This window comes from Solea solea, chromosome 3 (assembly GCF_958295425.1).
Source record: "Solea solea chromosome 3, fSolSol10.1, whole genome shotgun sequence".
In the NCBI taxonomy this organism is placed as follows: Eukaryota; Metazoa; Chordata; class Actinopteri; order Pleuronectiformes; family Soleidae; genus Solea; species Solea solea.
The window spans coordinates 15,253,704-15,830,419 of record NC_081136.1 but is presented as its reverse complement, the minus strand read 5'-3'; the positions used below and the strand labels follow the sequence as shown (position 1 = coordinate 15,830,419).

The 576,716-nt window shown below is 39.5% G+C and overlaps 4 protein-coding genes and 2 long non-coding RNA genes across 52 annotated transcripts in view; 4 read left to right on the top strand and 2 right to left on the bottom strand.

Moving 5' to 3' along the window:
• The window catches only part of LOC131456744 (uncharacterized), a 46,757-nt gene extending 9,983 nt beyond the window's left edge, over nt 1–36,774 (top strand). Inside the window, exons 2-3 of the long non-coding RNA XR_009239926.1 lie at nt 14,010–14,134; nt 36,696–36,774. This is a non-coding gene — a long non-coding RNA (uncharacterized LOC131456744). The remainder of the gene's footprint in view (nt 1–14,009; nt 14,135–36,695) is intronic.
• Nucleotides 36,775–97,120: 60,346 nt separating this feature from the next.
• Nucleotides 97,121–413,643, bottom strand: LOC131456742 (receptor-type tyrosine-protein phosphatase delta-like). Of its 35 annotated transcripts, none has more exons than XM_058625309.1 (45): nt 413,505–413,643; nt 413,225–413,338; nt 413,084–413,119; nt 327,056–327,079; nt 296,113–296,185; nt 292,190–292,301; nt 284,779–284,822; nt 237,728–237,765; nt 187,052–187,237; nt 164,187–164,332; nt 162,193–162,334; nt 145,308–145,496; nt 144,283–144,291; nt 143,555–143,572; nt 141,467–141,577; nt 140,414–140,425; nt 137,518–137,787; nt 134,184–134,765; nt 133,617–133,762; nt 132,964–133,108; nt 131,053–131,358; nt 129,994–130,187; nt 129,654–129,680; nt 129,161–129,278; nt 128,149–128,736; nt 127,616–127,716; nt 127,255–127,511; nt 126,150–126,243; nt 124,225–124,434; nt 123,053–123,213; nt 120,681–120,692; nt 119,597–119,709; nt 117,740–117,781; nt 117,087–117,184; nt 115,194–115,317; nt 112,389–112,564; nt 110,334–110,453; nt 110,062–110,216; nt 104,498–104,783; nt 103,293–103,471; nt 103,006–103,132; nt 102,649–102,774; nt 101,235–101,389; nt 100,933–101,068; nt 97,121–100,499 (listed from the first exon to the last, which is right to left on the bottom strand). In XM_058625309.1, exons 9-45 carry the CDS (start codon nt 187,152–187,154, stop codon nt 100,431–100,433), a joined length of 5,847 nt encoding a protein of 1,948 aa, XP_058481292.1. In that variant the 5' UTR covers nt 187,155–187,237; nt 237,728–237,765; nt 284,779–284,822; nt 292,190–292,301; nt 296,113–296,185; nt 327,056–327,079; nt 413,084–413,119; nt 413,225–413,338; nt 413,505–413,643; the 3' UTR covers nt 97,121–100,430. The 35 variants fall into 35 exon arrangements, with proteins under 35 accessions (XP_058481292.1, XP_058481296.1, XP_058481305.1 ...); XM_058625313.1 differs by having other exon boundaries at nt 127,616–127,713; XM_058625322.1 differs by lacking the exon at nt 117,740–117,781.
• A 25,416-nt stretch (nt 413,644–439,059) lies between these two features.
• On the top strand, nt 439,060–509,504 carry LOC131457059 (uncharacterized). The gene is made up of 3 exons (XR_009239969.1): nt 439,060–439,247; nt 506,982–507,090; nt 507,979–509,504. It is a non-coding gene; the product is annotated as an uncharacterized LOC131457059 (long non-coding RNA).
• An 832-nt stretch (nt 509,505–510,336) lies between these two features.
• On the top strand, nt 510,337–515,660 carry LOC131456733 (5,6-dihydroxyindole-2-carboxylic acid oxidase-like). Its single transcript, XM_058625295.1, has 7 exons — nt 510,337–510,922; nt 511,321–511,643; nt 512,406–512,610; nt 512,701–512,868; nt 512,948–513,127; nt 513,589–513,735; nt 513,859–515,660. Exons 1-7 carry the CDS (start codon nt 510,565–510,567, stop codon nt 514,044–514,046), a joined length of 1,569 nt encoding a protein of 522 aa, XP_058481278.1. The 5' UTR covers nt 510,337–510,564; the 3' UTR covers nt 514,047–515,660.
• Nucleotides 515,661–515,752: 92 nt separating this feature from the next.
• Nucleotides 515,753–520,066, top strand: LOC131456734 (leucine rich adaptor protein 1-like). Its single transcript, XM_058625296.1, has 2 exons — nt 515,753–516,343; nt 518,759–520,066. The coding sequence occupies exons 1-2, from the start codon at nt 516,125–516,127 to the stop codon at nt 519,146–519,148; spliced, it is 609 nt and encodes a 202-aa protein (XP_058481279.1). The 5' UTR covers nt 515,753–516,124; the 3' UTR covers nt 519,149–520,066.
• A 14,485-nt stretch (nt 520,067–534,551) lies between these two features.
• LOC131456143 (multiple PDZ domain protein) lies at nt 534,552–576,175 on the bottom strand. Of its 13 annotated transcripts, none has more exons than XM_058624192.1 (48): nt 576,074–576,175; nt 573,488–573,573; nt 571,890–572,056; nt 569,335–569,496; nt 568,907–569,046; nt 568,454–568,667; nt 568,019–568,141; nt 567,647–567,841; nt 566,916–567,018; nt 566,005–566,093; nt 565,189–565,423; nt 563,364–563,450; nt 562,964–563,043; nt 562,623–562,769; nt 561,956–562,108; nt 561,073–561,258; nt 560,607–560,822; nt 559,419–559,577; nt 558,982–559,134; nt 557,365–557,709; nt 556,701–556,812; nt 555,574–555,772; nt 554,770–554,811; nt 553,577–553,684; nt 553,094–553,174; nt 552,812–552,989; nt 552,569–552,679; nt 551,167–551,253; nt 548,973–549,032; nt 548,641–548,706; nt 547,832–548,015; nt 546,684–546,880; nt 546,467–546,558; nt 545,664–545,742; nt 545,216–545,278; nt 544,392–544,538; nt 544,131–544,230; nt 543,836–543,981; nt 543,061–543,144; nt 541,756–541,949; nt 539,305–539,452; nt 539,134–539,220; nt 538,570–538,666; nt 538,294–538,457; nt 537,402–537,506; nt 537,090–537,184; nt 535,974–536,097; nt 534,552–535,862 (listed from the first exon to the last, which is right to left on the bottom strand). In XM_058624192.1, exons 2-48 carry the CDS (start codon nt 573,501–573,503, stop codon nt 535,716–535,718), a joined length of 6,267 nt encoding a protein of 2,088 aa, XP_058480175.1. In that variant the 5' UTR covers nt 573,504–573,573; nt 576,074–576,175; the 3' UTR covers nt 534,552–535,715. The 13 variants fall into 13 exon arrangements, with proteins under 13 accessions (XP_058480175.1, XP_058480174.1, XP_058480180.1 ...); XM_058624191.1 differs by lacking the exon at nt 551,167–551,253 and adding an exon at nt 550,054–550,143; XM_058624197.1 differs by having other exon boundaries at nt 552,596–552,679.
• Nucleotides 576,176–576,716: the final 541 nt, after the last annotated feature.

The following is a 576,716-nucleotide window of genomic DNA, read 5'->3' as shown; positions in this document are numbered from 1 at the left end:
TCACTCTCACATTCACAATTTAGAGTGTCCAATTTACCTAATGCCATATTGCATTTTTTTGGACTGGGAGGAAGCCGGAGAACCTGGAGAAAACCTATAGACACACAGGGAGAATATACAAACTCCATGCAGAAAGGAATTGAATTTTTTTTTTTTTAAACCTCCTTTTAACTTTTTCCCTAACCTTGGATATCCACGCCAAAGAATGATGATAAACTCCCTGTCCCATTTTTAATTTTTTATCGCCCTTGTTTCCTGATGCCATCTTTTGATCTCTCTCTGTCCCTCTATCCTTTGTCTCTCTCATTGGGCTACTGTGTCACTGGGCACACCTGTTTTATCCAGCTGTCAATTACAGGACAGAATTACAGACTGGCACACAATTAGGGTCTGCCTCGCGCACTGGCCCACACTGGTAATGAGTTTCCTCCAGTCATTGATCAAAGTCACAATCACACTTTAGCTCAGAGTTTCCCATTTTTTGCCATCCAGATTGTGTCTATTTTGAGCTCCTTGAGACTATTTATTTATTTGCCAAAGTGGCAGAATTTTCCACCCAAGAAAAAAAGGGTTTCACTGTCACTGTTGAGGTATGACTATTTTTAAGCTGTCTGTGGAGGGAATATAAATTCAATTTTATTTCCATTATTTTGGGTTTTGAGAAGAGGGAGGCAAACTACAGAGTCGTTGAAGTAATCAAACTGCCAAAGGATGCCAATTGATTTGTTTCTTCTTAAAGTAGTTTGTCACCAAATCATCTGTGGAGTATTTTAAAATCATATAAAATGCAGTTGCAGAGGAATTACAGTCCCCTCCAAAAGTATTAAATGTTAAGCCATTTCCAATTTGTTTGTTTTTGCTGTACACTGATAATATTTGTGTTCGACCTCAAATGTTGACTATAAGACAACAGAGCAGTATGTCAGCCTTTATTTCCAATGAGATGTTTACCAACTTGGAAGATCTCACCTTCTGTTTGAACCCATCCAATTTTCAAATGAGCAAAATTATTGTCATTGATTGCTCAAACAATAAATGACACTCAAAGTCTACTCTCAGTTTTCACAGTTTGCCTGTGTAGACTGCATTTCTAGTTAAAAAGGTAACCAACATGAAGACCACAGAGGAAAGCAAGCAATTTTGAAGCAGAGAGAAGACTAAAAATCAATCGGAGCCATTGCACAAACATTGACCACAGCCACTACAACGATTTGGAATGTCCTGTAAAGGAAAGAAATCAGTGGTATACTGAGCCACAGATGTCAAACCAGTAGATCAAGGAAAGAAGAACTGTAAATAAAAACCCTAAAACAACTGTTGGTGATATCAACAGTCTCCAGAGAGCAGAAGTAAAGGTAACACAATCCAATATTGGTAGAAGAAAAGTACAGCAGCTACACTAGAAGATGCAAACCAAATTGGAATTTGTCAAAAATGTACATAGACAAGGGAGAAACTTTCTGGGACAAAGTTTTATGGACTTATGAACCTTTACTGAAGTGATGGAAAGGCGTGAAAAGTAAAAGGATCTGCTCATAATCCCCTGTGGACAAGTACACTTTTTTTTGGACTGAATCGTAAACACACAAGCTCTTTTGTGAAACACATTTGAGGTAATATCATGGCTTGGGCTTGCATGGCTTCTTTCCTGGACAGGCTCATTGATCTTCATTGATGATGAAAACACACTGCCAAAACAACCAAGTAGAGTTCATCAAGGGAAAGAAGTGGAAGGTTTAGACATGGCCAAGTCAATCTTCAGACGTAAACCCAACTGAGCATGTATTTTACCTGCTCAAGAAGAGACTGAAGGGAGAACCCCCCCCCCCCCCCCCACAAAAAACAAAAAAACAAACAACTGAAAGCCTGAAAAACAATCACAAAAGAAGAATGCAAACTTTTGGTGATGTCAGTTTGTTGAAGACTATAGGAACTAAATATTACTTATAACTATAAGTACTTGGAAATAAAAGCTAAAATACTCATCTTGTCTTATAGTCGTCTTTTGATGTCAAACTGAAATGTTTTCAGTGTACAGCAAAAATCCTCACTGTTCTAGTAATGTTGGAAGGGACTGTATGATTGTGTTTCACAATGAATATTCATCTAGTTTACTTCTCTGCATTTTTCTGTATCTGACTAACAAAGTGATCAAAGTCCTTGGGCTGTTGCTGCAGATCATTTAATAGGGCTCTCATCTGAGAATAGGCAACATGTACTACTTCTTCTCATTATGCATGTGTCAAGACTTGAGTAGTGGGCTTTCTTGCAAGTAATACAAGAATGACATTGCTTGTTTGTTTTGCCTTAGATTTGAAATGTGCCGAAGCAGGATGGAAATAGTTTGCAGTAGGGGTGAAGAAGATAGTAAAAGAACATGCCAAGCATCGTCGCACTCTATGTTCAAAGCCACTAGGCACAGGTTTCTGTGACTGACAACCTGATATAGAAACCTCCCAGTCACACTTTTCCATCTCGCTGAAATTGCCTCAGTGACACTGAGACAATATGTAGGTGTCATCTTCCTTAACTTATTCTCTGTTGCTTTTATATTGTCCCTTGCATCCTCTGTCTCAGCTAGATTTAGATGAATTAATCGTAATGGGTATAGCATGAAAATATAGAATATAGAACTCAAATCTTTGAGTTTGAACTAAGAGCTCAAATCCAGAAGGATGGCAATCAAGTGGTGAAGACAAGGTAATGAATTAATTTCGGTTCATGGCCCAGGAGTGAGAATTACACTGAGTAATGAAAAAAGGAAGCTGTGATAATGGAAATCTAAATGATTAAAGCGTGTATTTGTGTGAGGTGGGGGTAATATAGTGGGGACTTCTATAGAGAGTTCGGCTGTTGCGATAGTGTGAAAAAACAATTTTATACATGGGGTTTTATGCCGTCTTGCTGTCTGCAGTATGTAACAAGTATTACTGGCTGATTTTTAAAAAAAAAAAAAAAAGTATAGGTCTTTTTGAAGTAGTGGTCATGCTTTACTGGTTTCTGTCATAACCTATACTGGCTGTAGGGAACTTGAACTGTGATTTTCTCCCTTGTTACATTAACATTTTACTTGTTTTTATGGTTGTTTGTACCTTTTTAATGATTAATGAACTCACTGCAAACATAAACATACGGTGTATATACGCACAAATAACCCTCGAGTGCTGTACGCATGCATTGTTTTGCTAAATTGTTTCATCATGAGTGTTATGATACAAATTTAGCTATTTTTACTGAATACCTAGGGCTAGAAATTTAGGGGCACATTTAAAATATATCAAATAATGCAGGTTTTTGCTTTAATTTTACTTTTTGAACATACTCCACAATATTGTACTGAATATATGCCCAAAAATGTGTTTTGTAATGTATTCCATTAGATTACTCAACCCGAGTAACATTCTGAATACTCAGACTATCCTAAAACCATCTTCAACAATGATAACGTTGTGTTCATTCAGTCATTTGTCGACTGCTTTATCCTCCACATGAGGGTCATGGGGGAGCTGGAGCTAATCCTAGCGAACATAGGGTGAAATGTTTTCAAACCATACTATAAACATTTTTGAGTCAGTAAATTTTTTGACAAGTGTGATTGAGCGTATGTGTATGTCAGTGGTGTCGTGTAGTCTATTGTAGTCATCATACTGCTGAGATACCAAGGGATTGAAAAAATGGATCATAGTTTCATAGGCTTCAGGCAGTGTTACTTATTCTAACCGGAAATGAACTCAACCATCCACTTGCTTCCGGTCCTTTGCTGCTGTGATGTAGGCCAATCACATGTGTGCACATTAACATAAATAAAACACTAAGTGTATACACTTGCAGCACCTCTGTGGAGGTAGTGTTGGAGAGTAGACATTTCCCTAATGGAAAAGCTCATTGCAAAAAAATAACTGTAAAACCAGGCAGTGCTCTGTCAAACTATTTTACCCTGTCAGCACAAATGCCGTCGCCTCTCTTCACTCTGCAATAAAATTTATGGCCATTGATGACTGATTGCACCCCCCCCCCCTTCCACTGTACTCCGAGCCTTTTGAAAGTAACCTAGCAGCACATTAATTTCTCCAAAGTCATCATTTCAAGTGCAATGACTTGGTGTCAAAATGAAAACTCTGAAAAAGAGTTTAATTTTAGCCGGTTTTTATCAGTGCTACCAATTATGTGAAATGTTTTTTTTGTATAGGCTCAAAGTGTACAATATGTGTTGCCTACTTTTTTTGTATCAACCACGGTCATGTTAAATTAAAGTCCTAATTATGTCAATATGCTTATTATGGCAAAAGCAATCAAAGAGCCTTGGATAATTGCCCAAACATTATTAGGCAACATGCATTTGGAGAAACTACTATCTTTGCCTTTTACCATTACGTTATTTGCCATTGCCATGTTGAAAGAAAAGAACTCCCAAGCAGAGATGGACAAAAAGCTTGATGAAAAGACACTGATTAACCTGTCATGTTCTAGACAGGTATCCATTAGGCTTTTTAATCAAAGTCTATATGGCATGAAATTGACATTTTCAACTCGCCATGATGCCTTACAAGAAGCATTGAACTGCACTGATACTCTCATACGTCAGTGCACTTGTATTCTTGTCATTCCAACCTGTACTTTCATTTGCTGTCTTCACGCATCAACGCCTCTGAAAAACCCTTTGTTTTCACACCCTGCAACCAAAATAAACGTTTTTCTTCTTGGCTGTGTTGGAGGATCTTGGCGGGAGACATGCATCACAGAGGCAAAAAAAAAAATAATCCAATGAAGTATGAGCCAAACTGTTAGCACTCTCACTTATTGGGCAGCACATATTGCTGAAGTTGCAAACCATCTCAATCGTTTGTGTAAAAATATACATTAAGTTGGTAGTATATTAGGCAAAATATAGTATTTTTGTGTCCTTTTGTGTTTATTGAGGTGGATGAAATAAAAAAAAAGTTAGATATCCATGGTTCAGAAGTAGTTGTGTGTAGTTGTGACACTGAAGTTTAAAATGTTACTGTAAATCTTCATTACTAATAATCTTCATCGGGCATGAAATCACAATCTCAAACACACAAACAAGCGACCTCATAGTTATTTTGCCCTTCATGTTTACCATTTCCCCGATTTCACGGCGATGTGTCAGTTTATCAAATATGATCCTTGGAGCAATAATTTGCAGGTTTGGTCATACATTCAGTGCAGTCAACAATGCCTCCTCTTCCTTTCACCACAGCTTCTTCTTCCCCTCCCTCACTTCTCTTTCTATGTCTGTCCTTAAGTCACATGGAGAGAGCACGGTTGTTTTGATGTAGGATTTGATAGATTTGTTTGCTGCTGCATTCATTTGCTCTGTATCAGGGAGCTGACGGGCCGTAAAATGAAAATTTGCCTGAGATTTTCAGCATGACTGTTTGGGGGCAAATGTGAAAGAACTCCCTATGCATTCCAGATACATATTTTTCCTCTATCTTTTAAGTGTGTGTGTGCATGCAATGCATGGCAATTAAAAAGCACTGTAAAGTTCTTATGAACCGGAAAAGATGTGAACAAACTGGTAAAGTCAAACCTTTTCTTTCACATATCTTTGGCTTTTAATGCTCAAAGAGGTTGTGATGCTGTTATGAGTCTTCCACTTTCCCCCATTTTGTTGTGCTTGAAAAGGAACCCTGTGATTAAAAAGTGACAGTTATGGATAGAGTCCTGCTTTTCAGGTAATTAGATGAAATTAAAATGCATGTTGTCGACTTGAGATGCCTACAATCTCTAATTAGAATGAATGTGATGCAAACAATGGAATGCATATTCTTGGTAGAAAACAAGTTGAAGGAGACAAAGTCAAATAGCAGGCATTCTTTTTCTAAGGCTCAGTGCTAAAGCAGTTGAATTAATGTTTTTTGTCCTAAGGGAAATTATAAGTTATTGTACTAATACAGCTGCATACACCTATAAAATCTCTTGAATAGCTTTGCCCAAAAAGTGATGTGTAACTTTACAGTGTACAAAAACACATGTACTTGTAATTTGTTCACTGCAGTAATGGCCTTGATCATGAGCAGTCACACCAAGGTGCTTCCTCTTTGTTCATGTGCAGTTGATGCGTGAGGTGAAACCAAAGCAGGCCTGGTTGTGCCATAAGGAAGGTGCTTGTGGGAGAGCACGACACCCCATTGCTCTTTCCACCCGGTTGCCCAGCTGGTGTCACATCGTGTGTTGGATGATGGAGCACTCTCATTCCGAGTTGAGAGAGCGCTGAAGGTGAGAGTCGGCCTGAGACCCAGTTCTTTAATCCTGGCCAGCTTCTGCCACCTTGTTCAGCAAGATAAATTGACTTTTGACATGCAGTCAGATCACACACTGGCCCAACGTTGATAAACAAACACTTGCACTTTCCCATCTTCCGAAGTCATATGTCCAGCAGTTAAACTTTTAAACAATCAAAGACATCTACTAAGTTAATAGTATACCTCAAGCCCCATTTCCACAGTGAAGTTCGGTTTGTTACGCTGCAATTATTTGCATTTCAATTGTCAAATGTTGAGAAGGGGCCCAAGATAACTGATCTTGTTTTTGGCACCCTTCCATTACGTATCAAGCACAGTGGTCTAGACACACTGCAATCTGTTGATTTGACGACAGATAATCATCATTTACGTGCAATGGTAGGGGAAAAGAATGCTGTGTTTTTCTCTGCAGCCTGCAAGTCTTCTCTCTATCAAAGCTTGTCTTTTTGTGATAAACAGCACATGCCAAGAAGACAGACCACGAAATACTGGATCTCCTTCATTGTTGATCCTTGTTTACACACAGTGAACTGCACTGTACTGCTTGGTGAAAGTGAGTCTTTAGAAAAACGGTTGCACAGAAATTATGGAAAATGTACAAAATACAATTTTAAATCACGTAACATGTTAACAGAAGAAAACTAAATTACGTTTTGAAAGGTTTTATGCAATGAATTCACATACATTTTAGCAAATTCTGAGGGTTTTGACAAGATGGGCATAGATGCTTTTATGACAGTCACACGTGATGGTGTGCTTTGTGGATGTTCAGGTGTGATTCAGACAGACAAACCGTGGGGGGCAATTAGAGTCAACCACCTGGGTCCACAAGTGAGATGGGAGCTCAGAAAACATCCAAATGACATTTCTTGCAAAAGCACTCAAATTCAGAGCATTGCCATGCCTAAATTTTGACACTTCAGTGAGTGCACTAACAACATTCAGTGTGTAACGGTGTTGGGAAAAAAATGGTATAGATGCAGCAAAGGATTATTGTCCTCACAACCTACAAACCACGTAAGGCTAGAGACATATCAGATTAAGAGCAATAACACTAATGGCCAATGAGGAGAAAGGAGATAAGAGACAAAAGACAATCTCATGAGTCACATTCAGAAAGCTCAACTTATTTGCAGTGTACTGTGGAAATACATTTTTATGTGTAATGGCAGTGAGTAAATCAGTTTACAGCCTATTACCTTGCAGTATGTTGTACAGCCCTTATATCCACATTTCTTTTGACACTGTTAGAGCCGAGGACAAAAGAAAACATTGAACAAATTACACAAACTAGACTGTTTTTTAAAGAAAGCACAAAAAACAAACAAGATTGTGTTAAACAAATGGTCATAATAATGTCTCATTTATATAAATTCAGCATATTGTGTACATTCATACATTTGCTTGATGGCAGGATGGTAAAACCCCATAAAATCAAGACTCAACATTCCTATTATATTATAAAATTATAATTCAGGACCTCTCATAAAAGGTGAAATTAACACTAAATCCATGGCAATGGATTTAGGCAGTAATATCATATCTTTACATGTAAATATTCGATGGCATCCCATGCATCTGTTAAAAGGACAGTTTTCACCTGTTATAAAGTAGGTGAGCTATCTACAGGCTAATTTTTTTTGATGAAGACAGACTCTGTTTCAGAATCATTGAAACAAGGAATTGTTAACAGTGAAAGTTGCCTAGGAGCATGCGGACCACTGGTTTTGGCCATAGACCACCAGTAGACTACCCTTCTATCCATCTTTTGTGTCTCTCTCCCTTGTTCCCGGAATCGTCCTCCCTCTCAGCTTGTAGCATAAATGAATTTTCATGCATCATCTGACTGGGTATATTGGAGTTGATGGGGTGAGGAAGATTCCAGTCACAGCTTTTGTCCTGTACCTTTCTGTCAGTTCCTTCTCCTGTCAGCTTATTCACTTTTCTTGATCTTTTGTCTCATAAAAACATCCCTTTTACTCTATTTGCAATAACGTACATGCTTGCATTCTTGAAGTGTAAGCAGCAGCTTAAGCTGGCAACTATGTATATAACATTGTATGCAAGTTTACCTCGTCATGCATGTCAGCCAAGGCTCCTTTGTCTTAATGTTATTTATTTTAATACATTCTAGTTTCAAGTTTTGGTAATGTTTTGAAAAGACTTCTACTTCTTTCAATCCGATCTTAGAAGCCTCTTTCCCTCTTGTGCCATCAGAAAGAATGAGAACTGATATTGTTCCCTTTACAGCAAGTCAGCTTCCCATTTGATTGCTTATCTCTGTTATTAGTTTGATGCTATTGCTGGCATGGTTTCTTGCTTTTCATTTTCCAATTTTTATTTTGCAATATTCTCTTGGAATTGTTATCGAAGGCAAGCTCATCGCATGGCATTGTTTATGCATGATTGATTTGTGGGCTGCTGATCGTGCCCTCCACTTTGTGCTCAGTGCAGACTTGGTGGGTCAACAAGGTTACTTATTTACAGATGATAGACATCTTTATTAGGAGAAGAAAATACTTTTAAACATTAAGTGCAGGCATTTATCGGGAGCACAGAATCTCACTGCTCGAAACACAGCATACCTAAACCCATCCATCACAGGTCAGCTGACGGACCAAGTTCATCCTGTTTGCCCTCTCCATCAGCCTGAAGGACAGAGCAAGGCTGAATTTAGCAGAAAGAGAGGGCGTGTGTGCTGTGGCAGTAGCAGACCATTGAGTGCACATTATAATTTTTCTGCCTTTCAGAACTTTTTAAGTTGGAAGCTCAACAGAAGTTTTTTTGTCTCCCTTTATTTTGTTTTAATGTGTGAAGCAGAAGTACATGACTTTGAAAATTCTCATTATAGAGCCTACTGGAAAAACATCTTTGTTTACCCACTGGCCCTACAGTGCAAGTGTTAATGCATTTATTCCTGTGTAATGACGTTTTTGCCCAGTAGTGATGGCAAATGTCATTAATGCTTGCAAAGATGATGATTTGGATTATTCACATTAAGCTAAAAGTGTGGCCGATTCTTGTTTTCTATAAGACCTATCATTCACTCCTCCCACTAAGTATAATGGCACTTGGCATCAATGTGTGATGACGAGGCAATTTAATTTATCTCTTGCTATGTAGTCTTTTCAAACGAGTGTCTCCTCTGCCAAGGCTATAGTTATCACAATGATCCTTCTCCAGCCAGAAGTACACACATACACACCTGCATGTGATCTGGAGTTGCAGAGATGGCTTGCTCAGCAAATGCATTCCATTTAAGACCATCTCATCCTGGAACTCTGTAATCACGTTGATATTGCCAGAGCCCTATAAATCTCAAATAAACGTATAGAAAGTTAAGTAATATTACTATGGGTATATGACTTTTTTATTTTGTTGTTGGTATGTGCCCTGTTGATACTATGCGGTGGTATGAGGTTGAAAGTATTTTAACCTTATTAACTAAAATTTAACTGGTGTAGTATATTTTCTAATCGAGAGCCAATTTAGACCTGTTGAAAATTTCAGCATATAAAATGGTACTTCCCTTCATCTTTATTGGCCAGTGAAATGGTCTTTTCCCAGAGCTTTAATTATTCATAGATATTAAAGTTTAAATCCACTTGCTCCTGGGTATGCAGTTGTACGGCTTTGAAATGAAGGTCATTAACAGTAGATGACATTATCTTAACTGTTCAGCGATAATTTTCTATCTCTGTAGTCCATTTTTATATAAATTGTTACGGTATGTAGTGTATGACAGTGGGCTTTGTTTTCAAAACCAAGCACTGATTTATGATGTCATTTATTTTTGACAGGATTTATAAAAAGAGAAATAATCAAGAAACCGCTTTTTTCCCACTTTAAAAAACTAAACATCATGCTCAATAATTCCTCAAGAAGATAAATGGTTAACAAAAATGAAAGGCAGTCAGTATTGTGGAAATTAAGATGAATGTTAGTGTCAAGTCATTTTCTTTTTTCATGTAGAAATTTTGGACACTTGATTAAGCAGTTTATTAAAGCCTCCTGATGCCCCTAAGATGATGAAATGCAAACAAACTGGGTTTGTGATTACCTTCCATAGAGTCTGTTATCAATTTTGGACAATGGTCAAAAGACATTTATATAACAAAACAATGCAAAATCTAAATATTTGGGTGGGTGCCTTAATGAATAACATACATTTACTTCAGTTTCCTTGGTGGTTTTTATTTTGATCAAAAGCACAAAACCAGTAGCACAAATAATAGTAAACACAATAAATCACAATTATGTCCCAGTATTGAAACAACAACTAGGGTGAGTAATGGTCTTCCATGATATTGTCCTCTTAGAGTCTATTTAGGTGTTTACCTCGAGACCTTTTGATTAATATTTGTGTGACTGTGTTTCTAACCTAAATTTCAGGACTCCAGTGAAGGAAGCAAAATAAATCAGAGGTCTGATGGAACGAAAACAGAAAATAACCTGCTTTTCTAACTGGTTGTAATCAATGATCAGACACAAGAGACAACAAATAGAATGTTTTGTCTGTGATTATTGATTATTTATACGAAGATTAGGGGTGAAATGGCAGTCACCTCAGTATTATGATTATGATTGACACATAATCAGAAAAAATCTATTTATTCATTTAGATAGGGGCTTATAAGGGCATTACCAAGATGACTCCTGAGTGGCAAGACTATAGCTGTGTCTCAGTTCAGGCTCTGGATCCTGTGAAGTGCGCAACCAAGGGAGGGGATGACTTCGTCGGCCGCTCACTCAGGAGGAGACGGAAGTGATGTGCTGTGTTTAATGAGACGTCTAGCCCACACAGCTCACGAGTTTCCCTTTTTCTCCTATTAAAGGGGACATATTATGCAAAATCAACGTTTTAACCATTTCAATACTTATATTTGGGACTCTGGAGGCCCTACCAGTCGCCAAAGTGTGGAAAAAGAATACTCAGTGCTTTTTTCGTGGTCTCCCTTAGTGTAAGTATAGGCGATAAAACATGCAATGTTGAATTCAATGTCGCATTTCACCGCGAATGTTGCCACCCACCAGTAAGTTTACTTCGATAGCTCCGCCTTAGCTCCGCCTTAGCTCCGCCTTAGCTCCACCTTAGCTCCACCTTAGCTCCACATTGTCCCTATAAAATGCGAGAGTGCAGGCGAGGGAGGAAGAGCTGTATTATGTCAACGCGGAGGGACAAGTGTGCTGTTCGTGGCTGCACAGTGGAGCACAGTGTTTTACACAAACTTCCAGCCTCAGAGGATTTTACATATGAAGCTAATGTGCCGGATAAAGTCAGCAAACGTGTGTTCGCACCACTTCGCATCAGACTGCGGCCAGCGGTCGCCGTATTTAGTCAGCGACCGTATTTCACCGACGTACAAACACACACACACATTTTTAAGAAAAGGTCACATAGAGCTCATAACTGACCATTCTGACACGTCCTAATTAAAAATATTTCTTCAGTACATCCTCCATGACCGGAGCACAGACTCAGTCTGATGCAGTCACATAAAGCGGCAGTTTATGCAACTCGCCACTGGCGATCAGCGATGGTGATCAGTGGTGCTGTCCCTAAGTGTTTTTAACTGATTTACAGTACGGCTTGATCCTTGTGTCGGACGTCTCTTCCTGTGAGGGCACTCTCGCTGTTTTCCGCGCACGCTGCCATGTTGATATTGTCAGAGAACTAGTGGAGGGAGGGAGAGAGGAATTGAGTGGAGGGAACAGGAGCTGAGCGAGTGAGCACAGTAAAAAGGACAAATCAGAAACCCCCTGGAAGAAGTGGGTGTGTGTTTGCCTGTGTCTCATTTGCATATAAAGGGACCATGCACAAAACCGAGCATTCTGAAAGGGGCAGTTTTGGCAGGGTTATTGAACTGCTATAGTGCTTCATCCTTGTGGTATTTTGACCAAGCATGTCACAGACATGTTCATTAGGATACCAGGGAACTATTTTAACTTCGGGAAATTGGGTATAATATGTCTGCTTTAAATCTGTCACGCTGCCCTCTACAGTTCAAAGTCCTGAATCACAGTTCTCCTGCCCCTCGAAGTCTGTTGATGCTCTAATCACCCGAAACATCTCAAAAATCTGGTATATTTACACATCTGATGTAAAATAAACATATTTAAAATGTCATTTTGTTTGAACGCAGTTGTAGAAGTGATAGTTGTCGTATTTAGTGATTTGTTTTTTTGTGTTGTACCAGTTTATTAGTGTTATGATTATTAGTTTTGAAGGAGCCTCCAGTTAATATTATTTTGTAAACATTTCCTGTAATACTAGAGTAAATGTGATGTGTCTCGTACTGAGACAAACTTGGACAAGACAATTTTCCTTAAATGTTACTAAACTGAAATATGATTTTAATTTATACAGAAATAACATATTTGTAGTTTAACAACAATATGCAAGAAGAGGTTTCTTAATGCTTCTCTTTAATCCACAAAAAATAATAAAATAATATAAGGAATCTTCTGAAATTATTTAATTAAATGCTTTGAAATTATATTGAATTAAATCATGATTATATCTTTTTTTTTTGTTATTATACAAAAAAGCATCCATCCATGTCCATCAATCACATTTTATTTGCAGTTCACTTTATAAACACCTTAGTGAAAAGAGTATCGTGAAAATAAATGGCCATGCTCAAATTAAAAAGAAAAAAAAAAAGAGGAAAAAAACAATAAGGGTCACAGAAAGATGATTGACTGCCTTAAAATTAAAAGTAGAATCACACCTTTTACTTCCCCTGTTGTGGTGAAAAGTACGTGCTTGCCTCAAATTATTAACTGTCAGTCAACTACATTGCAGATTTATGTTAATTTGTTGAATAGCCAAATGCCCAAGGCCGGGTCCGTGTATGTGTGTGGTGTAACTGCATCACAAAATATCTCGCTTCTCATTTAGGCACACAAGTTACACAATTAGAGCTGGCACATGACATAAATGAAGCTGTTTTTGAAATTGGGATTCTTGCCTGTTACTACCAAGTATTGCACAGCGAAATGAGCATGATCTTTTACTGCAGTTTCAACATCTATAGCTCTTGCATACTGTATGTCACAAACACAACATCTCCTGTCACTCATTCAAATTAAAAGCACTCGAGCCTTTTAGTTCCCAGAATCCATTGTTTCTTCTTTTATTAAGGAATATTTGCAGGAATAAAATATGGACGTGATACTGCATATGCATCCAGTGTGGACCGAGCCTACCTCTCAAATTTACCCTCTAAACATATGTAGCTGGCTACATGCAGTCGGGGTCCCTCAGGTTGACTTTGCAATCCAGAAATCTAAATGTTTTTACTCAATTATTATTAGACTGATAAATTTACACTTGGTCTACTCTGAGACAAAATTATATATTTGAGATATTTGGTTAACATTGGTCAACATGCTAAATTCAGTGAATGTTTCTGCAGCACAGGAAATAACAAAGTTATGTCAGATGATTTTGTTAAGGGGGATACTTAACATGCAGGCCCTTTATCTCACATTCATAAATTTGAAAATGTGTGATAAAACAAACTGAACTCTCTTGGATTCAGTTATTTCAGGTTGTAAGCCGACTGATCAGATGTTTGCGGTTATTTTAATACAGTAAGAAATGATCAGTATTGTCTCAACCTGGAAGTGAGGCATTTGATTAAATACTGTAGGGTTCATAAGAGTGCAGTTCAAAGATGACTTGGAATTCTTTGTGTGATGATTAGTTAAAACCATGATTGACTTTTTTTTTTTCAGGATGTGATCGATGAGAGCCCTCGCTGCAGATGGTTCAGAAAGGCATGCCTTCAGTATTGATAAGCTCATGTCGGAGGGAGAAAAAGTCTACTTGCTGGATTGCAGGCAGCATCTGCGACTTTCAGGTAATGGAACTGTCATTCTTCCTCTCACAGATAAAAATCATCTCCTGCTTTCCTCTTTCCTTCCTGCCATCTTCTGCCATGTTTAAAGGCTTATAAATTCGCCAAGGTGGCGACACCATTACTGAAATTACTTCACTGTTTATTTTTTTGCTTGACTGTTTCTGCTCCTGCACAGTAAAACAGACCACTGCCTGAGCAACTAAAAAAAGAATCAATTCAAAATCAACTTCCTCACAAGCTCAATCGACCGTTGTTTGCCTTTTACTTCATGACACTTTGTACTGCTTCCCTTGAGGGAAATCCACTCACAATGGCGATATTAACTTTTTCATATAGCTCACTTAATGTGCTTATAGCTTGCATGTTTCTCCCCCTTGCTAGAAATGAATGATCTACATGAAATTAGTATGTCAGTCGGATTTCATGGTCTGTGTCCAGGATTTTGTAAAATTTGTAATATACTACAGTTGCCTGAATGATTGACTTGTGGAAGTGAACCGGTTTCTTTTAAAGTGCACTTTGCTATGGTGGCAATTATTATCGAGGTGGGAAGGGCTATTCTACAATCTTCATCATTGTAGCTATAATTGGAGTTAAAGGCTAATAGGTGTAGGTGGCTATCTGCCCCAACTCCCTTGTGTTGTCTTGCAAAGGTGTCATTGTGACACGTCACATGACTCGTACTGTATTTCTGTGGTCCTTCCTACAGTTTTTCTATTTCGAGTGCTCCAGAGATGTGTGGGATTTTTCAGGCAATTCACTGTGCATGTGTCAGAGAATGGTAAGAGAAAGAAAGAAGTAGAAAGGGAAACAGAGTGGGAGTTGGGGAGAGAAGTCTCCAGAGGATCTATTAAGGCCACTGTGTATGTTGGCATGACTGCCAGTTACACAGTTGATAGAGGGAGACTGAGAGGACAAAGAAGGGAAAGTGAATTGAAATTACAAGCAGTAGAGAGGAGCCATGGTCATGGTCATGAAGTCCACCTACCAGCAGTTTCCCAGTAGTAGTATTTAGTTGACTCTCTGTTCACCGTCTATTGTGACTTTGACTATCGCCACACATTTACCCATTGCTATTGCATAGTAGTCTGTAATTGCACTATATCATGTCTCATAATTTTGTGGCATCTAGACTTTAATGACATGACAACAATATTACAAATGTTTTTGGTCAAGTAATTGCATTGGGGTTGTTAGGGTTTGCTATTTTTAGGTGAGCGTTTTCTACAGCAGCTTTCATCTATCAGGTTGTTATCTGATTTGGCACCTGGCTTGATCAGTTGGTGCAACATGCTGCCGACATCCCTGATAAATAAACCTGGAAGAAATATTCATCCCATCTGCCCCTACATATGTCATGTGATGTAACTCACTAGGATAGGGGCTTACACCTTACTGTGTCCTAATCAACATATGCTTACCTGCCAGGGGCTTGTAATACATTCATTCAGAGGCTAACGTATGAACGATTTTTAGTAGAAGGGAAGCCAATTCGTTTCAAAATGAAAAAACAAAACAAAGCCCCAGTGTGTTTTTCAGCAAAAGTCAGGCATAGACGTGTCTTGTTAATCAAATCTTCGTTCACTTTGTGTAATTATAGGTTATTTAATTTTGAAAACTTGATTCATTCCCTCACCAGATGTCAAAAGACATCAAGAATGTCAGTCACAAAGTCACTGCTTTAACACGGAACCAAACAAACAGCCATTCACAGAATCCTACGGCACATAATGTTGGAATAGAAGGATCAACCTAATGTCAATTTAGTGGGATGTCAGTAGGAAAGGGGCTACTTTTACTATCTTTTATCCACTTTTTAAATTACAGATTACAGATTGAAAAGTTAACAGTAGCGAAACCTACCATTAAATGCAATATTAAATGTTCCTAATTTTTGATTATTCAGTTTTGTTGAACACTGTACAGTTGTACAGATACAGCTTTAAGTCAATTCACATATTCCTTTTTATACATTCTACATTCATACTTGCACTGTTTTCAATTATATGCCAGTTTTCCTCTTTACCTTGGAAGCTGGGGGAGGACTCCATTATGTGGCCCCTTACACAAAGAAACTTCCATTTTCCTCCAGACTTTCAATATGCGTTAAGCCATGATGGCCGACACATCCTTGTACTTCTTTCTGTATGAAAATGGGGATGATAAAGGAGCAGAGGAAATCCTTGCCTTCTTTTCATTATTTATTTTCACAATATGTTCTCATTACTTATTATCTACAATCCTGGCACTTTTTTATATATATTTTTGAATAAACAAAAGATAACTGAAATCCCTCATCTCTCCCTCTGCAACCTTGGCCCAGACCTGGAGCTTTAGATAATGAATGCAATTAAGGGCTTGCTGCATTAAAACCTGCTGGTAAACAGTGGGTTTAGAGCTGCACAATATTGAACTTATTTTCTCTCTTTATGGCAGAAAAAAGGGGAGATAGGAGACTTTATCTGTGAGGGTGAAGGCATTTTGACAGAGGCAGAAAAACTGTTCCCACATACAGTAGTGGAAGCTGGTTTGAAAAAGGAAGAAAAAGAAAGTGATTACTCATATAAAAGACAAGGTACACATATATACATTCTATATTTGTTTTTAATTTAAGTCCTAGTGGGACTGACTGTCAATTTCTCAAGAATCAGGAATTTTGTTGTGGTAAATTGTGTACTTATGTGTGATCACAAATTTTAATAGTGTCTGTGCATAGTGTCTGTGCATATTTATAGTTATGACAGAGACATACATACATACATATTTGTTTCATAATGTAATATATTTATCGTCACCCCTGGCCATATAAAAAAAGTACAGAAAAAGCTTGACCTGTCCTTCAATCATTATGGATTGTGTACTTGTACATCCCATGCAACTGTCTGGTACAGTTCACTGATTAGCTGCTGTGTTAAAAAAAATACATGTATACATTTTTGATGTGGACTGTACATACAGCAAGGCTGAACTGTCGATGTGAAAGCCCCCAAGGGGGTCTCTTGTTTCCAAAACTGTGCAGCCACTGAATGTGTTCCACATATCTTTAGTGTATGGCATGTCTTCTTGACAGCAAATAACTTCACTTATTTGTGAACATTTGAGAGGAAGAGAAATAACACACCCGTTTTTTCGCCTTGGGCAAGACACACCAGGCTAAACCGTCAGGGTTTTAGAGCACCAGGAAAGCAAAGTTTGTCTTTTTGAGATCGCAGTGCAGCTTTAGAAATGTGCCTGAAGTAGATATGGTTGATATGTGACTGTGCTGGCAAATTGCAAGGCTGTTTTATCTGCCATGGAAAGAAACAGGTCATTATTAAATGAAAACAGATTAGAAAAATGCTGTGGTTCTGAGTGTACCAGCAAACACTCACTAGAGTTAGCACTTATAAATCACTGTTTGAAATTTTTTACTCCAGTAGAGTCGCGCAGTGATCCTATTATGCATTACCATGCACAACAAATGTCAGACACAGAGCTTTACTTGTCTACTTGGATCAGTGTGATGATAATAATTTTATGTTGGGCTGTATGATCCTAAATCTTTTTGCTTTCATTTCTGTTTGCTATTCAACATGATTTTGACAAACGCATTACTTGCATTATGTTTATGATGATGAGATTACATCTGACATGTACAAAGTTATTTAAACATAGTCTTGAAGAGCTTCCAGTCCTGGATCTGCCATTGCCATATTCATAGTAAGTTGATATATAAGGTGACTATGCTGAAACTAATGACCCATCAGGAAGTGATAATAGCCAACACTAGTTCATGACTGTAAACCTCCCGACTGATGGCATTAGCAGTGTTGATGATTGCAACATCACAAACCTGTGGGGTAGCAATGTATACTTAGTAGGTACAGGTACACACACAGAAATAAAACAAAGTGGGTCACATTGGTATCAGTAATGAAAATGCTCCAAATGATTATGATAGTTTTGAAAACATTATATATACCATGCATCCAAATAAACGGTCCAAATGCATCTGCATGTAGGTACCCATAAGCTTATTTGCTGAAGGGCAGTCTGAAAAAGATCCGCAGGTGGGCCAAGTGAAAGGCATATTATTGGCCACCGGAGAGAGAAAAAAGCAAACAAAAAACCCCAATCAAATTAAACCAAATGACACCTTTTCAGAAAGCCAGTGAGGGGTCTGTCAGCCTGATGGAATCCTCATTTCTCTGGACCATTTGGCAGCGGGTTGCTCCCCTCTTTCCCTTGTTCTGCCTTAATGGTTAAGCTGACACTGACATCATATTCCACATAAAAAGAGCCAAGAGGAGTGAGATGATGAAGTACAAAACTTACATTAATGTGATCAGAAGTTGTGTTGCTTCAAGGCCTGGACAGGGTTGCTTATAATTGCTCATCTGTTTCCCCCTGTTCATATTGTACTAATACTGTAATAAGATTGTCTTTAGGTGTACAGTGCATTAGCTGTTAGGTGTGCCTGCTTTTGAGTTAATTATCATTGTTAAAATTTCATAAAAAAATAAAGTTATAATAATACATTTTTAAACTTATAATACTTATAATAAAGTATAAAGTACCTTATTTCCCCAGAACAATAATGGCTAAACCTCCAAATCTACATGCTGTAAGATGTATAATGTATTTTTCTATACATTATGTTGTATAAAACAGTGTAAGTTTATATGCATCCAAGTGTACTGGATACTTTGTAAACACCCTGGCTCCTCCCCTCGGCCTTGTTCCGTCTACCCAACTTCAGCAGACTAATTATAGCCGTCAATCACTGCAGTCTCCCCACAGTTTTTTTTTTTCTTTTTTTTTTACCCAGCAGCCCCTTTGTGCCCTTGCCCGCTGCCACCCACGCCGCTTCGAGCCAGATTAGCTACAGTTAGGTGCAATGAGTTGAGCAGCATATGAAATGTAGAGAATAAAGGAGAAAGATGATTCACAAGCTGTTGATGGGCTCACTCACTGGTTTGGTGGTAATGGTAATAGCTCTCATTTGAAGCAATGATGATATTCTGTTAAGATTTACTAAATTAATTTAAGGCACTGGGTTCCTTTAACGGTAAAGACACATCTAGAAAACATAATTCTTTCCCTCAAATCGAGGTCACTTACACACTACTGAATAGATTTTTGGTGTCCATTTATAAATTAACTTCTCAATCTGTGTTCTTTTACTTTTCTTTGGCTTTTGTCAAAGTCAAAGATTTGATGATCTTCAAATATTAGCTCAAGTCAGGTAAAGAAGACAATTATTTAAACCAGTGTTAAGTAAAGATTCAGAAGTGTGCGTGTGTGCGTGTTCAGGTATGAGAATGTTTGCTTGCTGAAATGGCATCTGTTTCTCACCCTCACTTTGCTGTTCAGGCCGGTTATTGCATTTTCTACACCTGGGGGGCAGTGTTGTCTTTCCTTGTCTTAAGTCACAACTACTCCTGGAGTTATATACACTTCAAACATGCGGCTGTATTTCCTCTACCTGTTACCAGCTTGGTTCCTTCTCAGTGTTGGGTTGAGAAAAACCATTAGTTTACAGTAACCCCAACATATTAGTAGAAGGTGTGGGGACATTCCCAGTGATGAGAGATGTGAAATTAGGCAGAAGAAGAAAAAGAGTGGGCAATATGAATATATGTATCCACTCTTTGCTGCTGTTAAAAGGCATAGGTAATCATCTGGTAGCTTTGACATGTTTGTGAAAGTGAAAACAACACATAGGGTCCTTAGAAAACATTGTTCAACTTTCAAAGACCACAATAATGATGGGATGAATTTATACATTTTGAAAAGTCTAAAAACAAATGTAAACATACAATTAATTGCTTTAATTTTTATTTGCTGTAGAGAGAGCAAGATAATGTTTGGATAACTCTCACCGTCTTTAATCATAGATGAGAAAACAGCAGCGAGCTATCTGCACCCTGCAGTGGCTCCACTGTGGACACCAGTACATGATAAACACCTATTACTATCAGAGAGAGCAGTCCTCTTGAGTCCAAGAAAAGTTGAACTCACTAAACTTGTTTGACGGATTCTGTAACTAACTGAAATGTGGACCAATTTTTTTTTTTTTGCCATCTGATTGTGAATGCATTACACACATGTTAGTCTTTTCCAGCCCGTCGCAGTGTGTTTATTCCTGTAACCTAGAAACTGGTTTGTGCACTTAAGCATCCAATCAAATCATGCCAATTTAGTAGGGCTACATCTAAAAGACCTTATATTAATGGTCTAAAATATAGAGGGCAATATTCAAATATGGTGTAGTGAAACACCCACCATCATTGAAAAACCATGAGAGAAGGCAGCACAAGTGCAATTGGTTCAACTTTGCCCACCATGGAGACCATTTTACTGTTCTGACCTGTGTAGCTCACAGCAGGCTCCAAGACCCTGTGCAAATGCATAGAGGTAAATGTCAGTGATGTGTTGCTGACCTGCTGGGCAAACAACTCCTGCCATCAGCAATTCTTTGTGGCTCTACTTGTACCTACTGTGAAATTAACTATGCATTCAGTTTCTATCAGAAAAGAAAATGATCCCTGGAGTCAACGTTTTTTAAAGTGCAGAAACTTTCAAAGAAAGAAACTAGTTTTCACCTTTTTGGAGTCGATGACATTTAGTGCATGTTGTAAACAGTTTAAGCTTTTTTACCGATTTGATGATCATTGCCACTCTGTGGATGTTGAAAACATGTTCGTGCATGTGTTAAATTTCAAAAACATAGACTACGGGTTCCCTTTTAGTGATGGTTCATCCAAAATGTAAACAAGATTTTATTGATTGAAGTTTCTGTGTTACGTTAAAAGTTAATATGAGCATGCTGTGAAGTCCATCTTGTAGGACCTTAGTCTGTTTTGCTTTTTTGATTACCTTATTGTAATGTAGTTTTAAACAGTTAATAGTCCTTTCAGATCTCATAGGCGTCATTGTGTTGACAGGCAGGTAAGCTGAATGGCTAAAAGATGTCTGTGTGTTTGTTTGTGTGACTTTGGATCTACAGACTAATGATGAAGCAATAGTTAAACACCAAATGGTGAATCTGCTGCGATAAGCCCCATATTTGAGGAGGTTTTGTTCTTGAGCTTTTCTTACACTTCTTTCTCTCCTCTCCTTCTGTGTCTGTGTGTTGTTGTTTTTTTTCTCTTTCTGTCCCTCTTGCAGGCTCTAGTGAACACAAACAGCTTTTGCCAAGGGATTTGTGGCTGTGTATGAATCGAGACTGAGACTTTGGAGCACTGGGCGTGCCTTTTGTTAATAGAATACGCATGGTTGGGTCTCCCTGGGGCTGTTAGTTATGAGAGGAGAATGAAAATGTTAATGTTTGTCGAGCTGTCGTGGATTCTAAAAGACCCCTTCAGTTTACTTATGCACCCCACAAAGAGACTATAGGTGAAACAGTGGATTGCTTTAGAGCTACAACACCTATTTCATTCTAGATTTTCAAACTGTAAGATCTAGTTATGATGAAATTGTGTGTTTAAATATATTTCTGTAATAAAATAGTAGTTAAACATACATATGCATTTATTTTACTACAGGTGTAGGATAGCAACTACTTACTCCAAAGAGCTAAAGGTTTGGTTAGAGCAGATGCTTCTTTTCAGCAGTGCCATTTCACACTCAGTTACCCACAACTTGGACCTGACTGGCTTCACTGGGGCATTTGAGGCATGAATGCACTTGTTATGGGAATTTCCACAGTAGTTTTTGGGCAAAGAGCACACGCATCCCAGTTAATCTTTTTCACCAAGTTACTTAGGCTGGTCAGTTGTCTTGTTTTTCATCATCTTAAGCTCCCAATTGAGCTTGCAAGGACACAAAATAGACTGTTGGAACCTTATTTTGTTTATGATGTAGGAGGCTTCATCATAAGCGCTGTAGCAAGCAGTGTTGGTTTCCTCAATATTTAGTACTTTGTTTAAATAAACATATTACACCAGGAGGATAATGTTGCCTTTGACCACCATTGTGAGGCCACTGTTTAATGACTGTCAGGCTGCCAAAAACCACAAATCAACACAAGGCTAAAACTAACTGTTGTTTTTACATAGATATGTGGGCCCCGTGTTACATTTTTCTGGTAGAATTGATTATGCACTTGCTTAATTAATTAATTAATTGTTTTTTTTTTTTTACTTCTGAGCAAAGCATGTACTACTGAACATAACGGAGGTCTGTATTTATCTCCATATTTGAGAAGAATGGATGGACTTTGTCTTGGAATATTTTCTTTACCCTTATTTTATTGCGTTTTCACAGAAATGGAGAAACTGACAAGGGGAGAGATGCACAATATAATTTGGCATGACCAAAGCAGAGGTCCATAAGTTAATGACCAGTTTATCTCTGAATCCAAAATATGTCCTTTTTTGTCATTCCCCTCCAACTCATATTCTCCTCATACAGCAGTCTCCTCAACGAATTATCAGTTAAATTTATTTGCTATTAAAAGCAGTGTTGTGTGTTTTGTTTGAACCCCCCCTTTCAGGAAGTGTCAGCAATAGTTCATCCTGGTGCAGCAGAAATGGGATAAAGTATATCAGAAAATATCTACCCTGACAGCCCATAGATCAGGGAGGGAGGGGGGAACTTCAATGTGTGTTCACCGGAGTAAGCGGCAGTGTCACAAAGGATGTTTTCCGTGCTCCCTCCTCTCTTCTCCTCAATCCATTATTGTTGGACATGTTTTTCTATCAGCGAGTGTCCTGAAACGTGGCAGTATAGTTTTAAGCATTGTGATTTATTTGATGTTGTGATTGTTCTGTCCTAATAATGTGCTTGTCTTTGTGTTTGTGCAGAGTTGGTATGTTCAACTTGAGTGATGATGTCCCCCACCAAACGTGGTCTTGCATTCCTTATTTCCATTCATTTATTTAAAGACAAATACTGAATATTTTTTCAATTGGGGGAGCATAGTTTAAGTTATTTTGGAGCAAAATTACATTTTACAAAGTGTATAATATACTGTTGTATGCCCCTGCATATGATAATAATAATATAAAGTAATCAGATATAAGATCACCTTGTCTATTCCTGTTATAAATGTGTGTGATATTCAAATATATATTCAGATTGTATACATTACAGCTGGAATGTCCTGGCTAAAAACGTAGTAAGAAAACAAAGTGGGTAATAAAGTTAACAGTTGTGGTCTGCAATGAATCATGCCAGTTAAAAAAAAAAATAGAAAAAAATTGTCCTGCTCATTTCCTACATTTTTAAGGCTTTCTTGTAAAAGTGTTTCTTATTTAAGGAACACTCTTTAAGTCTACAGGCAGTCGAACTGTCAAGCTATAGGCTGCCAAATATCTGACCTGCTGACCACGTACACCACGGTGGCTTCCAGACCTCAGAGCATACTTGCCAAGCAAACCACAGGAACAGCTCAACTGCTCTCTAATGACTGGTCAGATGTGTTATTTATCATACATGCAAGCGGTTCCCACGACCAAGACCAAACATTTACAAATACATTAACGATGTGTGGGGTACATGTGAAGGGCTGGGTTTTTCTTTGCTTTTTTGTGTACGCTTTTGTTCATGCTGTACTTTGTGAAGTGGTAGAATTTGTCCATAATTATAGTCGATACTGAGCTCTGTGTTATGACAGAAAGGCTTATACACATGATGTGTGCTCTTTGTGTGATGCTTTTTCTCTTTTGATCTGGAACAGATAGTGAATCTCTGGTTGATGACTGAGACAAGGTGGTATCACATAGCCTGACCACTCAAAGTAATCAATATGCAATGGCGCTGTATGATGATAAATACTGTTGTGGAGCAGTCATTCAAGAAAAAACAACATCCACCTACTCTGAAAGAGCGTACTTTTTACTTTTGCCCTTGGCATATATCCATATTATTTCTGAAGAGAAATAACATTGGCAAGAATTATACCGAGTTCCAAACTACAATCCTAGCAACCTGTATGCAGAGTCAAATGTATTTATTCATACAGTACTTTTATCTTCAGCGCTTCTCCGTCTCTCATTCACATGGTGACAGCCATCATGGGCAATTTATAGCACAGTATCCTGCCCAAGAACACTTAAACATATAGGCTGCAGGAGCTGGTGATTGAACTGCCAACCCTCCAATCAGTGATGACTTCTAGTGATGACGAAGCGCACTAAATTTATACATACTTATGGACATTTTGGTCCTTTTTCTGCCACAAGTATTTATAGCTAGCCTAGAGAGGGCCTCATCACTTCTAAGTGATGAAGTAAATCATAATTTTCTCTCTTCCTTGAGCTAGCTCACCAAAGTAAATGTTTTCCTCATGTAGTTCCACAAACAATAAATCAGTAGTTGTGGCTGATGTTATTTGCCCTCTCTTTTCTCTCACTCACGCTCTTATATATTCTCTCTCTCACACACACACACACACGCACACAACGCAGCATGGACAGTAATCCTCTTAAACTGCATTTTAAGCAACCATTTGTCATCTTGCTGTTGCATCTTGGGAAAATTGCAGCCCTACAGGAGGAGGAGGATGTGGAGAATGACTGAGAGATAGCAAAATGGCCACTTTTCATTAAAAAGGCCAATAGCCCAGAACTCATAATGTCTCCTCACGCATAAGTCACTGTTTGTACAGGGGAATCTCTTTAAGTTATTGATAACTGCATGGCTAAGGTGTATCCAAGCCAGAATGTAGTCATCATAAGTCTTTGAATAAAAGACATAGGCGGTGGTCCAGAAGAGTGAATAAAAACCTTAAATGATTGTCTGTTATGAGCTGTGGCTGCTTGACCTTGGGTACTGTGAGATTGCATGAGTAGAAATGAGTCTAGGACAAAATACCTCATATTTCTGCATTCAAACGTAAGATTTTACTTTGTTTTTAATATGCATCCTGCGATTTTGTTATTATCATACTACAAACAAACTGATGCTAACAGTATTTGAGCATCTCTCGTCTTTCTTTAACACCCACCAACTCTCACCCCAACCAGCCGAGTTCCGTCAGCGATTTCTTCAGGTTTTTTTTCTCTCCACTGTTGCCTAATGCTGGTTCATTGTGTTCCTTCCTTGCCAAAGATGCTTTGTAATATTTGATTAGGCTTGATTGGTCTGTTAAGCACTCTGTAACAAGTGCTTTTCAAATAAAGTTTATTCTTTTCCACTTAAGTCCTGAGTGCTTCTAATCAGCTGTTTGTTTTGCCAATCAATCTAATCTTGTAACTTTTGTGATCCCCTGAATTTTTACTTTTTGTGTCATAACCATATTTAATTTGATAGTTTGGCAGACTGAGAATTTCACTGCTTGTTGTGTGTTGTTTTTTTTAATGTGAATAGACAAGTGCAGGTGAATGGAAATTGGAAAATGTGCCTGATGCTGCAAAAGTGTTATGCAGCATAGGAACTTTACTTGCATTCATCTGACTTTGTTAGCACTACTGTTGATGATCTCCAACCAAAAAATAATGCTTTTGTCCCCGTTTTAATTCAATGTCAGCAGTGTGTTTGTATTTAATCACCAACAACTTTCTTGATAAGACTGAATAATCTTCAGGAACAGCAAACCGAGTTGTGATTTCGCTCAATTTATATGTAAATGTAATATTTCCTGTGTAATAAGCTTAATGTATTATGTCAGCATTGACTGGATGTGTTTTGTGACATTCAGAAAGGCAACTACAGTCTGTATTATTACCTTGTATTCATTCTTTTGATCACGGTCAAAGATTTGCATTGTGAACATGGCACTGTCCTTCACTCGGTGACAAGAACTATAAGATGCTTGACAACAGAACATGTGTGAGCATGAAGAAAAATGTGTGTTTGTTAGAGGCACAAGAAAAGCAATTTAATCATACATGCAGTCATAAAAGTCCTGACTATTTTTTAATATTGTCACACAGTGAAGTGTAAAGAGAGTAAACGTAGAGGACAATACAATTATTGGTCTATAATACGTGCTGATGCCCTGTCTCTGCAATTTACTGTATATATGTCAGTGGATGTGAGACAAATCCTAGAAATGTTTGTACATAAAGGCATTAATGGTAGATTTAAAAGTTGGTATGTGGTGTTAAACAGGTTTTGTTGTGTTGTTTCTTGGTTTAGTCAATAGATTATGTGATCAGGATTAATCAGCTGATCATACTATATCCCCTGACATTAAAATGAGCATTGTTGTGTGTTAACTAGCCTGATCTGGCATGTTGTCTTTCCTGAGACCACTGAGGCACTGGCAATGTTTTTAATCTAGCAGCCTGGAGAACGGCTTCATGTTAGCTCTGAAGCAGAGCAATTTAACTCGTTGCTGTGTCTGCATTCTGCTTGCCAGGAGAGAAAACACGATAACGAAAATGTCACAGAGCTGTGTCACTTTATGTTGTAATTTTCTCACTTTGTACAAAAGTTAAAACGGTGATGAGCTATGTCAGCAAAATGTCCCTAAACATTGGCTGTTCAGATCAGCGGTTCCAGAGAGTAATGGATTCTTTGGAGTCATTTAGGACAATTTTGGTTCCAATTCAGGTTTGGCTTTTCAAATTGGTTCTGTCTCCAATTACATCAAATGCCTCTCTCTTGCATGAGGAGCAATGTCTTTTCATAAAAACAGAAGTGGTGTTTTGGCAAAGTCAATGTGTCGGCTGCAAGACCGAAGAAAAAAATATTTCTAAGTCAAGGTAAACAGCGCCTTGTCAAAATCTGTAGTCATTTTGAGCTTTTAATACTGACAACATATTGATGTTGCTGGAAATTAAATTCTTGGTTTGCCAGCCATTTTTATGTCACCACAAAAAGGTGTTTGTTGGTTATTACAAGCGTCTTATGCTTTGTGCTAGTGGCCTTACCTTTTACAGTTTAAGCCTGGTGTGTTTCTGGCTGTGTTTATGACAGACTGTCTTCATTCAGATCAACCACCAGCGGTGTCTTTTCATTATGGGCCATGCCCCACCAGAGGGCGCTGCTGTGCAGGGGAGGATTATGAGTGTTTATATTTTCCTGTGTCAAAAATGTCGTTGAGCACAAGTTAATAATAAATTCAACTTTGACCTTGGGTACTGCGAGATATATGCGGACATGAAATGAGGAATAAAATTTCCTCTGTAGACACATCGTGTAGTCGTATCTGTTTTTGGTTGGTGGGACAAGATATCCTCCCCAGTGCCTGCAGTTTTGTGTACTGCTGAACTGCTACGCGTGCATGTACAGCGCACGCTTCAGTTTCGGCGGGGGGGCCTAAAGTTCAGGGACCTAAAGCGCTTCTTATTGGCTGATTGGAAGCAAGGGCAGCACTGGTTTGCGCACATGAAGGACCGCAGAGCGTCATTCTAATTTATTTTTATTCTAAATTGGAATTGATAATGTAGTTTACATATTGTTTGAATTATAGTGGAATTTCTGTAATGCGTAACTGGCGATACGTGTTGTGTGGTGGCTTTGTATTATATGAGGTTTTTGTTGTGAGGGTATGAGAGTAATAAGAGAAATGGTATTTCTGGATTGCATCATAAGGAACCACCAGAATTTCCAGACCAAAATCGCCATTGTCAAGCACACAAGCAATGTAGACTCAACATGGTCAATAGCATTGGGTTGAGTCAGTTATTTAGGTAGTTATTGATGCAGATGCAGCTTGGGTCTTTTTCAGGCAGCAACACATTTGAGAAGCCATTTCAGCTGAACTTTATTTCCATTACTGTGGCCAGTCCTTGGTTTGGTTTTTCAGGTAGGATGAGCTGATTAGGAAAAGGTGATGCTGAGAAAGCACTGCTTTTGAAGACACAAATGTGTATATTCAGTACTGTGCAAAAGTCTCTGGACACCCACCAGTTATTGGATTTGAATGATGTGACTGAAGTTGGTCTTGTATATTAGCAAGCTGTCACTGACTTTAGCTCATACAACATGCATATATAATGTTATGAGAAGAATAAACCTGGCATAATGCACCTTTTTCGCAGCAGATGTTTGTGACATGAAATAGGACAAACGCAGATTTTGCCAATGCTATTAATTAGGGTTCCTCTCCAGGTTTAAGAAAGCCAGGGTTGTGCTACTGTTTAAGTATAATGGTAGGTCAAGCTAAATACCTGACACTTTAACCTGTAGAAGCTTCGTTTATTTAAAAAATAACCAATTTTTCTGGATGCATTCCAGTAACGTGAATGAGAAATAATTATACTGTATGATCATTATAGCATTGCTATAATCTAATCTAATGATGCCCTAAGAAGTTTGCATAGTTCTGTATCTTCTTGGAGACTCAGGGATCTGATCTTCCAGTGATAAATTGCAACAAATGAAAGCATTTTGCTATCCACTTCATGAGAAATTTGTGAGAGCTGCGCAGCACTTGTGAGCAAACATTATGTCATGGCATAGCTCTGTTTCACCCCAAAAACCACTTTGTAAAACTTTGAACCCAACCACTCCAGAAGCTGTGATTCACTTCTTCCTTGTGCTGTTGCTTTTGTAACTTCAGTCACGAAATAATAAACATCCCTCACAGAAACTGGCATGTTGGGTAACAAAATGCAAACAAGAACAGTTTACAGAGTCTCATTTAGTTGTTTTCAACAGCAGTGGCACGGACGTCTGGTTCTGTTCCTGACAACATTTGTGTCAACAATTGGTGCTGATTTTGAGGAGGACGTGGAGATTTGTTTTGTGGAAACCTTGGTGTTGCATTTAAGGGAGCAATTCTGAGAGAGGGAGAGAAGACAGAGAGTCTAAAATAGTACTTGAGTGAGAATGGAGCAGGAAGAGAAGTGGATGGACAGACCTGGTCAACAAACCTTTGCTTTGCTTCCTAACCTGACACGGTGTCAAGATACAGACAGACTAGTGTAGCCAGTGCATGGAGGGGTGGGGGGAACGCAGTCAGAGGAAAGGAAGCCCAGGCCAGGCCCTGATAACGGAGAGCTGTCGGGACTCAGCTCTTCGAGGAGTGGGAGACATTAGCCAAATCCGTACGGATCACAAGCCTCTGGATGCAATCCAGTTTTGCAGGGCTGCGATAAGGAGGCTGATTATGTGTCACCCATCAATTCGCCTGCCTCCCGCCGCTGTCTCCCAAGCCATAAATCCACTCATGACAAGCTCTGCTCTTTGGCAATCACCCATCTACTTTCTTGCTCTCGCCTTCGCTCTTTTCTCTTCTTTCTGCACTATCCTCTATGTGGTTTGCTGCAGAGAGAAGAACAGGATTAGGTAAATCTGTATGGGACTGTGTGGATTTGGTCCCAAGTAATAGAGATTTAATTGATAGATCCTTTCTGAGAGAGTTGGCCTTTTTGATAGACTGGAGTGCTGTTTGAGGATGTTAAAAGTTATTTATTCAAAGCAGTGTTAAATTTAAGAGATTAAAAAAAAATATTAGGATCATGATGTGTACTGTCAAATATAATCTGTGACAGATTATGGATTGTCTGGTTAAAAACAGAAATATTTACATGCTTTTTCATTTATTAACCAAATATGTCCATCTGTATCTATGTGGGAATCTTACAATTAAATCAAATATAATCAAATACAAATTATGTGCAACATCATGAAGCACATAATTTGACTGAAGTTAAAATGCAATATCAGAAAATCCGTTCACCAACATTGATTTGACAAATCATGATACATCTTGATGCATTTACTATTTGGGTTTCTTCAGGACGTTTTACAGATAACTGCTGGGGTTTTGCTGGCATTGCATGCTATTGCATGTAACATCTTGCAGAGACATCAGCACCAATGAACATAGTATTTTTCTTTTACACACACTCTCAAAGTTTTCCTAAAATAGTCACTTCAAAGTGGCATCCACAAATTATGGCCAGTTAAATGCTTTTAACACTTATTAATTACATTAGGAAACTAAATTGCGAAGCCAAGGTTTGATTTATTGCCCAGCTAACTGGTTTTGTCACTCTGGGAGTATGCAGATGGGGGCGGATGTTAGGATGTCCACAGGGAGAAAGATGGAGAAAGACAGCATGGCCAAATTTGGCCTGATCCTTACTCTCATCTCCATGCTAACCTGTGTCTAAAGAACAGCGTCATCTTGACCTCCTGGAAGATGAACACATTGTAGAGATAACTTAGTGGTAAAGCAAAAATAGCATAATGCGACAGCCATTGGTTGGCTACTTAATTGCTCCTGTTTTTTCATTTCAAAGGTCTTATGATCATGACAGTTTGTGACATAAAAGGCCAGTAATTATCTTGGTTGAGAAAATGGTTCCAAGAGATTTAAGTTTAATTTGTTGTCCCACTGATTAGCCACACACAGATCAGATAAGTCAGGCCAATATTTTCTATAAAAGAAGCACAAAAGACACTGTAAATATTGGAAAAACATCAATAATCAACTTTGGAAAAATGGATGTGCATTTAGTGCAAAGAAGTGATCATACATAACTAGAGATGTAACGATATGAAAATTTCATATCACGGTTATTGTGACCAAAATTATCACGGTTATCAATATTATCACGGTATTGTTAGATGTGTTCAAAATGTTCCAAAAGTACTGAACACACACTGAAATCTTTTAACCAAGTTTTATTTAAAAAAAGATATTTTATATTATATGATTATTATTATTATTATTATCATTATTATTATTATTAATAATTATCATCTGACTGACTGACACACAGACACACACACAGGTCCTCACTCTGTGTCGGATAATAATTAAGTAGCAGCGGTCGTACACAGCATAAAAATTAAATAAAAAAACACAGAAACAAACACATTTTGGTCTGCTAGGGTATGTGTCGTCTGCACACTACTCGCTTTCGCGAGACAAACCATGACGTTTCCCACTATTCCGAAATCCCGTTTTTGTTGACTTACCCGCTGAAAAGTTGTGTGTGGTGGTCACGGAGATGGCTCATCATATTGGAAGTAACTTTGCGGAGATTTTTTTTTTGCATTTTCTGCACAAGGATTGATTGTCTTCAATTATTTTACCATCAACATCCTTTAAAAATACAAAATATGCCCAGACTTCTGATCTTACGGGGGGTAATCTCTGGAGCGCAGGTGGCTTCAGCCGTGTTGTCGCTGGACAGACAGTGCAAACTGCGCATGCGCGCCCGCTTGAGCGAGTGCCGTTCTGGTGCTGCTGCTTCTCCAGGAAATGAGCAGTATCACTGTGAGTTTTTCGGTAATCAGTTGCGGTAATCAATCACGGTTTTAACGATAATTAAAATTTGAAACGGTATGATAACCGTCGGGAATTTTACCGCGGTTTATCGTCATACCGGTAATCGTTACATCCCTATACATAACATGTAATTTCCTTGGAATTCATAAAATAAGCATGAATAAATGGCATCCCATGATGGCAAGAGCATCTTTAAATTGGGCAAATTGTTGCACTTGTTGAAGCTTATTTTACAGATATGCAATTGTAAGTTCCAAGATCAAGGAAAAACATTTATCTTCCATGACATGTATTCTGTCACTGTCTGTTTCAGCATATACATGTTAGCAGAAAAGATGTTGGTGTCCTTGAAGTCATAGCACTGTCAGGTGCTATGGCTTATTCTGTCATTTACTGAGCCAGGGTTAAGCCTTAGTGATTACATTCATAAAGAACAGAGTTGGTTTTGATAATTTAGGCTTTTTACAGCAGCTTATCTAAAAGACTTTGCAAATAATAACTCGAGCACTTTAGGTGTCACGTGAGTCAGTTTATTTACATTGTCATGTTGGCACGAAATACTTGACCAACCAAGATTGAGTAATGTATCGCAGAACCTGACAGACTGAATATATCTGACCCTTACAATGCCCTTGGGTGTTTTTCACATGTTGAGATGGACATTGTTCCACACCAGCAGTGACCCGACATCTTCTCCATCCTACTCTGGAGAATGCTTACACATCCATCTATCCATTTTCAACCAATTTGTCCTCCACAAGATCGTCGCGGGGGGTGATGTGCCAATCTAAGCTGACATTGGGGCGATAGGCAGGGTCACACCCTGGACAGTTCGCCAGTCTATCGCAGGGCCACATATAGACAAACAACCATTCACTCTCACATTCACACCGATGGTGAATTTAGAGTGTCCAATTTACCTAATCCCCATATTGCATGTTATTGGACTGTGGGAGGAAGCCGGAAAACCCGGAGAAAACCTACGCACACACTAAGAAAACGTGCAAACTCCATGCTGAAAGACCCTTGTTCCAAGGGGCTCAAACCTGGGTCTTCTTGCTGCAAAGGCAAGAGCGCAAACCACTACACCAACCGTGTGGCCCAGAATGTTTACACAATGCAATAAAATCATGTAAAACAAACAAGATGTTATTAGCATTGAACAACTGCTAGGTACCATCTTCACTTTTTATGAACATAACCAACAAAGAGATGAGCATATTGGCTGATATGCTGCCAGTTATATACAGTATGTCATAACCGTCATGTATTTAAAGAGCATAGAATAATAATAGAATAGAAATACTTTATTCATCCCCAAGGGGAAATTGTTTTGCATGGCTTCCTTCTAAAATGTTTTGGTTGCATGATGGGATTGCATGTATTAGGAAATATTTTGTCATAAAAGATTTTGTTTGTTACCAACATTTATGTGGTTATTTGAAACAAGCTGCATTGCCATTTTCAATCACAAAGAGGTTAAGGCTCGAATACATCAAACAACCGCTAGTTGCTGTGGACAAATGGTAGAAAATTTATAATGGGTGTTTTTTGTGTCCTCCTTGTACTTTAATTTATTGGAATTAATTAAAATTTTTACTTAACTTACACATGCACAAATTAGTTCTCGTTAACATTCATATATTTTTATTTAACCTTTTATTTTGCTGGGAAGTCACATTGAGAGTAGAATATCTTACGTCAGGGGTGTCAAACTCAAATCCATCCAATAAATAGATTTTATTGATATAAGTTAATTATTTAAAAATTAAAAATGTTGTTCTACTTTGATGCTTGCTCAAACATTACCTCGAGTTGAAAAATTTTGAGCTCGATCTAATTTTTAAGGTATATCTGATTAAAATATTGTCTAAAAATAAATGACCAAAAAATTTAATGTTATGTGGTGTAAAGGTAGATTGTTCTCTTTGATTACCGACACCGCCTCATACCATAAAAGAAATACCTTTCTTAAAGCACAAACATATTTCCCCTTTCCGTTTTTCATGAAACAGTTTTTTTTATCTGCATCAATCTTTTACCTCCTGAACATTTAAGGATCATTTATGGATATTTCTCAATCTGCTTAATCTCGCTTGTAGTAGTAATTAAACACTAATGTAAACACTGTGATCTATTGGCGGGATGCCATCATTTCACGGATAATAACATAATTGCCATGCATTGTGAAAATGTAGTTTATAGTCGATGCACTATTTAAAGCAACATAGATTTATTATAAGGCAACTTTTTTTTAAGATAAATTAAGCACTCGCAGCCACATAAAATGACGTGGTTGGCTTGATATTGAAAGCACTGCGAAACAGGCGCCGTTTAATACCAGCGGGCCAACTCCAGTGGTCATTCGTTATGGCCCCCGTGGGCCAGAGTTTGACTCCTGTCTTAGTGAATATCTTAAGTGACCTAGACCTAATACATGTCTTCAGACTGTAGTCTTGTTCACTGTATCCACTACAGCCTCTGCATTGACTGTGTGTAAGGGTTGTTCAACCTAAAGCAGGGGAGAAACAAGACTTTGGTTTAAAAATAGGTCAAATTATTTCCAATTCCCTGTGGTTTTCAAGTATAAAGGCTTTTTTTCTAATGCCTCAAATAAATGCCTTTAAATCACTTATATGTGAGATATGGAGGTGTACTTTACATTAAGTCATTTTTATGGTCTAAAACCTCCTAGTCCCTGCAAACGAGCGGATGCAAATGTCTCATTGCTGACTCTCTCGTCAGCCATGCTGTTTCAGACCAAAACCACACCCGCAGAACACGAACAGCCAACGAGAGCTTTCACACTGTCTTGTGATTGGCCAGTTACCTGAAAGTGACGTAATTGGCACGTCAGCTCTCAGACTTGCAGCTCCCCCTCTGGAAAGGCGGATGCACCACTAGCAATTATCAAAACATTGAGTAATGCCGTCGTCACAACCCCTCGCTGTAATCCCTTACACATTTGATCCGGAGTCTGAGACAGAGTCAGAAGACACTGTGACAAGTGAACCACCTCCATCGCAAAGACTGCTGCAGGACGCCTGTAGCTTGGATAATGTTGTGGTTACTGAGATGATAAACACTCATACATGCAAATGAAACACGAGCGAACGTGTGTAGCTTAGCCTGTAGTCGACTATCGCTAATGCTAAACAACAGAACAAGCACACAAAGACATTGCTGCTTTATATTCCCCGCAGTTTGTGTAACAATCCTCTGTGATGTGGTTGCCGCTTACATGAAGGTATTTGGGAAATGTAGCAGGGATATTTCCATCAAATATGAAAGATATCCACTGAGCTCATTGGCGGGGAGCTTGTGGAGCGTCTGGTATTGTTTATCACAACCCAGAACAGAGCAAACACTCACTGAACCTTTTTTCGACATGTTCTCAACCTTTACGCTCAGCAGCTACAACAAGAGTAGTTCTTCTTCTTCTACGGTTAAAAGTACATCACCGGATGTGCCCAGACTAGGAGGCGCTGCTGTTTACAGGAGTGGTGAGATTCGCCAGTGATGTAATTAGTCAACGGAAGTGCCTTGCCACTTTGTAGAGCTCAGGAAAACAATAAAACCCTGTGCTCTCAGCAGTGGCTGAACTGATTGTTATGGACTTTTAGGGCTTCAAAGACGAGGTAATGATGCCGATACACACCCACTTCCGGGCTATGGCCTCTTTAACTTTCCTTTGCTGAGGTAAATAAATGCCTTGATCAACGTTTGAGGAAATGCAGTAATAAAGTCGCCAATTGTATATTAATGGTCAGCTACTTTGGCAGGGACCATGTGCTTTTTTAAAGCTCTGAAAATTATTCACATTTTCAGTCGATTTGTCAAATTATTGCTGGTCATTCCATAGCAGTGGCATTCAAAAAGCAATTGCACATTTCATCGCACTAAGGACCAAGAAATCCAAGCTGATGTGATTAAGTGTTGTCCAACAGCTGACCCTTTCATCCTGTGATTGTGGTTCAATGCAAATCCAACTTCAGACAGATCTGTACTAAAAATTTCATAGATGATTATCGCAAACTTTCTACTACATATTTACTGTTGGTTGTGTATTTTTTATATGTTGTGCAGTAAACTGGGAGGTGTCAAGAGTTAGTACTGACTTAGAATACGTTCATGGTAATTTGGATTCGCTGAAAATCTGACCAGTAATGCAGTCACTGGTATGCAATCCAGAGCCTCCTTAAAGTAAATGCCAGTATCTATCTGTTGATTGTTTTCCAATCTTTCAGGGTATTTTGCAGTCTTATAAAACAGTTAGTCTTCATCTTGTTTTAGCCCCACCAATCATCCAAATAACTAAATAAACACTACAAGATGCCCTCTTAAATATTGCCATAACCACTTGTTCAATGGATTCACTCATCCTTTTTCAGATTTTGTTTTTGATGAATGGCTATCATGGTCTGCTCCTACCCATTTATCTCTTCAAAGGCTGCCTTATGTGCAGCCTCTAGTCATTGCTGCCCCATCTCATAACTCTTCCCATGTTTAAGCAAAGCGTACGCCTAATAGACTGCTCTCAAATCACACATTGGGGGATGCTGGAGTGGGCTGAATGTCACAGTGCATTTATCTCCTCCTTGCCCCCCAACTACACTGGGACCATTATTTAACCTAAGAGAGGTCAAATCCTCCCTGTAAGGCTGGAACAGACCATGAATTAAGTTAAATAGTGTATCCATCCATTAAAGTAGCCAGTGTTCACTTTAAGAGCTCTTGAAGCACTACCATCCTGCATTTCTCCATGGGTGTCACTGACCAAATCGGCTGATGGTGGGTGTGCCTGATGGCATGTCGACTCCCTTACCTGCCAGGGGAGGGATTGAAGGGCAAGAGGAGGATAGGGGGCTGGGGATGTTGCTAGGTCAGCACTTGGCATGCTATGAGGGGAGTAATGAGCCTTAGAGAGAGAGGGAGAGAACGAGAGAGATGTTCCTCTTTCCGCTCTGCAGTTTGTGCCGCATTTTATAGGAGGGCTCAGCCACTTAAGCTGTATCTTATCATTTCTCTTGTTCCTGCAAACTGTATTTCATTTTATATTGCATTTACTGTCGTTTTTTTTCATAGCTGCTTATGATGCTGTACATAAACCAGCCTAAAAAGAGTGTACTAGCAACTCAAACATATCTAAGAAACCTTAAAAGGTCGTCAAATGAGGATCTTATGAAAATACTTTGAGAAGCTTCAAACTGTGGAGAGTGATTTAAAGGGATGTGTTCTTAATAAGACAAGAAACATCAGATAACAGGACTGCATCCAGTCTTTAGTGTTCACTTCAAACAGCAGAAACTGGTGTCACAAGGAAGCCAAGAAGAGCCTTTTATCAATTGTTCATTTATCAATATTTAACTAGATTTTATTGTCAACATGTTAACAGTATTCTAACATTGTCTATGTCAAACATTCTTTTGCATTTTGGCTTTTCAGTGGGACAATTATGCTGCAGACTAGCTGCTTGCAGCCAACTGGACAGCTAAATTTGGATTTTCCCAACAATGGAACCAGGATTCACAGCTGTGTGACCATATTCCATAAAAGACATGGCAAGACTTATTTTACATCCCTCCAACCATCTGGGATGTATAAATCGAGCTCCAGTTCTTTGACATTTAAACAACCATGTATTTGTTTTAAAATAATCTATTTTGTTTGATTATTTGTTCTACTCTCTGCATTTGAGGTATTGTATTATACTGAATATTGTATAACACTTCGGTGTGTCTATTTGTTTACCGGTCAGTCTGATGACCTGTGTGAGAAAGGCATGAATGTCGAGTTAATTAATGTTAAATTCCACTGTGTTGTACAGCACACTATTTGATTTGACCTGCCACAATTACAAATAATGTCAACCAAAAGCTCATGTCTGGAGTTCAAATAAAACACTAAGAAACAAGTCTTTTTATAAACATGTTCTTCCAACCAGTACATCAATGACCTTTTAATTTTGAAGAAGGTCTAGCAATCCTTTTGATCCAGCCTTTCTTAATAGGTGTTTTAAAACATGACAGGGTTAAACTGAGCATTGGTTCAAGAGGATTGGCTTGGTAACTCTCAGTCTGATGGATTTTTATGAGGGTCCTTTACAAGGATATTATTTCATGTATCTTTGTCGGTGAGCTATGACAGTCCAACAATGATCTGTGCATTTCAGTCACATGCAATTAGAAAAAAAGGTGCGGGTACAGAGGTGTACACAAATCAATAACATCTCCAGGAAAATCAATCATAAATGGTGACTGAACGGAGGGCAATTTAAGGATTTATCGATTGCTTTGCAACTATACTACTCTTTGAATTCAAAGTGAAGAAAACTTGGTTATGTGTTTTGTGTCAACACTGAATAGCCAGAATGGAGAAAAAAAAAGAGTCAAGGATAAAGAATGTAGTAAATTTTGGCACATGTATGTCAGCTGTCCAAAATGCGTTTTTGGCTCTGAATAAGCAGAAACGGAGCAAGATCTGGCAACCTTCCATCTCACAAATGGTCCTATTATTTTTTTCTTTGCACCCTCCGGTTACTCTGAATAAGCAGAATTTATCTACGTCAAACAGCCTTGTCTGTTTGCTTTTTTTTTTTTTTTTTTAAACCTCTTCACTAGTTGCAACTCCAATACCACCACTGCCACCCACATGAATAGATATTTTAGCCCCATCTCCACAGCCTTAGCTCTATCTTTGTTTTTCATATTCACATTTACTCTTAAATGTTCAGTTTGTGTACAATTTCTTTAGACTTCTTATACAGTATGGTGAAACATGGCAATGTTTTGTTTGTGCCATAATTAATCATCGTTTTAAAATTTTAAGACTTGGATACATTTGAGCCTTGATGTAAAACCTGGGGAAAATGTACCTTGGGCTGTTTGGCCATGTTTCATTCTCACCATGTATCCAAGTCAAGGCCCTTAGCAGTGTCATATCTCAGCAATTATGCTTGATGTACTTGTTTTGTATAGGCATTCTGTACGAGTCAATTAATCTATCTAAAACATAGCTATGGGTAACATAGCTATGGGTAACAAACTATTTGGCACTGCTTAGAATGTTAGTGAATATGCAGTATGGTAACTGGTAAACTTGAAGTACTTACCCTATGATATTAAGTGTGCTATTCCCTGCAGTACATCGGACGTAATATATAAGGAGTTTTTGTGGCAAACAGGCATTCATTTGTGAAGCAGAATGTTTAACTGTATTTTGCAGGAAAGCTCCCCCACTCTGAAATGTTGGAGTACTTTGGTTTTAAAACAGAGCACAAACCAAAGTAGCCTATCCGTGTTTGCAAGCAGTGTTTCCGAAGGTGTTCTAAAGTCATTCTTTAGCACCCATCCTTTGAAAGCAGTGCACATACATTTTTGGTGGCCATTTTTAAATGTCTGACCTTGCCATCACATTGGCTTCATTTTTCCAGCTGCTTAACACTTTGTGTGCAGACTGACCACAAAAAACATGAGATTACAAAGTAAATGCACAATGCTTTTATTTTATTATATTTGAGTGTGTGCGCACATGCCTTGAGTGCATTTATTTTTGTTGTACCAATGCCATGTCTGTGACAGAATAGGCTGATCAAAGCTAATGTCTATCCCAGAAACATTGTCTGAGTGATGTTCCACTTAAAATGTTTATATTTTCAGACAAGGAAAGTATTTTCCTAGGCCTGGTTGGGTTGATATCTAACCATTATGAATATGAGGAAAAATCACCCAGTGTAGCCAACCACCAATCATAACTATTATGCATGTATGAGTCATTCATTCTTCCCCACAGAGTTCAGCTGAGGTGAACACAAGTAATGTCTGATGAGTCAGGTCATGCACTCAAAAAGAAAGCCCCAAAATTAAACACAAGATCATTCTCTTTGCTTTTTATCTATTTCTCTTTCATCTCCTCTCCAATACAAATGCACATGAGGAGGTTATAGGGCTAAATTCAAGCAGTATCTCTTTTTAACATCAATGGAAATGTGCTCACAAGAGCACTACCACACCCTTCAGTTAAAAATTAGATTAGATCTGTTAGAAATTGATGCATCATTTATTTTGATAAATTAGTCTGAATGGTCTGAACTATTTTAACGCATGTAAACTTAATTATATAAAACAAATAGGGAAGAATAAATTAATTAACTTTACCTGACCATTAGTTTTTTATTTTAGATTTTAAAGACCTTAAGAGTAGGTGGATAGAACTGCAGTCCAAGTTTATTACATGCAGTATATTTTTAATTGTATCATGATTCTGTCAAACTATTCTACATACTGTCACATTATTTTGAGATATTTCCCAAACTTTTCAAGTGATTTTCAAGCACTTTGTAACCAAGAAAAATGATATAAAATAAAGAAAAAGAAAAAAACAAATAAATATTATTATGTCGGACCTCTCTTCCAACAAAAAATAATCTTTGTTATTAGACTATGCATGGTAATCCAAGCTCCCTGAAACCCATATGACAAAGACATTACATGAAAAGCAAAATAAGAATTATGGTGACAAAAATGAAGAGCAACTGAAGCCAGGAATCTTCACAGTGCTAAGTGCTGAAAGATTTAACCTTTCAGCATTTCACTGCCCTGTAAGTACCAGGGCTGTATTTATAATAGGTTTTCTTTCTGTCACGTCAAGCTGCTTAAAAAATACAGCCAGAATTTGAATTTGCAGCAATTATGTCTATTTGATTTTTTAGATTATTTCATGGTGTCAACATTTACATTTACCAGATCCATGGCATTGAATCTTTGGCACCTACTCTATTGTTGCGGGTTGCTGTGTTCATTCCATAGAAGCATTGGTGTCTACATTTTTCATGAGTGGTAAGGGAAGGAATACAATGAGGGGGCTTCTGTAGAGGCAGAGATCACTGGGCTGTCAGTTGAATTGATGTCTCTTGCCTTTTTGCTGCACCTTTGGCAGTGTCACCAATGTCATCATCTATGCCTTTTTAATCAGACCTGCAATTTTCTTACTTCTTTCTCTTTCCAGTTCATTCTGCTCCTCAACACTTTTATGACTTTAAGAGTCAGATAAAACTCAGGAGGCAACAAGGAAGCTTGAAAGGAAAGGCAGGGAAATCTGCCTGACGGGTTAATATTAAAGCTGAAAGAGTAGACACCATGGAGAATACGAACACCACAAAGCTTGTACAATTATCATTATCTAATGAAATGTTCTGTTTCATATGTTTTCATAGGTGAAGGCAAATAATGTTAATCTCACAAGCTTCTGCATTGACTTTCCCCTTTGATTGTGAATTTTATCTGCAAAGTGAGGGATGTGCAGATCAGAGCAACATTCAAAAAACCTCTACGCATAAATTTTGGTCTCTCCAGGATGAAGAATCTTTTTTTAATCTTTATGTGAAGCTGCGACCACAGTCCAATCTGTCGGCCTTTAAGCTGTCTCACTGGAGCGGTTGTGATTTAATGAGGGAAGAACCCATTTGTCCCCGCTGGACTGAACCAGAAACAATTTGTTCTGTATTTCTATCCTTTAAGGCACCATTATACCTATTAGAAGGGGCTTGTTTTATTGTCAGGTAGATTCCCAGTTAAAGCATAACAAGATATAAAGGGGCTGCTTTTAATTATTCAATGCACTGATTGTGTATTATCATTATCATTACTTTAGGCTTTATTAAAGACACAAAAGAAGGTCCATGGCAAAATTAATGAATCCTATGAACAACAATAATAATAATAATAACAAACAAAATATGCATGCTCTGCAATAAATTTGTGTTTGTTCCCCTGCCTTCAAGTAGGATTTGGTGTACACTTACACTTCCCAGGTTTCCCGGAGCCTATTTTGAGTTAAATTTAAATAAGTAGTAATAAGAAGTACTCCTTGTTATTGTCGAATACCAAATAAGAAAATAACATAAAACAAGAGCGGTAGTGAACCAGTTACAATTGTGGTCTTCTTAATCTCACTCAGACCTATGTTTTTTCTCTCTTTTCATTTCCTCTCTCTTAAGACCAGTTTTGCTATGATTTTAATGTCTCTTTCCTCCAAACCACCTGCCCTTGAGGTAAATATTCCTCCAAATACCACACTGTCTGACCACTTTGTAAGGACCTCAGTGTTACTTTTTGTGTTGCCAGGCTGTCAGTGAGTGCATTAAGAAAGGTTTCGAAATATCTGGAGGGAGACTGACAATTTGTGACACATGGTATAGAGACTAAATGTGAGAATTCCCCAACTTTCTCCCTTTTCTCTGAATCTAGCCTCAAATTATATTATTTGAACACACTGGCCATGGGACAGGGAGTTCCATATAGCTGTACTTGCCATAATGAATAGGTTATGTTTACACTGGATTTTTTTTTAAACTTGAAACTGGCTTTCATTGGTTTTTCGTTGAACCCACTCATTGCACCCTGTGGGCTGTGGGCTTATGCTAAATCTGAAAATGATTCTTAGGGATATTTGTCTCTGGATTTTTGGTTTGGAAGAAGTTGAAGTTGAATCAGAAATGTGATTCACCGTGGGATATCACACATGCCTCAGTAAAACTGAGAAAGGAGGATGCATTTGTGGTCAAAGTCTTGTCTGTGGTCTTTTAGCCATGCACCAGTCAAAACAACGTGAAACTGGGAAGATGGGTCATGAATTTAATCTTTAGTTCTGAAAGTATGACATAGAATGAATATGCAGTATGTTTTTTAGAGGAAAGGTGGATCTTCATGCATCAAGTGCAGTGTGAAAAATCCTCTGAATCACACCTATAGCACCACTTATGTCCAAAGTAGATGCATTTGGGGATTTGAGGGTTTGAAGTGGCAGTCATGATGGAATAAGGACAACAGCTGCACTTTTTTTCCCTGATGAAAAGAGCTAGCCTATACCTGCTGTAATAGGCCACTAGTTACATTATGTTATAGTGCATAAGGTTGACTCGTTAAAATATGTTTAAAAAAACAATAGAAAATGAGACAACAATTTTCAATACTGTATATTCTGTTTTTTAAACAGTTAAGTTAAAATGACAGTGAATAAGTTGCAAACAAGCACATCATTCTTCAGTGTAAATGACTTAAAGAATAGTGTGATAGGGGAGTATACTGTATATGCATCCAACAAACCATAGACTTGCATTAAGATTGAAGTAAACAGTGTGTGGATTATTAGCTTGAGGAGCTTGCTGAGGCAACCACCTCCATAGAAAGAATTTGAGGCCTATCTTTGGATGCCACCCTGGAGACTTCATTGTTTCTATTTCCCTGAGAGTTAATGATATGCTTATGCTATGCAAATTTTCCTCGCTGTTTTTAATTGCAGTGTTTGGAAGAGCCCACCTGATGTTCCTCCTCCACTTAGCTATAAAAAGCTAAAAATTCAGCACAATAAACATGTCTAATTCCTCCTTCTATACAAGTAAACCATTATTTCAAAACTTCACCGAATGTGGAACTTTTATTGCCCCATTTTTCCATCACTTTTTTCCTACAACTATATGGTATGATGTCTGTGCAATTCTAAATGTAATCTAATTTTCTGACATAGCATCTCAATGTGGATTTTTTTCCTTTGATGGAACTCAAATATTCTGTTTATTTTAGCTGTATTTTCTCTTTCTGTTTTGTTCATCATTTGCTAGTCTTCAATAATTTGAAGGAAACATCAAAGTTCTGTTCTTACCTTTTTTGAGTCATTTACTGTTTGTCTTGTTTCTGATTTTATCATTCTGAAAGCAACACACCATAGCCTCCTATCTTTGAGATGGTCTGAATGTTATATAATATAATATAATATATGAATCAATATTATGAATAATGTCAACAGATCATCATTGAACACTTTGTTTTACGGAGAACGTTGCCTAACCCTTGTTTATGTTCATCTTTAAGGCTCATTCACTGTGATTTTGTGGAGGAAAACTAAGTTGTTAAAAAAGAAATTGACATTACTTCAAATTAAGTGTTTTTGCAAACCCCTTGGAAATGTTCAGCTTTCAAAAGGCAGTTGTTTTTATTGTTGTGCGGCTCCATACTGAGAGACACTTGGTCACTAAACACCTTTGTGACATAATGGCTCAATGGCAAAAAAATATTTACACAGTATAGATTAAAGTAAGTCCACATCAAAACCACCACTCTTTCACTCTACTGTTCCATTGTTCGACACATTCACTGCATGAAACATAAAATCTGTGATATAAAACTGCTCATATAACCTTGCACATTTAGCTGATGGATGCTGTGCTTATAGGGAGCACTCTTGTGGTTGAAAAGAGTGCTTACAGTGCTTAAATAGTTTGCCAGCAAGTTGGACACGCTATTCAACTTGTTGACAAACTGGTTTCTCCAACTAGATGTAGCTTACTTATTTGAAACTTGCAATGCAACAAATAATTGAGTAAACAAGTATTAATTATCTTGACTCTTGTGATAGTCTAAGTTGTCCTTTCATTGAACCAACATTTTTTTCATAATAACACAAGAAATATATATCTTAGTGTGGTGTCACTGTATTGGAGAGCACCACAGTACACGCAGTATTGTTTTTCCCATGCTCACTTGGGCAAGGACACAACTGCACACTACAAACTACAAAGTTGTCATTGTCCATGCAGGCAGTCAGACCTAATCCATGAATGAATTAATAATTAATTCAGTGGAAAACATTTTAACAAATGTCCCTTAAGGTTGTGGCATATTTACATCTATTTATTCGAAAAGACTGCAAACTGTTGTTTTTGCAGACAATTTTCAGTGTTCTATAAAAAATCCCATCTTGTTCCAGCTAATCACAAGATGAATATGGATAAACTGATTCATCGTTACTCTTGCCGTTAACATTCAAGCACCTGTCTGTCATATCAAGAAGATAATCAGTTAAAAAAAAAAACTTTCTGCCCACCATTGTTACACGTTCGTGACAAACCTGCACAAGCTGGCACTGAAAATGTTTCCATTTTTGTGCAGAAAAAATGAATGCAAGCAACCATAATCCACAAGAAACTTGCTAGAAAATATAGTAGTTTCATTTCAACTCTATTCTGCAGGTTTACCTTTTCTCAGAAACTCTGTTTGTGATTCAATGCTTGCTTTTGAATGTCAGTATATTAAATAATGCCATGGTTTTGAGGAGGCTGTCAAGAACCTGTCCAACTACTTTCCTCACAGTGGCACTTTCCTCCTCACATCAGTTGTACTCTGAAATTATTCATGTATTTTAGGAAGCTATTGAAACAATGTTGTGATCCAGGCTATAGATAGATAGATAGATAGATAGATAGATAGATATAGATATTTTTTTTCTTATTATTTTTTTTTCTTAAACAAATTCAGTTAGCTGTCAAAATAGGCAATATAATTTATATAGCATTTTGAATACTACTCACTAATTAGTTAATAGTATCAACACATCTTTCATGTACCATAATTTATGGATATTACTGCCTTTTTCTGGTAAAAACAAAGCAAAAAACTACTCGGGCAGTGGAAGCAGAGTTCTTGAATCATATGTCAATACTAGTCATTGATGTCCAATAGTATAATTTAAATTGATATTTAAATAATACACTTCCTTAGTTAACTGAATGTGGCTTTGGAGCACTTGTTGATATGGTGGCATCCTGTAAACTCTAAACTGAATGTTTGTGGTAACAACAAATCCCTTACATGTCAACCATATTACCGAACTGTTGTTTGCAATTCACATCAAATTTCCACTGGTTCTTTTTTTCCTGCACTGTTAACACAGCTAGAAAACTTTTCCACACGTTGACATAAACAGACTGTTTTCATACATTGTTGTTATGGAGCTCTGTGAGTTTTACGTGATCCTATAATTACTGTTTCTATGGAGACAATGTTTGAATGTTAGTGTTAGCAGTTTGTGGTGACCACAAACACCACAAGAGTTGATTCATGGATGGTGAATTTTGTAAGAATCATAACAATCCTGTCACCAATGGACATAATGTTGAGATGAGTCATTGGTGTCTGTGATGCATTTTCAGTTGCACCAAGTACAGTAACACACACACACGCACATACATAATTGCCAGCAGAGTCTGTTCATCTTACCCCAAATTTGAATTTTCTTGTTTTTTTTTTAAGTTTTCTAAACAGATCATCCATTGGTTGATTACACACCATTTGTAACAGCATGCTACTTTAAAATGACCTTCTCTCCAGCCCTCTCAACTGATGTTTTAATGATGCATGAAATGTGCAGATTAGCAGTGTTAGTTTTATTCCAGTGCTCCGTGCCCCCCTCAAAACTGGTCATAGGTGCTTCTATGTCATATTTATGAGACTCAAGCTGTCTGTTCAAAGAGGACCTTTCATACTCTTCACATGGGAACAAGTCAGCAAATGTCAATTTCGATAATTCATATTTCATGTCGGAATTTAAATGTCTCCACCATCCATCATACCGCCTCTCGGTATTATTTAAAAAAAAAATCAGATTTTCTTTTGTATGAAAATTCCACAGAATTGTATCATTTTCATTTGTGTCAAACGCAGTGTGTCAGCAATTGTCAACAGGAATAAGTGTCCCGACACCTGGCTTCCTGGGGGCTGGACAAAAGTGAAAGCAATTTTCACCCATTTACGTAATTGGTAATGCAACAAAGACAAGTGCCTTCCAGCAACTATCAAAAATTAGGCAGAAAATTTAGCTCTGCGTTGAGTCATAAATTGTAATTTCCTTAGAATTAAAATGAGGTGTGCTGTTATTTGAGGTTGTCTGTGATCGTTTTATTAATATTTCATTGGAGCCATGAAGGTTCATATTGATAAGGTCTCTTGCACATCCTGAAAAAAGAAAAAAAGAAAAGAAAATTAACTCCACATGCAATGCTTTTGCTGTTTTGATCAGACCTTTTAATGAGCTTCAACTCAAGCCCTGAGCAAGAGCTTTGAAAAGTCTATGATCTCCCTTGCGTCCTACATAGAAAACACTGTGTGAGGCAACCCTGAAAGGCCTCCCTCGGCATTTTGACAAAAACAACAACAAAAATACATGGCCAGTTGGTTTTATCAATGTGGGAGGGGAAACTCCACAAAGCTTGTAAAATGCCTCGGGATGGACAAATGTTATTTTAGTTTCAGTAAATTAAGTGATTAAAGGATGGGTAAATGAAATTTAACCAGGCCACTGGCAATAAAAAAAAAATGCTTGTGATATTAACTGTTAGTAGGTTTAATATTTGTCAATATGTAAATTTAACAACTTGAGAGTTCATGTTGGGCAGCTGGATGCAAACGTGACCCTGTGGAAGTGAGAGACGTCTTTTCTGCTGTTGGTGTATTGGCACCTGCTTAATGGATGTGTAGTAAATGACCCTCCAGTGTTTGTCAGCATTAGCAGCGTTCCTCTCCACTGAGAGTAATGCCACAGAACTGCCTGGGTGACAGCCTGCAGTGATTTGTCGCATTGCAAACACACAGCGTCATGACACTCCAATAATGGACCTGTGTGTTTTACTCAACAAATGGCACAATGACTGCCAAGGTGGAAGAAATTGACTTCATTTTTATACAAGCAAGGCTGTCCAGGGCAGTGCAACAGGGCACGGAAAGTGCAAGTGTGCCGCCATCAACAAAAGATGGATCCATATTGATGAAGAATTAATGGAGAAGAATGGAACCCTACTGGAGTGTATGCACCTGAAGGGTTTAACTCCCCAAACAGCTGCCAATACCTGCTCAATAAGATGTAGAAAGGACATGTGCCTGGAAGCTGACTTATTGCGTATAGTTTTCAAAGTTCTGCCATGACCTCAAGTTCTGAAGCACAGAATAATAAACACACATTTTCAGTTGATATTACAAGTATAGTGAATAAAAAGAGCAATAGTGCCTAAATGTGTGCAAGGTTACCTCACACCCTCATTTACAAAATGAGAAATGCTTGTTTTTATTCTTCCAAAATTTGTCTAACAATATGAGATATGAGGTTTTCAACAACTGATTCATCTATCGAGTTTGGTTGGGTCTAAATTAAAATCATGCATTCATAATGCGTCCACATAATCATGGAGACCTAAACTATGTCTGTACGATGCATTGTTCTCATGGTGAGCTTTATCAGTGAAACGGAGTGGAAACTTTGCTGACATCAGTGGGTCTCTTGTCATGTCACTTTAACTGCAGGATAGTCGGAAGGGCACAACGTCTGTCCTTGGTGCCACTCTTACAGACATTTCTTGTCATTATACCTCCTCTGCACATGCACAGTTGCCCATGGCAACATCAGTCTTTGTAGATTTGGGACCATGTAAAAAAAGCCAAGTTATTTCATTAAATAATCATAGTGATGATTAACAGCCTGTGAAATGAACAAGTAAGAGGGCGAATAGCAGAAAGGAAAGGTGCCTTTCACATGTCTCTCTGCTGCTTGACCAAATTAGGTGTGAGCAGTTTTCACAAATGGGAAAGCCACAACTGAATTTGATTTTGGATTTATTTTAGGGAGTGTTCAGTACTTTTATGCAAGCCATTAGATAACGTGAAGGCATACAGCTTATTTATGAATAAATAAAACAAATGTTATCACATATTAAGAAGGCCATTGTTTTTTTCAGCTCAGGTTTAAACAAAAATCATGCTTTGAATGATTTACATCTGTTGCTGTTTTTGCTATGCACAATTCTAACACCCTGAAGAGACCACGAGAGCTCCCGTTTACTTATCTACTTTTTTTTTTTCCTCAAGGGCAACTTTAATTCGGGCACAAGCTTAGAATTTAATATGATTTCAATAGTTTAAATCATTCTCATACATTCTATGCTTTAATAACTTAATTTCAACATAGTAGTTGAGGTTGATTAAATAGTGCTAAATAGTGCTTCAGTGCTTGAAATAAAGTACAATTTGCAAAAAGGAGATTCCAAGTTAACATCTCTCGTGTCCTCCCACAACATCTGATGGAGTTTAGAGTGGAGAAACCAGATTTTCTTATCATTGAAATCCTGAAACCATCTTCAGCATCTTCTAGGTTGTACTCTCTTACTGACAACATCATAAACAGTATTATATTCTTCTCCAGTCCAGGTCTGCTTCTTGTAAACAAATAAAGCCACAGAAATGAGGTTTTTAGGACCGCAGTAAAGCTCAGGCTCTTGCTGGCCAGTAATTTGTATTTGACAACTGTAGCAAGCAGTCACAAGTGTACTTTGTGTACAGACATTGTAGGAGAAAACGATTGGTCGGCTGAATGTTTGGGCTTGGATGGTTTGCAAGCACAGAGAACATTGTGCTTATGTGCCCTCTGTGGAGGCAAGATAGTGAGTGTGGAGGAAAAAAAGGAGGACTGAAGAAAAAGAGTGAATTAAATGAGACTGTGCAGCAACATATGAACTATACAGTAGCTGAAGAATAAAGGAAGGAACAAGAGAACAAAAGTTAACAAGGTGGGAGGGGAGGAAAATGATAAAAACCAAGGGACCAACAGCACACTTTATTTAAATCTAGAGTCTATAGTATTTATAATATATACTGCTTGTAAGTATTGGAGAGCAAAACCTCTTTTGTGTAACTTGACTGCAAGTTTTTTGTATTGTGTAAAGTACATCAAAGCAAATGGCCTTTATTATGCATCTAAGGAGCACACGTAAAAATCTACATTGCATAATTCAAATTGTATGATAAGCCTTTCGAGCTTCTATACAGTAAGTCCTTTGTTCTCACTCGTGAAAAATCAGTCACAAAACTGGAACGATAGTGGCAAAAGGCTCTGTTCTTTTGAACAGGAAAATAAAGTCAGGCCAGAAAACCTGCAGACTCATGATCATATTATTAGGAACAATAACAGCGTGTTAAACGTAATTTTATAACACCAGATTCTTTCACTCTTATTCATGTGTTCATCACATTTATCAGTAACTTTATGAACCGATCGTGACGAAGACAAGCAGCCTCCCCGGGAATCAGTGGTGAAGTGAGCTCATGTCTCAGTGCATCACACGGTCACAGCCCCACACCGCCATCTGCCCCGTGTTCACGATGCCAGTATGAATCCACACAGCAGCTCGTTAATACATCGATAATACGTTTGAAAATAAATGCGAATGAGCGATGAATAAATAACTAAAACCTGCTTTGTTGCAATATTTTGCCTTCATTTATTAACATTTCTCATAAAGTTTTCACATCGTACAGTTCCCTGACAGTAGCGCCGTTTCCGAGACGCCACATGACCACAATTTGCTGTGCTCGTACATAGCTGTGACGTCACACTGGGAAATAAGATTTTTCTGGGCTTTATATGGCCTTTAGGAAGGTTTACAAATGTGAAACTCCATAAATTCAAAATATAGATTATAAAGATCTATACATGCCTATGTCCATGTCTCGAGGTGTCCTGTGGGCACTTTTACAGGCTTCTATTTTACTATTGTGGTCAATGGGAAAATTGCTTTTTGAGTATTTTTAGTTGCAGTACCACGAGTGGTCACCATGACAAAATTGTCTTCAAGGCAGAGGGGGCGGTGCTCTATCCAGTTCTTATAACACATCCATGGAGTTGCAGAGCAGATGTGCTATTCCTTTAACAAGACACCATTTTTTTTTTTTGTAAACAAATTCAATATGTTCCGCTGTATGCTGTAAATACACCGCATATTAGTGGATATATTAACAAAATATGTTGCAGTCCATGGATCGATCCAGCATCAGTTGTGGTCTAGTCTATTAGTCACTAATTATCATGGTGCCCTCACTCGTAGGATGGGAACTTGAATTTTTACTATGAACAGTTTGCAAAAGGAAGGTATAATGAAAGTGGATGGGTTGGTGCACGAGTCAAAGGCTCTCCAAGTTGAGGAACAATCTTGTCTGAAGAAAGAACAAGAACTGATGAAAACATAAATAGGTGGTGGAAACGGGTGCCGCACAACAGACGGGGCAGTATGATTTGTTGCCATTAGCTGCTCTAACTCTCAGTTCTGGTGTTCCCTTGATAGCTCTGTCAGTACAGCTTGGCAGGAGAGACACTCCTGTGATTTGGGGGGCTTGACCAAGAGACCAACTTTGTGGAAAAACATGATGTAAGGCTAAATGGAGAAAAGCTTGTCTGTCACTGATTTGACAGTAACTCCCACATAGAATATTTGGTTTGATATTAGTTATCTACACTTTCAAAATAGATAACTTATAGCATAGTGTTTGTCCACTTACAATACCAGTTACCACTTTGTAAACTGAAAAAAATTCCATTCAAGTTGTACTTCAACATACAACAGGATGTAATGTTTGCCCCTGAGTGCACGTGAGGATGCTTTAAGCAGTGTGGCCTAAAGTTTACTACCATGGAAATGCCACTGTGGGACGAGTCTCTGTCTGTCAGAGGTTGCCAGAATAAAACCCCATAAAAAGACCTGCAGATGGTAGTTCACTGAGGCTTCCCGTCCAAATGTGAAGGAGTTTGAGAAGATCTGCGTGGACGAATGGCATAAATTGCCCAAATCAAGTTCTCAGAGAACTGCTGCCAAACCATCGTATATGAAGTCATGAATTTAGGAGTTTGATAACTTTTTAAGTAAGGGATTTCAGTTCTAAAGTAGTAGGCATGCCATAATAAATATCATGCATGATATTAGTGTACCATCCAAAAAAAAGAGGAGCTTGACTACATATGTTCATCAGCTTTGCAGTGAACTTCTTTTGGGCATTAATTTAGCCAATAAACAGACAAGTTGGTGTGTAGGCAATTAGACTTGTTTTTTTATTTGCCGAAAGATACAGATATTAATTTCACATTTCAGAGGGCACTGACAATGTCTCCAAGCAAGTCAGTCCACTTTAACAATAGCGATAGTGAGACACCACAGTATCTGATGTCGTTTAGAGCCTTAAATTAGATTTTTTCTTCTTTGCCAATAACAAAAAATGATTCCTTCTCATTTGTTTTTATCAATTTAGGGCTGTTTGCTTTCTATCACGATATTTGCCCACATTTTTGAAATACTAAATCATGTTTTTTGACAAAACCTTTTTACTATTTTAAAACATTTCAGTTTGACAATATTGTCAGTGAACCTTACATCTCTTTTGGCCGTCCATATGCATTACATCACATAATACACAACACACACACACATATTTACACACCTACACATGGTTCTGCGTAGAGTCGAATCTAAACATTTATATCCAGGTGTCAGTACAATTAATGTGCTTCATATTGCTTAAGGTAGTACAACAATATCTGTTCCTTATCCAGGCATTCAAATTCATCCCATTCCAGTCAGATCCTCACTTACTCATTATTCTTCACACTCAAATACTTGGCTGGAGCTTGTCCCATCATCATCTCTCTTTAATAGCCATTTTTTTTTTATGATTAATTGAATCTATTTTTGTTTTACATTGCAGGTGACATAGTATGGCCGCTTATCAGTTTCCCGTCATTAGGTGGGGGGACTTGACAATGGGTCCGCTGCTTAGCTCGACATGACTTATCGAGATAATATATAGCCTCTCGGATTTAGGTTCAGAATCTTTCTCCTGTGGTAATATTTCTTCATTTTTGCAGCCGCAGTTGCTCCTGTTCTATCCTGCTGTGTGGAACAAAGCTGCTAAAGACCTAGCTGTTAGAGACATTATATTGTTCTGTATGGTAAGGTTAAAGGAGTTTTTGTTTTTTAACTAATGGAATCCTGGTTTAGACTTCCAGTTTACAAGAATGCTCTGGATAAATCTGAGCCTGTAATATCACTGCAAATGTTGTCCTTGGGCTGCTACATATTTATAGACATGAATGAAAATGTGTGAGTATGACAGCATTTCCCATTAATTATGTTTTTATTCACATTTCAATGAAATAGTTTTCCTTTAGAATGATGTTAATTACTTCATATCATGAATGCCTTGCTTGATATTGTGTTGAAAAGACTGATTTGGAGACGCTTCTTTCTTGTGTTTTTACTTGAAAGAACTTGACAGCTGGATCATATTTTACACATCCTTTCTAGTGATGTCACAGAAGTTTTCCATGTATTTGCTGAAAGACCTCATGACGATCCTTGTTGAAGCCAAGTTACAAACTGACTGTGAGATAAGCCAGACGTGACATGCCAGGAAAGGTGGGGGAGCTGGGGTTAATGCCACCGGCAGCAGTCTGGGTCCACTCAGTGCCAGGATGGAGGTCTGCAGGGCTCGCATCCATTACATTCTGCCAAAGGATGCCAAGTCCCTGTGAGGCAAGTGATGTTCGACCTGGGTCACATCTCCACTATACATTTAGCAAGAGCTGTCTGATGTAATGCAACCTAACAAAGTAATACATTGCAAAAGTCAGAGTCAATATTTGATTAAAGACAACGTCTTGCCATCCCAGCTGTTTTCAATCGAGTTCTCACTGTGGATGTGAGAATAGTGAGGTGTAGCCATTGTGTTCGCCTGTAAACCTGAATCCCCCAGCTTCACACCATTTCACACAGAATCCACAGAATATATCAAGCCCAAACAAATAGCTATTTGTTTTCCAATACTTCCCTCCAACATAACCTGCACATGCAACAGTGTGAAACCTGTCTTGTAATAGGCAAAAAAAAAAGAAGACTGAGTATTCACCTCATACTTGCCAGCTCACATAATGCTCTGCGGATTTTGAGAGCCTTCACCTGAGTGTTGTATGCCACACAAGGTGTGTTTACCAGACCGCAAATAATTCAAATGGATGGTGCACTGCATGGCAAAGCTCAAGTGAGCACGACTTCATTTTGTGAGCCATTTCACCACATCACTCACCGTTATGCTTTACATGCCTGCATGCGTAGTCATGTGACAGGTCCCTTTCAGAAGTCTTACTGATACACACGGTGAGATGTTCATGGTGACAATATATTTTTCTTTGTTTAGTTCATCTCGTCTTCCTCATGGTCAAAATAAGATAACTCATTTCTTTAATAGCACTATTGTACTATACTGTCAAATGGACACAAAATAAATTAGACATTGCTGTGTGTACCCATGGTTCCATAATTATAAATACATCTTTAATCTGATCTTGATCTGCAAAATGTTGGCGTTTTAATTGAAATGGTCCTGTGATGTATGTGTATGGTTTTGTGCTTCCCAACTACAGCACATCCTCATCTGTTTCATGTAAAGATTTAGCTACAAGTTTAAGGGGAATAAGGGCAGAAAACCACACACAACATGCATTATGCATTAGGATCTCCAGGGCTTCTTGGAGTGAACAACCACAAACTGAGCTGAAATGTATTCACAGGCGCATTTCTGCAGGAACCAGATGCACTTTTCTCGAGGTGTAGAGCAAGTTCGGTGGTTGGTTGGGTAATGAGACAGATGGGCAACACAGATTGCTGACATTAGCCTGCTCTTGCTCTAGATCATGATTCCTCATCAAGCTAATCATTTATCAGAAGAGTCCATCTTTTTTTGTTGGAGAGGGGAGGAGACAAACTGCGCAGCCTTGGCTTCTTCAGCACTTGACTGCATGGTAAAATGGCATCATGGAGTGTGTTGAAATGACAAAACATTAGGGGCCTTTCCCAAATACTGACCACACATTGGCATATGTTGGAGAGGTAACTTATTATAACATTTTTGCCAAATGTCTGGCTTTCCCATGGACCAGTACTGCACTTGGAATATTTTTATTTTTCTCTTTATTATGTACTTATCTAGGAGTCAACCAGCATTCTTAAACTAGCATGAATCCATTCGTCAAACATTTAGGCTTTGTCTTTGTTTTTGGCCATACATGGCTTGAACATTTAAGTCATGCCAGAGGGAATTCACATATCAACCTGTCAACAAATCCAAGGTGAGATGTAAAAAGAAAAGCCCTTATAATGGTGGTTGGGTCTTTTGTCGACTACATTGAGTAGTACTGGAATTTGTATCATTACAGCATCACTATTTGGCAGATGGGAAGCACATGCATATAATTTTCAGTGTCTGCCCCGTGTTTAATGTTTCTCGCTCATTCCAGCTCACTGTAATTTGATAAATAACAATTCAATGACCAGCAATTGATTTGGGGCTTGAATGCTACATCATTGTTTATCAAGCCTTTGATATCTAATGACTATACATAACCTTATATTAATAATACACACTGTCATATGTCTAATTGTTTCAAATTAGCCCCATTCTCTGAATGCTTAAATATCCCAAGGACACATCTGTGTCAAGCACTCATCTGAGCTTTTTACTGCACCTACTGAATCTGAACTGAATGCACCACAGAGGAAAATCTTCATATTTCTTGCAATACACCATTAGGGCCAACATATTGGCCTGCTCTGTGCCACCCATCTGTTCACAGCTGGGTATAGTGGATGCAGCCAGTGCAGGCCATAGTGAGTGCCACAGGGGTACGGGACTGGAAAAGGCGGCCACTGCTTTAATGAGAGACATCTACACAGGCACTCTCTCCATAGAAATAACTGAAAGCACACCAGTGAGTCCCCCCCTATATTTCCCATCTCTTTTCATGACCTAGTGGGAGATGAATGGCTTCATTTTCTTTTGCCCTCGGTTAAAGTGGCATCTTGTCTACTCATTGCCCCTCTCACCAACTGATGTTGGGAGAATAGGGAGAAACATGCTGGTCATATGCCAGGGATAGAAAGAGATAGCTTTTTATGTCAAAAGAAAAACATGAGCAAAGCAGGAAACCATAAAGGCTTGCAGGCAAATTGAATTTGAATAATGACTCACCCTGTCATGGTGGACACAGGCTTGAAATGAGCACCCAAGACTTAACCGCGCTGTGGCTAACTGAAGCAGAACAAAGGAATCAAAACAAAACTTGGATACAGCACTGTGTGAAGGTCTAAGGCCACCACCAGATTTGTAAGCAATTTTATAATGACCTTACAGTATATGATTATTTTCCAATCACTTATACAGGTTAAAGTATCGGGTATTTAGTGTGACCTGCCCTTGCACTTGAACCCACCTTGACCCTGGCTCTGTTAAACCTGTCGTGGAACCCCAAATTAATGTTATTGTTAAAACCTGTGTTTGTACTATTTCATGTCAACAAATATCTGCTGTGATTTATTTAAGACATGTTTGAGCAATAATGTATGTATAGTGGTATGAGTTGACAGTTTGCTAATATGTATATAAGACCAAGTTTCAGTCGCTTGCCAATGTTCACAGAATTTGACAGACATAAAAACAACAAACCCCGTGGTGACCTGAGACTTTTGCACAGTGCTGTAGTTGAGTATTTGTCTGAATGTTGTGGCTTCCGGCTTGTGGTTAAATGTTTTTTGGTGTTTCATATTGCAAGCCGCTTAAATGATAAAATAGCTCTATGATGCCTGGAACATCTATACACTTCTGGGCAAAATGAATACCAGTGCACCACAATAGTTTTTCATTAGGCTTTGTTTTAGTGATAAAAATTTTAAATGGGTAAGATGGTGGTTAGCTACAAATACACTTAAATGCACATTTCACTTAATTTTTTTATTTTAATATTATCAATCGTCAACCTGACCTAGAGGAGAAAGCTGCGGAGCCTTGCAGCAATAGAACACAGACAAACACAATCTGGGATTAAAGACACATTCTTGCTTAATGTCATGCTGAATCGACTGACTTGCATAATGAAGGGTAAAGTAACTTTGATTTAGAAAAAGGAAAACAAGCAAACAGAAAAACAGATAAACCAAAGCTCAATTTTCTGGAACTGTCTGCCTTTTGTGGGTATTTTGTTCAAGTGGCATTTGCCCCAGACAACGTAGCCATCAGATCAAATGGCAGTGTTTGTTATATCTGTTTATAACAATGTAGCAGTTATCATCACCATAGTGGGTTACCCAAAACAAGACAGGCTGCTTACAAGCAGTGTTCTTTATTCTTGGCTGAACACTTATTTATACAGTGTGCAGTTTTTTTTTCTGCCAGCATTTTTGGTGTACTTGTTTTTAGTCACGCTCATCATAAAATAAAACTAACACAGATGGAGCATTGCATCTTTGCCCTCCTGAATTTAGAAGAGATGGATTTGTGGACAGGTAGGACTTGGTTCAGCTGGCACTTGCATTGGCACATCTGTCTCCTGCAGATAAATAAAACCATGCCTGCCCTTGTAAAGCATATGGAATTTGTTTGTAGATTGGCCAATGGGATGTGATAAAAATACAGGATATCACAAACCCAAGTAGAGGTATATGCCTGCAGGGGTGTTTTAATACAAAAAAAAAGCCTAAAATGCAGAGAATATCTCAGTCTAATCCTAAACAGTGCACCCGTTTTATTGATGAATTGAAGTGGTTCATTTAGTTTGAAGTATATTATTCATCGATTCTGGCAACTTAAATGGTAAACGTTAGTGTACAGTGCACCCATTGCAATGGTCAATAAACATTGCATATGTTGCTGCATATTTTCCTAAATTTTAATTATGCATACAATCATCATGAAATGGCAATCATCATGGTTTGTCATCTTTAAAAGTAGGTAAAAGGGTGGAAATAATCTCTTTTGCATTATGTTATTCATTTAAATTAAAGACACTGACCTGACCCCCATCCTACTTTATTCACTCAAGTGTCACTGCCTGAGAGCTGCTGGAGTGGTGGCCATTTTCTCATAGCAGAGAGAGAGAATTTGGAGACCTCTCAAATGCCACTATGAACAGAGTTATTATGCACTTCAGAGGAAAAGACAAGATATGTTTAATGGCAAATTAAAGACACCCTGGAATCTTGTTGCTTTAGTATCTATTTTGATATTTTTGGATTTGGTGCATGTCTCCATGTTGTTTGGGAAATTAAATGCCTTTAAGCTATTTTTTTTTTTTAATCAACTGAAATTTGGAGCTTTAAAGACATAAGGATGGCTAATGGGGAGTCACACTGTGCTAAAACAGACTAGACTGAGTAGATACAGGGTGGTAACTTGGGAGTGTGCTTTATTGTCATTGGCAGCGCTGTGAAAGTTGCCAGCATTGATTAGTCATAATCACCTCAAACCACACAAAAGAGAATAAATGCAAAAGCCCCTTACGCCATCTCTCCTGTCTGTAGCTAATCCAATTATTGGTCACACTACGCTCAAGGAATCTTGCCTGAAAATGGCCTTTGTTGTTTTCATTCAGGAGCTGCATTTATTCAATCAATATTGGCACCAAATTTCTTAAGTCTCTGGTACTTGGTTGGATGAGTAATTATGTCAGATTGCCCCATAATGTGGTTGCAGATAATGGACTATATGGATTGTCTGCCTTTTGAAGAAAAAAAAATGCTGGACCTTGTAACATTATTAATATAGTGGCACCTACAGTTAATTACAGTTGTTACTGTTTTCTTGGCTTGATACTGAATTATAGGTCATTTTCAGTTACACGTTATTGTGCTAAAGTCTCAGGGCTCCACCAGCTTTGTCATTTTTATGTCTATTAAATTCTGTTTTCATTGGCATTTGGATTGGAATGATGTGACTGAAAGTTGGTCTTATATATTACAACATGTATGTCATAATCAATCATGTGTTAAATAAACTGTATATTTCAACATGAAATGAGACAAAAATAGGTTATACCTATGACATTAATTAAGGTTCAATGTTTTAGTTTAATACAGAAGTGGGGTAAATAATGACACTTTCAAACAACATCATGCAATAACCTCCATTTAACAAAATAAGCTAATAAGCCAGCTTTAAATTGAATTTACCATTTTACTAACGTCATAGTTTATATTGCTTATTTATATGGAGTTAAGTATAAACAAATAATTAAATTATTGTTATAATACAGGACCTGCTGCATAATTGCAGCTCTTTATACGAGAGGTTTTAAAGCTTTTCCACTCGTATCTCTCATATGTAATTGCCTAAAGTGAGGTGACATGTTTGCAAAAAACTCTGAACATAATGCATCCAAATATATTTGCACATGAAAGTTTCATAAGAGTACAAAACAGCACATTTTATAGTCAGTGTGAAGGATGTGTAATAGCATGTTTTGACCCCAAGTGGAATTGTCAACTGCCATTACAGGAAAACTACATCTGGCCAAGGTATTTAGATTATCTAGTATAATTAAAAGGCCAGTTAGGATCCCATATGCTGGCCCCTCTTGGTGCTAAATGGAGAAAGATTAGACATATCGTTTGTAGGACACAGCTTTGTCTGCCTCAATCCCCTCCTCTGCTTTTGTTTGAAATGTCAAGGTCTAGTGTGTAAGAATTAGTGACATCTAACGGTGAGATTGCACATGGTAACAAATAGAAGACTCTCTCCCTTTCCTAAGCATGTAAGCATTGAACCTAGTGGCCTTTGCATCGCAGGAATTACGTCATTCTTTGTTTGCGTAGTAAGCTTTGATTCCAAACGCGAAAGGCACACTCTGGCTGGCTGGTCTGTTCAGGTTGGTGGAGAAACATGGTGGTGCAAGATGGCTGTCTCTGGAAAGCTAAGCCCTTGCCTAAAGTACACAAAACCTGATGAATATAAATGTTACTCACAGGAACTTTAATGATATGCCAAACACATGTAAAAAAAGATAGCTTTGTGTGTTGCAGGTTGCAAAGTTGGAGAAAATTCCGGGTATATTTCCATAAACTTTCCATGGGATTAGGAACTTTTGTTGGGGTTCTATGCATTTTTAGATCACTGAGGATTGACACTAGCTGAATGGCAGAGTGCAAGTGCACGGTTTCAGTGTATACTTGACTCTGAGTGATTGCCTGCATGTGTCAAGGACAAATAATGTCATTTTGAAAAACACATACACAGTTACACAGAATTAACTGTATGTAAAACTTGCCGCTCCTTTTCCTATCTGTTTTTCCTGTCGTATAAAATTCATGTCTGCTCAAAGCTGAATGTTGGCTAATTATTTTTGTTATCTTTCACTATGGCTAGAGGCCCTATCAGACTTATATGCATGCAGTACAGATAACGGCTTATTGGCAGAGAGAAGCGGACCATTTTTAATCATAAATACAGACAGCTCTGCTCATCAAAGAACCACTGTCTGTAGTTTGTCTAATCTGGTCTGCCCAAACTCACCCCACTTCCTATGTGTTACCAACATGATTTTATATCATTTCTCTTCTCTATAGTGTATGTATGCATTGTGTCATGACCAGCACTGACACTTTTAAATGACTGCCCCTGCATAAATGGTAAAAAGACGTGTAATCTAGCACCAGTTTAGGGACATTAACCCTTCTTAAAAAATGTTTGTCAAACTATCATTTAATCTAGAATTGACAATAAAATCACCAAGATGTTTAGTTACTTTTCAAGGGCTTTATTGTCAAAGCTTAGTACAAGTTTACATTGTGTTGTAGGTCAGATTAGGTTGGCAAGTCTAGCAAAACTAATCAGTAGCCCTTCTTTACGATCATGTGGTGACAATACCAAGGGAAAACTGAATTGGCATACCTTTTTAATGTTTTGGTTGACAGAGAGAGAAGAAAAAAGGAAAACACAGAATAGTGCTAAGTAATGGTAATGCTAATCGACTTTCAATGTTAATCTGATTACGGATGTTTTCACTGTTTAATGTTATGGAAACATTCATCTGAAAAGCTTGCTGGTGCTCCTCACCTCAGTATGAGCATGGATTGCTGATCACAGGGCTTAAGTTTAAGTTTCCTCATTTTTAGGGTCACACAGTGGAAGGTTGCTGGTTCGTGTTCTCTTCTGGGCTGTTCTGTGTGTAGTATTTATGTTGTGAAAACATACAAACTCCAGCAGATAGGAAAAGGAGCAGCAAGTTTTACATGCAGTTAATTCTGTGTAACTGTGTATGCGTTTTTCAAAATGACATTATTTGTCCTTGACACATGCAGGCAATCAAGTATACACTGAAACTGTGCACTTGCACCCCGCCATTCAGCTAGTGTCAACATTGTTGTCCCTGTGTGTCCTCCCACATGCTGAGGTTGACAATAGGTGTGAGTGTGTGAGTGGAACGGCTCTGTTTGGTACAGTACGTATCTTTTTGTGTTTCCATTAGAAATGGTATAATGCTGGACGGTGGATCGGTTCATACCGAAAAATGGTATTTATTTTTTCATGATATGAATTTTTCTATGAGCAGACTCGTGCACACACTCAATGCGCCACAAACTATCTTACTGGCTCAGTACAAGCGGGCACACATACAGTACACTCATGCACAAATATACTGTTGTATACCGTGAAACTGTTGGAATTTTGAATAATAACGTGATGATTTTCTAGCTTTTTCTTTTTTGATAAAGTCAGTCAACTTTGTTAGGAAAAAAACGAACGTTTTTTCTATCGATAACGCGGAAGTGTCTATCACGATACATATTGTTATCGTATTATCGCCCAGCCCTAATTGGGTGACAGAAAATAATCACTCACATGCAATCAGCAAAAATATCCCATGGAAGTCGAAGCAAACGACCATGTTCTATTCTCATACAAAGCTTGATGTCTCATTGAGACAAACCCTTATTTTGTTGCATTGTTGCACATTCCACACCCTGCCTACCAAGTAAAGGTACACATCATACAGTACATGTACACAACTTGGCACCCACAGCCCCACTTCATGTGGAGAATAAAGTGGGAGACAATGGATAGAACATTTATTTCATTTCAATTCTTGCACATTGCTTGACCATATATGCGGCACAAATGAATGAACAATGGCATTGGCAAGAATTATTCATCACCTGAATGTAATCAACTGGAGGCAAAGCTCCCTCATTATTATTATTATTAGAGATATAGACTCTTAGCTTACACTATGCGTAGAATATAGTCTCTACTTTGAAGATATTATTTTTTCAGTTAAGCCATTAAATAAGAACTCACCAGCATTTTTCTTCTTTATTTTCTACCTTAGCTGATTTATCTTGTCCCCAGAGGACATCAGCTGCAAATTTAATCATTGTCTTGAATTGAAATAGCCACTTCAGGTTGCAGGCTATATCTGCATGTGCTCATGTCCTTTTGAATGAGTTGCCTTCAGTAAGTGATATGATGGTATTGTTTGTGTCTTTGGTTAGCTGTTGTTTTAGTAGATGAATGACCTCAGAATATAGTAATAATGAAATAAGATCCATTAAAGTCTCTTCCCACCTATGTTTAGCCCAAGCAGTCAACATATTAAATCCTTCAATGTTTTGTTAAATGCGCACCATTAACTACTGCAAAATGTGATGCATATAAAAGTTACTTGATGATTATTTAATGATATGGTCCTTATTGTAAGAGAAAAACTTATTATTGGGCCTTCTCTAAAATTAGCAGCTTACATTCCTAAGCACAAACCTAAACAACTCAGGATGGTGCCAGCTGCAACTCTCTAATCACAAAGGGCTCGGTGTAGCACTGGCACCAGTCATTTGTCTGCAGAATGTGCCTCTTTATATTTTCCCTGTGCCTAACCTGAATGGGGCAGAGGACTGATAACTCAGCTATGCAGTCCTCCCGAAGGTCAGCTCTATGTATCGGCAGAGAAAGGCCTTCCAAAATTTAGATTTAAAACCCTTTAAATATCCTAACTCTGCGACTCACAGGCGGACTGACAGAGGATGCCCAACTGTTAACTTGTATCTACTTGTTCATGTTTGCCATTGTCTCAGTTCTCCTCAGATCTGAGCAGCTTCCAATAAAGCTTTTCAACTTAACTCATCTCTGACTCCAGAAACTCCATCCTTGGTCGGCTCACCTAATAATCAAATCTCTGCAACATTTATATGATAAGTATGAGAAAGGGACATAATGGCAAACAGAACCCTCAAGCTTAGATCTGGCTCAGGCACTAAAATTGTCTGGTATATTCTGATTAGATGCATTTCAAGTATTTTGATCTTTGAGCCATGTGTCATTTGGTCCAGCAAACATCTTCCTTTTCACAGTTAACAATACTTGAAAAGGATTTTTTTCTTAGATTTGTTTTCCACTTATTTTCTGTTCATGCTGTAAATAGACTTTCTTTCTATCTGTTGAACTCATGTTTGCTGCAAAGTATGGGTGCTGATGACTGCCTGGTCAGGCAGATAGAATGGATAGCCTATATATCTCGGTGACAGGATTTGTCTATGTGACTGAATTTTCTTCTCTGTGTGTGCTGATGCTGACATAAGGAGTCAACAGTGCTGATAATGCAGACACTCTTCCTTGGCTTGTATGTGTAAAACTTAATTGTTGTCTTGCCAGCTGTCATCACTGTAGTTCTCTCAGCATGTTGGCTTTTATAGACAGCTCCTGTCTCATTTTTACTCATGGTTCTGAGCAGACTTTCTCATTAGCAATTAGTTTGTTGGCGGGGGAGAGTGATGTAAAGAAATTGTCCATGATGACATTCATCCCTTTGCCTGTGAAACTTGATGCACCACCACATGGTCTTCAACTACGTAGAGTAGGGCCTCACCGTCTTCACCATAAATCCAATGTCCAAAATGTTATTCCAAATTCATTTTTACTTGCAGTGTAGTGGATAAATTGACATTGACATGTCATTTGGCAAAAAAATGCTCATCAGCTGTTATGTTTTTTTTCCTGGCTTGAAACATTCATTGGCCTTCTGCACAATTCGTTCCCAGCGATTCTCCTGCCATTTCTCTGTGTTGTCAAAATGCACAATGGGATTTAGCTGTAATAATCATGTGACATTGCCCTCTTTGACATAAGGCAGATCAAACTCTGCCTTATGTCAGTGGCTTTTAATTTCCATATCCCGCTCAATTCTGGGTGACAGCTGTGGCACACAGTGTGCACCCATTTAATTGGGGTAAACTTCACACTAGAGTCACTTAATGTTTGTGAAGTGGATGACAATTGTACCACAATCTGTTAAGTGTGTTGGCATTCACATGTTGCAAAAGCAAAGAAAACTACTGGTTTAAAAAACGCAAACTTTTGACAGCGGGGTTTACTTAGATCAAATTCCTGGTGTTTATTAGTTTTGTATATCATATCCTGCCACTATGTTTTCATATTTGAAATTGCTTAATTGCTTGACCATAATCATTACAGAAGTTTTTTTTCATGCTTAATTCATACTTGGTATTAAATAATTGATAATCTGCTGCTGTTGTAACCTATCACACATTCCTTGGTATTTGTTCTGGATATGTCTACTTAGTTAAACATGCGTGAGTTGGCTCATGAAATGTTATGGAGGCAAAGCAACCAGGAAAGCAACCATTTCCTGGTCTTAAAATAATGAATGTGTTGTTTTAACTAGTCATTGAGCCCGAAAGTTGTAGAATAAATCAATAATTCAAAAAAATAGAAGCTTAAAAGTAGAACATTTACCACATGCTGGGTGGGCCATAACAGCTAGGGTTATTGTAATGTAAAAAATGAAAAGTGATTTTTGCCTATCAATAAGTTTGAAGAATACCATAGCTCACACTTGCTGTCAGAAGCCTTTTATTTTGGGAACCTCTAGTAGCTCTGCATTTTGAGGCAAAAGTATTAACCATGATGGTAGTGATGGTGCATGAACTCCTGCTCACCTTTCTGCTTGTCACTAAAAACCTATTCATTGGCAGCAGTTGCAGATATGGGACACACACATGCACACACACATACATACTCCTGTGGATCTGCTGGAATTGGTAATGACACGATCCATCTCTAACCCATTTCCAATTCAGCTGTGGGAAATGAGATAGGATGGTAATGGAATCTCATTGATCTGAGTTTGCTCTCATGTTTATGGTCCATAAGTGTGGAAGTCATTTCTAATGTTCTTTCTCACATTGGAGTTTTGCACATACTGCCATATCTGTGGTATGTATAACCTCAATTCAGCTTAATACATTTTATAATTAATATTCACCAACAGATACTATACATATACTGCAGACATTCAAGTCATTCAAAGTCACGGTGAAATATTTTCTATTGCAAAACATGAGAATATGCATTGTGAAAACAAAAATAATTTTTCAGTCAACCATATTAATTGATTTTTGGGCAGCATGTAGAGGAAACAAAGGAATGTAGTGCAGCTTTTTTAAAGTTTGCTTCCTCTCTCTCTAGTCATTCAGCCTGTGGATGACTCTTGCAACTACGAATAAGTGAAATTGTTTTATACTGAAGTTGATTAAACAAATGTACTGGTTTCAGACGGTGTTCAGATCCATCCTGCTCGTTTAAATGTGTTGTTGACTTTATTTTTGTAAAAAAGAGAACATAAAAGGTATCTAATCCCCACCCCACCCTGTACTTGCTGCAGCCCAAAAACATAAGAGAATTAAATCTGACAGCAGTTTGAGTAATTCAAGCAACTCTTTACATGCTCATCCACTTCATATTCTCCGGGAATATAATTGGGCTGAGTGTGCAACACCCCAGCAATATGGCTTCCCATTACATCACAAAGTATCAAGTGAAGTGTGAAATTAACTGATGCAGTGATATGTCAAGATCGCTTAGAAGCATCACTCCACAGACAGTATGGACAATATAGTATAAGGTTTGCATCCAGTTTAGCAAAAAGGTGTATATGGGATAAAACAACCATGGAAATGTACGAACACTCTGTAGTCTCTGTATCATTTGTCATGCACGGCTTATAAAAAATACCAGTCGGAAGTCTGTCCAGTTTTCTATTGTGGAACTGGAGGCTGCAATCGTGTGTTTGTACACAGATTCCATTGTTTACTCCACTGTGGCCACCTTTTGGCTGCCTTGTCCAGTAATGTTTGGCTGGGTGTTTTATATATGCTTTCCAACTCTATACTGCAATGACGGCACAACCCTTTACAAACCGGTGTAGAACCAGCATCTCTCCAGAGAGCTGCATTAAATATTATAAAACATAACTTCTTGACATTTGTTTTGTTATGACAAATCAGTGGTGCATTCTGCAGTGCAGTGTAATTTCGAATGAACACAACCTGCTGGCTGTGTGTGTGCAACTCAGATACAAAAAAGGGGCAGAGCATCCCTTGATGCAGTGCATCCAGAAAGTCTTCAGAAGCCCTTTACTTTTTTTTCATTTTGTTATGTTGCAACTTTCATTTTCTCGCCAGCTGATCAAATTTGGATGAGCAGTTCTCACAAAATATAAAACAAGGAACATTTAGCATTTAGGGCTGGTGTGACTCCTCCAATCCATGAAAACAATGTCTTCGATGATGACAGCAGCACATTGCAAAGATGGCTGCACTCGGTCGAAGCTTGGTTTCCCTGGAAAACAAGCTGCAACCTCAAAACCTCACACAAGATCATTTAAAGTGTGGGAGTGTTTTTTTTGTTGTTTTTTTTCTTTCTTTTGCAAATTGAATATAGTTTATCACAGTGGTACAACAGCTTTGCTTGGTCACAAGTGAAAGCATCCTGACACAGTGGCAGCACTGTTTTGTTTACTTTCTTAATCCCCACTCAAGGAGGTTATACCAAGATTATTAACAGGTAGAAAAAGCTCCTGTTCTGGTTATATAGCTTTAAACCAATCATCATCTGACATTGTCGTTTTATATTTAAATGGCTATAATGGCTAAATCAAATTACATTACATTAATAATCTTTACATTTTTCCTAGGATTTTTTTTTTATCAACTGCTTGTTACTGAAGTATAAATCTTAACTTCTTCAGCAGTACTGACTCCAGTTTACAACTCTCGTGATTTAATTAACTTACACGTACTTGCACTGTAATGCAAAAGCCCTGTAATCAATCCTACCTACATGAGGATCATATTGTTAATGTAGTTTTTATTGAATCTGTTTAAGAGGATGATGATTTATTTCAGTGGTCATTTTAGAGGCTGTAATTTGTGGTGAGAAGTTGTAATACTTGATCAATGTCATATAAATGGTATGGGTAAAATCTTAGGAAGACAGCATATGAACAAAATCCAACATCCTCCATAATGACCATTAAAATGTGTTAAACAGAACATTAAAATCCTCATTATAGAGGATTCATCCCACGTCTGGGCTATTGTCATATAGTATTTGAAATCTGTTTTATATAGGCAACCTATGTAATTGTAATTGGTAATTATTGTGACAACACCAATACATATATTCATTGCTTTTCAATATTTTTTTCAATCACATTTTACTTTCCAAATACCAGTAACCATGATACATCTGGTCCACCTCAACTTTTAAAATGATACACCAGGCCTTTAGTACTGACAATGGTCAAGATATGCAAATGAAACCTGTGGGATGTACGACAATGCTGTGTGCCCACTGGTTAGTAAGTGACACATCATTGCATAATCAGTGGGATGAATCTAAACACTAGTCAACAATGACACACTGAAATCAAGCCTATCGTTTACTTAGAGCTAGTTTAATGAAATACGAGGACGCTCAGATTGTTCACATCTGAACAACATTGCCACAGCCTTGTGGAGTGAGTTAACTGCATGACCGTATTGATCCTGTTGTGTTCAAGAGCTAAAGGTTAATGTGTTGTGTATTGATCTGAATAAAGCCTTTAACTTGACTCCACAGACGATATGTCGAATAAAGCCCTGCGGGTGCTGTTCACACCTTTGGCTCCTTTTAGATATAACTGCCTTTTGGACTTTTGGATCCAATACGTGGCCCGGGGTAAAGCATCTACTGACTTCATACATTACATTGCTAGATTCCATGTTGTACTCTGGGAAATGCAGTCATGCTGCAGTGTTTAAAAAAACAACAACAAAACCTTAAGCTCAGTGTTGCGCAAGTTTTTAATGTATTTATGATGTATTTCATAGATGGATGCCCATCAGTTCTAATGTGAAACAAAGTTGTTTTAAAAATAACTATAATAATACAGAATCACATGAAAAATGCCTTGAAGCAGCTGTCTTTGATTAGGTTTGTCCCTTCATCCCATTTGTAAAGAACTGTACATTAAAAACAGCCAGTGTCAGACAGTCTTTGCAAAAACAGAACCAGCTTAAAAGAAGATATTTTTTGAGCTGGATATTGATGTAGCTGGCATCTTTTCTAATATAAAGCATTCACAAATGTTCTCTTGGTTCAGATTGCTGCTATGTTGCTTGAGGTCATGGCAAGAGCACAAGATTTCTCTCTTTAAGGTCTGTTTGACCGTTAGTCACCTATCAACTGTAACTGCCAACTTCAAATACACAGTTATACACTGAGATGTGAGTGGAAAAGATTGACATTGCATTGATCTTTGATGCTAAATGTGAACCTCGACTTTCCAAAGCTGCATACTGCATGTCTAATATTCTTTCGTTGCTATGTTGGAGGATACAGAATGTCAATATTTGATATCATTTCTTGGCTGTTGTGGGAAAAAAAGAAATCGACTAAAGCAAAAAGTAAAACATAAAAAAATAAGTAAATCTAGTGACTAGATGGAACTGCAGTATGTAAAAAGTAGTCTCAGAAACCTGTCAAAAATACAACAATTCGATTGAGTTCTCTGTGGGCCTCTCCTCCCTATTACATAAATGAAGAGTTTCAATATCTGTGCAATGGTGTGTTAAGAACAAATGGAATATCATTAACAGGAAAAAAGCCTATTAAAACATTTCATTTCTCTGAAGACTTGGAACTGAATTCTGCCACCAAGCAGAACTACTTTTGTTTACAGAAGTCATGGCGCATTCACACCCCAACAGTTGATCATAATTGAGATTATCATATTAAGTACTTGCAGATATGATTTCATTAAGAGATGTCTTGGATGAAAGGACAATTTAAATTTTGTTGAAAAGGAAACTGCGTGTTTGATGCCAAACCAGGTGATAATGAGTGAGCTGTATCAACACTTAAAAACCAATTTCTTTTTTTCATTTTATCAGCAGTGACTATATAATATACTACAATACTAGACAATACACAATCAGAAACTAGTACATAAGTTGATGATAATGACAGCAGAAAATCTTGGACTAACTTAAAATAACATCTGTATTTCTGTTTTATTTTTCTGAATAAGAGAGGAAAGTGGTCTACTAACAGTTTCTTGCTAACAATAGATTCACTTGTAGTTAAACATAGGGCACTTGAACTATTTTGCCTTTCATCTTATGATTGGGCTTCACATCTGTAATCCATTGACTCATAATGTGTTGGGGAACCTGAGACCAGCTGTGTTGTACATTGACAGTCACACAATACACCCAATTAATATGACCTTTATTTGAACCATCTACCATGTTTGGTTCATTTGACAGACCCAGCTTTGAGGCCAGGGGCAATGTCTGGATTTTCATTAAACCTGGTTTTCTAAACTGAAATTGCTTTGAATCCTTCTAATTTCCTGACCAGTCTCAGGCAAAAATCCCAATTCTGTTTTATTATCTGTACATGTATTTTAAATCTCCAGCTCAGGCTGGTGATATTTAAAGACAATTACTATCTCAGCTGTAAGTCATACAATCCTAACTCAGGTTTCCTGCTTGTCCTCTTCTCTTTAGCTTTATATGATTTAACCATGTCACACATGTTATTATCCATAATTCCATCGGCAATCATGATCTGATTTTTTCCTGCACATGGCATGAGTAGTCTTCTCCATAACAGAAGGGCACAGTAAAGTTTGTTGATGTGAAGGTGTGTAGCCAATCGCCCGTAGTCCTTTATCCAATAGCTCTATGTGGCTGCTCCTTCTTGTTTCATTACACTGAGCAGCAGCAGTATGATATTTGCATTAGCAGTAATTTAATACAGCAATGATTATTGAAAATGATGAGATGAGTGAACAGTCAACAGTGACGCTGTATCAACAGGATAAAATGTATACTGAATTACATGTACGTTAGATTTTTATGTGAATCCCTAGGGCATGTGAAGGCAATTCTTTAAGATAATATTAAAAAGAGGAAGACATATGCAAATAGTTTATTTAGACATAAGATTATAAAATATCATAAAAGACGGAAAACATAATTGGTTGAATCTTTACATCTTTTCTTGTGACTGCAGGTGGGAAGTAATGGTATAGAATCAGTAAACCAGAATACATTATCATCCAGAGTAGGCGGTGAAAACCCCTGTCTCTCGTGTTATTATGAAACCGAGAAAAACACCTGTTGCTGAAATCAGCGAGGCTTGCAATTTAATTTTATCAGCCCACAAACAATCACTCATTAGGTAGCTGGAATGACGATTGAACCCAGTGAGCTGTGAAGCTTTGCATTCTAGGGCACAACACAGAACAAGAGGCCTCTTTTTTCATGGGGGGAGGAACCTGCTCAGTTGAATCATCTTTGGCAGGGGGGACCCTTGTGGCAGCAACACTGGTTATTCACAGCTCATGTCATGGTTCTTAATCTTTTTAATACTTACTGAAAAAGTGGAGCAAACTCTATGTCCAACATCAAAATTCCCAAGTTAATTAAATTAGCACGTACAATTTAATCAAATAAACAAGCATTTTAAATTAACTCGGGCCAACTGCACACAGATACTTTATTGAGGCTTGGCTCTCTATTATTATCTCTCTTATAATGCCCATCCCTCACCCAAGAAGGGATTGGCAGATGTTTAACAACAAGTTCAAATCAACCAACCAACACAAACCAACATTGCATAACAAAGGAGTGATGTTTAGACCGATGGCATTCATTACGGTCATACATTCATCCAACCATACCTTTTATACACTAACTGACATTTAAAAAAAAGCCTTTTTGGTCAATCTTTGAGGTCATGTTTGCTTTTATTTTTCTTCATTCATCACACTACTTCTCAAAAACAAATAGCAGAACCTCAGACAGACTTTAAAGAATGGTATGTTTTTCCAGAAGGGAAATAAATTATAGTACAACTAATAAGCATGTTGAAAATGAGTGGGTTGTTTCATCTTGGATTCCTTTAGAGTTCCGGGGTAGGGATTGAGGTGTCACCAGTTTTACCGCCCACAGGTTTTGTCCCATCATGCTCTATGGCCACTCAGTGTCCAATAGCCAGAGTATATATAATAATATCAAACATTATGTTTAATCTTTTTACGTAAAAAACTTATAATCTTGCTTAATCTTGTACTTAATCACTTCTTCATCTTGCTCCTTTACTTAGTGGCTACAGCTGCATTTACTTGCTTGCCTTTTCACCACTTCACTGTACTTCCTGTTTCTATTGTTTCAAATTAAAAGTACTCTGTGGGGTTGTGCAATTGTGGAAAAATAACATCATAGTGGCAGTGTCAATATTGCAGCTGTTGCCCACCACTGTAAAATCTGTGTTGTGAAAATAAAGTAGGTATTAGGTAAATTATGTGGTAAGGATAGAAAAATAATGTGCGATTCAAATTTCATTAGAATCACAAATCAGTGCATGCAGTATTAAAATCATCCAAGACCCTCTAGACAAATAAATCCCTTCTGAATAAGGATTTAGACTCAAAGTGTGGCCTGTCTATCTTCCTGCATTAGTCTGACTTGGGAGTCACAATAAGACAGCTGCATGTCATTTGAATCCACAGAAAAACACAAGTGCACACAAACACTGAAATGGAAGCTGTCAGTTTCCTTTTAGTTACTAAATAAATACATGGGTTCTCTGTAATCTGAGCAAGTCAACCTGGCTGCCATATCCCACACACACATTCACAGTGCTTTCTGAAAAGAGTCTGTGCTACTTTTTCAACAAAAGGTAAAGCCAAAATGAGTGAACTCATAATGGAATAGTTCATAGTGGAATATTTAAACATTTGATAATGTGTCCTTAAAACTGCAAAAACACTTTAAACATTTTAAAGAGGTTAATCTAAGGAAGGAGTAGTTGGGCACAAAATGAGCCATGAGCAACATGATCAGTTCTTTCAGAGTTCAAAAGATAAAAATCAAAACATGTAACATAACAAACAGACATTTAAAAACTAGTTTGAGATATCAAATGGAACGGTAACGTCTCTAAGTGAGATGATGGTAACAGAACAAAAATTGCACATTTGAAGTCTTTTGTAGTCGATAACCTCCATCGAATTCAGTCTATGATGCACAACAGTCACAACAATCACAATCTGCCTTCAAAAATCCATTGTATTTTCAATTGTGTCTGCCGATCATCACAAAAGTGGCAGACTACAGTGTGGCTGTGTGGTGGTAAATTGAAAGTGTAATTTCTGACAATATGGGGGCCCAGCAGTAGAGATGCAATTGCCTTGTCTAGATTTCTGAGCAAATGTGAAATAAAAATGGATGTTCCATTCTAAAATAAATAAGACGGGAAAAATAACGGGCAAATAACATTCGCCCGAGGTTAGGATGGCCTCATTGGCCACACCATTTGGAAAAGGGACACTTGAACCATTTGCTTTTTATTGCTTCTTTATACATATGACTGCATGTGCTCTTGCATCTTAAAATTAATCGGAAAATAATGTGCTTGTGATTTAGTTTTCTTTCCAGTATAGAATGTGGTACCTACAATTTAATTCTTTGTTTTAATAAATTGTAGTGATGTTTTAAGAAATTGTAGATATGTGTGTAGATAATGGTGCTTTTGAGGTAATTTTTCATTTCATGACACTGTTGGTTGCTCATTTAAAGATGTTAAGGAAAAGTCAGGAACTGAACTAATATAATAGCCTAAATGTCATGTGAGTAAAATTGTTGCTGAGATTTAAATCTTTGAGTGGGGAGAGTAAGAGGGAAATTGTGTTATTGCATGCAGTATGTAGTAAATGTCTTAGATCTGTTTGTACTTTTTGCATTTAGAGTGCATGTGTCATATTTTTAATGGTAATGGTGATGGTTCTTTACACACTATAGATGTGTTTTGTGTATGTTGAGTAATAGTTATGAGTAGTAGTTACCACACTGCTGTGCCTTGCTGTTTTCTTTTGTAACTTTTGACACACAAAGTACAGAAATCCTGGTGTGAATAGCCCAAGTGCATGCAGTGTAACAATGTCATTTCTCTGAAGGGCATGATATTCCCTTGCAGTGTAGTCTCCATTTTATTCAAAGGCACTGTAGATGTAAGATTGATGAAAAGGACAACCTGATTATAGCGGACATGTTTAGATTGCTTCATAAAAACCTTCTCTGATGAATGATAATGGGCGCCTTATTTTGAAATGCGGCTCGATCAGTTTTAGAGAGCTTCACTTCAAGCACTTTCTTTCAACTGCCCAAACACCAAGTCTGTAGATGGAAAAACATTTTGAAGATTGATAAAGTGCAGTTATTTCCCAGCGCAGTGACCCTTCTCAAAAGAACATCTCAGGGTGTCACTCTCAATTAACATTTGTCCTCCTGATGCCAGTGACAACTTGTCACCCAAGGGAGAAAAAGTTGGTAACGGAAGAAAATGGGTCTGTCCTCAGTGGCCCTTCAGGATCAAAAATGCTACAGTTTTTTTTTTTCTTTCCCAGTGCAAACATGTAATGTTCTCTTCTCCCTTTCCTCTGCCAGATAGCCCTCAAGCTGAAGGGAAGCCATTGATTATGTAGCTCACTGGATGGACATTGTGATGTTCAGAGTGAACATATAGCACTCGAAAAGATTGACTTTAAAATGCATGCTTACCTCTTGGGTGTGATCCATTAAATATGGTACTACTGATGTTGTCTGTTCAACAGACTCCACTCCATTCCTACTGCAGTCAATCACAGTACTCAAGAACGGCAAGGAGCATGTGTTCCTGGGATGGAGAGCCATAGTTAAGATATACTAAAGCAGAATTAATTTGTGCAGCGTTATATTAGTGCATTTACTACAATAAATATTTATATCTCCAACTTAAGAAGACCTTTGTTCTCCTACTATTTGTGTAAAATACTGTGGACACTTTTATTATGAGATGCACTTCTGACAAACAGAGAGCTTCAGAGCTATGCTGCCTAGAAGCAAGTGGAAACCCTGTTATTACGCTGGAGAAAGTATATATTTTTGAGCGTTTTCTGCTCTCAGCTTTTACCCAAGGAAGACTAATTGATCTCTGCAGATGGCAGACAAGGCAATTGGTCATGATGCCCAGCCACTTTGCTTTCTCACAACTTGCTATCACTTTCCTCCCAAAGTGTCATCAGCACTAGCCAGAGAAAAACTCGAGACATAATTTGAGGCCATGCATCTTGGCAGACGGCTGCTTTTGTCATCTTAAGTGGACTTCCAAGAAGAAAAACACCAACAGCCAGTTGTGAAGTTCTGACTGTGAACATCCCTCTCAAAGCTAAAGTGAAAATGTGCAATGAACAATAAGTGAGAAATCAAAACGGTTCCACCACTCAAATTCAATATGCACCTTTTTGCAATTGAATCATTACTAAAAAATTGACACGGTCATAAGCCAACGTCATTAAAAATACATTTTATGTAATTCATCCACCAAAAATTGTTTCCATTTTTTTTTCTCAGACAACCAAACGGCAAATACATTCTACTTTGTCTTGAAGTGGTACGAGTGGGAAAAGAGGCCAAGTTGGACTTAAGTTGTTTATTGCTGTGCTATTAGGGCTTGTTATTACACAGAAAAACATAATTGAAATGAAGACTCCATATGGATGTCAGCTTAAGGTAGCGTCACTTTTGTGTTTTTTGCCATTCCCATGTTGGTTAATACTTCCCCAAACGTTTAACTTTATACATGTTTTACGTCAATCCTTCCTGTGAAGAACTGAGAAATGGCATTTAGGTCCTTATTACCTAAATTGCGATTGTAGATGTCCTCATGAACTCATTTCTTGGAAAATGTATTCCTTTTAACTATAAAACGTGTGCTCATTCTGCCATGCTTCGTAATGCAATAATATGTGCCATTACTGTATATAAAATAATTTCCAAAATCCAAATTCCTTCCAGTGACTTGTGGGACAATATGACTTAAGGCTAGCCATAATTATAGGTTGTGTTTGCTCACTGCTCTGGCACTGTTACTTTTCAAATAAAATTGTTTCTCAGTTTGCTGTCTGAGGTTAGACATTGGCTTTTTAACCAAAGGAAAAAATGCTGTATCTTTTGTTGGTCGACTGTTCTTAAATATGGTGAAGTTTAAACATGTGTGTCGTTGCATCATAAAAAATGGTCTTTGTAGTGATGTACCTGTTAAGAATTACAACTGCACTTAGCAGTTTTTCCCTCACATCTTTGGACTGTTTTAGCATCTTCCTGAACATTGCTTTACAGCCTGCACTTAAATGTTTTGGCCCAGTATCTCTGCACTGATTGTCCATGTTCTCGTCTGCTCTAGGCAGCTGTTTTCCCAAAAAGCCTCACTAAAGCTGTTCACTGCTGACTGTACCTGACCAAAGACACAAAGTGGTCTACACAATATATACTTTAGCTGCTGAAGTTTCAGATATTTTCTTGATGGAGAGCTAGGAGATGTTGCTGAAAACATTGCTTCAAACTGTACAAAGTGATATGTCAATGTCTGGTTTACAGGTTGTTTTGCTGCCCACGAGGGGATAAACAAATTCAATGAATGCAGGTGTAATATAAGCATAAGAGAATAGGACAGGAACAGTAGGTCTAGCATTCCAAATGTTAGATGTGTTGTTATTCTGCATTCATTCTGCTCCACAGAGAGAATTAAAGAACACCAGCGCATTAGAAGTGATATTCATGAAACTAACAAGCCCACTGTTTCACTACTCCGTTGAACAGAGAAGCATATCTTGGCCCTATTTACTCTTTGAGAAGAGAAAAAGCAATAAAGAATTTTGACTTCCGTATGTTCAAAGAACACTTTTAAGTCTGAGCTCTGAAAAGACGCTCAGCTGTTGAAGCATCAGCTATAATGCAGAGCAGCAGTCTCCTATGCTGGAGAACTCCGATAACTGAGGCATTGCATTCTCCTCTCTTTCTCCATCACTCTCATCCTTACTCTCTTTCTTGAACTATTTTTCTCTCCATCCATCTCTCTCCTTCCCACCCTTGCCATCGCTCTCGTTCTTTCACCAGGGCCTTAGAGAGTTCTGCAATTACGTTTGGGGTGCTCAGCAAAAGGGATCCACTGAAATAAATCGCTCCATAACAGCTGCGGTGAAATGGTGCTAATTGCCGATTGATTTGAAGCAGAGGCAGCAGATATCTGCAATGCAGAGCCGCATCTGCCACCTCTCCTCATCATTCCCCTCTCTGATTATCTATTGTTCGGGCTGTTTACTTTGTAGTGATGAGTGGTAAATGGCAGGTTAAGGAAGCTGAGGGGGCCAGACAACAAATTGGGTCCCTATCAAAAAGACGGAGTGTAAAATTAGACATAATTAACACACCCTTTTGGCAGATTCTCCACACCTCGTGGAAATGGCAGAGATGCAAATTAGCTATAAAGATACACACTTTATATACAAAAACAGTGATTATGCTGCCATTGCTGCACAGAGGCTGAAGCCTGCCTTGATTGAGAGCAAATCATTTATTGAACAACTTATTTTACTTTTTAGGACTCCAGGTTTTTTGTTGCCGTAAGTATCGTGCTAAAATGCCAAAGAAATTGAAACTTAAGTTGAAATGCCTTTGTATCAGAGTAAGAAATACAGTCGTTTTGGCCTTCAGTGTGTGTTTTAAAAACATGGCCACAGTGACACAACAAAAAACTGACGAGACCCAATTTGACAACTTTATTCTTTCCTGTATCTGAAACAAACAGCATCTGACATACTGTAGATATGAGCCATGCTGATTAATGGCGTTTGGGTTACATAAAACAACAGTCTCTGTGGGTGTCACACTGTAGCAGTGCAGCTGTTTGTTTCCTTCTTTCCTGTCCAAATATTATTATTGTCAAATTGATGTAAGTGCATTTTTAACAAGTTCATTTTGACAACAAAAACGTGACACTCTCTCAGCTGTTTGTAATGAAGCAGCTTTGACACAGCCTGAATTCTCAGCCCTTGTATCTAGTAAAACACTTTTCACAAAATGCAAAAGCATAATTGTGCTCAAAATAATTTGCTTGTCTTGTTTTTACGTCCCTAAAAATCACACTTAACGGATTATATTGTGCTGATTCTAACTCGGGAAGAACCATTATAAAAACATCGTATAATTTTTTTCACCTCGTGTAAATCAGCATAAGGATGTTGGTAATATACAGTAGCCATTAAAAATGATAGAATGGCAGGTTAGTCATGCTTTTTAACATTTTGCCTCTAGAGACCCTATTTCATGAGGCATGCATATACAATAAATGTGTAACGTTTCAAGTCTGCAAAATCTACCATCTCATGTGAAATTGAGTGTAGAGAGAGAAAAATGCACAAAAAACAAAAGTTAGGTGCATTTAGCCTGAAAATGCTGTCGGTGGAAATATACACATTTCCCCTTGATGAAATATGCATTTTCAAATTGATTATTTTCAAACACATGAACCACGGAAAGCAGCATGCTCAGTAACTACTGATGCAACATACTATGTTTTTCCATTTGACAATAAATAAATTAAATCTTTATGCTTAACAGCGGGGTGAGGAAATACTGGTTAATAAATTCGCTTCATCTGCAGTTGATAGGCAAATACAATCAGTCTTAAAGTGTTGATTATACATTACCATTTTTAAATTGAACTTCCATCATAGAAATGTGTTTTATTAAGTGAGCTCATAACAGAGTGCATTGTGGATGGCAGCCCCCTGCTGAACAGATTGTCTTTTCACAGCAGGTGGATTCCCATTTGCTACAAAGTCTTGGAATTGACATCATTATACCTCAATTTTGTGATTCATGTTGGTTTGTGGGCGGTGAGATATCCCATTTCCAGAGAATTGGGTACTGTCTCCTCAAAAGGTTTTTAGTGATCTTTATGAGTCACATTGTCACCAGAATTGAAAGTGTAATGTCGCCTCTGCTATGACTCACGCTAAGAGCATATTTAAGTGATGGTATCTGGTTTGAATAAGAAAGTTGATCGACGAAAGAAAATGGAGTGCAACAAAACAGTTCTGCAAATGAAGTGTGTTGGCGCTCATCTCCTTGACAGATTGTAGGTATACAGCCCACACCAGCTTCAAAAATAACACAACCCATGCAATCTAGGTAGAAAATTAGGTGAAATTATGATAATTATAATCAGGGGTTTTCAGATTGTTTCCCGGTGAGGAGGTTTTCTGTATTTGGTCATGTGGGCATGTGAACAGTTGTAGAAAAGATTAACTTTTAAACCAAAATGGCTGCCACACTCCCCATATTGCAATATCCACACAAACTAAACCTAGTGCACACAATACAGGGATTTCTTGTGTGCATTCTTATGACAATATATCTTCTTAGTTGTTTGTTGCATTTGTGGACAGATGGTTCTGCTGACTTACACTGTCTGTCTGTTAATTGCATAACTATCCAACCTGTTGCTTGACGGGCTTCAAACATGGCAGGTGACTTTCTAAGGGCCACCACTGTGTGGAGTGCCAACTCTGACATTACAGAGATATCTGTAAACAAAAAAACACACCAAAAAAAACAAGCACACATTAAACGGGTACTGTCACTTGAATTGTTTTATAGATGAACACATAGGAAAATGAGCTCAACTGTTGATCCTCACAGGAACTGCATTAGTTTGTACATTCTGACAGAGCCAGGTCGTTCAGGTCACAGACTTGCTTGACAAAGCTGATTGTTGTAAAGGGCCTCAGCTTCATGTTGCTTATAGTAATCAAAGTGGTGTCAACCCTTTCACTTAACCAGGGCAAAAATCAAGTAATATCTAATAATACTAAATAAAGCTATATTTGTGTAAGGTGTATTGTATTGAGTTCTTGACCCTGTTGGCCTTATGGTGATGATCATTTATTTTAGGAATATTATTAAAAAATAATTAAAAAATAATTACAAAGTCATAAGGCACGTTTTAAATGATGAGCTTCTTATTTTCAGCAAAAACCTGACTTGTTTCAACGTGCCACCCTGCACAGAATGTTTGATTTTCCTTGTTGCCAAAGCAGACCTCGATCCAGGTTTGATCCCACTCTTCTTCTCCCATTACGTAAGTGTGTGGCCAAGTCCGAGGACAGTGTGGTCAGGCAGCAATAGTTCTCATATAACCCAAGTGCTATGATGTCAACATAATGACATTGTTTGTACAGTAACCACCATTTGGAAAACTGTACTGTTAGGTCAGTCCTTCCCCATTTATGGGGCTGTCTATGTGAGAAAATGAATGATGGCACACATTATTCTTCATTCTGCCAAATGTGTCCTGCTGCTGCACATTCAATAGATTCCCTCACACCCCCTTAACCTGTCACCAGTAATGACCTCATGGTGAATTTTTGCCACAAGCTTCGACTCTCAGAAATAGGCTAATATTAGACCGCCCACAAAGTATACACACAGGCACCTACAAAACCCGAAATGGTCACAAGACATGAAGCAATGCAACTGGAGAACTGAACACAAGAAATGTGGGAATTTATTCACACAATAGGCCTAAGGCCTAGGTTTCACCCTTTACAATCTTGAGTCTGACACTCTAATGGCTCATGAGAGGCAGAGCCACTGAACTGGTGCACCGCTTATGAGAAAAAGACAAACGTCCTGTGGAGAGCATTGAGACTGGAGCTACTGTTTTCATTACTTTGGTTTATCGGCTCAATAGTCACCTCCATTCTCTCAGTGCTAAATGTCCCCTTGATTTGCTCTTCTTGTGCCTGCACCTGAAACAATTCATTAAAAATGAATGAGAAGAAAGCAAAACACTGAGGGCTGGGACATGAGAGGGAGCAGTAGATGGAAAAAGGCTGTAACAGCTGCAGTCTGGATGGTGCTAAAGATTATATGACTAAGCTATACAAAAGTAATATTTAAGTGCATATGTCTGAACTACAGCCTCTTTTATCATTTTGTGATACACATTTGCTTGCATGGCCATGTATCATTCAATCATTGATCATTCTTTCTTACTTGTAACCCTTGTGGTTTTAATATTCATAATCTTGCGTTTTCATTCATCTATATTTCATTTAGTATTTATCTCATGTGTAGTATATCGACTGAAGACAAAATCTGTGATTTTTGGCTTTTGTACAGTTAACATCAAGTGCTGAAACTTAGTTCCAAAGTTTATCTTTCCCCACAGCTGTTTCTATCACTGAATGACTCATTTTCTCTGGTTCCAAAATGCATTTTCAGTAATGTTAAAGGACAAAGTGACATCATTTCTCCAGTTAGTTCATAACTTCCCTTCGGGTCAAAAAACAACCTATATTTAATAGTTCCACATTGAATTTTCCATCCTTAAGTACCATTAGGTCTGCGGGTGTTACATAAATTTATGGATACATACTGCGTAAATGCTACGCTGTGCTGCTGGGGTGTTAAGGTTAACAAGCCTTAATCCAGACAGGATGATAAATTGAAAGATCATGCAAAAATGAGCCTTTCTCACTTTGAGACTTGGCTTTCTATTTTGTGGTGCTTCTAAGCATGACATAACAGAAAATGTTTACTTTTTAGATGTCTGCTTGTTGATTTTTTTTTTTTGTGTGTACCCTTTGTGTTTCTTTCCAAGGACCCAACATGAGCCACATGACTGATCAAATGCACATAAGTTAAAGACAACATGTGGGCAGTGGTTATTTTGATACCACACTTAATTTTTATCAGCAACATATTTCCAGCTCTATTAGATCTATTTTAGTTTTGTTTATCTTTCCCCATTTGCATCATTATATGAAGGCTGAGGATCCATAGTAGAGTTTGAATAGCTCCATAATGAGGAGGAGGAATCAATCATCCCTTCAAAGTAGGCCCGCTGCAACGATGTGGATATAAATTCACACTCATAATTTCCACACTTTTAGGTCTCCACATCCCTCTTAATGTGTCTAGAGTTTACGGCAGCCTTGTGTGATACTCCACTGTGGATGGCCCAGTTGATTTAGTAGAAGTTTTTCCCTTCTGACTGAAAGGTAATGGTAGAGATCTCCAAGTTTGCTTTCACCAAGTGAGCTGTAAAAATGCTTTAATTGCCCTGTTAATTGTGGACCAGACACAAAAGGATGTTTTGCCATTCCATACAGCTATCAATCCGTCTATCATCTCAACATTTGGCGTTTGGCGTGCCACTGTGATTACATATGCCTCATAATTGGGCGTAATTGAAAGGAAGCATATGTACTGTAATGTCAGTTATCAAGCTCTAAAACGCTTGAGAAAGAAGACCTTTTGGAATCATGAGGCTTCTGACCAACCTCCCTGTACTTCACCTCACTTTTCTGCACACATTAATGAAGGTTATTTATTGTTGTGCATCAGCTGAGCAACTGTAATTAAGCACAACTGACATGGATTTGGGCTTGTGCTTCTTTATGTGCTAAAGCAGTGTGCATTATGCTATGTGTGTATATGTATATATTGTGCCTTTTGTTTGCTTTCATGACCATGACCTGCAGGAGGCCAAAACACATAAGAAAGATTTGCAAAAAATGTGTGATGCCAGGAATAACAAGGAGCAACCAGCAGGGAAGCTGTATAATGTGGAACATGCTTTTAGCACTCCTCCTTTTTTTTTTATTTAAATTTGTTTGACTCTTGCCATATGAGATGAAAAACTGTATTCCTAATGCTGGCTTAACGCAGCATCAACAGTTCAAACATTTTTATAGGTATGAATGAGATACTGTCATATTATTTAAGTACACTTCCCAGCAAAAATAATGGGTGTGGTGTTTCAACATAGGCAATAATATTTTTACATTTCAGGCCAATAAGGATTAAATGCACAGGATATTCAGAGTTGAATAACATTTTCATTTAACTAAAATAAACTTGTGGTTCGTCTTGGGTGGGAAGAAAGAGGACCATCTGACTGTTGAGTCCAGATTCATAGCCGAGGAAACTAAGCTGTACCAGAAGAATATTTGAAACACATCAGAATGATACTTTCAGTGACCTCTCCCATGCTAAGTTTATTTCCCCAAGTCACCTGCCTTATACAATGTGGGGATATGATGCTGGATAGTGCTTTCTACTGAACCATGAATCAACCACAGCAGTAAATCACTTGATATCCTAATGCAGGATGAGAAGAGGCAACATCCTTTTTTCCCCGCTGTACCACATGGGATCTATTTCCTCTCAACATTAATAATACTCCGGAGCATTAAGGCATGCAGCAAAAGTAGATGTATTCTTCCCGAGGCTGATTCAACTTGTAAGCATTTCCTCTCTCAAGCCCCCCTCCCCAGTCCTGAGGCAAAGCATGATTACCCGATTTTAATGAGATTTTTAATGTGATTTTTTTTTTTCTATCCCAGGAAGACAATATACGAAACTCTCTCTTATGTACATATAATGGTTAATGATTGTAGCCTGACTATGTGTAAAGAGAGCACATGTCTTTTTTTTTTTTATTTTTTATGTTTTTTACCTTTTTGATTTTGTAGGCTAGAGTTCTGTTTCTCGCCATGATGTTGATTTTTGGGATGGAAATGAAGTAGGCTTTCAGTGTTTTTAAAGACACAACTTAATACCTATTTGTGCTTTGCTGTGGATTATTCCAATTATTTTGTAATTAGAAAATTATTCCCATCATAAAGATGGCAATGATGATAAATTAAAATATTTAATATTAGGTGTAATTGATATTATTATATTATTTTGTGTATACATCACACAGTTCAGCATAATTTCCAAATACAAGTAATACTAGCTCCTTATATCAGAAATAATACAAAGTATTTATTTCGATGTTTGAATCAGGCACCATTACCGTGTATTATTTTTTCAACTCAAAATCAACTGAAAGTTTTCAAAACAAAGCAAAAGTCATACTGTACTCATCTCTCAAGAGTCTGACTCTATGGTTTATGGCATGTAATATATTGTATTGTGTTAGGTGTAGCTGAAGTAGAGTGTCCTGTTTGAAGATTACATTTGTCTTGGACTTATTGATCTGACAGAATTGGCTAATGAAGTTGAAAATTCTGCTTTGTTTGTCACAATGATTTAGTTAAGCTAGTGGGTATTTTTTGGCTTGAAATAAATAAATACATACTCACTCGCTTACTCACTCACCCCTAACTGAAAAAGGTGTTGTAGGAGGGTTGCTGTCTGGGATGGAGAGTGTCAGATTTATTGCATCTCAAACTTTGTAATTAACAAGTCTTTGGCGAGTGTGGAACTTGAAATGAAATTAAAATGTTACCCATTAGTGCTGGGTATCACAACTGATTCCCTGAATGGAATAGAGTTCGATTCACAAAGTCCCAATTCAGTTTAATTTCTGATTTTGATTTGTTGATTCAGTTTCCATTACAATTGCTTGGATGTGAAATAAATGTAGACAAATGCTGCAAAAAAACAAAAACATAATGTAACTAACACTTTAGATTAGGGAACACATATTCACTATTAACTAGGTGCTCACTTACATGTATAAACAGCACACTAGCCCTTTATTAGTAATTATTAAGCACGTATTAACACATAACCTTATTCTACCTATATTACAACATGAATTAAGATTTTTCCTGATTAAGGTGTTAATACGTGCTTAATAATTACTAATAAAAGTCTGGTATGCTACTTATACCTAGTTAATGGTGAATGTGTTCCCTAATCTAAAGTGTTACCATAAATTCTAACCTGGTGAAACATTAAAATATCACTGTTTACTAGTTACATGAATCCACTTTTCATCGACCAGGTCTGTGAAGCTCCAACTCTTCCCTTCCTGCAGGAGTATTTAGCCTGAGCTAGCATCATTAGCCTGGAGTGCAGGGAAACCACTAACTTGCTGCTGTTTCTCATCCAAGGGCAGGAGGATCCTGAGAGGATCCATTGTATAGATCGATAGAGTTCACACCAGTTTTGAACTGCTCCAGAGTTCACTTGCAAGCGGAGCGAGACCAGAGTTTGGTTGTTTGTTCTGCATCAGAGGTCTTGGATCATGTTCACACTGATCCAAACAAACCATACTAAGGGGGTAAATGCACCACAGTTTGATGCGCTAAACCATGCTGGTGTGAACGGACCTTAAAATACCTGTTCAGTTCAAAATATGCATCTTAGAAAGGCATCAGATTGAAGTAATTCAAATCATTCAGCAGAGGTTGCTATTATTGCACCATGCCCTTTTTTCTCATCAGAAGAAGACAACAGTGATGTAATGTTTTACGGTGGACAATCGAGGACACAAACAAACCAAACAGTCCTCCTTAGCAGACGATCACTACAACCAAGCAGTGTGTGGAAGTATATCAGGTTCTGCACCATAGATGGCAAAGTAGCCGACTGTGAAAAGGAGTGTAGATTTTCAGCTCAAACTGCTCTTTAGACAGTGGTCTTTTGACCTTCAACCTCCTTTAACCACCATGTTTGTGTGATGCGAAGCCCAGTGCAGTAGTCTCTGCTGGGCTTCCAAGAATGTGCTGGCTTTGCACCTTCAATGGCTGCACTTGCCCTGACTTTTGTTCCCCCCTTTTCTTCCCCCTGACCCCATTCCTCAACAGTGGGGTCATAGTGTTCTGAAGCCTGTCATACCAAATAATTGTGAGAGATGACAGACCCTTGGCTTCCTACTCTCATGCTTGTTTTATATTTGGATTATCATGACATCATAGGGCAAAATGCCCAGTTTCCGCACTGAAAAAGATCCTCCCTTTTCAGTTTACCTTTACTAGTTCCCATTTCATAGACATCAGCTGTTCTTGGCTCATTGCAGAAGGCAGCCCTGGACTTCCTGTACTTCTCTTAAGACTGATGGTGACCATATGTTTGGACAACAACCAAGGCAATAAAAGTCACAAGATTTGAATTTATTTTCTTGAGATACTATATCACCTCGAATGTAGGGTATAGAGCTAGAGATAAGAGTATACACATACACTACATCTTGCAGTTTTGAGGAGGCTGCAATAAACCTGTGTAAACAGCCTGTCATAAACAACACATTCACAAACACCAGATAGTAGGAATTGTAATATTAATCTAGACAAAGGAAGCTTTTTTTTCTCAACTAATATTACATTAAAGCACCATTATGAGGTAGGTTTGAAAATGCTTTCACAAAATCAAGACAGTTTTCACAATTTCCTATCAAATATATGTCTAACAATGAGGCATAAGAACAGTCTTTTACATTCTAACTCTAAGCGAAAATAAAAGTAGTTTAGGCAGGACGTTGGGGACTTTGAGATATGAGATATTTTCAATTTTGTCTCTTCATGTTAGGATTAAAACATAACACAATAAACCGTACATTTCATGATCGTTAACTCTAAAGACCAAAACTGTGGCACAAACAACTGTATTGACTGTAGTGATTACAGCACTGGAGTGAGAAATGACATTGCAGTCAAGGGAAAATGAGATGAATGAAAAGACGACATTTAAGTAGCAGAGGGTGCAAGGAGGCAGTGCATGGTGCATTGTAAGGTTGTAGGTGTCATCTTTTGTTATATTTTCTGACTTTAAAAAATACTGTGTTATGGTCACATCTTATTTAGAGGACATTTAAATGATAGTAGACTGTATACGAATTGAGATACCCTCAGCAATAAGCATAAACCGGTTAAGTTTTCAAGACATTTTGAAAGTTTCTGAAAGTTGGAAGGAAAGGACAAATGTGGCAAGGATTGTGATGACACCTGTGTATAGATTTGACATGTCACATAGAGGATGGGTTTCGTTCACTGGGGCTAGGAGACACAGCACAGCAGCAAAATATCGAAGATGCATCCATTTATTTTCTCACTAAATGTACTTTACTTTTTCCTACTCTATTAACTTCCGTCCCTCACTTCTTGTTAATGCCATGAACTTACATGCCATTACAGTAGGCTGTTTAGGTGATTGTTGTCATTATGTATAATTTTAAATTATTCTTAAATCTTGCTGATGACGCTGGATACAAAATGCAGGTTTGGGGTTTTAGCCTTATCCCAGAGTGAGGGGGAAAACAAGACAAGTTTCCTTGCCACAGAGGATTTCCTGGAGCTGTCATTGTAACTCGGAGACAGCTCTGAATTTATCTGCAGGCTGTCAGTGGAATTAATACAGATAAGGAAAAAATATGACAAAAGTTTGAAAGTGTGTAGTCGAAAGGGGGCTCTCTGTCTCGTTATACTAAAGAATAAGGCTAAAATGGGGAACTATATCTCTAATGGGTTGCATTTGGAGGATTAGAGAATTTGGACAGCACCCAAAGCCAATTATATCTTCACTCTGCCCAATCTTAATCGGTACCCGCAAGGTCTTTTGGCTTTTTATATTTAATGTTATAACACTGTAAAAAAAAAAGTGTTTTTCATGACACATTACCCGTTTCCCTCCTTTTCTTGTGATGGGAGTGGACCACTTTGGATGTTGGACTATTTTGTCTTTGTTTCTGTCATGTTAACAACCTGCGCCTCTCGAGGCTTTAATGGCTGCAATAAAATGACTGTCAAGTTAAGGGGTGAAAGTGTTTCAGTTCAGCTAGTGAAGCCAGTGTTTCATACCCAAAGATTATGAGCCAAGTATGATTTGGTGTCTTAAATTCTAAATGCACATGCTTGTCCTAACGTTCCGAAAAATGTTTGAACTGCTGAGAAAAAAAAGTGTAAATTCAATTTTAAAAGGGAGTCCTCAAAGTGCTTCCCGACCACCACTGAACTAATGAGTGTAATATTTGACCACAGCTCACAGTGAAGACAGCAGACGTCTAGATTTATCTTGAGGCAAGTTTCAGTACGTTTTGCTTTAAGCACATAATCAAGACATTCATTTTAAGTTCCTTGGTTGGGTTGCTCTAGATAAATCAGATTGTCTGCTAACTTGAGGTTTTTGTACACATTAGACAGGATTGTATTAACAATGCAACTTCAGTTCATGATTTGTAGGGGATGTGTGGTGTCGTGTCTTACAAAATTAAATAGTTGCTTTGACATTAGATGGGACATACTGTATATCATATGCTATTTGCTAAATTAATCACCACTCAGAAAAACTAACTCTGCCTGTTCATATGGTTACTGTATACTAGTGGAAACATTTAACTGGCTAAGATCTGTTCTGGAAGTAACACAATCCAACATTTGGCTTGAAATGTTACTGTAAATCTCCACAGTGTTGTACTGAGAAGACTTGGCATCACTCTCAAATTCTCATTGTTGGCGAACATTCATTTTCAACAAGGCTAGTTGACCGTTCATCTGCATGTTAACATAAAGGTGTTATCTCCTTTTTTGGCAAAAAATATATAACTTAAATTTATATCCACTTATAAATACTTTAAAGACTGGATAATATCTTAAGCATTTACTTAATCCATATTGTATATCTCTCAGCCCTCACATGGCATGTTCAGAGGAGGAGGTTATGCCAAAGAAAATCTATAAAATCAAATCCTATTAAAGTGAAATAAACAAGAAGACAGTAATCCACCCCACACAAGCCTCTGCCAACTCTTAGCCATGTGTATCTATGTACTGTATGACACTGGTTGCAGTTGTACTGAGTATTTTCCAGTTAGTCGCCCACTCTTCATCAAACCTACTAAAGTGGGCTTGATGTTTTCAGACAGGGCTATGCAGTGCTTCAAGTCATCACTGAGGCTTTTCATGGCTTTGTTTTTAAATTATCAGTGTGTTTTATATAACAATGTAAATAACAATTAGCTACTTATAATTTTAGATAGTAAAAACAATATAACAATAGCCATTTAGCATTTCATGCTTGTGTTAATAGCTGACTGACAGGGATTTATTAATGAGCCTCACCAGTTTGAGTTGGAAGGGAGCTGACGTAACAAGCAGAAAGTCCCACAGAGGTCTTTACCTTGACAGCTGCCCCTCTCTGTGAAATAACTATAAGTGCTGTAACACTACAGCACCATTTATTGCTGACCGCATCTTCAGAATCGAGTGACTCAGCAATATTAACCTGCAAGGACGTGCAGTGGACGTGAGAAAAATCAATCCCATATCATCTTTTTGTGTATTAAGGTAATGGACTTTTTGAAAAGAAACTTGGTGAGACCTACGTTTAACCCACATTTATAGAAAGTAAGGTTTGAAATTCAACACAGTGAAGGCTGACTTATGTTAAACTTCAAATGTACATTTAGTCATTGATTTGACTTAATATTCTAATACAGAGTCATATTAAATTAAATATTTTAGACACTTTACAGTAGTCCTGGGCCATGACCAAAACATTCTAACGTTGTATTTTCAATACAATATATTGTTTTATGGTACATAACAGTATTGTTTTATGCATGAATGAGAAAGAGGAGACATCCGAATGTGTGTCTGTTAACGTGACTGTAATCATTCTCATTAATCTCAAACTTGTTTTCTGCTAAGGTGAATGAGTAAATTGGTCATTCCTGCAGTTATCGGTATCTGCATATATTGGCTATAAGATGTATTATCGGATATTAGCAAACACACCAGAATCTGAAAACATGACTAATGACTACAACAACAGGCTAAATAGTATGCTACCTCCTTTTTTTGGACTATTTTATATATATTTACATACAAACATGTCAACATAACATAACGTGAGGCAAGGATGAAAAGATAAACCAAAGTCCTTACCCTATCAATAAAAGGTTTCTACCTCCTTTACTTCTATGCTGGTGCCCTATACATACTTTTTTTTTTTTTTACGTTTGCAGTTGGTTGCAAGGAAAAACGTATTGGTATCGGCCCAAGCACTCCCGATATGTCGGCATATCGGCAAAAAGGCCAATATTATGTTTTGCTGCACCATATTTGATATTGTGAAAATTTCACTACAATTTATTTCTCTTTCCTTTGTTATGTTTAATATAGTCTGGCCACATCAAGCAAAGATTCTACAACAATTGCTGTTCATGGTCCTGAAGAGTCTTGAAGTGTCAGATAATTGCATCTGTCATAGTGTCCTACATGGCTTCACATACCATCTTGTTTTGGCACTTAAATTGCTGTTACTGGTGATGGCATTCACTCACCTTATTGAATGCAAAGGCATGTCATGACAACTCCATTAAGATGGTCCACAGAAATGTTACAACTGACAGCTACTCTGTTCAAAAGTCTCACAATAGCAAACTGACATGTTAGTGCCCAGCTGTCAATAAGGATAAAATGATTCATATTAATTTGTCATTGCTAAGTGCAGATATGCAAAATGTACGATAAGTAATGTCCACTTTGGTTTCTTTTTTTAATTAAGCTGTTGTGGTGGCTTTTGGTGTCTCAACACCTTACTCGGACAGCTGAATGTTGGTTTTCTGTTTTCTGTATAGTATCCTGGATATGCCGTGAACATAGTGAGTGAGACTTGTCACTGGTTGCCATTTTTGTTCAGTGCCTTGACAAGGGAATAATAGCTTTGTGTACTTAAAATGGAAACATCATGCTTCTGCATCAGTGTACGGCAACAGCACAGGTTGGATCATTTAATTTCCTTCTCTGTGGTTCTCTTACGCTAATTCACGGTTACCACCGTCATACTGACACATTTCAATTACACTGACAGAAAAGGAGAAAGACAGAACAAGAAATATCAAAGCTGTACAATTCATCTTAGAAGAGAGTGTAGAAAAGACTTAGCCCTGTGTTCATCAGTTTGTTTGCACGTTTGCATATAAATTTAACTACGACTACTGCTGTTTTTAATTGTAAATCCTTAATTTGATGGCCCAATGTAATGTAATTATGTGGCCAACAGCTTCAACTTTGCTATCTCAGCACCATAAATATACAGGACGGTAGGTTTTACAATTAGTTTTACCATGGGGTGGGATTGGATGAATACACACACGCGCACACAGGTTTCTGCAGCTATTCTTAAGACACTGACATCCATTTGTTTGAACGTCAAAGTCAGGTTTTGTACCATCACACACACACACACACCCACAGAAGCCCTTTTTCCACCTATGGTCTCAGCTCACCTTGCCTTGCCTCAGCATTGCTGCATGACTCTGTTTTACACACGACACACACAAACAAGTGACTTTTAAAGCAGTTGATTTCAGTGTAACTGAATCATTACAATCAGTTAATTAAAAAGTTTTCAGTACTTCCTCAGTGACCAGAGCACAGACTCCGTCTGACAGTCACTGGACTGAAATACAGCGGCAGGGTTTGTGATGCCAGTCACAATCAGCATTGCTGTCGCTAAAAACACCAGACTCCTATAATATTGAGATTTTAGATTTCCCTGGTAATTGTTAAGTAATTGTTTTTAAGGATTGTTAAGTCACGCATAGTATCGCCTCAGCTCGCTTGGAACCTCACCAGAGCAGGTACTAAGAAAGTACCATCGCCAGTGGAAACGCAAAATAACCATGGCGAGGCGAGGGGAGTCGAGTCCAGCCAGTGGAAATGTGCCAAAAGAGAGAGATATCAGCTGAGGCCTGCAATGATGGCCAAACTCCTCATCACCGCTGAGATGAGTGAAGCTTCTGCTGTACCCAGACATTAACCCGCATACATCTACAATTTTCTCAGGCTGACACTTCAATTAGGCTAATCCTGCATGCATAGGAAATGCTGCACCCCTCCCCCTACACCCCAACCAACGTTGCTGGAGACATGCCATATTCCTGTGCCTTTTCGCTGCTTTGCATCACAAGCAGAGGAGCTCTTCCAGTGATGGTGGAGAGAATCCAGAATGATCGGTTCCACTTCCAGACAGAAAGACAGAAGAGACATGCAAGGAAACAGAAAGATGAAATGAGAGGGAGCAAGAGAAAATGATGGGTGTTGAAAAGAGTAGCCTTGCTGGGCATTTCCTGCATTCATATGGTCCACATGCCCACAGAGGACATGACAGGTGTGTATCAGGACAGTGGGAAAATGACAGACAGTTTTCTGGAGAGAATAAATTGACTTCAAATATGATGGCACAGCATTGCAGCTTTGTCAGAGTTCATCGAATGTCACAAGTATATTCCACTTTATTTATTTAAATGCTCTATTTTAAAGTCTATAGAACAATAACACGGTTTTATTGTCGTCATTTGGTTGTAATACTCTGTGATACCAAACATGACAAAATAACCACAGCCTGAGGGTGATTCAAAAATGATAAAACATTGTAGGCAGGGAGGCTGTTTTTGTTTTGTTTCACCTGTCACTCTGTACTCTCAAGTGACCAAAGCTGTCAGCACTGCAGCTGGGCATTCCACCAACACCTCCCCTTTTTGTTTTGCTCCCTCCATCGGTCCCTCTATGCTATCTTTCCTCCCTGGGGCAGTACACTAGGACATTGAGGCCACAAGTGGGAATACCATAGTTAATCTCTGCTAGTTAAATGCTCTTGTATGGCCCTGGGCAGTAGCAGTCAACCATCTCCTCCTTTCTGCTTTACTTGCTCTCTGGGAAATCTGTTCAGCCCTGTTTTTAATGTATTGCATGAGTTTTAAGTTGAGATATTATTTCTAAACTGATGATTTTATCAGAAGTGGTTATCAGTTTGTGGTTTGTACTCTTTTGAGTAATTCTGTTGCACACAATTTTTACGTGTAATGGATTCGTAAAGTCATTATCATGCATCTGATATCACAATCAATTGATCACCCCACACATGATACCACAGCCTTGCAGATAAAGCTTAAGTTCTTTATTTCGTTTGTTTGTTTATTTTATGATTATCGTTTCTGTGCTCCAGTAGCCTCAGGTGGGAATCCCTGCCTTGCAGAGAAAATGGAATCTGCCACCTCCTGAGCTGAAGGCCACCAACTCGTAGCCTCGCCTTCAGTGGAGGATATGCTTTAACAACCTCTCTAAAGTAGGGCAAAAACAACCATTACTACTGGTGAAAGACTCACTCAGTTGTCCTCCTTGATTCAGTTTACTTTAAAGTCATTGCATTGAATTGATTATAAACAGATTAAAGCAGAAAAAAACATATTATTAACATGTATGTTTTGATTATGTGTTGTAAAATTAAGTAATGGCTCCATTCCAATATACCAAACATTTCTTAATTATTCCTCATACATTTCTATATAGCCCTCCCTTTCATAATAATTTCCCCTTTAGGACAAAATGACAGCTTCATATTAGAATTATCTCATGTCGGGAGCAAAAGTATCACGAGCGAGCCAAGAAGATGGACAATATGAAAGCCTTGCTGTGCATGAGGAGCACCTTAATAGCACTCTTGCTGAGGGAAAAAAAAAAGTTAATTTAAGCGGAACTGTCACTATCAGCTGAAATTATACACATCCTGACAGTGAAATGACTACCAGCTGGTGAAGGAAAAAAGGGGGTAAAAAAAAAAAAATCCAAAACATTTAATTTCATGACAGCTCGTTTTAATTACACCACTACCCCACCCCACACCCCAAGCAGCAGCAGCACCGCCACCACAGCAAACCCCCTCTACAACATTGAATTAAAATTTTAAGTCACACTTCCTCCATGTTTTTCCCATTATATGCAAGAAGCTGACTTTTCCCATTACAGTGTGTTAGTCACAGCCACTTTCAGTTAGCAGAGCTGCCATATGCAGAAGAGTTTTATCATCAGAATGTATTATGTAAGATTGACTGTAGGGTGGTGTGTGAGGGGGGAAAAAGAAACTACTGCTATCAGCTCCTGCGTCTAAAATGGAAGAATCCTGTGCAGGGGTGGTCATGAGGCTAGAGCCATTCAAATTGGCCAAGAGTGCTGATGCATCCTATTTGCCTTGTGGTAATGGATTTGTTTGTGGCCCAAACCCCCCCCCCCCCCCCCCTCCTGTCTCGAAGGAATATTGGGGGCTTAGCTCCATTCACTTTCTGCTGCCCTGGCCATTTATTTTGATTAGGGAATGAAGTCCTCCACAGAGCCATACGCAGAATAATTGACACCGTGTCCTACGAGGTCACAAAAATATATACCTTTAGTACTTATCCCCTTGGTGAAGTGGCAGTGTATGAAAAGACTGCAGCTGAGCACTGAACTGAAAGGTGCATTATTGCTTTAGGTTGCAACAAAAAACTGTCAGGGAGCTCGCAAATTAAATTTCCTGTTGTGATTTAGGCTTGACAGGATAATTGATGTATGCCGTACACCTCTAAATGGCTTCAAGTTGCCTATATACTGTATATTCCTTCCGTTCTTCCAGGTCTAAAAGGTCAATAAGAATGCCATTGTTCTGTTTCTCTTATTTATTTTAGACCATGTATTCAAAAAGAAATACTTAAATCAAGTTTTGTTATAATATTACAGTACAGATTTGTTGTGTATATATTGATAAATATTGAACAAAGCCGGTGGTGCCCTATGACTTTTGCAGTGTCGTTACTGTATATGTGCGTGCCCCATGGCTGCGTGCACAAACACACACACGCATATAGTTGGATAAAAACAAACAGGAATGAGGAGTGCAGGGACACAGAAGGCAGATGGCTGACCTACTGAGGTTCTGATAGCAGGGATATTGGCAAGATGCTGAGCTGGAGAACTTAACTTAATGGTTTCTGCACTGCAGCAACCGTTGGCTGGATTCCTTTCTCACCCTCTCACACTTTCTCTGTCACTTTTCCAGTCAACCTTTTCCCTGAAGTCATCTCTAATCTATCCCTCTTTATTTTTTTATCAATTATCGTCTCCCCATGTTCTCGGTCCGTCGAAGAAAGCCTCTCCACCTCGTTTCTCAGAGCTAGCTGTTGGTAATGGGCACACCAGAGACAAAAATGTATATAATCACACTGTTAAGTGCCTTCTTTAACAGCCTGATGTGTTTGTCTCTTTTCCTTCCCTGTGCTGTTGCAGTAGCGACTAAAGGTCAAACCTTCCTTTTGCTTCTGAAGTAACTCTAATGCGATGAACAGACAAAGTCAATGTAGCGTTTGCAGCAGTGTCAGCTCTTATCTGGGTTCTTCATCTCTAAACTGGGAGCCCACTCGATTGAGGATCCCCATATGCATCATCATCAGCCGCCTGCTGCAGGGCATGGTGCTGTCTCTCTGCTGCACAACAGCCTTCGCCAGTCTGCCGGTGTAAGGCCCCCCTGGGTTTGCTCACTTGCAAACCCATAGCTGTCCATTTAATTTGCAGCACACAGTTGCTCCTCTTGTTCTGCATTGTGCCTTTGGTCCATTCAAGCCAAGATTTCAGGAAGTTATTATCTCTTGTGTTTAATATTAGTTTTGCTGGCAGCCAGATTGTTGACAAGGGTGTAACTGTTTCACTTAACTTTATAAGCTCAACATTTCCACATATGATGAAACAAAATTATCCATACTTTTCCCAGCAAGTAAGACATTTTATTGCACATTTTATTTATTTTTTTCTTCAAATTTCAGTCCAAATTACAGGTCACTGAGAAGGGAAGGGAAGCTGTGTTGCCTTATTTTTCAATGTCATCTTTCTATTTAGTTATGTTTTATGTGTGGATGACGCTATTTTTTTAAATGCAGTTGAAACAGCTTTAAAGAACTAACACCTTACTCCTCTGTTCTCGCAAATTGAGGATGTTACATCGAAGTGCTGTAAATATATTTGTTCAAAGTGCAAATGTGTTTGATGAACAATCTTTTGAAGAGGCTTTCAGAGAAGGCACTACAGCAAACGAGGAATACAGATATGACTGGAAGGCTCTTCTCATTAATCTAAATCATTTCATCATCTTTAATTCTGTGACATTGATGGAACAAAAACAATAGAATTCATCCATTCATATTGCAAAAAGCTCTGTAAGTTTCCCGGGCTATCTTGCATGTGGTGCTCTTTTGAGGATTATCCTCATCTATTTGATAATGCTTAAGTCTGCATAGACAAGGGCATGACCTTCAGCTTTTGCCTCTTGAGAAAGTCCATTGTGGGGTTTGCGGTGTCTTAAGGATCACTATCCCACCTTTTTTTTTTAGAGACTGTTTAATGTTTGTTTTCAGTTGAATATATTTGTCCTGCTTTCAGTGAAATATTTCCTGGATTCTTTAACCTCTGCACTTTTTCATTCCTTTAATCACTTTAGTAAATGTCTACTTTGACTTTATCAAAACACAGGACTTATTTCCAAACTTCTGTGTTCCTTTGCAAACTTCTTATGGTGAATTTTATTTGTGAGGTCTTCTAATGACTCCCATGAAGCTCATATATTCAGACACTGCTGCACATGTGCTACATTTTTGCTCCTCATCTTCTACTATAAGCATTTATGGTAATGAATATTTTTTACCAGGTATTTTCATGTGTAATTCTATTTATCTCATCACTGGTAAAGAAAAACACAGTGAGTAGTGGATTCTGTGTCAGTCAGTCTTGATCAAAGTTACTTGCCCACATAATTGAATTCTTTGAATACACGGTTATGTAATTACTGTTGGCGCAGGCGAGTTAGGTAAAGAAGTATTTCAAGTTTAAAACAGAGAGACTAAAAAGAAATGTTTTAAGTCTTGAATCCCACTGTTGACAACAAAGCCATACTGCTCCTTAAAAGAAGAAGAAAGAATCATTTATTGGCTGAGCAATTCCTGTGTTCATGTGCACACGCGCACACACGCACACCCACACACACAAAGATCAGAGGGCAGCTGCACTGCCTGAGGCTAGGCTGCTCTGCTCAAGGGCACTTTAGTGGTGCGTGTATTGTGCCATTTTTCCCCTCCTTGCCAGGGAATCAAATGTGAGACTTGCTTGTGTAACCTCTAGGTCTCCATAGCTTTCATTTGGAGATGTTTTATTAAATTTAGAAGGTGGAAAACAAAGCAATAGGGGAGAGTAAAGGAAGCGGTTGTTATGTAAGGGGAGGAAGAGGATAAATGAGAAATGACTTGTGCACAGTGTTGTGACTGGCTGGCTGGTTTCATAATCCAGCAGGAACTGCTGAGAGATGATGACGGAACATCTGCTCGACACATCTGAAGCACAGTCTATCTTGTAAAAAAATAAAAATCTGATGACTGTAGGAGTTCTTTGTTAGGATGATGGCAATCAAATGTATACAAGCTAATTTTCTTTAAATTGTCAGACGTGATGAAGCCATAATTACTTGTGCATGGCAATAATCTGTGAATGTTTTCCACATATCATATGCAGTTATAAAATTCTACTATTCAGTCTCACAGTATATTCTGGGCAGTGAATACATGATTAAGGCATGAAGAGTACATGTGGATAACATGGATGCATCTTGAAACAATTTTGAGGCTTCTTAAAACATGAAACATCAGAGGCCACTGCTTTTCTTGGCAGAGTTGCAGTATATTCAAATTGAGGTGTGACTTGAGAAAAACAGAAGTCCACAAGCGTAAAGTAGTCTACGTTGGTCCCACAGTAATCCTGTCTGCACATCACCTCTGTAATCCCCGCAGTACGTAATTCTTTTGACATTATCTGGAAAGCAGTATTTTATATCTTATATTTACTAAATTCCAAAACTACTCTAATCTGCTTTTGTTGACAAACATTTTGCAAAAAGCTTGATATGACAGACTCTGGAATAATGTTCGTTTGAGCTCAGCGTCATACCTGATCACATCTGTCATTTGTTATTATGGGGAATGATGTTTGCTCACTGGCTGCATGGATAGTTTTCTGAATTTAGAATAACTTCTCCAGGCAAGCATTTATCCACTTCCAAACTGTTTCCCAGCCTTCATGCTGTTTAATACTGTTTAACAAAACATGTTTTGTTAATGCAGTTGTCTTGCTCCAGGTTATTGGCACTTTGTTGTACTTGGAATTATGGGTTGCTATTGCTGGGGTAAAATGCAGCCAGATTGTGAGCAGACTTTCTCCTAAATGCATTATCTGAAAATAGTGTAATAGTAACTACCTCTTTGTAAAATTAACGTTTTAAAGTCCTCACTTTCTTAAAATACATAGCCCTATCCTACAGGGGAGGTAAAAAAGATAGAGTGTTTTTAGTCCAGTAGGTTTATGTACTAGTTTTATGAGGTTATGCTCACCGTTATACCTTTAGTGAGGATGCTGTCATGATATTTAATTGTCCTGATGCAGTGGATGCTCCTTTTCCCACTTGCAAGTATCCGGGGTGTGTAGTAGGACATATAGTCAGCTTGTTCTCTGTCCAGCAGCAATATTAACTGCCCTGTGTGTTAAGGTGTCGGTCAACACTGACAGTATTCTGAACCTAATGGTGTGTTTCCACCAGCTCTACTCGCCTCGACACGGCACGGTTAATTTGTCTTTTCACTAGCATAGAACCTGGTATTCGGTAATTTTTTTATAACCTGCTCTGGTGCGGTTCCATGCGTGTTGAGTAGGGACTATGCGTGGTGTTGCCAGACTGTCGGCCACTGATTGGCCAGAGTGCCGTCACAGGAAGAGACACAACATGAAGCCGGACAATGCTGAACTGTAGATCAGTTAAAACTGCTTAACGTTCCTAAAAACATGGGTTAATCTACAACAATTACCGGGGAAATGTCTAAAATCTCAATATTTGACAGAGGAGTCTGGTGTATTTTAGGTACAGCACTGCTGATTGTGACCGGCGAGCAGCGAGCTGCATAAACCCTGCTGCTGTATTTCAGTCCAGTGACCAGTGTCAGATGGAGTCTGTGCTCCGGTCATGGAGGAAATACTGATTTTTTAATATTTAATATTTTTTTTTTTATATATATTTTTAATTAACTGATTCTAGAGATTGAAGTTACACTGAAAACAACTGCTTTTACAAGTCACACTTGTGTGTGTCGCGTGTAAAACGAAGTCACCGCAGGTTCACGCAGCCGTGCAGTGATGACTTCGCCCAAGTTGAGTAGGTGGCTCTCCTCGACTCATTCCCACAGTTGCTTGATGTCATTGTTTTTACACTATTCTCTCATCAAGCTGAACATTGTCACACAATAGTAAAATGGTGCTATAATACTGTAACTGAGCTGAGGTTTCACTTCCATGGTAAAGCGCAATGCAACGTTGTCAATATGGCGAACAAAATCTTGCATTGAGAAAAAAACAGAACAAGGTTGCTTGTGAAAACATCGCACTTCATCGATCAAAGGCTGATGATTCATTGTCGCTGACATCAGTGACAGGAAAACCAGAGCGATGGAAATCTATTCAAATGTGGTGAAGCTCAATTTCCCCCTTTCATGAGAGAACTGTGTGTAATATGTTGGACCCAGACCAGTAGGGGGTAAAATAGCTTCATCAGTCTTTTCGAGTCAAAGTGAGGTGGAGGGAAACAAGTGAAACGGTGATGCATAACACTGACATTTTTTAATAGAATTCATTTATAACAAATGGAACTTGTGTCAGCAAAGAACTGATTTTCATACACTTCTGTCTCCACCAATGTAACCTAAGTAAGAAAATAAAAAGCACTCCTTTCATTCAGAAAAAGAAACATTTTATGCTTACAACTAATCCGAGGTAATTGTATGATCTTTTTAACAAGCCTTTTTTTTTTTTTACAATTTCATTATTTAATTTTTCAGTCTATGCATCCAGACGAGAGATAGATAGAGAGAGCAGAGAACACAACGTTTATTTCTGTTAATGACACTCCAAGCTTGAATGGCAAAGCCACGAGAACAGATGGTTGAGGGACAGATTTTTCTGAAATCATCTGCTGGAGTAACCATGGCATCAGAATGGATGCTCTTTTTTTGCCACAAACTTTTTTTTTTTTGTCTTTTTCAAGAGTTGATACTTTTTTGTGTTATTTACATACACACAAAGTGAACGTTTAAGGAGATCTTTTTATAGATGGGTTCAAGTAATATATTATTGGGTTTAGAATCAATAGGGCGGTGCATAGTACAAAGATAGAGAAAGTGCAAATCTTCCTACCAGGCCAGCTTTGGCCCTTCTGCAATGTTTCATCATGCATACGAAAAATCAATTTAAAAAAAAAAAAAAAAAAGTGGAAAAAAATGAGATGAGAAAACAAATATTTTCTGAGACTTGAACATTTGAACAAAATGTAACATTGGCCAACATCACGTTTAACTTTTTGTCACAAAATCAAGACGAAAATTATCAGTTAAGCAGTCGACAAAAATGAAACTATAGCTGCTTGAGTTAACAAGGGAAAGAAAGCACTTGGAATGCACATCCACAAAGCCATCATAGAGTTTACAGAAAACCTAGAGATGCTGGTCAATATGAACACTGAAACATAACCAAACTTGAACCTGGGTCTTTAACTGTTATGTTCTAAAACAAAACAAAAGGACACGACACACCAGATTGTCAGGATAACGGAACCAGTTTGTATTTCTCGACAAATGCTTTTGGTAGAGACGCACATGAACTCCATAATTCAAACCTAAGGCGTGAAGAGCAAACCATTCAGTTTTGACTTGTGCATGAGGCATTCTTTCTTGACTAAACCTGTTTTACTGCAGTTTGACAAGCCATTCCAGGATCCCAATATGCTTCCCAGTAAGATCAAGTATGATCTTAGTCACATCAGGTAAAAAATTATTTTATGTTGGGCCTTTATACCAGTGCTGATGGAGTTTAACCTTGTCCTGCTTTGGTCTAAGACCAATGCTCTCTTATCTCATCTCCAGCTGCATGTTTTATAATTTGATCATTTTATATAACATGCATTTGTAGCTGTTGTTTGTTTTTAGCTGTTTCCCCGTCAGGTTCAGTGATATCTCAACTCCTATTGTAATTCACTTAGCCACAATAAGGCCACTGAAAATAAAATGTATGAGCTTTGAAATGTTCTTATTTGCATATATAATCTCATCAAATGACAAATGAATACTGAAGGTAAATAAACTATACAGTAACATTTACACTAAATGCCTAGATTAGTCCAAGGATACATTAAAATGTTAAATGAAACATTATAAAACAGGCATAAATATAAGGCACTCTAAATGCAAAATTATGAAGAAAAAAAATATATATTACCACTGACTGCTTTAAAGAACCACAAGAAAGTGACGTCTTTGTACTCTTTGTACCCTATTGTGTTGTGTGAGCGCTGTGTCTGCGACTGTGTGACACCTCTGCCTCTAATTACAGACTATGTGAGTTTGAAAATTGCACCAGTGGTGCTTTGACTGACACCTGACATTCCCACTCCCATACCTCACTTGTGGGGAACAACAATGCCATTGGTGAAGAACATATCCACATAAAACCCTATCTAAAAACACATATTTATTGCACAAGAAAAGATGCACTGAATCAGAATACCATTTTTGTCCAACTGATGTGCATTCCAGTGAAAAATCTCTTAATTTCCCCCATAGCACACACCTTTTAAAATTTGAAACTTTCATTGCAACCATATTTCATATACAATTTACTTATAAATTATCTGTCAATGTATTTAGAACATACTATTTATAGTTTAATAATATATATCTATATATATACTTTATCTGTACCATATATTTATAGATTCATATACCTTATTCAATTCATCAGGTTCTCTCTTATCATTCTCACATGGAAGAACTAAGATAATCGGTAGCAGCAACTTCATACTTTGCTCGTCCCTGTTGATTCCACGAAGCCCCAGTTTGTCTAATGGGAGTAAATTGACCGTGTATGTGATCATGGACAAAACTAAAAAGAAAAATCAAGACTGAAAAAGAAGCACGGAAAAAAACAAACAAACAAAAAAAAGTTACATTTTGGTAGTTTGAATTCTGTTATGTGCACTAAGTGCAAGCTAATGTGGAGGGGGGAAAGAAAATAAAATAACCGAAAGAGCAAAACAGATTCTCTGCAAAATAGCACATATGTCAGAACAGTTCTACAGCTTTAAAAAAACAAAACATTTACGTAAATACATTTTATCACTTATTTCCAAGCGATAAATTTGTGTAAAAAAAGGAAATTCACACATTTCAAAAAAAGCACATCAGCTGTATAATAAAGTACTAAAAAACTAAATCAATAATTTTTATTTATTTCATAGAGCATTTTAACTTTCCCCTCGTCCAAAATTTAGATGATGAACATTGTGACAGGAAAGGGAGTATTTAGTTATTATTACTTTTAAGTCTGTCCTGCTGTTGTGGACCAAGTTATGTCTTCTTTTTCGATGGGTTGTCTGTGTGTACTTGATTGTGAAACAGATTTGTTTTTTTCTTTACAATGTGCATCAAGTTCTTTTTCCCCTCCCGCAATTCTCTGTGCCTCCAGTGCCTCTCGTAATGGTTCATTATCACTGATGCATTTCTGACGATGTCATTATTGTTCATTTACTTTTTTGTTGTGTTGGTTTCATTCAGTTAATATGAGCCCCAAAAATGAATCCTTGAAGCAAAAGAAAAGGTAATCCCATACGATGCTTCAGCAGTCAGGATTCCCTCACTCTGTCTCAAGGTGAGGTTTTTGTGGGGTTGGGAAATACTTGGTCCTCCGGGAATCATCTTTTTCATTTTTTGACAATTCATGTCACACATCTGACACAAAATGAGTTGTTAGCAAGGAGTTAAGGAGTACTTTCTCAAGCAGGAATTTATGGCTCAGAAGAGAGGCTCACTGGGTTTTCTGTCCAAGGGGCCCTCTGCTTTTTTTCTTCCAATACTGGGTCTTTTACGTTGCATAGTGATCAAAGCTTCCCAGGTACTCCAAGCCGGCTCTGTAGCAGAACTGGTATTGATCCTGGAAAACAAAGAAAAGTCTTTAGTATGCACTGCTCTTGTATGATCTTGATATTGTATCACAACATTTTGGTCCACTGTGCTTTCATTATGACCGTTAAAAGTATTAAAACTCAACATTTAAAACATTTTTAACTTCAGAAAAACTCTGCATGAGTGTGAAAAAACACTGGTCAATTGTTGAGATTGCTGAAATTCAGGGATACAGCTGCAGTGGAACTCCTCCTAGCTACTAAATGAATCAGTCTCTAACGGGCAGGCTCCGTGGGGTAGTTGGAATCTCCCTAAACCTTTCAGGAAACGGAGGATACTATTAAATGAATATCAAAAAGAGATTCCATGACGTGTTCCAAAACCTAACGAGCCTTCACTTTAACCTCAGAGTTTCTGCTTGTGTTGTGGAGGGGAAAAAGAAAGAGGGAAAAATGTCTCACCTCTGTCTGCACCATAGCTGGTCTCTGTGTCCGCAACATTTTCACCGTCTGAAAAATGTCTACTACGCCCTCATATCTCATTCGTTCCAAAACAATGCTGAGGGTGATGAAAACTCCAGTTCTACCAACACCCGCGCTGTGCAAGAGAGATTCACAATGCAACAAGGTCAACGTTGAGGCCAGGAAATTAGATATACATATAAAAATAGCTTGTTTTTAAATCAAAACAGTATACACATTCTTTTAAGCATTTCATTGGAAACCGAATTCACCTGATGTGGTTACACTAGGCCGTCACTTACCTACAGTGGACTGAAATAGGCCCATCCTGACCAAACTGCTCTTTTGTTTTATGCACTTGGCCAATGAAATCGATGAAGCCCTCTCCTGATTTTGGCACTCCTTGTTCAGGCCAGTCCGTGAACTGAAACTGCCTTACTGTCCGTGACTGTCCGTCCTGTGGGAAAAAAAAGGAAAGATTAGCAAAACTGAACATCAACACTGAAAATTGGCAAAACAAAGTTAAACTGGGGAAGCTATTATCTTGCAGAGAGTCAACCCTCCGCAATTAATTGCATAACCATCTACATCATAATGTTTCACGCTTTTGTGGATTTTACAGCGCGAGACAGAATGCTAAGAGAAATCTGGCGACACAGGTGCCAAGTTAAAAACATAGAGGAAATGTTTTGATATTAGAGATGCCTGTCATTTTACCTGAATGTTATAAACGTGAACACTAAAGATGCTATTTCCTTTGATGTGCTAGCCTTGACTGAGTGCATGGAGAATCGACTTTGAGGGTGTGCATTAGTTAAGTAATATTGTATCCCCTTGATAAGGAAAGCAATCCCATTGACGAGGCAGTGTAACATGCACTACAAAGGGAGCCTGCGCTATTTATCTATGTAAGCCTTTGATGGAATTAAAAACTCAGGCAGCTCACTGCTGCTGGCATCACATTTTTTATTTTTTTTTTTACATCGACATGTGTCAGAAGTTCTACATAAATATATTTGTGCTTATGTTGCACTTGAGGCCACAATGTGGTATAAACAAATACTTGATACAGTGCCAATATTTTGATCTACGGCTGCAATGTTAAATGTCGAATTTGAATTGTTCTCTGTACTGCACAACTGTTGCAAGAAAAGTGTTCTTAGAAACTATTTGTCAGTATTTTAGACTTGATTATTCAACCGTGATTTGATTCTGAATGTTGATATTCAATAAAAATGCATGAAAAAAGCAGCAAGACTGCTGCTGTCTGCTTTGCTAGTTCTCAGCCCGGGCTGCTGCAAAGAAGGCACTACAACGAAAAAGCCAAGGATTCAGCAATAACCATGTTGTAATGATATGTTACTAATTGCCTTTGTTGCAGAGTGCAATTAGTGCAATATTTTGAAATAAGATTCTCTTCAGTCATTGGCTAATATGTGAAATTATGAGAGTTGCATCACCACAGCATACAGTATCTAAACTAATGTTTTCCTTCCGTTCCAGCTCCACTGACCCAAGGACACGTACACATGTCCAGAACTCCACATAAACAAGATGTCGGTAAGTAAATCTTCATTACTGGATTGCCCTTTTATAGACACGATGTGTATAAAAAGGTGTGTATTCATATAGTTTAAGCGTTTCTTTGAAAGTGAACTTTAAACAAAACAATTTTTGCATGTAAATTCCTTCCACGCTGACGGCACCAATGCTTACCCTGGCATCAGTCACTTTGAACTCTCTCAGGATATACTGAGGCATGTTATACTCAGCCATAGGGTCCACAACAAAGTACTGGTATCTGGCCGACCTTTCTGCTGGCCAGTACTGATGGCATTTTTCCTGCAGGGAATGGAAAATAGAATATTGCAGTGAGCCACAATATGGGTTTCATGTACTAAATTCATTGTGCTGATTCCCAGAAATTGTGTCATTGTATTTTCCTAACTGAATAAATGCATGGTCTTTCAAATAAGGCAGTTTTGAAATAGAGCAATTGTGTCCATGATCTGTCTCCAGACAAAGGAGGTTTCATGAGCCATAACAAAATAAGAAAATAAGCCATGTCCATACCCTGCCCATTTCTCTAAGCTTGGTGAGCATGACGACAATCGTAGAGTTGTGCTCCCAGAGCATTCTCCAGAAATCCTCTGTGGTCTCTGCCAATGGTCCTTGCGTTGCAATATAGGCTTTCTGTTGCCTGTGGAAATGCATTAAGCACACGATGAACCAGGTGCAAAACCACTTGAATATCCACTGTGTAGTTAGTAGATGAAATGTCTAAAGAGCTATGTTTGCAGTGACCTGGTTTGCATAAATTCAATGGCACTAAAACCACACACCAACACTCTAGCACTTACCTGTACCCATCGATGAAACTGGCATTGATGTAATCGGAACCCTCCACTCCTCGGATGGGCTGAAGACACACCCTCGTGGACTCGTATGGCATGATGTTAACAAGGCGGTTCTTGAACTTGTTGCAGGGGAGATTGGCACTGATGAATCGTGATGTGTGGGCTTTAGTGTTAGCTAAACGCTGCATGGGAGAAAGAGACACAAATATTCTTTCAGCTTACTGGTGTGAGGTACGTAAGTGTGGAAGAATACAGTTTATTATAAGTATAGTACATATATATACATATATGTGTGTGTGTGTATATATATATATGTGTGTGTGTATATATATATATATATATATATATATATAATTTATAAATGTATGTGTGTATATATGTGTGTGTGTATATATATATATATGTATATATATATATATATATATATATATATATATATATATACCATCACCATATTAAATATTGAAAACGATTCATAAGTTGCTTTTGCCCAAAAAAGATATTATGATAAAAAGACAGGACCATATATGTATGTGTATGTATATGTATATATATATATATATATGTATGCATATATATATATATATATATATATATATATATATATATATATATATATATATATATATATATCTCACCATAAAATATTGAAAACGATTCATAAGTTGCTTTTGCCCAAAAAAGATATTACGATAAAAAGACAGGATGGGTAATGTCAGCATCCATCACAGAGCAAGAAATGTGGTATGTGACAATTGAGGACACCACAGGTACAGCAACAGCACAGACTTCAGCAGGCTGAATACACTTGGCTCAGTCTCATTGTAAATGTACATAATTTTCTCTGGTCCCTCTGGAAACTGTTCTGTGGTGGGGAAAACCTGTGTTTGGCATTTTTCGTGTAAACCAAGACCCCGTTTACCCAAGAAAAGGCAGCATGGGAAAGGGAAAACAGAAAGGGAGAATTTATCCTATGTTGTGTTACACAAGTGAGTCAACTAAGCGGAATAGAGAGAAAACCACAGGCCCCATGCTGTCTAGTGAGCCTAATAGGAAGTGGAAAAGAGTTTGGGAGCTGCCTTAGAGTAGCCCTTCTGTGACATCAGTGCCTGTGTGCAACTTCAGACACAGTCTCTTAATTTTTTGTTACTTATGTAAAGTGTAAAAGTTTATAGAAGTTGTTCAGATTAGTTAAGAAACTGTGGTACCTTGAACTCAAGTTCCATGCCAGTGACGTTCTCTCCACCCTCTATCTGCGTCAGTTTCTGGATGTACGCATATAAGTTTCTAGCGGGCACTTCGGTAGTGCCGCAGTTGACGGCCTCCTGGAGAGCATCATGTATGAAGACATACTGGTCCTCTGTTTGCACCATGTAGTTGCGCTGGGCTCGCATTAGTGTTACATGACCATAGATGTCCACAGTCTTCTCGTGCTTGATACGTTCCATCATGGCATCAATAACGATGAAGCAACCTGTGCGTCCCACTCCAGCACTGTAATAGAAACGAGATCGAGATTAATGTTAGTCAATAATATTCTCAGGTCTATCTATAAAATTCACAAATCTAAAGCAGACACACATATGTTTGAGCTTCTGTATCATAATATCCCCACGGTGTGTCTGGTTGTATTGTATCTCTGAATGATGAGGTAAGGTAAACTGTCTCGCAAGTTTGCCACTGCAGGGTGTACGATTTGGCTTGGGGTGTAATTAAATCTGAAGTGGCACTGTATGGAGAAGAGGGCTTGGCAGTCACAGCCTTCAGTGAGCTCAGTGCTGGCTTTGCAATCTAGTCTCTCCTCTCTGGACCCCACCTGTGCTCTCCAACCTATCAGGGCTAATGACTGATGCAACAGCAACATTTAACCTTTATCTCATAGTTCTGAAAAGTGCCACTACAACAAATGTGGATGCCGTCGCAATTTAGAGGGTATGCTTTTTTGGAGGGCTTTGTTAATGTGCCGGGCAACTTCTGAGAAGTGCAGCTGACTTCAATTAGTGCCATTATATCAGCACAGTGCATCTGAATGGCGTAAGAGCTTTACAAGAGGCACTGAAAGGCAGGTCTCTTCATTAAGATTCACATTGGCACCTTTTCACATTAGTTAGGAAAATTCAGTAGAAGATGTTGCAATGCAGTCCCCCTGTTTCTCTTTGACCTCTCTTTGCAGGCCAACTTGAAGTGTGCCGTAAAAATATAACCCTCTTTTGTCGACTGCTGACATTTAAAAAAAAAAAAAAAAAAAAAACGCTCACCCCTTCACGTTACATGTTTTAAGCCTCAGCACAGATGTTTTCCGGTGACAGTTTATTTACCATGGGGTGACAAGGTGGTGTTAAATCTTGTCCCTTTACTCTGTTCCTGCAAAGCATGGCATTGACAAGACTACTCCTTGCACTTGGCACTCTAAAGTAAATAGGTTATTCAATCCATTAAGCTGACATGCCTACGAGGTGTGAGCCACGCTCCTGTGCCTCCTCCTTCTGATGAAGCATTTGTTTTTCATTTGTACCGAGGAGCAGAAAAAAGGGTTGAGAAGGAAAACTCAAGAGGGAGTAAAGTTAGTCCCTGGCGGCCAAGTCTGGTTAATGTGCCATGCTGCACAAGAACTGTGCTGCAAATGGTATAAAGACACGTATGGGAGCCATTGGCTTTAACAAATGATTTGATGGCCACTTTCATAATACCTGACATTTGCTGAATGGAATTGAACTCTCTTGTTATTTCTTTGGAACAACTCTTCACAGCTCTAGGTTCAATTACAAATGTGCACGTGTGAATCAGGCTGTAAAGAAATGAGAAATTGTCCCAAGGATATTTGAGGAATGAATCACTTCCAGGTCTCAGAACACCTCAGCCCTCGGGCGGGGGATGCAGAAAGAAGAGGAGATTTCTGCCTTTACCCCAGCTGCTTTCAATCTGAAAACATTTTATAGTACAGACCTGAATGTGGGAGAGTGATGACCTGCAAGAGGGTAAGTGACAGGGTGACAGCACTGAGCTAGAGAGACGAAGACAGAGGAAGATGAGGAATGGGTTGAGAGGAGAAGGGAAGGTGGGATGAAGGAAGGTAGATGCAGCAAGTCATCCTGAAGTTGTGTGTTTCTGAAGTTAGTTTTTAGAAAAAAGACAACACTGCTGGAACAAATATTAACCATACGTTTTCTGAAATGCAACAGCAGAAAATGCTGGATATGTGAAATATTCCTTTATCGACAAGAGATGGCTTGCGTGGTGGTGCAGAAAGCCATTGGTGTGTTTGGCAGTTGAAGGGGAGCAGGCGCACTGACTGCATTAATGACTTGACACTGCCTTTTCAGCCCCGTCAGGACCAGCTGCTTTGGACATCGACACACATTAAGTGTCAGGCTAATATGCTTTCCAGGAGTTTTGGGAATAGAGGGTGGGTGAATGAGTGCAGTGTAAAATACAGCTGCAATGAGTCCCAAGAAGATAAAGCATGAGCAGTGGTGAAAGCAATTACATATGTATTGTTACCAAATCTCTTGCTGTCAGCCAACCCGTCAGTGTTTCCCCACTGCTTATGGAGCACACACACACAACCTCAAATTCTCCAGGATCACTGCATAGCTACCAAAAGAGTCAAAAATAATTCTTGTCTCGTGTATACGCAAGAACTTTCAAAGTGGAGAGTACACAACTTCAAAAAGAGAGAGTTTTAGAGTTGACATTGTAGTTCAGACACTTTCACTTCACTAGAAAGAGGGACAGTTATGGATCTTATTAATATTTGTAATAAGCAGTAGTGCAGTGTTGCAGTAAAGTTAGCTGCAGCCATTGAAGTGAGCCATTATTTCAGACTAATGTTTTTATTTTTGAGTCCCACATATGACTAGATTTGGAAGAACTAAACCCAAGATAACACCCAAATGCAACACTTTCTAACAAACCACAAAGACCACTTCGTGGGATAGAAAAGTGTAAATGTAAAGCAGTCATCCTCATCTATCCCTACGTCCCTTGGAGGAGAAGGTCAGCTCTTTATTGCTTGATTAAATGCTGTAGGTCATGTTTAATTGTTCCGCCTGCCATTCATTGTGTACCACCATGATACTAAACCATAAGATCAGTCTTTTATGGGGTATATCGTCTCTGATGGATATTGTAGGGCATTGTAGTGTTATGCATTTACTGAAACTAAATCTGTTGTGCAGCCAAAGCACTGAGCAATAGAAAGCAGGGTCTAAGTCTGTTGAGCCTCTGCATTTTTCGTCTCGTGCTTCATGATTGTGTACAAGTCCGCATTATACATGGTGAAGCAGAGTAAAGAAAACAGCACGTTTGTTGTGAGCTCACCTTGTGAACATGCTCTAAAGGGGCATCACAAGAATGTGTTTTATTCACATACGTACTACTGTGGGAAGCTGCAATAACCACCCATTAAACCAATGTTTAAAATATCCCATAAGAATGTGGGTTCTGTTACTGAGACAATTTGTCAACCATACTCCCAGCTAACTGTTTGCTTTCTGGTTTGTGAGACCATGACTATGCCAAGGTCACACATTTGTGGTACTGCAAATGAAATACAAAATGTGTCTTTCTTTTCTTTTTTACTTCTGCAAAGATTGATAAAAAAAAACAAACTGCTTTAAAACTCCAGTGACGTGTGTGTTCTTGTATTTTGAATAGTTAACAATAACATTGAGCCAATGAGCACAAATGACAAAACAAACAAAAAAATAGAGCAAATGCTTGCTCATTTTTATGTTTGTATGGTCTTTTCATAAGGCATGCACATACTGTAGGTGGTAAGCACTTTCTGGTGCCAAGTAATTATCAATCATTGAAGAGACTGTACCAATTATACACTGCAAATCTTTTTTCTTCTTCTAGCTTTTGTTCAGCCTTTACTGCATGTGCATAAACAGCTTGGGCAAAAGAAAATGTGTTTTCTACAGCACAAAATACATTTATATACTAAATATCTGTGCTCAACATCACAAATCAACCCTCATAATAACATTTTAGAAGTAAATGTCTATTTAAAATTGTGGTCAAACATGAAGAGGAAAAACCGCCTCTTAGAGGATTTAGAGCTTGGAAAAACACTGTATCTGATAGGGAGCCAGAGGAATTAAAACCTCCCATCTGCAGAGTGACATTAATTCCAGCATTCTGCTTCATTGTAAAAGAAAGGATTTTCAATTTGAAGTGATTCGGCGACTAGCTCTAATTAACTTCAGCATGTGGTAATTCTTATTCTCCAGTAATCCCCCTTCCCTTTTTTGTCACTTCCTAACACAAGTTTGTATCTGTTACATTCACTATCACTGTTTCTTCATTTTGCTGTCTTTTTTCTCTTTTCAGTCACTTGCTTCCTCTGTGGAGTCTCAGAAGCATTCTGAGTTGAGTGGAGCCAAAAGGCTGTCTTGTGTCTTTGTGCCTCTCTGTTGGGAGTCTGGCCGCTTATGTGGCTGCAGGGAGTGAAGTTGACATGAAAGTGAAAGTTATTTGTTTCTAATGCAGTAACCTAAAACTTGTGAGCTCCTCATGTGTGACATGGAAGTGATGAAGTAAGGCAAATGACGGGTGTGTATGTGTCACACTGTAAAAGGAGATGTGTTAAAGTTCGCTGAGGATAGTGGCGCTGGTACTCTTTGTGCAGTGATGTTGTAAACATCAATTAAAGCTAATGCACTGATTTTGTTATAGTGACAGTGGGTTATTCAGTCAATCTTTGAGGTCCAGTGTGTGACATTTACGAGGAGTTTAGGCGAAATTTTAACCCAAAAGTATGTTTGTGTAAGTGTAAATTTGCTTTAAAATAAACATTGTTTAGTTGGTGGTAAAAGACAAAGCATTTTATATGTACTTTAGGCCACCATGTCTCTACCTTAACCTGAATGGACAATCTGGTCTGACGAGCATTCTGCGTTTTGAAACTGAAGCTTACTCTGTAAATGGGAAAGAGCGACATCCTTTCTAGTATGCAAAGGCCACCACATTAGACGTCACAAATTTTTACTCACTGGGCTTTTAAGGGTAGTTTTGAAATGTATTGTTGAGAATATCCAAACTCAACTCAACTCAAACCAGTCATCGTTCATGTATATTTGCACCATTTAAAACATGTTGCATCTGAGAATGGTATTTTAAAGCCAAATTAGATGTTATTTGAGCTGTTTACGTTTTTATCAGCAGCCAATAAATAGCAAAAACCAATAAATAACAGACTTTAAGACATTTTTGTGCTCAGAATCCAAACATGTAGCTTTTGCTGCCTTTAATGCTTTATTATTTTTGACTGCTCTAAAGCTTCTTTTAAGCAGAAGCATTTGTGTTTTGGGACCTCATGAGATCAAGATGAGCAAAATCTTGACAGTGCCGCTAAATCACATCGTTGTCGCACACAATGAAGACATGTAATACAATTTTGCCAATCAGCACAGCCATCTGTTGGTTTGTGAATGTAGGTTGGATCCTTGATATTATTAAGATAGACAGTGTAAATGTCAGAGAATACCAACGTCTGAACAATTTGCTTGAATTGTAGATGTTGTGGATGTTTTTCAAGATCAATCACGATATAAAATCGTCAGATCACACGCCACTGCATCAGGTTTTCTTCACTCTGTTTCTCCGTTCCATGTGCAATGTCTTCCAAAATCTTTATTATTATTGAACAGATGACTCAGACAGACATGAATATATTGTTTTTCATATGTATTCATATATTCATTACAGCAAATGGAGGGAAAAATCAATTTCATGCTTCAGGATTTTATAAACCTATGATGTTTCTTACCTGCAGTGAACCACCATGGGCCCTGCATCCGGAGGATTGCAAGCTTTCACCCGTCTCAGGAAGGCCAGGAACGGTGTTGGGTGCTCTGGTACCCCGTGATCTGGCCAGGCCGTAAACTGGAACTGCCTCACCTCTCTCTTCTCACTGGAGCCATTCTGGATATGGAGATGGAGAAAGGTTAGTGATCACTTTGTCTCACTTCAACTACCTGACACTTTTTAATGGTGCTGGAATGGGCTTCTGTAGGAAAACTGATTCAAAATGCCTCTTACTTTAAAAAGTGCAAATGTCCTGACACAGTATGTAGCCAGCTCTACGGTGTCCAGAAGTGTCACTTGGATGAGACCATAGGTTTCTGTCGCTCTGTTGGGCCAATATTGGTCACATTTCACCTGTAATAGACAGGAATACCATATTAAGCAATGATCACTAAGACTATAGAGAATGTTACCCCTATAATCATAACAGATTCATCTAAATACACATAGAGTATACACAATTATATATAAATACAACAAGAAAATAAAGGTAACATAATGCAGGAAATCAACTCATTCCTGCTGACTTTTTAAATTCCAAAATCAATGAAACGGCCTGAGATATTTGCACAGTACCGTTTCTGTGCTTACAGTTGTCCTTATACAATCTATAATTACAAAGGTAACTGCTATTTTCCAATCATATTACTGCCCCAGCTTCGTTGCTACTTGAGTGTACAGCTTTGTTTCACAGTGAACAGCCAATAAAACACTGTTCCATTATAACATTACTGCTTAGCTGACAAAGGGAAGCACTATTAGTGCTAGGGAGGAAATAACTGGGTTTCAATTTAATTCTTGTTCTGGATATTGTCCTTCAGAACCGATACGTTTTCGGCAGCATGTTGAACACAATCGAAATGTCAGCGTGATCGTCATTATATCCTGCTGCCTGATGCTTTGTGACTGTTCAATTGTATGACAAATAGACAGCAGTCTGAAATATTCTAATATCTAACAATTGTTATTCCCCCTAATTGAATTCCCTTAGAGAGTGTCACGCTGACACATGGAGAAATTATGTAATTTCAACACTAGAAGTAATGGAATGATCCATAGTGTTGACATGCAAATACTTAAGCTTCAGACACTTAAAGTGTACAAAGACAGCTTCTGTGGTCCCCAGAGTGGTGACTAATAAATGTGACGATATCTTACAGGAAACCCTTACAGTAGAGCCAACACATGCTCTCATTTCACTCAAAAAACTTTTTTCAATTAAATGGACCTGATTTAATTGAAAAACGGTGTTTAATAGTTCCAGTAAAAATTGAAAAAAGGCCACACTAGCTTATTCGCTTTGCATATTGTAATAATAGTGAGTGGAAGATGCTCTCTGGATTGAGTCAGCACCCCAGTCAACACTGTGCCAAGCTCTTAGAGAAGGCATACAAGTGTGAAGGTCAGTAGCATATGAAACCCATGCAAGCTTTCATGTGCTCAGTTAAACACTCTTAAGGTGTGCCAGAGAAAGCGAGAGGGAGAGGAAGTGTCTTTTGACCATGAAAACCTTTAAAGGAGCAGAGATATAGCTGCCAGTGCAGCTTTTCCGTCTGTGAGTGTTTTATTACTGATGGTCATCCTGTGCTTTCAGCAGCACTTGGTTAAGGACATAAGTCACTAATCAGTCACCAGGTTTGTGACCGTCTGAATGCATAAGGGTGCAACGGAATGCTTTATGGCTTCTTGTGAGGAATACGTTTTGAAAGAGGAAGCAAGAGCACAATATACCGTACAACTTTAAAAGTACACGCACATTTAACAATATACATTATATATACATACATGTATATATATACACATATATGTATATATATATATATATATACATATACACATATGTATATATATATATATATATATATACATATACATATATATGTATACATGTGTGTATATATGTATATGTATATATGTATATATATGTGTGTGTGTGTGTGTGTGTGTGTGTATATGTGTGTGTGTGTGTGTATATATATATGTATGTGTGTGTGTGTGTGTATATATATATGTTTGTGTATATATATATATATATATATGTGTGTGTATATATATGTGTGTATATATATATATATATATATATGTGTTTTGTTGACGTGTAAATAACCTTGACTTTTGTCAGACTGTGGGGTCCATAATGCCCACGTTCAAAATAAAACAAATGTTCCTGGATTTCAGAGTTGAAAGCTGTCTTTTCAGTTACACATGACTCATTTTATTCATGTAATACTCTCTATGAGAAGGAGAGCACTTCAGAATAGTATGGCTATTTATACATAACTCTCTTACCCTGGACCTCTCCTCCAGTTTGGTCATCATGACAATGATGGCACTCCTCTGCTCCCAGATCATCCTCCAGAATTCGCCGAATGTCTCCGGCAAAGATCCTTGGGTGGCAATGTAGGCATTCTGTTTTCTGTACCCGTCAATGTAGTTGGCATTGATATAGTCACTTCCCGGGATACCTAAGTAGAAACAAATTGTGCATGAGTGAATGAGTAAAGCTGAGTTTCTAGAGTTTGGAAAAGTATACCAGTGTGCTGTGGAGGTAAAAAGCTTATAGTATGTAAAATGGTGAATTGTGGCACTTGCTGTTTTCCTAACTGTCCCATGTCTTGATTTTTCTTTTCTTAGTAACATCGGATTCTGCCCGTACACATATTAGATGAGGCAGTGTGAGACTGTCCTCTGTGTTAAAAAGCATAAGGCTGTGAGTTTGGGACCAAACTTACAGTCTGGGAACATTTGTATTTGCTATCAACAATCCACAGTTTTTTGCATTCCTCTTCCATATCTGCAACTGACTTACAGATAAAGCTTGGTCTGTAAAAGCCTCACATGGAGAAAAACAAACCAACAAAAAACTAGCAAAACAATTTCCCCCTTTCCCCTCACTCCTCCTTCCCTTTGCGTATATTAAATGAAAAGCACAGCTGCCTTTTCGAATCCAGGGAAAAGAGACGGAGCTGACAGCTAGTCAATGCTTTAGGACTGGCAGTTCAGGGGCTCCGTGCACACATGGTCGACCAAGATAAGTCTCATCTGCATGGACGCCACGTACCAGAGAATCCCCTCACTCCAACTGCTTCCTCTCCCCCGCTTTCCCACACTGCCTTTTACTCCCAGGTAACTTATTCAGCATAAAAAGCAAAGGAAATAGAATATGAAAACGTTCAAACCCACCCACTTTTTTTTTTTTCCTACTCTCCCTGTCGAGGTTTAAGTCGTCCACACAGCCCGACAGCTGTCATATCCATGATGGACAAGGGATAAATACAATTAAACCCAGTGTGTTTGTAAATTGAAAAGAAAAAGCAAAGGAGAGACATTACTGCAGTTTAATGAGAATGAGTCAAGTTGTTTAAAATGTATTTGCAAATGGCTTTTGCCTTTATGCTTTCTGTCACTCAGGATTTGTGTAATTTTTGCAGTCCGTATGCCTATTTAGAAATAAACATTGCAGAATAAAGTTGTCACATTAAATCTTGATTAGATTTCCTTTAAAAACATTTTGAGGAGCAGGGGGAAATGACTCAAGTCTAGCTCTTGTCATTGAATAAAAATACATTTAATGAAAAAATAAGTATCTTCCAAAAATAACATACGATTCATTGAATTTGGAGGAAATATGGAATTTCAAAGCAGTTTCTGTACGCTGACAAAAACAAACATTCTAAGGCCGGTTCACACTGGATGTGTCACTTTATGTTGTGACTGCATTTTCATTTTAGTACCCATGTTGACAAATGTGATGCACGTCTACTTTTGAGCTCAGTGCATCGAGTGTGAACCAGTCCTAAATGGGATTATAAAATGAACAGTTTAGCTCAAGAAAGGGTATAGAAGGGTTTCAGTATTAACTGTAGATAAACCCTCCTAAAGCGCACAGTGTCTCTTCTGGTAAGGCAACTTCCTTGACAGTCATCACATATCAAGCGACTGCTGTGATATCAAGACCATTAAAATCCCCAAATTTCCTCAGAGCGCCTGTATCCCAAAGATCCTGCTGATCCATCCTTACATCAATACAGTCTGAAAGTAGCTCTCTTCAAATCCCAAATCCCTTTATATCCAAAGAACTCAATCAAAGTATACAATAGACACATTGCTTGCCAAAAGGCTTTGTTTAAGCACAGAAATAAAAGAGGACGTCCCTCATGTCCACTTGGCTGAGAACTTCTCACTTGCTACAGCATAAAGGCTCCTGTGTGGTTGTGCAAATTTATTTATATGCCTGGCTAATGGAGTTCCATCAACACTCAAGCTGTGCGTTGTGTTTCTGAGAAACTGCAAAAGGCCTCTCCCACTCCATCTCTTTTTGTTGCATTAGCCATTAACCACTTTGTTTATTTTCTTATGCACTCAATCGTAGCAGCTTAATGGAAATGGTTAATTAATAAATGTGTGTGTGTCCAATTGTTACTGTGTCATTGTAGTTGACTGGCCTTTTCAAAATGCCATTTAATTTCTTAAAAGGTGTACTCTCATTGGCAACACCAACTAAATATGGCAAATAAAGTTAGGTTCACACTGGGCTCACACTGGGTACAATGGACAAATAGTTGTACACAGCATTAATATCTAACAGTAAGACTTAGATAATGTATTTTTTGTATTTAACTTTGTTTTTCAAGTTCAATGTGGGAGCAAAGGGGAAAACCTATTTGATCAGTCAGATTTTTGACTAAATGCATTCTCACAAGCAAGTAATGCATAAGGCTAATTAAAATGTGGCACCTTATGTTCCTATATTTGGGGTTGCTTACTGCTTCTATTTCAAGATTAAATGACAAGTAATGGCTTGATATAACATGCACTATATCTTTGTTTAATGCAGTGAGCACTGACTCTCACCATCATAGGTGTTTGGTTTATCTTGATTTGTTTATTGGAAAGAAGCATTTTTTTAAAGTGTTTCTTTCGTTCCATGCAGCAAAGAAATTAAGGGAAATGAGAATTACAGCATGCTCGTGCAAGCACATAATTTGAAAGTATAGTGTGGTTGCACTCCTGAGGTCTGAAAGCTACAAATAGACTGGCTGTCGGGACAATCAATACAGCAGTTGGGAGGGAAGGTGCAGGTGGGTGGCTTACCATCGATAGCGGAGAGCAAGACTCTGGAATGGTCATACGCGATCACGTTAGCATATCTGTTCTTTGGTTTGTTCACCTCCAGGTTAGAGTGCTCCCATGTGAACTGCTGACCAGGATCGACTGACTGAAAGACAAGACGAGAAGAAGAATAGCACTATAAGAATATTTCTAAAGAAACCATAACCAAGGATTAATTTAGCTTTATGTAAATTCCCCACGAGGTGACCATGCAAGATCAATTAAGAGAGCAAAGAATTGATGAAATGTGCCTTTTAACATGCAGCAGCTTACATTGAAAGTAACTCTTTGATCTATTGTACTTTACTTAGTAGTTTATCAAGAATGTCTTTAGCATTTTACCAGGAAGGCAGTTTATAGAAGGGGAAGTTGTGTTATTTAAAGGCAGAGTTTAAGTCTAACCATTGATTTTTAGTGTCACTTCATCCTGTACAAAACAGTGATGGTGAAAAAGTGGTCTTTTCAATTTTATACAAATGTGCTTGTATACAAAGATACTCCCCAAATGCAAATAATGTGAAGTTAAAGACTGACCTTTTACATATTAATATTTTCAGTAAATGAGAACAAAAACTCTTTTGTTCAAATTTATACTCATTAATGAGTAAGTGGAATGCTTTTCTTGATTAATGATTATAATGTCATCTTTCTATGTTGTCGTTCGATTAGTAAGGATCTTTGGAAAATACGAGAGCCCCACACTTGAGACTAATTTCACAGAATATGCTTCCCAAGTAGGCCTCATGAAGCAGACATTGATAATAGTCTCTTATCCCAAATAAATTATGAATATAATGCCACAAAAGAAAAATACAAATACATGAATGATATAATTTCATTTTGTATTATAGGGAAACTATTGTGCTAGCCTTTTTAATGAAAACAGGATGCTTTTATGTATTATTCTTTGCTTAAAGTAGAATAAATCATAATGCACAATAGAAAAAGCAATTAATGGCCACATTATGAGAGTGACCTTTCATATAATCTAAATATATCTTGGTGCCATCCTGCTTTCTGGGGTCATTTAAAATCAGTCAGTGTATGAAAATGAGCTTTATTTTTGCTTTTAGACCAGTTTAATGTTGGGGAACATTAGACCAAACTTCTGCCAGTACCAGGTTTTTATGTGCACAAATTACCACAAGCAGCCCTGATATTTTATCAAAATAGATTGAAACAGTAGGCTGCAGCATTGCTCATCATCAAAATCTTCATTTTATTGTACTTGCAAAATTGCTTTTCACTGCAATTGAATAGGCACTATAAAATTGGAATTCAGTGTACTTATGCTGCAATAATGACTGGGCAGCTTGGCAGGCACCCATATGGTGACCTCAGATTTTGGAACCATTGCAGAAACCACAGAGAAAAACGGGAAGACAAAGAGTAGCTGTTCTGATGTCACACAGCACTGAATAAAGGACCTCTTGTTTGGACCATGTTTAAGGATGAACAAGTGTTCTGCAAACAGAAATTCATCTGTTATCTTGATTATGAAGGAAACAGTAACATTGGCAACATGGTTCTGAAATAAATTAGAATGATGAATATTATGAAAGAGCCTTTGTATTCCAGAGTGAGACTAAAGTTGAAGTATAGATAAACCTTCTGAAATATTGGCTATTTTAAAATCATCGTACTTATCGATCATATCCTGTTATCACATTGTTGACATGCTTGAACTACTATAAGTTTAGCATGAGCATGCAATGGTAGGATTAAAGCCTCCAAGGCTTTGAATTCACAGTTCATTTGAGCACCTGGTGCATGCTCATATACTATAACTATTGTATTCTATTGCATTGTAACTATTGAACAATCCACTGTGCCACACTGAACCTCAGAATTTATTCAAATTTAAAATACACTTACCTCATATTCCTGTGAAAACTTAAGGTTATCGTTGGCTTTCAGTCGCTCCAGGTGATCTGCCAATTCCATGATCGGAATTGGAGGGTGGCTTGCCATACCTGTCAATGAGATGGACTGAAGGTCAGTCACAAGACTTGCAAGAGGCTATTACCCAAGCAAAAGCTAGGGAATCATTAGATATGCAGCATATGTGTTTAACAGGGGGATGGAGGTGGATCTTGTTAGGCTTGGCAGTTCACTCAAAGCAGTGCCCATGCTCATAGAGACTATATGGATAACAGAAGCCAAAGAGAGTCCTCGAGCACATTTGCTCAACTGGGACTCTTCCTACAGAGAAAGAAGTAAGTTATTTGCACAGAAAGCTGTAGTGTACAGTTAGCATGGCAGTGACATACAGACAGAAACATCCCGAAAAACAAACAAAAAGAAATTTAAAAATGTTAGGTCAGATGTTGATGTCTGCTTTGAGTGAAAACACATTTTCAGCCCGTCATTTCAAACTCCTCCTCCCGTGATAACATAGCATTACACCAGATGGATTAGATGGGGATGGGGAAAGACTTGGCAGAAAAAAGGAAAATAAGGAAATTAAAGCTGAAAAAGACAAAAACAAAAAACAATTCATGTCAAATGCATAATGGAGGCCAACTAACTTGATAAATGGAGGTTACTGGAGTGCCTGTGCGCACCTAAACCTGTGGAGGAAACGGCGGTGTAATCAAAAACATTGTAGGTCTAAGAACAATGTGACTATTTTCCCTACGAACAAAGGTAGGAATTGAAATGGCACAAGTGTAGAGAAATTGATACGTGTAATCTAAATGAGTCATGTCCAAACATTTTAAACTTCACCATACCACGTTTCTTATTTCATAGAAATTAGAAAGTAGACAAATCATAACAAACTAAACTAACTACTGAATATTAGTATGTTAGAACATAGAATGTTTGTTTTAGCCAGAGAATGCTGTGCTCATGTGGTAATGGACACACCATAATATTCCACCCACAGTTCAGTAAACTTTACTTTTACAATGTAAACTTGACACGGTCGCCCATGGCTCAAGATCTGTGACTTAAGTTCAGGAGCCATTTTAACACACCAGATAGTTGATGGTGTCCCTCTCCTACGATGAGGCGATGTTTCATTTCAGCTGCTGATATAAGTGGGCATTAGCTAATGGAAGCTGTGTGTCACTTTCCCTCCCACTCACAAATCTCTTTCACAGACGGAAATGGGTGTTTGCATCGCAGCCTTCTACTCAAAATCCATTTTCACCACTGGGGGACAATGAAAGTACCATTTCCAACATGCCACTGCTCAAATATCAAGCATCCTTAAGATGAAAATGTCCAACCTGGTTGAATGGAAGGGTGGAGGGAGTTGGGGAAGAGAGGTGGTCTAATGTAGAGGTGCTTCAGGAATTAGGAGAAAGTGTTCAGTGGTGGGAAATATGTTTGGTTCTTTGTTAAGCAGTGAGATAGCTAAGATACCAGCTCTCAGAAAGGCTGTTGGGGAACAAAACTGGTGGCTTGAGAGGCGAACGAAATGGTGGGAGAATGGCTCAGATCACTCTAAGCCAAAGGAAAAATACCCCTCTACCAGGATGAAACGACCAGTAATGGTCCTAACATCACTGAAGAGCTTTCATGGATATGCATATGCTTTTTTTAAAAAATGAGCCTGCAGAGATAATTCATCCTCCTTTCATTTCTTAGCTGACCTGAAAAAATATGGCTTTGATTTTACAACATTATTGGCCGTCTCTGAACACCTGTCCCCAAGCAGTCTATGCCAGAGCAACTCAAACTGCAGTTAAGTATGTCTCTCTCTGTCAGGTTCGAGAGCGTGGATGCATACCACCTTTCCAGGTGATAAATGGACGCTGCTCCCTAGTCGACAAATGACCTCATGAATAAGCCATGGCATGATCACTGACCACTGCTTTCCTTAGCACTAAAGGTCAGAGCAAGTAAACACTCACACACAACCATAACACATTTTGTGTGTGTTTCACCCACCAAAATGCTGCATTGTGGGATGTCCAGCAGCAGCATAACATCCTAGCAAGACCGCATTATTCTGAGTAAGCATGACAAGTCTTGATGACCTGGATAACCCAGGTACATAGGTAGATGACAGGTACCTCGAAACTGTCAGGCTTGGATTTCCACTTTTTTTAAATTTTCCATTTATGAGTGCCTCCAGGGAGGACACTGACGGTTTTGACCCTCTCTGCGTTGCCTAAGCACCTGTCCACAGTGTGCAAACTGCTCGTTTGTATCGTGCCAATCTCACTGCAAACATTAGAGGACCTTTAAAAGGACATCATTGCATTTGGCTTCAGTGTCAGCAGTGAATGCAAAGGTAGATAATGCCATGGAATGCCAATTATGGAAACATGTTTTTCCCTAAAGCAAGCAATCTGTAGTATTGCTCACCATTTCAATAAAACATGTAAAGTTGCAAATTCACAGAGCATGAACTGGTGTTATTTTGTAATACTTACCAGGTGTTTGGAAGTTGAGACGTCGCAGCTCAACAGGGTCAGTGGGATGATGCAGTGGCATTTCCTTGCTGTTGGGGAGACTGCCCTTTCTAGCTTCAGATTCTGCTCTTTTTCTGTGGAATAATAAGCAAATTATACATGTTTCTTAGATAATCTTTTGTGCACAAAAGAGAAAAACAAATAGAACTGTATTGCAGTTTAACCACAAAGTGTGCTGTGTGGTCTTAATTTATCGTGAAGGCAGATATATAATTAGGAAGTTGAAAGAAATATACCCTTCTTTCTGCTACTGTAACAGCTGCAGAGCTGGACTAAATAGCATCACTTCAGCATATAACACAATCCAATGCAATAGCTTTGACTTGATTGAGGGGAATAGCTACTTTCTTACTATCTTTATGAAACGTGTACGGTTAACTTTCCATTGGCGGTCTCAGATAGAAGATAGATGTTAGATGAATTCTGAATCTGCACTTATTGTAGTTATTGAACCACAACGTCATCTGTTACAAAAGGGCTGTTGTGCTTTACTTGTTTGTATTGTGTTATTGTGTGATATTTTTTCCACTGCATTTTTATTATTGTTTTTTTTTTCCTCCCAGTATTTTGAGATTCATGCAGTAATAATTTCACATATAGTCACATATTTTTTGTTTATAACAATTTCATCCAGCCTCAAGCTGTGACTCAAGTCTCAGTTTCCTAAAAGGCAATGCGGGTATGCTCAGAAGAATCAATATAACACTGGTAGTAGGTGCAGGAGGTCAGTAGTAACTGTAATATAATGGGCAAATTATATGGTCAATAAATAACATTATGAATTCAAGATTTATTAGTGGACAAAGTCAAATAGTTTGTGTTTTGATCTCCCAGTAAATACCTGCTGACATCTATCATACAAACAATGTTGCATTACTAATTGCAAGCAGCATGTATTTTAATATAGTTTTACATATACATTTTGATGAAGCACACAGCATTATTCCACAAATGACCTCAACTCTACTGAATGATAAATTCTATATGTATTGATAGTCTTGGGGGTGGGGGGGGATTAGTTTTCCTACTTCTCTCTCACTCTTACCTGTCTGGTTTGCTGCTCCATTGGTCAGCAAGGAAAGAAATATCGACACAGCATTAGGTGGCAAGACTTAAAGCTTTAGTGGAGAATATTCCAGAACCGTTCTATAGGATGAGTGAATGACTGAATACACAAGAGACAAATGATCCAATCCTATCTCGGTTTTGCTTTGTGTACATGATTAGCGATGCTTCCCTTTTGAGATTATACTTAATTATGCAGCCTTGGGGCTCTTTGCCTCAGAAACTACAGTTTCCCAGGTGCATTCAAGATTTGTACATTGTATCTCTGCAATTTCAAGGAGTTTCAGCTGATTGCTTCTTGTTCAAGCATAAAAGTAATCTCTTGACTTCTAATTGCTGTCTGTCTTTTTCTGCAAATAAGCCTTTCACTGATGCATTTATTAAGACGGAGAATTACGCATATTTAGATTTATGCATGCTGTGTTATAAAGGCAAATGACGAACATGATCATATTTTTGAACACATCTGCATACATTACAGATATAGGGATTTAAAATGTATGTTACACAAATGTATGTATGCGTTCATTTTATTAAATGCAGTATTGCTTTAATAACGATTATCCTACATGTAGGTGTACAATTCCTCTGATGAAGTTGCCCAGTTTTATTCCCATGTCCATACCCAGAGCTCAAATTCACATGGTTGTCACCCTTTAACATAAGAATGGCTTTCTGTCACATAAAAATTGATCTTAACAAGAGAAATGTCTCCTGGTTATGCAGTCAGTGTTTCCTAACATGGCGTGGCTACTGGCTAGTTAATCAATGAGTAAATCTCCCCACCACAAATGGAAACACTGAAGCTTTCCAGATGTACAATATAGTTCTCATTTTAAATCCACCTCCTTTAGTATCCCAACCTATACTTGCATTATGAAAAAAGTCAGAATACAGTAGTATGCATAAACGTACATTTTGCTGATGCAATTTCTTTTGTTATTGTTTGTTTCCAGCTGACTCTTCAAGTATTAATCTTACATTGCTAAAAACACTTCTGCAGGATGACAGTTACATTTTGCTTAGGACTGGACATTTGATTACATTAACTTTGCACAAAATTCTTATGGTGACCAGATAAAAAATAAAATGCTACATTAACAAACAGAAAAAGAAATGTATGTGTAAACACATTTATGTAAAATATGTCCACATGTGTGTGCTGTCACAGCATTAGGTCAAAGTCAGTATCTCGATTTGAGTTCCCTTGTGGAGTGGGTTTTCTTAAAGGGGGGTTGTTTGTGGTGGTGGCTGCAATGCCGGCTCATGCCCAAGGGTCTCTTTTCATCTGCACACATATGCAGTGTAATGTAGCAGAGAGTCAAAGCTCTCCGCTCCTACACTTGACTGATGAGCAGTGACAGCACAAAGTCTAGCTTACGCTTGGGGGTTTCAGACAGAAGAGGCTGTTTTGATTCGGTGTGAAAGTACACTATCACTAGTGCTTACATGTGTTTGTGAGTGTGTGTCTCTGATTAACTTGCAGTCAATGCACGTCTGTGTGAAGGACTGTGGGCGTATGCATTTGATGGCTTGACAGTTTGGGTAAATGTGTGCCTGGATTTACTCAGCTGAGATTTAGTGTGTGTTTGTGCTACTGCCAGTGAGGGTCATGGATAGTCTGAAGATCAATGCGCCTCAGGCTTTAAGTTCAGATCTTGCCTTAAATGTCTGCATTAATGTGCAAACTGAATATTTGTGCATAGTAGCATGTTGACAATTAAAGTAACGCAATGTAGGATTTGCTACAGTTGGGAAAAGGTTATGTCCTACATTGGAAGAGCTGAGAGTGAAGTTCACCAACCTCTACACGGTATTTGACACAAACCGTGCAACAACATGTCTAAGGATAAACATTTAACAGTACCAGGTATAGGACTGATTTACTGTGGAAAAACAAAAAGACAGAAGTACTATTAGTGGTAAAAGAAACAGTGTTTGTATGGTGGAGGCCATCTTTGAATCGTATCTCGCAGTATATAAGGAGTCTCAAATTTGGAAATTTGGATTACAAATAAGATTTCATAATTTACAATAAAATTGCCGACCCAAAACCTGTATTGTTTCTGTACGATTGGAGACAGAATTTGACATTTTGTTGCTTTAAATATGTTTGTTTTATATTAATATCCTCCATGTTATTGGTCTATCATGAAAGTTAAACGTGAGTTAAAAATGAATGTATAGAAGAAATAATGTTTATTTAGTGCACATAATGAACCATCACCTTTGAGTGAATGTGTCCCAGTATTGTATGTTCAGTATTGTCCAGGTAGTGCTACCATCTGAGATGGATTTATAAGAAATATGAGGAGAAAAACTCTAGTGTGGACTACACTTTCATGTACTTACCTCTTGTAGAGAAGGATGGCAATGACAATGCATATGATAAAGACAACTGCTAGCACAGGGCCCACCACCCAGATGAGGCCTTCCTCCTCATCAATGATTGGCTGGGGGTCGATGTCAGCTGAAACAACTGGATCGGAGTAGGGGCTGGTTGCATACATGATCTGAGAGAGGGAAAAGTAAATCTGTGATCAATCTTAATTTTGAAATCTGCATCAATATTACGTTTTTAGCCATCATATGCTACTTATACATAATGGCCCCTTGCTATCACTTCCTCAAATTTTCCAAGATCTTCTCTTGCCAGTATATCACATTTAGCCTTTGACATAAGCCTATAAATACTGATATTAACCTTGTTACTCACCTAGAGATGAATATTATAGAGATTAGAATATTCAAATCGTTAGTCCTTGACTTGACTTGAGTTAATTTGCCCCCACTACGGAGCATATCAAGACTCTGACAAAGACAGCATGACCAACATTACAAATTAAAAGCCAATTCCAAGTTTTGCTGTGTAATTTCTGCTAAGCTCCAATCAAAATTATCTTCAGTATCTTGCCCTATGCAGGAGCCTTGATTGAACCTTTTCACATTCTCAGAGAAGATTAAAAAAATGGTCTTGCGGGAAGAAAATATATGCTTCAGTGGGCAAATTAGAGATTTCCCTCTGTCCATCATTATCATTTTTGCTCTACCTGAACTCAGAGTTTGTGGAGAGAGTGTGTGAGACAGCACTATAGACCCTGCAGCTCATCAAATCCATCATCTCACCTGCAGGCGCATACAATCACGCGGCTTTCCGGTCTTCCATCCAGACAGACACATGCACACATACACATGAGCTGCAGCAGAGATAAGGTAGACTGCACGCAGGACGCAATTAAAGAGGAGCACTGTTATCAAGCTCGTCTTGATCGGCTAAGGTCTTAAGGGGTTTTTCTCCCTACAGCAAGAAGGGTCAGCAGCAGCTTTAAGTTTTTAAGTCGAAGTCTCACAAGGGCTGAGAGTAAGACATACAACCAGAATCAAATCACCCTCCAAAAAGATGTGGTGAATTTAAACCTCTCTGCAGAGGAAAAACACATTCAGTTTTTCACATCATTATCAAGGGACATGTCATAGGAATGAAAACTGAGACAATGAGCGTGTGAGAAAGTGAGCAGACTTACATTTTCGGACATTTCCAAAACAGCGAGCACAAAGAATATGTACTCCTGGCCATTCTGAAGTTGCTTGTTTGGAAAGTCCCCGTACATTTTGCCATCTCCAAGAGTGAATTCTTTAGGCAGAACTTTGTAGTAGGCAGCGATATAGGCTTTGGGTTCTGCCTGCCTGCGGAACCGAAGGCCTCTGCTAGTTTGGTTTATCTCCTTCAGAAGCTATAGAGAGGAGTAGGGAAAGGAGACAGCTGATAAAACATGCAGACTTATTCCAGCACCCACATAAAAAAGACATCTACACAAACTGAATCTGTCTATCAGGATCTTCTTTTCTTGTGATTGCTAAGCTGAAATGCTGATGCATAAAGCGCAGCATTTCAGAAAAGATCAATGACTTATTTCATGTGTATTTGGACTACAAACGATTGTGTGATTAAAAGATTGTGTGATTTTCCAGCGTACAAGACAGTTGAGGATTATCCAGCAGCTTCAAACAGTAAAAAAGACTAAATTCATTTAAAACATTGCTCTTTTTTTTAATCTCTTAACGATACAATCAGCACCATTTCACTTAAACATGTTGAACATTTAATTAGATTTTTGTAGGATTTATTTTACAACAAGCATTTGTGTGATTTCTTTTTGGTTTTTTTTTTAAGACAAATAAGGGACAATACAAGAGAATAAATTACTTTGTAAATAATTTTTTAACACATCACACCACTTTTGTAATTAATGTTTTTTTTCCACCTTAACAACAAAAAATGATAGCACTAAACACACTCCAGGTATACCTTTCTAAGTCTGAATCAACTGAGTTGAAACTTACAGTACGAAGCATGGATCATAATTATGCTAATGAAGTCTGAGTTTGGGTATCGGATTTACTATCTGTGCATGAATGAGTGTGTGTGTGTGTGTGTGTGCGCGCGCAGGTGTCATTCACATTAGTGTGTTTCTGCGTGTGCTCTGTTTGGGCTGCCGGGCTGTTGGTGCAGCCTGATAATGTCTTCAATCATCTCTCCTGTCAACACTGCTAAATCTAGCTGCCCTTGGGAAAAGTTGTGAAAAGGTGAGTGCCAATATTGACAAACAAATAAATTCTGACAGAGGGGCGACTTTGGGGCAATCGGTCAAGGCTACAGACATGGGCCTGTAGGCACAAGCTGTAAAACCAATGGCAGATGAGACATGGTGTGTTTTCTTTTCACCCTCTGGACATCTCATATACTGTGATGTGTGTATAAAAGAAACGTTTTAAATCTTACAATTTGAAAATAATTTATCTGTCAGAGGTTTTGATGTAGAAATATGAACCCCTGCCAGAAATCGAACTTGCAGTAACCCAAAGGGGCCGTTTCATGACAGATACAAAATGTGTAGCATCATTAGTTTGCAATATGTCACAATTACCTCAACAATAGTTTATTAAATGTAATCACATCTTATATATGGATTAAAACCTTTTTTGTGCACATTTACAGTGCATTGAAAAGAGGCTGCTAAATTGTCCAAGCTGGTTTCATATAAAAGTTGTTGAGTGTTTTGTGCATATGCAGTAAGCTTTGCTTGGAATGAGAAGAGACATGAAGGCCTGATGCAGCTCTTCAGGTAATTACCGCAGACACAAAGAAGAGGAGGAGGAGGAGGAGGAGGGGATGGGAGTTGAGTTTGCAGTGCACTTGATGGCTACTTCATGTTCTCATTTCCATATGAACAGTGTTCTCTGCAGCTATTTGAGTCAATCAGTGAGACTCATCTCCAGTTCCCTTATAACTGCCGCAGCCTATTTTTTTCTGGTTTTGAGAAGGAATGTGTGATGTGGAAAGTGTAACAAATATGTTGTTACACTGGGTACTACAACTGGGTAAAACAACTAATAACGGGAATTCTGCATGATTATAACCAGCTCATAGCCATTAATCATTACATACCTCCTCCAAATTCATCTCATCGGGATTGTCCCAGGGTTTGAAAAACTTGCCGGTGCGCTGTTTTTTCAGCGGAACTACCACAATGTAATATCCCCTGCAAAATAAAAAGTAAAGAATAGGATATTATTAATGTTCCAATCTAAGGTACAATATCAGCAGCAAAAATACACCAAACAGCTTTACATTAGAGTGAGAATCCTGTTTAACAGAAACAAACGAAAAACAACCATATAATCGTGCCATGAGAATATAATGACTTTTAATCAGTTTAAATATTATTCAGAAAAGCCGGGCAACATAGTTGCACCTCATTGAGGCCCCTCTGGGTTAATTAGGGATGCAGATACAGATACAGAATTAAAAGGATTTTCATCAGAGTGGCAAGAGAGATAATGGCCTCTGCCAGAGTTGGGCTTCCTGGTTGGGCACCGCACTAACGAGTGTTAGCCAGGAAGGCAGTGTGACAGGCTAATGGGAAACTAATTAGCTTAAGCCCTGGCATGGGGGGGACAACAGGCCAAATATATCCGGCAAGATCAAAAAACCCAAGATGGGTTTGAAGCGTCAGTCTGAAAACTGATACACTGGCCTTTTGGCAACCATGGACTTTGTTGAAAGACTATAAGAGACTTTATAGGGCTTATAGGAATGTACTTAAATGACTTGTGCTGCTTTAGAGAGTAATGACTGAGGTGAAGTGGATATTACACTGAAACATTGGGATGAATATAAATTACTGTTTTGCCCTAGATCTCCCAAGACAAAGTCCTAGCTGTCAAGTTAACCTGTTTGTTTTCTACCATGTTGCCCCAGTAACAAATAATGATGGGTAACATGGTAAATGGCAAATGGAATGTGTTTTTACAAATTGAATCACATTTTGCTTGACTTTGAGTCATGATTTGGTTTGTTGCACTTTATGGCCTATAACGCTGATATTATGTTATGAAATAATACAGCTGATAAATCTGTGCAGTTTTCCAACAAAATGTAAGTTGATTTAAACCATCAACATCTAGGGGACATCAGTGATTTTAAACAATAATAATAATAATAATAGTAATAGTAATAATAAAGAAAATCAACATTGATACTTGGCTCTTACCTTATTCTCTCTGATGTTTGCACTGATGGTAGCTCCACAATCACCATACCATCCGAGTTGGTCTTGCCAATCAAGTACGGTTTTGTGCGAAGGATGTCCGGGGCTGTCATGGTGGATACACGGTGCTGTAGACCTCCAGCACTGTTGCCGCGGTTGGTGAGAAGGAAGGAATACTGTGTCTCTGGTTGAAGACCCGTGATTAGCTTTTGAGTTAGCTTGCCATCTACCTCCACACTCTGGCCATTATCGTAGAGAATCTGTACGTGAATGAGTTGTGTTATGTATACATTGAAGTGAAGGTCATGGAAGTTATTTGACTAATTAATTCAATTTATGTTAAAATGATCTGGACAGTGCTCACAGTGAACGGTTGAGCTGGGTTGTAGGTGTCTGGGATTTCCCAGGTCAACCACACTGATGTCTTCATGGCTGCTTTCACATGGAAATTTTTTGCAAACACTGCTAAAAGAAAGGGGGAGCGGGTGATTTAGACACAAAACATCCCTTTTTTTCCGATGACATTAACGGTACTACACCAGTGCTTACCTGGGAATGTCTCTGGAAAAACCAGGCTGAAATCAGTACTACACTGAACCCAACACTATAATCTTACCTTCTTACAATCTCCAACTCTTATGTTAATGACTGAGCTTTGCTTGACTGATGAGACATGAAGAGACATACATACTTACTTAATGTGAATGTTAAATCATGGATAGATAGCGGAGACTAGGGGCAGGACAACAGTTTAGTTTACTGATTGTTTCCATAAATAATCAAGTGTCATTTTAGTTATTCCTGACAAAGCTGGGCAGGGGAAAGGACTGCGCAGGGAACAGCTGATTTTAAAAGGTAAGGAGTCAGGACTAAAAAGTTTCATGGACTGCGTCCTACCTTGATCCAAAGGCTGTGTCCTGAATTGGACACTTGGGCTATAGGGACCAGAGCCCTTGCTGGTGAAGGCACACATTTTAATATCATAAGTGGTATCTGCCTTAAGGCCATCCAGGATGACTGTTGATTCCGGAGCAGTGATGAAGAGCTCTGAGGGACTGCGTGGGCTGTTGATGTCCTTATACTGCAGCGCATATTTCACTATTTTCCCATTTTGCTCTGCCAGCAAAACAGAGTGCCAGCTAACCTGTACAGTGGAAGTGGTGGCACCCTCTGCTATAATGCTCTGAGGGTAGCCACTTGGGACATCCTCATTTGTGGTGACTTCTTTGACTGTCTCTTCTCCAAAGCCAACCTTGTTGCGCGCAGAAAGGCGGAAGGTGTATGAGGCTCCCTTGTGAATCTCTTTGGTTGTGTAATGGTTGTCCCGTTCAGGGAACTCAATGACAGTCAGAGGATCCACGTCTTTGCGACCAAAGCGGAGCCGATAGCCTAGAAGAGGCCCGTGTGTTAATGCTGGGGGATGCCACTGAAGGAGAGCTGTGCCCATGTTGGTTGTGCTGACCATTAGTCGGGGTTTGTCAGGAACTAAACACCAATGGAGAGAGAGAGACAACTTGATATGGATATGTATGAACATTTTTCTACTTAATTATATTTTATAATAGGCAGCCATTCATATAATAGATTGTCTAAATTTTTCTGAATGTCTCCTATGGTGAATAAAAGATGAACAAGGCTTTCCTTTTTCTTGTTACATTAATATTTCACATTCAAATAAGCCTTCAGCATGGCCATGTCATGTCGACGAGTAAGAGTCATTGTACTAAATGAGACAGCAATTAGCCGTTTCCCACTTTTCCCACTTGACAACAAGAATTATGTGCCTTGCGCTTCTTTCTCTCATTTGATCCTGTTTCACCACATTACCAGGTAGAAATACAGTTGGTTATAAACAAATAGTATATGATCAGAAAACAATAGGACATTTGTTAACAGGTGTTGATGTTACCTGCGCCAGTGGTTGTGATCAGTTTGGGTTTGCTGCGTGCACCATCGCCCTTTGTCGTATAGGCGGCTACAGTGACTGAATAAGTGGTTTCAGCCTGCAGCTCTGTGATGATCATTTCCTGTAAAAATGCGGGATTTAAGTTCAAGGAGGTATACTTGCTGATTTATAGATAAAAGCAACACATTTACAAGGGTACTGCGATATCACCATCATAATCATGAAAGACACAACACACGCTGTCAGTTTTCACTTATACTTCAGAATAGTGTTCATTTTAGTAATTTTTTTCATCCAAATGTGTAACTTGGCAACTTGTTTTCTCAGTGTAACCATCTAACAAACAGATGCATACATTTAGTTAGCATGTGCTGTCTTTTTGATCAGTTTAATTTGAATTCAAAGTCAAATTGGGCTCAACCTGTGGTTAAAATTAGGCCATAGACTCATGTTGCACAAAAGACACATGCCATTCATGTCCGAGTTAACTACTCACATGTTCAGTTGAATCATCATATTCCCACTGATTATGATACGAGAGTGTGGAGAGAAAAGAAACAACAAATAAGGACAAGTGCATACATTTTTCAGTGGAAAGAGAATAAGCTCACTCTGCTACAACCAAATATATTTGTTGGTTGATTACTGTATGTTTAGTGACATCACATTTAAACAGTCACTGCAAATTCACTTTGTTTATTGATATGCCATGAGGAAAATACGATTGTTTCCTACTTTAAATGAAAGTATATGCTGTAGCACATGTTAAGGTGAGAGAGTGAAAGCAGTATTATTTGTCTAAAAGAAGAACAGGCTGGCTGAGGAGTGTGTTGTACCTGGGCATCATCAATCAGGATGTCCTTGATGACTGGCTGTCCTGTGGGCTCCCCATTAACCATCCTGACATAGTGCACCTGGTACCCTCGAATCTGACCGTGCTGCTTGGTGGGCATCGGTGAGCGCCAGATCACTTTAATTGATGAGGAGTTGACAGCCTCCACCTCAACTTTACGAGGTGGCCCACTAGGAACTGGAGGAACATCATGGGATAGAAAAAAAATGGTCAAAATTATAGAGAACCCCTCGGTACCTTTTTTAAAGTCTTGCCCAAAGTCGAAGCGCAAAACGCTGCAGTGACAAAAAAATATCACAAAAGTGCAGCAAATTGCAACAAGAACTGCATGACATCAATATTTCAACAATGGTAAGGAAAAACAGCAAAAAACAGGTCTGACAACTGACCTAATCTTTCAACATTAAAAATGGGTAGAGTGGATTTTAAAAACATGGAATAAAAGTGTGTTTTGCCAAAATAGAAAAGTGGAGCCAAAGGGGAGGCTTCAAGTTATTGAAATTCTTGAAGCACGGCAAGAAATTTGGCTATGGTGCAAGGAAAAATAAACAAAAAAATGATTCTATCACATGAGGGAAGAAAAAAATCACATATGGCCCACAAAAAAAAAAAAATCTTCCACCTTTTGTTATTCCCACTGTCCTCGACTTGTCCTTTAGACAAGTTCCAAAAAAGTGACATAAAAATCCTGCCATTCAAAAACAGAGAGAGGATAGTTTGAAAAATGACAGTTGGGATTGGAAGTTGCAGGCCAGCAGTTGAAAATGCCATACCATGTGTTGAAATTGAGCAGCATTGTGGGGGAAAAAATGGCAAAAATATGCTTTTGCAAAGTGAGTCAAAGACTTTCAGGCAAAAAAAAGTGCAGTGAGAGTCCAAAACGGGGCTTAAAGTATCAAATGGCGACAGTCAGAAGCAGGTAAAGGAGGGTAGAAAAGAAGAGGGAATTGTAGATAACAGGTGAAGTTGTTAGTATTTGACGGGGTAGGTTAAAAGGGGTAGACTGGATTTTCACTTGGGGCTTTGTTTAGCGTAAACATACCATCCTCCTCTGTGCGGATGAGCTGTGGTAGACTTTCTGGTCCTGCTCCAACATCTGTATGAGCAATGACTGTCACACGGTACTCTGTCCATTTTTCCAAGTTTTCCAAAAGGTACTGGGAGTTTTCCGGAGGGATGTTGGAGGCTTGACGAGTAGTAGTATCCTCCCCTTCAGTTGCAGTATATTGGATAGTGTATTGCGTAATGATCCCATTTTGTAATTCCACTGGGGGTGGCCACCAACTTACCAGAATACTGGTGGAGCTGGGGCTATGGCACTTGACTTCCTGAGGTGGGCCTGAGGGTTCTGGTTGGTCAGTTGGATTTTGGAGCAAGTTGTTTTTTGGTCGTTTGTTTTTTGGTAGGCCATCCATAGAGTTGGATATTTGTTTTAGAGGTGTTTTTGTTTTTGATCGGGGTGATGATGATGATGATGATGATATAATTGACCATACAAAGGAAAAAAAAGGGAAAATAAATTAACAAATAAGGAAAAAGCACAAGGACTCATGGGTAAATAAAAGTAATCAACAAAATCAGTGAATCAATAAAACATCACGATGACAAAAAAGACCAACACTTAGGTGTGCACACTGATGATGAATGAAAAGTGTTGAAAAACAGACAACCATGTGACCTACCTGTTCGATGAAAAAGACATGATATAAAAACAAAGGGAAACAAAATAATATATATCCTAATATATTATTTTTATGTTTCTTCTCAATGAAATCCTACACTTTCAAAGTAGTTCTAAGCAAACAATTCTAAAGAAATGTAGTGATAACTAAGACAAATTTGGCAAGCAGTTACCATCAATCCAAAAACATAAAGGTTGATGCCTTAACTAGTTTATAATAGAAAAATGTTGTTTTTGTCACCAACCTTTCCGAAGCCTGTTGGTTTGTGGTAAAAGCCTGATTGTACAACAGAGAACTTCCCAAGGAGACATGACTGGTTTATTAGACTCTGATAACATTGGCATGCAAGCTCTTTTTAATTAAACTCGTCAGCTACCTCAGAATATACATCGAGGCAGAGTTTGGTCTCCAGACCATTATACCCACCTGATCTCTGCCCTTGTCTTTTAGAGACCTAAGATTTATGTTTAGATGTGTTTTTGTTTTTATTTTTTGAGGTTATTTGTCACTCAAAACAAGTGAAAATTAATGGCAGTAGTTTAGTGTTGTATTAACAACCCAATCTTACTTTTCAAATGTATTTCTGTCCCATAAATCTGAGGTCTGTCGAATGCAAAGGTCGCTAACTACAGACAGTACTTGTGTTGAGCTTTCTATGAGACAGTTACTCTACAACTTTCCATTTGCTAATTGGTTTTCCTCTTAATGAAAATGGGACATCCCTTTGATGTCCATAGATGTAGTTTTAGGCAGTGCAACTACATAGAAAGCTCACTTTTTCACATGTTTTGGGTCACTATTTATTATCAAGAGACAAGGCGTTCTAAAGGCAAACCATGCCATTTCACTCCAAAAACATTGAGTGATGCAAATGTGGGGAATTAATATTGATATGTCAAGGCTTTATCGTTCATTTAGGCCTGACTGTTTTTGCACAACAAAGATGGAGCATGTGCTTTTTACAACCTTGTCTCCTGACTTCACAGGAAAGTCTGCATTGCTGTTCATGCAGCCTTTTCAAAGGGAATAATGTAAGGTCAAATACACTTCATAAAACGTATGTACTATTTAAATATTTACACCGTAGCTATTTTCAAATGCAATCCTTTTAAGGAAAAAAAAAAATCTTGTTTTATCAGTGTTCAAAACATTCCTGATATTTTTGCTGCCACTTTTTTGCATTTTGTAGCACACATACAATTAGGAATGCATTTGAAAATGGGTTCTTTTGCAAACAGTGGGAACTCTGTCAGATAAGGAAGAGGACCTACGTGTCTGTGGAGTCTCTGCAGAGATCTCATTGGTATAAGCTCCAACTCCATGTTTACTACGAGCAGCCAGCCGGAAAGTATAAGTAGTGAAAGGCTTCAAGTCCTTCAGTAAGTACGTTGTTGTCGGCTCAAAACTGATTCGTTTCTGTGATGGAAAAAAAAAAGACACAAAAAAAAGTTTGGTTCAGAATACGACAATACGTATTCTTTTGCGTTTCTATAAGGAACAGTACCAAAATAACTGGCCTCAACCCTTTGATTTTTCGCTACCCTTTCCTATGGGGTACCAGAGTAATGGTATGGTACAGTGTGGGTGGAGCAGTTAAAAACAATCTGTGTAAATAGGATTTCATTTAATATGCATAATTGATAAGGCATTAATGATTTTATGTTCAAGTCATTGCATATAAATTAAATATGGGTAACCGATGACCTACACCTATTGATATATATATATATATATATATATATATATATATATATATATATATATATATATATATATATATAGATAAAATGTCACCCAAAATAAAAAGTCACATACATATTGAGTTGAATAGTGTGACATTTTCCATTCAACTCTACATTATGAACAGTGTTTGATCAGAAATTACAGACGTGTTGCTCAAGTCATCGTGTGAGATAATATTTACCTCCTCTTTGTCGTCCCTCTTCCTATACATAAGTTCATATCCTGTGATTTGATTTTCTTGTCCAGTCTGTGCGGGGGCAATCCATGAGAGTAAGATGCTTGTTTCTGATTTGGCTTCTCCCTTAAAGTCAGTTGGTTGAGAGGGAACTGGAATTAAAGTGAAGGGACAAATTCATTACTTTTACACATCTTGCAATGTTACAGTCATAAACTTTGTGGAAAGGCTTATTGCCACAAGAGCCACATTGTATTCCAGAAGATGTAGTAATTCTTTCAGCCTCATTAGTACAGCCGAGACGAAGAGTTCACAGTTACTTCATGCTGAAAAAAAAAACCTTTTTCATGAGAAGTAAACAAGAAAACTTTTGAATTTCTTGGTCTTAGTTAAATATTCTCATAAAAGGAAGTGTATGTTGACAGCTTGAAGTTGTATATTTACTGCTGTGGTTAAAAATCGAAACCCACTAATGAGGATCAATGACCAAAAATGGTGCTTTGTGACATCCCAAAATTAAGAACGTTTGAATGAATTTAAATTGACTTTTTTTTTGTATTAAGTTATACTCACCTCCGGTCTTTGCAATGATTTGAAGGTCTGTAGAAAGGGGACCATCACCAACTGAGGTGTAGGCCAGGACCTTGATGTAATAGGTCTTATTGGGGATGAGTCCTTGGATGGTGACAAAGTTCGAACCCCGAACGATCTGTTTTTCCCAGAGGTTGACATGCTGGGTAGAATCCATAGTGTAGTAGACTCTATAGCCCATGATCTGTCCATTAGGCTCCTCCGGTTCATCCCAGTGAATAACAGCTGTGGTGGTACTCAGCATATGACCTCTGACCTGCCTTGGCGCCGTGCTGGGTGCCTGTTCAGCTGTTTTGGCCTCGATGCTCTCGCTGGGTGGCCCCCGCCCGATGTTGTTCACAGCCACAACCCGAAACTCGTAGTCCGAGTATGGGCTGAGGCCCCCCACGCTGTACCGAGTGGTGGCCACACCATCGATCTCCTTGTACGAGTCCTCCGAGAACTTGGACTTGTGTTGGATGATGTAGTAGGAGACCGGCTCAGGATTGCCAGAGTCCCAGGTCAGCGTTATGCTGGTAGCTGTACGCTCTGTCACCACAGGAATGCCAGGAGCCTTGGGCAATGCTGTGATGATAATCATTACATAAATATTAATAAATATGCAAATTACAATGCAGCCATATTAAAGTTATGTCTCTGTAGAGTAATTTATGTCATAGTCCATAGAGACATTATTTTAATTTGTTGATGGTTGAATAATATTGATTGCACTCATTTATCAGCCCACTGCGCTTGATACTGATGATATAAAGTATATCTGGAGCCTTAAGAGACCGACAAGTCATACGCTATGTATTAGCTAGGGGACAATGGTGTATTGTTACTATTTCACTTACATAGTTTACATTTGTTTAAGACAAAGTGCATATTTTGTAGTATTTTGTGTGATATGTGAAAAAAAACAAAAACTTGCATATACCATCTTCACAAGCTGGGAATGCTGTTGCCTTTAATCTCAGGTTTCCCAGTGTTTATCACTTTAATAATTTAACAGGTAAATTTATTGCTTTAATTCCCCGCGCTGTGGCACATGGCAAAGGATATCAGAGCAATAAATTGTCTTTATACACGATCTGAAGTGTGCTTCTGGGGGAGCTTGCTGCCAGATTGTTATATTGTGACTAATATCTCTGTTATGTCTAGGAAAAACAAAGCCGAGTGTGTGTGTACATGACTCGGTCCCTTGAGTGCACGCAAACATGGCGAGACCAGGCACGGATATCTCTTTGGTACACTGCAGTGTAGATATGATTACACTCCGATACCTGCCATGCCTTCATAGGACACCAAACAATACTCAATGTTTCATGCCCCCCTTCTCCTCTCCTCTCAAAATCAGAAATGGTGAGCTTTCTGGCTCTGTAGTACTCCAGCTGAGAGATAAGCACTTCACTATATTCTTAATCTGACATCTAATGCACTGAAGCTGGTGCCAGGGCTTGTCTAAGACATCCATGAATCCTCCATATATGACTTATCATGGCAGTGAAATGTAAATAACTTTCTTTAAAGCAGTGCATGTAGTCTCCGCTTGGATACTTTACCACAAAATAAATCAACTTAAATGTATGTATTTTAAAACTAGAGAAGGCACTTTCTGAAAAAAATGCAGTGGGATTGCAAGGAACAGTACCAAAATAACCAGATCCAACCCTTTGATTTTTCGCTACCCTTTCTTATGGGGTACCAGAGTAATGGTATGGTGCAGTACTGTATGGGTGGAGCTAGACCGATGCCAGTCAGCTGATTGGGCGATAGAAAAGTGACACTAACTTGAAACTAGTGTATCTTCAATGCCTGCAGTCTATTCAAAAGCTCTTGTAGAGACAAACAGCCACAAAACAAGCTGCTGGATGTCCTCATTGTTGTCTTTTATGTTGTCAATGTTGTTGTTCATGGTGCAGCGGTACAACGTCATGCTACATATCTTGCTGAAATTGCGATTGTGCACAGCACACACCCTGCCTACCATGTAAAGGTACTGTTCTCAGTCGAAACGCAAGCCTAACCATCACAAACTGTACCATGATGGAAACAAGGCTTGGCCTGAGAAACCTAACACAGTTTTTGTGAAGATACTGTAGAATTGTGAACTTTTGTGTTTGTGCCCATAAGTGGGATAGGTCAGTTTAAATTGTGGTCTATGGAGAAACTGGATGGTTTTCCTCTTACTCAGAGAGTCGCAGATCAAATTCAGTAAGTCATTTCGCTTTGGTAGTCACATTGTATGAAACTAGACACATTTGTTTAGGTTCTGGTAGAAAACCATGTACGGAGAGTGAAATTTGTGAGCTGCAGAGCAAGTTGAATAGAGAATTCATCATCCACTCATCCAATTTTTTACTGTAACTGTGGCAAATCTGTGAAGTTCAAAAAAAGAAAAAGCTGAATTGAGGGATGAATGATTTGAAGGTGGAATGATGCTTCTGCATTGAAGCAGCCTACATGGAACCAGCAAGTAGTAGAAAATGAGTTTGTCTGAAGTGCATTTCAAATAATTTGAATGAGAAATTGTCCTTGAAAAAGTGAAACATTTTTGCAAAGTATTAAATATTCCAAAACCCTGACTGAATAATACCCTAACTGGGCTGAACATGAATGTAGTTTCTAGTTAACAGACAAATCAGCGGAATGGCATGTGGTGGGAGGAAGAGAACTGCTGTATGTGAACCTCTGTGAAGTCCTCCTACTGGGTTGTTTATCAACCACAGATGCATAAGATTAAAGGCCTTTGCACAACGGATGCGTTTTTTTTCCCATGCTATTTATTCATACATTTGAAATATCTCAACGTGTCCCATCAACTCAGCATTCACATCAGCTGCGTAATTTCGTCGTGCGAAATTGTGACCGCTATTTGTCCGAGTCCTGGTCAATTTTCCCAAGCTTATTTTTCTGCCCAATTCACAGCTAATCAATCAGAACGAGTGTTGTTCATGATGTACAGTCCAATCATTTAACACGGTGGCAGATCGTTCAATTGTGTTTGTTTTCCCAAAACCCTGTTCTTTTTAATGAACAGGAAGAAAAACTCTAAAACAATGCCAAGACATGTGCAATGGAGCTTCAGTGGGATGGTGTATGTAAATCAAGCTTCAAAATGGTTTTCACTGACGTTCGCGCTGAGCTGCCTGTGCGTATGAAGCCTGCTCTGGTCGCAGACCGTCGATGCAATTTTTTTTCCCCTTGTCCTCATAACTTATTTGTTTCTTCACATCGTTCTTGATGTGCATGGGAGGGTGCGTCGTAATTTGCATCTGCATTATCCGCACGTTTGTGTGCAAAGATCTTAAAGGGAAATAAGGTGCAGCCCTACCTTTGACTGTTATCTGTGCCACATCCTCTATCACCCCCAGGGTTGACATTGCCACACATGTGTAGTTGGCTGACTGCCGCACGTCTGTAAGCTCGAGAACATTTCGTCCAATCGGCATGTCGTCCTCTGGTGTGAGGTCCTCGGCACCCAGCATCCACTTGACGTATGGCATAGGAGAGCCCACTGCCACACACGTGATATTAACGCTGCCGCCGGGCATGATCTCATTGTCTGTAGGTGGAATGGAGAATCGCGGTGGCACTCGGCGCACTGAAAAAGAACCACAGCATGATGTGAAAAACGAGCAGAAAATGTAATATTCAGTATTAACACTGTAACAGTGATGATTTAACATGCATACTTATGTCATAAAAACACTAACAAAATCAATCAACTTTAAGTGTAACATAAAAATCTTAATGGACATCTTATCTTAATTATGTTTTATTGCTTGATGAGAATTATGACATTTCAACACATTTAATCCAAGGCATGAACATTTCAATGGTAAATGAATTAACACCAACACGACCGACATGCAGAAAATACTCCATTGGTACGGATGTACAAAACTGCATAAAGTGCTGAAGAGACGACAGCACTCCACAGTTGTGCAGAGAAACAACTTTTGAGGCTGTGTACTTCCAGCTGATGTGAGATAATGTGCCACATCACATCCTCGCATCACACGAACAACAATAATAGTTTTAAAAGTCATACACAAAACAAAAGGATTTTTTTGTTTGTTTTTTTAATCCTCTGGTTTTCAGGCTCAGTTCAAAGTAGAGTTGTCAAATTTTATGCATTCACACTTTGGATCAAGTTCAGAGTGATAAGTCTTTTTTTTTTTGTTTTACTGTCCTGCATTTTTGTTTGTAAACCATTCTAAAGATACACTTGCAAGGCTAAGCTTACACTATTCAGAAGTCAGAACTCCTGCAGAAGTCTTTAATCATAAAAAGACCAATCATGTGTAATGATCCTATTACATTTTGTTAACAAAGAACTGCAGGTGTCTCCATGCAGTTTAAGATGCAGGTGGTGTGAAAACTTTCTGGTAATCACGTATGTCGTAAAAAAAGGAAGAGGTAAAATTCTGCAGTAAAACAACACTGGTAATATCTTTTCAATGCACAAAATACGAATACAAAACAAGATGCACAGGGTTGCTGCTTGTGCAATAATTGTAGTTTTGTGCTAAACACTTATTACCGGAATGTCTTGGTTTAATAGAAATGTGGTACATATTGTGACTCGGATAGTTTTCCGAAACACACATTAGAGTCACTGGATTTGAATGCATGTCATTTGACAGCTCTATTAAATACACATTCAAAACGGTCTCAAATTTAAATTAAGTCACTCTTAAATTAACATAAAAACATCCATAATGCACATAAATAGCCTTTTAGAGGACAGCAAGAGTTCATCATGCACACGAGAACAAAATGTGACTTTGTGAGACAGCCAGGTGAGGGAGTCAGAGGGAAGAGGGCTGCAGGGCCAAGATAAACAGTCAAAAGGGTCAGAGGAAAGAAGTGTTTTTGCAGAGTGAACTAAAGGGGTTAGTCTAGTTTCAGTGTTCCATTTCTGTAAGTACTTCAAGTGCAAGCTAAGGATCATAGAGTTAAAAGCTATGACATTCAAGGGCAAATTTCCAAGTTTTTATACAAAATAAGAGCATACAGTTTTAAACTGATTACAGTTGACATGGCTTTGTTTGCTTGTCAAATTCTTTACTGACCCTTGCGGATAATGTCATTCACATAATTCTAAATATGTATTGCCATAAAACGGTTCCTGCTTGGTAAACAGTCCTGAGATACTTAACTTGTTGTTTTTGCAGGTATTTGCAATATGACTGCAACAAAGGCACATGGTTATTGTTGCCTGCTACTAATTCACAAAGCCCATTCCTTTGAGCAGACTGCTGCTCTCCAGAGAGGAAATATGGGGGAACTGCTTGCATTATTTAATACAACGTTTCTCTCACTCAATATTTAATTAATAACCAATTGGATCATACTCCCCAAAGACATAATATTATCCTTGTCATTTGAATATCATTACATTTGTCAAGTCTAGTGAATAACACTATAAATACATATTTTTTTCATGACTTCCCGCTCATGCTATCCTCTCCTGTCCTCATCAGAGGAAGTGTAGAATCTCTGTGGGCAAGGTTGTTTTAACAGCTTGGTACTTTCCTTTAGTGCCAATTACAACAAAAGATGGATTTTTTGGTTAAGCCTATATATATTATCTTTAACAAAGTTTAACAGAAAAGGGAGCTAATTTGAAGAGGAAATTTAAAGGTAGTGAAGCTTAAATGGCTATATGGAGATAAACATTAACATACTAATGACAAAGCTTTGTAGAAAAGACGGTATTAGATGCAGGAAGCAATAGAAATCAAGTGTGCTTGTCCTGACTCTCAAATTGTATAACATAACACTTCTTAAAAAGAAGTTATTCTCTTACGTTTATTTGATGATTTTTTTTTTCTCCACATTACTTAATGTGTTGTTTATTGTTAATCATTTGTGACACGCAAGAACACTGAGAGGGTAAGGGCTGGGGAAAAGGGAGCACATGCACGAACAGGTGACCATGCAAATAGGCCCTCAGACAGATGCAAATATGGTCCCTGCCACCCCACCTCAAAGACGCAAACATGCATCGGCATTCTGACAAGAACGAAGGGCATAATTATGGGGAACATGAACAGTGAATGTGCAACATGTATAGAATGATATCAGTAACATGGAGGAAAGAAAAGACCACAGTTATGCACCTGTGGTTTTATTTTAATGTCTGTAAAAGATGATACATTTGTGGGAAAACAAATGAACTCATTTCTGTTTGTGTGGTGTTGAACAAGTAAAAACACACCAACCTTCTCGCAGCTCTGAGGGATGTAGGGAATTTGATGCAGAACAAAATAACAAAAAAAATAAAAAGGAAAGGAGAAAAACAAGGGAAACACAGAGAGTAAAAAGGCCATGTTTTAGGTGTTCAGATGCGACTTGAACAATTCGAAGGACCTTATATGTACTGTGCAGGGAGCCCCCTTGTATGTCCCTCACTCCCAAATTACAAAACTCCTACCAGTCAGAGCTCAAATATGTAAAAAAGCATTACTTTTGACAAAAATTCTGCCTAAGCCATGTGGTTAGCTTACTCTGATAATTGAATGTATTTTTTCCTTTGGTCTCTGGATAATAGCTAATAATTATGAAAGCTAACCACATGACTAAACCACATTTAATATTAAGAGAATACAAATGAAGACAAAAATAGTTTATCGGCTACACATACACATTTAAAGAGAAATAAGATAATACATATATAATATGTGAAAATCATACCTAATGAGGTTTTCACAAGTGTATGTAACATTAAAAGAATGAGAGATCACAGCCAACTTTAACTGTTTTTAACAAGCTAATTATACATATGAGTTGGATAATTAAACACCCTTTTATAATTAGAGTTGTACACTGTTAATAACAAATGTAGTGTGATTAAATGTGTCCTTCCAATGTTGATCAGTGGGGAGGGAAAAAAAGGCCAGAAAGGATCTGGTCACTGCTGGGAAAGAGTTGGGAATGATGGAGGAGGACTGTCCACCTTTTACTCCAACCATCAGCTTTGAAAGGCAATTAGTAGATAAACACAGCAAGCAGTCTCATTATTGGTGTTGGACTCGGGATAATATAAAGGACCAGAAACACATAAAGATCAGATACTGTAGGTTCAACCAGTGCAGGTCAGTCAAGTGCAACACATAAGCAAACAAAAAAAACAAACAAATGGCGTACTTACAATGACCTCACAGGCTATGGCCCCTGTGGACTTTATTGGCTGATTTAAAGATTTCTCATGAATTTATGAGACAAGAATCATTAAGTGCTTGATGAACACAGCGCCAATAATATGCGTTTCTTACCTCTGACATATAGATTTGCTGGGGCAGAGTAACGTGTTCCACCGTTGTTGGTCGCCACACACTCATACTTTCCCTGGTCAGACTCTTCGCTCTGCTCTATCTGGAGGGCTCCTGGTTGGGAATAGCAAATGGGGTAGCAGGGTTTGTTTTGTTAAAAATTATGGTGTTTGCATCACGTTCACAAGCAAAAATAATAAGGAAATAAGTCGTTTGACCTGAAGGAGGCCAACATCAGCCACCTTCATTTTTAGTTTGGCTTTGTCCTTTCAAGCTTCAGTTGTCGGGCAGTTTGTGAAAAGTCATAATTGAGCATTATAAAATAAACTGCATAATAATGTTTTAGCTGTAACTATAAACTCTGTATTCTAAAGTTTATCCCTCTCCATTATCACAGCCTGATCCATTTGTTGATGTAAAATCAAGACTGTCGTTCTTTTCTAGTCATGCAAGACAATATGTTGTTCCTCTTAACACGCCTAAAGTAAGAAGAAGAGAAAATAAAAAATAACATAAAAGTAGAACATTTACATATACCCTCATTTCAATTCTGTCTCTCATATATATACTGTATATATATATTAAAGCTACTTCAATAAAAAAAGGCTGATTTCATTTAAGGTCAAAGGGTCTAAAAAGACATTCATCCTAATTTGAATGCAAAAAAAAAAAAAGGTTCCACTTTAAAGACTAGGGGCAAGCCTGTCAATATACAACATGTCACTGGACTGGTCAGTATGGGAATGAGTGATACTGCTTCAGGGAAACATGGATCAAACAAAAGAGGTTTACAGTATAAGAAAGCAGCATAACAAGGGAGAACAAGTGAAAGAAAGAAATTTAGGTATGAATTTTAGCATATTCAATCACGGATCAAGTCTAGTGTTCACCTAATAGAATAATTTTGGACTTCATCTAGGTGAAGGTTACTCTCAAAAAAATGCAGCGCACAGAAAAAAATTGAAAAATGCTGCTTTTATGTGAGGGAAAAAAAGTTTATTGAAGTTTTATGTAAGGCAAAACCAACATATAACCCTCAATAACAAAAGTTTGACATGCATGTCTTAACAAGAAATGTATGTCGGCACAACTTACAACCTTCTGACAACCCTTAGCTGAAAAATAAAATGCAGTTGCATTAGAAGACAAAATTCAAAATATCAGCCTGAGCCGACAAGAAAATAACCAACCACTGCTTTAGCTTGTAAAAGCTACAAAAGACACCCATAAAAATCCACCAATGGGATCAGCAGTGTGGTGTCTCATGACCCAGGGAAAAATGGCTTTAAGCATCAACAACTCTCCAGCTCCATGTCACACGGCAAAAATGAGCAAATCGGGTCCTCGCCAGACTCTACTGATTGCCTTCCCAAACCCTGAAGAAAAAAAAAGTCAAAAAGTAAAATATTCTTGAAACCCAAGAAAAGTAATAAAAATAGGTGAAAGAGAAAAAAGCACCGGAGAAACTTTATCAAAAAAGTAGTTGTTTGGGCTTTTTTGTAGAGGTACAGGAGAGGAAAGCAAATAGAAGAAATGGAAAAAAAATACTTTGCAAAGACAGGAAGAATTCTTTGGGAGAAAAAAGCAGAGTAGAGGCAATGTTGTCTTCAGCATGCCTGCGTGATTCCACAGCATCTGTGCATACTTTAGTGCTGAACAAGAACAGCTAAGGGGGAAAAATGCTTGGTTGTTTTAGTTGGACAAAAAGAGGGACACATGATTCGCTATGGCCAAAAAGGAAACAAAAATGAACGTAAAAAATATAGTTTAAAAAAATAATTGTCATTGGATATGCTTATTTGAGCCAGGGCAAGCATATCACAACTGAGCTAAACGGGCTCTTGAAACCAGAATACAAAGGAGTAAATAAAGCATGGACGGAAAAAGAAAGAAATAAGTAAATAAAAAATGGAATACAAATTTAGTCAACAAAACAGGACAAATAAGAAGGAAGGTCCATATGAACTAATGGGATTTGGTCTTGGTAAACAGGACAGAAATGGAGGTGATTCCAAGTGAATATGAATGGGTTGACAGCAAGAATGAATTTGTATTATTTTCATTCTGTGAACGTCAGTTCAGCACTCTTACCTCTTATTGGAGTACCACCTGGGTGGATAATATGAATGCAAATAAGATTAGAAAGAAGAAGCATTAGTACGAGTAGATAGAGGCTGGGGGCTTTGGAAGAAGAATTAAATTAGATTTAACAGGGTATGTAAATAAAAGGTACTAGAGGAAAGAGAAAGGAGAGAGAAAGAGAATAAGAGTACTCTACTTGCAAAGAAAGACAGGATTCATCATAGAAAAAAATCATTGGTCAGAGAGAAGAACTTGTACATTGATGTACCACGGGGGGTAGTGCCATTTTTGGAAGTGGTGATGGCTTCTGAAGACCATCTACTGAAGGGAAAGACTTTGAGGACTTTGTGTATGAGTTTGTAAGGAGACATGAGATCCCTTTACTTGGCCTGAGCTGATTATCCTGTCCCTCAAATCTTGAAATTCCCACTCCTATGTTGCTGGTGTAAGTAAGTGAGTAAGTAGCTGGTCAGTGAGTCAGCGACAAACATGTGAGGACAGATCATGACCCAGGTCAGTTTTGTGACTAAACTAAACTAGATAAATGTGACAGAGCAGCTAACAGTGGCAGGACACTTGAACAATGTGGGGTGAGGGAAGTGTGTGTGTGTGTGTGCCTGAAGTAGTAGCCCTGAAACTAATCTCTCTGTTAGTAAAATGCATGCCATGCATTTTAATAGTTGTTGGAAACATGGAAATTAGTGGGGGTGATGTGTGCTTTAGAGCTAAGCACTTACCAAAGGATTCTGTAGATTTAAAAATATAGAGAGAAGAAAGACAGCATAAGAATAGGATTATATTCTTTAAGTAAGTTTGGTTAACAAGGTTTCGTTAATGCTCTACGAGAGTCAAAGTCGCACATTAGAAATAAATGTTAATTCTACACAGTTCTGTTGAAAACAAGTCAGCAAAGGTTAGCAAGACGATTTAACAAAGGACAGCTGTGAAATCTGAAGACAGGTGGTCAAACATACATGGTTTAAAATTACAAGTCGTGTTGATGTTAGCTGGCACAAAGAGCTGAAAGCTGTAATTTATTTAACATTTTTAGTATATTGGGGTATATTGGGATAAGTCAAAGGCAAATAAAAACAAAGTAAGTTCAAAGAATCAAGGGGTAAGGGGAAAGCCTTATGAAGTTGTACACACTACTGTGGCTGTTTAGTGTCCATAATGAAATGTTTTTTTCTTTGACCTAAAGAAGATTCTTTTGTAAAGCAAATGTTTATTGAAATTTGTTTTACTGACTCATTTCATATTCAAATATCAAATATAAAATCATGTGCATTTCTTTCACATGAAGCCAAATTTTGAGTAATAATTGTAAAAAAAAAAAAACAAGAAACGAAAAGTATGGATCCAAAAAGATAACTGCACCATTACAGTGGAAAGAAAATCAACTCAATACAGCAAAAGAAGTTATTGTAAAAAGTCACAGCAGTGAGCAATGAGGGCAGAGGTTAGCGCAGAAGCCAGCAAAAACAGAGGGGGAAACAATCCCAACAGCCCATGACAATACTGGAAGACAAAGGGAAACACACATACAGACAAAACACACCAGGGAATACAGGGAGTGAAGGACAGGAAATAGTAGAGACAATGCCATTACCTACAAAATAAAAAGCCAAATGGGAAGTTAAATTATGGGAGGAAGAAGAGGATGAAAGACCAGAGGAGACAATAGGGGGAGCAGATCAGACAGAGAAAACAAGAAAAAAGACACTCCCTTTTGTAATCTAGTTTCCAGCCGAGAAAACCCTACCTGATCTGAGCTGTTTAATGCGCCCGTTGTTGTTGGTGGTGTTGACAGGGAGGAAGTCTTTGAACCAGGAGATGTCTGGATCAGGGTTGCCACTGGCAGCACAGAGCATGGTGGCAGTGCGTGTGCGCTCCACCACTTTCAACTGTGGACCCATGTCTATGGTGGGGAAACCAGGGGGCAGCTGGTCCTCTGAAAATAGTTGGAAAAGATGGAGGAGGTGAGACTGAGCAACTTCAGGTTCCCTTGCAAATCCTGTGTTCGTGTGGGGAGAAAGCCAATTGATATCTAAAGCAAATAAGAGACAATTATAATATTACTTTTTGCCAAACTCAAACATGCCTTTGTATATTTGAAAATATAAAAAAAATTTAGTTTATTATAAAGAAAGAATAGGTTCCCTTATAATGGTTTAGATTCAACCCACATTCACAAAATAAAGTGTTTTCAGTAAATAGCTGAAGTTATTGTGAAAAAAGTGTCATGATTTTAAAATCTGAAAGAGAAACTCAAAATTCAATCGAAGGGTACTTGACTACTACAACGCAAACATGTGCACCGTAATCTTAAGGGCAACAGCAAAGAGTCAACTGGCAATTTTGTTCATTTCAAGGTAAATCTAAAACACTGGATTTCAAGGGGTCTGAATACTTTCAGGTCTTAGCATAACATCTGGACGCAAGCAAGCAGCTCGCAAGTATGGAATAAACATGCCAGGAGAGGTGGAGCTTTTTTTCTTTTTTGAAGAGTCCAGGTGCTTTGCTGTGTTACATAAGATGTCTTGTTCCTGCCTGTGTCTTCACTTACTGACTGTGCAAGGGCGAGCTTCATCTTGCTGTCATTCGAGATGTAAAGGAAGATAATTCACATTGCTGTTTGTTCTTACGATAGGTGTCTATGCAGTAGACCAAACAAAGCAACAGCATCCCCATTATGTGCTACAGTATATCTTCGGGGGGGATACACATGGCATTTTCAAACATTTGTAAAGCAACAAAAAAAAGACTCATAACAACATTTTTGGACCGTCTTTTGAGTTTGTTTAGTTTAACCCATTGCTGATTTATTGGACTGACTGATAACAGACACACATAGCATTGGTGCTTCTCCCCACAGCAAAACTTGTCTGAATTAACACGCATTGAAATGACAGAAACGTTTTCAAGTGGAAATGCATGCCTTCACATCTATAGATTTGTTTCTATTGTAGTCGGATAGTATGAAGGTACATTTGTTTTCAGTAGCTTGGTGTGATTATTCTCTCATTTTCATTTACTGAATACACAGGTGGTGTATTAGCTGACTGTAAGAGGTGGTTCATTAGTAAAGTCTAGTCCTTGTCTATAATGGCTGTTATGAGCAAAAATCACCTTCAAAGCTAGGTAATTCAACTAGTCCTTGAATTGAGATAATTAAGGATCAAATTACATGCTTTTAAAAGTTTTCTGATTAATAATTATTCAGCTTGTGGTAATATGAGAATTTTGTTCTTTTGTTGTCTGTTGTTCATCAACATCTTGCTGTTTTCAGTCCCATACTATTTTTTATAACTATAATGTCAAATATGAATTACTAAATTAATATTTCTTGTCCAGATTGAGCCCATAATATACCTATAATACAGAACTGTTTAATAATGTCTCTTATGCCTATAGCAACATCATCATCAATGTTGTTCCTTCAATTGTTGAAAGAGTGTAGATGTACCTTATTGAACATATACACATTATGAATGATAAAACATTATAAAACCAGCCATCCATGGTGAAACAGGAAGTGTTTTTGGCTTGATCGTTAAAGGGGTTTACAGTGGAATATCCCATACACCATAAGATCCACACATGCAAAATGTAAGTGTTCTTAGTTTTTATTTCCAAAACAAGACCTGCTTATTCTGAATGCCAACAAGGTTGATGTGCACCTTTCCCTGCTGTGATATGGCTAATTAGTGTCTTCGGTTGGTCTTATAAACGGCACCTTTTTGGAACCACTTTCTTCATTAAATTTTCATGAGTAGACATCAGTCTGGAAACAGCTTTGAGATGCCATAGCTTGCACACAGCCAAACGACAATCATGGCTACCTTCCAACAATGCTTTTGGGTATCTGGCATGAGGAACTTCCTCAATGTATAACTCTTCTCAGAATTAGACTGTGTTACAAATGAGTGACTTCAGACTGAACTGCAAAACTTTTGGAAGAAACTCTGTGTCCCTGCCTTAACTTAAGTGTTTCTGACAGTGATGGGAGCGTGTTGTTTTTACATGTTTAAAAGCGTTCTAAAATTGGTTTGATGAGTTGCAGTGCTCTATAATGCATACTTAAAGCACTTTCTGGACAGAAATGCAATAATATTTATGCAGCACATATTGCACATATTGACCAGTTGACACTGACATATATTATATATCCCATCTCTGGCCATTAAGTATATCAGAGATGCTTTGACATTATTCTTGCTTTACATTTTAGATGTTTGGTTTTTATATTCTCCATTAAAACAACTACCTTACAATGTCACCTCAGCCAGAATCCTAGTAGTTGAAGAAGGGAGATCCAGCTTGCAGAGAGAATTGATAGCTTGATATGAACTTTGTCTATGAAAATTGACATTGACGTGGTTTAAATCATGTTACTTACGTGAAAACGGTGAAAACATGCACTCAAAGGTACATAAATTTCCAATTGTGATTGATACCCTTTGCGATTCGAGGGGTCAGATAAGCAGTTGTACAATATGTGATATTTTATCATGAATAACAGTAAAGGGCACAGACAAAAGGATGATCATAATAAATTCATAGAACGATCACATTAAGTATGGAGCAATGAAGGAACTGTCTTGTGTGAGGAACTCCACTTACAAAGGTGCTTATTCAAATGGTGAAAGGCAGAGAGGCAGAGAGGAAGTGAAATACTATTTTTTACATGGGAGCTCCTGTCCAAGCTCCCTTTAGTCTGTTCAAGGTCAAACAGACAATTAGTTGATTCTACAGTGAGTCAAAAGTGCAGCTTATGAAACACGTTAGCCAGTAGCACGCCTAGGAGCATGTATATGTTTTGAGAATTGTAATTGGGTGTGACAGGGAGAAGCAGCTCGTCCAAAAATCACAATGCATTCCAAAACATAGCGCTGGAGACATCATAATTTAGCTGTCTGTCAAGAGGTCAGATTGTTCTCATGTTGCACTAAGAAATTCCACTGGTTATTTAACCCTAAGGAGAAAAGAAGAGGGTGCCGGAAAACATCGGTTAAAAGGTGCAGCTTAAGTCAAAAAATGGATCCTATTGTTGTGGTTGTCGCACTATTGTAGGGATGTCTGATTTACATAAACTTCAGTATGACTAATAGAAAAACGTACATATAAAACGAGGTGGAATAAAGAGTATAAAAGAACATTAACAAATTTTTCCTTTTCTTTTGAATGTGTGTGTATAACATGATAGTCATTCCAGTGAAGAAAAATGATTACTCCAGGCAGAGCATTTAAAATTAATGATCTGTTACAAAAGTTTCTGGCCTTTTGAATTCATTTTTGCTTGGCCTGGAAATGTAATTTATGGCAGCTTACAGATGAATACTCATGCTCATCACGAATGGCCAAAATGTCATGACATCAACCGTGAAGTATCAAAAAAAACTTTTCTTGCACAGAAGTTGAGATTTGAGTGTCAAGACACAAGCACTTGCTCATTTAGTTACCATTATGATATTGAACAGATCAACATATTTTGTAACTTGTACTTTAATTGATTAACAATTCACATCAACAGTTACTGCAGTGTTTCCCTTAAATTCCAGAGGGCCAAGATTAATCCCTGTTTAATTTAAGACACAAATGCAATTTTTTTTGTAGAAGCTGGGTTATTGACAGACTATTAAAACTTGAGAATGAAATTAGCAATCAATTAGTGACCAATTGTGTCCAGGTTTCACCGAGTGCTATGTTTTCAGTGTCATAAGCAGTCATGAGTTTGTTTTTTGTGTTGCAGTTACCTAAATTATCAGCAGTAAGAGAAAGCCTTACTCCCAAAGGGATCTCTGAGTTGCATTTAAATAGGACTGGAAATTGGAAACAATTAGTGTGCTTTCTGTGTTGAGGTTAATATGCTGTGTTGTACAGTATGCCAGGCTTCACTGTGTAATGTATAAAAGTCAAAACTGAAAGCTGAATTTAAGCAAAAACACACACACACACACTTCCTCACTGAGAACTGCAATCTCAAGGACAGTGTAAGACAAGGGCAGTTTCTGCTTTACACACCCATATTGTATATTCAACAATGGATCTACACACTAAATGAGATGGAAGGGAGAGAAATGCTGAAGTCACCTAGAGAAGTGCTGAGCACTGGTGCTTGATATAAAAAGACTCCCAATGACAATTTGCACAAATTAGCCACTATGAGGCTATCAGGCCGCATGAGTGTGTGGTGCCAAGTATGGGAGGAGTATTAAAGGACATTGGCTCAAAAATCCCCTCAGTGAGCAGATTTCTGCTGAAGACATTAGGCCACTGGATGTAAAACCAAACCCATTAGTAGATTATATCTATTGATCATTCATTCCAAATACAAGAAAGAGTAAAATCACATTTGCTATGTGTGACAACAGTGGCCATTTTAGTTGCTTGAACGCAGCATAAATTCACCACTATTTGTCGTCATACTGCGGTAGCTGTCACTACATACACACACACACACACTCTAACTTCCCACTTGCTGTGATGTAATGTTTTGAGCAACACATACAAGTACTATTCTATTTGTTTAGGCTCTTATTGATTACGCTTAATTGAGTCCTAAGAGATTAAGGTAGCATTCAGTTGTCATCAGATACACCGTACGTTTTTGCTAGTGTTGCAGCAAGGCACTTGTGTGACTGTGCATTCTGATGTGATGTTTACAAGGTATTACAAGACTAATGCAGTTACAACTCTGGAGTGGAATGCATTACAAAGATGGGGGAACCAGACAGTGAAATTAGGACAAGGATATTTGCTTAAGTTTGACACAATGCTCGAGTGTAGACAGCTCTGAGGCTCTGGCTTTTGATGGTCTCTTTTTGTTTGAATAGAAAATACTTTTTTTTAGATATGGATATTAAATTACCCCTTTGCACATTATGTGAAGTGCTTTAGAGCTTCAATTAAACTGACCCCTTATATGTTGGTATTTCTAAAGTTGAAATGTTAAAATGGTTTATTTGGACAGTTCATTCAAAAGAAACATAATGGCCAGTAAGTGGAGTATAAATCCAGCTGTTTTATGTCACCAAAATCATAGTTGGCATCAAAGTAATTCAGTAACTACAAAAGACTTTGGGAAGCAAATAATCATTTATAACACTGAACTTTCCAAGGGAAGGCAATAAAATTATAAACCTTTTTGGTCACATTCTGGCTCTAATACTGCGGTTACTTCACATGGATTGGATTTGGTCTGACCTTTTTCCCCCAGTGGAACAAGGCTTTTCACCCTGCGATTGAAGTTATTCTTGGGGGAAAATCCCTGAAGGCCATAATAAGATATATTTGTTGGACATATTAGAGAGGATTCCATCTCTTCAAAGAGGGTAGCACGGGTCATAGGTCAATAGGTATTGTTGCTTGGAAAATCCCTTCCTAGCCAAACCTACTGGATTGTTTGGCTCAAAGTGTGCAAATGTAAGCTTATGTCCTTAAGTATTCCACTCTTACATTTTTCTTCTGCTTTAAATTGGTTATATGTAAGATATGCAACTCCAGTTTAAAACTGGAACTGCAGTCCAAATAAATAATACAAATATTGGAGGGTGTTGTCCTCCCTTCTCCTCCTCTCCAGAGACTTGAGGTTGCCAGGTAGTTTGAGTTAACAATCCCACATGTACTAAAAGACGGAACGGAGAAATGAGCAGCTACATTTGTACCCCTTGAATGTTAAATTGTTAATACGTTGGCTGAAGCATTGTTGTAAGTACAGTCAGTATTTCATTTGAGCATGTTTTCTTAATCTCTGATGATATAGCACAGTCATTTTAGGAGATTCCATGTCAATAAATATGACAATAACTTTCATACACACAACTCCTTAAAAGATTATTTTTGCAGAGTTTTTGAGTCAATCAGATTCCCTCTTTCCCTCTTAAGATAAAACCTCAGCACAGAAATCAAGCCAAGAAACATTACCCATGAAGTGTGACAGCATGTGCTTAGTTTTCTCTGCAGCCTGAGCCAAATTATTTTTTTTACCACCACACAATAGCATATAATTTGAAGTTGAGGGCCACTGATTGGAGCTCTTCCCACACTTAAAAAAAATCAACAAAAGTAAGAAAGATGATCGGTGATTTCAGCAAGGTTAGGGTGCTAATCACGTTAATCACACTGCACTCTTACTGCTCACAAGGACATGATTTCAGATTGACTTGTTTAATGGCTTGCTAATGCATTAGCTGGCCAAGATTGAATTAGTACTTTACGTATGAAAAAATTAGTGAGAGGCGGTGGAAAAGGAAAGGGTTTTATCTTAATTTTAAGATTTAAGATGAAGGGTGGAAGTCTTAAATGAGTAATGTACAGGGAATGTATGGTATTTATATAACCATAAACCAGATACTGGGGTTACAATGATGTCAGAGTTATCCTTTGTGCAGGAGTGACATTATTTTAGTAGTTTTTTTACTGAGTTTGTTGATTTGGAACACATTAGCACAGAAACACTGTTCATTAAAATGTGTTTACAGTAAAATGTTCTGTTCGGCTCCTGTTCAACTGACATATTAATCCCCCCCCCCAACCCGGCCAGGGAGAGGGAACTGTTAATTATGCTTTTGTTTACATGCAAACAAAATTACTCAACCAGATGTAAAAGCTTTTGATTAACAAAGATGGGCAGAAATTCCACTTTGTGCCAATTCTATGACGGCATTTGCTCTATTTTTCTCTTTGCTTGTCTGTGAATGTTGTTTTCCTTGCTCACGTATGAGGAGCATTGTAGGGAGAATGTGTACTTCTACAATCCAGCACCTATTGATTGACAGTTTATACATCTGAGACCACCCTTTGCTTATCAGCTACTTGCAGCTGGTTAACTATATCTCAAAATGGACTTAGACGGAGCTGCTTTACACAGCACTCCATCTGTCATCCTGTCCATAAAGCTATGCAAAGGTGAAACCTCTGTGAACATATTCTTTTTGACCATGAACTTGTGTCACTTTAAAAAAAAAAAAAAAAATGTATTAAAAGCAATGAGTCGCAAAGAGACTCTCACACGCTGTCTAAACTTGCACGCATGATTTTATTGTTGAAAGCTTTGGTGTGAAAATCACTGGTGATGGTTTGATTATCCGAAGTTAATTTACCTGTTTTAGTTAAAGTTCTACTTACTGTCCACTTAATATAATTGTTTCTTACTGGAAATGCAAAACCAGATCTGGATGATTTACAAGGCTTTTTGATAAATACCACTGCACACATGTCTGGACACTGCAGTTAGCATATCGATGTCTCCGCACTGCCTTGGGTAGAATACTTGGAATAGTTCAGATGCAAGTCAGAGTAATGACCCTCAACATTCAGGGATAAAGCCACTGATTTAAAAAAGCATCAAGTGAGACAAGCATGCAGAGTATGAAAGCACATGTTGCATCATAGCAGAGCAAAATGATAAATAAATTGAGATGAGTAAATTTCCCCTAAATACCCACAGAGAATGCGTATTTATCTCACTGATACATCCCGGGTGCTGTTGAGTACATATGTTGTCCGGTCTAAATAAGATTAGCTTTTCCCCGAGAGCTTTCTTTGGTGGCAGATTTCCTAAATAAGCCTCCTGGCATCCACAATGTGTACATATTGCCTAAGTAATCCCATAATGGAAAACAAAATGTTCAGGCCTTCCATCTAACAAAACAAGTAGAGTGTGGTGAGGGACTAATCTGAACATCCAAGAGTATCTATCATCCAGATTTTTTTGTGATTGCACAGACAGGAAAAGACTGAAATGTGAGACTACATCCAAGTTACATGCCTTGGGCCACTTCCGAAGCCCTCTGATCCAATGAAGCCAATAGCTTCACACAGTCGCTTCCTGTCCACCTAGTCATATCTCAAAACACGTTTAATGAAGACGACCATGTCCCTAAAATCTGTCTACATTCAAACTGTCTCACACGTACAGCTATCCTCTCCATCATCATATCATTCTCTCACACTATCATTATCATTATCGCCTCGCCATGGCACGGTTAAGTTACGTTTCCACTAGCATAATACCAGGTACTTTTTTCAGTAGATAGTGCCGCAGAGTTCACATTTGCGATGATGCAAGTGACGTCGATATTAGTGCAGTGAAAAGGAAAGTTACTTCAGTTAAAACATACTGGAAGAGTGTTGGTAGGCTGGGGAAAATATTGATTTCATTAGTTGGTTTTACAGGTACAGAGCTTGTTAATGAATATTGAAGTGAATGGGCCACAGTTGGCTCACACAGCTACTTCTAATTTAAAGAGGAACAGGCACACACTCACACAAAGTGGCATTTCGTCTGCATAGCGTTGTACCTCCGAAATGTAATTAATTTGCTATACACATTATTTATTTATATTTAGTTATATTAGTTATTTGCTAAATACAGTCAATTTGAGACAACTGAAAATACCTGAGGCAAGATGAGTGACCATCTAGTGAAACGGGAATGGATTCTGAAATCCTATCCATTGTTTCCTGTGATGAACATTGCAGCGAAATATAGGAGGGGGAAGGTGAAGGTGCAGAAATCTCTCTTAACCTGAGGTTCACTACACTCTGTCTCTGTGAAAAATGGCACCGTCTCCCTCTTTGCCCTGTGCTGATTGTTTCTTCCATAAATCCCTTTTGAGATTGTATAATTAATGGAATGCTGCTTACAGTATTTGTCATTAAAAATCCTCACCTAATGCCTGAGATTATGAGGATGCCATTGTAAGAGTCAAACAATTAATCACCAGCCCCCCCCCCCCCCGCCAGAAGAACCTTCACAGATGAAAAATCTCTGCCATTTCTCATCCTGAGTGATACTGTAGAAGTAAGTGTAAAATTCTTAAGTCAACACACTGTTGTTTTGATCCTACATCTTATCAAATTGTATGACTTTTCTTTAAATCCTTCAAAATCCAAGCATGGTTATAGACAATTTCATTCGTGGATGATGCTTTTGCTGTCATTCATATCCCGCCAAGAAGGATGGAATGCACACCTGCAAATTATATGTTTCTGCTCAAACTGAATACCCATATTGTTGACATTCTTTTGAGAGTGATGTTTGAAATGTTCCCTCTTTCGCTTTGGACTGCACTGATGTGCACGTAAGGAAAATCCGTCTAGCTAGCATTTGGATAGAAAGTGGCAGGAAAACAGGGCCAGAGCTAAGCTTTAAGACAGGGATCTCAAACTCATATGACTTGGGGGCCACGTGAGCTTCAAATCTGCTAAGATGGGGGCTCAACTGTGTAGGGGTGGGCCATATTTGCTTAAAATTTGGTTACAATATGCCATCATGATGTATCAATGACATTCTATGATGATATTTTACATAAGGATATGTAATTCACAATAAAACACATTTATGACAGAAAATGAATCTGTTAATATCACATTAAAGTGGTGGGCCACATGGAATCGATTGACGGGCCCTATGTGGCCTGCGGGCCGTAAGTTTGACGCCTCTGCTTAAATGACCCTAGCTTGTGTTCCACCAAGCCTGCTATCCGCTACAGACATTTATTATGGCCATTGCTGCCGGGGTAGATTGGATCGGCCAAGCAGAGGGCATGCAACAGAGATGTTCGCCACGTCTGGCGATACACCCCAACTCTCTCTAGGCCCAATGTCATTCATAAACATGACGGATTAGCTGCGATATTCCTCCATTTACAACATAAGGGAAGGGAGTGGGAGGAGGAGAATGAAAGCAGAGAGAGAGTGTTAGTGTCGGATGCCCCTTAAGGGTAGTGTTAAAACGGATGGGTAAAGAGGGAGATGAAAAGGAGAGATGAAGCACGAAGGGCGGAGAGTGGGACTTTCTCTACAGGCCTGGCTGGGCAAGCAGTAAGGGCAGCAAGAAGCAAGATACAAAACTCCAGCTATGCTACGATGCCCCCCCCCCCCCCACCGTGCTTTTTAGACGACAGGTTATTTCAGTCACATGTACTGTTTAGAGAAAAGATCATTTTCAATTAATGAGTAGAGGGAGATTTCAAGACCTATCTTTCATGCCATCATGTTTTTCTTCAATGCTGTCATTGTCTTTTGCCTTTGGTTTTATTCACTGACTTCATCCGCCTCCATCCATCCACAGCTTGTTCCAGACGTTAAAAGATGCTCTATGTTAAAGACCCTCCTTTGATCCATCTTTGTCAGCCACTGTCTTCCTCCCTCTGTCCCTCACCCTCCCACGTCAGGATTTTACTTTGCATATTCCATTTGGTAGTTGTTACCCTGAGCAATGATTCCATTTACTGACAAAAACAATGTTCCATTTATTTAGGTAAAATCAAATAAAGCAAAAAAAAAAGGGCTCTTTTCTCCTTATCTCCCATCCGCATTTTTATTCAGTTATTATAAGGAATATTCAAAGGAGGAAAAAGAACTGTTTGACAATGCTTTGAGCTATTTGTCAAAAATAAAATTAAAATGGATGTCACTACTTCATCCTTAGGGATGCATCCATTCTCATGAGGCTCCTGTCACTTTTGAAGCATACACTGCCAAACATCTGTTTTGTTTTATATCAAGCTTTTTGTTACCCTCTTGCTGCCCACTTTGGATGATGCTGTGATGTTTGACGTGTAGTTTAATACAGTATGTGTTTTTGATAAATGGTGCAGTACCCATTCTGAATATTTTCAAACTGTACAGGGTAATTATGTTTGCTTTTTGTGTGCAGGGGGCAGTTAATACAGGCCAAGGCCAGACACAGCGTTCAGCTTAGAGGAGCACAGAGGGCGAATCAACAACCAGGTAAGTCTACTATTTAACTTTATGTACTAAACATTCAGAAAGCAGGGAGGTTAAAATAAGTTTGATGAAACAATCATTTGTACTATTTTGATGTGCAGTTGGAGGAAATAAGAGAACCCATACCTCATGCTGTGGCCTGGGACTGTATATAACACTTTTTTAAGGAAGCATCCCATAAGTTGTCTGAATGTTTACACAAAATCTTCCTGATCTTTAAGCATTTTATGCATGACACTGTCAGATATCTTCATGGGTCATGAGTTGAGACTTTTTTTCTTTTTTCTTTTCATCAGACTCAGATGAGTTCTGATGGCAATGTGTGGGACCAGATCTCTTACAACTTCAGTTCCTCCTGAGAAAGACAAAACCTAGTGCTTGCATTTCAATAATTTAGATAGCTAAAAGCTTGCTACAGGAGAGAGAATCATAGAGATTATTCATGCTTGCTAACATCCTGCAGAGAGGACCCCGTGGCTCTCAGAGAGCCCTAATGGAAAACGGGGTTATATCAGGCTTTTCAATTTTAGCAGACAGGCATTCTTTCTGAGAGTGACTGTGGGAGACGATGGGTGTCACAGCAGGGAGTGGGTGGCATTATTTTATTATGGAAATTACTATATTGAGACCACATGTTTTGAGATTTGACAGCTGGTTTTAAAGCTGATGAAATCTGTGACGAGAATATGTAAAGATTTGCCGTCCCTTTTCCTTCACGCGGCAATAAAACATGTAATTAGTTGCTACACTCATTTTTGCTGGAGCCAAAGTTATAATGTATATACAACCAATTACACCCAAAAATATCAATTCTTACCACATCATTTTCTCAGTCCAAATTTGTTTGGTTGTAATTAGCCAGCAGCCTTACCCAGCATGAAAAGGTTTTTTTCAAGATCATTAGCTGCATTAAGGACGACCCTGCAGTGCCCAATTAATCTAGTAGAAAATGAATCCTGAGTGCAGCTCAGATCAAAGCTACTGACATTAGCGCCCCTCCACTACCTGGCTCAGACTTGCACATTCCTTATTTTATGACCTTGTGGTCCCATCAAGTGCAGCCAATGGAATATTTCTTCATAAAAATTTGTTATGCTCTGCTATGTATTCTGGTGCGTAGATTCATATAATAATGTGTCAAGGTAAAACGAGAACATTAATGAGTTAAATGTTAAATCTTGTGATCAACGCGGACATATATTTATAGAAAATGCTAACATGTTGACTACGGTCAACAGAAACAGTGAAAGCATATTTGCATTAACTTCACAGTGTGGATACAGCCTCGCAGAACCACCCTTACATCGTTTGCTGTTACGTACCACATAACATTTGCAAATTAAACTTGGTACTTAAGATTTTGGTTAGCAAAGAAACGTCTTTCAGTCTTTCAAACGTGATTTTCCTGGAAGATTGCATTAGAAAGTACTGAGCATGTAATTACACTATCACTTTGATGAGGTCACTGTGGAGAGCAGAGCATAGCTCATTTGTCTGAATGAATCATGATTAATGCAAGAGGTTGTGTTTATTTTGATAAAACAAATAGTGTCACGGTATGAGAATTACTATCTATCATGTTCCGAGTGTAATCCAAGTGTCGGTGGCTCCTACATGTTTCCTCACATACTATGCAGCCTGTGATGTCCACCATCCATCTTGTTGGCAGCACTTTTGTCTTAAATCACCCTATGGTACAGAGACCGATTGGCTGCCATGATTAACCATGCAGAAGATATTTAGTGGCCGTGGGGCTGATTTTGTCATCTATTTATTCATTTAATTATTTATTTTTGGGAGAAGGAATCAGTTTCTGGAAAGACAGTCAATTTAATTTCTTTTAATTACAATAATAAATAACTTGTCATCAATTTTTTTTGTATGAGTGAAGTTGGAAATTGAGGAGAGAATGGCGTCAAACCAGACAATAAATCTGCTTTCATTTTACAACAGACTGTCTGTCTGTCATGGTAGTTGCCCTCAGTCATTTTCTGTCTTGGAATGCTCAGGCAAAAACAGAAGGGTTTAGTCAGCTATTAAGAAATAAATGCTGCAAAATTAAAGTTATTCACATGGAAAACACTAGTAGAAATAGTAATGACAAGGGAAGACAACTTTCATAAATCAATAACAATTGTGCCATTTTGGTTTTACAATCCCTTTGGACCTAACAATACTGTTACAAGAGCTTTTGAGTATCTGTTTTATGTTTGAGGGAAAAAAAAAAGTGAAGCTTCTTCAGTGAGTCAGCATGTTTGCACAGCACTATTTCATGGAGAAAAATCACTTTCTCCATCAAAATTGAGTGCTCCATGTGGCAGCTCAGGTCTGGCCATCTATAGAGTGCCAACCAGTGAACTCCAGAATTGTACGGTAGCTGCCGGCCTCCTACTCCTTCTTTTTTTTTCTTTTTTTGCAAGCAACAGATCACAAACAATATTTTTACAATGGCCACTTGCTTCATCTCTGCTACATCCCTTGCTCCGACAGCGCGAGACAGCTGACCCAGCATTTATCTTCCTAGGCAATTTGAGCACGCAGAGCTGCTTTTGTTTCATTGTTTACTCTGTTTATCAGTCACCATTTGCAATTTCCTTTCGGGCTTCTTTTTTTTCCTCCTATACACGCAGGTCTGCACACTTTATATTGACCAGCATCTTATGGATATCAGTTAACCCAGCTTAGAATATAAATTAAGCAGCTGCTGGAATCTTTTATGTGTGAAAACAATTTTCTCATAACAATGACAAAGAACTGCGTGCATACATTGTCTATGAATAATTGGTGATCATGTAGCAGCCTTTCCATTGTGCGTGTGGAAAGATCTGTCGAAGCTGCACGGCTTTGACTGTGCCACTGCACCATTCCATACAAATGGAAATGATGCATTCTGTTTTTCCGTCACAGGAGAGTGGCTTCCCATTTTCCACTCCCACTGTCAAGTTGGGCACAGCTGCATAAGTTTGCATGCCTGTGTGTGGGGCACAGGAAATGGCTGTTGACAGCATAATGGGGGTACAAGGATGCAATATAAATCCTTAATCATGCCTGAATCATGAACTACAGCACTCAAATGCACACATCTTTCTGCTGCAAACTCCTCTAACAGAGTCTAGTTCCGTGGGGAGGATGTTTGTCACATAAAGTCTTGTTTTTTATTGTTGGCCCACGTTTAAAAATGAACACATGATTTTTAAGTGATTTCCAATATTGTGACAGATATTACGAGACTCTCTGAGTACATGTGTATATGCAAATACTTTACAAAAGCCTATTCGAAGATTAGATTAAATGCTACTCCATTGAAATCATATTCCAGCCGTGACACCCAAAATGTCCTGCTTCTTTATTTCAAAATTCTTTTCTGTCTTCCTCAATTACCGGGCAAATGGAGATGACCTTTATTGAAGACACAAGTGGCATATGAGGTGGGTCATCTCAGTTAATCAAAACAGAGGGTGTAAAAAAAAAAAGTACAATAAGGGAACTCATACCTCATGCCGTGGCCTGGCAGATTTGACTTGGAACATCATTACGTTCATGATTTGTCTTTCATGCAAATCGCTTCTCTAAGCCTGAAAGTTCATTACTAATGGTTCTTCCCATCAAGTCGGAGGCCCATCCGAATACTAATATCCCCCGGTAGTTGGGATTTTGGATTCACCTCAAGTCCCCTCTCCTCATGGCATGGCAATTTCAACAATGGGCTTTTCCGTCATGGAATTAGACATCAACCCCTGTGGTGAGCTTCCCACAACAGATGCTTTGGAGTCGTTTCCACAGACCATTGGAACCCAAATGAACTAAAAGAGCAGACACTCTATATGTGTTAGGCATGGCGTTGTAGCACTTATCTTGGTGTTCTTATTTATTTTTCTCTAATCCTACACCATACATTTCTGTGAAAGTGTAGCCATTTTCTTTTACTACAAAAGACCAAATGTGGGGAGAAATAATTGTGCCGGCTGTGATGACAGCTTCAGCCTAAACCAAAAAAAATGCAAACTTGCATTTTTCAAACTGCAGTTCACGTCATGTGAAATGATAAGTAGCAAACCGGCGGCGCTGTATTTAACGTTCTGTATGAAGTATTTTTGGAAGGGTAAAGCTTTTGGTTCTCCTAAATAATATACTGTCTAATGCATCCCGAGATGACCTGGACATACAGTGCAGCTTGCTCACCACATCCTCAGTTAGTCATTCTTTTGTCTTTGAGTAAGGGAGAGCACAATTTCGGAACTGCTATAGAAAATACATGACAAGAAAACCCAAAAGGTAGAGTTAGAATTTATCAAAGTAATACCTCCCATCCTTCTTAATGATTGCCTTTCATTGAGTGCCTAAAATAATTGTTTAGCTTTTAATTTATTTGGTTGCTAAATGCAAATGTGTAACAATATATTTCCTAATTAAAACCTATACCTGACACCAGAACTGAGTATAGTATATATATATCCCTGTTGTGACAAAGTCAGGGGTGACAGACGGTTGTGACATGAACATACTATTGCCTAAGTCATTCTCAAGGCCAGTCTTTGGGGTTTCTATGTATCCAATGGAGGCAGTAAAAGGACGGGGAGTGCAACCTATTTATTTGCACCAAAGCCAAGAAAGAAAAGGCTTTCTCCTCCCTTTTTTTTTTTGGTTCGTGATAGGCCATTACTCACCTTCAATACATTGATGGGAAAGGAGAGCAGAGCAGAAGAGCAAAATGGAAATAGTAATAAACATGCTAATGCTAGGCCATGGAGCCTGGGAAAAGCATCTCCTACCCATCCCTCAGCTATCTGTTGGCACGTGTATGTGTGATGGGGGAAAAGGGATAGGCAGAGTGAGAGTAAAAGAGGAAATGCACGCACACACACACTTTGTACTCTCTAGTAAACAGAAGAGAGCTGCATGTGAACGTGCCACCTTTCTCTTTCAATTGGCCTCTGGAGACAGTGCACGGGGCCTTTTGTTGGCTCATTGGTGAGATAAGAAGCAGAAGATGGGGGGTGTTCAGAGACTCGCAGAGCCAGCTCTTTTTTTCTATAGGATGGAAGGACCCTTCTCAATAGAAACTCATTTGCCATGTTGTGTAAATGTGACCCATAATGGAGCACACCTCATTCAGGCTGCCCAAGGCTTTTTTCCCAAAGCTATTTTCTCTATTCATAACCAAACAAGTCATGTTTTCAAGAGATATAATGTGATCTTTTGAGGTAGTGGCCACGCACACTTGTCTTGTCTGTAATCAAGATAACATTTTGCTCAGTGTTTACTGTAAAAGAGGCACTGTAAAACAAGTCAACCAACTTCATATTTGTGATAGTGCTTTTATTTTCACTGCTCACTGGATGTAAACCAAGAAGCAGACCTTTTCTCGCTATGAATTGTTGCACATTTTTTTTATAGAGGAGTGCTGGGCATTAACAGCCACTGCCACTGAGAGATACTGGCATTGATGCAACCTGTGACTAGAATATGACCATAAACAATCTAATTAATCATATGAGAATACACGGCCTTATTTTCTGCACGGTCAAACGAATATCAAAGCTGAGAGATGAAAAATGACTGATTTGAAATTTATTGCTGAGCTTTTCCATTAAACCACTGCAGGCTAGGAATGGATGGCTATTTGCATAATTTAACTGGCATCTTAATTATTGTGTCAGGAATGTGTATGCAAATGACCTAAGTCACTTAGGAATGGAAACTTACTTGGCTAAATGGTTAATGGACTAAATCTTATGTTAGAAGACACAACGAGAATCTCTAATGGAGTTTGACTATAAGGTGTAATATTGAAAAACAAATATAGGAGGATCAGGATAGACATAAAGCAGCTGAATGTAATCTTACCTGGGAGAAAAAAAAGTGTTGTGTGTGTGTGTTGTCTTTTGGAGTTGTAAGGAAACACCTACCACGTAAAACAGTGAGTTTGGTGGTAGCGCTCGTCTCTCCAACACTGTTGGAGGCGACGCATTCATATATGGCTTCGTCTCGGGGCGTGCGCAATGGCTGAATTCTTAGCACTGAACCAGAGCCGTCATCAAACTCGATCACCTGCAGGTGCGAGAAACACGATATGTTAAAAGAGAACTTTGGTTCACAATAGGTGAGGGACCTTCTGCAGACAGAAACAAACGAACACCGTTGAGGACATTTGGCTAACAACATTGATGGTGACTTACACAAGGTGCCTCCTATGACAAATAACAAGTGGCTGCCTACCTTACATTGAACCCTTGAGATTATGTGTTGATTTGTAAATATTGCTGTTGTACATGTGGAAAAGGTGAGTTATAGATCTGTGCAGTAAATTTATAGTTGTGCACAGCACTACATCTGTTTGTTTTCTAACCAAATGTGTTACCCTATAGTAAAAAAGAAACTATAGCTTAGCTATTAATTTGGTAAATTAAATGTAGCGGCTGACTAACTTTAAGAATGGGGAAGTCTATCTTTGTTAAAATTTTTGCTCATGTCAGCTTGTAGACTAGAATTTAAGGCTGAATCTGTCCCACTCTTAAAGTTAAAATTCTATCCCTTAAATGCATCACAGTGGATTGTGTCAATGGGACAAAAACAAGCACAGACGGTTAAAGGTGGCTTGATAAACGATTACGGACAGCTGTACCATGGGGTGAGATTGTGGTACAAAAGACTGTATTGGACGAACGACACATAAATGTCACAAACAGGTGTTTATTGTAGCTTATTCAGCTATGTTTGCATGCTACATGTCGTATACTCACTGAGTTTAGAAACCCCTGTGTCATAACTCAATTTCTTTTGAGCATAGAGGTAGATTTGAATAAACAAAGGCCTCAGACCTCTGACTCACACTCGTACACACTCCCATACTATCATACACACACACACACACACACACACACACAATCTCACAGAGGCCTACAAACATTTTCAAACTTCACAATATCTCATCTATGCATTTGTTAGTTAACAATACACTTAAGCATTTCATTGCGCAAGCCATAGCTGTGTTGGCATTCAAGATGACAGCAAGTGATGGGGAAAAACAGCATCCTTTCTCAGTTAAAACCGAAGAGCAAATTAGAAAGGATGTTGCGAGACTTCTGAAAGGAAATGGGTTTTTGTTAGAAGATGAAGCTGCAGTACTTGACTGAATGGGTATAGAATGGCAGCAGCCAGAAAGCTCAGTGAGGCAATGGGGTAATGAAAATATATGTGCTGGCATTCAGCATTACATGCCATGCAAATGCGATGAACTCTGATAAGATTAGATTTCTGTTGGCATGAGGCGCACAGAAGAGGCGGGAAGACCTCTCCAAGGCCTGTTAAGCCCTTGCTTCTGTGCAATGGCGAACAAATAAGGCCTCAAGAGTAAAGGGAAAAGTGACACCATGACAGTCCTCAGAAGTGACACAGAAATTAATAGAAATCTTATCAGTGTTCTGCAAAGATGTGTTTTTTTTTTTCTCTTATGGGTATTGAGCCCGAGCGCAGATTAAAGCTGACCAAAAATCAAAGCATTCAGCCAAAATAGGGAGGGCATGCATTTAAATGCCACAAAGCAAAAGGATATTCTGGAAGTAAAAGTTACTTTTCTTTTTGTATAAAGCCAGCAAATGTGACATGATCTTAATATAGGTATCTAGGTCACGCCACACATAATATTTTCTCTCTCTCCAATTGCACGCTTCCTGTATTTAAGTTGATAACAAATCTGTCCCTTGATCTTTTGTACACTTGCTCATTAAAACTCATGCATTTTCAAAAGGCTGGTCAGCGTGATTATTAGACTCTGCTAATGCGTGGTGGCAAGTCAGGGGTGAGCCTTGGTGAGATGGATTATGGGCAAGCGGAGCCAAAAGCATTGCTGAAGCATTCCCATTTTGTCGAGCATTTTACATCAGAACAATAGACCTAATACCTCAAATCTCTGGTTGCTGACTTTCTTCCCCTTCTTGTTCCACACAATCTTTGGCCGTGGATCTCCTGTAGCTTGGCAGATGAAGGATGCCACGCCTCCTTGCACGCCTGTTTGGTCATTGGGGGTTCTTAAAAACTTTGGTGGTGCTGTAGAGAAAGACAGAAACAGAATAAAAGATAACAAAAATAGTTAGTGAGCAAGCTAAACTTTGCAGACCGAGCAATTAATCTCTCTTATCAAGCCACACACACACGCTAGAAAGTAACCAAGTTGCAGATTTCAGCATGTGGCTGTTAAGAGGATTGCCTTTGGAGGTCAAGACAAGAGATTGTACTGACTTTATTGTGCAAGTGAAAACAGATTATCAGAAGTAAAGGGCAGAGGTCTTGAGAACAGAGTGCACAAAGCATTTTATCTTGACCCTGGAAGGCTTCTGAATGATATTTACAGTGATAAACGGACTGACTGTTAGGGAGGAATTCTTGGATAAAAGGACATGCATGTGGATGTTTTGTGAGAAGAGGTTAAGGGTATGCACTTTATGTTTGATTTATACTTAAATTTGGCAACAAAACAAAGAGTAAAAGCAGAAAATAAAATGTTCACACACCCTGCAGACGGCACTAAAAAGGAGATTTTTAATCATTTGCTACAAAATGTTTCCAGTCGCTGTTACTGTTAGATTTGAAATTCATCGTAAGAAAAAAAAAGTTAGTGAAAGAAGGAAAACATTTAGATCAGTCAGCACTTTGTAATTAATTGTGTTCAAGTTAAATTGCCTGTGAAGTGCTTGTTTATGTGTCATTCAAAGCACAAGTCATTTATCTTAACAAGCTGTTACCCAGCACATTGCACATGTTCTTTTTCACTGGATATAAATGGAGTGGACTTAGTTTTTTTTCCTGTAACATGTAAATGAGTTTGGAGAAACAGGGGCTTATGGGTTCGGTAGAAGACAACACTAATCTCTTGAAAACCACCGTTTGGAACCGTGGTTGTGTCCCATGCAAATGAGACACGCACCTGATAAGGTCTTTTTGCACTGCACTGATTGGCGATGTAAGCATTCTGTTGCTCCTAATTGGTCCCCCAATTCAGCAAACCAAGTCGAGTGTAAAGGCAGTGTGGATAAAAATGCTAAAAATGTAGAGGACTGGAGGTGAAAGAATAGCAGAGGGGCACAATGTTTGCTTTGTGTGGATCACATGGATGTTCCCATCGCTGGCTTTACAACACACTCCCAAAGTGTTCAGGCTCCGATCTGATTAGTGCTACCTCTCTGTTCCTGCAGTTTTTGTATGTCAACTGAAATTGGTCTTCAATATAATTTTCCCATTCTTAACAATGAAGTTGTTTTGCTGTGTTTGTCTCTTAGACAGTCAGTTCCTGCTCATGATGTGTGTATCACATCTGTGTTAAATTAAGAACACATCATAGTGATTAGTAATCAAGGGGACCCATCTCTCCTTGAAACGTTGATTGTGGGATTTACATTTCGGGTTTATCATTATGATGCAGGCTGATAAATCCAATAGAAGTGTTGCCGTATTGCTAAGTCAGACCCCGTTGTAATCTCCACTGAAGCTTGAGTGCCAGCCTCAGTGGGAGGTGTAGCTCCATCTGTCCCCCTGCAGAGCAACTGTTTGCCTTTTATCAATCACGTCAGCAGGCCATTAGTGGCCACACAGCTGCAGTAATGCCAACCGTCTGAATCACCTCATTTGTGTATGTGAAAATGTGTGATTGTGCTTGTATACAGGCGGATTTCTTTGCTGCCCAGCAGCAGTGGCAGCAGTGGCAGCGTCGCTGCGAGCGAGGGACAAATTAACCTGCAGGATTTGTGGAGAAGTGACATAAGATGTGTGGTCAGCAATCAAAAGGGCGAACAGATAAACAGGCAAGCAGCGGGGTCTCCGCTGGGCAAATGAGTCTGCGATATCACCTGATTGCCTCATGACATGCGTAAAGTCTTGTGTGCAATACACACGTTGTTAGACACACACACCAAAATCTCACTGGCTGACAGATTGGACAGGAGGGCAGCTGAGTTGACACTGCATAATTTGTACATGACAAAATGCACCATTATATCTGCATTTGCACCTTATCTCATTCACTTGGCTGGGGTGTGGCACACACTGGCATCCAGCCAAGAGGGTGCTGATGGGTAATTGATATGCTATTGGGGCTGTTTTTTGCTCCGGGGCCATCCATTATGGCTCAGTGCGTCTCCCTACGCCGGCTGTGATAGACTGCTACAACATGTACAGGAGATCAGCACTGGAGGTGAGGGGAAGGGGGTGGATCGGGAGGGGGTGGGAGTCATCACACAATGTGGAGTTGTTGAGGCGTGACATGGAGGTAATGGTGTTTTCACAGACATGGCTGCTGATATCACCATCATACCCCCATTTTAGGTGCTGCTGCTGACAAACATCCATTTTGGTAGACTCCTTGTATGGCTTCAGGTAGACAGAGGCTGATTGAAACCTTGGATTTCTCTATGGCACCGTGGCATCACAGCAGTCTGAGTGTTTAATTGAGTGTATCAACACTGGGAGCAGAGTTGGATATTATTTAGTCTTAACTAGTGACAATAAATCTAAACTAATCAAAATGCCAGCCATTTAAAACGTGTCACCTCTGCTGCAACTTGGCATCTCCTTTGAGAAGTAACTATAATCTACATGAAATAGTACCATTGCAGGTCACCTCTTAAGCAGCTGCCAGCAAACAAATTAGAAGTGTAAACTCTGTCACAAGCTAAAAGGTGAGGCACATGGGCCTGTGCCTGCTCTCCCTTGAGGTCATTATGTAACCTTGTTCTCATTTACTGCCACCAGGAAAGAAGAAGCACTCCACAGCATCCCACTACTGTATTTTTCATGGATCAATGCCATGTTAATAATTTGGTGGCTGAATGAAAGCCTTCACAGTTCTTAAGAACACTAATGTCCCCAGGGCTGAGGGGGCAGACGGTTTCATGATTGGAACTATATATTTTTTAATGATAGACATAAATGAAAATTGGAAGCCTCCAACAATGTGGGCAGGACAAATGTAGTTCATGAAATTTATTAGTATCGCCCCTACTGTATACTACCCTCATCCTTTTGGTCTTTTTTGAGATCTTTTTTTAACCAGATTTATGCTACATTTTCTACACTAAATCCCACAGAAGTATCACTTTTCAACACTCTCAACCACTTTCGCATGATGCGGTTCTATCAGCTAACTGGACTTGGCAGAATGAGGATTTTGTATGAAAAGGGGAAAAAAAAATACATATTTGGAGCCATACCTCTATGATGTACCGATGTGCAACAGAAAGCAAATGATTTCAGACAAGAAGTAAGGACGAAGCTGGTTGCCAATAGATACAGCGTGGTGACTATGCTACAGCAGGCGTCATTTAAGTTTAATTTAAAGGTAGACTATCACATCCTAAAAATCCCAATGCTCATTATTTTGTGCTTCCAAAAATAAAAGTTAAGCAAAACAAAAACTTTCTAAACACACAGCTCATCAATGGTGAGGAAAAGTAAAAGAAACACAGAACTAAAAAGAACACTGATGAAGACTAATTAAAAAAATAACACAAGGTCTTCTCCTTGACATGGAATACCCTTGTTTTGGGATTTATTGGGTTCAACTACTATAAGTAAGTGTATGGAGTACCTGTTGTAGTGGCATATTATTGGTCGAGTCGACTGCATGGATCTGGTAGCTCGTTAATGACATCATCACACTTAACTCAAAAGAACAGTTGAGTTCAGAGAATCTTGCAGATCTGCGTTCATTACAAGTTTGTTTGATGCTGGCTTAACTCTCAGCATTTAAAAAGGTTCTTAAAAAGATCAGAGTCTGGTTTTCATTTATAACAGCCCAAACATTTCAAGTCATCAGGACTCCACCATAGACTAAAGTTTGATTTGCCAAGCCATTAAAGAGCATGAATCAAAGACTGGGGAGAACATTAATAAACTGACTTTCAGTTGGAACCACTATACGGCATAGTCACCAATCCAAGTCAGCTCGGTTTTCACAATTATACTGACTGACATATTCAATTTAATTTGCATAAAAGGGGCCATTTCCTCTCTGAATCTTTAACTTGTAGGGTGATGTGGGGTTGTGGGGGGTGATAATTAATCCTAACACAGTGGGTGTCAGTCTACAAATAGTCTGCTCCATTTTAGACATGGGTGGAAGAAAGAAGCATTTAAAGATGCCATTTAAATCATTCAACAGCTTTAAGCCTCACTATATCAGTTCTGGGATATTGATGAATTGCCTTTCAGGCAAATTTGACTGAAATGTTGAATACTTTTGAGCTGAAATATCATCACCATAAAGAAAGTTGTTGTTGTGAGATTTTGTTTTGTGATTGTGAATGCAGGTGTGATTTATAAAGCAAAATTCTCTCTATAGATTAATGACCTCTCTGTACACTGTTTAGAGACATCTGACCCTATGTCATACAGGAAAGAAACTCTGGCAATGCAGACACAAAGATAAACAATGCAAAACATGTGAGGAAAAAAGGAGAAGATAAACCACACATCCCAGTCAATGGAACAAACATTACCACAAACCATTTTCTTGGGGCACTACACAGCCCTCTATCTGCAGCGTTGTGATAAAAAATGTGTCTTTTGTAATTCTGAAGAAACAAACTCCACATTGTATGTGAACACAAAGGGTCTAAGCAGAAAGAAAAGGATTGGAGCTTAATTAGAACTGTTGGCTGATTTGCATTGCATGGTCATCGGTAATCTTGCCTTAAACAGAAAGTGAAATTCTTATTGCAATCGGTGATTACTTGAAAAGGGATATGGTCCCCGGATGATTGTTAATTATGGATCTGGAATAGTACATTAATTCACTGCAGAGGTTTTAATGCAATGCAATGATGGGGACCCACTCTTCCATCAATATTCGGCTGCTTGTCACACATAATGAAGTTCATAATACAAGCCTTCTCCCACCCTGCTCCTCCTTTCTCAACTGCTTAAATGTGCTCTATAAGCAAAATTCATAACAGTCATTATGTGAAATTAACTCAATAGAATATACAAGAATACGGCTTAATGACACATTAATATTGCGGCTGCATATGGATGGTAGGCTGCAGGTCCATTTTGTGATAGGGTCGGGGTCTATTTGGCTCATAAGCCACCAAGAATCTCCTGTGAATACATCAGTGCATATCATCTCAGCAAAGCTTCTGATAGGAGAACTACAGTGTACATGAGTATACACAAATTTCCAGTGTAATCTCCATTCCAAATATTCGACCCAATCACTTGGGTTACAAAAATTGTATTCCGTCTGGACTTTTTTGAACGTCAATCTGTGTATTACTCATGCTCGCAACACAAGCACTGAGCTTCTGGCTGCAGGAGTAAATGCACTTTTGCACAGACAACAGCAACAACTTCAAAAAGAATGGTTAATGCTCTTGTCCCACATTCAGTGCACTGACAGATTCTCTGACGAGATGGGAGGATAGGTAGGAAAGGCTCGAGATGTGCACAAGCACAAGCTATCGGGCACACATGCACAGATAGAAACTCTTACGGGTATGAGGATATTCTTACTGGAAGAACATTGGAACATTAATACATCTAGTACATATAAAGGGTTATTTATAGAGCTGTACTCACTTCTTATCGTATCTTTCATGAGATGAACCCTGAAAGGCTCCCTAATTCAATTACCATTGCAGAATCATAAGGGCAAAAACCTTTCAGTTCTGCAATGACAGCTCCATCAGTGATGTGGTGCCTCCAGTGTCCTATATGACAATGTTTGCAGAGGATAAGGCCCCATTCAGACCTGGTATTATCATCCATCCTGAGTGCTCCTATCACATGTGGCTAGCCCTCAATACGACTGTTCACCCCCTGGCATTAAAATGCTTCCTTGATGCGTCCTTTATGACCACGATGATCTGACTTCACCCCCCCACCAAGTATTCAAATGCACACTGACGTCATGTCTGTTAACAAGAATAAAATGATGTTTGATGTCAGTGTGAGTGTCTGCATGAGTGATGAGGAGAGAGAAGGAAAAAAGGAGTCACAAGGAGTTCAGGAATCAAAGTACTACTTGCGCTTCTGCACCATGAAATTTTATTGATTGAACTGTCACAAAAAAGGAATCATGTATTGATATGTCTTAATATTGTCCATTTATGTAAGTATTCTTAAAAATGCAGTAGGATGTTGGCTTTGGAGGTGGTCTCTAATGGGCCTTGAGGACAGATTGCATTAGTGCACGCAAGAAAATTGGGCCAAATAAAGTCAGAAACCAGATCAGATCTGAAGACGTATTCAGGATGGATTGGGATCATTCACGCCTGTTATGCAGGGTTGTCCAGACGTGATCACTCAGGACAGAAGTTAGTACCAGGTCTGCATGGGGTCTGAGTTATATCCTCTGTACCCCTCCCTCCTCCGACTGCATTTGTGTCTCTACCCCACACATACACACACAGACATACGCACACACAAACAAGTGACTGCCACCTCCCACGGGACACATTAGCGAGGTAGAGGGATCCAGTTTGTCACTTAATAAAACGACCCACTCAAACAGATGGCTTTGTTCAAACGGCTCCCAACACTTTAAAAGCTGGAGCTGAATCATTGCTGTGGCAAATTAGATACATGAAAGCCCACCTCCCTTTGCGGTGGAAACCAAACACAGAGAAAAACATAAATATTGAATTGTGCCAGTGTTGGTGTGAGACAATCCGCCGAAGGTAAAAAAAAAAATTAAAAAAAGAATAAAAAAAAATGGGGGAGGGGGGTAGAGGGAGATGGAAAATGCTAGACCTTCAGAAATTACGAACATCTGGGCTGATGTTGTCAAATGCTGATGCAAAATAATACAGAGGCTTTCACTTTTCAATAAGCCTTCATTTTCATCTCCCCTTGTTCATTTCTTGTCCATTTATTGATGAATACACAAATCTGGGTCCAATTTGTGTGTGACAATTTAAAAAAAGAACAGTCAAGCAAGAAGTATGAAATTTGGACTTGTTTGTCTTGTTTGTTTTTTCCTCCAATGTCTGGAGAAACAGAAAGAACATAGATAAGTAATTCTAATTGTGCAGGCTTAGTCTGTTAGGTAGTCAGTGCAGTCTATTTGCAAAAAGTTAATTATCTGATAGGATAGGCAGTGGCAGCCACTAACACAGAAAGCCATTCATTCATTCTGTTATCCACTCAGCAATGGAACGATTTATTAAATGGCAGTGCTGCACCAAAATGGCCAGTAGTTATCATGCTGGGGCTGCACAGACTTGAAGAGATGTTTAAAAACGGGAGAAGTGATAAACACTCTTTGGCCATGTCAGCTTACTGCCAATGTGATGCTATTTGCATGTTATGATGTGTAGATACTAAGAGAACATAGATGTGTGTGATTTTCATGCTTCTACCACGTGAACATGTTATGTGCATGGTAAAATTACCAAACTTAGGCTGATGTGACGCCAAATATTGCCATGGCAGCACACGCAGGTGAACATCTACAAAGCTACTGACTTTCCACGACATGTAGCAGAATTCAAAAGATATGGATGGGAAAAGTGGAATGGAAAATCAAATAAGCGACATATTCAACTGGCTCTATTCACGGGAGAATTACACTACGCTTGGGCCTGTCCTATTTCTTTATAGCATAAACTTCACATAATTGTCTTTGCCCTCAACCATGGAGCGGAAAAGCTTGCCTCATATTTGTCTCTGTAGGAGCAGAGATGGATTATGTAGCAAATCATTCCAGGGACTCAGCATTGTATATTTAAACAGACTCTAATTTTATGGATAAGTAGTGCCAAGCCATTTCCGATAGCTGCCAGTTGTCAGGCCATATGAAGTGACACATTCCCTGAACTGTGTTTTCTCAGCCGCTTACAGGCAAACGAGCTCATGCTTCTGCAACCCTGCAAGATGACAACTGGTTTCCTTTCACCGGCTCAGATATCCTCCAAATGTTCCTAAGTTCAGCAAACCAGGTTCACCAAGCTTCTTTTTTTCTTTCCCAGAAAACTAAACACATCTGCAACCAAACACCATCATCCCCACTTGTCTCATACGGTTAAGGGAATACATACCAATTGTTTTTTCTTTTCCTTTTTATGGGGGGGGGGGTAAAATGTCTGGGGGGCCCAAAAAAGGGTTTTCACAGTGCGGTTCTCTTCATCAACGAGCTGTAGTCAGAGCAATCCTCCAAAGGAAAACCTTTTACTGGAACAAAGGATATGCAGGGGAGGTACCACAAACAGTCTCTCAAGGACCAAAGTGACCTTTCACAGGCCACTAATTTCATGCAGCAGTGAGGGAAGGTATTGCATATAAAAGAGTGGGGAAAAGGTACTAACTGAACCCTTCTTGAGATGATAATAATACTAATAAGAGCGCAGAGCGATATTTCAGAAACTCATCAATATTATGTGATAGGAGTGATTCACTTTCACTTTGGATTTTGTGCTTTTAAGCTGCTTACATAAAATGCTGACTTAAAACTGATACCAGTGCAGTATTATTTCTCTTTAATGACTAAAGTGGTATGTGCAGCATTAGCATATACTGCATGCTCATTACGTTATCAAGTCAACTTACTGGCTCCCTATTTAACATGATTTTATGAAAGTCAAAGTTTTCATAAGCACCAATTACCAATAATTTCATTGTTTCAAATCTGTAGCTTCTCAGCTTCTGTATGTATATGTGTATATATACATATACATATGTGTGTGTGTATATATATATATACATATATATGTATATTATGTGTATAATGTGTATATATGTGTGTGTGTCATAATGCCACATTATTGTCACGACTGATTACATTTGCATTATTATTCTCAGAGTTAGTCTTAATTAAATTTTAATTAGTTTGTTTTACATTCACTAAGTGACATGCAATACTGCCGGATAACATATTAGCTGTGCATTAGTGGGTTGTTTTTGTCACCTTCCCATTATTAATATGTCTCCAGCTAAACCACATGCAGTAAATCTACGATCTAAGGTCTTTGAATTCTTAATTATAAACCCCCTGTAGAAAACAGTTTGGTTTGTGCGGTATGTCTTTGAAGAGCTGCAGATGGGAAACAAATGAAGCCGGGTGGTATCAGGGTCAGTCTGATGGATAGGGGTGTTCACTTGGAAATAATATTGTAATGTCACCCCAGGAGCAAAAAACAACAACCCTCAGGGGACATAATTAAAATAATCCTGTGAAATGAAGTGCTACAGATCACTTTTGAAAGGCTCTTTCTTGACATGTATGGACGTTTGGGATGATTCATGGGAAGATGACGAGAAGTGTAGTGGATGACTCTTCATGCGCTTGTGTGTCTGTTTACAGTGTGTGGGTGTTACTGGACACTTTGAGCCACATTTTAAGGTGCATTCATCTTCATTCTCATCATTCATCTGTTATTAATGGGATTGTCAAATTGCTGGATAAATTGTTAATTAACTGTGAACTTTGAAAATATTTTTTCCATTGAAATCCACAACTTCACAACAAGTAAAGGAAACCACAGATGGCTGTTGGGATTGCTTTTGGGGGGGGAGTAACTGCCAGGAAGAGAAGAACTTCAAACAACAGGGAGTTGTGTGCTTGCAACTGTTGATAGCACCATGAAAATCATAATTGTGATGAAATAGACTTAGTAGAGTTGTTTACTTCCGATTGTGCTTCCATGAGTGATTTAAAAGGGTATTGTGTCATGTTTTCTGAGAGGCAGGATGGGGGGGAAAAGTGTGGTAGATTCCTCAAGACAAGAATCCTCCTCGGGGTACAAGACTGTTGGGGAGCTGCGATGTGGCCTGTGGACTGATGGTGTTGATTATGTGTCACTTCTTCAGTCTTTTCAGCCTTCGCCAAACTGAGCCTCAGTTGACGGAGTGAGAGGGTACACAATGCTGCTGTCCTTGGGTCTAAATGTTTGCTAGCAGTAATGGGCTTTAGTGAATGTGTGTGGTTCTTCTGTATTAAGCATATGTACATTAGCATTCGTGAATGTGGATAGAAATACTCGACGGATACATTTTCATTGTGGATCTGTGCTTATGCATTTGTGAGAGGAGAGTGTCACACTGATTCTGAATCTGCCACTTCGGAAGCAGAAATTTCCCTGAAAAATATAAAGACCTATTGATCTACTGCTCTTTTTCACAGTCGCCTGAATTATTCCAAAAGCACAACTGTGACTAATGGCTGAGGCTATTGACTTTTAATGTGGAGTCGTGAAACTGTGATGGAGAGAGTAAAAAGCAACTGACATTGTCACAAATGCCAGACAGAGGTACTATGGTCGCCGGTAACTTATGACTTCATCTGTTTTCTCACATAGATTAAAGGTTGAATAGTGAGCCGACACACTGGTTAAAAATGATTGTTATATTCATGAATATTCTAGGAACTGTAGTGCACTTAACCACAATGATTTCATCTTCTTTCTTTTTTTTTTAGCCACTTTCATCACTGCATGAATGGAATGTCTTTCCATTATTTTGTCATGGGCTTTGTTTCTCTCCACCATGTACTGTGCTGTAAGAATTGAACATTAAGATATGACTACAATGCAACTTCTATGTATCCTGCGTAATGTGGCACAATTTGTATTTATATTTAAATACTTCACTCACAGTGAAAAGGTCCCCATTAATTAATGTTTCAGTAAAAGGAACTCTAAAATCCCCTTATTGGCAGAATAATTTCATTCATATCAGTTCTCCTTGGTGTGTCTTAGGAGCAGATATTTTCACTCTGCAGCATGTAAGGCCAGTCTGCTGCCATTAATCATTCCACAGGTGCAGAAGCTTTGTCAGAACCCATACGTCCCTTTGCCATTTCAACCTGGGAGGAAAATGGAATGGTAGGGAGGAAACAGAGAGGTTGGGTGAACACGTACCTAAAAAACAATTTCCCCTTCTCTTCTTCTTCTGCACTGAATTTGTCAGGAAGGAGAACCAAGTCCAGATTAATTATATTCCATTTTGTAGTCATCTTCGTTTTTTCCTTCCTCCATGACTCTTTTCTTTGTGTTGCCTACAGTCCTTACAGCCATTCTAGTACCATTTATCACACTGCCATCTCGGCAGTGCCTTCCCCCTTCCTTGCTGGGAAGCCATTAGAGCATCTCTGCATCGCAGCAGCCAGATTGCATTCCGGTCCCCACTCCTGACATTTATCATCTTTTGTCCTAACTTTTTATCTGCCCCTGCCCTGTGTGAAGCCTTATCAGTGGTGCCCACTATCATGAAACACTAGGAGGTGAGACTGAAGTAAATAACCTAATTAAACCTAGCAAAAAAGGACAAAGGTGAATAACACACATGAGCTTTTTGTGACAATGCCAGTGGAGGAAGACTCACAGATGGCAAAGAGGAAGTCAATGCAGTGATGTGGCATGATGCCAATACCACCTTCTCATCTCAGTATTTATAGTTCTCCTACTGGTGCTGTTGTTTTGTCCAACAATTTACTCCGTGCGTAATTTGGAACAACATAGCACATAATAGTTTATTTTTATTTTGACAAAGCACTGATTATACATAAAGAAGCGTGAATGAGTCTGTGAAAAAAGAAAAAAAACTCCTGTATTACAGGGAAATACTTAATCTCTGTGGTAATGCCTAAACATTGAATAGTGGATCTGTAATGGATCTCTTTTTCTTTTTTATTATTAGGCAAAACTTTGATCAGTGTCATTAGGGACAAAATGAAGAATACCACGCATCATACTTATCGACACAGTGCTGCAAACAATATTGAGTCAATACAGCAAAATGTCAGGAGTGTTTTAGTGACCAATTATTAATCCATATCAAGCTGGGGTAGACAATTTAATTATCACCTATTCAATATCTCCAAATCTAGTACAGATGTAGAACAATGGAAATATCTGCTGTCTGAGAAGCCCTGTGTTCGGGGAGAAAAGAGGCAGCTGGAAGCAGTAGTGGGTCTGCAGTAAACGTGAATACCGTTTCATGCATGCACGAACAAGGGCACATGCTGTGTATGTATTACGGGAAGAATAAAAAGAAGTAGATGTGGAAGGTGAAAAACTATTTTCTCTTTTGCAGTTGTACAATTTTCTGGAGGCGTTTCTACAACATTTAGTGCCAGTATGTGGCCACTTTGACTTAGTTTTTGCTCATTAAGTGACTTCGACACAATTTTTTCTTTTCTCTTGTTATGCTGTTACTAGCGCTGTAAAGTCCCAATCGACTGCTCTACTTATGAGTCCATATGTTCTGGTTTCGACTCAAATTCTGATAAGTCGACTTGTTGCCGTGTTAATTTCATACAGTCTATGGTTAATTTGATTTCATCTGGAGGTATGTACCAAGTGCTAATGGGGGTGTTTTCAGAGCACCCCTGTTCCACAGGTAACAACGTGTCTTCAGAGAACACCCCCCTTGTTTTCAGTATGTTGGATTAGCCCAACCCACAAGAGGCAGATAGAGTACATCCGGTAGTTTTATTTAATTTTGAGCTACAGTCAGTCCTCCTCTAACATCTGTGTCAAAGACATCGGCAGTGTGGCAGCATTTTACCAAAATAGATGGCGATAAAAAAAGTCAAATGAAAAGTTTGCCAGCGACAGTTTGCATATCAAAGCTCTAACACACAATATCATATAAAAACGGTAAGCTAACTTGTCTGTGTTATGTTGCTCAGTCCATTTTGAGTACATGATCATATCATTAGCATATTTCATAATCTCCTATGAGCTCCTATGTTCAATTTTGAGTCGAAATTTCAGGGCTTCAGTCGACCAAGAATTTCTTTGGTTGATTACAGCCCTAGCTGTTACCACAGGCAACCTTGACTTAACATATAATTCTGTGTTTATTACTGCAGTTGTATAAAATGCAAACTTTGTCGTTTACTAGCAGGGCTCAAAAGCCAATACCTGATGTGGGGGTGGTGGACTGCTGAAAATGGGCTATGAATTAAAAAGAATTTGTAGCTTTTTGTGCAGCATTTTTTGAACAATTTCCTTTAATATTCTATCATTGGCAGTAATATTGCTTACTTACTGTGAGTGCTCTCTGTTCTCAGTGCTGCCCAAATTATTACCCCCATTGTACCTGAAACAAACTATCTCAAATAATGTCAGTCAAGCCTTTGTGCCTGTGATGAAACAACATGAATGCTGTGTAGAGGCTCTCATGGATTACAAAGATGCCGCACAATAAAGCATGGCAAACAAAAGTGGCCTTCTTCCATGAGATAGCAGTCCTCCTAAGATAATAATTCACTCTCAAAATTATGTTTTCCTTCTATTGTTTGCTGTTATTGTGACTCCCATTTCTATCCCTGAATCACTGTAGTCACCAAGCAACCAATTGATTACTATTAATTTGCCTGGACCTGGTTTATATTTTACTGCTTATTGCCTTTAACAGAATATTGCATTAGCTGCTCAGGTATTTTTTTTTTTTTACCCACAATTTAGTATGAACCTGCATTATTTTTTCCCTTTTTAGTCTTTGTTTCATATAATATTTATTATACCATTGGATTTTTCCACAGTTGGTCATTCAGTCAACATAAAACGTGGTTGGTGAATTAGGTTCAGTGAGAAGCACTAGCACTTGCTGTCACTGATGACGTTCTTGCTATGAGATAATCTGTAGCTTTTGATTTAATGAGATTCCAGTTACATACCAAGAAGCTGCTGTGCATGTTTGTAAACATGACCCCTATTGGGGAAATTATCATACAGTAGGTGCATTGTGAACAGCTAATATCATAGTTACTGGTTTCATTAAATGTCAGGAGCCTAATCACAATAGCAGGATTGAAGTTGTCGGCTCATGGATTATTTTTTTTCCGAAAATACCTTTGTACTCTTGAGAAAAATAAACCCCTGAATCCCAAATTAGCATTCCCATTCCTCCATTAATATCACCTCATATGGTTTGAATGCCTTTGACAGTCAATCAGTCAATGATTTAGTCAATCTACAATTAAGCTCTTCCTCTCCCATGTTTCACACTTTTCCATATACTTTCTTAATCTCTCAGTGGCTCATTGTATAATGCAATTTCAGGACTCTGGCAGCTTAAACACATACTGCTGATCATATTTTTATTGAATTCATTTATTTTATAATCAAAGTGTCTTTCCCATAACTGTGACTGTCTTCTGTGGAAAGAGTGTTTTTTTTTTTTTTTATAATGTGCACATAGCACATTATCGAGGCAGACATCACGGTGTATAGTTATTCTTAGCATGGGTCAAAGTGGATTTTCCAGACCATCTGATCAGTGGTGCTCCTTGGCAGTAATGGCGAATGAAAGCATATTATTACAGATATGCCATATTGTCCATCTCTTGGGTCCATTAGATGCGGAGTATGTGTGTGGAGAACACAATACTATTTTTATACATACAGTACATACTGATTATTATGTGTTACCTTTACTGCCAGAGGAGTGAAGCTAATATCATATTCTGTGCACATTGAGCTACTGTATGTGAACTACACATGCAAGACTACATTTAACTGCTTTATACAATCATATAATAATTCAAATCATCTGCCATTATTTAGTTTTTGTATGTATTTATAACATCTGCTCATTACATCGGATAAAGATGAAAAGCTATTTGCAGTATCAGGAGTCACTTTATCGGGAGTATCTTATCTAATCGTGTCTAACCAGGCTGTCCAGTAACCTTGTTCACTGAGTAATGTCTCCCGAGTTTTTCATTCTCCTCCCACTGGACTTGGCATAATTTGGCCAAAGACACAAATAAGGCTGCCCCTGTGGGACTTAATGGCAAAACTACAGCTTATCCATTCTACAGACAACACTCCTTGAATAATCACAACGGGGGGAAAACTCAGCCAATTAAATGGCACTGTGTAATGAGAGGCAACACATCATGCAGTGTGAAATTTCGGTTTTACACAGGCAGTGGAAGGAAGGAGAGTGAGCCAGTAAAATGGAATCACTACAAGTGTCCCTGGTAATGTGCTGTTTTTCCTAGATACAAGAGACACAGGGCAGAGAGCAGGAAAGTCCTTTTTGGAAGGCATACTTATTGAAATCCACATCAAGACTCATCAGACTAAAGAAGACGTAAAAGTAGAGAGATGATTGAATAACAGATCACTGCAAATTGAGGGAATCCAACATAACCCATGTAAGACCCCAAATTTTGTGATGAAATATGTGCGACTGAATGTTGACCTTCATATGGTCTATGGTAGATACATAGATAAGGTTTTGCCAATCAAGGCAAATTAATATTGTCAAGTGTCAAGATGCCTCTCTGTTGTGCATAAATTATTTATCCCTGACTTGAAATATCTCCAGTTGTGCCTTGTGTCATGAAAAGGATTGTAGCAATTAATTTGTTGATGAGAGAATGTCAAGTGGCATGAAAGACAGTATCAAGGGAATATTAAAGCTAAAGAGAAACAGATGTCGTGATCGGTGCTGTATGAACAGCAATCATAAATGTCCAGGGACCCTTAGGTAATTTTGTTTATGTATATGTGTGTGTGTGGGAAAGCATTGTACAAGTTCCACCTGGTGATGGAATGGGTACTGCATCGTTAGAAACAAGAGCTTGGCTCTGTTTCAACTGGAGAAGCCCATTGGTCTGGCTGTGGTGTGCGAGAGCATTTCCTCCTCTCAATGACAGCTTCCATTCTCATTTGCCATAACTAATAAACCGCACCAAAGCTGTGTGTCACAATAAATCTCTGCTCCACAAATGACATGACTCACTAGATGGTGCAGAGGAGCCAAAGAGGGAGTGTTTGCACAGTGTTTGCTCATGTGTCTGCGTGTGTGTGTGTATGCCAAAGAGACTGTTAATGAGTGAATAAGCGAAAAAGCAAATAAAGTGAGAGGCTAGTGACAGATGTAGTGTGTGGAAGAGTATTAGGTGAGAAAGACGGCTCTCCTAAGACAGACTTTGAGCACTCACTCCATCACTCCACCAAATGTAAATCATCTGTGACAAGAGGAGCTTAGGGCATAAAGATTCCCAATCGGCATCAAGTACTGGAGAGTGCTGTGGGTAAGAAGGTGGGAATTTAAGCTTTCTGGCTGGGACTGAGAGATTGCCCTGAGGCACTCCATGGAGATGAATGGTTTAGACCATTAACCCCACCGCAAAATCTCCACGTACCCCACAGGCACACAAATGTGTTGCGCTGAAAATCAGTGCAATGTCTCGCACTCTCAAGACCCCTGGTGTGAGACCAAAAAGCTCCAGCCTAGGGCCAGGTGTTAACCACATGGACCAACTTGCACAAACACACACACACACACACTTGTATACGCACACATTCAGCAGTTAACACAATTAAAAAGAAAAGAAAAAAAAAACACACCTTTATGATTAAACCAGTGTGTGCTTGCTAATTTTAAAATGAAAAGGAAGGAAACTATCTGTACACCTTAGAGCCCCCGCTGAAAGTATATGTAATGCCAAAAATGTTTTAGGCCAATCAGCCTTCATCCCATCCTAAAAGATAATTATACAACTATAATAAATAATAAATCCTACCATCAAGCAGGCTCTGTCATCATGTATGTCATCTTTGACTCATATGGTATCTTACTGAAAGACATATACTTATCAACATGTTCTGAAACCACTCTCTGTTCATAATCACTGAAAGTGGCACAACATCATACAATGTGTGCTCAAGTCCAGGGACGGGAGATAAAACAGCGAGAATGCATTAAGGTCAACGGCAAATAAAAGTGAAAGAGGAAAAAAAATCATGTTGGTGTCATGTTGACTAATATTTGTGTAAAAAAAAAAAGTAAAAGGGTTTAATTAATCTTTTTTTTGCTGTTACAATCTATGAGTTTAAAAACATCTTAATTCAGACGATCCCCACTATGACTGTGACCTTCCTGTCTGTTTTTGTTTAACGTCTGTCTTTTGATATGCACTCTTGCTCTTCATTGTACACGGCAGTAAAACATAATCTATGCAGTGAGCACTGATGTATTTCAAACTTGAGTGGTCCAGTAATCCCATTGCTGCAGCTACAGCATTAATCTATTAATTGCACCGTCACTGTGGCAATGTCATAAAATGCCGGTGCTGTTACACAGTTCACTGACAGTGTATTAATGGTGATCAAATTTAGTTCATATGCCAACACAGCCAGACTCAAACCCATGTGTAAGCCAAACAGATGCAAAACAGCAGCTATTATACTCCCACCTAATGTACTGATCCTAACTTCTAAACCATGCTACTAGGTACTGTTTGTGTTTGTCTGTGCATGTGTGCAAAAAGGAGAATATAAGTTAAGGAACATAGTCTAGTTTAGACATGAACCTTGTTTTTTTGCCATTTAAATTGCTAAAATGACAGTGAAGGTGGTGCTAGATGCATATCATAGATGGACACTGTTGTTCCATGTAGAGGTATTCAAAAACTATGGATTTTGAGATGACGCATTCTGGGTTTTTGATGATTGCCACTCAAATGGATTTGCAGTTTAGCTCACACAGTGCTTTTGTCTTGTCAATATCCCCACTCTGAGACATGACTGGTTCAGTAGGGTGGAATTGCCCCACCATTTTCAAGTCGATGTGTCTTGGAGACATAAGTGCACTTAGACATAGCATTAGAGGCACAGGGCTTTCCTTTAATTACTGGCATCTGGTCCTGCACAATATCTCCATACTGTATGTGACTATTTGCTTTTCTTTGGTGGGCGGGTCAGAAGTCTGCTGAAAATTGCTTGTCTTTTGTGTGATTCTGTGGTCTAAGTGCACAGCAAAATTACTGCAATCCATAGATGAAACTAATGGCTTTAAATAATACACTTGGGAGTAGTTGCCAGAGAAATCAGCATTCATGGAGTTAATCATGGGTCTCATACAACCTTTAAACATAGTTGCACAGCATATTGTTGACAATGAGTCAGTTCAGGCCTTTTTAGCCAAAGAATAACAGCATGACTACTCATTTTGTTCAACCTGTGAGCTAGAAACGTCTCGCATGGCACTGATGACATTGTTTTTTCCTCATTTTACCAGTTTTCCAAACATTGGCACAGTGATTAAGTGCTGGCACAGATGGCCAAAGGTGTTCTCACCACATATACTCGAGGTGTTAACATCATGCAAACCCTTTTGTCTCTGGAGACGTTGATTCTGGTTTTAAAGATGTAGTCCTGGAACCCACATTTTGAAATGAACGAGTGGAGCCGACAATGAGATTTCCACTTGAGCAGTGTCCGGCAGAATGATAAACGAGTTGGCAGACTGAAAAATTGCAGTGATTTAAAGTTGGATTAAAACAGCTATGAGTTCTGTTCACCTCTCACTTAAATATCGTTCTCTGTGGCTGCATAAGCACGCATGCTCTATTTGTTTATCAGTGTGTCTAATTCAGTGCAAGCAATGTGTGGGGTGGTGCATGTGGGATACAGCTCTTTAGTGTACACAGTGTGTGTTCATGTGTGTGCATGTACTTGAATTAGTGTGTGTGTGGGTTTTATGTTAGCACTGTGTGGGTATGAGTGTAAAAGGGAACAGAATAGCGTCAATTTAAATCAAATTAGCATGCAGGCAAATTAAGCAGAGGGATTTAATTTGAGCTGTTGTAAAAATGCTAATTCCAGTACCGCCCGGAAGCTCATATGCAAATATTACACTATTTTACAATAATTCATATTAGGCCAGGCATGCATAAAACACACATTACAGCCTGATGTCATCTGGGGAATAGAGTATCATTAGCTCTTGGACTTGCTACAAGGTGATCTTGTTTAGGGGGTATGTGTGCATGCAAATCTGTGACTTTTCCATTCATCTTTATATGTGTCAACAACGTAATTGCTTTGTTGCATTTTATGATAATATTTGTCACTGTCTCTATCGGTGCTCCTTATATATGTACTTCTTTGTCTCAACATGTCTCTCTGTGATTTCTCACTGTACCAGTATCCGGCCAACACTAGAAATTGTATTTATGATCTCACAAAATATTAGATCCAACTGGCAAACACTACCAACCTAAGCACTCCTTATAGAGCAATATGCCCATTAGGTGTAACTTGCTTGTGTTGTCTAATTAGTTAAGCAATTAAAAAAAAAAAAAAAAGGTAAGAATCCAATGTTAGCTCTGTGAAAGAGGTGAGGGAGAATATCTCTAATTATTGAACACACATAAAGACATTTAAGTTGAAGAGTAAGTCATTTCCCTCTGCTATTTTCACACTGCAGTGGCTCAAACAAAAATGCTGCATCAATATGCAATTTGCTGTTTTAGACGATGCTGGCTCAGAATGATTGCACATGCATTAGATGCTCGTGGATGCTGTGCGCATGTGCATGCCTCTGTATACACAGCTGCCTGTAAATAGGCATAAGTGAGAGAAATTGGGTTCAGGTGTCAACATCTTAATGTATTGAGAGGCTGGTGGAGCCTGTCGATACCCATTTTAAATGTTTAAGTGAAGCGTGCTGGCTCACTGGGACCCACCATGCCATCCACCGTTAATGGTAGGAATCAGTTAAAGACCGTTAAGGCCAGGATATGACATGGTCCACCACAGCAAGTAGTATGGCAGGAGTGCTTTTTAAGTGATTTTCCCCCTACAAATGTAACTCAGCAGATTGTCAGTCTGTTTTCTTCAGTTATTTTTTTTTTTGATATGTGTGTGTTCTTTGGGGTGGGGGGGGGGAACAAAGTCTCACAGCAATCAGCAATTTTCAGTTTTGCCCTTCAGCCAATTCTGGTAATCTAGCGCAATGATTATAGTTGATGTGTACAGACTGTGACTCAATCACAAAAGGGATCCGGTGGAAAACCTTTGTTTTAGCTTCATATCAGTGTGAAACAATCAGGTAAGTTATTAAGTGGCAATATACACAGTAAAGCCTCAGCCTGCCTCCTCACTGACCAGGTGGAAATGTTAAATAATTCCAATACTCCTCTCAGACTTCGATATTTCCTTTTTGCATTACCGTTCAGCAAAACACAGAGGCATTGTTTGTTGCCTCTCTGCTCCTCCTCTCTTGCACGCTGTCCTTTTGGCTAACTGGGGACAATTATGCTCCTCTTTCAAGCGATTGCCAAGCCCAATTTGCCACACAAATTAAATGGGACACATTTGAAGAGTGGGGGGACAGGGTGAAGGGAAAAAAAATTAAAAAAATGAGAGAGAGCAAACCAGAAAGAGGGCCAAAGAAAAAACAATGATGAATTGAAAACACACCAACAGACCATAAAGAGAAATGACTACACAAAAAAAGTATTCTATTATGTTCCTCCCAGCTACATAGAGGTCTCATTTGGTGGCATTTCAATTAGCAAATTAACAAAAATGTATGTTTACTAGGGGGCCTGATTGGCATTTTTCTTGAGAGGGCTGCTGTGTCCACTGTATGGGGTAGCGAGTGGGACTGGCTATGAGCATCGTGCCATCTGTTAAGCAGGCCGACTCAGCCATTTTCTGCTCCTGCATGTCTCATATCCTCCACCATATCCACAGCCAGAGGCTGCCTCATACCCAAATGGATCCAGAGCACCAACAGAGGGCAGCTTTCCCTTTGCAGTCAGATTTAAAGTACCGAGGGGGTTAGTGTGGAGCTTTTGGTCCTCATTGCGAATCACAGATGGGGAGAGAGAGAGAACCCCAGAGTGTCTGGGTTGCCTACAAATATGCAGCAGCACATTAGAGGAAATTAAGGAGCTTCTGTGTTGTTGGGAGGGGCTATTGCACTGCTTCCAAACAGCTAGGGGTGAAGGTGGGTTGTAGACAAAAATGCAGGCAGAAAAGCAATAGAAAGAAAAGACCAAATGGCAAATAAGTAGAAAAAAAGGCAAATAACAAAACAATAAAAAAGAGTTTGGATGGAGAGGAACAGCATGCTCAAGAGGGAGAGCAGGCAGGGACTAAGTAGAGCAGGGGTGTCAAATTTAGTAACAGAGGGGGCCGGTATTAAAAATTGTATCCTAGTCAAGGGTCAGATGAGGTCAAACAACAAAAACTGCCGAACAAATGATTTTCCATTGTCCATTTTCATCTGTCTTGCCTGATTTCCTGCACAAAGCCCAAACAGGCCTGTCGTCACATGTATCTTAGCCAATAATTTGCTGTGATAATTTCTACTAGATGTATAAAGCTAAAAGAGAGGGAGCCAAATACAATTGAGGGACTGAGTGAGACCCCATTATAACCCCCCTCTGGTTCTGGCTCTGTGTTTTCAAAGTCCACATTTAATTTGAGGAAGTGTGGTACTAAAAAGCTGTAAAGCCATAACATACTTTCTCGCGATGCGGCCCACGGGCCTTGAGTTTGACAGTCTTGAGCCTGAATCAGTTCTGACTTCAGGCACACAGGTCATCCCTGTGAGCTCGGTGATTCCCCCACACGCCCCCTCGATCATTAACAGACAACAACTGTGGCTACCTCCATGATAAGTTTGTTTTGGCTTTGAAATGATGACCCGGCACAGCTGTCTAAGTAGGGTATGGGGGCATCAGCAGCTGCTAACAGGCAAAGGAAGGAAATTAATGGGGGAGTTTGGGGAATGGTGAGCAAAGAGGTGTCAAGATGTGGGGGCTGCTGTCTGCACTCCAATGTGACTCTGCAATGTCTGGACATACAGTAATACAGTGAGGAGAGGTTTTTTTTCTCAATTAATGCTGTGATGTTAGCTTATGCTAAACTGTGGAAGACGGTGGTTTCTGAGAAGATAGCTTCTCAACAGCTCCCTCAACAATAACGTTTATCGACCATTTATGCCGTTTTAGGAGGGTCCCGTAATTAAATTGTGTCAATAAATTCCAGAGCTGCACATAAAATGGGGGCTAAACGAGGAATACATTTCTCCATTTGCCTCTCCCCTGCTGTGAGACATATGTAGCGGTAGGCAGAGAAGAAAAATAAAACACATTGGAGCAGATTGCAGGGAATGTTTCTCAAGCACAAAGTTGAAATTCTCACCCATCAATTTGACTTTGCGTGGCGCCGTTGTATATGACCTTGGGTGAAAGATCCCTTCATTCAGAGATCTTCAGCTGAACTGAGGGGGTTTCAGTTGGTGCAAAGGGAGCAATAAAACTTTTATTCATCCCTCTGTGACTCCAGAGGCTTAATGATTCATGGATCTTTGTGTAAAAAAAAGAGAAGGTGGCAAAGAAGGGGTGCTGTGGAGCAGGACCAGAACTCAATGAGGTTTGAAAACTGTTGTCACACTTCAATGGACAGGTGTCTGATGTCAAGTAACTCAATTCCAAAGACTTCTCATCATGAGATTCTCGGGGAAAGGCCTGAGTGTTTATGGTTCACAAGACAGTTTTTGTGGTAAAAAAAAAAGAAAAAAGTTGAAAAACAGGGACCTGAGCATTTGGGAGATGAGGAGATAAATGTCATAGGGATGTGTCTGTGGGTTGGTGTGTCCTTACATGGGTGTGGAAAAAGACTACTATTTGCCAGAGTTTGACTGGCACAGGATCCTGATATTGATATGTTTAAACATATCTTTGATGTAAATGTGTATATAAGTACCTATTTTTTTTTTTTAGGAAAATGTCTTTTAGAAACAAACGGGAAAAACATTTTTTTTCAATTTTATTACCATAACCAATACAGATTTGATATTTCATCCCTAATTTCCATGTGTCCCAAAGCAGGCCTTAGAAAACGCTTGATAAACTTTTGTCGAGTGAAATTTCTTAATCACATTTATTATATAGAGACTTTTTATGTAACTTTTTTTTGACACAATCAATTGACGAAAAAAGAAATACCCCCTCTACCACCCCTCCCCAACTCAGCAGGGCACAACACTCAAGGCCCAAAAGAAAACCAATAGTTCACTTACTTTCAGAGTCAGCGAGGTGGAGGAGCAGACCCAGGACGAGCAGCAGTGGCAGCAGCAGCGTGGGCCTGGCCCTGTGCATGGTGGGACAGCTTGGCACCAGCATGCTTTGGCAACCTCAGTGGCACTGGCTCACAGAGCCCTGTGAGTCAGTCTGGTCTGATTTCTCAGATGCAGGGTATTCACAGCCTATGCAAGGAAAGAAGGGAGAGGAAAAGGGAGAAGGAAGGAGGAGGGAAGAAAAAAAAAGAGAAAGAATGAATGAAACAAAGCTGTTTGGCTCCACGGGTTTTATCTATCCCTGCACATTTTTGACATACCCCCACACAGCCTCGGCTAGAGCTGACAGAGGATAGGAAGAGGCTGATGTGCTCACGGGGTATGTACTGACAGTTCTCTAAATGGAATAGTCACTTCACACAATGTGTGTGCATTTGTGCATGAGAGGGAGAGAGATAGTGAGTGCAAGAGAGAGCAAGAGGAACCACACTGATGAAAGGGTAAAGTAATAAGATTTTGTCTTCACAGCTTTAGTCACGAACACCAATTAGAAAAACGCTGCATAACAAGAGTACATTTTTACATCATCCTCAGATCAGTGTTGAGTGTTTCACATGAGGAACGACTGTCACATGTAGAAACAATCGACCCATGTTCATTCAAACTGAACGCTCATTCATACTTGAGTTTGGCGTTGGTAAATAAGTTTGTAAATTCAGCGATATCTCAAGAATTCAAGCCCAATTAAAGTTACAAATGCCAAGCTCTGGTGTAGTCTCATGTATACTTTCTATCAATTAATCTGACGCACATTTATATTTCTTACACCACATTTAGTCCACATCAACTGTTTTATTAGCTCTCAGAGCCTAAATGTTTTTTTTATCTGGTTGTTTTTCTTTACCACACACACACACACAGAAGCATTTTGTCTTTAAGTGCCGGTCAAAGTATTAAAAACAGATAAGACAGTGTCTAATTGTTGCCATTAATGTGTTAGACTTTTATCAAAAAGAGCCACAACATGGCTGTGAAAATCAATGTGATACAGTGAGCTAGTATTTGCAGAAGCCTATCCCCAGTCATCCATTTGTTTAAGCCAAAGCTTGATCCTTAGTGATGGATGCTCTGCGGTAGTCTTCAGCTTGTAACACAGCTCCCGGCTAATCCGAGTGTGCGAGCTTTGAAGACATACTGTACTTAGTAGGCTCGCAAGTTTGCCTGCATTGTTCTGCAGGATGTTGCTGTTGTTTCAGCTGCGGCGCTTGGTTGAGACGGACCAGTTCACGTCTTGTGCACCATGACATTTCAGATATTTTACGTACCATGAGATCAAACACACACTTGTCAGAGACCGTAAAGTCTTTGAGTTCTACAGTTTTAGAACGTCCCTATTCAAGCAACAGCAACTTTGCGTATACATGCTTTTGCTAGAAATAATATTTTATTGGACTTTTTATCTGCAAATTGGACCGCCACCGAATAAAGGAGGGAAAAAAAAAGGAGAAACAACCCCGCAGCCCAATCAGTAGGCCCAACGATGACAAAGTGCCTCATTTCCCTGTTACCAATCATCCTCTTTCTCGCTCTTACCTCGCCGCCTTTGATTTCTGTGGGCTTTAAACGGCAGAAAAGACGGGAAGATAGCACACCTGTCACACTCGATTTGTGTTGGGGGGGAGATAGACACGACTACCTGTCTTCAAGCGCTGCAGGGCAAGCAGCAAGCACACTAGTGGGGGGATGTGGGGCGAAGGGAATCAATTTGAGGCAATCTCATTCCCCGCTCGCACAACCTCAAGCACACACACACATGCGCGCGCGCCTTACAAACAGATGCGTGCACATATACACAAATTTGAGCACACAAGACATATATTACAGATATTTTCACATGAGCTGTGTTTGTTGCCACTGTGAATTTGACTCAAATCAACTGGACTGAGGAACCTGGGAGTGGGGGGGAACAAAATAGAATGCGATCCATACATAGTGCAGGTACAACTGTCCGTCTCCGCCACTTATTATTTCACTCATCTATCCCTCCAAATCCAAATGATTGCCTTTGAGTTAATTAATGAAGTGTGAATTTGCATAATAACATGACACAAAGAACGGTGCTTGGCAGCCCTCCCCACATCTATTCACGTGGCCATCATGCACACACCCATTCACACACACACACACACACACACACTAGAGAGGCGTCCAAGTGGCTGTGCCATTTTAGTAAATACATCAAAAAGCCAATGTAAGCACCGGTCAATCAGCGCCTTTCAAAACCTTGATTCATAAAAAAAAACAAAAAAACACCAACATATCAATCGGATTTGGTTTTGATTTGTTGTGTTAATTTGTGCAGATAAACTGATCTGCAGATAACATGCATGGGGGCATTGTTATCTGCATTATCTGATAATGGATTTAGCTAAGGAGCTAAGATACTGCAGCTTTTTTTTTATTATTCTTTGTGCATGTATGTATAACTACATGGACTTTTAGAGCAACTGCACAAGTTCAAATGAGCATTTCCATTTTCATTAGTCGAATCAAAAAGACACTTCTCAGAGGTGGAACCGTCTTTGCCCTTTTATCCACAACATGACCACTAAGCTTTGCACTCTGCACTTTGACACTTCCATGCATTTGGTAGCACTGGTGCTTCCCATTGAACATTTATTACAAAAGAAAGAAAAAAACAATCTTGTCTTTCTTCCTGAGCCCCTGGTGGTATTATTGTGTTCTTATTCACTGGCGCTTCATTCAAAGGATTTTGCTGCTGATAGCAATCATGCATTATTAAACAAAGCCTGACAACATGCACAATGTTAATTAGAAAAGGAGGGAGTGTGTGGCAAGAAAAAGAAAGGGGCTGTTGAGCTGTCTACTCTCTCTCTTTCCCCATGATTCTTATCAGAAATGTGAAAGAGAAGGAGGAAGGGGAGGGATGTTTATATTCTCCATAATAGCTGTCCCTAGTCTCATTTGAGTGTGTGAGTTTGATATTCTGCTCTGTGGAGAAGAGCAACATTATTAAAGAAACGGAAACAAAAGAATCATTCATATTTATCTTACATTCCAGCCATACAACAATAAACTTGTTATGGGAAAGTATGCAAGCAGAATAGTTATGAGCTCTCCGAAGCAGCATGTTCACACCAAATTTGCCATTCCATATTCTCTCACTCAGTATTGGTGAAAACAGACATTCCTGACATGAGAATGCTACTGATGATGGGTTTAAAAAGAAAAACAACAAAAAAAAAAAAAAATTTAATATGGGTTTGAGCACAGTGGTTGTACCACATTATATTCTTTCATCTTGCCAGTCGACTAATTTCACTGTGGCCAGCTCTAAGGAATGTTTAAAAGGATGTTTTTAATTTCAGGCCCATGCACAAACTGAATTGAACTTTAAAAAAGAAAAAAAATAGTTATGGTATGGTTTTCATAACAGACCAAAGCAGCCGCTAAAATGCCACCGAATCTATCAAGACCAGTCCCTCTGTAATTAGCCTAACACATGCAATGACAAAGCACGGCAAGACGACCCAGGATGCGTTCCCTACTGCGCCCCGTTTTAAAAACTTGAGTATCATGTCCAGCTAGGCAGAGCAAATAAGAAGTGGCTTCATTTTATGAGGCATGACTTTCTATTTCCCTCTGGACTGGCAGAGTTAAGGAAAACAGTGATTACACCCACACGCTTTCAAGATGCAGTGATATGCTAGGTTATATAGTGAGTACACAGGCTAGGCTGCTGAGTTAGTACTGTGATCCTTTTATTTGATTTTTGATATGCAGTTTTTTTTTAATGGAGACTTAATCATTTTAAAAATGTCTTATTGTACATTCTAGTTGCCCATTGTTTTGGAGTTTTTTTATATACATTTTTTTTCGTGACAGCATGTGTGGGTTTAAATGCAAAATGCCTTAAAAAGTTGAATTTTCCACTAACCGTCATTTCATATTTACCCGGGGAAAACTACTTACCATTAATGTGTCATTGCACAGATTAGCTCCAGAATACAAATTGGGGCACAGCATCGCTTAGGCAGTTGCATATACAGTATTTGTTTATATAAGTGTAGCACGTGATTGACAGCTTTTGTCATGGCATAGATATGTCATTTGGTGGCTGGTTGGTGGATGAGAATGGCAGGGAGAGATACAGGTGCTTCTGCACAAACATCATTCAACTGAGGGGGAAGTAGAAACAATTAAATGGCTGGGCATACACCCTCGTCATGTCAAACTCAACGTCAAAGTACATATAAATGGACACATGTTGCTGTACTCAATTTGCATCCTCATTCAACGGCACTGAAGACAGTAATGCATAGCTATCTTTGACAGACACCCACTCACAGTGCCCGCAGGGTTTATTCAAATATAATATGACCGCATTTATAAATTAAGCTCATGAAAGGCACAGCTCCCCATCCACATATGTTGACACCCACATACTTCTCCACTTCCACATCAAGAGAGGTTAGGTTTGGGTTATGTCACAACGTGTCTTACATGCTGGCCACAGCTGTCTTTTATCTTTTTCTTACACTGTCTTTAATACCATAGTTTACAGTCTGTCTCCCTTTACTGCCTAAAGTCCCCCTTCTCATGTGTAGTTCTTTTTTTTGGTAACCACTCTTCCCATGTGCTTTTCTCTTGTCTGTTCTACCCTTTCTTGTTTCCTCTACAGCAACTTTCCTCATCTGCCTACAATAGTGTGATTTAAGGCCGAGTGACAAGGCCGTTTCTCACACATCGCTCCCGATCAGCCGGCATGTGTAATACCGTCCCTCAAGCTAAGCTAAGCTAAGCCCTCAAGTTCAGCCTCCACATGAAAGACCCTGACAACAGCATATCAGAGGAGATTATTTGCAATACTTATTTATTTACTCTTTTCCCCTCCCTTCTTGCCACCCCTGACCTCCCTCAAACAAGTCTCCCGCAGTTATAAACGATTCTTCGGGTGGTATTGCCTGAACTTCTTTTTAAACGTAGCCAGGGTTTATAGTTCCGCCTGCAAGCCTGATTAAAAGTAAATGCTGTCAATGTTGCAGCTGATGTTTTTGGTTATGTCTTGTTTTTTATTATCCAACATAAATCACACAGCAGGAAACTAATTGGGTTTGATGACATTTGTCTGCCTAATAATTGATTTTAAAGCACCTGCTGTGGCTGTAGAATGAAGCTTAAGCAATCTCATCTCATTTGTGTGTCCATTGCAACCAAGCACCTGTAGATTTTAAAGCCACAAAAAAGATATTTTTTTGTTTGTCCTTAACAAGTAAATGTTGAAATGTTACACCACAAACAAAAGTGAGCACACACTTTAAATGAAAATGATTTTGTTGTCACATGTTCTCCTTTCGTGCAAATTGGAGCCACAGTAAAACGCACATCGTCATTGAGCTTAAACTTCAGGCAAACAAATACAGGTCAAGGAGAATGTGTTTCAATGTGAAAACTGTTAGCTTGTTTGAGTGCAAAGAGCAAGGTTATGTCCTTATGAGAATTCAGCCCACGCAAACTGACCTAAAATGACCACATATCTTCAGCTCGCAAAATACTCCTCCTCTCATTCAGTGTGTGCTTCTTTTTTTTTCCGACCGTTTGTTCTTAAAAAACTTCTCCTTGATTCTCCTCTCTACCAGGTAAACCTCACCACTCTCTTTTCTTTGTCCTCCACTTTTTTTTTTTGCCTCATCTTGTTCCTCCCACCACGTTTCCCAGCAGCTGTTAGGTTCAGATGGATGGTCCCCACAGTGCAAGACCCTGACCTGCAGTCTAGTGACTGATTATCCCAATGGCCTGTTGTGTTGCTCCCTGAACGCATACCAATACACAGTGTACACACAAGCCATTTACAAACACGCGCACACACACACACACACACACACACACAAGGTTATGAAGCTATTGGCTAAGCATGGGCACACTGGGGAATTTAGACAAGGGGGGGGAAGCAAAACACTACAGCAACATTTGTCATCTTTGTCTTCATGTTCGAACCACCTCTTTTGACCTTGATGACACTGGAACACATTTCCCATTGAACTCTAATAGATGCCACTAATGCCTTTTCAATGGGCACTGAAACCATATGAGAGTACAATCAGCCTTTGCGAGAGCTGTGTAAACTATTCAAATGATTGCTGGCTTATTGAGAAACCGTCTCTTGTGCTATGTTTACTTGTCGCAGTGTGGGCGGCTTCTATAATACAAGCATGTTCCACTTGGGTCGTGCTTGACCTTGCACATCAGCATTTAGTAAAGGGAAAAGAACTTATCATACAAACAGGCTGAATCTTCAGGAGTCTATTGTGTTGGGAGCAGAGAGTGTGTCAGGATCGTGGAGAAAATGAGAAAAATGGAAGGCACGGCAGCCGCAGCCAACCTGGAATGGCTGGGATTAAATTTACGCCGCATGAACAGGGGAGGGCTAAATCATGTTACATATTATGAACCAGAAAAAAGGAAGAGGGAGTGAGAGGGGGTGGAGCAGAGGGGTGGAACTATAATGGATAAGGGAAGCAACGAGGCAGAGAGGCAGAGAGGTGGGGTGAGAAATGAGGGGATGGAGAAGTTGCTGAGGGGAGAGGATGCTAGGAGGGAGAGAGGTGTGCACTGTTGGGTAGAGAGCAGGAGAGCTGGATACTGAGGGAGGGAAGCAAGGGAATGTGTCTCACTGCCAGCTTTTCTCACGCCGTCTGTGCTTGTTCGTCTTACACAGGCACTGTGAGAGAGATTGAAGACAGGAATGAGGGATGGAGAGAAAAAGTAGGCACTGCTGAACAAGAGAGGATTCTTGGCAAAGCCACTTGAGCTCGGTATTGTTTCCTGAAGTGAAGGAAATGGAAAGGTGACAGCAGGTGAAAAAAAAAATGAAAGAATAAGAAACAGCGCTTGCGTAAACTCTACACTATCTCAAAAGCACAACCTCAGCATCAAGTCTGGATCCAATTAAATGGATGCTGCCTTAATCAAACAACTCCTACACACGCACTCGCATGTAAACTCAGGGATTCTCGTGCACAAATAGATACAAGAACACCATAAGCACGCATACCCTTTGCACCACATGGTCCTGGCACTTTGACATCTACCCCCAACACAGCAACGGTCTGTGGGAGGATGAATTAATCTTACTTCCGTGAGGCACAGAAAATTAGAGAGAGGAAGGAGAGTGAGAGGGAGGTTGTTCCCAGTCTGAGCTCATGTAGTTTTATGGAAAGCACAGAGTCCTCAAATAGTCAAAACAGCATTCCACTGCCACTCCCCAACATGGCATGAACATCAGTCTTGAAAATAACTGGAAAAACACCGCCATGGGAATTGTTGCCCCCTAATACGTATGGCACAAGTCAGTAACAATATGTCTTATCTGCTTGAAACAATTGAACACCAAGGTGCATTGTGTGCTACCGACATTTTAGTGGCTCTTGTACGCAGGCCAAGCCACTTGGTATGTAAATGCTCTACTTAGTCGTACATGGCGCTTTGGGCATACATGCTACACTCGTAGGGCACCAAAATAATTAAAATGCCAAATGTCTTTCATTATCTAAATGGTAATTTGCCTCGATATACCCTGAGCACAAATGTGATGCCACATTATGGTTGCTGTGCCGGAGTGCACTAAGGCAGCAGTGGGTGAATCTTTCTTCAGTTAGCCCAGTAACCAGAATGTGATCTTTTACCTGAGGTGATACAGTGGATGAAGTGCACCCCTCATAAAAACCCTTAGCATCAATCCATGTGAGTTTGCTGCAGTAATTGGTGTGAATTCTATGCATTATCACTTTTATGAAAAGACAGTCAGACTAGTCCAAGAATTTGTATCGAAAATGTGATCATCAGTTCCTGATTTTCGAATGGGCACTGATGGCTTTTGTTTTTAATTTGTTTTTGCCATGACTCAGATTTGACAAGAAAGTCAACAACTAAAAGAGCGGGCGTGTGGCATTTAAACCAGTATCTTACCATAGCGTTTTGCATAAGAATGCATCACTGCCAACACATATTATCACAGATATGAGATATTTTGCTGAATACACAGATAAAGGTGGAATTGTGTTTCTGCTTTTCCATTTTCCAACTGTTAGAGGACATGCTAGGTAGGGCTAGGTAACTATCATTCAAGAATGGTGTTTCAATATTGCAAATCACCAAAGTTTACGGAGCACTTGTGATGTGATGTGATAAATAGATTTTTTGATAAAATGTACATTTTTGTTCTTGAATGCCCTTGAAAGCTATTGTTCTCATGAAATGCAGCGAGGCTGCTTGTGCAACTTCAGCAAGGAAAAGCTATGGCTCACCCTAAGGCACAAGCAACAATTCCCCCTTTTGTCATTTCACCAAGACAAACGCTTGCCATTGCTTCATAGCAACCAAAACGAGCAGTTATCCATCAGTAATGTTATACTGTAGTGTATGAACAGGACCGTTTATTATTCTACTGAAAATGAATGAATATGTCTCCCTATCGAGCTGCTGTTTGGAGACTGAAACTCAAATCAAATGCCACCTTCAAACAAATGCCAGTACAGGGAATCAGAACTGTTTCTGTTTCCCAGCATCGAGCAAAACACAAAGTTTGACATTTGGAAACGATTTATTCTCCCTCTGTCCTCGTTTTTATATACATGCAACTCGGTAATCATCAGAGAACTGCATTTTAACCCACATCATACAAACTAGCCTCATTCTACATCTAACACATTCTTAGAAACCTTAAAACAAGCTCCCCCAACCAAATACACTCCACCCCCAAACACTCACAAACATGATTAAGACACTGTCAAGCCTGACATTGCTGTCAGTGGCCCTCACTGGGAGTCGCTGTTGACTGACTGCCTGGATGTGACTTATCATTAACGGGGCCGCCTGTGCCACCACAGTGGGGCTTTGATGACAGAAACTACGGCCCCAGTGCCTACCCCTCCCACTTTGCCTGCCCAAGTGTCATCTAAATGAGATAGGGCCTAGGAGCTAGGGGATTAGGCACTGCATAATTACCTATTTAAAGACCCTAATTGAGCATTTCATTAAGAGAGTGGCACTGAGATTTTGCCAAGGAGGGCACTACGGGGATAGAGACGTATTTGTCTGTGTATGCATGTGTGCGTGTGGTTGGTTAGGTGATGATACATGTACATGTCGGTGTGCATGTGCTTGTGTGAGCATTTTGGAACCACAGCTGTAACCTTGAATCCAGGGGTTACCCTCTTTGTCTGTGTGTCCCTAGCTTTTTTTTCGTTGTTGTTTTTGTTTGGACATAATTGTAAATCCAATATAAACTCACCTGCCAAAAGCTATTGTTATTAGAAGAAGATAATATGTTAAACACAATGTCGGATCTGCTCCAGGGGCCCCCCTACATTTGAGAAAGTTGTACTGTCTGTTACAAAATGATAGTGCTTGTGTTTCCAAGCCAGCTTATATAACCTATTGCTCACTGTATGCACATTGTTGGAATCACTTCATTAATGAACAGAAACGGACAACCAGATGACTGCCTTTTGCAGTGCTTATGTCATATTTTAATGCAACTTTTATCATCCTCTATTCACTTCATTTAAAAAAAAAAAATTGTTACACGTGATCTACTTGGCATTTACCAATTTTTTTAGCCAATGAAAACATGTAATGATGTGTACACTGCTTTTTAATACAATCTAAATTCTGCATCAGTTGTTCCATCTTCTATTTTTGGGTATCATCCATGCCAGACAAAAAAAAGAAATGAAAAAGAAAACAACTGAGGAGATAAGAGAGCACTGGGCTCTGCTTCACATTGTAAAAAGGAAGGCACTACAAAGCTAATTGGATTCAATAGTAAATACATTTGTGTGTGCACACTTCAATATCCTTTGGTACATGACATGAGACAGACAGTGAGTTAATGCCATTGCCAGTCATCAAACTCATACTATTACAGTGCATGTGTCTGTCCCTATAGAAACAAGGAAATGCATCTTTGTATCTGCCAGACAAAGCTAGTGTAATAAAACTATTAATTGTGATTTTTGGTACCAAACTGAAAATCCAGCAGGGAGGTTGAATAGTTGAAAGCTACTGAGACCACCAGTACAGTACAGTGCAGAAAGTATACTATTCATTTGTTTTACGGTTATTTGTGGCTGATCAAAGATAACGACACAACTTTTGTAACAATCAAACTCGCGCTTGCCTTTTCAATGTATGGGCATTTTGTAGCATGTTCTTAGTTTAGAATCATAATTGTAGGCATTTGTGCACAATACACAGTCCTGATCTGACAGGGACTGAATAGAGATGGACTCTTGATGACAATAAGGGCCCCTCATTTTTGTGACTACAAATCATTTCAACGGTAATTTAACAACATTGGAGTAGAACGCTAGACACAGATAGATTGCTGATGATCGATTTGACCTCATATCCATGACCTAGCAGGACTCTACTTTGCTCCATCATCTCTATCACTAGGGACGTTGGCGGATGCCTTTCACATGATTGACTTGTTTGCTAAATGACTAGCATCTGAAGTGGCAACACTAGCTGGGGGCTTCCAGGGTCTTTGGGGAAGACACCAGCTGCTAAATGTTACAGATAAACTGTCCCTCCCTCTGGGGATACATAAGAGCACTATGGTGGGTAATGTTGTTGAAGTCTGGCCAAATATGCTCAGGGCTGCAATGACACTGAAACATCATGAGTCAGTCAGCGGGTGCTCTGCCATCTGACCTATTATTCTTTTTTTGACGTGAAAATAAGATTCCTGCACTAGCTGGGAAATGAACACAGATCTGACAGTGCACATGCCAGTGATAAATCAGTGCCTGAGCCACCAATGAAAACACAAATGTGAATCCAGTATTTCTTTCAAAATGAGTGCATTCTTGGGCTACTTGAAAAGACATCAATGAATCATGCTGTTACCATATCATCCTTTTTTTTGTCTGAGGGATGGCCTTAAATGAAAAAAATTGCAGCGTTGTGAGGGGACAACAGACCACTGCTGCATCCCTCTGTGCACAGCCTCCGCTAAATACTCTTGATCACTGTTTATATAGCCAAGGCGAGATGTGGGATGACTTCCATGTAAGCATGGGGTGATGGAGAGTGAAGTCATTGGGTAGGATGCCTTTTGCAAATCTATTTAAACAAACATATATATATATGTGTATATATCATTGTCTAACTGTGTCTCCTCACAATACACTAAAGTATAATCACTAAAATATATTTACTTGCATGAGTAGCAGATTGGCAAAGGGTACACAACAAAGCAAGACACATAATCACAGTGAAAGTGAGAGTGAAAACCTCTTTGTGCAAGAAAGCCTGGCTATTTACTCCCCTCCATGCATTAACTTTAGATGGCCGTGTCACTGCTGTGATTGTTGAGTAGGATACTGTAAGCTTGTATGCTCCACTGTTTGAATACTAAAGATGAAAATGCCATATAAGGCTCCTATACACTGAATCTAATGGACACACAATTAATACTGCTGCAACCAGGGTTCATTTAAATATGCCCTGGTGCAACTAAGCTTTGCAAATATGTTTTTTCTCCATTCACCTCACCATTCATGTACACTGGGCATGCACATGTCCATGTAAACAGAAAGATGCATTATTTCCTGTGCAGTTATGCTTAGTTTCAGGAAGTCCTACTCGGAGAAACAACAATGCTGGAAATTGCACGTATTTCCTTTATTTGACTGACAACAAGGTGAAACTAATTGAGTTTTTTCTAACACAGCTGACAGTTTATTATTTTTTCCAGAGGCCTCAGTTTTTTTCCCATCATACCACAACATAGCCCCAGAGTTTTTGAAAGACAACAGATATCAGGGTAATGTGGACAGCAGGCATATTCGCAGCAGAACTTATGTGTTTTTGAACAGAAATGGAGCAGTTTGGATGCAACCAGAGTTCCTAGTATTCTCTGAACCAGGCCGTATCAGCTCCAAAGTTTCTCTGCAGGTCTGACAGCCGTGGTGACGGTGGGGCCAATCTAATGGGAGGCCCAATGTGAGCACTATCAGGCCTCATCTTCCACATTCCATATCTCCCCATCTCTGTAAAGGAGACATCCATCTTGATTCTTGCTGAGTGCAAAAACACTAGTAGTTGCGAGTGAGAAGGAGAAGAGTATAGAAGTTTGTTCACTTGATAAGGAAGCTGAAAATCAGAAGAGAGGATCTTGTGTGGCATGGCCCCTACGTGCTGGATAGAGGAACTTCATCTTTACTTAATTACCACAAGATGTTTTGTTAGGGTAGATAGTGCGAATGATTACGGCGGCTGGTTTGTATCACAGCGCTCTCGTGCCTCTACAAGCATACGCATTCTCACGCACAAACTCTTTCAGATATGATTAACATTCAAATACACTTCCAATGACGCACAGAGGTACAAGCACACTAACACGCACACATACATGGAGCTCAGGGCTGAGTGCCATAACAGCCCAATGAAATATATTCAGATTAGAAAGGTGTCGCATTACTCTCCAGCTGGATGATAAATACGCGCTTAGCACCATCATTAATCTTGTACCCCTCCCCACCTTCCGCCTCCAGACGTGGTGATGTAAGGGGAGGGGAGCCAGCCTACACTGGATGGAGCTAGTGCCTCAGCTACAGCTGCACTTGTGTGGCTCGTGGATATATGGAGCGGCACTGCCACATCCTGCTAGGTCTCACAAGCATGAAAGGTCAGGGCAGTTCGACTCACTGGGCTTGCTTGTAATGTCGGTGTTTGGAAGGACAGGTTGTTTCATTGAATAACATAGAGACCCCTCCTCATTTGTCACACGCATTCTTTTGTTTTCAAGTCATCCATGGACTCTACCTGTCATTCCCTTTGCATTTACCTCTCTGTCCTTTTGCTCTGTCCCCCGCTTCTTCTGTGCACACAGCTTTCTGCTGCCAACCTCCTGTCTTTCATCCCAAGGGTTTTCTGACACATTGCCCATAACAGCATTTCATGGTATGTGGCCATTGTCTGGCTAATGAGCAGTGTGCATAAAACTCCAGAGGTCTGAGAAGACAATGATAGACATGCACAGACAGGGAAGGCATGCTAGGCACAGGGGTGGATTCACAATCAGTAGCTTAAGCAGCATATTTTCCTGGCAAATAATGGTGTGTCCCTCGAAGGAGGCTTTGGACAGACATTTGAGAAAGGGGCACGATGCGTTCAATAAAAACACAGCCCTAAGGATGGGTCAAATGTCAAGAGCTGAGGAAATTACTTGTGATGGTGCCAATAGTGTTGTGTACATACTGTATGAGCGGGGTCATCCCCCCCTACAATGATGTATTTGATGAAGTCTTTGAAAGTACAACCGTTGTCTCCTGCATGCTGAAATTGAGTAGCAGGTCACCCGTTCAAGTGATACCTCTTAGTAAAAATTAGGACAGGACACTTAATTGCATTTCGAATGTATGACTCAAACTGTTTATGCTCAATATGTGATGAGTCACCAAATGCTTAATGTTAGAATATAGTAACATCTGTTTAAATTATTGGAACGTCTGTCATTATTTACATACTTTGACAAAGACCTATTGCTGGCTACATTAATTATGCAATTATCTGTGTGTCCACGTCTTAGCAAAACAATTGAAACCTCTGTTAAACTACTCCACATTACAATGATTTAAAATAAGCTCAGCAAATCACTGCGAGACTTGTGTGTGTATCATGTTTTTTCCAACCTTAAACCGATCTGTCCCATATGGCCCATTGCAAACTGTGTCCCTGAAAACTGGTTAGACATCACATTTTGCTGATTTAGAAGTTTTACAGAATGAAAGTCAAGTTGAAAGGAAATTCATGGCTGATCTCACATTCCAAGGGCAGTTTTTGCAGGGATGTTGTCTCATTGTTCTGAGAAACATCTGTCCACAGTCCTGCCCACAGTTTCCAAAAATACTTTGCTACTAATTTCTGCCTTCTTGGATTTATGACCTTTTTTTCTGTAATCACCAAGACAGCAACAGGATGAGTTTTATTCTTGCCAAGACCTCTGAGATTAACACGCATACATTGGGACTATTGTGCGAGAAGGGCCAATATAAACTCAAGTGTTTCATTGCAAGATGGCTGATTAGCTCTTAAGGGGGTTGTAAAGGTTTTGGTGCCTTGGTTTGGGGTTTCTCTCTGAAAGCACTTTTTAAATGAGGATGATGAAAATGATTCTGCACATGTATCGCACACACTAGTATATAAAATGATACTATAAGAGGACAAATGTCAGACAGACAGTTGCTTGTGTTGAGTCAATTGTGTTACCACATTTTTATTGAATCTCTCAGTCGCCCCCAATCACTCTGTGCTCAATAAAATGTGGGCAAGTGGGTTGGGGCTACTATAATGGTGGCTCAATGCAGAAATAAACTTGTTTTACTGCTGCAAACAAAGTGATGTGACCTGGAAAGGTTGTATTTTTTGCTGGGATAATGACTGTATTTTAGAGTCAGGCCTCAGTGTGAACTCTAATTACTTGTCTGGGGCAACTGAGCTACATTGGTCTCAAGCACTTAGTAATAAAGCCCATATTGGCTCCATGTTTAATAAACACAACATGAATGTCTGGTGAAAATATATTTCCTTAGTCCCTGTGCTGTGGATTTATTAGTTCCCCAGGTCTTTGTTTTTTCTTTCTTTGTCTTTGCTTGTGCAAAATGTTCCACTGCTAACATGCAGAAGTCTACTATGTTATGGATAATGTTAACATCGTGCAACAATAATCACTGCACTACTAAATCTTCTGACACCGAATGCGTATTGTAATCATTTTTGCTGAATTCAGGGTTTACTAATTCTGCTACAGTGCTGACAGATATATTTTTGAGAAAATGTCCTTTGACTTTCACATTTTATATGATTTCATTATCCACACTCTGCAGAACTGGCTCCAAGTTAACTTAATCACTGTGGCACCAATTTCTAATAAATATGCAAATACAATACAGACATCTTCAGTACTTTGAGAGTAAAAGGGACTTAAGGCAAAGACCTGCTGAAGACCCTTTTTTTTTCAAATCCCACCTCATGTTAGGCTCTTTTGTTCAGGAACTGTGAACTTAATGGGTTCCCACAGCAACATGTTTCGCCAAAATACAGCAAGCTTGCCTGTCACAATAAATTTAATCATACAGAACGGGAGCACTCTGTGCTGCTCTTATCACTGACACTTTTTGGAGTGGCTTTGTCTCCTCTGTGGTTACAATTGAATCAGACAGCAGATGCACAACAAAGACAAGACAACATCACTGCAATCTTAATGAAAGTAATATTGTAAAAATGGCACAATGGAGGTCTATTTATATGGCCAGAAATATAATTTTACATGCAGGTCCTTCGGGCCCCCCAAGACTGCTGGTGGACTTGTAAAACGTTACTCCACAGACTCGATGACGGCATGGGTTTGTGAGATGGTGGGGAAAAATAAAAGGGATGTGAGGCAGGAGACGGGGATTTGTAGGGGTATTAAGGCATTGCAGGCCTGCTGGCTTGTGCTGTATCCCACTGGACATTCCAGGAGTGCAGTGTGCAAAACGTTACTGTCCTCGGCCAACAGAAAACTAAAGGCCTCTGGTAGATCATGTGCAACTAGTGAAAAGAACCCTCTTTATACATTTTTGTCAGCGGTCTTGTCTTGCCTCTGTGTATGTTACCGCTGATCTAGTTAATCTCTGACAGGTTTGTAGAGCTTGAGGTCTAACAGCTGGGAAATATGTGCCCTCCTCTGCCCCTGCGCTCCTCTTCCTCTTGCCACCCACCCACTCTCTCTCTGCCTCTTACTGTCCTACCAGTCCAGCCTACTGACAGCTAATAAAAGAAGCATCCCTTGACTGTGAACAGCCGTGTTTCTGTGATCTAACTCAGCAAGCAGCTTGCAGGGGCTTTTACTCTGAAAGCAAAATAGTGAAACACGCAAGAATAGCAGAGGAATAAAGACGACAAATACAGTACAAGAGTGGATTACAAGGAAGAGGGGGAAAAGGAGCATAAAAGCCACTAATAAGTCAGAGGAAGGGGCTCAGTGACTGTCTTGCCCATGGTTTTTCATGGCCTAACCAGCTAATCAATAGCACATAGAAACACTATTTCAGTTCAGTTTCAGTCACTGATTTTTTTTTTACTATACAGCAAGCAGCAGCACAATTGCTTTTAATATATTTGGATGACATACAGGAAGTGATGTAGCGTCTGTAGTAGTGAGTGTTCAGCTGCACAGGAATCTCTGTTGGACATATAACAAAAATGCAGTAAGAGCTGAGCGTATGTGACTGTGTGAACAAGAGAGTTTGCGTCGGGCAGCTGCACTGGTTCTAAAGTTTGGTGAATAGTGGAGGACTTACAATACACGTGACTTCAAGAGGCTTTTGCAGATTATTTTAGCCATAGTATCCACTTAAAATTGAATTAGTTTGGTCCTTCAGGGCAGCTTTAAAGCATGTTTGGGAGTAAAGAAGCAGCTGGGAATAGATGGATTTCTCCTTTGTCTTGTGTTGGCATTCCTGTCTTGAAAGACTGGCACCATTACTCTTTAACAAGGAATCCAAACGGCAACATAGGTCGGAGCTATGATGTGAGGGAGGCTTAAAATGAGGTAGACTTAAATAGCTGTCCATATGACCCGTCATGCCTGACCTATACTCTCTTATCACACTGCTGTTCTAAAGATATCTTTTCTAATTCTGTGTGTGTGTGTGGACAAGTACATGTGTAGTGGGGAAGTTTGCGAGTATGAAAGACAACTCCAGATGCTCCCAGCTGGCTGTTGCCCAGTGAGGCTAATACACTTCTGCCTGCCTAATTAGAGCACACACTGACACACATGCAAACACAGTCGACCTCCTAACCACTCATGCCCCGCTGTTTCAATGGGTTTATGGTAGGAAGAACATATGCCCCCCCCCCCCCCCCCCCCCCTTCTGCTTTATACAGGACACACATGCAGACAGCTAAACAAACATCCAGGGGCTTAATTACCTCATAAGGGAGGCCAGGGGTGAAGGCTGTTGACTAGTCACTCTAGCATAATGTAAAATGATGTGCAGTGAAACACAGAGAAGTCAAAGCTGCAAATCTAACCAATGTGTAGATTATGGATTCAGTCACAGAAATAATCTAGACTGCAAGCAGCATAGATGTCAATGTTAGACAACGAATACACAAACATTTACAGGACCCCCTTGACAGATAGGAGGATGAAATGATTAGCTTTTAATCTTGTACCCAGTGAATGTGAGTGAAAAAAAAACAACAACAACAACACATTTTTCTTTTCATCTGTGAATCAAATTGATTCAGGATGACAAATGGACATGTGTGTGTCTGGATATGCTTGCCACCCTGACCCTTTCTTTAGACTGTCAAACTCTGGCAGCAGCAGCGCTCCCTCACCACACATCGTGTCAGAAATTTCCTGCCAGCCTGTCAGTGTTAGACTGTGTGTGGCAGCTTGTTTTTTTTCCCCTTTTTGTTCTTTTGTCTTGTTGGCGCAAACATAAAAAAGGCAAGATTTACGATTCATTCCATCTGCAAGAGGAAATCACTTTCAAGTTCACACAAGAATTTAAAAAAAGGACAAAGAGCATTCTGTCTTGCTTTCTTTAATTTAATGCTTGCAAAACATCCCTGTTATCATGTGTTTCCAAGGCTGTAATTGAGAAATACACTTCTATCATCAATCAATCAAAAGACATTGACTTAATAGATGTGGTAGAATCATAGCCAGTAAGTACATCTGCTCAAAACTGCACCAAAGCATAAATCCAAATAAGGCATGCTGCTTGTCAGCATTTGAACATCACTTTGCAAGTTATGTCCGACCACAAAGCAAGGTCTAAAGGGGTAAACGATAGCCTCAAAATGACACACACGGAAACTGAGCCAAATGAGGACATAGAAGTAGGGGGAGCGGGATTTTGGGCAGTGGAGTAACTGAGAAAAAGAGATCCCAAGGTCAGTGTTGAGGGGTGTGGACAGATGTCAAAAGTGATAAACGTCAGGCCTGACAAGCTCCAGCTTTGGCTATCAGTTACTACTCAGAGCCCGGGGTCGGGCTGGTGCCAAGACAATGCCAACGCCTCTCTGTGACGATCAGTGCCTCCGGAGCTTGTGCAAAATGGCTGCCACCATGCCAACGCATTATAACGAATCACTGGCTCTGCAGTATTTTTTTCTCAAAGGAAGTGCCATCTGTGAGTGACAGCGGGGCCTCAGCCATTTATTTCGAATGCAGTAAACAAAGCTGCCATTTTAGCATTTGGGCGACGCTTGCATGCTACCACCGACAAGGCTGTTTGTTGTCATGAGCGATATTAAACCCACAGTGATGTATGTCGTTCTCCACATCTATTTATCTACTTGAATCCATGTTCTCTTGTAAGCATCGCTCAAGCAGCAGGACAAAATAAATCCTCATTTTCACACCTGAAAGCAGGCTGCGCAAAAATCCAATACTCTGGAGAGCACTTGGTCTTGCTTTGAGCATAACAGCTCATGAGAATGGGGGCGTGGCATCAAATGAATCCATATCAGGCAATTTACTATCATATTCTGTGGCCATTGACGATCTGTCACACCATTTATTTCTGAGTCTGAAGAGTTGGCCTTTTTTTTTTGCAAAGAACTTTCCCTACATCCAAAACAAATAATGAATAACTCACAAATCGATGCAGTGTGCTTTATTGAGCTCACATGCTTGACTTGAGTCTGGCACCTGGCCTAATTGTTTTTCATTTGCCAGATATCCTCTTCTCTCTCCTTTGTTCTATTTTGTACCAGACTCAAAAATAACAAAAAAAAAAACATACTGTATCTCAAATTATGTACATATACTGTGAGTTTGACTTGAGCCATATTTTAGTCATTTGGGCTGAGTAGCAAAGCTTTCCTCCTGCCAGCTCCACTGAATCACACATTTCCAGAAAAGGAAAACAAACCATATTTTCGCAGACTGAGTTGACTGTCGCATATATAGAAGCTCAGCAGTAAATCAGAAACATCCGGACCTCTTGATCAGCACCTCTAAATGGGCCCGGGACATCTCAATGGAAGTGCTGGCAATGTCACATAGACCCGGGTCACACCCTGCTGTTCTACTGAGTGGGGCTGAATAAAATCATTGAATGCAGACCGCAAGCTCGCCAGGGTAGGGTCAACTGCTCTGACCTCCACTTGGAGGCCAGGCCCCATTTTCCCAGAAAAAAAAAAGAAAAACTACTAAAAAAAATAAAAGTGTCTGAATCAGCAGCATGTGTATAGAAACACCAGATGACAGGATCCCACTAAGAAGTTTTGACTGACAACGAAACTGGCACAGTGTCCATTATTTGACAGGGACACATACCCTGCTCTTTGAGGAGGTCGACTTTAAAAGAGAACTGGCCACAAGGCAAGAGCTGCAGAGAGCAAGACAACATAATACAAAAGATAATAACTATCTTGTTGCAAGCATTGCAGTCACTACAAAAAAAAAAGCTGTACAAATGGGATCAGGTCAGAAATGAATAATTTTCAATGTCATGCCTTCCTCTCACCGAGGTGAAAGTGGGACTTTCCTATCTGTCTAAGCATAAACAAACGACAGCTAATCCTAACTGACCCACTCCACTGTCAAATGGTCCCCCCCTTAGGGTCATGGCCTCAGTGTCACATGCCAGCGGATGAAAAAGGGGTATTGATTACCAATAAACTCAATAAGAAATAAGGGAAGGACTTTACGCAAAGACACAACAATTTGTTACTGTCAATACAAAAGCTTAGCAGTCAGATTGCTTTCATGGATTCACTTACTGTTTTGCACTCAGGAACTAATTTTGCAAATCAAATGTCACTAACTATACTTAAGATTAAGATTAGACTTGTGAAGACAAAAAAGTGACCGTAATTATGAAAATGCTGAATTTGTTTCCTACCATTTTTGAAGAATGAGCAAATGGTAATAGTGTTATATATCTGCTCCTCTTGGGATGGGCTAAAGTATGTTGCGCATCTGAATTTGTGACCAATTTTTGTGTAGTTTTTCCATCTTGTGTGTTACTCCGAGGCATTGAGTTCTCCATTTGCTCTATTTGGGATGCAAGAGATAAGCAACTTCCTCAGCATATCAATGATAAACAGCCATGTCCTCACCCTTTTGCACCCACCATGACACCTCTACTCTTGCGGCCCGGGAAAGTATGTGCCTGAAGATCAAGATACCGACTGAGGGGGTAGACAACTATGGTTATCGCAGCTCTGCCATTAATAAGATTGCCCATTGGCTTGTGTCCCGAGGTTTGCTGGTCTGTGTTATCATGCTTTGGGACAATCTAAAATGAAACATCGCTGGGAATATGGCATCACTGTGTCAGGGGGTAAAAATGGGAAGAAATGTGATGGGCCACGATGTCAGTGTGGTTAATCGAAAATAATGGCCAGCAATTTATAGTTGCCGGCCTGACCAGCGCTGGATGTAGTGATGCAGGAGATCGAATTTTAATGTGTACAGTCCATCATCTTATACAGGCTACTGATGTTTAAGGCCCGAGCCAAACAGCACATGAATCCATGGACAGAAGTTATCATACGGCAGTAATAAACTGGGTATCTCTAAGAAGAGCACTCTGTCTGCTCTGTGTGCGTGTGTGTGTGTGTGTGTCTTACAATAATCCACTTACTGCTGTTGTATTAAATACATTGTAAAGGAATAAGGACAAGGGAAGCTCAAATGAGCCCCATGTTGTGTTGTTTAGACCACAGGGAGCTGAAGAGACCCATCAGTATTTTTCCTTATTTGACATTGGTCCATCTAATCTCTTATCTTCTGTCATTCCTCCAAATGTGCTGGCCTCATGTTAAACACTTAGAAATGATCCAGGGAAAGAACAAGTCGAGAATGGTGCATAGTTCAGTTGTGTTTTACCACAATAGCGTTTGTCTTTTCATGGGCATCATAGTCCTTGAATAGTCAAAAAATAATCACAGTATTTACCAGTCTATTGTTAAGAACATATTAACCATTATCCATCAACAACATTTTTCCTTTTATCAAACCTTTTTTTTAATTGTATAAAAAATCTCTGCTGCACTTAAAATCTCTTAACATCAGACAGGTGTAGAATGTACTTTTAAGAAGCCTAGACATGAAAACAAAAGCATCATAGGTATGTGTGTGTACTGCATGGAATATAATAACTAGACAGACTGGCCTAAATTAGCTCTTAATGTAGATTAACAATGTGAAAGTTGGCCAATTTCACTTTCTTTTGCAATTTTCAATAAAACAATATGTATGCATGTACATAGAAAGGGCAGTAAACAGTAGCAGACAAGGACATTGCAACTGGCAAATGGTCTGTGTAAACCAGTGTGTAGTACCAAGGAATGAGTATGCAGTCCAGTTTTTTTTTTGTGGCCTATATAAGTCAGCACAGCTTGACTAATCAGCAAAGTCACTTGAATGTTATTCAAGTGTTTGTCATCAGCAGGTGATTCATGCTTCTCATTGTTAGGCTGTTTTTTTTGTTTATTAAACTCACTCATAAGCTCAGACTGTACCATCGGTTCCCTCGGCTTCAAGCACAAACACCGGAAACCCTCCTATAAATCAGCTGCATACACTGAGTCATTTTCTGCATTTTATTCCTGACGTCAGAGCTCTTAATGAAGACAGCGTAGCTCGCTACAGCCGAGTTCTGCACAGCCAGTTTAAAGATTTTATTTCACTGCTTCCACAGCTTGCCTTATTTCACTACGGCTTAATGAGAGTCGTTTGGAATAATAGGCTTCCATTGAACGGAGGCATCTGCATCCACACAGCTCTAAATGAGTGAGCTAATTTGCAAAGATAATCACCTCTCCCACTGTGTTTTTATGCAAAGATGCTGTAGATTTTTTAGCCTTAGATTTAATGAAGTCAAAAACTAACCCCAAACCTCAAAGGTGCACGGAAACTGAATGTGTCATGGCGTTTATCTTTCAGTCATAAAGAACGGGGGTTACTGCAAAAATGAGGCTGTTTATCCTATAAAATGAAGTAGAAGTCATATTATTATTATCATCGTGACATATTATTTTTGGTTCAATCGAATGCTCCTTCAAGTTTGCTACTGCAGTGTGTGGTATCCAAGGCCTGCTGAGGACAGCTATCATATCCACTGGATCTGCATATTATCACCCAAACCCTTTGTTTTTCCGACTGCTTGAAATATGCCTCAATCGATGCTACAGAAATTGTGACAAGCCCAACTGAGGTAATTCATGGTGACGTTGAGGCCTATAAACTATAAACATTTGTACATGTTACAAAAAAACAAGTGAGATTTCTTAGGATGCCTGGGTAATGACGGCCACTGGGACATTAAGTGAGGTCTCTTCCTCCCCCTCTATCTTCCTTTCCGCTCTCTGTTTTCTAGTTCCAGTGTGTGTGTGTGTGTGTGTGTGCGTGAGCGAGCGAGCGAGCGAGCGAGCAAGCTTTGTCACTGATGACACAGAAGCTGTGGCATCATGCCGTCACTGCAGATGGCAGATATTTTAAAAAAGGGGCAGGGACGGAGGAATCACTTACAAATAGTCAAAGCCATTTTGACAGAGAGAAACCATGACATGTCAAAACAAATGGGATAGGTCACAAACTATGACAATGCCGTGTTGTCCCTTTCACTGAACTACAGTATCCTTTACCTTACAGCCGTCTTTCACATCAAATAACTTGTCTTGAAAAAAATGTAATGCCCTTTGATTTCTTTAAAGGTCGCTGTAGAGGCAACCACACATAGGACAGACTGAACTGTTGATCACATTCACTGGATATTTATTAAGTTGGGCTCTGCCCTTTGTGGCCCTGTTGGAGATATTGTTGCAAATGTTTCAATAATATGTATGAATGAAACCGCAATGGCGATTCATTCTCAGGTGTTTTATGAAGCCTGGCAGTCCAAGTGGACGGACAATACAATACAATAGTATAGCTAGCAGTGTGTCAAGCTTATCACAATAGAGCGTGAGGAAAGTTTCCAAATAACAGCCGAAGGTTGAAAGACCGTGATGAGGGCAGGAGTAATGTATGCATTGCAATGCGTTTTCATGGCTAACAAAAAAACATTTCTATAGACTGTGACAGAAAGAGCCCCGTACTGAAAAACATGCACAGATTCTACTTAGACTGTCACAGGAATGGAAATCGTCTAAGGCAAAAGGCAACTCCGTCTGCAGTATTAAAAGCTTGAGAGATAATGGCCAACATCAGCAGCAATTGTCATCATTCAACACTTTAATATTTTCAGAGTATAACCTGCTCTAATTGACACTCTTTTCCTCGTGGAGACCTGCGGCAAGCCATCAAAAATTTATGGCACTTAGTGAGTCATTCCACAGTAATTCTAAAGCTCAGTTTTAACTACACAGTTACAGTGGTAAGGTGTCAGTCACGTGTTTTTTCCTCAGGTTGTCTTCTCAGCATTAATTTGTGCATTTAAGTTAATTTGTAGGTCTGCTCAATTTAAGACTGCTGTGGTGGCAGCAGGTTCAGAAAGGCTGCCTTCCATGTCTTTTGTTTTCTCAGCTTTAATTATTTTGCCTCATCTTTATTTTTCACTCTCCAAAACCATTCAATCTCCTGTGCATGTGTGCTGAAAGGGATTTTAGCATCTCCTCTCTCACCCCCTCATTGTAATATAATGCCTTTCTATCATATAATTGTCCGTCTATCCATCCTTCTTCTACCACTTTATCCTCCACATGAGGGTCGCAGGGGGGGCGCTTGTGCCAGTCCCAGCTGACATAGTGTGAAAGGCTGTGTACACACTGGACAGGTCACCTGTCCATCACAGGGCCACATACAGACAAACAACTATCCACTCTCACACTCACAGCTGCGGTCAAATTAGAGTCAAATTTTCCCAATCTCCAAATCTGCATGTTTTTGGACTGCGGGAGGAAATCGGAGAAAACCCTCACACACAGGGATAACATACAAACTCCATGTGTGGAAAGGCCCTTGGTCCGGCCAGGTCACGAACCTGCAAAAGGCGTCATATAATTATATCTGTGGATACCTTTGCACACAAGCCCACAATTTTGTCACCCTAAACCTAACCTTTGCAATCTGGAGACCCAATCGAAGGCTTATTTATTGCCTCACATCATGTAACTGAAGTAGCTTGTTGTGTTAAACTTTCAGAGATTGAAGAAAGGGGAAGGCTGTCCTCAAACATTCCGATTCCCACGCACAAACTTTCCCTTTCTCATTGTCAAACACACACGCACACGAGACATGATGGTGTCCTGTTACAAAGATACTAAAACTCTCCTGGAATGTTTCTTTAGGGTGGATTGATGTGAGAACACATGCAAGGACAAGGTAGGGGTATAGGTAGAGGATTAAGTGTGACAGTTAGGGTTACACTGCCCTACACCTAACATGAGTCAAAGGAATTCTTGTTTACTGCACCCTGTAGGATTTGGGAGATTTCATATATACAGCTATACAGATGCACAGTATGCCATTTAAAAAATGTTAATTGTGCCAGTAATGTGTGCAATGCCGTTGTGCTAACACTGTTCTATTTCTCCTTGACACTCATGACTCCAGCAGCCTCATTCTTAACCAAGTGGTCTTTTCCATGTTGTGAATCTCAAGATAAAATGACCATGGTGTGGATCTGTGTTACATGAGGAGTCGAATAACTTGGTGACTTCATGTGGTTTGGTATGTGTAGCTTATAAATGCTATCTATATACTCAAGCTATTTGTGGTATCCTCGGCCAGTCTACATGTACTTCATTTAAGAGTAGCCCAAGTCTTTTAAACACCTCTGGCTAAAACTGCCTCTCTATGTTTAACTGTTGCCATCTCATCTCCCAGTAGAGTATACACGGGTCCAAATTGCCAAATTAGAAAACTAGTTTTCTAATCTTGTGGTTGATACCAGACCAGTGTGTTTCTCTATTGCATGGATGCTCAACATGAATTAATAAGCATGTTCAGAAATGTATGGTTTAAAAAAAAAAAAAAAAAAAAACTGCTTTAGCAGCCCCTAGTATATGGTCAAATTTAAACACTGGCATTAATCTATAAATACATTAGTGGGATCATGTGCACCATAGTTTTCTAGCCTTGCTAAATATAAACAAGGCCTGCCTGAACACTGTTATCCGTAACAGTGTGATGCAACTCTTAGAAACCCCTCTGAAATAGTTCCTAAAATATACATGAAAAGGGAACGGAAAGATGTAGCCATTCTTCTGTGTCGGCTGTTTGAAGGCACAAGCATAACCTTTGTCTGTTGTCCCTAAAATATCACAATGAGGAAAGAAATGAAGGACCGAAAAAGAGAAGCAACTCTGACTGAAAACAACCAAGAATGCACTGCATTAAATTTTGTTGTCAGCTGTGGTAGCACCACTGAAGCATATCTGTATGAGCAGCATATATCTTCTAGTATGATGAAAGGGACAAAAAAAACAACCAAAAGTTTCCTTTTATGGTCTTGGCAGGTTTGAATTAGGAAGGTCAAAGAAAAGTTGCAACACACATTAATGTCTAATAATTGCTCATTTCTTTCCCACACTGAACTCTGTAATCCCCCTGGGTACCATTTGCTTTGCAAAATACATGCATGAAATTCTTGAGACGAGCCTCCCCACGAGTCTAAATAATAGATTATCAACACAGCATCCAGCCTGCGCTATAACTTCAGCCCCAACTGTCTGGCCTCATTAGCAAGGGAAGTGTAAAAGATAGCCAGCTGCTTGCCCAGGTGACGGCACTCAACTCTGGCCTTTGGCAGTTGTGGCCCACCCTAAAGAGAATATACTGCGTCTCTCTGTGCAATTCATCTTGTAATCCGCCTTAAAGCTGCTAAGCCTCTGTTGATGGCAAATGAATGGAGACCAAAAGCAGGAAAGATGGACACAGAAGGAGAAGAAGGTGAAAGTTTCCAAAGTTAGCGGCATACATCACTGTAGATTCATGCTTAAGAAATGACAAAAGGGGAAAGATGTTTGGTTGGTTAGTTTGAGCAGTCTGGTCAGAACCAGAGGTGACCTAAGCCATTTCATCCACTGATTGTCCCCCTTTCTCCCTCCTCCTGCCCCTCCCACCACCTCTTTTCACTCTCTCTTCTATAGCTCTATCTCCCTCATCCCCTCTCCCCATGTCAGCTTCCAAATGGCAGTCATTATACAGGACATGAAAAGTCATTTTAGTTCCGCCTGGCTTCTTCAAAGCAGCTAGCTATAATTGCAGATTGACTGGAGAGAGAATGACGGGGTTACACAGAATTTAAACGTTGACTTCTAACCTCATAGTGATACAGGACTTTACTTCTGAATTCCAAAATGGGAATAGAGCATAAGGAAAAATATCGACACCTTGTCAATGTCGGTATGTCAAAGGTTCCCGGCTTTTGTCTGCCCTCCATTCCTCCCTTTGATTGTAAGATATCTCAATATGTTTAAACATGTGGGTGCCATGCTGTAAGTGGGCTAGACGTACTGTATCTCATTACAGCACTCAACACTTTAAAATGTATTCACCCTGGGGAAGGACTTCAAAATGATGAAAATCCATCCACTATGAAAAGCATTCCCTAGCCGGGCAGTTGCTGTATGACTAAATTACTACACATTTGTTATGTACTTTTTTCACTCTTTAGCAGCTGGACATCAAATATATCACCTGTGTTTATGAGCCAAAATATTTTATTTAACATGCATGCAAATACATTTGCATGAATATTCATTTGCAGAGCTGTGGCAGCAACAGACACTGTTTATCTATTCTTAGTGTTAGTTCTATCATATTTATAGGCTTTACATACTTGGCGTGTGTGCATGTCTAGAAGCGCTGGTGAGCTTGCGTGTGTTACAAATTCAGCCCCAAAACCTTTTACAGTCCCAGAGGGTCATATACATGTCGCTCTTTCCCAGTTTACAAGCTAGCCACTAGTCTGAGCTAAGATTCCCCACTTACCTCTTGCACCCTACTATTTGGCACTGCAGGTAGCGTAATTGTTTAGCATTTAGCCTATCAACTAAATGCTCCATTTAAAAAAAAAAAAAATTTCACAAAGAACTTTATCGCAACGCTCGGTTCCAGGCTCTAATCACAGAGTGCCTACAAACAAAAGTGCTTCAGCTAAGTCATTCCTTTTAGATGAAGGGGGTGACTGAGGGAGGTGTGTACATAGACCATGTAGACAGGAAAATAGATCTACGGTACAGGAACCCCTTGCTGTCCACTCCCTTGCCCGCAACCCATGAAACGCAACCGCCACTAGCTCTCTTGTGAGCAGGAACAAATTCTAAAACTGTCATACTTTAATTGAAATTCCATCACTTGTGTGGCTACTATTGTGAAATAATTTGATAAAGCTGTGTGGCTTGAATGCATAGAGCCACACACCGCATCGATTTCTTCCCCCAGCTTTTATTTCCTCATTCTGCTGGTTATTCAAATGAACCTCAGTGGAACAATTAAGATGAGGGAAAATTAAACGATGGGAAGGGCATGAGAAAAAGTTTGTCGTACCAAAGTCAACAAGAGTAACCGAATAAAAATTAAGACCTTAAATTATGGTCAAGCCACTTTTTAAACACCATATTTTTGAATACTGCAGTATTTATTTATTTATCGATTAACTTATTACTTGCAGTCTGTGGTGTTCTTCTTACTCTCTCAAGTTGCTCAAATTGACAAGCTGTTAGTAGCTAGACAGGGGGGATGATCGGAAATGGAGGTCAAGGACAGAATACCAATCCTCTGCCAGTCCCAGTGAACCCCAATCCAAATCCATACCAGTATAACCCCGATCCCTGCATGTCCACTCAACTGGCTACAGGGTTTCGGCATCCATCATAACTCCTGAAATCCAATATGCAAGCAAAGGACAGCTGCTGTGGAAAAGTCCTCTTTTTACTGACGCATCTGTGCTCCCCCTGTACCCCCCTGGGCCGCAAGGCCGAACCTCAAGGCGACACATTCTTTTATGCATCCAATGCTACGTTGTAACATGTTGTAAGTGACACGTGCTTTAGGCCCAAGAACCCTGAGGGAAATATGTGCAGAGGAATTGGGATGAAAAGAGGTGAAGAGGGGACTTATTGCCATGAGAAAATAAAGTTAAAAAATAATTTTATGTATATATTCCTGTTTTTTGTTACTCATATTCTCAATTTTTTCACTATTTGTTCTCCATCATTCCTTTATTTATATATATATATACATATATGAGAATATGAGTAACAAGAAACAAGAAGCTCAGTTATAGCCCTGTACTCCCTCTGCTGCCAGATAATATTTACGCCTCAGCTTTCTGCCCTGACAAGGTGATGGACAGTAGAGGTGATTTTGCCTGGGCGTGAAAATAGGCTTCTTATTATTCCAACCCAGTGGCAACTTGAATATCAATAAAAACTGCTAGCGTTCCCCTATGTGTAAAACCAATGCCCCGTAGCAGTGGTTTTTATCAAGCAACCCACCCTTGACGCTAGTTATGCAGTACTAGAGGTTACGAGAGGAAATGCTTGCCAAGTAAATAAGTGAGTGAAGCGATTGAATAGAGGGGAAAAACACAGCGGGACCAGGGCCAAAGTGAACCAAGGGTAAAGGCATGATCACTTCATTATGTCGTGGTGCAGCTCAGTGTTGTGCAAAATCAAACTGCTCTCTCGTTTGTCACAATGCATCAAGCTGGCCACTGTAAAGTGGCTTTGCATTTGGCTGCAGGCCCCCCCGATGCACAGACACACACAGGTCGGTGGAACTCAACCACGGGAAACAAAACGCATCTGCACATGCACATTTGTTCATGTACGTATGCATACCAACACAGATAACAACACGCAGGCCTCACTACACTCTAAAATGACCTCCGCAACTCCAACTTCTCTCACATGAGCCAACCAACAACACTGCCAGCTCAATAGTCCGTGGGTAGTTAAGGAAAATTTCTGGCACAAAATATGCTAGAATTCACCCACCGCATTACAAGAGGAAGGCAGTGAGGGGGTGATTGCTAACAGACTTATTGGCACTCGGTCTCCTTCCGGTCCAGCACTATGACGCCTGGTAATTGTGGTCTTTGTGTTTACGAATCAATTTTTGTGATGTAAGTGTTGATTTTTCATATCACATTTGTAATGGGGTCCCTGGCCTTTGAAGTCCTGAAGTAGTTCTCACACACAAGGAACTGGCCTAAACATACACACACACACACTGATACAAAACAAAACATTTCTCTGCTCATGAAGATAAATTGGCGAGTAAGAGCTACTCGACGGCGCTCTGACAATGCGACTGCGAGATGCTCTTGTTCTAAACAAACTTGGAAAAGAAAATCCTGTAAACTTCCACAGTCCATCACGATGCCGCCGTAGCAGCGACCAGAAATCTAACACACGGGTAAACGTGCATTGGAAAAGTAACACAAATATGAAAGGACATCTGAAAGACATTTAAGACTTCTCGCTAACATTCAGTCTTGGAAATACCCAGTTGTCCCTTCTAGACACTGTCAGAAATGAGGGAAATGATTTCAGAATGTGCTTCAGGCACAGACGGCTGGAGAAAAAGGTAAATCGGCCGGCACGCAAAAAAAATGGCCTCATACTCCCTCATAGGCACTTTCCAAGACCCTTATATCATTTTTCAGTTTAATGGCTTGCATGTCATGAACTGTTTTTGTACTTGGCACATACACTCACACAAGCACACATGTACACGCAATCGTAAATGAGACTCAAGGGCTTGTGACTCCTTTACCCTTTCGATTCATGTCGACTAATACACGCCTTTTGCGATATTTACATGGCGCTTTTTTTCACACAATGCTATACATTATTGCACACGATTCAAATGTTCTACGAGGTGAATGGCGAGGATTGAAACGAAACAGGGTGACCGCGTCTTTGCCGCTTTCCCATTGCTGAGACCCTTGCTCCTTTTTAACGACTTTGTATGGCAGCACTTAAAACGAGAAGCACCCTCGGTTCATATCCATTTTGTCTGCTCTTTTGAGTGTTGCTGTCGCCACAGCAAAATTGGAAATCGAACGCGCGGTGACAGTGTTAATTGTGCTGTGTCAAAATTGGCTAAGTGCGGTTTGGTTTGAGCTGGGAGCTGCAAAACATGTGAGACAGTGAAGGTGCTTGGGTGTGCGCTCCTGGAGTGCTTACTGGCTGTAAACTGGGAATTGCTTGAGCAAATACGTATGCGTTCTCACTCTCTTTCTCACACACACACACACACCCCTACACAAATATGCCCTTCTCCATTGGTGACATCCAATCAATGTCTTTCCTTTTACCTCAGCAGTGTTTTACAAAACACTGGGTCACCATATTAAACACACTGATGCGTATTTTATCCTAAGTAAAGGGTCAGGATGATGAGGTTCCCTCTTCATGGCTTGTAACCCACTCTCGACTGCATTTCCCCCACTGGTTGGGGAAAATGAGTCCCCTAGTGGCTCAAGTTGCACACTGAACACAGGTGGGGTGACCCGTTCCACTGAAAATAAAGGTTCACTTTCACCTGATTGACAGAATAGTTGTGTGACTGACTGACTGACTGACAGAATCTGCGCCTGCCTCGCTGATGTTTTGCTGTCTAAATATGTGGGGCTCTTTAAAAAGCCCAGTCAACTTAATTCCCCGCTAAAATAAAAACGTGTTCTAAAAATAAGACGGACTGAGATGACGGATCTCTGGAGAGTTGCGAGTATGCACTTTGAAAATTCCTCTCATTCGAACTCGTTGGAGAACGCTTTCATGCCGCTCAACCTAAATGAACTGCATTTACACAACAGTGGTGCATTAACATATTTGAGCTGAGATTGTCCATTATGTTGTTGTTGTTTTTTTTTTTTAACAGGTCGGTTAATTCAAGTGTATGGCAAGAGATGCGTCCTGATTTATTTCCACAGTTTCTTCTCCTTTTTGTTTGTTTGTTTGTTTATCATTCCAAACACAAACCACATAAACACGCCCGCCTGCAAATCTGCATGTTCACTTTATGTGCTGGTAATACTCTGAATGTAAATGAAGCCTGTTTATGGGCGTTTATTGTGTCGTGGAACGTATGCGGCTGCTGTGTGTCTATTCAAGGTTGCGCGCTTTTTAATTCCAACCTCTGTCCATTATAAACCATTACTGCCACATGGACGGAGCGGTCTCAGGTCAGTACACAAGGTAATACACTTTCATATGACAATAAACCCAGTGCGGGGTTGAGTAGCGGATTACAGCGATACTGGATACGATTAAAGCAACTTCACGACTCACACACACCTGAAATCACTGCGGCAGCGACTTCACTTTAAACCTGTCAACATAAAGCTCAAAACTCACTCTTACCTTATCACCATTTTGCGGTCAGTTTGAAACTGAGCGTCTCTCTCTCTCTCTTTTTTTTAATCTGTTTTGTCGATAAGTGGAGAGTTTTGTTTTAGTTCTTTTCTTTACATCCAGAAATGACAGTGGAGTCCAGGGTGTCGGGAATAAAACAACGTGGGGGATAGAAATCCGTCCTCTGGTTCTTCTGCCTCTTTCCCCCCCCTCTCTCTCTCTCTTCTTCTCCTCCTTTTCTCCTTTGTTTCGTGTCTTTCCGTGAGTTGTCCTCCGCCAGCGCGTTAACGATCTTCGGGGCAGATAGGAGGGGGAAAAACACGCACGTGGAGAGCGCGTATAATAGATTCTCTGCTGCGAGTCTGTCTGTGCTGCTCTGCTCGTTAGATCTTCATTGAAATGAACGTGGCGAGACGGCGGTGGTGTTTGGAAAGTGCGGTGTGGCTGGGACACACAGCCCTCCCCTCCTCTCTCTCTCTCTCTCTCGCTCTCTCTCTCGCTCTCTCTCTTTCTCTCTCCTTCACTCTGTGTCTCTTGTTTGTCTGTCAGTGTCTTTGCTGAGACCACAGCGCGCACTAAAACCCCAGAGAAAAACTGGAAAATGACAGCGAGAGAGAGAGAGAGAGACACAGGGAGAGAGAGAGAGCGAGATGGGGGCGACAGGGGAGCGGGTTGACGTCACTCATCGAGATCCCACTCTCCCACCTCTCCTGGATCAACTTTCCTGGCCACTGCAGGAATGTGCACTTGGACGCGACTATTTTAGAGAAAGATTCCTGTTCGATTGAGACTGTGTGTGTGTGTGTGTGTGTGCGTGTGTGTGTGAGCTGTGGGTGGAGTATGAGTGGGTAATTATTTTCAGCTGTTCTAAGCCATGAGCGTATAGTGCATACAAGTGTCCGCATTTGTTATTCCACAGCTGCACACACATAATAATCCATTATTAGAGCACGTTCACGTTCTAATAAATAGAAAATGAAGTGAAAGGTCCAGAGTCAGGGGGGGTTTATTGGGATAAATTGAATATACTACCCATAAGTGGATAATTACCTTAAAATAAAAAATCCGTTTGATCTTCTTAGCCTTAGAATAACCCCAAATGTAACAGCTCAATAGTGATACCAGTCAGGGCATCCATTTTGCATTTTGCAACAGAAGCTTACTCAGCAAATGAAGAAGAACAATACCCTTTCTGATACACAAAGGCCACCATAGTTCCCTGATGCACTTGGGAAAGAATGCGTTCCTCTCACCATTACACGTCACTCATTCGTATACGCTGAATCGGAAGTGTCAAATGTAAAAACCACCATGTGAATTAGCATGTTAGATTTTATTGTAATATGTAAGCAGCATTTGTAATGCTGTAGATCAGGGGTGTCAAACGTACAGTCTATGGACCAGAACCGGCCCGCAAGAGGGTCTGATCTGGCCCGTAGGATGAATTCGTTAAAATTTCACCTTATGATTAGATTCTAATCACAATGTTAAATACTATATTTTTCACTGTTTGTGCTTTTATAGATCCAGTGTGATGTGAAAATGGAAAATGTGGGCATAATATAGTTGAAATTGCACTAAGGACTTCATTAAATGTAAAACAAAGAAAAACAATGTGGATTTCTTGTTGCTCAGAGGTTATTATGCTATTATTTTACTGGTCCAGCCCACTTAAGATCAAATTGTGCTGTATGTGGCCCCTGAACAAAAATGATTTTGACATTCCTGCTGTAGAGGTGGAGCTAACTTACCTCTCTATAACAAGGTACCACAATGTAATGTGCAAACTGATTGTAAATGTTCCATAAAATCTCAATCAGAAAACTGCAAATTAGCTGTAGATAAATGCAGCTTATAGAGCAGGATGAAATGAAATTCCTTAAGTATTTAAAAGATTTAAACAAGCACAAAAAAACAATCTCCATGCAGAAGCCAGGTGAAGTCTTCCATACATGGATGAATCATGGTTGAGGCAATGTCAGTGCATACTCTATAAAAATGCCATCATGTACAATAAGGTCACTATAAACTCATCACTAAGAGCCACAGACATACTATAAATCCCTGTCGGGTGATTATATTGATTTTGTTGTCAGACTGAGCTTGAATGTGTTTGCCTTCATGTCCATTAGGATGGCATAGCATAAGTCATTTTGGTTTTTTTTGTTTTTTTTTTATCAAAGGCATTGCTTCTCTATGTAGAAAGGCTGCGGCACTGTGTTAAATACAAGGTCATCCTCCTACATGAGCCAAGTTGAGCAGTTACCTCCGTCATCCATGTGTAATGAACTCACACTTTATGTAATGATTCTAAGGAAATGATTTATTCATGTTCATGCCACCGATCAGACAATGTAGCACAGCATATGAAAGGATAATATTGTCTCCGTGCACGGCTCTCTGATGTAGCAATACGAAAAAAAAAAAAAACAGCAGTGGCCCAGGGACACGGATGACGATGACCAATTGTGTTTTGAGAAAAGTTGCCTCTGTGGCAGCAAACCAAAGCTTCTGATGAACAACCGAGCCCTGCAGACACAAACATCTAGCATCCAACAATAGTACTCTGAGAGACAGATAGACAGACTACTGCAGTCAGCAGATCTGTTTTCTTACCTGCACTCAGACATGTCATGTATCTGACTGAGTGTCTGTGATAGTGATTTATACCTGCAAATTATACAGAGTTCCATTTTCTAAGGGTAGAATTTGAAAAGGACCCTGCATGTAGATTTATAGGGCAAACAAAACCGTTGGTTTGTTCACAATGAACAATAGGGAAACTTGATGAAATTACTGTTATTTGAACTATTGCCCTCCACTGCTGGGTATTAGAGCGTAATGTGGGAGTGATAGTTGTGTCTTGAGGCACAAAGTACTGTCGATTGCAAGTTTCTGTTCATCAGACTTTACCACGGTGATTATTTGGAAAATATTCTTATCTTGAAGACTGGAGGTTGGAATGCTGTTTTGTTTGTGAAGACCATGTGCCACATTCTTAAGACATCCTAACAAATACTTTGGTTTTTCACAAAATGATTTGAGGCCTGCTGACATGCACCATTGTAGGAGTCTTTTAATGTCAGAGGCTTCAACTGCATTCATGATCTTTGAATATAACTGCGTCATACTTGCTGTTAGAATTACAATTCCACTCTGCATCAAGCCCGTGCTTTCATATTCTTGGCACCGGTGATGGTAATAACACAGCAGCACTTGTTGATGAATGGGGCCATGTGTAAGATTCATCAAGTGCCTGTCTTTCTGGCCTATCATGGCTGAACTTTGTCGCTCAGCAGGACATGGCAGTCTATAAAGCAACTGTCCTTCAATAAGACAAATCCAAGACGGAGAAACCCTCAGTGTTGCGCTGAAATAGGCGTCACCACAAAACTGCAAATATGTCAGTTCTGACAATGGTGGGGGCATTTTCGAACGTTTCACTTGGCAAGTGTTTCCTTTGTACGATAATGACAGGATAATGACAATCCAGTGTCATTATGTGAGCCATGTGCTGTTATATTACTGCCTCAGGCACGTTTAAATTTCTACATATTTGTAAAGCGTAGCGCTGGCTGATATTTACTATGTAAATACAATGCAAATGCGGGGAAGGATGCTAAGGGTTATACAATATCAATATGCATTTGCTTTGGATGAATAATGTGGACAAATCCTCTGATGTATGTGTTTCTCTGTCTACCTGCCTACACAGGAGATTCTGCGGGGACTAATCTGACTTAAAACCAAAACAAATTAGCATTGACGATTCTAATGTTTTTAGAAATTCAGTTGGATTATTGTATTGTTTTTTTTTTTCTATTGAACAATGGTATTGGAATCTCTCACAGGCTGCAAAGAATCATTTGAATGCCATGATTAATGAGTTTAATGAAATGGCCCGTGTGCATGCACACACAGACGAGAATGCTGTGCACTTATTCCAATAACATTGATCCCTGATTCATTTGAGCGCCACCACAAAGTATTTCCTTGTGACCTTGCTGCCCCCCCCTAAATTCTTATCTTTAGTGTAAATGTTATGTCTACCTCAGAATGGTTTGAAATGATTCTGTTGTTTGAACCTAGTGTCACCATCAAGTCAAAAATGGTGGATTTGTCCATGAGAAGTCATGTATGAGAGAGATATATTCAAAAGAGATCATAATAAACATTACATTTAACAATGCTCAGCATGTTACCACTGCCAGTGTGATTGTAATGTTTATAGCTTCTTTTTTTTTTACAGACGTTTGGTAGAATGTTAGTTTGTGGATCATTTTTAACTTAGTGATAGATCTTCTCTAAGTTGTGTTCTTACTGGTGACTATATCATTTCCCATGTAAAGTGAATCACTCTAAATATTTGGTAGAATTTCTTGACGAGGTGATGTGTTTATTTCAGTGGGGGATAAAACTGCTCCTTATAGTGAGTCTTCTCTGTGTATCAGCTTCAGACAGTGTGACTCAGAAACAGACGGAGGCAATAAAGGAAGAAAATAAATCAAATTGTGCTTTAAGTTGCAAGAACAGATGTTTGCTTTTGCTCTGTAGAAAGAGATTCTGAGTAATGTTTGTCGGGGTTAATTTACATTACTGTCTAGGCTCAGACTGGATTTTGTTGCTTGATAGGTTGAGGTCAGTTCCATTGTAACTCAATCCAATAACTGCTCTATTGGTTTAACACCTAACGTCTAAATGCACTGGCTGCCACTTAAAAAGGATTCCTCTACTTCATGGACTGCATTTCAGTTCTGGATGAGTTGCACTCTACTCCCCATCGCTCAGTAATAAAAGTGTAATAATATTTATATACTTGCAGCAAGTATATTTGCATTTGCACACTATAAGCAAAGTGCTGCATTTATTTTAATACGATTATGCCGTTTCACATTACAGGCATTTAGCTCGACACAAGATGACTTTTATTATGAAGTATCCAGAGGAAATGCAATGTGTTTGTCAGTGAGCTGAAGACTTACTGCTGTCATTCATCAAAAAATAGTTCCACAAAGCAAGACAATGGGTATTTTCAGCCTCTTATGACAGTGGATCAATTTGAAATATTGCAGGGAGTAATGTGACTAGCAGGAGCAGCCACAGCGAGCTGTTAGGTGAAGAACTGAAGGCAACCGGCTGCACACCTCCGAATTTTCAGTGACCTGCTGTTTAGAGTCGTGCTGTACGCAGCACAAGAGCAGTTGCTCACACAGTGATTAAAATCAGCCAATTATTCTCTGACCTCTTCATTGAAATAGCAGTTTATTTTGCTTCCCAGAAAGCTGTGTGACCTGAGGTATCTGTTACCAGCAGTAATTACAGGTGTCGCAAAATCAACCAGGACTGAAATCTTCAATATTGCCACTTTAACACAATATCTTTCACTGTCAATCTTCCTATAGCCTGAGGTAGAGGTCTTTTCAACCCATGACAAGTTGCTGGTGCTTTACAAATGACTGTCAGTCAAGTCATTACTCTCGTTTCTGCGACCCAAAGACAACACCATGTATAATACTCTGGAGACAACTTGTCTGAATCAAAAACAAGGACTGTCATTTTCAGCTTCTCACCCCCCAGACAGAGTTGATGCATTTATAGCCCCCACTTCCCCCCCAACTCCGATCAGGTAAACCAGTCATCGTAAAATTAATTTCCCCATCAAGCAAGACTTTTACTTTTTGGATAACAATCTCTTTTAAGCGGATAAATCTAATCCAATGTTTTGAGACGGGTGGAGATTGACTTGTTTATGGCCATTGCCCAAGCAGTCAAGAGTGGTAGGGAAGGGTGGGGGTAAGTGGGTGGTAGGGCTAAGAGCGACAAATGCCAAGGTGATATTACACACATCTCCCAGGCACAAAAATTGTAAACCAACACCAAACTCCAGTTCTTGGCTGAGACATCCAATACTTCTCTCCTTTTTAGAATCTGTCAGACATGATGAATGGCTAAGTATACAGTCCCGCTTTCATGAGCAATTAACATTTTGTTAAAATTGGAAGACTTAATAGTCGCAGAGTTCATTGCAGAGAAAACATACGATTTTATGATGTGGTTGAAATGATTGTAATGCTTGAGAGTGAGATTGATTGCCGTAATTATGAACATGATGGGGAAGAAGTTGTAAATGTCCTGGTCAGATAGCAGACAGCTGTATGTGCGGCCTTTGACCACGTGATAACATCAGTATAACTAAGATAGTACTGTAACTGAGAAACAATGGCTAATGTATTACATGTCCCCAGGAATGTCACAACTATATTTGGTAGGGGGTGCTGACTACTTCACCCATCACATATGATAGACTTTACCTCTTGCACCATTTTCATTTCTTATTCTGCAACCCTGGATGTCACACTGCTGATTGAACTGAGCTATTCATGAGCCTAACCCAATACTTTAATTTCAAATTGGAGTATGGCTATTAAGAAAATGTGAAAGCAAGTTTTAATTGCTCACAAAGCAAGCATTCTCGGTTTTGGCACTAAAACTCACAGCCTTTGTCTCATGCGTCATCACATTGATCAATAAAAATATTTAATAAAGAGTAAATAAATAATAGGCCCTTGAGGTTACCAATAATTATAGGTACACCACTTATGAATAAAGGCCATTCAGAAATGAAGAAAAACTGTATGAACAGAGGGTATTGGAAAAATCTTTGAAATTAGATAATGAGGTACCTGCAGTTAGCTGGTGCATGCATCTTTTTAACTGACACTTTATTTCAAATTGCCATAATGCCATTTATGCCTTTGTTATAACTATTTAATTTTGCAAACATTGATAGAAATTAAATGCTGGGAGTGTGCACAGTTTATTACATCTTCCAAGGCAAAACACCTAGTGAAGCCACATCATGAAATGAGTCTTATTTTCAGAAAGTTCCCCCATTGTTTCAGTTGAGTCATCTGCTGTTTTTTTTTTTTTTTTAATCTGTTTTATACGTACCAGTTTTATCAGCACCAATCAAATCAAAAAACTGAAATGTGGGGGAAACATAGTTTAGTTAAGTCATAGTCAGCTAATCTGTTTCATCAGGACTATGTCAGTGTTGTTTATGACAACTTTACACAGTTCAGGCAACATTTTCTACCCCACAAATGTCATTAGCAAATTGTGCTTTACAGAGAAATATGTGACACTGCAGCTTTCTGTAATCTAAAACAAAGATGTTCTGGCCAAAAGCTGATTGAAAAAAAAAAAAAATTGTTTTCAGGGCCTTGAACTTCATGGCAACATCACAGTGTTAAATAAGGATAAACCTGGTGTGAGTCACAATACCCACAGAGCTGTCTGTAAAGTTGACTTAGATTCTAGTGGAGCTGATTACATGTTAAATCAAGTGAGACATTGCCTCAGATTGGAGAAGCTGACTGCGAACGTATGTGTTGGATTTGCCGTGATTAGCTTTCAGGTAGCATTCGACTAGCGTACCTAACCTGGTGCATTTGTGGTAAGTAAAGGCCACAATGGTTGGGCCAAAGAAGCTGACATGAATTTAAATTAAACTGTTGCAGGGCAGCACATATACCTTGTGTAATCTGACGGACCGCAAATTGAACCCTTATGTGACATGAACAGGTGTATGTTGTGGGGCACAACATGACAATCGATGCATGCTTCCTCATCTTTTCTGAGACTGCTGAGTCATGAGTAGTTAATACAACCATAGTATGAGCGAAAACAGACTCAGATTTGCAATGAGGCTTGTGGTAGTGACCTCAGTTTTAATCAGTATAGTGTTACTATGGAGTGCAGTGAGGTGAAAAGCTATTTTGCCCATTAAGAGATCAGCTGGAATGGTGTGAACAGACGCAGTGTGCAGCAGCCTTGCACAGAGACAAAAGGAGAAATTCCTGAATGACTGTCATGCTTTGGAACTTGTAGCTTCAGTGAAAGTTGAGTTGAATATTTGTGTGCATGTATGTGAGTGTTGGTATGCAAATGTCACATCACATTGTTTGTGTTTGTCATTGATGTACACAGCTCCAGTTTGGCATTAATATTGAAGTGTTAGAGCTAGACATGGAAGATGCTCTAACTTAACCATCAGCATACAGTCCATGGTCAGAAAAGACAGTTTTGGAAGGAGAGTAACCATAAGCAGGTGAACTCTGAGAATCATCCAAAACAATTTTTGTATGTGGCTTGAGTGTAAACACATGTGTAAATATTTTTTGGATTCATGCACAGAACAAGTCAGTGACAAAATGGTGAAATTATCCAAAATTCCCACATTTAATTTTCTCTCTATTATTATTGCTGGTCACATGGTATGTAGCTTACATGGTCAAGTCAATTTAGGAACAAAGCTGTAATTTTTTCACGTTTTGCAGTTGTGTATACTTTAGTTTTGCACCTCCTAATTCTGGCTTTGTTTCCTTCCTGTAACTTGTACTTTGCATCTCATTGCAAAAATGTGTTTGCTGATTAGAAACCATGCATACTTTGCTTTCTCTCTCCTTCATTGTCTCTTTGTTTATTTAAATCTTCCCTACTCTAAAAGCCTTTTACCTTCTCCTTCCATCACCTTTCCCAGTTGTTAATTTATTCGCCCATTCTCTATCCTAGTCTCTACATGCACTTTCTGTGCTCTCTACGTCTCTGACTTTACTAGCCCAAATGAAAAGCATGCGCACAACTCATTTCTTTTTTCGTTTGTGTCTTTCTCACTGCTTTGGTCTGCTTTGGGTTTGCTCTTTAAAGAAATGTGGGTTGCCACTGGGCATTTACTAGAAGCCGCTCACCATAGCCAATTGATCATGGCTATTGTTTGAAATGGGTCCTCCACTTTACAGTTCAGTGTTCATAAAAATGAGCGTTGGCCACTTCTATCTGTCACCTTCTCCACCCCAAAATATTCTCTCTCCTTCCCTCTTCCTCTCTGGCCAGTGATCCCCACTGACATTTTCACAAGCATGCCTTCATCAATTTCACACCTCTGATGCCCTTCTATGCCAGTTTGGAACGTGGGAGAATTGATGGGTGTGTGCTGACAAAGCTAGCTTGAATTCAAAGTCAGGTAGTGACTAAGTTCTGCAGGTATAGGACAGATAGGACATGGAGGAGCCATCAATAAATGTGTCAACAAAGTCAACAAACTTCATATCATCAGACAAGTGGTCAAGTCAAGGAAAAGCCCTGTTTCACAATACTGACCACACTGCAACAATGTACAGTGCAAGTATCTTTATCGCAGCTTCACTTCCTCCCCTGCAGTTTGCTGCTTTCTTATTTATTTCTCTGCAGATGAGTCATGCAACTTATTACTTATAAATTCAGTAATGTAATAAAAGGTGTCATGGAAAAAGCCATTCAGAAGGTAAATATCCTTTATGCTCACTTCCTTCCCCTTTAGTCTTTTGGAAATCTGGCTATTCCATCATCAGCCAACTGGTGCATTTATGAGCTGCTAAAGTAATTGGTGGTAGCGGCGAGATCTCAACTGAGGCAAAGGTGACACATTCACCTCAGCAAAGCCTTAAGCTAAATGCTTCATTGAAATAACAGAGGAGAAGGAGGAGGCGGCGGCAAGTGGAGCAAAAGAGAGTAGCAAGGTGCCTCATTCACTGCCTCAGAGGTTTATGGGATTGCTCCCAGCTGTCACTCTGTGTAGTGAATCTGCGGCACCGTAATATCTTAATTGTTTCAAATTAAATGCTCGTAAAATGGCAAAGGAAATGAGTTTTTCTCTCTGGCTAATCCAAAGCAGCCCCTTGACTTACATCTGGGCCCGCTTTAAATGAGAGGGGGTTTAAAAGAGGAATGGATCCCACATGAGATGGCTATGGATAGGCTGGTGTGAAATTAGTTTTTATAGGTTGCGACTTACAAGCCTATCAATGTGCATATGTGAATCATATGTCTCAAAGCATCTAAAGCTACCATTTTCCCCATGTCTACATCTTTGTGTGTGTGTGTGTGTGTGTGTGTGTGTGTGTGTGTGTGTGTGTGTGTGTGTGTGTGTGTGTGTGTGTGTAAAAAACAAGTTTAGGCATGTGTGTTATTATGTATGTTTATATGAAGGTTGTGTGCATGTCGTGGCTTATCATAATAAACAGCCTAAATATCCGGTGGGGATTCACACATTTAGTCTCTTTCCTTCTCCCTCTGGCACTTCCGAGACTGAGCTCATTTGGCAGCACATTCAAATTACTCAACCAGCTAAAGCGCCCTGAATGACATCAGTCTTGATGTCAAACACACACAAATGCAGAATATGCTCATGCCTGCATGTGTATACAGACACATACACACATGTTAACATACATTTAAACACAGATCCTTAGTTGTTGTACCCCAAACACAAACTCTACATTCTGCTTGCACAATAAATATATGCTGTTATGAATGACATGTTTCTCGCGGCTTTTCTGCGCACAATTCCCATCAGAATATCCCATTAGCCCCTGTTAACTTGACATCTTCTCGTATGAATAGCCGCTCAGAATAAGCCTCCTAACCAGCAGACAATCATGTGTTATTATGTCTGCAAAGTGGTTTTGTTGTGGAGACTGTAGGTGGTGTTGAAGGTAGGGGCAGTGAAGTCGATTATCGTAAAATGAAACACCAAATGAAAAGGCCTGGCATTTCTCCAGTTGGAATCAGAGACAGTTTGAAAAAAGAAAAAAGGGAGAGAGCAAAAAAAAAAAACAGAAAAAAAACCTGAGCGGCATTACCGCCTCGTCGAATGGTGAGACAAGAGTGCTGTTGGTATGTGACTTGACAAGTGCTTGAAAAGTTTCTGACACTGCTGCTATCAATAGTGCCATCTGCTGTTTGAAGCATCCAGAGGAAAGCAATATGTAGACATTTGACAAGGGTTGGGGGGTGTCTTTGTCATTAAGATCCAGACATCACTGTTGAAAAGCTATATATAAAAACAGCTTTAAAAAACAAATGAAATAAAAAAAAAACTAAGAAAACACCCAACCTCCATATCCTCCTTCCCTTGGCCTTCTTTCATATCACAATGTCTACAGACATTAACCTTTTTTTTCATCTTATTACATTTATGTTTCTGACCTGTGGACCTGGCTGTGTTGAAATAGTGGTCTCCATCCTTTTCCCCTGATGCATTACATATCATTCCTTGTTCTAGCATTTCAATCTCCTTCCACTCTTACCCACCCCCTGTCCTCTATACTGTTTTTGAAGCTTGCTTTCTCTTATTTATCCTTTGACATGTCTTGCATCACCTGCGCAACTTTCTCTCCACTTCACCGCTTCCTCATGGGTTGTTTTGCTCTGTCTCTTTCATTTACTATTGTCAGAACCTTTTATGTCATGTCTGTTTGTTTTAACAGTCAAGTCCCGTGATCCAATCTTTTATTCTTCCATTTTCCCGTCATGTCGCTCTCTGTTGTCTTTGCACTGGACTTAACCAGCCTTTATGTATCTACTCTTTTTTTCTTCTCCTCCATCATGATCATTATGCCGCAATATGCCAGTCCCACACAGTCTCTCTCTCTCTCTCTCCTCTCCTCCTCTCTCTCTGCCATGTTTGTGGCCTTTCACTCTGTGCACATCTAATGGCTGGGGTGTAATCCACTGGCTAATCTGCTGACAGCCTGTGTGACAAGGCATTAGCTTTGTGTCATTGCTTACCATGCTGCTTCACTGTGTGTGTGTGTGTGTGGGTATGTTGTTTGTTTGTGTCCGTGTGCGCGTGAGAGAGAGAGAGTCAAAAAAAAAGCGAGAGTAAAAAGTCTATGTATATTGGTGTGTCAAAGCTCATATGCGTATGAGCTCTGTCTGTAAATCATCCCAATGCTAGCATGTGTGATCGGTTGTAAGTAATGGCTTATACTGTTGCTCTATGTCAAGTGGAATCATAAAACTGAGCTGCTCTTTTTTTCCCCTTTCTACAGGTCATGATACAAAATCAGAGTGCTAGTAATATTAATATTAATATTATTGACATATTAAAAGAATATAACCTAGTAGGCCTCTGAGATCTACTGACCTCAGGTCAGATAGTCAAGTTCAAATGAAATGAAGCATCATTTAACTGTCATGCTTCACACAACTGGAACAAGCTACCAATAGAGCTGAAAACAGCACCAAATGTGAATATTTTTGAAACATTTCTACTCCCATATGCGTATGAAGGAGCTCTTCTAAATCACTTAATATTTTCCTGCACTGTACATTCCTTTATTGTTGGGTTAGTAGGGGTACAGGGTATTAGGGTAGTAGGGGTTAGTATTGGGTAAATTATTGTTTTATGTTGCAATATCAGACCTTTTTGTTACCAACTTTTAACAGATTTTTTTCCTACACATTACACACAGTTGCCCCATGTATGACATTTGCAATACAAATAAACCTGCCTTTCCTTGCAAGACAGTCCAAATTATCCTCGTCAGGCTGCCTCTCCGCTCTGTCATGTCAAACAGGGCTCAGTTTGCAGCCAAATATTGGATTTTCTATTATTTCCTCTAGAATAGTTTGGACATGATTGCCTTTCTTTCAGCATTTATTTTTTATTTTTTTCAACACTGCTTCTCACATTAGGGCTGCAGTGTTGGTTTGTTTTTTGGTTAATCTGAATAGTATTCCCGTTTATTCAATCTTTTATTTTTATATTGTCTTATCTATGCAAAATGTGAAAAGTGTGAGGAAAAATGTTTAGAAACATAACCTCAGCTATGCCTGCAAGCAATGCACAAAACATTGCTTTTCCTTTCTGAGTCATCAAAGTGATAGATTTTAAGTTTACAGAAGCACTAAATTTTACAATTTAAAACGACTGAACCATTAACCACGGAGCCGGTTTGCTGATGACTTACATTGACTAACCATCCCAGCATGTCACTACACATTGATGTCATTTTGGCTTTGCACATGCTGCCCAGAAATCTTCTTCCTCTTCTGTCGTGCTAGTAGCACTCACCTTTCACTTCCCTACATCCACCTCTTTTCACTTTCTGTCCTATTCCTTCGTGGCCCCATCTCTTGTCTCCACCTGAGTGATCCTGTTATCACAGCTGACCCCTCACTGGATCTGTCGACAGCCAAAGAGATTACACCAAAGACTGTGGAACACATTGGGCTACCCGTTTGAAAAGGGAGGCGTAGATTGCCTGATCCCTTGATGCTGATAAACTAGCCAAGGCTTTGGGGATTCAAGAAGGTCCCATTGGGAAAGGAGGTAAAGTGAGGCAGGCTGGGGTGGGTGGAGGTCTATTGTTAACTTTAAGTCTTCTTCTAATCACTGTGCTTTTCAGAGAGGATAAGGCAGAAGAGAATGGGAGCTTGGTTTGAAATGGAATTAGGCCCTGATGGAGCTGGGGATAAGGTTGTTGGGCTTTGATTTGATCAGTGTTTGCTTGAAAGCATGTGGAGTAGTATGTTTGATCAAAACTACAATGTGCATGGGATATGCTATTCAGCTTCAGTGACATATAATGATAATAATAAACATCATAACTCTTTAGTAGTCTGTGCTGGACATTTCTCATTCACCTGGGAATCGGCTCCACCTATAGCAGCTTGTAGATTGACTAAAAATGTGCACATACATACTGTAGAATAAACTTCGTACTTGATATTATATTAGTTGTATTGGCACAGTGCTACTGATGCCTGTTGCACTGAATGGTTATGAATCATAATCCCTGGGGAACTGTGATTCATTTCATTCATGCTAATTTCTGCCTATTCCTCCATCCATCCACCAAACTCCCTTTTCTGACTGTTGCCACATGGGGGATACTTCTGCCACTCAAGTGAGAACACATGACAATTATCATTGATTCATGCACCATAAAAGCAGAGCGGAATGAGACAGGCTCTTACAAAACGTGCCTTGCCAAAATACTGTCAGAGACGGAGGTTTGATGGCTTACTCGACCGTGGCCTCCGCATCATGTTGTCTTCACCAGCTGTTGTTTGACACAAAGGAATTCTTCACGCAGTGTGCAAAGACACAGCTATCAACTTAAGAGGCTTGACAGCAACACGCGATGGGGCTTTTTTTTTTTGTCTACCGTATTACTACAGTCAAGCATCCGCAAATGGCGGAAGACAAAACAACAGCATCAAATTATTAAGAAGGAGAACATCTGAAAGCAGAGTCAGGACCCTGCTGGTGTCTTATTGTGTCACATTTGAGATTGATGCAGTAAAATGTTGTTGTACTGCTTAATGTGCAGTGTTGTGATGGTTACTGAAAAATAGTAACTAGTAACAGTTACTAGTTACTTTGTAAAAAAGTAACTCAGTTACTTAAACCAAAAAGTAATGCGTTACTGAGAAAGTAACTTTTTAGTTACTGTAAAACGTTTTTCCAGTGCTCCCATTAAATAAAGGTTGATTAATTGAGTTCCCCTCTAGCTGTCATTTCAGTTCTGTACTGATGTTTTCCACTACATATCTGAGGGGAAAAAACACGTGTTTTTATCTGTGAAATTTTACCATTGGACTCTTGGAATAATAGCCTGATATTGCTAAAAGAGATCCAAATAAACATTTAAACATACCGCGCTATTGTTTTATCAAGTTGTGCCTGGCTATGGGTCCGTCTTTCAAACTCCAACCGCTGCTGCTTGGGTGGAGTGGGTGTGTGCTCTCTGCTGTGACTCTCGGTTGTTGTAAAACACTAACGTGTTATGTAACGGCATTACTAATAACGCGTTACTACCCGACACTGTTTATGTGTGTTTGTAAAATACGACAAACTTTTTTTTATGTCCTAATACGACAAGATTGCAATGGAATCAAGGCCTAGAAAAGTGCACCCACCTACAGTCCTGTGAGCTGTGAAACAACTACCTGATTGATTTGTCCTAATTACAGGAGAATTAAAAAAGTGTATACCTCTCACCCTGCCAAAAGCCATTTATATGGCTTACTATGTTGAGCAATTACTTATAAAGGCAAGTGATCAAATGTATATATACTCTTCTGCCAAACAAAAACAGTTTGGAAGAAAACATAGGTATACAATTTCATGGCATTATGGATCCACAATGCCAAACAAAGCTTTCAAACCATTTTTTTTTTTTTTTTAAACCTATTTCACATTGTATGGTATGCCCTTTGAGAATTTACACTAGTTCGAAAAGCAGAGCATCCTTGCAAGTGCACTCTCCTTGAACGTCATCCAGCCTATTTGAGACATGGGACATTTAGATGTTAACAGTCAAAACCATTGTCTGCTGATGTAGACTGTAAAATTCAATGTACAATATGATGCTCGCTGCTGGGCTTGTTGATGCCGATTGTGAGACCAAGGCTTAGCTCACAACACTTAGTAGATCATCGTAATTAAAACATAAATTGGAGGTATTGAGCTACGTGCAGTTGCCGGTGCAGGCTCGAGGGAAGCATTGATTCATGCATGCACTTTGCAACAACTGCTCTGCTGTGCACATAGTAAAATATAGAAGCCTTGCAAATAAAATCAATGGCAAACAAGCTCTTCAAATTGTAGATGGTGAATTACAATCAAGCAACAAACGCTAGACGTATGAGTATGGGCACATGGGAAAAATGCGAGCTTTACCATGAATGCAGAACAAGATATAGTACATTTAAGTTATGCGTTGCTGCACAAAGCTCTTAAGAACACTGATTGATTTAGATGGTATTTGTTTTTAGTCTATTGAGTCTGTTGCACAAAAACATCCACTGCACAACAAATGGCCGACCTTATCGCACACTATCTGAAGCCATATGGTTTGTGCTCTATTTCTATGTCAAGCATAACTTGTACACAACAACTGAACATATAAGAAGAATTTGAAATTTACTCACAAATTTCCATGTAAGACATAAGACAAAAGAGATTTTAGACACCACAGTAACCCGAAAGAAAGGACATTTCAGGTTTCTTTACTTGGTACTGAATTAAAATTGTCCCTGTCGCCTTGTGAAACTTTATCTTACTGTTACTTTTCAAGCAGACATCATTTACCTGTAACAGAGGGTAGATGAGTCCCACTTAAGCTAGTCAAGAACAATAAAGCTGGTTGCACATTAAGATGTGTATCTCAAGTATAAATAGGCCAAAGTCGGATGACTGGTAATGGAAGGATCAAGGTTTTGAGAATTTGCAGCACAATCACGATGTAATCTTTATTACATACCAGGTGTGTTTATAGTGAACAATAAAAAAATAATCTGATACAGTTATGATAATATTATAATTTACACACCTGCAAAAGTGCAAGGTGTGTAAAGTAAGTCATGTAAACATTACCCACCTAGCTTGTGAAATTGAAAACTTGAAATTGAGAACTTTGGTTTCTGCTTTTCTACTTTTATCTTGGATTACAGTGGCATATGGGTCTGCGCGGGAGGCTACCTTAAGAAAAATCCAGCCAGAGTTGCAGAAACCTGGATACTGTCTGTCCTCAATTCAAGTTAAAGACTTGCTTCCAAACACTCTGCAGTGTTCTGTTTTTTCCTTTTAACTAGTATAGCGTGACTAAAGCACAGAAGCACATTATCTGCAGAAGTGCCATGTGTTGTAGCTGAAGGAATGTTACCTCAAATGTCTCTGGGCATGCACCTGAACCCATTGCTCCATTTAAGTGCCTCGAAATAAGTTACTGATAAAAGTAACAACTCTGCCCTGTATGAACAGTCCATGAAAAATACAGATTATATATATATGACATGGACTGCCAGATTCACATAGGGAAAAGAGAGGGGACAGTACTGAATGGTAAAATGTAAAAGAGTGGAGGACAAAGTGAGGAGTGGACAAGATGAGCACAGGTGTAAAGGCAACTATGGCAGAAAACACGGTTTTGAGAAAGGGAGTGCTGGGTGTATAGCAAATAATACAGAAAATTGAGGAGTGGTAGGGAAGGGGGGAGATCACAAGCGAAGAGTGAAAGGAGAGTGAGTGGGTAGAAAGGAGGGAGGTAAAATTGGAGAACAGCAGAGGAAAGAGGTGGAGGAAGAGTGCTTCCTTCCAGTTGTATTTTGTATCCTTAAAGCAGCTTTCATCCACCCTCACATCAACAGCCTGGGTCCAGAAACCCCTCCTCCAAACTACACACACTCACACACAGACACACTCAACAGGCAACAAAATTGTCATTGACAGTAATCACTAGTCTACATGTTGGCATTATTTAAGCATTTTGTTGCTATGGGGAACTGCCTCAGAAAGGAATATAGAAAACCTAAAGAGGTTTCCTTTTAATTGTAGTCAACATGAGCCTCACAAGTCAGCCGAATATTGAAGCCTTTCAAGCTTGCCAGATGAAGCCAAAATTAAATTACTTGTTTTTCTTTGGTTCTACAGGAAATCAAAGGGCCACTCGCACAGAAACCTATTGTGAACATCACCGGAAAAAAACAAAAATGGACATGAAAGCATACTTAAATATTGATTAAATATACTTACTCTATTACCATGGTATTATAGAGTAAATACAAATGTTACCAAAAACATTAAGTATGCAGATGCGCAGTGATGCTTGAGTAAAGCTACACAATTACATACACACAGCCTGAATAAATGCTGGGAGCAGAGAGGAGACAAAGGAATTAAAGACACGCTGCCTAACAGAGTATGACATGTCCAAGGCCTATCACTAATTATGCCCCAACTGCTGCAAACTGCTCCCCTACTATGATACACTGAAACAAAAGAGAAGGCTACAGATACCACCTCTTAAGTATGTTAATCAAAAGTAAGGTGTCAGGATAATAATAATAATCACTAAAAACTGCACAAAAACAATCTAAACCTTACTCATCACCGAATGACTTTATCCTCAGAACTGTACATGGAAAAAAAAAAGGAATATACAAAGTGCAGTATACTTATATTTCTATGAAGAAGGATTTTTGTAGCACTTGTTAGTTAACACAGCAATAACCCTGACTCACAACATCCAACATGTGGTGAAGTAAACTGATCAAAATGATCATATTATATAAATTATCTATGGGCAGTTTCTATGATAATCGGCTAACACAAATACATTTGTAAACATCTGTTTAGCCAGAAGTAATTATCTAAACATTAAACTGAAACAGAAGGGTTAATAGGTCTATATGCATGTTTCCTTGTTTGGAGTGGAAAATGTGATTAGGTAGAGCCTGATAAGTTTAGTTTGCTGAACCCAGCACTTGCTTGCAGTTGATTCATAGAAATGTTGTGTTCAACTTGGAATTTTACCAATAGCTAGATCCCACACTAAATGTCTTAAAATTGTATTTGCTTGGCCAGATAAGACAGGTTTATGAATGGGACATTAATCTCTCGTCAAACCCAACTGTGTAATTTAGGCTTTCGGAGATTGTTTGGCAAGCAAATCCCCATTTTTCACATTACTATCAGCATCACTAGGTATAATTATCCTGATAAGATTGTGTTTTTATTGTTGCACTTATTATATTTCTGTGGGAAAAAACTACTTGGTGTCAAATCTTAACTATAATTGTCCTTGACCAATTTGGCAATGGTTGGACAAGATGTAACATCTGGCTCAAACGATTTGGAACTACAAGATGTTGCATATAATCACATCACATTCAGTGGCAGCTCTCTCTTACTCCTGTATTTTGCACAGATCAAAAACAGACTCCTCGTTTCAAAGACAAACAAATCACATTGCAAAACATCTTTTAATTTAATCATTGCAACAGGTTAGTCTGATTTCCAGATCAAGATTACGTTTTTTTTAATGAATTTTCACAAAGCAGTGAAATAACATCTTGTGATTGGCTCTGGTTTACTGACGGAAACAGTCCATGTACCCAACATGTACCACTAACCAAACCCTAGGCACTGAAATAGACCAACATCAAAATCCCCACAGTGCAGCTATTGCACACTGCCTTTGAATATTCGATTCTAGCTAAATCACCACCATGCATACAACACAAACCGAAGGAGATCGTGTTCATTTTGCAAACACGCTGTACACACAAACGCACAGAAAACACCCACATGGATTTATGTTGTTATCGAATGACCCTCATGCCCACTTAGATTTGTGGCACCCCTCTAGTATTTCTACAATGCACAATTGTATGGGTAAAGGGGATGATGGGTGAGGCTGAGATGTTGTGGCATGCCATTTATCTCTGTCAGACGTGGTTGAACACAAGTTCTTATTGGCTGGGCAGGATTCGTGATTGCTAAAGCGGCTCCCCATTCTCTGAGACCATGCTAATTAAACAGTGGGAAGAAAAGAGCCGGAGACCTTCTCCCTCTCCCCTCCGTGGCTCCATTCTGCTGCGACCGGCATGAACACAGACTAAGCAGAAATGGAATTCCATCTTTCAATGCCATCACCCATCTTTGCATTTGACGAGACCATCATTCTAACACCAGCTCTGACTGCAAACGCTTACCTTTCAGCACTCAAGCAACCGTCCCAACAGTTCAAGAGCTGCAAGACAAAAAAAAAAACAAAAACACGTGAGATTACAGTTTATCAATGCTGTCATAAAGGTCGTCATCATAAGTAGCTTGATGTCATTTGAGGTTCAAGAAACGTGTGAATATAGCAGTAGGTTCATTTTGTTGAGGAATGATTTTAATCACCGTTATCTGCAGTCCAGGGCTGAGTACTAATTCAGTACCGCTATTGCTTTTTATTGTGTAAAGGGCAAACATTTATTACCCACTGATTACATTTGGCAGACACATGTGTCTGACACTTAAGCCTTTATAATTTTCCCACCTGCTACCAAAACCCCTTCCTCACCACTGATGTTTAATCAGTGTTTCAATGTGGTATATTTCCTATGATTCCATGGGGGTATACAAAAGTAGTTGTAAGAACAAAGGGGAAATGGAGGGTGGGGGTAGCTTGGTGCTAATTAAAATGTGGGCAACACTTAAAAGGTCAGAGATTGACAGAAAAAGTGGGAAAGGAAGCATGAGAATGCTGATTGCATACATCAGGCACTCAACATATTGTAGACTAATAACACGTTCCCTTTTAGAAGTAGAAGCAGGAGAGATGAGAGAAAGAATTAGTCGTGTGGCTGATAAACAGCATAGCTCCCTGCTCCGGTTCCCTCCCCTCTTTTTTCCGGCATGGAGATAAAATTCAGGCTTGGAAATGGTTGCCAGCACAATTGATTCTGGCAGAGGAATATGACTGCAGTGAGTATGAGGGCTAAGTATCTGAATAGCTGCTGTCAAAATGCTGAAGGGGAATTTATTTTCTAGTTTATATGCAAGCTATATCATGGCGTTACCGAGACTAAATGGCTACAGTTTGATGTACAGTACGCTGCCATTTCACTGGCATGTAATCATGCGGCTTTTCAGGCACAGGCTTAGGGGTACTGTGCCCATTTTCCGTGAATGCAGTGAAAGCGTATAGTCATGGATATGACAAATCCTTTTTTTTTTTTTTTTTTTTTTCAGCATTTTGAAATATAAAATAATCTTTGAGCCATTGTTGAAATCACCATGACCTTATTTTAGCGCTTCATGTCAACTTGTTATGTGTGAAAACTGGCATTAAACAAATCTGATCTTGTTGAGCATAAAATATCTATTGTATTGATGCCAGCGTACAATGATAGAGAGAAAACACAGAGAGATTTACAGAAGGTTCGGAGGGAGGGAACTGGTAGCTCCATTGTGTCTGATCCAACCCCTCACTTAATGAAGCTTCTAACCAGTGGGGAATACAGACCAAGATTAATAGGTACACTCTAACAATCAGCATGCAGCAAGAAAGCCACCTGTCAGAGGTCCTGCCATCCTTTGTAGATTTATAGCTAATAATGGGACATGAATGTAGCCATGCAGGTACTGTCAGAACCTCCCAGGGTCACTTGGTTGGAGATACAAAGAAAAAAGAAATCAATCAGTTGGCTCGTTTTGTGCCGAAACATTGTGAGAGACTGTGGAGATGCAGAAAATAAAACAAAAATGAAAACACTGAAAATTGTTCGAGACGGTATGTTTTTCTTTTTCCTGAAAGAGACAATCAATCATGTTTAATGGTGCCCAGGCTTGTCTTTACTTTGTAGATTTTAAACAGTTCCTATGGCAGACAGCACTGCTAGTCATTCAGCAGTATGGTGTAAGGTAGTATACTTAAGGGTTCTAATTGGATGGTTTATGTAAATAATGTGCTGCTCAGTTTACATTGTGTATACATTTCCTTCTCAAACACTCCACAGAGAGCTCAGCGGAGTTTAATGTGTGTAATAAGTGCTGTCTGTTCAGCCGCCTTTTGATAGCACCTTACAGGTATCTAGATTATGTTTTAAATGTCATCAACCAATGCAACTAGTGCATGTAACACATGGAAAGTAGACATGTTGACCTTCTTAAACACCACCTGTTGCACAGTACCACCACAGCAAACTAGGATTAGCCAGTGAGGCTGAAAAAGTCACATTATGTGACACTCTCAGTGTTCTACTTCTGTTTAGACGACATAACACAGTATTTCTGCATTACCGAATTTGAATCATTATCATGAGTTCACAATGATTTCATTCAAAAGCCTGTGTAACCCGTCATGGCTTTTGTAATGAATTAAATGGTGAGACTTGATGGGCAAAAAGGCTACTGTAGATCACGATGAAAAGGAGAATGATAGCACTGGTGTGATGTTTGACATTTAATTTCTATCTGTGACAGTCAATCAAGCAGGCACAGAAAGTGATATTATCCTGTTGTGTGTAAACATAGTCTGGGGATATCAAACCTTATGTACAATGATGATGTGCTGCCTCCCTAAATAACCATGGTGATGACAGGCTTTGGCTTTCCATTTATTCCGACACTGATAACACCCTCTTTTTTTTGTCTTGCCAATGCCCCTTTTCCCATTCATCTCTGATTGTTTCAACATCTTCCCCCTTTTCAGGGTGGGGAAACCTTTGTTTTTCTGTACACTGTGGTGTCATGGTCACTGTCCTCTAAGTCCACTCACCCCCACCCATTCTCTCTTTGATCCCTGTCTTTTTTTTTTCCCATTTCCAAATTCTCTGTCCATTGCCCTCCTGACAGCAACCCATCAACCTGTGTGCAATTTAAAAAGCCCTTCAACAGCTGCCATTCCACGGGGCTGGCTATCAGTCCAGCTGCCAAAGCCCAGACAGGAACTCTGCCTCAGCACGCAACTTTGAACGTCAGGTTGGTTCCCCCAGTTTCAAATGGACTGAAGGTGAAAGACTCTATTTATTGAAGATTGTTTGAGCTGAAGACAAGGTGACTGAGGGGGCATTTCAAGGCAACATTGGCACCTCCTTCCTGGTTTGCTACAGCAAACATCTGGCATACAGTGTTGAGGCCTGCAGACAAATAGTTTGAGTTTATGAGGGTTGATTAATAGGATTTTAATAACACCAGCATGAAGCAATGTGTTGGACTATATTTGTAAACAGCATGAGGCTTTAAGAAAAAAAAAAAATGAAAGGCTCTTTGGAGAATGTATGGGTGGAATATTTGTGGCTCTGTTGAGATTTATTACTTGCCTCTCTGAAAAGCTGCGTGCATGTGTGTCTGCTCGCCTGGCTGCATGTGGACATTGCATACATTGCTTGTGCGTGTTGCCTGAAACAATGAAGTGAAAACAGCTCAGGCTTGAGGCTGGGCAGCCTGCTGCTGTGCACTTCTCTCCACCATATGTCTTTGTCAAAAATATTTGCTGTGTGCCGAATGAGGGATGAAATCAATCCAAGTGCTGTTTTCCCAGTTTCTTCTTCTTGAAGGCAGCAAAAAAAAAGTGTACTGATACTTGCCAGATCAGTCCACATTGTCAACTGTAACAACTGGCCACCAGTGACATACACAGACAGACCATCTGGTCTCCAGTGTCCAGTAGTCATTTAGGGAAAGAATGGAATGGCTGCAGCCTTTCTCTTGTGTCAATTAGCAACTGGAAGAGATGGATGTCAGAACTGCTGTGGTGTTATGGACCTATCAAAGATGTGTGCTATGTGCCAGTTGGGATATGTGTCGAAGGGGTCCACAGGCACCAGTGCAGTAAAATATTTTACTTCGAATGAACAGATGGACTTGCTTGCCTTCATTTTCCTCAGTTTCACCCACTCAGCTGGACCTCTGGCACACTATATCTGCACTGCCTGGAGATAAAGTCAACAGTGCAGCAGGGTTGTGTCAGGGCACTTGGTATAACACAGTCCAGTCTAGTAATAAAAACTCTTTAAAAGTTTTATTTAGTGTTGCGTTTTCAAAATGCCATATAATTATGCATATCCACTTTAATGGCCTGATGTAAATATGAACAGTCATCGAAATAGGTGCCGCAAATGCAGAAGGTCTCTCTGGTAAAAGGCCATTTCAGCTGAATTATGTAAGTACTGAATAGATGAAGGAGTGACACTATTTTCAACTAGTGCCTCTGGACTGACGACAGCCATTGTGTTGAGTCTGTTGCTGTCCGCCCAAGCTTTTAGTCCATTGTGTAGCAGCATCATTTTGCCCAGGGCACCAACTACATGAAAAAAAGGGTCACACTGTGATATACCTGGGGGATGGACGCATGTTTTGCATGGACTAGGTAGGAAAATTGTTGGGTCCATTAACCTAAGAGAGGGCTGCTGCTTTCCAAGCTGAAAAATTGCCCAAAGCAAAGCTGGCATTATGGGGAGGCATCTTCCTTGATACCATTCACCAGAGAAAGTTAATGGAGTTTAAGTGGGTAGTCCGAAGAGTTAAATTAAATCTGATGCCAATGGAAAGGCTTTGATGTAGGCAAGATTAAGCAATTGCTGTAGTTTCATGTGCAATCCCAGAAGACAACTTGCCTCAGTTTACATGCTGGTGAGAGTTAGGAAGTCACCATGCCTTTTCATTTTATTTTATTTTATTTAGAGTCAATGTTCTTGCCTGTTCCATGTCTTCACTGAAACCTTGCAATAAATTCCTGTTCACGTTTTCAAGAACACAAGAACGTCGAAAAAGTTACGTGCATCAGATCTTTCCTCCACTCGTCTCTGAAGCTCTAACAGCTTCCCTTTAGCCGGCAATGTAAGAGAAGTCATGGATCTCTGGTGGGATTTATCAGTTAATGGTAGACTTGTCCTTCCTGTGCCCTTCTCTAATAGCCAAGCATCATTAGTAAGAGGGTTAAGAGAGGGGCCAGCCATCCATATGTTTCAATAATTACCTTGCACTTCTGACAAGGCACATACAGAGAGGCTCAGCTTATATCACAGCAATACAGATAAAGTGGATGGTGAGAGATCTCTCATCTTCCTGTTTTTTTTTTTTTTGGAGGATATTTAAAGCGGCTGAAGGTGAAAGGTAGAAACATTCAGCGTTTATCACATGGAAGAAGCTGTGGGGCAATCATCAGCCTCAGTTGCAGAGGCAGCAGTCTTTGCACTGTGAGTGACACATTATTTCTCTGTAACTCCCCGCCACTCCCATCCTAACTCCCCAAATCACAACCCTCAATCTATTTTCTGCCTGGCTAGTCTTATGAAACAGCATATATTCTGTCAGATTACTCCCACCATATTCCCATACTGTTTAGTGTTTGTGGCTGTTTGAGGAGCAGATTTGAAGATGAGGGCCAAAACAATGCACAGTGTGTGAGCTGATCAGCACCTCGGAGATTTAGCCATGCACCTTTGTGCCTAAAATTTTAAAAATTCATGGCTCTCTGATCCTGTGATGTGGTGAATATATTTGGAATCATGTCTAAGATCACAGCGGAATGTTATTACGTCTGCATTTTATTACTAGGATAATTTTGCACTCTTTATGTTTTTTTTATCAGATATCTTTAAGGTTATATAGCTGGAGTGAATATCCGTGGATTAGAATGTATGCATATGTTTATAAAGATATCCCATTGTTCACACTTGAGTGTTTCTTTAATGTTCTTTGATTAAATATTGAGTTTGAGTGGACCAATAGCTTGTAGCGTAACATTAATATATTCTTTGTCAGATTAAACATTTTCTGTCAGTATCTTTTAGAAGAAAAATTACTTTCCAGCAAGTGTGTGGACTATAACAACTCCGAAGATTATGCAGCAGTGAAAATTTCATTTGCAGGGAAATTACCTTAATGTCACAATTCATTATCGGCCCGAGCTGATGTTGTGCATACAAATGGCTGCATGAGAGACAATAGCTAATAAAAATGCACATAAAAAGAAAAGTAGATCATTGCAACAAATCAGAACAAACGGGGCAAAAAACTACTTGTATGTGCTACCAAGAAGAAATCACCTCACAGCAGGACACCACTTCACTTGACCCATGTTAAATATATTTACAGGTAGATGTGTATTCCTTTTTTGCCACTCTATGGGGAAAAAAAGATGTAAATGCAACAAATAAACATCATCTAATCCATCTAATCCATAGGGCTAATACGCTGAATATTTTAGTGGCAGGAAAAATACGTCTTGACCATTTGTTAATCTACTTTGCAACTTTTTCCTCCTGCTGTTTTTGTGTTAGCATAGTACTGTAGAGTACAGATACAAGTACCCAGAGTGTCACACTCCCAGGTTAACAAATCATGGCCAAAGTCAAATTCATCTTCAGCTTTTCTACCTGAATGTATAACGTTACAGAACGGCATTTTTACACATTGAACAGGAAACTACTTTTGCTTGATTATACTTTTTTTTTTTTTTTTTTGTAAATCAAGCTCTGAATTCCAGTCACACTGACAGTTCTGGACCTTTACATTAAACGTGCTGGAGCATAAAAGAGAAAATGGCAAATGCTATGGTTCAAAAATTCAGTTTTCCACTCATGGTCTATGTAGCAGCTCCAGCCAGCTGATGTAACTCTCCTTCATGCAGCGGTATTAAAATAAACTGCATATATTTAATAACCATTAAATGATATCAGTTTGAATAAGACAGAATAATAATAACACAGTTGGTTATCACCATCATTGTACTCCAAATGTGAGCAATGTTGTCTGTGCCACCCCCCAAAAAGACATGGAATTCATGGAATTCATCTGGATGCATGTCAGTGTGGTCATGTCTGTCTTCCGTGTGGATGTAGCACAAATTTCTTTCTTGATGCATTCACTCAATCCCCCTCCTACCTGCTCTTCCATGAATGAAAATCTCCCAGCAGCATGCCACAAAAGAAGTTACTTTGCCATTTGGATCAAGAATCTCCCCAGACAAATCAGCAATTAGAGCCTAAGCTGCCTTGTAAAATCAATTAGGAATTTCAGGTACAACACTTGCTGGCACCTCTTTAAATAGACCAGGAAAGGTGATTTAAAACTGCCATGAAAGAGATTCTAATAAGCAGCGCTTGGTCACAGAATGTCAATAAAATCTCTACTCTTTCAAAGAGGAGCTACAAAAGTTTGGAAAGCAGCGAGTTGCAACAGTATAGGTAAAATGATGCCGATGATATACAGTATTATATTCTCATTTATTTTGATTACACTTAAGTGTTTGTGGTGGCTATATGTAACTGCATTTTCTAATACATCATCAGATATTTGTTGCACCCTTTTATACTGGCATTCTACCGTTCACTTTGATGTGGTGAACTTTGTAAACCTATGTATAATGACACAGAGAGATAGACTCGGGTGATAATTATATACGAGCAGTTCTCTATAATCAACCACTTTCTCTTGATGCAGTCATTTAATCCTGTATTACATTATTGACAATGATGTGCTTTTGAATACACTTAACTTTACACTAAGTCCAGGAATCTGATTTTACTTTGTAAGCTCTCCAGTGTAAAACTATCAGAATGAGCCATTTATCCCCCCCCCCCCAATGAAAGCTGCTTCTTCAGTTATCAGCATGATTATTAATGAGATAGACATTTTCAATTATCTATTTCCTGCCGTTACTTGGCTCTTTGAGTGCAAGGCAAACGCACAGCTGCTAGTTTTGACAGGGTAGGAAGATGGGTGATAGCGAACAAAGGGGGCAGCATCTGCCGCTTTGAAAGATGATGTGTTATTTTCCATCAATATCTTTGTGTACAGGCAAACCACCTCCACAGCAGATTTCCTCCAGGTGTATCTAATATAGTTGGACATGACAGTATGTACCCGTATTAGTTAAGTTATGCGGGCTGACATGGTTTGTTTCTTCATGGAACTGAACAGTTGGTGCAGGAGCCGATGCCACAGAAATAAATGACTGTTTGATGCTGTCCAATTCCCCTATGCTTAGAACTGCCATACAGTATATAAGCACCTGTATACTGTATATAAGCATCACTGCAAAACTTTCGACTATATAACAGTACTCTCCCTGGGGTGTGTGACAGATGCTAACTTCAATGTACTTCACTTGCTGCCTTCCTAACATCCCTGCACACGTAGTGACTTTAAGCAAATGCAACCATTCACAACAGCTTTTCAGAGTTGTTTAATGTCTTGCAAATTTGTTTTTCGGTGACAAAATGGGTCATATGAAGGCATGGGGCTTTTCAACAAGGTCAGCGGGTCTCTTTTGGCTTATGGCCTATTCAGCTGGGAGCTGCAATTAGACTGTGAAACCATGTATCATTCCAAGTTAGTCACCAGCTTCAGTTGCTCACTAGTACTATACATCACCCACAGTTACACCACATGTAGAGTGCTTGTAAGGCCACAGTCATGCCACAGGGGAGTCATTAGTTCATATATAAATATGAGCAATTGATGCTGCAGGTTTCACCTTGCCTGCCTGAGAACATGGTAGCTTTGGAATGACAAAGACAGGTCATGTAGATTAGTTCCTGCAAATGCCTCTGGTTAATGTTACAATGAGAAGAGAGGCCATAAGGAGACATGTGGATAACCTACATCGCAAAGATTTTTTTTTTAAATAAACAGCAAACTGTGCTGTTTTCTCAAAATAAATGTAAATAGAATTAGACAGCTTTTTTTTTTTTCCGCATGACTGTGTGGCCTGCTTTGCCTGGCTGCAGTTGTTACTGTGCTCCAATGAAAGTGTGGCACCATTCTCATGTGGTTTTGCTTTTCTATAGTATTTGTGAGAGAAGGCATTGCCTGCTGTGGTAGTTTCATGCTGGGATGAGTAGAGCGCATGCAGTTCAGCAAATGCTGTTGTACATTCTCACTTTTTCACATCACAGGAGATGCAACAACTCATTCTTCCTCACTGGGCCAGGGTGAGTCAAAGATGCAAATGTGGGCATTCAAGCATGGAACCCCTGACCTCAGAAGGCAAGTCAGAAATTATAGAACAGCCAGCAGTTTTCTATTTAGTAAAATAATGTGAAATATGCATTGGTTCATTTTTTTGTTATATAAATATATATTTTTACAGTAAAAAAATCCCCATGGTGCACTAAAAAAATGAAAAAAAAACATCAGAAAGGGTGACATATTTACTCCCACTTTCCATGCAGACATTCCAGACAAGATTATATCTGCTATGCGGATGTTAGGAGATTCACAGTAGTCCACAGTAGTTCTGAGAATAAATACAAGTTTAAATTCTAACTGTAACATCGGTTTACAGGTGTGCAAACAAAACAAAGACACATCATGCCAGTCACCAAATGTTCCAGACAGTATGTTTGAGGGGAAAGTGAAAGAGGTATAGCCGTAAAATTCAGTGTGACAAGCAGTACAATGACACACTTCTTTTCAACTGCATTGCTGTGCTGCCTTCATTTCAGTCTTTGCTGTTGTCTGCGGCAATTACTCATGGCATCACTGTACACTCTGTGAAAAATAAAAGTAGTATTTTGTGAGCCTTCTAGCATCGTAGAATGTGTATTATATACAGTGGAATACAATTCACCCTAAATAAGCAATACAAACAATGATTAGATTTATTTTCTAATATATATATATATATATATATACTGTATATATATATATAACTATGAAGTTACCTGGAATATCAACATTGAGAGCACCACTGCGGGAAATTTACTCGGCACAAATTATATTTAGCTGCAAAAGCGAAGCACAAGAAAATGCTCCATCAGCTCCCATAAGCATTTCAAAACAGTCAATAGTGTTGAGGAAATACTGTGTCACACAGCTGGGCAGATATTCAGCGGTCCTTGTGTTAGGTGCTTCTGGGGTAAGGGGGGGAAAAAAAACAAACAATTGTCTGAGCTTTTGCCGTCCAAGCCCTGAGCCATCCGAGTGGAACGTGCCGAAAAATAATTAGCACAATAATGTGGTGAAAAAGGAAATGCAACATGAGGAAATCAACTGTTAAGAAACATCTGAGGCTGCAACAAGCTGTGCCTATAAGCATATGCTCCTCTGGTGATTTCAACAATGCTCAACTTTCAGTCCGTGCGCGAGAACAAGCCTCTATTTATAGCCAGACCCAGTCATTCAACTTCGAAGGAATGCTTAAGATGGGCTACGGCTTTGCTGTTGCACTCATGGCTTGCATACAGTACATAAGTATCCACACATGCATTTATAAATATATAGCTGACTGGCACGCAGTGGAGGCGTCGACGGAAAGACCTCTCGTTCACTTTGAATGGAGTGGCATCGAGCCTTGTTGAACTGAATGATGTGCCTCAGAAGTTGAGAAGTGTTCAACTTTCCAAGCAGCCGTGCAAGCGTCAGCCAATCAAAAATAAATGATGAAAATATTCCAACACAGGTGCTGCCCAATCGAATCATGTTTAATGCCTTTAGCTCAAACAGTACACAGCCTAAATTGAGCGTTCTGACAAGGTATCTACTACTTTAGCAGCATTAGAAACTGTTGTGACACAGTTGCCCTGCTAACCTCCAATGATCACCTCCAGCACCAGCTATCAATTGTTAAAACTATGTGTACATGTTTTAGCTGGTGGTATAGCGGTAATCCACACTATACACAGTGCCATGTGCTGCTCTTCACACACTTAATCTTCAGCTGTTCGTTCAGTCCCATTTTTAAGACCACGTCGGTGGTTCACCAACACTTCATGTAATAAGCAATTCATAACAGTAAGTTGTAATTATCTGTACCTATAGTCTACCCACACAGTCTATGCTGCTGGGGCTTACCGCTGTATCTCGCGTTCATTGGGGGCATTTATACATAAAATGACGGTGTAATTAAAATAAGTCTGCTGCTTAAGAGGCTGAAGGTGATTATGCTCATTTGCATTGTGGAACAATATTTTTTGTCTCCACAATTATGACTGGGATGTGAGACACATTTTAGGCACCCATCATTTTCAATATGTCAAACAAAACTCACATTTGAGGTTGATGAGGAAAAGTGTCTCTCCTAAGAACTTACTGCATCTATGTTGAAGGTGTTTGCAGATTTTTCAGAATTACAACTACCTTGTTCAACATGAAATTAAATGTTGTAGGTAGTGAAACGACATTCTGCTGAGAATCTGAGGAATCACCGAAACTGGAACTCCAAAAATAAATATTAGTATTCAGCTCATTTTTCACTGGCACAACATTATCTAATTTGCTCCATTGGGCTTGTTTTGAAGCAAATGGGGGACTATTATATGGGCTGCAGACCAAGGAGAAAGTCATTACTTCTCACATTATCACTGGAAATGCGTGGGGAGAAACTGAGCTCCGTCGCTTCATCCTAGTGGCAGGCTAAAACCTCGGCGTCTCGTCCAGGTTGTAAATGAACCCCTCTCGGCTGATACACCATTGCGTCCTAAGCCATCCCTGATATTTGGTGAAGGGATGTCATGACTGTTCCAGCTGTCACTGGCACAGCTGTTCGCTTTCCCCTTGAGTGAGCAGAGCTGCCTTCACCCTGCGGCTTGATGGCGTGTGCATGTATGGGTAAGAGTGTGTCCAAGCGCAAGCTTGCAGGGATACTGACAAGGTGCACTAGCAAAATGGCTTATTCTAGGATAAAGAAATACAAACAACTGTACACCATCAGCCACAAGCTAAGAGGCAGCATCACTGCATATTTACCAACTATGATTTTTCTACTCAAGATTTAAACTTTTAAAGGAATACTTCAATTACCAATTTGAATTTAGCTTTGTATTACTAGAATAGGGGTAGTATTTTTGAAAAGTTGTGCTTCCCAAACTCAGTTTCCACAGAGTAGAGAAATATCTCCATTCTTTTTGTTGTAATGTGCCCACCAGTGACACCTGGTCTTGAAACTGCAACGCAAATGCCGCACTTTTGTGACCCACTTAGTCACTGGTGGGCACGTAACAAAGAAAAGAATTAAGATAATTCTCAACTCTGAGGAAACTGAGGTTGGGAAGCACCTATTCTAGTAACGCAAAGCTAAATGCAAATTGGTGAAGTACTCCTTTAAACCTTTGTCTAGTAGTGTCAAGTGGTGGCTCTAACAGATGGACATGAAGTGACAGTCAAAGTGATCTCTATGTATGAGTTGAAAAGTACTGTTATATACAATATCTCGGCTATATGTCCTAAGATACTTTCTGAAGAACTGGAGGAAAAACGGCTGTTGATGTATGCACTGGTCACACAATGGATGCTATTTCCCCTTTGGCATGGACAGGCATTAACTTTATCAAAACACTCTTCTCCACATATGCCTGTGTACCTCTTGAGGTCTAGGTGTCCAAAGTGCTAAAAGGGGCATATTGATTGCAAACTGAAACAGTCAGATATGATTAATAGACACTTGCTAAATCAAATTCAGAGATGAATCGGCCAGCGGCGCTGTCATTAGGGCTTTGTGATGGGTGAATTAATATGGTGATTAAATGAGAGGTTGCTACTATGTCACTGTGTCAGCTGTGACAAGCTGACCCTGTATCATCTGGCAGTGAAGTAAAAGACACTTCATCATCTTGTACCTATAGAGTGTCTCTGACCTTTGCCATATACATTATCAGGGGTTTTCTTTCCACTTAAACACTTGTATAGTCTTTTCCTCACATGACTAAAGGCTGCGTGTACTGGCTTTGTGCTTCTTGATGCTAAATTTAATAGGAAAAAGGAATCCCTAGATAAAATTGAAAAAAGAACACAGCAATTGTATTGGATCCAACACAGCAGAATGTGAAAAGACTATGAACTGTATTCTGCATCTATATCGGTAGAGCTAATAAAAGTATTCTTGGCTGGCAGGAAAATGCAAATGCTGACAAAATCAATGCACCCTGCTGCCAAATCCACAGACACTAGCGAGCAGATTTGGCTCATTTTGCGAACACGCAATTCATACACACACACACGTATACACACACTCTTTCACACAGAGACAAATCTGTGATACAGAGTGTCCCTGTGACCCTTATGCTCCATATGGTCAAGATGAGGGCAGAGAAAATAAGCACACAGCTCTGTGGTTGACTGCAGCTTGGCAGCTAGCAAAGCCCCGAGGTCCGTGGTGTTGAAGCAACACAGTGATGGTTGGTACAACCCTCTTTTCCGTACCAGTGCTCACATCCTGCTTCATATACTGTGGTGTACTGTATAAACATGGTGGTTGTAAGGGGACAAAAGTATAGCCTTGCTTTTTTTTTTCTTTTTTGGGCTTAAATGAAGTAGATTTCATGCATCATAACAGAAGCAAAGCAAACATACATAAATCATGTATGTACACACTGTATGATCATAGATCTCCAACAGAGTGCTGCGTTGACTATACGATTATCTTGCAGAAGAGGAAGACCAGGTGAATTAGCAAATCAAATTACAAATGTTCTTTTCAAGAATAGAGATGTGTAGTCCACAACATAAGGATTACTTAACCTAAAGTATGTATTTTCATGTATATATATCTATCTATCTATATATAGATATATATATGGTACTGAACCAAGCAGCAAAAAAAACCAAAACATTTTATTTCTCTGTTTCAGACAGCTGTGCCTTCAAGAAATTGCAAATTCAGCAACAAAATGTCTTTCAAAAAATGTAGTTGTCCCTGTCACACACATTGCTGGACACTGCTTTTCTCAAAATGACCCTCTAACAAAGACAAAACTCTTGTGAAAATCATGATCTTGCTGAACAAACTGGTTGAACTATTTTTGAACAAGTCACAACAAAATCTATGGCTCAAAATGTACATTTATCTCCCAGTCACTGCATGCTTTCACTATAACAGGCTTGCTTTCAAAAATGCTGAGTAAACAATGTCCCTTTGCAATTACCCTACCTGCAAGTATTTAGAGACATTACATGCATGCCATGTTAATATATTTTTCGCAACCACATGTAATTAAAAGATCTGCTGGCTAACTTAAAGTTCCCTCATGGTATTTTCTTTGTTAGACTTCTTACAGGGCTCAGTGGTAGAGTGAATGGCAACACTTTTGTTTAAAGCAGCTTTGAGTGGTCATCAAGACGAGAAAAGTATAAATACGGACCATTCACATGTTTGCTTTTGTCAAAACACATACAATTGGTAGCAAAACCTTTATAACTTTATATGACCTGTGCCAGAGACAGTGCCACAGAAACGTTTCACTGTGTTAGTTTTTCCAGTGGAGGCCACACAGGGTAATTATCACAAATGACTTTAGTAGATGGGGGGCCTGCCCCAATACAGAGATCATCAGTCACGAAACAGGCCACATGTTGACCTCTAGATGTTTTGATGTGTGAAATAATGTTACTGTGACACAATAGTCTGTAATATATGGCCAAATGTGGCCATATCTTCCAAATGGTTTCCTAATTTGAGTGGACAGGTCCACCAATGGGTCACCCTTCGCATAGTCATGCATTTGACCAGGAATAAAACTGGAATCAATTTCGCCTGGTCTCTCTATGGGGCCTTTTGAATAGCCTTGTGTATGCCCGAGGGAGCACTTACTCTACTTCTGCTGACCTCTTTGTCCTTCTCTCCTATGTGCATATCGCTCTCATTGAAATGATAACTGCTTTTCAATCTGTGGTCAAAACAACTGGGCCACTTTTCAAAACCCCAATGGCTTTCCAGCACTTAATCACAGTTTACCACAGAAATCAATTTTAGGCACTTATCAATTTGGGTCAAGGATTGGGAATTGTCAGAAACAAAACTGAATGTTGCCTGAGGACTATTCCTGTGACATCTCTGATAGTCGACCACCCATCTCTTCCTGTGTACTTATTTAGGAAGTTGGTGGTAGGATACACAGCTTCCCTTATAATCGTCCTCATAGCACAGTTTCTGTGGCTCTTGGAAGGAAGCGTTCAAACCACCAAGTGCAGCAAAGGTGGACACACCTCACACCAATAAATGGATTCCCCTAGTCCAATTGAATGGCATAGTTGAACTACAACCATAGGTTGACTGTGAATGGAAACGTGCTGTTTGTTTTCATACGAGTGCAAAGTTCAGCTTTGTATGTAACAGAAGAAACAAATGGAAACAAATGCAATCATTTTCAAAGTTTCTGTCATATGAAATTGTAATTCAATTACTGTACCACCAAGGAGGCCTGGAATCTGTTGCAGAATGGCTTGTTACGACTCACTGCTTTGGGTAATGATGTTTTCTTTGCTCGGGAAATGAAATATAATATCATTAAATAGAGATATGCAGAATGAAGTGTTGGCAGATCCATCTTTGGTGCCAGCTCAATCTGTTTGTGGGTGCTGAGAGGCTCCCCAATGATAGATACAGCTCATCATTGAAACATCCCTCTTATGGAAATGTGGGGATTTGGCTCAACTGATATTTAAGAGATTAATGTTTGCCAATGTGTTGAAGAAGAACAAAGACAGGCAATTAAGGGAATATCCCGGAGAATCCTGGACGGTCTATGATTTGTTTTTAACATGGCAAGTCCTTTTAAATCAATAGATTTATATGAGATCAAACAATCCTCGTTAACCCATGTGCACACATGTTTTACTTAGTTTGCACCTGTCCAATTTAAAAATGTTTCTCGAACTGAGCTTTCAGCTGCGATTCTGTGATTGAAACCACTGGAATTAGACAGCTAGGACCTTTGCAAATGGTACCACTGCTTTTAGCTCTAAACAGCAGTTAAATGGGACAGAGGAGGGAGAAAATGAAGAAGAGATGCAGTAGAGAAAAGCTTTGATGTTGTCATGCATGATAGTGCAGAAGGGATCCTGAGGCTTCTGTCAAGTGTGTTGTTTTAGTGAGTGCTGCAGAAACAAGAATACTGATGGCTATTGGTACTAGGTGGGGATGGGCACCGAGAATTGGAAAACTCTCTGACATCCTTTATCCTGGTTGACACTCCAAATACTTCAGACACGTGTGTCAGTTTTTGTTCTACAACTGTGGCAGTATGCCCATTTAATTAATTTACTTTGGTGGTGGGCAGACTGCCATTGGGAACAGGGCCTATGGTAAGGGGCATAGAAGCAATTAAAAGCATTAAAAGCAGCACTGGCCATGGGAGCTAACACATACAGACATCCTTATGTTTGTTAGATTGTTAGCATTATACAGTTTTTTTTTTTTTATATAATACAACAGATGTTTGTTTATTGTGTATAATGCTTGGTCTGACGATCAGGTAGCACACAGTTTAAATATCACAAAGTACCTTGAGTACCTATCGGAAAGTTTGAGAAGTGGTGGCATGAGGTATTCACACATTTTTCTGTGAACCAGCCTCTGACCTCGACACTTACTCTCACTGATAACATGGCTGTCAGCGTGGCCAGAGGGATAAACAGATTTTAGCCACTTGACAAAAGGCTCATATGATACAAACTATGCCTGCTTATGTCTAACATACAGTATCTTCTGAATATGTTTGCCACTTTCTTTTCTGACTGAAAAAGTCATGGCACACAGAGGAGTTGTTAATCCACTGCTGCCTCCATTACTACATTCAAATGTGATATCATGTAACTTCAGTTATTGAAATCCCTTGTTCGTATTTACCTAAATAACCAAAACTGTGTTCTAATTAAATTTCAAAAGGGTGATATGATGTTCCTAAAAGTCAAAGCAAAGCCAATGCGATAGCTTGGCAACGACTGTGAATTCTAAATACCTAACAGGAATTTTCACCTGAGCTTGGGACTGCAGAGCTAAACAACATGGGGGTGTTTTATCCTAAACCATAATCTATGGATCATGCAAGCAGGCACTTAGGCAAAGGTGACAGATGTTCCCCTAAATCAGACCAAGGAAATAAATAAATAAGTGCAAAGTGCAACAAATGAGTTGCGTCCATTCCATGTGGTGGACATCTGTGCTGTCGTCTGCCTCTAGCTGTGTCTTGGGTCCCTTTGTTTTAGCACCAAGGACTGATTTAGTTCTTAATCGTCTGCTTTTGAATTGAGGAAAAAAACAAATGTGCATGTGTGTCAAATGACGTTACAGTGACTCTAGGAAATTTGCTGTATGTTATTAAGACAGACATGTAAAAGTAATAATTCACGGGTTGTTTCAAAAAACACAATTTAAGATATCGTGTTTTTTTTATAATCTGAAGTCTCCATGCACAAAAATAAGGTATACTATTAATCCATTGATGAACAAATTTGACTTAAATGATTTATTCTGCATCTAATATGGATTGACTTCTATATTCCAATCCTTTTTTTTTCATAATGTAATAAAATATTAATGGATTATTGTGAATTGCACTTACAAGTCCTGCACATTTGCCCCCAACACAGGCCAGAGGCAGAGTGTAATCAGGGAATCCACATGTGTGGTGCAAAGAATACCCTATATTTTGGAAAATGGGATGTAGTGCATTCTCATCAATTCCCTGGAATGAAAAATGAAAAATTATAGCTGTGGTATTTGCTAGAATAATATGCTCGCCAGGTGAATAATCACAGTGCCTGTAAGTGACAAACCCGTGTGCTGTTCCATAAAAAAGATGGAAACGGGAGAGGAGGAAATCATTTTCTCTTTGGAGGGGTGTTCTGCTGTTACTATTCGAAAATATAAGACGAGTGCTTATACATATAAATTCAGCCTAAAGCTCTTTGGCACTATCTACTGTTCCAAATCTCAAAAGGGCTTTAGATTAATCACAACTGTGAAGACATGCATCCCTTAACAGACACTTACTGTTTGATAAATGCAATCCACTAAATGTGTAATATACAGCGGTTGGCATAGGTTAGATACAGAGAATTCTGCTGGAGTAACCCACAAATTACCCTCTAAATCCAACCATGTTTTTCTCCATAAAGCAACAAATAAAAAATAAATAAATAAATACAATGCAGATATACCAAGGGCCAACGATTATGTTACTAGTTGTAGAACTTTGGTCACCAAATTATCTGTATTATTAATTAAGTGTATTATTACATTTTTACGTACTGCACAGCTAGCATTCCCATAGCTTTCTTGCTCTATAATACTCATGTCATTAATGTTTCAATGCTTGTTTATTATTCTGCTCATATAAAAGATGTCTCTCCAGTAATTGGAAATTCAACTCTCCATCCTTCCAGGGGTGATGTCAAAACATTTACACCTTGACTTGCAAATCCGATAAGAGCAGATTTATAGAGATAGGGATCTCATCTCTGACTGTTATTCACAGATCTCCTCTGACAGTCACGTTTGACGAGGCTACGACCTTCAGAGTGACTCTTTGCAATGGAATGAAACCAGTTAGCTTGAATTAGTGAGCCACATCCAAAGGCTCAGTAATGGACTCCCACCAACCTGTGATTACGTCGGAACAACAGATTGATAGGAAAGCCATATTGGGTCATGTCTTTGAAATGCCACAAAGGAACTGCAGAAAAGGGGAATGGATTACATCCTCTTTGAAACTTGTGATTCCACAGCACTAACCTCAGTCCTAAACTGGTGGATGATTTCTGATATCTCCTTTGAAAATGAAAAAAAAGGGCAACTCTATGTCATGCCAATAAGGCCTAAGAAATCCAAACGAGCAGTAATGCGCTTGGTGGGGTCCATTTCTTAAACTAGATAAAGTATTGTTGTTGCAAAAGAAAGAAAGAAAAAGAAGAAAAGCCTTGTTTCTCATTTTCTGGAGGTTCCTTTCAGCTATGTCGGCCTTATCTTCCATCCACAGCCAACTGTGTAGTCCAACACTGCCTTGATACGACAAGTGTGAGATAAACTTGACAGATCAACTTTTCGATAGTCACCAAGCCAATAAACAACTGGAGCCTCTAATCTGATAATCCACCAATGAAATATTAGGCACGGGGAGTATTATTGTGTTGTCACTCTTGCTTATGGGGTCACATGGGCTTTAGCTGCCAGGGTTAGACGTCCCTCGGCAAATCCGAGGAAGGTGTCACATCTCAGCAGGTGAGGTGTGGAGATAAGACGGAGTGGGGGATATGAAATGGACAAACTGCAATTATCACAGGCATTAATGAGGAACCAAACATCTCCGCAGAGAGTGGCAGGATGGCTTTGTGATTAGAGACATGTCGTTTAACTGAAAGGTCACAGGTTTGATTCAAAGAACAGTCAGCGGTGTGTCAGTCAACAGTGTGTGTCACTCAACAGCTGTTTAAAGGGAAATATCCTCAGGCTTAGTATTAAACTTGCATGTTCTTTTTTTAATATGTTTTTTTTTTTTTAATTACACTTTGTAAAACACATAGCACCCTTACTACCAGTGGGTTTCAAACTTAAATTATAGAAACTGTTGATAATCTAAATCTCTCATTTATACTGTGAATGACAAAAACACAGTGCACATTGTCTTCTCCTCTTTTCAGCACAGGAAGCAATCCTGCCTCTCTGTACATTTCTGAACCTGATATTAACCACACAGGCAGCTCTTGCATATGCTCACTGCTATCTCCCAAGGATAGCCAGAGAGTTGGCGTAATCCAAACATTCTTCAAACTGCAATTTATTTTCCCTGAGTTGTAATTATAGTCTATTAAAATGCAAATGATGTCAATGGCTGAGCAGTGCTAATCACTCAATGTCTGTTTACGGGGCAGTACAGCCACGTTGGAGAGACTCGCACAGTGGAGACTGAGATGAACGCAGATCCTCTATCTGTGCAGAATCCAATAAAGAAGAGCCGTCTTTCAGTGCGTAGTATGCATTTTTCTCTCGGGATGTGAAAACTCTCCAAACCACATAATCATAAATAAGTTCATAATTATTCTCAGATTTCAGATGTTTGTACACTTGGAAATCCTATGTCTACATCATGTACAGACCATCGATCTGCTTTAAAAATTCTGCACTAATGAGTCAAATTTATCAAACGCTGACATTTATATTCCTCGTTTAGTAATACATGTGTAACTGGTATGTATACTTTTATGTATAACCCTGGTTTTCTGGTGTGACAGTCACGTGCTGTGTGCTCCCACCATCTACTGCAGCGTGACTCGACTGCTGAGGCTGCCCCTAACAAAATCCAACCAGCGATTTGCTGTTTCCTTTTAGTTGTATCAACAGCATCGTCACTGGTAAATCCACGCTGATACAAATTCTGTTTTAATAAGACTGGTTAGTTTAAGTCAGTCAGTCTTTTGTATTAACAAAAAACATGATATGGGCACAATTTGAAAACAAATTACAGACCATAGAAATGACATCTTGCAACTCATTTTTTGATTCATTTGATCACTTCTTTGTCAACATGTGAGATTGCTTGTCGCAATATGAGTCATGAGTCACTGGTGACATTCAAATTGTACAGATTTTCTGCTGTGTCGAGGTCCACGGTAAACTATTTTGTGTTTAGTGTTTTATTCATGAGTGCATATACCCACGGGTAGAATATGTTCATGCATGGGGAGTACACATGGGTCATGCGAGAGGAAGCTGTGCAAGAGCTGCACTTGTGGAATAATGAATGTGATGAGCATGTGTTACATCTGCGTTTTATGCAACCTATTGCATGTTTCAATATAATTTCACACGCTGCATATTCATCCTGTGGCTGATGTTTACACGTGTGTGTGTTCTGTGCTGCTGTGACGTTTGCTATGCATTACATTAGGCCTGGTGGGGATTAAAGCTTATCTATAGTTCTGTTAACCATATGCCATGACAACAACTTCATGCTCCCCTTATCAGAGCTGCTGACACGACATGGTGGTATTAATAATCATAACCTCTGAAAATGTTAACAGAGATGAAACAGCGATGCAGATTAACAATGCAGAACTTCCACTGAAACTCTATGAAAAAAAAACTCTGCTGCACGGTCGTTAAATCGTTTTCAGTATTCACTCAAATTCTGTTTTGATGGACATTACTTGTTAAAAAAAAAAGATATATAATGGGAGCACGCTTTGATAATGTGACACAAGTCTGAAAGGAAATGCTGCGAAAGGAGCGCGCTAACGTAACGCCACATGCGCGGGAAGCAAGCAAACTGTTGCCATCGACACTCGGCCATAACAGCAGAGTGCTTCTGTAATCACATGTGAGAGGATTTGTGAGAATATAAATAGCACTTTCATTAGATCAATACTGTCATCCCCCTTTCGTCAGCTCACATTAAGAGCACAAGCAGGGTAATAATGGAGGACTAGTTGGACACACTCTGTAGCATTCTGTTTGATCATAAGGGGTGGTGTCCCCTTGGGCGCAGTCTCCAGCCTGCTGCTGATAAATTCATCTTTCTGACTGTTCCCGTGGGAGCTCGCCAATGAGTGAGGGACATTGACTTTTCATTAAGGAGGAGATCGCTGCATTGGAAAGTGAATTTATTTTGGGCTTAAGAACATAAGAACTGTTTGCATGTCAGCCGGAAGGCTACAGAAAAATGCCAATACACTGAAAGCTGATGGAATATTGTAGTTGAATAATAACATTTGCCTGTTCCCTCCAGTGAAATACACAAAGGTGTCAAGATATAACATGCAAAGTTGAGGACTCTTTTTTTTTTATTGGCTCAAGGGTGCTATAGTTTTGCTTAACAGTACTGCGTGTGTAGCGTAGTTTGAATGCACAAAGTGAATATATTAAGATTTGTTGACACATCTCCAAACATTGTTGTGTGACAGCGTCTGTGCATGAAAGGGTTCCTGCATCTTTTTCTCTTGACAGGCTTTTTTTTAAAAAACAGCCACGCCTTCCAACGCTAAAGCAAAATCTATAGACTATATTTCACCGCCTAAATTCAGTGTTCAGTGTTCAGAAAAAATATCAAGGGTCGCTCTCCACCACAGTACCTTCCACCTATACAAGGTTTTACACTTGCTGTAAATTCCATCAAGGTGAGCTAAAGTGTTTACCCCATTAATTTATTTCAGCTAAAGCCAGGGCACTGACCCATAAAATGAGCTAAGATAATACTGACCTTAACATGGTCTTCTGCACATGGAGGTAATTGCTAAAGCTCCAGATCAATCAATATTGACTTGCCAGTTTTTTTTTTTTTTTTTCCCTCTTCCTCACCCACTATTACTTGAGCTGAATGTGTAAAATTGGCTTTAGACGGATGGGAAACATATCCATGATAGTTTAACCTTTATCTAGCTAACATGTTGCCTTATCTGTACAATTATAGATTTTGCCAGTTAAGCTGTTTCACAGAAAATCTGTTGAGTGTTCAAAGACTGAAGAGTGTACGCCAATCAGCTGTAAAATGAATAAAAGGAAACTGCTGTGGCTGATTGTTGCTTATTAACCTCTGATTTAACTATAGAGGAATTGAAAAATACAATAAGGTCCTTGTCCATGCAAGGTAAGCATTATTGTCATATGGAGGCTTGCGTCTTTTGTTCCATATCACAACAGGAATGAAATGGCTGATACAGATCAATGACATTTCAACAATAAATGAAATTGTGCAGACGCACGTGCACAAACACGCACACACGTTTGCATTGCAATTTCTGTGTACTCTAAGGCATTTGATTTCTCTTTAATTTTTCAAGGTGCGGGCCACAGACTTAGCAGGCATTTCCATCTTGACTTGATAAATCTCACAATCTTCTTTTCCTTGCCACACTGAAGTAATTTATTTTCTATCTCTCCGAGCTATATTTTCCAGTTAATATTTCATTTTTTTTTTCATACAACCTGACAAAGGATGCCACAAGGGATGATAAGAATTCTGAAACCTTTGCACTCTCGCTTATAGATACAGGATTTACCTGGAGAATAATATTTTTTTTTAGACAAGTGAGACTTTTAAAATAACCAAGACAACTAACAACAAACAAACATGTGTTCTTTTATTTATAATCTAAATACAATGTAAACATTAAAATGGAATATTACTTATAATGACATTAGTTTTCATGTGTATATTTAAGTCACAGGGCTACCTGCATTGACTATATCTGGTGAAAACAAATATGCTATAAATGTGTTTGCCCTCTGGTGTAGATAACACAGACTGTCTGACTAGTGTCTCTATTTATATTTTCCAAAACAAAAAATCCCAATTGTGTCACTCAGACCTATTTTCGCACCCAAAAGTTATAAATTCTTCATTCATATGCAACAGATGTGCTCATATTTGCCTTGGGATTATGAAAGTATTAAGGCGTGTGCACAGAAACTATGATCTCAATGATTTACAAAGTGGACCGTAATTCTTTGCAGCAGCACCAAATTACTTGTTCTTTGAGTGACGGCGAGTGGTATCCTTGTGGCTATTCAACTCACCCTTAATTTGAATTTGATAAGATTTCTTTGCGAGACATTGTTAGGCTAATGTGAATTTGGAAGGAGGACTGGAGCCAACCTGGCTTAACTTTGATGAGGTGTTATTATCTAATATCAAAAGCAGATAAAACCCTTATTAGCCCCAGTGGTCTTGCTAGAGTGGGAACTTATTATACAGACGAGATGAGACGAAAAGTAGATGAAGTATTAACACGGCCATGGGCTTTGTTTCATGTCCTTAAGCTTTCTGACAGGATCAACTTAATTTTGTCCTTAAATGCTGTGGGTTTACGAATGCAGACACGCGGACATTGTTTGAGAAATCAAATTCAGACTCATACAGTATTCAGACTCATATTTCATAGTAACATCTGGGGGATTACAGTGTCTCAGGCCAGAGGCGGTTTTATAATCAGTTGTCATTTTAGGAGCCACATGACCTTCCCAGCTTTGCTCATTTCTAGACGTCTTTCAATCCGATATGTGTGAGATAGTTGGCTACTCTCATTTCAAGAACTGTTTTAATGTGCCTCGGGTTCCAGTGTTTTCCTTAAGGCCCTCGTGGTGACACATGCTGGAGGACTGTTCATGTTGAACTTAAGGTGACCATGCTTTGTTGCACTTTAATAGTCACAAGAAATAATAAACATGTTGAACTCGAAGCAGCTGTAAAATGCCATGGTAACATTAACATTAACACAAATAAACAGACTCATTGGGGCTGAATAAAATCCTGATGCAATGTGTGTTTAATTGTCTAAATAAAGGAAATTGCTAAACCACTGGGATTTCCATGCACAACAATCTCTAAGGTTTACAGAGGAAGATCTGGGAAAGAGAAAATATCCAGTGAGCTGTAATTCTCTTGGTGAAAATGCCTTGTTGATACCAGAGGTCAGAGGGTATACAGAGGGACGATAGAGGGGCAAGAGTTATTTGATGACCACTCGTTATATCCAAGTTATGACCATTTCTGAATGCACAATGTGTTCAACCTTGAGGTGAATGGGCTACAACAGCAGAATATCACTCTGGTTGACACTCCTTTAGCTAAGAAGAGGAAATTGAGGCTGTAATTATGCACAGACTCATCAAAATGTATTGGACAAATGCTTCTTGGTCTGATGAGTATCAGTTCCCAGTTCCACTGCTGCATTCAGATGTTTGGTTTCGAATGCAGCGTAAATAACAAGAAAGCATGGATCTATCCTGTCTTGTATGAACTTTTCACGCTGCTGGTGGTAATGCAATAGCGTGGGGAGATATTTTTCTTGTCTTGCCGACCAGAGTAGTGTAGGTGACCATGTCCGACCATTTATGACCACAGTGTACCCATCTTCCAGTGGGAGAACTTGCCAAGTCACAAAGCTCAAGTCATCTCTAACCCGTTTCTTGAACGTGACAATGAGTTCCCTGTACTCGCAGTTGAAAAGAGCACCGGTGGGAGGTGGTGGAATGTGAAATTAATGGCGATCACGGACGTGCACACCGTGCAGATGACAAATCTGCAGAAACTGCACGATACCATCATGTCATACAAACCCTAATCTCGGAGGAATGTTTCCTGTACCTCGTCAAATATACGTCACAAAGAATTATGACGGTTTCAAAGGCAAAAGAGGAACCGGGTACTAGCGACGCGTGAATCTAACAAAGTGGCCCGTGTGTGATACAAGGAGGATGCAATACATTTGTTTTGACAATGTCTTTTTTATTTATAGGGACTCATAATAGATGATTCTATTTGTAGTTTAACATCTCCAAATATAAATGCAGTTTTACGTACACTGCATACTTGGAAGGCATTGTAATCTAAATTCCTAGTCCTCTCCAGAAAGCACAAAGTAAGCACACTTGAATGCCAGCAATCAATGCTTTGGACCAAGAGGAATGAGCGTCTGACTCGCTGACTGAGGGGCGGCATCAATACACAACGTTCACCCTAAACAAGTCGGAAAACACCTTGGGTTCCAGCACTATGTCCCATTGATTTCTGTTCAGCTCAACATGGATTCCACACCATTAAGACATTTAATTCTCTTTCAAGCAAAGTCATTACACAGCCGAGCATTTAATTAAGCAATCACAGCAGTGCAATCTGAATGATTCAGTGTCTAAATGAGGGCCAAGTTGGCATGATGGTAACTTAACAGTTTGTGATGACGCGGCGTCTAAATTTCACAATTCACAACATTTGAGGGGGAAAATGAAATAACAACAATTACCTGCAGACTTCTTTACGCACTCTAATCCACACAGTTAACACTCTTGCTCAAGTGTGTTAAGGGTTTTTTGAGGCGGAAAAGCCAGGTATTCATGGCTGACCTACTTCCTGTGTCAGAGAAATATCATTTTAAGCGCATGGGCACCGATTTGTCTGAAGATGTAGTGGGTAGGTGTTGTCACCTCTCCACGCCTCTGTGAGCATGGTGACAGTTTATTATGTATGGATGTGGCCTCTTAGCACTTGGTTTGCTTTTCTCCAAATGAGCTCGGCTGTAGTGACATTGGATTTTCTAAAATGTTGTTCTGTCAACATTGCTTGTTGTGGATTTAGAATGAACTTTGAAAACAACTGCCAACACACTGCCAATTCATGTGTCTTATGAGTTTGAAATCTTTCCTTAACATTGTTAATTGTCTTTGCCACCCTGCATATGAAGCTGTTTATATAAAAACAATCAGCTGGAAAACAGGAAAACAATTGTGTGCCTTGCGATGCATTGATTAAACAGTAACCAATTGAAACGGCACAATTAATTTCATGTTCAATTGTTTGTGGACAAAGAATGAGAATTAGTTAATTAGTTCAAGTACAAATTGCTCACAAATGGAAGTCTCTGGTAAATCAAATATTTCCATTGCAGGGTTGCTGTTGATGATGCAAAAAGCACACCTCTGTTGTTTTAATGGTTTTAACCACTTCTGCTGCTCTCTGGGATTCTGCATCACTCTCCATCTTATCACAATGTGGGTCGGCGTGCAGGTGGTAGGAGCATCTGCAGCTGCACCTGTGTGTTTACAGTGTCACAGCATGTTGGTCTCCTCAAGCCATTCGTTCCCGGTGCATGTTTGGATTCATTTTTTTTTTTACAAAATGCTACAAACATGTTATTTTTTTTTAGGAAAATCACATATTTCTGTCTGTGTTTTGGAACACTTTGGGTAGATGTGTTTTTGCTGAGACTTAGACGTCAAGTTTCAAGTCATCTATCACTGTAGAACATTGTCATTTTCTGAAGATGTATCTCGGTGATGCCCTGGATACGTTTTTTTTTGCCTTACATTGTGTGCGAGCACACAGTTCCATGTGTGACTTTATATAAATGAAAGAAAATAGTTATGACAGCTGTGATTCTGTGCACAGACCAACAGATTGTGAATAGTGGATCGATGGTTGATGATCACACCTGCTCTTGCATTTTTGAACACTACATTTTTCCAGCAGTGAACTTTGACATTCTTAACTCTGACAACAGATGTTAATCAAAGTGAAAACTTAATCCTGGCCTGATAAGACGCTCTATTTTTAACGGGCTCATTTTAGCGGGGGGGCTCGATCAGGTGAAATGAAGAGGAACTGATTGCTTGTGGTGATTGTGCTGATTACATTTTAAATTTAAAACTTTCCTCCTTCTACACGTTTGTGAACACTTTTGCAGACAATGACGGAGCAGGCTAAGGAAATGCCATGGTCCCTGCAAATTCAAAGACAAGACATTTGACAAGTTTACTTTTGAAGTTATAGAGCTGAACAAAGGTCCCCTCACAATAATTGTTTTTTTGTGTTAAGTAATGTCTGTATATAAATGCATGTATTCATCCATTTTTCTTAAAACCTTAGGTTTACTTAACCTTTACTTAACGTTTTACCCATCACTGGTAATGTGTATAAACACAATTATGCCTCCAACAGCCCAAAGCTGACGTTGCTGCATTATCTTCTCATGAAAAAAAGCACATTTCGTATATTATTCTGTTTCTGTATCACCACAGCAGTATAAATCGTCAGCATCTTTTCAAAGTTAAATAAAACAATCATTTTCGGTAGAAGGGAGAGTTCAGCCTTCCTGACCTTCTCATATTCAGACTGTGGGCAGGATTTGCAGTGACTGAGATCCGTGTTGCAATTTTCCCCCTAGTCAAAACATTATGGATGCTTGTGCTACAGCTGTCATATAAATGACATTTGAAAATGTACGATGAAAGGCATTTGCATAAAATACGGGATAAAGCATTAGCATAAAGGGGAAGGGGTATTTGCAATTGTGTCCATGCCTTCTGTAAGAGATGACTCGTCATGACACGTACATACTGTACATAGATACAGGGGGCGACTAACTACAGTAAAAACATCTAAATGATAAAAATTAGGATGTGTCTGAAGTAGAATTCCACTATTTAAATATACACAGTACCCTACAGAAGGGGCATTCTGGGTCCAAGCAGGATTTATAAGCATGAATATCCATGTACTAATAAAAGAACAGATGAGGACTGAGACTAATCTGCGGTATCAGACCAACATGAAAACGCTGTCGCTGACAAAAATGAGAGACCCGGCAATAATTTTACATCAAGTCACATCAAGCTTTGTGAACTTTTGAAACCCAGTGGGTTTAATATCATGGCGGAGATATCAATTCCAATGCAGAAAATGGCTCTTGATCTTTTTCACATTATTTTGCATCTGTTTCAAATTTTTTTTTCTCCATCGATCTGTGTGTCGGTGTGATATGGCAGATAAAGGATAAATGACAGCAACCGTACTCGCCATCTCGCTCTGATTATTGTTGTTCATATTTTAAAGTCAAATGTGTCACTTGTAATGGGCAGTGATATGTTAACTGCATCACCTGTTAAGTCTGTTTGCTCAGTTCCCAACATCAGCTTCTTTCAGGCATTTGCAGTTTATATGCAGTTTATACTGTAGCTTAAGAAATGTTGTACTGTGTGTTGTACTGTTGCTCCTTCTGTGAATCAAAGTGGTGATTTTCCTTGATGATGAAACAATGATTTCATGACCATGAATTTTAAACGCTATGCCAGCGCATGGTTACAGCTGCTCCTCTCTCACTCACTCACTCACTCGCTTGGCATAAATGTGTGGATCCGTGTCAGAGCAGACTGGGAGTCCACAGCTCCATTTGTTTTGTCAAGTTGAGACAAAACCAGCTTGTATACAGCATGTTGTTGAACGTGACCTTTGTAAGCGAAGACGGCAGCTCATGATGCCGTGGTGATATGAAGAAAGATGATCCAATTCACCACATCACTTCAGCAGCATTGAGTAAACATAATCAGCCTGACATGTGAACGGGATTAGTCAGACACACAACATGCACTGCAGATGCAGGGTTGTCTAAGCAAAGCCACAGGCTACAAGGTTTATGATGCCTGGCTATATTATACCCATATATGCAACCCTATATGTTTTAAATGAGGACATCTACAAAAATACCACATACGTATTGGTACTGTGCTTGGGTTTAGTGAGCTATAGTGTGCATGATGAAAAACACTGAGTTGTAAAATAAGCAAATATACTGCATGTATATATCAAACAATAACAATAGAAAACCAGCCATTAGATTTAACAGGGGCAATAAAACAAAACATTTCATTTATTATTTAGGGAACTGCACATACAGTATGTGTTTGCTATGGGAATGTTGAGTGTACCTCAGTGAAGACGTCAAGGACTGTTAATCTATTGAATTTATTACTTTTGTTTTATGCACGTTGTCATTCTCTTTAAAGCGTTGAAGTCGTACTATAAACATCACTCAGTTCCTAATGGAAATGTGACACAATGATGAATATTTTTGAACTGTGCAACTGCAACTCCATTGCACTGTACCTCCTAAAATATTTTACTGATATTTTTCAATGGCATATATTGTTCATAATGCCATAATGCCCAGTCAGTGATTGTATTGCACATTTTGGTTGCATGTGATGAGCAGCATAACTGATTTCCACATTTCTTTAAACAAAGGAAAAAGGAACATGGAGATAGTAAAGTCATCAGGGCAAAAACATCCAAGATATCTTCCTCACACCATCTATTTAACTTCCCTGTCCTCAAGTGTTTGAGATTGCCTGACATACATATCCATCCTAAAACCATAAAGCTTTATAGATAACCCACTGGGTGAAAAGTACAATCCTGAGAGAGGCCTACGTTGAGGTCAAAGGTGTGAAAGTCAAGGAACATTCTCTCCCCTGAGACCTGTGACAGAGCGGAGGGGATGAGACGTCAGTCATGATTTGGCCACAGTGCAATTACAGAGCAGCTCCTCTGACAGTGATTGATCAATGAGGAAGTCCCTTAATGAAGACAAGTACTCAGGGTCTCCCACTGGCAAATTGACAAAAGTTAGTTGTGGTAAAAGGGACCCATTTTTTCTGAGACGCTAAGAGGATTGCGGCACATTTATGGAGGTGGCAGAAATACAGTATGCAGGTGCGTATATGTACACAAGCTAAATGGAAACAATGTCAAGGAATTTGAAAGTTTAAAGTTAACGTTTTCTTTCTTAATGGCTACATTTTATACGTTTCCTGTGATAACCTCTATCCCACAGTAGATCGATGTAAAATATTTAAATAAACTGAGGGCATTTGTGGAGTTTTGATCACTAGTAGTACTTTAGAGTAATGTTTGTCAGAAAGACAGTCTATTTAGTTGCAAAATGGAAAGGTTTCTGAAAGGAGGATATTGATTTAATATGTTAAAATGTACATTTAATGCTTCTTGCAAGAAAGGTTGACTGTAAATACATTAATTCACTTGTTAAGCAACAGAATAGGGGACTTGCATATATACATATGTGTGTGTGTTTATTTTCTTACTCACTTTTTATGCAGTTTACTATTATTCTTGTTTCTGCATACACATGTTTTGCAGTTGCTTATTTTTTCTTTGTTTGCGTATAGCTTACAATGGCAATAAAGGCATTCAGTTCAGTCTTCTGATATAAAAGAATATGGGATGGATGGATGGGTTGGTAGGTTATTGGGTTGCACCTAACGTTGTTTCCGTTTTGAGTTCCCTAAGGAATTTTGGAAGTTTAAACACTGAAGGCTGAGAAAAATACCCCATTGAATAAATTACACGTCTTGGAAATTAAAGCCTAAACTGTCTCTAAATGTTGCATGTAAAAGTTAACAATGTAAAATAGGTGTTGTTTATTTTCGTATTAACTTTTGATCCATCTGATGAGAACCAATAAGCATTTTACGATGTCTATGAACTCCAAGCTGATCCTATATGACTTCAACTCTGTTTCAAAAAAAACAAAACAGGCTGAACTCAAAGGCCACTTGAACATGACTGCCTCAGTTGGGCTGTCAAGTGCAGCCTCATTGTAAAACACCAGACAACAAGGAAATCAGGCCCTTGAGGCGTAGGCTTCATATGCCACTGTGTTAAAATTCAGAGTTAGATTTAGCCCTGTAAACTCTGAAGAAAATCTGGACCTTATTGTCTGACCTACCATAAGGAGGGACACATTTGCTTTCTGCTCTATTCATAACATGTACATGGGTGGGGTGGGGGGGGGTACTCTCTCACACACACACGGCCGTGGGAAAACTTAGCAAAATCTAAACTGGGAAGCTGACGCTGCTTCACTAGCGTTGCTGATTAATAAGCAGCACACACTGTGCCACATGCTCTTTATTAATAGGTCCAGGTGCAGTTCATATAATCTTTTAGTCAATCTATGTTTATGGGCTTGACTATACACATGCTGACAGTTCATCAAATCACTCCTCTTTACGTCGTCTTGATCAATATCTTAATGACCACTCAAATTCAAAGGCTCTCGCTAACACGGACTCTGCAAACAACCATTTGAAACAAGAAATCACTCTATGTATATTTAGGGGATTGATTTAGAGGTCGATCGCAGTGGACTCAAGTTCTCAGTATAAAGGAGGCAAACTGTTATAAAGATTGCCTTTCATGTCTCTAGGAGCACAGTGTATTTGTGTTTGAATGAGCCTGAGCTCACAGTGCAGCTGCAAATTCAAACTGTGCCCAGCTTCAACAAGCTCAAACACGAAGGCCGTCACCTGTTATCTCTGCGCTTGCTTTAAACATCAAGATTACAAAGCTCAAAGTAATGAAAGTGGGGGAAGTCAAACACCCCCAGAGTGCATTGTGCCATGCAGTGCTATTTTCTTATCTATCTCCGGCTGCAAAACATGTATGAAGCAAACTAACTTACTAACAATCGCAGCTAATTGTTTTCCCTTAAAAAAAATGAAATGCAATCTGTCTTTTTAGTGTCTGATCCTTTTCAATCCTGTCAAGAGATTTTCATTAATTTTGCTTCATAATGCTTATTCTTCAAGCACTACAGCTGTTTCCTCTTTTAACTGGCTTGTGTTGCTGTGGTTCCCATAGAAACCCTTGCCCAGGAACTTAGTGGTTGCGGGCACAGAGCACCGATGCACATGTCATTCAAAATGATTGGGATGTAATACAAACAACTGTTTGAGCTGAACGTGCTGTGTGCCATGCAGTAAAGCCAGAAGTACTTTTAAAAAAGTTTACAAAGTGCTTCAATAGGTTTACGAAGCAAAAAAACAAAAAGGATAATGACAAATAAAGATAATGTTAAAAGGGTGACTTCGCATGAAGGAAAGTCCCTAACAATTGTTGTAAGTGCCTCATCTCATTGTGCTTTAATACAAATCTTGAATAAGTACCATATAAAATTATAGTCAGAATTATTAACACACACACAAATACTAAAAGTGCCGAAAAAAAATGTTCCCTCTGCGATTAGAAACACATTTGTTTGTTTTTTTTTTCCCTAAGAATTGCTGTACACAACAGTGATCGGCATGTAACATTTACACACATAAGAGATTATAAACCACTGTCTTGCAAAGGAATTGGAGACAATTGTGGACAGTTGTTTTGCACCCCGAGGTGCCATGCATCAGATGCAGGAGTCATCATTTCACACCTAATGCACTCAGCGTACTGAGAGAAACCGCTGAAGACTGCAATAGCTTGAGGTGTCGTGCATTTATACAAAGGCTGAACTCTAAGGACATTTGTGTACATCAAGGTACTGAACATCTGAAATGTGCCTTAGGTTATTTCCAAATGTCTCCCTCTCTGTTTGTCTCTGTTATAAAAGCTTGTGTCGTATAAGCAGACTTGTTCGATCTATTTAAAATCTGCCTGAAAGGTTTAATTTCCATTGCGCCTCTGAATGTGTATTCACATGAGTTCAAGGTATGATGCTATCAGACATTTTCAGACACCACTGGAGATGCAATTACGTTTTTAATACAGCAGAATAATCTCAAGTCCTTTGCTTTGACAGTGACACATTAGCTAAATCATATTGTATTGATCCCCTACTTTATGACCGAAAATTGCACTTCGTAATTTGCATTTGAAGTTGACGAAAATTAAGAACAGGGTGATCTGTCAGTTTTTGAAATGCTTTCAACCCAATAATGTGGTTTGTTTAGCTTTAATGGCTGACAATGACCTCTGTTCTTTCTTCTTTAACTTTCTCTTGCGTGTTTGTCTGTCTATCGCTCTAAAACTCTGAGTGACTGAGTATGGGGTGAATTTAATGATTTGATGTTAACAGTGAAATGGGTCCTTGGAGCTTCAACAGCTGAAAAGAGCAACTATTTGGCCGCGGGACCTGCTTGCCTCAGCACTTAGAGGCACACATTTAAATGTTTGGCTTTCAACCGGAAAGGCCCAAAGGAGGGACATCTGAAGGGGATTGGGTAGAGACTTGATGCTGAGGTCCCAGGGAATTGCATGGTCATTCATCACATTAATGAATCATGTCACTTTATTTACAAAAAGAGACTTTTTTTTTTTTTTTTTTTTCCTCATGGATGCTCCCAACTATCATGATGTGGCTTTCTGTTAATGTTGACTGAAGTTAATCGAAAAAGGCAAAGTAATCTACAGTAGCTCAGATAGCCGGCCAAGTCGGGCTGATTGAAGCTGAATATTGTTACGCTCAGTTATATTCTGACAACAGAGGTCTAGATTTGGTGGATTTCTGGGACGCAGACATGGGGCAGTTTGAGCTTGGCATCAGCTCCAGTTATCAGCAATTGGGCAAGCTTTTGGCCAAAGGCAGGCCATTCATCACACCCACAGCATTAGTCTGAGCCACCAGCTGTGCCAGAACTGGGCCATGGTTGGACCCAATAATTTTGGCAAACATGGGAAGGTGGAAATCTATAGTTTAGATTTAGATGATATAGTTTAATGCATTGTTTCTCCTATAGTTATTTTTCTATCAGTCAAAGACACATATGTATGAACTATCTCCAGAAAGTGATACGTTTGGAATGATGGAATTCCTCTGCTCTTTTAGGAGTCTCATTAACTGTATGGTGATTTAATCCCTCTGAATTCACATTCATAAATCCTAGATTATTGTTGAACCAATAATACCAAATATGGCAGGGCTGAGAAAATCTACGAGCATTTTTGGGTAGTAATAAAGTGTTGGGCCACAACAGTCATTATGTACACAAATTTGACTAAATACAGTAGTAGTCGGCTACACAGACAGTCGTCTGTGTAAGCATGGATTAAACAGTTGATGTCAGACATCTCCTCAGATCAGCAACAAATAGAGTACTCCACTTAAAACAATTCTCTACAGATTTCAAGCAATTTTATTTTAATAGTTCTAGCGCAGGACAAATTACCATGATGACTATCGATATAAAAAACTGCATGTTTATATTTGTGTGACAAAAAGTTCTGCCTCTGGACAAATTTAAATCCACAATATAGAATCATAGATTGTTATAGAATATAGATTGGTATGCTTCTTATCCAAGTCCAATGGTGCTGCAACTGTTCCACTGATGCTAGTGGATTAATATCATCAGCTTTTTCACATACTGGGGACTGGCTCATGAAAACTCAGACAGGGCAGGGAGATTTAAACAACAACATGACAACATTGGAGCGATATGACATTTTTCTTTCCCCAGGAAATACAAATCTGTGATATAACCATTTTAGGGGTGAATGGATTTAAAGCACGATGGACAGATAAATCTCAGAACAGGGTGAAATAGATGAATCTAAAGTTATTTACCCTTTTTAATTGAAAATGTCTGTCACAGGGCAGCAAGCCGAGTCCTCTTCCAAGCCATTATCTGTCTGCCTTGATCATTTGCAGGTATTTTATGGGGAGTGATGTGCAGAGTGTCAGTGGTAGCCATTTAATTTATTTCCGTTGGATTTTTATAGGCCTAAAAATACAAATGCTGCGGAATGAAAAAGCTGGCAAGAGGTCAGTTTGTTAATCATGTCACTACATTAACTGGTTTGCAGATGAACAAAAGACCACCAGCAAGATTTTGCTGAGAGCGAGGCCCAAGCCCATTTTTACTGAAATTGGGCTTGGCCATTAAGTACGCCATTAAGAGTTGTTTGTGATGAAGCTGTCCACAGTTGAGCTGAAACTAACTTTTGTGATTTCGTGAGTTATCTGGGAAGATTTGTTATCCCTCAACAGTTGTCTGTAATATAATAGATTTAGACAAACAGGAGGTTTGTTTGAGCAAGCCCTTGGCCTTTACTCATAATTGCTCCCCAGTGTCCTGTCAATAGATTCCACTATCTTACCTACCTTGAGCTCTCACTCCCTGGCAGTCATCGTTGGTGCACAGCTTGTCTGGGCAGCTGAGTGACACAACGGCATCACAGTTTGAGCTCTGTTGCAAAATGTCTCTGGGTCCAGTGGAGGACACCACTGAGACACTGCCGGCCTGTGACAACAGGGACTACTTGAGCTCAATACTGGTGTGTATGTGTACTGACCAGGGACTGTGAGGGTTGTGTATGTACTGTGTGTGTGTATGTGTAAAACACTCACTCAAAGGATATCCAAATGCATATCCAGGGAAACAGACAAGCATAATGTACGTGGACTGATTTTCTGTAAACATCGACTCATTCTGAGGCTACACCTTTGAGAATTCCTGCACAGAGAAGTGAATGGGCATTCTGTAGCAACAAAAAAAAAAAAAAATCAGTGATCTCATGTCTTATTCATACAGCAACTATGAATCTTGACAGCACAAACCTCAGTGTGTGTGCTGCAAAGTCACTCTAGTCTACATGTCATAGCAAAAATGATGGGGACTAATTTAAGGACTAGTTGTCTTACAAATGTTATGCACCTCTGAAGCAATGGCTAATGTGTTTTGACAGAGCGTCTTCTTCACATGCCACCACGGACTGCACCTTGGTGGCCTATCCTTGTTGTCTAGCAGCAGCATATAAAGGCTCATTTGCACCATCTGCCAGTGGAGGTGATGGGGCAACACAACTGCAGAGGGACTGTTGAAAAAAAGAAAGAAAAGGATGGCAGCTGCGATTTACCTGCTCTTGTGCTTTTCCCTCAGTGGAATATTTCTTGTTGGAATTGGTCTTTTGGTGGCTTTTAAATGCCTCTGGTGATGAAGGACTGAGACGTTGTGTTCTTTCACACTGTCACAGCAGGAATTAGCACCTTCTCTGCTTGTGTTTTGGACAGTTTGAGTGGACAGGTCTGCAGTATTATTTAAAAAAAAAAAAAAACCATCATGCTTGGTGTTTGGATGAAATGCTTCCATGGCTATTGGGTGGATTTTTCTCTGACAAGAATCATAATTATGTTGGTCGGTTTCTGGTTTTTACACCATGAGGTTGAATTTCTGATTAATTTATTTTAGCAACATTTTGACAAATTGCATGACTGCCATATCGGAGTTATCCATGATACATTGGAATTACTGTGGTACTTATGAAGCATCACACATTAATCAAACATTGAGCATGTTTAAAGTCTCTCAGAATCATTTTCAAAGCTGTTGATTGTTATTTTTGTTGTAAAGGGTTTAGCGGGCTGATTTTGGAGCAGACTTATGAACTCAGACTGTTAGTGGGATAGAAAAGAAGGGCATTTTCGAGGGCATCTAGACAGTTGGTATGTCATCCTTTTTGGTAAACTACTGAAGTCAGGGATTCCACAGTGATGGTAATTTGAAGTCAGACAATCTTAGACAAGAATATTTCATGAGGGTTGATTCTGTCTCTTCGTATCGCTCTGAACTTCTTGCTTCTGTGAACTTCCAAAAAAAAGTTAGTGATCATTGGTGCAATGTGACATGCTTCTGACGATTTGATTGTTTCTGTGTTTGCACATGCAGAGGAGCAGAGGGAAAAAAGAGAGCTTCATGTGTTGCTCAAGGTCCTTTTTAGATATTCCCCATCCCACATCTCCCTGCACAATTAATTTTATCTTTGGGGTATTATCAAGAGGGAGCCTGGCAAAGCAGCATGACAGAAAAACGGTCCAGAACCCTGAGGCCCAGGGTGGGAATTAATCTGTTTGACAAGATCTCTCACAAATGATTTGCCAGGCTTTCCTTCAGTTGGATTTTGCCACAACCCTGAATATCCGAGGGGGTGAAGAATAAGCATGTCTCAAACATAATGTGGTCTGAATCGACTAAAAAAAGACTGAAGTGAGCGGTGACAGGTTGCTGTTGATATGTCGTGAACACAATAATTTAACGCAGCCCTGACAAGTGTGAGTGTGATGTCTTTTAAGTGAGCAACTGCATCATTAAGTCAACCATACAGTAGTAATTATAAATTCCCATTATGGCCAACTGTCGGCATTATTACAACATTATTTTCTCAACAAAGCACAATTAAGTCCTAAACTGAGCTTCCAAAAAATTGTTAATTTTGTTCTAGTCACTTTTTCAAAACTATTGACATCAAGCAGATGCTTGATGCATTATCTAGGATGCAGAAAATTAATCAAAGTAATGATTGAATAATTATCTCAAGTGCAATTAATTAAACATGCCAATGAACTCATCTTGAACAGCTGTCCTAGCTTCACCACTTAATCACTTGTGAGAATTACCAAACACAAATGGAGGACGCTGAGTGCATGCAATAATCTCCGCAAAGTGCATTGTTTACAAACAGTAATTAATATCACACCGTGTATTAGCAAGCTAAGTGACTGCAGTGCAATTCTATAATTGTACCAGAGAGAGTTGGGCTTCTTCCCCACTCTTCCCGGCTTGTCTTGTTAAGAAAACAGATTGATTATAAGACTAAGTGCTGATATTATCGACTCCATTCCAAAACTTTCCCACAGATTTACAGTGGTTTTGTATCTGTATTTTGTGAGTGCCATAGAACCTTTTTAAAATGTCAAAATGCATCATCCTTTATTGCAAAATCTATAGTTTAACCTACTGCATGTCCTCGGTACCATTAACCTGATAATTCATGCTGCACATACTTTCTTCCCACGTATTGTAAAATGGATTTATTTTATGGTTCTGCCAGAAAATGTGAAACAGGCACTGTATTTGTTGGCAAGGAGCTACCTAAAAGTGCCAGTGAGATCCCTTAGTGTCTCTTGAAGCTATAGTTGTGACCATGCCATTGTGAACGTCCGTGGCATGCTCCAGTGAGGTAATTTCGGGCATCACATACACGGCTTTCATGGGCCGTGGAGCCTGACAGTCACAGCGGACTCGGGAAATGGTCTGTGCGGTTCTGACATATGAGGGATCTATCTCCAACAGACTAAAGTCAGGAAGCAGAAATGAAGACGGGCAGCACCAAGCCTGAAAATGAACTGCACAAAACACAGTCTTGACTTGTGCTCCCTTGAGAGTGAAAGTTTTTTTTTTTTTTTTTTTGCCAATTATAATAATACATAAGATCTGTTCTTGAGTTCAGCACAATGGACTACAACACTATAAGACATGCGCACATTATTAAAATCAGTAATTACATGCACTTATTATAGCTTACATAAAATGGTGCTATTGTCATTAGCACATAAAACCATTGTAGGATTCTGAATATAAAAAGGATAATTAGCATATTCATTATGATTTTAATATCTTTCATGGTACTGTACATTTCAGTTTGGACTGTACCATTGGTGCAGAAGTGAGATATTAGAGTAATTGGAAAAAGCTTAGTGCAAATTGTGTGACTCTCTCCTTTTCTTTCTTCTGAATTTCAAAACACACATGTACAAAGACAACAAAGGGAACGAAATGCCTTCAATGCAAGGTAATTGATAATAACATATTGCAATGGTGACTGCTCCAGACAAAGGCAACCTATTAATTAAATGAAGTTCCATATTATCTCTGTGTACATGAGTTAAAATTGCTGTCGACATATGTTTCTGTCCTGCTGAGTGCACCAGTAATCATCTATGGCAACACTTTTCATTAAAGTGCATTCATTCTAAACCATAAATGTGCATTAGTAAACACAAGGGAGAACCACGACTCATAGTAAGATAAGGTTTCTGTAAGCTTTGTATTGGCATTTTCATAGTTTTCTTGCATGAGTTTTCCATTTTCAAATGTGAGAAAAATAAACAATTGATGGAAATGACACATAGCTTGGACTTTTGATGTAAATCTGCCCTTTGGAAAAGCAATCATCTTAAATTCTGTATTTGGTAGAACTCAATTTGCAATAAACTGATACGATAGTTCGCCCCCCCCCCCCCCCACCTTGTTGCCTTTTGTTGCTTATTTTTGCTCTGCCTTTGCATCCATATATTCTTGTCACACTGGACAATGCTTTTTAATAGCTTGAAGAAAGTATTGATCTCGACCGGACTGGATTTAAAACTATGTTTAAAGTGCAAACTAATTTTTACTGCTTGTTGCCAGCAAAACAACTCTGATCATTTTATTGTTTGTCCCAGCAGAGTGCTTTGTTGGAATCGATTTACCTCCACTATAATTGGTGTCATGCCTGGTTTGGCTAAATAAGCCCTTACACCACAAGATACTCAGACTAAAAAGGAAGTGCTGACACTTTGCTTGAATACATGTCTCGCAAAAAAAAAAAAAAAAAATTGTGAGGCGAGGACATTTGTTGTACACAATTTTGAAAACATCTTGTGCATTATTAATAGGTTCACTCATAGTCAGTTAAGAAATGTCATTTATCTTGCGTGCTTTACGTCAACCACGTTCGTGTCTTTACAGTACATCATGGGGGACGGTAACATTCGCTGTGACCAAAGTCTGCAATATATCATTTCATTTGTGTGTTTCCCCTTCACTGTAATTTAAACACATCACCAAAAAATGGGTTCACCCCCGATTACCCAGTGATGCTGAGTGAAGGTCAGTAAAACCCTAATTCACTGTCAGCTATCCAGATGTGCTTAATGTGTTTTTGTTAAGAGAAAAGAGCAAGGTTAAAATGTTAATATCTGGTGGTGACTACAATTCTCTCTGCGATTGATGCAGTGTGTCCCCCCCTTCTCTCACCCTCTGTCTCTCTGTTTCCCATTCACTCAGCCACAGATGCACACGCGGGCACACTCCCGCTACCCTCGCTCCTTCCTTCAGTGTACAAGTTGAGGCAGAGCCATCCATCCAAACCCGTAGACCATGAAATTAGGTTAAGACGTAAAGCTGTGAATGACACAGGTGTGGATACAAATGAGAACATCCGAATAAGAAAGTACAGATCCAAGGCGGCTGATACTGTTGCATTTATAGCCCTTCAGAATTGTATTTCACAGCTTCCTCCTTCATTTTATTTAGCCTACTTTTGCCTGTTGTATATTAGTGGTCTGGACAGTGCATTAGCATACATGCAGGGAAGCTGTCCATAGGGATATCGGGAGATCTGTTATGTTCCAAACCTCATCTCCCATAGAAAAGTCAGTGAAGCTTGTCTGCCCTCCTCCATTCCTACTTCTTTCTTTAAAAAAATTAAAAAACTATTATATACATATATATATATATATATATATATATATATATACACACAGTATATTCAGATTTTCAACATTCAGGACATTCTTCAGTCCTGTCCTTTGTCTGCTCTTATATGTTTCCCATTCAGGTATGACTACAATTTATCAGATTATTTTTATTATTTTGTTAGCTGTAATTTATCAAAGAGTAAAATAGCAACAATTGCAGTGTTTTTTTTAAATGTCAAAACCCCCAGACAGACCTCTGGTATTGGACAAAGACCTTGGGATTCTGATTTTTTTTCTTTCTTTTATCCTCTTGTGTAGCCTTATTTTAAATGAATTACTTCTGCAATTTGAAAAATTACAATTATTACAGAACAGAAAGTTTTGAAGGTTTAAAATTCCCATTTATATATTCTGATTTCACATTTCTGATCACTATGGTACAGTATGCATTTTAACAAATATTGTATTCTAGCTTATCCAGTAAGCTATTTACATTATGGCGATATGTACCTGTATACAAACAGCCCACTGCGTGGTGATTACGAATTTTGTGAGACATGAAAGCAGCCAAAATAAGGTTTTCTTTTCTACCTAAATGCAGGATTTAACATGCTCGCATGAGCAGTATTTTAATGGGAAAAAAACTATTTCTTCAAGTGTTGTAAATTACAGGCTGATAAGAAAAAGAAATGATGAGTTTTAGAAAGTGATTTGCCAAGCCTGAGCTCCGTAAATAGCCATAGTCATAAAAGGGATTACTCTTTGTGTGGTCCAAACATTAACTCCGCTCTGTTTTACTTTGCGATCTCGTTCAGAAACAACAATCTTGGCATCAAAGTGCTGTGTACTGGGCCACAGCTTTTGAAAGCAACCACATCTACAATTAGTAATGTCAGAGCACAATATTGACTATTGCTTTTACTATAATAGGTATTGACCTCTGCATCAGTGAGGATCTGCTGACATCTGCAATCCTTCAAACCCTGTGTTGGAACATGAAAAGTTTCTGCTCCAATCAACAGAATCACCAGAATGTTGAGCACTCAAAAGGGAATAAAATATGTACATTGGTGAATGTGACATTAGCTGAGTCTTGCTTTTGATTGATAGAACCTTTGGGTCCATGTGGAGAGCATGAAAGGCAGAGTCAGACTGTGAATTTCTCAACTAATGATCCTTTCCATGTTGAATTATGAATTATTTCATTATTGAATTATGTTTAACCTGGGTTTTCGAGATACCGTGACAGTGACAATGAAAGGGTAGAGGTGTGCGTGAGATTGGAATGTCAATCAATAAAAACGGCCTATAGAACAGATTTTACTAATTGCATCGGGATAAGTTCACAGTTGTAAGGAATGAATGGACTTGAGTTGGGAAATAAGCAAAATTTTTGTCAATGGCACTTGCTTACGCACACACACCCACACCCACACACACAATACAAAAGCACTTGTAGGATGCCAGGGGGTCAAGTGGTTTTCAGTGTGAGTTATGGAAAGTCCTGACGCTAGCTAATATTTCCTGATGCGTTCCCCCTATTTGCATACCGGGTGCTGCCTCAGCCAGCTTCTATTGTCAGAGCTTTCTATTTGAATGTCAACACTATTATTAAAGCAGGTGAAGCAACAGCAGGTGTCTCTCGCCCTGTCTGTCTCGTATCCTCTCTCTGTCTTTCATTGCCTTTGTGCCCCTCTCCCGGTCTCCTCTGCTTTCCATCTCTCAGTTTTGTATAACAGCTATCATTATGTGTCTGCGGAACAGAATCCACTTGGAATCCATTTTTTCTGCCTCTTGCAAGTGCCTGTATTTTTCTAGTCTTGACATTCTACCAATCTTTTCCCACTCACTCTGACGGTAATGGGTGAAATGGAGAAAGCTCCTTGTTGCTGTCTTGCCTCTATTTTCTTATTGTTTACAGCCATGGCTCTGACAGTGTTGCTTCTGACTGGCTTGGGGGAAAATGGACACTTTGACATTCCACACCCTGCAATGTGGCAGTGCATGCTATTACTAGTAAACATTATCCATTACTGCTCTGACAGCTGATGACCAAGATTCAATCCTCCTGTACCCGCTTCTGCAAGATTACACACAAAAACTCAAAATAATAGTACAGTTATGATAGATTACTGCCTATATTTACAACAGAAAAAGGTAAAATAAATATTTGATAACAGTGTATGGCCATGGAGTTTCGGGATATGGGAGCTCTCTAAGCAGAAGCAATAACATTTTTGTCATGTTAGGAGAACAAAGTCATTGTCAGTTTCTTATCAATAAATCAGTAGTCGGTACAAGGGTCAAGTTTTTCATTTGTGTTTTTGAAATGTTTATGCAATGTGTAAAATTAAATATCACAACCGTAAAAGCTGAATTTCCTTGCTCCACATTCGAGTGGGTTATAATGATTAAGAATCCGGCTGCAATAAAGACGTGACTGTAAAAAGAACACAAGTGAAAAAGTAAATTGCTTTCGTACTTAGTTATTCAAACGGGATACATAATTCATTGGTCATTCATTAAGTTAGTGCTTTTTTCCTTCTTATTCTGAATAGTGTGTCATTTCAAGTATGCGCACACTGGGCAAACAGACTTTAATGAGTTTGAAGTGGTCTGAATTGCTAAGAGATTAGCACTCCTTCATGATATACAAGAGGAAGTAACTGAGGTGCACAGCTTCTCCCACGCTTGCAGGAAGTCTAAAGGCAATGAAAGTTGATCCTGATGAATGTAAAATGGTTTGTTTGGGGACAGAGTTTTCTTATTAAGCTTCTTTGAGAAAATGTACAACGTCAGATAACAATTCAGATCGCAACTGCATTAATATATGGAAATACGAGTTAAAACGGTGTAAAAATAACAAATATCGATAGAAAAGGAATATGCTTGTTTAGGAGAAGTTAGCACTTGAGTGTGTGTGCATGTTTTGTATTTGACATTTCATGGTTTTCATATTATAAATATAAAAACAGTAATTGCTCTTCCTTTGGTTGCTTATCAACGTTTTAGCCTGATTGTTTTTCTTTCCATTGGAATGAGATATCTACAGTAATATCTGGATGTTGCTATTTGGTGTTTTGTTATACAGACGTGGCAACCACAGTTACAGACTGCATTAATGTTAAAACAAAATAACGACACAATACGGCAGTACAACGTAATGACCAGACAAAGAAGATGATGAAATTAAGTGAAGAGTGCAGGGTGCATTTATTCAAAGAGGGCCAGGAATATTATGGGAGTTAATCATACAAATGGCAGATTTATTGGTGAGTTTTGAGATTTGAATAATAGATCTGACCATGAATCACTTGGCACGCATGCTACCAGGAACCAATGATGTCACCAATAACCAATCAGCAAAGTGCAGTGATGGAATCTGTAGCCAATGATGATTCAGAGTTTTTAAAATGTGGCCAGAGAGCATGTGGTGTTTGGAAATGATTCATCCATCAAATACATTAAATATTTTCTATGAGGCTGATTAGGATGATTGGATACAAAAAAACTGAACAATTGAACTGTTGATTAGAAAGCACTTCCGCCTCTGTAATTTCCCCACATTTAAATGTCATGTAGTACGATAATATAGCAGCTAAAAACTATTCTCTTTGTAACAACGTAGTGATATCGCACTTCCTCTGTGTGACTTGTGATCCAAGCCTCTTTGTGGTTTAGATGGTTGGTGTGAATATGCTGGAGTCAGGTTAGTGCACGTGAGGCTGTAACCTTGTTTATAAAGCAAGACGGTTTGAGCCACGACCAGCTGTGATGTGAGCATGGACTGACGCCACTTTGGTCACACGTGTCAATGTGTCACACAGGACAGCACCGATATGGTACCTATATGCTAACAATATTGACTGAAAGTGTACTGTACTCCGACGTATCACACACACGGGCTCATACGCCGACAACCTGCGGATTTTCAGATCACCTAGCTGGATGGATTTTGTGTTGCCTCTGCCAGAAACAGGATAACTTAAATTGGTTGTTCTTCTTGTTGTGTGTTTAGAGTCCAGGTTCACTGGGTTTTGCAGGACCCATAGATTGAACAGCCAACACCTTTCTGAGAGCACAAAGGGAAGCAGTCGGTGTGACTGAATAGGCATTTGTTTTGCTCTGAGGTTCTGGTGCCAATGCAAAATCCAAAAATATACTGTATATAACCTTTAACCATGAAAAGAGCTGAAATGAGTGTAGCTGTGGGTCTAAATCGATATGTAATGAACTTTTAAACTTGTTACCAAAAAAAAGAGACACTACATAATGTAATAAACTGTATGACTACGTCTTTGAGACATTACGTACATTTCATCTCACAGTTCTGCTGTTGAGCCCATCCTGATATCGTGTGACATATTACCCCTCATTACTACAGAAATATGGAATTCATTTTGTCACAACTAAGCATTTTAATATGACTGTCACTAATATCATTCATATTGGCAAAATTTCCAGTTCAGTGGCTGAATATTCTCATATCCGGCAAGACCCAGGAACGGCACTTTTTCTTCCCAAGGAGGCAGACGCAATATTGCATGTCTTTTGAGTTTATGCAAAGCATCTCCCATTTCTCTACAACAGCACTCACTCAGAGCAGCCATGGCAAATATCATTAAATGCCTTGCTAACACCCTACCCCCTCTACACACACACATAGACACAAACAAACCCACATGCAAAACCACCCCCTTCTCTCTCTCTCTCTGTACCATAACCATTCCTTCCCTTCCCTTTCTTCGCCGTGGCAGTGCAGGAGGGAGAGAGTGCATTGATCTGCTAAAATGAGCAGCCATTTCACAGGGCGATTCTGCGCAGCGCTCATGTCCCTGAATGGGAATTGCTCATTTCACCTGGCTGCCTTGACTATAGCAGACTAGTGGGAAGCCCCACTGGAGAGGGACGAGGGACAGAGGGGAGGGGAAGGAGGAAAAGAGGGAGGGAACACAGGAGTCAGGGTCCTGGTCAGGGCTTGGCAAGCAGCAGATAAGAGCTCCTCATGCTGCTTCTGCATGCATATACCACTGCTGCCTGAGCCTCTCTTTCTGTCTTTCACACTCACACACACACACATACACATTTCCCCACATATGTGAAGCACTAATAATAACTTTGGCATTCTGGTGAGTCAGCCGTCTTTCCTCAGGCAAGGATAAAAGTAAAACACGGTGCCGTTATTGAGTCTGAAATCACTAGCTGTGGAATTCCCAGAACAGAGCTTTAGCTCAGCCTGTAGTCCACTTACTGCCAAGATGCCATGTGTCTGCAAGATCTTATCAAATATTGTGTCCGAAGCAGTCCAATGGTAGACTGATAAACAAACCAGTAAATGATTTATGACATTCACATGGGCAACATATTGGAAATGTGTCGGTCTGCAGATCAAAATAGTTGAAGCTGCTTATATTGTATCATTTGCATATTAATATGGACAATGTATTTCTTAAATTGAACCATCAATCTCTGCGTGTGTGTGTGCGACATGAACAAGCACCATTTCATATGATGTTTTATGAATAATGTGGTGGTACGTGGGGGATGTACAAAGTGCAAGACTTTGAAACTCATTTGGCATCTAAAGGAACAAAAAAGGTAAACACTTCGGTGAATGGTAAAAAAAAAAGCAGTTATTAATTAAGAAAGTGTTTGTATACAAGGAATTTGACTGTTGTTATTATGTACACACACGCACAAAGGTATAAATGCTGATAGAGTGCATGGACACATGTACAAACAATGCATAGGTAATGTATAGATTACTTTGTATATACACTAGGGATGTCCCAAGCTAATTAAAGATCAGTATCAGGGCTGATCTGGGCCAATAGTTTCAGTCTGTAATTGCTCGTAGAACACTGAACCTTATACCATCTACTCTGCTCTGTTTTGTCCCCTTCGCCATGCACGCTATAGCTGTAGTTTGTCTCTTTTAATACAGCTGGGCTCAATAGTGGAGCATTTCACTGCATAAACCAGTGATCATTCATTCGTGAAAATAAGAGATATTTGGGTGACTGACTACAACACCTCTGAGGTTGTCAAAAGAACAAACACTCACTGAGCTGAGACACTAATAATCATTAGCAAACACTGCCGATGTATCCTTACTATCATTTTTTGCCTTTTTAAGCTGATGAAGGATATCAATGAGACGTCATATTGCCTGCCACTAATTTCTGTTCATTTGGTGTGTAACTTGAGGACTGTTGTCTCATTGATCACTGACGTCAGAACTTGTCAAAGATTTTATCAAGTTTAGGTTTAGTTTAGTTTATGAAGGGAGAACCTCCACTCTGTAATAATGCTGTACAATCACACAAATCTTACTGTCAGAGACTGTATTCTCCTCGTTCATTCATATTATATCAGTCACTTAAAACACAGGATATTAACAGTCTGAATATTTATATTGAAAATAAGTTTATTGTAATATTGCAGTTTTTAGAGACTAAAAATACACCTTTGAAATAATTCACCACTTGGCATGTGGCCACTTCAAAAAAAAAAAAAGAAGAAGATGATTTTATGCTGTAATCTTGCAATTTCTATCTCTTCTTAAATTAACTGGTATGAAAGTCGAGGAAGAGGCAGTCACTATCTCTGTGGCAGTGCCCCCCAGTCCCCAAACCCCTCCTATCCCTCATGTGTCCAAAACACATTCCATCCACTTCATTCCCTCACTTCATCCTTCACATGTTCTCAAATTTATTTTTCTATCTCTCAACTGGTCAGCTCACCTCCCTCCATCGAGCCTATCTCCCGGCTGCTCTCCTTGCTCAGTGACAGTCTCATCACACTCTATCAATCAGGCTTGTGAAGACCAGGTGCAGTGCAGCACAGCATTGCAAGGTCCTAGTCTGGTCCCATCAGTGCCAGTCAGTCTCCCTCACTCTCTCAGTCACTTTAAAAAGGTTTAGGTTGCCAGATAAAGTCTGTTTTCCCCTGACCCCACTACAGGTCAGGAGATGGGAAGCATTGAGCTGGAGTCGAGATTAGCTGAGAACTTGATTCGATATCACTGGACGTACTCCCTGGCCTGTCTGAGCTCTCAAAAAACGAGCGCTCTCTTTTAAACAATGACAGATTTTTTTTAGAATCCCGATCATACAAATTTGATGAAAACCCAGCATGCGAGCATCCTTGATGTGTCAAATCAAGCAAATGAGAAACGGTACAAAAGAGGTCACAACATTTCTAGTCTACAGCTCATCCTTTATTTACTTATTTATTTATTTATTCAGTTTCTTACCTGCCTCAGGCCTCATCCTGTGGTTGATGTCTCAGGAAAGAGGACTGAATAAATGAGAGACAGAGAGGAACAGGATAGGAATGAATAGTTTAATCAACCTGTCTGTGTGAGGAGAACACCAGGCATTTTTCTGCATTTATTTCAATCAACAAGGGATTTGTAATGCAATCAAAACACCACATAAGTTTACTCCGTTATTGTGTTAAAACAAATGCTTATTGCTATCTTGCTCATGTGTCTTGTTAATTTATTCTGCCTCATTATGTACAAACTATGTGGTAAGGACTGACAGGATACTTGTTCTGTAACCAAGTTTTCAGTGGACGGAACAGACATTGCATGTGCCGTAGAGAGTGCCTCCACCACAGTTATCGATTGGCTTTGTGAATTATAATGAAAACAGCTGTAATTACATTTTCCTTTAAGTAGCACAACAAATTAGGCCTGAGTTATTCTGGAAGCAAAAGAGGAAAGTCGTGCATTTAATGTGCTGGGAAGATTTTCTCAGGGCTGTTTTCTTGCTCAATGCATTAGCAGATGCTGCTGTGCCCATACAAGCCTGGAGACTAATATTCTTGTAGATGATTAGTTTAACCAACAGGGACAAATGCGCTTAGGGTGGTTACAACAAAAATTAGTTGTAGATAAATATATATTTTTTTAATTTGACTCATTATCTTTTAAAATATTATTGTCGGCTTTTTGGCAGTGGAATTGGGTGATTAGCAAAGAATGTCACGATTACAGTGGTTTCTGTGTAAAACTGCTCACTTGAGTTTCCTAAATGAATGTAGTGAAACCAAAAAGTCTTTTATAATTTTAAGGAAGCTATAAAACAACTTTTTGGATGCAACAAAAGCCCTAATCAGACATTATAAGGAAACTAACTGACAGTGAGTCATAATTACTGAGGTGAGAATATGGCCGTTACCCTCAACCTAAATTCAACAACAGTCTGTTTTTTTTTGAGTTCCTTGTTATCTTAGTTCTCTCTGTACACCCTGTTCATGCTAATGAATCCACAAATTGAATTGTAGAACAGAGGAATATTTCGGGTGCATGCTGTTTTGATGTGGTGTGGAATACTCAATTAGGCTGGATTTGGCCCCAGTAATTATTACATTATAGCTAAGATAAGTGTTCAATGGTGTAGAATGCTTTGACGAACTCCATTCTGGAACAAAGGCGACGGGTGAGCAAAGACAAAAATCCCAGAACAGAGGAGTGAAAGGCAAAAAAATTCTGCAAGTAAGAAAGTGACAAGAAAGCTATCGCATGGGAGCCTCTGTCTGCAACAGCCATATTTCATTACACAGCACCAAAGCTTAGGAGGCAATCAAGCATATTTAGCCATCATCGTCTCAACCCCCCCCAAAGCAATTATTACACCCTAGTTTTTTACTGTGCTTTGCCATGGGGAAAATGAACCACGGTACTTATCAGCTCAATGCATACGCAAGTGACTGGGGTGGAGGACATGTAGGTGTGCATATGTGAGCGCATATTGTGTGCGAGCATGCGCCGGTGGTTTTGTTTGTTTTGGGGAGGCGTTGGAGGGGAGCGCGGAGGCGAGTTGACCGCTAGTGAGCAATAGGTTACCTTTTTCAATCCCATTAGGGCAGTAACATCAGCACATTTAGGAGCAGCAGGCGGAGCGAGTGGAGATACAGAGATAACCATAAACATGTCACCAAAAATGCATTGTTATTTGCATTCATATTGGAAAGAGCCAAATTGATGTGGGGTCAAACAGGGAAGGTGAGGGTTTATGACCTGTGCATAGCTCTGCTGTCAGCAGCTCTGATCTATCGGACTGGTCAGCCTTGTCAGGCTTTACGCCTGATTATATTATCATGGCTGACGATCAATGAGAATGAATGATCGTTCATCTGCAAAGGGGAGTTGAATGAGTAGCAGAGAGCAAACAGTATACTTTAATAGTACAATGAGTGAAAATGATTTATCAATACATATATGTATATATATATACACACATATATGTGTATATATATATATATATATATATATATATATATATATATATATATATATATATATATATATATATATATATGTGTATATACAACCTAACAGTAAAGGAGTAGAATGGCAGCACTGTGACATCAAACAAACATACTTTACTATTCTGTGGGATTTGAGCAGCTAATGTGCAGTCATTTGGGTGGCACAGGCGCCAACTGCAGCATTAGTTCCCATCTGGGGACTTGTGTTTTGGTGGAAGTGCTTCTCCATTTGTGAGACTCTTCAGTTCTGGGCATCCTCCCCGAGCCCATAACTCAACGTCTCTCTATCACTCCCAGGCGACTGGCTGTCATAATCATCAGCATTATGATACCTCAATGGGCCTGATTTACAAGTCTGGACATGGACCCAGCACTCTGCCAAAGGGTAAACATGAGGCTGTTTGCTACGCCCAGCCTTTTTATCCCAACCAATATTGAGAACCCAAAAAAAGAAAAACTTTTTTTTTTTTTTGGATCTATGATTTTAATATAAAACTGCAAATAAAACCCTATATTAAAAAAAATAATAATAATAATACAAATTGCTAGTAGATTTTATTTTGCAGTTAGATGTGTGCAATTAGATAAATATTTTAGTATGGGTTTTTTTGTAGTTGAATTTGCCACATGCAGAACAGTCATGTTCATATTAACCCATTCTAAGTGCGCTACCAACAATCATTCCTATTGTCACAAAAAACTTAATGTTTTTAATATTTTTCACAGTATTTATTCATTCATTATTCATTTGATATTTTTACATACGATTGTGTTGAAATTGTTTCATGAGGTGAGTTTAGATTGTGGGACACTAATGCAAAAACATTTGTGCTTTGTCTCTTTTATTTGACATGGTTGGTGTTTTGGGATATATTTAGTATAGTGATATATACTAAATATAAATCACTATAGTGATGAATGTTCAGTCTGCTCAATTCTTTTTTTTTATTTGACACGCTGGGAGTGTGTTGACTGTCATATCGGTGTCCAAAGGAAACATTTATTAGTTAAATTGATTATGCCTCCTAACACTAATTATCTATTTTATCCAGCAAATTATTCTTGTATGTGGTTACTCATGGTAGTTTTCTCATTCATTGAAAAATAATGTGCCGAGTTCATAAGTGATATAATGTTGTGGGGAAAATGCAGTAAAACTGAACAATCTCTGATTGCGTTAGACATTTAAATATAGTCTTTCATTTTCACTGATATGCCTTTATATAATACGTCTTTGGACTTTCTTCACCTTCAGGCAGCACCTGGCCCTTTCTTTAACCCTCTCACTCATTCCATAATATTATATTAGCCCATATTCATCCACATATTGCGCCTTCTAAGTGATAGGCCACATAAATCAATTTTTATATATATTCACGCACAATAACTGTTATGTGCGGCTTCCAGACTGCCTGCTGATAGCTGCCATTTCTTATCACTCTGGATGAATATAGTGCCGTTATGAGGGCACTTTTGCTTGCTGTTAACTGGAGGAGAGACTGAGAAAGAGTGAATGCTTTTTTGTGTGTTTTTGTTCAAATTACTTAAGCTGCACACAGCTCTTTGTGGCGCGGCATGGTTATGAAAATTCACTGAAAAGAGAAGACATTCTTGTATAGCAGGAAAAGAGTCTTCGCGTCAGAAAATCAAACATGCTCCTGTGGATTTTACTCTCTCCGATGGATGTAAATACTGTGATTCCCGGGTCTGTGTGTATATTGCATTTACATTTTTAATGTTGAATATTTTAAAGCATGCAAAGAAAGAAGTGTCGTTAGAACTGTGGGAGGTAATGGCATCAAATAATGTGCTGATTCCTTTTGCAATTACTCCGTCTCAGGGCGCATGAATTGACTCCATCCTTCCAGATTTATTTTTACAGCGTATTTCTGCCTCTAAAGAAATAGTGAGTGTGATTCTGCCATCTGTGGTATTAATGTGAAACGCCTAATGCATAAGCTAATCAACCATGTTTATTTTTTTCCCCTTCTTATTGAGTTGTAGGCTTTAACATTTGCAAGGAAATAAGTACCTTACACTTAATGAACTAAGCTGAAATTAGCTTTCATAACTGTGAAATGAAATCACTAAAAACACAGAGCACATATAAACTCTTTCTCCTTTTGCTCCTAATATTCCACTAAGAGGGAATTTGATTTTTCCGTTTTTTTTTTTCTCCTCCAAACAGCATCAACACTAGGTGTTACAATAGCAGGGGGAGCCCATCGGCACTGACAGCATGATGTTGAGAGACAATTTGATAGACAACAGCACAGCAGGGGAAAAAGAGAGGAAGTGGGATTTAGGACTGAGGAGCCAAAAGACACTTTCTCTTTCACTCTCTTACTCCCAACTGCTCCCAGTGCCAGAGACACGGGCCGCTGCACAGACAGATGGCGAGGAAGCGCGCGTGTGTGTGTGTGTGGTGGGTGGTGACGCCATTTGGCTTAGTACAAGTGTTTGAGATGGAGTGCAAGAGATATAAGGGGAGAAAATGAAGGAGGGAAAAACACTGCAGAGGTGTGTGTCTGTCTGCGTGCGTGCGTGCGTGTGTGTGTGTGAGGAAGAGAGCAGTGACTTTCTCATGCAAACATTAATCCAGGTACTGTTTTTTATTTCAGATCCAAATAGCTTGTGTACTTCATTACAACAGCAATAAAAGTTAATTTGTGCTGTCACTTCACTCATCATACTGAAAAGGGAAGACATTGCGTGGGGGACAACTCCTGATTCCAAGATCAACTGTGTGTGCGTGTGTGTGTGCGAGGTGGATGTGCACATGTGTACATGTATTCTGTATTGACATACTGCCATCTACTGGATTTTACAACAATTTCAACACACATCAACTATTCTTGAATTCCAGTATGCACCTTTAGACAATTACTCTTATTATCGCAGTTTTTTTCATGTATCTATATTTGCATGTAATGAAGAGCCCTCCTCTTTTTTAATTTCCATACAAACTAAACATAGCTGTGGTTTACTTATTTTCAGATGATAATAATTTAAATTATTCTCACTTCTTAGTTTTCCTTTAAAACAACACTTTATTTACTTACTTTGCTTTGTTACTGATCACTATTATTATTATTATTATTATTATTATCAATAATATTAGTATTATTATTATTATTATTATAAATCTTATTATTGTTATCATTATGATCACTAAGTTAGGAGTTGGGGTCAAATACTGACGAACAGCACCATCTTGTGGCTGTGTCATGGTGGATAAAGGTGAACCCTCAGCTCTGACTGAAAATGTTTTTAATGTAGAAATTTGATCATTATATTTTCAGTAAGTGATAATGTTGTTGCTTTTTCAAACTGTTGTACAAGTAGACATTTTAGCGTAACGATACATTTATACATACATTTCTTGCTCCTTTTTGGGGGATTGTCGTGAGGTTTGAATTGAGTGGATCATGAGGCATGTACAGTATCTCATGTAATGGAGATCTATAGAGACTTCTACTGTATAACACATTTAAAAAAAAAAACACTAAGACCATAACCTGTCACATTTAACAATGATGGTCGGTGTGCAGTCATCAAATATTCCAAAAACCTCGTCCATGGTGCCTTGACAAAAATTCCTGCATTTCATTTAACACACACATACACACACACTCTGGCTCAGCTCTGGTGCAAAATTATTCATCCTTTGTAGAGAAAATTAAGTTAATTCCCTATGCTTGTTTCCTCATAATTGAAAAAGCAATGTCCTGTTCAAGAATTAGTACCGTTATTACAACAAATTCAGGAAGGCTTTAAATTTGAGCCCACAAATCATCCTCTCAACAACTGTGGTTTTGACCAAAGATCAGAACAATCAAAAAGCACTGATTCAGTGATTATGATTCAGTCATTTGGAGATTATCTTAAATTGTCACTAATTATTTGTCCCCTTGTTTTTTTTTGTATTTTACTGTGCTGTCACAAGTACAGTCAATCGCTAATCCTGTCTGTTTGTGGCTCAGTAGAGATTCACCCTGGGAAACTGTTAGCCACTATCTGACATGAAACAAGTTTTATCCAAATTCTACGGCATATCTGTCTTTTTCAGACAGGAGGCTTTCAAAAGAAATATGTCAGCAGTCTGGGGATTATGCTTTTTTGCTAATCACCAAAAGCCAACCTGCCCCGATGTTTCTTTGGTTCAGTGACGCAGTGGGCTGAGCATGCAGTCTTTTCCCACTTAGATGCTTATTATTATCTTCTTTTATTCTCATCGCGTTAGTACAATCAGATGTATTAACATTACCTTAATACTTCACTGAGTTACGTGATTATCTCGTGCAAATTGAAAGTGGTTTAACACAAAGGAAAGCAGATTAGCTAAATTTCCGTCCTTGTTCCACTGATGCTTAGTAAAGAGCCTCATCATTATTCATCCACATTTTAAGAGGGCACACAAAGTTGCCCCAGTTTGTACCTTTGGGCTGATAAAACGTCTATTAATGCAACCTGGAGTTGTTACCTCTCAGTCCTCCTGACAACATGTGTGTCCCCATTGAGAAATGTATACCTGATTATTCCTATTTGGGCATTTCTGCCCTGACTCAGGCCTCACAGGCAATTCAGTGCAAATTGGTGCGTGTTCTTTACTTGTGTAAGCACACAACGTGCAGAATGAGTGTGATGGATTCCTGGTATCGTTGGTAGTTATGTGTGGCATGCCTACAACCACGATTCCCTAGTCACAGCTCACTGCAGGGTGACGCTGAGCAAGATGTACTGTACACCGAAGCTGGCATAAAGCCACTGGACTTAGTAATAATTCATCGGCCAAAAAGCCCTCCATGTACTCAGCCTGCAATATTTATACCTTACTGAATGTATTTTTGCACCAGCCCAGGGCATGTTTTTTTTGTTTTTTTTTTATCTTCTGGTATTTTAGATCTTATCCTTATTTGTATGCCTGAATAATGTTTTTGTCACCTTGCCTCACCTCTTTTCATAAATTTAGACTATATGCAGCCCTTTAATTCACTTCCAACCCCACAATCATTGCATCAAAAGGGGATAGACAGGAGGTCCATCATGTTTCTTTTACAGAAGAGTCTTAAAAACCCGAAAGAAACCTTTTAAAAACACAGTAATAGTTTATTGTTTAGGTTAGCACTTCCATTTTGGTTTTGTTTGGATCTTTTTAAGTTTTTAAAGGAATATGTTGCTATTTACTGTGAAAAGCAGCTTTTAAGTTGACATTAAAGAGACAAATACACAGCTTCTTTTGCAATTGCACTCTATTGTTCTTAAGAATGAATAAGGTCAAGCCGTAGCTATGTTTTGCTGCCACTAATGTTAAGTTTAATACTGAGAACCCTGTCTATTACATGGATTGTGTAGTTTGCTGAATTGGGAAGAATTGTCCCACTCACCAGAAATGAGGCTCCTCTTTTGGTTTCATGCAGGTGCCAACATGCTGCCGGATGCTGCTGCCGTTTATCCTCGCCAACACACCACTGAAATGAATGCCCCCTTTGCCCCCACCTAGGAGATGAAAGTCAACAGGATGAGAGTTTTCATCTCAGACAATAGAGAACAGAGAAATGTGGCACAAAGCTTGTTTAAAACCTGAAAAGACTGGAAAGCAGCCGCAAGTTTCTATGTTGATAACAGCATCAAACTAACATCAAAACACTGCTTGTCTGAAAGGCTGAGTCCATAATTTGAAGAAAGGAAATCATGGATGAAATGTAGTTCTAATAATAGCATATTTTCACTAATGCACTGGTTATTTCCTAAAAGCAGGCAAACAGACACAGATGGGAGAATGCACAAACAAATACGTTGCATTTCATATGTCCAGTTTGGTCCCTCTTTTTCATTGTGTCCTATGATTGCATGTTATTTTCTGCCTCTCGAATGGCCTCGGAGTATTAGTAATGCTGCGCACGTGTGCATGTAAGAGGACCAAAATAACTTTCATAACAATTTTCATTCGGCAAATTTAATTGAATTTATTATCAAATATGATGGTCAGGACGTACTTATTTTAGATGTATAAATTCAAGTCAATGATGTATAGACTCAGTACTGTATACGCACCTTTTCCTTAATTTAGAGAAATATCCATAGTATTTTATCCCATAATGCTGTATAATTGCATAGAATTAACCTCAAAACATACTACCGACATGCCTTTGGAATATCTTATGAGCATTTGCATATTATTTGCCTTCTGCACAGGTGATAAAGCAGCATTTAGACTGGCTGACACTATTTTATTTTTTTTGTGCCTGTGTGCATGCGTATGCACAATGAATTTGTTTTCTTAGCTGTGTAGCGCTAATGTGTGCAAACTGGATCCTGTAACAGGTGCTTTGGCATGGCTTCCTATCGCCACGAGGGCCAAAGAGAGCCTGTGACAGCCATGTTCCTCATGTGACATCATGAAAGTACACATCCCTTCAAGCACTGTAATAAATCATCGCAGACGAGCCTGGCCCACTACATGTGCTTGGACACACACACATGCCCACACGTTTTGTTAGCTGCAACACAATCTATCAAATCTAATGTGTATGGAAACACAATCATGTCAGCTACCCTGAGGTAGTAGGATGGACTGGACATTTTAGGTCATACCAGCAATCCAGAGAAACTAATGACCTATTTTATTTTTATTTTTTATCCATGGAAACCAATACTCCTGATGGTAATCCTTGAGTATACCCGTAACCACCAGCAAAGGGAACTTATAATCTGTAACATCTTCACCTTAACGAGAAGACTGAACTCGGATGAAATGGAAAGTCTTCCCTCGTTAATGAAGAAAAAAATCGAGTCATCTTTCAACAACACAACAGTTATAACATATGTGTCTTGTGGCTTTTTTATCCTGTCCCTAACTAAAACTGCTGTAAAAACATTTTTCACTATTAGCAGGTTACTTCTACTGTAAGCAGTTTTTAAGAAGTACTCTCTGGAAAGTTTTCTGGGGCTGCTGCACTCACCGTTATTCTAAACCAGGTCACCTGCTTCTGCTGTGAATTGTTCTTTATATAACACAACTCCATCTGACAGGTGTAGGACACCTATGTACCCCTGTTCTTGCTAAAATGCACTACAACATAATTTAACAAGCGTCTTCAAGGCTTTCTCTCTGAGGACAAATGGCAGATTCAATTTAAATTTAATGTCTCTAAGTTACACAGACACATTTGCAATTATTTAGATGCAAAGTGAGTCTAACTTAGGACGACTTAGCTAGACTTTTCATTGGTGTCGTCTTTATTTGAATCACTTTACCACATGAGGCTGCTGCAGATTTTCACAATAATTGCCACAAGGGACAGAGCAAATTATAGATACACTCAGATTGTAACCCATCAGGGCCTCCTGGCATTTATACTTACCTATTTAACGTGTTTGGGAATGTATCTATTATGCTTTTAATCTTTATATTTATTATGTGTCCAAGTAATTGAAAGCTTGAATCACTTAAATAGTGTGTATGCACAATCTTGTGGTTTTTAGTGCTTACAGTGCAAGTCACCTTTAGCTGCTTTTAGTTACTGTGTGGTGGTATGGTGTGGAACATGATTTTCAGACGCAGTCCCACTTAGTGTCAGTGTGGACCTCTGATTTAAAATTGTCTGATATTAATCTTAATTCATCGTAATCCTAATTAAATGCAATACTGCATGATGTCTGCACAGGCAAACGCTGCGGTACATTTACACTATACAGTGCTCATGAGGTCAGTCTACAGAAAAGCAAGCTTTCGGATACTCGAGGCTGCTCATAATGATGCCATGAGAATTTTACTTAAGAGACTTGGATGGTGAAAGTTCAGCTAAAATGATGTGGCAGCAGCAGTCAACACTGTAAAAGTATCCCAAGGAACTACAGAAATAAATCTATGTTTGAGTCTAATACATTTGACAATGAAATCATCCTCGTACTGCAAGCCACCAGACCCAGACCTATTAGTCTGCATGGAATTTAAGTCATCTGTGTTTTTTCAGGACCACGAGTGAGTCGAAAGAGAGTGAGAGAGATGGCAAAGTTATTCTATAAGAAAGGGAGATGTCCCATTAAAAAAGTCTGTAGGCGAGAGTCGTCCCGCTCTAATTTTAACCAGAAAATGGCACACAGCAAAACTTCTCCTTGCAGGTGCATTTGATAAGCTCATTGGAAGTCCTATGGACATGCAGAGAAATGTTCGTGTTTGCTGGCCTCTGCCCAGGGAACAGTATAACTCGCAGGAAAACAACACACTCCCAATTACAGCTGTACCCCTAAGTCCTCCAGGGGAAACCACAGCACAACTCACTGATGTGAAAAACAGCACAGCGATAGAGGAGAACTACACTGTGGCTGCAAAGACCATGAACTGTGCTTTCCATCATCCCAACTAGAGCATAGTGGTTAGTGAGAACTCTAAGTAATTTATTCAAATCATTTGTTGACGTTCACTGTAGTATGTGTTGATGTGATTAATTGAAAAAATGGCTTTGTTATTATTGAATCTGACTCAGTCATGTTTATATTTGGGTCACATAATATAATTATATATTATACAAATAATATAAATATCTCAAGAAACATTTTTATCTTTTGCATTTTGTTTGCACATATGTACTACAGCCTCCACGATGTGATGAAAGCACATGTCAGTTTTTATTTTAACGATGTGGGCAACTCTGGGTTAGTGCATCATCTACACAGCCTTAATGTGGAAGTGGAGCAGCAGCAGTAGAGGTTCCTTTACTCTAGAGGGCACCATTACCATGCTTTATGTTTGACATTATTCTACACACAGCAATACCATGGTTTTAAAGCAATTAAGCCACGATAGTAGCTGCAGCATCACAAATACTGACCGGTAAATATCTGTGACCATTGTTTTTAAGTCATTACATCAGCTTATTGTACTGGGACAATATTTCATGAAAGAGGCATTTACTGTTCTACAATGTGTAGAGCAACCTGCTTTACAAAAAAAAAAAAAAAAGGAAATCATACCTAACTTGTTTAAACTTAACTAGTTTAAGATAAACTATGAGTTCATATCAAAGTCAAACAGCGAAGAAGTCCATCTTCTGTGACTGAACTATGGATCACGCCCAGACATGTATTCTTTCCATGAATTGATCTATACTAATAACATTTAGTTGTTTGAGCCCCTGATTTGATTTTTACAGGTTGACATTATTATCTTGTTGAGGGGCTTTGACATTTGAACACCAAAAACAGACCTTTGGTCGCAGATGACTGTCATAGATGGATTGTTATTTATTAAATAATAGAATTTCATCAACATTTATTTTTCTCAATAATAAAATGTGGATCTTACCCGTTTGGAATAATCAATTGCGATTGCTGCCCCAGACCAGAGTGATGAAAGAAGGGAACTCCTCAGAATCTCCCTGGAGGAAAAAGATAGACAGGTCATGGAAGTGTCGTACATCAGTATATGGAAGCATTCTATTGTCCATTCACAATTTACAGTATGTTACAGTATACATATTCAACAGCATTTTAAAATGCATTTCATGAAAAATGAAATGCAATTCATCCGGTTTTGCATTAGATAACTCATAGTGAGTAACATAGTGACTTAATGAGACATTCACACAAGCAAGGAAGCACATTTCTGGAATCCCTCTTAATGGTAATTCTATGGTGTTTGGTCAACCAAAAAAAGATAAAGACCCACTTTTTCCATGACCATTGTTTGACTTTTCAAATAATCCTCATAAAGAGTAGCACAGGGTTTTACCTTCTGCTTTCCCACAGCATCAGATATAAAGTTATGTGATAGAAATAGCAAATTGGCTACTGCGCTGACAATGTTTTCACATCTCCAAGTCTGCTAGCAATTTGACCAAGATTTCTGCTAAATTTGCATAAAACGACACAGATTTCAGAATAATACGGATTTATCTTTATCTAGCAATGTCTTTATGTAAAGTATTTGACTATATAATTAATGCATAAACTCTCATAATCCCTAAATGATGCATGAAGTATGAATTTGTAATGTAGCCTCTATGTATTGTCTTCTAAACGTGCAGCAGTTCCATTCGACTCACACCGCACAACATGTTTGATGTACTCCAAGGAGGTGATTTTGCCTAATGAGAACAGCTAAAAATAGACTGCTGCGCGAACACTGACAGTGTCTTCCAACGCGTACCGAAGACAGGATAGCAGGATGTTTGGTTAGGTCTGCTTGTAAGTAATAATTTCAGGCAGTTACTCTCTCTCTCTCTCTCTCTCTCTCCTCCATCCTTTCTCTTGCGCAAGAAAGCATGAATATGCACCTGATGTGTGTGCGTGTGTGCACACACGCGCCGATAAATGACAACCATATTGTGCACATATGGAACCCTAATTGATTTAGTCAGTCACTCGATGTGTTCACTTTGATGAGAGGAAAATAAATAACAGGGTGGCACAGGAGACCCTAAATGATATCCGGGGAACACATGGCCTCTCCATATTCTTTTATATGCAGTGGGAGGCTGTTTATATAACACATGTCAGTATTTAGAGGCTTCCACGGTCGATTTACAAAGACCTAGCAGATCTTAGACGTGGAAGTAGGGTGTGTCTTGTCACATGGGATGTGGTGACTGACATATTCCTGCCTGTTTGCTTCGCATAACAATGCGCCACGACACCCCATTCAATGTTCTGCATCTTAAAAGTACTGCGAATATGAATCCAGCTTAACTTTTTGCATGTGGAGCCCTACTTCGCATCATTTTCTTTCTAGTTCATAAAAACCTCTTGATATGCAAAAATCATATGTTTACTCTCAAGATCAAAGTTTCTTTCTCCCGCCCCCTTCTTCAATTTCCCCATCTAAAAACGGACTCCCTTCATTATGCAAGCCAACAAAGGGCAGCGTCTGCTCATATAGCCCATTCCAAGCATACTGATTAATTAGCTTGTATAATTAGCCTAATGATTTCGGGAAAACATGGCCATGGCCACCCAAGATGCTATGCTAATGGACCCTGTCTTTAGCAATTAAAATGCCCATAACTTAACAAAGGTTGCTTGCTTGGACGTCCAGATGACTGCTGTGAAAAAAGAAAGTAGGTGGTGCAGTAATCAATGTGGCATCATGTTAGCGTGTAGTGTGCCGAGCAAATATTGTTGGATTTAGCACATTGTGAGACAGTGTTTGCAAGGCATGTGTTTGCGTTGAATCGTGTTTTACAGAAGTGCAGACGTCGCTGGCAGAATGAGTGTTAATGAAGTGTTCTCATTTCTCACATTTGAACATGGTGAACTTTGAAGCTGGGCGGGTGCTTGCCGCAGCCCTCAAATTAGACTTGAGATGTGACGCGAGGTGCTGAAAGTGTCAAACCTGGAGTCACTTCATTTTCCAACAATCTTTTAGTGTCATATTGATATGGCTTCAGTCAGATGTTAACTTTAATTCTGTGTGAGCACATACAATACAGTGCTCTATGTTGGACATTGGGCTTCACTATCTGCTGAAAACAGTGGAGTTTGCGCTCTGATAGTAGCAACAGCATTTGTGGCTGCGCTCAAGACATAAATCAACCAGTTTTATGACCTCCTACTGTAAAGTAACCAACTGAGACACTAGGTCAGCTAAAAAAAAACAACAACCAGAATGTTGAAGTGGAGGTTAAGATATCTTATGTTATCAATATTTGACTTGTGGGAACAGTTAAAAGACATCAAAATCTTTTATTTGTTATATGCTTTATTGCTTTATTTCACATACTATATACAGTATATACAACATTATATATTTCGACTGTGGATCAACAGTTCAGAGATTACTGCAAGACCGGCATATCACTTCAGTTGCATATCCCCCTTTTGTTCTGATACTGTGACACAGGAGTACTTAAATGTTCCCTGATTACACACATTATCTTAAATGAGGGAACAGTAGAATCAATATGTAAACCTTATCGTTTGCAAATAACTGATAGAAAGTATCATCCATAGGCAAGTTTGTGCCCACCCATCAAATGCAACATAAAAATGATTGTCATTTTAGTTCTGTTTTGGCTGATTTTCTAAAAACTCCACAATGTGTTTAACACAGTTTAACAGGTCGTAACATTAAAAATGATAAAATGACAGTACGCCATATAAATCAATCATCTTTTTGATCATTTATATGAATTACGACTAAGAGGTGAAACAAAACTCCCAACACAGCGGGTCTCAAATGAAGCAGGTGTTACGTGTGGATCAGCAGACTGACTTCATCTGCAGCTTGACTCATGTACGACTATTACAAGTTACTTGTGTATTCTAAGTTTTCAACACCACCTTTCTAAGACTGGTAACTCAGAAGCCCTGCCATTCCCACATTGATTTGACAGTTGCAAAAGAGTCCATATGCCGCCTCCCTGAAAGCCTCTTTAATGAAACTATGTAAGGCAAATGTGTCATTAAAATTCCCAGCACTCCCAATCACTAATTGCACAAAGAGTCTTGATAACAATCTGTTTGTGTCTGTGCCTCCATGTTGCCAGCAGGTGCAATGCTATTCACTTGTGTGTGCCGAACATCACAGTCTCGACTCTGACACCATTGTGTCAAAAACTCTGTGCTCAGCTCGTCAGTGCTGGTGCGCTGTGCCCAAACAAGCCGGCTAAAAATGAGCATTTGGGAAATGATCTGCCTTTCACTTCCCTCTCTATCTCTGCACCCACTGCTGCCTCAGTGGCACAGGCTCGCGTCACTGTCGGATGTAGATTAAATTAGCTATATAGCACATTATACTGTATATCTATTTAGAACTGGCGTCATGCAACCCAAAAAAAAGATCCACTTTTTGGGTGGGAGTGTGTTTGATGGCTTATGCATATTGCATAGGTTTGCAGTCATTAGGGTACCACACATGTCGTGTGAGCTGCGTCAGTGTAAAAGTTCTCTTCGAAACTTCAATATACAAACATGCATAAAGCCGAAAAAAGGAGATATATAAAAATCACTTTACCAGCAGCTTTTACATTTATATGCATATTCATCATGACAGATATACATTTGTTTGTGCTTCATTGCTCAAACTGACCATTAATATCCTTCCCCTCATTTCAATTTTATCCTCCCTGCACCGACGGCTTTAACGCAGACTGATTTATTTTTTTTCCTCTTCATTTTTTTCCTAGAATGAAAACAGGGGAAGGCTGCTACCATGGTGGTGTGAAGGAACAGCGGAGTACAGACTTCATTTTGTAAGTTACCGTTCTCTTTTCAGCCAACAAAGCCTTTTCTATCAGTAGAGCCGTGCTCAAAACCTTCCATCCTGATGAAACCGCTCCCCCTCAAATACCATCATAATCTCCTCAGCATGCATTATATTAATCGTTCAAATATCTCATCAACACAACAGGATAAGCGCGCGCTCAGAGCAGAGAAGGGGAGTGTGTGGCAGACGCAATGTGAGGAGATGCAGAGTAGAAAAAAAGGGAAAGGGTGAGAACATGAAGGATGAAGAGGGTAAAGGGTGATAGATCAGATGTAATGATGAAACTGCATATTGAACAGGAAGATAAAAAAAGATGCAACGAGAAAGGACAAGAAGAGGGAAAGAGCATTAAGGCAAAAGCAGGAGAATTGGATAAAGGTGGGGGGGGGAGGGCGGAAGAGAAAGGTAAGGAGCATAGCTTCATCTGACTTTAGCACTCTTTGGAAACTCAATGCCACCACATTCTGTCCCTTTTTCCAGTCAGCTTTGGAAAATATGATAGCATTGATCATCTTCTTAAAAGACTGCTTTTCCTGTCACTGTATCACCTCACGTCATTAAGCTGACAGGTTGAATTGCCTTAAAAGGCAAGGCTCTTATATCTGGCAAAGGCTGCATGCTGATGGCCTTTCTGCTGACACACCTAAGACTGCTTAATTGTCCGTCATATTGATTTTCGGCGATCGGCCCTGTTTTTAATCATTGATTGTTTTGAAAGGGGGTAAAGTCGGCAACAAAATGTCCTCCGAACTGTAATGGATTGTGGCCTGTCCAAAGTCAGTGGCTTTTTCCACGTAGATTGAGATTCTTTGTAATTGCAAACACATGATCATCAATCAAAACCAGGTAATTCCATCACATTCATTGCCTCCATGACATATATTCCATTTCTATTGTCCTGATGCATTACTTCTTTGACGCTCACACCCCCACGTTTCCTTACAGAGTTCCCATCTCAAATCTCATGAGTACTGGCAGGAAAAATAAAGTAAATAGATTTTGTCCTCCAGATCGCTCAAATTACCTCTTCTATAAATCCACTTTTCTCTGAATAAATCTTAAGGAAGTTTGGGCTGCCCTCTGCCTCTGCTTATTAGCCAACCAGGGATCAATTTATCACCTTTGAGGACAAAGTATAGAGGCGTCGAGGGATTCTCTCTATCCCTTTGATTTATGGAGTCGGAAAAGAGTCAGGGCATTTTTGGGTCATGCAAATTCTTCTCGGCACAAGTGCCCTGCCCTTCCCTACCTCCTCTTTGTGTTCAATTATTTCTCTGACAGCAATAGACAGAGGAGAATCTGTTAGTAAATCAGGTGCTTGGAGTGTGAACGAGAAGGTTATGCTTGCTCTAGAATGAGATGATGACACGGTGCTGTAAATGCACTGACCGTGTATCAAAGTGGACTAAGACAAACTCTCAAATTCACAACACAAACTTAACATGATTGCTTATCATGCAGTTGGGTGCCTTTACCACTAGTCTGTGCTATTGGTCTAACAAATTCCTCATCCGGTCTTGTGACCCACTTTTTCATGAAAGGAGCTGCAGGAACGTGGCTGCCCCACCTCTCCTGAGCTAAGTGGTTTGGCAAAGGCACGACAGTGCCACGATCATGCTCTACAACTCCTCATTTATTGTTGTCCTCGTGTAAATGATTGGCTGGGGATTGGGGCTTGTGGGAAATGTTTTTCTTGTGAAATATGATGGGGTACAGTGGAGGTTGATTTGAAACCGTTGCTGGTTTTGCTTTGTTACAAGGCAGGTTTGAAACGTTGCATCACGTATTGTTTGGCATTCATGTTTGAATACAGTGTGATTGAACCTCTTATCTGATGCTATACAAACAGGGCATATATTATAAGTCTCCGCTCCACACTGTTGGAAAACTGACAGAATACAGACCAAAATACAGAGAATCAACACACATTCACATGTTGCTCTGGAAGGCAGATTTTGGATTTACAATACTGCCTGTGTGGCATGCCCTTAAATTAAACCCAAACTCCATCTTGTTCCTTTTTTTATGTCTGCCATAACTACAAGCTGCGTCCAGGCTCCACTTCACATTTCAATTGCCAGTACCTTGGCTATCATCCACAGTTCTCATAACAAATGAGCCTGCTCCGGCTAGCAGAGCTCTCCAACACCTACCACTGTGGCCGCTTTTCTTTCATCTTTGTCATCTTGTCTCTCTCCTCTGTTTCTCCTCTTTCCCTTTTCTACCTTGTTTAGGCACAATCTAGCCTTTCTTGTGGCAGATAGCATAAGACTCACTGTTTGCTGAGTGGGCAGTGGCGAGTGGAGGAGTAAAGAAGAGAAATATAGAAAGAAGGATGTTGAGGGAGGATGGAGAGAAAGGAGAGTTATCTAACAGTATTAAAGGAGAACAATGGAATAGAGAGCACTTAAAATACTTATGACATGAGCCCTCTTGCAAAAAGGAGGGGATGAGTAACAATATCTGAATCCCTCTTGAGGCCCCCCATCTCTATATACAATATGCTCTCTCTCACCTTCTTCGTCTTTCTCACTCTTACCACCTATGTCTCTCTTTCAATCTCCTCCTATCTTCCCCCCTTTGGCTTAATTTTCACTTACTGGCCAAGAGATTTGATGGCTCTCAGAGGAGACATGTTAATAATGTGTGTGAGAGAGTGGCTTTAATTAACCATAGAAGGAAGAAGAAAGAAACCGTATTTAATTTCAAGTGGAATGGCAAGAGCTTCCACCAGTAGCTATGCTAGAATCCTTGGGTAGATATTGATGGTGGAGAAATGGGTGTGGGAAACCTCATGTGGGGGCTATTACATAGATGAGGATAAAAATGATGAGATGCAAAGAGATAAAATGTTTCACAAGTGTGGAATCTGGTGGTGCGAGGAAGAACGAATGAAAGATAGATCTAGTTTGACAGAAGGCATGAGACTAAATCAAAGCCTTTGCAAGAGGCAGAACAAATCTTGTGGCTAGCCATGGGGAGGTCAACAGATGAAGCAAGTGCTGACAGGACAAGAACAAGAACAACTGCTTGGCCCAAGTCTGTCCACAACCAGGGAGCGAGAGAACACATTAAAGGATGTCACAGCAAGGCTAAAGAAATGTCTAAGTTAGTCTGTTTCACACAGGTGTGAGTGGACTGCGAAGTCGACAGCAAATTAGAACAAATACACCTTCCTTTCACCCCTACCATGCAGGAATCAGAAAGGTGGAACAAGATGACAAATTTCCTCTGAGCAGATCAAACTTCCAGGAGTGTATAGCACTTCAAATGAGCTTGCTGTCCATCTGACTTGCGAAGATAGCAGCCGCCTGGCAGCTCGGCTGAAAAGATATGCTCCTTTGCACACAGGTGTGCGAGTACACCAGACTTTGCATAAGTACACACACAAACCCTCTTCTCCCATACTCTGCAAACATTTTCTTACCCCAAAACATACACACAAAGAAATCCCCCCCCACCTTTTGTAAATTAAGACATGGCGTATCCTTCTTCCAAACCTTTCCAACCAACCTACATATTAAGTGGATTTAAATGCAGAAAACGAATGTGTTTACACTTGCAATCAAAAGATTCCACTCGGCACATAATATCTGCGGATGAGGTCTCGGGAGGTGCCCCGTCCTCTCTTTTTGTATCACATAACAAACATGTGACAGCAGTGGAAGAGAAACTCTCCAGCCTTTTGTAAATAGGGCACCATTTGAATATTTCACACACAGCTTGCGCTTATTGAGCATTCATTCCTTTTGAATTGCGACTTTCAAACTGCAGAGAGAAAAGCGCAGACATTTATGAAATCGTCTAAATATATACACTTTGAGTGTGTGTACAGTGTTTGCGTGGTGTTTTCTGTCCATCTCAGAGGGAAGCGGCGTCTTCTTGATGGTGATGTAGAGGGTGCATTTTAGCGATAGCAAATTCCTGGCTGTATATATGAAATAATGATAACTTGGCCACCTGGTAAAAGATTTGCATTTTGGTGCTGACTCTCCATAGAGAGGACTTGAAGAGCTTGTGGAATTTGAAAGTGGAAAGATAAAGACCCTGTTACACAGGGGATCTGTGAGTGTCTCAATTTTTCAGGTCTGTGCCATGACAAGAATCATGAAAAAGCAAATGGAATTACTTAAAGGCTTAATCTGTATTGTTTACTGAGGGTGAGCTGGGAGGGTGGAAAAAAAATACGGACTGGAGACAGAGAGAAACCTTCACATAGCGTCACTATTTGTTGCTTTAGCACTGCTAGTATGAACGATTATTTTTCAATACAACCATAAAATAAGGGAAACATGTTTTTTTTTTAACTAAAAAAAACTGCTTCTACAGATTTAAGTGTCATGTATTTAGTGTGACCTACCCTTGTCCCACTATCTGCTGTGGAAAAAAAGGGTTATATAAGACCAAATTTCAGTCTCATAATTCCAATCCAAATGCCAATAATTACAGAATTTGACAGACATAAAAACATCAAAGCTGCACAGTACACGCAGTACTATAGGAAGGAGCGGAGGAAGACCAGATGGCAGGTTGACTATTCTGAATCCTTGCTGACACACTCCTGATGTGTGACAGTGAGGGACAGAAGGCAAAAGCAAGGCAGGAGACGGAATACGCGTAAAAGCAAAAAAAAAAAAAGGAAGGAAGGATAAAGGATGAGTGGAACTGTTGGAGGAGAGGATATATGCAGAAATGCTCGACGAGTAAAACTGAAATAGGACAGAAACTCCCCGTGCTGGCAATTCTTTCTAGTTTATTCAAGAGCTCTTTAGCAAGGCACTCTCACGGTTCCAGTGGAGATACTCAGTGGCACACAGTACATTGCTGGGCAGCTCCCAGGTGTAAAGGTGTGAACGGGTATGACCCTCTCTCTCTCTGCAGTTACCCTCTGAGATCATTGCTGTAAATAAGAGTGTGTTTTTCAGTCAACATACCAGTACCAGATCAGAGATGAAGCTTCAAGAAGGAGCAAAAAGGAAATGAGAGTCGGTTAATGGGTGAGGAAATGAAGAAAACAACAAATGATGTGAGATTGTTTTCGTTTTAGAATCGGGTGAGCTACAGTCATTTACATCAGTGAGGACTGTAGCTCAGTGGCACCATATGCTGTAGACTGATTTCTGGCTCAGTCTACATGCCGGTGTGTCCTTGGGCAAGACACTTAACTCCAATGTCGCTGCTGCCGGCTGTGCCGACAGTGTGTGAATGGGTATGAGAGATGAGTGATAGAAACTGCGCTGTATGAAAGTGGTGGTGAATGGGTAGAAAGCAACTTTGAGTGGTCATCAAGACGTGAAAAGGGCTATACAAATACGGACCGTTTGAGGCCAAGGATATCATGCCTTCCAAATTTGCAGCTGATCTGAGAGTGAAAGCGATGAAGTGTGGTGCATCACCATACACTTGGTGGTGGCAGAATACTTCAGAGAAAGTTGCATCACTGCAAAGGGGGGGAGGAAGGGAGGAAAGACAACATGTTGAGAGGCAGAATGTGGATGGATGGCAGAATATTAAAGTGAGGTGTGCAACGTGAAAGTGCTCCAGCAAGACAGAGACACTGTCGGGGAATGAGAGGCAGCAGAGAAGAAGGGGAAACTATGTGAATGGATATTAGGTGAAGTGTATAGTCACCTGGTGTCGATATGGGTGGAGGTGGGAAGGAGGAAGTGTAGGGGAGGTGGGGAGGGAGGAGACGGTCTAAAAGTGAGCAGAGTGTGCAAGCTAGAGATAGGGGTTCTTACTCTCCCCTGGGAAGCTCTAAAAAAATTGAGGGAGACAGTGCGATAGAGAGAGAGAGAGAGAGAGAAGGCAATGGGAGAGAATGGTGAGAGGAATGAGGAGAAATGTGGGATAAAAGAAAGGGAGAGCAGCAGAATTTTTTTTGGGAGGAGAGCAGAGATAAAAATAGAGAAAGAGACGGGAGGAGAGACATTTCCAACAAGTCCAAACTATCGTGCCAGAACATACTTATCTCCCAAAGTGCAGACAGTACATTATCGCCACTGGCACTGAAAAAAAAAAAAAGCCTGGATCATCAATAAATGATAAATGTTTACGGCGCAGGTAAACATGATGCAGTGTTTTAAGAGGTCTCGGCGCTGACAAAGGGAGTGAGCTGGTGAGAGGACACAGCCGTGCAGACGCTTTCTCATTATCTGCCTTGCATCAGTTATTAACATGGTGTCCATTTGAACATCTAATTAATGCAGATAGCCAAATGCCAAACCTGATGAAATACTGTGATGAGGGATTAGCTGGAATAACAAACCCTGTGACCGGCATAACTTTGTCTCACTGATTAGGTGGCAGACAGAGGAGGGCAGTAAGCATTTCTGGATGACTATTTTTTCTTTCTTACTCCTCTCTTCCTCCTACCTCCACTTCACTGTCCTTAATGAAGATTTTCTCCTTCTGCCACGTGCCCCCATTCTCCCAGCTTCCCTCCCCTCAGTCACTGAGTGCTGTCCTAATTCTATTCTGATAGATGGAAAGAGGAAGAGGCTCATTAAAAATTGCTGTGCTGATTGTGCTGTTGCTGTTTTTATTTTAGTCGAGAGGCATGTGCGCGAATGTGAGTATAATGTCTGGTCAAGTTCTTTCCAGGCACTTTTAGGGTAGCAATGGTGTTCTGGTCCAGCAAGTGGTATCATAGTTATCATTACTCAGAACATTTTACTGCAGGGGGTTGAACTGAAGCTTTGCCCCACATAGGTTTTTACATTCTATTTTACGTCAGCGCTTAGAGCCAGAAAAAACCCAAGTCATGCTGACAATAGTGTACTTCAAGTTTACTTTGGAATGTATGATGCATTGACTTCACCTTAAAAGAACAATAGGAGAACAGGAGTTCTTTTTAGGGGGGAGATAAACCGGAACTGACAGTTGTATCACACATTGCATTTCCTTCCTGGAGGCAAGTGTTCTCCAACAAGCCAAACATAACCGAACTAAGAGTGCATTTAATGGTGGAGAACATGCTGTCTCATTTGGTAAATTGCTCTCTTTGCAAGTGTTGGATTAGAAGTTCTACTTCTCTGTGTATTAAATATGAGTTGGTGGCCAGCAGTCCACTGCATGTTTGTAGTATGTTGCCCTGATCTATGCCAAATGATAAACTATTCCTTTAGATGCAGAATCATTTTACTATGTTTTTTTTTATGTATTCTATTATTATTATTTCTATTTTTCTTTTTACTAAATAACATGTATACATATGCTAGTTTTAGCTGTCCCCATCATTTTGTTGCTGAAATGACCACACCTTTTTTTTTAGGAAATTAAATAATTACACATTTTAAAGCGTTGCAACACGATATTAAAATGAAAAAGAGAGAGAAAACCAATGGGAATTAGACTTCTTTCTCAGAGTTTGTTCCACTCTCACGCTCTGAAGATGACTAATTCCTTTATTTCTTTCCTTTTTTTTTTTACCTCATTCCACAATGCTTCAAATTAGTTAATGGCAGACAGCGAGTCGTGAAACAACCCATTTCCCTCACATGTAATTCCTCACATTTGCAATTCAAGCCTAGAAAGAAAGTGGGAAAGTGCTTTACAAGTCAGGCGCATATATAATTATGTCACAGCATGTGACAGTGATGGGTATAACATAGCATACGCTGCTTGTACGTCCCATAACACCCATACACACAGTATGTTCAAACACTTGAAAGCAAGTATGCTTGACAGCTAAAGTGATGCAGTAGAACTGTGAAATGCTAAAGGGAGCCTATAGCAGGATGTATTTAATTCATGCTATGACACTTTTTCTGGACAGTGCCGAGATTATTCAGAGCAGTAGTATTTCTTCTACTAAATGTTCTGAATTTGTAAATTTGCAGAGTAGGACTGACCAGGATGATAAATAAAGAGTACAGCTTCAGTGTACACTCTAACAGTAATAGTGCAAATCTGTGTGGGGACAAGGGCAAATGGAGCCTGCAGAGTGAGCTGCATGCTTATTGCCTGGACGGGAACCCTTGTTAACAGCAGTAATGTATTCTTGGGCATCAAAGGCTCAAAGTTGAGAGTTTTAAGGGAGCTCGTCACTATTGATTTTACACCAAGAGCAGCTTCCCAGGTTCATTATATGGGAGCTCTCAGCGCTTCCTTTAGGCAGTGATGCCATTGCACAAACAACTGGGAGCTTGGGGTGAGAGCTACTTTGTTGTTGAGAGCAGAAATTAGCTTCAAATATTTGCTGTTTTGCATTCACTGGATATAAAGTATAGAATAGGCTAATGAATGCTATCAGTATACTACTCCAATCCCTGGGGATTTTTTGTTCACAATGAATACACATAACACCACAGAGAAGGTTCATGGATGTTGTGAAGGAGGACATGGGGACAGTTGGTATAACAGATGTCACGAGGGATTGAGTGAGATGGAGGCAGATGATCTGGCAGATGATGATGTGGTGATCCCTCAAGGGAGAAGACCGAAGAAGAGGAAAATTTGAGTCTGAAAAATAGGATCATTTGACGCTTAACATTTTCAAAAAAAAAAGAGAAGGAGGCTGGGACTAAGATGCAATTGCTGAGGTTTATCTCTCAAGGAGACACAGTTTTCCTGCTTGTGGCCGATTCATCATTTGTCAAAACAGCTAAAACCCTGCTTTTTTTATGTGTCTTGTTTTGATGCAATTTGTGCTGTGTACATGAGCTCTCCAAATTAGCTGTATAACGATGCATATTCATTTTGTTATTTTAGGTTGTTTTGGTCCACTTTGTGCACTGGGAATTATGTGAAATTATGAAAAGTACGTGGGAATATATGAAGTGGGTGAGTTATACTAGCTTGGTTATGTATCAAATCATTTAGTTCATTCATTGCACAGCAACCTGAAACCATGGCCGATTGTCCATAGTAGATATGGTTAGTATCAGACAAGCAAAAGTGTAAACATCAGTGAGGACAATCAATATCTCATTAGGGTGTCTGTTTTGTCGCTTTGCATTCTCCACACACACACACACACGTTATCGGATCACTAACTACAGCCATTTGGTAGGAAGAGCAATGCGGTACATGGCACAAGAAAATGGCCGTGCACTGATCCCTACACATGTTCTCCACACACTTGCTCCGAATCTATCATCCTGTGATACAATCGGTGAAAAACATCGGAGCAACAATACTTGTTCACACGTCTGAATTTCTAGCAATGCCATCACCCTTTTTAGCATATTTTTAGATGGAGGGAATCAGGGACACACGATAGCTGGTGGTGCTGGTACACTGGAAGATAAGGCAGGATGAGCTTCGGGCATAGGAGGCTGGAAGACTCCTCTTGTCACTTCAGATAAGGGTAAGGAAATGGGGCTGGTTGCTGAGGGACCAGCTAAGTGCTTGTCGCTGTCCTTTCAGCTTTCCAATAGCAGGCTGCCATAGTGCATCTGGACAGGCAGATGCCCATCTCACTACAAGAAGTTGTGCAAAGAGGATCCTAAATGTGTAGTTGGAAAGCAAGGTTGATGAAAGTGGTTGTAAAGTTTGCAAGTCATTTGCGCTTTAGCTGTCACACACAAGAAATATGCATCTCCTGGAAGTGGCAGGATAGTGGTTAGAGAGGCTGTCTGTCAACCACAGTGGCCATGTATCTGCAAGCCTCCACCCTACTGTAGTGTCCTCACGCAAGGCACCACTGTATAGACTCTGAAAATGATATTTTGTCAAAGGAATCTGACCAATTGATAACGTTTTATATTGGTTTATTCTAAAACTTTTATAGGTGAAGTTCTGTTTCTTCAGCTTGAGCTTGTAAAACAGTTTAATGTCCATTGGGACTCCATGAAACTTTATGCAAAGTTTAAAAAAAAAGTTAGTTTAATATTTGATTGTGATGGTATTCCGCTTAAGAACTGATGGTGTAAAGTATGCATGTGTAGACAACAGTGGAGGTCTGATTAAAGACGCAGAAAATGTAGGGCCCATTATTTTTGGACATTGATCTATACACGTGACCACAAGTCAGGATTATGTCTGCCTGAACGGCTCTGTCGGATTACTTTGCTTTTGTTATTTGTCTCTAGATACCTTAACCACATGAAAGAGCAATACCTAACTGCATTTGTCCCTTTACTATTTCAAATGTGATCCTTCATCACAGACATGTTGTTGCCACATTTAAATACCTGACAAATTACTCCAATGAACACTTGCTTTCTTTTTTGGCTCACAAAACACTAAAAATTGCACATTGAAAATGCACTTCTCCTCCTTTATTCTTGATTATTGATTTTTCTTGCTGGTGTTTGTTTTGCTGTTGTTTTTAGGGGTGCGTATATAAGAAAGTCGCTCAGAGGGATATCTCTGTAGAAAGCCTGTTGTTGAATACTTAAAAGGGAAGTGATGTGTCAGTCTGGCAATGCTCAGTTGGTTCATTTTTCAAAGGGCAGTGTTTACACTTTGGCCTGTGGCAAAGACAAGATCTCAGTTAAACAGTGTTGATGTTTAATGTAGGTAAAGATACAAACCTGTTCCATTTACCACAGCATGAATCCAGAGGGATTACGGCTCATTTCGCCGTTCGATTTTTAGCTTGTGTGACTTCATCATGTCACTTTCATTTTAACCTCTGTAATAATAATCTTACCAAATGGGATTTAGTTTCAAAATGTGAATGCTTCATGTTATTGAGAAAACGACCGAAGGGCTTTAGCTTGAGTCAGATATAAAAGTACAAAAAATGTTGAAGTAGCAGGTGAAACTGCACTGATGTTTAACCTTGCAAGAAATAGAGCTTCATTACTAGGAATTGACTTCTATTTCTTGCCACTTTGTCTGGGATATGTTTTATTTCGGATGTTTGACTGATAAATAACAGGATTCATACAGGTATGCACCAGCACACAAACATCTCCCAACATACACTGCTTCATTGGAAGGTCAGCTGCCATCCAAAGTGTGTTTATTTTGAGGGTAATTGCACAAGATTGAACAGTGAAATACCGTCACCTCCTGTCGGCCCTTTGGAAGATTAGCACCAAGGCCATCAGCGGGATCGATCAATGCACCAGCCGGTGCCTGCTTGAGGGATGGGAAGGTCAATCGTTGTGATGTTACTCACGCTGGGGGAGATCTGGTGTCAGGGGCTTTAATTTTAAAGAGACTAAATAATAGGGATACTTTATAGACAAGAATGCAGTAGATCGACATCAGCGATAGCGCAAGAGATTAAGGGGTGGATCGGTAACTGCCAAAGGACAATTTTTAAGCTCTGCAACAAGATGATAACTAAATTCTCAGGGATACATGAGCAGATACCTATGCAACATGTATTATGCTGTCAGGTGTACATGATACACAGCTACCAGCTCACACAGCAGGGGCCCTGCTTTTCTCTTATTCAATTAAAGCTGTGCACATTTTTTTTTTTTTTTTAATGCTGAGCACATCCTCCGGCGCACTCAGATCATCAGAGAGAAGGAGCTGACTAGTCTCATTCCTTAAATGTATTCATGTTCAATAAAGGTTGTTCATCAGTTTGAACCTGCCTGTAAGTTCAAACTAAATTTGAGCCACCTGGGAGAAATCTAAATGACGCCACGTTTTTTTGTTACACTGCCAGGGTGGAAACTGTGTGTGAGAGAAAGAAAAAAGAATGGCACTATAAAAAAAAAAGCCCACACATATGCACACTCTCTCCTACATCCCCTGAACTGTGAACGTCTGCAAAGCCAGCACGAGAGCATCTGTGAGCACTTCTGTTTGTGTTGATCAAGGCTTGGCCATTGTCCAGTCTCTGTACACAGTGTTACAGGTGAGTTGTCTTTGGCAGGCCTGGCACATTGATTATTGATTGTGCAGAGTGATGTGAGTAGAAGTGTGAGAAAGGAATGGACAGAAGAGAGGAGAGGAGAGTGGAGGGGGTGGGGGGGGAAAACATGAAGGAGTTCAGTGAGACGATTTATTAGTAGCTAGATAGAAACCCAGGGCCGATACAAGCTGTGGCTTTAATTGTAACTTGACAAGAGTTGAAAGCCCTTGATTTTTATCAGGTTTGACACCTGTCGCATGTAATTTTAGTGGCTATTATTAAAATCAAATTGTTAGAATGAAATAAAAAAGCCCATTGCAAGCACTGAATGGACTCTTTGGATGTTTCTTGGAAACAAACGCTGAAGTTTGAAGTTTGTTTCTGTGTTGTTCACCTACATGTTCTGTGTAAACGTGAGGTTTACCAAGCTGAAGGCATTTCCTGTAAAATGTGTGCAACTACTACTGGTTTAAACGTATTGTTATCTTACATCTTTACTCTCTTGAATAATTCGCACTTCACAACCTTTGCTGGGTCCGGCTAGCAGCAGGTATAGCTTTGCAGTTTTTGAGTGTAACTGACGGACAGCTGGGTTCCAGAGTTTTTGCGCCCCTCCTGTTCAACTTTGAAGGGCATCATATACTTTCAATTTTATAACCTTAAAATATTGAGATCAGTTGGGATTCTGTCTTGTCAGTGTGAGAAGCTGATGTTGGTGTTTGCAGCCACAGTGCAGAGCTGTCAGCAGTCGCTCTTGGTGTGAGTCTAAGAACAACACACAGTGATGCTTAACTTATCAACGATTTGAAGTAGGCTATCATATTTTAAATGTGCAGCTAAAACACCTACACATACAACAGTGGAAAGTCCATATCAACATATACTATACCATATGCGATGGGCTATGGGAATGTCATAGTGTGAAATCGTTAATTAACGGATACGAATACAGGCCTGCAGTTTAATTACATTACATGTCATTTAGCAGATGCTTTTATCCAAAGCGACTTACAATGGAATTGAGTACAATCAGCCAGGGGTGGAGTCGAACTTGCGACCATGATGTCTTTCGCACACAGGGTACCGGTCTTAACCACTGAGCCACTCCACCCCTAATTACTTTGAAATACTGACAATTTAGATCACAGTATTGATCGATGATAATAATAATATTGATATATTATAGGGTTTCCTTCTATAAATAAAGGCTGCATTGAGCAAAGAATGAAAGAGTGAGCTGGCATGAGGCTGGAGACTGTGCTATGTCTAATGTGCAGCAGACCGTGAGACTGCACTCTCCACCTTAGTCACACCCTGCTGTTCTTCTCAGGTAAACTCGCAAACTAAACTCCATGGATGAAATGAGGGAATGTGCGCGCACACAGCACCACACAAACTAAAATATGAACCCCGGGTAAAATATATCAGGAAGGAACTTTTGTTTTCCTTCTTCTGCTGTTGAGGAACTTCTAAGTTGTATAACCCACATGTGCCGAGAGGTTCTTGCAGAGATACAGCAGCTTGTGGTCGAAAAAGGGCTGCTGGTAGCTTCTGAAGAGCTCATCAAACATGCCCTGTTTCAAGTCTTTTTCAAGTGCGATAATTGCCTCTGATTTCTGTGGCTTGACCTCACTGCCAACTGCAGAGGGTGAGTGAAGTGGGTCTCTTTCATTGTCTATGACTCTTTTACTCGTCTTACTGTGTGCATCACTTATGGTATTGCAAGCAAATTGTAGATCACAATCATCTATTATTCCAGTAAACAAGTTTAGCCATGTAGAACATTCAATTATACATTAAACATTAATAGCTGGGGCTTATTTCACACATCCATTAGGTTGTGCTAAAAATGCACACTCAATCTTATTAATAGAGCTTGAGTGACTTGACTGTGTTTTTTCTGACTCGGGGTTTAATCAAGGAATAATAATGGTGCCATAAAGGGTGGCATTTTGTTACGGAGGAGCCTTGTCTGAGAATTCTATTACAAGTAGTACTAAAAGAATAGCAAGCAGTGAGCATGAGATAAGAGGTGAAAAGCGAAGGAAAAATACACTCTTAGGCCAAGAGGGTTTGAGTATAAGGGCAAACACTAGGAACAAGAGAGAACACTGGAGCACATGCCTTTTAAATGATTGTTGGATGAGGGCTGTAGTAGAATGTGAATAATGCACCTTTAAGAATGAACACTTAGTAGACTTAGCAGTCTACTAGTTGTTTGCTTTAGCCCTCTGTGTTAACACAGTTTTTATGGAGATAATGGCTTTCATTAAAATGCATTGGCGCCTTGCTCAGTGTAATAACTTTGTCAAATTTCACAAAGTGTTATATTATATCCAGTGAGAGCTATTCAGTTAAAAATGCTTGCCCAAAGCCATGTGTAATACAGTATATTGCTCTAATTTGAAATTAGAGGCATTGTACTGTAGGAAACTTCGCTGATATTATTGATTAACCTTTTAACATCTGAACATTGACCCTGCATAGAAATGTTGCAGCATGATATCATTTCATAGTGTAGTTTCTACTAATAATGGCATAGACAGCATTCAAAAATGGACAAAATCTCCTGGTTTTAAGGTTGAAGCCAAAGAGGAAGTTTCTGAAACCAATATCTATGCGAGTCCATGAGAAAATTTACCTTCTTCTAACATTAAGCATTTATTAATTCATCATTAGATTCAGGTCTTATTGCAATGCAAGTACAGCACGCACCGGAAGATTGACCCCTATTGTTGTCTAACAGATTCTTTGTTGCAAAAAAACAATCAAAATGGAGCTGGCCAAAAGACTAAACTCAGGGCTTCAAAAGAAGAGTGAACAAGCGAATGGATGGCATCACTATGAATTGACACAGGGCCTCAACTAAAGGATAAAATGACTCTCGATTACAAGAATCCAAATTGATTGGCCTGCTACAATTCAATTAGTCATTTGACAGTTGTCACACGCACCCTGTCCAGACACCTGGTCTCCATATTCCTGTTGAACTCTATTTATGTCAACAGCCACAGGAGCTTGGTGTGAAAAAATAACAGAAAATTGTATTGACTGAGTTCAAGGCCTTGTTGTGAGCCAGCCTATGTGGATATATCACACACATCAGACAGGTCTGGGCATGATGCCCAGCACTCAGAGAGGTTCACTTCCTTTTTCACTGTTATTGACTGCAACATAGTCAGCTATAGTTAGATATTAGAAATATATATATATATATATATATATACTGTGTATATATATGTGTGTGTGTGTGTGTATCGCAAAATGTGTGTTTATACATTCTAAACAGCTCCTGGTAATTTGATGCTGAATTACACAAATTATTTGATTTGATATTTTGGTGTCCTAATGGGGTTTATACATTTTCTAGTTATTAAACATCAAGTCAAATATTTTTACTTACACACCCAACTGGATATTGAAACACTTTTCCCTTGCAGAGACAATTTATTTTTTCTTGTATTATGTAAATTATAATCAAGAAAAACACAGTATCCACAATTGGCCCCTTTATCCCTCTGATATCCTCATTAAAACACGCAAATAATTCAATAAATGACTCATCCATCCTGATATACACTATCAACACCACATGTAGCATAGGGCTGGTAAAACATATTTTACCACTACATTTACCCCCTCAACAAATGCTAAAAATGTAGTTGGCCACTCACCCTGCAGTAAACACAGCGGCACAGGATCGCTACCTACATCGGGAATGACGCAAACTGGATGGCGTGTATATTGTGCAAAGTTTGTAAGAAACTTTGAAGATAAAAATTCACAGGTTTACACTTAACGACGAAGGAATCAACATCTTACAGGAGACGTTAAGAAAAAAAAAACAAAAACATCTTTTCAGTTCTCTCCCCCCACTATTTCAGCAGCAACAGGGGGATGCAATGTGCAAAGAGAGAGGAGGCTAGCGTTTTCTCAAGCTGAAAGGTTGTTAATTAGTGTTCATCACACATTCAGGGGGCGTCATTTGCCGTTCTAAATTTAAAGATGTTGCCATTGCTATTCTTGTTGATGTGTTAGGAAAAATAAATCAAACAAAAGTGAGAGAAGAAAAAGTTCCTCCAGGATGTTGTGTCACGTTTATATATGTTCTGTTCTCCGGTGTGTCATAAATTATTCAGCACACAACTGGCACCATACATGTAGGATCTCCCTATGGTAAAGTTAACGCCTGCTATGTTGTTGACAGCTGCAATGTCTGCTCTTCCTCAAATTCGCTGCTGGATGGGAGACAAATAGGGCAGCGTTAAATGTATGCTTGACAGGATTTCACATAACCAGAGTTGAAGAGTAGCTCACACAAACCTCTTAACAACCTCGAAGTGGGATGCTATTGCCACACCTCTTTGTCTCTGTCACCACTTGGGACAGAGACACAATTCTTTCTATTCACTCATAGTTACGAGTCTATGAAATAACAGCTGGCCCATGTCTGAAGTGTTGCATGTGACGGCGTCCGTGACACAAACACATGTGTGTGGCTATGTGTTGGTAGTCCAGCACTGAATCCAGCTGTCGTCATCAACACATTGTTCAACACCTCCGGACTGGGATAATAGTTATAATAGCATAATAATAATAGCATTTTTTTTTTGCAGTAAATGCTACTCATGACAACTGAGAGTTTTTGTATTTCTTTCTTTAACAAGTCATCTAATCCACGCAGAAAAGACTTAGTGCTTAGTCGCAGCAAAGTTGTGGGCTAAAATCTATCTTCTGCGTTCTAACATTCTCATAAGACAATGTAGTCAGTGCAAGAGTAAGTGTTAGGGACCACTTAAGTCATTGGTATACTCTCGAAATGACGAATGAATAATATGTGTCATTCTCTCCCGAGGATGTTAAACGTTTATACATTTTGTGCCCCGTTAATTTAATTTGCAAATGATGCAAAGAGAAAACGGTCCTCACAAGTGTGATCCCTTTAACACAATAGACATCTATATAAAGTTTAAGTGTGAAAACCCTTCAAAATTAGAGCAGGACTGTTGTCATGGTTACAATCATAGACATATGGCCATGGTTTAGGAAAACATTTGCATTTGGGTTGGGTTTTTTGAACATTTACTGCATTATACCGTATTAAAGTCTTGCATTTCGTAATGTAATTTTTGTTTTTTACCTTGTTTATTTCTGAGCAATTGCTAATGTAGCCACTGGAAGTTATCTTATGTAACAGTCGTAATAACATTTTGGCAGCTTAGCTCAGAATTGATATGTCCTCTAACGTCCAACTATTGCATTTAAGGCATTTAATGGCAACAGGATAACATTAACAAGGAGTTGTGAAATAAATTTGCGTGAAAATTTATTTTTTTTAAGAGGGCAAACTCTGTGTAGGTGGAATATTATTTATTTTGAACTAATGAATATACAATTTATCTTTCACTGCTCACTATTCAGGAGTTAAAGCCAAGTAGAGCTGAAAATTAATAATTTCTTGCCTTGGCTACTGACCTCACTTGCTGCATTTTTTTTTCCTGAAGTCTGCAAAATTCCAAGATACAAACAAACAAGCAAACAAACTGCAAGACATGCAGATAAAACTGGACTGAAAATATAACCTTGTTGTCAGATGACATAAAAGCAGTATCGAGAAATAGAACTTCCATCATACGTGTGAGGCCTTGAAGGTTTCCTACTTTGCTGCCTTAGTGTGAAAGCAAATGACTAAAACTTGGAAAGAAGTAGGTTTACTTTTCAGAAGTTAGATAAAGGAAGTGGTTTGGGATTCACTGGTGAGAATCAACAGGCAGTCCCGAAATGTGCTGTGGCGTTGATGCGTCTTGTCTAAGCAGAGCTACAGTGTACAGCGCAAAGCCATGTGCTGGAGAAATGGACTGTCTTTGCTCTGAAATCAACCCCTCACTTCATTTTCTGCAAAAAAACATGTTTGAAAGGTGGAAAAAAAAACAACGTGGCATGAAAACTGGAAATGTGTCTTCACAAAGACAAATATTGATTGGGCCATCCTTGGGTTTGACAAACAAAGTGTCAGGCAGATACACACCTTCATGTCTATCCCACCCTATTGAGTTCCAGTACCCCAACGAAACAAATAAACATATTATTTATATCTTTAAAAAAAAATGAAGATAGGACCAGCAATTCAAAAAAAAATGCACTGTGAGAAGATAACATGTCATAATGTAATATTTATGCCCAATAATCACTGCAGAAAAAGAGAGAGAATTAAATTCAAATGATATAGGGACATTTTTCCATTCTTACAAACTGTTTTTTTACCCTTGATGAAGATAACTGTAATAACACTATTTCCAAAATAAACGGTACTCTCCGATCTCCGACAAAGTCAAGCAGCTGCTACCACTGGCAAGTGCGAAAGTGTCCTGCACCACATTGTGTTTTTCCATTTTTCCCACTTCTCGGTCTTCTAACACAGACCTTCACTGGCAGTCGGGGGTGTACGGCCTGGGCTTGTGTGAGTTCAACCCTGACTGTCCCTCACACACCCTGGGGCTTTGTGAAAAATGAGACCATGGAGAATGAGATAATAACATTGTAGAATGGGAGTGTGTGAATCTGTGGCTGACTTCTGCAAGCTGGGTATATGTGTGTGTGCACGCATGCAGTGGCACATGCCGACATAGTCTGTGTGGAACATAATTGCGTCCTCCCATGTGTAAAATCGGGCTCACTTAATGTTGTGCCATTATGGGTAAATTAAACTTTCAGAGTGATCGATGGAATATTGACTGTCATATTATATGTGCACATAATGAATAATCCTTTTTAACTCATTTCGTTCACAATTTAATCTGGATATTAACTTTTTCCCTGCGAGTCTAATGGGAAGCAACACGATGGACGGACTCAATATTTTCTAATGCATGGGCAGATTACAAAATGGAACTGGGTCCACTGTTTGCACCTGAGATAGAAGTGTGACTCAGATAGATTGATAAGACAGCAAATGGTTCACCTTCAACTCCTTTCTATGCTTCTGCATGTTAGCTTACAATTCAAATGTCAAACGCTGCTCAAGGTGTCCTTTTCCCAGCAGGAGATTATTGTCATAGTCGTGAATTATTATTGATCTGTGTCAAAATATTGGCACGAAGTCAGAGCAGACAAAAAAATAGACCTGGAGAGGATAGATCAGCTTTGTAATTGTTGTGCACACGTGGTAACAAGTTCATTAAGCTCATCATTTATATGAGATTTAAGCTCATTTGAGAGCAAATTACAGAGTATCAGTACATCTATTCCATACAGTTTCACAAATTATTTGTATTTAAATATCCATCTGGCTTTATTAGAAAGTGCTATTTGAGAGCTGCAGGTAAAGACACTGAGACTACAAGTGAAAACTTGTGGCATGTACTCTTGTGTGTGTCTGTATGCATGTGCACCACGTTAAGTCTAATTGTGTGTCTGACACTGAGTGAGGCAGACGGATAATCTCTACCCTGTCGTTCATTGGGTACACATCCATGTAAATGTTTTTTAACTGCTCGTTAGGATTTATTAGAAGAATTAGCAAAGTGAAAGCTATGCCTGCTTTAAAATGACTGCTGATTCAATTCAACACGAGACTGGATTATGTTAACATAATCATACTCCACCCAACACAACTTATTCTCACTGAAGTCTGCTTGTAAATTACCTGTTCTTGCTCAGTAATTAACACGGTTCAAACAGTGATGACATGATTCTGCCATCAGGGACCCTGACATCTTTTGTACAACAAAATTAATCGTCTGCAAAGTAACAGTATACGAGTGCGCGGTGATTGGATTACACAGGTCTGTGCAAATGTTTGAGCTAAGGTGGTTAAAAGCTTGTCGTTTGCCTTAGTGCATATGACTGACGGCTTTGATGAATGTGAAGTGTGAGTCACGACTGAGCAAACGTTTGAATAATGGGTTAAATGTATTTTGACATGAGACACACACAGTGTGAGTGAAATCAGCAATGTAAAGACTCACAGAAATGATGAAACAATAGAAAATTCACAAGAAATTAGGATAAAAACATGGATTAAAAAGTCGCGTTGATGGTCAAAACCTGGAGGCAGGAACACAAAACATACTGTAGGTTGGATTATTCAATGCTGTTGACTGTGCAGTGTCATCTTGGTATTCTTGCCTACAGTATCTTGATTTATTTTCTTTGCCTGCCATCTTTCAAGTGAGGTGATAATCATGCCAGTGGAAAGAGGAAAGTTTCAGAGTGAGAGGATAAAAGAACTGAGAAGAGGATGTACTGTTACACGATAACAAATTAATGATGGAGTGTAATGCTGCAGTGACACGTGTAACGGCCTCTTCACATCTTGAAAAAAAACAAACACCAAATGAATCCAGCCTGGTGATGAATGACTCGAACACAAACAGCACCGCGCGTGACATGAAATAGCATTCAGTTATTTCTTGTGAAATTGCACGTATCAGCATCAAAGTGTAGTTTTAAAATCATTTTTGAAGAATGTTTCCTTTTAGCGTAATGATAAAGGTTTAGGCAATGAGTTAAAGGCAATTCAGAGTGCATGAAACAAGACCAATTTGATGTTGGAGAAATCACATACTACTTTTCATATAATCAGTGGTAGGTTCAAAGACATGAACATAATGATTACCAAGTGGACGCTTACTACTTTTGCTGACTATCACTACTCCAGCAAGGTTTCATTGTCAGAAATTGAACACTACCAATGAACATGGTAGTCACTTTAATTTTATGCCAACCACCACAACATCCACACCGTGTTGTGCTGCATACTGCTATCCCATCAAAGACGTATTGTAAATTATATTTGCTTACTGCGAAACATGAAATATTATTACTAAATTGCTGGTAGCTGTGGCATTGATAAAATTTGAGGTATTACTTAATGCGGCTTTAATCTATGTTGATCTATGTTAATCTATGTTGACTCTGTTTTCAGTGAAGACCAGGTTATTATCCTAATACCATGTCTCAAGCTTGAATTCATGCTGTCCCCGAAGCCACTGTTCTGTGCTTACCCTAAAGGATAACCCTGTAGCCCTGCCTGTGGTCACTAAAGGCCCAGAGCAAACTCCAAATCCCGCTGTAATGTCACTTTTCTAGCTGCAGGAATGTCAGTGCACACATGTCAGAGAGGAAAAAAAAGAGAAAGAAACGTCTGGCTCAAATCTCCCATCTGGCCTCAGGACTTAATCCTTAACTAGGGACAGTTGAGGACGCATCCTCTCCTGTATTTGCAAACCTGGATTCACAGTATGGCAGGTCACAAAGGACTCATTAACACAAGTTTCTATTTTGGTGTTGGTCAAGAAAATGGAAGAAGTATTGTACTGGGACATGGAAGAACAGCTTTCTGTGTACATAGAGCTCTGCAGAGTAAATATGGTGCATCCTCTACAGATCCATGCTTAGCCGCCCCAACTGTGGTGCTGTTAGATAGTAAATAGAGAATACACCTTATTGAGTAAGTAGCTTGGCTCAGGTTCGACACGGCACGGTACGGCACGGTACGGCACACTATTTTGCTTTTCTATTAGTGACACTGTCCCTGGTACCTGGTACTTTTTTAGTACCTGCTCTGGCGAGGTTCTAAGCGAGCTGAGCCGATACTACGTATGACGGTGTCAGACTGGAGTGCCGGGTATATTTAGCCACAGCACTGCTGACGAGCCGCATCACAAACCCTGCCGTTGTATTTCACTTCAGGGATTGTGTCAGACGGAGTCTGTGCTCCGGTCATGCAGGAAGGACTGAGCGATTCTGTGAACAGATCTTTTTAATTGAGTGATTCTAATGATTCAGGACACCGAAAACAACTGCTTTACAAGTCAATAGTCACTAGTTTGTGTGTGTCTGTGTGTCACATGTAAAACAAAGTCACAGCAGTTCCATGCAGCCATGCTGTGATGACTCCACCCATGTTGGAGAGGTTCTATAGTGTAATGGAGGCGGGACTATGTCGTCAAAAAGTGCCATTACATAAATGTTTTTTTTTAGTACTGTACCAGATAAATATCTATCTGAGAGGCCAGTGTGGCACACAAATTAACATTACCAAGTTGTCAACCCTGTAAATATTACACTAGCTGATACAATCATTAACCAGGAACTTGTGACCTCAAGACTTGTCTCATTGTTGACTCACTCTCCTTTGCAAAAATAATGCAGATAATGTGATGCCAAGAAATTCAGTCCATTGGTTCTAAGGCTGAACCTGTTATGTACAGACTGATGTGTATGGGAATGAGAGAGGAAGGTTTACAACTGGTTGTAGATTGGCTTTACAAAAGATAAATTATGCTTTGCTCCTTTGCGCAAGGTGTCATCCTCAATGTGCAATAAAGGGATACATAAAATATTGCTGTCATGAAGGCTTTTGATGTAATATTCTTGAAAACAATTGACCTTTGCATCAGATACCAATACAAATCTTAATAAACATCGACCAATGACAATGACATACAGTACTGTGCAAAAGTTAGCAATTATTTGATTATACAGAACAATTATTTTTCCATCACTTTATTGGAACACATCCAGAAATAAAGACATGCATGCCATTTTAAAATAAGAGTTTCTGCAATTTAAAGTGTCAAGTATTTAGTGTGATCTACTCTTACACTTGAACAATAGCATGGCCATGTCAAAAAATCTCTGCTGTGAAAAAAGTCTATTCGTCCAGATTTATTCAAGACATACTTGAACATTACATACACATGTTGTATGAGTCAAACTCATTGACAGTGTGCTAATATATAATACATTCAGTCACATCGTTCCAATCCAAATGGTAATGACCACATAATTAAATAGACGTACAAATTTCAAAGCTGGTGGTGCCCTGATCCTTTTGCACAGTGCTGTAATCCTTTGGTTGAAATGTAGATTCAGCATATTTATCTAAACAGACCATGAACACAGCCTGTCTCTACTTAAACACCCACTGAAACGCCCACGAAACATGCCACCCTGTTACGAGCATCCATTCTGCACTGTATGTGGTAGTGCCAGACTGGCAGATGGGTTGGCCACCTGATGAACTCTGACATTCAACCTTCGGAGAAGCAAGGCCGTGGATTCTATCCAGTGGTCTTCATCATTCTCAAATGTTCTGCCAAAATGGAGGCAGGATGCTTGAGCCAACTTGGGCCAGATGCTGTGTCAAAGGAGACCATATGACTTCAGCTGATATCCCAAAAGTTTATGCTGGTAATATAAGAAATGTTAGGCTCCATTCTGAAAGCAGCTGTAGGCCTTAAAACACCAGCATATTAGAGGTAGTAGTTTTTTTCCCCCCCTATAAACGCACATTTTGTTCATGAGCAGCTTTCAAGCATCAGCATAAAATACACATTTCTGATAATTGTCAACTTAATGTAAGATAACAGGATGATGTAGGTTCCCTGATTGTTTCTCATCCCGGTTTTATTATTGCTGCACCCTTAATTACTGGAGTCTATTGTGTCAGTTGTTTGACTGCCTTTGTTCATTTAATGACCAAACCCTGAAGACAAAATGGAAAATAATATTTTTGAAAAGAAGGCTAATTAACGCTGCTTATTAGAGAGACGTCAATGTGGGAATAACAACGAAAAAAAAAAAAAAAAAAAGCGAGAGGGCTTTGGGTGGGATACATGTTGTGACATATCAGAGGTTTCATACATGAGTTGCCACTTGGAGCATAAAAGGGATGTCAAAACTAAAAGCTGGAGGGGAAAGAGAGTGAACTACAAAAGCACTGAAGTTTATTATTGTACAATTTAATTTCTGAAAAAACAATTACTCTGAAGTAAGAATAAATGTCAGTGTAGGGGAATGGCACTGGCCTAAAGCCAAGGTGTGATTAGTCCTAAACAATTTTTATTGAGCACATTGATGTTCAAACACATTTAATTTAGAGCATTAATGATATAAACATATGTAAAAATGTTCTGCTAATTCCAATTCTGGTGAATAGAAATGTTATGCTGTGCCTGATTTGTGTCTAAGACCATACTGTCATATTGTGGCTTAATGTAGGAATGCAACACATGGAGGATCTGGTTAACAAGGTTTACTTTCAATTTTGGATTTGAGTGCTTTACCCAGATGGTGAGGTTGGTGTGGCAATGGAGGTTATTATTTGTGGAGAAGAGGTGGAAAATTAAACCTTCTTGACACAGACATGGTTGAGGACACTGCCATGAGATTTCCCCCCCCCTGATTTATAGCCTTAAAATGCAAATAAACAAAAACGAATAAAAACTGTTGGTAGGTGTAGGTAGGAAGGGATTTGAGTTAATATGAACTTGTGAAGCATGATAATGATTAACTAAAAAAAGCATTAAGCATAATGCTCAAGGTCTTAAATCAAATGTACACGCACTCAGACACACACTGCAAAGTGCACATCTGATACTTGGCTGCAGAACTGCTGACGGAAGAGGAAGGTGGGGGGGAAAGAAAGGACACCTTAACGTCATTTCTGCACATGTCGTTAGCTGCTGATGAATGCTGCTTTCCCCTCAGAGGGGCTCAAAGCAACTCATCATGATATGTTTAATGCACTTGTGCATGGTATGTGTCATCATCTGCGATGATGAGCAATTTATGTGAAAATATTAACTTTGCAAATCAAAAAAAATAGATCAGAGGAGCGGCAATCTCTGCAGACATAATGTGCTGCATGCAGATGGCTCAGAGATGCTCATAGACGGCTTGGTTAAACTGTCACTCAAACCTAATTATTGTCAAATGTGTAAGCGCGGTAACAAGCTTCAGTCACATGTGTTGTTAAATAACTTAAATAGTTGTTTAAGTGGAACAATCCACATAATATAGTAAATTGTACCCCCTGCAAGAGCTTCTGATAATACCAGCAGCTCTTTGACACATGGATGACAAAGTCTCCATTAGCTTAATGGCTCACGAGCCAAAGAGAAACAGCTAAAAGAAAGTAAGCACTGAAGTGTAAGGAGGATAAATAATACCAACTTGAAATAGTTATTAAAACAATTTAAACTTAGCAAAGGCAATCTATATAAACTAAACAACATTATGAAAAAACATGCATTTATAGATTACATTTTGAACGATATACAACACCAGAAACCCAAATGAGACTTGAAAGTATTGCATTATCTGTAATTGCTCTTGTCCACTGAGAGACAATGGACCAAAAAATGTCAGGAGAATCCGCTCGTGTATTACAAAGCATTCTTCTGGTACTGTCCGGGCTGCCCTTTTATAGTTTTTACCAAGCACATATCTACTTTTAGACTTCAACTGCATAATGGTATTTGCTTAACTGAGCAGCCAGCAATCACTCTCTTCTCTGCCAGTGTCATATCACTGATCAAGTGTGGCTCAGTTCCTGTCGGAGAGAAGGGCTGCCAGACATAATGCAATAATAACTGGTGCACAGCTTGTCTAAAAGAAACCAAGGTCCTATTTCACTGCTGATGATACTGGGATGAATTCTTTGTGTTTTTTCTCTCATTCTCCGACACTTCACCAGCTCTGAAGTCTGAAGCCCTTGAGCTTCTGCGAGCATAATGAGCCAATTGTGATTCCTTGCTTTAAATTGGAGAATATATGAAACGTGTGTGTGTCTGTGTGTGTGTACTGTGGACGGTGGACATTTTCTTCTCCAAGTCAAAAGATCAAGCTTGAAGGATTATCGCAGACAGGAACAGTTTTTCTCAGTTATTATTTTACAGGAACAACTGCCTGTGCCAAAACTTGAGGGAATCAAAGGAAATACCACATTGCAGTGAGAAATTACTGAACATTTCCACTCAAGCACGAAACAGAAATTCAAAAATGTTATCTCCTTCCTCACACCAGTAGCATAGCAGAGTAGCATAGCAGTGTAAATTCATAGCAACTAGATGCCTGGAAATCATAATTTGAGTTGAATGAAGAAGGCTATTCCGTAGCACTTAGTGATTGCATGTGCATTGGCCATAACTCTGTCATTATGAAGATCGTTAACACATTCATTACCAAGAACATTATTTAAAGTTTCACTGCAACAGGTTGAATGTAATGTGAATGACCTTGAAGAGGGTAAACGCATCGACTAAGTGTGATTTGTACAAAATTGAGCAGCTTTTAGTCTCAACAAAGAGCACTCCTCTTATCCGACATAATGGACGTGAACCTGCACTGCTCCCCCACAGATGCCTGGTGTGATGTTTGACAGATTTCTCCCTTTCCAGCTAGGCTCACAGTAAATGTCCATCTGGCAGCTTCCCATGGGTACTTATTATTCTCAGCTAGCCAGGGGTTTTCTGTTTCCGAGCAGTCAGCCAGTGTCTGCCTCAAAGAGTTGAAAGCCAGACCCGAGTTGCTTGCAGATGCTCTGCCGGATAGCCAAACTGTGCTAGTGTAGTGGCATGCCGCTGGGTTTTCAATTACACAATGAGGTGGCTCTCTCTTAAAAGTCAAGTACAGTGAGAACAACGATGTAGCCGAGACATAACACTCGCCAAGTCAGAGTAACATCAAGTGGTGATGAGATGATTGATTTTCCTTTTATGAACAGATGCTCTGTCATGGGTAGTGTTGAAAGTGCCTGCTGCCCTGGTCTAGGCCCCTGCCATGCTGGATTCAATCATGCAGTTGACCTATTCCATTTTGTGCAACCCACTGCACATCTGTAGAATCATTCTGACAAAACAGAGGTTGTGTTGCTTTGTTTTCTTTTTCTGTTTAACATTGGTTTTATTTGTTTCTAGAGTACGACTGTTCCCTATTTTACGAAAGCGGATTGTTTCATTAGAGGAACAGTTACTCAGTCACCAAAGAAACGTCAAACAGAAATATAATGGTGTTCATATTACTACATTTTTTGAAAAATGGCCTCTTCATTACAAGGACAAATTATAAATTATTATAAAAAGCTCCCAGAGAGGCTCTTGTTAAGTTTTCCTTCGAGTACACAACATCCAATGTTAGGTGACAGTGTCACCATATGGACGCTGTCAGCGACCATAGTGTTGACATGTTGAGGTGGAAACCATAGGAGGGTTCACCACCCTGTGTGTGTAAGTCAACACTGTCAGTGTATTTTATTGAACAGTCTGGCCAATTTGATTCTCATTTGAATTTAGCTAAAATTGAAGTCTTAAAGCAACAAATCAACTTGCCAGAAAACAAACAAACTTATGTATTTCCATGCACACATGTGTGAGGATTGCAGAGCATTCAAACCCTATTCCGTACAAGTCTCTTCCACATTTCTGCATTCCCATCAATCCCAAAGGCTCATGACAACTCAAACAGAGTGCTATACTTCATTAATAAAATGAGTCTTACCTAGTGAGGAATACTTGGTCACATCTGTAAGCAGGCCATTGGGGAAAACAGGAGAAAGAGAGAAACAAGACGTCAGCAAATTACAATGTACAGCAAGCTAAACTTCGATGCAGGCTGTGGCTGTCACTGGTTTCCCAGAGAAATGATGGTGTCCCAGCATTGTGCAGACTGGGGGTTAAGAATAGTCCCTGTCAAGAGGGGGACATCATTTATTAATCGAGAGACATGAAAAGTCTGAGATAGTCTTCCCTGAGGATCCAGAGTTTGCACAACTTGCATTAATATGTGTCGGTGTTTCGAGAATTTCAGGGTGGATGCAGAGAGGATGTGAGCGGAAACCTTATCTATTAGTGACAAGTTTTTCGCCTCTGTTGCGCTGGTGTAACATAACCACCGAATCCACAATTGTGCTCACACAAACATACTGTAAACTGTGGTGCTCTCATTTCTCCATGTGTCTCAAAGGTAATTTAGTAGCCCTCAGATACCTCTCGCCCTCTGTGCCTGGACCTTTGCAACATTTCCCCAAGCTTGTTAGTTTGACAGCTAAAGTCCAAGGTTCCAACAGCATAATAAAATGGCAGTCCCACACTCCCAACAAAGACATTAGGCTGCCCCCTATACACAAACAACCACTGCCAAAAAATCTTCACTGTGTCACAACTGCTTGACATTCACATGGCCAAAGATTTATAGAAAGATGTATTAAAGGGTGAGGGTTCTCTGTGCTTGCCTCCACGTTTCCCTACTAACTCTATGGCAGCATGAGAAATATAGACTGGATCTCCATTACAGCATGCTTTGAAAGTGGTCCCTCTACGGATGTTCTCTTCTAAACTACTAGTTTTGCTTTCTTGTAAATGTGCAATAAAACTTGGAAATGGTGGGAGCTGACAATAAGAGCGTGCAGGGTGAGGGGAATAGTAGACTCAGGACTAATTTTGAGTTGCCATTGCTTACAGTGCAGTCTAGCTGTGTTGCTAAGCAGAATTTGCCCATAATATGATTTATCACCGATGATGTCTACCCCACTGCATTCATTTACATTTTTGGTGTGCATGCAACAAAACCCCAGGGGGACCAACGATGGGGGAATGTGATTATAATATCTGTTTTGTGTGTGAGAACAAATCTATTTTCAGGGAGAGGAGGAAAGACTGGGGTTCACTCTCTGGGACGCTCATTACTATTCTGCCTGACACAAATTTGCTCTCACTGCTACTGTTGTAGCTAAACAGAGACCTCAGCTGAGGACCTTGAAACTCCACGCCAGGAAAATTGGACCCAGGAGAGAGGGTGGTCGGGACTGATGTCAGATTTCAAGAGGCACGAGAAGCACCTGGGGTTTCAATGACGTTAGCATCAGTGTTGTTTAGGAGAAAGAGTGTGAAAGACCAAGACACCTGAAGGGGTGAAAATAATCAACTAAAAAAACAGCTCAGTGGGATGTAACAAAAGAAAAAAAAACATCTGGCATACTGTGCAAAATATCAGATGGCAACAAACGATGTAAAATGGAGAATTCCACCAAAACTACTAATCTTCAAAATTCTACTTTTACAAGCATGTATTCAAACCAAAACTCAAAGGGCAAATCACACAAGTTCAATGCTCTCTATAATTCGATATTCCTCTCCCATTTGATCACATTTTGTGATTTAATAGATTTTTTGCAGTGCAGTGAAGATTATTGATTTTTCCTGAGTCCTGTGGTGCAAATTTGTACACCTAGCCAATCAGAACCAGTGGAGGTAGCGTGGGCCTAAGTGGATTAGACTAGCAAGGAAGTGTGTGTGTGTGTGTGTGTGTGTGTGTGTGTGTGTTGGGGGCGGGGGGTCTAGAGGGAGAAACCAAAGCTCTGGTGACTTCAATAAGCCCACTCTGTGAACCAGGAAAAAGACAGAAGACGGAGACACTTTTTCCACCCGCTCTCACCCTTCTGTTTTAAGCAGATAAGCTGCTTCCAGGGTCTTAGTTATGCCGTGTAGAACCCACAACACGAAATGGAAACTTTTAACGAGGCAAAGTAAAGCAAAGATGTCTGCTCTACATGTTGTCTTTTTTCTATTGATAAGAGGGATTTGGGGATGTTTGTATGGTCAGTAATGGGAGCATAACAAAATGCTTCTGTGATACAACATGGGTTTTATTGAACGGGCAGCCACACTATGAACACTCTTTGTTTGCCAAATTGAACAGGTTTCCTTTGAACCTTTCAAGAAACTGAGCACCGTTTTTAAGTGTTGCAACACATTTGGTATTTACAATACATACACAATGTCTTTTTTTATAATATAAAAATGTTGAGACTACACTTTGTCCCGAAATTTGGATTAAAGAGATTAAAAAGATATCATCTGCCCTTGGTGTGATAGTTGTGGGACTTCACGTCCTCTGAGACTTCACAGCTATTGGACAAGGACATCAGTTTCCTTGAGGGAGAGTCTTTTTGACACAGCTGGCCTCATTCATCACACAACAATCATTTCACCACGGGTGCGTCACTGCATTTTAAAACACACAGAGGACCTGCTTTTGTTTGGTCTCTGACAGCCAACCACAACTACTGATAACTGCTGTAAAACAGGGGGGCCGGAATCTCTTTGAAAATTTGCAGTGACCCAAAAACATTTGCATTATTTAAAGCAAATCTATTTACCTTCGTCGAGGAGGTTATGTTTTCATTGGCGTGGGTTTATCTGCAAGTTTGTCTGACCTTCTGGTAGCAACTCCCTGTCTCCAGATTTTTTTTGTGATGGGTTGGCGATCACTCAAGTATGTTACCATTAATAAATAATACTTTTTGGTAAGAATCTACCAACTGCTGACATCACAAACGTTTTCAAGAAATCCTTATCACTTGTAATGGTTAAAAAAAATCCTATCTCTGTCAAAAGTCATCAGTTTTGAATGACATTCTTTACGAGTATTTCGGGACACTCAACTATCGGATTACATTTCACCGCTGCCGCTGTAGTCTGTGGAGTAGGAGGCTGTACTCCAGGGACGTGCGGACAGAAGTCAAGATAAGTTAAAACAATCCTAAAAACGCAGGTTAATGTCCAACAACTACAGAAGTCTGGTGTAAAGTCACTAGTTACTTGTGTGTGTGTGTGTGTCGCGTATAAAACAAAGTCACCGCAGTTTCACTCAGCCGTGCGGTGATGACTCCGCCCACGTTAAGTAGGTGATGTAACCGAATTGTGCCGAGGCGAGGCGAGTAGAGCCGGTGGAAATACGCCATTAGACTACTCTTTCTCAACCACCTAATTTGCAGCTATTCAGAGAACTAGCAGATATCAGTGCTGTAACAAATTTGAGTTCATCAAAGAAAAAAACTTTTTTTTATAGCCAATCCAAGTACAATTATCAATTATCATTATAATATGCATATTATTTTAAAAAAAAAAACTGCACTTAAAGCCCATATGTACTGATATAGGTTTAGAGGATGGTGCAGCATACAGTTTTGCACAAGCTGAAACAGCACATCGACACTGCACACTTTCTTAACAATGCCCCTAACAATGCTTCTTTCGAGCCATCGTCTTTCGTCTAACGCTGCATTACAGATTCATTTCAGTTTTTAGGTGAATCAGCCATATTCTGAATTGTGAGCTCTTTCTTACTCACTGACACATAGAAACGTGCACATGCACACAGCGAAGACTCAAAGAAAGAGTTCTGTCTCGAACATGGCTGCAGGACTGAGTGGACACTAATTGGAAATCAAAAGCGATGGAGCTGGAAGGCAGCCGCGAAGGAACAGGTGAACCTCCAGCACTCGTTGTTGCTCAATTTAGACCATGACAAAAAAGAACCTGTTCATTGTGTCACCATTTAACCTATTCACCAGTGTGGAATGTGAGCAGCTGTTTTTTACAGTACCACATAATGTGACACAATGGATCTTGCTGGCCGAGCTCCAGCTCGCAGCAAAGAGGCCTCCTTGCAGAGAGAATAGGAGGAAAGAGTGAAACAGACACAGGCGAAGAGTAAAAAGTACTGCCGTGCTTTCACTGATACTGGGAGTGTTTGCACCCTTCCATCTGAGCTGATAAAATCATTACGTCTTTTTTGTTACAACAAAGAATAAGAGAGGCACTGACGGAGACTACAGATGGCCTGGGCTCTCACAGACTACAGAAGCGTCTAGAAGTTTACTGAAGTCAGACAAGAAGCCAGATTGGTTCCACGACTGAGGCTGTTCTTTGAGGAAAAAAAATAAATAAATACAGATTTGCTCGCTTGTTTTTAATCTCAACTCGAGGTGTGAATAAGTACTTTGTGAGTGACAGCATGATGATCACACTTACAGAAACTACATCAGCTGGTTGTCAGACCCGGTGATGTCCGGTCTCAAGGCCGCTCAGGCATGACAGTAAGGGAAGGAGGTACGCTTATGTTACCACTGCAGCAGATGTTCTGTCCTTGTTGCAGCTGTCTCCGGTTTGAAAACAGAGGCACTGTGCCATTGCTCTACACTGTATATCTCAATCCTCAGATCTTGCTTTCATTTTTTTCCCTCTTAGGTCAGTCGACAGTCAGATTAGTTGATGACAGATATGTTAATAACTAAATGCCTTCAATTATAAAATCAGTCTCAATTGTACGTCCTCGTCTTTGTCATGATGCTTTAGATGTAGAGTTTGAGCCTTTCTGCATGTTATTGAAAGGAAGTGATGATGATATTTCATTTTCTACCACAATCTGCTATGCTGAGAGTACAAACAGTGAAGACGGACGAATCAAAGAACAGAGCTGAATCAAAGGAAACTGTGGTGTGATGTTTCTCCTTGTGGCCCACCCTCTTTATTTATTTTATTATTTTTGAAAAGCACTGAGGGCATTTAAAGAACTTTTTCAAATGCAGTTTTTTTAAAGGAATTCTGTCTGGCAGACCTTGATGAGTGATCAGAAGTTGGGGAGATCAGAGACCCGTGGGCTGTGTGCAGAGTTCTGACCCTGAGTTCAGTTTCGCAGAGGTGGGATAAAGACTCTCTTGCCTGAGGAGAAGTAGACGGAAGGACAGAATAGAAGGGAAGTAATAAAAAGAGGTAGAAGGCAATAGCCTTGATGCCTCTAGTGGCACAGCACTGGCTTGGCTCTTCATATCAGCCACTTGAGAAGTCTAGTGGAAACCCTACAGGCAGTCGTATGTTGACTGACACGATCAAGGCCAGCTGAAAGAAGCCTGGCTTGTAGTCTTACCTTCAGGCTCAGGTTAGAGTAAGAGGAGCAAATAAAGAGCTTTAATAATGTTTGACAATTCACTGTCAACCTATATATTGGCATCTTAAAAAACAAAGAATCACTTGACAACAATCGAAAATTCCATGAAAATTTGTCAGGTCCAAGATGACAGTCATTTAGGTCTAATTGCTTTGTAAACACTCACACTGTCTGAAATGTTTATCTTTTAAATCTCCGACTCAATCAGATAATTAGACATAATGAGTAAACAATGTGGCTGCGAGACGCAAGCGTGCTTATTGCTTTTTAATTGTTTCCCTCTGCACACCGGGCTAGTTCTAAGAGCTCAGGTACCTGTGTGCGTTGGCCCATGCAAGGCCAGGTGCAGTCATTACCACGGGACAGATGGATCAGCAGAAGCGGCGCTCGTTTTTACATGCAAGGCAACACAGTCGCTGGCATATGTAGGCTCATCATTAAAATTGACCTTTGACCTTGCAGAGGGTGCCTGTCATTCTAATGGATGTTAATTAAGAATGTCCACCGGTGTGGAGGATGTGGTATTCTCCCTCCGTCTGCGCATGTTTCTGGAGTGCGAGGAAGTGTTTTTCAAGCGCTTGCACACAGTATTACTTTACATGCATGCATTTATTCATGTGTATTAGAGAAAGAAGTCGTGCATGCTTTTGACTCCGGTGTCATGTGTGTTGGAGTTTGGGAGCTCCTTTTAATATTGCCAGTGCAACTACTTTGAAAATTCATTAAAGTACTTCGACCCCGCTGCCATCTGTGTGAGAGAAGCGTACGAGGGAAGCAGCTTGGGAGAGCAGGAAGATGAAAACTGTGGCATGCGCAAAAGCATGCGGGTGAGCCCCTAGACGGAATCAAGAGCCACTGATATGCCAGCTTTGAAATGATTTTTTATTTATTTCCGTTGTCGATCCGTGGGTTGCATTCAGTTTTGATTTAGAGATAAAGACTGAGCTGAGATAACATCTTGCTCTAGATAAAACAATTGTAATGTAGCCATGATGCCAATAAAATCATTAAAAAAAAAAAAAAAAATCCCTATGAGGGCTAATTAAAAAAATGCTCAACACATTGCTGAGTGTCAAGCTAAAATCTAATTACATACAGTATATTACCAGAGAGGAGAGCCACCCAATTACACTAATAAATTATCTTTGCTAATGCGAATTACACATGCAGGCAAATGGCTGAGGCAAATCATCCTCCTATACTGGATTTTAATGTCCTAATACAAATTTTGAACATTTATGCCGCCATGTCTAACACTTAGCCCAATTTCAGCATCAATTTAATTCATTAAGGCAGCTCTTAATCTGTGCTACTCCCCCATAACCACTGAAAATCACTGTGGTAAGGCGCTTGATTAGCATTGTTGCTGTCACTCCTTCTCAGGCTGTCTTCACATACTGTACTGTCATCTTTATGCCAGTTACCTCTCGCAGTAAAGCAATATCTGTTGCAGTGTTTATGCCCTGTAATCACTTTCTCCTACACCTGATCTCCTCTTCATAAACTCTGCGAACCGACATTATTGCTGTTATAGTCGGAAATATGGAGCTATGTATTATGCATTAACGATGATCTCCCGAAGGGAAGACACACAGACTTTGATGCCAAGAAACGCACTCATGCATACACACAGGCACGCGCACACACACACACACACCTCTATAGGTATACTGTACATGTGCACAAATATGAACACGTGACCATACGCACAATAACACACACACACACACACACACATTTGAACATATGCCTCAAACCATTGGGGTGTAATAGAGGCTCTGTGCACTTTGCCTTGTCTTTCCTTCTTTGACACTAATCAACACCTCTTCTGCTATTAAAAATTCCTCTCCATGCCTTTTGATCTGCTAACTATCTAATTTACATGACTGGCACTCAGCAACCAGCCTGGTGCTAGGGAAGTGTGACAGGGTAAGGTGGGGCATTGAGGAGGGGCTGATGGAGCTGAGACGGAGGAAAGGAGGGAGGGGGGGGGGGGTGAATAGTTCCGAAAATAGAAAATGGCTGCTTGTGGAACAAAGGATCATGCACTCAGGAATACATGGTTGAGCCGTTTCAGGATTTCACATTTCAGCAGTGATCCAAAGTCTTTTGGCAGCAAATGCTAATATTTTTATGAAAATGTGTGATGGGCTAAAAATAACAGCTAAACTGAGAGCGAGATTACAAGTAGGTGGGGAAAAGCACGAGAGACATTGCCTACTCTTTCTTCCACCTTTCTTCTCCTCCTTGTAAACTTCCCGCCTCTCTTTCTCCTCCTGGCTGACTCTGTGTAGTGCCGTGGGGCTTGCAGTGAGCCTGAACCTCTTTGGCAAGAACCATGTGCCTGGATGGCATTGAGTAGGCTGGGATGATGCCTCCAGACAATAGGTGTAGTTGGGCAGGAACACGGGGGTGAAGAGAGAAATGTTTTGAAATTGAAGGAGAGAGGGAGAAAGATGGGGAAGTTGTGTGAACCACTGTAGGTGGTTTCAATCATTCCGATGCCATCAGTTCCACTCCATTTTTTTGCATTGACAGTGGATATTTTCCCTGGTGCGATGAGATGACGCACACACACACACACACACACATAGTGCGACAATGATAAATAGTAAAGAAGAAGAGTATGTGCACCAATTGCAATACATTTTTTGTATCTGTCACAAATATTCTCTACTTTCTGTCTGAAGTATATAACCCATTTATCTGATTACAACACTGTACCCAGAGATTACATTTCTCTAAAGCTAAACTCAACACACAAAATACATTTTGTAGGAAACATCATGGCAATGGTATCACTGTTCTTAAATAAACACATTGAGGATGTTGTTCATTTATGGATTAGTCCATTCACAATTGTGACAATAAACACTGGAAAACTACAGCATTGGTGGTGAATACAGAAAACAGCTCATGTTAACTTTTATTGACATTCAACCAAGCACAATCTCACTCTAACTTTAACCAAATCACTTTTTGCCTAAATCTGATTACGGACTCTAGATGCTAACCCCTGTCTGGTGTGACATTAGTGCACCATCCGCTCCCAACACTGAACTATGACTCTACTGCTGTTAATAACTTTAACCTTTTATTCATGGGGGTAAAAAAAGAACCTCTTAATAATGCACATAGTGATTGTGTTTCCAGCAAAATGTACTATGCTGCTCTTTCATTGTATAGAGACATAGTTTCTAGGTCGTTGATTGATTGTATCTCAAAGCTGAAACTATTTTCAAAACCGATTAATTGTTTGATTGTACCTCTTGGTGTTTCTCATAATATTTTTATATTAGTTCAATATAAAGAAACAACATCAACAATACTCTGACTAAGCCAGCCAAGAGGGGGAAAGACAGTATATCACCAAGGTAATTGGAATTTCTCCTTAAGGCAAAACAAACATTATCAAATTGTTGTTGAAATATTACAGGTGGTGGACAGACTTAACAGCTGATACGTCTTACTAGTGTTGGAAGGATTTGATAAATTAATATTCTATAAGTCAAAATATTACTAGTATGTGTTGATATTTATAGTTTGTGCTATGTCAGCCAATTGGTACTCTGCTCCAACATCCGGGCAATGGGGATCAGTGGTGGAGTGAGTCGTCTTTCACCTGTGGGTATGGGTATGGAAGATGTGTGATAGAAAATGTGCTGTATTGAATGGGTGTGAATGTCAAAACTGTAGTGTAAAGCAGCTTTAAGTGGCCATCAAGGCTAGAAAAGTGACACAAATACAGACCATTTAACATTTACATCCCTCATCACTCTCTGGATGCGGTGCACCTGGTGTCATCTCTCTGGCTTGGTGCTGGTACCTACATCCTCTGGGCATTTAACGCGCGTTACTTGCCTACTTAAACATGCATGAAGTTATTACAGTGCCCCCACCACCACCACCATCCCCCCAACACTGACTGACTCTCTCTTTTGCTCGTAAAACTGGATCTCTCACTGTTGCTGAAACCATGTCTGCCTCCTCCTTATTGCTCTTTTCCCTCTCATTACCTGTCCTGCTTTACTAATGTGCCTCTTTTCTTTATACGCCTCTGTTTCTGCCTCCTGAATAAAAGCTGGCTTTGAAAACCCCTCTTAATGTCACCCTGGTTGCACATATAAAAATCCCAGTCTTCAAGATAAAAGACTACCGAAAATAATACCAGCATTAGGGTTTCACATTTCACTGAATTTCAGTTCTGAGGGGGTCAGTGAATCTGTGTGATGTGGAATATCGAATATGAATATGCGGATGTGCTGTAGTAGTTTCCAGCATTTGCTCAGTTAACACAGTGTTATTAGATATTCAGTGTCTGCAATAGTGGTTCACAAAAACAGCCACCATCAGCTAATACACCTCAGAATATATTGGTGGGGGGAATGAAACGAAATATTTTGTGTCAAATGAGACAAAAGACAACAGAGGAACAACACTCAAAAACAGAAAGCTGACAACACTGTGTATGTGTGTGTGTGTGTGTGTGGTTATATAACCATTAGTAATCAAACACTGAGTTAGTGAGTCAGAACAGTAAACTTTGGGATCAATACTCACTATACTGAACCTTCATGCAAGCTACACTTTCACCAGTCAGGGAGGTAAACAACAAGGCTTTACTTAAGGATTGGAAGTCGTCTGCTGGGTCCCAATTCCATCTAATAATAGTCTTAATTAAAGGTATTGATTGCTTATCTAAGCACACATAAGCTGTGGACATTCCCCACTAACAACCACCCACAGGACTAGTAATTAACGCTAATTTTAAGGTACACTTAACTTGGTTTCAGTTTCTCCCACCTCATTTATTTTGGCGGTGATTATATGACCACTGTCACTCTCACGTGACTCTGGTATGATTCAGCATTTTTTTCAATATCGCACAATGATTCAGGTGATTTCGAAGGACTTTGCTACGTTACAGGGTTTAGCACTATACAATGAGAGCTGTCTGGATTTCATGGTCTTCAGAAGATCAATTATCAAGATCACCAATGTCAGACATTTTACCTTCTCTGGCTCCCTGAGGCAGGATTTTATGTCCCACCGTTTGTGAGTTGTGACTCTTGAACTTACTAAAGGGAAACCACTCTTAATGAATACTGGTTCTCACATGAAGGGAATTATTTGATATAAATGTAGTACTCCAATGAAGGAAACCACCTGTCTTGTGGCAATATACTGTATGTCTGAGAGATTTTCTTCTATAAGGCTAGTTTTGTCTTTCAAAAACAGAATTTTGAGAAAATTCAGTATTGCATTTGCTAACGTTTAAAAGAAATTCAGTATTGCATGGTGAAAATAAGCTAAATAGCTAGCTTTGTCAATGTACAGGAGAGCAGATTAATTGAAATGATGCAGCAAGAGGGTATGCACAGTGTGAATGTTAATGGTACAGAAACAAAGGTTAAAACTGTGCAAAAACTCGGAGGGCACAGAAATTGTGAATTTGATCACAGACAATGAAATTTTGTGACAGGGGTCAGGAGGATTGTTTTGGCACAATGTGGGATGACAGTGCTGTCATGAAAATTCATTGTTGAAGACACAACTGTTTTTTACAGTGCTGTGAGTGCAGAATAAAATAGCTCGGTGATTTATCATACAAGGAGAAATAGTTTAAGAAAACTGAATGGAGAAGACAGATGAGGAATAAGAAGTGCCTGACACTCTTTGAGGTCACATTTAAGTGTTATTTTTCCCAAAGACCACAGGAAATACATTAGTTTGGTTCAAACATGTTGAATAAAAGACCCAATCCTTCATAAAATAAAAAAAAAATGAGAATCTGTGGCAATTGTCCATGCCTAAGAAAATCTTATTTTATTCACACCACGTACCCACTGTGTGTTGATGAACCACATGATCCCCTGTTGCAAAATTACACCTAAATAGTCCAAGTCCATCAATACGATATAAAGGAACCCAACAGTGCAACCAGGCCATACAAATTACAACTGATTTGAACATATTAAGCTGAAAACTTTCTAAAAGTAAGGTATCGCCTACTGTGGATCACACAATAGATAATTTGGCTGCTGCCATTACTTTCTGCTGGGTTGAACACTGAATGATGTTTGATTTTGCAAAATAATACCTACTGTAGACCAACAGTGGGCCTACACAATACCTAATCACTCGTGTGCACCATATGAGAAAGTGGAGGAGCGGTTTGCATATACTGGCAGAGAAAAGTGCTGTATTATGGCTGAGCTAGGTGCTAAGCTGCGTCCAGGTGTTCGATTCTTTCCAGGTGGCCATGTAATGCTCTTGCCGACCTAGATCATGACAATCATGAAGCTGACGGTGATGGCTCATCGCTGACACCAGTGTAGTGCCTCGGTAATATGCCAAGTTGGCAGCAATATGGCTAAAAAACAGGCGGGCAAACAGGCGGAGAGTCTTTAATGCTCTTACAGTGAAAAGATGGTGGTGAACCTTTCATTTTATCCTCAGAATTCTTGAAAATAGCACAGTCTGGTGCACGGTCTGTCTGATTTCTTTGACTTTGTCAGTGTCAGGAGTGATGGTGCTTTGTGTTGTGAGCTCAGTGTGTGTTTTTTTTTTTATTAACCCAATAACCACTTACAAAAAAAGATGAAATATTGCACACAACACTGAGTTTTCTTGTGTAAAAATTGATGATGTTTTCTCAATTTCTTTTCTGTTTATTCAGTTTGCATACCTTTTCTTAAGATGCAGTCAGCTGAACTCTCCTGAAAATCCTTAGCCAGAGAGATGATCTTTATTAGCTCAGGAAGCAGGAGTTATAGAGTTATATGCAGACACTGAGGCCTGTGGTGTCTGGACGCTGTGTGCACCACAGTGTAAGTAGCGTGGCTGGCAGGCAGCCACAGACAAGCACGGCATTTCTGCTTGCCTTCCTCTCATTTGACTGCATGGTAATTACGGCCTCAATGCGGTAAGAAAAAGCAGATTTTGGTCGAAGGACTGTGAGAGAGGAGGGGGAAAATGTGACGGTGTGTGGCTAAGCTGCTTAATGAACATGTCAGACGTATTTAAACAAATGAATTACCACATTACCACATCTGTCTGTTGGATAGCGGTTGCCCCAAACACTTTCCAGCCCGTAGAAGCAGGGTGAATAGAATAGAATAGAATAAAAATACTTTATTCATCCCCAAGGGATAAAATTGTTTTAATATAGCAGCAATACAATACAAAAAAAAAGGTATTTATAAACATAAAATGTAAAATGTAATGTAAACATAAAATGTGCAACAGTGGGAAAAACCATCAAAACAGTGTGCATTTGTGCAAATGAGCAGTCAGATTTTTACTTCAAGTACTGATTTTGCTGAAAATGTCAGTGGGAAATATAATGGGAACTAAAATAGAAATCAGACCTTTGCTAACCAAATCAATTCTGCCTGTCAACTCAACTCTATTGCTGTTGTATCTACTGTATGTGTCATCCAATATATAATGTATTGCTTCTAAGAGGGTGCACATTTAAAATGCCATACATTTGCATTCAAATAAAAGGTCAGAAGGAGATCAAGCTTACACTTCCATGACCCGGTTAAAGTGATAGTTTGGACTTTTTGATGTCGGGTCAGGAACTTATCCATATATTGTATCTGCAGTTGAGTTGGGATGCCACACACAATCAGCCTGAACAGCATTCAAAATATAGTGCAGGGATAACTTGTTTTTGCTGCTGCCGTCCTTGTCATCAGCAGTACATTGATCCGTCTGCGTTCGTACTTCTGCTTGTTTCTACAAACCGAGAGCATATCACCCACAATCTGTGTCAGGTAATAAACTGACAGTGGGTAAGTCCCTCATACAAGCAGACTTCAGATAGTCTGATCTATACCTTTAAACAGATGTTACACTGTACTTGTCAGCTAACTGAGATTGAGATTTCTATCCATAACTGTGTTGTTCAAAGATTCAATTTCTCCAACCCTTTTGTCCTGACTTCACCTGTGTGCTCGCCAGCACTGTCCATGTCAATACATTGACAACATGAATAATAGATGCTCTTTTGTGCAGTTCTCATGCAGGGCTCTTTTCTCAGCTTGAGACGCTAATATCAGGAAAATGTTTTTAGGCAGAAAGGCTGACAGAAGTTTCACCACAACCCCTTTTACGTGTCACTAACTCATCACTTAGTGGGCAAAATTCTGAAATCACAAATCATTGGAGCGGTTCTACTACTTTCTACGTGAGAACTGATGCAGGCAGTAAAAGCACGCCTTGTACCTTGAAAATCCCTTGTTCTACATTGTAAAACATGTAGAAGACTTCAGACTTAAATCATCTCTTGACTCCATGCTTAGGCCGTAGGCATTTTTTTCCAGCTTTGTTTGTAGCCTTCAGCAATGTTTGTGAAGACCCCATTATTGCCAGTTGGCTATCATAAAAAATCAATGCTCTGCTCGTAAAAAATAGTTTTTGTAAAAACTCAACAGCCTGGTGTTTTAAACAAAGCTAAGGCTTTGAGGTGTGAGCTGCTGTTTGATAACTGAATTCAACTTAGAATTGCATATGACAGCGCATTGTTACGATCAGACTATCTTGGCGTACCTGCCAATTATGAAATTCATTATTGCATCTGTCTTCAACCATGTCCAATGCTACACTGTTTAACTCCTTGTCATGATTCTATTGGACACAACTCCCTTGTGTTAGACACATTTTGCCAAGATGGTTCTGACTAATCACTGCATCATGGAGCAGCGGACTGCCAATTTAGTGCACAGGGGATGGTACCCTTTACCCAGAAGTGATAAGGCCAATTAAACTGACCGTTTGGAATTGAATGAGCCTGATTGTCTACTTGTTGTGGAGGTTAGAAAATGCCACTTCTACTCATTGCTCATTCCGGACAATACAAGACCCATTATTCTTGCAGTCATTACTAAGCAAAATGTCAATAGCTTATTAGAGGGAGGGAGACATGTTAAGAGAGACGGATGGAGGAAAGGAGGGCGCAAGAAGGGAAGAGGTAGGAAACGAGGAAAGAAAGTCAAAACCAGAGTATAGTCTCTGTCACTCAAATATGACAGAACAAACTTTCAAGCAGGGTCAAGAGTTTACGCGTACCTGCGAAAACAGCACATACTCCCTTCTGTGTGTGTGCTGTCATTTGTTTTTAATAGGATGATATTGTGGCAACACCGACAGCTTTTCCTTTCTTCATCGCTCCCTCTTTTTCTTTCTAACTAACTTGGGCATTCAGCTGAAAAGCTGTCAACGTATCATGAAATATCAACCTGAGTCCAGTTGCATAAACATTAGGAAATATCACGTACGATGGTATGAAGAGACTGATTCTGCTCCCTCTGCTCTCTCTCTCTTATTTATTTTCCCCCTCTCTGCCTCTTTCCGTCAGTCATGTTCTTTTCCCCCCCTCTGTTTGTTTGTCTCTTGGCATTGTACAAATGTTTCTCTTGTCTAAGGAACCATTCCATATGTTTGCAATCACTGGCTCCCATGCCTGCACAGATCATTTAACAGACTTCCTCATACATTTCAATTAGACCCACCTAGCGCAGCCACAGACATGGGAAAGCAATATTGATTTCTTGATATCATCTGCGTGGGTTGGACCAAATTAACACTTGTCCTGGGGACTATGACAGATCCATAACAATTCACTTGTGTTTCTTACCATATGTGTGATGTAATATACAGAGAAAATGCAAGTATTTTACTAACTAAAAACCATACACATGGCAGTATGCCTTATCCAAATGTTGCACAGAGCATTTATGTTCCAAACTGATGAAGACACTTGCATAACATTGCCTGCAACCTAAATGTCCTTATTATTCAATTACAAACATCTTTTATAGATAGGCTTGCTGCAGTATAGTTGCTGAGGGGGATCGGCTGCTGCCTGCTTGCTGTCAGTCACTCTCTGCCACCTCATCCATTCCCTTGACACTCTGTTGGCACTCAGAGAGAGAGAGCGCGCCATCAGTCAAAGTTCAGGAGACAGGAATGCGACATGAAAAAGCTAATGAGTCTTCGGAATAGTGAGACAGTGTTAACAATTGAATTCTGCCTCATTTATAACTCATGGTGTTTATAATGTCTAAGATCCAGAGGGGAAGAGCACGGCTGTAGCTGCTTTACAGTGGATTTGGATTTGTTATCTGTGCAGTATTATTATTCACACTGTGTAAGCTGCTTACGTTTCTAATCAATGCTTATCATGTAGCTCTACTTCTTTACATTAAGATGGGTGAATTCTTAAACTCCATCCATTTGGCAACAGTTATATTTCAGATTAAACATTCAAGATACAGCATCAGTTATATAATGTATTGTTGCAGGATAAACTAATGAACTCAATTAGTTATATAAAGGGTTCCACACTGACCGACTACAAACACCACTAACAAGAGTAATGGTAATACAGTAGTCTCTTCTGCAACAGTAGTACATTAAATATTTAAATTACAACAAATTAAATTGATATGCTTAATAAAATCAGTGGTTAACCAAAACCTGAGTATTGGCAGAAACAGCAGCAAAGCCATTACCAATTCTATGACATAATACATTTTATATAGTTTCACTAATATCTAAAGACATCTCATCCAGACTATCCTCTAGGTTTCATCAGCCTGGCTGAGCTCCATGAGCTCTCCTTGTAAACTGATACAATCAGGAAAGATAGCAATGAGAAAATTGTATAGATAAATTGTATAGATATAAATCAAAGTATACTTTTCCTCTTATAAAAGTAAAAAACAACAACAACAGACTACAATAAACACAGTAACTTCTTTCAGGAAGATGTCTCTGTTACTTAATAACTCAAACGATTTGTCTATAAGGTTCAATTGGAATAACTCACAGAAAATAACAGTCATTTAATTCTGAAATGGAGGCCATCTGTGGCTAATGTTGACTAATTGTTCCAGTCAAGTAAATGTGATAGCTTTGCCCTCTTATAAAGACACATGTCCAGCTTTGTAGATAATCACTATTCATGGGTTGGGTCTAAGGGAGAAAAGGAGGGGGCATATGTAGAGTCTGACATTTGTAGTAATTATCTTTATGAAGATGGGAGGCCTCTCAATTAGAGTGGCGCTTGATTAAAACTAATGGCTCTCCCTCCTGGGCCAGTGAACCGACTGACAGCATCAAGTTCCCCACTGTGACAGTGGGTGACCATGAAAGAAAAGTGGTTTTCTTTCCCTGTAAGGCCATTATTTATATAAACTCATGACATGGAAACTATGCAGCAATATGGGGTTGATGGCAAATTGTTTTGGAAACAGAGTATTATCTTAAATTCTATACGACATTATCGTCTAGGCCACAGACCTAATTCTAAGTTAATCTAAAAACTCTATTTTCTCTCTCTCTTCCACGCATACACACAAGACACACTGACTTGGGGGTTGTCGTTTCTTCCCATGTAATGACAGTCTTAATGGAAAACAAAACGGGCTCTCTGGGGAGTGCGATGGTCAGGCTGGCCATTACAGAGTCACTCAATAGTGGGTGATTGACTCGCTCCCTGCTCCGTTATAAGCCTGTTAAGCTGCTACTCTATGTCAAAGCTGTGCTCTGGGCACTTGCACTATTGCTGGTCCTTGCTTTTATTGTCCACCGGATAAAGTGCTTACTCTGATTTAGTAAAACTAAATAGCTCTCATTTGTGATTGCTGGGGTTAAATTCAATCAGCGTGGTAAGCACATCAACCTCGAGTAGCAGTTAGATAAAGGCAGTGCTTGGCAAGTTTGTCATCATTGTAAAAAGTAAAATGGCATAAAGTTTCAAATGAATGAGTAAAATAGGTGCTATTTTTTTTTATTTTGTATCCAAGCAGAAGTCACAGTCAAATCCCAAGTATGAGAAAGTTGACAATAACAATTACATCATTCATTTAGTCATCATTTAACATGTGTGTAATGTTTTAGGAGGTCAATAATATATCATCAGACATGCCGAGATATCATTTGCAATCTAGTGGGCCTTGTATAGAAGGGCCATATGTGTGTCTGTTAGCGCCATTACACCAGCATGTACAGTGCATCCTATGAGTATGCAATAATTTACATTTATTACCAAAGCTGAACCCATCTTGATGATCATGTATGCCACTATGGTGCCTCTGTTGGTCACCATATGGTCATGCATATTTGTGACCTGACTATGACCCAGAGTATTTAAATATTTATTTTAACCAACAAAAAATAGCACTTTTTGTCATTACAATATCCTTTGCATACCCCAACTCTCTCTACTGTACTAGAATATACTTAGTATGGCACAAAGAGCCATATTACAATAAAAGTTGGTCAGGTTTGATCATGTCTGAAGAGCAAGTGACACACTCTGCTGAATGAGCTTCTTGTTTGTTGTAACAGATATAAGAAAATGGTTACAGGGTATGCAAAGTACAAAATGTCCCCTTACCCCATGCAGACACATATGCAAATACAGGAGTTTGTTTAAATGTGATTTAGTGAAAAGTAATAGCCTTAATGTGCACCCGCTAAGATATAAACATGTTAAACATAAACTTTGAGAGACAAACTGGAACACACACACACACACACATTCCATCATTCCTTTCTCAATTTCTCATGTTCCCTCTACCTCAGGGAATCTCATCACCTCCTGATGTGAGGCTTAGAAACAGTAATGCAATAGATGAGAAACTTATATTTCCCCAGCGAGACAGCCACAACAAAAACTTCATATTCTCCAGTGACCATGCGGCTGGGGGAAGAGATGACTGCAGGACATTGAAGAAAAAGAGTCAAGGGGATGGATGGATGGACAGACAGACAGAGACATAAATAGATACATAGAGATGTAAATATTCAATATTTCAAGCTTATTTCATTTAAGGATGCCATAGTAGAACTGTACAATTTTTGAAATAAAGCAAGACCAAATTGGGGGTGAAGGATCTTAAGTAGCAGCAATCAATACCATGAACCTCCCTCACTTGCTGACTGTCAGGTTAGTCCGACAGGCTGAACCGACTAATGGCACCTAATCATATCAGTGGGAGGAAACTGTAACCACTGAGCTTTCCCAAAAATGGTGCATCCTGTCAGCATAACAAGGAGGCGTTGGAAAAGAGAAAGTTACAGAGAGTGAACCAGAAATAGGGAGGGAAAGAGATGGAGAGGCAAGAATATCTCGCTGAAGAATCTGTGAATCGATGAATCAGGCAGAGCAACATGGCGGCTGCACACACACACACAGTTGAGCGAACAAGAAACACACCGTCACAGATGTGACTGCCTACACAGTCCAGCAGTATTACACTGATAACACAAGCAAATGATCATAAATTAGTCTGCAGCGTTTTCTAGTAACCACTTTGAGGCCATTACTGTGAGAGTGAGTGAATATGTTTGAATATAAATATGGTTTTGACTTTTGAACTTGTGAGCTGTTATGTATTATTTTATGAAAGTGATACATTTGCAGGAGCGACCTGTTCAAAGTTGAGGCGCACAATTTACTGTATATCATCCAACGGAAAATAAATTCAAAATCCAACAGAGTACAGTGTACATGCATTACACAACGCTAATTAAGGATCTTATGCATCATAGAGGCAACCTAAATATCAGCCCACTAGTCAAAAACCATGAATATAAAATAGACCAATCTAAAATAAAAGACACTGAGTCAGACAACTTTTAGATGCATGAGAATTCCATGCATAGAGAGCAACATAAATAAAAGACAATTTACTTGTTAGCACATTTTTGTTGAACGATCACATGGAAACTAACTCTCGGGTCATTTTTTTTTCATACATCCACGGATGTTACTCCATCACTTTTGGACTGGCACGAATTTCACAAAAGTAAAAGTAGTGCATCCACATAATCCATATAAGCAGAAAATGACAATTATGAGAAATGCATTGCACAGAGAATACATGTAGAATGTGCACACAAAGACAAAGATACATGAGATGTTGCCCTTGCACAAAAACTCATCTGAAACAAGAAGAATAACGAAGTCATCCCTAGGCTGTGGCAAAACAGAGCACTCAATAAAGTAGCTAAAAAAAATCCAGTGAGAAACCCCAGTGTGTGTATGCATGCCTCACTGCGAGAGCACAGGAAGACATGCGCGTGTGAGGTTCAGCAAAGCCTAGTAGTGAGCAGGAGAAGATAGAATTGCCATCTGAGCCAGAAGCGTGGGAAGCAAGGTATAATATATAATACTTGAAGAAATGCATCGGCAACAAAGAGATGCCAGGTGTAATACACTCATGAATAAATATGCACAGGGCTGGAAATGATCATTAGTGCTGTTTGGAGGAGGAAAATAAAAACAAGGACGATGGAGGCCTTGCAATTTGATGAGTGATTTCGAAGCATGAAAACATCCTTGAGAGACGCTTTCTGTTGTCATTGATGACATCTGGCTAGTTTTTGACTGACTTTGTCATACTTTTACTTGCTCTTCATTTAAAAAAAAAAAAGCCACATAAATGCCTTCGCTTCATTATGTGAACCGTAAATAGATTTTGCTTGTATGTTGCCCTGCATATTCCTTGTTTTGTTGCAGCCAGAATTATGGTGATGCAATTCAAAAAGTGCAAACACAAACACAGCATTTATTGAGTGCACCGACTGTGCCTTGTTTTTTTCTGCGGTTCCAAAACTGAACTGGACACAATGCTCCTGGGCTCTTTTCTCATAGAGTGTGATGTAACACCAGGGAACAAAAGGTTGTCTTACCTGCTTCTGCTGAGGAGCAGTGCAGCACATTTCTTAATTGGTGCTCTGATCAGAGAGGGATCTGGGCTGTGGAACCCGCAGCTCCCAGCAGCACTGTCACCCAGGGAACACTAAGGTGTTGCTCCTGTCTGTCTTGATTAACAGCCTCTTCCTTTGACCCCTCCCATGAGTCCTGACAGGCACCTTGCTCGAGCAGGTGCAAGCACAAACACAAAAGTGCCGAAACTCACAAGAGCATGCAGACATAAGGTGAATGCTTGTATCTTATACACAGTCATGTAGCTGATTTTAATGAGTAGGTTCCAAAAGAGGAGGTGTCACAATAGCTGTAATTGAATCAGAAGGGAAGGAATCATTGGCCTTTGCTGACAGCCTGCGTGCAAACACACTTCCGAGTTTACATTCATCTCCCTTCTATGGCCACTCAAATGAAATATGAATGACCCCAAGTGCACTTATTAGGCATTTGTGGGAAAGTGAAGTACTGAGCTGCTTGTTCCCCATGCAGCCATATTTTGTCATTGGTCAGCACCATTTCTTTGTGCTGTTATTTAATCCCAGGCTCCAGCAATAAATCTGATTCTTTCACTCTGATGCTTTGGGCGCCAGTGAGCACAAGGAATATGTGAATCAGAAAGTCAGAGAGCACTCTTTGGCTCAATCAAGGGACCCATGATGGAACGGAAAAGTGGTAATTGCACTGCAGCCGTTGCGTCGATGCTCAGTGCACTTCCAGTCTTCATCCTGTCCGCAAAGTTTACAGGGAATCTTAAAGTTTTTGTGTCCTCTTAACCTTAAAAAATACTTTAAGTATAACACACAGTGCCAGTCACTCCATTAATTATCTGCGTTTTTATTACACTGTTTTGTGTATCCGCTTGCACAGTTTCAGATTTCTGTTTTATTTTTAAAATAAAATGTTAAAACCTTCGTAAAAACTGTATAAAAAGTTGTTTGTCTTGAGAAACTAGCATGCCGCACGTCTATTAAACACATCCTCCATCTGGGTAAAGGCAGAGAGCCTTAATCTGTAATAGTGTGTGCACCAGGTCCCCCACCTCCTCCCTCTATCCCCTCATTGCTAATTATCCAGAAGATTGATTACATCATGGGATCTAATATAGAGATAAACCATTACATGAGACCATCGTAAAACGCACACATATATACGCTCATTCACACACACACACACACACAAAAAAAGATTCCCTAGCCCTGATGAAATCACTCAACCACTCTCCCCATTTATTTCTTATGACAAAACAAGAGTCGCTCATTATTCAAAAATACTAATATTAACCAGGCATTCAAATTGTCAGGACAGATGGCATGTGATGATAAATAATAATAATAATAATAATAATAATACATGTTCAGTAACTGCAAAACAACGTTTAACTGCCGCACTCAGAGAAAATAAAATGATAGAACACAACACGTGTACTGCAGCAATGCAATAAAAACCAAGTGCTTTAACAAATAATGTCAAAAGGGTAGGGTGTAAACTTAAAATCTAGAGTTGTGACTTTTCAATCAAGACATTGTGCAGCACATCTGCAGTGTGTACCCTATACATTATAGGGTATTACCTGCAGGTCTCTTTGTAGAGTGAAAGTTAAATGAAACAAGCAGATTAAAATCTGCCTGCCATGGTTTCAGAGAAGTGAAATTGCCAGGTACTATTGTTGGCACATCTCCTGCCCTCGCCTCCTCGATAGTGCTTTTCACACTAATCTGGTTATTTTTAAAATCACCGGCAGGCTGCTGAGAAAATGGAGGAACACTGAAAAGAGAAATACACTTACTTTGCAAAATGAAACTAAGGTGTAGGGGATCCAAGAATTTTCATTTGGCAAATCTTAGAAAGCTTTTTTTTTTTCTCCTCAACTTCTGTAGCTATGACAACCGGGGAAGGGGGGTCAACAGACAAAGACTTATTTAAAACCATGATGCTGAGAAAGTCACTACCATTAGACACAAGTTTCTTGAGGCTTCTTCTTATTTGATGCAGACTCGCTTATCACTTCCGAGGCAAGACAGAATGTATCATATCATGTTCAGTGTGCTTGTTAATTCATGCTGTAACCAAAAAAATCCTCTCTGAGTAAGCTGTTTGCTTGGAGCCTGCTTTATTGAAGATACAGCCTGTTATAAGGAGGTACTTGCTGCGAATAGCTTACCGTTTCTATGCACTTCACCCTATCCAGCATTCTTTCACTCATCAATTATCTCTTGAGTTTCTCTCCGTCTTTGTATTCCCACTTTTATTACTCTCTCCATTTTGCTCCCCTTCACTGCCTTTCCATCCTCTCTATCTTTCTAATCCCCTCTCCTCCCAGATGAGGTGGTCTGGCCCTGGCCTGGCTATTCCATTCCTTTATAATCTCTGTCCCTCCCCATCCCCTGTCCTCTGATTTGTACACTTCATGAACTGGAACATCTCTATGGTTGGTATTCCCCTAAGCATTTCACCCAGTGCACCATCCCTGAACTGTTGTGCCACCTTGAACACACCATCAACCCAGATGACCATGAAGACAGGAGGCATATGCATGTGATCGTACACCGGCAGGCTCAAAATAATGATCACATGCTCGTCTTGGTTGGTCACACTCTGTGCATCACAAAAGGGCAATCACAAGCTCGCTGTCTCGCGCAAGTAGATACACGTTCTTTCTCACTCACACATGCATCCTGTCAGGGGACTAGGTGTAAGTTAAAAGCTTGGTGATGATCATCGGAACAGTCACAGATAGCAACCTATACGTGTTAGGGGAGGTACGCTGCCACTGCCTGTATCGGAAAAATCTTTGGATGAAGATAGACGTGTATTCCCACACCTTGGAATGCTGAGAGGAATACTTGTCACCGTCACCTGTCAAAGCTTTGCATAGAGAATATGATTGACTTAAAGTTTTATTTATCACCACATGCTGTTAAATGCATACCTTGACAGATTTGTCCTCAGCGTACAGCTCAACCAGTGACCTCTGGTGCTAATTCACCAGTAAGCCATTCACCAAGGACAGCAGTCCCTAGCGGGCTTAGTGCAGGACGCCTGCTTGCGTTTTTGTCACAGTGGGGAGGTCTGAGTCATTGTTCACTTGGTCTAAGCCTGTTTTGGCCAGCGAGCATTGGGGTGAAAGAATGCTGCCCGCCTCATGATCCAAGGGCTGGCCTAATTTGTAATTACCTTCTGCAGTGTTCTGGAAGACTGCAGGTTGCGCTTGTCCAGGATGTGGATTATCTAGTGTACTGAGATGGCAAAGTCGTGTACAAGCGTGCACGCCCGAGCACATTGACACACATTCCCTTAGTGAGACACTGATAAGTTTCCACAGCCTGGCACTTGATTGACTGAGGCAGCCATGTCCTTAATTCGATTTTTCTGACATGCTATTGTTAAATTTTTAATCAAACCTCTGTGTGCTACCACCATTCCCAACACTGGATTACATTTAATTGTGTAAATTGAATTTGTAACCAAGGAACCAAAGTAAACTTGGATCCAGGCAAGGTTACCAACTTGGCTATTCTGCTGAAGCCTTCGAGGGAGACAATTCTGTGTCTAATCCACCAGGTGTTGTTTTTTTAGGGGGACATGAATAAAGTTGTGGAGAAAGAATTGAATAAAAATGCTCTTTAGACTGTCTTTTCAGTCTGTGCAGCTATTAAACTTAATAGCCCTGCTAAAGCATTTTTTTTTACTTATAAGACACTATCCTATTACGTGTGTGCACATAGGGGAACTGTGTTGGAGGAGTAAAGCAAAGGATTGAATGTGGATAAAATAGCAACCCTTTTACACTGAATGTGAGACTGTAAAAGAGAAGTCTTCCTTTTTGGAGTCTGACAAAGTAAATTATAATAAAATGATACACAGTGAGACAACAGTGATCTTATGCTACTGATGTGTTTTCCATCAGATCATGTCAACAACAACAATAACCTCTTTTTAAAGACAAATCTTGAGCCTTGCTGTATAGTTGCAGTGTGCTACAAACTAGGGTAAAATTAGACCCATTTTGCCTAATTAAAAGTACTTTTGATGAACAATTGCCTTTAAGCTTGGTAGAAACAAGAATGTACTCGCTTTGCAACCTCTGGTGGTTTAACACTGAGCACAGATATTGCCAGAGGGGACAATGACAAGAAAGGTAAAGAACAATACTTCCTGGCTGTGTTTGCTTCACACTTAAGAAGCATGCTGCTATTATGGCCCTCACCCACATAGTTGTAGTAGTAGGTCTGACCCACCAACAATAGAGGTGTGACTGTGTCAGTGAGGGTGTGAGATGAAACGAGCGAACTACCAGAGCATGCAGAAACCTAGGGCATTTCACTGAAGGGAAGGACTCTGCCAACTGGCTGCTCACTCCCACTGAGAGAGCTTTGTGGCACAAACTAGTAGCCCAATCAGATCTGCCTCGGTAGGAGAGCGGAAGAAAGAGAGGTGGTAGGGATGAAGAAGGGCACGATAAAGGGACAGGGAAAGAAAAGACTCTCAGCGGCATGGCAACGTACTGTTTTTAGGTTCAGCTATCTTTGCCCTATGAATATAAACTTGTTTGTCAGTTTCACTTCACAGCCTCATTTTCACATTTGAACCGGTGAAGTAATTCTGTTTCCCCATCTGTTTTTTGACTGAATTAACCTGACTGAGCATAGTTTCATAAAGTGTGCTTCATGACTGCAATCTGTTGCCACTTATATTCACAGCGAGTATGTTGGTTGTGCCTTGAAACCTCTTCAGGTCGAAAGCATGTTGAATTGGAAATGCTGAGGAATACATTAGCTTTAGAAAAAAAGTTAGTCCGAATGAGCCAGTGGCTTTTTGATTCGCAGCTTCATTAAACTCGTGGAACAACATCAAACCAAGATTTGGCTGCCACTGGAGATGTGTTGTGGGACTGCTATTCTGAGTGCACAATTTGCAGAGCAGCACTCATTGGCACTGAGGCCAAGATTACTTTACTTTTGTGGACAAGAATACAAAATCTGCATGTTTTGCCAAGTGTGGAGCTAAAAGAGAAAAAAAAAAAGTTTAAATTCATCACACACTGCCTTTACTGACATGCTAATTAGATTGGGCTGGTCAATCAATCCCGTGAACAAGCCTTGGTGAATACAGATACAACTGCTAATAATACCACTCAAGGGCATTATTCAACGGGATGGCATAATTGGCACTCAGAGAAGAGAGAGACACTGGGGAGCATATTTCTTCCATTCCATACTGAGCCTAAAGTGTGACAGAGTTGGGAGCATCGTTGGCCTTTAACTGGATCCCTTGCCAAGAGTCTCTCTGAGCTTTGTAGACTTCATTGACACAATTTTCAGCACACACCATGTAACAAAAACTCAAAATTGTTTGACACGTGCAGTATTTTATAAAAGTACCAACAACACAATTTTTGCTACACTTGCTTGGCATTCACAATGGCTTATTTTGCCAGAGCTAGACATGCAATTATACAATGTAATCTTTTTCAGACCCCACAGCCGTGGCATTAGTATTAATTTGCAGTAGACAATGCAGGGGTGTTCTCCTATTCAAGACCAGTGAAATGATGTCAGCTGCAGTGCTATCCAATCTGTTGGCATCCTCCTCTAACCTCACAATTATGTTGAGGTTGCTTGTGTCTCTCAAGTGCACAGAGGTGACTTTGGACACGGGGAGGTTACAATGAGAGGTAATTGCCAAAATCCACGGTGGAATAGCATGATCTCCCTCTGACACCAAAGGGAGGGAGAAGACAAAGAGCCTTATGAATATTTAAATTGCAATTTTCTTCATTTTCTTCAATTGACCCTTTTTTTTCCCCCTGTTTTTATTGCACAAAACAGAGATGGTAGTAAGACGAGGGTGACAAAACCAGAGAGGGTGATTATAGGCAGAAACTGATCACACCGCTAAGCAGGGATTTATAATGTGTAAACAAGACTTGGCCTCGATGCACTGCAGGTGTAAGTTTGACAAATGAAATCAAAATCCTCTTTTTGTTTTAGCTCAATCTATCTCATGTTAATTGAGATCAATCCCATGGCAATTCAAAAGCTATATACATGTTCATTAGTGATGGGAAAGAACAATTTCATAGATAAAAAGTAACTTCCAAAGCTGAAGGATTTTAGGAGTTTTAGTATGTTGGACAATGTAAACTTACTACAACACTGCAAATGACTCGTGAATGAACTGCTGATCTGCCCTACACTAAGCCCATGTTCACTGTAATCTATGTGAAACTTCCTGATTAACAATATAATGTTTAAACTCATTAAAAAGAGATAATCCAAGACAGGATTCCGGGCACCACTAATTTGTGCAGTTACTAATCATATCATCTCTATTAGTTGCTAATTATAGCACTTGCACAAGTGTGGAGAGACACAGCTGATAAGGCTGGGAGATTGAACGAAACGTACTGAAAGTTGCAAATGTACGCAAAGTGTCCATGGCAACTGAGGGAAAAAAAACCCTAATGGATGCAATTGTAACTTGATAAAAACTGTACTAAAAAAGGCAGGTTTCACAATCCTGCAATATTCTATTTCTACTACTCAAAAACAAAATCTAATTTAATAATCTGTGATTTTTGTTTTATTCTGCCTCTGTTTGGTCTTTGTAAATCACAAACAAATGATGCAACGTTACTTGTATGTTGTGTCCATCAGCTGGAAATGGGCTCTGTCATGCAATACTATCAGACCTGCCTGAGGGAGTATTTAGGTGTACACACCAGCAGTGCAGGGACAGGTGGGGGCAGGAAGCGTTTATGTGGGTGGGTCTAGTGCAATGTTGCCGTTGCCTCAGTCTGTATATATATATATATATGTATATATGTATATGTATATATATATGTGTATATGTATATATATATGTATATATGTATATATATATATATATATATATATATATATATATATATATATATGTTAAGTTGGACAATGGTTTGAATGTAGCAGACTAATTTTTTTTAATTTAAATTCAAAATATGCATATTAAAGTTGACATAGTGGTTATCTTTAATAAAACAGTGTTTTCTTTTTGCCACAAGAAAGCAAATGTATTTTGAACAATAACTACAAAAATAAAAATATAGATAATAAAAAAAAAAAAAAAACACAGTCACAGCTCACAGAGATTAGACAAGTCCCCTGCTGATTCTGAAGGTCAGCCTTCTATGCAGCTCTCTCACCTTGGTACACATCGTCTGTTTGGCCTGACATGAGTCACACATAGGCCTAGCATGACCTAGTATGGTGAGAAACATCAAGCTCTTTGTCTCGTGTCACTGCCTTGCTCAGTTTCTTACCCAAAGCTATTCTGCATGTATCCACCAAGTAATGACCAAGTCAGGCCAGTCTAATATGCTTTACCTCTGACTTCACATATCACGCCTCATTTAGACTGGAGAAACAGGCTCATTTTCAGCCGTGTTGGAATTTTTGCATAGTGCGGAAAGGGCTTTGCCCCAGGCAGCATTTACTGATCGGCAGCCCAAGCAGAATAGATAAGGAGGGGATTCATTCACAAAATCCAAACTGACTCTGGGGAGAGTCTGTGTACCACTGTGTTCTAAAGATATTGGCATGGCCCTGCTACCCCTGTTCATTTCCTTGTACATTCTGCTATTCTGGCTTTTGTGTGTTAGTCATGAATATAAACCAGGTGTAACAGGCCTCATTTGAGCATCTCATAAATGAAACATAGGTTGGAGAAATAAACTCTATTTGGTTTGTATTATCCCCCCCCCCCTTGCCAGGATAACGTGGTATTGTTATTCACCTTAAGACAATTATTTGCTTTCCACAGCTGTTTTGTTGGAGCGTATAGCCAATAATCCTTACAGGCGTAGGGGCCTCCTTTTGCCGTTAACCCCACGCAGCCTCACATAATAAAGGACTGGAAATGCCTTGGGGAAAACTGAACGTATTCTCCCCCTCCACCCCTCCCCACCGCATTACCCAGAGATCTGACACCTTTGTAAGTATCTGATGCCAGTGTCAATGAGAAGTAAAAATAATTGCTTCCTATTTTTTCATCTTGCAGTTATGATATCTGACCATAATGCAAATAGGTTGTCTTTTTCCTCCCTGTAAGTAGATAGATGAAGGTTGAATCCAAGCTAAAGGGTCATTATCACACTGACAGTGCGGCATCTTCATATTTCATTAAAAGGTGCTGCGCTCCTTTAGTTTCTACCTTTGTTTTTTCCTCTGGTTGTTGTTTGCGTTAGTGCTCCTTTTTCCATCTCAGCCATGGCAGAGTAAGATTTTGCATTTTAAGCGTGCTGTTTTGATCATGCCAGTGAGCACATCATTGTGGCATCTCTGCATCTTTGATGTATTACATACTGATGGAGCGCATGCATTTTTTCCCCCTGCAGGTTTTAACAATCTCACAGACTTCCAACTGCTTTTTCAACATGCCAATGAATCATCTGCCAGAATATGCACCCAGGGAATAGATCTGGGCGTTGATGAAGACAACTTGCGAGAGTGATTGTCTTTTAAAGTGCTGCAGCTGAGGCTAAAGATGGACATCATAAGCTTTTTTTTTTTCTCAGCAATTCTACCTTTAATTAGAGGAAGATGGGAAGGAATCAAATTAAGGTGTGGCACTGCTTAAAATACTCTTCCACACATGGCCTTGGGCTATTAGTGAGGCAAATCAGTTGCATGAACATAATTCATTATGCAATTTCATATGACAAGACTGAGATCATGATGAGTTGCAGCAGCACTGTATACGGGGCTGGCGGTTTATAATGCAGGAATCTTTATTGATCCAGATTGGTGTAGAGGAAAGGAATCGATAAAGCTGATCCCTCTCAGTTGATCTTAAGAGTGCTGAGGTGCCAGGTGAAAAATGATCCATTAGAGGGATGTGAAGCAGCCTCAGTGGAGTGCATTAAGTCATTGTTCATGGCCGTACTACAGTCCAGGCCAACTGTATGGGTTTAACCATTTCACTCTCTTGACTTTGACAAATGTGTCCTTCATAAGTGTCTTCAAATCAATAGAATGCAAGTAAAGACATGAACAGATACATGGCAACAAAGTTCAAATGAAACTGAAAATGAAAATCAGTGATCAGTGCAGCAAAAATGTGTAACATTGGAAGAACTGGAGCTTAAAGAAAAGATTATTTGCAACAATTTTGTCTCGACGAGGCAGCGTTATATGTATATTAATGCGATTGACACAAAGTAGTCGCACAAATGGAAGGAAGACAAAGACTTCTATAGTTGACATGACAACTTCCTGACATCGTCTCCTCAGGGGATCAGATCTGGAAACACCTGGAACCTGAGCACTCATTCATCTGTCTCCCTGCTTGCTACTACACAACACATGACTTAACACACCGAAACATCTGCCCTAGTGTGAAATCACCTCAAAAGGGCATTTCCTGGACATTAATCTGAGATTACAGTAAAAAAAAAAAAATACTGCAGCAGGATGAGCAGGGATTACTGTCTCCTCCTGTCACATTTATTTGACAGAAACATGGTATGATCACACCTTGGGTATTATCGCTGTTCTTACCCAGTGTAGCATTTCTCTGCATGTGGCACTGATATAGGTGCATCATGACAGCCACAATACATTACATATTATTACATGCACAGCAGAAACATAAGTCATTTCATTTCTTCACCATAGTAGCCTGCAATTACACAGCCTAATCATCACATACATTTCCTTATTATCTGAAATGAAATACCCATTCAATCATTCGTATATTTACATTCATGTTCCCTGCATTTCCTGTGCACGTTCTTGTATTATTTTTATATATTTTGGAGCTAGGCGTCTCAATTATTTACCTTATAATTTCAAACATCCCATTTTGTCTGTAAGGGGCAAAATAAAATTGTCAAGGGAAATAAACAAGCTAATGATGCCTCATTATGGCGGTGATTTTCACATAAGAGCAGACAACACAGAGTGTGACAAAAAACTAAACACACAAGCAAGATGGATGAAAACAGCCGTGCAGGTCCCTAAAAAGCAAACTTAAAAGCCGGAGACTGTCTCTCTGTACTCTGCTGACTGGAGAGTACAGACTACAGAGAAGAATGATGAAAATGGGAAAGTGTGTAAATTATTTAAAACATGATGAAGTCAAGATTGAAGAATTAATAAAGACAAGCCAAATTAAACATTATCACATTTGTTCCAACCAATTAGAGCCGTTGTGTCTCATAATAATGTTTCGCCATCAGCTCATACTCAACAGTTTTTCTTGTCACCTTTCTGTCTCATCCTGCCGTTGGTTTGTCGGTTACAGTATGTGAAACAATATGTCACAAAATATGGACAGTTGGTGATGGGGTTGAGCCATCACTTCAGATAAGGTTTCACCCTGCCTTGACCTATGAAGCTCAAGGTCCAGTCGCACAGCACACCATCTTTTAGACACTACATGTGTTCCCCACAGCCCCCGCTCCTGCTTTAAAGGGGTTGTATTTCCAAAAGGAAATATTGATATATGGTAATATTCAAAAGAATTCCCCCTCCTTTGAAACCCATGAAAACCTAGTAGTGTTAAATTGAATATTGTAGCATATTTGGACAAGCAAAACTTGTCCAATGCAATTTTTTTTACTGTGAAAAAAATTCAAGCTAAGTATTAATTCAAGCTATTGTGTAAAATGTGCAGGGGAGGACAAGTCTCACTCTGCTTCAGTGCGGCAGTTTCTCGCAAATGCTTTTTAAGAACAGGAAATGGCTTGAAAGACAAGTGGCATGTGCTTTTATCACTGTAATTCCCACACAAAGTGAAGGCAGTAGTTACTTAATGAACAAATGATTGTATGTAATCGCAAGTCTTCATTCACGGAGACATAACATCGGCACAATTTCTAGTTTATAAAGAGCATTTAGAAGCATGTTTCCATGATGGCTTGGTTTAAGTTTCTTTGAATTATTGCTGCAATTATGAAAGAAGTGTGGTATTTGCACTTGGATTTTTGAGGAGCAAAAATAGCGACTGAATTATAGCAATTGTAAGTTATCTTTTGACATCCTGTGGGATATTGACCACTTACAATCAAAGGCTGTGTTGTGACATAAAGTTTTCTTTTCATTTCACTTTCAGAAACGTTGTCAACAGCTTTAGTTATGCATATATCTTACAGAACAGTGTACCGAGAAACTTAATCACATTAATTATATTATAAGTTAATTTGTTAAATAGTTAGTAAATGGGACTGTACAAGTATTTTATTCAGCCAAATGGCAACAGCTCAAAAATAAGCCAGGTTTGTGTCTGATAATAACTACAGGAAATCTTGAGGGAAATGTCACGACACTACACACCACCACAACATTAAGCCTCTGAGTTGGCAGAAAGGCAACCTCTCTTGAAATATATGCTCCTTGTTTAGGAGCTGCTCACCTGTCAGGGAGAAGGGCATGCACTGTATAACTGCATATAAACATAACACAAACTGCCAAGAGTGATAAGAACAGGAAGGCATCTTCATCCGACTGTAGACAAATGACTGCTGGTGGACTTATCATTGTCAATTCGTGTAGCTCAAAGAAGCTTTGCTTTAGTTTTTTTCCTCCTTCTGCGAGACTGGTATTTATAGTCTTGGCACTTCCTGTCTCATTTTAGTTCTCCGAGAAGCTGAGTGAGAGATTTGACGTGAAATATTTGAATGCCAACGTCATTAAATGTTCATGGGCAAATGTTCCCAGGTGGCTGTGCAGCCACAGTGGTTTCAAATAGAACACGGCCCTCTTTCTTTTCTTCTTAGACTTTATATATTAAAATAAGTAGCAGGAGGGCAACGCGTCATTTATCAAGTGTGTCTCCTCATCTGATGTTTGTACATGAATGAAAAAACCAAATGAAGAAGAGAACTAGACTCAGTCTTTGATTTCCTCTGTGTCCTGTCAGTAATACTCATCTTACTTATGAGCCTATAGGATGTTTTTGTACTCACCTCTGTATTCAGCACCATGCAGCTATTGCATTGATGTAGGTGCAATGTGGATCAAACCCCAGTTCTGCTCTCCCACTTGAGCTTCCCTCATTGTCGACTCAGCATGTTGGACAAGCTCCCCGGGTTACTACACTGCCATAGCTGACACAGGAAGGTGGTTAGTATGTATGAGTGTGTGTGTGTGTGCATGTTATGAGGTCAGCAGTTGCCAGAGCCCGGTCACTTGAGAGATGGCAGGGTTCCCAGTGGCCACCTGGTGTGTGGCCTCCTGCGTTGTGTATCGTCACACATTATCATCACTAAGAGAGGGCCAGGGCAAAGCTAAAATGGTGGGGGGGGAATCTGCATATTAAGAGTTTTAATTTATGTTTTGCAGTTTATGGGTAATATCAACATATGGCAATGGGGTGCCTTTATAAATGCACGATATGGAACTGGTAATTTATAATAAAAACTAGTGCACTCTGATTACAGCAGCTAAATGTGTAATTTATATTGTTTTGGAATCTAGAGCGCGCAAAATGCTGTGACTATGTATACTGTACAGTATACGTCTGAGCAGCCATCATTCGGAAAAGCACCTCTCGTGTCATAATGAACTACTGTAATGAACTGTGTTAAATTATGCTTGCGATTAGAGTTTTGTTGAACAAGCCATTGGAGTATGAGACATAATAGCCCCCGTTTTTATGGCTAGATTTACAGGCAGTAATCATCCCAGAGTCCCCTCGCCAAATCTCATTCTGTGTGACTGGTGTTCAAGAGTGATTATTTTTTGTTAATACTCCTGTAATTAAATGCATGCGTAGACTCTGAGTGATTACAGTTCCTGACGAGTAATTGCTCTGCGGCTCAGATCATCGTGAGAATGATAATCAAATCTGCGGAGTTTTGACCACGTGTCCAGAGAACAACTGAATGGCACTGAGTCACCCATTCTGGCAGAGAGAGGAACAGTTGGAAGATTGTTCTTTTCAACACTGAGTGTGTTGACTTTTTGAAGACTATTATTATATTACCATAAAGCTATGTCTCCCTGTGTGTTTAAATTTAAATACCCTTGTACTGCAAACCAATTACTAACATTTCTAAGACTGAAACAGGATTCTTCGACCATACTTCTGCTGTCTATGCTTCTGTGCAGTCATGGCCTTGTGCAAGTAACAGCCTGGCTGCTTTGAAGCGTCACGCAACACCTTATGGACACACTGCCCACATATCTCACTCTATGTACTTGTACTGACTAAACTTCACGCGGAGGTTGTTTCTTCACTTTGCATGTGAGCGATCCAAGTGCTGAATGATGACATTTACCAAAGCTGCCATTCATTCCGCTTGTCAAATGAGAAGCAACACAAAAGTAAGCCCCTCAATTGCTGATTAGGAATATTTGGATGCAAAATGTCTTGAATAGGTGCCACAAAAACAGTGAAACTGGTCCCTCTAGAAAGTTGCTTGTTTTGTTTTTTTCTGTAACCTGGAAATGATCTTTGCTGTCAGTTTGGCTCTGTTAAAAATAGGCTCTATAGAGAATACCAGGGTCTGGTAACTAAACATCACCTTGATGGTCCTTTTAGTGCCACAGCTTTATCAGCTCTTTGAGGACTGAGTTCAGGACGTCATACAGGGAAAGGGGGGAAGCCAAAGATTTAGCTGCAAGGAAAAATGCAAATGTTTTTCTCAGAACAAACTTTGGTGGATGGATACTTTAATCTTGGTGGTGTCAGCTGCAGAGCTCAAATTGGAATAGGTGTGATCCGTCTGAGGGTGCGATCGCTCCATATTGATGTGCTTGTTGGAGGAGCAAACACAAAAAAACACTGTTTTGCCTCAGCAAATTGCCGTGTTCATTTAAAACTGCAATTAGTGTGATTCACAGAGAAATGAATGAAAGCATCCTCTCGCAGGATCGTTACTGTCATTGATTTCTTCTCGGCCAAAATGGTGACAAGTCTGCAGCAGAATCGCGAGATAATTTCCATGTTCATTCAGCGATGACAGGTTTTTGGTAAAGATTAGGCAGTAGAAGATGCTTGAAATGAGAATTGTGATTAAGAGAACGGAGATGGAACAGATTAATTTTTTCTTCTTTTTTTTTTAAAGTTGAATAATAGTTTGATTAAATATTGATTGTTGTACTTAAAGACATCAATATGCTCTCATGCTAGTGAGCTCACTGCTATGCTTTGTAGTGCAGCCAGATCAGGTGGAACAATCCCATGTGGCAATCAATCTACAACCATTAGCCTCCCACAGGGAGATGACTTTTCATATGTCCTGTTATTAACATGAGTGTTAGCTCTTATCAAAAGTGTGCGTGCAGCTCTGATAATATCAGTTCACACCTGTTATTAGAACATGTCTCCACGGATGTCTCCACCCGCTGCCACTTGTGATGAGATGTCAAAGCCATGCTCTATATGCAGAGACACTTGCAAAAACCAACTGCAATGTAGTGTTTAGCCAGTCTGACTATAATAAACCAGTCCAATGTCATTGAGCTTGTGTTTGTATCACAGTGTCAGAGAGAAAGAGCAGGGCAAGGAACAGGGCCGAGCGAATCAATGAGCTGCACACACCTCGACAATTAAATAAGAGTTTACTCATTTGAAATGCTAAAAAAAAATTGAAAATCAATGTGTGGCAGTCAAAGTTAATATTGCAGCGAGCCTCCTCAAATAAACCGATGGATTGGAAACACTTAAGTGTACGATTGTTTTTGGTTCATTACAAGGCTGCAGTGGGCCAGAATGAGAAAATGAGAAAGCCAGGTGAGTCTTCTCTGTTTGCCCTGAGACACATTTGCCTTCTCCCTTTTCTTCTTCTTCTTCTTCTACCTGCTCCTCCATTTAGGGGTCAACACAATGGATTATCTGCCTCCATCTTGCCCTGTCCCTTGTGTGCTCTTCTGTTACACCAACTCTCCTCATGTCCTCCTTCACAACATCCATGAACCTTCTCTGTGGTCTTCCTCTTTTCTTCCTGTCCGGCAGCTGGATCTCAAAATGCTTTGAGGGAGCTTCACATCATCCTCAAAGCATTTTGCATTCACACCTGTACTGCCGTACCAGCTCAGATCATCTGAGTTAATTCCCAGTCTGAATAAGGCAAGGGAGTGTCATTCCGTTTCTGCGCAGCACATGTTTGACCCACAATTCCTTAAAAAGTATTTACCTGCTATATATTGTCACTAGGTAACTGTTTGAAGACCCAGCTGTGGTGAATAGGGCCTTATGTTCTCTCCCATCTTCAGGCATCCCCTGGGTGCAGGACCTATCTTTTTGACCTGTTTCTCTCATATATTCTTTTTTCCATCAAGGCTCACTCAGCTGTATCTTTCTTATTTCAGCTCACAAACCCTTTGGGAGACTCTCATTCTCAATGCCCAGGCTACCTTAGATATTGTTGATACCTCCCCTGCACACAGGGTTTAGAAGATACATTTCTACTATGGGTATAATACACCAGTAGAAATAGTTATAGCAGGAGATTCCACAACTATATCTACACTAAGTGTGAAAGCAGAAACCTAGCAGCATGTAATGAAGAGCGTGCTTAAAAAATACATTTCCACTGTAGAAATAAAATAGATTCCATGTTTATATGAATTGTGTCTCTCCAATTCTATGCATTAGCATTCTACATTGTAAAGAATTGTAGTCTGAACATCAAAACTGAATTATTTATATATTAAACTAACTATGTGTCTTAAATTTAATGTGGCGTTGACATTGTTCTTGTGCATGTGGTTGACGTCCCACTTCCATAAAATAACCGAAGACGACTTTTACAATGCTTAAACCATTTTAGCGATCAGAAAGTTGGAGTAACAGGACATTGCGCGATGTAATGTCTGGGGTGTGAGCAGCAGTTGCAGTGCATCATGATTAAATGCTTGCGTGGGTAGGAGTGAATGATCTCTGCATTTGTCACCAGAAAAGAGCTAAGCGTCCATCAGAGCTGCCAGCGGAGGTGCGTCTGCTACTGAGTAGGAACAGAACAGGCCAGATTGTGTGGGGAGGGAGGCTTTGGCACGTGACCAGGTGCATCTGAAGCCTCCTCTGATCCTTCAATGTGCTGGTGAGCTGCTCTATTCCTCCGACACACCGCCAAACACCTGCTTGGCTTGATTGTCAGACTGAAATCTCTGCTATCGGCATGGGCCGTCCAAATGATGAGGCACTCTGCTTTCATCAGCAAGTAGTAATGGGCATGCGAAATATGGGTCAGTCTGAAAAGGTTTCGAAGAAAATGGCAGCTTTCTCTATTCAGTTTGATGATTTGATAAAAAGATCTGCCTTTACAATATGTAGCATGGTTTGATGTGCTATATTGCAAGGAGACTCGTGGATTGATGTGATGAATTGGTACATAATTGGACCTCTTAATCCATTAAATGCCAGTCTCTTCAGTTTCTGATTGTGTGGAGACAGTAAATCCAAACGCATGCTTTGAAATATTGGCAACTGTTTTCATGAAATATTTATGTGACTGCTATCAATGGTAATTCATTTGGCTCTAAATGCAAGGGGTGTAGCTCACCATCAACAGGACGCATGGTCAAAAATGAATGTGTTGCCTTTAATTAAATAGAGGTGCATTTGGCTAATGAGAAAGAGGGAAGGGAGGCATCCATCAGATGGAAAACTAATGCCTGATACTCTCTCATCGCTCGTAGCAGTGGCATAAGATGAGACAGGCAGAGCTTTATGACTTTCTGATGGAAGCCATATTTCAGATGACAATAATAATTTGTGCTTGGGGGGCCCATAGGTATTTTGCTACCATATTACAGGACAGAATATGGCATATGAATGACTAATGCAGTCTTTATGTCAAGCCAATTGGTAAGTTATTAAATGACAGGAATCGGGTGACAGCTGAGATATGAAGATGTTGGACGGACAGCTTTTAGAGTGGCCGATCACAGCATTTAGCTGGAAAGTAATTGATGAAATAAAAGCAAAAGTGACAGGCGTTGTTTCGGCTCAATGGTGACAGTGAAGGCATGTTAGACAAAGATGTCTGGAGTGGAATTGGGTTGGGAAGTAGGAGGGGTGGTGACAGATAAATGAGGCCATCGCGAGCTGAGGGAGGAGGAGAGGAGGAGAGAGTTGCTAGCGAGCTCCCTCGCGATCTGTACCTGCCAAGTCCCTACCCCGAACAGCTGCTCGCAACTCTGAGGATGTGTAGCACCTCACTGCCCCACCACATCCCTCTTTTACAGCTTTTAATCCAACTGCACTGAGATCTGTTTGAGGGCTTTGATGCAGCATTTTACTTTTACAGAACTGCTTTATTTTAGCCTCATGACTGTAATGCAGTATTCATCGACGGAACAAAAAAAACTTTTTTTTCATGCCAACACTCTCCAAATTCAGTCCTATGGGAATATTAAATGATCTTGCTGTGATTATCTTGCATGAGCAGTTCTCTCACATTTCATATTCATATCCTGCCTGACGTGATGGTGTTTTCACAAATTTGCCACTGTCTTGGCAGAAATAGCAGGGCTATTATTACCATGTCTGATTTCAGCTTCACTGTGCCTGGAAATGTGCAACACCTCTCACTTGTCATGCTTCTGAAGCACTCTACCCCCGTTCCTTCACCCAAAAGCTGGTGACCACTTAAGAGCTGGTGCCTGCCAAGTTGCACCTGCAGTAGTATGTTATGTAACGGGCTAGTTGGAGAGCTGCTCCACATTCCCTTCATTTGAAATGATGCCCTGCCATTTAAGACGTTCCGTCACCCGAGGCACGCGGTTGTTCTCTTATTCATAAACTGAAAGGCTGTTTCAATTAGGCGTTTGTGGCTATCCTTCCAGTGGTTTGTGTATTTAAATGAGATGAATCTCTGGGGAAGACATTTGAGGTCTCTTAAATAGTGGCTTGGGAAAAGCAAGTGATGATTTACAGCTACATTTTCTATTTTACATTTATTTGGAGCTTGAATGCCAAGCTTTGCAGGCTACATATCATTTTTTTGAAGAATGGGAATAGTTTGGTTTGGTACAAAGTATATTTAAACAACTCCATGGTAACGATTCATAGTGTGTCACAGGCAAGCTTTTAATTTGAAGTGTTTAAGCTCAGGCCTCCCCCTGTGTGAAGCCAACTCTATAGTGGGTGATAATGAAAATTCGACGTCAACATGCAACACTGGCCAATTAAAGCAACTACAAAGGAACCAGACTGCGGCAGAGACTGCAACCCAGATGCGAGGGCAAATAAACAGAATGAGAAGATGAAAAAAGTTAACAATGCTTTTTATTGCGGTGCTCTTTAGGAAAGAACTGCTGCATTTAGACTCAACCCCACCCCACACCATCTTGAGCACACTCCTTTGAGGATCCAAGTAAGGCTGTATTAAGTGGGATCAGGTCATCACTCTGGTAGTGATTGCAGCACAGATCTGACCTGAATAGAGAGTGCAAAGAGAGAGGCCTTTTGTTACGTGGAAGTAAGAGAATATAAACATTTTTTTTTTCCATCCTCCTGTAGAATTTGTTTTAAATTCATTTTGATGGAAAAGTCAGATCCAATGACCTTATGAAGTTATGCCCTTGAAGCTTTTCAAATATAAACAAAATATTAAGCCTCCAAACTATTATTATTCAAATCAGTTCTGTGTTTCTCAGTACAGCAGTGTTTAGATATTGTGTCGCCCGGCAACATTTCCATGCTGCACACAGGAAGTTGCTTGTTTTATATCAAGACACAGTAACGCACCACTGCTGCAAACCAGGTTGGAGTACAACTGTAAAACACCTGCAAAACATTTCAGGGCTGAATTGTACTACACAAAATATCCAGTTGTTATATTGTGTCTATTCAGGAAGACCAAACAGATGGCATTAACAACAAAAATCCCCAAAAGTCGTCCACAGCAGCTTTAGGACTAAAAGGAATACATTAGGCCTGCCTCACACAAGAGGATTTTCAAATCTGACTTGAATTTAAAAACGTGGGAGACCACAGACGCAAAGAAACTTTGCAGCTGAACTTTGTTTTAATCCTGAGAAAGCACAGACTAGATGATCCAGTCAAGATGCAGGACCATACACTTGGCAATTAATGAAACAATTTCAGGGAAGACATTCCAGGGATTTAGAATGTAAACAGACATGGAGGCAGTCCTTCGGTATCGACAGTGTGTGTGCGATGTTTTGTGCTGAGAAACACGAAAAACCGTAACTTGTACAAGTTACGGTTCAAAAGAAAATCAGTTTCCCAGTCAACTCGTTCTCATTGGTTATTGTGGGGTTCTTCTCACACCCCAGTCTCTGACGTTAAAATCTCATCTATTAATCCCTCAAACTACATGATCATTTGTTCAAATCAGCTTGAATTCGGGAACTGCACCCACAGTTGTCGGAAGGGCCAGATCGGGACACATCAATCCATGAGTCTCCTTGCAATATAGCACATAAAACCATGCTACATTTTGAAAAGGCAGATCTTTTTATCAAATCATCAACAGACACAGTATGCCTCTGCTTGTATTTAAGAAGTTAAGAGGCAGAAGTTGCTGCCCAATGTTTTGACGACTTCTGTTGCCTGAGAGCTATTTTCAGCACCTAGTTTTGACATCCACAGTGTCAAAAATGAGAAATCACAGGTTAAAGCCTTCATTTCCATGAGATACACTGCTTAATTTACTCACTAAACTTTAGCAATAGTAACAAAATGTCATTGTACCACTGATAAATACATGGGATCTTTAGAGGGTGGGTGAACTATGTTGGACTTTGATTATGTTTATATAAGTTATCTGTGAAAGAGTCTCATCACATGTCATCAGTTTGTATCACACTGTCACCATGCTGACATGTGTTGATGACCTGTAGGATTATCGTTGCTGATAGATGACAAAAAATACTTTCTCAGACCTTTATACTCGTATTGTAGTGTACAATAAGTACTGGCATCTTACAGATGTGCTTGAGAAGACAATCTTAGCAGACAGTCCCTTATTCACGGCTGTAATGTGATAGAACTCTAAACCATAAGTGCATCTGCATTTAGACCAGCCACAAACCACCCTATATCTAGATCTTTCCATTGATTTGCATAATGGGAGATTGTGTGGCGGGGGGTGATTGTTATTCATTGACATGACACTGTAGAGGCAGATGGAGAGATGCACAGAACTGACTGTTCCTGTCTCGTCGGGTAGAGGAGGCCTCGTCTTGGTTAAGGGGACCTGAAGAAAACAGCCTTACCCCCAGTGCTGTGCACTACATCTAAACCATTGTTTATTGATGGACTGGATTGATTGTTTATTGGACTGCTAAATTTTAAATTCACATGCAGGCCAATTTCTAAACGGCACAAAAAAGGTTTTGTGAACTGCTGGGGAAAACAAAAAAGAAAAGTTAAATGAGCCCAGCTCGGCTCACCCTAGACACATTTGAGACTTTTGGGAAAAGGCAAAGAAAAAAGTGTGGTTTACTGGCCAGCAGGCCTCTAAATAACCTGAAGTACACAGAGCACCTGAGTGAGATGAGACAGCACTGACTGACACATCTATCTCCCCTGCTATCTGTCTAACTGAGGAAGGGAAGAGATCCAAGTCCCCCATGCATGAAGAAGCAAGCACTGCTTATTAGTGAGGGAAGACATAGAGAAAGGAGAGGAGAAGGGGAGGAGGTGAAGAGTGGAATGGGAGATTGCATCTTCTCAGCTTAAGTTTGATGAAGGACGGTGTCTTCTCAGTATAAGCAGGAAACTGTCATGTCGGCATGGTTAAGACTTCAAAGGTGTGCTGTGAACATGTCCTGCTACTTCAGAGGGTCTGCATATGTAAATCTGCAGTGACCCTGAACCAGGTTATCCTCTCCTAAAGGCTCTTGTAAACACTTTAATGCAAAAGTAGGGCCACATGAGCTAAAGGTAAAATTTCAACAACTTTCTGGACAAAAAGGTTTTTTATGTTTTCCATATACTTTTCCAGTTACCAGTTTAAGGTCGAATGAGGGATTGGGGGCTGGGTTGTACTTCCAGTTAGACAGATATGTCTAAATTGGAGTACAGGATAAAACTAGTTGGACAAAGTTAAGGCACTGGTATACTTCAACACACAGTTGCTCCTGACGGCTGTGCCGGCAGCGTGTGAGTGGGTATGAAAAGATGAGTGATAGAAAATGCGCTGTATGTAAATGTGAGTGAATCGGTGAATGGAGGTCATCAAGACTAGAAAAGTGCTATATAAATGGTGAAGTGACATACTACAGGACCCTGACGGGGGAGTATACCAGGGTTTACGATATGTGACGCACACTTGGTCATGCAGCATGTGCACGCGCGGAAGTATACCAGGGCCTTTACTGTTCACCTCCTCCTCTTCCTCCATTTAGGTGTAAGGTTTTGCAGTCCTTTTTACAGCTACCATAAAAGGATGATTGATGAGTGTCAGAAAATTAGTTATCTTGACATTAGATCATTCATCTCAGTACTTTTTCAAAAACCAAACCATTTTCTGTATCACAGGTAGATTTTGTACCTTTGTTTTTCAGTGCTGATCTGAAAAAATATCAAAACATATTTGTTTAAAGTTTGTCCTGTGAACATTTCGTGGGCTAAATAATTAATGACAAAATCAGCAGCAGATTAATTTTAACGAAAATAATTCAATGTTACCATCCTAGAATTTTAATTCTACAGATGGATCCAAAGTGAATACTAATAATGCTGGGGTGGGTTTAGCCTCTCCACTCCGATCATTTTCCTACAGTCCCTTGGGGAAATTAAAGTAGAAATGTTTTCAAAAGTTATTAAAATGCTTTCAGTTTTAGACAGGAAATACCATTATAACAATGGTATTTACTGAGAAAGGTCTGCTTTTCCCAAATGTGTAGATAAGAGCTTATTTAAAAATCATACGACTTAGTGAGCAGTAAATGTCAGTTTGCACTTTTTTCTTTAATGTTTTTTAACAGCACAGCACACACATTATAATGATGTGCTTTGCTAAGGAAAAAAAAAAAACAAAAAAAAACTGTGACAGCCAAGGTGAGACAGTGGAGCATAGTACAACGCACAATGAATCACTATTCTGGCGCAGCAGTTTGGCTGAGAAAGCACTTTATAATTTCCGAAACTTGAAGTTGCTAAAGATGATTTATACAGCATGTCTTTTCAGCCAGCAAACCTTTCAAAGCTACATTTCCTGTCAAATTAGTTGGGAGAAAGAATTAAATCTTCACCGGGAAATAGATAAATCCGGTACATTTTTAGCTGTTTACTTTACACATGGACATAACGTTTCACAGGCAGCTGTCTCGAAATGTGTGTTTATGAACAGATCAATCAATACATCTGACCTATTACCTGCAAGGGCTTGTCACAGGTATTATTTCAGGTTTACAACCTTTCAGGGTGAGAGCCATATTGATTGCTTGCCTTCAGGAACACTTCTGGTGTAAGGACATACGGGGGGAGGGGGGTCATCTCCTGTTATTGGCGTTGAGGGGATTTTGATCTTTGATCTTTGAGTTAAGAGATTTTTGAACTTTGATCTGAGGTTTTACACTAATGTGTGACACTTGTACAAATGCGTGACAGCCATTAGAAATATTTTCAACGTGAAAATGTGTTTCAAATTGTATTTTTTAATTCTTAGATGCTCTACTTAATAGTTTGGAAATTAGGCCTAGTCAGAACTATTTCCCCTTTTTACAGTGATACTCAGCTAGATTGTGTAAGGTTAGACCAACAGTGAGGAATATAAGGTTTAAGGTGTCTTGTGTTCTGAGAATAAAATACCTCAATCTATGTAGTTTGACAGTTTGGCTACAGTGTGATATTCCGCAAGCTCAAGTGTAAAAGAATCCCTCCCCGTAGCTCAGAATAAGAGATGGCATCCTTACTGTCCGTGCTCATGCAACTTCGCCGTGGCCCTGAACATGAGGCTGTGCACTTCACAACAAATGTTGTTTTGTCTCGCACTGGAATGCAGGGGTTTTGATGAAATCAGGACCCAGTGTGTCTGATGTGTCACAGTCAGGAAAGATGCCCACCTATTCAGTGCAACACTATAATCAGTTGCGTGCTGTCTGGCCTGGCAAACGCTGTTATGTTATGTTTCTCATTTTGTGCTTGGAGATTTTGGCCTGTAGGCATTAAAAAAAAAAAGCAACGGAAGAAACAAAGCAGCAGTGCAACTTTGCACATGTTGTTTTAGTGGTGTGGCTTAACAAATCTTAATAGTTTGATAACAATCTAACTGGAGACCAAACTGCAATGGTGAAGACTGAAATTGCTGTGTGTGTGTGTCACTAATTGTGCTACCTGACATTAGATTTAGTGTTGCAGCAATTGGGAGGGATGCCAAACAACAAACCCAATCAGGGACGCAGCAAAACAGAGCACACAGAATCACACCTGGTTCTCAGTGCTTATGGGAAAGAGAAGCTTCAACTGTGAACCGAGGAAACATAATGTGATGATACTTAATGCCAAAGGGGAGGACAAAAAAAAAACAACACTCATTCAAATCAACAACATTGTTGTTCCAATCATCAATACAGCCTAAATTGTCATCCATCAATTTAATTTTGAAATATCTATTAGGCACAGAGAAGAAATAAACATCACAAACATCAGCTACAAACAAGCTCAAAGGAGATTCTTCAAAGGCAAATGAATGGATAAGGAAAATGAGTCTGTGAGTGGGGAGGAAATGGGAGGGCCGAGGCTAAACAAGTGCCAATAAAACAGAATTTATAATATTTACATGTTTTCTCTCCTGTGCCTGCATCATGTTCTCAAATATAAAATGATTTATAGTCATATCAATATTTTATAGTTTTAATTTTACACTAATGTGCAAACACTCCAAATAGCATAGCACATTAGAACATGCTGAAGTAAATGCAAATAAGTGTTTTGAGAGATGCAGAAACGTGGTGTTCATCAAGGAAAATCGTCCTCTTATTACTTCAATATTAAAAATAAACTGCCTAATTACTGACTTTAATGTATGAAATTATTTTATTAAGTCATAACATGACTGGTATAGATGTGAAACTGAATTACTGGCTTTAATGACAATGACTGTACAGCCAATTATGCACAATTTGAAATTTGATTTATAGGTTGGTCTTTAAGTTTCCTCTAGTTGAACATCTTACATGTTGTTCCTTATAAATGAATATTTTTTTTTTTTAAAGCAGCACTAATTTTAAACTTTTTATATCACTTCCCCAAGTTACTTTAACAACAAACCTTGCACATTTGTTCTCTAAAGTTGAATATCGTGCATAAGACAGTGTTTGAGTGTGAAATGAAAAGCAATGTTCTTATGAGTTCTATTCCCCCTCCTTGTTTTTTTTTTTTGTATCACTACAAATATGTTTCAGTCCCAGTGTAATGGCCGTCTTGTACTTTTGTTTTCTGAACTCCAGAACAAAAAGAATACATTAAGCATTTAATTCTCTGTACAAAGGATCTATACTTGTGAAGTTTTTCCCTTCAGTGAAAATATTCCAAGTCTGCGCAAGACAACTCCAAAACATTCTAATCATGTCTATAATTGATAGGGAGGACCATCTCTCTGAATTAATGAATCCAAAAGGGAGCCTTTGATGTGAGCAGGACTGTGACATTCAGATTTGTGCTTGACTGTGTCTGAACCAGATAGCTTCTCAGAGAGAGCTGACTCTGGCATTGGTCGGCCATCATCCATCACAATTGGTATCAGACTGCAGACAGGTAGATTAATACCCGCGATACAGAGATCCAACTAAGAAAGAATACCTTAACTTCAGGTCACATATGGGTCCCCCCGTTTGTAATTAAATTTAAATGTGTCACAATCGTCAGGTGGAGAGAAGAAATCTTTTTAACATAAATATGTGTGTAATGTATTGTAATGCCAGAGGCCTGGTTTTGTTTGTCTTGACATACAGAGAATCAGAAAGTCTGCCGTGTTTGGACCACTTGACACAAGCGCTGTGATATATGTGGCACTACATTCAACATAAGAGAGAAAAAAAAAACAAAAAAAAAACTGTTTTTTCCACAAGAATGTGTGCGTCTTGAACGGCTGCCCCTCTGTAATGGCTTGGAATAGTCCATGGCTCAGCTTCACGAGCTAACAGGCAGCTGACCTATTGTAGCCACTGACAGGTGGCAGCTGACCTTGCCGAGTCTTGTCGAGACTTCATTGCCGTCATGTCAGCGTAATTATTCACTTGTGTGTTGAAGGTTTTTCGAGATATCGAGGCACTTTTCCTCCACCAACCTTAATAAATCATTCTATTTTCTGAACATCGCACGTAAGCAGCTAAGATATCAATGTCATTTCCTTTAGCGATGAAAGCACAGCATCATAATGGGGCGCATGGACATGGAAAGCAATATTCGCCGTCATGTCTCCGCTGCACGAGTGAAATTAGCAGAAAGCGAATGCAAATTCCAGCAGTTGTTTGCTGCACTTGCTCTCTTTAATAAGGTTAAGGAAGCAAACTGGAGGATTACTCCCGGTGCAGCCAAAGACAGATGGTAATAGGACATGACCTCAATAACTGTTGAAAGCTGACGGTGTTCTGACTGCAAAAGAGATAATCTAGCACCGGAGAGGTTTCTGCAGCCAATGGAGAAATAAACACAAGTTAATGGAGTACAGAAAACATATTATTACTGTATGCTAAATAGGCACCCACAGTCATCAACAGGTATGCCACAGAGAGATCTGGCAGACTCGTGGAGGTGATAAGAACAAATAAAGTTTGCACACATTGCTCTTAAGAGGGAATTACATCATTAGCTGGATGAGGCTTTATGGTTTTGGACACAGTGCACCTCAAGGCGGAGTGCAATAGCGCACATTAAGAGAGCTTGGCAGTGTTGAGTGCTGTAAAGCCGTTTAGAGAATCACATGCTTCTGACAACATAGATGTCCACTTACTTATTGTTGCAGATTTATATTCAAAGTCGGTCAAGTGGAAAGGAAATGTGACCTTCACACTCCAGGGTTCCTACAATATAGTCATCTTTCAGCATTTCGCAGCACTGTAAGTATCGCTGTCAGCGTCAGGCAGTGAGGAGCATATCTGAACTCACGACAAACCTTCTCACAGATCATTCTAGCACACGTCTTGTTTGGGCTGAAGAGGAAATCTTCATTCACCCAGAGATAAATCATTCATCCAGTGATTGACCTCTTTGTGGGGCGGTGATTCTGAAAGGATAGTGACTTGTCTAAGCTGATTTGTTTCAAATGTCAACAGGGCCACAAAGGCCCCCAGACGTCAAACCTCAGTGATGAGAGGAGTTAGGAAGAAAAAAGGGAGGGATTTACCACCAGAGATGCAATTTAGCAGTTCAGCATAAACTCAATTTATCATCAGCACATTATTCTGCCCTCTTGTAAAAGAAAAAATAACCACAGCAGGCTTTTCGATTAATGACCCTTCCTGAGTGCATCCAAAGGCTTTTTTTTTTTTTTCCAGTGCGAGCTTTTCTCGCGCACATGAAATAAAATAACACTTCCTATATTCTCAGTGATCTTAAATGTAAATTTGATCACTGCAAATTAATTTCGTTTGCCACAGTTTCACAACTGTCAGTGTGTTACTACTCAGATCATAGTTTATCATCTGGATGTTTTTGGAGCATTTCAGTTCAAACTTTTAACACTGAATATCCATTTGATGAAGAACGGGTGGTTGTTGGAGAAATACAGCACATTGAACTGTATGGTTATGTGAAAGCCCTGCAGGCAGATCTGATAGATACTTGCATTCATCTTTGAAACCCACTGCACTTTGTCAAGTGTCAAATTACACACCAACGGAAAGAAACCTATCCAAAGCCCCCTGCACAAACCTGAATGATCTTTTTCATGAAGTCAATTTTTGAAGCATGTAAAGAATATGAATTGTCAGCATGAGCAGTGGTAAATTAATTTGTGTTATTCTTCACTCTCTGTTTCCTGGCATATTTGGTATACCTGTGAAACAAACAACAGCCTCAGAGATCAAGCAGTAATAAATATTACTGAAGGCTGTTACCTGCGAGCAGTGGGTGGGTGTTTTCCTCAAGCCTGCACTGCTGGTGTTATTTCCTCCTTGGAAATAAACCCTATACTGTAATTAAAACACTTTTTCCTTTTCACAAAGAATGCACTGTATGTCTACATAGTGCTATAATTGAGTTTATAACTAATACGCTGGTTTCACTTTGTGGGTCTACAGAGGAAACAGACAAGATGCCTAAAAATGCAAGGGAAGGAAAGTGGGGGGGAAAAATCTCTCTGGACCCGGCAGCTTTTTAAAGGCCTTGATGATCCTTCCAGCTAAACTTGGGATTATTTCCGGAGTTGGCAGTTCATCACACTTGCATGCGGGAGGCGCTTAGGGCAAGGGACTTGTCAGGAAGGCATTCTGCTGCCAATTAGTATCAATCGAGAGGAAAATAAGGGCTGCACTGTTGCAATTTTTGCAAGGGTCTTTTTTTCCCCTTGCAGCTCCTTCTCTGCTCCTTCTCACACATTAGAGCTGTTTTTATCTGACTGATCAAACCTTCCAGCCTTCACTCTATCTGTGGCGCAGTGTCCCCCATCAAGCTATTTCGTGTGAAACGAAATTAATTATGACTCTTTTTATTGGAAAGAGAAAGATCCAAATCACGCTGGTATTAGGTATGGTCCTCACTGGTGGACTCTAGTGAAAAGTGTCATCAATACACGTGATTATAACATGCATATGGGATAATCTGTGTAGAAAAGGCATTAAGGCTTTTTTTCCCCTGTAAAGCTCCTTATTTGAGCCAGTAGTGAAAACCGCACAATTACTACTGCCAGTGTGGAATATCATTTGTAAATAATGACTTGCATTAATCTGCAATAGAGAAGAGTAATGCGATTAAAGTAGTTTGTGCTAATTTCATTAGATTTTGTGAGATTTCTTTTTTCATGTTTGGTCATTCAAAACAATTTTTTTGTAAACTTTTTAACTGCTGAGGCATTTATTAGAACACTGTAATGGTTGTACACAGCAAGACAACACACTCTAGGTTCAGTAGCACAAACATTCACCGAAATGAAGTAGCTGGTTGATCTTGTCAATAGGTATTTTTCTGTTTGGTTAAGTAGAATCTAAGAGTGTTTGACTGCATCCTGTAGCATTCTAGCCCATGAAATATCTGACCTTATCTTAATGGCATAGTAGGTTAAATCTATAGCTTTTCTCAGATGCATTTGAAAAAAAAAAAAGAATTCCCAGTCAGCTTTACAAGGTCATTTAAATCAAAATGCCATACTTCATGAACAAACGTCATTGTAAGCACTCTGTCTCTATTGTCACCACTTGTGTCATAGTCCAAGGATTATATTTTAATGAGAATGTGTGCGGTAGGTTTAAGTACAGCGATATATATGTTAACGCAGTCTCAGATTACGCTGTTGCTACCCGCTGTTTAACACCAGGCTAAAGCTTTGTTACTTTTAAATATTCAGCTCTGGGACACCTGAGTTGCATCACATGCCAGAAAGCAAAGGAATAAACTAACTCCATCTGTGGACGGATGCTCCTCTCTCCTCTCCTCCCTCTCCTGTGTATTCAGTGAAAGCATCCTCTCAGTCGGCAGGGAGGAATGGGGGTTGTGTCTCTAAAGAGAGTGTTGTGTAGGAGTTGGAAGCATCCCTGTTTCTGGTAATGCGTTTAGCATTTTGTGCTGCTGTCATGCTGTTGTAAGCCGGACAAGAGACGGGCGAAGGTGTCCATTTACAAGCTTCACACTCATTTTTTTTCACTTAAGTGAAAAAACATTTCAACTCGAATAAGTGAAGTGAATTATGAAAGTGGGTTGGCATGACTCACATCACCCTGTGAAAGTGATGCCAAACATGATGTGTACTGGGGTTCCTGCGGTGACTTTGTTAATAAGAAACATTTCATGTTAATTTTGTGTCTGGTATAAAGCTCAGAAATAACAATGTTGATTACCGTTTGTCTAATAGCTGCTGATACAAAAGAGATGAGAATGGTGCCAGTACTCTTATCCAACAAAAATAATCATAGTCATTTACCAAATGTGGAGCTCTGCTTTTTACGTTAATTCTGGGGTTTGTTGTGCGTGTTAAGATAAATTAAGATAAGGCCATCAATGCAGTTCATTCAATAACCAGTGATGACTGTTAAGGACTGTGACTAACTCCATTACATCTTTCCATCCTTAATATCCGGCTCCTGACAACCCTGAATGAAAGAAACTGTGACGCACAATAGAAGCACTCAGTTGCCGAAGATAAAGCAATTACTTTTTTTTTTGTCTTGCAAGACCAGCCTAATATAATCCACCAACAACTAATTGATCTATTCACATAGAGACACACTTAATCAAGTGTAACGCGTACAGACGGCATTTTGAAGTGTGTTTTTCAGTTCAGCTCAGGTATCGAGGTGGTAGAGAGGGTCAGAGAGATGAATCTTTTTCCCCGGGAGCATAAGCCTGAAAGGTCAGCCGCCCTTAGTAGAGCAACCACCTACTCTATTCTGAACTGATGAAATATTCAGGTGACTGGGAGACAAAGGGAGGGCTCAAATGAGATCGACCAACACACGCTGCTCCACGTGGCTCTACCTGTGGGCTGCAGCGTGCGACTGCACTTACCCACCTTTTTTCAGGTCGTCGATGACCCCCCACTGCCACTCTAAATGGGTCACACCAGGAACGGACTATGTGATCGTTCACTGTTTTAAAAGTGGAGCTTCATGTCACAGGAGTTTCCGATGGCCTCAATTCATGAAATTATTATTCTGAGCAAAGATGATTGAGGCACAAGAGTAATGTGACAAACATTTAGACAGGTTTTTCACCCTTTTTTTTTTTGTACCGTAGTGTCGGTTGGATCAAAATAAAGTCCTCTGTGATAGTATAAACTGTTTTGGACATGGAATGAAATGGTATGTCAAATACGAAGCCGTCACACAATCAGTCGGTAGCAGCAAACAGTGTATAATTTGCTGACGTCTTTTTTCCACACGTTTGGTGTGATGACTTCCTTGCGCTAATACCCACAGTGACAAGAAAATACAACATCTGTCCTAAGCAGAGGTAACATCTGACAGCCTAAAAGCTAAATCCATCCGTGGTGTCACTCAAAGCGATGGATTTGTGGGAGGCATATACAGCTTCAGATTGCTCCTTGAGTTTGGAGCTTATGATGCATGCAGCCAGTGTTTTGGCCCAGTCTGTTGATATTCTGTGACTGCTCTGCCGCAGCAAATTGCCCTTGCTGGAAATAAGAAAAGAAGACGCTTAAAGTAGTTTGTGCTCCCTAAAAATGCCGTTGTGTTGCCTCAGCAGGGGTCAACAACACAGCGAAGGAGAAGGAACTGATTTGTCTTTCGCTGTAAGTCAACAGTAATTGACTATGGTTGAGTACTTAGACATTACCATCCAGAGAAGTAATGGGGGGGTGGATAATTAGCAGCAGTGGGTTGCCTTCATGTTTGTGTGTGTGATAAACATAACATTAACGGTTGTTGTTCTGAGCACTCCAGTTTACTGGCAGGTTTGTCTTTGTATAGTACGCTGACTCCAATTTCAGAGGCTTCAACTTTAGAAACACTCCATCTATTTTTAATGTTATAAATATACATTTATTTGCTAATGTCCTTGAAGTAAACAGGGACGCTCCTGCTCTGCTTATTGGCCTAATTACAGACAATAATTCAGCTCCATAAATCTTAGTTTTACTGTCAAGTATTTATACATGACATTCACATTTTACCAAAGGAACTGACCTGATTGTTGAATGATTGTCTGGGTTAACTCGCTATCAGCTGTACTTATGGCACGTCACTCTATTCACTTTATTTACTGTCAATCTTCATTCTCCACGGGCACAATATGCCCCCAAAACATTTGAATTTAAAATGACAACTCAGACAATTGGCTTCTTCATGATGTCGGTTAATTAGCGACATTATTGCAACAGCGTGCAGCATAAACTATTCAATTCTCAAATCATCTCTTTTTTTTAAATAACAAAATGTAGCACTAATCTGGATCTCATTAATTCAAATAAACTATTAGGAAAAATAGTGTATCAGTGATTTTTTTTTTTTTTTTTTAAATAAAAGAAAAACAAAATAAGACAAATGACAAAATGGACACAGCCTGGCAATTTGCTCTAATTGTGTGATATTTGTTGTTTCAGCACTCCTGTGAAAATGTGTGCAATTAAAAGATCCCAAACACAGATAGCTCTGATAAGATGTCCTTGGTATAGCAACAATGACCATCTTTGATCTCTGGATGCTGTTCTCTCAGTGGAACTGCTCGATGTAGCTTGTTAATTCTTTTGTTCTGTGTTTCTCCAATGCTCGACGATGTGATCCATCTCTCTGCTCCGTGGCCACAACCCTTAAACTCCTTTTCTCCCAGTGCATCCTGCGAGTGATCCGGCCGGTGCCTGCCTTTGCTTATCATTAGTTCATTAGGGCACAAAATGTCTACCAGCCATTTCCTGGCACTGTTTTTGTCATTGTCTAAAGACGAGTGAGCAGTTTTATTTGTTGCACAACTCCTGACAATGTAATACAATGTGGATTCTATCTAGTATAGCACTTTTTTGTTTTCCATATTTTTTATCCTTAGACTGCTTCCGTTTTTTGACTGTGACACATGACGTGCATATATTATGGATAAAAAAAAAAACATCTTTCATATTACTTTGAATGTCAGCGGTGCACTGTTGTGCTTGTCAGCAAGGTGATCAAAGAAAATGTTTGAAATGGAGGCTTTCTGCAATGAATTCAAATCTCCCAGCATCTAATTGTGCTCCTTAGAGAGAGCTACAGAAAAGCTGCTGGTGGCTTCCAGTTTGTTGTTATTCATTCATGACTCCCGATGTAGGGTGGCAAAAAATATTTATGCACTGGGTAACATCAACATCATTTGTAGTGTGCCTATTATGCAGACAGGGTATTTGTGGTGCTCAATTTCCTCAGCAAAATAATGCACAATATGTTGGAGATTGGACTCAAGTAGCCAACGATGATATTTCTCTCTGTTTAGCTCCTCTGTTGCACATGCATACAAACAGCTGATTTCTTTGGTGTCTCCATCTTGAGGCATAGAGGCAAGTGAGCATGCTTGTTAAATATCACTGATAAATATTACATTTTATTGTCAGAAAAAGAACATGACAATGGGAATGTTTTATTTCAATTCTGTTCTCCACGGGAGCAACACATCAGTAATCCATAAAACATGGAGGAAAAAAGTTTCCCAACAATTTGTTCGACTTATGTGGATGTGGAAAAAAAAGTTTTGTTGTCTGTGTGTGTGTGGCTTTTAAGCAGCGATCATCCTTTTGAGACACAACAGCGCGCTTTGTCTTGGAGTCTGCGTCTACTGCAGATAAATGCCAGATGCTCGAATGCAGGTAGAACAAGAAAAGTAGAGCTGGACCTCTCACTCAAGTTCAGACAGAACCAATATCCCTGAGCATTCAGCGGGGGAGCTGGCATAAATAAAAACGCTGGAGTGGAAATGTGTTTTCCAAGAGGAACTCACAAGGCTTAAGAGGAGAGGACAGCCCCTTGAAGAGATCTCGCTTGCTTACTTGCAACTCCGCCTGTCAACCGTCCTCAGTGTGTCACAGCAAAGTGGAACCGTTCCATATTTGACTCCAATTGTCTTGTGAGTCATTACATTCCGCTCAACGTAAGGCCTATTTCACTGCTGACAAGGCTTGCTGTCACCACTGAATCACATTGACATTCACAAAGACTTTCTCCACTGGGGCCCTGTGTGTGCGTGTGTGTGCGTGTGTGTGTGTGTGTGTGAGTGTGTGTGTGTGAAAGACACCGAATGCTTGTGTCAATTTTAAACGGATCAGCAATGGGGAATACTCAAAAGGTGCCTGTTACGGCTCTTTAGCTCACTCGAGGCCATAGAGCACTTGTGGATTTAACTGAACTATTTTCTTAGATTTGCAGTAATATCCCTGCGTACCGCCATTTGGTTGACCTATTGAGCCGCATGAGAGTGCAGGAATACTAACCTGTGGGCCTCTTTACGTGTGGATGTGTGCAACAATTAATCCATTATGCATGAACTTCCTCCTGGGATGGCAGAGGGAAACTTGGCCAGAATACCAACGTGGCAATGCAACGTTTCACCCACTGTACAGAGGAGCATTCAGATAGAGTCTCATCGCATCAAACAGACAACTAAATCAATGGAAAGGTAGCAGCACACTGACGGATGCTGGGCTGTGGTGAGCTGTAATGAGTACAAAGCTGCAACAAATATCATCAGGTGATGCAAATGAAATGAAATGATATTGCTGTCATTATGATGCGAAGCTGGAGTAACAGTTTCTGAACTTGTTTCGCAGAGTTATATTTTATAATGAGATAGCCATGAGACATTCTGACAGAGGGAAGAAATGCGTACCCTTGTTGAATGATTAATAGCCCGTAATTAAACAAAATAGTGCACTTTTTATAGGTTAATGGGTCACTGAAGGCTTTGTTTTGGGGGAAAAAATGGTATATCCTGGTTATGTTCTGCAAAAATGGGAATATTAATTAAAGGTAGCTTTTCCTTTTTTCCTCCTGCCTGTATATTAAAGTAACATATCATGAATTTGCCATTTCTAGCTCATAACAAATTGCTTTACATTTTTAAATCCATGCAGATTTCCAGTTCAGGTTTACTATCGTGAAACTAAATTGGCTAATTCTTCAAAGTAGATAGAATTTGGAATGAAGATGTCACATCATTTCTTAAGTGCTATATCTCAGCAAAGTCTGATTATTGGTTTTGATATGGAAGCTTGAGTAGGTAAATGTGTATAATTTATAATTAGTGGGCAGAAAGAAAATAGTAAGAACAATATTTCTTCCTCTTCAGTGCATGGTATCTCCTACTTGTTCTCATTCCTTCAGTATGCGTTCCTCATCACCGATACCTCTGCTCACATTTCATTGAAATGCATACAAATAATATAAATGTACATCATGTGCATGAAGCTGTCCCATAGTCCTGGGTTTCTAGTGTACTTTTCAGTAAGATGCACTTCAATTTACTCGCAATAGCCCTGGCACACGAAAGGCATGAGCTACAATCACGGTGCTATTTCTGTAAAGCTACAGTTGAAAACCAAAGGAAATGAGCTCTCACAAATTACAAAGATGACTTTTTCCCTTTTGCTCTCACAGTAACGCCTGTAGGTGTAACATGTTCTAGACCAGCCAAAGGGCATCATTAAAACATTGAGAATTATCAATGGATTGCAATGAAAAATGTCTCCAGTTCTTTTAGTTCCTCAGACATGCACATGTTTAACCTATTCCACAGCGCAGGGAGAATAATCCGTAGGGCTTCTTAAAATGAACTTCAAAGAGGAGGGCTTTAAAAAAAAAAAAAAAAAGGAGCGATATCCTCCAAAAATCACACAGACCACTATGAATCAGACACACATTGAGTGCTAGGAGGAAAGCGTAGGGGTATGATAGCATAAGGTTCACGTGAGTCACTGGAAGTGGATAGTGTCTTGCCTCGTGCGTTCCATAAATGTATTACAATAGCCCACATTGAACCACTGCTATACAACTGGAGCACTTATATTTACCTGACTCTGACTAATAAAGTAGTGAAGTATCCAGTGTGTAACATTTAGGAGGAACAACATTTATTGGCGGAAATTGAGAAATGAGTGTGTAATCACTTTAAAATAAAAATGGTTTGTTTTCCATTACCTTAGAATAAAAAGCCTTTTATGTGCACTTTAGGTAAGGGCCTTGCTTTATGGAGGCCATCATCTTGCAACATGTTTCTACTAAAACAAACAACATTTGTCATATGTACCGTGTTTTCCGGACTATATGTCGCACCGCAGTATTAGTCGCGTCTGTCAAAAAGTGTGGACGGTGCCCTCTTGTGGTCATAGATGACGTATATTTTTGATATTTAAGTCGCTACTAAAAAAAAGCGCGACTTATATTCCAGGAAAATACATAGGGAACTACTATAGTTCCCTGATGCACTTGGGAAAGTGCATCATTTATTGTAGGCAATAGCTACTTACATAGATAGAGTTTTCTCAGTAACTTTGATCTTGTTGTTTCTGAAAAACGAATACTGTTAACACAACAAATACAAAAAGAAATAGGAATTGATCGTTAGGAGACAAGCAATATCAAAATTTCCCTCTTGAAACACGTTTTCATCTAGGGAGTGGGCACTGAAGACAGGATGCTCTTGTGAAATCCTGTGCCACATATTCAGTTAAGTTAAGTACTGTCGCTGAATGCTTAAGTACAGTGGTTTTCAAACTTTGTATACCAAGTGCCACCTGGGAAAAAATTGAGCTCTCCAAGTAACACCACTATCACCAACATTAAAATACAATGGTGTAACTCGGATGATCAAAGTCAGCTGTGGACTTTTCACAGGAGGCAGATTTATTCCCATTAAGCTAATTTGCTCTCTCATTATCTTCCTCTTCCTCACATATACTTCAGACACTGGTATAGTAGATTAAGATTGAGAGGGAAAGATAAGGTGACTCTAATCATTATTTTTTTATTATTATTATTATTATCTCTGCTCACATACCCTTGGATATACAGTAGAACAGTATTTCTTATTTTCCTCCAAGTACCACCAGAGGAATCTCGTGTACCACTGGTTTTACACGTACCACAGTTTGAGAACCAAGGCTTTAGTACAGTTCAAGGGAGAAGGACTCACATATCATACAGTCCAATACCATTTTTGCTTGTATTACTTCAGCATGTTCCAGCTCTTGCACTTGTATGAGACTGACTCATGGCCACATTACATTCAGTCGGCTCTGATGTGCTTCACTTCATCAAATTCTCTGTGCATTCAAAGTGCAGACAGGCAGGAGTGCATCCGTCCCATCAGGCAGTGGGAAGGAAGTTGGGGAGGTGGTTATCATCGGGGTGGATACGGTTTGGTCTGCAGAACTACAGAGAAGAATTATTGTTGGCTTTAGCCACGTCAGCTGTGACAGTTAAGAGGCCAAAACAGCTGCGCTCTACCCATCCTCCCCCCCTCATCTCCCGTCCCCTCTCCCTCACTTCCCTCTGCACCCCCCCCCCCCCCCCCCCCCCCCACAAACATCAAAGGCAGTTTGTGGCACAGCCTCTGTTGAGCTGGTCAAGCGGTCGGGGCTGCTACACTTTAATACTGTGTGAACGTCGCACAGTAATTTTGGAAAGCCACCAACTTTGCTGTTTCATTTTAGTCTCGTAATCATCCATCTGGCTCTCTTGCTCTCGCACACACACCTCCCCATGCCTCTGGTGTCTTTGCCTCTGTTTCTCAGAAATCATAGAGCCACAGGTTGTGTAATAGCCCTTTGCTGGGATTCGCTGGCCATGGCGGCTTCCGGACAGAGATGCAGGTGAAACCTGCCGTGGCGAATGTTGCCCCAAAGCTTCCTCTGATTTGCACTAAAGAGAGCTTGTGCGTGAATGATTCTGTAACATACACATGGGGTCCGGCATGCGCCAGCTTTCATAGGGATTAGTCCTCAGTCGGAGCCATTGCCTGGGTAGCAATACATCACATTTCGCACAAAACACGTTGTGCTTTTGCGGGCTCAAGAAGTCAAAGTTCTGTCAATATGTGCTTCTCTTTGTTCTCTACTCCAGACTTGAATAAAGAAAGGTCACTTCAGTGCACTGCAAGAGAAACAGTGTTTATCTGAGGGAGGCGCCGGGACATTTGGCCAGTCAGGCACCTGCTGGGAGGATGAGAACATACCTAGGGTTTGACTGTGGTGAATGTGTATTTGTGTGCAGTATTGTGCAAGACACACAAAAGCATCGTGTAGAAAAGACTTTTGAAAGTGAAGCATGATTATATTTTGTCCAGACTCAAATACATTTGTATTTGTTGGTGCCCTGGTTCAGAATCTTGTATTCAGTCCAGTCTGCATGAAGTGCATGTTAACATACATTTAGATCCTGCCCTATCAAACGTCCCGGACAATGAAATGTCACTCGACGTGGAAAGATGTTGAAACGTTAAACAGCTTGTGAAGATGAATTCATTTGTACATTATCAGGGACACTGTTGAGAGCCATTAAATCTACATGATATTTTGAAGTTATTGCTTATGACACATCAAATCATCACTGCTGCACAGCTTTGTCTTTCCCTGTTGCTGTATTTTATAGGAAAATGCTAAATTTTATTTTATTTCTATCAAAAAAAAAAAACAATATGAGAATATGTAGCCAGTTCAGACTCAGTTCAGTCCTGTTTCAAGAGGTGTGACAAGCTATAGATGTGTACTATGTAAACCTTGTAAATGGTAAATGGCCTGTATTTATATAGCACTTTTCTAGTCTTGATGACCACTCTTGCGTCTATGCAGCGATGTTATTTTCCACTGTGCTCATTTGATAAAGACAACGTCTGGACGTTAGAAAAGCAGGCAGCCTAAATTTCTTATTTAATTCAATCCATACAAATAAAAAGAAGAAGAAAGTCAGAAGTTCACATCAGCAGAAACGGGCATTCAACTGTCACTGAACATGTTGTTTTTTTCTTTTTTTTACTGAGAGAAACCGTGTGGTTGTGTGGGGAGGAGACTCTTTCTGTCAACTCTTCTTACACTGCTCAGGATGATCGATGGTGAGACTTAGCTGCTGAAAAGATGGGCATTATAAGCCAGCACGCAGACCGGAGAAAGAAAGAAAGACACGTTCAAGGGACACTGCGCTGCAAAAACAAGATTTCTCTCGTTTTCTCTGCGTGTGTCAAAAATGTGTCAGAGTAAAAGAGTTGCTCTACCCTGTCCTTAATTAAATCTCAACACCTACATAATTAATCAGCTACTACTAATGAAATCTCTCACACTCAAAGTTGTGAAGAGAGGCAGCAACTCTGTGGTGATAATGAGCGGGGAAATGTTAATCTATAGGCAAATGTTCAAGAAGGTGTTAAAATACAAGCTCTTCATTTTCACTTAGGAAGAACATGAAAGGTTCCCACTGCATTTACAAGTGCATGAATTCATTATGGAAGAAAATATTACCCCGGTCCGACTGATTCAGCTCATATCAAAATTGAATTTATCCAAGGGCAATGAGTGAAAATCACATGAATCTGATTCATTTGAGAAGAGAGAATCATTCTTATTCCTATTTCTGTGTTACCCGTTTTGTAAATCCCGAGAAGAACTTTGGTCTGTGGTTTCGTGTTTCTTTACCACCTCTCTGTAAAATTGGAATGCATGTCCTGTAGCAGCTGGTTTTGTCTTATTACACTGGCATCCCATTTTCATTGTCATTGCAGCTGTATATCATACCTTAGACTTCTCAACAGCAACTGGGATTAGAATAAGAAAGAAAAGGATAACATGCATTATGGATATATTTTCATATGCCTGTGCATGCAGAAATTCGGAAATCCTTGAGGTTTTCTTATTATCGCTGACTAGAAAATACTTGAGCTCTGTCATTACTTACAGTTTAATGTATAATACACTATGTCGGCAAGAAGAGGCAGCGCAGGATTGAGAGCTGGAAGATGAGGGTGGGGCTGTATGGGTGGGGATAAAACCTTGCATATTCTCTTCCCGTACCCATTTCCAGCTGAGCGCTCCAAACCTCGCTCGCACCCTCGCTGTCACACATGTGCCTAATCCTAGGTAGGGATTGTCAGGAGTCCTATGCATAATAAAGGTGGATATTTGTCCTCACATAAGTCAGTTGGCTAATGCTAGTGTTGTGATTACACGGCATTAGAATTACTGCACTGTTTGGTATTAAACATTACAGCAGAGAATGGAGGAGTATGGGAAGCAGTTCACGCAGCAGTGTGAGGGGATTATGGGGTTTGGGTTGGGTGCCCATTCAGCACATTGATGCAAGCAAAACTCAGGAGAACTGAGAGTTCACAACAGTGAACCACTGATGTCTATGAACAAAGGGTTTCAGTTTGTTCCAGAGTGCAAGTCCTCTATTTTATGGCACTTATAGCAGCCTTGTCATGTATATCTTCACCGTAATGAAGAGGAAGTGATTGGGTGAAGAGGTCACGTCGCTAGGGTGTAGATCTCCACCTTAATGCCTGTGCTCTAAACGTGAAGACCTTTGGGTGTCAGGGTGTAATGAAAAGGGGGGTCAAACGCTGAAGACAGGGTTCTCTGAACACGGTTCCACTCCACCAGAGTAGGTCAGAGAAATCTCACGAGGGCTAACAGTGAGATATGAATCTACTCAGAAAATTAAAGGTAACCTTTGACTCTTTGACGCAAGCTGCACCTTAGGATTCTGGACCAGTGGAGGAGGAAGCCAGTTTGAAATAGCACAGAAGGCTGTATGAATGTTGAACGTGGGAAAGAAAACTCAGAGTGTGTCCACAAAGCATAAAGCTAACAGTAAGTGGGTTTCCATCAGTCTGTTTTTACTCTGCACATTTTCAATTTGTACAATAAAACACAGCAAAAAAACAGAAACTTGACTGACTTATCGTTTGATGGAGATGGAAAAGTTGAGAAATTGATAAAACGTAGATGTGAGTGACTGCAATGGAAACAGTTTCAGAAAATGGGACATTTAGAAATCACAAGAGTGCAACATCCCTTTTGCAATTTGCTGCACTGGAAAACAGAGGAAATAGTGGCCACAGCAAGAGGTAAAAGAGGAATGACGACGAAACCACAACATTCCTCCACTTAGTGCAAGAAGCAAATATTTCTACAAACATGAATTGAAGCAGCAAGGAAACGTGACCGTGACATGTCTTGCCGTCCCTCTGTGGTGTCACAGACTTTCCACCACCTGCTACCTATCTCAGTGAAGTTACTCCCACTATTCACAGCTTCTACGATTCAGCTGCAGGAACGGAAATTGCAATAGCTGTTTTAATAGCTTTCATACCGTTGCGCACACACACGTGCAGACAAACACTTATCCAGATGTATTAGCCTCTGTCACCAGTTTCCACTGCTTGTCTGCAGAACGTCAGGAAATTGTCTCTTCATCAGTAATTTGAGATTTTCAACATGCATTGCAATTATTCCGTACAAATGCTGTGGAATAAGTTATTCTGGGTTGCAGTTCAGTTAAAATCCTGGAGGGTCCAATAAGTCTCTACTCTCTCAGTGGGATACAGTGGGGAAATGTCAAGTTCAGCACCATGGACAGCAGCCGAGTTGAAAAAACCATTACTGCACATTTTCAGTCGTTTGAGTCACCCCCTTGCTTCATATTACCTTCATATTATGACAGAAAAAAAGAAAACATCTTCTCTATGTCCTTCCCATACAAGCGTCATCCAGAGCAATGTCAGTTACACTGCTCATGAAGGCAGCACAGCTGGATTACATGTCAGCAGTTTTGGAACTGCCGTGTCGCCATGTTACTCTGAAACATAGTGTAGTTATCAGGGTTATTGAGAATATTCTTTTACAGCAGATGACAAAATTGAGTATTGCCTGTTTTTGGCAACAGACCTCTAAAGAAATGTGACATCAGCCGCCTGAATGGATACCTTGCAGTAATCTCTGAAATGCTGAGTATCTTTGATTTGTCAACACTGAAGTCTGGTGGAGCGCCGACTAAAGTCTCTTTTACCTACGTGAGCGAAAAAGGTTTGGAGTTTTTGAGATGCTGCAGGTAAACAGAGCGTGAAAGTGCTGGAGAGTGCACTCATCTTTTCTCTATCTGTGAGGTGTGGCCATTACACAAACCTAAAAACTCGCCCCATCTGTGAGAACCGCATTTGAGAAATACTTAACAGGTCTACACAGCCTGCCACCCCTTCTTTAATATAATCATTTTCCTTTGGGAGAACGTAGCTCTTACTCATTCAACCTCATTAAACAGCGATATCAGCACTTTGCTAAGGCAATACAGCAACTACTATTGTATTCTGTTGTAGCTGCACTCTGCTTTATCTTAAATACCTGACAGTTGACTCTTATTTTGCACTTTGAGTGTTATGTTGGGATTTTTTTTTTTTTTTTTGTCGTCGTTGTCCTGTCAAGCGCACACAAAAACTAAGCTGTATGGCAGTAATGTATTGAATTGAGAACCGGTTTGTGACAACCACTTTTCAGCACAGACATTTAAACGATTATGTTGTGCACCAAGCACCAGCCACGTATCAATAACCTTTCCCGCAGGAATGTTTTGCTGCTCTTTCTCCGTGAGTGAAATAATGAATGAGTGGGATGGGACAGTTGCTGAGCTGTGAAGAAAAATTGGGTGATCAGAGTGGCAGGAGAAAAAAAAAAGACTGACAAAAACAAAACAACTCAAGTAAAACATTTAAATTCAATATGAGAATTTTGTATCATAACCAAAAAAAAGAGTTAGTGAAGGCTAAATACCTTCAGCCTCGAGCAGTGACTAGCAGTAGAAGCGGGTTTCCCTCGCAACATTTTTGCATATGCAATGCGTTAATACATTTATTTATACATTTATTTCACTTTAAAATTAATAATTTACTATTTCAGAGTATGATGAGGGTGGTTTATGATCTCCAGACATCATTTATTTACCGTTTTAGGGGGGAAATAGAAGCAGGGGGGAAAAATAGACTTAATGCAGCGGGTGTTTCACTCCAGTGTACAGAGATTGATTGCTTTACTATTACTGAATATAAATGACTTGGATGGGGAAAAATTTAAAAAATGTTACTGCAGAAAAAAGACAAACCCTATCTATCTGTCGATTGTGGTAATAAAGACTTTTAAAATCAATTCTGTTCTGACCCAAGATCATGGCAAAAGGAAACAATCCTGAGGAGAACAGCGCTTCATAAGTCTGCATATTTCCTATCTCATTAATATCAGACCTTAACTATCAGTTGATTCTACCTGGTAATGTATGACAAGGTGAATGCACTCAGTGTCAAGACGGTGTTTAAATTTGCTCTCTGCCTTTTAGCTATTTTATATTTGGGGTGATGTTTTCAGCGCAAAATCATTCTTATTAGATCAGCTGCACTCACTAAATTCATTAAGTGGCTTTTTGTGTGTGTGTGTCAGATGAAGGTGATTCATACATGAGGTATTTATTTTCTATCTCAACCTAAGTTAACTGTGGTAAGCAGTGGAAAATATTGTGATGATGAACCATTTAAATTTACAAGTCATGACAGGGATATATGAGTTTCAGCACCTTAGAGTTTCTTAGGCGTTTCAGCACCATGGACAGCGTATTCTGCTGCCGTACGAACTACATTTTGAGGTGAGCAGCAACACAAGTCACACATCGGGGAACACTGGGTCTGCTATTGCAGTCTCAAAGGAAAGCCAGGCATGCACATGTTAACAATAGTTTGTTAATTTCTAATTTAATTAGATTTAGACATTTCTTCACACCTGTTAATGGTTGCTGTTGATGTAGTGGTTAGCACTCTTGCCTTTGCAGCCCCGGTTGGAACAAGGGCCTTTCTGCACTAAGTTTTGCATGTTCTCCCCGTGGATGCATGGGTTTTCTCCGGGTTCTCCGGCTTCCGGTTGAGGTTAATTGGACACTATAAATCGACCATAGGTGTGAATATGCGAGTAAATGGTTGTTTGTCTCTATGTGTGTGGCCCTGCGATGGACTGGCGAACTGTCCAGGGTGTACCCCGCCTATCGCCCTATGTCAGCTGAGACTGGCACAGCACCCCCCGCAACTCTCTGGTGGAGGATGATGGATGGATGGATGGTTGCTGTTGAAACTGTCTCATCAGTGTTGTGTCAGTTCACTCTTTAACCTAGTTTAAATTGAATTTCATGCAGCTTGTTTTCAGTTAGATTTTTTTCATGCCACTGCAACTGACTTGTGTGTCTGGAGATGGCGTACATGCTGTGAAACACCAAATCCCAAAATGAGTACAACATTGTCTCTCATGTTTGCAGAGCCATTAGTCCTGTTCAGCATGAACACAAAGGTATGAATGTGTTCAATGAACAACATTCAGTGAACACATTCATGCTGATCACATAAGCATGCTGTATTGATGTGTGTTTATCATGTGCTTACACTGAGCAGGGACATTATATTGTAAGTGATGTTGAACAATCGTGATTGAAAGCCAGTGACACATTGTTACACCACTTTGAGGCGGCTTGAAATTGTTCTTGGTGGCACTGTGATTGCTGTGCTACCATGCTAGCAGAGCTGATATCTTTTGAGAAATATATTCACAGCCTTGAAAGGATAATAGTCTACTTAAAACATTTATCCAAGCTGTATAATACCATGGTAAACAGAGAGGTGAAGGCAGACGCATCATTCTGAGGGGCTGATCTTACTGAGCTTACGTAAGAGAACAGAGGAAAATGGGAAAGAAATTGGTAAGGGGCGGTGTCGGTTTTAGTGAAGAGCTGACATGAGTGCAGTCTAAACCTATGAACATGTTTCAGTCAGTTTGAACATTAATATTACATGGTGACAACATGATTTTAACAATCTATCCATCTTTGTTTTGATTTGCTGTGTTGTGATTTACATTTTGTGATGTTCAAATCTACTTGGATCACCAAGCACAGACTTTTGTTCCAACCTTATAGTAACATATTATTAATTGGTGTGCTTAAAATGAAGTTGTGAGTCGATTATCAAACATGTACAATGTCTTTGAAATGTTTAATTTATCAATTCAAAGTGATGTTGGGTGTTAAATCAGAAATGTTTGATGAGGCACAAATTTGCTCTTGTCACAATTTATATTGTAAATTAGGTCGTTGTGACTTTGTAGTAAACTAATCCAGCTTAAAATAATGAGGAGCAATAGCATGGATTCCAGTGTATTATTACTGTTAATTCAGTGTTATACGTATGTGGTTGGTGTTGGTAACGATACTGTAAGTATGGAGAAAACACTTTTAAAGGTAATTTCATCAATAGTTGGAAACATATTAAGTCATAAAGTGATAAATCTGTAATAACAAGCAAACATACATTTTCTTTCATTTGGAATCCACAGACGGCAGCAGTTTAAGATGTCAGCGTTACATTAAATTGTGTATTAGGAGAATCCTTATGAGTGGCCTTGGGTTTGCATATCTAAAAACCGTAGCCACCACTGAGACTTGTTTTCCGAGGCCCCAGGTATCGTATTATCCCCCCCAAAGAGACCCATGATCGCTGAGCTGACTACGAAAGCAAAATGAGAAGTACAATCATACTGTGTTGCATCCCACAAACACCCCGGGTGCCTTTTCTAAGTGGCTGATCCTTTTGTGCGATTTGTCATCTGTGTTGATAATGTTAAGTGGCTTTGTTTTCCATCAACTGCGGAGAGAGCACAACAGGCACGCGTCTATTTCCCACACACGTTTTGATTTGCCCAGATACCAAAACAACCTCAGACAGGAAGGAAGGAGCCGTGCGTGGCATGTTTCTGTGTGTGTGGGTGTGTGTGTGTTTCCGGTGATTTGACTGTCACACTGGGAGGTGAGGGAAGGTTATACTTTTGCTGGATAATTAGCATTCGGGTTTGAGACTTAATTAGGGCCTTGTAAGTGTGAGCTCTTCAGGTGAGAGTGCCAGTAAAGAATCTGCTGATGAATGAGAATGATTGACAAGCAGAAGAAAAGGAAAGTTGGGAAGGATGCTCATATTTTTTTATATTAAAGTATTAATATTCAGACCATTATCCACCTACATACCAAATGTGTTTTTATTTATTTATTTATTTTATTTCTCATTCAAATTATTTAACACTTTCCATGTAAAGGAGTGTTCGCCTCATGTCAAGCCCTCCTCATACTCCACTAGAATGATCACATAGCAACTTGTAATCACTACATAAATGTAAGTGTATGCTTTTACTAATTTATCAGCACTGATGTTTATATTAAATGTTGTATTTTATATATGATTTGAGTGCAGAGCTCTAGTGATGGGGAAAAACCATACAAAAGTCAAAATCTTTGATTAAACTACCATGACTACAAGGAAAATGGACAATAGAGATGCAATAAAAAAAGGGGATGATATCAATGCTCAGGGCAGAAGAAGCTCATAAAGAGAAGAGTGACTTAAAATATGGGCCACTGTGGTTTTTCTTTTTTTTTTTTTGTCTGTGAAGTAATGAGAGCTGTAATATAGCTGATGAAATCGGGATGCCATGGGCTGGAATTCAGAAAAGAGAAGGCATAAAACGCCTTTGATTACAATGCCACTGGCTTTTCTCATAATGCAATAACCTAAAATGCCACTGAAATCAGGTAGTTTTTATATTCACTGCATCATTCCTCCAAGACGGGTCTCACACACAAGCATTAGACTGCTGTTGAAAATTAAAAACCACTGAGGGGTTTGTCTTGTGTGAATGCCAAGTCTGCGTTTATCCGTCCTGCACTTTTTTTTTTATTTTTCATCAAAACCTATTGACAAAAAGCAAACCATTGGCTGTGATGGTGGTGGTGAGCAAAGGCAGAGAGGATTGTCTGATATACCACACACAGCGGCCCAGCCGCTACACTGAATTAGACGGGGAATGAGATGTTTTGTTGGTGTTATTATGCTCACATTACGCGGATTGCTAGATCTTCCCCACTGGGCCCAGTGGGCTTAGTGCCTGAGAGAGGGGAGGGGGGTGGAGGGGAGAGGGGGGGAGGAAGAGAAAGAGAAAGAGAAATAAAGGAGGGGGAGGCATGAAAACCTGCCAAAAAACAACTGCCTGCCAACATGACAGATTCTCCAGATTTATTTATACAACAGAAGAAGGCAGATAGGATAGGGCATGGGGATGGAGGAAAATTGAAGTAATCAGCTCTTAATGTGCGCAGGCTTGCAAACATCTCTGGCCCTATTACATTAAAAGAAATATATAAAGAATTTAAAAAAAAATGTCAAGCTTCTCACGACTTCTCCCTAAACATTAAGATGATTAAGCCTCTCTAGTGGTGGGAGAGAAAAAAAAAACAATGGCACTTGAAATAATTTGTGGCAGTTCAGCCATGGCCTTGGAATATTAATTGCAGCTCCAGCAGCCAGGATTTCAGTTTTGCAGACACACAGCTGTGAAGCTTTTCATTATTTTTTATTTTTTTCCTCATTTCCTTGCTTGGCTGTTTGTTGTCATTGCCTGATTAATTCTGGTCTCCTTACTTCTGCACTATTTCCCCAAAAATAAGGAAAAGAAATGGCAGTTCAATTTGAATGGCGATAACGTGCAGATATTCTCTGTTGACGTCACCAGTTGCCTTTCTTTTTTTTTGGCTTTCTTGACTTCGGTGTGTTTAGGGTGAGCAGAAGCAGGAGCAGGAGCCCGGCACAGCGTTTGGAACGTGACTGCACGTTGAGGGGAAACAGAGAATGCTGACTGGCAGATACGATGTCTGACATAATGAATTTGATTCAATACAGCATATCTCATGTCACTCAATATTTAATCAAGACAGTCTTCAAATAATGACTTTGTCATGCAGCACAGAATCAGCAACTGGGATTTGAGCTCAGTAGGGATGATCACATTTACTTCCACCCAGTGACTTTGCTGGATATACTGTAGTACTCTGAGTGTGGCTATGAGTTAGTCATTACTCAACTGTCTGGACTTTTTGTTCCATGTAAAAAAGCCAGATGATGGGGTTTTTTATGCATGATTAAACTGCCATGGAGTTTGTAACAAACATACAAAAACCTTTTCTTTCTAAAGCCTCAGTGCTTGACAGTGTTTCTGTCTGTTCCTTATATTCAAGGCCAATGGCTACATTCAGATTACCAGCGACATTATTCAAATGTGACTCAAATCTGGTACAGCTCAGATTTGATGGTTCACATTCACGACAACACCATCCTCCGAAAACGGCACATGGCTGAGATTTAGCTCTAGATTTTGCCGTGCTGCTCGTTCGGTTCGATAAGTGAATGAATCTGAGTCTGAGTCACTTCAGTCACAGTGCAGTTAAATGCTACCAGCTGACAAATATGATGGGGGGGGCGGAGGAGAAAGATCCAGGCTGTGGCTGCCTTGGCATTGAGTCTGCTACTTAATTGTAAGCTGTGCAGGTATACTCATAACTTACCAGAGATTCCCATCGACAAAGGGATCCTTCAGTCAGAGGGCGAAGGGGGGGGTGGGGGGCGTCAGGGAAGGCGTCCGGATGCCCCGATCGATGACTGCCATCTTTTACATTGCGGGAGGGCAGGGCCCGCAGTGACCGAGACCGTGAGAGCTAAATTATAGCTATTTGCACGCAAGAGAGCAACAGCAGGAGGAGGCCGGGGTAGGTGTGTTGAGAGAGAGGGAGACCAGGGATAGAGAGGCCGCTGCTGGAAAAATCAATGCTAATGACTGGTGAATGGTGCCACACACACACACACACACTGATACACACACACCCAATTGCTCGCGCTGATATACACAAATGCAAAAGACACATTATGTAATCACACTCATAACTGACACCTTACACACACCTTTGTCTTTCCCGTACAAGCACAAGCACATACTGGAGTGCTAGTCTAATTTTGTTGTTGCAGCAGTGACATCCAATTAAAAACTGTAAAGGAAGTCGTAGTGATTACTGTGTCTGGAGATCATTGATTGCTGATAGGTGAAGGTGTCTCATTACACTGCTAACTACCTAGTCCTATTTTTTATTAATCTGTTTTTCCCCATTTATTTATTTCTCCCTCCTATACTCAAAAGCAGTGGCACTGACCCTTTTAACACCCTCCTTCCACCCTTGACTTATATTCCTAAATGTGCTCTCATCTAAAGATGAGTGTACGTAGTAGGGAACATTGTGCCCACCCTGGGTGACACTAAGATTGGTCGGTACAGTGAGTGTTGTGTTGATGAATTCAGGGGAGCTGATGTATGCAATGCGCTGCTTCCTCAGCAAACTCTCTCCAAGTGAAGGGAAGCAAAGGGGAATGACGTCAATGGGAGAAATGGGAGAGTCAAGAGAAAAGATCTTATTTAGCACTTCATCCCATACGGACAAAAATAATGCATTCATAGATTTAAAGAGTGGCGTCATGTAAATGAACTTTGAGAGAGCGTGCCAGCAGGTGGTATAGAAAGTGGGCGGAGAAAGCCTTTAATCTTGAGGAATCTCCCAAACTTTACCTTTAAATGTCACCATTAACGTTGATATACAAGCACATGCAGTCCAACTTTCAAAATAATTGGATTTTGTTTAATCCTGTTTGGAAGAGGTATGTGTATTTCTCTATTTTTCACTCTCTCGCTGACTTCTTCCTCTATTTCTGTTTTTTTTTTTTTTTACTTTGCCAAGTGATTGTGACGAATCTGCTGCTTTAAGGTCTGCTCGTTCTGCCTCGGCATACATTTCTCTCCGGACACTAAGCGTCTCGCGCTGTCCACCATTTTACATTGAATCAACATGAGTCGTAAAAAAAATCTTTCCAACGTAGGTACTGTGTGGCTAAGATGACGGCAATCCTCACAGTATAGGGCTTTGTTTAGTTGCAGGTGTTAAACTGGCACACAGATGCAGGTGCAATGCAGGGACGAGCCAAGTATAGCTGCTGCAGTATCACATGTAAGACTGGTTGTAGCATGGAAATGAACCCAAATCTGAATTTCAAATACAGATGTCATTCAGTTGGTACCCAAACATAAAAAAAAACCTCTTCATTTTGACAGGAAAATCACTACAATCATTCATTCAATGACGAAATGTCAGTTAATTCTGCCAGTGCCATGACTGATCATATGTTTATTGATGAGAGAGGCCAGCCTGGACTCTTCTGTATGTCCATTAAGAAACTGGCCAGTGCTTTTAAAGGCAATGGCAGTTCCTGAAGTGATTAGCCATTATTAAAGCACACTGAAACTCCACATGCAGATAGTTTATAACTCAAGCTCATATTATTGTTCCCACAGTGCAATTTACTTCAAAGAAGGGGAACATTCATGAGACTTGGGATTCAGAATTATTTCCATTTCATATTATTTCAAAACCAACAAGCACCCAGACAAAAATCCTTCTCTTACACACAGTTCGAGTGTGTTGGCATGGATGTGTAAGACAAACATCAGTGCACAGCCACCTGCTCGACTCAATGTGGAGAGGTGAGGCCTTTGCTTTCTCTTTACCTTGTTCGCTATTGTTTTTATTATTCATAAAATGTATGAACTGCAGTGGTGTGTAAAACTGAGTGTGAACAACACTGCATAATATTCGCTGCTTCATTAGTTCGTATTATGGGAATAAAAAAAATAATAATTGTCTGCTGCATCTGGTCAACCCTGAGCTGATCAAGGGGCAAAAGGAAAATAGCAAGCCTGTCGATCCCTGCACGAGACATTTTCCCAGTGTAAGACCAGATCAATAAGCTTCAGAGTATTATTATTGCATTATTAGTTTCAGGGGGGTTCAAATTCTGGCTATAGTTCATGACAGCTCTCATCAACATAACTGCTCCACAGAGAATTAAGTCACGTGTCAGACAAGTGAGAAATCCAAGAAAAAATGAAGATGCAGGAGCACAATAGCACCAATAATGTGATTGTATACTCTTCTGGGAGACATTTGAATAATTTACACAACATAATCCAACCTCGTTTTTGTTCCTTCTTTTTTGTTGTTGTTGTTGTTGTTGTTAATTCCACTTCCTCGTTCCACCTTCCACAACTTCTTGGAGCCAAACTTCGACAACTATTATTTGTCACGTGATTATGATGCAGCAGGAAGCGCACAATTACAAACCCCCCGTCATTTCAGTATTGCACTTGTCACATTCAAAAAGTCTGACTCGGCACTCTTGGCGTAGGTAAATAAATATTTCATCAGCTCATCATCGGTGTGCTTGTTGCAGAGAATGGACAGAGGGGAAACAGAATGCATATATAATTAGATGGGAGGGATTACACAAATAACTTTGAGAGGCAGAGTGCAGCAGTGGGCTGAAGTATGAACAAAGACATTGCCATTGGCAGCCTCATATCGATCAGTAAGCCAGCCCCATGTAAGTGAACCGGCAGTGGAATCCAGCGACATGCTTTTTCCCTGTCAGAAGGCGTGACCATAGACTATTTGTCTTGGGCCTGCAAAAACACAGCGCTGTAGTGTTATGGGTTTGAGCGGTCGGTCACTCGCTCTGTGGGGAAAGTTTCTCGAAATAATGGTCTGTCCTCGATACCATGAACAGACCGCGTGGTGTGATGGGTCTTCATGTGAGGAAGATTATATCTCAGTCTTCAGTCAAAAAACATTGTGAGATCTGGTTGTTTAAAAAAAAGTCTGAATAATGTTTTATAATTGTCCTTGTGTTTTGGGTGAACATGCTAAAAAAAAATCTGTTTACGCGTTTGGCTTTTCCTCAGCTTGTTCTTTTTTTTTTTGAGCCCAGTGAGTTTTAATTAACTATTTGACAAAAAAAAAAAAAAAATGATTCTGAAAAGTGCTAAACAATATCATTTGAAATTTTGACAATACACCGCATTTCACACTGGATTATATCAGTTATTTGCGAAGTGCAGGACTGGCCACATTACTGCAATCTATTCGCTAATGATTTCACTGTTGTATTACCAAGACATGCCTCAAAAAAGCAGGAAATTGCAACTCATTAAAAATCAGCTCGATATGCTTTTTTTTTTTTTTTTTTTCTTTTCTTAATCCCAGCTCCTGGCTTTGTTGTTGCTGTTGGCCAACAACAACAACAACAACAACAGCAGCAGCAGCAGCAGCAGCAGCAGAAGAGAAAAAAACTTCCCAGCCTCAGCAGCTTAACTGTTTTCCCTTCCAGCTGTTTCCCCCCCCCCCCATCTCAACACTCCTCTGGACCTCATCTTATGTTTGACACAATTATGTGTGATAGGTTGCAAAAAAAAAAAAAAAAGGCACCACATTAGCATTTTTGCAATGTATCCTCTCAGTTCTGTAGGTAAAGGCTATTCTAAGTTATGTATCTTTAATAACTATGTAGGCAGCTAAATGATATCGAATAGAAGTCAAGTAATCTTGGCTGATACGAGGCACAAGAGCACTGGGTCATGATCTTACATATAGCTTGCAGGTGCTGCTCTCTCCTCACAGGAAAGGTGCTGAAGCTTGATAAGTGCTGGGGGAGATAAAGGTACTAAAGGTACTCGGCAAGTACTGAGCACTAGGTTTTGAATGTGAGGGGGTAAGTCCTTTTTCAAACAAAGCAATTATCGTAATTGTAAGGTACATGATTGTAAGGCCGCACAATAGTGTGGTGATGAGCATTGTATAACCTCACAGCAAGAACGTCCTGTCTGAAACCTGGTTTTGGCCTTTCTTTGTGCTTTCTGCCTGTTCTCCACATGTTTGCCTCAGGGACTTTGGCTTCCTCTTGCAGCCCAGAGACATGGAAATTGGAGGTTAGGTTAATTGGAGACTCTAAATTGTGACTGAGTGTGCCTGTATGGTGGACCCCTGATGGACGGGTGACTTGTCCAAATTTGGTCTGATGTCGGCTTTGATAGACCCCGACGATATATATAAGCACAAATAACAAATGGATGAATTTAATTGTGGTGCGATATGTAATCACAATGCGGTGAAGATAACACAATGTGAGCACAGCAAATGAGATGTTCTTACATATTAAAGTACGGTATTCCTAAGCGAAATGAAGGTCTACAGTACAGCACAATTCCCATTACAGGTTTCACAATAGTTTTCCAATTTCACTCCACTGTTAGTCACTGGTGCCCAAGGACACATGACTGATTGCGCTCACATAATACTCAAAGACACTAGTGGCGCTATTAAAAATAAACGCTGTTCAATATATATCACGGTGGCATTAACACTAATGACTGTATTAGTCTCAGAATAAGAGGCAACATTGATCTCTTGTCATCATGCTGCTACACTTCCCCTCACCCCTCCCCATACTGTATATTGTTGTGCTGCTTATGTGCAGACTTCCTCTGGGACTTACGTTCACATTTTAATTTGCCCAGTTTAAGGCAACGCTTAAACGCTTGCATAGCCAATGTTAATCACAACGGTTTCTATACTGATTTGCATTCACTGAAATGTCTGAGCTTGGATTAGTAGATTTCCATGTTCTCCACTCTCACCAGGATTTATCTGTAGAAAAACTGGTTTCATTAAACCAACCGAGAGGAGACCACTTTGAAACTCAACTTCCCAAGTAAGGCGACACCATATAGTTTTATGTACTGTCTTTATATGCGTCATCTTTGAGACACTTTAAATGCAACGCACCACCTGGACATTTCCTGCTTTACAGAGCTGATATTCAAGCTGCGACGGACTCGTACAACCAAATTATTACATCACCTGAAAACCTGTGAGCCACAGAGTAAGTTTCTCTACAGCATCCTGTTAATTATGTTATAATTATATTCGGTTGGAGAATATTTAAGAATTTGGCAACACAAAAATAATAATCAGTGTCTGAATTCTCTTTTATTTTTTGAAGATGATCCCCTTGTGCAGCAAAAAGCTCTTGCCCTGTATTAGTGAACACACAATTATCTCTTTGAATAATTCTTTTAGGAAAATCAGCCATTGACTGAGCTCAGTCCTCGATCACAGTCTATTTGACAGTGAAAGTTTTGGCCTCGCTCAGGGGACACACTTGGCCGTTCCAGTAAAAACAGGCCGCTAATGGAAGCAAAGGCCTTCTTTTTCCACCCCACACATTTATGCAGGCAATCCAGGCATTTATGGTAATCATTAAGCAGGGCCAAATGGATGGTAGGGTCAGCTCTGTGCGCAGAATAACACTTGAGTGTTGCCTGAGTCTTGTTCACAGCTGCCCATGCTGCCACCTCAGAGTAAGTCCAGCCACAGCAGGTTGTCCTGCATGCTCGTCGATCATAAAAACATCTTGTGAAGACCCTAAAACGGGACCGTTTCTGCCCTCAGTGCCAATTTATGTCACTCCCTCAGCCTTTATACTATTTTTTTTTTCTCCGTTTTTATGAATCTCAACGGATAGTTTATAAAAAATTCATTGGCTCAGTTAGACAACCAGCAAGCCAAATGTTATGTGTTGTATGGCTTCTTTTTTTTTCCCCCCCTGTAAAGCCACGACACCATTCGTTTCTCATTTCTCGGGTAGCTTCAGCAGGTGCAGAGGTAGCACAAGAGGAAGAGACAGAGTGGTGCTTGTGATTCATTACACGCTATTAATATGCAAGGTTAAATTTGTGTACCCGGGCTTCTCTGTGGAGATGCTTAACCACGACTGTGCTACGGTCTGGATCTGAAGGCATTTTTTTTTTCCTCATCTTCCCTGGCTTGAAAGTCATAGTAGGTGGTAGCTTTCACTGACCTGCCAGAAACCAACACGTCACAAGATGCTTTTCTTCTTGTGTCAATGTGGGTGAAATAGATAAACTAGGACGGTCCAAAAAAGGAAACCACATTATCATTGAGGTGTAGTGCAGAGCACAGAGGACACATTAACTTCTCTTAATGTGAGGGGAAATGCTTTTGGTCTGTTAACAAGTCATTTCCACTCACAAGGTAAGAATATGAAGTCGTAAATTTGAGTCAGGATTAGATTAAAGACTAGTGGCACTGCAGAGATGATAAAGAGGATTTTTTGCAATGATACAAGTAGCAATTAAAAAAAAATAGATATTATGTTGTTCTGGCTTCTCATTCTTCCAATGTGGTCAGTTTAAGGTTTAACAATCATAAATAGTCCATACATCTACAAGTAGTTCATTCACAATCCAAAGAGGAAGAAAAATTAGCAGAGAAACTGGCTGTAAATGGGAGCTTTAAGGTAAGAGGCTGTAGTCCGCAGAGGACATATTAAGCAAAATGGCAGTCGCTTTCCCATCAATATCCTCCAACTGTACTTGTGAAATTCAATCAGAGATCCAGACCTCTTGTAGATGAACAAGATTACGGGAGTACTGCTTCATTTTCTCATGCACAACAGACTGACAAGGGCAATAATAATGTGGATTGTTACAGTAGACTTTTATTAGCTCAATTTAATCTCAGCCCACTGGAATTACATTCAGAGACCAATTCAAATACTTTCTTAGACAATGTAATCCATATCCATAGCCTTTCAAATCCCTCAGTGCATTAATTCATCCCATATAGTCCACAAGATTAATAGCAGGCCAGGGCAAGATGTGATAAAGCCAGCACAAGGCTAATTTCAGCGCACAATGGTCATTGTTAAGACTGCTAATACGCATTTCTTAGATGTCAGTGCTATGATTAGCGAAAGGAGCAAGTGTGTTCACAGATATAAACCCAATAAGACCATTAAGTCTTGTAGGCACTTAAGAGAGAGAGACTGAGGGACTGGTTGAGTGCTGAGAGCAGCATTTGGCAGAACTTGGTGAAGTACACTGTGAAATACATCTGTGGATAACTGGAATATTGTGACTTACAGATATGCCAGTGATTAGTGCACTTAACAGTGCTGGTCGGTTTTGTTGCTTTTGGGCAGAGTCACACTGGCTGTTTAGGTGAAACTCAGCTTCATATTTATTGTACCAATAATGGCATTAATACATCGTTTTCTTTGTTATTTTGTCTCTGAAGACGAAGCTTTAAATGCTTGAATCTCGAATATTAATATAACCGAAAAGAATATATCTCTGTCAATGACGGGAACATTTGGGGGGAAACATATTGACATTCAGAATGAATGTTTAAAGGGACTTTATCTACATTTACTTCTATGCTGCAGCCTCCTGCATGCACCATATGCAAATCTCCAGCATATTATGTCCAGAGATACTGTATTTACAGCTTTTGCTTTTGCACCAGTGCAGCAACAACATGTAATACACACTTCTTCGTAACGTAAGTGCTGGGTCACAAGGGGGAGCAATTTTGTTGTTGAATTGCATGTATTGTAGTGTTGTAATGCGTGTCGTCATATTTGTATCGGACTGTGCATTTGAACGGGCTGTTATAGGTCGTGTCAGCTCTCTGGTGTTTAACCCCTGACCTTTGCCTACTTAATGGATTCCTTTGAGATATCACCTCTCTCTCTCGCTCTTGCTCTGACTCACACACACACACACAAAACACACACACACACACACACACACACACATACATAGAGGAGACTTACTGAACCTTTCATTATGTGCTCACTCGCACATCTGTCGTCTGTTGAGACAATGACACACTTGGAGAACTGCTATTACACATTTAATTAGTTCAGTATAGATATATTTCTTAGTTATAAATTGTGCACATGTTAATGACATGTAGAAAAGTGTCTACCCAAATGTAAAAGAAAAAGATATAACGGACAGGGAATGATTTAAACCACATGATACAGCAGAGAGCAGTGTCGAGGAAAATGGTGTCTCATTTTCTGAGTCCTTTTCGAGGTTCACTACAGTGTATGTTTTACAATGCTGATACAAGGTGCAAAATAAGAATCGGCTGTTTTTCGCCGTGCAGCGCGAGTCAAATAAGTCTGAAATGCCCTTTACAAGGCATGGAATTGTAACGTATACGTGCACGTGGTTTCTCAGTCTGCCGTGCGCGTCTGCGATAAACAGAGAATTTACCCTTAAGCAAAAGTGGATGAGCAGTTTGTGAGGTAGATCACAGGCAAAGTCGCAGTCCCACATTCAGTCCACGCCACATAGCACAAGGTAGAAAAAAATCTATTCATGTTGGAGGAGAAAAGAAAGGAAATCTGCTGTAAAGCCATAAAATACAATTCATCTTGTTGCAGTCGCTGCGAGGAGTGTGTAATCGGAATGACACACTGGTGTAATCCATTTAAAACACTTTGGCTGAGGCCTCGACTGCTTTGACTTCCTCTGCAGGCTTGTGTCATCATCTTCATTTCAGCTACGTTTCACTGGCTGCCTGCAATTAGCCAAAGTGTGTAAGCTTCCTTGTCGTCCACCTGCTCAGTCTGCCAGACGAGCATCTTGTCCAGGATGCATTACATGACTGGCAAGCGCGTGAGAAAAAAAAAAAAAAAAAAAACACCAAAAGATAATAACCTGCTTGTCTGAGGCAGAGGGGAAGTGCAAGCATATTTGCTTGTCCACAGACATGTAATCTGTCTCGAGAGGTGCTCTCTCCTCTGGCGCCTCTGCACTTCGACTTTGCAGAGGCAGGGTAGACCCACCCAACCTGACTAGGCAATGAGCTCAGAGTAATGGTGTCACCAGAGTGCTGAATCTCATTGAGAGTTGCTTGAGCAAACATTATCTCACACTGAACACACCCAACAGTGTCTGGAGGAAAGGCTCTGGTGAGTTATTACACAGTGAGTTTTAATCTTACAGGAGGAAATACACTGTTGCTTTTTAATGTAGGGAGACCAGAGGGCAGCCTGGGTCCATTCTGCATCCTGCCTCTCTGTGCACACGTGAAGCTAATTGAACTAATTACACACTCAGAGGGACCAAATTAAACATCTTGTTGGCATTAAACTGTGGATGATTTATACCCACCTATAAACTTTGCTGCCCACCACTAGTGTGTTTATGCATCATTGGTTTAATTATGAGCACTTGTTAATGGGCATTTTAAGTGGTCTGGAGTATTAGATAAAAATAGCCAGTGTGATGAAGAGAGTCAAAAAAATGATGAATTGTGGGTGGATATTCACGCATGAGCATCCTTCAGCATACCTCCGAAAGGCTGCATGTCGATGATGCAGCAGTGGCTTCAAATGAATATTGTTTTTAATATCAGTTCCTCTGACAATTAGTGACGATGAATTCACTCAATGTGTGGGTTTTTAAAAGCCCAAAGTTACAACTTACTTCTTCCCCAAAATCAAAACAACCGGATTGTAATTATCTGTCAACTATAAAAACCAACAAGACATTTAAAGACTGTTATTTGAATATGTCAACGACACGGAGGAGAAAATCAGCGTGATGTTAAATCTCCACCAAGTTCGGTTTACGATAATGTATAGTATACATGACAAAGATATGAGTATATGTGAGTATCTAATCTAAATGCCTTTTTTGCTTGACAGATTAATGAAGGTGCACCCGTTGGTTTAGACAGCCAAAACAAAACCATCAAACAAGTGAATTTAAATGCAGGAAGGTATGCATGAGTAAAAAGTACATACAACACTGAATTATCTTCAGAGATAATAGTGTCAGGCAGCAGTGACTATATTTCTTTTATTTCTTGATAATGTCAGGAGTTTTTCAAAAGGCAAACTTCTAATCCCTCTCGTGTCCTTTACTGACACATTGTTTTTGTCCAAAATCACAATTCAGTCATGTGGAAATGTCAGTGACAAGCCTATCTGGCAGTCAGGTATAGGCCATGAATTGCCAGGTCTTCTCGAAGAATCGCTGTTATCATGCGAGCAATAATGTGGACTATTTTTCTCTGAGCATATCGCATTCCCCAAGTCAACAGTTCAATCTCAACTTTCTCGCCCACTTTTCTCTGAGCAGCAGATGCCATAAGTCTTCTTGCCCCCACCTCTCTTTTTCCCCCCCAACAACCTTCATTCTGGGCCCACTATGGATCCACCCTCCCTCAATCCATGCTTCTCCTGTGCCTCCTCAGACGGATAGATTGATTTGTCTACAGGACGCCTCTGACCTTTGATATGATCCGATAAGGGACGCGTGGCCCTAACTGAATTAGACGATCAAAGGGGAGGCACATCAGGAGTGAGATGCGGGTGTTTCCCTTTGCCTCAGAGCATACCTCTGCCTTTTCCATGTTGGTTAGATCCACCGTCCATCTCATGCCCACCCCTGCCAGACGCCCAGGGGAATATGAAAGATGTATTTTCAAATTGCACTTTGCCTAAAGGCTCTTTGGGCCAAATTAAATTTTCACCTTACATCGATTTTCCCCTTACTCCAAACTCAATGGATCCTAATGTTATCTATTTCTATGCCATGCAGGAATAAAGGGAGACTATGCTTCAGACTACTGCATGTCCGAAGTCGGTTCATCCAATAATTCTTACTTGCAGTGTCTGGGGAAGAAAGTCACCGCAGAGCTGACATTTTCACCATGTTTCTTCCTTTTTCTCCATGTCTTTCTTCCTAAAAAAAAGTCTGCTTTCAACACTGTTCACTGGACACGATCCTCCAGTTGCACCTTTTAGTCCTCGTATGATAGAGGAATTTCTATTCATTTTTTCTTCAGCTCTTGTTTCTTTATTCCTGACAAATACGAGCCAGGTGTAGCCAATCACAGACGCAGACTCGGATGCATTCTGTTGTGAAATCTCAACACTTGTCCTAAAAATACACCTGCCACCAAGGGATTGTGGGCTCCATCTTAGCTGGTTGCAATTATGCCAAACTGAGCCCAAACCTGACAAAGACTGGCACTTTTGAGTGGTTCACCTTTTAATCAGAGAACCGGTGCAACCTCAGAGAACTATGTCTGTGTGCATGGCCGCTACGCGGTGCCTGTTTTGCTTTTTCGCGCAGATGATTAAAGGGAAAAAAAGAGATAAGCAATGCACAGACATTTAGAAATGTGAGCATCTCGCACTATTAATGAGCCCTAAATAATTAATTTCATAAAAGGAGCTTATCATCATGCTTTAAGGAAAGAGCATCATTATGTGAAAACAGGATTTCCTCATGATGGCACATATATTGTATTTAAGCCTCTACCTGTTTTGACATTTCAAGAACCACTGGGGTGTCAAGGCTGAGTGAATTTCCATGGCGGCCTACCCTAAAAAAAACATTTGACAGGCAAGACATAAGAAAGGATGGGTTTTGACAGATCCCAGCCTTCTTTTATTGGAATATATGAAGGGGAAAACAACAGGGGGGGGAGGAGGTAGAGAGTGGGATAAGGGGAGGGGGGGGGGGGGTTGCTTCAAAGTGGGCAATGGCTCCACAGAACTAACAAATGGTGTGAAAACACACATCAGCTTGCATGGATACACATGAGACCTGGTATCACAAGCCACGGCACATAACCAGGCTTGTGTACAAACGGAAAGAAGGTGTTTGTGTGTGAAGGAAGGATGAGGCAGAGGGCGTCATGTGAAGAGATGCAACCCCCCCCCCCCCCCCCCCCCCTGTCTTTGGCAAGCCTGTATTCCTTGGTACCATTTATTTGTCGTCTGGCAAAGATCTCGGGAAGCCAGGGTCTTACATAAACCCTACCGAATATGGCTCTGTGCTGGGGAACTGATCCCTCCCAAAACCCTCATTGTTATTCTCTCATGATGCCCAGGGATCTGCCGAGCACCCACAGCCAAACCCACAGCAGGTCTGAGTGGGAGGTGGGGGTGGTGTGTTTACATGTGGGCTCTATCCAGGGACTGAGCTTACTGTACACACACACACACACACACACACAGGATTATAAATGGAACACCGCTCCTTAGATCGTGCTGTTAAAAAGCATGTGCTCGTCACTTTTGCCTTACATAGTCTTAAATTCTATCTTATTATATCTCTGTATATTATCAGTTTCCTCCAAAGTGGATTTGCTCATAAGCAGTCTCACTGACAGAAAAAAAGTTCTGGAGTCCTGTTATTAATCTTTCCAGGTCTGTTGCACTGCAGACTATATGTAATCGTAACAATTTAAAACCCTCCATGAGACAGGTCTTCTTTGTCAAATTAAATTTTCCACACTGTGGGATAACTCCCTTATCACTGACTCATTTTTTTTTGTTTTTTCTCCACACTGTGCAAGATAACATATACTTTCAGGGTTGTCCACTCTCTCCTATGTGTAGAGACTACACCTCGTCTCCCGGCTGTAACTGCTGAACCTGACAGGGGGTTGATTTAAATGTCCAAGGTAGAGCTTGATCAAAAAGTGTCTTCTTTCAGTCTGATCAAACACAATGAGGCCTCTGGGTCCTGTGAAATCCGCGCTGTGTGTGTGGACTCTCAACCTCTGCAGTATTTACAGTACAGAGCTCAGCTCCATCCAATAAAATATGCATAAAGCATCACTTGCCGTATCTCTCTTAATCGCCTCTACCAGTTATGCAAAGATCATTTCGCCATGATCTCCTGGAAACCCACGTATAGCTTTTCACTGGTCTGGTTTCGATTGGCCTGGCATTGGGATTGAGAGGCTTGTGCATTTATTGTGGCACTGCCTATATGTTTAAATTATAGTGAGACTGTACTTTCACTGACTGTAAAACATCATTAATAAATAATACGCTGTGAATACTAGCCTCACTGGTCTCCCCACAATAGCTCAAATCTCTTAAAATTATATAATCTCTTTTTTTAAGCTTTGTGGACCTTTGAGAGTTTTCCTATAAAAACACAAAGTGAACTTCACTAAACCCTGCTTAAATACAACTTAAAAAAAAAAAAAAAACAAAAAAAAATGACCCTGACTATTCAACTTGTTTTCTCTTCTCTTTTCAGCACACCAATAACAGTGGACCTGTTCATGGCGTGCAAACTAAATACAATTCACCATGACCTCCAAGTGACTGCTGCAAGGCTCTGAGGTATGAATATAAACATAATAGCTTGAATTTAAGGCTGCTGGGACAACAGAGAGTGCACCAGCCGCAGGTAAAATGAAGCTCAGACTTCATCAAAATATTCTTGAAGAGGAGGGTTTCTGCCAGCCTTTCTTCTTGTTCCCATTACTGACCTAAAAGGACAGTGGGAGAGAAAGTTTTGCAACAGTGTGTGGAATTATAACCATGTCTTGGAAAACACAGAGAGAGAATGAATGTTATCTCGAGGTCAGAGGCGGATGATCTGACAAGGAGTACAACACACTGCCACTCTAGTTCACTGTACTCTGCTTTCTTTTTTCTTTTCTTTTTTCCAAATGCTTTGATTCGCTCTATGCTCTCCCATGGTCGAAGTCCCTTGGATAGCAACCGAGAAGGGCTAATTGATTTCTCTTGTTCATGTTGGTTAGAGGCAGCAGCATCGAACTGTAGAGAGGAGCCAGGCTCCAGCTTGCCTGCGTTATTTCCCTTTTTGTTTCCTTCTTTACCATTATCCCCGTAGACTATAATGCCAATACTCAACATACCAGTGTCTTCTGAAATCCGTCACGAAATAGCTAGTGGAGGAATGCATGTAAAAGGATCAAATATCCACATCCTGGTGCTATACACATGACGTACATAAGGTCAGGACGTAAGATCACAATGGCATTTGCCAGAAACCACACCAAGTCATTATTTCCAGCTCTAGTACGAAACACTGCCGACGCCTCTCACCTCCACCACCCCAACACTCCGCTAGCCAGAAGCGTTTATCCGGTTAAACTGCCTACTGTCTGAGGATTTCTTTTTAGTAGCAGAATCCATTTCTGAGGCTTGTTTTTATAGCCATACAATGCAATGTTGCTGTTGTGCTTCTGTCTTGCCTTTGTCAGTCTTTAATGGATCACTTCCTGTGCACAGGAAACTGACAGATTGTGTGCACCTTGAATGTAAGAGGCATTCATTTACATTTTAAGGTTGGGAATGTCTATCCAGACAGGCACAGTCAAATCCAACTTTTGTATTAATATTATCCCAAATGTGTCTATTTCATAGAGCTTCTGATTGACCTATTTTCAATCTGTATGTTGTGTTATACACACATTATGTCTATAACACTGTGTGCTGACCAGTGCATACTGGTGTTGGTTCAAACAGTGGTTCTAATTAAGCATATCCATCAATTCCAGTTTCTGTCATCCAATCCAATTTTATTTATAATTTAAACAGTAATAATGATAATAATAATAATAATAATAATGGTAAACCTTTATATTAGGGAACACATATTCACCATTAACTAGGTGCTTACTAACATGCACATAAGTAGCATACTAGCACTTTATTAGTAAATATTAAGCATGTATTAACACCGTATTTAGGAAGAATCTTAATTCATGTCATAATAGAGGTAGAATAAGTTTTGGTGTTAGTACGTGCTTAATAATGACTAATAAAGGGCTAGTATGCTACTTATATATGTTAGTTAGCATGTAGTTAATGGTGAATATGTGCTCCCTAATATAAAGTGTTACCATAAAAGACGTAAAATACGCGAGATAAATTACAAATCACACATCGTTTAGTCTGAGTTTGAACTCCGACTACTGCAGGACAGAAGTAAGGAAAGGGGGAATCATTAAGTAGAGGAAAAACCAAGGCTTGGTCACTTTAACATGAGATCAATGCAATGACAGCCACACTCGAATAATAGCAGGGTAGTGATCAAAAGTAATCAGTGTCTCACAGGATTCAACCCCAGCCACTGCTATCCATGCCAATGCACAGTCCACCCAGCGAGATTTAGTCAAGTCAACATCCTTTCAAACAATTACAGTATCTCATAGGTGTAGATTAAAAAAAAGATTCCTTGCAACGTCATTTTAAATAAAGCTGAAGCCAGTCTAAACCACACAGTCTTTAATAGAACATTGTGACACATGTCCACACCTGTACTTCTTCACCACAGAAGCAAGGAGGACAGACAGGAAACTGAGTTGATTGTCAGGTTTACAAAGAGACAGTGTGTTCCACATTAATGATTTCATCAAAGTGACATCGTTGTTACTGTGAGAAGACCCATTGGTGCTGTTCAGTTCCATAGCCACATATCCAGCTAGCTGTGGCTACTCTATATGTTGAGCTAGTGAACAGCCAATGTTATAGAATTACCCTTTATCATGTTGCTCTCATTTATTGAGCTAATTCGGGGAAATTAACTTGGTATTGTTCCAAAAAGAATCCTAACAAAGCTATTACAGATATGCACAGTTCATAGTGCACCTTTTAAAATGTTGCAGTCTCGCAGCGATAATAGCAGATGCTTGGCAGAAACTAGGAAAACAAAAATCTGTACTCCGGTATTGACCATCCAGACTAAACTCAAGAATTTAATTAAAAATGTTTCCTGTTGTTTTTGTTTAGTGCCTACAAGGCTTGCTGTTTATTCAGATCCATCTTGTTTTGGTGCTTCTCGGCCATCAGGTTTGTGGTCTCTCCTTCAGGAAGTGTCTTAATAATCTCAAGTCTTTTTTTTGTCTACTCACTTGATGCCATCTTAATTATCAGTGATGAATTGTGCTTTTCGAATCAATATTTGAAACGTACATTTTAATCTTAATTAGATGATCTGCTGCTTGTTTCTGTATGGCATGCACCGGGCGCAATAACACTGACGTATCTTGAATATGTTGTCGTTAAACAGCCTAATGAGCATCTGATTTATGAGTGGAGAAATAAACAGCACAGGTGAGAGGTTTTCATCTCAGGCAGCATTTTCTAATCAACTTCAAAGGGAAATAATTGATATTAAAGTCTGCGCTTGTGTGCATTGACTAGGGTGTGTAATTGTGTGCACATACGTCGTAGTGTGCACATGAGAACTTGATTGAAATTCAAAATCGTTTGATGTTGGCATCGAGGCACAGAAGGAAAATACAAGCGTTGCCACAAGATGAACGCTGCCTCCTGACACAAATCTGAGCTGTTCTTATTTGCAGGCACGTGACTCTATAGCCACACGTGAGGGTGTGTGATGCAGACACTGACATGGTTTTCTGATGAGGGATTTGTATTGTCATAGCACTGTCATTGAATCGGAATGAGATGGATTTTAACGTTGCACAGCCGAGGAAGTGGTGAAATGGAGAGGCATCGGAACATCCAGTCTGAGAGAGTCTATGTCCACGGAGGGACACTGGCACCCTTATGAGCGAGCAGCTCGCTCAGCACGAGATGAGAAACTTTGGCAGCTAATGCATCAGCTCACACAAAATGAAGCCCGCCTCATCCAAGAGCATTAAGATGTGGATAAATAAATAAAACATTGCCGCCATGAGAGGAGAGGCAATGTGACAGCGGGATGTTTTTTCTGCTTTCATGTTGGCGGGCGCGGATATTTTATTTTGGGATGAATCAAAAATTTCCTGAAAACGCCTGCACCAGGTGTATCTAATTATCTGACAGCGCATCCTCATTACGAACCAACTCCTGGGAGTCAGCAACTCAGCTTGCCAAGCCTTGGACCGCAATCTATGTGTACCTTACAGTAAAAAAAATACAGACATTATAGTGCTGCTATTTTTCCATAGCTCTCCTGTTTCCATCCTCATTTTGCTCTTAAATGGTCAATAATCGCCCTCTTTGTATAAGTCAATATTTATTGAAAATATAATGACTGTAATGGCAGGTTTATATATATATATATATATATATATATATATATATATATATATATATATATATATACATATATGAGCTGCTGCTCTGACAGCCCTGTGCCATCTCAGCCATGGCCCTATTATGTCACCTGAATGAAGTTTATAAACCATAATTACAGCATACTCCTGTTTCTCTCCAGGGAGGTGCAGCAGGCAAGAATAGTGACTATGTTGTCAACACAGTTGCACTAGTGCAACCCATTTTAATTAAGGAGAGAGGAAGATTTGCAGAAATGGGGTATATCTAACTGGTAAAGCAGGCTGTGGAAGCGTTTGTCCTGCTGTGAGCACGAAGACCAGCTTCCCTATACTTTCCCACTAATAGCCATTGCACAAATCCCAACAAACACTGACTGGAGTAGTTTTGGGAGTGTCACTCAAAGGGAGCACAAAGGAACATTTTGCAAGTTTATAAAATGGGAGTGCTGCTGCGTTAAGGGTAGCGGGGGACATTCTTACCTGCGACTAATCCTTGAAAGCTTTGCACAAAAACTCTCCGCCTGACAGCAAATGATTCAAATCCACTCCTATGCTCAAAAGTGTCTTTATACTCAGGGCACAACAGGCCGAAAGGGCCGCTGCATTTCAACATTTCCTTGCGTCGCTTTCTTTCTTTGCATGTAATGGTGCTTGAAAAACGTGTTTTTGTTCTTCTGCTGGTCTGTTGGTATTGTTTTTCTTTATCGTTGATATGCCCTCGCCTATTCATGTCCATGGTGTTCTTCCGTTCAGAGGAACACAAGCAGATAGATAGATAGACAGATATACTAAGGGTTAGGGTAACAATAACAGTGCACAGAACAGAACAACTCAAATCACTTGGTATAACCAAAAATAAATATGAATGAAACGTAACTTAGTTAATTGAGACATGTAAGGTCGTTCACAGGTGTAAAGTTCCCCCTGTCAGCATGTCACACTTTTCATGTCCTGCGTGCTTCCCATTTAGTTCTTCCTGAAATGCAACAGCAGCCTACATCTATTGCACTGCTATGACTGGCAGACCGTAATGCCATTTCCTCTCCTCCATGGTCATGCTCAGTTAGCCCTCTGTCACTCTACACTAGCCAGGGATGAGACATCTCTCTGGCAGCATGAGCTGTCCTTGCCCTCATTTGTGATTGCTTCTCCTCAGCTTGCCTTGCTCCAAAATACTAAGGCACACAAACTTTTCAGTTCGTTATCTTGCCTTTTAGAGGCTTTCGTCCTTTTTTTTTTTTTTTTTTTCCGGGGCTGCAGAGTATGACTGCAAATCATGGGTAATTGGCTATATATGAATGACTTGTCAGTGGTGGTCTGACAAATAGTCCTTAACACGGAGAAAGTGGTGTATAAATCATGAAATTTCCAATTGTAACTTTCATTGAAAGTTCCACACACACACACACACGTGACTGGGGGGGTGTTGGAGAATGGGCCAGTGCTGACATGACTGCGCCTGATACATGTGACAATCACCAGCCAAATCTGACATCAAAAGTCTGTCTGAGGACAGAAGCAAAGTGGGGCAGCTGAGTGAGTCATGGCCCACACACACCATCTGCATCACCTGAGTCCAGATTGCACAAGTATATATATATATATATATATATATATATATACATGTCTTCATCCCAGAGTGAAACATTGGACCAAAGTTTCTCTACACCTGCCCGGACCAACACACGGAATACCCACAATTCACCACTGAGCATCCACGTAGTTGAAAGAGGGACAGATCTTGGTTGGGGGGGGGGGCAAATATGGCTCTGGTGTTGGAGCGCAGTATGTGTTATAAATGATGACGATAAAGATTATGTAAATATCTCGCCACCATCTGGAGTGTAACGGCGAGCAGCAGACCGGCGCACACCGGGCGCTACATTATCCATAACGCAGCTACAAGATGGGCACAAATATGCGCCCATGAGCACACACGCACAGCATCACAGCACGACACAGAACTTGGAGGGGAAACCAAAGCGACACTTCAGTCCGTACATGGAAAAAAAAACAAACAAGACGATGTGCTTTTGTTTTGTTTGTTTTTTTTTTTTAGCTTCAATTCACACAGTTAGAAGGTGCAAGAAAAAAAAAAGTCTATACACTTACTATGTACCCAGGCGGTAGAATGCAAAGCCCCGGTAACTGTAATCAAAATAAAAGCAATGCGTTCATTGATATTTCTTCCTTCACAACAAACAATGTGGCAGAAATGCATGCATGCGTTCTGAAGTCCAAATGTCCACTTACCGGAGCTGTCCGGAAAAAAATCCTTGAGAAATTCCAGAGGAGTCCCTTCTTTCTTCCCTCAAAGTCAGAAAACAGCAATGCTTTTCTTATTCCAAAAACAGGCGCCCGCTTCAACTGTGAAAGAGAGAAGACACCAAAACAGCCACAACAAAATTCCATTAGAACCTGGAGTCCACCCACCACCAGCCCAAAAGTGTTGACATAACTGTGAAGAGCAGCAAACAAAACAACAACAAAAAAAGTCAACTCGTCATAAATAGTCGGAATGGACAGTCGGTACCTGCTCTCTTTATCACTGTCGACAAAAGACAACGAGAGCGCCAATAAGACGGGCACAAAAACTGAGAGAGCTGAGCTTTTTCTTGGAGAAACGCAGCCCCAGCGCGCTCTCACATTATACCAACACACACACTGAGAGAGAGAGACACGCACAAACACACACACACACACACGCTGCTCCTGGCGACGGATGTAGAGAGAGGGGGGGAGAGAGAGAGAGGCAGGGAAAGGAGGAGAGCGGAGACTTAGGGACGCTGCGCTCAAAGCTGCACTTCACAGTCCAGCCGCTTGATGGCCAGCAAGAGGAGCAGCTGACCCTGGGATGTTTCCCAGCGCCAGAAATCAATCAAAATGTTGATCTTGAAAATGAATATAATGTGAGCTTACGTTCCTGTTGCTACTGTTGTCATTATCTCTTAGTGTTACAGTGTACACTTGAGCTCAATGATAGCCTACATGTTCTCAAGCACTGTAAAATAAAAATGGAGGTGCTAATAACACTTTATCTCGTCTCAAATACGTTTATTAGAGCTGATTGGCATGATCACACAGGTGCACATAGACAAGGGTTTATATTGTACAGTATATATATATATATAGAGTATATGCTGTCACAATATATGCTCTATTTTATGAAGGTTGAATGCAAAATAATAATCACCAAAGAATGCATATAAACGATACAACTACCAATACAATGTTGATCCAGTATAGGTCATGACCCTGGGACATAGACCAAAGCTGTGGAGTAAAGTGTCGTCTCCCAGTAGACATCTATCACAAGATGGAGAGATATCAGGGTAAATACTATATTACTAGAGCAGGTACTAAAAAAAAGTACCTGGTACCAGGTACTATGCTAGTGGAAACGCAACTTAACCGTGGCGTGCCGTGCTGTGCAGAGGTAGAACAGGTGGAAACACGGCATAAGTGTTACTTTACAGGTTACAAAACCGAAGCCGAGCAGACTAAATTACAGAATGCTATTAAAAAGTTAAAATGAGCTGGAAAAAAAATACTAATTGCAAACCATTAATCAAGAGTAACAATATATAGTATAATACTGCTGGTGACCAAAATGGCTCCAAAAGTAGTTCATCTAACGATGATGACAGTGATAATGTGCATGTGTGTAGAATATGTTTGCATGGAAATTGCATCTGTTTATAGAAATAAATGAAGAAGGAGAAAAGTTCTAACTCTTTGCCAGTTATAATATAACAGAATCGAGACTTTCCTTCGTTTTTTTTCTGACTTGTCCTGTGCTGCATGTCAAGTATCTGGCCATTGTTGACTCAACAGGAAATGAATAATGCTAATGTTGAGGTTGAGTTGGCTTATGCTTGTCCATCTATCATCTGGGAAAAAAATTGTCACTCCAGTAGTCTGGGTTTGCATTTCAAAATGACACAAATAGACAGTGTACAGTCTACAGGAGTTGAATAAATAAGTATATCAATCGTTACTTCCTTAACTTTGGCTTCAGACATCAACTTTGGACTTGAAGAGTTGACTACAGAGTTTTATAATGTCTTAATTACAGTGAATTGTAGAGTGATGTATACTGTGTGCGCTAAAAGGCCCGTGAGAATAGCTTTACATTTAAAGGATGGAATTGAGAGTATTCTAAATGCCCTTGAAGATAACTTTATTCCCCTGTCTGACCAGACTGTATATTCTAATTCCTGAAGAAAGTCATTTAAAAATGTGATTTGCTAATATTATTTCATTGAGCAGTTTGTTTGCATTGTAGCTTCACAGCCTCATGAAGCCAGTATACACTAGTTTAGAAAAATAGTTATTAAGCCTAAGTAGTTATCCTAATTGTCTGAAATCAATAGCCATTAATTTACCATTAGTATCTCCATCTAATGAGTACTTAACATGTGTATTAACACTCTTGCAGATTAAAATCATGGAATACACATTCAGGCTATTTGTAATATATGAGCAATGCAGTGTGAGGCAAGACTTATAACTTCTTAGATGAAAATGTAGGGACATAATAACATCTTGATTGGAAAAGCTGGCAATACTCCAAGCTCCTAAGTCAGTTATCTCATCGTGTACTCTACACAGGATTCAGATTTTGTACAGATGTAGATCAGCATTTGATTCAGTCCAGAAAAAGGTTTGGCAAGGCCTGGTGTGAGCTCTGTGCAGCAGGGGAAACAGTTGGGGCTTCCATTAATGTTTCACAGTGCTCAATTTGTTCCTATAATTATGTCATTTTGGAGCTGCCCCTGAGCTCAGGAGCAGCTGTCCACTGAGAGACAATACCCTGAGGCAAACGAACAACCCGATACCAAGCCATGCTTTCCTTAATGATAAACAAGATCACGGGGATAATCCATTGCCTTTTTGACACAGTCTCTGGCACGAACTTCCTGACACAGCCTCCATCCATCCACTTCTGCACAGCAGCCTCAAGGTGTACGCCTTGAATTGTTCATTCAGCAGAATTGGCTCCGGACAGTTTCCAATTCTGCCTTTACTGTGTTGATGATGTGCAGAGAGTGACTTTTATAACCTTCCTGTAGTTTATGTGCGTACTTTATGACGGTTCACTTGTTGTTTCGGAGTTGGTCTTGATATTCCAAATGTCAGGCCCACTTAGTCCTGAGCAGCATCACGCAATAATCCTGTGATTGTGCCACGCTGAGCTGAGTGCATTTTATGCAAATGTTATAGCTATTCAGGCCAAGTACTCTGAAGTCACATTACTTAAAAAAAGACAACTCAGCAGAACATTATTATTATTATTTTCCCTGTAAAACAACAACAACATTGCATGGAGGGCTCACCAATTAGTCAACTGTTTTTTGCAAACTACAATAATGCTGGATACAGTTTGTATCTTTATGCTCTCAATAGAATATAGCCATTATAGAGTCATTACTGTTTTGAGGGTGATGTGTAAAATGGTCCATCACGTTTTCCATCTGTTGCACAGCGAATAAAGAACGGAATTGTTACTCTAAAAATATATATATCACAATCAAATGGCAATTGCAATATCTATCAGAAAAAAATCTCGATTAGAAATTGTCCCCAAATCATTTAACCCCTGTACTTTATTATATGGCAAATCACAATCAGCAATGGGAATTTGGAGTTCCAAACAGATGGAAGTGAAGGGTCTCATGAAAGAAGCTACAGATACTCCACATCGTCCAGTTGGCAACTGACCTGTACTGACTTTGAGACGGCAGCATGGAGACCGGAATACCGCTGAGGTGTGTGGGGTCAGCAGCAACCTTGCCAGCTCATCCCCCCTTTGATTGATAGTAGTTCACAGCCAGAATTTCCTTTACGTCGTGCCATCTTACATACTGTCTGTCCTGCTGGGATGTTGGGAAACTATAAACAGTGTGAAGAGAAGGTAGCTGAACGTTACATGTCTGTGGTTCATTTTGTGTTGAAGGCGGAGCTTAGATCATGAAAGCTAACACAGGCATTAGATAAAGAAGCTGTTTGAAAGGGTCCAGTGATGTCCTGGGGATAAAGAAACCCTAACCCTAGCCCAGGGGACATGTGAGATGTTTTAAGGTTTTTAGAATTACTATTCATCTCATTTTCCTCTAGAGGAACAATTAAGTTTTTAGACAGCTTGCGCTCTATAAGTTGTAATGGGTTTGGGCCTAAGATATAAAAACTGCATTTTAAGACACGCACGTTTCCTATGCAAATGTTGTTTGTTGAGGGAGTTACTGAGAAAGAAAATGAAGAAAAATTAATTGTCCATTAAATAACGTCAATTTTATTTACAAATCTTGTTGAGATTCTTCCAGTTGCAACATAAAGCATTAAACATGTTCTACTGGTAACTATTTTACATTCTACTAAAATGTGAGACTTCCAATATAGACATACTGTCTATATATCACTTGCCAGTGTCGAATCATCCTTTGGTTTTAGGTGCTTGGTGTCACCTTTATCTATCGTCCAAGGTTGTGCTCTCCACGTAGGAGAGCTGAATTACAAAAGTGCCCTTGACCTTCTATGGATGTGTCATGAATATTTTGTGAATATTTCATTTCACAAGAGCCTTAAAGCAACCTGTTGATTTAATAATGTGACCACGTCTGATGAGTGCCTTGTATTGAGGGGAAAAGTAAAATCCTAACTAACTATTGCACTTTGCACACGCAGATAAAAAGTTTTTATTATGCGTTCAAGTACACTTGTTACATATACATTATACATAATTACATTATAGCATGATTAAAACAACAAATGTGCTGATGGCCTAAGACTTTTGCACAATACTGTGCCTGCATATACATATATGCATACATACATATATACATGTATACATATTGTATATACCTGGAAGTCTACCAAGTATGCAATATAAATATAAGTTGAGTGGGCGAAGTCGCTGTCAGTGCTTTGGTTGCATCGGCTCACACAAAAGTAGAGTGATTTTTATGAGTCATTACATAATTCTAGGCGAAGGGAATCATTTGGAACGTTCTCTTGCTCATACCCGTTCAATGGGCACAGTTACGTGACTCCACAGCGCTTTAGTACCACTTGTGAGCACTGCCAGATTATAAGACAAAAGAAATTTGCATAATTCCCTTGTTCCCGTGAAATTCATTCGACCATTTTCAATATACCACCATGTCAAGGTACAGCGTGCGCTACTCTGTTCTGAACACTTTTGAATGTGGCATCAGGCAAAGACTGAGTGAATGCACAGTAATATGGTTGGAGTCTGGGATGGAGGAAAGAAGAGAGACGGGGGAGTATGCTCACCTCTGTGATGCTATCATTAGCTCGTTTTAGATTAGAGAGCTAACCTCATGCTGGCCTTGCCTGAGGTAAGAATAATCAGAGAATGTGAGAGATTGGTTGGCAACTTGCCATACTCAAACAGCAGTACAAGTCTCTATGTTGTTCTCCGTTTTCCTAAACATGTTTATTCCAACAACTGAGTTTTTCAGGGTGGCCAAGCATTGATGTCACAAACAATTAAATTGGGCTGATCTCCCGAGGCTCTGAGTGAAAGTGACGGAGAACAGCCACAAAAGCCTGGGTCCCTAAGCTTGAACAGCAGGTTCACTTTGGCCGTATCAGAGCGATGAAGCCTCCAGGAAACCATTTGTATTTTAAGCTTAGTCAGGCGGTACATGTAACTTTGTGTCAGGGCTGAGGTTACATGGAGAGGTTTGTGTTGTTCATTTGAAACATTCCACAGATAAACATAAAATGCCCTTCAGAATATCAGCACAACTTAATACTCCTTTGTATAATTTATCAGTTACTATAAGCTCCACGGAAAGTGCAGGGATTCCCTCCAAATACCGATGCTTGGCTTTGCACGTGAAGCAAAGCTCACTGTCTCTGTCAGGCCTTGGAAGACCACGGAATAATAAGAGAATGAGTCAGAATTGGACTATAATTGGATCAGTATTTTGGGGTCAGTCATCTTAAAATGCATAATGAATCCCTGAAGCATGTCTTCTGAATCAGATTATTCTGAGGCAACACACTTAGAGTCGTGTAGAACATTTTCATATTGACATCCTAAAGACAATGGCAGCTTAACAGCAAATGAAACCAAAGTTTTGCTGGAGGACTGCACACATCTGTACCAATTAAATGACTTGAGTCAGAGTTGCTGTCACATAGTGGAGGTTAGTTCTCAGTGAAGAGTTTCCTTCTGGTGTCTTGACTTATTAGGGGCTGTTTGATTCAGGTTTGGAGAACATGTTCCCCTTTATATGAGCTTGCAGCTGAGAAGGGTCTGACAAAGGCCAAGTGTTTTCCCACCCAGCTATTTTCTCAGACATTTGCAAATTCAAAAGTCACAGTTCACTTAGCATTGTTAACAGTGGCTTAATGAGATGGGGTAACACGTGGGCCTTGCCAGAAAATGTTTACAGTTCTGTGTAATCGGAGCCAAATCGCACAGTGATGGGAGTTACCAAGTTCTATGACAGAAATGTCAAGCCTCGTAATGTCAAAACACTACACACTTTCTTTTAGATTTAGTTTTTAACTGTCATTTTTTTGGGGGGGGATAATATATTACACATAAAAATAACACATACTCTCAACATTTCCATGCAGAGCTAATCAGGATGAGCTGAGTGTGCAGAAGACACCAACTTGACTTGACTGTAGCAGCCTTCTTTCTTCTGGTCTTGTGTTGATTGCAGTGGCAGCCCGTCAATAGAGGACGCTAGGGCGCCGCCCCACCTGTCTCACATAAAGAAGAAGATGGGACTGAAAACATGAACATTTAAAAAAATGAGCTATACGTTATACAGTCGCCGTGTTTTCTTTGCATTCAAATGTGACAGTCAAGTTACGTATTTCCTGTACCTTTGGGCGCAAAAAAAACCATACTACTCTACCATAGACCCCCCCCCCCCCCAACAAATGCTTGAATGCTTGGAGGGGTAGTGCACAACCGCCCACAGCCGAGCGGCCTGCTCCAGATAACCGGAAACAGACATTTGCGACAAACATCTTACTCCAGCAGCGTCAGCATTGGCACACAGGTTCTCCACAGCAGGTGAAGCAGGTGATGACTGAGTCGGTCATTTATAGAGCATGTACACAAACTTCTTTACAGTACATTACATGGCAAACTGGTTTGAAACAACACGATACTGGCCACAGCAAGTGTCTCTCTCTCGCTCTCTTACACACACACACACACACATGATCACCCATCTGTCACTTCGATCCGTGTCAGCTGTTTTTTTTTTTCTTCTTTTCTTTTGATTCATGTAGTGCATTTCTTTTCTTTTCATGGACTTTTGTTTTGTTTTTTTATCAGCAGCCACCACTGGTTGATGACCCGTGGCAACAGTGTTTCCTCTCCAGAAGTACTAAACACTTGTTGGACCAGTCAGACTTTACTATCTTGTCCTGCCACCAGCACTGTTTTTACTTCCAGAGATGCTTCAAATCCCTTCTTTTGTCTGTCCTGACAAAATGATACCCCTCATACCCTCCATTTACCCCACTGGAGCATGATGACTCCAGTGTAGATCATACATTTTCTTCATTCTTCACTGACGTGGCGTCAAGTCTCTGAGGGAAACACAATAGCTACTACTACTACTACTAGGGAAAGCCTCCTCCCACTCTGTGGCATTTTGGCTGTCCACTTCAACTCTGACATTGTAGCTACTAGCTTGGCTAGAAACAGAAATGTTCAAAGAGATACTGTGTACTTTTTGCTTATATCCTTGCTGCCTTTTTAGGTTTCATTGTTTATTGATAAGACGTGGCCTTAAAAGAAAATGAGATGTTCCTATGGATGAGGAACAAGCTTAGCTGTAGCATCATATTACAGTGTACTCCAGCTTATGCATTCCCTCTGGCTCCTTGCATGCCAGTGCAAACCCCCGTCACAGGACTTCCTTGCTTCTGACACCTGCTTTATTCAGCCATTAAGGTTCACAGGGTGCTGTGTTTAACGTGCTGACTCACAAATATCCCCCTTAGCCGGTGATAAAGGAAGCGTGACTCCATACAAGAGTGGCTGACCCAGCGTGTCTGACACCCAGCTGGCATTGCCAGGCTTGTGACTGACATGACTGCTAACCATGATGACCACTGATGAGACGCTCACGTCGAGGCGGCCAAATGTGTTGAGACATTAGTATTGGAGCAGTAATTAACACAATGTTCATGTTCTGTTTGACAGCTATTATTATGATCATGAGTGATGATCAAATGAACCATGATGCTTTTGTCAGTATTGGTCAGTGTAAAAATATCGACTAAATGCGGGAGACAGTCTTCGTCGAAGGAGCCTGATGCTGTTTTTCGAAACGATACTAGCCCTCCATCAAAATAAATCAACCGGCTCAGTAATTATAATGAAACAACCACTTGGAGGCAAGCACTTGAGAGTTCTGATGCAAAGTGCTAGTTGAACTTGGCTCACCTTTTGTAGCTCTGCAATGCAATATCTATATATATATCTGTATATACACAATTGCACTGTTCTATGCTTTGGCTTCTGACTTCAAACTTTCAAACTAAATATATCCCACTAACTGAACTTAACACGTTGTATTTCATATTTCCACAAGTACTTTTAAAATGAACGCGGATGCTGGTATTTGTTTTTATTGTCCTTATCACAGTGCTAAATGTGCTTGTACTGGATGTCTTGCACCTAAAGATCATTGACTAACCCAGGAGAACCCTGTCTTGGGGCTTTACCTGTGAATGTACCGTATATTATGAGGCTTATTAAACTGTCACTCCACTACTAGTTGATTCAAATGTGTAAAGCTTAGCCTCTAGTTGTCAAAATGTAAATATCTGCTGAATACGTCTTAGGATTAAAAAAAAGTCCCTACAAGTATTGATGTCAAAATGAATGAATGAAGTGAAGAAGCCATTATTGGTGGAAGCATAAACAGCAAAATAAAAGAGAGTGAGAGAGAAACAGACTGCTCACTAAGTGACTTAAACAGATGTAAACATGCCCGTAAAGCTTTGGTATCTAGTTTGCAAATGACATGTTATGAAGGTCGCTTTTCATCCATTGGCTCCCCATGTAATCTAAAAACTGCTCATGACTAACAGTCAGAAGTCGACATTTGCGATTTCTTCTGCTTTGCGATTTGACTGAATGCAAAATGAACACCTGTGAAGTCTCGGCTGCATTAGGGACACGGCTTTCCCTTCAGAGGCCACTCATTATCAGACCATCACACGCTTGTCTACCGTGTGTATGCGAATGAGTTCAAGCTCGGCCATATCAGCTCTTTTCCCTCATCTAATGTAACTTTTTATTGAGTGAAAAGTCGATGATTTAGTTTTTTCTATTCAGCCTCGTGCTTAATGTGTTTGTAAGCGATAAGAACACCTGTATACTGAATATGTTCCAACCCTTTTTATCCTACCAGAAGATACTAGTTATCAGGCAGCTCACCTCTTGAGATCAGTACAGAAAGTACAAGCATTCACATTTTGTTTTTTAGCCAATTACCTGCTATTACGACTGTGATTTTACTATAAATAGCGTAGTACAAGCTAAAAACAATTCATCCTCAATGTAGAGTCTTCTTGGAAGACAAGCTCTCTGTTATAGATTAATATTTACAACAACTTTACGGAAATAACCACAGAAAATGCTGTACAAGTAAAGCTTTTAAATATGCATCAGTGCTATTTCATGGCTGGATGAGTCTAGACATAATCAAAACCAAGACTTTTCAGAAGACAAATGAATCAGACTCGGGTAACAGTTATTTATGTGGTTACAAAAAAAAAAAAAGAAGAAAGATTTTCTGAGCACAGATAATAATGACATCTGACAGACACTTGTGAAATGGCTGCACATTGATAAATGTCATCGTATTTTGGGCTTTCGCTCTTCCTCACAACCTTGAGTGTCTCCTTTAGCACGAGTTAAGCTCTGGTACCAGAAGTTATGGCAACGTCCAATTTTCAGAGACGACTGTCAGTGCTGTTTGCCCTCTTTTCAGAAAACGACACACGGTGCCACCACTGCCACCAAATTTCAATGGTTTCACAATTGATTTTCAACCACAACAAGAACTGCTGCCACTGTGTCATTATGGATCCACTGGCTTACTTAGCTCTAGTGTGTGAAGACAAAGCACCACATGTTATATATTGTATATTATATAGTACACCATAACAAAAATGGACTCATTTTATGTACTACTTCAACAATAGGATATAAAATGAGTCTGCTCTGGTTCCCTTAAACATGCTGATACTGCAGCTACATGTGTATTCCTCTTGTGTAAATAGACAATGGCATCCATAATTGATAGACAAATGTGCATCATATGAATATGCATTTGTAAAATAACCATTTATTCAACTAATAAAGCTTCTTAAAGACCGTGTAAATGACAAGTGACTGTTCTTCCACAAGCAGTGTGTAATAAGGCTGCTCAATCATTTCATGAGACAGCCCATTTAACATCCTGGCTTGCTTTGTTGGCATGCAAGTATTACTCATACATAATCCACCCTCGTGTTTTTCATAATTTGAAATCATATAGGCATGTAAAGTAGCATATGAGATAGAGATTACTCTCTTTCTGTCTGATGCACGATCTAGCTGTCAGGTTGATATTAAAAAATGATCTTGTTCTCTTCATCTACAGTATGTAAGACTGAACTTGCCTTGACCAAGCACATGTTCACTTTGGTTCCCGACTCCAAATGTTGTACATGTCTCTTGGCCTCTGTCTGACTCACCACATCGCTGAACAGTAGCAGTGTCCTAGATATTGATACTGTAGCATTTCCCCTCCTCCCTTCTCTGCATTAGATTGAGCCAGTGCTCCAATTAGCTTCACCTTTGGGCCTTCAGTACCTTAACTTTGAAGTCACTCCTCTGTGATAGAGCCATAACTTGAAGCTCAGCAAACCTTTTAACTAACATCATCACACTGCCACGACACACAACATATGACACTTCACACACGGAACGGGTGTTCCAATCAAAGCTGCCAGAAGTTAAGATGTGTGCGTGTGTGTGTGTGTATTAGTATTTTGCAGCATGTGCAAAACATAAGCATGGACCACGAAAAATCAATCAATTCATCTCACATGTGGCCAGTGTGACACGTTTCTCACCTCGTCCCACTATCTCCTTGAATAAACTTGGACAATTTTATGATTATAGAAGAAATGAAAACGCGCCGATATCTTTGCATTTTTTTCTCTGACTGTTTGAATTTAAAAAGAAAGACAGAAAGAAAAAAGGAGTAGGACTAGAAATTCTGCCCTTTCAAAAATTGAACGGTTATTACTTTGTTTTGTTTGTTCGTAGAAATGTTGCTGTTGTTTCTATTTTGTGATATTTTGCTGCCTTTATATATTTCTGTTACCATGTTCAAGTCAATATAAATACTTATAATAATGTCCTTGCAGGTAGTGCACACTACTTTATTTAAATGATTTGCAAGGATTGCTTTCTGTTAATACCTAGAGGACAACCTGCATTGCTGCAGATGCTTACAGCCTGGCTGTCACGAACTGAAACCTTCACTCCTCTTTGTCATGCATTTGAGCAGTATACATAAACTGAGACGGGCTCCTCTTTCACAACTTCAGCAGCTCAGCTCAACATCTCTCCATTAATGATGGCTGATGGTGGACTCATAAATTCAGTTCGTGTGCCGACCTGTCATGGAATCTTTTCACTGCAATCACTCTCACGCCACTGACCAAAGTTCTTCTGGAGCTCTCAAGTTGACGGACTTCTTCTTGCCCAACCATGGAGAGTTCCGCTGCACATCCGCAGTCCATAACCAAGCAGTGGCATTTCCACCGGGGTACATGGATAAATTTAACACGACTGCTACATGGCATCAGTTCATCCACCACACTGTCAGCTGCAAACTGACATACTCCATACTTAGCTACTTGGCTGTCAACATTCATGATGTGTTTGCGACTGGAGTCAGATAGATACTGTCAGCCTCCGACCAAGGAGCAGGCCTGCTTCATACAACCTTGACCAAGAAGCAAACTCTCCATGGGGCACATGCATGTATTTGGCCCTGTGAGTCTGACTTCACACCCAACATTACATGGTTCAGTGCCCTGACCATCTGTTAGCAACAAGCAGAACGAGCTTTCCCACTACGCTCAGTTTGTCATCTCAACCAAGGATCGAGTTTATTCATCATTCATTATAATTAGGCAATTAAGATTGGATCTTTTCTCCGGTTGACTTTATTTAATTTAACATATCTAATAATTAAGATAATATTAATTAAAGATTTGCACATTTACAGCTGCATGACAGATATTTGTTTTTTCAAGTTACAGGGCATTCTCAGAAAAAAAATACTTCAATACATACCTTTGTACACAAACAGAACTAAGCAAAAGTGTCAGGGCACCACCAGCTTTGCTGTCTTTATGTCTGTCAAAGTCTCTGATGATTGGCATTTGCACTAGAATAAGGTGAGTGAAAGTTGGTCTTACATTTTAGCAAGCTGTCAGTGAGTGTAACTCATACGACATGTGCGTGCAAGACTCAGGCATGTCTTCATTAAACCTGGCCTAAACCTGACGTGTTTTACAGCAGATGTTTGTTGACATGTGTAAGAGTATAGGTCACACGTTAATCTGTAGAGGCTGTGTTTTTGTTATCTTAAAACGGCATACATGTTTCCTGTATGTTCTGGATGTGTTCCGATAAAGCGATGGCGTGTATATCATTATAGCTTAGCGAAAAAACTACTTTTGCACAGTACTGCGCATTTATAGAACCTCTGCTGACAAATACTGCGATTCCTCTTTAAAACTTCCAAAGATGTTTACTGTTGTTTAGTGTTGCTTTAGGAAATACAAATCCACTCTGAGAACATAACAACAAAAATGCTCGGTAATTTGTTTCCGTTCAGCTGAGTTAAAGAAGGCGCCAGACAAACAAATGTCATCAGAGCGACATATGCCACAGAGGGTGGCCAAAACAGCCAGAGGCATTTCTTATTAATTGCTTGTCAGATGTGGTTCTCAGGTGAGGCTGTGGCAGATGGGCCTACAAGGCTCACTGAAGTGGCGTCTTGCATTACTGTGCAGCACCCTTCAGTTCCAAACTTCAGTTGAGCATCGAGACACACACAACAGTCTCAAAGCAAAAGCTATACTCTATGTGGTTTAACACATGATATTTTCTTATCTACAGTATTTCCTGGCAATGTGTTGACAGGGAGTATCATCAAATGCCGTGGAAGACGTATAATCTGCTGATAGAGCCTGTTGGAAAGGACTGATCAATTCAAAGGAAAGACAATGAAACACAATACATAAATGAATCTGTATATCAATAAAAGTGCACAGTCTTAAGACTAAATAATTCAAGAGCGTGTCCACAGATCACCTGCAAATACAGAACGGATTCCAGGAACAGGCTCCTTTAAAAACAAAGTTTTAAATGTCAACCTGATGCCCAAGGAGTTGAGACTGTCGTCAGTGATGATTGATTGGCTTAAAAGTACAGTATCAATATCAGTCTATAAATCTTGGTCTGCTAAAGACTCCAAAAATATTTATTTAAATGTAATACAATAAAAAACAAATATAATACAACAAACAATGTTAGGATCTTTAAATATAAACTACCCAAAGACATTTATCTTTTGCACCAGGGTGAAATCAGCATCACAGCAGTGTCATTATTCCAAGAAAATAGTAGTTCTAGGCCATAAATGGGCAGTGTGCTGTGTTAAGTCATTCAGTTGTTTGATGGAAAGGACCTGCAGTCCCACTGCTTGGTCTTATGCTTATAGGCACTGTGAGGATTTGCTTTAATAACATGAGCTTATTGCCTTTTGACGTGCATTTTATTATTTTCCAGAAGTCACAACCATATCACACACCCAGAAGACAAATCATAAAAATAGCTGCAGAAATCATTTTTGGTGTGGTTTGTATAGGGTTACTATGAAAATGACACGGACCTTATCTCAAAAATCATGAAAGTAAACCAAGAAGACATATCATCGAAAGACTGATTGCATTTTGTATTTTATCCCATGATTTGATTTTACTGTCCAATGAGCAATTCTGGGCAAATGGTCACACTCTGGGATAATTAGTTAGGAATTTAAGAGATATTAAGTCATTTATACAATATGTTTGAATAAATTCTCCAGGACACCTCCACCTTTCACACCTCAGTGTTCTTTGTTCTGTCTCAAATCAGGGCACGACAATAGAAAAGAAACCTATCTGTGTCACACATGTCGAGATTAAAGAAGATCCTCTCATGTTAACATAAACTGGCGTTTGAAATAATAGGTGACAGACGTCGGGATGAAGGTTATTCACTGAGTGATATTCCTGAAATGATTTCACATCACAGTGTAGCATCAGCTGTGGGCACATAAGCCATAACCTTGTTCATGACTGCCATTTAGCATTGTGTGTCTCTGTCCCTCAACCAATTCGGGGGTGAGTGAGTCAGCCCTTAAAAAGCAGTTAGAAAACTAAATGTGTTCACATCTGGCCTTCAATTTAAGGAATATTGAAGCGCACCGGACTCAAAGTGCAATTACTTCACTGCAGGTGGGTAATACTCATCCTCTGTCAGCACACGGCCCATCTACTGTCTGCTCAAGGTCAGATACCACACTAATAAAAAGACCATGTGACTGATATTGACATTTATTCCCTATATCCTGCCTCTCATGCTACGTGCACCACTGAGCCCCTAATAAGTATCACCAGATTTCAAATTGGCCACCAAAGAAAAAAATGATTTATAATCGGACATCTTTCAAAAAAAAAAAAGAGCCACTGTGTCAGCTACCCGTGTCAGGCCAAAAATCATGCACTAGTAAACTAAAGTCTACAAAACCCAATGCAACCCTGCTGCATGGAATGAAAAGGTAAAGTGTTTGTGTGAACTTGTTTAAAATGCCTCCCGCCTGGAGCCTTTTTCGGTATGTACTTTCTTTTCCCTGTCAACGTTCAAGGTAATAGATCCTCTGTTTTCCTGCCTTTGTTCTCTCTCTCTTTCGCTGCCGCTCTTCAAAGGGAGTGATTTCTCCCCATGTTTAATATCTGATGATATTGGTCTTAGTGTTGGTGAAAGACTCTTGAGCAATATCTTTTCTAGCCCTCCCTCCAACCCCTTCAAAAATTCAATAACATCCCACTAAGTTGGATCTTTGAAGTGACTATATCAACCGACAGAAGCTGGAGGGAAAAAAAAAAAAAAAGAGCTGGAAGAGCTTATATATTTTTCACTGTGAGCAATTATATCAGAGAAATGTGTCGAATAACATGTCAGAAAATCGAGTATTAAACTCTTAGTCTCCGTACCATGGCTTGATGGCATGGTGTGTGTTTTTTCAGACTTGTTTTAATATGATTGATTTTTTTTTTTCTTGTCATTTTCAAATGTCAAAATTTGAATGGAATATATTGCGATATAGTGTTGTTTCAGGGACTTTACTGTGCCACAAGCAGTGTGACTGTCCGAGGCGTGGGAAATTAAACCCCCCTTCCCCCCTCTCTCTTTATCTGTGTGTGCCTCTCTTTCTCTCACCAAACATTTGCTCTGCTGGGCACATACTTTTGAAGTGTGAACTGAATTATAGATTTCTAATTTCATCTAAACTTGAGGCCACTAGGCCTTTGGTGAATAGCATGGATATTTTATCACAATTGAAAAAGTAAATAAAAATACAGTGGCCTACGGGTCTGATAGAAAACCATACTTTTGCGTGGATAAATGAAGGGATTTTTGACAGTAACAAAGTTTCAGTCATTTCCTCCGGGCTCAGTCCAGGAATAACAGGAAGCTGGCGCATGTGGTTGTGATGTACAAACACCGCGTCACAGCTTCGACCTGTTCCCAAAGGCTCGGACTATTCAGTGTCACATTAGAAACTTACACCGCAGTGCAATTGGGAACACTTCAGCGAACTTCCTATCCGACAAGAAATTGAACCGCCGTTAGAAAAGCTGATGCATTTCTAATTGACTTACCTATTTCCAATGGGAGGTCAGCTTAAAGCAACTCAATGGCAGCCACTCGGGCAGGTCTTTGTTTTACACACGCTCGCAGTCGATGTGGAAAACACTTCCACTCTCAGCAACAGCGATTCTGGATTGTTCGACTTGTTTCTCTGCCTACTGCGAACACAGTAATGGTTGTTTGCAAGGCTGCGCGACACGACCAGCCTTAATGAGAGCAGCATACAAAAGGAGGTATTAGCATACAAATATTTGTGGATGATCCCGTTATAATGATGAGTCCAATGGGCTTTACAATGAGGCAGAGTGATGGAGGGTGGAAAGAAAGAAAGATAGAAGAAAATGACTAAGACAAAGTGACAATTAGAGGTAAAGAATAATAAGGATCCCAGTAATGGAAGATCAGCATGATAATGATAATAGCAATCTGCATTGTATTTATGACTGCATGTGGTGCGTTTGTAAATATTTTAATTCAATCATATGAATGCTTGTTTACTAGAAGTAATCAAAGTACGCTTGACAAATATGGATATTGAAGAAATATTCAGCTGTGGCTACTGGTCTAATTAAGTGATTATCTTACCTTGTAAAGTCCATTTTGCAACCTCATCACAAAATGTGCCGGCAGGTTATTATATTGCTCTAATGACTGAATGAAAGGCCGAGTCACTTTTATGTAAAAAAAACAGGTCAGACCTAGTAACATTTCTGGATCATTTTCAACAAAGCCTATGCAGGATGCTGTCATGTTAACATAAAGGCGACAGCAGCACAATATCACCATGAAGAATAGGAGAGACACCGAAGCTACGTTCATGTCTATTTGAATAAGATTACTGTAATTAAAGAAGAAACCAGCGTATTATCAGCACATCCAGTGTTTTTAAATCGTCTTTTCTCACATCATGTCGGTGTGAAAATCATTTTACACCACCATCACCTTACAAGACACAACTCAACATCTTGCATTAATAACCATCAGTGATGAGGTTTGGCTTATATCTGTATATATTAATCAAAGTAGAACATTGTAACTACGGCGTTAGTTCACTAAGATAAGCAGGGGATGGTGCAAACGTCACCACAGAGGGATACAAAAGGCATAACTTGATGTAAATAAAGAGCATCTTGACAAAACTAGATACAGCCACATTGTATCTATCTAGTTTATTATTCTATTAATATTTGGTTTTTGCACAAAGACGACGAACGTTGTAGTTTCCTCATACGTCCACACGTACCCCCTCTCGCCAGACCTGACATTTCCGTTCAATCCAGAACAGCAAAATGTGGAAACATGAGGGACTTTGAATCTGTTTCCATCTTTTATTCGTTGAATCTTTTTCCATTGCTATATTATTTGTACGTCAAACTTTTTCAAGCATAAAAACCTCATTTGCAATATTAAGTTAGGGGGGCAAAAAGACTTACATTGAATACAGGTGTGGAAATAATCATCATGTGTCACGCCCCAGATGTAAGGATTTTTTTTCTGCTGTCACAAGACAAGGTGGATATCCGCACTGTGTTCGGCTGGAAAATGCAATGTTATTTCCAGTCAAGACGAGTGATAAGAGAGAATGTGCTGATGTGCTGTGCACAGTTGATCAAAAAAAAAAAAAAAGAAAAAAAAGCACATCACACAGAGCACTCCATTTCATGTGCTTCAAACAACAGATAAAGACACAAGCTGTGACTGCATTGCATTACATACTGTGGCTACTGTCAGAGAAGAAAATTGTGTCCCTGCATTATTCCTTATATGTCGAATGGTGATACAAAATGGTGACTCCAGAGAAACGCCTTTCTCTCCTTCCTTCCCTTATTATGAAAAGCTGACATCAAAACCTGGCATTGATGATTGATGTTTTCAACATGTGATAGTTTGTTTCTCCTGCCATGGTCTATTTTTAAGTCGTGTCTGGTGGTGACATCATGTCGTCTACATCTGGTTAGTTACCTGCAGTGAGAAACACTCTTTTTCAACGGTATAATACTGCAGCTAATAGACTTACCTTTCCTTTGGGGGTCTGCTCTACTTTGAGTTGCCACTTGCTTGTCCTACTTTAGCCACCTGCTATAGGCTTCTTTGAGGCTTTTTCTAAACTTTGCATTTATTCATCTTTACTACAATAGGCGTGACCGTTTTTTGGATTTCATTTTTCAAATCAAAAAAACCCTCTTTAGTTTATGTTAAAAGTAGTTTGTCCTGCGTATTTCCCCTACCCGTGTGTGGTCTAGAAATAGAAAGTGCCGAAACACCCAAATTGAATTCATGAAAAGCGCTTGCACGTTTCATCATTACTTTACTTCATAATCTTAAAACTACATGCACATATTTCAGTCAGTCGAAATATGGCAGAACCTCAAGCTGTCACGTTTTAAAGTTGATATGATGAAAATATTAGCAACAAGGTGTACAGTATGCATCCAACACAGAATGAGCATTTATTATTCATTTTCTGGAATACATCACATCAGCACCAATATTAGCTGGACCACACACATACTAATTATGACTGAAACTCCTCATTCCATGGTTTTAATCGATATAGTTATAATCTGAGTTAAATTTCACACACAACTGTAAACATGGTGAATTCTGTGGTAGCAGAGTAAATGTTGATGGAGCAACAGCAGCAGCAACAGTCACATTTTAATGTGTCTTCAAGGGACAATCACAGACAAATAAAAACAACATCAATGCTGGGAAGAAACAGTAGAGGCCTTTCAGCGACCCACTGAGAGCGACCATTAATATCACGTTAGTGAAATGTTCATTACAGTCTCTTTTAAGCGTTCAGAATGCTTGGCAAGACAAGCATGTAAGACTATTACACTGTCCTCAAATATCTTGAAGATAATTTACAGTCAGTGAGAGACAGGAAGTTATGGATTGGTCTGGGACCAGTGTTTAGTCCAGTGTTTGTATCTCAGCTGAGGCCCAACAAGAAATTCTGACTCTTTCTCACTCCAAATATGTTCTAAGTCTTTTCTCTCTGATTCTTTGTTAATCAACAATAGGATTTTCGGAATCCTCTGTTCCCCACACACCCCAGACTGCACAGTTCATGGCCACATTCATTATTGCCACAGACAGTTATACTGTATGTAAAGGGAATGTTAATCTGAGATGGTTCATAGATAGGTTTATAAAAAAATCAATTCAAAAGCATCCTCGCATTTTCCCTGGCCTTTACACCAAGTACAGTCTGAATCAATCTGCTATTACCGTCAGCCTCGTAATGTTTTATTCTTCCATTTTCATCCTTGCTACATTTTCAACAACTCCCAAACCATGTCCCTTTTGTCCATTTGGCAATAAAATATAATTGCCCCCTGGTTCAACATTACTGATACTACTTTCCTGCATTACACTTCATTTTTATCATCTGTAGCTTTCCTATATAAGTCCCAATTGAGCCACTGTTTAACATCCATTGGGGTTTTACAGGACCAGAGTATCTTGCACACAAATGGGCTGAACAGAATAGGTTCAGTTAGATGTTAGCCAAGGTATAAGTAGTTCAGTGGTGCAGTAATGCAGCAAAGTTGCACGATAATGAGCTTAGGTTCTTTTTTTTTACTCCCCAAAGAGTAAAAAAAAAGGATAATTTCCATGAGGACAAAAAAAACCCATTGTTCCAGGGTCACAGTGCCCTCAAAGGTCAGATCCAGACAAAAATAACCGCACATGAAAGGAAACTGTAACAATAGCATGTTCTCACAATGTCATTATTTTCATTCTGTTGTCTTTTGGAGCTGACTTGTGTCTTGCTGTCAGAGTTGAGTCACATACATACCAAAAGCTCGTTGCTGTAACAATTACACAGGGAAAAAATGTCCACCCACCATTTGCCATGATCAATACCTGAGGGAAGCGTGAAAGTGAGATGGCTCCCTGGCCCTGCTCTACATCAACGTATGAATCCATCTATTTTAGCACTTCCCCATATTATTGATTAACTAATCCACTCGGAAGCTTAGCTCTCCTTCTCCCTGGCTCACTGACTTACTATAACTTAATAGATCCCTTTGGGAACAGTATGCACTGAACTGTGAGACAAAATGTCAGGCTGCGATTGGCCCCGTGAAGACCTGCGTAAATGAGAGGAGCCTTGGTGCTTGGTTGTATATCCTGGCATGTTCAGAAAAGTGGAGTGTTGAAAGAGAGGAGAGGAGGGAGGGAAGCTGGAGGATGATTACGGGGGGAACGTGAGACTAAGTAAGAGGTGGAGGAAGAGATTTTAGGGGTTGATCAGAGCCAAGCTGAGCTAAGCTGGGAGCAATAAAGCTAGGATGTTTGAGACATGCAGCAGCTATTCTACAATTTCAATTCTGACCTCCTACTAGCCTAGTTTTCATTCAAATGTATCACAAATCTACACCAAAATATTGAATTTTCCTCACTGTGTGCTGTTAAATCAATACTGGGATTCACTGAGATCAGCATTAGGTGGTGCAAGGCACCAGTGGCTGTTGATACATGGTCGGTGTTTGTTTCTGCTTCCCATATTGTAATAATATTTGCCTCTTGCACTAGTTTGAGTAATGTGTAGCTTCCTCATCGGTCCTCACACCAACCTTCCTTCCACCAACTTTTGTACCTCCCTCAAGTTTTGTTATATTATACTTTTTGTGCTTAATGTATCTCTCTGCCTCACATGTGCTCTACACGAAAGAACAAATACAACAAATACAAAATACTACTAACACACACTATCTATGACTATCATAGAAGGGTGGTAAAAACCTTCAACGTCACCTTTTTATCTTATTACTTGAGATGAATTAGTTTTAGTTATTAAATAGATAGCTGCTAACATTTGCAATATAGACATTGTTTTATTTAGACGATCGCATGATACACCTAGATGTAATAAATGTTCAGCCATTTAGGTCATCATGGATGTGTGATCAGTCCCTCCTCTCCATCTATCTGTTCCAAAACTCCAAAATCCTTCCCGAAAGTGATGAGGCTAATGTTCTGCAGCAAGATGGATAAATCATTTTTGATGTCATGGGGGATATTTTCATCCTTTCCTGGTCAACATGGCAGTGGCAACAGAGCAAACAGTGCAGCCCATATGTCCTTTTCCCTTGCAGTCTTCTCCAGCTGTCATAGGTCTAACTCGGGGTTATCTCCCACAAGGTCACAGCTGGATCACTGCCAAACTGAAAAAGAAGAAAAAAAGAATCATCACTCAGTGCCTGGACCTTCCCAACTTGTCAGTGTTGAGGAATCATGCCAAATTACAAGTATAAGGCTTTTTATGCCTTTTTATGACAGAGAAACCAGTGGCAATTGCTCAAAGAAGCTGCAGCTTCCTCTAAAATGAAAGATGTACTGTGTTGTATTCACATTTCAATACTAAGCATGCACACATGCGATTAGAACGTGTCACAAGTTCATTCAGAATCAGCTGCTTATGACGGATCGTGTTATGCGATTTTCGCATTCCAGTAGCAGCATCTACATTAAAACCATCCATCCATCCATCCATCCATCCATATTCTACCACATTAAAACCACCGCGGCAAAATCGCCACTTCCGAGGAAGCTCGGCCTCCACGAAGGTTGGGTGGGCGTGGGCGCTCGGCTTCTGCATGATGATTGGTGGTGCTCTCTGAAAGGCGGAACCAGTTTTTGATTGACAGTCTTGCAGAAACATATACGACAGTGGAGCCTCTTCTGCCTCAGTCTTGTGTGCATTTCAGTTTTACATAATTATCGCATTTCCTTGTTCTTGTTGTTTGTTTGCAGAATTTATGTAAGAACTTATGTATAGATGACTGGACCTGAAATGTTTCAAAGACCAGCAACCACCACTGTTCCCAATCTGATGCAAAGCCTACAGTGAGAGCATTTCAGGCAAAACCCCAACCAGAAACCACAATCCTTTTTACCACTACTGAGTAAGACCCCAGGATATCCAAACTCATCCACTTAAAGCCTCTGTTCTTTTATCTCGATTGGGGAATCGAGTCTCAGTTTTGGAGGCATAGCTTCACATCCACACAGCATCATTCACAGCTGCACATTGCTCCAGTGCATATGGGCCGAAGCTTCAATGAAGTCAAACGGGCTCCGATCCAAGAGCACCGTTGCTGAACAGCATGTCAATAGTTCAGGGAGACTCTTACCCAAGTCTACCACCTTGCCACTGAGGAGCTTATTGACTACTCCAGTGTCTTGAACCATGGAGATGAACTGAAATCCTCCAAATCTTCCAAACTTTCCCCCTGTTTAAAGAGCTTCCCTTTTGGATTTAGGAGTTTCTCAGAGTACGTTTTCCACCATGAACGTATTTTCAGCAATGACGACGCCAACAATCTCGTAAAATAAAAGCCATGCACAGAAGGTGCTCCTCCACCAACAAGAATCCCACCAGGAAACAGTCACTCCTGTTTCTACGTGCTTTATTGTAGTAGAGAGTAGAGTTTGTCTTATTAATTTTTTTTTTACTAATAATGATAATAATAACAACTATATTCTGTGTCCAAACAAGCCAAGTCACTATGCTGATATTTGCAATACAAAACATTACTTTGAGTCTGTGCTTTATTCTGCTGCCACGTTAGGAGCAAATATGGGTTTAAGTATTTCTTATGTAATTAGTGTCTCAATTCACCATTTCAAATGGTGAAATATACCTCAGAGATTGACTTCATTATGATTTATTTATCAAAATATAAAACAGCAACTCCTCACATTTGAAGGGCAAAAACCTGAGAAATTTGGTGTATTATTTCAGAATTATAGCCAGACCTTTTCATAATTTGCCTTAAGACGAGAGCCTGAAATTGCCCTGCAGCTGCAGTTAACTTGGCAACAAAATGGTTCTTATCTGGAACGCCACTCAGTAAGTGTGAGCTGGCTCTAGAGGTGAGAGACGGAGAGCCATGGATCTCTCAGACTGCTGTGCTAATTAAAGGTATCAGTCATGAGAGATGCATGTCAGTTTAGAAGATGAGGACACAAACTGGGGCCTCATTTGTCACCGCCCAGATTTATATCCAATAAGAATTCAATTGCTTGGCATAAATGCACAGTTTGATGTATTGTGCGTGCATGCGTGTGTGTGTGTGCATGTGTGTCTGTGTGTGTGCGTGTCATGGGGAAAGAAGGGGGAGGAGAGGAGTCTTGGAAAGAAAGCCAAGAACAGCAGAGTGGTAAAACATGGCAGTATTGCCTCTCTCATTTCTCATTCTCTCTCTCTCTCAGATGTCCTCTCTCTCTCTCTCCCTCTCATTCACACACACACACACACACACACACACACACACACACACACAAAGTGCTTAAACCCACCACAGTGACTTCGTCCATTGAGAAAGATCATTCAGTGTCAGATTACATGGTGTAGAGGTGGAGAAGACTGGGTCACGAAAAAAAAGCTTCATTATGTAGTGAGTCAAAGTGGTGAGTATCCACTGCTAAAGCTGGAGGATGATGAGCAATATGCACATCTTTTAACAAATATCCACCCACCATTATAGTTGTAATTCGGTTGCATTTACATTGTCATTGAACAGACAACCAGGCACATTGAGGGTGCTTTTTTTTTAATTCTCTATTACTTAATGTCTGAATAGATCTGTTTTCTCTCTCTTGATAAAGTTGCTGATAGTCTAGGTAAACAGCTGTTATTTTCTGTGTTTGAGAGCATCACATGGGTAACAGCTTGATAGCCATCTGAGGAGGTGATGACAGTTTAGACTGTATGGGTTGTGCTGCTGGTTATGAGCTGATTCTTCATGTTTGTGCCACTTCCTCCCCACGTCTAAACGTTTTGTTTCCTTTGGCATCTTTCTCTTGCTCTGTTTCTCCATCTGCTCTTGTCAACATCCTACTCAGCCTCTCTCATTTATTTGATGTTAAGTTTTCCTTTTATTGTCACATAGTACGCAATAGTAGTGCTATCTTCGTAGTACTCCACTAATATTTTGGCTTTGTTTTGAGTTTGGTTCGACTAACTCAAACACACAATGTTTTGAAATGGAAGTTATATTTGCAATAAAGGAGTTGTGTCAAAGGTAGGCAAAGCAGGCAATTGCCCTTGAAAACAACAATTTTGAGAGGACCACCTTAAATTCTATGGTGTACAGGAGACAATAACACTATGGTCAGGAACCCCTTAATGAGGCCCATGGATGTACAGTACACAGTGCTCAAGGACATCTTTTTTTTCTCTATTCGTTATGCTGCCCATTGCATTCATTTTCAATTAACAGAGTATACTAATGTCCAAATAAGTATCAAAAATAATAATATCTGATATAAAATGTACTTAAGTATGAGAAGTAAAAGTATTTAAACAAAGTGAGGAAATACAATTTTGAATATGACATTTATTGTGGCTTCTTGACAATGAAAGCATAATAGCTACAGGCGAACAACTGAAAACATGAAAAAAATGAACCTTCTGTCATGAATGGTGACAAGCTCTCCCTCCCTCTCTCTCTCTCTCTCTCTCAACTTCCCTGCGTCTGCTTCTATTTTTGAAACTTTTTGTAACTTTTGGAGTTTGTGGAGCTTTTGGAGTCTGTGGAGCTTCTAGACACACTGTGTTTTAATTCAACTTGGAGACGAAAGCTGCGGTTTATCTGCGTGAGCTCGCTAGCTCACCGGTTGGCCGCTCAGCTGACACAGCTGATAGCTGAAACCCGGCGTCCGGAGTGTACAACAGAAACCCGGAGACAGGAGACCAGAGCTTCGGTGTCGGACGCGGTAAACAACGAGCCACTGGTCTGTTTTAAGTCCACTTGAAGCCGAAATCTGCGGCTAACAGTTCAGCGGCTAACAGCAGGTGCCGCTAAAAACTAGCGACAACAAACAGGCATTACTAACCAACTCACCTTTTATTTAGTAGTAACAAGTGACGAAGAGTAAAGTATACACCTTCTATTTAGGAAATGTAGTAGAATAAAAGTAAAAGAAAATCAGAAATATAAATAACTAAATAAAGTACAGATATGTGAAAATTCTACTTAAGTACAGTAACGAAGTATTTGTACTTTGTTAGATTACAACACTGCCTCCATCATCCAGGAACTGCTGACACACATACGCTCAGGCGTTGATAGGGTGCATTTACACCAGCCATCATCTCAATGGAACCCTAGTTCCAGCATGTCTGGTTCGTTTGGGGAGGTGTGAATGTGCAACAGAGCTCTGATGTGCATCAAAGAAGGAACTCCGGTCTGATAAGTGCAGTCAGGCTAGTACATGGAGGTCTGTGCGGCTCTCCAAGGATATGCCTCCCCAGACCATCACTGAACCATCGCCAAGCTTGTCATGCTGGAGAATAAACTTAGCGAATCAGTCTCCACCTGCAAATCCATTCCTTAATAGGGGTTGCCTTGCTAATAGTGAAACTGATTCACAGATTTTTGCTTTGACCCGAATAGGTTGATATCCCAGAAGTGTGTACTTTGTGTACTTGGTCATTTTTTAACACAGAAATGTATAGAAACTTGCTGAGAATAAATTACAAGATTTGCCACTTAAGCCTTTTCCACTTAATAATTATAAAGAAATGATGAGGCCCCATCTCTAACCTTCTTGGTCCCTGAAGTTCCTTAAGAAACACCCCAGCCAGGTAACAACTGCATTAATAGCCAGTTTTAAATCACCAATATAGTCACTGGTGCACTGGCAAAGCTAAAGCCGGCACATTCAGATTATTATTTTTAAGGGGGTGTCAAATGCAAATAAAAAAAATAGTATGGTTATGTTTTCCATTATTCAATTTAAGTGGTGTTAGGGTTGTTTAATGTTTTGGAATTTGATTTTAAGCTTGTAAATTGTCCTTAAATAAAATACAAAGTTGTAATACTGATAACAATAATAATAATAATAATAATAATGAAGTAGAAAACACTAATAGACAAAGAGGCCTTCCGTCTCTTGTCAAAAGTTCAGAGTTCAATGAGTGGGTGTTGGCTTTAGCGCAGCTGTTGCCAATGCTGTTGTAATTAGTGACACTCTGGCGTGACTGAGAGGTGACTGATAGGCTTTGTGTTTTAATTCAAATGCAGACAGATGTAATGGCAAAGCTGAGAGAATATGTTTTGGTTTTTTCAGAGTTCATGCAAAAATGATGAACAGACAACAGTCAGAAGATTGGAGTCACAAGAAACGTAGCAAGTCGACGCAGTGGATGTTTCTCCAAACTCAAACACGACCGCTCCGCCAGCTCCAACCACAGCCTCCAGGGCCACGGGGCTCCTCTAACCACAGCCACGGCTCCGAGACACGCCGCTGTTATCAAAGAAACAGGTAAGAGCAAAGGCTTCTCAGGTGGTGCGCCTCCACTTTGTTTTCTTGTTGTTTTTTTTCACTGTAACATGCGCTTCTCCATAAACGGTTCATACACCAATAAGTTGTGCTTATTCAGCCCCTTTTACCTGTCGAAAGACGGCTAATGGGCAAGTACAAATCTTAACGTGCAGTATTTCAGCCTTGAAATGCTTCAAAATCACTTGCTTTCATTTGAGTGTGACATGTAAAGCGCTACTACACATAGTAACATGCAGTATTCCAGTTAACACAATAGTTACTCTGTATCTAAGGGTATATTTTGCTTTAAAATCACATAGTTTCATTGGGGGGAATTTAGTTTGTATATTAAAGCTCTCTCAGCCTATTTTACCTCTTAAAATACTTGTAAAGGGCCAGAGCAAATAGTAACATGCAGTATTTCAGTAGCCAGAGCTCCTGCCTTGTACCTGAGGGGATATTTTTGCTTTAAAATCACTTAATTTCTTTGTAATGGTCACTTTTTACCGATCAATTGTTGCTGTTTTTAAAATAGTTACTCCCTGGCCTGCTTTTTCATGCTGCTGATAAAAACATAGAGGCAAAGCCGAGTTAAAATCAAGTGTGCATCGAAAACATGGAATGGGATACATTTTTAATCAGGCTTGCAGTAGGAACTCAGGGGTGGCAGTGTCAGTCTTTTGGTTTGTTGGATGTACCATGACATATTGAAGGACGTATTTCGCTCTTGGATGGAATGCAATGAAATGTTTGTGCAAACTTTTATGCTGTCCAGTGGATGAATCAGACTTTATTCTGATGTTTCCTTGACCTTATTTTCCAGTGCCACGATGAGGTTGACATTTGTGGTTCAGAGTGAAATATCTTGATATATTGGATGGATTGCCATGGCATTTGCTGCAGATATTCAAGTTCCTGACATGACTTGACATGCATGTAATAGAGGGATTTGCAGGCAATGCAGACGTTAATGGTTCACACAGAATTATTCCAAATGGCTTTGTTTAATCACAGACATTTTGAAGTGCTCTAATGTTTGTGTTTAAAATAATTGAACATGTTCAAAGCCAAAAATATACTTTATTGTGTGTTTCATATTTGTATCAAATGATTGTTTACGTTTTGGGACCTCAATTCTTGAACTATGAGTTATGAGATATATATATATATATATATATATATATCTCATATTATATATAGATATATATATATATATATATATATATATATATATCTATATATATATATATATCATATTATATTATTGGGAGCCTCTTGTTTGTCAGGATGTCAATGAAGGGAGTCCATGGTTGCATATTTGCAGAATGTAGACTTGAAACCCAGATGTTCCTGAAAATATACCACACAAAAAATCAGGTTGACCAGCTGCTTATTTGATTCTTGTGGATTGGATGCAATCAGGAGGAAAATCACAAAAAAACCCCAGTATAGCTGATTGAAATCATCGCCTCAGCACTTGCATGCTCGTACTTGACGCCATAATACTGTATCTACTGCCGTGAAGAGATTCCTTATAGTGTGATTATGATGGAAGCCTTACATCATAATCACACTGTATAAAGGATTTTTTTTTTCTTCATGTAAGCATACACTTCAAAATTCAGGTAAGTATTGTGATTGTAAGGAGGATAAAGTGCTGCCAAAGTATCCGTCGAGTTCAAATTTCTCTATCGCCATTTCTGACTCCAAGCGTCACACTTTTGTCAATAATAGGGCTGCAATGACTATTGTCAGATTGATGTCGATTCGTCAGTGTGGAATTTTATTGTCGATGCATCATCCACCTATTTAGTTAAACGTCGCATCTGGCAAAACGCGTTCAATAACTGCATTGCACTACAGGAAGTACTGGGGGCAGTGGGTCTATTTCTCCTATTGTACACACCAAGGAAGAAGAAAGAATGGGCGGGAAAAAGAGGGTCTCAAATCTTTGCAGTTCCGATGATGCACCTCAATTTTCCTGAATCTGTACATTGATACACTTGCAAATAAAAAAATGCCCTAAAAAAACAAGGGTGTAGCTTACATACTGTATTAAAAATGACTACAGTGCTGCAGCACAATGGGTATTTCTTTTTTTTTTGGGTTTCTGTTAAACTGTACCTCAAATTGGTTTCTCTCCTCACTGTGCAGCTCATCCATTTGTCTTGTGTTGCACAAATGCCAAAGTTCTCCCAGCTAATGTGTGCTCAAGTGAACTACCATCAGCTCCCTTGATTGGAATGCCACCCTGGATAGAGGTGAATGCTTTCCTGGCTTTTCTGTTTTAGTTTTTTCTCTGTTTTGACACTTTTATACATGAAGTGCAACAAAAATGACTAGTTGGAATCTTTTAATGACCTGCATGTGATCTTATTTTTTTTTTTCTCCCTGAAAGCATGCACAAAGGAGTCTGAAACAGCAGGTGTTCTACAGCACACAGGCAAAAACAAATGGCTCCATCACCACTAGTACAGGTTGAAAGTACATTAGTTTGTGCACAGATAAATATACCTGCAGTGGTTTTGGTGTGAGGTAAGCAGGAGGAAACATGTGAGTTCATCTTGTGGTTATTTTTAACTGCAGCTTCCTGCCAGCATGAAGTTAGATGGGAGCTTGCAAACTTCCCCTTCACATTTGCTCCTGTAGCAGGCACACATAAAAATACCTACACACTGGTGCTGAAATATTTGTAAATGAATCAATCAACAGAAGATAAGTCTGTTATCAAATGGCAAATGCAAATATACAAACAGACTGAAAAGCAAATGTACAATTTATTTGTTTGAAGCACCTCAGAAACAGCATCTCATATCTGCTATATATACACACACAGACACACAGGTGAGATGCCACCCATGGCATTGGTCTATTATTAAAGAGCAATTTGGAGTTCAGTGTCTTGCGCAAGTTCCCTTCAACATGAGGGTAGGACATTGAAATGCCAACCCTGAGATACAAGTGGACAGAAACCTGCTGAGCCAGGGCTGTTTCTTGATGATTTGTGTGTATTGCAGACTGTTTTTATATGGCTGTGCAAAACATGCAGTATGTCACAATACGACAAATGGTTGTATTTAGCTCTTACATACGTCATTTAAGCACAAACATTAAAATCTACTTGATGAGGAAGAGTCAGAACCAGTCTTTTCCCATGGAGAGGCATTCAAGTAAATGCAGACAGAAGGAATACTGTCTGCATTCCAGTGTTAACTGGAATACTGCATGTTTTTATTATGTGGCTACATCGCCAAGATAACAGCAAATACTCAGGCATTGTTAGAATTGACCATGACATGGACACAATAAAATCCTGCTAAGGGAAAAAGCTATGGTCTAATGACTTCAGATGTTTACTGAGCACTGTATTCAGACACTTTGGTAAATGTGTGTGATGTATAGGGAAGACAGCTGTTCTTGTCACAGTTGAGTGATGTGTTGATAAGTCTGAAAGCTTTTAGAAGAGATTTGTCAGGGAGTGAAGAAGTATTGATCCGTGTGTGATAAGTGATGCTTGTGTGGCCTTTCTCATCCTTAGGTCAGCGTTCAAGCTGTCTGTCTTGAGATGTAACATTGGATTAGGGTTATATTTGCAATGTGACCTCTTTGACTGGCTCTGCCTCTTTGACTTTAAACCAATAGTTTTGTGCATTTTATTAGGTGCTTTGTTTAAATGATTACCACACTTTTTGATGACACATGGCACTTGAGAGTAAGAGACATTTTCTGTGTTTTTTCCATATTTGGGGCACTTTATTTGTACTTTGCTGAGTCATTAAATTTACTAAATTCTTCAGACACCAAGTTTGCACTTCAAACTTTACTACTATATTTCTAAAAGTTTAAAAAAATAATAAAGTCTGACAACAGCAACATCATAGGCTTTTTCATTATTTACAAGTTTTTTGGCATGGTTTTTTGTTCTTTCGTGGTGTGTGTGTCACACAATCTCAGAGAGATCTTGTCTTGCACTAATTTTTGAGCGTCAGAGGCTAGAAATAGAATTCCCTATGTGTCAGCATCTCGGAGATGACGGATTTTGTTTTTTCTTTTTAACATCATGGTCGTCTATTTGTTCCAGTTGACGTCACACAGCCCTCTCCTAAATGCGTGCACGTTGCATAACTGAATCTCACACACCTTCCGGTAGAGATCTTAAAAGATTAATCTCTGTGTGCCTGCAGTCTCATCCCAAGTTCTCCTCATTTAGCATTTGTCTCCCAACTAATTCAGGCAAAGAAGGTCTGTAAAGGTCACAGTGTTAATCAACATCTACAATGAATTAATGATCCAGAGGAAACGGTTTGTTTTGAGTCACTCCTTTTTTCCTTTTAGTCTATAAAACACATTCTTTTGTTCATAATTCTGAGATGTTCCAGTGGAATTGTGTACCAATTGAATTGAATTGAATTGAATTGAATTGAATTGAATGACTTTATTCCTCCCCCAGGGGGGAAACACACATTTACAACAGCTCAGTTAAAGTGACAAAGAGGTGCAGAAATGTGCAAGGGTATAATAAGTAAAAATAAAATAAAATCGTAAGAATAAGATTGAGAATAGAATAAAATAAAATACAATATAGTAAAAAATTACAAAAAAAAAGAAAAAAATGACACAGCAATGCAAATAATAAGGATCTTTGTTAGCTAAACTGGTGCTGATCAATACATCCCTTAACAGGTCTAAGCTGAGACAGAATCTTAACTTCATTTGGCACTTAAGTGTAATGCTTTTCAAATGTTTTCAAAGTAATGAATCTGGAACTAATGTCATCCATAACATGTGATTAAATCCAGCATTTGCTCCTGGAGGTGGTGGAGGTTTCAGGTCAATGTGCTGTGAACATACAAGCAGTATGTTCACTTCTGGAGACTTGTGATGCGGTCTGCATGCCACCTGGAAAAAAATATCCCATTTAGTGTGAGTTTTTGGTCAGTCCATAATAACAATAGTCATTAGTTGACCAAAAATTTAGTTGCATGTGTATTGTAGCACATGCAGCCTATCGAGTATCCAGCCATCACCAGCCTCCCACTTACAGAAATGTAATTATGTGTACATATTTCCCTCCTGCAGGGGAAAACCTGGATAAAACTGTTCATTAAGCAGTAACACTCCCATTTCAAGTCCAGCAAGAACATTATTTAAGTTTCGATTTGCATAATTGCAATCCTGCAGTGTTCTTGTATATGTAGAGAACTGCATTCCCAGCAATTACATTTCTGGCTTATTACCAGACGAATGCATTTATTAAGAAAGTGTTACTACTCATTAAAGCAATTTATGCCACAATAAAGGAGACTGTGGAAATTTCCTGTCATTCGGTTGCTGCCCCAAGTTGACGAGAGGTTCACTGCTCTGTATGAGATCGCCAAGATAAATATGTGATGTCACTGATAGCTATGAGATAGTTGAGATATATGTATATGTATGTAAAAAAAAAATAATATATATATATATATATATATATATATATATAATATTCGGGTTACCTTGCAAAATAGTTTACATTTACCGTGAACCACTCACATGTGAAAATGCCGTCTCTTCTCCATGTGTCAATTCAAATGCTGTTGACAGGTGAAATTAGTTGTGGTAGCTGCACCTTGTCAAGTCTACTGTGATAACTTGGACATCTGACTTAAATTCAAACTGTTCACAGAAGGCGGCTCTTTTTCCTGGATGAACGATTTCTTTCTTTCTTTCTTTTACACCCACTGCGGATCCTGTCAAAAGGACTATTACGTGCAGAGGCATCCTGGGTAAAACTAACAATTGTTCTGCTCTAGGGAACATGCAGAAGTGGAAAAGATGAGAACTGCAGAGTGTTTGTTTGTTCATTCATTTATAAGAAAGAAAGGAAACATAAATTGTAAGGGTCAGACCGGAAGGTACCATATGAATATGACAACTCAATACAGTGCTGTTAAGAAAATTTGGCTCATAATATTACATTTTCATGATTCTCATATTGCATTATGTTTACATTGTCTGAAAAGATGTAAAGTAAAGATGAATGAAACTTTATACTTAATTAACAGTGTGCAGCCTAGTTGGGTAACTTCTTTTCATTACTCATTCCCAAATAAAACTGCAGTGAGAAGGCAACTTCAACAACAAGAGTGTTGATTTTCTCATCAAGGTGAACACTTGCATGCTACGATGTGAATCAACACTACCCTGCAAAGAACAAACAGCAGTGGGGCTTGGGGAATCTGTAGTTAGGAGTTCTAATCCTGCTAAAACAAGCTGTCATCCGATAATCAAACAGAGACTGGATCGATGGTTGTAGCGATCAACATGTCAACAAGCCCGTCCGATACTAACCACTCATTCAACATTGAAATTGACCGGTGCTGACCTATACATTGTCAAGCTTAGTTGTGACAGTCGGAGTCGGCGTGAGAAAAACAAAGCAGCTGTTTGAGGACAAATGTAACTATTAAACATTGCAGTGTAAGCACAAACACAAAGTGTATACGCAGCTTTGAAAGAACACCAATTTGTCCTCACTTCTGCTCTTCGGGGAGATGCCTTTTGCCTACTTTCCACAAACGAGCGTCCATACACATTTATTGTGATATTTTCCAATGCAAACCTAAATGATGTTTAAAAAAAAAAAAAAAAGTAGACAAAATGTTTTAGTGAACTGCTACTTATAAACAGACCATCACTTTCCTCAAGTGATATTTGATGGTGATTTATCCCCGGTGCAGCAGCACCAGCAGGTGCAAAACACAGCAGCTCCTCAACATTCCACATTCTTTTAACCAAATATCATGACCTAGCAAAGTTTGCAGTCGCATGTTATTTTTTTTCCAATCAGACTAAAGTGGCAGCCAGGTGGTCCAGGACAAAAATAATCACTGTCGGTGCATGGCATGGAAGCTAGCCTCTATTGATGTCACTGATCCAAAGATTTGTGGGAGCGCTCCAGGTCATTATATCCCACTGGAAAGTTAATCTCGCACCAATTAGTTCCAGCCCAGGAGGTACCACCGGGCACTGTGCTATGAAATGGTGGTATCCTTTGGGAAGCTTCCTACCACCACTCTCTTCCACCTTTTTTTTTTTTCATTTCACACATCGACTTCTACACAGTGAATCGTGGCCTTCCTTTCACACACACACACATACACACTCTCTTCCTCTAAGGTTTTCTATATTGATCCAACCATCATTCTATTTTAGCTCTGCAATTACATCTGGTGATATTACCAAGGGTGTTACATGACTCTTCTAATTGGTGTGTCAATATGACGTCAGGGTTTTTGCGACTGTGTGATTTGACCAGTTAAAGCTCCAGTGCATAACTTTTAGGTAATATTATTTGTTGTTAATGTTCTTATTCTGCCTCTGTTTGGTCTTTATGAACAGAACAGAAGCGATGTAATATGATGCTGCATTCTTTATCTGAAAACTCTGCTCTGTCAAGCAATACTGATACCTGCCTGAGGGGGAGTTTGTGTGTATACTCTGGCAGCGCAGGGGAAAGACACATTTATTCCATCAAACTGCTGTACAATTGTGTTCCTTTGAGCAGCAGAATTCACTTCTGCAACTTTTCACGTGTTTTCAATCATACTCCAACCTGATCGTCATCCAAGCATCGTTATTTACTAGCACAATGTTGCTGTTGCCTCCGTCTGTCTTGATATAACAAATCACTGACTGAAGTGTAGGAATGTCACCGGGCTTAATTAGCAACTTGTTTTATTTGAGTATGAGTTGTGCACTTCAGTTTCAAGTATGTCAGACATAGGTTGCTTTTTACCTTGTACCTTGTTAGTTCCAATGCATATTTATTATTTAAGCTGAAAATAACATCCACATTTTAGCTTCAAACAATGTTTTGAAGAGTGTCGTCATGGATTTTTTTTATTGTAATATCTTACCACATTGTTTTCTCAGAAGTATATTAAATATTTAAATCTAAATGTTTAATGTTAAATCTAAAGATGCATCTAAATGTCCTGGGTGAAACAAAATATTTAGCTAATTCACACTGCTGATAACCAGAAGTAACAAAATAAAAGCTTGAGATGGTCAGACTGTATAAATAGAATCAAATAATGATTCATTATTTGTATATGTAGAGAACTGCATTCCCAGCAATTACATTTCTGGCTTATTACCAGACGAATGCATTTATTAAGAAAGTGATTCTTGGTTTTAATTCATTATTAATGAATTAAAACCAACTTACTGGATGAAATGAACATAAACATGCATTAGCGTAATAATAACAACCTACAATAACAAATGTTTGAGTAAATTTGTTTTCCAACTCATGTAGCATTAGGTTCCTAAGCCTAACTTACTAAAACTAGCTAATGTTAGCCCAGTACAGATTTGCTTCTAGCATCAATGCACTTCATGCATAGCACATTTGTTTTGTTTTTGACCGCTGGGCATATTAACGTTACGGACCTACTGTGACTGGCAGTAAAGTGTAAGTGTTAAGTGGTAGAACTTTTGGTCATTGGAATTGTGAATTTGCATATTAGCTAATTTAGTTTCACCCAGAACATTTAGATTTAAAGTTTAAATTTAGATTTAATGTAACATACTATATGCAACAAACATTTCTTTAAATGTGGTAAAATGTTGACAGTATTTTCAGCTTGAGCCAATTTTCAAACTCATGCTCCTCATCCATGATTACATTTTTATCCAGTAACACACAATATGTATTGTTTGTGGATACAGGACTTCAGAAAATTTGCTGTTGTAAAACAAAATACTATTTTTATGGCCGTTTAAATTACATTTAAAATGCGAACTGGAGATGCTAAAATTGAATTTCAAAGGTTTCAGACACAGCTATTAAGTCTCCTTGTCTTGGTGGTTTTCTTTATTTGCTTCCCATTTTGTTTCCACCCTGCTACCCAGCTTCCACTTTTCTGCTCTCTTTATTTTGATCCCATTTATCTTACTATCTTTTATTTTGTCAGTGCTTGATTTCTCACTTCCAGACCCCATCCCATCCTTGTCCATCTCTGCTTTTCTCTCAATAACTGTGCTCACACATCTGTGTGACATAACAGGGGCCTGCAAATGGAAAGTGTGACGGATGCAGATGATTGTATGACAGGAAGTAGTAGCTCTCTTTTACATTGCCTTTTCACAAGTCCTTTTTAGATTTAAATTTTTGACTGAAATACTTTGGTATTGACTGGGTTAGCAATGTAAACACAGCAAACATGTCTGTTGGTACTGACATGTGAGTCAGAATGTGACTCACATGTCTGCCTCTTGATTGAATTTGTGAACGATATCTTTTTATGTGAACAAATGTCTATCACATACTTGGGAGGGCAACAGTGGTTCAGTGGTAGAGTGAGTGGTCTTTCAACAGGAAGGTTGTGGGTCATGCTGATGTGTCTTTGGGGCATAACACTTAACCCCATGTTGCGCCTCACAGCTGTACAGGCCGTGTGTAAATGGGTGAGTGAATTGGCAAAAACCGTAGTGTAAAAGCAGCTTTGAATGGTCTAGAAATGCTCAATATACAGTGCCCACGTTTAGTATGGGAACAGTGAGGCCAATTCCTTTTTTTTTGCCATAGACTGAAAACATTTGGGATTTCAAAAGATGAATATGAGACAAACCATCAACATTTCAGCTTTTACTTCCAGGTATTTACATGATACACAACATAGAAGACAGCACATTTAGTTTGAACCCACCCATTTTTCATGTGTGCAAAATTATTGGAACATGTGATGAACATGTTGTGTTGTGTTGTGTTGTGTTGTGTTGCCCAGGTATGTCTGAGTTGTCATGGCTAAAGTTTGGAGAAAGAAATGATCTGCTCATGATCCCTAACATACAAGCTCATCTGTGAAACACAGTGGAGTTAATGTCATGATTTGGGCTTGCATGACTTCTTCTGGGATGGGCTCATTGTTGATGTAATACATGATGGCAGCAGCATGATGAAGAGATCCTTCATCAAGCAGCAAGATAACAACCCCAAACACAAAGGAGTTCATCAGGGGCAAGCAGTGGAAGGTTTTAGACTAGCCAAGTCAACCTCCACACTTAAACCCAATAGAGCACACATTTTACCTGCCAAAGAGGAGACTGAAGGCAGTAAACCCCCAAAACAAACAACTAAAAAAGGCTGCGGTGAAAGCCTGGAAGAATCACAGCAGAAGAATGCAAAAGTTTGGTGATGTCATTGGGTCACAGGCTTGATGCAGTTATTGAAAGCAAAGGATTTGCAACTAAATATTTAGTCTTATTCACTTTAATCCTTTTTAAGTCCATCTGTTCCAATACTTTTGCTCACATGCTCAATGGGTGGGTTCAAACAAAAGGTGCTATCTTATATATTGTGTATCAGATCCAGATGTAAATACCTAGAATTAAAAGCTGAAATGTTCATATATTCATCTTTTGATTTCAAACCCAAATGTTTTCACTCTATGGCAAAAATAAAGGAATTGGCCTCACTGTTCCAATACTATAGGAGGGCACTGTAAATACATACCATTTACTTGCATTTACGTGGTTTGTGCCTAGTAGAATTTAGTTAGTGGTTACTAGAATTCCTAATGCCTCAGGAATTATTTAGCTTTGTTAAAATGACCATCACACTGTCTAATAATATAGTACTGACCATGTACTAATTTCATGGATTTTATTGGACTCTGTTGTACATTTTCAAAAGTCTTACCATGGAGGCAAAATAGCAGCATCCAGTGCTCACAGGAATGCAGCTAATGTAATCAGCCTAGAACAAAGGATGCATTTTTTCCCCCACCCTATATTGTTCAGCCCTTCAGTTTTCTCCATTTCTATACTTTGTGTCATGCTAATTTTCAGGCGTACTCCTGCTGGCTGCTTGAGTTTCCAAGACCTTGAATTTAAGGTTCAGTCCCCTCTGGACACAAAACATCTCCTCATGTAGAGATGAAGAGTACTGCTTATGCTCCGCTTGAGAATGAATTTGGCTGTACTTTTCAGCAAAGGTTCATCATGGCAGATTTGTCTGCTCAGTTATTGTCTGATTCCTTTTGTTGACTAAGGACCTGTCTAGTCTGCATTGAGACCCCATCAAGAGTCAGACTTAACATGTTGTTCCCAAAACTTACGAGACGGTGTTGTCATGTGAGAAGGCTACTTCCTCTGTTACTGAGAGTGAGAGAGACACTTTCAACTAGTACACTGTTTTATTGTTGCCAGATTGAATAGTGTGCATGTTTGACACAAGCAAGATACTTGCAGTCAAACTTCTGTCAGAATTGTCTTGTATTACAATCAACACAACAATCATTCATATAAATATGCCATTAGTGGCTTTTGTAATTTTTAGCAGCGACACATTGACTTGATTTGCCCTAATTGATTGCAGTGTATTACAAGATGAGTTTTTGTAGGTATACTGCTATCACTTTGTCACAGGACAAGTACAACCAATCCAAATAAAGGAGGATGAGTCACAAATTTAAAAATAACAGTTTCTCATGAATAACTTCTCTCCCTCTGCTGACTCTCACACATTTGCACTCACACTTTGTTTCTTTGTCTACCCATAACACTTCCATTTCACACTGAGATTTCTGAATAAGTTAACTCTGAAAGTACTGTCATTTAAAACTAAATAAATTATCCAAATGAATTATTCAACATGAGCATTGACATGACTTGTAATTGTTATGTGCAATTAATCCACCCAGCACAAACGGAACCATTTCAAATGAATCAGTTACAAAATGTCCCATATTTTAAGAGATGTAAGTGGAGGTAATGTATCTCTTGATGCGAAATCTATTTCAACCTCATCCTTGGGAGAGTTCTCTGTAATGCAGGTATAGATGGTGCCCCCAAGCCTGCACACCCTAACATCATCCTCTATATACAAATGGGCTTTTAAATGGACAGCCAGCAAATGTTTGAGTTGATTTTTGTCACCCTCAATATGTCAGGGTGAACATTTGTCAACACACATATTGATTTAGCAATATAGGTGAGATTGGCTGGGAGTTAGGAAGTAGTACATCAAACCACAAATCAAGAGTTTGGAGAACACAGTTAGCGCTGTACCAAAGCATGGCTGAAAATGCACTATTCTGTTACAAGTAAGACGATGTAGTTGGGTTGAACGTATTCAAGAGGAGTTAGGAGAAAATAAAGATTGTCGTGATCTGTACCAAGTGGCATTTGTGTTGTTCATAGAATGGTTTGAACAATCAAACCTCCAACTGTGACACTGACAGAGCTTCAGTGAGTCCAGTTTATCTGTGCCAAAACTGCTGGTCCACTTCAGTAGTCAAAAAACTACTAAATCAGTTAAAATGTCAAGGCAAGCAGTCTGGCAAAGTCTTGTTAATGGTGACATTTCTGATAATGCCATGCAAGAGAGAACATGAGTGAAATTGGGGTGTTAAGACAGATGATCTGACTCAATTTGCAGATGCCTCTTAAGCATAGTAAATGAATTCATGACAAGTTTATCTGATTCAGTTTTTGCTTTGAACACCTTCAGTTTACAAGTACACTGGGTCGTTTTGAAAGTGCCGAGCATAATCCAACCACAGATACTGACACATAAGAATGATCCAGTACCAACTTGTCTCACAGTATATAACGTAGAAATGAGGCTTCTTGTATCACGTCAGTCAAGTGTCACAAAAATAATGTGCTTTTATTTCATTATTCTATAAATAATCCACATGTACTCATGGGTTTAAAATGAGAACAGCATTTTCAGGTCCAAATTGAGTCAATTTGCCTGTGAACCTGTCACTATGCTGCAGGCAGCCCCTTCTTTTGATGTATTGGATTTAAAAAAAAGACATCTGTAAAGAGCAGTCGCACACCTACGCAGTGAACAAAACTCCACATGAGCAGATACACATATTCATAGGTTTTCATGCACACATAGACACAAACAGGGGATACTTATCCAAGGAGTTTGACTCAAGCAGACTGTCAGACTTTTGCAGACAGAGATGCGTCAACATCACAGGACTCTTCCCCTCATGACAGGCGTCTCCATGGCACCTTTCAGATCAGTGTGGCGTCACCACAGCAGCTCCTTACATTTCAACCTCCCCTCTTCTCCCTCGATTATTTAAGTACCAGGATTTGGAAATATGTTTCAGGACAGAGCAGGGTTCTTGCACACAAAACATTCACCCAAACCTTCAGAATTATAGTGCACAATTATGTGAAATTGCAAGATACAATATTCAAATGTTTCCTGCAGTCCTCATGCAAGATGAAAGGCAAAACAAAGCTGCTGAGTGAAAGGAACACCATCCAGATGAAATTACTCATATTATTGAGTGATTATTTTGAGTCATGCAAAATAATAATGGTAAAGCAAGACTTTTAATGAGTTGATACGAGCTGTGATTTTCTCATGCTCTTACAACCATCTGACAATGTAACAGCGTTTGGCTGCTTACCAAGATGGATGTCTGGTCATCTGTGGACTGCTCAATTTCCTCGTGGCCAAGTTACTGTAGTGAGTGGATTTTTCATTCCTCTCGCATACTGTAGATATTCTGACTGTTCTCCACCTTCCCTGACAATTGTCAGACTTCAGTTTTCACAGTCATAATCTGTGGCAGATGCAAGTCTTTGTTGCCAGCTTTGTTGTTTAATTTCTGCATCAGGAGATGAAAAGACCTTGTTTTAACTCGTCATGAACTTGTTTCCTCTGCAGCAGCAGAACATGTTAGAACAACCTTCAGAAACTTCTGCAGGTTAAAATGGACAAACCAATCACCTTTAAGGCTCATTAACTCTGACTATAAACAGACCTACACTCACTAGCCTAGCAACATCAAACAGCCCACAATGCAGCACTCGGTCACTCCATAACATACTGTATTACCTCATCCTGGGCCATTCCAGCAAAGTGCACTCTCCTGACATCAAAACCTTAATGTATTGCCTTTACTATGTGCAGTGAAGAGGACAGCAGTATGTCCTCTTCACTGTATTTTGTACTTTGATTCTAACTATACAATTAACTGAGTTTGAATTTTAACAATATGTCTTAGTTTTGAAAACATTATTCCATAAAATACCACATCTATATAAAACCTAGTTGGACACACCCATTGTGTCCCCTATCCATTTATAAGGGTTAGGGATAATGCTATATTCATAGACATTTTTGTAAGAATCCATGGAAAGAGACAGCAAAAAGACAATCACAGCAGCACTGAGTGTGTCTGTCCCATCTGGCATGGCACGATGATGGTTTACACCATTTCTGGACCTTGCACCATGCTGCTCCCATCTTGTGCACATTGATTAATTAAGAGCCTTGAGTTAGCAGTTCTTCACTGATCAACTTGTTTTCTAGTATCCAAGTGCTCACTGTTGCAGCACAACTGTGGTTCATTTGTGCCAGAAAAGACTTAAATGGCAATTGCAGTATAATCAGGCAGTCATAATGAATGTGTGGTACATCACGTTGCTGCCAGTGCTGGTGGCCTCATCATAGTGAGATCTGTTTGGCTCAGGTCTCACTGGAAACCTTTTGTGTCAGGTCTTTTTTTTTTTTCTTTTTTTTGTAAATTATTAGTTGCATGTCAGGTTTTTAGTAAATGCCCAATCTTAATTTTAGTTTTAGTTTGACTTGACTATCGGATACCTGTTTTAGGCTTGGCCTGGCAAAAACGACTTCGTAATAACAGATAGGCACTGCCAAATACGGATTCTATTAACTATTAACACCACACAAGGCTGTTTAAGAGCCTTTTGGTGGAAAAGTAAAGTCAGCACTTTCTTTCACACATTCCACCTTTTAGAAGGAGTCAGTGGATTAGCCAAAGAATGCTCACTGTTACAGTAAATGAGTCCCTGACAACATGCCTAAGTATAATTCCACATACAGTCTACCACAGCAAATAGATCCCATATGTAGTAAATACATATTTTTTTATTAGTTACTAAACGATAAGAAAACTATTTTACCTCCAAATTTACATAAAACATTTGCAAAATGTCCTTCAGCTAATGGAGGCCTAATTGTGGCTTTCTCTGCCAATTTCATACCCATATGTTTATGTTAGCAATACAGTAGCTCTAACTACTGTCAGTACTAACGGTAACTGTTAATCACAATTTTTAGCATGCTGCCAAATATGTATATTAAGCTGTTTACACACTTGAGGAGCACCTTCATTCCCTTAGCTTAATGAGTCCTGATTTCTTATTTTGTGTTATTATTTACGTGGCTCATAATTCCTCTGAACTGTCCCTCATAGTAATTAAGCACTTACCCCATGATCCACTTGGAAAACACAGGGGAATGGCTCAACTCAATACATACAATACCGTCACTTGACTAACAAACAAGGAGCCATCCCTTAATCACTTCCATGTTAGTCATTTACAAATTACACTGGTGAGGTGCTGCAGAAGGCAGATTAATTGGTTGATAAAGTGAATTTATTCAGTACCTGAGGCTTGATGATTTGTTATATGGAATGAAAATGAAGGAAATCTAACTGTGAACGACTGAGAAGTGGTTGTGACTTTAGTTTACAAAAAAATAGTTTTTTGTTTTTTTTTTACTTTTTCCTTAGACTGTTCTCACCTCTTTAAAGTAGCACACTGAAAACTTCATGTACTGATTTAGCCAGGATTGTCCTTTCACCCCCTCCGGAGGCTTTTATAAATATGTCATACTTCAACTTGGAATTATTTTTTTCATTATCTATCAAGCAGCATAGGAACTAAGTAGATAACCTGTATGTTCAAAGATGCACATATCTTCTTAACTTATAGTCTCAACTAAGAATTCTGCTTGCCTGTTCTGACATGATTGCACCTCCAAGCTACAAATCAAGAGAGTCATTCTTGATTAGCCTGTTCAGACTGAGGGCCTTGTTCATTCTTTAGAATGCTATCTTGAATCCCCAGTCCCCATCAGGCACTTTGTTTCAGTCATGCCTGCCACCTGCCCAGTCACAAAATCGAACACAACCTCGATCTTTGACTGTGTCATCACATTGTACGTTTCTGTGAGCCCATTAACTTGGATTGTCCAGGTGCCATAAAGGTACACTTCATTAGGTAAAATGCTACCTTGATAACCATCTTTACTGTGAACTGCTTGACAGCATCTTGATCTACACATGGACACCTCGTTTGGATGTATTTGATTATTTGTATTTGCACGATAGGATGGGGATTTTTCAATGCTGCATACAACCTTTGCTTGCTTGCTTCACAATTATTTGTGACTCACATGTTGTATACAGTTGCATAAGCAATGCATCTCCATGGACCTGAGATTATGTGCAATTTAGTGGTACATGTTAGATTTAGCCTCCAGTAACCCATTAAGGCCCCTATGGATACAAGTACTTACTCTGTTGCACAGGAGGTCTAAGAGGTAAGGGTTTAAGCTTTTACTTTTTTTTTAGAAGCATATTCAAGAAGGGATCCCTGCCACTTTGTTCTTCTGTTCCGATTTTTGAAAAAAAATGTATTGTTATGTCCATTGTCACAATTGTATTTGTGTTAGAATGCAATCATTTGAATATTACTCTTTTACAGTCTATTATAACACCCCACTAGTCAAAACACATTTAAAACTTGTTTTAATCAGGTTTTCGACAAGTTGGTATGTTCTTATTCATCATTCACTCCTGGGTCAAATGACTGCTATACACACACAAGTTTTTATCAGCTGCGGCTCTATCTCTATTTCAGGCAGCAATGGAATTTTCTATATCTGTGTGGTGCAACCTTATGGAGCGCATTGATCTTCTGGCCATTGCCATGTAATGTATTGTAGCGTAGCAAACCCTTTTTACTTTTCTTCTTGACCTGACTTTTTCTTTTCTGGCATATTCATGACATCATATTTCGCAAACAAGTGAAGTGAAGAAAAACACCACAGGGCAGACCAACCACATGATGTTAATTACCTATTTTTAGCGGGTTCAGAAATCCTCGATATGTCCACTAATTTGAGTGTAAAAGAGGACACGAAAGCCGGCTTTAAAAATGTTGTAGCTTGTTTTTTAGTCAGCTTCAATTCCCTGCAGTTTACAATTTATTCGAGTGATGACCCAGTTTTATTCGGAAAAGCAGCCGTGTCTTAGAAAGTCGTGTTCAAAGTACATAATATTTTAATCAGTGGCAGTCCCAGATCAAAGCCTGTGGACTGATGGTTATTAATGACTGTTGGCAAGATGGATGGATCTTAGAATGGTGTTGTTCCCACTTTCTCATCAAGACATTTCTTGTTATGATGACCTAAGAGATGTGTGTGAAAATGCTTTCAGCCATAAGTGTGTGTGTGTGTGTGTGTGTGTGTGTGTGTGTGTGTGTGTGTGTGTGTGTGTGTGTGTGTGTGTGTGTATATGTATAGAGACAGACACTGACACACTTGGATCCAAACTGTCCCCTGAGCTCACACCAATTTGAGACGGGCAAGGTTATTCATGAAGAGATAGATGTTGCTTTTTTTTACTGCTGTCATTTGACAATCCATCTTAATGCATGATAATACTTGGCTATTGGGTTTTTCCCTGTGCCAAGCTCCACATGAATACTTCCAGTTTGTCTGTTACAGAAAGCTGATGATGAAGACAAATTACTGTTCATATGTGGCTCACTGTACTTCCCAGTCTTCTGAGATGTGAAAAAGGCGGTATTTTATACACAAGGAGCTGATCAGGTGCTATATTTCCGATTTCAGAAGTTGGAGTTACAAGTTTTATTTGGGATGATATCCCAATATTTTTATTGTGACTTAAAAATAAGCCTAATAGGCCACATGTATATAATAGCTGGAGTTATTTTCTTACACCATTGATTGTAGTGCACATATTGTGCCCTAAATCAAGAAGATTTATGAGGAACCGGGTAATGGAAAGTTTATTGCTATTCCACTCTGAACTAATGCTCGTCTTCCTTTAGTGAGAACAATATACAACACGGTAATGGAAAAGCCATGTTGAATGTCTTGCACCTTATAAATACAAGGGTGTGGCTGGTATTGATTTTGCTTCCAGGAGGAAAACACAGATGCCTCATCATATATGTGGCATTTGTAAGAGAACATGTTTTGGCTATAATATTCTCTTAATTAAATGTAATGCAGTATACGCTGAGACTGCAGTTGTGCTGTGTTCACGATAGCTTAATTGGCCTGTGGCCATACTGATGGTCTGTCTACACCAAGTTGCACTGTACAGGACATACAGTATTTGTGCCGTGTTGGACTTTGAACAGGTCTGTTGACAAGGACAAATGATGTGAGAGAGCATGTCTGTATACTGTCACTGTTGTACTTGTTCATGGTGGAATGGTTTAGTTTCTTGTATAAAATTAATTATGATAACGTTCTGTTGTAATGTAAACTTTACAGGATGGTACTCTATGGCAGGTATTTTTCCTTCCTTTCTATTCATTGTTTTTATATTAAATTACAATTTAAAACAATGTAATGAAACAAGGTGATTAGCAAATTTCAAAGGCTGCGAGTTTAGATTTGTATTATGCAGCCCACCTGACTTGTATATATGTTTATTCACTGTGCAGCTGTAGTCTTGCCACTCCTGTTCTCTACAGGGCTGTGAAAATTGCACACCAAATGAAATGCTTATGTTAAGTGTGAGGTTTTGGTAAAGAAGCAGGCTGTTGTGCTAATGACAATAGAACAAATTGGCTTTTCCCCCCAGATGCCCTCCTTAAGAGTTTGTGGAGGCTTGTAAATCTTGCATTGTCATAATAGGCATACATGCACTTGTTCCTGCCTTTGTATCATCATGCACAGATTTTGCTTGTTGCCAGGGGAGAGGGACATTTTTGGGTATTTCTTGTCTGTCATGTTCACTGCTGCAATAACAAATAATTTACTATCCTCAAATGGAGATTATTCAATGATGGATTGCTTACCAAAACCAAAATTTGCAATACAGTGACATACGTGGATAATTGTTGGACAAGACTATTTGTTAAGCCAACATTACTCAGCCTGATCACTGGAGGCTCAGGATTATGATCGTTCTCACTGCTCAGCATGGTTTTAATAGAATGTTTCAACAATCAAATAGAGGTTTTACAGCAGTATGAACAAAAGGCTATTTTTCGTTTTATATAATTTATTTTCCAAAAATAAAGAAGATAGAAATAGAAAACAATATAAAAAAAAACACAGATTTTCTAGTCACTACTCATCGCTTACCATAGTTGTGCCTTCAACCCTTCAAAAATTTACTTAATTGGGGCATCATCCACCATCCATTCTCATGTCATATTTGCAATTTGCACTCAGAACATGCCAGGTCATTAGTCTGTTTGTTCTTCTCCTTTGTTGGGCTGAGACGGGCCCACTGTGTACCTGGATGAATGAAATTCAATTTAGGTGCGTGGACACCTAAATTTGAAACAGGAGTATGGTTGTCACCACAAAATTAAGTTATTCGCAGTATTAAGTTTATATATCATTACACTGATTCCATACAAGAGCAGAAATGGGTTTTCTGAAATGTTATGTGATTCAGATAACTTTCCTTGTAACAATGCTTTGTGATCTTTTGAATAAGGCACTTGACCCATTGTGAACATAATGAAGCAGAGGCGTTATTTGGGCCAGGAACAGCAAAGTAGGGTTTCTTCACAGGGACAGTTACTGTTTTTATCATCAGTGACCTGTCATAGTATTACATATAATAATAAATGGGAATTTTTGTGCTTGTCTTAAAGTTAAAATGTTAATTAACACACTAAAAAGTCATAGGTGTTGTTGGCAATAAATCAAACAGTGAATAACTTTGCACCTCTTTCACTCTATGTTTTACACCTTTTATTCGCACTCATTATTAATCCAGTCACGCTGCAAAACAATCAAACTTTTACCATTTCCTTGCTATAGAAATGTCTCAGAGAAGGATGGACAAATTGACCCTCACGGGTAGTTGCTCAATGTCAAGGTCACTGGTGAGTTGTCAAAGCTTCAAGGAAATATGACTGAAGCAGGCAAAAGGTGTGATATTTGTCATTCTCAAATGAACAGCAGCTTTTTCTTCCCCATTGGTTGTAGCCTTTGAGAGTTTGATCCGATCATATTACACTTCTGTTTTAAGGTATGTACTCTAGTCCTGAGCTTTGATTTGTTTTTGCATGGGATTTATGCCTGACAGTGTGAACTAGAAGTACCTTTTGTGAACTAACGGTCAGTGTATATATAAATATAATTATTTTGACAGTCCTTCAATATAAATATTGCAAACACAGTTCCTCCTGGGATGTTGGATGGAAAGTTATTGGATTTGGTTAATGCCAAACATTCATATTTGACTTTATTAGAATAACAGCGGATCTATCAGTTTTAGTTTTATCACATAAACACATGTCAGTGTCAGTCATGTTACAATAAACAGGACATTTTACATTCATATTACTGCAACTTCCTGTAATGTGTACCAGTATGTTATGAATTTATGAAAGCGTCTTAATCTTAAAAGTAATAATAACAATAATAATGGGACAGTACATATTAATGAATATATAAATGTAAATATGCAAGATTATAGCCAAAGCAAATTTCCATCTTCACTCCCTTGGCAGGCCCATGCCAGACACACAAAACAACACAGCAATAACAGGAAAAGCAGAAGGAGATTAAAGTGTGGAACAAGAGACAATGTTAAAAAATATATATTGTTGATCTCAGACCAGAAAAAAGTACCACAACAACCAAGATGTTAAAGTGCATTAGTGATAATTTGTGCAAATTAGCGTAGATATATGTACACGCACAGGTCACATGCGGTCACAAGTCAGTTTTCAACAAATTAGTAAACACACGATGCAGTTATGACACAGTACACATAAGAGAACCCGGGTGAGTCTGTCGGATTGTAGGAGCATGCAGTACAAACAAAACTACTAGCCTACATTGTGTCACTCAACTGACTTAATTGATCATGAAAACTCTTTGTTACTGTTATGTTGATTAGGTGTGAAATGACTAACATCATATTACAGACTTGCCTGTAAAGCAGAAACCCCTGAATAAAAAAGTGACCCTTTTATTCTAGTCCTATTGTGTAATAATATGAAATTGTTGCGCAAGAGATTTAAAAGTGGGTTACACTGACAGTTCCCTCTGAGAACTGCCTTCCCAAATATTCAAAATTTAATCTGTTTATATTTATCTGCTTCATGATTGAATAATGCTCCCCTTTTACATGCAAAACAACTGCAGGGTGTCAGCAATAATGAAAAATAGATACATTCACTTTGGTTCCACAAAAAAGTTCTCTTGTCTTTTTTTTCTTCTGCAAACTCTGCCAAAGAAATCCATCATTAAAATCATTAAATCTATTCGACATCAAGCAACCTGAGGAGGAATGAAGAGAAAAGCCAGCACAACAGCTCACGATTAATTCCATTACTGACTAAATCTGTTTGTAAAGATTTATGGATTTATCATTAGCATAAACATGAAGGAGATCGATAACAATGACATTATCTCTACCAAACTAAACGGTTTATTCACACATCAGAACAAGGCAGAGTAAATCTTTCGTTAAAAGATGTTTTATCCCTGCACTGTATTTGGGTGTTAAAAATAGTGACAACAACATGCAACAATGGCAAGAGTCCACACAGCTTTGGGATGCATGTACTCTGCTATTAGGGTAGTGTTATGTTGGATCAAGACATTAACTTACATCAATCTTCAGTCAAATCTATTTCAAAGGCCCTTTATATTAATGGATCATTTGATTCTGTGTTAAATGTATGTTACATTATATCAGCTGCAGCCATTTTCATGTGTTCACCTGGAAACCCCAAACCAACAGGCCAAACACACCTACAAAGTGTAATTATTGTCTCACCTTCAGGCTACTTGAGATAGTGAAGAATTACTGTGCCATCTTGTGGATTGCACCACTACGCCTCAGCCACTTGAGAAAAAATCTCTGCTACATCTCTTGACTGACATGGTGTCATCTCCTTGTCAAGCACAGGAATAGAGCTCACGGGTCTGATTCCCTCATGGCTTTCAGCCTGCAGAGAAATGCCAGGGAGCCAGCAGGCACTTGTGTATTTTAATAGAAACCAGTCAAAAAAAAAGATCTTACACTATTTGGGTGACTTCTGGAGGCCATTAAGAGCAAGTTTTCTCTCTCAGTACCACAAAATTATCCAAGGCACCCACTGACAAGAGTGAGTGCACCTGCTTTACAGGATGGCTCCTTTTTTAGGTAGTTATTTATTTTAAGGAATGACTTGCAAATGTTATGCAAGAGCATCTGTCTGCATGTACATATCACACTGTGAATGTCTGTGTACATGCAGACGCATGTAGCACGCACGCTGGCTATACAGGGGACAAGATAAATGATGTCCGTGGATTTTTGATTAATGAGCTTATCGTGGCCAAGTTGTTTTACCTTGTTTTCATAAATATGATGAGGAACACAGGAAATATAGCAGATGTAAGTGTGGTGGAGCTCTCAGGTTCTTCGAAGACAAAGTGAGTGAAAGAAATACGTGGGCGGGTGAGAAAATTAGATCATGAAGTACAGTTTTTGCAGATGCAATATTTCATTCTGAAATTAGATCCAATCCATTTCCTTCTTTTCCCCAATGATACTATATTTCATCATGTGATGTGTGCATTTAGGTCTTGGCTATGAATAATAATGAATTTATTTAGACAACAGCTGTTGGTGTCTGACAGGAAATGCATCAGTGAAGTTGTCTGATGTAGACAGAACAGTGTTTTTTAGCTGAACGAAAGATTTTGTGTAATATTTCCAAAATGGCATGCAACAACAAATGTACTGTATATGTAGAGATGATTTGGCATAGTCCTCATGTGGTCCATCTTTGTGTTAACTGAACCTGTGGTGTGGAAATTGTGTGAAGGCCACACACTGGAATCAATATGTGCCTTTTTCCATTTCTCTCCATGGATGAAAACTATTTGTGCCCAATTGTGCCTATCCGTTCTAACAGCTGGTTCACTGCTCTAACTGTGTAACCAGTTGGTTCATGTTGATTGCCGTCTCTTTTGCAAAAAGAAAATAAAGAACAACTTGTCAGTCATGTTTTATTAGGCATGAACTTTTGATGAATATTGGCCCTTTCCATTGGCATAAATCCAATTAATTTGTGGAATTGAAATGGTGAAGTGTTCTCTTGGCCGGTGGTGTTGGTCTGTCAGTGATTATGCAGGTCAGTATTGATGTCCCACATGAACTTGATACAGTCAGTCAAATAAATATAAGTATGTAGCTAAAGAATGCTTGCCATTGTAAATTAAATAACTCTACAGCATTACATGCAAGAATTTAAATGATTTTCATTCAGTTCATTGCTATAAAACCCAATTTACACAGACATTTTGGCGATTATTAGCAGAGGTTTTATGCTGTAATTAGAGGAAGAACGCTTTATAGTGTGTAATTACTTATTAAAATGTGAAACAAATGTGTTTATCTAGTTAACGTGTGAGAGTGGTACAGCGTTTGCCACAGAAAAATCCAGCAGTACCTCATTAACTGCATGCTTTTTAATAACAATATATTTGCAATGGGGATCTGCAAGCAATTTTCAGGTCTTGTACTTACAATCGTATGTCATCATTTGTAGTATACCCTTTTGCATGTACAAAAATGATTTCAAAGTCCATCACTTCACTCCATGATGATTCTTCCTTGACGGCACACAGGAGATTGCAAGCTGTGGCGGCTGGCCATGAACTTGGCTGCATTTGCTGACTCAGAAGTGGCCATTAGCATACAGCTGCCATTAGCCACGATGCAGCTGCTGTGGGTACCTTCTTTAGGAAGGAATGGATGTTATGTTGGGCTAACTCAAGTGAGTGTGACAGAGAGTTCATAAGACCTGCACTCTCAAAAGTCCTTGGGGACCTTTCTCTGTTTTGATGACTGATGTTGTGCTGCCCTTATGAAACGCTGATTGCAAACCTTAATAATGCTGTATTGTATGAATGGCATGATGTATGGCATAAAGAAAATATAAATCTATGGAAATGCCTGCTGGCTTGTGCACACACAAAAATGTTCCAAAATTGTATTCTCAAAAAATAGTTACTTTTTTAACAGTGTCTTTTGAATTGGTTCCTTTATTTCTTCTTATTCTTGAGAGAGCCATCTTTTCATGTCTACTTGAGGCTGAATCACATTCTGTCAGGGTTCAGGTGATGTTGCAGGCAGATTGCTTATCCGTCAGGATCACGGCAGACACAAACAGGTTGCTGATGCTGCTGCTTAAACCTGTCTCAGTCAGGCTTCAATCATCAAATCTGTCCCTGTCTCCCATGATATATTGACAGTGTTGCATTTGTCTCCCCCCCTTTTCCTTCAAGCTGAATTTCTGACCAATCCTGTGCCTGGTTATCGGGCCATCATAAAGAATGTATGACAGGACCCTAGAGTAGTGAAGGATGGCTTTGGTGAAACCAGTAGGGCTGGTGAAGATGGAATAACATCAGTGAAGCAGCACATGGCAGCTTGACTTACAGCCTTGATTCCTTTCACAACCTCTTTGAAACCACAGAGTGTGGACACTGTTCAAGAAATTGCTGAAATGAACATGAAATAACTTTTGTAAACTGATGGTGATTAAAGTTGAAGGACTAAGTTCAGAGGCAGTTCGAGCACCCCCATTGACATGCAGTTTTGCATATTAAACACTGTCTGCTGTACCCATGTTTTTGAGCTCATTAGAACCTAATATGACTACTGTTGGACGTTTCAAAATGGCACTGCTGAGATGTCGTTAAAATCAGAAACACGGATGGAATGCATACAATTTAAAGGTTAAAATCTCAGAATCTGTTACTCAATCTCAAAACTACAAATTGTCTTCACAAATTGCGATCTCAAGAGATAAACCACAGACTTGGATCAATTGGCAGGATAGTGACGTAAAAACTAATTAAGATTGCCAATGTGGCACAATGGTACCAATCTGTGCAGAGTGGGCTCAGTGTCAGCATGGGCTACAGCAAGGTTATTTTTCTTCCATTGTTTGAGGCTTAGAGACACCTCCATAGGGAACCCTGCAGCCTAGACACTATTATCTGGCCAGGGTTTGGGACAATCACACTGTCCCTCTCTCATTTCTTGTAAAGGTCCCTCTTCAATTAATCTCGGAGCCAAATCTTTTTATGCTCTTCTGTACGGGGCCTTGTGAAAAGCGACTTTCTCAATGAAACCCGTGAACAGGTTTGGCTCTCTGTGGTGAATGAGAACAAAGAGGGATTATGTCATATAACTGGGAAAGAGAAGATGTATCTTGGTGACAATTATGTCCAGATAATGTGGTTGTTGTCACATCTGACAGAAAAGGTGCTTTAAAGAGTGAACGTTCACAGTCCAGCCCAACCTTTAAGTCGGTTCAACATACTGATCACAAGAAGTGCCCAATGTTCACATCATATGAATTATACAATCCATATGAGTAAATGGTCAGTGCATTTAAATAATTTCTCAAAGTTTTCTAAAGAAATATTATTTTGCAAGTATAGAGCTCCAGTAGCTGACGTCAGACAGCCAAGGTAACGCCCTCTGGCAGGATACTACACTGTTCACCTCTATAGTATATTCCAGACAGCACATAAATCAAGCAATATGTTACACAACTCGTCTCGTTGCCAGCTGTTTTTATCATAAAAGTGTAGATGGCTATTGTGCCAGTAGAGTTGGAGACAGGCTAACGGGACAACTTTTTAGCGGATCCAGAGAGGTAATACTACTAATAATAATAATAATAACTTAGATTTATAAAGTGCCTTTCACAAAACCCAAGGTTGCTGGAGATGGCAGAGGTGAATCATTGCTATAAAACTTGCTCACAGTGAGCAGAAGAAAATGGAGTGATGGGAACAAACACAAGCAACGGATTTTGTGGTTAACTCTCGGTAAATAATGGACTGAGTCTAACTGACCTACAAGTCTGCACAGCAACGTTAACATTGCAATTATTACCGTTATGTGACATCTGGAGCTCTATACACCGCATACCCACTACAAAAGGGCCAGTATTTCTGTAAAATCACCTAAAACTGCACACTTGACACTCTTTTTGACAAAAGTTGCACTCAAGCAATTTGGGCACAGTAATACCCACTCCAGTAGACCACACTACACTATATTGGTGTTTCAAATAAAGACAAACATTTACCTACACCTCTATTCAACTCTAAAAATTATGTTACTGAAGTTGATATGTTGAAAAATTTGGGTGTACTTAAATTAAGAAGTTACTGTAGATGCACCAGTGCAACCATTGCACTGCATCCATGCTCATCACCCCCCAACCCCGATGATCGAATTAAGAGAACCAACACATTATGGGGCATTAAACTAGTACCGCCATTCCGACTTTGCATGCAGTTAAGGATACAGTGGTGAGTGAGTTTTGTTTTGTTTTTAACCATTAATAATCATCAGGAGCACTGTTTATTTTTAATATGTGGCTCCCTGATGGGGAGAAGAGTGTCAGTGAGTAGATATGCATGTAAACAAGGCAGGAATTTAGTTATTTTTAGCTGGCTGTGTGAATGTTTTGTGATGGTGTATTTATTCATCACACTTGGTTTGACCTTATTAGAAACACTATGTAACTGCAACTTGTTTTTGTTACGAGAGCACATACTGAAAAAAAAAACATTATTTGCTCCAACTTCCCCATAAACAATATTTTCATATGCTCATAAGGAGCAGTAATTTGTATGTATTGCCAATTAAAACCTTTATTAGACTGTGCTGTAAGAAGGTCCCTGCTTGCAGCTACGCTGCTTTAACTGCTAAAATGTAACTGTTAAGACCACAGTTTGTTGTCGTTAAGTCTTATTTGAATTTGTGTTAATCATCATGCAGAAAGGTACGCAGGGATATTTAAAAATCACCTACTGCAGTACCATAGAGATTTAAACCTACATTTGAATCTTTATAAATGCAATAGTCACCTAAAAAAAATGCCCCAGGTGAAGCATTAAACTACCAGTGTTTATACCAGTTTATTTGTTATTAATAAATATTTTTTTCATAACCAACCTTGCTTTCATGCAATCAGCTCTAAATAACATTGAAAAACGCGAACAAGGCACTTGTGTTGAGGTGATTAATTCATTTCTGAAATGCTGTCCCTTCCTGTGTGTGGAGCACAGTAAGATTAATTTTGTGAATTTGTTTGTTTATTTGTTTTTTTTCGCAAACATGCTTCTGGAGTGCAAAGATGAATGTGTGTTTTCGTTTAAGAAGCCAATTTATAATGTTATTATCTGGCTGTGTATGACTTGTATGGAACTAGACATACATACATGTGTGCAATCACACATCATCATTTTAAAATGATTGTAATAGGAACCTGAGATGCACTTTGGGCTCGACTCTGAGGATTTGGTAATGTGTAGTATAAAAGAGAGATTAATAATTAATTGGCCACAGCATGCACTGTGGTCAGACCTGTAAACAAGTCTTACTTTCTGACCAAATGTGTGACTTTCATGCCCAAGCACGATTTTAAAGAGGACACAGCTAGAGCTGTAAATGCTTGTATAAAATACCCTTTCTTCTAATTCGTATCTTTACCATGAGTTGATCTCTGTAACTGTAACCAACTGTCTTACGCCTTTATAGTCACAGCCAGTACTTTTATAATTTTATATGTATTTATATTTATCATATCATTTTAACAGTGGTGTTGTCCTAAAAGTACAAACAAAAATACAAACATACACTCACACATTGAGTCTTCTGTAGAACATTGATGTGCATTGCAACACAACGACAAATGTCCATGTTGCAACAAGGCAGAGTTGCTGAGCAATCAAAACCTCTGATGTTTCGTGTGATTAATTTTTTTTGTGGATTAGACAAAACACTTTTGCTGTTTAGAGAAAAGTTACATTATGATGTGACTAGAGCTCCCTGGGCCTCATTGAGACCTTTATTTTTTCCTTGAAGAAGCACTGTAACCGGGACTTCATCGTTTTTCTTTTGGGGCGATTCTATAAAAAGGTGCTAGTGTCTGAGGTCCCAGCGGTACCTATTACGGCAGCCTAGTAGTCATTAATCACAGACAAGTAAGCATTTCAACACAGCATCCACCCAGAGTTTCCGATAGCCATTCATTAACAGTTTCCACCGCCATCTCTTTTCTTAGCATCTGCCCCCTCCGCTGCATTGCTCCCACCTGGACTCTATGGAGTTGGTCCTTTTCTTGCTGACATACCTGCTTTTTATACTTATTCTGTGTTATGTAGAAACTGTAGAAGAGGATGAGCTCACTGTTCAGGGTGTTTATATATAGCGTGGGTAAGCTAATCTTTTCAAAGTTCTCAGTTTTCTGCTTTTCATGTCCTTTTTCAAGTTGGTAGAAAAGCTTGTAAATGTCTCATTTAGTGTTGGGTGTGAAAAGGCACTGTCTGCTGCACAACACACTGTCTTTTACTGTTTTCATCTGTCTTGGATTATAATTAGGTCTAAGCGCAGCAGTGCGGCAGAAGTAGAAGCTTCATTTCAAATTAAAGACACAAAAATACTTTGAAACTGTTAATAAGCATCAGAACAGCTCACGAGTTTCTTGGGTATTGCTCTTTCCTGTATATAAAACATTTGTGATAATTCTGTATGTGGTTCTGTTTCATTTCAGGAAAATAGTCTGTCACACATCGTGCTATAGAGTTGCCAGTGGGGAAATTATACCCATTATTAATGATATCCAACATTTCTCAGGGGTTTTCCAGTACAATTATTGATGTTTTCCTTTCTTGACTCGTACAGTGCATTTACTTTAAATTAGAGCAGGTTCAGCATCTGGTAAAGAAGCTGCAAAACTTAAAACAGTGATTTTGCAATGTTCGCGTTACTGAAAATAACCATAATCATGTGTGCTACATATAATTCTTGTTTTACATTTTAAATGAAACTGGTCTATTTAAAGATATAGGAAGTCGTATCAGTTTGCTTTGACAGATGAGCTGCAGGACTCATTAATTGATTGCCCAAGAGAATGATTGTTGTCCCTTTGCTTATTGTGAGTTCTCCACCATTTACAGTGGGTGGGATAAAGTCATTCATATCAGATGAGAACTTTGACCTTGGAGATCATTTCACATTGATCTACACTAGGATTTTCTCTGTTATTGTTGAGTAGGCTTAATGAGCATTAGTAAGCTAAGTCTCGGTATCAGAGGTGCACATTTTGCTGGTGTCTCTTTCTAAGCAATGGGAAGAAAAAGCAGAAAATGGGCACCATGCATGTTGAAGACAGCCAAAAACCTGACAACACAAACCTGAGCTGTTTGGCTTTCTGCACTGAGAGGTGGAGCACTCTGCCTGCTCATTGATATGCACCAGCGGAACCAGTGCCTTTCCTTTCAAAATAATTTAGCTACAATGCAGTGAACCTCCCACCTTGGCAGCCTCTTACTTAATATCAATTGCCTGAAGAGGGATAACCCAAAGTACTGATCAGCAGATAAGAATGGTGATTCCTCCTCCTCAGCTTGCCTCGTGTCATATAGGGCATTAAACTTGAGAATTGTATTTCCCTCGGCAGCAGTCTAAACAAAAAATGATTGCTAATCATTTGTCGTCTGAGCCCTGGATGACTGTGGGTGTAAGTCTGCATTGATTAAATGGCAAGAGGGAGTGAGAATAAGAGGGAGCAGCCGCCTTAAGTTAAATAATGCAGATGATGGGCGAAAGTGTGACAGAGAGCAGAAACAGACTAATATAAGGTCACCTGAGGATAACATACATTCACAGACCATGTGCTGAATTTGTTGGTTGTGGTTTATGGAAGACAAATGCCAAGTTTATGTAAATTATAATGGTTAAATCCTAAATTAATGCTAAGTGAAGGTTTTGCATTTCCTACAATGTGTAGGATGTATTTATTTATTGAGGTACAAACATCCAGCAACTGTTGTGAATATGAAAATATAGAGGATTACATCTGCGGTCATGAAAATAACAATTATTTGATTCAGATGATTGTACACCTGAAAAAAGCTTCAATATAAATATATTTTTATATTCCATTTCTGCCAAATACAAATAATTTGACCTAATTAACACTAGGCCTTTTAAATATTAGTATTTATGCTTATACAAAGATAAAAATAACACAGATTGTGTTGTACTTTAAACTTTTTATATGATTATAGATTTGAAGGTAAATTCCCCCATAGCACATAAGCAATGACAGAGCCATTACTCACAACCTGGAACAAAATTGGCCAAGGTCCACCATACTGTGTGCGCATGAGTAAAGCAGGGTCCTGGCTGCTGGTACATTTCAGAACAGAAGCTAACAGTACTTGCCAGTTCCACAAAATATCAAATAGTCTGGCAGCACATTTTGGAAAATGAGCTCCATGATGGAGTGAAATTTGCCATCAGGCTGATGCATTGTCAAAGATGAGCATTAACAGATGGTGGCTTTTTCTAAAATAATCCAACTCTTTGATTTTTCTTGGACTTCTTGGTGGTGATAAGAGTTTATGCCCTCCACTATTCTTCTTGAATAGAATCGTTACCCCTTTGGTAAACACATGTAATTCAGTCACACTCTCTACAATCACACACAAGCGTGCAATGCAGAATGCAACGCCTGGAACCATTTGGACAAGGAGTGTGCATATATGCAGAATCTTAACTACTGCTCCATTAACTCACAGTAATGATGCATGTCATCCATCTGTTTGCCTGTTGGCTTTTTTGAGATGGCACACTGTTGCATGCTGTTTGCCCTCTCTTTCTGGGCAGAATTTCCTGTACCTCAAACAATGAAAGGTGCAGCTGAGTCCGTAGTGAAAAATGTAGTGCAGTCTGCACTGTTAGGGCTTATGAGTGAGAGGAAGGCAGAGAAGGATTGCTCTCTATAGCTTTTTCCTTGTTGAAGTATATTTGTCTGCTCACAAAGCAGCTTGATGACTGAAGATGTGTTTTCTTTATGTGAGAAGCAACATCTGTGATACACTGAGAAAATGCTACTTTTTTCCTTTTACCCCCAGTTGTTGTTTATGGTAGGCAAGTGTCAAAAAAGTACTTCACTCTTCAAAGCAAAATTGATAAAAGGTACAGTATGAAAAATGCATCGTTCTATTTTCGATCATTCAGTGTTGTATGAGAATTCAGAATTTGCTTGTCCGCTTGTGAAAGTCAACTTTTTGCTTCAAAGTGTGGATGTGCAAAATATATGAAACACTTGACATAAGAAAGCAAATTGATTTCTCAGCTGAATTTGTCTTATTAATTGATATTGGCACAGTGAGTGGCAAGTTGTACAGCTTAATTACTATTACCGTTTAAGTGTGTGTGTGTGTGTGTGTGTGTGTGTGTGTGTGTGTGTGTGTGTGTGTGTGTGTGTGTGTGTGTGTGTGTGTGTGTGTGTGTGTGTGTGTGTGTGTGTGTGTGTGTGTGTGTGTGTGTGTGTGTGTGTAAGAGGTTGTATACAAAATGGAGGAAGACTTGACTTCAAGAATAAATGTGTTGCCTGAACTTGATTATTAATGCTCGCAAGTAAGCATTGTTGAAATGTGCTCAGTGTATTCCTTCAATGTATGTTAAAGAGCCTTTCAGAAGAAGAAATTCTTTTAACAAGCTATATAAGACAAATGAAAATTCTATTTTCAATACCATTATCCTATGAAATGATTGTCCCCAGGAGACTGATTAGTATGACTAACCTCCTTGTGCTGCCCTAGACCCTTATCGGGTACAATCTCCATTCTATGGCTTTGCAGGCCCATTTAGCAAATTGTGCACTGTCTATCTAGTGAGAGAATGCTCCAAATACAGTTTTCACGGGGACGATAGTGGCTGGATAATACATTTGTCATGTCAGTTCCTGGAATTACCAGGCCCTCCTACATCTCTGACTGTGGTTCGAACTATTTTCTGGATGGTGCTCTGCATCTCTCACTGTTATTAATCCCTGGTCGTAGTGTACTATCAACCCTCCTTACCCTTATCTAGATGTTTAGTTTCATGTAGGTAAGGAAAGGTAAGGAATTACATTTTGCCCTTCTGTTCCCCAGTAATCAATGCTTGTGGGATGTAGATGATGGCTATTTAATCACAGGACTACTCTTGCTATACCACAATAACGTGTACCTTTTATATGCTGCTTCATCATTTGGTCCTTTTATTTTGATGGCCAAAAATAAAGAACTGATAAATGATTAGCCTTATAACTTGATTACAAAATAGGTCCCTCAATGAGTCTTCCATTTCACCATTACCAAATCCATTCAGATGAGCTCAGATGATCTTTAATTGATCCATTAGCTCACTGGTTTAAGGTTTGGGCAGTTTTGGGTCCTTTTTATATTTTGAAAAACATTTTCCACAAAGCAAATTGTACACGTCTGTGTCAAGTGGTGTGATTTCACCTTTGATTCTAAGAGAGCTTGCGCACATGATGGCAGTTTAAACAAAAATGTACATTTCCCTGCCTACCAAGGAGAACCAAATAGCTAGCAACTATTGTGTGAATGCACCCTGATTCTCAGTTATTTAATTTGATTTAAGACAAAAAATTGCTCAAAGTTAGTGATATGTTTCAGTCACTGGAGCTTTTCTGTCCCCTAGTGGTCAAAAATTAACCCAAATGTATTGATCTCATTGTTTTTAAACCCATCATATATATATATATATTTTTTTTTTTTTTTTTTTTTTTTTTTCATTGACCACAGCTTAGGAAGTACAATGTGTGACTGCCCTGATTTGATGACAAAATCTCATTTGGGTAACCAATAGTAAGCATCAGTAAGCTGTAACATCCAATTATTAGGACCCTCTGAAGTGTATTAAATTTGTCAGCCCATTGAAAAAAGCTGTTTCTAATGTTCACTGTTTGCACCATAACGAGAGACCAATGTAATGTTGTTTTACTTTCCCTCCGAAGAAATTATCAGTTCCCGAACAACATTTGTGCTTGATGGTGGAGAGGGCATGCTTTAATCAAGACACTGCTATAATCATACAAGACACATGATTAGCGTCACATCCTGGTAGTTAGACCATAGGGTCATACCTTTTCTCTGTACCCACAGAAAAAAATAAGCAATTTTCATAACAAGACATGGCATGTGTTGAGATTTTCACAAATGGGTGTTTTGTTTGACAAATCAACCCAGCCCTTGACTTAAAACCCTATAATCAACTTCATCTACCACTGTGGGTAACCTGAGGCAACAGTCTTCACATGTTGTTTTACAATTATCCTTGCAGTATGTTGGGGCTTCTTTCTATTGATCGCTTTCTATGCTGCAGTTGATGTGTTACTTGTCACTCTTATTCACTTCAGTCCTAATTGGAAAGAAGAATATTTTGATACATAAAATACATGAATAAAACAACTGCAAAATGTGTTCCATGTAGCACCTTAAAACCCTGGTGAAAAAGATTCAGTGGCAAACTTCTGCTCCATATCAGAGCTGGGAATAACCTGCACCAGGAGGCAAGAGAGACTCTACATCAGGGACCAATTTACATCATGACACTGTCAAGATGGAGCCTCAGAGGTGTTACATCTGGAGGTGACTTGCACTGAGCAGTCTAAAATTATGTGCACATATATTTGAATATTATCAAGTTAATTCTGTACTGATGTCAAAAAAACATAAAAATCCTGGGAACAAAAAATCACTTAGATGGAAGACGTGTCATTCTTCTATGATAACATATAATAATGCAATACTAAATAATAAAAACAATAACCACGCACTGTTTCAGGTGCGATCAATTGCGAAGTTGGTGTTGGTCTCAATAAAAAGCCAGTATGGAACCAGTGGTGCCGAATCCTTAACTTACGTTAATTTCACATCATCAATATTATAATGTGTAGTTTGTGCCTACACTTGGCTTGTTACACGCACAGATGGTCTGCTCATGCACAACGTGAAAACATGTAAGCAGACCATCTGTGTGTGCAACAAGCAGAGTGTATGCATGATTAGAACTCGGTGCCTCTTTTGACTATGACACAGCTCTGCGATAGCAATACACCAAGGTGCAAGTGCACATGGCTTTTAAATGATATAAGAGATGCCACTCTATGGTATTTCACCTTACAACTAAAACACATCCATGGTTAATTGAAAAGACTGACAACAATTTTCTTCTGCACCCATCCGCCGTTTCGCTGCAGTTTACACATAAACACTGCCTTAGTCAAGTGTGATAGTATTGCTTGAGAGAACCAGTTGTCAGATGAGCACAGCTAACGCACCCGTTTCTGTTTCTGAAGACCAGAGAGACGCCGAATGAACATGCCATTGAATGAGATGAAATTTCTGTTTCCTTCGTACCTTGTTTGAGAACATCAAGCATCCATTTGAGGTATTTCTGCTCTGTTCTTTACTCCACAGCCAATTTAACATTCGACCCAGTTTCAGCTAGGTTCTCTACTGGGACACAACCCAGAAGTGTCATACAGCAGAACCAGAATAATAAGGCACTCCATTCTGGAAATGAAAGCAAATGATACCCTGTTTATGCACAATATGGATCAAAATACAAGCTCAGGATCTTTCTGTATGGGTGATCTGCTTATTTAAGAAGCGCACACACAAAACCGCTTTATTGTGATCAATGCAGATGGAAAAAGAGCTCAGGGTTGTAGGCAACATAAGTACAGTGTAATGCAATGTGCTCACATTTAATTTTGTAAGCTAATTATGCACACCCTGCCCCTTGGATGTTAGTTTGGTATGGAAATGACAACCAACAATTTGATGCGACCCTAAGGAATGTAATTAGTATTATAATGTAATTAGTCTTACCACACCATGTAATCGCACAAGGCTTGAGATATCAATAGTTAATGTGCAAACTGGATCAAAACAACCTGATTAAATTTCCTAACTTACTTTCAAAGAGCTAGTAGCAGTCTGCCAGCAGGCCTCCCTGGGAATTTAATGTTTTTACTGGCATTAGTGAAGTACATATTGTCTCTGAGGTGAACTGTGGCTTGCACAAGTCTAATTATAGATATATTGACAATGTAGTCTTCAGTGTGTGTTTAACTTTAAGACGCTCGGTATATCTACACATTCAAGTCAGTGGTGTTCTGCTCTGCCCTCACAGTGGCCCATTACAGATGTATGTTCATAATATGATATTGATGGCATATTCATCAATTATTTTGAGAACAGCAATTCAGTGTCGAGGTAGTTGCGGTCCACATGTCCGGCACAGCCTTGTGGGAGGAATTCAAGTACCCATTCACCAACACCATCTGTTCCAAATGTGCTCACCTTAATGGATTTTTAACTGGATGTAATTATGCACAATAATCAATTATTATGAAACGGCTATATTTGCTTTGAATAACCAGATCTGTCATCGTTTGGTCACGTTTGCATTTATACTTCTAAGTAGCACATTTCAACCACTTACCTATTAGATTAAAGTTAATTGTTTCAACTCTTTATTTAACACTTTAAAGCAGGTTTTCATGCATTTAGTTACTTGTCAACTGACCATGTTCCTTTCATAGGGTGAACAGCTACTTTACCGCTTATGTAACCTTTATTGATAAAATAATATCATATTTCTGTCTGACTAACTTGAATGGACACTTATTAATGCGTTGTTATTGTTTATCCTGTGGCATACATGCAGTGTTATTGAAGCAAACAATTCCTCTTGATACTTGTTATGATGTTTTCATCATGTCTCTGGTGTCTCTCATGTGGACAATATAATCACTGTAGCTTAAAGAGGATTCAAAAAGTTCTTTGATTACATTTTTGGTCACTGGAGTGACTTGTCACCTGACGCCTAATTTCACCCGATTTGCATTTAGAGTGAAGCAAAGAGTGACGAGGTGTAAACTAAGTCATGTACATAAGATCCATACATGAGCACAAACAAGCCTCTCCATTATCTAGGGCAGCTTGGTGTAAATTACGCAGCCTCTGTACTTGTTTTGAGTGTCTGTGAGAGAGCGTTTTCTCTTCAAGCATGTTTCCGGTATCCAGTCGGCAATGCGTTATAGTCATAATTAGCCTAGATTAATGAGGAGACCACTTCAGAGTGAAACATATGAATAATAAAGGTGTTGTTATACAAACACCATTTCATCTCACATTGTAATCGTATGCAGCTCTCATGTGGCACAGTTAAAGGAACGCATGTTATCAAATTTATTAAGGTCACACTGTCTATTTGTGTCTGTGAATATTGATGAAGAGGATAGTTGCATATTTTTTCCTGCTTTGTCTTGAATATAAACTACACTCTATTTATAAATGACGCGAAATAAGCCTTATAAATCAATCAGGCTAAAATTGCCCTTTAATTACTTGGCTTCTGGAAGAAAAGGGAAACTTCATGTATATTATGATGAATCATTGTTCCTTCCTGTCTTTCTGACTGGCAGTATGGAATGCTTTTGACATTGGTCATAATGCATTAAGACTGCCTCCTGTCTTCCATTCTCAGCACTTAGTGATAATTAAGCCCTATGGGAATTGATTGTGTGTCTAGTGAGGGATTACAATGGCTAAAGGGAATACATTTAACTGTGATGACCGGTGAAATGATCATTGTACACACACTGGCTTCTCTTCACTCACCCTTTTTAACAAAAATCTCCATACTGTCTATCCTGATGTATCTATACGGTGTTTATTTGATGAACAACATACAGAGAGACTAGGGATCTCTAAAGAAAATAATTAACTCCAAGAATAACTGAGGTGTCATAAAAATAGTCCAGATATGGGTTGAGGTCTTTATTTTTTCAATCTTAGACATTCCTGCACACGTACATGAAGATTCAGAGTAGTATCTTCAGTAGGATTTTACCTCAGAGTTACTGCTGATAAGAAACCTACACCAAATGGGATGAATGAGTAGTAGTTGCACCTGATTCATACATGAAAATAAATTCCTCTATTTTTTACATCATCCTTCATGGGCCGATGTTGCACAAACTGCTTTTGTAAATGGTAACTGAAAGAGAATTCAATATGTATTTTGTGTGTGTGTGTGTGGAGGTTATCTAAAATGCAAACCACGGCCATTCAACTTCCTCCAAAAAATGTTGCTTTGTACTATGTTAAATTTAGCATGACAGGATGAAAGTTAATTTACACATTAAACAAATGTGCTGATCTCTGATTTTGGAGCAACAAACACAAAGCACAGTGAGACCAGTAAAAAAGTGGAGACAAAGTAGAACAAACTTTTCCTCAGTATCCAGGCCAATACTTTACCCCTTTGCCAAGTGCTGTTTTTTTCCATATTGCCAGTGATGTTCTATGATTAGGTATTTGCCTTAACATAGCAGGAGCCCACACACAAATTCTTTTCTCTTAATTGAATTTTTTTTGAAGGATGAGAGTGAGTAGGAAGAAGACTGTGAGCTTCAAAATGAAGAGAAGAAAGCTAATCGGGCAAAGGCAGAGCTTGCATCTTGAAGTCATCCCTGATCTTACTCACTGGAATAGCTGTAACTTCATCAAATTTGTGACGTTTCTAAATGTGACATGTCTGAAAAGAATGACTAAAACCCCTCGATAGTTGTTGATAGTTGACTAGCAGGCATTAACAAAGACAGTTCACGTTTTTGGCAGCGTGCACCCTTTGGGCCTTGGCAATTCAGGACCAGGCCTGTTTGATCTATAGAGAACACACTGCAGATGTCAGCACAGCGAATGGTTATTTCCCTGGGGAAGCAGCCAGTGGGGACAGCAGAATCCAAGAGGCTAAAAATATATTTGTGAGAGGCGATTACAGGTATAAAGTCAGATGTGAACAGTGGAAAGGCTTTGAAATGCAAAATTAGTGCTGCTTTCCAGCTGTCACTGGTGCCGTGCTTGGAAAGTTTGATTGTCATCTTTTGCTATTTGCTCCATTTCACTTACATATATATATATATATATATATATATATATATATATATATATATATATATATGTATGTATGTATGTATGTATGTATGTATGTGTGTGTATATATGTATGTATGTATATATATACAGTATATACATATATATGTATGTGTGTGTATATATATATATGTGTATATATGTGTATATGTATATGTATATATGTATATATGTGTATATATATGTATGTGTATATATGTATATATATATGTGTGTATATATATGTATATGTATATATATATGTATATCTATGTATATATATGTATATGTATGTATATATATATGTATATGTATATATATATATATGTATATGTATATATATATACATACGATATAGATTTACATCATGTCTCCATTACGAGACAAAATTGTTGAGTCCTAATTGTCTGCAGTACAGCAACAACAAAATCATGCCATGAATGACAATGTAGCTCATGTAATACAGCATCATAAAGGCAAGAAGACTAAAATATGCCATCAATGTGTCCGGGCAAAGAGTTAATTTCACTGCATAAACTGCTCAAGCTAAAGCGGAATACATCGGCATTAATCTGCTGTACTCTTTTTATGTCGATGGCTAAATTGTCCATCCCTTGTAAACCTGCATGTAAGAAAAAATGTTTAAGGGATGCTTTTCTTATCAGCAGCTTCTCCAAATTCTTTCCGTGTCCCACCTTCTCTTGATTAAGAGTAGCCCCAGACACAAAAGAGCAAACACACTTATCAGACAGGGATCAGAGAAGAAAAATAACCCTCACAGTGAAGGCACCTCTCCCTCCCCCTTTTCTTTGACTTCACCAGCCAGGAAAGGGAGGGGACAAGCGGTCGAGGAGGACATATAGGTGTGTGGATGAGGAACAACTTGTCAAGATGGTGGATGATAAACAGAAAACTCTGTGTGGGTGGAGAAAGTGATGCTGTTTGCCCCTTGGGTGGCTTTGCCTGTGTTTGTAACGAATACGACTCATGTCGTGTTGGCATTCATCATTTAGACCTTTTAGGCAAGGTGTTGCCGTACATAAGTCAGTGTGTGCAGGATGTGGTCTGCAAGGACACTGCCGTAAGAGCTCCAAAAACTGTTGCCAGGATGCTTAAGTCCATTAAGTGAACATGATAACTACACAACACAAGCTTCGCCACACCTACTTACAACAACATATGGGCTTTGGTGGAATAGAGCAGAAGTGTGCTGCTGAGTAATATCAAAGGGACTATAAAAATCCTGGCAAGAAAACAGTGGCCACCTGTATTATTCACAGTCTCCCACTGAACTTTAAATGGTGAGGTGAGGTAGCATAAATGACACTGGCAAGATGCAGTGTGATATCACAGCTCTAAGAATAAACCTATGTGTTGCCACACCACGCTCACAAGTGAAGAGGCATAGGGTTTTTTTTTTTTTTACGAACAAAGTGTTGAGGCCGGAAATCTTTGTAATTGTCAGCTCATATCACCTATCTCCTTTTTGTTTCCTGTTTTTGTATTGTGCGTCATCACTTTTGGGAAATGAAATTGAGTTAAAATCATTAAAGTATGTAAAATATGTACAACAGTGTCCTTGAGCGTTTAAAATGGTTACTACAGTCTCCAAACATTGCAGGAGAGTGGCTGCAAGATTTTCCTGTGCCACCATCTGTTTATTTCTAAAAATATTGAACCTATTTTGTGTTAATAACGAGTGCCGATTGAAGCACAGTTTCACAGTAGTGGAGAAATATGACAAGAAGTCATTAATGGACAGTAAAAACATAATGTATATTAAATATTCCCTGATAAATTGTATGAGTGAGGATGGGAGGAGAAAAGTATCCACACCTACTGTATATGTCTGTCTTCAAGTTCCTCTCCACTTTCAGTCACCCTGGATTTTCAGCTCCACTGGTCGAGATGTTTTTGAGAGGAATAGTGAGGCTTTTTTCAGTTTGACAACATTCCGAGGAGCAGCAGCTACCTGTTTTCTGCTGGTGCTATGGGCTGCTTTATTAAGTGGTTGGCAGTGGTCGTGCAACAGAACAAAACACCAAACCTAATCATTAAAGTATTTCAATTTTACATGTTTCTTTATCTCTGACATTCCATGGTCATTTTATGTCCTAATATAATACATTACTGACATATTGCATCTTTCATTTTCCGATTCCTTATGTCCCCTTTCACTCAAAATGTTCTGTATTATGTCTTGCTCTAGGCAGCAAAGCACTTAGTGCAGGTTTGGATGAACGGCATGCTCATCCCGAGCCCACATAATAAAGAATTAATGAACTATTTGCCAGGGCGATGCATATTAAGCTATGCTTAACAATCTGTCAGGCAAGGTCTTGACAGCCACTTGGTTGGGGTGATAGATTTCAAAGCAGGATGAGACATCAATCACTGTCCCGTGGTGATTGGTTGTTTGTGTGTGCGGCGGTGGCCCTCCATCTCAGCGAGGCGAAGGTTGGCTGATTGCTCCCTCGGCCTCTCTACATTCATTGTAGCTACCTGACACCATGTTATACACCCAGTGCTGAGAGTGGAAATGCTTATTTACACTTCACTGGGCTGAACCTCTACATGCGCAATATCATTTGTGTGTCTTGATGCTGAATTGGTTGGTGTGCTGCTGTGAGCAGGTTTAGTAGTCTGGTTATTGCATCTCTTGCTGATGTTGTCCCATTTATTCCAAGATAGGTTAGATGGAGGAGTGTTGTTTGTTTTGTTAGCCTGCCCGTCTTCTGGCCCCGCTGCTACGATAGCTGACTGACAAGTGGTTAAGATGTCGCTTTGTGCTTATCAAAAAGTTGGCACATAAGGGTGAAAAACGTTGCTCTCCATCTGCTTTGAGGCTGCAACAGAAATCAGGTTTTGGGACCTGACAGCACACGTGATATTACAGTTAATTGTGCACCAACAAATATCTACAGTGCCTTGTGATTGAATAGTACTCCATTAGATATTCAAAGCTTGGGATATTTTTTTTTTTTGTAACCTAACCCTGCTTTAAACTTCTCTACAACTTTATTCCTGATCTGTCTGGCTGTTGGTTTGGTAATGTTCTCTAACAAACCTCTGAGGCCTTTGAAGAACAGGTGTATTTATACTGAGATTAAATTACACACAGGTGGACTCTATCTACTAATTATGTGACTTCTTAAGGCATTTGGTTGCACTGGATTTTAGGGTTTCACAAAAAGGGGGCTGAATACTTGTGTGGGTGTTGAGTGAATATTTGTAAATATTTTTGAATATTTTCCCTCGACTTCTTAATTATGCACTATTTTGCAAAATACGTTTAAATGTGTGGTTGTAACGTGACAAAACGTGGAAAAGTTCAAGTGGGGGTGAGTACTCAGTGTCTGCTCAGTAATGTAACTTCAAACATTGATGTCACTGATTATTTCTGTCTTGCATAAATGATACTCTGTGGTTATATTTCCACCAGTGACCTGAAAGTAAAATCCCATGTCTTATAATCTGCCTGGCAAGCATCATCAATTCTAAGGTGTTATTTGTGTAACAAAAAGCAAATATATTTTAAGCCATTAAACAGAAACGTGAAGCCTGTGTACAAACTAGACTTGTTTATCAAATGAGAAGAAAAGGTTTTCATATCACAGGGCTTTGTTTCTTTCTCCTGACAGAAATGGAGTAAGAACAGATAACAGAGAAGAGGACACAAATTGAGCAGGCTTTTCCGATCCAGCACAATTATTTATTCACTTTTTTCATACTTCCGTGTAAGATTTTTGACTTGTGATGTGTCATTTGTTGTCACTTGAGTAAAATAAGCAGAATAGGTTAGCAGAGATAAAATATCAATGCTATTAGTTTCCATGTTTGACAAAGCGGTTACTGTACAAAATATTGAGTAAAATATGTATTTAAGTTCTGGAGGAATATTTCCACAATTTGAGAAAAGGACTTCACTTTCTTGCTTGGATAAGATCAAATAATCTCACATCTCTAGTATAGCCTTGCTGATGCTAATAAATGAATTATTGGCCATTTATGATATTACCCTATATTTGCAAAGTAATCTGTTGCCTGCAGTTAACAAAAGAAGCACAATCAGTATTGTATTTAAAACAGTCATGTCTGTGTTGAAGTGGAGTTACTGTGTGCTTACTGTGTACAAAGTTGCAGATTCAGGTAAAAATAGCATTGTTTTTACTGACGATCAAAACGATGGATTGAGAGCATCAAAAAAAAGGAAGGCAAATGATGAAGACACACAAGGAATTTCAAACAATCTTGTCTAGATGCGCACGCTTCTGGCATATTGATATATTTTCTCTTTGTCCTTCATGTAGTGAGCAACTTTCTGAATTATGCATTTGTCTCAAATAATATGCAAGTGTGTATCATTAGTTTAAGTTTTCTTAACTTTTATTTTTCTCTTTGCATTTAAAGGATCTGGTACAAAAAAAACTGTGCAGGGAAAAAAGTTAAACAATAATGAGAAATGATCACACACAATTTGAATAATAATGTCATTGTGACAAAGGATAGATAATGTAATGTTATGTCATATATTATGTATTTACGTAGTAACAGTTGAATACATACCTTAACTTTAGACTATATACACACACATACATATATATATATATATATATGATGTGTGTGTGTGTGTATATGTGTCTGCATGAGTTGAGCTCAGTATGGTCTGTTGTTATAGGTATGATATTAAGTGTAATGCCTCCTCCAGATGGCTCTCCTCAATTGAGCTGTTCTTCTACAACACCCTGAAGAAAACTGAGTGGTTACTCCTGACAGTTGTGTATATTTTGAGTGTGTTGCTGCATCCTTCAGAGGTAATCATAGGAGTGTGTCCATTATTTGTTAAATTAAAACCCTGCTGTGTTTGAAATCACATGAATAACCAGTATAGGTTAATTGGTATTCTCAAATACGGAAAGAAAGGTCAAGTTAAGCATTGGCCTACCTTATGCTTTATGTCTCTGTGTGAATCTTTTTTTCCCAATCATTAAAAAAATGGTTTCATAAAAAGGAGTAAAAATGCAGCAGAAAAGACAATTATTGTGCTTGACTGAAATATATCAAAAGCTTATATGGTGATCAATAGATGACAAGACATTTTCCCAATACTTTTGTCACATATGAGATACGAGGGATGGATTTGTGCTGCTTGGGATAACACTTGCATGTCCAAGCACTCCTTAACAACCGGCCATAGAAAGTGAAGTGAAAATGAAGCGCTAAAACCCCCCAGGGGGGCAGGCTGTCATGCTGTGAACAGCGTGACTGACAGTATGACCAATAGATTATTTTCAGTTTTTAAATCATTCACAGTATTGATGATAAACTGGATTTAATTCACTGTGTGGTTCCTGCCTGATTAAATTGCCCTTTTATTCTTACAGGGGTCATTGACGAGAATTAAACGAGTTGATTGCTATGGAGGTCAAACTTTAAGGACTTCAGTGTATGATTTAAATTGAGAAGGCTCTCTGCTTTTCTTTTAAATGCCTTCACCTTGGAAAATTACTATGCAGGCCCAAAGTGAACAATATGAAATACTTTCGCGAGAATAGTTTGTGTCAATATTTACATGAACCAATGAAATTAAATTTCAATATTTTTTAGTTTTGTGTGTTTATTTCATAATGTTTTATTTGATTAGACACTGGGTTTATTAATCTTTCACCTCATCACATTTCAAGCCAATCACATTATCTTAAAAAGGTTAAAATAGTTATGTCACATGATTAAAAGGTAAATCTTTCCATAAATCTTCAAAATTATACTTATCATGGAGTATTCAGCAAAGGTTACTCTGCTTCAGGTGCTTAAAATGGCTATTCCATATCAGATAACATGCAACATGCAGATATTACTCAACATAATGAATGTGAGCAGAGATTAAGTGTGTACATTTCATCATAGTCAGGATCATTGTCATAGTGGAAGCATGTGATGGTAGAATTTCGAAATGCTACACATCTCTTTGACATAACTAAATCAGCCAATACTTTTATCTTGTGAACTATCACCTTTCAGGTTGCCTCATTACATGCCTTGATCTTTTATGCAGTCGTGTGAAAACAGAAACCTTGCAGTGCTTTGATCTCTGGCGCAAAAGCTTCCCATAAGCTGACAGTGTTTCAAGGTGGAATAGACCAGGTTAGACTAAAATATTGTTTGATACTATGGTGCATTATTGACCATGAAACAAAAGGCAAAATATTGACCTCATAAAATATTGAAGGAGAGTGTGACAAAGTGTGTAGATCAGCAAGGGTGTCCAAAATGTGTGTGGTGACATTTTATCCAAGTCGAGGCCACCGGGGAAGTGCATTATCACTCGCAGGTAGTGTAACATTACCACTGGAGTGCCACTATTTTAGAACACATCAATGTAATAGGTCAACTGCATTAAAAATCAAAAATCAATTTCTTTTAATTATAGAATTAGATATCCGTTGCTATAGGAGGCTTCATTTGAATGTGGAGCTTGCAGATATTTGCTCCCTCTTCGTCTCAGTTACTCAGACTTCTGTTGGAACAGTTAAACTGTAGCTCAAACAGACCTCCGTGTGGGAATTACAAACTCCTCAGTGAATTCAAAAGCACTGCCTTCATTTATACCAACAAAGCACAGAACGCGATGATTCATTCCCTTGTTTTTTTTCCCACTCTCGTTGGACACATTTTAGGTGATAAGAAGCTCTGCCTCTCCATACACCCATATGGCCATCCAAACATGCTGTGGAGTGGAACATTTAATGAAAACATCCATTTATTTCACAGCCAGTTTTCAAGTACCTATTTTAGAAAGTTCCCTGCGCAATATTTGTATGAAATTGATCATATTTAACTCTGTTTTTTCTTGTAATATGCAACATATTTGGTTCTAATTTTAGCTTGTGTTGTCTGTTGGCTGCTGACTTGACATAGGTCACACAGGTGTTTATAATCAAGGCTGCTATTAAGCATGCAGTGTTTAATTATCATGTTGGTTTTTATTGGCTGTCATTTGGGCTCCCACTGAGAAAAGGACTATCTAGGAATGTCATGTAAATCAAGGCAAATTGCAGAGTGTTTTGCTTTTTAAAGCAGCTGCAGATTTTTGGCAACAAAGAGAATGCACATGGCTGTTGTGTTTATATTCAAAGCCTAGACTGCTGAGGACATCAGCGGATGCAGCAGATTATTCCTTTTCAATTTGCTCAGCAGATTCCTATGTGGTGGTGACATAATCTAATTAATTCTCTCTCCGAGGCAACACATTAAGTAATGTATTGAGCTTCAGACAACAACAAAAAAACTTTATGGCCCACATGTGACCTTCTAGACAGTAAAACTAATGACCTGCAGCTTGGAGCTGCAGTTTGTCATGACATAATCAGCTTAGCCGCACTTTAATTTAGTAAAATATTGAAAGCAATGTGAAAATAATATGAGGTGAAGCACCTTCTCTTGCTCCACCAAGAAATAAAAGGTCCACTTATGCAATTATAATGTCCCTTACCATAATGTTAGCTATATCCAAAACAAGTGAAGGACATAGCTTTCTTTATGGATTTGTTGCACAATGTGGATCCCAGCATGAGCTCATCTCCATTTGTTAATTTTGTATGTGACTGTACTACATCGCATATCATATGGTATTACATTAATTCATTCTTTCAACAGTGCAGTGCTCCAGATTCAGAAGCATGCACAGTACTTGTTTAGCCTCTTCCTTCTACATTCTGTTTGAATATGCATGCAGAGGAAGAGCACTTGTTCTCCCAAGGATATTTTGTGTACTGTGAGAATTTGGATCAAAACAGAACTGGCTTAAACTGGATGACACTCAAAGAGGATTTAACCTCTTTTTTTTCCTTGATCTAAATTGATGTGTTGTGAAAGAAAGTGACTATTTAAAAACTTTTACATACAGTAAGTTTGCTGCAATGGTGCAACAATAACCAGTTTGTTTCGCTGTCGGCTGAAACCATCCTTGGATAACGCGTAAAGCAAAGTGAAAATAATGGATTGAACATTTCTTATTTGTGTTATATTTCTAGAGCACTGAGTGGGGAAATTAATGGTCCCTCAATAGCAAGCGTAAAAATGCCATTGAGCAAGGTACTCAGTCCCCCGGCTGTTCCAGCAGAACTGCACAGTGTCCATCATTAGAGCTCTGTGGTTCATCAAGCACCTCCTAAGTGCAAATTGTGCATAGCTGTGTGACCCTGTCATACTGAAACCAGCTTTCAGAGTGCATTTCTTAAAAAACGAATCTTTTTTATATATTTTCTTTTTTGTAGATCATGATAACCTTGTGCATGTTTCATATGGTGAGGTTTACCTTTAATTTAGGTCAAAAGGTCAAGATGACAATCCACAGGCTTTTGCAAATGATTTTTACAATTGTCCAAAACAGTGATCAATTGCTTACATCGGGATGCTGCAAGTCATGTGAAAGTGTAACAGGTTTTTAGTTCAATATCAAATAACCATGCATGTTTTCTCAGCCACAGCAACACAGTGTGGACACAAAATTAAAACAAATAAAATGACTAACTTTTAAAAAAAAAAACACACAATTAGAATAATCCTTCTTCCATAGAGCGGTTCACATAAGCGTACCAGCTTGTCCAGTTCCGTGAATCTAGTTCTGGGTTTGGAACACAACAGAAATTAAAACAATGTTTGAAACTTAAGAACTTGCTAACTTCCCTTTAGACAATGTTGTGCATGTCCATCAATCAATCTGGTACTGTTGATCACCACCGCTCTGCTGTCACTCTCTTCTGGTCTGGCTTGCCTCGGGACGCACCCAGGAAAGGCAGAGCTTAAACACCCTCACAAATCTCTTATGGATCAACCACATTTGACGAGTACAAATGATTACTTCCTTCACCCTGAGGATAGCGAGCGTTGACGCAGCAGAAGTCTTGAAAATCTGCTTCTCCAGGACCAGCAGAGGGGAACAGATGCATGGGGCTGTGGGCGAAGAGCCAGTCTGCAGTGATCATGCAATAGGTGTGCGACAGCAGTGAGTGGAACATCAAACCAGAATGCCTAATGAGATCGCTAATGTGACAATTAGGAACTTGTGTTTGTTTTGACAGTTTGTGACAAGACTGGTAAACACACCCACTCCAAGGAGTTCAATATTGTCCATCACCACAGTGGTACACAGTAAACATCATCATAATCAAATAAACTCATATCACGCAAAGAATCATAAACACAATAAAAAAAACAAAAAACAATAGCATACAAGCATGCCTTGTGACAATGACAAGTGAATATTTGGATGGTTAGTTACATGTTTTTACTCTCTGCCCCACACCTAAATGAGACAATATCCCAGTTATCTTTGCCTTCAAATGCATCCCATATAAACCCTCACAAAAATGACTCACATCAGTTTTCTTACTCAAACTGCTCGGCTGAGATGAGAAAATATTTTAATCAGAGTTGACTAATCGTTGGAAGCTGAATGTCTGACTTTGACATTTTCGCCTTCAAGATCAAAGTTAGACATTTGTTCCCCTAACCTTTCATCACAGCTTCCTCCCAGAGATGATACGGAAACTCTTGTTTTTTTGTGAATCATTAGATGTTTTTTTTTTCAGTGGCTATTTGGTTACGAAGTCTTTTTATTTTTGTGTTCCCAAATTTCACTGCTAGCCCTGCATCTTCTCCCTTTTGCAAGAACATTGAAGTAGACGTGTTTGAAAGAAAACTCTGCAGCGTCTGGATGCACTTGAAACCAAAGTTTTAGCACAGTACAATATTTACAATCAGAATCCGAACTGTAATCTTAAAGCAGGGTCAACAAATATACGTCACAGCCGCTTGAAACACAGGAGGGGTGTAGCGCCATCACTCACTTACTCTGTCAGGGACAGACTGTCCTCCAACCAGAAAGAAAAATACATTTTCAGTGATTCTCAGAAAAGAACAGAGCCATAAGAGCCAGCTCTCTGAGAGCAGTGATACCCATCATCACTGACTAAAACCTCTCACCACTTCCCCCTGAGGCCTTCTTTATACCTGTGATCATACATTGCTGGTGATCCAATCAAAAGAGGACTGCTGAGTTTGTCAGTTCAAGTTCTCCACATTCTATCTGTTCACTTCCCTGCTCCACATGCAAATAAACATGTTCGTCATTGCTGTTTGCGATGAACAAATGTTGTTTTTAGCCAGTCCCACAGCTGCAGATGGCTCTATTGTCAGTGGCTTTGTGAGCAAAACAGAGACTGGGGTAAGGCTTTACTGAGGAGGAGGAGGAGGAGAAGAGGAAGATGGTGAGAGAAACTGATTGAGAGCTTCGAGCTGTGATTGACAACTCCGGATGTGGGATAACTGATTCATTCATGATTGAGTGTGTCCTTAATGTATCTTAGGTGCATTCACACCTCTGCCTAAACCAAATTAACATCACACAACTTTAAGGGCATGAGAATAGCTGTGCATTCCATACAACCCAAGGGTGGCGTCTTGTGATTGGGAGTCATTGTAGTCGCTCACAAAAAAAACATGGTCATTCATAAATGTGAAAAGTGACATTGAGGATGATGCAAACCTAAGCTTAACATGTACTGTGCAGTACTGTCTGTGATCTCACTTACATGTTTTGATCTTTTTCCTCCCCCCTCTTCTCTCTGAACTGCTATCCTGTCCTGTCTCTGACTGGCTGGAGTGGCTGAATCTCATTTCAGCCACATTACAGCCCAGCTCAAATTAGGTGATTAAAGGCGATTTCAGTTTTACATTTGCAAATAAATAACAAAAACATTTGTAGTTTTTTATATATACATTATATATATATATATATATATATATATATATATATATACATGGCCATTCTTGGTGAACAAACAACCAAGACCTGGGTGTCTGGTGGGAACAGTCTCTTTCCTGTCTGAGTGTATCACATCAGATGAATTTAGTTTGTTATTAAAGAATCCATCCAGTATTTACTGGTTAAAGAAAAGGGACATTAAAGGCTCTGTGACCTATAGGCCTAACTACCTACCCCCAAATATTACCATTCCTGTTTTACTTCAAGAGAATGAGCCACTCTATCTATTCACATTAAGAGCGGATGTCCGAGACATCTGTTTACTATCTGTCTGTCAATAACTGGTAGAAATTCTGAAATTTCTGATCATCATCATCTCCTGTGTCTTTGTTCTATGGGTAAATGTGCCTGGAATGCTTCAAAGGCATGTTAATTAAGCCCTGTGTGAAGATGCCAGGAGACCAATTACACTTGCGAGCTGCACTTCAGCTTTCTAATTTCCCAGAATCCTGCTGCTCAAACATGGTTATAGCCCAGATTTCCTCTCCACGCCGATGAAATAGTTGACCTTGACAAATAGTAGAATGCAGAGAAGAATTGGTAACATAAATACAGCATTGGGAGCATTTCAACTTCTCTGCAGCGCCTCTGGAAAGCATCAGTATCCACTGTGTTTGAGCTGTACTGGTGTGGAGTTTTAAGCAAAGATAGAGAAGCTCTATGATGCTCACAACTTGTATCAATGTGGCTGTAGATTGAATATGTGGCCCACTGGTGATAGGAAACTCTTTTTAATATTTGTTTACATTGATTTAACGTTAGAGATAATACTTAAAATACAGTATTTCACTGTCCAGGTGTGTGGACTGTGAAACCTGACATGGGAAGTGTTTTACTTATTTACAGTACATGCCCAAGTAGGGCTTGGCAATCCAGTTTATAAATAACATCTTTCTTTTCTGTCGCATATATTTATCTGGAGATACATATGTCTCTAGATAAAGCTGGACACAGGCTGTCTCTCTGAGCTTGTGAAACAATTTTGTTTTATAGGTTGTTTTTTTTTTCTTTATAGAACAGTTCCTTTGTAAATGTGATACTGTGAAAAGAAAATATCCATTCTAAAAATACAATAATATCTGATTCCAGCTCTTTATCACACAATTGCTTTAAGCATGTGATATGTTAATTTTTGGGTATGAGATGTGTTGTATTTCTTTGACAAGTAATCAGCTTGATTCCTTGTATTATTCATTTTTTGTTTTACCAGCGCAATGTCAATTGGTGAAACTGAAGTTCACAGATGTTGCGCTGTCATGTTGTAGTCAATACAATGACAGTAACACATTCAATCACCTGCAACCAGGCACCTACAGGATGATACTAGCTATCAATCACACTGCTGTCCACTGTAACAGACAGAGTATTGCTGCAATGCTAGTTACGCCACGGTGTGGTGCCTTCTTTTGTTGTGCTGCGTCGTGCAGTAGAGTGTCACTCTATGTGACGAGTTGTTGTAGGTTTTGGTTTCCCAGTGCTCTGTTGTTTGTGTGAGAGCAGTACATATAGCTGGCTTTGTATGGTCGAATTTAAATTCTGTTAAATAGCAGTGCAGCATGGAAATCCCTCCACTCTGTCGTCTGTCTGTGCTATACTGGAGCTCTGCTAACGGCTGCTATGGCTAAGCCTCACCACCTGCATCAACTACATGTTACACCCACTCATATGTACCATTCTTTATCATTTATTATGTTCTAAAAAATAAAATTGACAACATGTGCTGGTGAAGAAGACCAGAAACTAGCAGTTTAGATGATTAACTTCTCATGGAAATTGAGAAGTTAATCTCAATTTCCAGAGATTAACTTCTTAGGTCTTTTTGCAAACAGTGGAGCTGCCCCCTGGTGGTTGGCTGCTACTCCGATCCTACTCCCTGAGCTTCACTTTTCAATGCGATACTTCCTACATTCTAATGATACGACAGGTATCACAGTACAGATACCACGATATGATGTATATTGTGATCGTTATTTTGAATAATGGCCACACCCAAATAATTTACAACAACAGCTTTATTAACCTTTAACAGCAAGGGCAATGGACGAGTTTGAGATGCTGCATCATATATCTGTTGACCTCTCCTGCCTCTCACTGACTTTATTACACACTGCACCTCTGTTGATTATGTCGCAAGACTACCATCACACACATTTACTGCTGTATCGATTTAGTAACATCTGAATCAATATACTCATCGGCAAAGTGTAATTTACGATATTCGCTGCCTGATCATTTATTTTTCTAAATATGACAAGATGATGATAAATCTATGACGATATCTTGTCTCATGTCTCAATATTGATATACCGGTATGTTGCCCAGCACTATGCCCAAGGTCATTTAAATCATCAAGCACCATTACTCTGCCATTCAAGATGTTGAGGCAAAAAGCCAGACGTCCTTCGGAGGTTGAGTTTGATGAGAACAGATGAGCTCTTCCGTGCCTCCAGCTGTTTTCCATTCAGAGTAGAGGAATCTTTCACCAGTGGAAGTTGCATCTCAGTTGAGCTTACAGAGGCAGACACAGTCTTGACCCTAAACATCATCCCTCCATCCATTTCCCACAAGACTGATATGTCCCCTATATGTTGTAAGAAGTCCCAGCATGCCAACCAACCAGTGAGGGCCTGTCTGTGCTTGGCTGGCAGTGTCTTTCTTCATACCATGACTAGAATATGACCAGAGGAAGGCTCTTGTGATTGAGGATTCCACCATGTATCTTCAGCCACTGCAATCTGACCTGACTCTCCTGCCGTGCAAATGTCTGTGTGTGGATACACATGTGTGTGCAAGTATTTGACTCACACTGTGAACAAATTAAATTGCATGTGAGTGTGGAGAATGCACACGAGTCCAGCAGTCTCGTGTGTAGACTCGCGCCTCCAGCTGTTTCCTTGCTGTTTATGGTGCAGCATTTTCCCAGCATGTGACAAGCTGCGAGTCCACTCGATCCAGGCTTTGTTAGAAAAGAAAGCTCAAAATGCCAAAGGGTTCCACTCACACGCACAGGTCCCCTCAGCTGTGGCAGTAATCAACACTGAGAAGTGCCGTCCATGCCTCAGTGCCTGAGTCGGATGCTTTTTAGACCACTTCTTCTTCGACTTTTTTTTTTTTTTTCTTCTTTAAATGTCACCTCCGATCATGTTCATCTCCCATAGTGTTCCTTCGGCTAACAAACAAGCACCAATGATTGGTCACACTCAGTAAAGTGTGGATCAATTCTTGCTCAAGCTCATAAAAGATGGATGCAGTATGTGTGACTAGACATAGAGACATATGATATTCTAGCTATGAACCAGCTAATGAAATACAAACCACATGGAGAGATCATTGTGGAATAAATATCAATTTATAGCTTTATTAACCTAAATAAAGGTTAAAAAAAGACTCAGTCTGGCCTTGTGTACCTTTTCAAAGTCTAAATACCATATCCAAATATTTTGTCTATCATTGAAAGTAAAATTATAATCTAAGGGAGCACTAGGGAAATGCATGACATCATATGCCCCAGATATAAATTGCAAAGAAGAGAAAATGGGCAAAAGTTAAATCTGAATAAGAGGCATTGTGATGGAAAATCAAATTTACAAAAGGATGCGGGCAAATACAACTAATTAGCATGCAACTAATGTCCCATAACTGTTTTTATGTCTTAAATTTTGTTTTTACATTTTTAAACTAAAACCTTTTTTCTCATTACATGCTTGTGTGGCACTGTGCCCCTTTGTATCTCTTCTTTCAGTGCACTAAAGCGGTGCATGCACATACACACAAGCGCGCACCAACCTTAATGACATAAATGGCATGTAATGGTGATGATACAGAGCCGGAGGAACAAAATAAATCACTGATGTAATGCTTTGGCTGAAAGCATGGGGCACGCTGCGCATGAAGCCAGTGCGAGGGGCTCCATCTACTGATCAGATGCAGAAACTTCACCCTGTGTGTTCTGACAATCCTCCAGATGAGTCACTTCAGCTGCCTTGCCCGTAAAGAAAAAAAGGGACAGCCACACTCGGCTATGAGAAAGAGGAAACATAATTTATGCCTGTGAATTATTGACATTGCCAGCAAGTGAAGGCCAATATATGTTTTATACCACGCTGCTCTCCATTTATTCAAGCTGGGGTTATGACTTGATAGCTGGCAGTTCTATTGATGATGGACTTCTTGATTTATCAGCTCAGTCAGGGAAGACCATCAATTAAGGTGCGTTGTCAGGACAGACATACCAAACGTACTGTCACCTGTTGTTTATGACTGAGTCGCGAGTCGGCTTCCTGCCGAATGGTGGCGGTTCTCCACCCATTCTGCTCACCACTGTGATTGCTCTCAGGCATGAGGCAATAAAACAATGTCCATTATCCAGCTGCAATTTGTGCAGCTTCTAAACTAGCAGTATCTACTTTCCAGCCTCATTAAAAACTTTGTCTTCTTTTTATCCAATACTCAGAATTACAATAGCAGCGAACTGTGGGGCAAAATACATTGTTTTATAATCTGATTTTACAATGTCATCGTCGAGAACATGTAATTCCTCTCAGATAGACTGAAATGTATATACTATCCATTCCCCTAGAAGCCATCACCAGCAATTTCCTTCCTCTTTCATCATTTTAAATGCACGTAAATGGTTTGGGTGGGGTGAGGGGGGCGGAGTGGCAATAACCTCAACTTTGTGTCAGGAGGGGAATTTGGAATCTTTGATGCTTTCCCTGGCATGAAATGTATTTACAAATACCTTAGTGGGAGCCAATAAAAGGTTTAATATTTAATTAGGCCTAAGGGCATCTCACAATAACAGGCACATTTCTGATCAATGGCATGATGGAGGAGTCTTCCTCCACTGTGCGTCTGTGTGAGAAGAGAGCCTGGCTTCCTCCTTTTAAATATTACTACAGTTACTTACACGCACGCTGCACTTTGGGGAGAACAGTTAATCATCAAGCATTTACAATGCACTTCCTGGAAGGCTGAGCAGCCAGTGGTGCCACTGGATTCATGTTTGTGTACATTTGTGAATTTTAAGGCTTCTGACTTCAGATGATTACCATGAATGATGAATGGCAAACGAAGATAAAAAATGCATTCAAGCTCTCGTTGTGTCAGCGCCGATGAAAGTTGCATGATCCCTGTGGGGAAACTGGGCATGTCATAGAGCACTAAGAGATTGGATATCACAAGTCTTAACTCACTGCAACCAAGGTTTTTGTTGTTGTTTTTTGAAAGAGAGAGAGACCAATATTTGTTGGCCATTTTTTGGAGTCTGTGGTAAAAAATGTCTCAGAGGTCAGACATTCAGTCCTGCTGCTGACTACCACAAGCAGGAAGTCCAGATTTGTCACATTGGACAACATTCAGATGAAGGACGCAGCATATAAATAATGTTACTGGTGATATGTTTCTGTTCATGAGAAAGATGCACTGCAGCTTTAAATATGGGCTTGCTCAAATGACAAATTAGGTTGGGGTTTCTTCAACCAAACAAATGTTTGCTGCTAAGAATGATTTTCAACTAAATTAAGAAGAACCTTTGACAGTGTTGAGTCATACATCTTTGAGATACACCTGACATTTTTCCTTATCTGAGGACAATGTTGCACATTTCTTTCATAAAGTCTCAATTTTAGAGCTTATATAAAAAGAAAAGAGAATGAATTACTTTTGTTTACACCAGCAATGTCATGGTTTTTATTGTTCCTGTGTGTAAATAGCATTTCAAACCAGCAGCATATATATGTGATGAGATCGATAGTGTTATGACAATGGCCGCGCATCTGACCCATGGCTCTGCAAATGTCATTGCAACGGTCCACTTTTATTTTCTGAGAGAATGCTATATAGAAACATGACGTAATGTCAAAGCCTAGCAACTAGAATATCAGAGGAGCATTATTGACTAAACCCCTCTGTTGTGTAAATTAGCACACCTGCTCTGTGGCACTAAAGCCTTCAACGTAAAATTATCAGAACACACAAAGCTTAACAACAGCTGTCAGTGCATCGTGACAGCTGTCACAGAGTCAACACTCACTTCCATTCCTCTACTGTGAGATTTTTATTTTTTTATTTTTTTTACCTGAAACTGCAAGTGCTTGAAAAAAAGCAGCACGTCTCATTTTTCATTCCCGATGACAGGATGAACCCACTGCTTTAGTTTTAATCAGGCAGTACTTTTGAGCCACATGGCAGTGAGGGAAAATAATGTGCTCTGCTTTGGAGACTTTTGTTTTGCTGCCACTGAACTCGCATCACAGAACGTTAATTCCTCAGAGAAAGGCACATAGCACATAAATGCCCAATTATAGTTGCTTCAGAGAGAGCGAGACATTTAAAAATTAATAATAGAGTCATTGCGTCATTCATTGTGGTCGGTTATGCAAGTGGCCCAAATATGAAGTAGAGACAGAATATTGTTTTTCTAAAATGGCAGTGAGGGTGCCGGCAGCCACCTTTACATTTCACATTTAGAGTAGATTGTTGCCGGCAGTGTACAGATTTAAAGTGTGTCTAAGTGAGTATTTTCTCTTCACTCATTATGTACAGTATGGTAAAGAAAGTAGTGACAATGACATGTCAAAAACAATATTATTAGTAAAGAGTCAAAACTGTTTCTCTCCAGTACTCTATAATATGGTTTAAAGGCGTGTCTAATAATATGGCTTGATTATGCAACTGAGCAATAGTTATGGAGTTTAAGCTTTACACACACTTTAAAAACCTCTAAATTATCAAGGTGTCCCCAAGCTCCCAAAAGGTACCAACTTTCTTCTCCCCTCTGTCTCCTTGTTGCTTCAATTCAGCATTGATAACACCGTCTCTCTTAAAACCATAGTAGGGAAATAGAGGACCCCCATGCAAGATTAGTGTTCTGCTACAAACCTTCTGAGTTGTGCCATCAGCCTGGATGTTGACATGGAAAAGACAACTTTCATAGTAATAAGGTTTGAAAGTAGGAAGTATAATCAATTTTGTTTGCATTGGCATGCACATGCTCGGTGTATGTGAATGGCCATGCGTTTCATGGACTAAGATTATTTTAATCTGAAAACATGTTTTTTGTGTATGAAAATGTAATAGGTAAACTCTTTTTGTTTTGGTTTCTCCCCCTCTTCACTTTCTTTGCCTTCTCTTACCACAGGGCAGTACTACTCTCCATTTCCTTTGACTGAGGAAAGCCTCCTCTTCTTCTTCTACTTCTTCTTCTTCTTCTGATGTGTTGAGCTGTTGTCTAACAGCTCTTTGGGAAATTGCTGGCGCCCTCTGAGTTTGAGTGTGGATCCGATCTGATAGCTTTTAGGAAAATGAAACCAGCCGTCTGTTTTGGTTTTGACTGCATTTCCTGTGCTTTTAATTGTGCCTCCATTTTCCCAGGAGATTTTGTTCCCAGTGGCAGGCAGTTCTAAATAGAACACTGTTTAGGGAAGTATTTTAAATACTTATGGTGTCAATATTGTTTAGTCATTAAATGTTGTAAATGAACTTAACTCCTGAAGTTAAAGCCAAAAAAAAGGGTGTCAATTGCTACTTTCTACTCGATGTCTATTAAAAAATTTTGTTAAATGATTCTCATTCATCTTTCCTACACGGGGGAGATGGAGGAGGACTTTGCTTTCCATAAATGGCTATGGGATAAAATTGCAGACTGCAGCAACTGTGCTACAATAAATAATTTGCCATTGAGATAAAGTATCTCAGTCCAGTGCAGGTTTAGTTAGATTCTCCTGGAAATAATCAAAATAATTAACAGCAAGATCTCACAGATGGGGACAGATTAGGTGAGTTTGGTTTTGCGGATTTATGGGTTCATGTACCTCCTGGCAGTTCAGCTCATGATCACACTCTCATAACTCCTGTCATATACAGGGATGAGGTTCCAAGCAGCTTGCTCTTACCCAAAGCAATGACTATTGACAAATCTAGGCCCTGAGGGTGCAGCATTCACCTCACAGTAACTGCAAATACTTGCAGAGCTTGTTGCAAAGATATGTTCTGAATCTGTAACTACCTCCAACAGATAATGGAACTAAAGCTTAAATCTTTAATGAAGCCTATTGCTTTGTTAGCACTATCTTGTGGGTTAACACTGCGAAATTAATGTGCTATGTTTTGTCCTTAATTACCAGGAATCAAAGTAGTTTTTACTTATTGTCTAAGGGCTGAAATTCTTTTCTTTTTCCCCTTTTTGATCACTCTTTGAACTCTTTATGTAATTCATCAGGATTGATGGAAGCGACAGTCTTCATTTTTCTGTTTGTATTCCAAAGCTTTGCTCGTTCCCTCTTGTTTCATCAATATTTGACTCTGTTTCCTCTGAGGTGTGTGCGTGCGTCAGCGTGTCTTTACAACTTCTTCAACTTCAATCATTTTAAAGACCCTTAATTCACACTGAAACCTGTGTTTAACTTATGAGCAATTTTGCTTCGACCTAGTTTTAAAAAAAGAGCGAGAAAAGGGGGAAAAATACCAGCCTTTACAGACAGCTCAGGTCAAGCCCAAAATCCATCCAGTGAAGGTAGATAAGCTTCTGTCTACCAAGCAAGGTAAAAAAGCAGCTTGATCTTTTACTAAGGATTACAGAATGGGTGAAAGTGGTTGAAAACGGATGGATTGTACTCTGCTAACGTTGTACTTGGATTGCTTAATTGTAGTGTGTAGTGTGATAAAAATCCTAATCTCATGTGAATCAGGAGACCCTAACCCTAAACAGAAAACCTGATCAGCATCACATTACAGAATAAATGTACAAACCTTAAATCAAATGTTTATTTTATAATTATCTGGATAATCAACTAATCAAATATAATACATTTCTTGGCAAAAGTTCTACAACAGCTGCACAATATACAAGACAACTAAAAAAACAGCACGTAAGGACATACAGTACACAAAATAATAACAAACACTACAGAATGGCAAGAAATGGAAATATACAGCAGCTTGCACCTGCCCTCAACGCATAAAAACTAAGTAAAATCATAAAATAAATAGCAGACTTGGCCTTAGTCTTTAATTAATCTGTAAATGCAGAATAAAGAATGTGAAGAATAAAGTGTTTGACCAGAAACTCGGGTCAAGTGCCTGTGCTTAACAAAATACATGTGAACCTGTATCCTTGTTAAGTAGACTGATGCAATGAATGAGAGTTTGAGCCGGTTGGTTTTGCGCTTGAATAAGTAGTATGGTGTTCAAAAGATCATAGTTTCTTACCCAATCACTTGAAACAACAACAATCTTACAGTGATCTCAGCACTCAGTACAAAGCTGTCATAAGAGATATGGAATGACCTATTTCGTTTGGATAAACAAATTATATTTAACTACAAACTGAACTGAAAAGACAGCAGGTGTGAGAACATGTATGGTAAAAGAATCAATATCTGCAGTGCTGCTGGAGTTTACCTGCCAGAAATCTTGCTATTTAAGTGAAAATCAGTTTTGTTTGGTAATAGACTTCAAAAATCATCAATGACCAAATTTGTCACTTCCAGAGTGAATGGACATGGGATGTTTGTACTGCTTCTGTGTCCTTACTTACTGCCAAGACTAGAAGAACAGTGATAATGTTCATCATTACATAATTAAAGTGAATTATTTTTTCTTTTTAGTCAAGTAATCATTAAGCCCCACCCCAGCATCAGAAAACAATGGCCCGAAGTGATGTCTTCTTTTACTGTTTGTTTTGTCCAGCCAGCAGTCTAAGACCCAAAGATGTTAAATTAACAAAGATATATACTGTAGCACAAAGAGCAGCATCATCACATTTGAGAAGCTGGAACAAGCAAATCTTATGTGTTTTTTGCTACACAAGCAAGTTAGTATTGAGCTAGTTTCATCTTAAGGGACTTGCAACAGACAGATTTTTAAAAAAGAGTCAAAACTGATGAAGCAGGGGTGAAGAAATCCTGACATTTCTGTCCCGAGTGGTGCTCCAAAGTCACTGGATCCAACATTACCCTTAAAGAAACTCAATAAAGCAAACCCCTCCACCTGCTCTTAATACTAAGTAATGTCGAACACCATTCTTCTGATTTGTAACAGCCTTTCTGTGCCCATATTATCCTTTTCTACTGAGGGACATACCCATTCTGTCGTTGCTGTGGCTAGAGTGGCGTTTAAAGCAGATTAGGAATCTTCTAGTTAAGAGATGTTTGACATTTCCAACACACCATCAGTTTACTGATCACACAAGAGTGAGCCAGCTGATCCAAAAGCTAAAACAGAGCATTTCAGATGGGATGGAAATAGGTGCTACATCAGTGCTGAAGTGACACAACTTTTTGAGTTGTACTTTTTTTATGTTGCATGTTAGACCTTTGCCTAATTGTTCCTTTGTGTTCCTTTAACGGCCGGCATCAATCGGCCAAACCAAGCGAAGGGTTTACCTTTTTGATGATTACATTTGGGTTGATTTCCCAAGTTGTTTTAATGTTTTGTCATTTTGTTTGTTTTCTCAGAGGTGAATATTTGGTTCACCTTTATGACTCACAGGCCAGTTGAACATTGTTCATAACCTTTCAGCCAGACTGTTTGACAACATCAATTTTCTTTTAAATTCTCCGTCAGGATCATTCTTCCAACAGAGAACTTGATTGAATATTGTTGGTGTAATAACAGTGCCTCTGTTTGATTTCTGAAACACATTGCCCTGAAAGTAGAGGTAGACTGGTGATTAACTGGATTGCTTTATTAGTCACACTCATTTTTACTTTTTTATATCATCAAGTGTTGTGTAAGTGAAAACATTTTGTTCACAGAAACTTCATAAATGTTGCAAATTTACTAAAGCTTAATTTTTTTTCCATCCAAAGGTTTATAATACAGTTTTTTGATGAACTTATTTATATTTATTGAATTTACAATTCATATAAGTGCACTGTGGTGCACACACAAAATCAAATCTGAGAGACGAACCATTAATGTTGCTCAAATGAATGTTTAAATTGAGCAATATCTGTGCATTATTTCCTATTATTAAATGGTTATATTTAATTGTGTATGGGTTATGAGCCGCTCTGACATCAGCGGTTGACCTTTACCATAAGTCCCAGTTCTGTAACATCTTTGTGTCATCTTTGAGCTGATTACTGCTCATCTGCTGTAACTTGAAGAGCACACCAGTCAAATGAAAGCTGCACGAGTTTGTCAGCGTGTTATGGCTCAGTTCTGTTGCTGGTGTGGGTTCATGTCCTCTGCTCACATGTTAAGTCATGAATCCTGTATTCATGTCACAGCCTGATGATTATCACCACAGCATGTAAACATTTTATTTATATTTATTTTTCCTCGTCTTTGGTCTTGATCTTAATATATTGGATCACGGGAGTGGGCTTTCATTTCACTTCATTCTGACAATCACAACCACACTGAAAGTCGTTTATTTTATGTAATCCTGCCTGCAGAAGTGAAATATTTGTGTTCGTTATCATTTTCCAAGATTTCTTAGTGTGCCCAGCCCCCCCCCCCCCCCCCCCCCCAAGTACAATTACAGCCTCCCTGGTGCTCACCTCAGCAAATCCCTCACGGTTCTCAAAACATTCCAGAAACCTCTTCCTCCTCCAGAGACTGACTGTGATTCCAATTATGAAGAAATATGTACAGGAGATGGGTGACAGTCATAGGTCCCATGGAAATTTTCTTTTAATTAATTTTAGGCAGGAATTGGCAGCTCGGGCATCACGACACTCATCACAGCTCCCTGAAGTAGATCCAATTTTCTGTCTCAATAGGCATTAAATTAGCAAGAACATTTCCACCTTCGTCACCCCAACACGCATAATAAATGAAATACATTTTGCTACGTGACATAATGGAGTGCTAATAAATGACTCGCCCAACCGAGTGAGGTACAGGGAGACGGTGGCAGGTGAGTCGGGTTTGCTGACACCTCATCACATCAGGGAGTGTTAAGGAGAGGCGAAATGTGCAGGAAGGCACATTTGTGGATGTGCAAGTAAGGATGACATATTTGCTTTCTGTGTGGATTTTGAGATAATTTCCTGGATTGTTTTGAGAATCCAGTTAAGTAAAATGTGACTGAATGGTTCCTTTGAGAGCAGAAACAAATACCTTTACTCATTATTATGCAAGTGGGTGAAGCTTGATTGACCATTTTGCCCTAATCGAGCACTTTAAGTTTATTTACCTTTCGTCTTATTAGAAAACTTTAACCTTTAACTTTAATCTTTAACTGCATGCTCTGGAATTTAAATGAAAGAATGGATCCCACCATGATGTTATCAAAACGTTTTGGTTTTGTGTTGGATATACGATAGTTATTAAATTTCCTATCAAGCCAAAGATGTGCAGCAACAACAGATCAATGAACGTCTATATTTAGATGTTCTACCAAATGAATGTCCTTAATGGAAAACTTCAGTACATACTTATGTGTGGGCTATCTCATGTGCATACTGATTAACATGTTGCCACTGCATTTTGGCAGAGTTTGTGAAAAGTTTCAGTGTCATTCTCAAACTTTCCGAACCCGACATGCGACACACAGAGAATATGACATTTCTATAGAGATGTGCAGGTGTCATCTCTGACTATAATCAGTAGGAAAAGAGCCAGGAGCTCATTTGATTATATTGTTCATGCATGTCTCACCCTGTCGAGCGAGGTGCTTCCATCTCTGTGAGACTCATGCCACATCAGTGGCTGACTCTCATCCGCCCACAGACGGAGGTGAACTGCTCCACATCCACAGCACCACTTCCACATTATAAGAAATGTCTCTCTTTTGCCATAGAAGAAAAGTTTGGAATGTTCTTTCAAGAACATTGTCCCCGCAGTGTGCACGCGGTCACTGCTGTCTGTCCAGACGAGTCACGATCTGGGAATTTACAAAGCCTTGCTCAAGACCCTTGATCCTCTGGTTCTTTCTTCCAACGCTGCTTTATCCTGCTAGAATATTTAAACTTGTCAAACCAATTAGATTGGTGGTTAACTGGAGGTACAGTAGGTCTGGTCACTGGAAAGGCCTTGTTCCAGTCTGTGCTTCTGAAGTGTTGCCAATACATGAGCATCATGGGGGTCTCTCTCCAGAAATACTAATTTGCTCAAGATTTCAGCAGAGCAATTTCAGTCTCTGCACCATTTTTTTTTTCCTTTTTAAGTGACAAATTACAGCTGCGTTGGTTTTATAATCATCAGACTTGGGTCAATAAATGACTTAAAACGTACAGGATGTCATTTCTGCCACTCAAAGTAGTAAGAGAAGTCAGTAGTCACATGTTAGTGTGTGTCGCTGGTACGAAGTCACCGCAGTTTCATGCAGCCGTGCAGTGATGACTCCGCCCACGTTGAGGAGGTACTGTATTTGAATAGAAACGCAACTGAAACCGCGCTGTGCCGTGCCGAGGCAATGCAAGCTGGGAGCATAGGTGGGAAAGGGGCTCTAGTGTGATGATGTCTGGAAGAAGCATTTAATTCAATTTTGTTTGTATGCATGTTATGGATTCACCACATACATTAATTTAGGGCACTTTTCAATTATTATGAAGAAACCCAACAGTTCACACAATGAGCAAGGATAGTGTACGAGCATCTGCCTCAACCGATTGGCATAAGAAGGGGGGGGGGGATTAGTGAAGGAGAGGTGGGTGAAAAGAAGAATGGAAATTAGACTAGAAGATAGAGACGTGGTTGTTTAGCAGGTGTGTTTCAAGAATGAATAACATGGGGATTGTCTTGTTGTCTCAAGTGGTTTCCTTGTGCATTTGCACTTTACAGGGAGAGCTTTGGCAGCAAAACGTGCAGCAAACAGCAATGAGTAGTTGTGTGTATTTGTCACACAAATACACACAATAAAAAAAAAGACAAGACAGCACACTGGCTAATTAGCAGTACTGAGTTTTTCCTTTCACTCTGATTTCTCACTGGGGGGTTGACAGTGAAGTTATAGCAAAGACGGGTGAAGTGGATGACTTCATTAAAAGGTGTCCAAAAAACCTTGGATAGAAATATAGATTTCTATGTATTTCAAAAAACATTGGATGCTCATAACTTCACAACCGAACAAAATATGTAACATTCGTTTAGTTCTTCTAGATGTTTTAGTGCAAAAAGAAATGTTGCATATGAATTATTGGCACAGTTTATTATATAACTGTGAACTTGATCTCATTTGTTTCTTTGGTGAAAGAAAACGGGCCCCATTTTTGAACCTGCATCCCTGTCATCATCTTCATGCTATTTTGCAGCATTTTAATTGACTGAGACTGGTGCAACCTTCTGAATCCAGCTGTTTCCCTGCTACATCCCAGAGCAAGACTCGTGTTCCTCACTAATTACTGCTGCTGTCAGCTCCCCCAGAATTACGCTCACCTCTCCCATTTACAGTACCTGTCAATATCCTTCCTCATTATCATACATCAGTGAAAAAAAAATCGGAAGTAAAGCAAAGGCTTGACTGCAAAATGATGCTCTTTCAAGAGGCTCCCACAAGACTAATGACTGTTAAAAAGCAATCAAGTGATAACAGCAGTCTGGGCAGTAGATCTCTGTGCTTTATTGCTAACGCCTGGTCCTGGCACCTCTGCTGTTTAAATTACTGCTATGTAAATCACCTGAAGTGCTTTAGTATTGGAAAGCAGCAGATATAAGTTGCTGGTTCGTGTACTAAGTAGACAGTATCCCAATATTCAGAGGCCTTCATTTGAGGAACGAAGTCTTTGCTGTTCTTCAGCATGTCAATCCACCTTGAGTTGGCTCTACGTTTTGGTGGAACAAATGAAGTTCTGTCTGACTCGCATCTAAAATGCTTATTCTGTATTTCTGCAAAACTTCTGTGAAGCGCAATGTCAAAAAGTTCTGAACGAGCTCATAGACAAAGCACTTTTCCTGCTTCTGCCACTTCTTTGTTTTCTGTTTCAACCACTCATCTTTGCACACTTCAAGTGTGCAAAGATGAGTGGTAGGTGCTTACCTTTTTAATATGTCATAATAGAGGCACTTCAAATAAGAGTTTAAGTTATTTTAACTACAAAAAAACAGCTCAATATTAATACATTTTGCATCTGTAAAGTACAGTTTATATCCAAAGGACAAATTCCCACCCAGTACTGCTGTGAACACAGGTTAGATAGTTGTCTAAGGTCAGATCTTTACATGAGATGTGACTGTCCTCTGCTGGTAACTGTAGTGTATTACACAGACAGAAAGGCCAGATTGTTGGGTCAAAAAACGTGTCAATTATACTGAATAATTGACACTCAACTAAAACTCAACTGTGAGAATGTATTATTTATTGCTCAAAAGTCTTTCTTGTCTTTTCCCCAGAAAACACTGGCTTAAACATTTTCAGAACAGAATAGCATTTCCTTCTTCCCTGGCTTTTATTCCTGTACCAGATGTTATTATCAAAAATAATAATAATACATTTTATTTATTATATAGCACTTTTCATAAACTCCAAGAATATTGTGTGAAGCTTTTTCCCAATCAAGAATCCAATATGGATTTATCCTGAGCCATGTAAGCAATGCTTTCACATTTACAGTAACGTACCTACACTGCATTTATATCACAGATTACTGGTCTTCACATTAATATGGGTATTTCATTTTCATATAAGCCTTGAAAAAATAAACTACACTTTCTTCCTTGTTTTGCACCCAGCAGCAGTAGCAGCAGATTGTACATATTATGATATGTATATTCTGTAAGAAATCCCAGGATATACTTCCATTTATTTACTTATATTAGGTCATGATATCCATATAAGTTTGAGTAACTGCACACTAAATATCTGCATTTTTTGCATTTCAATGACTTGGAATATGGAATGGAATAAATAGTGACTCTATCAATAACAAAAACTTCAAGCTGCAGATTTTCCTTCCTTTTTTAAATTTCTCAATGCGATCCAAATCCACGCCAGCCATTGCCACATGTAAGCATGTCTAAGCCCATTTTAAATTCTGAAAATCTGTTTTGTAAAGTTTTGTCAAATCAAATTAAACTTTGAATCAGACTATGGCTCTGCATATCTACAGACCAAAACAAAGCAGCCTATAAATTATCCATTAATTGTCCATTATAATCAATTTGTAAAGCAACTTAAAATGACGCATTAGTATTTCAAGCTTAATTGCAAAACTATTTCATTTTCATGATCTGTAATGTACCTTCATAGCATAGGAATCACTGCCCCATGCTATTAAATATGGAGATCATTTTCTCTGAGATGAAAATATCCTGTTTGTCCATGTTTCTAATTGGAGAGTCAAGATTTACCATTTTGACTTAAGCTCCTCCTGATCCTGGGAGGATAAACCGGTGCAGCGAGTGAAGGGGTGACTTTTCTTGGCTACATACTATATATATACATCTATAGCAGCTTATTCTATCCCATAACCTGCTGCAAAGTACAGTATAAACTACTATATTGTCATGACATTTTGTACAGGCATTCATGGTCCCCAGAGGATGAATCCTGCTGACTCTGGTTGTGATCTGACTTCTCCTGAACCCACACCAGGGGGTTGACATAGTTGTCTTGTAGTGAAATGTCATGACAACTACTAGATAGATTGTCTTGACATTTAATGCACATATCCGTGCTGTCCCGGGGAAGAAGCTTAGGTGATCCTTCCACTTTTCGTTTAGCGCCTTCAGCAGGTCAAAGTTTGAACTTTTCCAGTGAAATGTCATAAACATTGACTAGATGGGCTGTCAAAGTTTGTAGACATGGTTAACAGATGTAGAATATAGAATCAAATCAATTGTTATTACTTTAATTATTGGATGGTTTATTGTGAAAGTGGGTAGATTTACAATTATATGCCCTCAGAGTGCATTATCCTCACATCCAATAGTGAGCAGCAACTCATTCCTCAGTAGTGTCCTTTAGAAGGCTGATGATGACATGACAGAGATGCAGTTTGACTGCAAATTCAACTGCAAAAGAAATTTGTGTGCTGCTTTTTGATTGTGTTTACAAAAAGTAACATGGTAATGTAACTTGCTCAATGCTGCTCACATCAAAATGTAAATGTATCAGATCTCTGGTTTCATATAAATTCTTTATATAGAAGTGAATGAAATATCTCCATCAGACGTGCATTGTCCTAAACATTAACATGCAATCACTGGCATTGTGAGTATTCGTTTTCAGGTATTGCCATTCAGTACAAAGCTCTGTTGTTCATAACTACATTCTCACAAAGCTTCGAGCAGGGTTGCATGCGCCAAGTTGTTATATACTCGATGCCTCAAGCTGTAACAGTATGTCCACATGCGTCATTCTTTGCGGAAAATATTTATATTTTTCCCACATTAACAGAGAAGGAAATGAAGATGAGGAAAAATGGGGGGGCTGAGATACAAATAAAAAAAAAAAATAGTGCCATGAAGTCAGCCTGTGATGACAAACTGAAAGAGATTGACAACCAGTTGCAGGCATCATCTTCAAGGACAGGAGCAGGGAACTAGAGAGGGAGAGGAAGACAGTGAAGCACTCGTAAAGCTCACTCTTAATGACTCCCACTGTGCCATTTTTACCAAAGGCTAGGATTAACATTAAGCCCAAGTCACATATTCTCACATGATCCTCTCTCCTGTATCCAGGCTTTTTCCTCGCACAGACAGACGCGAGCACGTGTAGACTGGTGGAGGGGGAGAGGAGGGATGAAAGGGAGGTCAGTTGAGCTCTGGTCACAGGACTGACAGAGGAGTGGGGTGCATGTGCAAATCCCATGGCAGAATAATGCCACTGATTTCAAAATAAGTCAGAGGTTTATGCTTCTTTTTTTTTTTTTACATAATTAGCCACTTGATTAGTGTTGTGCCATTTTGTGTTTAAAATACATGACTTATAATAATGAACAAAGTTTGTTTCCAGAGTAAACTGATACATTTCCATATGAAAATAGTCATGATAGGTTTGTATTCAGTATAGTATATGTACAGTCATTTGTCAGGTTTTATTGTGAGGTGTTTGAACGTCTGATGGATAAAAAAACATAATTTAATCAAAAGACTAGATGACTCCACCTGTTCTGAAACATGACCTGAAAACCACTGCAGTACATTTTCAGGTCAATAGCACTTTGAATTATTAAAGACCCCAATTATTTTATGAAGATAAGTCATAGAAATTATGAGACTTTGAAGTCTAAATGACTTCTAAATTTAATTCTCCTCCAATACTCACCTTGACATTAAAAAAAATGAAAAGTGGTACAGAGACCATACAAATTGTGACCATACAAACAGTCATATCTTCAAAACACTAATGGGCCTCCTACGAGTTTTCAAGGGGAAGATGAAAAGTGCACATGCACAAGGAATGTGGCTGTATTTTCAAATATACTTCATGAGAATGGGCTTAGTGCTAGCTTTGTGTAATCCTCACCATCACGCCCCAATTATGAAACGATACATCCCATCTGGCATTGTGATAATCAATGTGAAACGCATGTGACTGGGGTAAGAATCTTTGGTTTTTGGTGCATGGACTCATACAAGGAAAAGAAACGGTCCTCCTCATATAACAGTGTCACAGTGATGTTTGATTTGCCTGGGGTGCTCATTTGAATTGTGGGTGATTTGTTTTCAATTGTACATGCTCATTAATACTGAGGACATCAATTACATCGCTTTTGTCCAAAAACAAATGTTTACGCTTGATATTATTCCAGAACTAAATGGTTGATTCAACTATTAGATGATAATGCAACTATTGATGTAATTATGTGTAAGCATGCCGTATTTGGTTCAGTCCCGTGGGATCTACAATTACTGATATTTAATTAAAAATGTTTGCTCCCACTATCCCGTGCCTTTTCTGCAACCAAGTGTTAAGCTCGAAGTAAAAAGGTGGGAAGAATGTAAGACTGTATGTTTTAGAAAGAACCTGCCTCACTGATCCTGCCCCAGATTCAAACCCCTGGAGGTTTTTGCTGCAGATTTAACAGCCAATCATTTTCCTCAGCACAAAAGTGCCTCGAGGTTAGGGTAGCAGCATACCAGAAATAATCAAGATTTTGCCACTGGTGTCATCATCATAAACTAATCAAAAGTTTTTTTGTTTTCAGCCCAACACTTTCAGCTGCTGAACAGAGAGGTGAATAAACAAAAGGGGCTGGTGCTGGAGGAGCGATGGGAGAATTCAAATGAACATTGCACAGACAGAGGATGAAATGGGTAAGCAAAAGTAAACATGTCAAGCTGTGATGAGGGGGAGCAGTAAGTTTCCACAACAATAAAACACATTTTTGTGCTTGTTATAGTGCACTTTTACCTGAAATTCACTCCTCTACATTGCCTTCTGGTAAATAGTTAATGTCACTGATAGCTCTAAATGTGCTAGTTACCAAATTTTACACAACTGCTCAGCTCAAGCGATGCTACTGTAAAACAAGTCTGATGACACTGGCCCTGGTCAGACCCTGTGAACGTCCGATCACATGTGGACACCACTAAGTACGACTGTTCACACGTGGCATTAAAACGTGTCCTAGATGCGTCTCTGTGAACACATGAGATCGGATATGTATCATACGTAACATGTAAATTTACCCTAAGAACACAGAGCATTTCGGCTGCTTTTTTCCAATACTATGTTTAAACGTACAGTATAGAGTGTCTTATATCCTTTTTTTCAGCACAATCTAGGCAATACGATGAAAAAAACCAATTCATTTTCACCAACTATATAAACATACCTGAGCAAAAAGTACTCATAATGTTTAAAATCGGATTTAATTTGTGAAATATAGAAATACGTCCCAGTTCAAATTTCAAAAAAAAGAAAAACAGTCTATTTTGTAACTTTTACACTAGTATTATTATTATTGCTACTTTATATCACTATTAAAATGCGATATTAAATGAATCATAGCTTTGACTCAACAACACATAAGAAGACAAAGAAAATGCATTTTTAAAGCCTGAATATGTGACCTATAAACACACACCCCCAGGATGTCCATAAAAGGAGTTGTGTATCATTCCCACGGCAATTTATTATGGGTGCGCCTGCGGCACAGATGTGTCAGAACGTTTGTTTGTGTGTCGTATGTGTGTCTGCAGAGAGGTTACAGGAGAGAGACAGACAAAAAAGAGGAGAGAAACTGAGTGAATTCAAGCATGGCATCTAATTCTGCAACTGCAGTAGGCCGGGGAATGCCAGCTGACGAGGTGGTCTTTAATGCATCGTGAGGGCAGGTTGTGTTTATGCAGGCCAGGAACCTGGTCACATGTGTCCTCAAACCACATCCGAATGTGGTTTTATTGATGAGATCTAAAAACGGATTGGGTGTGTTCCAACCTGAAGTTAGATCTACATGTGATGGGATCTAAAACCATGTTTGGACAGGGTCATCATCAGGTTTAGCTCAGGCTAATGGCCCTTTTCCACTATGATCCCGCTTCGCCTCACCTCGGCACGGCACGACATGGCACGGTTTAGATTGCATCTCCACTACAAAAAAGGTATCTACTCAACGTGAGTGGATTCATCACTGCACGGCTGTGTGAAACTGCGGTGACTTTGTTACACAAACAAGTTCTTGTAAAGCAGTTGTTTTCAGTTAATTAAAGATGTTTGTTCAGGACTTCCTCCATGGCCGGAGCACAGACTCCGTCTGACAGTCGCTGGACTGAAATACAGCGGCAGGGTTCATGATGCCGGTCGCGATCAGCTGTGCTGTCACTAAATACACCAGACTCCTCTGTTAAATATGGAGATTTTAGACATTTCCCTGGTAATTGTTGGAGATTAACCCACATTTTTAGGATTGTTAAGTCTTTTTAACTGATCTTTAGTTCGGCATTGTTCGGCGATTTCTGTGTCGGACGTCTCTTCCTGTGACTGCACTCTGTATGAGTTGAAACATATTCACATTTGCGAGGTATAAATCAGTGCTTTCATATCATATAGTAGTAGTTTACGAGGAGTTGTGTGATGTCATTGTTACGACTAGAGCATGATGATTCTACTGATGATTCTAAAAGTAACAGAAAAGCATGTGGATGCATGACATAATGTAAATCAGCCAGGTCAGCCTCACAAACCACCTTTGCTTCAAGAAAGGCCCTGGACTGTTTAAAACATTTAAAAGCAGATATAGTGCACATGCAGTATTTAGGTTTAATGCAGGGAATTTAAAACTTTTTTTGAGAAACAGAGACTAGAAAGATAAAAGAAGGAATTCAGCAGTAGCCAAAGACCATTTTGTAAATGCCTTTCCTGACTCCATGTCTCACATGCTCATTGTTGCTAAACCTCCTGGAGCTTTAAAAAAGGGAGGAGGTGGGAGAGTGAGTGAGTGAGAGAGAGGCCCTCTGGAGAAGCCTAATGATCTACAGTATGATCACTTCAACAAACACAGGAGCCATTGGTGCTTCATCAAGATTCTAATGTTTTATGGAATTTCTTTCATTCACTTAGACGACATTTATTTTCAAAATGGCACATTCTGCGTCATTTGTGCTTTTTATCATTAGTACTATCATTATTATTGAGAGATCTTTCAAGTGCAATATTAGAGAATTGAATCCCTTACTGTGTGTCAGAGCATGCTTGCAGCGTGATTTGATTATATTAATTCAACAAATGTGTCCTTTTGTGTGCTGGGAGTCTTTTTTAAAACTGTTTCTTCACAACAAAACTACAGGGTGTCCATAAAGTCTCTTTACAATTTAAAAAATGTATTAAAAAGGCAGTTATAAAAGATATCTTAACCAGATTTGTCAAAGTTTGTAATCACATTGAAATTGTGTGTTTCAGGTATCCTATTGGTGTAAGACGTACTGTTAAATGAAACCCTAAGAGAAGGCACAATGTGTATCATGGTTTCCTCCCTTGGACTTCTTTCTATGGGGTTATGTTAAAGATATTGTGTATCGAACAAAGATGCGGGACGTTGCTGACTTGAAGCAAAATATTTTTTGATGCCACTGCCACCATTGATGAGGCTATGCTACAACGAACATGGCAAGAAATCAGTCTTGACCGTCTTTATGTGCTTTGTGCAACTAATGGTGCCCATATAGAGGTGTATTAAATCAGGTAAAAAAAACTTTGACAACCACTGATTACGATAGAACAAATCAGGTAAAGATATCTTATTAACTGCCTTTGTATTAAATGTTTAAAATTGATTAAAATAGAGACTTGTATATATGGTGGGTTTACTAAGTTAGGTTTATTTGTGTTTATGTAATCTAAAACTGTTTATTCATTAATTAGACACACTCATAAATGTTAATCTCATTCAGGGCACTGCAGGGGTCTAGTCTTGAGAAGAATAACTGTGTGCATGACCGGATCTCTCTACCTTCTCCTCCCCACCCCCGCCCATCACCCCATCCCCAGTAGGCAATATGATGTTGTGTGATAGAATCACGCGGGAGTCAGAAAATCCGGGTAGTCATGCGCTAATCCGGTATTTAAAGTCGATAAGCTCGCTGCTTTTGGGGAAACGGGGCAAAGCACACGAGGAAATTAAACCCACTCATCTGACAGAGAAGGTTGTTACAGATGTGTTGAAGTGATATGCGTTCATTTTAAAATCTTACCTGACGTAGATACAAGCAGGTACATTTTGGTAATTTTGGAAACCCATTTGGTAAAACTGGGTTTCAGCCGTGCGTAAAGTTTGGCGACTTTTTTGGATGATGTGGCGCAGCTGCTTTTTGGTGCTTGTGTGTGCGGTGATCGCGAGCGCTCAGTTCCCCAGAGTGTGTGTGACACCAGAGGGACTGAGGAGTGGACAGTGCTGTCCTTCACCCTCGGGTCTCAACGACGATCCGTGTGGCTCCAGCTCGGGACGCGGAGAGTGCGTCTCCGTCTCGGTCGACTCGCGGCCTCATGGGCCTCAGTACCCCCACGACGGACGCGACGATCGGGAACGATGGCCGATCCGGTTCTTCAACCGTACTTGTCAATGCAACGGGAACTTCAGCGGGTTTAACTGCGGCCGTTGCAGACACGGATGGACGGGGGACAGTTGTGACCAGCGGGTTTCTGTTGGTAAGTGCTCGTCCTCTGGAGGACACTGTTTTCAGTAATATTTTACATACGGGATTCACTGTTTTTGCTCAAGAGCGCATGTGTTGTTTCACTATATTGTTAGTATCCGTACATGTACATTGATCTATTTCGTGAAAACCCGGTGCGTTGTTAAAATTCAAATGAATATATTAATTTATATGCTATCCATTAATTATATGGTAGGCTAGTTGAAAAACAAACTGGTTTTATTCCGTTTATTGTTATTTTAATAAAGTATGTCGAATGTATTTTTAATTGCAGAATTAAGTAAATCAAAACTGCCCGTTACGCACTTTTCTCGGTCATTTAACGCTGATCCCCAATTAACGCATGACTGAGCGACTTAATCCTCTTTCCCTCCGCTGATCATCCACCAGTAAGAAGAAACGTGATGCGGCTCAGCACGGAAGACAAGCGTGCGTTCGTGAACGCGCTGGACCAGGCCAAGCGCACGGTGCACCCGGATCTGGTGATCGCCACGCGGCGCTACCCGGAGATTTTCGGGCCCGACGGCAACACCATGCAATTCGACAACGTCACCATCTACAATTACTTCGTCTGGAGCCACTACTTCTCCGTCAGCAAGACGTTCCTGGGTGCGGGGCAGGCCAGTTTCGGCGGAGTGGACTTTTCACATGAGGGTCCCGGGTTCGTCACTTGGCACAGGTTCCACCTGCTGCAACTGGAGAGAGACATGCAGGTGAGAGTTCTTTATAAAGTAGGTGCCACAAACAGACCTTAATCAGATTAGTTATATATTTAATATCGTTCCTATAGGATGATTATTAACTTCCTAGTTCATGTAGTGTTGTATTTTGCAATAATTACAGTAATTAATATTTCTTGTTTGTTTTGTATAATCCATTTTTCCACAATTGTACTGGCATGGAAATCACAATTGACACACAGTTTCATGCCTCAATGCTGCCAAACAAATTTGGGATTATAGGCATTTTATCAGAAGATAACAACGTTGTTTTGGTTTTTAACTGATCACACACAGCTACAGGCGCAGTTTGAGTGAGAGGGAGCTTATTTTTAATTCAAGATCAAAGATCAGGGAAAACTAAAAATGCCTCGGCTCCTTTTTCTGCTGTAAATGAACCCTGTTAAGCCTGTGTTTTACACAAAAGCTCAATTTGAATGTGTTTTAATGATGAAGAGATAAGTAAGTATTTGCACCAGGCAGTCATAAAAATACAACTTGAAGAGTCCCACTTTTTAGCCACAGTGTTTTCTTACCAGAATGTTGCACTTTTTCTAAATCCATGTTATTTAGGTAATTTGGTTTCTGTCTCCTGGTTATAAACTGGTCACATCACCCAGGGGGTGATTTAAATGGAATAAATAAATAATAAATAAAAGTCAATGGTGAATTTTGGAAATTCTACATTGCTGCTTAAAATCACATTCATAAACACTAACCCAGTTATTATTTGCTTTATTTCTGTTTAACAATCAGGATATGCTGCAAGACCCCTCCTTTGCCTTACCATACTGGAACTTTGCCATCGGTGGAAGCTCATGTGACATCTGCACAGATGACCTGATGGGTGCCAGGAGCAGTTTTGACATGAATTCCCTGAGCACAAACTCCATCTTCTCTCAGTGGAGAGTCATCTGTGAGAGTGTGGATGATTATGACACACTAGGAACCATCTGCAACAGTAAGACTTTTGTTCTTTGACCATGTGATGATACAGTGCTCTGCTTTATTGTCTGGCTCATTCTGGTTTCTTTCCCCTGTCTCCTTCCAGACACTGAAACATCTCCGATCAGGAGGAACCCAGCAGGAAATGTCGACAGGCCGATGGTCCAGCGTCTCCCAGAGCCACAGGATGTAGCGGATTGTCTACAGATTAACACCTTTGACACACCGCCATACTACTCCACCTCCTCTGAAAGTTTCAGGAACACAGTTGAGGGTGAGTGAGTGAATATATATTTCGTCCTCAGGCAGTCTTTCTTGCATTTCTGCATTCACTTTTTTGTGTATTTTGGCAGGCTACAGCGCCCCCCAGGGGAACTATGACCCTGCGGTCAGGAGCCTTCACAACCTGGCCCATCTTTTCCTCAATGGGACAGGAGGGCAGACCCACCTCTCACCCAATGACCCCATCTTTGTGTTGCTTCACACCTACACTGATGCCATCTTTGATGAGTGGTTGAGGAGACACAATCTAGGTTTGTTTGAAGAAAGAAAGAAAAGAGAAAAGGAGCTGCTGTTTGATGTTGACTGATCAAAATCTCTAAGAAGCTGCTCTTTGGTGCAGTGGTGATAGATGTGCAGCAAAAGACTTGAAAACAAGGCTCTTGCTGTGGAAAAGTTTGTAAAAAAAACAACTTTATTTGTTCAGCTAATGCGTGACACATTTTAAAAACAATGCACCAATGTGTTGTGTCACAGGATATATACGTAGACCAAGAACCAATGATGTGTCGTCTTGATATTTTGCCATGCATTAACCATACTAATAATGGCTTTTTACATTTTCCAGAGCAAGTGTGCCTTGGTTTTAACGTTTGTTTGTCTTTTACAAATCTTATTATGAAGCTATTTTTTCTTGTTCTCTTTTGCATTTTTCTTAACTTCCTTTATTATTAGAATTTTAAGTTCTAGGCTAATGTGGAATATTTATTGACAGATTCCACAACGTATCCTGAAGAAAATGCCCCCATTGGTCACAACAGGCGCTACAACATGGTGCCATTCTGGCCTCCAGTGAGTAACGCTGAGATGTTTGTGACTGCCCCTGAAAATCTCGGTTACACTTATGAAGTTGAGTGGCCAGGTAGGTTTGCTTTTTTTTTCTTTTTTTTTTTATCCAGCCATATGTTCAATCATGAGCATCCAATATTACCTTTGAGTAAATGCACATGATGATGGTAATCACCTTCTACTTCAATTGTTCTAGGTCAGCCGTTCACGCTGACTGAAATCATCACCATGGCAATAGTCGCTGCCCTTGTGGTCGTTGCAGTTGTTTTTGCTGCCACCACATGCGCCGTGCGTGCCAGGTCTTACAAGATGGATGGTCACCAGCCCCTGCTCGTGGATCAGTACCAGCGGTACGACAGTGACAAAAGCCAGTCTGTCGTTTAAAATGTGAACATGAACACAAGCTTCACCTATGTGCCTTTTCAGTGCAATTTGTTTAGCTATATCTGTTCTCAATGGGGGAACATCCATTCATTCAAAAAAAAAAACTTGTTTATTGTGCATTCGGATCCCTATATCACAAACTGCTGGAATACAGTAGTGCAGATACAGATATTTTACTTTGATTTTATACATTTATCACTTTTTTAAAAAGTATTTAAACCAGTACTTCTCAAATAGTGGGGCGGGCCCCCCGGGGGGGCACGGTGAGGTGTCGTGGGGGGGCACGAGAGGCAGGGCAGGACAACTCATACAGTGGTTTATACAGATAAATAAATAAAAATGATCAGGTTCTCAATAGTATTTCAATTTGGGGGGGCGTGAAAACATTTCTGTCCTCTGGGGGGTGCATGACAGAAAATAATAGAGAACCACTGATTTAAACGCACAGACACAGTCGTCTCTGAGAATCTGACAGCAGTGTGCTGTGTCTTTGCAAGTCTGAGATTCTTGGTAAATCTGAAAGAGGAATAATTTGTGTGGAATAAAGTGAGCCTGAACAAAAACAATCTTTTGGTGTGACAGCAATACCACCAGATGGCGCTCAACTCAAAATGTCATGTCCTTATCAGTGATGTGATGTAGTGTCTGGTGTTTCAATTTAAAGGTGATCGAGCTTAAACAATGCAGATTCTAATAAGTGATCTATATTATTCTGTTTCCCACTAATTATTTGAAAATATTTAGAGTATGAGATGTAAATATTAATGTAATTCATGCAAAAAAAATAATGCAATAATAAACCTCAATAATGTCCACCATGTTTAGAGACAAGAAACGTGTCTTAATCGATCTTCAGTCAACGTTGCTTGGTTTACTTCAGTTATATAATGATGACGTCAGTGGAGTGACTGACAGTCTTAATTGTGCTACACACACTCATGCTCATGCAGGGCAGCCTGTGCCCACAAGGGGGTGCAACAGTTAAATGTCTGAAACTGCATTTACAGTACAGATTAAAAGCTGCTCTTTTGGTGCCTTCTATAATGTATTAAGAGCATGATACATGTGACATGACTGTTGTGACAGTTGTGTACATTATAAAAACCAAGGCCGTCGATTTAGAGGAAATGTAAGAAGTTGTGATCCTGAGGCTCTAGTTTTCATTTTCTGTATAACTAAATGTATATTGTTTTGTTGTCACTTACTCCTATCTTTGCCTAAACGGTGTAGGATTTGGGCTTATGTTAATTTGTTTTAACATGCTGGCTTTGTTCAGCTTTGCACGTTTGCACATTCATATGATTGAATCATACAGAAAAAAAACATGTATGTTTAAATGTACACAAATCACATTATTCTTCATATCATCTATAGCTGCACTTCATGTAGCACACGTGCCCAGTGCTTGTTTATTTTTTGCAGACAATCACATATTAACAGCACATTAGTACACTAACAGTCTCAATTGCTCATCCTCATTTAAAGGTCCAGTGTGTGAGAATGAGTGCCCCCTAATGGTGAGACAGTGCCTTGTAAGCTTTGTTTCAAAACACATACTCTGGCTCACTACAATCAGACTTATTTTTTAAGTGATTAAAGACTTTATACAAAGTACTCATGTGTAGTAGATTTCATTTCTGCTAATGAACACTCTGTTACACACACACTGGACCTTTAAAGTTATTTGAAGGTCCTTGATATCCTCCTGATAGTTGATGCTCCTGATGTGTAACCCCAGAAAAATGTGTTCCGCCGTGTACCTTTTGTTCCGCAACACCTCACCTGAGTGTGCGGTGTCTGGTTTCAGAGGAAGCTCCTCTGTGGGAGGGCCTGTACTGTGGGCACGTTGTCACTGAGCGGTCGTGACTGGTCAGGCTCCTCTGTGGGGAGTTTCTGATGGAGCTGCAGAGGTGAAGAGTTCTCTGAGGCTCAACACTTCGCTTGAATAAAAGTTGAGAGGAGCGCGCGCCCGCCGCGACTTTACGCTGCTTTGTATCAGTGACCGGAGCTCGCGCGCGTCCCTGCTCCTCTGCCGGCCACGGTGACACTGACGGTATAATCCCTCTGAGCCGTCTATCATGGACGAGGACAGCAATGCGTTACCCGACTTGAAGGATATAGAGACGAAACTGGGTCGCAAAGTCCCGGAGAGTCTCATTCGGTCTCTCGTCGGAGGGAAACATCACGACAAGCACGAGAAGTCTCCTGCGCCGCATTTAGCCAACTTCAAATTCTGTGCCAACTCTGGGGACCTGAAGAGACTGCAGAGCAAACTGCTCTTCCTCAAACAAGAAATGGTAAGCTGCTTTGTCCGTCTGCTCTTTATCAACTAACAGCCACAGTCGCTTTTGTTCATATGAGGAAAAAAGAGTTTATTTGTAGGTAGGTAAATACAATAAACCCTGTGGAGAGTTTTACCTACAAATACAAACTATACCTTACCTATTCACAACTTGCACATACTAGTGATAGTGACAAGACTGTTCCTTGTACAACCAGTTTAGTTTAATTCCATGTGTGTCCATTGTAATAACAATTACATGGCAGCCAAGCCTGTGCTCTCAGGAAATGTCTGCACGGGATGCAAAACAGGTCGACATGTCAACATAGAGGTAGTTGAATGCAAAGTAGTTGATTATGAAGTGCTCAAGTCTTTTTTTATAAGCAGATTGACTGACACTGGCCCCGTAGTGAGAGACATTCACACCTGCACATTCAAGTCACAACGACTCTTATCAAGAGGATCTCCTCCCTTGTTGCATTTGAACTATTCTGCAATCCCGCCACGTTATCACCTGTTTGATCCAGACGTGGTCGTTACCTGCCAACACTGCACACCACAGTGATGTCACAGCAGAGCCCGGCTCTGGGACAAGCACACAGGGTATTAGGACTCGTGAGCAGATGGCCAAGTTGACCGAGTTTCAGAGCTGCATCATGACCAGCAGACTGACCCGTTACCCTCACCTCAGTCTTGATGGGTTAGGACAAATTGAACATTGATGACATGATGAGCTTTTTTTTTTTTTTGTCCTTGCACATGTAATAATTGTGTGATAAACTCCTGATTTGTCAGCTTAAAACAATCACACATCCCTTTAAGTGTGCAGTGAGAGAAGAAGAACTAGTGGAGCCGTCAGCTGCCCGTTTGTGGGCCATCTTGAGCCTCCCTGTTCTTGTGGCTTGCCTCACAGCTTAATCACTAATGCAGTCAGACAGCCCAGGTTTGTTTGTGCACCAGTCTGCATGACACACACACACGCACATGGTTTTGGCACCAGCACAGTGCTCTCCCACATTTTTCTTACATAGTTTTGAGAGGCTGTGGTAATCAATAGCGATTTAAAAGAACAAATGAATTCCCTGTAGTGGCTATCAGTGTGGCCTCACAGCAAGAAGATCACCTGAGTGCATGTTGCCCCCCCCCCCTGTGTGCGTGGATTCGATTTGAGTCCTCCAGCTTCCTACCTCAGTACAAAAACATGCAGATTAGGTTGATTGGACACTCTAGATTGACCCGAGGTGTGAATGTTCTTTGTACCCTGCCGTTTGCCCTATGTCAGCTGAAGGCCAGCTCTTAGTAGCTTCATTTGACTAAAATATGCTTGTTACTCTCCAGTGCTGACAAAATTGTGCAGCACTAATTGTGTAAACTCATTTTGTGATACCACCCACACTAGTGCCATCATATTAACAAGAAATAGCTGCATGGACTGGAAATTTAATTATAACTCCATCTGCTCGATGTCCGTGTTTGTGTAAAGCTGGTGGTTTAAACACATAAAACAAACACACTGGCAGCAGTTTGACTTAAATGAAGGCTGGTTGCAAATCCACTCCAAAGAAAGGCTGCTGTATCAGGCCAGCTCTGTGTGCCGTCATCTGTCTCTGTGCTTTTTCAGTGTGGCAGGATGTTACAGCTGTTCTGACTGGCTGTTTGTCACCCAGTAGACACAGAGGAATCTCTTTGAATGACTCCATAGGCTGTCCACTTCCACCCACAGTCAATAGCAGGGTTTGTCATGGGCAGGCAGTTAAATTAATGGTCACACTGTGTAAAGTTGGCATGTCGTTCATTATGCGGGATGAAGAGTGTGTCCTGGTCGTGCAGTTACATGAGTATTACGCGTCCTTTTGTCTGTCGGCACGTATTTAAGCGTCGGTGTTCATAACAAACCTTGATAGTCCAAACAAACGAGCACAAAGTGTTCTAGGCACGAGAGGACAAAGTATAAGAGAGATCAATGAAAGGTCAATTTACCAGCACCTCTTTAGCTTTTAGCTATATGACAGTTTACAGTAAGCTGGGTTTGTACTTATGATAATGTATTGTGGAACCTTTTAGCATTTTAAATGTACTGTATCTCTGTGGCTCATGACTCTAGAACAAATACTGAAGCGATCATATGATATTAGCAGTCAGTTAGCGTTCACATGCAGAGTCACAAATGAGCTGCTTGGGAGTCGTGTCTCTGTTGTTACCAAGCAGCCAAACCCTGGGAGCTGCTTTGATGGTTGAAGTTGCTGCAGCCTCACTGAATGAAACACATTTAACTAAGTAAAGATCTGCTAAATGGACCATTTTGTTATTTACGTCTACTTTTGGACAGACATATTATTCCCTTTGTCCCATCACTGAGAAACTCCTTTTGAAATGTTTATCTTGCTTGAATGTCATGACCTGACTGCGACGCCTTCTCTTCAACTCTCAGGCACATCTACGAGCCATTGACGTGAAGCTGATGCAGCAGCTCATGTCAATCAACGAGGGAATCGAGTCCATCCGCTGGATGATCGAAGACAAAGGAGCCACTGCCAGCCAAGATGGCAGCTTGACGGGCAGTTTGTACAGTCTGTCTGACAGCCAGGACGGTAGCTCACTGCGAGGCAGCTTCAACAGCTTGAATGATGCTAACAGTGACGGCCTCGATAGTCTGTCTGTGGGCAGTTACCTGGACACTCTAGCGGAAGATCTTCCAGATGACCCATCACCTACGGACCTTGACTGCTTTGTGGATAAAACTGTAATCGATGGTGATTCTTTCAGCAAATCACCTCTGAAACTCAGGGTGGAATCAGATGAATACTACTGCTTTGGATAATGATGCTAAGCTAAACATGTTGGTTCCATTGACCTGACTACAGCTGTAGCGCTGGTTTTATCTGTGTGTCTGCATGTGCTTTACGTTTTTGCCATTATAGCTAATACCAAATAAGTTGGGTTTTTTTTACATTGGAACCAGAACCTTATGTTTGACACCACACATTAAACCAATTGCCACTCAGTGTCACAGAAAGGCCCAAACTTCTCAGTTTCCGTCTTTGTCTGTGGAGCCTTTAACTCTTGTGATTCTGTGTGAGGTCAGCCACAATCAGCTGATCTAAGTCAAGGAGTAGATTAGGTTTTAGCAGCCATTTGGAAAATTGGACATTTCATGCGGAGTGACTCCATACTCTTTACTGCTTAAAAGTGGCAAAGTGGTTGGTTTTAGTGTTACTGCAAGTGCAATTTGTCTCCTTGCCAAATTCTGAGCACCACCTACTGTACATGTAAATGTTTTCCTTCTTTTTACTGAGACAATTTGACTGACGCAAGTTCCTTAGCTGAACCCGTCTCAGCGAGTGTTACAGTTTCCAACCAGAAGTCTTATACATGAGAGATCAGTTGCACATTGAAAGCACAGATGCTTGACTGAAAAACAAAGCAATTTAATTGTCTAACAGATCATTTAGGCCCGAGGCGAAAACCCCTGTTAACACCAGATGGGAGATTTGCTGATGGTGGACATAAGTGAAACACGTGTCTGCTTTGCGCACACATTTTAATTCTCTGTTGTTGAAAAGGGTTTAATGAAAGCTATGCATTGCTGTACATTGATGTGTTGTTTTTAACATTCTTATGTTAATTTGTTTGAAGTTTTTTTTTATTGTAATGCCTACTTTTCAAATGGCTGTATTGTTTGCTAATAATGTTGTTGTTGGAAAACAAAAAAAAATAATATATTGTCATTTTCCTCTTGGCCCTGCATTGTGTTTTTTGTTTTTTTAATGCAAAGAAGAAACACGTAGCCTCAGCCTTTTGAGCAGGTGTCATTTTTTTTAGAAACAAAAAAGCCATTCACAGACCTTTTTGGAATCGTAATGAGATGGAACGTGATCATTATAGCCTTTTCCCTTCTTGGTAAATTTAATGTAACATTTCTGTTCCCCATGTAATGCAGCATGGAAAATTCACCTTATTTCACTATGTCACTCCCTGTTGATAAAACACTTTGTACTTCTAAAATTAGCATGCTGTTATGGCATAGTAAATGTAACCACAGATGAGGAGTCATGTTTCCATCTAATGAGTGCATATCATCCGTGCGATGCGTGAAGTAAATCATTTTTTTAAAATAAGACCAGTCAAAAATAAGTCTTAAATGTCAGTCATGTAGAATATTTGATGGGCTGTAATGTTATTTTCACCTCACCAGCTTCTTATCTTTCATGTGATAATTGAAGTTCCAGACGTGGAATTTGGGGAAAGTCATTACTGGAAAGCGGAGAACCTCGGTCTCTTTGGCTTGCAAATGAGTGAGAGGCCAATGGTGCACAATACTTCACGAGTTGACATACTGGGATCTGACACCAGGGTTTAGCTTTGGAAATGCTGTCTCGCTGGATTAGTCCTCAGTCAGTCACTCTGTCCATATCACTGCCTCATGTTAGATTCTCATCTTATTTTGTGGAGGTTTTCTACAAATCCACAAAATAACAAGCTTGGACATAAAGGACTCTCTTGGTGTTACATTATTTCCAGACAGATCATTATAAAGTCCCTTTTATCCAGTTTCATTAAGTGCACCTGTAACTTTGTCTCACTCCACGTGCAAAGCAGCTTTATTTGGTTTTTATGCTGTCTTCCCTTATCTTAGCCTCCCTGAGGGCTTTGGCAGACTAAAGCTTCCTGTCGAGCTGAACCAGACAAGGGCCACTAAACCTGGTGAATAGTACCACAAACTGCTTGTCAGCAATTCAATTAAAAAAAACATCCACGCACATATGACCACATCTTGACTGACTGACAGTTAATATCCCTCAGTGGTCTTAAAGTAATTGGACATAAAGAACAGGTTGTGCGAGTTAAATTCCAAAGAGCTACATGGTACACCACACACGAACAGAGGTCGCCTTCTCTTATTAATCTTTTTTTTCCGACATGAAAGGAGTGGCAGTTGACACGGCCTTTGTAGTGAAGATAAATGCAGTTTTTTCCCTCTCCCTCATCTCAAGCAAATGCTTGTTACATTTATTTACACAATATAATTATTCCTCAGAACACAAGGGAGAAACCCTGTCACAGCCTGCTGCCAGGTTTGTAGTCACTCTGTGCTGAGGGTGAATGACACCCAGGCTTTGTGAAAAGTAAACAAAAGGAATATCATCTGCATTTGCCCATGTTTTGGGAGCAGGGAGCAAAAATAATGGTTTATTCATTCCTTTAGTCCTCACTTATATCATTTGAGCACAATTACGCTTGCACACAGTCAAGACAGCTGCTTCCAACAGGGATCCATTAGCAAATTAGACAGTGGAGTTGGGCCTGTGCCACAGGATGAAGGGAAACCAATACTGTCTAGTATCTGGGAAACTGTCACTGTGCTACTAAATGAGGATACCGGATATGGGTTAGTGAGGAAGGTATTCAAGAGGGATCAAAAGAGCCAGAAATATCATGCACTCCTCAGTCAGGAAGCCACAGATACAGAGTAAATTGATGCTATTGTAAAGTCACTTTATTGCGGTTTAATAATATTTTACTGTTCTGACAGTTTTCAAATGACTTTAAAAAGACTTGTGAATTTTCCACGAATGAATGTGTATGTTAGATGAATGAAAATGCATGTCTCGCTCGTAATATGCTTGACTATGGATGTGATGGTTGTGCTTTGGAGTCGCACTAATACTTGTGATGGATGCCGCACATTAGATCCACAATGGCAGCCTTATTACATTCCCAGACATGAGTCGCTCCATGTTGGGAGATTTATGAAGCTGTGGAAAAGTTAATAAGCCCTGTCCCATAGCATAAATGTCTCGTTTCTTCTAGGAAAAAGACTTAACCAATATCAAGGTTAGCCAAACCCTTAACGCTGTGCCTCACATTCGATTTTTAACCAAGTAAATATTTCAGTTTTTATGACATAAGTGGAAGTCACATAATGTCTACTATGCACTTCAGCTTAGTGGAGGAACATCCAAGGAGCATTTAGCTGGTCTCCTGTCGAATCTGTGGAAAAAAATTAATCACTTCAAGAGCCGTGTGAATCCTGCTGTTCTTGGGAGCCACTGTATTCAATCGCCCGTTGTCAACAGAAGAGACGGAACGCTATTTCCGTCAGTGCAAATATTAGTCTTAAACAATGGCTGCCTCTGCTCTCTTAAATGAACCAGCTGAGATTTAGAAGAAACACTCTGTCAATATTACTGAAATAATCAAACACAGAGTGGACAGTGGTCAGGCTTCATACATAAGCCATGATGTTATTTTGAATTATCACAAGCTTGATTATTTTTTAGGAAATGTAGAAAAATGTGCAAACAAGCTTACGAGGTCTGTACGGGACATGTTTGCTTTGGTGTTTGGGAATCTGATGAAGTGTTTAAATAGACAGGACGTTTTTAAATAGACTTGTGAATGGCTGCTGTAATGAGTGGTGCACTTTCCCAGAAACACTGGTGCTTAAGTCAGTATCCGTGGTCGTTTTTTCCTGTAATATTCGTCCTCGCGTTGACTTTGTGAGCTGTTACCTTGGACTAGTCTCATGTCAGTGCTTCCTAATTGAAGACGACAGATCTGTTGATTAATGTGGAGCGCACCTCACACCCGTCAGTGCAGCCGACCTGTCAGTCGTCAGTCGTGCCCCGTTCAAGTAACTGATTGTTTGTGCTTGTCTGGAGCCAGCGATGTTTCCTTGTGACTAATTTACGAACACTCACAACGTTGTATTTTTGCTTCCCAACTGTGTCTTGTAGCTTCAGTCATTGGTGGATTTATGAATAGTTAGTGTTGACATTTACACGGAAAGGGAGCAGAATGCAGAATGAATGCTTCATTGTTGAATCATGTTGTAACGAACACACAAACTGGCACGACCGGTTACACTTTGACCACATCTAATGTCAACATATTATGACATATTTCACTATAATGATGTTTTCCTACAAGCTTCCTTTACAACCTCTTATGATAGAAACTAAGGATTGGCCCGTAAATCATAATTAGTCACCAGGGAGTAACATTTATTCATTAGTCAGTGCCGATCAGTGTGTTGCACCATCACTTTCTGAAATACCTGCAGATTTCTGTGGAATTACATTGCTTTAAACAACGAACAATGCAGGTAAAAGACATCTCAGTGAATCCACTCTGTGATATTTTGTTTATTTGACCTTTATTTATCCAGGGAAAGGTCCCATTGACATGGTCATCACATTACAGACATGAAAGACAACAGAATCTTAGTGAATCTGCCTCCAGATAATTCAAGAGCAGAATAATATTTTCAATATTTAAACCAACTAGATAGGGGTCAAATTACACACCTCTTTCCATATCTTCCCTCACTCATCCCAGTACCTTCAGTATGCTCTTAAACCATCACCCATTCATCGCCCCTTGCTTCTGTTGAGTGACCGACTGACACCCTGACACTTGATGACTCTCTGCGTTTGTGCCTTCCCTGATTTCCACACTTCAATAGCCGAGCCACTGAGCCAGCTGAGATTAAACGGCAGAATACATTCAGTAGATAGAGAGGAGAGAACAAAACAAACCTCTATCCCATTTGATCCCCGCCCCCTTTTTACACTCCCCTTTTTCTCTTTCTATCCACGCCAGGAAGCCTTTTTGTGACTATATTGGAAATCAAAGAGACTTCAACAGAAGAGCTTTTGAACTTTTTTTTTGCTTTTTGCTTGAAGTTTTGAGTCCAAGATGTGTTATAGTGTTTGAAGTTCATAGAAACTGGGACTGTGTTTCCTTCGGTTCTTTATTTGGGATAAACGCGTCCATGCATTTGTAATGTCCTCACTGATGTGACTGAAGAGGGTGAGAAACTCTCCTGTAGCAACGGTCAACCTGAAGCCAAAATGTCAAAAAGCCTTTCAAGTGTTTCCTGGCAACAAGATGACCCTGTCCATTAAAGGAGCAGAGCCGGGGCAGCGCGTTGGTAGGCACACAGAGACGTTGGTTTGTTGTTCCCTGGACACTCATTCAGGTCAAATGAGGGCAGTTGAGGGTCAGAAGGGAAGCATTTGAATTGATTGACCCAAAGAGGTCAAGAGATAGAAACAACTGACTTTGTAGTGAAATAATATGGACATTCTAACCCTGCATTTACAGTCAGTTATTTTTAGGTAGAGTAAGTGCAATAATAGCTTCTGTGCTCCAAATGTATTACTAACAGCAAAGTACTTCAAAAGTACCTCAATATAACCTTCTTCAATGCTAATATAAACAATAAAGTAAATCATTTAAAACCTTTCTCGGACATTTTCCCACATATTCCTACCATGTAGTCTACCAAAAATGGGCATAATGAGAAATGTAGTCCACACTGAGCAGCTAAATGAGCATTGTGTGAATGAGGGGGACAGGAGTTGGACGTAAACAACATGAATTTGTAAAAGTCGTGCTCACCAGCTGTAACTGATGCCTGTTTGGTTTTGTCCACTTGGGAAACTAATAGCTATAATAGATCATCTTTGCTTCCTTTTATTTTTAAAGGTCCATAAAGACTTTTCTGATGATTTCCTCTATTCACTTCCTTTTGCCTCAAGCTCCTCAGTCAGAGTAGTCTTCATACTCTTCAATCCTTTTCCTCCATCTGTAATTTTCCATTCCCGTGTGAGTTCCGGGCTATTTTTTGAATTTTGCTCCTTAATCTTCATGACTGTACACATATAAGGCGGCACAGCTTGTTTGTTGCTATGGGATCCCATTTTCCCAACCATTCTGTCTGCCCTCCCTCATGAACTGTTGTTCTTCATGGGAAAGAGATATGATCCTCTTGGGAAAGAAAAATGACCACCCCCACTCCCCCCATCACTGTCCTGTGAAGCCAGACCCTCCCATGATCCTCTCATAGCCATGAGTATTTCCCTTGTTTAAGCTTATTTCCACTTGTTCTCCGTCTTAGAGATGTTTCTGTCTTCAGTTCACCCAAAATAAAATCTTATTTTTCTGCCTGCCAAAGCGTACAGGTGGAAAATCGTCCCCAGTGCCATTTGAGTTCGAACCTCAAGACTTGACACCAAAACCCTCCTTTGCAACTGAAAACAGGTGAAACAGGGCCCTGAAGTTTTGGCTCAAGTGATTCGGTTTGAGGGTTTAGGGACCTCTAATATCCGGGAGGGATTAGGATTCAAAACTGGCGAGGTTTCCTTGGCAGCCTCTTAAATCCCCCCGTCATTCAAATCCACAGCTTCAATGAAAACACAAGATCATTTCTACTTGAACAGGCTTTGGATGGCCTCCATGGCAGGAGCGTAATTATATGAGGTTTAAATTTCATCCACCTGACAGTCTGCATGCAAATATTTGATTTAGAGTTGAAGTGTAATCTTTTACAGCAACTGATGGACGGGGTTTCCTCGCAGTAACGCATGGACAATGTGAAACCTGAGTTTCCTTTCGAGTCTCATTTGAAAATCCACATTTCTTATTAACCTAATGGATGAAATGGCCCTTTTCTGAAAATGACCCATCTCGTAGTGTTAGCGAAAGCAGAGAAGTGTAAAGGCTTGGTCATAATTACCATGTTCCGCTTCTGCAGAGAGCCACTTTGCATTTATGCGTGCGCGTACAAGCTTGCAGTTCCCGTTCAAACTTTTAAACCAGGGTCCACGTAAGTGTAGTGTTCCGCGCGTGTCTACTGAAATCTCATATTCTATTCCAGTAATTGCAAATTACTCATATAATCTCAAGCAACCATCTTTTTTGTAAACTTCTTAAAGCCAAGGAAATGAATACAAGCTCATGTACAGTGTTGTCTATTATTTCCATTGAGATGCTAATGCAACATTTTATTTAATTTTTCCCACAAAAACCTAATTTGGGACAGTTGAAACAAAACAAAAAAGGCCATTTCCATGTGTCCATGGTGCAGTTATGGACGTACATGATGGTTTTTCCTTAATGTTTTTCCCACCTTTTCTCTGACACTCAACAGTTGGAAACCCACACTGCTGAAATAATACCAAGCTTTTGTCTTGACTTGTCTCTGATTACTTGAGCATTCAGCCTCCCAGCCCCCACATGCATGCATGCATGCATACATACCCTGTGGGGATAGCCACCTGTCTCAGCTGACTCCTGGGATGTCTCCGTGGCCTAACACACGGCTCTTTGTCATGGGGGGTGTGTGTGTGTGAGGGGGTTAAAACCTCTTGGCAGCCTGTTGGTGATAGGACTCAGGAGACTTGTGTTGTTGGGGAGCAGTTACAGCAGTGGTGAAGTTTACTTCCTGTCTTTTTTGTAATTATATATATGTATGTATATATATAGTATATATGTATATATACATATATATATATATATGTATATATATACATATATATGTATATATATATATATATATATATATATATATATATATATATATATATTTATATATATATATATATATTTATATATATATATATAGGTTGGAGCTTTGTTCGTTCGTTGTGTATGTGAAAAGTTCATTTGTGCAGGATTTGGGTCAATCCATAAGATCAATAGCACAGTACAGGCCAACCAAGGTGACATCAGCTTTTAAACACACAGTATCTCAACTGCAGACAGTGACAGCTGACCTAACAGTGTTCAGGCCTTTGGCAGTTTGTGTTAATGATTGCCTCTGTGCAGAATCATCTCTTGAATCACTGGTGCACCTCTTGCTGACAGCTCATCTCCCTCACCTCCTCCTGTCCGCTGCAGCCGCACTCGTGTGGATCGTGTACTTTTGCTAAGAGCCTAATGAAGACAAATGACTGTGAAGACTGCTGATAGGGTACAAATGCTGCAAGAGCAAAGGTTTCATTTCCTGGTCTTAAAAACTAAGAACACCCTCAGCTGTGAATGACTCTCATGGCTGTAACAGAAATGCTGAAAAAGCAAACGTTTGACAAACTGAAGCAAACTTACTTCAATTTTTGAGTTTGCTCAAACTTAATTTATGAAGCTATGTGATTACAACTTTACGTTTACTTTAGTTTGAATTATTATCTTCATTCGTTTAAGTTTTAACAAGTGGAGTCAACCATTTTCTCTTTGTCTTTCAGAAGATTTAGCACTTGCAACGTCGCAATTAAATGCAAAGCCAAACATGCATGTTCACATGAAGATCAGATGCAACACACTTAGAATTAGCAACGTAAACTTTCAAATCCAATCTGTATTGAATTGGAATTGAACAATGTAATATGACTTTGTGTAACTGTGAGTAGGGGATAGGAAACATAGAGAAGGGGCAATAAAAGTCTTCAGTAGGGAGTAAACCACAGTACAAAGCTGCATAACATTTTTCAAAACATTTTAGCCAAAGCACCAAATGTGTTTCCAATGTGTTTTTTTGTCAAAAGAAAATGTAAAAAGCCTAAAGCGTCGAACGCATTGCAACTCGTATCTCTTTTTGATGCAGAGTTGGAAAATCAAATTTCGAAAGGAATCACTGGTTCTTGGCAAGCGATTGGACATAGCAGGGATTCCACTCCAGCCCACTTTTGAGAGCAGTGGGAAGATTTGATGTGTGGCTGCAAAGCTTTGCAAGAGGCTTTTTCTGTGCTTGTAGAGATGCTGACATTCAATCTTCAGATAGAAAACAATCTGCTGCTATAGCGCTGTACATTTGTGCCAAGGATATTTGTGTGGAGACTACATCTTTTCTGTACTGTAAGCACGTAGTTCAACATATTTACTTACGTATGTTGTTGTGAAGAGAAAACACTGGTCATTACTGCAGTTACGTCAACCGTTGACGACATCTCTCTGTACGCTGTGTTTGCATATACAACACGCCGACGTTAACCTTGTCACCATGGCAACATAAAGCTTGTCGAGTCACGCTTTTAAGAGCCTCCTAGCGTGTTAGCCTGGCCCTGCAGCCACGTTTGTTGTCAGTACAGCAGTTTGTCTGTCAACAAATATAGCAGTGCTGGCTCTATCACTTTCACAACATGTCTGCCTTTGTCCTCGAAAGTTCATTCCATGAATGCATCAGGCAAAGTCGCAATTTAACCAAAATGACTCCCAATTTTATTCCGTTAAAACAAACGACAAGTAGCAACACTTCTGTCGTTTGAAAGCAGATCAACATAGCAACAAAATCAAATGTAACAGGTTCATGCACGTTTGTTGGAAAGTTTTTTCCCCTCATGACACCTTTGGTTTGACATATTTGCAAGCGAATACTAAATCAACTAAATCAAAATGATCCCTTGTTGTCACTGTGTGAGCGATCATAGACCGGGAAATCACTTTCAATTGACGCATTCAAACACTCTTGTAGTGTTTCATTTCCACACGGTACATTCCATTTTACTTGAAATGCAATTCCTGCTTCAAACAGCCCTTTAAAAAATCTTTGTCCCTTGAGTGGATTTACAAAAAAAAACTTAAAGATGTGTTCTTATCTTTACAAGACAGACAGCATTGTGACCCCGTTGCATTTCTGTCTTTATTACTAATGTGGCCTTCAGACAGTGGCATGTCAGATGGATTCCAGTCGCCCCTGGCCTTTCGCTGTTGTCTTCTCATTTGCACCGATGGCAGCAGGGCAGATGAAAGCAGAGCGAACGTGTTCTCATTCCTTCTTTGCATGATTTAACAGTGATTAGACAATGCGGTTGCACTCGTTTTAAAGCTTGAAATTCACTCGGTAAGTGGCGAAAAAAACCAACAGTCGCCCCCCCCAACAGAAACTATTTGGCATCTGTGATCGCGAGGGAAGAGAAGGTTTTAACAGCACATGTCAGGCAGGAACCACAGGGATGCGTTCACCTGGTCAGGGAGGTGTAAACTTGTTTTAAAGTGCTGCAGAGGCCTGTGCTCAGCCTGTTGTGGTCTCATCAAGGGGGCGAGGGGAAGTCCTTGACATCTCCGCCTGTGGGGCGTCCTAATAAATCAAGCAGAAGAGCTGGATTTTTAAGTGCAGCCCCTCGAGTACTCGCACGGCATTGTTCCTTTTTTTTTTTTGAACAGCTGCGTTTATTGATGCTGCCGGAGAAATGGAAGAAGATATTTTGAGTCATATTAGTGACATTTCCTTTAAATGCATCATCATCTGAAGCACTGACACACTTCATGATTTACACGTTGTTTACAACCAACCAACCGAAACACTTGAGAGCACATTCAGAGTTGCTTTAACTGCAGGAACGTGACTATTAGGTCCAGGCCATTTCTTTAGCTTTTTATGTGTCTGTCTGAGAATGTGGCTTTAAACATCGTCTCCGAAATCACCCAACATCGTCCTTCACAAGCAGTGACAGTGTAAAGCCATCACTTGGATGCTCCTCGACAGATAAGAGGTTAACAAATAACCCTGCGGGCTTTTTAAGTGATGAGTTGCTCAACTCCACAGAGGCTGGACTTTATGGTCCTTATTTTATGATGAACAAGCCTTTGTCATACGATAACAACAATTATAGGGTAAGATGATATAATGGTTGCATAATGCAAGTAATGACTTGGTAACTTGGCGTAGCAAAGACTGCACAATATGTTTCCGGGACAACAAGTCTGAATATGACTGAGTTGTTTTCTAATTTGTCGAGGGCTGAAGATTGTGTGTCACCCCACCGCTCCCACTCACTTATACAGTACACTCACAATGAAACGTAATCTTACATATCTGCGACTGATAACAGAGGCCCTAAAAATGTCAACAGCTGGGAATGAATCAAAAGTTAGACATTCAAGTCAAAGCCTGAGCAAGTATCACTTTCAGAAAAGGATATTTATGGCGCGTCATTTAATTCAAACTCGATTCCAGTGTAATGGCACGGGCAGGTTCTCTGAATGAAGACAGAACATCGGGGTTGAACATCGGCGAGTGCTCGAGGCGTAAATTGGTTTTAACGCGGGGCTCATTTTTCCATCCTGCCTTAAAATCAATACGGTGCCTTTATGTTTTTTTAAGCTCCAGTGCAGAGAGACGGTCAATAATACAGGCTATTAACAAACGTGGAACACACACACACACACACACACACAGTGCACTGCTGGAAAGGCCTTTGGTTTGTTAGCGTGGCGCTTTTTCGGCCACATCCGTGGTAATTGGCACGAGTGACAGATTGTCCACAATGCAGTTTCACACAGATTCAGATCTCGACAGCTTCAGAGAAGCTTGTGTAAATACTCCGTGAACCATACTGACTTTTCCTTCTTGCCCAAATTGTTATTAGTGATTGGTTCTTTCATTCAATTGCATCACAATACTGTGATTCTAGAACTATTGCAGTTTGATAGAATCATGAACTGCAGTTTTCTTTTCTCCCTGAAATCAAAATTGAATTATACATTTGTAGAGACATTAACCTTTGAGTCATATTTCCAATATCATTCAGTCAGATATTCATCTATATTGAATGGGAGCGTGGTACACATTCAGCTGCCTCTGCTAATGATAAAATAAACACAATAAGGCCATTAAGCAAAATGAATAGAGGACAAATTAACATCCTTGAAATAAAACTGAAAGATATTTACTTGTTTAAACCCTGGATTGCAGCTAACACTAGATAAACAGATCTTCCAATATGTTTGAGGTAACTCGGCAACTGCTGCTTTTAGACGTTATTGGTTTTTTCCCCCCCATCCCTAATATAGAAATTGTAAATCTAATTTTTTTTTTTTGTATTTTCTGTGCGTGCACGCTGGATTAACAGCCCTGTCGCCACGGCCTTCAGCAGGGTCACATGCTGAATGTGCACCTCTCTCAGGCAAACAAAGGTCATTCTTTCACCTTCGCCTCTACAAACATATCCCAGCAACTGTGTCACCACATGACTTTACACCCAGCACATAAATCCATGATTACACACTCGGCCTTATCAGGCCCTCGGTCATGGTGATGTCATTCAAAGCTGGAACAGAAATGCAAACATTCCAAGAGAGACACACACACACAGTGTGTTTGAAGACACACTGTGTGTGTCCTCGTGGTGAAGTCAGGTGATCGCTGAGACAGAGACTGGAGCTTACATGGATGGGTCATTTAAAAAACGATTGTGTCTGCTGTGCTGTTACCGACTGTTTGCACTGCTAACATGTAATAACTGCAGTGGAGTGTTCAACGGCGCACACTTTAATGTCAGTGTTTGGTGTCCCCTCATTGAGCATGTCCACGGTCGGCTGTGTCAACAACACTCCAGAACCCTCACAGTCCGTTTTGTGCAAACGCACGTAAAAAAAAAGTCGAGGAGGAAATCTAATCCCGCATGATGTCATCAGTGCTTTGGTTAACTCCCAGGTTTATTTTAACACTTGAACGTGAGCCTTTATGCTGAGCTGTGGCGTATACGCTTGTAGGTATGTGGGAAAACCTCACTGTAAATCATGATAACATCCAGCTTCCTGCTCACAGAGTATGACTCTGGCATAATTGCGGGGTTATAAAGGAGAAAAGTATGTGTTTGTTTGTGTCTTGATTGTTTACCCCGTAAACTACAGTGTTACCGGCTATATAAAGACAGATAGTTATACACATTTGTGTTTGTTCTGGAAGCAAAGCACACATGTAGAAGTGGAGTCAGCAAATGAAATGCACCATGAGCAGAGTGCGGGTGACACCAGTCGTGCTTTTTATTACCTGCTCATTCGACCTGGAATAATTCCACACACCGGTTTATGTTGGAAGGTTTGTTTACCAGTCTTAGGTTCTATTCCCCTGAAGGTTTGGATTCATTTCATATCGTCTGTGGTTACCATTAGAGTTCAGTAAAGTTCAATAGTGCATATTAATATAAAAACCAGGACCTGGCATCATGATTTTCTTTTTTTCTTTTCTTTTCATCTTTATTTTTATTTGACATGGACATAAAAACTTTGGAGTTGCACTTTAGTGGATATATATATATATATATATATATATATGCAGTTATTACATATTTATATACTGTATATATATATTTATATCTGATATATATATACAAATATGTGTATATATGTATATATATGTATATATATATATAAACATATATACACATGTATATATACATGTACATACATATGTATATATGTACATATATGATTGTAAAAGAACAGTATGTACGAACATTAGGAAAGGCCTTATTATTGGTAAAATAATACTAAAAACATTTATTTTATTATACCATATTGTGGTACAGTAATAATAGGTGATTTAAATGTGACTGATTTGCAATGTGTCAGCTTAAGAGTGAAACGTTTCTTTGAGATTTGACATGTTTGTCTCCAGTGGTTTGCCACCAACAATCAACACCAGTTATCTCCAGTGACACCATTGTGTTGGGAGGAAGGACTGCTAAAGATACAGCGACTGCATGCTGACTCACACAGTGCAGCGGATTGTACCAGCTGTGACGCGCTAATCCTTCTGACAGCTACGAGCAGATTTGGGGCAATAGTCTGAGGGCAGGAAGGTCAAATGACTGCCTTCGAAGGATTTTTTTTTCAGTGGCTCTTTTCTCCAAAGCCAGAGAAAGGAAAGTCTGTATAAGGCAGCATATTCATCAAGCAGCGATTTTACACCACTGCCACAGTGAAAATTGAATTATGTTTGCTCATTTGCTTTCGCAGAAGTATGTCATTGTGAGGTCAGAGATGGAAAGATGACCTTTTTAAGAGCCTCTGTTCTCCAAGACAAAAAGAAAGTCACGGTTTAAAGGAGGTTTCTGATGCATGTTTGAGATAACAGAAATGACTTTCCGTGACGTCGAAGAGTCTACTCGGCAGATCAGGTACGCGGAAGATGAACGACATAGCCGGCAATTGTGAGACCTACTAGAAACATCAGCTACAAACGGACAAACATCACTTAGTCGTGTGCTTCATTTTGGTTGTCATTTCCATTGCCATGCCCCAGATATTAAAAAAGAAAATTAGCAAGCAGTCAAACCGGCTTCATTGTGTGCTATTTGGTATGTTTGCTGAGTCATCATGACTCTGTTGGCTGCGTGTCTTGATTGCTGGAGTGGATGCTAACGTGAGTCATAATGATAGCTGCTCTTAAAAGTTGAAACAGGTAGCAACAAGCTTATTTCAGAGGCTGCTTCTGAAGCTTTAGGGTCAAACGCATTAGCTGTGCCACCAGCGTGTTGTGTAAGCAAGAGGACACTAAAAAACCTCTTTGTTGTAATCCATGTTCACAGGGTCAAGGCGACGTTGATGGGAAAGTCCCATGAAAATGTGCATAGAGGCCTGACCGACATCTTGTCCTTTTTAAGTCATTAAGCGTCGGCGCCATTGTTGCAGAAAAGTTACACCAATTGCCCACATTGAAGTCACGCATGACTTCACAGCGGCAAACACCTGATCTCACTTCTAAGGCATGTGCAGACAAGCCTTGTGTAAACCAGCCGGCATATCCTGATTCTGGACTTGGGGGGGCTGGGCAATCTCTAAACCACTGGGACCGTAAGAACAGGTGCTTGGTGAAAGCTCAGCTGTCGCGTGCAGGCTGTAGTAGCTATAGTTTGCGGTTCAGGCAGCGGCAGCTGCAGGTAACGGTGTTGGGTCTTGACCTCAGGGTGAAGGACTAAGGCACTAAGGCACTGCAGTGTGCATCTGTTCCAGCCGTCTCCATCTGAACGAACCCCAGATCCCATCCGATGCAGGACTTCAAAGGTCTCCCTCCACTTGTGTGATTAATTGTTAGCCATTCCCACATATTTACTGTAAACTGCCTTCAAAATTGGACTTCATGCGTCAGCCTGACCATGTGACAGGCTGTGATGCAGCTGTGCATGTTCAAACTTAAGGGATTCCATATTGTATCTATGGCGGCTTTATTAAGTCTCTGGTGACAACAGAGGGCCTATTCAAACAAGACCAGACGTGCTGCTCCACACGGCCTTATTATCCTCTATCTATAAATCTTTGTTCAAGTACTGTATGTTTAATTTGAACTCGCTTTTGCTCCCGACTGCTATCCATTTCATTTCATTTTAAATGTGATAATAAATAGTTTTTAAAAAGGTTTGAAGTGATGCATGGCAGATGTAATGTATATACTGTACAATGACCCAAGCCTTTCAGTGAGAAGTTGTTACATTGATGAAGAGCTGGTTTACTTGGAAAGTTGCCTTAGATTTTACAATGCTCAGGGACTATTATTCATTTAATAACATTATATGCTCATGTTTAAGTTTATGATGGTTTGGCTGAGGCTTTGACGGGCTCGTTTTCTTGGTGGATTTATTGGTGGAATGGGCATTAATGCACATTAACTCAGTGCAGGCAGATAAAGTACAACACCACACAAAAGTGGAACACACTGGTTCAATCCAAAGGTCACTTTTATTTATTTCAGTGTGAATAATTTCAATACTGTCACTCCAACAATACTGGATCCATAGTTCAGGTGTTAAAACTGACAAATGTCTCTGACATTAGGTGAACTTAGTATTTGTTTGTTTCGGTATGTATTTGTTTTGGACGTCAAGGTGAAAATTAGCTCACGGTCATTTTAAAATCTACCTGGCGACAAGAACCTCCTGTCCACTCCAACACAAATAGCAGTGAACACAGAGTGAACATTGAATAATACTTAAAAAACGTAAGTACTGTGATGTAATACCTTGCATCAGGTTTAGCAGCACTATATCTCAGTGAGTCGGTCACACACTTACATGCTTACAGTTCCTCATCGAGTGGGTACAAATGGGGACATAGACACACATCAAGGATTTCACAGTCTTTCCCTTCAGAAATGTGTGATAATACAGTGTAATTTACAAGGGCAGACATTTAGCCTCCAGCACTAAATAACCACAATGACTTCGCCATACAGTTACAGCAGCCTCAACTTTGCAGGAAATTCAAGGTATTGTTATGAATAACCGACAGCAGTGCAGCGTGAAAGGCAAATAATGCTATTGTCAGCTAATACAGTCATTAGCTAAGTCATGCGTATCTGTTATTTGCCCAAAGGGTATTTTCATGCTGTTTCATGCTCTGAACTTAGCAGGAGGTTACACTGTAAAAACAGCTTGGAACATAGACCTCTCCATTGTAGAAATACTTGATATTGCTTGAGCATGTTCTCTATTGTAAAGTACTCATTTCTAAATACAGAGTGTTCAGTGGATCGTGTTTCTAATACTGTTTTACGACCTATAACTCATTAAAACGCAAGTAAACTAATTATGAATTCATATATCTATGTTACGTATTATTTTAGAAAACAATATGGGTACAGTTTATTATAGGATCTGCGTACTGTCAGTCAGTCGACTTTCAGTAGACGTTCAAATCTACACGTGCTTCAAACAACGTGCTACTTCATGATAATCAGTGTCTATTTGCAAATGTTTGCAGATTTTCACAGCTCTGGTGGTTTTAACACAATCACCCAGTAGTGAGATGTTGATGTGTGAGTGACATGACACCTGTAGGTGTGACTAGAAGTGAAGGAAACATAGTGAAGAACAATGTTTGTGTGTTTATGAAAGCACAGTGAGCGTGACGCCTCCTTTAGTCCTTTTCAGGATGCCCACGGCTTCTTCATGAGTGACGCCCTCCAGACTTTGCCCGTTCACCGCCATTATTTGATCTCCTCGTTTCAGGCGACCGTCCTCCGCCGCTGCTCCCTGAATACAAACACACACACACACACAGATGTGGGCTTTTTGTTGGACAACACACATTTGTTTTCCGTTTGGCAAAGATAAAGAAAAATTGTTGTAACTTGCTGAACTTACCTTTCCAAAGACAGTTTTGACATAGATGGGTAAATCTCCATGAGGACTTCCGTACCCTCCGACTATACTGAAACCTAGTCCGTCTGGTCCTCTTTCAAGAGTGATGCTATTATACTGAGGTGGACTGATGGGAAGACAGAGACACTTTTTTAGAAGAGACACAAATATGAAAAAAGTCCTCCGTTGACTTAAAAAACTACCTTTTAAATACTTTTAAAACCACTTTATTAGGTATGCATGCCACATTGAAATGGCAGGAGTGGCACCTGGTGTGATTTTCCGCTTCAACATTTGATGTATGTGTGTTCACCTTGGTTGTAAAAGTGGTTTATTTGAGCTACTGCTGCCTTTCTTTCATTTCAAACCAGTCTGGCCATTCTCCTCTGACCTCAAAAAGACATTTTCACCAAGAGAACTGCCAATCACCGGATATTTTTCCTTTCTTGGACCATTCTCTGTAAACCCTTGAGATGGCTGTGTGTGTACAAATCCCAGTTAACCAGCAGTTTCTGAAATAGTCAGACCAGCCCCCTCTGGCACCAATGATAATACCACATTTTAGTCACTTCACTGAACCTGGATTTGACCTTCAGCAGCTTGTGTTGACCATGTCTACAGGCCTAAATACATAAAATGTGATTTGCATTGATGTCATGAGCAGTTGCACATGTGACCCTAATAAAGCACTTTGGGGAGTGTATTTTAAAAATCTAATTTTAAATCAAATCATTTTCATTACATCCACAACTTAACATCCCGTGCACGTTTGTATTATAGGTGACCCGCAAGTTTAATTATGCGAGTTGAAGTTTCGAAGAGGCCACTACATGCTTCAAATCACAGTACTGTAGGTCTGGCGATATCACATTCCAGTGCTTTTGTTGTTTTTTCTGCCAATCAGCTGCTCCTCACAGAGAAAACACATGGCTACTTCATGTGCAGCTGCTCGGCTCCTCACCACTGAATGAAGATGAACAAGGAACAACATATGGCAGAAGAACTAAATCTTGGCTGTAAATAACTCAAAATGTCCCTCAGCCTACTTGTTCCTGTTTTTTAAGTCTATTGTGGTAAAATGGATTTTTAAATATTCCGCCTATAAGAACCAGTTCATACCCAATGTCATCCTGGAAGATGCAGCTTGGTGTGAGACCTACAGCTGGCTGATCCTGAGAGGGGCCTGTCACAGTTGTGTCACCGCCTGCTACCACCTGCATGTGCATGAGCAAACACACAAAGAAGAACACACTGTCACGGAATGTTCCAAAGTGCTGGATGAGGGAGACAGGTTTTATAGTTCTGGTAAAGTCTGCTGCTGGTAACCTTTGCCTGTTCTTTGCATACAGCGCAGGTTTTGTTCTACAGATTATCTAATAGTCTATGTGGGTTTTATCTAATAAGAACAGAAGAGATGAAAGGAAGGGAGACCTGCAGCTGTATTGTGCCTGTAGCGTTCTTCAGCAGAGTGACGGCCTGCGAATGGCTCATGCCTTCAGCAGAGGTTCCACAGATGCTGACGATTCGGTCCCCAATCTGGTAAAGTGAGAGTTAAGTTTGTTAAGGTGCATGAGGGAAAGGGGACATTAGCTGAGACATTACCCGAGTCTGTCTCCTTTTAAATAACTGATTTGTGTGTACAAAAGAACCCACATGTGAACTGCCCCTATTTTACACACACAAATATACATCAAACTCCATTTACACAGTAAATAAAGTCTTTGACGTACATTAAAATAGTGACGATTGTGTCATTTGTGTAAACTTGACTCAAACTCAACCTCGATGACTCAGACGTTAACTCACGAAACTCACTTGAACTCGACGTAAATAGCTTATTCACAAAGACAGTATGTGAAACATCGGCTCGCAATATCATTTGTGCTCAGTCATTTCTTTCTGTTGTGTTCTCAAGTCTCGTTCTGGTTGAAAACATAAAGCAGCATGAATAAACATTCAAGATTCTCCCCTTTACTTCAATGAGCCCTTCTGTAGGATTAATGATGTGAATGCAGGGAGTGGGAGAGATTTATGAGCCATGTTCGAAGACACCATTGTCCTGCTCTGGTCACACAGGCCTACGATTGTTAGCTTCACTGTCGTTAAACTGCAAAGGTCACTGCTACAGGCGGCTGACTCTTGACCTTTGGGAGCATCTGAGATTCACCATCTGAATTCAGTGAGTGGGAATACGTTCACTGAAAGTAGTTGACATTCATTTTAGATGCCACACAAAAATGACTGGTATGCAATTTCAGATTAGAGCCAAAAAAAAAGAAAGGAAAAAAAGAGGTAATTGAGGAGGCAGGAGTCATCCTGGTACCTTGAGCTTCTGTGTCTGAGCGGCCAGGCCAATGGGATTCATCATGGCGAGGAAGATGGGTATATCACCCAGAGGGCTGCCCACACCACCTGCTATACTAATCCCCAGAGAATCATTGGGCCCTTTAGTGAGCTCCACTGTTCTGGTGTCCTGATGCTCTGGTGCTGAGAGGAAGTCAAAATGAACACATTAACATGTTGTTGTTCACATTGACACGGCTTGAAAATGATTATTATCTGTTTGTTACTTTTACGGTTGCAAGATATGGACACTTACATTCCTGACTTTGGCATATTTTGTCAGGGTTACCAGGAAGATTTGCGGAGTCTAAACAGGACAGAGAGGCGACCTTGGAACTTCCTGTTTCACTCACCTGAAACAAAAAACATGTAGAGCTGTTTTCTTTTTCTGTTCTAGATAAATGCTTGCCATTGTACATTATCAGTCAGTACTTCTCCATGCACATTTCAGTGCTGCTATAATTCTAACGTACAAAGACTCGCACCATGTCCCCTTTGAGAATTAGGTGTTTCTTAGTTGACCTATTTCATCACAACACAAACTTTAGCAGCTAGTCCATAGCATGTCAATTACCATTCTAGGTCTTTATTCCATCCACATATCATTGTCACTGTCATCTTATTCTTATTCTTCTATGTACCACCGTCTATTATTTCTGGGTTAAAGGTGGTGACTGGGAATTGTAAGGCATGCACAGAACGCTGTAGCCAGCTTGAGTCTGACATAATTCATTGTACAAGTCCAAATGCACTTAACACAATAATGTTTTTTTTTTTTCTAACGTCATGATTGATAGATGTTTAATGAGTGGTCCATTACCTGACTACTTTGTGACAGTCGTCTTTCAGAGTGGAAGGGACCGGCTTTAAACCTCCCCACCTCCATTGTTATGGGCCCCACGCAGCACTGCAACACAGACATCGTCTTATTCTTGATCTCGTCGTCAAGCACGGTTAAAAGAGTGTTTTATTCGCAGCAGAGTAGATCTACCTTCAGTAGTGCGGCCACGGCCTCCTGAGTGGCTGACCTGACGTCCTCCCCATTGACTGACAGGATCTGATCTCCCTGCGTCAGTTGCCCGTCAGTGTCCACCAAACCTCCTTTCACAATATCAGACACAAACACTCCTGTGTCATTCCTGGTGGGGTGGCACAAAGAAAAAAGATCACGACAAAGAAATGACACTTATATTATTGTATCAGCCTCTGCATTTATCATATCATCATATTATTGTTAATGTTTCTCCACTAGCTGTTTGCACTAGTTATATACTATTGATTCAACAGTTTCACATATTTCCATTGGACTGCTACACAAGTACAGCCTTTACTTAATGGGAAACCACAGACAAACAGCTGGTGAAATGGAACATTACAGAGCAAAGAGTGTTTTTCACCCCCAATACAAAGTGTATTTTCCATCTCGGATGCTTACATGGATTTGAACATTTTGCTTTTTGTCAGACCAACTTAGAAGTTAGTGTAAATCAAGATATTATCAGCCTTGGTGGTTAAGAATATATTGAGCCAGCATGAGGAGTATGTGTTGGAACTTGTTTGCTTGATTGACACTTGTTTGTATCTCCCACTGATCACTGTGATGATTCACTTGCTTGTTCCACTTCTGCACCTTGTACGCTTTTAAAGCTTAGACCAAACTTAGGTTGGGGGTATGAGTGGTAAAAAGAGAGGTCAACACAGTCAGTGTCTTTGTTTCTTCTGATTACAGAAATCTGGAATCTTAACCACGGCGATGATGATGCCTTTTTAAAAAAGACACAACTCAACAGCAGATGTTGTACAACTGATGTGCCAATCTCCACGTGGATGAAGATAAAACGAAAGCTGGGAGGCAAGGTAACTTGATCCTCCTCAGTTTCCCACTGCCAGAAATGCTTGGCTGTCACAGAGCCTCACCACTAACTACAAGCTTGAGCTTTCCATAGGAGAGATTTTTGGTTGTCTCTTAGGTTACAGTTTTTTTTTCTCTACAGCTGTTGGTTTCCAATTATGCAGCAAAACTACTATGACAGACACAAATAATTAAAGCTGCATTAAAGGTTTATCTTTCACGCCAAAACTTTTTTCAGTTGCTCTATGAGAACCCAACACAAAGCATTTACAATCTTAAAACAACAAACCACAGAAAAACAGCGTAGGAAATATTCAAAGACACATTATCAGCAGTATATGTGCACGTACAGCCTGCATAAGCCATTTCTGACGTGTATCCCAAAGGTGAGATCAGTCACTCCACACTGAGCAGTAGCTACCTCATCCTGTGGACCAGCAGGCCTTTTCCCACATGTGCCTTAACCCATAAATGCTCCGCCAGAGTAAAAGCCTGAGTTGAGTTTAATGTATAAGACAGTTCCAGCTCATGTCCAGGTCAGACCTCTATGAATCATTATGAGCAGTTCTCATGGGAGCATTAGAAGTGACATAACTATACACAGTCAACATGTGCTTTCATGAGGTTTCAGCTTTGTCTGTGACAGTTAACTGGGGTCAGGATTGCCACTGAAAATGACTAACATGTCTGGTGAAATGCTGACTCACTCCTCATTTTCCATGACGTTTTACATGTTAGTAAAAGCAGCAGTTTTTTTTTTTTTACAAACAAATTTCACTGCGGTTCGGGACATTGGCCCTCTGTGGTGTTCATATTTCTGTTTCCTGTGGGAATTTCTCTGAAACTAAAAAATATCAAAGTAAATCCAATTACACTCAATGCTGATTAAGCCTATTAGCTTCATAAGACTCTCTGTAATGGTCAGTATTGTGGTGTTTAGCAAGAGCAACATTGCTCTAGTAAAGCAAGACGGCTGCAAACAGGTTGGAGTATGACTGAAACACAAACAGGCGCCCACAAAAGGTTTCAGAAGAGAATTTTACAGCTCAAAAATCCTTGTTGTTTAGCAGTTGGACAGGAGAAAAGCTTCTTGCCCCTGCAGCTATATACAAACAAACACTCCCTCAGTCAGGTCTGATAGTATTGCTTGACAAAGGCTGTTTTTAGATGAAGGACGCATACAAATAATATTTTACACGGTTTCTGTTCACGCAGACTAAACATAGGCAGAATAATAAGAAAACCACTAAACGCTATGCACTGCAGCTTAAAAGTCAAGATGATAAAAACAAATACAAAAGGGCAGTTGTGACTATATATAATTGTCTGCCTTTTAGTCTACTTACTGTCACTACTCTATATTTAAAGCAATGTTTTCAAGGGTTACCTTACGTTCCGTGATCTGCATTAAAAAGAAAAAACAGTGTATGGTTGTTTTTTTTGTACATAATATTTAACACATTTACAACTATATTCATATGTAAAGCTTATTCAGCACTGTAATGAAGATTCTGCTCGACATTAATATAGGTGTACTACACATTAAGCAGAAAAGCTTAATTAAAAAGAATAATAAAAAAGCTCCCTCACCTCCTCCCTACAATACTGAGGCCCAGGCCCTGACCGGGCTTCTTATGTAGCTCCACAGTGAATGAGTCCCACAGGTCCTCCTCTTTGTACTGGGCCTCGTCCCTGTAGACTGTCAGCCGTACCCTCTGCGGCGTCTGCCGCAGCACATTGATGGCTTCATCATGACTCGCTGCGCGCAGGTCGATACCGTTCACCTGTGATGAGATGAAGTTAGATAATTATATGTATATATATATATATATATATATATATATTTTTTTTAAGTGTGCCAGGAATATGCAGCTGTTCCAACCAGAAGCAAATTAGTGAAGGTTCATTTTAAATTCATTATACGAAATGTCTTGAGCACATTTCCATCTTTGGGCATGAAGCAAAGTATTGGGCTTCTGGAGCTATAAAAAGCAATACAGTCTAATTTAGTGCAAATAAAAAGGATTTTCCTATCACCACTAACGTCACATTTTCTGTTGAAACCCAAACTGCTGAGGTACCACTGGACCATGTCTAAACCACAGGCTGATGTTAGAAAACTTCCATTCAAGTTAAGCGAAGCAGCGTTCCCACAAAACCAAGAAGCTCACTGTCCACTCTTTTCTGACCACATGAAACAGAGGAAATACCTCATTAGCTTTTGCCATGGACATGCATAAGATTTTTCCCATAGCGGCTGAAGGCATCACTGTGGGCTGGGAAACTGTTCTTTTCACTTTCCATTGACCCTGTTTTCTAAACACAACAGCTTGGCTCTGGGACAGAAATGAATTGTAGAGGGTAATTAAGTCATAAGGTTGAGGGTGTGTGTGTGTGTGCGTGCGTGCGGGCATGCATTGATGTGTGCCTTTCAGTTCAGGTCTCTTGATTGTGCTACCATAACTAAACTCCTGAGCTCCACCCCTGCCCTCCCTCTGTGACAAAGCATGAGGTCATATGGAGGGCAAATCCAAGTTGAGCTGCGATACTTACCTTGTCAATCCTCAGTATACATACAGGATTTATACTGGAGTTTACTTCCCCCTGACTTATTACTCAAAAGCACTTCATTCTTGAGCGAATTGTCTTGCTAACTTGTTTCAAGTGTTATACTTTCAGATATAAAGTTAGATTTGAAATGCCAAATAGTAAAATTACTTGGATATACAGTGTTATCATTTCTCACAGAGCTTTGTAGTTTCTAACCATTTAATAACTGACTGAACTTTGAAACCCAAGCTTTCATGTTGAAACTCCTCAGGCAGCCACGGCTCAGTTATTAAAAAGCCTCTTTTCATCTGGGTCATAAGTGATGCTTATTATTCCATTCCGCACCTCCAGGATTTGGTCTCCTGCCCATAGTCTGCCATCTTTGGAGGCTGCCCCCTCTTCATAAACTTCATGGATAATGATGGCCCCCTGGAGAGGAAGAGAAAAAAACGAGCAAATAATTATGGCAGAGGAGAACAGGGGTGAAGAGTCACTATTTACACACAGGATATAAGAGGGATACTGAAAAGTTATTGAATATGTTGTACATGTTAGATGAGATATTGTCTTTAACAAAGATGTGTACATGTAGATTTCTATTGAATTTGGAAGCAGACACACATTCTTTTTGGATTCTCGGTGTGTATGCTTCTGACTTCCAGCGTGAGTGTCGTTTGGGGTTCAGAGGTTACATTCCAGGGCTGGATATTGTCTGCTGTGGCCCAGGCCAAACAAAGAGCTGCTCTCCCAAGCCTGACTGAGCAGACAGAATAGATGGGCTGAGGAGAGGATGGCAGAAGAGGAGGAGGACGACTATGACAACATAATTTCCTACATTCCTGAGCCGCCATGGCTATTTCAAACCTGGGTTACACCACCACCACAGTGTATGTGGGTGGCATCATGGGTGTGACACAGTTCAGTCACTTCTCTTTTAAACACTTGTATATTTTCTGCGTATTTGTCCAAAAGACTTTAAAACGGCAACCATTTATCATCAGTGTTTGTGTTTTAGAGATTATCTACGAGTAACAGCACTCCCTTCATATCAGCAAAGCTCTTTCGTAAAGGGATACAGCCTCATTAGCAGATCTGTATTTCTTTATTTTTTGTTTCCTACCAGCAGGGTGTCACAGCCTCCCACGATGCTGAGGCCCAGGCCTGTTCGGCCCTTGGAGATGTCGATGGTGGTCTCACAGCCGGGGATGATGGGACAGGTCGCCGGGTCACAGGCCAGAGTTGAAGGGGTGGAGGAGCGACTCAAACCTAAAATAGAGAAGGTAAAAGAAGGAAATTGGTTTAGTTGTCTAATATCATAAAATCCAATATTAATTAATTTTCCCGCATGAGAAATTAATTACACATTAGCCACTGTTAATTAAACGCATGTGAAGGAAATCTGCAAATACACTCACTAGTGATTGTTTCTGTCTCTGCAGGGTTCTGCGTGGCTGTGGTGGTGCTTGGCAAACTGGTGAAAACTCCATCTGAGCCACCCCCATCCTGGCATGATGACTGGAGAATGGAGAGGAGGAAGGAGAATGTAGAGAAGGTCAGCTTCACAGGAAATGTTATTACTAATTATTATTATTATTATTAATTCTAATTATGCCAATACAATTGATTGTATTTGGTCTATATTGTAAAAAAAAAAAAACATAAAAAGAAAATTAAACCTTTTCTTCAGTGTAGTCCACCACTGATTCACCATTCACAGCCAAGAGTTTGATTTCTGGTTTGATGCAGCCCTCCTGCAAAGAGCAGATCAGATCTCCACTCTCAGCGTTTCCCTCAGCAAAGGTGATCGCTAGTCCATCATCCTCCTATGAGAGAAAAAGACAAGCATTAGTTCACAAAAATGCCAACCCAATTAAAACAAGACTTGTCCTTCCTACCTCTGATTTTATGTTTGTTAATAGAGAGGCTTTTAAGGGATTGTGTGTTAAATGAATGACGCCACCGTCATGTCCAGATTCTGTAGCTTATTAAGCAAAACTTCCCATTTGTCCCTTTTGTTCTTTTTTGCTTTGTATCCTGCTACAGTACGTTCACCTGGCTTTTTATTTAAAAAAAATATTTAGATAGAGAATATTTATTAGATCTGAAATGAATTTCACCATGAACAGTTTTTCTGTAGAGATACGGTGCTGCATCGTAATTCAAATGTGATATTTTTCTGTGTCTAGTCTCTTATTTTCTTGCTATGCACAAAGCAGAAACCATAAGTGGTCCTTTTATTTTTCAGGGAGGTGCTCTACTCCTATTCACAGTTGTGTTTATTCAACCTTTTATTCAACAAGTTTGTGTCTCTTTTCTCTGTCTTGACAGCTTGTCAGACTTGACTGCTCCTGTGTGTGTTCCCTCTCCATCTCCCTGCCACACTCCACTGACTTTTTTTGTGAACATCTCCCTCATTACCACACTGTCTCCAAGACTTTATTTTAGTATTGCGACACCGTCTCACGAGTGACTCGTGTGTAGGAAGAAGATTGTATCTCACCTTCAAATGTGTTATATGATGGGCATATTTTAAAGCATCCCCGTTATCATCAGCTGTTTCCGGCTGTAAGGAAATATACAGTAGTTAGTACAGTATAGTAACAAAGTAGGTAACAAAGTGAGGCTTGTGTGTTGGCTGGATGGAGGGGAGCACGCGACTGTGTCTACACCACTGATTGTGGTTTTTGGTTGCACACAGACATGGAAGGCTGGGAACTCCAGGAGCACACAAAGTGACCTTCAGTAGGAAACAATGTAAACAATACAGGAGCACAACGAAGAGTAGAAATAGACTTTTATTGGAGATTTAATATTAGTCGTGGTTTTGTGTGTAGTATTTCACCAGCTGGAACTCTACTTTTTAAGATCCCCATTAGTTTGTCTGTTAGAGAACTTGCCTGTGTGCAAATGTATGTTACGTGTGTGTGTGGCCATAAGTGAAGTTGTACCTCAGTGTGGGGCTCCACTGTGTCTCCCTCTCGCTCTCTTACAGGTCCCACAGCCATCTGGTTCAGCGCCTCTGTGTTCCTGTTTCAAAGAGTCATAATTCTTGTAAATCATTGCTCCTGTGCTTCGTGACAGACAAGTAATGATTTGCATCTGCTGATCAGTGTCTCTTTTAGTGGGTCAGGAAAAGGATGTGCGCTAAGTGTGAGGTTATGTAGTGCGCTGTTTGGAAGAGGGTCATGGGTTAACATTATTTGTTAGAGGTGATGCATCACCTGAACTTTATACAACACAAACTACATTCTACAATATTCAAATTCGAGTACAAAAATTAAAAGAATTAGAAAAACATGTTTTTAAACAAAATGTTTTTAAAAAACATTTTAAAATGAAGATTGACTGTTTTCATTATGCTGTCTTTCTTTTTAATGAGGATATGCTACAAACAAAAAATGGGTTAAGTAGGTGAATCCTTTTCACTTAGATTTTTAGTAATATTAAAATTACAAAATCATTGACAAACTACTTGATTAATCCTTATTAGACAACAAATACTTTCCTGTTTCCACATTAACAAGTGGAATACATTATAACTAAATGGAATAACTAAATATTGACTGAATTACTTCACCTCCAAGTACAGTGCGTCTTCTGTTGAGTAACAATAGCTCCCTCTATTGGATTTTTTTGAACATTACAACAAAATTATTGGGCTTGTGTCATGATGTTATCTCTGGAAAACGTAGTAGCTGATGCCATGGGAAAATGTTCATGCTTTAATAGGGAGAACAAGTGTTTTTTATACCTGACAAAGATGATTTTGACTTTGGATGGAGAACTCTTGATTATGGAGGATGCATTCTGGTGACTATGGCCATAAAGGACTTGTCCATTGATCTAACAGAATAATAACAAAAACAGTATTATTGCTCACTTAGACACATAATAAAAATGCAGTAATACAATGATTTGATCAGAGAAGTATATTAAAATTAACTACTTAAGAACAATACAAAAATCACCTCCAGCAGCTCATCCCCAACAACCATACGTCCGTCCTTGCCAGCTGCCCCATTGGGGTCTATGCCCACCACAAACACACTCATGCGAGATCGGTCTCTGTTCCCCGCCAGGCTGAGGCCCAGGCCCATCTTTCCTTTCTCCAGCTCAATCATATGTAGGACACCTGGGAGGCTGCCATAGCAGTGGATCACGTTCTCTGAAAGACACAGATGGAGTCATGGCATACAGATGTAAAGCGAAAATTATTCTGGAGTGCCAGATTTGTCTCAATCATGAGGTTGCATATTAGTTCATGTCATGTAACTCAAAAAAGGGGCTTTGGTTTTTTTTGTTAGATGCATAGGCAAAACAACCTCAGGTTCATTTTTACATGTCAGATGGGTGAATTTATTTTTGTGTCAGTTCCACCTTCTATCTTTGTCTCTATTGTTCTCACTCAGGTCCCTTCTCCTTTTCTCTCCACCTCTCCTGTCTCTGGTGTGTTAGATAGCTCTTCAGACCAATAGGCTTGTGTTATTCTGGGCTCCCTGCCACTGTTGAACCATTCCAGTCCTGTACTAATCTCCACAACTCGCCTCCCCGGGCCCAACCTCATCAATCTTAACCCCGCAGGATGGGCCCCGTTTCATCCTTTGTAACACACATACACACAAGCCCCAGATGTTTGGAGGCTGGAAGTATGTCTTTTATGCTGATAGCCTGAGATGAGTATGACCTGCTCTCCTTGAAGCAGAGAGTTTATCCTACAGTTGACATTACAGCGTCTGCAGGATGCTAATAGTTTAATTGGGGCATTGTGTCCTTCAGGTTTTGCTGAGGTACAACCCCCTCAAGCATGAGAGTCCTTACAATTTTATTGGAGACTGAATGAATGGATTTATAGAGGCAGAAGAAAGATGTCATTTGGCTGACCTCTAGTGGCAATTATGTGACATAGCACTCATGGCAAGGCTATAAAGTAACTGTCCTCATAATTGACTGCACTTAAGTGAAACTTCCGTGAGTGTACACTCAAAGACGTGTTTTTTAATTTTGTAATACCGAGTTAACTTATTATATGCCAGTGTGAATATAAAAAAAATGCAAAAATAAATTCCACACACCGAATATCTCACTACACCCTTACAAATGAAGAAAATGAACTCACTCCAGTTGTATCCAAACTCATCCTCCGCCTCCTCTTCCTCCTCTTCGTTCTCCTCCTCTGCCTCAGCAGGTCTGCCAGGAATCTCTGTCAGTGTGTCTGTATCAGTCTCTCCCACATGGGGCACCACTGGCAGGGGGAGGACAGTGCTGGTGGGAGATGCCTTTGCTGCTTCGCGCTTCGCCGGCTGTCACGCCACAGATGGAGTTGGAAAACAGTTTATTAGTAAAACTTACAGAGAAAGAGAAAGATTTGACTCTGCAATTAGGTTTGAATCGACTTTATGTGAGGTTTAAAGGGATAGAAAGCCACATGAGAGCTGCTGATGTAATCAGAAGCCATATGCTTGCTTTCCATCAGCTTCATAACTTTGGGAAAAATAGGTTAATTTCAGGTTGAGAGATAAGTTAAACCTATGTAATATCAGAATGTAAGGCATACAGCCCCAAACAATCATACAGTTACAAACATATTCAATCTCAGGTATTTACTCTTGATTACATTTGTATTTCTAATTTAAACATTGACTATTCTTACCTGAAAACTAAGAGCAACACAGTCATTTTTGATTCATATTAAAAATCAAAATCTAGGACAGAGAACAGATGGCAAAAGACAAAGGTTGTACAGATTTGACAAAAGTGCACAAAGGAATTCAGGCAAATGGAGGAGGTATTAGGATATGCACAAGTACATATGCATGTACACCATGTTAGATCATCCGATACATGACCTGTACCACAATATACCAACCGATGTACATGCATACGCAGGAAGGAAAAGTGGAAAGCACAACACAGAGACCCACAAACCTTAAATGGGGTAGGAGTGAAAGGGTTAGTTGGGGAGAGGCGGAGGAAAAGTCTACTGTCACCCTCCTACAGAGAAAAGACAAAGCAACAACTTTAGAAGACACCACATACAGACGTGACAGACATAATATGTCCATGCTTCATTCAGGGGTTTGACCATATCTTTTGAGTTCAAGGAAAAAGTTGAGCTCAACTGCTTAAAAAAGCACCACTGTTTTTGTAAACTTGGTCGTTCATATAGTGAGCAACACGTTCGGAAAGTTGGCCCTGAAACAACAACAAACACAAAACACTGATACAAGCTGTTAGTAAAGGCCAATGGGAATACAAACCTTGTCCTTGTCCCTTGTCACAGCTGCGGCCCTCTCCTCACCGGAGTCTGTTATCAGTGACTGTGGTGCACAAGATGACATGAAGTTAAATCACCGTGCTTGAGATCAGACGGCCAAATAAGGAATTTCCAGGTAATTTGTGTCACGCACAGAGGGAAAAATCCCTAATATTCACTTCAGTGTCACTAGATAGTGAGACATACACTATCATCCTGCTGCATACGGCAAAACAGTAATCCTATAAATATTAATAGGCTCAGACAAAGTCAGAAGTGTTGAATGTTTAAAAGCAGCCTCATGCAGCATAAGCTGTATCATGAAAAGCCATCTGTTTTTTAATGTTACAACTTCTGAAGAAAAAAACACATTTCTGTTTTTAGTTTCTTTCAACAAACTTGAAGCTTGGCAATTCCAGACTGAGAACTGACACACACACACACACACACACACACACACACACACTCGACCATGCCAAGACACTGAACATGCACCACATGTCTGTCCAAGCTTGACCATTGTCTCCTTGAGATTGAGCTTAAAAGGTTTTGGCATTCGACATTCGAGACTTTTGAAAAAAGGATACCGCAGTTTATACTTTTGCACATAATATCCCCTGTCTTATCAAGTTGTTATCTTGATTCTTGAAAAATTGTGCCTTGGGGCAGAAGGAAAATAACAAGCACTTACAGTAATAGCCTTTAGTGGCATTTAACTTTGGGTCACATAGGAAAACACAGTGTGAGAAACATAAATACTTGTGACATATGCTAACAGATGAGGAAAATGGTGGGTTCGATGATGCAAAATAAACTCATACAGAAGCAGAACTTTTACAATATTTTATAAAAGGCAAAAGTTTGGATTCTCAATCTTTAATGATTTAAACCTATTTGAATAAAATGTTAGAGACTGAATTAACTGATGTTTTAAAACTACATACAATCTCGCATCAATATAAATTGAATTCTCGCCTTCACTCTAATAGCGAAGCTCATTTTCAGTACAGTTTTCACAGCGCAGGCTCAGTGAAAGACACACTACACACAAGCAGGCAGACACAGACATGGGGTAGCTTTCTAACCTGAGGGAGGGCAGGAGCTAAGTAGGTTTGATTAGTGCAGCAAAGGCTCGACCCACGGTGGCTATTTAGCTGCAGAAAAGGCAGGGGTGGCTTCAAAAAGCAACACACAGGATTAACAAGCTGACAACATGAAGGATTTTTTTTTAAACAATATTGAGTCTTTTAGAATAAACTGAATCAGAGACCATCCTGGGGAAAAAGGGGGGAGAGCATGGAGGACAAATTCACCTTGGGTTTTATTTTAATGAGGAACCATTAAAGCAAGGACTTTGCTTGAAGATAGCAGTTTTCCTATGTATCAAAAAAAAAGGAGAGCAAAGCTTTTTCTCCTCTGAAACATTTTAACAAAATGTTACAAAGATTCTTCCTCCAGGCTTCTGGGAGATTATTTATTGCTTGCAGAAGAGTGATTTGAAATTTGAAGGAAAACACCAAGGATATGCTATTATGCTCCCTAGTTGGCCCCCTGTGGCTGCATTTAATAATGGCACAAGTGACCTGTCTACATCACCCAGATATGAGATGAGAGCTCATGAAAAAACATTTTTCATACTATTCCATCTGTTATGAACGTCAGAGGCGCTAAAATGCAATATCAGTGAATTTTAAGTAAACATGTCTACCCATAGAGGCAAAAGCAATATCCATATTTGCTCCTCCATAGTTTAGTTGATGATAGAACCAAAACAACATGTGGTGATGAAATTTCCATAAGCCCTGTGGTTGGAATGCATCAAGAATCTATTGTGGATGCCAGTATGACACACCTTCCCTTACTGGTTATATAAAATATTCACTTTGGCCTGTGACAAAATTGATCTTTCTACTTACTGGTATGTTTCACGAAAGAAAGAATATTGTAAGTCATGTCATTGCTCTCGTTAATAAATGTCTGGATATTAAAATAGCCTCCACTTTTTCTCCCAGAAGGAAACTCCAGATCCAGTTTGTCAGTATCACGTACACATCAAAAGATGCAGTTAAAAAGACGGGCTCAGCTGAGAGATGGAATGAAAGGGAGAGGAGGCAGGGGAGATAATGCAACACAGATTAAGTGTAATGGACAGCTGATGCAACAGAAATAACAGAGACACAAAGAGAGAGACAGATTACCTGACGTGTGCGATGCGGCATGCATGTAAAAGCAGCGGAGCGTTTCTCTAGTGCAGGCGAGGAAGCTGGGCTACATAGTGACTCAGGCTGAGAGAGCAGTGTGGAACATTAAAGATGGAAGTTTGAAGGAACTCAGAATGTATTAGACATTTTAAAATTTTATATACTACTTGTTTACTTTCTTGACACAAGTTAACTTGCAGATTGTGAATTCCAGTTTGTGCTCCCTGAATCTAACAGGCTGATTTAATGGGCAGATATGAAAGCGGTATAAAATCAATGTCCTTCTGACTATTGGCAAAGTGGAATAAGCCGCTACAGCGCATTGAAAAGAAGCAGTAATATTGTCAAATAATTTCATAATCAAAATAATTTTTCCACCTGAATTATGAAACAACAACTAACTTGTAAATTGTATCCCAGGTGGTTCCAGGTGTTATTAATATTTGGCCACGGTCATAAAGATTCAGCAGCAGATGCCGGTGTTGTGCCAGGACAAACATCCCAGCTTTAGTATGTAGCAATATGAGAAAAAGCCTGCAGCCTGTCAATGCAGTCAGCACTTTTCCACGAAAACCACGTCCCAGACAATAACATAATGAAAGGAAGGCTTGTAATGAAATGGAAATGCAGACGGTGTTGTTTTCCAATCACAATTACATCATGTCATCAGCTTTAACATCATAATGACACGCTTGAATCTCAAAGTGGTCCATTTCAGCTACAATGTAAATATTTGCTTTTAACTTTGCGTACTGGGAGGTTCTAGGGCTGGTTTGTTAGAAACGGCTTCCTGTAATTTTTTACGATAACAAACAAACAAACCCTTAATGCCACTAAAGTCAACACAGTGAAGTGATTCTGTATGAAACAAAGTCTTGAATCTTCTGCATGTCCGACTACATTATGAGTTGCTACAAGACTTAATGAGTGTTAAGGAAAGCATGCAGGGATATTTCACAGATAACAAGTCATGAAAAGTGATTGACTATGAAGAGATCTGACACTGGAGCTGAGCCTAGAAAAGCCCCAGTAGGAAACTACTTAGTCATGCTTTAAGAGCCTGAGGGCACCTTCAAACAACAAACAATGTCGTTACGACAGTGATTTACCATGAGTGTTGCATTTATTGGTTGGAATTGACTAATATTTTTAACGTGCCATGCAGGAATTGTCGTCACTGTCATAGATTTTCTGTCAGAATTAGAAATGGCAAACCAGATACTACATGGTTGTATATATTTAATCACTTCGTTTTTGAAAGTGCCCTACATGGTCTGTGCAGATACACTTAAGTTTTACATGAGTTTATAAAAAAAAAAGCTACAATGTGAGGAAACTGTGACATTTAGATTACGAGGTAGTTACTAGCAATTGGTTTGACGCTATTATACAGGCTTACCCTGGGCCTGTGAATAATACTCTGTACCAAGAAGGAGACTGGGTTGCCTGCCCTGCGTATAGCCTCCACTGCCTCCTCATGACTTGCATCTCTTAAGTCTGCTCCATCCACCTGATGAACATATACAAGAGGAAACATGTTTTTTCTTATTTCTATTTTTAATCATCTCAAAACCATGTGAAAATATGTCCTAAAAACTCCCTCAGGCTTAATATTTAGGTGCAGTGACTTGAATTCCTTTACCTCAACGATCCTGTCTCCAGTCTTTAGGGTCCCGTTCTGTCCAGCAGGACTGTCTGCCAGGATGTGTTTGATAAAAATCCCTCTCATCACCTCTCCATTACTCAGGCGGCTGCCCATCCCTCGGCCTCCAACGATACTAATACCCAGTGACTTGCCTGGCTCTCTGAACAGCTCCACTCTGAAGGAGGTATGAGCATCATTTTCACTCTGGCACTCATTTGCTTTCCGTTAACTATGTCATGTCTATGTCAAAAGCATTCCAAACAATGTGCATGTGCTCACTTCCTTGGCTGGTTCCAGTTGCTGTAGGAGGCACTTTCCTCTCCCTCTCCATCTTCACGCTCAGGGAGGTTAGGAATATCTCTACATAGTTTAGAAAGGGAAATGTTTTTTAAATGTCCTGATGTAAGGGTTTATGAAAGCACTCACATCAACATTATAGCATAAAGACAGCATGTGGAGTTTTTAGTCCACATGTGGAGCTAGTTTACCGGTGAGTTTATTTGGCGTGTAATCTGACACACAGCAAACACTAAGAAACACAACAAAGCCCAACAAGGGCAGGAAAGAAAAAAGTCTGAAAGCTAGCAAATATGCAACATTTCACAATTAAAAAAGAACATTTGGCACAGATACAGTGTTTTAGGATGAGATAAATCATAAGAAAACCACAAAGCAACTTTGAATAAAGCTTCTCGTCAGGTGACTGACATAATACAGTTTACGCTACATGCTAAATTACAATAGCAGAGTGTGAGGACATACTTTGAAACTGGAACTGGTGCCAAAGCTTCTCTGGAAAAGACGTCCACTTTTGCCTGCTCTATGCTGGACTTGTACTCCTCTAGATACTCTGCTGGAACATATGTAATGCTGAACATACACACGCACGCACGCACACACAAACACACACATGCACTCATTAGAGTCAAATATTTCTCCAACAAAATTTAATTTTAGGCACTCCGTTACCCACCTTCGTGGCAACTATGCTCCTGCCTACTCACTGAGCCCACATGGAAATTTAACAAAAATAGAGAACCAGCATCAAGTATAAGCTGGCATTAAAGCAGTAAATCTACCTGCTTTTTAAAAGCTTATTTCTATCAACTCCATTACATTTAACTCAGCTGAACTCAGCAAATCCATTCTCCACAAAAAGCGAGATGTTAGAGAATTATATATAGGCTCTTGCCATCTGATTGTTTAAAATAGTTAATTAGCCTATTAATGCCTGAGCATATCACGCATATCTAGTGATGGACATGCAACATGTGCCAAACTTGAAGGACATATGTTATTAATTCATGAGTGAGTTACTCATTCATGATAAAAAAGGAACCGAGACCTTGATGACAAAACGTGACAACCACTCAATGTCCCATTTCCAAACAATTCAGAATGAAGCAGATTCTGAAGGGCACATTAATGTGTCTGAGCAAAGCAGACAGATCTTCAACAGATGGGTTGATTTGGTTTTTCAAACATGACAGTATGTGGACAGAGAGGAGAATTAATCTTGGTAATATAATGAAATAGATGAGTCACTTCATTAAGAACGTTACAACATGCAGTGAGAGACATGGCACAGCTTAAATACCAATGGTTTATGGAAAACAGTGAGTTGAAAGTGGTTTGTTAGAAATGGCATTTGTGATATTAGTCACACAAATAAAAGAAAGAAGTGGAGCAGTCAGTCAAGATTTATCCAGATATTATTTTGTTGTTAATTTCTGTTGCCACAAGGCAAAATGTGGTGGTGGTTAATGTTGGATTTCATCTATAAAATCGCATCTTCGTCAACTGTACAGAGCTGACATCCTCATTCATTGTCTGGATAAAACTCTTCCAACAGACTGCAGTGAAGCCCAGCAGCAGATGGACAGAATGAGAGGAAGGAAACCAAGATGGCAGCTTGTTGGAGAAACACCACCAGGGTGGAAGTTAGTCATACTCACACATAAAATGGGCACAGATCGTCCTCAGGTGAACAAGCAGATCTAGAATGTGAAGAGTTGGCTTTTATGCACTGAAGCTAACATATTGCCAAGTTGAGGTGAGCAAGCAGAACTTGGGAAATAATCAATCATAGGATTGGTAACTGCTTTGATTTTGAAGTTAAGTTAGTTAAGTAACAGAATAATTCCCATCGTATGGTCTGCATTTACATTTTTTTAAATGTTTCTATGGTTTTGTTACGATGGAACTTAAACAGACCTCTTTCCATCATCCAGTGTATTGAAAAAAAGCAAGCCAACAGAGACCTGAAGTGTATAAATATGTACCAAACAATACAAACATCAACATGTACTGTTTGTAGTATTTGCAAACAAGCAATCCTGCTGTAATTGGGGTGATGGTGAGGTCGTCAAAATAGATGCCAAACACTGAACAGCTCTGAACAGGTCTACTGCTTTATGTGGTTAAACTACAGAGGGAAATCAAAACATCATTTTTTTTCAACAGACACAACAATCACAAGACCTTGGTATTGAAACCATAAATATACACAGATGCCACATCCTTGGTCTCTGATATCTAATCCCAAGTGCAAACCTGAACATCAAAACAGGCTCTGGTTGTGTTTCTGGAAAGAGAGGTTACCACCTGCGATGTACTTGTGTGTGTCAGTAACAGTAAACTAAAATTAAATCAGTCCAACAAACATAAAGGAGAAGGACCAATTATTATGTGTTTAATCATTTAATATTATATAACACTAGACTGGTTCAAGCATAACTGATTTACGAACTGTCTCTTACCCCAGATCTGGTCCAATGAGAGAGTGTCTTCGTAGCATGGCCCGAGCCTGGACGTTGGTCAGGTTGGAAGTGGGCTCTCCATTAATTGCCAGAATGAGGTCACCAACACCAAGACGCCCATCACGGCTAATTGACCCACCATGAATGATACTGCGGATCAGCATCCCCAAGCCATCTGTTATGGCGCTCACTGTCATGCCTTCAAGGTAGATCACAAATATTTGTTATACACTAATCACAGATTCTGAGCTAAAAAAGATCACAAATACCATAATGGAGCAACTGGGTTGTTGTTGTAAACTGTTCTCCTGATGCACACACCGTGTCGCCATCTTTAGAGACTCTTTCATTTATGAATGAAAATGAGAAATCAGCAGTAGTCTCAGTTCTGACACAAGGACATTTTCTCATGTCACAGCGAATAACGCTGTAAACTTTCACAGTATTCAAATTAGGTTTTCATATCACTCTCCACAGACTAACTTCAGAGTGTGCCATAATATATCTTGAGACCTGTCTGTATGAAACTGCAAAATAAAACCAATTTTCACTATACAGTTGGGAGACGAAGTGATTGAAGCCACACACGTAGTTTTTAACTCCCTTATACAAAAGCACAGTATGAGGGAGTTACTTTGCAAAAATCATAACAGCAGTATCTTCTGTTTAAGAGTGGATTTGGATTCCAATTGGTAATACAACAAAAGGGCTGGACTGCAAATACAAAACCCAAACAATATATATTTTTATATAGACTATTTTATTTGACCACCAAACCTTCAAATAGCACTCAAAAGCAAACTGAGATGCTGCTTCAATAAGCACTGAGGCTTTAAAACACTGCCCTTCATAACACCTTTTTGCAAGCTGAAACTTAGTATTCTTGAAAATAGTTGCCGTCCCATGGGCAGGTTTTGAAATGCAAATGCCCCATATAGATATAAAATGACCCTTTCAGGCAGGAAAACAGCCACAAATCTTTTTCTATCACTTTGCATTTCACATCTGGCATTCAAAGGAAAGGCTGAATATGCCTCTCAGTCCCCCAGCCTCATTTACACTTCTTTGAAGGATGAGAAGATGAATAAAACGCACAAATAAAAGAATGTCAAGAAATTAACACAAACCGAGGCTGGAATTGCCCTTGACAACTGTGATAGTCCTTTCGAAATTGCTCCCTGAAGTGAGTACTTCCTTGTCACCGTCTTCTGCTGATTGTTTCACACCGGCCTCCTCGTCCTTGAGGATGATATTTATCACAATTATTCATGAAAGTAAATGAAAGCATCGGTGTGTATTGTAAACAAAGCACATGCTTAAAACTTTTTTTTTTTAATATGTATGAAACAGTATGAATGACAAAAGCCTCACTTTTGAGTGAGCTGAGTTTAGACATTAATAATAGGGGAATTATAGAAGCACATAGCCATTTCTTCTACCAGAATGCAAAGTCCAAAAGGACGTAGAGCCCATACACTCACTTCACTGCCACAAACAATTACAATTTATAAAATGTTTTATAATTTGGAAATGTAATGTTTGTTTTTACAAGCATATTGATCTTTTAATTTTCTAAAGACATTTTTTCTGTCATGGTGACAAACCTCACCTGGTGGCCAATTTATAGATATATCTGTAATAATTGGTGTCATCTGAGGAAGATTGACATCTGATAAAAAGCTTTGTCCTCTATTTAAGTTTATTTTTGTGGCAATGGTTGAAGTGTGTGGTTAGATGTTATCATAAGAAATTGCACTGATAAAGTACGATAAATGTTTGGTCGTATTTTACCTTCATCAGAATATCTATGTCTCCAATATCTCCAAAAGAGATGGGTGGTTCATTTTGGTAGTGGCTGGATTTCATCGTTTCCTCTTGTGCATTGGATCTGGTCCCTATTTCAGCAAACGGGCTGTATGAGTTTATACCCTCCTCTGGTTCTTCTGTGGTTGTGGGATGAGTCAGGTACTGATCTGAACTGCCAAATATGGCATTGTACGTCGGGGTGTGACCTCTCAAACTCGGTGGAGAGAAAGATGCTGGTTTCTCTGGTGAGAACGCTTGAGTATTCTCTCCGAAGCTGGACGATGCTGTAAAACAGGGATGCTCATCCAACAAGTCCAGGCGAGCTGTCAGCTGAGGTAAAACAAAGCATAGCAGGTGAATGAGCGTTCTCCTCTGTTAGTTAGACAATTGCCCAACAGGGGGAATCTATCTTACTCAATCCCCACCCTGCCGTCTTTGAAATGAGCCATAGAAAAGCCATCAGTGGTCAACAGAGAATAGCAGAAATGACTGGTGATCTTGGGAGCAAAATGCACAAAATGTAGTTTCATTAAAACAACATTTAAGACTTTATTACAGCCAGACTGGCTAGAACTAAATTTCAGCAGGCAATTCCCATTAGGGGACAGAGCAGAAGTATGAATCTTGAGAAAAAGTCAAAATATGCAAATATGTAAAACACGAGGGACTCGATAAGCAGAGAGAAGAAGTAGAGTAAAGTTTAATTTTGATAAGGCTATATATTTGGGACACAATTTAAAACACTTTTAGGTATTAATGCAAAGGTATCATCAAGGTCAAGCATGGTTCAGGTCTATAAAATAGTTTATAGTAAACTTTATTTTGGAAAACTGCAAATTGGTATGGAATCCATATATCATATAATGTCTACAGGAAAGCATGAGTCCAAAATGCAATGAAAGCAATGTTGTTTTTAATAAGGATGGATTTGATTTATTTGTCTGGTTAAATTCAGCAGTCATTTAAATAATTTTATAAGGGCACAGTCTTTCAGCGACTCAATACAAAGCCGACTGGAGCACAGCCTCCGATCTATCTGAGCAATGAGCAAGAAGAGCTGTCATCGTTTCATTGACAGTGATTTGGAGGCTGACATTGTGAACTCACTATACTTTATTTGATCTTAAACACCCAAGTGAACTTTATATTGCCATTCTATAAACATGGCATTGTATTATATCATCCATATACGCTGACCTTTGGTTTAAAATGGAAACACAGACACCCTTAGGAAAAAAACTTTGTGTGGCTTTTGCTCCTTGTTTATTTTCCTTGTCATTTAATATCCATTTGGGGAGTTGCTGTTTTTGGGCCACCAAGAGCAACAAAGGTAGCCCTAGCTACAACCCTCATAAAACAACAGTCTGTAATGCTGTTGCTGCTTTCACAAAATACAGAAACAAAACATTTATCATGACATTTTGGCTCTTGATGGAAGAAAAAACAAAAGAATAATGACTACATGCTTTACAGCTCATTTGGACAAAGGGCAGTTACTGTTGCAGTAAGATTTAATGAAACAAGGGAATAATTTCAAGCTGTGCTTCACTTCTCTGTTTTCTTTCATTCCAGTGTGGTATAAATAAAAAAACGTTTGCTTACTTTAGGTGTGGAAGAGTGCAAGTAATCCAGGTCTGCGCTACAGCTGCTGCCATGAAGAGCAATCATGGATGCTTGGAAGGTGTCGTCTTCAATCCCAGAGTAAGTATGATCTAACACCTTGTCATCACATAAATCTGTTTCACTGGTGTCAATCTGTAATATTGAATGATAAAATATCAGGAAAGAAAGATCACCTTTGTCAATGACAGAATGGTGAACCAGTCAATCAATGAACATTGCTCACAATAAACAACATAGTAATACAAATGTCCATCTGATGTCTTGATGGTCAACAGTTGGATCATTATAATCTAACTGACCACTCTTAAATAATTAGTAGGCAAATGCAAATTTAAAATGGAAACCACAATTTGTTTAGTCCTTTTCAGGAGATGTTGATTGATTGATATTTCAGTTTTTCGCCAAAGCTAACTAACCAATGCAGGCTCTGCTCGGTAAACGATGCCCTCAGTCAGATCTTCTTCCTCTCCTTCTTCAACCAAAATACTGTTGAAGTCAAATGAATGGATGGTGGATGATGATGTTATTTCCTGCTCACAATATGAGTGTGGCCAGTGGGAATATCCACATATTCCCTAGGAAAGTGGAGAAATTCTTTCAGTGTCTCCAGCTTTGTTATTTGATTTTTTTTTTTTTGTTATTTTTTTTAATTACCAAATCAAGTACAACTAAATTAATATGGAATAGAAAACAGATGTTAGGAATTAGTGAGGATTTGAATACAATAAAATGTAGTGTTAAATGACAATCTTGCAGTATACTTCAAATTCCACATTCCCAATTTGGTTGAGTAAAATGAATATTGGCTGATAGATACTGTATTGGAAAAGCAAGAAGGCATGTTGGAGGATTACACTTGTCAGGCTCAATTCTGAGAGGGCATGCAGCAAAATACCCTTCTGAAGTGTATTCCTCGTCCTGCAGAAGAGCTGGATAACTCCACAGAGGCTTCATACAGCTCTGTAATCCAGCTAACCTTGGCAGCCCAGAGGTCTCATTGTGTAATACAGTGGCAGATTCACTACAACAGCTCTAAAGCTAAAAGAATGCAAGCACTTTTGTTGAGAGAGAGAAACATCCTGAACAAAGTGTTATGAGTGCTTGGAGCAATGAAAAAGCCACTGGAATGACTTAATATTTTGACAGGTGCCCCAGTGTGTTCAAATGTACCAGCAGGGTTCATGCTCTTGGAAAATCCAATCACATAGTAATATGAAATGAAGAGCAAAGAGCATTTTCGCCTGGTCACCTCCTCTGAAAGAACAGTGGGTGGAATGCTAAACCATGCAGCCTACCTCCACACTTTTTCCTGCATGAAAAATTCAAGCCCATGTAAGCTGAACCCTCATGACTGGTTACTGAGTTGCAAGATTCAATATATAGAGTAAGACGGTCTGACTCATAAACTCGCATACACGCGGTGATAAATCCGAGGCATGCTGAACAAATTGTACAATAAAAAAACAAAGGCATATAAGCCACTCTTGGTGAACCTGAACAGATGTGCATACAGTACACTCATTTCTTTACCCCTACACACATATCACATTCTGCCTTGAACATGCAGACAGGTTTAAAGCAAAGAAAAAATAAAGAACACTAACGCTTACAGGCAGTGGTTTGGCAACTCCTATCTGGACCATGCCAAGCTGAGCCCCCTTCAGGGCCTGGACGGCATCCTCCAGACTGGCATCCTCCAGGTTGGTGGAGTTGACATATATAAGTCTGTCCCCTGGTAACAGTCTGCCATCTTGCTCAGCCACACCGTCGGGAACCAGAGAACGAATCACTATCACTGTCTTGGCAGGATCCAGTGGGTCCTGTGTCCAAGTCAGTCCAGTGAAGTTCAGTTAGAAGAGGTTTAAAAGTTGCAAGATAATCAAAGGAAAATACATTTATGTTAGTTAGCTTTGTAGAGATTGTCATTTTTCCACAAAAAACAAAACTACTACAAAACATTCTTATGAATAGGATTTTTCTGAAATTATGATCTAAACAAATCAGATAGATGTGTTGAAACAAATTAATAAGAAACAAGTAAAACACTAAATTCTCCCTTAAAATTCCCACCTGGTAGTCCAAAATACTGAATCCTAGTCCCCCTTCTCCTTTCTCAAGCTCGATATTCTGGATCTCCAGCTCCCACATTGCCAAAGGAGATCCAATTGCATCCTCTGTCACATTATCCTGTACCGTTGTTGCTGTGTTCACCTCTGGGTCTTCAACAACCAGTACACTGCTCAGGTCTTGTTGTTTCTGCAATAGAAAAAAAAGGTGAGGAAGTCATGCTCTAACAGCGTGGATTTCACTCCCAACGATAGGCTGCTACCCTCAAGTTGTGTTTTTGGCTCAGCTTTCTGGCAATAGATGCAGGGGAAATATCTTTGGGATGGTGAGGCCTCAATGCATTATCACAGATAAAGCTGGGGAGATGAAAACCTGTTGCCCAAAGGGACGCTGCTTTTGATGTTTTATATATCGAGCAAACGTTGTTGGCTACTGCTGGTGAGGTATTCCTGGAATGGGTTTTAATAAACATTCAGCCTTCCCTGTCCATTGCTAAGTCTTAATCCATCGTGGATGACAACAGAGCAATTGACAGCACAGCCTAAGCTGGTAATCGCTGCTGGGCTGTGAAGTAGGAGAACAACTGCAGGAGTATCGCTGTCCAACCATATTCCCTTTCTTTTATTTCTTTTGTGAGGAAACATTTTTCACGATGCATTACTGCAAGTCAGAAAGATGAAGGGACATCTGACCCTGCTTAGATTCAGGGCTGCAGTGATCTGTAAGTAATATCACCTGCATTATTTTAAAAAGCACACTTTTACCAACAAAAAAAAAAGATTACTCTTCAAAAATCAAGATCATTGTGAGGATGGGTATAAATAGTTTGTATTTCTAAATAATATATATTACACATGCGTAGAGTTTAGTAATGCAAACGCAGTACCTGGAATTTGGGTGTGGACAAAGCCTCATCATCCATGTCAGTCTGCAGGTGAGGGGAGGGTCTACAGCAGGTCACGTACACACAGAGTGGAAGCTCCTTCAAGATTCTAACTACCTCCTTGTGGGTCTCACCGATGAGTGGTATGCCATTGACCTGCGACAGAAAGAAATTGTTTGGTGTGGTGAGCAAACTGTAAACTCAGTATGGATACAATACTCAATAGTTGTGACATAGTACGTCCAGCAGACATCAAGCAAGATATGCACTCAATTCTTAGACAAACAAACTACTGCACATAGTAGTCTGTTTATATTTCTATCACTCCACTCTACATCCACACACGTCTTTGCTCTGTTTGGCTAAAGCCCCTTGGAAAGAAATGAGAGGTTCTCTGTTTATGCCAGTTAATCCTGTAACACATTGTAATTCAACCTTGGTTAGTACTTGAAACCATTATGCAGTGATCATTCTGATACCTCAAACATACATGTGCTTTCTGTAACCACCACACAGTATTATTGCTATAATATGCCACCCCATTAAGCAAAGTGGTTTACGAAATGCAATTAAAAATTGAAACCCCTGCAAATGGTGATTGCAAATATAATATAAACAGCTCCACACTGTTGGTCCTTAAGTGTTTTATTCCATTTATGTGACCACATACCTCAAGCAGTTCATCTCCATTGAACAGCTTGCCGCAGCGACCAACAGGTCCCTCAGGTAGAATAGAGCGGATGTAATGATGCCCACTGTTGGCTTCCAGATTGATCCCCAGGCCACTGTTTGCACTAAACTTCTCCACTTGTGCCACCTGACACAGAAACAACAAATCACATCCATAAATACTGTATATTAATGACCCAGTCCCCTTGTCTGACGACGAAGGTCACGCTTGCATTTCTGGTACCTATTTACTATTATGAAGCCTTTGCCTTGGCGCAAAGCACTTTGCTAAGTACAATTGATGCACGAGAGAGAGGAATTCACTTAGAAAATTTGACTTACTATAACTTCATTACTTGGTCCCAGAATCTCCTCCCATTTTGCCATTAGTTCTTCTTCTTCAAAGAGTGTTAACTTCATCACTTGGAAAACATAGCACAAAATAGTTGTATTAACATAATAAAATACACATAAAGGCAAATTTATGATTCATCATTCACGGCCAGTAATGCAGGATAAATTAATTACTGAGTACTTTTCATGTGTTTGAGACAAGCCCCACATTAAAGAAGGCTTTTATCTGCATCTATTAATTTTTTACTGCACCCATCTCAGTATTTTTCTTGCGTTGTTTGTTGCTAGCCAATGTGGTCCTGACAACAAGACTGTTTATCTCTCAGGTAATGGGTGCCCGGTATCTTTTCTGGTCTACTTAAAAAAAAAAAGAATCCCAGCCTCCTACCATGTTTGTCTTCTGGCAGCTGATCCATGGCTGGCTTGACATTGGATCCTTCACTCTTTGTCTGAAGCTGCTTTTTATCTGTGGTGACTGGAAACACATGATGAAAAGTGTTATAGAGAGAAGCAGCTGGCGGCACTGACAACTGACAGTGCAGGCGCCCGCACACACACACACACAGCCACTGGAAAAAGTAATCTGCTCACCATTTAAATGCGTGTATGCCTGCTAATACACACTCAATATATACATTACTGCTGAATTTACAAATGTCTGCCAGTCTATTCATCTACTATTAGCTTCCAGAAAAGTACTGGGCTTTCCTTCTTTTTCCCATTGATTAACCCAGACTACAGTAGCCCACCATGGTCTAATTTCTCCTGTCTGGGTTTAATTATCTTATTATATTCTCATAATACCAAAATAGATTTATGTCTTTTTGCATTATTGTGTGATTGCACAGCTATTTGCAGGACTTTTTAACCTGCTATCTTTCCCTCTCTCCCTGTCAGAAACATTAACTGGTCCGGCATTGTCAAACTGGCAATCAGTGGCACCAGGAGAAATCCTGCTGCGCCGGTGGCCTTGCGAACTGTCAAAACATCTGTAAGGTTTTTATCATCCTCACTTTACAACTGCCACAGTCTGAATCCAAATCTTTTGTATTTGTTTCTGTAGGTTTCTGGGCTCCCACATCCTGGTGCTAAAACTGACCACTTTCAAGTGCCACATGTCATAATTGGCACTTAACAACTTAGATGAGTTGCAGACCTCACCTATAACTCAACAGTCAATTTCATGGTTATGCAGATGGCATGTGGTATGATAGGCATTTTCAAGATCTAAATCAGGGGTCACTTTGAGGGCCGGATATTCAAATAAAATGAAATTAAATTTACATTTTGGTCTAATTTATTGTAGTTTTGATATTTAAATCTAAGTCTGATGCTTGCTGTTGAGACTTTGAAATACAAACAAATGTGAAGCAAGGACAAACAAAGCAAAATCAACATTGTTCATTACTTTGTTATGGCAGTATTCACAAGTTTAACATTTATTTGAAGGGTGGTTTCCATGAAAGATTGACGTCATCCTGGCTGTTGTTGTTAGTGTTTGGTCATGTGTGCTGCGTGCTGCATGATGGGAACAACATAGCATTTTGAGAGTCGATTGTCACATTTTTGTCGAATTGTCTGCTTTTTTTTTTTTTTTTTCAACAGCAATGTGGGGGGTGGAAAATATTCTACACTGTACTACTTCATTTTAGGCTCATAAACGTGGCTGTAATGTCTAATATTGACCATCTAAGCAGTGACAACAACTAAACGAAACAAAAAAGAGATCAATCACACTGATCTAATCACAAATAAAATCAAACAGCAGTGAAAGTAGAATACGTGATAGAGATGCGCGTGTGAGCTGTAATGTCATCCGCACCCGCTGCTAAATATCAATAATCCACCCACCATCCACCTGAAGAAATGTTTTTTTCAACAATTAATACACGCAACCGATCATCATTCATGGTGTCAATGGAACACAGCAGCTGAGCAGATTGTCTAGGTTGTTGTCTCATTACCTTATGCATGTCACATAATAATGTTGACATCAGTGTGGACTGTATTTCAGTTTAACTCAAGTCAATGTTGTGTGGAGAGAGTTCTGTTCCTGTGCTTTAACTGTAGCGATAAAAGTGACATGTTGACTCACAGGAAAATTACTCTTGACTGCATGATGGACACTCCTGTCTCTTTTCCTGACAGGACGATGACAAACAAAGGGTGTTTGTTCTATCCTTTTTGAATTTCTCTCACTTTCTCCTTCCTACCTTGAGTAGCCTCCTCAGCCGTCTTCCTCTCCAGCTCAAGCTCCCTAATGACGATGCTGGTGGTGGGGATGGTGGTAGAAGTGGGCAGAATGGTAATACTGGGATCAATAGCAGGGGGAATCTCATCCGGCCTGAACCCCCTCCGGATCAGCTTCAGGTGGACTGTCTGGCCAGTGTGTCTGAGCACTTCCACAGCCTGTTGATTGGTGTATCCCTGTATGTCTACACCATCAACCTGCAGGGGGAGATTATTTGTGAGGCAAGGGATTAAATCAATGCACAAGAGCGTTGTTTGAAATTGAAATAAGATTGATGAAAGCAATTATAAACACCAGCAGGCAAACATAGAAACAGAATGCTGCATATTCCCATACATTTTAGCAATTCACTATATTTAGATCACCATGGACAGGTAACAACCCCATACGTTAATTAATTTGTGGGCGTCCCACGGCACATTATCATTTACACTTAAGAAGAAAATTCACACACACTGATGAAACATAGCAAAAATTGTCTCATGTTTCAAAAGAAATTACACACAGTCTAACTTTATGGTAAATGTCCTGCAGGAATTATATTAAAACTTAATGTCTCATTATGCTAATTTGAGACATTATGTTAATTGTATATTCAGTCACAAAAAAAGCTTTGATTGTGAATTATTCAAAGTTATGTATCTCATAATTTCCCCTGTTGACTGAATGAGTAAATATGATCACTGTAATTGATAATACAAAACATTTACTGCATATATTACCTCATGCCACTGAAGACAGAGGGAAAGGTACAAAGAGCATTAAGGGGCGTACTTACAGCTATTATCTGGTCTCCAACATGAATGCGGCCATCTTGATCTACGGCGCTGTCTTTTGTTACACTCTTAACAAAAATTCCAGACGGCTCTGTGCAGTCAGAACCAGACAAAAACATTACAGGGATGAAGAAAGGAGCAATGAATCATGACATTCAATGAAACCCAAGGAGAAAAGTGAACAGATGTTCCAGCTTGATGGTAGAATCAGTGCTAGAGAGCAAGTTTCATAATGAGTGATGTGATGAACCTGGCACACTCGTACTTTAACAAACCGTCTTACTAAGGCACTATTCAAATATTTCAAGTGGACGAATATAAAAGGTCATTGTAAAATGCTACGGTGCCAGTATATACTCACTGACTATACTTGTATAAAGCTTCATTAATTTTCCTTCCCTTTTTTTCTGAAGGCCTGTGGAAATTGGCAATAAAACACTTAGCCCACTTAAAACATATTTAATAATGAGTTAATAGTAACACAATTTACAGTAAATAATTACAATACCCATAAGCATTTATTTGGAGTTGTGTTTCTGTTGTTTTGATTAATAATTTTATGAAATTCTAAGCCCTCGTTTGGACTCCAAATGAACAATGCTACCTTTTTGCTACATAGTTTTTACCAGCACACTTATGCTGTAAGTAATGCAGGTTAAATGCGGCTTTAACCTGGATTGATGAGCCAAGTCTAAATACCAAAATAATATCCTTAAAAAACGCCACAACAGGCCACTGAGTAATAAAACTGAGGTTGTAACCATGTTTAAACTCTTTTCACATTACACATTCGATCTAGTGTGATTTAATGGGGCTTTTAATGTGTATTTTGTGAAGCATGGGTGTAATTAAAACGTCAAAATTACATTTTAAATCATCATCAACTGTAATAAGGTGATCTGCATTTTGTCACCTGAATTTTTATCTCCAACATATCCAGCAATAGTGATCCCCAGTCCCTGTGTGTTCTTTGCAAGGCTGACATCAAACGCATCAGTCTCATCTTCCTCATAGCCCTGTGAAAAGATTAATGGGAATGACACGTCAGCATCAACTAAACAAATAAAAGTAAAGTGTGATTTATTTGGCACCAGTGGAAATGCACTCAAGTCATCTGTCTACACTGCGTGGTCACCAAAATGCATTTTTCAACTCATTAACGAGTGCTTTGAGCCTGTCGGCCATAAAAACATTGCTAACATGTGTGCCGTCAAAAAGATATGTTGTTGTCATTCAAATAGTGTGTCAATGAGATTTATTCATGTTTCAATGGGGCTAAAAGTTGGCAAGTGCCATAAAATTGCTGTCTAAGTGCTGTTTCTGAGAAGGCACAGCAGTGTCTACACTAACGTGCACTAATGCTCATTCATTATAACCTGCAAAATTCTCTGATTTCATTTATCCAGGACTATCAAGATGTAAGAGGAAGTACAAACTGGAGATCAACAACCTGCACTTCAGGTCAGAAAATGTATACCTCTGAATATGCGTCATATATCAGTCATCTTGACGCTTTGTTATCCAGACACTGCTCTTTATAGGGATACTTCAAATCAAGAAATCAACTTGATGATGAACAAAATGTCCTTATTCAAGGGGTTTGCTTCTTTTTTTGGTTGACAGTACTATAACAGCCACTCTCACCTGTTGTTCAGTGACAGTGGGGAGCACCACCGGCATGACAGCAGAGGGAGTCTCGTCTACAGGACCTCTGGTAACCACCAGCTTCACTCGATTGCCACACTGCCTCAGGACCTGGGCCACCTGCTCACTGCCCATGCCACACAGGTCAGTGTCACCAATTCTCAAGATGTGGTCCCCACTGCGCAGGCGGCCATCCTGAAGTAAATAAAAAGTAGTATATTTTTTTGGGGGGTAATAATGGTTATTACGAAATAAGACTGAGTGGTGGCTTATTTTGTGCTTCCTCACAATTACCTTCTTCTCACTCCAAAACAAAACAAATGAATCAAAATCTCAAAAACAAATTAGGCAGAGATGCATTCATGCAATCACCTGATCAGCTATGCCTCCAGGAAGGATGGTTTTGACAATAACCCCAGTGGTCTTGCCTCCGACAATACCGAATCCAAGGCCTGTGCCATCGTTGACCAGTTCAATTGTCTCCACGTGTTGCCACTAGTAAAAGTCAACAAGAAGAAACATGAAGACTAATGAGAAATGAATTGGCTCAGCAATGTAGCTAAAACATCAGATGTGGTTCTATGTGCAGATGGTGTTTTCCGTGTTATGAAGTGCTATCTAATGTGAGTTAAGGAGACCATCCTGACTGTGACAAACTGTGTGTTGGCCTGTGCATGACAGGAATGTGTATTCTTGGCATGTGCAAACTCTTTATATCGCTGTGTAAAGGTCTTATCAGAGCATGAACCCTGCATATTGTTTGCAAATGTCTTACAGAGAACCGTTTGCTTTGTGAGTGTATTTTACCGCACTGGAGTTGGCTGACACTGTACTGGCAGCAGAGGGTGTGCGGGACACCACAGGACTGGCCAGCTGAGGTATTGGGCCTCTAGCAATTATGAGCTGCACCCTCTCTGAAGCAGTCTGCAGGATGCTAATAGCCTGCTGATGGGTCACTGTTTGGTCCAGGGGCTGGCCATTGATGGCCAAGATCTGGTCTGCCTCTTTGAGCTTTCCATCGCTGTATGGAAAAGAAGAAGAGTCGTTTAGAAACGGGCATGAAGCAATTTATGTTGTCAGAGCCTTGAAGATTTCAGAATCGGACACTTTAATGTTAGTATCCTTGTAGTTGTAGCACAAATGTATCACATTTAAACTCAAACTTTAAATTATGGGTGAAAACATTTTTTTTTATAAAAAGTGGGAAAAGATCATTGTCCTTGTGTCTCTTTGAAAGGGTTGCTCTTTGTTCGTACGTACCAATGTGCCACACTTCCCTGCTGGATTTCTTGGATGAAGATGCCAAGCTCTCCGCGGTTCTCACTTTTGAGACCCACCACACTGAAGCCCAGACCTCCTGACAACGGCTTCTGCAGCTCCACATGAGTCACATAGCGCCCCTGTGTAATGCATACACATATACACTTTGAGCCCTTGCTGATACATTATTGCATCAAAGCTAGAAGCAGCTCTTAGAAGTCTGTTTGAAGTGCCTCAAGAGAGAAGAGCACTGTCTATAGTCTGAGGTTCTCATTTCTGACTGTCTTTAGATATTTGTTTTGACTTGTAACTCAATCTATCTGCTCACAGGTGAGGTGGATCAATGTTAAAATAAGCTTAACATTTAAAAAGAAAAAAATGTGGTTACATCGGTAACAATTGTTTTCATCAGCAACAGTTGGCCATACCTGTGCCATGGACTGAATGATGTGTTCAAATTCTTCAGATGATGTCCTGCCATTAATGTGTGTGGCAGCAGATGTATCTGAGAGGGGAACATGGCTTCCATTGGGCTTCACTGTTGCGATGTGATCCACAGGGTCAGTCCCACGTGATGTCGGGACACTCCCCTGGAAAAACAAGCGGACATGTAGTTTGTGAGTGACATTGTGTCTGTGTAGGTGTCTAAAACAATTCCATAAAGGATTATAGAACAGACCAAAAGCCAAAGACAGTGAAATGTTCTAACAATTAACACAAACATTTAATTTTAGACAACAAAAGCTGAATTTTGGGTGTCTAACATGACTGGGATCACCAGATAGTTTATAATTGTCCAATGACGATTAGCTGGATCTATGGCAGCCTAATCCTTAATGGCACTTAGCTGATGTTCCAACAGTGACTAAGCTCCAAAAACAATATTTCTGTCATGGTGTGGGGGGAAATAACATCACTGGCCATCTGGATGCCTTAATGCGCTTGGGTTTTAATTACTGCAATGACTTTACTTTTGTGACAGATGAATTACAAGAATGCAAAAACTATGTGAAAGAGTGTTTTTCCCCATTTCATTTGCCAAAGGCCATAATGTTTATGGCCGTCTGAATTGGATTCTCTTTAGATGGTCACAATTAATTGTTGTGATAGTTTCATAGATACTGTATTTGGCAAGATACTGACAAGCAGAAGCTCTCCTTGTGAATGTGTGCGTGTGTGTGTGTGTGTGAGGAAGTTGACTGCAACTTTCGGAGCTTTAGAAACATGTACAGTAAAACTGTGGCTCCATTAAACAAAGTTCCAAATTAGTCTTCGGGTACAGAATTCCACTGGACAGTGCTGCAGAGTGCAAACAAAACCCAACGGGCTGGGCTAAGTTAGCGTAGCATGCTCCTAAGTTGCTGTCCTCATGCATAAGCTTTGTTAGCTGGGGCCTTGCTAAGAGGATTAAAGTTCCAGTTTGGTTCTTGCACATTTAAGAAATTGTTTCTGCCCCACTTCACACGGTGGCAGCGACCTCTTTCTCATTGGAGAGCGGGGCTTTGTCACCATAGCGACATGGGCCGAGCAAGACCTAACTAGCTGAGCCAGACGACAGTGGGTGTGTATTAATGTGTCTGACTCTTGTCTCACAACAAAACACAAATTCCACACTTTCTCCTAATTGTGACTGCTTAAGGAGGTCAAACAAGTGCGGCTGGGTTAGGAAACTAATATATGTGTAAATTTATGTGTTGTAGTTTCTGAACTATCACTCTTTCCTTTGTTTACAATGTGGAATGAACCCACATAATATATGAGGATGGCTACTTGATAAATGTTGCTAACGCACAGCACACAGATATGCAGGAATGGTCCCCCTATGTATCAAGCTAAAACACCAGCATACAAAAATGCCAGCAGGGCTTTCATAATCTAAATTCCACTGAGGGTAAAAGGCTCTAGCATCTCTGCCTCCCACTGCATAGCTGAAATATTTCTGTCTCTATTTCTCAAATGTTTAACCCAGCCTTTTTCCACTGTGACTTAAGAGTTTGCTCCTTCCTTCTCTCATATGTTCAATTCTCAATGGGGAGAATTAGCTTGGAAAAAGGTTCCAGACTTAGACCAACTATCTTTGCTCATGAACCATAATATTATTTATCTAGCGTGGGTGAATCCTGACAGCAATTTGGCCACAGCAGCAACATTACTGGGGATGGGGACGTGAAGGGGTCAGGGTGTGTGTGTGTCTTGACATGAGGCATAAGCAGAATCAATGAGGTCGACTGGGGAAATGGCAAGAGCAGGAATTTCAATTTTGCCTTTTTCTGCATATTGTTAAGGTTATCATGTAGCCAATGATGATAGACTGCTACACAAAGCCACTCAATTCTGCTTTTTAACTACAGGTTTTACACCTGAAGACAAAGCTCAGTAGCAGAGAAGATTCCGTATTATAACGAACACCAAAAATGCAATTAGCAAATGGTCTGTATTTATATTGCACTTTTATAGTCTTGATCAGTCAAAGCTGCTTTACACTCACATTCACCCACACTTTCATACAGCGGATCTATGTGCAGCACATTTTTCTATCAATATCACTCATCTTTCATACACATTCACTCGTGGCTGGCAACGTGGGGTTAAGTGTCTTGCCCAAGGACACATCGGCCACAAATAACAGAGCCGGGAATCAAACGCACAACCTTCAAGTTGAAAGACGACTCACTGTACCACTGAGTTACCATCTATAAAAGATTAATGAGAACATGCCAATCAGCTCTAATTTCTCACACACAAATTAGGATGCTGCCATTGCAGCAGTGTACACAAATATACCGCAGAACTTTAAATTACTCTAAATTCTTTACTCTTATGACCTTCCATGGTGCTTTAGTATGCTAGAAACCCAGTAGCTCTCCTTTGTTTCCAGCATTCTTTATGATCACAGCCTGGATGGTGTTTGTATGAGTAAATAAAACCCAAACAGATGTTCACTGCTTCATTCCAGATACCTGGCTCTAGAACTTGAGTTTACCTGGTCTCTGAGATGCTGGACAGACTTCTGCAAGGCCAGTATTTGGTGGAAGAGGGGGCTCTGGAGCACTGATTTGAGCAGACTGAGCTTCTCCTCAGCAGGCACCTCCCCACGCTCCTTCAGTTTGGCCTGGAGACGCTCCACCGCCTGCAAGGCACGCTGTGTATCTGCAAGCCGTCGAATATTTCAGTGACAGCCGGAGAGAAGGAGTGGATGCAGGGAGAAGGAGGTGTGGGGGAGATAGAGGTGGTGGGAAAGAAAGTTTATCAGTACAAGGCAGAGATAGTAAAACAGGGCAGGGTGAGAAGAAATTATGTTTTGAACTCGGCTAAACACCCTTTATAATTTTACATTCTGTAATATGCTTGTTAAAAATATATAGTTTCCGTAACCATTCCTCTTTTATTTAACAGTGGCATGTATATTAGTCATAGAAGAGGGGACACATCACAGCCTGTGCTAAATTGACAAAGCTTAGCATCAGGTTTTTGAAAATGTACGTTGTTTTTTGCCTTTAGGGTCAATTGTAGGATGCACAGGATTATGGACGGAATATCAAGATGAAAACTCATAAGAACCAGGCTCACCACAGTTTGCTTGCTGGACCCTGCATTAGTCCCACAAGCAACTCCACAGTGGCTTGTTAGTGAGTTTCAACCAACCTAACATCATCTGGACAAAAGTCAAGCAATGTCTGAGGCTCACTAACTGTGACTAACACCTAACCGTGTGTGCAGAGTCTGCAGATGGTCCAAAGCACTTTTCGCACAGATGCATTGCTGTTTAAACAAAGGTCATAAACAAGCCAATACACTTTATTTTTCTGTTTGCCACTGGCACAGTGCAGATGATTATATCATTTTCATTGCTTTTTCACCCCAATATGCATAATGAGCTGTCACACCAAAGTGTGACAAGTGTGTGTGTTAGCATTTTTGTTCAAACCTTCATGTTATGATTGACCGTATAAGATAACCATTCCTGTCTTCTTGAGAGTGACCACAGACAGCTTTAAAGGAAGAAGCTGGCATCAGCAAGTTGGCTTTATTTCTTGACAGTTGGATAAATAAATCTCAATGAGACAAACAAACAATCAGAAATATGGCAACATTATCAGATATGGCAACATCGCCAGTCCACAAGCCTTTCACTGAATCCAGGGCCTCTTGCGCTGGTTCAGAAAACACACAGCAGGAGCCAAATGTGGGATGCAGAGCCAGCAAAGACGGACACCCAACTATCTAGGCCAAATGCCTTTCCAAAAACTGCTCATTTAAAAAATTAAATTGGAAATACAGAAAACAGTGAAAGTGCAGCAGCAGTATTTCATTTTGTGTCGTATTTATCATCGTCATTTGTAATCTCAATTAGACTGAGTGTTAATGTTGGAGTCAGAATTATGTAATCATGTCAACACTCTGCACTCAAGCTGGGTCTGATTCAGGGACAAAAGTACTTTGATACTGGATACTGAGCTTTACCCTGTTGTAAACCATTAGTTATGTGCTAATTCACTGAACACATATAACCCAAACCCATAATAACTAACTCAGTAAGGTGTATGCTGTGCCACGAAACAACACAAAATAATGACTTACCCATTGTTTCAATCATTTCTGTATCTCCAGATAAATGGGATTTCTCTCCATTAACTGCTTATTCACACTCTCTCTTTTTTCAAGGCCTGAAAAGAGCAAAAATAACATGACACACATTCAGTCACATATTTTTCAAATTCCAAAATTCACTCTATACAAACAGGAAGTAGAGGCTCTAAACTCTACTTCAACTTCAAAAAACATTCCATCTTCAAAAGGTCAACATGAAAGTGAAAATGGATTCATTTCTTTTCTGTCAGGCCCATATTTATCTCTGCAAAAAACAAAGAATAACCAGTAGAACTGTAAGCTATTTGCTGGGCCCCAGTCCAGTGGTCGTGGCAGTTTGAGGATACATCTACTGTAGGTTCTTGCTTCTTTTATAATTGTCTAATGTTCTTATTGATGGATCAACAGCTTAATTAATTCAAATTATTGGCCTTTCACTGAATACTCTTTGGCATTAGTTTTTTTTGTCTGAACGATTTATCTGTGCCACTCTTATCAGACAAATATAGTTACATAGCTATGATCATCAATAATCAAAGAAAGGCCAACAATAGTATTGGTTACTTGAAAACCATCATTACACTATTATTTCAGTCTCTAGTGGTACAGATTTTTATGTTTTATTTATTTTAATATCAGCAATTTATGCATCATAATACACTGACAGCAAGTATTTGAACAATCTTTTTTTCATCCTGAGATATGTGACACTGTATATTCACAGGCAGCTTATACAGAAATAACAGAGATAAAATGAAATTATTTCATGCTCTGTATACAAACCCAATTAAATAAAGCTTGCTGCTTTATTTGTGTCCCACCTTTAAAGTTTAATCATAACACATGGAGGTTTTTATGTTTTTATACAGGATAACACTTTTATTGAAGGTGTGATGGCTGTCATCTCCCATTTCAGCGACATCATACTTGAGTTTATAAGTGGCTTTGTCACAAGCGTGACATGACTCGGAGGCATTACACGATTAAAGCAGACTGGTAAGATAATTAAAGGCCCTGTACTGACTCTTAGAATAGCTGCAGTTACTTCACTTGTGGCAACAGGATCACCTCAACGCTGGTTTGTTGATGCTCATTTCATTTAGGTTCATCTGCTGTGTTTCCAAACTTCAAACTAAAAAAAATTTGGCTTCCTAAATAGAGTATTTTGCACCTTTGCAATAATGTACAAACTGTAAATGATTAGGTTTGTTTTGATGTAAGTTTATGACTCGTGCTGAATTTTCTGAAGTAAAATTAGTTGCATGAAACAGCTCTGTGCTGTAAGAATCCAGTAATGTCACACACAATGTCACTAGATTTAATTAACTTTCTGTCTGACTACCTAACTACCCAAATGCACATTCTTATCATGATCAAATATGATCTTAGGCTTTGAATAGTTTGCCTTTTGAAGATACTAAATTATGTGTTTTTACTCTGTTTTCCAGGAAGCTATTACAAAAATACAAAAAATGGTGTTCATTGTAGTACAGGTAATAGATTGTAAATCAAGGCTGGTCAATAAAACAATAAGGATATGTATAACAATGTTTTTGATAATTTGGGATAAAAACAAAACAAACATATACTATTTTGCTCTTTAAAGGGCCAATCTGTAATGTCTGTCACCAGAAGAGACATTTGTTTGTTATTAGATATCAATGTGATGCACTAGTGTTAATTTATTTCATACAAATAATTAAAACCATAATTCAGTGGCCTCTTTTTAACCTTCACCCAGAACCTAAAAAATCCATCATTAATTAATCTGACATTTACTATGATAATTATTGGTATTTATAAAGCATTTTAGTAATATTTAATGTCACATTGCTCAGTCCTGTAAGAAGGTACCTTCCCACAAACAGCAGAAGTGAACATCCACATATTCAGTGGCTTATAATGATTCACACAAGGCCTAACTCCTTCTTGTTGGACTTCAGCCTAATTTACTGTGGAGCTTTAATGGGCCATTTTCCTCAGTCAAATCATATGAGCGGCCACAGGCAGCTGATAACGGGTTGTCATTTTATCCTGCAGTCACTTTCCAAAATACCAGCTAATTTCGGTCATCTACAACTTCCTCGCGGTAATAAAACGTTTGTAAGGAAATAAGTGCGTTTGTAGTTCGTAAATGTAGTCGGGGCTGTCTTTATTTTGAATATATAGTCGCCGAAGCAGCGCAGACAAATCCGCTTTTCTCAACTCCTCCTCCTCCTCCCCATCTCATCCATGGAGCAAGAAAGCAACAGGCTGCCGACCAGAGGGAGACAGTGGAGAAGTCAAAATAGTAAACATTTACGTTTAAGAGGACAACAGACGTCAACTGCGTGTATTTACAGTTCTAACATATGACTTAACACTCGCTATGAGACGCTTGAAGCTATTTAAATCCCGTCTTTCCTGCTTTAGTCGTGGCCCCACCGCGGCAACAGGCGTCTCACAGTATTTTCCTATCATTAGCGACCGTGTAGCGAACTAAAGCGACTCTTGCGAACAAAACTCAACTTTGTAATGAACTGCAAAACATCCAGAAACTTTTCAAGAAGCGAAACTTGTCGGAAAATATCTACTTACATGAGTGAGAAGCCTTTGGTTTCCCGGCGGCCAGGGTCCTAGCCTATCCTCTGTTGTCCTGCGGCTAACGGCGCTCTGACTGGGGCTTAAAGATGGGGCGTAGTGTAACTCGATCCTCCATCCATCTTCAGCGGCTCACACACACACACACACACACACACAGTGGAACTGGGGCTGAAGCGCCCCTTGCTGGCTGCCCTGATAACCAGGCCCGATGTCAAACCTGGCTCCCACTTTCAATATCATTAAGGAATACAAAAATCACTCCAACGTAGCTAATTAACACATTTGAATATGTTTGCTGTTGCCTTAAAGGTCCATTATGTAACATTTAGGACGGTTTATTGGAATAAATGTAATACACTACGCATACATATGTTAGTATAAGTGCATTAAAATCACGTTTTTTTGTAGCCTTTTACATATAGCCTATTATATATCTTGTGCTGCCACATTGCTTTAGCATTCTGTTTTCCATTATTAGTACCTTAACGTGGGTGGTGTCTACATAGCATGCCATGACGTCTTTTTATGTGCGATATAATCACACAGATTAGTGACAGGAAAAGCAGTTATTTTCGGTGTACTGATCAGTTAATTAAAAAGGTTTGTTCACCGAATCGTTCAGTACTCAGTCTGACAC

Coding starts and splice junctions, on each gene's coding strand:
- LOC131456742 (XM_058625309.1), bottom strand. CDS start 187,154: ATGCTGGTGCCAAGCTGTCCCACCATGCACAGGGCCAGGCCCACGCTG. Junction 129,279..129,653: donor ATGATGATTCAACTGAACAT/GTGAGTAGTTAA, acceptor GCATTTTTACAG/GAAATGATCATCACAGAGCT. Junction 124,435..126,149: donor ATGAGATGAATTTGGAGGAG/GTATGTAATGAT, acceptor TCCTCTCTATAG/CTTCTGAAGGAGATAAACCA.
- LOC131456734 (XM_058625296.1), top strand. CDS start 516,125: ATGGACGAGGACAGCAATGCGTTACCCGACTTGAAGGATATAGAGACG. Junction 516,344..518,758: donor TCTTCCTCAAACAAGAAATG/GTAAGCTGCTTT, acceptor TTCAACTCTCAG/GCACATCTACGAGCCATTGA.
- LOC131456733 (XM_058625295.1), top strand. CDS start 510,565: ATGATGTGGCGCAGCTGCTTTTTGGTGCTTGTGTGTGCGGTGATCGCG. Junction 512,869..512,947: donor TTTCAGGAACACAGTTGAGG/GTGAGTGAGTGA, acceptor GTATTTTGGCAG/GCTACAGCGCCCCCCAGGGG. Junction 513,736..513,858: donor TTATGAAGTTGAGTGGCCAG/GTAGGTTTGCTT, acceptor CAATTGTTCTAG/GTCAGCCGTTCACGCTGACT.
- LOC131456143 (XM_058624191.1), bottom strand. Junction 563,044..563,363: donor GCTGCCAGAAGACAAACATG/GTAGGAGGCTGG, acceptor ATGTTTTCCAAG/TGATGAAGTTAACACTCTTT. Junction 561,259..561,955: donor TGTCCACACCCAAATTCCAG/GTACTGCGTTTG, acceptor TTTCTATTGCAG/AAACAACAAGACCTGAGCAG.